This window comes from Somniosus microcephalus, chromosome 5 (assembly GCF_052327205.1).
Source record: "Somniosus microcephalus isolate GS21.2 chromosome 5, FLI_Smic_1.0, whole genome shotgun sequence".
In the NCBI taxonomy this organism is placed as follows: Eukaryota; Metazoa; Chordata; class Chondrichthyes; order Squaliformes; family Somniosidae; genus Somniosus; species Somniosus microcephalus.
The window spans coordinates 13632351-14209066 of record NC_140991.1 but is presented as its reverse complement, the minus strand read 5'-3'; the positions used below and the strand labels follow the sequence as shown (position 1 = coordinate 14209066).

General features: G+C 46.3%; 2 protein-coding genes and 1 long non-coding RNA gene across 8 annotated transcripts in view; 2 read left to right on the top strand and 1 right to left on the bottom strand.

Moving 5' to 3' along the window:
• Positions 1–192464, bottom strand: part of LOC147116899 (uncharacterized) — a 247368-nt gene extending 54904 nt beyond the window's left edge. Inside the window, exons 1-28 of one of the 2 annotated variants that reach the window (XM_085987344.1) lie at positions 192378–192464; positions 172794–172832; positions 170616–170648; positions 170418–170456; positions 167724–167849; positions 165657–165770; positions 162282–162311; positions 159840–159872; positions 159007–159045; positions 154466–154522; positions 140745–140828; positions 137832–137891; positions 104105–104143; positions 89622–89657; positions 88371–88409; positions 75312–75350; positions 74610–74648; positions 51465–51500; positions 40414–40452; positions 38067–38102; positions 29874–29903; positions 29590–29619; positions 15878–15916; positions 14708–14740; positions 13307–13345; positions 6732–6770; positions 1731–1769; positions 979–1017 (exon numbers count right to left, since the gene is read on the bottom strand). In XM_085987344.1, the coding sequence (XP_085843470.1) occupies positions 979–1017; positions 1731–1769; positions 6732–6770; positions 13307–13345; positions 14708–14740; positions 15878–15916; positions 29590–29619; positions 29874–29903; positions 38067–38102; positions 40414–40452; positions 51465–51500; positions 74610–74648; positions 75312–75350; positions 88371–88409; positions 89622–89657; positions 104105–104143; positions 137832–137891; positions 140745–140828; positions 154466–154522; positions 159007–159045; positions 159840–159872; positions 162282–162311; positions 165657–165770; positions 167724–167849; positions 170418–170456; positions 170616–170648; positions 172794–172832; positions 192378–192420 (1288 nt within the window). In that variant the 5' untranslated portion in view covers positions 192421–192464. The remainder of the gene's footprint in view (positions 1–978; positions 1018–1730; positions 1770–6731; positions 6771–13306; positions 13346–14707; positions 14741–15877; positions 15917–29589; positions 29620–29873; positions 29904–38066; positions 38103–40413; positions 40453–51464; positions 51501–74609; positions 74649–75311; positions 75351–88370; positions 88410–89621; positions 89658–104104; positions 104144–137831; positions 137892–140744; positions 140829–154465; positions 154523–159006; positions 159046–159839; positions 159873–162281; positions 162312–165656; positions 165771–167723; positions 167850–170417; positions 170457–170615; positions 170649–172793; positions 172833–192377) is intronic. The other variant, XM_085987345.1, reaches the window with a different exon arrangement.
• Positions 155656–190247, top strand: LOC147116900 (uncharacterized). The gene is made up of 3 exons (XR_015078329.1): positions 155656–156012; positions 189453–189805; positions 190048–190247. It is a non-coding gene; the product is annotated as an uncharacterized LOC147116900 (long non-coding RNA).
• Positions 192465–206591: 14127 nt separating the features above from the next.
• On the top strand, positions 206592–554314 carry LOC147116898 (uncharacterized). 5 transcript variants are annotated; one of them, XM_085987339.1, is made up of 39 exons: positions 206592–206716; positions 206801–206863; positions 227382–227411; positions 232643–232672; positions 263415–263492; positions 265120–265293; positions 307825–308040; positions 312662–312835; positions 320951–321142; positions 338787–338849; positions 343082–343195; positions 349730–349753; positions 349877–349918; positions 350041–350085; positions 350214–350243; positions 350374–350397; positions 351593–351631; positions 358371–358748; positions 374634–374666; positions 381252–381287; positions 386297–386335; positions 390093–390122; positions 391571–391609; positions 412116–412151; positions 412296–412325; positions 414862–414888; positions 415881–415922; positions 435875–435907; positions 436029–436067; positions 445904–445939; positions 449221–449325; positions 450245–450343; positions 458135–458206; positions 477021–477083; positions 498998–499066; positions 506701–506769; positions 512848–512904; positions 553311–553382; positions 553972–554314. In XM_085987339.1, the coding sequence occupies exons 1-38, from the start codon at positions 206635–206637 to the stop codon at positions 553376–553378; spliced, it is 2820 nt and encodes a 939-aa protein (XP_085843465.1). In that variant the 5' UTR covers positions 206592–206634; the 3' UTR covers positions 553379–553382; positions 553972–554314. The 5 variants fall into 5 exon arrangements, with proteins under 5 accessions (XP_085843465.1, XP_085843466.1, XP_085843467.1 ...); XM_085987340.1 differs by lacking the exon at positions 374634–374666; XM_085987341.1 differs by lacking the exon at positions 412116–412151.
• The last annotated feature ends 22402 nt before the right edge of the window (positions 554315–576716 follow it).

The following is a 576716-nucleotide window of genomic DNA, read 5'->3' as shown; positions in this document are numbered from 1 at the left end:
TATTGGCTAAGGGATAGAAAACAGCGAATTGTGGATGTGAAGGCTTTGGAGAGGGTACAGAAGAGATTTACTAAAATGGTTCCAGGGATGAGGGATTACAGTTACGTGGATAGACTGAAGAAGCTGGGGTTGTTGTCCTTAGTGCAGAGAAGGCTAAGAGGAGATTTGATAGAGGTGTGCAGTTTTGGTCGCCTTATCTGAGGAAGGATGTTTTTGCCATGGAGGGAGCTCAGCGAAGATTCACCAGGCTGATACCTGGGATGGCAGGAATGACGTATGAGGAGAGATTGGGTCGATTGGGCTTGTACTCGCTGGAGTTTAGAAGAATGAGAGGTGATCTCATTGAAACTTATAAAATTCTGACAGGACTAGACAGACTAGATGCAGGAAGGATGTTCCCGATAGTCGGGGAGTCCAGAACCAGGGGACACAGTCTAAGGATAAAGGGTAGGCCATTTAGGACAGAAATGAGGAGGAATTTCTTCACCCAGAGAGTTGTGAACCTGTGGAATTCTCTGCCACAGAGGGCGGTGGAGGCCAGTTCATTAAATATATTCAAGAAGGAGTTGGATATATTTCTTAAGGCTAAAGGGATCAAGGGATATGGGGAGCAAGCAGGGACAGGGTACTGAATTTGGATGATCAGCCATGATCATATTGAATGGCGGAGCAGGCTCGAGGGGCCGAATGGCCTACTCCTGCTCCTATCTTCTATGTTTCTATGGCTCTTTGTTAAGTAAATATACACATGAAGTACATTTACCTATATTGTGTGTATGGCATTTTCTATTGAAACCAATGCATGCGGCTAAAATGATGTCACCATAGCCACATCTGTGGCTAGTGAATGATTTTTATTGGACAATGCTGGTTTAGATCAGCAGTGCTGGTTCCACCGGGTCATCCTTAAATGACTACATTTTGAAAACAAACCTTAAATATTTTTGACATCCAGTCTTATTTCAATTCATTACTTACCATGTTCTTCAAAAGAATCCAGTTCATCTTGCTCCCTCTCTGTTGACAAATAGCAGAGATACTCAGTTTCAACCTTGCAAATCAAAACATCTCATCAATGCTACATATAACCTTCAAAATGCAAGCCCAGTGGTATTATACAAGCAATTGTCTAATGGGGCTGATTTCCAAGTTTATGTTGGGGGCAGTGAATTTTAGCTTAATGGCAGCCCATATCAAGAAATCACAGTGACACTGCCTGCGACATTCCATCAATTGAAATCAATGGAATAAAATCAATGGATGGAAAATTCTGAGCAGCTTCTGATTCCGATATCATTTGTTCTGTCAGTGGCTAAGGTTCCTTGCCATGTGCTCGGAAAATTACCTCATTGTTTTGAACTAACCAAGGATTAACTTTCAGTAATAAAAACTCTTGATTTTTTTTTATTGATAACCAACTAATCAGTCTCACTGAAGTAGTCTCCAAAGTTATCCTATCACTTTTGTAACAATTATGACATTACTTAGTTTTATTTGTCCTGGAGAATTAATTGGAAATCAACTGTAAAAGAAATCATCAAAGGGCTAAAGGAATAATTCTAGCCCTTTACTAAACTCCTGCACATTTTTCTTTGACATGCTCTAAATTTGACCTCCTAGGTGCTTTAGATCAGCTATGCCTTGTACCACTGAGTTGTCATGAAACCATTATATTTTTGAACACAATCTCAAATGTCTTTCATGAGCACAATTCTCATTCTAGAACTTACTCAATTCCTCAAGTTGTTCTTGCTCACGTTGCAATTGTTCTGTTGATAAACAGTAGAAATTCTTAGTTGAAACCTTACAAATAAAGTAAGACTAAAAGACACTGAATATTGATATCAAAGTAGAACTGTGTGGAACAAGTAATTATTATCACTAGAAATTGTTAAATGAATTTCTTCTTTGTTCCTAGGTAGACATTCAGAGGGGACTTTTAACCTGGAGGAGCGTGTGGGTTTGGGTGTGGATGGGGGGGTTAAAGGCGGCAAAAATGCAGGGTCATCGGGAAGCCGGCCCCAACCCGCCTTTGTCTGCGCTTAGTTGAAGCGCGTTAGGTTGCTTGCACGCAACCCCCTCGGGAGAGGCGGTGCTTATTAAGATAGTGTAATCGCTCAATTTGAACTTTTGAATTTAACAGCGCATTCACAGGTTTCCCAGGCTTCCTGAGACTTGCCAGTGAAAGCAAGGTGAGAACACAACAGCAATTGAGGGGGCTAATTAAAATTCATGGAAATACTGCAATAAATACTCAGTACTCACAGCTGCTTTCTTACCTACTATTGGCAAAGTGTTGTTCACAGTACTTCTGCTGAAAGTTTACTTTCTACACTTTGGAGGTTTTCTGAATCACAACAGGATGGGTTGCCTTAGATTGGACCTCGGACGAGGAGCAATATGAGCAGCATCAGCAGTAACCTGCTTTTGAGATACCTGCAGCTGGACAACACAAAAGGGACCACCAGCAGCAGCAGCCTGCTGTTGCGATACCTGCAGCTGGACATCAGAGAGGGACCAGCAGAGGGGTGCAGCTCGCAGGAGGCACTACCTGCGAAGCAGGATGTACAGGCAGAGGCTGAATTTCCTTGACATGTTGGAACAGCAGTGCTTCAGGAGGCTCAGGTTGTCACGCCAGGTAGTGGCAAATATCTGCAGCCTCCTAGAAGAAGGCCTACACTCTCTCTGCTGAACCTGGTGGCCATGTGTTACCAGTGGCAGTCAAAGTGATCACCGCCATCAACTTTTTTACCCCAGATCCTTCCAGGGTTCAGTCGGCGGCACACAAATGCATTAGACAGGTGACTGCTTGTTTGTCAGGACTGGCAATTATGTGAATTTCACCAGTCGGAATGAGTGCGCGCTCATTTTTTCATCTCTGGCTGGCTTCCCACAGGTGCAGGGCATCATCAACAGCACACACCTGGCAATCCGCCCCCCCCCCCCCCCACCCCAGATCAACCAGGAGAATCTGTGAACCGCAAAGGCTTCCACTCCATCATTGTGCAGCTAGTGTGCAACCACAAAAAGATGTTTATGCGGGTGTGCGCAAGATTCACGGGGAACTGCCATGATGCTTTCATCCTGCGGCAGTCCAAGCTCCCTGACTTCAAACTTGGCTGATGGCACCTGTCAGAAATCGACCAATGAAACTGAAGAGTGCTACAATGAATACCATATGACCACCAGATGTTTGATTGAACAAGCCATCGGCATGCTGAAGATGTGCTTCAGGTGCCTTCAGGTGGCAACAAGAGCAGGTAAGAGGATGGGTATTCTGCAGCGAGTGTCTCACCTCCTGACTCCCCAAGGCCTTTCCACCATCTACAAGGCACAAGTAAGGAGTGTGATGGAATACTCTCCACTTGTCTGGATGAGTGCAGCTCCAACAACACTCAAGAAGCTCGACACCATCCACGACAAAGCAGCCCGTTTGATCGGCACCCCATCCACCACCTTAAACATTCACTCCCTCCGCCACCGGCGTACCGTGGCTGCAGTGTGTACCATCTACAAGATGCACTGCAGCAACTCACCAAGGCTTCTTCGGCAACACCTCCCAAACATGTGACCTCTACCACCTAGAAGGACAAGGGCAGCAGGTGCATGGGAACACCACCACCTCCAAGTTCCCCTCCAAGTCACACACCATCCTGACTTAGAATTACATTGCCGATCCTTCATCGTCGCTGGGTCAAAGTCCTGGAACTCCCTACCTAACAGCACTGTGAGAGTACCTTCACCACACAGACTGCAGCGGTTCAAGAAGGCGGCTCACCACCACCTTCTCAAGGGCAACTAGGGATGGGCAATAAATGCTGGTCTTGCCAGCGATGCCCAGATCCCATAAGTGAATTTAAAAAAATTTTGCACCAGTCAGGGTGTCCAGAATGGACATGGTGTGCTGCGTTCTGCACAACATTGCGCAGCAGCAAGGTTTGGATCGGCAGGAGGAACAAGGTGCAGAGCGCACATCATTTATGAATGAATCTGAAGAGGAGGAGGAGAAAGAAGATGAGGAGGAGGAAGACAATGATGGGGAAGATGAGGAGGAGGAAGGAGATGGGCACAATGCAGCACCAGCTGCTCACATTGCTGCTCGTGATACCAGGGATGCCCTTATTAATACAAGGTTCACTTAGGTTGTACCAGTGAACCGATGTCAGAACCACATGAAACGGCCACTCTTCCAGCCCCAGCACCCCTCCGCCCAATGCCACTGACACAAAGCAGTCCTACAAACAACCAACCACCCCTTGCACATCCTCCCATTGGTCCCTGTCAATTAATATCTTCCCATTCATCATCAAGCAAGTTAAAAGGTGTTGGCCACTCTATCCATGGAGGAAGACATCCTCGCAGTGACCTGCAACATCAAGCCACTCATGCTTGGACTCCTCCATCATGGACAGTGCACGTGGAAGGCCTGCCAGTACATCACAGATTTTCTGGTGCCCCTCAATGATTATCCTATTCATTGATGGCCCCCGGGATATAGCATATGTGTCCAGTTGAACAGAACTTGGAGAAGGCTGCGCCCTCCAACGCGGACTCTCCACAGCTGTACCTGAGACCACTGTCTGCTCTTGTTGACTTGTGAACTGTGAGTCACCAGGTGACTCATGTCTAACTGGACCCACTGAAGTGCGAATATCTGCGCTGGTGCATCGTAAGCATGAGTCCTGTGATGGTGCACCCTCAGAAGGAATCAGCTCCTCTGAAGATTCGTGGTTTGGGAGGTCAACCGGCTGCTACTGTGAAGGCCCTGGTGGAGAGAAAAGTTGTGAATTAGTACTGGCAAGGTAAGACTGTTACAACTTAGCATTCTGAAGATGATCATATTTCACTTGCTGCTGAAATCAAGTCAACATGACTGAGTGTTGTATGACATGTGGATCGCTCATATTTAATTCTGTCACCAGGTATCTGGGGGGTCCCAATCTCTCCATCTCAGATGGTAAGTGACGCTGAAACGCCACCAATCGCCAGCGCTTTCTCCTCTGCAGTTGTCAACTGTAAAATCTATGGTGGACTACCTCTGGTTCTCTCCTTCTCGCTCGTGCTTTCTGCTCTCTACTCCTGCAATGGGGGAAACAACAGACCTATGAGTGACTGTAATGGCATGTGTTCACCCGATGAATGCAATGCATATGGTGAGGGTGATTATCAGGCAGAGGCATCAAATTGCATAAGGATCAGGGTGAGTGGCAGTGGTGGATGGATAGATGGGGATGCGAGGAAGTGCACAGAAAGACAACGATGCAAGAGTGTGAGGAGTGATGTGATGGAGTAGGCTTGACAAGGCAGAGTGTGGGTGTGGGGTGAACCGCACAGCAGGATGTAGGTGAATGTGCAATTGTGCTCACCCTGATCTGGTTAGGCCATTAAAGCGCTTGCTGCACTGAATCTAGGATTTTTGGGACAATGATCCTGCTGCTGATCTCCTGGGCCACATCCAGCCTCCTTTGTGGTAGCAGCAGGTTTCTTCCTCCTGTTGCTGGGGAAGAGTCTCTCTCTCTGACTCCTTACTGCCCCTAGCAGTACATCAAGTGAGGCGTCATTAAAACAGGGCGGTGTTTGAGTGTCCTGAGTCCATCTTCTACAGTTGCTGTCTCTATGCAGAACCTCCCAACTCCTCTGAATTTCATCTTTGGATTGGCCCTTTAAATACTTGAGTTGAGATCGCGTCATGCGGGTCTGCACCACGCCCCCAGCTGTGCATTCGACGCCAAACCCAGATGTACTATTAAAGTTAGGTGGCTGCATTAAAATGGCACAGACAGACGTGCTGAAAGTTCTTCCGGGTTTCCCATCCGATATTGCACCCCACTGCTCCGAGTGCACCTCCGAAATATTATCGAGTTATGTGTTGCAGTTGTTGAAATAAGATTTTTCATCAGTGCTGTTTTTATTCAATTGCTTGGCAGAAGTAAAATGACAAAAAAGGTACTGTGGATAGAATTAACTCAAGTTTTATGGCTGTACAATGTACTGACCATATCCATCAGGAAAACTACATTCAGTTCTGGTCACTTAGTAATTGTAGAATATTATTTTGAGAGGATTGAGCCGAGTTAAAAAGATAATTCTGGATATCACGCATTTAAGTTATGATGAAAGGTTAAGGAGTTGGACTTGATTTCTTTGGAGAAGTGGAGACTTCAAGGTGATCTAATTGAAGTTTTCAAAATTATGAAGGGATTGACAAACTATATCTCAGCAAACAATTCCCCATGTTGAATAGTCTAATACCAGGGAGCATTAAAAACTGAAAAGCAAGGAGTAAGAAGGGAAGTCAGCTCAAATTATTTCACCTAGAGGTCAGTAGAGTTGTGGAATAAATTCCATGGAGGAACATTTAAGCTGATAATCTAGATGAGGTCTAGGACTAAATAGACACGTTCTCATAGATAGAAGCTTTTGAAGAATATGTTGAAAAGACAGGTAAGTGGGTTTAGCTCTATTAAAAAGGGACAGAGTTGTTGGACAATAACTTTTTCCTGGTTTAAAAATGCTTATCGTCTCTAAAAAAAACTGACACCAATTAAAGGAAGCTCAGGGCTTTGGTCTGCTTGCTTGAAGCAAGTGACTATTTTGAAGGGTAGGAAAGAGATTTTTTTCTTCTTCTTGGGATTTAGCAATGACTTACTTGCATCTGCAAATTTCATTCAAAGATCAAGGAAGGTCTCATGAAGAGTAGTTTTTGTAATATTCCTCAGTCTAAAACTTACCATGTTCCTCTTCCAGTTCTTTAACAAGGACTTCCCACTCTATTGACAGAAAATAGAACTACTCAGTTATAATGTTGAACATCAAAGTAACTAGCTACTGATCAAAGCTGAAGTGCAGTAATAATAAACAGCAATAATTATTTAGTGACATGAAGCATTAAAGGATTTAACAGATACTCCTTGGTAGGATCGTTCTCATTCTTCAGATGACGATAATATCCACATAGAATGTAACATGGCTTTGTTTATTTAAATGTTTTACATAAAATCAGAGCCTTCCCTTTATGTGGGTTATAGCTCAGTTGTGAACTACTATCTTCATTCTTTTGTGAGTAGTGTGTACTGCTAGACATGCTACTGTTAGTGTTTTCCCTGTGTGAGGTGGATCTGCGTTGGCTTTTGGGTCAGTCTGAAGCTTAGGCTCTGACTGAAATAAAAGGGGTTACTCGGGACACTGTTCATTTCAGTCAGTAATGTCATGAACAAAGTGAAACTCAAAATGGTGGGTTTCTGTGACCCCACAGAACTAACAAAATGTTAATATTAATAAAAGATATTTTCACCTTTTCCCAACTGATATTTGAAAGGAAGCCTATACAAAACCATAATAAGGACTCCACACTATATGGAGGCTTTTATGGCTTTAGAGAGGATACAACACAGATTCACCAGGTTGTCTGGTATGAAGAAATAGAATTACACAGGAAGACTTGAAAAATTGCGGCTTTTTAAGTAAGAACAATGCAGATTGCGGGCAATAGTATAGAAATGTTTAAAATTATGAATGGATGGGACAGGGTAGATCGAAGCAGGTCAGGCAGCATCTGTGGAGAGAAACAGAGTTAACGTTTCAGGTCGATGACCTTTCATCAGAACTGGATAAAGTTAAAGATGTAACAGATTTTAAGCATGTGCAGGGGCCGGGAAAGGGGAAGGAGGGGAAAGAACAAAAGGGAAGGTCTATGATAGACTGGAAGGCAGGAGTGATTAAATGACAAAAGGTATGATAGCACAAAGCAAAAGGAGATGGTAATGGGACAAGTAAAGAAACAAAAGATGAATCCAGAAGAGATGTAAATGAGAATGGCAGAATCATCAACAGCTGCCATGTGAAAAAAATAGGGGCAGAAGTTATGGTCTGAAATTGTTGAACTCGATGTTGAGTCCAGAAGGCTATAAAGTACCTAATCGAAAGATGAGGTGCTGTTCCTCGAGCTTACGTTGAGCTTCGTTGGAACAGTGTAAGAGGCCGAGGATGGAGAGGTCAGAGTGGGAGTGGAGCGGAGAATTAAAGTGACAGGCGACTGGAAGCTCGGGGTCACTCTTATGGACTGAACGGAGGTGTTCCGCAAAGCGGTCACCCAATCTGCGTTGGTCTCCCCAATGTAGAGGAGACCGCACCGTGAGCAGCGAATACAGTATACTAAATTGCAAGAAGTACAAGTAAATCACTGTTTCACCTGGAAGGAGTTTTTGGGGCCCTGGACAGTGGGAAGGGGGGAGGTAAAAGGGCAGGTGTTCCATGTCCTGCTTGCACGGGAAGGTGCCGTGGGAAGGGGCAGGGTGTTGGGGGTAATTGAGGAGTGGACCAGGGTGTCGTGGAGGGAGGGTTCCTTCGGAATGCTGAAAGGGGAGAGGAGGGGAAAATGTGTTTGGTGGTGGGATCGTGCTGGAGCTGGTGGAAATGGCGGAGGATGATCCGTTGAATGTGGAGGCTGGTGGGGTGAAAGGTGAAGACAAGGGGAACCCTATCATGGTCTGGGAGGGAGGGGAAGGGGTGAGAGCAGAAGTGCGGGAAATGCAATGGACACGGTCGAGGGCTGTGTCAACCATGGTAGAGGGGAATCCTCAGTTGAGGAAAATGGAAGACATATCAGAAGCACTAGTATAGAAAGTGGCATTGTCAGAGCAGATGCGACAGAGACGGAGAAAGTAGGAGAATGGAATAGAGTCCTTACAGGAAGCTGGGTGGGAGGAAGTGTATTCCAGGTAGCTGTGGGAGTCAGTGGGCTTATAGTGGATGTTTGTCGATAGCCTACCCCAGAAATGGAGACAGAGAAGTCGATGAAGTTAAGGAAGAGTCAGAGATGGACCATGTTAAGGTGAGGGAAGGGTGGAAATTGGTAGTAAAGTGAATGAAATTTTCTAGTTCTAATTTTCTAGATAGAAGCGGACTGTTTCCAGTAGTTGAGGGGTCGAGAATGAGGGGCCATAGATACAAGATTAAACGTAAGATATTTAGAATGGAGAGCAAGAGAAACTTCTTATTGTGAGAGTTGTGAGGCTGTGGAATTCACTTCTAGGTTAATGGTTGAGGCAGAAGCTATGTCAACATTCAGAATTAGATGAAGGAAAAGGGGACAAAGGAATATGGGAACAGGGCACATAAATGTGACTAAGATTATTTGTTTGTATTTGTTTGCGTGGAGGGTAAACGTTGTCATAGACTGGGTCCAATGGTCTGTTTCTGTGTTGCAACTTCTATGTATTTCTATGTATTTTAAATGTCCTGAGAGGAATTGAGGATGTATTTTAAATTTCCCAATTAACATAGGGATGTATTTTAAATTTCTTTATAGACACTGTGGATATATTTAAATTTCTTCCCTTAGAATTTGGAATGTATTTTAAATTTCTTGCAAGACATTAGGGATGCATTTTAAAATTCGTCAGAGACATTGGGTATATCATTTAAATTTCTGGCAAGGCGTTCCAACAACAACAACAACTTGCATTTATATAGAGTCTTTAACATAGTAAAACGTCCCAAGGTGCGTTATCAAACAAAATTTAACATGAGCCACATAAAAAGTTTTTTGGACAAATGACCAAAAGCTTGGTCAAAAAGGTAGGTTTTAAGGAGCATCTTAAAAGGAGGAAAGAGAGGTAGAGAGGCAGAGAGGTTTAGGGAGGGAATTCCAGAACTTAGGGCCTAGGCAGCTGAAGGCACGGCCGCCAGTGGTGGAGCGATTAAAATCGGGGATGCTCAAGAGGCCAGAATTGGAGGAGCGCCAAAATCATGGAAGGTTGTAGGGCTGGAGGAAGTTACAGAGATAGGGAGGGGCAAAACCATGGCGGGATTCGAACACAAAGGTGAGGGATGTATTCTAAATGCCCCCATAGATAGTGGGATGTATTTTAAATTTCCCCATGGACATTGGGGATGCAATGTAAATTTCCCAATTTTACTTTCAATCCTCATTAATCAATGCAAATGTCATAATAGTTTAAAAAAAAATACTACTGTTAAATGCAATGAAAATGGTAAATTGGGGGCTAGATAGGTGGAGTATAACATTATTAAAGAATGTGGAAGATTTTGCTTGAGAAAGAAAGAAAACATGTGCTCCCATTGACAGAAGTTTTCCAAGGCTGTGCTCTAACTGATTTGATTGCATGATTTCCAAGAGTCAGAGCTGTCTTTACCAAGTATTAATATTTGATCTACATCGAATAGTTTCTTTTACCCAAACATCTGTAGCTTTACTATGCAGGAGTTTATTAATGTTGTGATGAGAACTTCTTATATCTCCTAACTTTTGAAAATTAGCATGTGACATTTGGTAGCATGAGGTTGACCAGTAGAACTTTGTATGTGGTTCATGTTTAGACCAGGAAGGGCTTCATTTGTAGTGTTTTCCCTTTGCAACACCTTTTAACGTAAAAAATACAGTGCAGGCAGATTTTCTCACAAGACCAATTTTTGACAGAATTCATAAAATATTCTTTCCTCCATGATTAAATCACCATCTTAATGGTTATAAAATATGAGCAAAATGCTTGGGTTTCTGTCTCATGTCTTACAATCTGAAAAGAGTGTAGCACAACCATGCTTTGGAAAGTAACACACTGCATCGCAGGAAAATCTATCAATTAGAACATAAGAACGTAAGAAATAGGAAATAGGTCATTTGGCCCTTCGAGCCTACTCTGCCATCTAATGAGATCATCCAAATTCAGTACCCTGTCCCTGCTTTCTCCCCATATCCCTTGATTCCCTTAATATTCAAAAATCTATAGATCTCTGTCTTGAATATATTCAACGACTGAGCCTTCACAGCCCTCTGGGGTAGAGAATTTCAAAGATTCACCAACCTCTGAATGAAGAAATTTCTCCTCAACTCAGTCCTAAATGACCGACCCCTTATTCTGAGATTGTGACCCCTGGTTCTAGACTCCCCAGCCAGGGGAAACATCCTCCCTGCATCTACCCTGTCAAGCCCTGTAAGAATTTTGTATGTTTCAATGAGATCACCTCTCATTCTTCTAAACTCTAGAGAATATATGCCTAGTCTACTCAATCTCTCCTCATAGGACAATCCCCCCATCCCAGCAACCAGTCTGGTAAACCTTCGTTGCACTCCCTCTATGGCAAGTATATCCTTCCTTAGGTAAGGAGACCAAAAGTGTACACAATACTCCAAGTGTGGTCTCACCAGAGCCCTATATAATTGCAGTAAGACGTCTTTACTCTTATACTCAAATCCTCTCGTAATAAAGGCCAACATACCATTTGCTTTCCTAATTGCTTGCTATACCTGCATATTAACTTTCAGTGATTCGTGTATAAGGACACCCAGGTCCCTCTGAACACCAACATTTCCCAATCTCTCACCATTTAAAAAATACTCTGCTTTTCTATTTTTCCTACCAAAGTGGATAACTTCACATTTCTCCACCTTATATTCCATTTGCCATGTTTTTGCCCACTCACTTAGCCTGTCTATATCCCCTTGAAGCCTCATTCCATCCTCCTCACAACTTACATTCCCACCCAGCTTTGTATCATCAGCACACTTGGATATATTACATTTGGTCCCCTCATCCAAATCATTGATGTAGATTGTGAATAGCTGATGCTCAAGCACTGATCCTTGTGGTACCCCACTAGTTACAGCCTGCCAACCCGAGAATGACCCGTTTATTCCTACTCTCTGTTTTCTGTCTGTTAACCAATCCTCAATCCATGCTAGTATATTACCCCCAATCCCATTAGCCCTAATTTTGTTTAATAATCTCTTGTGTGGCACCTTATCGAATGCCCTCTGAAAATCCAAATACATCACATCCACTGGTTCCCCCTTATCTATTCTGCTAGTTACAACCTCAAAACACTCTAACAGATTTGTCAAACACGATTTCCCTTTCATAATTCCGTGTTAACTCTGCCCAATCCTATTATTATTTTCTAAGTGCCCTGTTACCACGTCCTTAATAATAGATTCTAGCATTTTCCCTACTATTGATGTCAGGCTAACTGGTCTGTAGTTCCCCATTTTCTCTCTTCCTCCTTTCTTAAATAGTGGGGTTACATTTGCTACCTTGAAATTCGCAGGAATCATTCTAGAATCTATGGAATTTTGGAAAATGACATACTGGCGTGGATAATGCATCCGCTATCTCTATAGTCACCTCTTTCAAAACTCTAGGATGTAGTCCATCAGGTCCAGGGGATTTATCAGCTTTCAGTCCCATTAATTTCTCCAGTACTACTTTTTTACTAAGGGCTGGATTTTGCCGGCGCTCAGAGTGCGGGTTTGGAGGCGGGTCTGCTGTCAAAATAGCAAAGATTGACAGCGGGTAGGAAACCCACTGTCAACCCGCCTCCAAACAATTTTCCGAAGTGTCAGGTCCCCAAATTGCACATGGACCTGACACCTAGCGGCGGGAAGAGGATTAAAGCCAATTACCTGCCTATTAACAGGTAGTTGATAGTAGTTGAAATGCTATTTTTGAATTTTGCCGCTTCTGCCTCCGGTTTCCCAATGTCTGGACACCACGCCAGATAAGTGTGGCATGTTGTGAGTCTGCTGCAATGTTTCTGGATTGATGACAGCTGCAGAAGTGGTGTGAAGGATCCAGTGGTACACTGGTAAGTCTCAGAGGTAAGAAAATGTTGGGAAATTCATTTACACATTTCTTTAGGTTACAAGTTTTGAAACCTCATTGGGAGAACCCCTCTCACCAGTGACAGGTTGCTTCTGTCACCTCACCTGCAACTGCCATCTATTCCCTGGAGGGAGTCATTGGAGAGCCTGGGTGCAAGAGCTCACCTTTGTACAGTGATTGTCAGTGTTTGCAGCACCTCAATGCTGTCAAACACTGAGAAATCAGCTGTCAAAAAAAATTGTGCGTGGTCCCTTTAAGAAAACTGGCAGATGACGCGTCATCAAATTACGTCATCTGACCAGCTTCCTCTTAATTGGCCGGCAAGTCCGCAGGGCGGGCTTAACAATGTCAGTCTGTGGGCCGGATGCAGTTGGGTGTGGGACTGGAAGTCGGAAACCACCTGACCCGCACCCAACCCGCCTCCATTGAAAAAATCACGGCCTACGTATTTGTTTAATTTCTCTGCCATTTCCTTATTCCCCATTATAATTTCTCCTGTCTCAGCATGTAAGGGACCCATATTTACATTCGCTAACCCTTTCCTTTTTACATACCTATAGAAGCTTTTACAGTCTGTTTTTATGTCTTTCGCTAGTTTACTCTCATATTTCTTTATCAAATTACTTAAGATTGTCAACAAAATTTTTGAAATATCATTTAAACCAAATCTTTTTACTAGAACTTACCATTTTGTATTTGATTAGTTTCGTTTTCGAGCATCTCCTCTGTTGACACAGAATAAGTTTACTCAGTTGTAACCTGAAAGTGCTGAATGTTGTTATCAGAGCACAAGTTATTATTTACTGCTAAACCATTCCTTTGTGGACATTACTTATTGGTAGTGATCAGTTATTCTCATTTTTCAAAACAATCACATAAGCAGCACTTCTTGAAGTTATAGGGTAAATTCACTGATCCCACTGTGTGGAGCTGTGCTCGAAGGGATTGGTGAATTTCTTTCTCTTTTTCTTTTTTACTTTTTCGTCTACATTTTTTAGAACTTTCGCTCATCAGTTCCACCGTCCTAAACTGTTGATTGAATTCTATTATAAAAGATATAAGATGTTGCAACGGTGCTGAAAATTACAATCTGTTAATACTTAGGAACATCTTGGTCTTTTTATCAAAATCTGTAGGTTCTTTGTGAAATCTTTAAAAGTGTAGCAAAAATGAATTTTGACCACTTAAATCAGTTTGAAATAAAATTAAGATTCAGAATTATCCTTACAAGCGTTTTTAAAATCAATTCAAATTAATTTCAAGTAGTGTAATTAGCAGTCAGAGTTTAACAATTTAATTGTTTGGTTCACTAGTTACAGTCAATATATATACCTCCTAAAATAAACAATAGTTGAGAGAAAGTCATAATTTGAACTCCTGGATTATGGTGAGATTCATAAAATGTTTGCGTTTTGGTCACTTGGGGGCTGAATTTCCATGGGCCACGATTCTAGTGCTTATGTCAGAATCGCTTCCGCTGCTGCTTTTTAGTGCTGACCTTGCAGAGTCAGGTGAAGTGTATCTAATTTCATGGGAATGGCAGGCACCTATGCCGCTTAGGGGAGAAATCCAGGCACTAATCTGTTCAAGCTGCTGGGAAATCTGCCCTTTGTGCCAGGTTTTGGATGAGGTTGTTGAAGATCCTCTCCCCAGAAATGGAGAAAATCACTTCCAAGTGACCCCCTTTGTCAGGGTGCTGCAGTTGCAATTTTTTTTTAAATTGTGCCTTACCATCTCTGGAGGTCCAGGTCATGATCATGGACTGGAACCTCCTCCTCAGTGGAGTTCGCACCTGCCCTTCAGGAGGTTGATGCACCTCTTCTCACGCAGCATACTGGCCTCTAAACTTACACCTTCCCTTGCAAAGGGGGAGGCTCCCCGCCTCAAACAAGGCTACAGGAAACTCCAAGGCAATCCATGACCTGGTGTATCCGGGTCCCAGTGGAGTTCATGCCCCTTCCAGCAGATTTACAGCGGGAGTTCATTGAAACAGCAGTCAAATAATTAACCTGCTACCCTTAAACCACTATATTTTTTTAAACTGCTGAACTGTCTTTAATATAGTCTTTTCTCATTCCAAAACATACCTATTTCTGTGGCTCGTTCTGCAAGTAACTTCTCTGTTAATAAAGAATACAATTGCTGAAATGCAACCTTGTTCAGAAAAAACTACAAAAGTCATTGGATGCCACTGTTAAAGAAGTACAATAATGGTGGAAAAGTTGCTGTTAAGTGAGAGGAGCTATGACACGATTCACAATAGGGGCTTAAAAAGAAAGACTTGCATATATATAGCGCCTTTCATGACCACCGGATGTCCCAAAATGCTTTACAGCCAATGAATTGCTTTTTTTTTTAAGTGGAGTCACTGTTGTAACATTGGAAACGCGGCAAAAGCTCAGCAAGCTCTCACAAACAGCAATGTGATAATGACCAGATAATCTGTTTTAAGTGATGCTGATTGAGGGATAAATATTGGCCAGGACACAATAACTCCTCTGCTTTTCTTCGAAATAGTGCCATGGGATCTTTTACATCCACCTGAGAGAGCAGACAGGGCCTCAGTTTAACATCTCATCCGAAAGACGGCACCTCCGACAGTGCAGCAGTCCCTCAGCACTGCACTGGAGTGTCAGCTTAGATTTTTGTGCTCAAGTCTCTGGAGTGAAACTTGAATCCATAACCTTCTGACTCAGAGGCAAGGGTACTGCCAACTGAGCCACTGACCACTCATGTTCTTGTTGGTAGCCATCCAGTCTTGTTAGAAGGATCTCTCAAGTGTCCCTGTAAACATTACTTACAAAAACAGTTCTGGGTTTTTTAAATATCTCCAAGGACAGGATAAATTAGTTTTATCTATTAGTTTCAACTCTGAAGAATCAAAAAAGATTAGCTAAAAATAGCTAAAATTTGGATGCAACTACCCAATGTCAAAATGTAGCAGCTCCCTTTGCAGCATTTGATCCATATTATTGATATTATACATCAGAAGTCTGACTTGAAAAACAATTTTGTTATGTTGCAGGTCATCAGCTCCATGGTCTCATTAACAATGCAATTTTAACCGTATTAGTTACCATCGAATTTAAAATAAGAGATAATGTGGAGTAACTTAAAAGCTCTAATTGATTTTTAACAATTCCAATAAATTCAGAAATCACTTGAGCTACAGTTTACTGGTTTGTGACATGAAACCAATATCTACGCAATCCATAGCAGTGTGCTTCAGACCACAAATCATATCCTCTGGAACTTACGTTTTTCTATAAGTTGTTGTTCTTCCATCAACAGCCAGTCTGTTGGCAGAGAATAAGTAGTCAGTTAAGACCTTGCATATCAAAAAAATACACTGTTAAATACACTCAATATATTTATACTGTAATGCCCAAGGGAGAACGGGAGGAGCGGACCTGGAGGGAGCACAGCGAGAGCGGAGCAGTTAAAAGGAGCGGCAGCATCTCAACAGAGGCAGTTTTTGAAAAAGTGATGTCAGAGTAAAAAAAGCGACGTCGGCACAAGGGAAGGAGCTGATTGGTGAGTAACTGGTGAGTGCTTTTTTTAAGTTTATAATTTTATTTCTGCTAAGTTAGTTAATAGCCTATTAAATAGAGGGAAAGAGCTGATTGGTGAGTAGGTGCGGAGTGTTTTTTGTTAAGTTTTAAGTTTATTTCTGCTGGGTTAGTTCTTAGTCTATTAAATAGAGGCATGGCAGGGCAGCTCAGTCCCGTAGAGTGCACATCCTGTACCATGTGGGAAATCCTGGACGATCACGTAGCCTGGATGACCACATGTGGGGGAAGTGTCGCCAGCTACAGCAACTTGAGCTCCGGGTTTTGGAGCTTGAGCGGCGGCTGGAGTCACTACGGTGTATCCGCGAGGCTGAGAGTTAGCTGGATAGCATGTTTCTAGAGGTGGTCACCCCGCAGCTTAAGAGTATGCAGGCAGAGAAGGAATGGGTGACCGCCAGACAGAAGAGGAGGACCAGGCAGGTAGTGCAGGAGTCCCCATAGTGCATCGCGCTCTCTGACCAGTATTCTGTTCTGAGTACTGGTGAGGGCGATGGTTCCTCTGGTGAGTGCAGCCAGAGTCAAGTCCACGGCACCACGGGTGGCTCAGCTGCACGGGGGGGGGGGGGGCTGCACGGGGGGGGGGGGGGCGGGGGGGGAGGAAAAAGGGTGGAAGAGCAATAGTGGTAGGGGATTCGATAGTTATGGGAGCAAACAGGCATTTCTGTGGCTGTAGACGTGACTCCAGGATGGTATGTTGCCTCCCTGGTGTCAGGTTCAAGGATGTCACTGAGTGGCTGCAGGACACTCTAAGGGGGGAGGGTGAACAGGCAGAGGTCGTTGTCCATATCGGTACCAACGACATAGGCAGAAAGAGGGTTGAGGTCCTGCATGCCGAGTTTAGGGAGCTAGGAGAGAGATTAAAAAGCAGGACCTCAAAGATAGTAATCTCCAGATTACTCCCGGTGCTAGTGAGTACAGGAATAGGAGGATAGAACAGATGAATGCGTGGCTGGAGAGATGGTGCAGGAGGGAGGGCTTTAGATTCCTGAGGCATTGGGACCATTTCTGGGGAAGGTGGGACCTCAACAGAGACCTCAACAGAACCAGGACCAAAATTCTCGCAGGGAGGTTTGTTAGTACTGTTGGGGAGGGTTTAAACTAGCTTGGCAAGGGGATGGGCACCAGCATATAGAAGTAGAAAAGAGGAATATGGTGCATAAAAGAGTGAGTGTGTTGGATAGATTGAGAGAAGATAGTACTAGAGGCAGTAGTAGTACCATATTAGATAGGAGCAGACTAGTTTTAGAATGCATGTACGTAAACACACAAAGTGTGGTGAATAAGGTTGGTGAGCTACAAGCACAATTAGCCGTGTGGCAATATGATGTTGTGGCAATAACGGAAACGTGGCTTAAAATGGTGAGGACTGGGCACTTAATATTCAAGGGTATAAGGTATTCAGAAAAGATAGGGAAGGAAAAAAGGGAGGTGGGGTGGCAGCAGAGCTGATTAAGGAAGACATTGTAGTGTTGGAAAGGGAGGATGTTCTTGAGGGGACAAGGACAAAATCCATTTGGTTTGAATTGAGGAGCAAAAACGGTTTAATCGCGCTATTGGGGGTATTCTATAGGCCTCCAAATTGTGAGAGGGAGGTAGAGGAGCAAATCTGCAGGGAAATCGCAGAGATATGCAAGAGCTATAGAGTGCTGATATTGGGGGACTTTAATTACCCAAATATTGAGTGGAATAATGCTAGGGTAAAGGGAAAGGAGGGGGAGGAATTTCTGAAATGTGTTCAGGAGAATTTCCTTGACCAATATGTTCTCGGCCCAACTCGGAAGGAGGCATTGCTGGATCTGGTGCTGGGTAATGAGGTGGGCCAAGTCGACCAAGTGTGGGAGAACACTTGGGTATGAGTGATCATCATATCATAAGATTTAGATTAGCAATGGAGAGGAGCAAGGAACAATCAAAAGTGGAACTTCTAAACTGGAATAGGGCTAACTTCAATGGGATGCGAAAGGATCTAGCCAGGGTAAAATGGAACCAAAGACTGACAGGAAAAACTGTAACGGAACAATGGGTGATCTTTAAGGGGGAGATGTTCCAAGTACAGGCTAGGTACATTCCAACAAGAGGGAAGGGTAAGGGAAACAAAGCAAGGGCTCCTTGGATGACGAGGGAGATAGAGAAGATGATGAAACAAAAAGAGAGGGTGTATGATGCACGTCAGGTGAATTCTTCAAGGGAGAACCAGACCAAATACAATAAGTTGAGAGGGGATGTGAAGATGAATATAAGATTGGCAAAGAGAGAATTTGAGAGTTGAATGGCGGTTAATGTAAAAGGGAACCCCAAAATCTTCTACCGGCATGTAAACAGTAAGCAGGTAGTAAGAGGCGGGGTGGGGCCTATTAGGGACAAAGAAGGTGATATGTGCTTAGAGGCACAGGGCAAGGCTATAATACTCAATGAGTACTTTGTATCGGTGTTTACTAAGGAGGTGGATGCTGACAAAATATCGGTAGAAGTGCAAAAGGTAGAAGCAATGGAAGGGGTGAAAATTGAAAGACAGGATGTACTAGGAAGGCTGGGTATGCTTAGAGCGGACAAGTCGCCTGGTCCAGATGTCTTGCATCCCAGGTTGCTAAGGGAATTGGGGGAGGAAATAGTGGAAGGGCTTGCCATAATTTTCCAATCTTCCCTCGATGCGGGGGAGGTACCTGAGGATTGGAAAGTGGCAAATGTGACACCATTGTTCAAGAAAAGGTGTAAGGACAATCCTAGTAACTACAGGCTGGTCAATTTAATATCAGTGGTGAGTAAAGTTTTAGAAACAATAATCAATGAAAAAATTAACAGGCTCTTGGAGAGGTTTAAGCTAATTAAGGAGAGCCAACATGGATTTGTAAAAGACAGATCATGTTTGACTAATCAAATTGAATTTTTTGATGAAGTAACAGAGAGGATTGATGAAGGGAATGCAGTGGATGTTGTCTGTATGGATTTTCGGAAGGTGTTTGACAAAGTACCACATAGAAGGCTGGTTAACAAAATTGAGGCTCATGGAATAGGTTGGTCAGTGGCAGCTTGGCTAACAAATTGGTTTAAGGACAGAAAACAGTGAGTTTTGGTAAATGGCTGTTTCTCAGACTGGAGGATGGTAGACAGTGGTTTTCCCCAAGGGTCAGTGCTGGGGCCACTGCTTTTTTTGATATATAGAAATGACCTGGATATTGGAATACATAGAATTTCTAAATTTGCCAATGACACCAAACTTGGGGGTGTGGCAAACAGTGCTGATGAAACCAATCGACTGCAACATGACATGGAAAGGCTAGCAAAATGGGCAGACAAGTGGCAGATGGAATTTAATACAGAGAAGTGTGAGGTGATGCATTTTGGCAGAAGGAACAGGGAGAGGCAATATACACTTAATGGCACAGTTTTAAAGAGTGTGCAGGGACAGAGAGACCTGGGAGTTAATGTGCATAGGTCCCTGAAGGTGGCAGGATATATTGAGATAGTGGTTAACAAAGCATATGGGATCTTGGGCTTCATAAATAGAGGTATTGAGTACAAAAGTAGAGAAGTTATGCTGAACCTTTATAAAGCGCTGGTTAGGCCACAACTGGAGTATTGCGTCCAGTTCTGGTCAGCACACTTTAGGAAGGATGTGAAGGCCCTTGAGAGGGTGCAGAGGAGATTTACCAGAATGGTTCCAGGGATGGGGGATCTTAGCTACAAGGACAGGTTGGAGAAGCTGGATTTGTTTTCATTAGCGGAAAGGAGGTTGAGGGGTGATTTGATAGAGGTGTACAAGATTATGACGGGTTTGGATAGGCTAGACGGGGAAAGCCTGTTCTCACTAGTTGATGGTACAAAGACTAGGGGACACAGATTTAAGGTTTTGTGCAAGAGATACAGGGGGGATGTGAGGAATATCTTTTTAATGCAGCGAGTGGTGAGGACCTGGAATTCGCTGCCGACGGAAGTGGTGGAAGCGGACACACTCAATGTTTTCAAGGGGAGACTGGATAGGCCCTTGAGGGAAATAAACTTGCAGGGCTATGGGGATAGAGCGGGGGCAATGAGGCTGACTGGATTGCTCTACAGAGAGCCGGCACGGACTCGATGGGCCGAATGGCCTCCTTTGGTGTCGTTATGACTCTAAGATAAAATGTTGCATTTTTAGAAAGCCAATTTCAAAATCGTAGAGGAGCCTTTAAATTTACTCTTGAAAAAAGGTGGTATAGGCTTTCCTCGGGCTACTGCTAATGTGCAAATGAGTAGAATTTAGTAAAGATCAGATAGTTGTTCTTAGTTCTGTGATAACTGAATGATAAAGCTAAGCACTGTCTTTTTTCTGAGATCTCCTCTGGCCCCACAATGATTGAATTTGTGAGAATTAACTGCGGGAGAGGAAACCCCAATCTTTCAAGCATCGTTGTGTTGAAATTCAATTGGCATTTTACTGGGATGTTTTCCACTTTTACAAACCAGATTGTTAATTTTATCACTTCCTAACCCCGATTTTATCCTGGGGCAGGAGAGCAGCGGGCAGGGGCTGGGGTTGAGATGGGGATGAAAGTTTCAGGTACGTTGATGACCCGAGCAATTTTAACTCCTGAGCCTCATTAACATCTCAGAGGTTGGGCTCCCAGCCGAACCTGGCAGAAATCGCCAGCTAACGGGTAGGCGGGAGTAGGATAGCAGGTGGCAGGAGGCTGCTGCTGGGGACCCGAGAGCACGGTCCCCAGCATAATGTAAATAGTGAGGTGAGGTGGGGTGGGGTCTGGAGATGATTGTGGATGAGGGATGCCTGGGGAGGGGGAGGTTCAAGGTTTCCTATAGGGCGAGAGGGAATGGTGTTGAAATTTGCAGACAATAACGAAATAGGAGGTAAAGCTAATTCTTTACAAAACCAAAGGAAATTTCAAAGGGATAGTGATAAGATGGGGGAATGGGCTAAAATGTGGCAGATGGAATTCAATATCATTTAAGATGAGGTGACACATTTTGGTTGAAAAAATAACAAATAATTAGACTCTAAATGGAAGTAGGCTCGGTGTAAAGTTATATTGAGGCCGGAATTTTGAGGGGGGTTAGCGGGCACGATCGGTGGTGGGTTGGGTGGGAAAAAAAAATTTTCACAGTGGTTCGGGACCCTGCTGTGAACCCGCCGCCACGCGCCTTTCCCAATGTCGGGTCTGTCCGCGCTGAGCAGACCCGACACGCAGCGGCGGGGGACCCAATTCAGGTAATTAGTGGCTTGTTTAGAGCCACTTAAGAATGATTTTCTGCTTACATAGAAACATAGAAGATAGGAGCAGGAGTAGGCCATTCGGCCCCTTGAGCCTGCTCCGCCATTCAATGAGATCATGGCTGATCATCCAAATTCAGTACCCTGTCCCTGCCTTCTCCCCATATCCCTTGATCTCTTTAGCCTTAAGAAATATATCCAGCTCCTTCTTGAATATATTTAATGAACTGGCCTCCAGCGCCCTCTGTGGCAGAGAATTCCACAGGTTCACCACTCTCTGGGTGAAGAAATTCCTCCTCATTTCAGTCCTAAATGGCTTACCCCTTATCCTTAGACTATGACCCCCGGTTCTGGACTCCCCAGCCATCGGAAACATCCTTCCTGCATCTAGTCTGTCCAGGCCTGACAGAATTTTATAGGTTTCGATGAGATCCCCTCTCAATCTTCTAAACTCCAGTGAGTATAAGCCCAATCGACACAATCTCTCCCTTTTGCATTTGACAGCTTGCCCACGGGGTCCATGCTGGTCGTGGACCACGTCTGTTAATCTGAGGCGGGAGTTCAGTGGCCATTGAATCAGCTGATGAGTTGACAGATGCAAATGTAAATTAAAGCTCCCACCTTAGAGATATCTTCCCTCAGCCACAAGCTGTTCCTCACTGCATTTCCACAACAGATTCACTATGCTGCAATTCTTTACACAAGCCTCCATCCAGTCTGACCTCATTACCTCTCTCACCATTGACAGATTGCTTCTGTCATTTCTACGTCATCTGCCCTCTATTCCATCTGCATGAATACCGTTTATACTCTCTCACCTTGGTCCTCAGAATCCCACCACGATCAACCCCAACACCAGGAGCACCAGGCACACCAGCAGCACCAACAACAACACCAACCTTCTCCGCAATCAACTGATGCTGCACAGGACGGAGGGCATCAGCACCTGACCACATTGCTGCCCTGAATGCCAGGGATGGCCTCACCATGACCAGATTTACTTCACTTGACCCTGTATACCCTGGCTGCCACATGATGCGCCTGATTGGCACCACCCCACACCAACACCATAAAGCATCCCTACAATGCCCACGCCATTCTTTTCACACTCATCACCATTGCGGGGGTTGGGGGGGGGTGGTTACCATTATGTCTCACCATTCACTGCAACTCACTAAGTACTTCCAAAGATGCACACAAATCTGTCAACGCAAAGTGTTGAAAATAAAGCTTTCAATGTTTCATGCCACTTTAACAGAAACTTTACATCAACATTGCATAAAACACCCAAGTGTCTACCCTTGTGTGTTGTTAGTTGGTATGATTGCACTAGGATTAAGGTGAGTGTGAGGGGTGGCTAGTGAGATGGGGATGTGATAATATAGATAGAGAGGGATGGGTGGAGGTGCAAGGTAAGTTGGTGTGAGTAAGGATGTGCAGGAGTAGGGTAGGGAAGGCAGCGTGATGGAGATGTGGTGGGAGGCACAGCAGGATGAGGTTGAATGTGGTTTTGTACTAACGTTTTGTGATCTACTGAGATCATTGAAACGTTTGAGGCACTGCACCCAGGGCCTCCTGACCACATCCCTGCTTGTGCCCTCCTCTGCAATGTGCAACCAGGCTGTGTTGATCTCCTGGGGAGGTCTCTTCCGCCCATGGGAAGGGAAGAGGACCACCCTGTGTGCTGTGACCCCCTCCATAAGCATATGGAGGGAGTCATGTAAGAGCCTGGGTGCAGCCTTTGTGCAGTTATTGTCAGTGTTTGCAGCACCTCAATGATGTAGAACACTGACAGCACAAATGTTAAAATAAATTTGGACATGATCCCTTTAAGGAAACCGGCTAATGACGCATCATCAAATGATGTCACCAGACCCGCTTCCTCTAATTGGCCGGGAAACGTGCTGGGCGGGCTTAGCAAGCCCCATCAAGGGAAATTCATTTCACAGAGCGGGTTGGAGCCAGCAGCGGGGTCGGGATCTGCCACCGATGTCGCCCGCCACAGACCCACCGAGGTCAGCGAAATCGCCACCAGAATCTCTGAAACTGACCATTTGGCCTATGCTGGTGTTTATACTCCACAAAACCTCCTCCCATTCTACCTCTTCCCACCTTGCCCTCTATTCCCTTCTCCCTAATGTATGCAGAGCAGAGGGATTAGGGGTACAGATACACAGAACATTAAAGACAGCACCTCAGGTTGATAAGGCTATTAAAAAGATAACAGAATTCTAGGTTTTATTTAAAGAGGTATGGGGGAAGAATTCGGTTGGGCCCCCTTTGGGGCGCTAACTTCGCCAGGGCGCTAAGTTAGCACCCCTGCACCCGAAATTCACTGGTAGTACCCCCAAGAGGGAGGCGGGGCGCTAGTGGAAGCACTCCCTCTCCCTCTTGGGGGCACTACCAGTGAATATCGCGGCGCTGTGTGCCGCGGTACTGCGGGCCTTCCTCCCCTCATTAAAGGGGAGAGGCCTAGCGCAGCATCACCCAGAGCCCAGCTGGGCCACCAGGGATCGGGGTGCCGGCAAAAGAGCCCGGCACTCAAAAGGAGTGCCGGGCTGATGGAGCGCGGCAGGCACCCCGCAGGGGGGCTGCATAGGAGGCCGGGGACAGCAAAGGGGGCAGGTGCTGGCAGGCGGTCAGCAACAAAAATGGCCGCCCGGCACCTCCCCTTTAAATATCGCACCCCGGCTGCACGTACGCCCCCGACCCTGTCGGACATAGCGTCCAGTGGTAAGTCAGGGGGTGCTACCGAAGTTTGCGGCCAGGGCGCAAGCGGGGCACTGTGCATGGCGATGATGTCATCGCCGGAGGCACAGCGCCGTGGGGTGCTACCGGTTACTGCCACCGCTAACCACCCGCTGAATTTCGCGGGAGGCATTAGCGGCACCGTGCCCAGGTGCTTTGCGCCCTGTTACGCCCTCTTAGGCGCTAACGGGAGGTGCAAAGCAACTGAATTTTGCCCCCATAGAATATAAAAGCCTAGAGGTAATGATGAGCTAGTACAAAAGCTTAATAAGACCTGAGTTAGAGTAGTGTGTATAGTATTATTAAGGCTCCAGAGAGGATACAACACAGATTCATAGGATGCGGCCTGGTATGAGGAAATACAAGTATGAAGAAAGACTTAAAAATGTAGGCCTTTTATGATTAAAACAACACAGATTATGGAGCGATATAATAGAGGTTTTTAAAACATGAAAGGATGACTATGGGGGAAAATTTCGGTTGCTTTGCACCTCCCGATAGCGCCCTAAGAGGGCGCTAACGGGGCGCAAAGTAACTAGCGCCCGGGCGCGGCGCCGCCAACACCTCCCGTGAAATTCAGCGGGAGGTTAGCAGCGACGCTAACTGTTAGCGTCTTGCGGCACTGTGCTGCCGGCGATGACGTCATCGCCGTGCGCAGCGCCCCGCTTGTGTGCGCAGTGCCCCGCTTGTGCCCCAGCCGCAATCTTTGCTAGCGCCCCCTGACTTACCGCCACACTATGTCCAACGGGGTCAGGGGGCCTACCTGCAGCTGGGGCGGTGCTATTTAAAGGCGAGGTGCCGGGCGGCCATTTTTGTTGCTGCCCGCCAGCTGGGCCCCGGGTCTCGCTGCGCAAGGTCCCTCCCCTTTAAGAAGGGGAGGAAGGCCTGCAATTCCATGGTGCTGTTTCGCGTAGCTGAGGGTCAAGAACGAGGGGCCATCGACACAAAAAGACATTTAGACAGATCGTACCCATCCGCTACAAATTCCCTTACGCTGGCGAAGAGTTGAGCTATTAGCCCAACTACTGCAAAGCGAATACCCACCAAACCCTTATGCCTGGTAAAAGCAGGCGTAAGGCCTTCTGTTACCAGCGTAAGGGTTAAAATAAATGTTAAAATAATTTGTTTTAAATGATTTAAACATTCACTTGCATTTAAAATTAGTTTAGATTATTTTTGTTATCATTTAAATTTTTTTATTTTAAATGTTTAATTAAAGGGTATTTTAATTTTGAACCTGTGATTATTTATTTTTATTTCAGTGTTGTGAAATTGTATTTATTAGGTGATTTCTATTATACTTGTGGGGATTCCGTATGTAAATGGTATCACCATAATAGGAATCCCCTTTGTCATTGGTTGGCCTGGCCCACATGATCCCAGGGACGCTTGCGAACCGCATGCAACCCTGGAATGTGTGGGCCTTTACGTAGGCATACGTCTGCAGGCCCAGGACCGCAAGAGCCCGAAGCTCTGGAGACAGCAGGTAAATACGGAGTTTTCTTGTGGTTTGCAGGCGTATATGGGTGGCAAGCCTCCGACCGCAAATTCCAGGCCAATATCTCATTATGTGGCTCGGTGTCAAATTTTATTTGATATCACTCCTGTGAAGTGCCTTCGGACGTTATATTACATTAAGTGTGCTATATAAATGCAAGTTGTTGTTGTTGATATCTCAAAGCCAAGTTTCTGGGATTGCCTTTTGGGAACGGTGTATCTGCATGCCGCTACAAGGCCATTGACATAAGTGGACGGGCTAGGGATTGGGAGTTCTCCTGCTGCAGCCCTCAGTTGGGACCTGGTGTAGCGTCAGGGTTTATGCTTGACCGTACCCAAACTCAACCCAACTCAACGTAACCCAACCCAACCCAACACAACAACCTGCCAGGACTGGAGGTAGATAAACAATGGCAAACATTTAAAGATAGAATGACAAAATTGCAAAAATTGTTTATACCAATCTGGCATAAAAGGAAATCTAAAAAGGTGACTCAACCGTGGATAACAGGGGAAATTAGAGACAGCATAAAATCCAAAGATAGGGCGTATAAAATAGCCAAAAAAAGCGCCAGAGCGGAAGATTGGGAACAGTTTAAGATAGAGCAAAGGAGGGCAAAGGGCATGATCAAGAGGGGCAAAATAGCTTACGAAAACAAGCTGGCGGAAAATATAAAAACTAACTCCAAAAGCTTTTATAAATATATCAAAAGGAAAAGACTGGTGAAAACCAAAGTTGGTCCATTGCAGTCAGATACGGGGGAATATATAATGGGAAATAAGGAAATGGCAGATCAACTAAATGCATACTTTGGGTCAGTCTTTACGAAGGAAGACACAAAAAACCTCCCTGGGATATCGGGAAAAATAGGGACATTGGCAAAGGAGGAACTGACGCAAATCAATATCTCTAAGGATATGGTGTTAAGGAAGCTAAAAGGATTGAAGGTGGACAAATCCCCAGGGCCTGATAACATGCATCCTAGGGTACTGAAGGAGGTGGCCCTAGAGATAGCGGATGCACTAAGGATGATTTTTCAGAATTCATTAGACTCGGGAACAGTGCCGATGGATTGGAGGGTAGCTAACGTTACCCCACTATTCAAAAAGGGGGGTAGGGAAAAAGCAGGTAATTACAGACCTGTAAGCCTTACATCAGTTGTGGGCAAAATGCTGGAGTCCATCATTAAGGATGAAATAGCGGAGCACTTAGCAAATGGGGACAGGATAGGACAGAGTCAACATGGATTTACAAAGGGTAAATCGTGCTTGACTAATCTATTGGAATTTTTTGAGGGAGTAACTGGTAGAATAGATGGGGGAGAGCCAGTAGATGTGGTGTACCTGGACTTCCAAAAGGCCTTCGATAAGGTCCCACATAAAAGATTAGCATGGAAAATTGAGGCTCATGGGATAAAGGGGAAAGTTTTGGCGTGGATAGGGAACTGGCTGTCAGATAGAAAACAGAGAGTTGGAATAAACGGCTCATTTTCTGAATGGCAGGCAGTAACAAGTGGGGTACCACAGGGATCTGTCCTGGGCCCCCAGCTGTTCACAATTTACATTAATGACCTGGATCAGGGAGTCGGATGCAGCATTTCCAAATTTGCAGACGACACTAAACTAGGAGGGGGGGTGGGCTCAGAGGAAGAGACCAGGAAGCTCCAGAGCGATTTGGACAGACTGGGCGATTGGGCGGATAAATGGCAGATGCACTATAATGTGGACAAGTGCGAAGTTATCCACCTTGGGTGCAGGAACGGGAGGGCAAATTATTATTTAAATGGCAATAGATTGGGAGAGGGGGAAGTACAGAGAGACCTGGGTGTTCTTGTACACCAGTCACTGAAGGCGAGCATGCAGGTGCAACAGGCGGTCAAGAAGGCAAACGGTATGCTGGCCTTCATAGCAAAAGGGTTAGAATACAGGAACAGGGATACCTTGCTGCAGCTGTACAGGGCACTGGTGAGACCACACCTCGAGTACTGTGTACAGTTTTGGTCGCCTCATCTGAGGAAGGATGTTCTTGCCATGGAGGGGGTGCAGCGGCGATTCACCAGGCTGATACCAGGAATGGCGGGAATGACCTATGAGGAGAGACTATGTAGTTTAGGGATGTACACACTGGAGTTTAGAAGATTGAGAGGGGACCTCATAGAAGTGTATAAAATTCTGACAGGTCTAGACAGACTGGATGCAGAAGGAATGTTTCCCTTGGCGGGTGAGAACAGAACTAGAGGACATAATTTAAGGATAAGGGCTAAACCATTTAGGACAGAGATGAGGGGGAATTTCTTCACTCAGAGAGTGGTGAACCTGTGGAACTCATTGCCACAGAGGGCAGTGTACGCCAGCTCATTAAATATATTTAAGAGGGAATTAGATATATTTCTACGGGCAAAAGGGGTTAAGGGTTACGGAGAGAAGGCGGGGACGGGATACTGAATTAAAGGATCAGCCATGATCTCATCGAATGGCGGAGCAGGCACGAAGGGCCGAATGGCCTACTCCTGCTCCTATCTTCTATGTATCTATGTATCTATGTATCCCTTTCACCCACCCCTCTCTCTCTCCCTCCAAACTCATTACATACCAGCAGAGGGGTGAGAATTGGTTGAGCCTGAATGGTTGCCTAACAATCATGTAATTATAGTTCAGATTTTTGCCACAAGATAATTCAATGTCATAATCAGCTTTGTGACAGAAAATTATGTGAAAATTGATTCCTTGGTCAGCGCAACTGTAACCAAATGCTTTTACTTCAATTTTTCTTTACTCAAAGCTACAATTCTGTCATAAGCTTTCTGGTGATATAAAGGGCTTGAGCTTTGGTCTCAATCCTTATGGTATCAAATTAGTGTGGATCATGGCACAGTGCTGTGGATCAGCAATGTTCTTTATACATAATAGATATATATATAGCCTGGAAATTATTGTTTGTGTTTGCAATTTCATGAGTTTGTGTGACATTCCCTATCTTTTATTTTAACAAAGGATTAATGGTGCTATCGATCAGCGGAGAGAAGAATATTAAGGGCAGGATTTTCATTGGGCCGTGGAGTTGGGATTGGAGGCGTGTGGGGGTTTAAAATCCTGAAATCGGGGGTCCTGACCCCATCCTGCCCCCAATCCGCCTCCATGCCAGTTTCAAAGGAGGTGGGTACCCGCCCCGCACTGGGACCCGCCTCCCCGAGGTGGGAAGGGGATTAGTGCCAATTAGCTGCCTGTTAACAGGTAGTTAACAGGCAGTTTTTAGCCTAATCCCGATTTTCATTGTTGAAATGTGGGATCCCCAACGGCTCCAAACCACGCCAAGTTAGCGAGTCGGGCTGTCGGGATGTCTGGTGTTCAGGTGAGTGATGGGTGCATGAGTGCAAAGGTAAGTGTGTTTGGTCTGTGTAAAGTGTTTAAAGAAGTTCTATTAACCTTTACTTACCTTTACAGCCTTCCTTCCTTCAGGTCTCGGGAGTCCCTCATCTCACCGGCACAGAAAGCAGAATGGCCGCCAGCTGTCAAAATCTGCAGCTTCTGCTTTCTGTTCAGGGGAGATCTCTAAATCATCCTGAGAGGAAGGAATTAACCTGGAGTACAGATTGTCAGTGTTTGACAGCTTCAAACAGCTGTCGAACGCTGATATTTCATCTGTCAAAAAGTCTTGACAGATGAAATTTCAATCTGTGACGTCACCTGTTGCCGGGTGGCCCTTAATTGGCCTGCTGAGCCCACTGGGCGGGCTCAACAAGGTCAATCAAGTCAAAATCGCGTGGGTTGGCTAGAACTCGATGGAGGCGGGACTACAACCCCAAAAGTTGTAGTCTCGCCTCCTACCCGACTCCTCAATGAAAATCCAGCCCTCAGTGTTTGTATGCTAATATAGCAAACAGTATTTTCCATTTTTAACCAAAGTTCAAATATCTTTCAAATAAAGTCTTCTTTCTAGTACAGGACTTACCTCTTTCATATTGTTCAGCAGCTGCCTTCTCTGTTGAAAGAGAATTGAAGTAGTCAGTTAAAATGTTGCACGTTAAAGCATTTCGTCCTTTCATACAAGCAAAAACTTGAAGGTTCTTTTGGGACATCTGGTTCCACACTTTTTAAAACAGAACTGGAATATTTTTCAAAAAAAGGGGTAGATCTTGACTTTGTGTGTTAATGTAAAATGGATGATAGCGAGTCGACAGCCCGTTTTACATCACTCCCAATATTTCCATGAATCTCGATTGTTATGGAGCTTACCCTTAGTAAGACGTTGTTCTTGCATCTTTTCTGTTGAAGAATAATAAAATTACTCAGTTGAAAATGTGTGCATTAAAACCTTATCCCATATATACTTAGGTTTCTTAGAAAACCTGACTCTGCCCATTGTTTTTTTTGTAAAACTTGCAATCTCTGCATGTCTTAGTCAGCCTTGCAAGATTGGAAAACAGCTGAAAACCAGTGCTTTAGTCTCCTCTGCAGGGCAGTTGTAACAGTACGAGTTACTCATTGAATTTTCATTACAAAATCACTGCTTGCATATAATGGGGTAAATTTTATGGCTGATAGGATTATTCCTATCCAGGCAGAAAGGATTTGATTTTTTTCACTGAATACAGTACTTGCCTGAATTGTTCAGCGCTTAATTTTATGGCTGGCCTCTTCGGCCGACCTAAAGTAAGAGAGCTTCATTTTAATAATGTAATATATGGTAATATCCCCTTGCATAAGTTCCTGTCTGTTTTAAGATGTGATTGTGTTTTATTTGCTACTTGCTCATCAAGAATTGGCAAAAAGGCAAGTTTTGTATATGAAGGAGTTCTTAAAGTAGCAGTGGCTTTTTTGAATCTTTTTTGAATTTGAATTTTTCACTTGCTTTTTCGTGTTGCGTTTTGTTTTTCCCTCTGATTTTTTTGTGTTTTTTTTTCCACTTTTTTGATATCAGAAAATGTAAAGAATATTTCTGTTGAAAAAAATGCAGATAAATATTAGATCCAATTAATCATCACTGCATTCAGGGAGCAGCCCAACGTCGGCGATGCCCACGAAAGTAGGTCCAACTGTGCTCAGTGCCGACTTTCTGGTTCAACGGACGAAAAAATAATACTTTTTTTAGGCTTTGTGCGTGTGCTGGCCTCATTACACGTTAAATAAATGCAAGTTGGTACCATGCTGGATACCTTATGCAAATTTAATTTAATGGGAGGAAATTCAGGCAGGTTCCGTTACAGGCAACACTCTGACATGCCTGATTTTCCGACATTTGCTGTGCGCAGACAATCCTGTGCACCTGGGTGCACACCCAGGAAAATCTTTTTTTTTGTTTCCTGCTGCTTTCTGTTATTTTCCTTCAATTTGGCACTGCTTTGGTGCACAGTCCGCACTGCAGCATTCCTACTGACACCAGTTTGCTCCTGCAGCTGCGACCAAGCAATTCCTTTGGGGCTGTCTGCATTTTATTGGTCATGCATTGGCTGTCCTGGATTTGGAGGAGAAAGTAATTTGTGAGGAGGGGGAAGTGTTAGGTGTACTGTTATACCTGCAGGTGGCCTAGGAATTATGCCATATATCTCAGGTTCAGCTGCTTGACAACAGTTTGCATTTATGCAGTTCCTTTATGTAGAAACATGCCCCAAGGCACTTCACAGAGACATGAGTAAAATGTATCTCGAAAAAGAAATTGTCTTCTCTGCTTATGATTCAGCAGGGAGTTAGTCACTTAGTTATGCAGTCTATTGGAGCATGACCTTCAGATGACATCAGCACAGGAACAGCCTTGCCTGTTGCAGTTAAAGTTACCACAGCATTGAATTTTATCCTACCAACTCATTTCAAGACACCACTGGTGGCATTTGCCAAATTAGTTAGTCATCTGTACATCATTGCTTTCCCCTTGTTATTGTTGCCTTGTTTGCCATTTTTCCATTGGAAAGGAAGGTGCAACTGGAGAGGACCCAGCACTCTACCAGGTTTTTGCTGCACCTGCACTACCCTTTTCCCCTGCCCTGGTAACAGGCCACTCATGCCTGGTGTCTCACCACGTGCAGACCCCGCGTCGAAGTTATCTTCTAAAGTACACGAGTGTTAGTATCTGAGCTGGTGGCTGTGAGTGTGAAATTGAGTGACGGTGCTGTGTCTTCATGATCAGTGTCTTGGTGCTCTTCAATTTCATGCTCCTCCACCGGTGCCTGGCCAGGTGGCAGTTCTTGGCTATCTGAAAGGAAAAGGCACAAGGGTAAGGTTGTGATAAGGCGATGGGGGTAAAGCAAAGCTGCATGCTTACACCATCTGCAGCTTGTAAATCAGAAGAGATTGTGGGATGAGGGGGAAGTGGGATGTGAGAAGGTGGTCCTTGGGGCTACACTGCTGGCTGTTCCCATTGCCTTTTCCGCATTTGCCTGGAGGGTCTCCTGGTCCCCTGTGGAAACAGGACCTCTCTCCTCATATTCACGTCCTGCACCAAGGCCTCCAGTGCTGCATCGGAGAACCTTGGAGCACGTTGTTGTGACATCAGTAGATTTTTTTGCTGCTTTGACTCTTCCCCAGCTAGTTGAATGGCCAGCTGCAGGCAGAATGCACCTCCCCTTAAGGAGGTGCAGACTTCCTTTTAAGAAATGCAGCCTAGTTTTAATTGGTGCTAGCCTCACACGAACTTGGACCTCCTGCTGAGCATTCAGCCACTCAGCAGCGCATTCAGCGCTGGGATGAACTCCACCATTATGTTTAGCAGCAGGCAGCACGAAGTTAGTGTGCTGCCTGCATTACTTTGAATGGGCGCGGGTTGATCCCACGTTTCTACCTGAGGATGTTTTGCAATACTTTCATTGTGATTTAGCAGCTACCACACACTGTAGGAAGAGAATCAGTATGGATGCAATCCTTTGAAGACCTCAACAATCTGGGACACTGCCCCTGTGACCATCCAATTGTTTTTATATACAACGGAACGGTACCATAGTGGTTGTGTTACAGGACTAGCAATCCCAGAGGCCTGGACTAATGATCCGGAGATGTGAGTTCCAGTCTCGCCACAGCAGCTGGGGAATGAATTTAAATTCAGTTAATTAAATAAATCTGGAATAAAAAGCTAGTATCAGTAATGGTGACCATGAAACTATCGGATTGTCCTTTAGGGAAGAAAATCTGCCATCCTTACCCGGTCTGGCCTATCTGTGACTCCAGACCCACAGCAATGTGGTTGACTCTTAACTGCCCTCCGAAATGGCCTAGCAAGCCACTCGGTCGTACCAAACCACTACAAAGAGGTATCACTGCAGCGGTTCAAGAAGACAGCTCACCACCACCTTCTCAAGGGCAAGTAGGGATGGGCAATAAATGCTGGCCTTTCCAGCGACGCCCACAACCCATGAATTAATAAATAAAAATAAAAAAATTGTTGCTTTTCTGTCTGCATAATCATTACTTTGATTTTAAGCAGTGTGCAAAATGTACTCAGAGTGCTGACCTGGTAATGGCTGTGCCCTATGGCCCCAGTGCTTCCTGGCATGCATATTGAATCCTCAATATTCATGATGTATGTTCATTTGCAGAGGTGGGAGAACAGCTTTTACTAGTGTGCCTAGGTGCTTAGCAATTGGCATGACACCATCTCAGTCAGCCATGCCAAATGTGGCTCCCTGGTTTATTAATTGGAATTTAACATACATGGTAAACAGTCTGGCAGTTTCTTCTCTAATTGAAGCCCTTAATTACAATCTTCCCACAGTGACCCTTGCTTGTGGGAAGCTTGTAATAATTTTGTCATCCTTTTGCCAGAACTCATGTTCTGTTCCTAACCTTCTTAGCAATTCCATGTCAACTTCAATTTAAAGGCAGAAGAAAAAAATGTTTGGCTGGGCCACATTCATTCAGACCAATACAAAAGCAAAATACTGCGGATGCTGGAACTCTGAAATAAAAACAGAAAATGCTGGAAATACCCAGGTCAGGCAGCATCTGTGGAGAGAAAAACAGAGTTAACATTGCAGGTTGATGACCTTTCATCAGAAGGTCATCGACCTGAAACATTCATTCTGTTTCTCTCTCCACAGGTACTGCCTGACCTGCTGACTATTTCCAGCATTTTGTTTTTATTTCATTCAGATTAAGAATTACTTAAAATTTTACTTTCAGCACTTTCATTTCTTCAGTTTTGGACTGCGAAATGTGTTTTCAGGTTCTGCTCATGTATCTTCATGGCCTAGAAATTTGGATGGTTTGTGCCACCCGTTAGCATGGTGTAATTTCAAGATCGTGGCGGCCGGTACTCTTCCACCAGCTGGTGGCGGTTCCCGCGGCGGGCGCCATTTTGGAAGTGCCAGTAGCACTGCCGGTAAACACGATCACCATAAGGATTTAAATGGCCGAGATTGTGACGTCAGTGAGTGTGCAAAGCTCACCCGACGCCCGACCTGCAGTATTGGTTCTCACCATTGAACTTCACGGCATGTTTAAACGGCGACAGGGAGAGCAGGCGTTCAACAGCAGGAAGGAGGATCCAGCAATCAGTTGCACCTGACATGGTTCTGCAGTTTGAGTGGCTCTGTGCAATTTTCTGCCACTCCAACAACTTTCTTTACTTATTTCAAGGTCCTTTGGTAATGGAGTGTTGTTGCCACTGTAGAACTCCCTCATTTTTTAAAGGCATCTGCTCACAACACTTGCTCACAGTCATGGGGGCTGTACTGGCAGTTGACCTTGCCCTCCAGGATCTGTGGCAAAGGGAGCGAAGGCAGCGAGGAAGACATGGCTTGCAACAGGATTCTTACCCACCTAGGGTCTTCCAACAACACCTCTTGCTTAAATGGAGGTAGGGGAAGTGTCCTAGGAGGCTACGCTTCACCAAGGAGGTGGTCACAGAACTCTACCACCTCCTGCAACCAGACCTGCAGCCTCTGGGCAGGGCAACACGGCTCTCCCTGTGGCAGTCAAAGTCACCGTGACCCTCAACTTTTCGCCAGCAGATCCTTCCAGTCTGCAGCAGGAGACATAGCTAACATCTCACAGTTCACTATCCATTACTGCATCCGGGAGGTCACTGAGGCTCTCTACACCAGGAGACGGGACTATGTTGGCTTCTCTGAGCAGAGAGAAGCAGGACAAGTGCTCATGTGGCTTTGCCAGGATAGCGGGCTTCTCCATGTCGCAGGGCACCATCGACTGCACCCATGTGGCTTTGTGGGCACCATATAACAATCCTGAGATCTTCCGTAACCGCAAAGGCTACCACTTACTTAATGTGCAGTTGGTGTGTGACCATGTACAGCGAATCCTCAATGTCAATGCCAGCTATCCTGGCAACAGCCATAATGCCTTCATCCTGCACCAGTCCAGTGTGCCAGCAATCTTCTAGCCACCACAGCAAGCTCGAGGGTGGCTGCTTGGAGACAGGGACTATCCACTCTGCACCTGGCTCATAACTCCCCTCCCAACCCCAGCACTCGTGCCCAGCACTCAATGAGAGCTATGCCTCCACCAGGAACATCATCAAGCAAACCATCGGGGTTCTGAAGCAACAGTTCTGCTGCCTTGACCGCTCTGGTGGAGCCCTCCATTACTCGATGGTACGGGTGTTCCATTTCGTGGTGCATGCTTCACAACTTGGCCATCATGAGGGTGCAACCCTTGCCAGCAGGGAGTGTGTCACCACCTCAGGAAGAGGAGGAGGGAGAGGAGGAGGACAAAGAGCAAGAGCATGGGAGGAGGCAGGCACCCAATTGTCCATTGGGACATGCTGTCTGTGAGCAGCTCATCAGGCTCTGATTCGAATGAATGAAACCCCAGATCCCTGTTGCTCACCACATCCCCATCATACCATCCCTCTCCCACAGAATATCACAGACGCCAGACATGCATGCATACAGCATAAATAGCTTGAAAGGTGAGAAAAGATTGTGGGCTAAGGGGGAAGTGGGATGTGAGAAGAAGGATTAGGAATGAACATACCATTGTTGTCCCCAAGGGGTTCAACCTTACTGGTGGTCATGGCCTCTACCACATGGTTCCCAATCATTTCAAGTACTCTCTCTTCAAGCTGACTGAGGTGTTGAAGGGCTGCTTGGCCCCCACTTGTTTGCTCCTGCTCCCTCCGATTATGTGTGAGTTTGACTTGCAAGAGAAAGAGAAGTGTGTGAGTGAGTTTAGTGCAATGTGTTTGGGTGATGTGCCTGCCATAGTTGAATAGCTGCCATTGTGTGCAAGCTGTGAGATGTGGCTGTGAGTATTGATAGGTAGAGATTGTTGGTTAGTGAGCTCTTGGGGGTTTGGTGCATTGAGCAGTGTGTGAAGCTTGAGGTGGAGATGGTGGCAGATGGCATTTGCTGAAACCTTCACTCACCTTGATCACCCATGTGAGGTTGTTAAACTTCTTCCTGCACTGGGAGTGAATCCTGGGGATGTCAGTGTTGGCCGTGATGTGTGCTATGAGGGTCTCCTGCCAGTCTGCATGTATATTACCACCCACCTCCTCTCCACCACGAATACCAGTGCTTGCAGAGCTTCATTGGTGAACCTACAGGCTCTCTCCCTCTGCCTAGGTTCTGCCATGAGCACTTGTAACTTTGATTTCTTTATACTTTTTACTTTGCTGTTGGTGCAGCTGAACACCCAACCACCCTGACAATGAGGTGCTGCAGCATTAATGCACCTCCCCTTTAAGTAGTGGAAAAATCCTGTGGCAATCATGACTGCGAATTAGATTGGCCCCAGTATTGGTCCACCTGTTGAGTGTACTCTTCTGGTTAAAACAATAAATCAGTGGCCCAGAAATTCGGGTCTCCACGGGTGAGTACGCATGGCGTACTCACCCGTAAGCCCAATGGAAGTGCTGGTTTCCTGCATGCACTGCGCATGCGCGGGAAACCGGCACTTCCGTTCCCCTGAAAGAAGGGGTTCAGAGTTCGAACGCATGCGCGGGAGAGGCTGCGCGTGCGCATTGAACTTAGGTTTTTTTTGCAGGTTTTCCCGGGAGGGTAAGTCTGCAGAAGTTACACATTTAAAAAGCAGGCATAAGGCCTGCTTTTTACAAGGTAAGTGGTGAATTAATTAAAATTAAAACATTTTTCCCACAGGTTTATTATTTTTAAATACTTTAAAGCAAGGTAAGTTTATTTTTAGCCCCGTTAGAAAATAAAATTATTTTTTTCAAAAATTTAAATTGTTTAAAATAGTTATTTCATGTAATTTATAGTTTATTTAAAAAATGTGATTTAAAAAAAATGTATTTGAAGATTTAGCGATGTTTTGGGGCCCGTAGTATTTCTAAGTTTTGACAGCTCCGATTGGCTCCCCATGGCCCACGTGATCCCAGGGGACGCATCGAACTAACTGCGCCCCTGGGATACACAAGCACTGCGCGCCAGCAGCTGGAGCAGGCCCAGGATCGGAATTCCACAGGGACCCACAGCTCAATGGCCGGCATGCAAGGTAAGTGCAGGTCGGGGGCTTACACCCGCAGGAAGCCCCCGACCTGAATTTCTGGGCCTGTAACTTTAATTAAAACATTAAAAGAACCGTAACAAATTAAAAAAATTTGGTTGCTGGGAGTGATGATGCACTCCAGTCACTGCGGTGCCCACCGGTCGTGGAAGGCCTCGAGCGTGCCGGCGGACACCGTGTGCTCCAACTCCAGGGCCACCCAGGCGCGAACATGGCCGCGGAAGAGAGGCAGGCAGTCGGGCCAAACACCCCCCTCCTGTTGAGTGTAAAGCCAATGAGCATCAGTTTTAGTGCGGAAATCATAACTACAATCATGTTAATGAAGAGTGAGAATGAATTTTGTGTGCTACCTAGACGATTTTCAGGTGGTACAGCTTAACCTCATTTAGTCTTAACACTGCCCATTTCTTGGCTTTCTCCAGTTTCTAGGCCCATGTGTCTTTACACTGCAGCTGTGAGGAGGACTATCATGCATTCCAGTTTGTTGCATCAGGTATCACCGAGGAGTAGGGGAGTGTCATGTGTGAATTTGCGTTCCTGGCAGGGGGTTTCACCCAAATTTAGATATGCACTGCCGCAGGTGAAGCTGCACACAAATTCATAAAATTACTCCTTGCAAGTTAAAATCATTTTTAAATAAAGCCTGTTCAATTTTTTTCTTAAGGCACAAATTGTACTGCTCCATTGCCCAGTATGGAGCCTCGCTGGGCATGAGCATGGCTACAACATTGTAGCTCCCAATCAGTCCTTTGCCATTGCATCTATGGAGGCTCTGTGACAGCAGCATTTTCTGCTATTTTGGAGCCATTTCGCAATGCAAAAATTAGTGTAGTGTCAAAAAAATGTGTCGAATTGGCTTTGTAGATAATCTGAAAATTGAGTAAAATTCTAACTATATAAAGCTACAATTGAATATTAAAGTTGTAACGAACTTTATAAAACAGTAGATGGCTATCCATAGACCAAAGGTTCAAAACTCAATTGTAGTTTCATTCGTTTTGTCATTCAATTACTTACGTTTTTTAGCCTCAGCAGCTTCACGCCTCAACCTCCCTGTTTAAAAAGAATTGAAGTAGAGCTCAACTCTTCCACGTGAAAAATATAGTAAGTATTGAAACTTCTGAACTTTGCTATCAAATAGTAAATACTTATCTGGAAGTGTGATGGTAAGCCCGTTTACCTATAAACGGGGTTTCCACTCCACTTCCAGCAAAGAAAGACCAGTGGAGTGGGAGCACCTCTGAAGAATTTCCTGGCCAATCATTTTGTAGAGTAACACTTTAATGATATGAACTGTTACGTATGACTTAAAGAGTACCAACTCTTTAATGACCTGGACTTGGGTATACAGGGCATAATTTCAGAGTTTGCAGATAATACAAAACTCAGAAACGTAGTAAACAATCAGGAGGATAGTAACAGACTTCGGGAGGATGGGCAGACACATGGCAGATGCAATTTAACACAGAGAAGTGTTAAGTGATATATTTTGGTAGAAAGAATGAGGAGAGGCAATATGAATTAAATAGTACAATTTTAAAGGGGGTGCAGGAACAAAGAGACCTGGGAGTGTACGTACACAAATCTTTGAAGATAGTAGGACAATTTGAGAAGACGGAAAAAAAGCATATGTGGATCCTTGCATTTATTAATAGAAGAATAGAGTATAAAAGCAAGGAAGTTATGTTAAACCTTTATAAAACACTAGTCAGGCCTCAATTCAATTCTGGGCACCACACTTTAGGAAGAATGGCAAGGGCTTGGAGAGGGTGCAGAGGAGATTTACCAGAATGGTACCAGGGATGAGGGACTTCAGTTATGTGGTGAGACTGGAAAAGCTGAGGTTGTTCTCCTTAGAGCAGAGAAGGTTAAGAGGAGATTTTATAGAGATGTTCAAAATCATGAATGGTTTTGACAGAGTAAATAAGGAGAAACTGTTTCCAGTGGCAGAAGGGTTGGTAACCAGAGGACACAGATTTAAAGTGAATGGCAAAAGAACCAGAGACGACATGAGAAAACATTTTTTTACGCAGTGAATTATTGTGATCTGGAACACACTGCCTGAAAGGGTGGTGGAAGCAGATACAATAGTAACATTCAAAAAAGAATTGAATAAATACTTGAAGGGAAAACATTTACAGGGCTATGGGGAAAGAGCAGAGGAGTGGGATTAATTGGACAGCTCTATCAAACAGCAGGCACTGGCATGATGGGCCAAATTACCTATCATTCTATGATTCTATGAACTCTTTGAAAATAAATGGCTCTGTTAAAATAGCAGAGAGTGGAATTTGGTTAAGTGTTCATGTGATAGCATTGATCACAATACTTTCCAAGCTTATATTTTTACCTCTTAACAGGAGTAATTTCCATGTCTGAGTTCGGAGCCATGCTCACCCGGAGCACAGATCAGAGAATCAAGACTACAATGTTGTATTCAACCCATGCGTGGCTTCCCACTGGGTGTTAAATTTTAGTTATCCTAAACAATGGCAAGGAATTTCCTTGGAACTGCTCCCACTTTGTCACTGCACCTTCACTGGAAATGCAGTGGAAACCTTGTGCATAAACAGGGTTTCCACTGCAGTGCAGCACGGTGGCATAGTGGTTAGCACTGCTGCCTCACAGCGCCAGGGACCCGGGTTCGAATCCGGCCTCGGGTGACTGTCTGTGTGGAGTTTGCACATTCTCCCTGTGTTTGGGTGGGTTTCCTCCGGGTGCTCCGGTTTCCTCCCACAGTCCAAAGATGTGCGGGTTAGGTTGATTGGCTATGATAAATTGACCCTTAGTGTTAGGGGGATTAAATACGTGGGGTTACGGGGATAGGGTGGGATATGTGTCGGTGCAGGCTCGATGGGCCGAAATGGCCTCTATCTGCACTGTGGGGTTTCTGTGATTCTGTGATTCTGGTGGAGTTACGGAGGTGGCTTTGGAGCAGCGGCAAGAAAGTTTCCAGCCAATGTATTACATTGGCTCTATGAAGAGGTTGAGAACACTAGAAAAGGAAGAATCCCAGCTACAGCAAAACCCTGCTAGTTTCATTTTAGAACACCTGGCTCCTACATATTTTAAAATTACACCAGACAAGTGTTTTGTGGATAGTCACCTTGTTCAATATTATCTGAAAGTCAGACCTTTTAGCAACGCAGTAACAATAACAGCTACCAGTTCAATTTTGTACGATAAAATAATTTTTTTGCCCCTATATACAATGTTGTTGTACAGTGAAGCATATTGTTAAAAAAATGAAATCTATGACTCAGGCTCAATCTGCCTAATGTGTGGCACAGTTTAATGTCTTGCACTGCCCTTCAGCCACTAATTTAAAAAAAAGTAAATTGAGTAAATCTCATTTTAGACTTACGCTTTTTACAAGGTTTTTTTTTCTCTTCTTCCATCTTTTCTGTTGAATAGAAAGATTCAAGTTGAACATGACCGAAAAATCTAACTGATAAAAGTATCGACTATTGCTAATAAATAGATAATGATTTTTTAATTCTATGAGCCACTAGAGAGCTGTTAGAGGTTAAACTTTTGTTGTTTGTTGGTAGCCGATCATCCTTAGCAAAAGGTTCACAACACTGATATTGAAAGCAATAATCCTTGCAAATGTAGGCTAGATATTTGCAAGGTGAGCCTCCTGGTGTGGAGTCACACTCGCCAGGAGTGTGGAGCAGAGAATCAGACATGGAGGTCAGTGCACCCAGTTTGCATCAACTCCTCATTTTCCACTCATTCATCTTAATGAGTGTATTCGATTACAGAATATATATAGGGGGAGAAATTGGGTGAGTAGCGCCACCTGTTAGCGCCTAAAGAGGCAGTCAGTGGCTGTAGTGCCACTGGCTGCGTCTGCGGCGATATTTAGTAGGGACGCTAATGGTGGCGTTAGGCATTTGCGCTGCGCCGCCACCGATGATGTCATCGGTGTGCGCAGCGCCCCATTCGTGCCCCGTTCGCGATATTTGGTAGCGAACGCCGCAGTTGCGCCGCTCGCTGCCCGGTTCACGGGGCCTTACTGTGCCGGCAGCGGCGCAAGTTGAGGTGGAGGTGCGGGGCGGCCGCTTTTTCGGCGGCCGTCTGCCAGCACCTCCGTCCCCGGCCTCCTAACCACCCCCCCCCACCCCCGCGGCATTGCCGGCTGTTTCCCGAGAGCCCGGCACTTCTCCTTGGTGCCGGGCTCATTTGCCGGCACTCGCGATCGCGGATCGCGCTGTTGCAGGCACCTCCCCCTTAACAGTGGGAGGAAGGCCTGCAGTACCGCAGCGTGCCGTGCCGCAGCATGTGGCGCTGCGGCACGTTGCGCTGCGATAATCAGTTTCAGCACCCTAAGAGGGACACGGAGCGCCTCGAGCCTCGCCCCGTGTCCCTCGAGGGGCACTGAAACTGAATTTCTGGCGATCGGTATCACTCCGATCGCTGCGCTAAATCCTGCGCTCCGCCGACCTTTGCGCCACTTTGGCGCCCCAACCCAATTTCTAGGCCATAGTATATTATGTAGACTCCAACCCTGGCAAGCACCAGTACATCTTTGTTCAGGTCGAAGGGTTTTAGTTAGTGAATTGTATGTGTGAGCACTTAGTGAGAAAAAACAAATAAGAGGCGCCATTGACGGAGCATGAACCTGCTGGTCTGATGGCCAGCCTAAGTGCTCCTTCAGATGCTGAGCGCATGGTTTTGGACTTCACAGGACCAGCCTACAAATGGAGCTTGTCATTCCACAGATAGTGTAATTAAGAGGAAAAACTTTTTTCACGCAACGAGTGGCTAGAATTTGGAATGCACTGCCTGATAGGGTGGTGGATACAGATTCAATAGTAGCCTTTAAAAGGGAATTGGATAAATACTTGAAGAAGAAAAAAATTGCAGGGATACGGAGAAAGAGTGGGGGAGTGGGACTAACTGGATTACTCTTCGAAAGAGCCGGTGCAGACTCGACAGGCCGAATGGCCTTCTTATGTGCTGTACTATTCTATGATTTTATCCTGCAAGTTTGGAGGCAAGAATGAATGAGTTCACTATCCATTTGTGTGTGATGAACAAGCACCATCATTGCTGCCCATCACTCCAATATTGAGGCATGTAGCTGATAATTGTACACCAATTAACTTACACACCTATAGTAGGGAAATGCTGAAGAGTATATGAGGTGAACATAAGAAATAGGAGCAGGAGTAGGTTATTTGGCCCCTTGAGCCTGCTCCGCCATTCAATAAGATCATGGCTGATCTGATCTTGGCCTCAACTCCACTTCCCTGCCCGCTCCCCATAACCCTTGACTCCCTTATCGTTCAAAAATCTGTCTATCTCCACCTTAAATATATTCAATGACCCAGCCTCCACAGCTCTCTGGGGTAGAGAATTCCACAGATTCACAACCCTCTGAGAGAAGAAATTCCTCCTCATCTCCGTTTTAAATGGGCGACCCCAACCCTGTGAGCTCTTATCTTGTGCAGTAACCTTTTATGTGGCACCTTATCGAATGCCTTCTGGAAATCCAAATACACTACATCTACTGCTTTACCTTTATCCCCCCTGCTCGTTACATCCTTAAAGAACTCTAGCAAATTTGTCAAACATGATTTCCATTTCATAAAACCATGCTGACTCTGCTTGACTGTATTATGATTTTCTAAATGTCCTGCAACTACTTCCTTAATAATAGACTCCAGCATTTTCCAAATGACAGATGTTAGGCTAACTGGTCTATAGTTTCCTGCTTTCTGTCTCCCTCCTTTCTTAAATAGGGGCGTTACATTTGCGGTTTTCCAATCCGCTGGGACCTCTCCAGAATCCAGGAAATTTTGGTAGATTGCAACCAATGCATTCACTATCTTTGCAGCCACTTCTTTTAAGACCCTGTGATGCAGGCCATCAGGTTCAGGGGACTTGTCCACCTTTAGTTCCATTATTTTACCGAGTACTTTTTCTCTTGTGATAGTGATTGTTTTAAGCTCCCCCCTCCCTATAGTCTCTTGATTATCTATTATTGGGATGCTTTTAGTGACTTTTACTGTGAAGACCAATACAAAATATTTGTTCAAAGTCTCTGCTATTTCCCTGTTTCCCATTATTAATTCCCCAGCCTCATCATCTAAGGGACCAATATATACCTGTAGAAGATCTTACTATCTGTTTTTATATTTCTTACTAGTTTACTCTCATAATCTATCTTCTCTCTCTATTATTTTTTTAGTCATCCTTTGCTGGTTTCTAAAAATTTCCCAATTGTCTGGCCTACCACTAATCTTCACAACATTGTATGCCTTTGTTTTCAATTTGATCCCATCCTTTACTTTCTTAGTTAGCCATGGATGGTTCGTCCTTCTCTTAGAGTCTTTCCTTCTCACTGGAATATATCTTTGCTGAGAGTTCTGAAATATCTCCTTAAATGTCTGCCACTGCTTATCTACCATCTTACCCTTTAATCTATTTTCCTAGTCAACTTTAGCCAATTTCCCTTCATACCTTTGTAATTGCCTTTATTTAAGTTCAGGACATGGGTTTGAGACCCAACTTTCTCACCCTCAAACTGAATTTGAAATGTTATCATGCTGTGATCACTCTTTCCTAGAGGATCCTTTAATATGAGATCATGAATTAATCCTGTCTCATTACACAGAACCAGATCTAAGGTAGCCTGCTCCCTGGTTGGTTCCACAACGTATTGTTCTAAGAAACCATCCCGAATACACTCTAAACCCTCAAGGCTATCTTGGCCAATTTGATTTGTCCAATCAATATGAAGATTAAAATCGCCCATGATTATTGCAGTACCTTTCTTACAAGCCTCCATTATTTCTTGATTTATGCTCTGTCCTACAGTGTAGCCACTGTTATGGGCCGATAGACTACTCCCATCACTGACTTCTTTCCCTTAGGAGTTCTAGTAAAACTGAAGTCAATGGGAATCGGTGGGAAAACTCTCCACTGGCTGGAGTCATACCTAGCACAAAGGAAGATGGTTGTGGTGATTGAAGGTCAATCATCACAGCCCTAGGACATCACTGCAGGAGTTCCTCAGGGCAGTGCCCTAGGCCCAACCATCTTCAGCTGCTTCATTAATGACCTTGCCTCCAACATAAGGTCAGAAATGGGGATGTTCGCTGATGACTGCACAGTGTTCTGTGCCATTTACAACTCCTCAGATAATGAAGCAGTCCATGCCTACATGCAACAAGACCTGGATGACGTTCAGGCTTGGGCTGATAAGTGGCAGGTAACATTCACGCCACACAAGTGCCAGGCAATGACTATCTCCAACAAGTGAGCGTCTAATCACCGCCCCTTGACATTCAATGGCATTACCATCGCTGAATCCCCCACCATCAACATCCTGGGGGTAACCAGCACCATTGACCAGAAACTTAACTGGACCAGCCACATAAATACTGTGGCTACAAGAGCAAGTCAGAGGCTAGGTATTCTGTGGCAAGTGTCTCACCTCCTGACTCCCCAAAGCCTTTCCACTATCTACAAGGCACAAGTAAGGAGTGTGATGGAATACTCTCCACTTGCCTGGATGAGTGCAGCTCCAACAACACTCAAGAAGCTCGACACCATCCAGGACAAAGCAGCCCGCTTGATTGGCACCCCATCTAACGCCTTAAACATTCACTCCCTCCACCACCGGCGCACCGTGGCTACAGTGTGTACCATCTACAAGATGCACTGCAGCAACTCGCCAAGGCTTCTTCGGCAGCACCTCCCAAACCCACGATCTCTACCACCTAGAAGGACAAGGGCAGCAGACGCATGGGAACACCACCACCTCCAAGTTCCCCTCCAAGTCACACACCATCCTGACTTGGAAGTATATCGACGATCCTTCATCGTCGCTGGGTCAAAATCCTGGAACTCACTACCTAACAGTATTGTGGGAGTACCTTCACCACACGGACTGCAGCAGTTCAAGAAGACGGCTCACCACCACCTTCTCAAGGGCAATTAGGGATGGGCAATAAATGCTGACCTTGCCAGCGACGCCCACATCCCATAAAAAGGCGAATAAAAAAACAACTTCTGCACTGATCTCATCCTTTATTAACTATCAATGCTAATCAAAAACACAGAAGCCATAAGGGGTAAGCATGAATTTAAGTCATGATTTATTGGAATTCTTTGAGGAAGTAACAAAGCTAAAGGATGGAGCCCTTTAGCAATATAGGCCCCACATTTATGCAGGTCTTCTGGCGTGCTCCCACTATAAGTCAGATAGGAAAACCGTGTAAGGCCTGAACCATAGACCAGGACATGGATATGTCGGATCGTAGCCTTTGCTGCAACTTGTCATGGAGCCTTGTTTGGGCTGGAGTTCACCTACAGCAGAGGGTGCGTGGCTGGGAAGATGGGGAATCTCAGGCTGGGAATTCTTATGGTCTCAGCCTGGTGGAAGCCTGGCCGCTAATATGCTTAGATGGGTGAGGCATACTGGCTGATGGAGGGATGGAAGGGGCTCAGCTGGACTTCCATGCCTGGGACCTGGCCTGGATCTAAACAGATTTCTTTTAAGCATGCTTGTTTTTTGGTGTACTTACAAAGCGTGGAGGTTGAAGGCGCCATGGATGAAGCGTTCAAGGTGGGAAAATAGCAAAGCCTCCCAGAGTAAGTTTCAATCGCCACATTTTCCACTCTCCCCGATCATGTGAGTGCCCAAGATGCACCTATAGTGTGCTGTTGCGCTATATTGAATTGCAAATATTGGAAACTTCCCTTGACTCCAGAAAGTCCGGCAGGATCAGCAGTGGAGGTTCTTGGTAGGTATAATCTGGTACTTGTGCTGGGATGTAGGTCCGGTGAATTTTTATCCCCATATCTTGGCATTTTTAGAAGGCATTTGATCAAGTATCAGACTTACAAAAGTTAAGACTGATAGAATTAATAACAAACATTGGCTTAACATTGGTGGCCGTGCCTTCAGCTGCCAAGGCCCTAAGCTCTGAAATTCCCTCCCTAAACCTCTCCTCCTTTAAGATGCTCCTTAAAACCTACCTCGCCTATCCTAATATCTCCTCATGTGGCTTGGTGTTAAATTTTGTTTGATTACGCTCCTGTGAAGAACCTAGGGATGTTTTACTATGTTAAAGGTGCTATATAAATGCAAGTTTAATTTATTATGTTAAATATTTCACATTTAGTGTTTATTAATAAAAGTATCCAGAGAGAAAATTAAAAGTTGTAATTCAAAGCTCATCAGTGGGTTGTACTGGTCTGTGCTGAATTGTCAGTTTCTATCATGGTTGTGGGCTGCGATGGCTTCATTGGTGAACTGCCTGATGTCATTCACTATCCGGAGCCACACATGAAGAATGGTCACCTTGGTGAGATACCAGACAGTTGCTATCATTGGAACCATTGAGTTGGTGTGACAGAAGCGGGAATATACAGGAGAGCTGCCAAAAACAATGCAACTCAATCTGATGAGTTCTGAGAACAGCTTCTTGCTTTACCACATTAGCAACTGCCCAGTTAGCAGTACAATGCTTTAAACCATTAATGGCCTATGTCACTGGGTGATCTTACATAATATTTTTCAAAGGAGAGCGCAGATGAATTTCAAGGCACTACTTTCTTTATTGTGTCCCACTGAGCAAATGATGTGCCTGTTGTCTTACTAAGCCATGCAGAACAGAAAGGTCACAAGATTCAAACACTGATTTATGCTGAATGGCTGATAAACAATACTTGCTTTAATAGAGCACTTTTATCACATTAAAACATTGATATACCTATCAATTCGTCCAATAAAAGGCGACGAGTTAGGAACGTAACTAAAGGTTTTTATTGACTAAATAACAGAGCCCACCCTCGTGGGTGATCGGGTCCAACAAGGAGGAATACCAGCCAGTCGACTACCTTTATACCTGGGCAGGTAGGTGGAGCCATGGGCGGAGTCGGAGGTGGTCAGCCCAGGTATAACAGCGCGACAAGAGGCGACCTCGTATCGTGATACAACGGTGATAACAATACAACAGTGATAACTATAGTGTAACGATAAAGTGGTTTACCACATTCACCCCTTGTTTAGATTTGAGTCCGGCGGGGTGAAGTGTACTACCAGTTCTGGTATGTCAGTCTGTCCGGAGGCCTCGTAAGCCTCTCCGATCGTCGCAGCGGCGGTGCTGCATTATCCGGTGTTAGTGCTGGTGTCTGCGTGGTCGGCGAAGGCTCGTGGGGTTCCGGCATGCCGTCTACCTGGGCTGGAATTGGGGGGGTGGTGGGGGGGGGTAAAGGTGGTGTCTCCGGAGTGCCCGAGGGTGCGAGGTCTCGTAAGGAGACAGTGTCCTCCCGCCCGTCTGGGTAAGCCACGTAGGCGTACTGGGGGTTGGCGTGCAGGAGGTTCACCCTTTCGACCAGGGGGTCTGTTTTATGGGCCCTCACGTGCTTTCGCAGCAAGACGGGCCCCGGAGAGGTCAGCCAGGTTGGTAGAGTGGTTCCCGTAGTCGACTTCCTGGGGAAAACAAACATTCGTTCATGGGGGGTGGCGTTAACGGCAGTGCAAAGTAGTGACCGGATGGAGTGCAGCGCTGTCGGGAGGACTTCCTGCCAGCGGGAGGTTGGGAGGCCCTTAGACTTTAAGGCTAAGAGGACGGCCTTCCATACCGTCGCGTTCTCTCTTTCCACCTGGCCGTTCCCTCGGGGGTTGTAGCTGGTGGTCCTACTTGCTGCAATACCTCTCGCTAGTAGGAACTGACGGAGTTCCTCGCTCATGAAAGAGGAGCCCCGGTCACTATGTATATAGTTTGGGAACCCGAACAAGGCGAAGAGGTCGTTCAGGCATTTAATGACCGTGGTACTGGTCATGTCTGGGCAGGGGAAGGCAAAGGGGAAACGGGAGTACTCATCAACAATGTTGAGGAAGTACACATTACGGTCAGAGGACGGGAGGGGCCCCTTAAAGTCGATGCTCAGGCGCTCGAAGGGGCGGGTGGCCTTGATCAGGCTTGCTCTGTCCGGCCTAAAGAAGTGCGGTTTGCACTCGGCGCAGGTCTGGCAGTTCCTGGTTATGGTCCTGACCTCCTCGATGGAGTAGGGCAGGTTGCGGGCCTTAATGAAGTGGTAAAGTCTGGTGACCCCGGGGTGGCAGAGGTCGTTGTGGAGGGTCTGAAGTCTATCACTTTGCGCGCTGGCGCATGTAATTCGTGACAGAGCATCGGGGGGTTCGTTCAGCTTACCTGGCCGGTACAAGATATCATAATCGTAGGTGGAGAGCTCGATTCTCCACCTCAAGATCTTGTCATTCTTGATTTTGCCCCTCAGCTTGTTATTAAACATAAAAGCGACCGAACGTTGGTCGGTAAGGAGGGTAAATCGTTTGCCTGCCAGGTAGTGCCTCCAGCGTCGTACCGCCTCCACAATCGCCTGGGCCTCCTTCTCGACCGACGAGTGTCGGATCTCAGGGCCCTGTAGGGTCCTTGAGAAGAAGGCCACCGGTCTCCCCTCCTGGTTAAGGGTGGCGGCTAGGGCGAAGTCGGATGCATCGCTCTCGACTTGGAAGGGGATGGACTCATCCACTGCGTGCATAGTGGCCTTGGCAATGTCTCCCTTAATGAGGGAGAAGGCTGCGCACGCTTCCTCCGTAAGGGGGAAGGATGTGGACTTCATGAGGGGTCTGGCTTTGTCCGCATAATTGGGCACCCATTGGGCATAGTAGGCGAAGAGCCCCAGGGTTCTCTTAAGTGCCTTAGGGCAGTGGGGGAGGGGTAGCTCCATGAGGGGGCGCATTCTTTCGGGGTCGGGGCCGATGAGTCCGTTCTCTACTACACAGCCAAGGATGGCAAGGCGCGAGGTGTTAAACACACATTTCTCCTTATTGTAGGTGAGGTTCAGCCGTTGGGCTGTACGGAGGAATTTCTCCAGATTCACGTCGTGGTCCTGCCGGTCGCGGCCGCAGATGGTGACGTTATCTAGGTAGGGGAATGTGGCCTGCAGTCCGTTCTGGTCAACCATCCGGTCCATCTCCCTTTGGAAGACCGAGACCCCGTTGGTGACACCGAAGGGGACCCTAAGGAAGTGGTATAGGCGCCCATTCGCCTCGAAGGCGGTGTACTGGCGGTCCTCGGGGTGGATAGGGAGTTGGTGGTAGGCCGACTTAAGGTCGATGGTCGAGAATATGCGGTATTGTGCAATCTGATTGACCATGTCAGATATGCGGGGAAGGGGGTATGCGTCCAGCTGGGTGTATCTGTTTATGGTCTGGCTGTAGTCGATGACCAGGCGATTTTTATCGCCGGTCTTAACGACCACGACCTGGGCACGCCAGGGGCTGTTGCTCCCCTCGATGATGCCCTCCTTCAGGAGACGCTGCACCTCAGAGCAAATGAAAGCTCTGTCCCCAGCGCTGTACCGCCTGCTCTTGGTAGCGACGGGTTTGCAGTCGGGGGTGAGGTTAGCGAACAGGGAAGGTGGCGGCACCTTGAGGGTGGATAGGCTGCAGGTGTTACGCGGTGGGCAGTTTAACCTTCGCTGGTTGTCGACTGTGAGTGGGGGGAGGGGTCCACCGTATGCTAGGGTTACACTTTGGAGGTGGGATTGGAAGTCCAGCCCTAGTAGGACGGCAGCGCAGAGCTGGGGGAGGACGAGGAGTTTAAAGTTTTTATACTCTGTACCCTTAACCGACAAGGTCACAGCACAGTAGCCGCTAATGTCCGTGGCGTGGGACCTCGATGCCATCGAGATTCGGTTGCGCGTTGGCAGGACAGGGAGGGAGTAGTGGCTCACCGTGTCTGGGTGGATGAAGCTCTCCGTGCTTCCGCTGTCGAACAGGCAGGTCGTGGCGTGGCCGTTTACTTTGATGTCCATCATCGACTTGGACAGGTGGTGTGGGCGGGCTTGATCCAGAGTGACGGAGGCTAGCGTGTAGGTAAGCGAGTCGTTGTCGTCTGCGGGCGAGGCGGTCGTCGGGTCCGGGGGCCCGGTGGCAGTCGGGCGTGGTGGGTAAAATGGCGTCTCCCACGAGGTAGGACAAAATGGCGGAGAAGATGGCTGCCCCCATAACTCACATGAGGCACTATTGGGGTCGGTTGCCTTGATCAAAGATGGCCGCCCCCATGACTCACGTGTGGGGATACTGGCCTCAGTTGCCGTGAAAGAAGATGGCCGCCCCCACAGTTCGCATGAGGCACTGCTGGCCTCTGAAGATCCGCTCCTGCAGGCCTTAGAGAAATGGCCTTTCTTCCTGCAGGTTGTGCAGGTAGAGTTCCTGGCTGGGCAGCGCGACCTCGGGTGCTTCTCCTGGCCGCAAAAGAAGCAGCCGGCGGCCCGATCGCGGGTGCCCGATGTCGGAGCCGGTACCGGGGGTGGCGGGCCCGGTCGGGTCCGGGACGCCGACGCTGAGGTAGGTCCCGGGGGCGGCGCTGCGAAGGGTATTGCGGTAGGGGTCGGGCCCGAGTCCCAGGGTCGCGAGCAGTACCTGGAAAACGCCTCCTGGTCCTGATGGGCCACCTCCAGGGAGAGAGCGAGGGCTTCAGCTTTGTCCAGGTCGAGGTCTTTAGCTTCAAGCAGTCTTTGCCGTGAGTAGTCGGACCGTAGGCCTTTCACAAAGGCATCGCGGATATTATCTTCCGTATTTTCAACAGCCGTCACCGCTTTAAAGTCACAGTTCCTGCCGAGTGCTCTTAGCGCCCGTAAAAATTCAGCTACAGACTCTCCTGGCTGTTGCGGGCGGGATCTTAGGAGGTGCCTGGTGTACATGTAATTTACCGGGCTGCGGTACTGCTGTTTCAGTAGGTTGATAGCGGCCTCGTACGTAGTCGTGTCCTGTATGAGTGCGTATACTCTCGGGCTCGCTTGGGCGTTCAGAAGTCTTAGTTTGGATCTCTGCGGGGCGCCGGATTCTTCCAGGTAGGATTCGAAGCAGTCCAGCCAGTGTTTGAAGTTGAGGGCTGCGTTTGCTGCCTGTGGGTTTAGATCCAGGTACGGTGGTTTGAGGGCTTGCAGCCAAGCCGGCTGGTGTGGCTGTGCTTCTGGGAGGGCTTCTGGCTGGCCAGTAGTAGACATCTTTAAAATTTAGTCAATAAAATTGATATACCTATCAATTCGTCCAATAAAAGGCGACGAGTTAGGAACGTAACTAAAGGTTTTTATTGACTAAATAACAGAGCCCACCCTCGTGGGTGATCAGGTCCAACAAGGAGGAATACCAGCCAGTCGACTACCTTTATACCTGGGCAGGTAGGTGGAGCCATGGGCGGAGTCGGAGGTGGTCAGCCCAGGTGTAACAGCGCGACAAGAGGCGACCTCGTATCGTGATACAACGGTGATAACAATACAACAGTGATAACTATAGTGTAACGATAAAGTGGTTTACCACAAACATCTCAAAGCGCTTCATGAAATTAATTTTTGAAGTGTTATGAATTTTATGATCTCAGAAGAGAAGAAAATTGGGGCAAAAGTCCTTATTCTGGAACTTACTGTGTCTAGCTAGATTTTCTTGTTGACGCATTCTTTCTGTTGACAGAGAATAACAGTATTGAGTCAGTAAAGCATTACAAATCACAAAGATAAATTCCTGAAATTACTGAACATTACTGTAAAGAACGTATGTGCAGTAATAATGAGCAATCAAATATCTAGTTGACTGTTAAAGGATTCATTTGCAGGAAAAGAAATTCCCGTGGTTGACACAGCCCTCGACCGGGTCCGTTCTATCTCCCGCACTTCTGCCCTCACCCCTGCCCTTCCCTCCCAGAACCACGATAGGGTTCCCCTTGTCCTCACCTTTCACCCCACCAGCCTCCACATTCAACGGATCATCCTTCGCCATTTCCGCCACCTCCAACGTGATCCCACCACCAAACGCATCTTCCCCTCCCCTCCCCTTTCAGCATTCCGTAGGGACCGCTCCCTCCGAGACACCCTAGTCCACTCCTCTATCACCCCCAGCACCCCTTCCCCTTTGCCCAGCACCTTCCCGTGCAAGCGCAGGAGATGCAACACCTGCCCATATACTCCCGCCCTTCCCACTGTCTAGGGCCCCAAACACCCCTTCCAGGTGAAACAACGATTTACTTGTACTTCTTGCAATCTAGTATACTGTATTCGTTGCTCACGATGCGGTCTCCTCTACATTGGGGAGACCAAACGCAGATTAGGTGACCGCTTTGCGAAACACCTCCGTTCAGTCCGTAAGGGGGACCCCGAGCTTCCGGTCGCCTGTCACTTTAATTCACCGCCCCATTCCCACTCGGACCTCACCGTCTGCGGCCTCTTGCACTGTTCCAATGAAGCTCAACGTAAACTCGAGGAACAGCACCTCAGCTTCTGATTAGGCACTTTACAGCCTTCCGGACTCAATATCGAGTTCAACAACTTCAGATCATAACCTCGGCCCCTATTATATTTTTATATTTTTTATCCACACTTTTGGTTTGTGCCTTTTCCTTTTTCTCTCTCCCACATGGCAGCTCTCTCTCACTCTGCCGGTGCATTTCACACTTCATTTAGAGCCATTGTCTGTTTCTTTACCTGTCCTATTACCATCTCGTCTCACCTTGAATATCTGTTAATGTCTCTTCTTTCATCCCCTCCCCCATTTCCCAGCCCCCAAACTGCCTTTTAATCTGTTTCATTTCCTGCCCTTTTTTTTCTCAGTTCTGTAGAAGTGTTTCGACCCGAAACGTTAACTCTGTTTCTCTCTCCACAGATGTTGCCTGGCCTGCTGAGTTTTTCCAGCGTCTTCTGTTGTTATTAAGAAATTCCCATTGTTGGTTTGCACTCCGGCTGTCCGCTCCAATAAGTAGGTAGGCATGTTTTTTAAATATTTTTGTTTCTGGTAGTATCACTTGGGACAGCTTTCACCTTTGAGTTTCAGCTATTGGGTTATATTGTGCTAAAATGTTTTGTCACGGATTCACCGTAAAAATGGATCAAAGAGCTTGAAAATCAGCAGAATCTGAGGGTTCATTTCAATATCTGATCAACTATTGCTCAGAAATTATGGTTTGGGCACTTCACACATTCATCTGAAATACCATTTCTGCAATTTCAGTGGAAGTGATTTGCCACTTATTTTAAACAAATTAATAGTTCCACTAAACTACTGGAGAGAGGTATTTCAGAAGAACACTGTAATTTCAGGACCTAGGGCCGCGGAATTCGTCATTGTAGCGCCGGCCGTTAAGGCCGGTTTTGTTGAAAAAATGGCGGTCACCTCACTTCTGGTGCGGAACATGGTGGCCGCTATTTTGGAGAGATCAACTGCACTGCCGTTGCCCGCGCTCACCTCTCCCATATAAATGTGCAGATCATAGAAACATAGAAGATAGGAGCAGGAGTAGGCCATTCGGCCACTCAAGCCCGCTCCGCTATTTAATGAGATCATGGCTGATCATCCAAATTCAGTACCCTGTCCCTGCTTTGTCTCCATATCCTTTGATCCCTTTAGCCTCAAGAAATATATCTAACTCCTTCTTGAATATATTTAATGAATTGGCCTTAACTGCCCTGTGTGGTAGAGAATTCCACAGGTTCACCACTCTCTGGGTGAAGAAATTCCTCCTCATCTCAGTCCTAAATGGCTTACCCCTTATCCTTAGACTGTGACCCCTGGTTCTGGACTCCCCTGCCATCGGGAACATCCTTCCTGCATCTAGTTTGTCTAGTCCTGTTAGAATTTTATAAGTTTCAATGAGATCCCCTCTCATTCTTCTAAACTCTAGTGAATATAAGCCTAATCGACCCAATCTCTCCTCATACGTCATTCCTGCCATCCCAGGTATCAGTCTGGTGAATCTTCGCTGCACTCTCTCCATGGCAAGAACATCCTTCCTCAGATAAGGCGACCAAAACTGCACACAATACTCAAGGTGTGGTCTCACCAAGGCCCTGTACAACTGCAGCAAGACATCCTTGCTCCTGTACTCGAATCCTCTCGCTATGAAGGCCAACATACCATTTGCCTTCTTAACTGCCTGCTGCACCTGCATGCTTACCTTCAGCGACTGGTGCACAAGGATACCCAGGTCTCGTTGCACTTCCCCTTTTCCCAATCTATTGCCGTTCAGATAATAATCCGTCTTCCTGTTTTTACCACCGAAGTGGATAACCTCGCATTTATCTACATTATACTGCATTTGCCAGGCATCTGCCCAATCACCCAACCTGTCCAAATCATACTGGAGTTTCTCGGCATCCTCCTCACAGCACACACGCCCACCCAGCTTTGTGTCGTCTGCAAACTTGGAGATATTACATCTAGTTCCCTCGTCTAGATCATTTATATATATTGTGAATAGCTGGGGTCCTAGCACCGATCCCTGTGGTACCCCACGAGTCACTGCCTGCCACTCGGAAAAAGACCCGTTTATTCCAACTCTTTGCTTCCTGTCTGCCAACCAGTTCTCTATCCAAGACAGTACCTTACCCCCAATCCCATGTGCTGTAACTTTGCACGCTAATCTCTTATGCGGGACCTTATCGAAAGCCTTCTGAAAGTCCAAATACACCACATCCACTGGTTCTCCCTTATCTATTCTACCAGTTACATCCTCAAAAAATTCCAGTAGATTAGTCAAGCATGATTTACCTTTTGTAAATCCATGTTGACTTTGTCCGATCCTGTCACTGTTTTCCAAGTGCTCTGCTATTACATCTTTTATAATGAACTCTAGCATTTCCCCACTACCAATGTCAGGCTTACCGGTCTATAATTCCCCTTTTTCTCTTTACCACCTTTTTTGAATAGTGGGGTTACATTAGCTATTCTCCAATCTATGGGAACTGTTCCAGAGTCTATAGAATTTTGGAAGATGACCAGCAATGCGTCTACTATTTCTAGGGCCACTTCCTTAAGTACCCTAGGATGTAGATTATCAGGCCCTGGGGATTTATTGGCCTTCAATCCGAACGTCAATTGGCGCGCGATGCCTGAATTGACGCACGACTATCATTTTGGACGTCGCCGCACTCCATACCGCCCTCTCCTAACCACACATGGAAGAAGTTGCGTGCAGTGGTTGTACAGAGACGCTGTCAGCTCTTCTTAAAGGGACACACGCATCTTTCAGGAAAGTTTAGATTTCAGCTTTTGGAGTGTTTTTTTATACATTTTATTGGAGTAGTGGCTTGGTGCAGTACATTTAAAAAGTTGTTAAAGTATGCAGCGGGAAGCCTGCAAGGCTTTGGATGTTAAAGGAAGGCACCTGAGAAGACCACTTGCTCACAGTCCTGGGGGTTCTAGTTGTAGTCCCCGTTGGGCTGCAACGTCACATGGAGATGATGCAGAGGCAGCAAAGGAGACAAGCTGCTCCCAGAGGAAGCAGCAAAGGAAGAAGCAGCAGAGGCGGAAGCGGAAGGAAGGATGCAACCCAGACAGCCCCTTTCTGGCTGGGGTATCCTGGATTGAATCATCCGCCTGCGATACCAGTGACCGTACCCCAATTCCCCTTTCAACATTTGTCCCAAACCTTCCCCTCCCACTGTTACTGACCATCACAGCGTTCTCTTGGCCACAATGCTGAAATAAAAGCCACCACAAAGCAAACTTTCCAATCCAACTTTATCCATATATACATCCAATATTACTGCAAAAATTCAACTAATCACCCTTGTGCATTTCCTTCGTGACTGTCTTGCGTGTGCCTTTGTCTATCCTAGTAATGTCACGCAGCGCTACCCCAGTGGCTGCAGTATGGCTGGTGGAAGGCCATTGACTTTCAGCGGGGGACACTGCAGACGACAGGACCTGCGGGAGGAACGGAGTTGGAGACCGGAGACAAAGGCAGTGCGGAACAGAGACCTGGGAGTCTGAGTGAGTGGACTACCTGCGAGGGAGACAGCCGGCAAGCGACACAACGCAGGAGTGACGTCAGAATTCAAAGTTGTCACTGGCACAAGGGAGCTGAGAGGTGAGTATAGGGTGAGTATTTGTGGTAAGTTTTTTTTGTTCTGTTTTCAATATACTTCTGCTAATTAGTGCTTAGCCTATCTAAATAGAGGGAAATGCTGGTTGGTGGGTAGATGTTGAGTGTTTCTTGTTAAGTTTTAAGTTTATTTCTACTAAATTACCTACATAGCCTGGTAAATAGAGGCATGGCAGGGCAGCTCAGTCCCGTGATTTGCTCATCCTGTGCCATGTGGGATAGCCTGGACGCTTCTTGCGGCCTGGACGACCACGTGTGCAGGAAGTGTCGCCAACTGCAGATACTCGAGCACCGGGTTTCAGAGCTTGAGTGGTAGCTGGAGTCACTACAGTGCATCTGCGAGGCTGAGAAATACTTGGAAAGCACGTTTCTAGAGGTGGTCACCCAGCAGCCTCAGAATGTGCAGGCAGAGAGGGAATGGGTGACCGCCAGAAAGAGAAGGAGGACCAGGCAGGTAGGGCAGGGATCCTCAGAGTGCATCTCGCTTGCTAACCAGTTCACAGTTCTGGAAACTGGTGGGGGTGATGGCTCCTCTGGGGAGAGCAGCCAGAGCTAAGACCACGGCACCACGGGTGGCTCAGCTGTACAAGGGGGGAGGAAAAAGAGTGGAAGAGCAATAGTGATAGGGGATTCATTGGTTAGGGGAACAGATAGGCGTTTCTGTGGACGCAGATGTGACTCCATTATGGTATGTTGCTTCCCTGTTGCCAGGGTCAAGGATGTCACTGAGCGGCTGCAGGACACTCTGAGGGGGGAGGGTGAACAGCCAGAGGTCGTTGTCCATATTGGTACCAACGACATAGGCGGAAAGAGGGATGAGGTCCTGCAGGTAGACTACAGGGAGCTAGGAGAGAGATTAAAAAGCAGGACCTCAAAGATAGTACTCTCCGGATTACTCCCAGTGCCACGTGCGAGTGAGTACAGGAATAGAAGGATAGAACAGATGAATGCGTGGCTGGAGAGATGGTGCAGGTGGGAGGGCTTTAGATTCCTGAGGCATTGAGACCATTTCTGGGGAAGGTGGGACCTGTACAACACCTCAACAGAGCTGGGACCAATATTCTAGCGGGGAGGTTTGCTAGTACTGTTGGGGAGGGTTTAGACTAGCTTAGCAGGGGGATGGGCACCAGCATATAGGAGTAGAAAATAGGAATATGGTGCATAAAAGAGTGAGTATGTTGGATAGTACTAGAGAAGAAAGTAGTATTGGAGGCAGAAGTAGTACCAGATTAGATAGGAGCAGACTAAGAAAGAATACGAAAAATTCAAAAATGGGTTTAGAATGCATGTCCGTAAACGCACAAAGTGTGGTGAATAGGGTTGGTGAGCTACAAGCACAATTAGCCGTGTGGCAATATGATTTTGTGGCAATAACGGAAATGTGGCTTAAAAACGGTGAGGACTGGGCACTTAATATTCAATGGTATAAGGTGTTCAGAAAAGATAGGGAAGGTAAAAAGGGAGGTGGGGTGGCAGGATTGGAAAGTGACAAATGTGACACTATTGTTCAAGAAAGGGTGTAAGGACAATCCTAGTAACTACAGGCCGGTCAGTTTAACATCAGTGGTGGGTAAAGTTTTAGAAACAATAATCAAGGAAAAAATTAATGGGCACTTGGAGAGGTTTAAGCTAATTAAGGAGAGCCAACACGGATTTGTAAAAGGCACATCGTGCCTGACTAATCTAATTGAATTTTTTGGTGAAGTAACAGGGAGGATTGCTGAAGGGAATGCAATGGGTGTTGTCTACATGGATTTTCGGAAGGCGTTTGACAAAGTACCACATAGAAGGCTGGTTAACAAAATTGAGACTCATGGGAAAGGTGGGTCAGTGGCAGCTTGGATAAGGAATTGGCTTAAGGACAGAAAACAGCGAGTTGTGGTAAATGGCTGTTGTTCAGACAGGAGGATGGTAGACAGTGGTGTTCCCCAAGGATCAGTGCTGGGGCCACTGCTTTTTTTGATATGCATAAATGACCCGGATAGTAGAATACAGAGTAGCTTCATGGTCACCATTACTGATACTTTTTATTCCAGATTTTTATTTAATTCCCAACTGCCATGGTGTGAATTGAACTCATGTCTCCGGATAATTAGTTCAGGCCTCTGGATTACTAGTCCAGTAACATAACCACAATGCTACCGTACCCCTAAGTGACAGTGTTTCTTCCTCTTTTTCACTTTCCTCTCCCTCTTCTTGGTCAACCACTGGCTGGGCAAACTGGATTACTTGGATGTCTGAAATGAGGAAGGCTCAAGGGTAGGGTTGTGGTGAAGGGAGGTGGGTAAAGCAACAGGTGCTTGTAAATCAGAAGAGATTGTGGGCTGAGGGAAAGTGGGTTGTGAGAAGGAGGATAACATATTTCAGCCCTACAAAGAATGGCACCATCTCTTCCAAGGGGATGAGGTGAAGCTAGGAATGTGAGGTAGAGATTATTGGTAGCTGAGTGATGGGGGGAGGGGTGCATCGAGCAGTGTGTGAAACTAGTGCTGCAGTTGGTAGGAGACGGCTCTGGAGGATGCATTCACTTACCTTGACCACTGGTCTGAGGTCATGAAACTTCTTTGGGCACTGGAGCCAGGTTCTGGGAGCGACACTGCTGGCCTTGATGACCTTGCCAATCTGGTTCTACATCCTTCTTTCTGGAGGGCCTACTGGCCTCCTGTGGATAGAGGACCTCTCTTGCAATGTTGACCCCCTGCACTAAGCTGGAGTGCTGTGTGCGAGACCCTAGGTGCCCATTCCTTGGCCTGTTGAGCCATTTGTGTTAGTGCTGAAGCACTTTTACCATATTTTGCATTCAGAAGGCAGTTCAGCTTTAAGAATGAAGACTGCCTAGTTTGGAATGATTTTTATTGCTTTTTTTAGAAGGCAGTTGAGCTTTAATGGCTAGAGACTGTCTATTTTTGAATGGTTTTATAAAAATTTTTTCAGAAGGCAGTTCACCTTTACGCGCTCGAGACCGCTTTAAAAAATGACAGCCTTGCTTTAAGAAAATGCAGCGTCGCTACAGCGATGTGACATTGGGCCTCCTGCTGAGCGCAAGTTCGTCACTGGGATGTGGATTAAAATCATTCAAATTAGCAGGCAGCAGCAAATTACCGTGTTGCTTGCGCTTTCTAAACAGACGATGCCCCCGCCCACTTTCGGGCCTTATCAAATCTCACCCTCTACATGTTTAAAAATAGGGTGCAGGTAGAAGGTGCAAGACCAATTTCCAATTTAATTGGAAGCTAGAATTGAGATTCCAACATTGTGTAAGAACTGAAAATTAGCCCCTTATTCTCAGTAACAGTGTAATTATAATAATAGTATGATACTTCATTAAGTAATGAATCACTTGAGTTTTAGTATCCTGGTTTACATTGAACTTGCATTGTATAGGTAAGTACTCAAAATATTTGTGGGTGATTGTGCAAAGCATCTTTCTAAATATACCCCTATCAAGTCTTAAGCAATAATAATGCCATAAAGATCATGGCATAAGCAGAGTTAAGAATGAGTAGGAAAGTGTTAGGAATAGGCAGGAATGGCAAGTATGTTGTTGTATTCTTATTAGGAATATAAGAACAGAAGAACGTAAGGAATAGGAGCAGGAGTAGGCCATTCGGCCCCTCGAGCCTGCTCCGCCATTCAATAAGATCATGGCTGATCTGATCTTGGCCTCAACTCCACTTTCCCGCCCGCTCCCCATAACCCTCGATTCCCCTGTTTTTCAAAAATCTGTCTATCTCTGCCTTGAATATATTCAATGACCCAGCCTCCACAGCTCTCTGGGGAAGAGAATTCCAAAGATTCACGATCCTTTGAGAGAAGAAATTCCTTCTCATCTCCGTTTTAAATGGGCTACCACTTATTCTGAAATTATACCCCCTAGTTCTAGATTCCCCAACGAGGGGAAACATGCTCCCTGCATCTACCCTATCAAGCCCCCTCAGAATCTTATGGCCTAGAAATTGAGTGGGCTTTGCGCCCATTTTGCGGCGCTAGAGGTCATTGCGCTGGACTTACAGCCGGTTCAGAAATTCCCTGGGGCCCTACCATCGGCGGTAGACCGGTTGCGCTGCGCCGGCACCGATGACATCATCGGTGTGCGCAGCGTCCCGGTTGCCGTGGTGACGGGCCCCAGCGCCGAAATTGAGTTGCGGCCGCCTCGCCCGTGGCAGCCGCAACTAAGACTCTGGCAACCGAGTCTTACAGGAGTTTGCGCCGGCGCATTAAGGCCGCGCGGCGGCCGGCCGCTTTCCCGCCGGCCGCCTGCCCGCACCTCCCTCCCCGGACTCCTCCACCCCCCCCCCGCGGAACAGATGCTTCTGGGCTGCGAGCCCGGCACTTCCCCGAGGTGCCGGGCTCATTTTTGTGAAGATTTTACCGGCCAGCGGGCGGGTGCAGGCAGCTCTTCCTTAACTGAAGGAGGAGGCCTGCACTTCCCGAGCCTGCCGCACCGCATCAGGCGCCGCAGCGCCGGAATAGCGTCGCAATGCGGCAGGTAGCGCCCATTTTCAGGCGCAAACACCCTTCAGTAGCGCCGGCAGCCGTTTGGGCGCGGCGCTACTGAATTTTTGGCGCGCGCAGGGGGACTTAGCGCCGGCGCTAACTTTCCGGCGCTAAAGCCCTGGCGCGGCGCCAACTGAATTTCTAGGCCTATATGTTTCACCTCTCATTCTTCTAAACTCCAGTGAGTATAGGCCCAACCTGCTCAACCTTTCCTCATAAGACAACCCCTTCAACTCAGGAATCAACCCAGTGAACCTTCTCTGAACTGCTTCCAATGCAAGTATAACCTTACTTAAATAAGGAGACCTTAAGTAAGGGTGTGGTCTCACCAATACCCTGTACAGTTGTGGCAAGACTTTCCTACTTTTATACTCCATCCCCCTTGCAATAAAGGCCAATATTCCATTTGCCTTCCTAATTACTTGCTGTACCTGCATGCTAACTTTTGTGTGTTTCATGTACGAGGATACCCAGATCCCTCCGTACTGCAGCATTCTGTAGTCTCTCTCCATTTAAATAATATTTTGCTTTTTTATTCTTCCTACCAAAGTGGATAACCTCACATTTTCCCACATTATACTCCATCTGCCAAATTTTTGCCCACTCACTTAACCTATCTATATCCCTTTGCAGACGCTCTGTGTACTCCTCACAACTTGCTTTCCCTGTTTCCCATTATTAATCTTTGTATCGTCAGCAAATTTGGCAACAGTACATTCAGTCCCTTCATCCAAGTCATTAATATAGATTGTAAATAGTTGAGGCCCCAGCACTGATCCCTGCGGCACCCCATTAGTTACAGTTTGCCAACCTGAAAATGACCCATTTATTCCGACTCTCTGTTTTCTGTTAGTTAGCCAATCCTCTATCCAATCTAATATATTTCCCCCAACACCGTGAGCTCTTATCTTGTGCAGTAACCTTTTATGCGGCACCTTATCGAATGCCTTCTGGAAATCCAAATACACTACATCTACTGGTTCCCCTTTATTCACCCTGCTCGTTACATCCTCAAAGAACTCTAGTAAATTTGTCAAACATGATTTCCCTTTCATAAAACCATATTGACTCTGCTTGATTGTATTATGATTTTCTGAATGTCCTGCTATTACTTCCTTAACAATGGATTCCAGCATTTTCCCAATGACAGATGTTAGGCTAACTGGCCTATAGTTTCCTGCTTTCTGTTGCCCTCCTTTCTTGAATAGGGGAGTTACATTTGCGGTTTTCCATTCCGTTGGGACCTCTCCAGAATCCAGGGAATTTTGGTAGATTACAATCAATGCATCCACTATCTCTGCAGCCACTTCTTTTAAAACCCTAGGATGCAGGCCATCAGGTCCAGGGGACTTGTCAACCTTTAGTCCCAATAGTTTGCCTAGTACATTTTCTCTAGTGATAGTGAATGTTTTAAGTTCCTCCCTCCCTATAGCCCGTTAATTATTAATTATTATTGGGATGCTTTTAGTGTCTTCAATCATGAAGACCGATACAAAATATTTGTTCAAAGTCTCTGCCATTTCCCTGTTTCCCATTATTAATTTCCTAGTCTCACCCTCTAAGGGACCAACATTTACTTTATATACTTCCTTTTTATATACCTGAAGAAGCTCTTACTGTCTGTTTTTATTTTTTTTGCTAGTTTACTCTCATAATCTATCTTCTCCCTCTTTATTATTTTCTTAGTCATCCTTTGCTGGTTTCTAAAAATTTCCCAATCCTCTAGCCTACCACTAATCTTCGCAACATTGTATGCCTTTTCCTTCAATTTGATACCATCCTTAACTTCCTTCATTAGCCACGGATGGTTCATCCTTCTCGTAGTCTTTCTTTTTCACAGGAATAAAACTTTGCTGAGAGTTATGAAATATCTCCTTAAATGTCTGCCACTGCTTATCTACTTCTCACCCTTTAATCTATTTTCCCAGTCCACTTTAGCCAACTCTGTCTTCATACCTTTGTAATTGCCTTTATTTAAGTTTCAGACCCAAGTTTCTCACCCTCAAACTGAATTTGAAATTTTATCATGCTATGATCACTCTTCCCTAGAGGATCCTTTACAATGAGATCATTAATTAATCCTGTCTCATTGCACATTACCAGATCTAAAATCGCCTGCTCCCTGGTTGGTTCCACAATGTACTGTTCTAAGAAACCATCCCAAATACATTCTATGAACTCATCCTCAAGGCTACCCATGCCAATTTGATTTGTCCAATCTATATGAAGATTAAAATCACCCATGATTATTGCAGTACCTTTCTTACAAGCCCCCATTATTTCTTGATTTATACACTGTCCTACAATGTAGCTACTGTGAGGGTGTCTATAGACTACTCCCACCAGTGACGTCTTCCCATACTATTTCCTATCTCCACCCAAACTGATTCTACATCTTGATCTTCTGAGCCAATATCATTTCTCACCACTGCACTGATGTCATCCTTTATTAACAGAGCTACCCCACCTCCTTTTCCTTTCTGCCTATCCTACCAAAATGTCAAATACCCCTGAATATTCAGTTCCCAGCCTTGGTCACCTTGCAGCCACGTCTCTGTAATGGCAATCAGATCATACCCATTTATTTCTATTTGTGTCGTCAACTCATCTATCTTGTTACGAATGCTGCGTGCATTCAGATAAAGAGCCTTTAATTTTGTCCTTTCACCATTTTTCTCTACTTTGACTCTATTTGCTGGTGCACTCTTAAGTTTGTACGCTCTGTCTCTTCCTGTCACACTCTGGTTATCCTTATTTTGAAAAACTAGGAAATAAAAATATTTGGGACAGAAATGGATCTGGAACAAATGTATCCTGGATGCTGGGCATATGGATCATTTGGTGAGCTAGAAACAGAGTGGGGAATTGCCTTTTTTTCATGTATATGATGTTAGGATGAGCTGTTATGCTGGCAGTGCTTTCAAGATTTGATTATTGATTGGTGTGAGTTGCCTGTAATATCGAGTATAGAATAGAGTAAGTATAGAGATACCAGGGATGAGGGACTTCAGTTATGTGGAGAGACTAAAGAAGCTGGGATTTTTCTCCTTAGAACAGAGAATGTTAAGGGGAGATTTTGTAGCGCTGTTCAAAATTATGAAGGGTTTTGAAAGAGTAAATAGGAGAAACTGTTTCTGCTGGAAGGAGGGTCGGTAACCAGAGGACACAGATTTAAGATAATTAGCAAAAGAAGCAGCGGGGAGATGAGGATGGAACGCACTGCCTGAAAGGGTGGAAGAAGCAGATTCAATAGGAAATTGGATTTCAAATGGAAATTGGATACATTCTTGAAAAGGAAAAGTTTGCAGGACTATGGGGAAAGAGCAGGGGAGTGGGACTAATTGGATAGCTCTTTCAAAGAGCTGGCATAGGCATAATGGGCCTAATCTCCTCCTTTTGTGCTATGGTGGAGTTTGGTATTTTTGGGAGTATTTGGCAGTCAATTACTGGCTCCAGGTAGATTCGAGTGTGGATCAAATAAGGAGGGAGTTGACGATGGAGGAAGGCAGTATATGATAGTGTTTATTATATGAGTCTAAAAGTGACTGTTGGTAATATTAGTGGACAAATGCTGAACACGTTCAAAACACATTTTACTATCTGCTATTTTGAAGCAGTGAAGTGGGACTAATTGGGTAGCTCCTTCAAAGTGCTGGCACAGGCACGATGGGCCAAATGGTCTCCTGCTGTGCTGTAAGATTCTATGGGGGAAAAATTGACTCGTGCCCTCTTGGGGGCGATAACTTTGCGAGCTGGCAGGTGGCCCAAAAAAAAATGGCCACCCGGTACCTGCTCTTTAATTTGCGCCGTCCCAGCCGCAAACATGGCACCCTGACCCGGCGGTAGGTCAGGAGGCGCGACCCAAGTTTGCGGCCAGGGCGTGAGCGGGGCGCTGGGTACGGCAATGACATCATCGTTGGAAGTGCAGGGCCATGGGGCGCTACCAGCTACCGCTGCCGCTAATCTCCCGCTGAATTTCACGGGAGGCGTAGCGGTGCCGCGCCCGGGGCTCTAGGTGCTTTGAAACCGAATTTTTCCCCCATGACTCCATGGTCCCGATATTAATCTGAAGGGGGTGGGAGGGGGGCGGGGTGTGCAATTGTGTGGGCGAAACCCAAAGTCAACTCAGTGTGTCGGAATCTGCAATCGCAACTGAGTTGAAGCAATTAATCTTGACCGCCGGGGAATAGATAGGCGTTTCTGTGGCCGCAAACGAGACTCCAGGATGGCATGTTGCCTCCCTGGTGCAAGGGTCAAGGATGTCTCAGAATGGCTGCAGAACATTTTGGAAGGGAAGGGTGAACAGCCAGTTGTCGTGGTGCATATAGGTACCAACGATATAGGTAAAAAATGGGATGAGGTCCTAAAAACTGAATATAGGGAGTTAGGAGGTAAATTAAAAAATAGGACCTCAAAGATAGTAACCTCAGGATTGCTACCAGTGCCACGTGCTAGTCAGAGTAGAAATAGAAGGATATTTCAGATGAATATGTGGCTAGAGGAATGGTGCAAGGGGGAGGGATTCAAATTCCTGGGACATTGGAACAGGTTCTGGGGGAGGTGGGACCAGTACAAAACGGACAGTTTGCACCTGGGCAGGACCGGGACCGACATCCTAGGGGGAGTGTTTGCTCGTGCTCTGGGGGAGGGTTTAAACTAAAATGGCAGGGGGTTGGGAACCTGAGCAGGGAGACAGAGGAAAGGGAAACAAGGATAGAAGCAAAAGACAGGAAGAAGAAAAACAAAGGTGGCAGTCAGAGAAATCAAGGGTTTAAATCAAACATGGCCACAGTGAATAATAATTCTAAAAGGTGTAAGAGTGTTAAAAAAACAAGCCTGGAGGCCTTGTGTCTTAATGCGAGGAGCATTCGTAATAAGGTGGATGAATTAGCTGCGCAAATAGAGGTAAACGGATATGATATTGTAGTGTATGTGCCTTTAAGAGCCCCCCTGTGTACTGTAATGCCGGTAATGGCCACTCGGGCTATATAAGCCTGTATATTGTGTTGTATCAGTTAGTTCACCTCCAGACTTTGTTCAGTAAACACCTGTGAAACTAACTCCTGCCTTCAGTGTCTCTATTAACACACGGATACAACAGTGGCGACGAATTGGAAACGGACTTACCTGCAATTCGGCAGCACCTCAAGTACATCGATTCCTCAGACATCCAATGTCGAAGAAAAGCAAGAAAAAAAAACAAACTGTGGTTTCACCAGCTAGCCAAGCTGGTGGCAGGTACTGCAATAATCCTTCCTGGGCAGCGGGCTGGGGCTCCATCGGCTGGCTCTGCAGCGAGGCCAAGCAGCGAAGAAAAGCAGAAACAGACGGGGGGGCGCACTCGGGAGACGGCCAGCGCTGCAAAGCAGGTCGGCATTCGGACCTAGCAGGGGGGGAAAAGTCCCAGAGAGTCCGGCGGGAACGAGTCTCCACCTGTAAGTAAATTTTTTTTCTTTTTTTTAAAAACCACGGAAAACAGCGTTGTCAGCAGCAGCAGCGGCGGGAAAGCGCGGGGAGCGCCATATTTTTTCTGCAGGAAAGAAAGGAAAGCGCGGGAAGCGCCATTTTTTTCTAGGATGCCTAAGGCTGGCAATGTTGATGCTTTTGATAACGATATAGAGGATTGGACCACATATGTGGAAAGAGTGGAGGTATATTGCACAGCAAATGGAATAGAAAATGATAAAAAGGCGTCAGTACTTCTAAATCTAATGGGCACAAAGACATACGGGCTGTTACGAAACTTAATCACTCCAGCCAAACCAAAGGACAAGAATTTTAAGGAAATTGTTGATACCCTATAGGAGCACTTAAACCCAACACCGCTGCTGATAGCGGAACGATTCAAATTCTTCAAGAGGAAACAGCACAAGAATGAAAGTAACGCTGATTACCTCACCGAATTAAGAAAGCTATCAAAGCACTGCCAATTTGGGGCAGGACTGGCAGATTCTCTTCGAGACAAATTCGTCTGCGGTCTCCTAAGTGAAGGAACACAGAAAAGGCTGCTTTCTGAGAAAGATTTGACACTGGACAAGGCTTTCAGTATGGCTGTATCATACGAAGCAGCCGCAAGAGGAGCTGCAGAGATACAGCAAAAGACACAGGACTTCGGCACCCATGAAATGACACAGGGTTTCGAGAGATGTTATCGCTGCGGCAGATCCACCCATGACCAGAGGGACTGCTGGTTCAAGGACAAAGCATGCAGGCAATGCGGAAAGATTGGACACATTGCACAGGTATGCCGATCTGGACAAAAAAAATCCACGGACAGGGAAAAAAAAATCAATAAAGAAAAGTACAGAAAGGTACAAATGATGACGGACAGTAGCTCCGAAGACCAGAAGAGCGATAGCGACTCCGGAAACAAGAGACTAAGCTGTCTCAAATTACATAATGTAATTGCCAAAGAAGATTACCAGACCATTTGGGTTACCCTCACAATAGCAGGGTCCCCAGTTAAAATGGAGCTAGATACAGGATCAGCTCTGACTGTCATAAATCGACGGGATTATGAGCGGCTATTTCCGCATATACCTTTAAAAGACACATCCATTATCTTGAAAACATATACGGGGCAGAAAGTATACCCCAAAGGAAAAATAAGGGTGCCTGTTGTATACAACGGCAAGGAAATACAGAAGTTGTATTTATACGTTCTACAAGATGGTGGTCCACCGCTGTTGGGACGTGAATGGATCAGGAAGATACGTTTAGACTGGCACTCCATTCAGGCACTGACGGTGACCAGTAAGGAAAAAAATGATGATGACATCATACCTGAACGATTAAAAGACATCTTGGCCAACGCCAAGGAAGTGTTTCAAGAGAAACTAGGAACCTTGAAAGGCATCACCGCCTCAATAAAAGTGGAAGATGTGGCAATTCCCAAGTTTTTTAAGGCAAGGCCGGTGCCATACGCAATTCGTCCAGCAGTCGAGGCAGAGCTGGAGAATTTGGAAAAGGCAGGCGTATTATCCAAGATAGATTGGAGCGAGTGGGCAACACCCATCGTCCCGGTCATGAAGAAAACGTTGAATAATGATAAATCTGAAGAACAGAGAAAAATTCGCATCTGTGGGGACTTCAAGGTGACTGTAAACCCGGTCCTTCACATGGTACAGTATCCTTTTCCGAGGATAGAAGATATTTTCGCCTCACTATCCGGAGGGAAACGTTTCACCAAAATTGACTTGGCACAGGCATATCTACAGATGGAGGTTGAAGAGGCCTCTAAAAAGTATCTCACGATAAACACACACAAAGGTCTGTACCAGTACAATCGACTGGTTTTCGGAGTAGCATCAGCTCCAGCTATCTGGCAAAGAGCTATGGAGCAAGTCCTCCAAGGGATTCCGGGGACTCAATGCTACCTAGATGACATCCTTGTAACAGGAGAAAACGACAACGAGCACCTTGCCAATTTGGAGCAGGTGCTCACTAGGCTGAGAGAACGGGGCCTACGAGCAAATCGCCCCAAGTGCGAATTTTTCCAGAAACAAATATCATATTGTGGCCACATAATTAATAAGGACGGGTTGCATAAGTCACCTGAAAAAATTGAAGCGGTCATAAAAGCCCCAGCACCTGAAAATGTTTCACAATTAAGGTCACTCCTGGGATTGATAAATCACTATCATAAATTTTTACCGAACTTATCAACTCTTCTGCACCCTCTTAATGAACTGCTACAAACAGGAGTAATTTGGAAATGGAGCGAAGACTGTAAACGTGCCTTCCATAAATGCAAAGACTTAATCACGTCCAAAGAAGTTTTGGCTCATTACAACCCATCACTGCTAATCAGACTGGCGTGCGATGCATCCCCTTACGGCGTAGGAGCGGTATTATCGCATAGATTCCCTGATGGCTCGGAACGGCCGATAGCTTTTGCGTCACGCTCATTGAACTCAGCTGAGCGTAACTATGCCCAAATCGACAGGGAAGCACTCAGCCTGGTATGGGGAGTGAAGAAATTCAACCATTACCTACATGGACAAAAATTTACCTTGTTGCCTGACCATCAACCCCTCATCTCTATATTCAACCCTAAAAAGGGTGTTCCCATTATGACAGCGCAAAGGCTACAGAGGTGGTCCCTTTTTCTAGGGGCACACCAATATGACATAGAATACAAAGGATCAAAACAGCATGGGAATGCTGACGGTTTATCGCGCCTACTGTTGCCAACGGTAGAAGAGGCACCGACAGTAGACCCAACGGAGATGTTCCACTCTACCATAGTGGAATGTCTACCAGTAACAAATTCTGCCATTGAAAGGGAAACGAGAAATGACCCGACTCTCTCACGGGCCTACGATTTAACAGTGAAGGGATGGCCAGCACATGGCGAACCACTGTTGCCAGCATTCTCGCAAAGAGAACAGCTGTCAGTGTGCCGAGGAACCTTGATGTGTGGATCCAGAGTGGTGATTCCACCCAAACTCCAGGATAAAGTGCTAAAGGAGCTTCACGAGGGGCATCTGGGTGGAGTGAAAATGAAGAACCTAGCCAGGGCGTTTGTATGGTGGCCAGGTATCGATGGAGACATCGAAGAAATGACCAAGAGCTGCCTAGGATGCCAGAAGGTCCAAAACGCTCCACCACAAGCCCCTCTACATCCATGGGAGTGGCCCTCATCTCCATGGCAAAGGGTACACATCGACTTTGCTGGTCCATTTATGGACTCAATGTTCTTAATCGCGGTTGATGCACACTCCAAGTGGCCGGAGGTAATAAAGATGTCCTCCACCACCACGGAAAAAACCATCACAGTATTAAGGACCATATTTGCCAGGAATGGGCTGCCTGAACAGATCTGTTCTGATAATGGACCGCAATTTGTGTCCGAAGAATTCAGGAAGTTCTTAAAAAAACAATGGGGTTAAGCACTACACGTCCGCCCCATACCATCCCGCCACCAATGGATTGGCTGAAAGGTTTGTCCAGACCTTCAAGAAGGCCATAAAGGCCATGGGTAATGAAGACATAAAACTTCAGCATAAGGTAGATAACTTCTTGTTTGCATACAGGAATTCAACACATATGGTTACAAACCAAACTCCCGCCATGATGTTCTTCAATAGAAGCCTAAGATGCCGGCTGGATTTGATCAAGCCAAACATCAGAAGGGACGTGGAGAACCGGCAATTTCAAGGCATGAATGAAAGGCCAACTAGAACCTTCCAGATAGGTCAACAAGTTTTGGCCCGGGACTACCGTACCGAGAAATGGCAGCCTGGAACTATTTGCACATGACTAGGACCGCTGATGTATACCGTGGACATTGGAGAAAGCATAATAAGGCGCCATGCTGACCAGATCATAGAGTCATCCGAAAAGGGACAACCTACACCACAACTCTATACGCCTAATGATGAAGTAGAGATACCCATAGTATCTACCTCCGATCCGGTGATACTGGAACCAGATGAACCCGACACTGGCATTCAAGCCGAATCAGCCTTGCCAAAAGAACCTACTACACCACCAGAAACTACTACACCACCGAGGCGTTATCCGGACCAAGTCAGGAAGCCTCCAGAGAGACTGACTTATAATTGATTAACTGCAGCAATGTGTAGATTATTGTTCTTGTAACATATAATTAATGATTACTTAAAATATTATGTACTGGTTGGCTAAAAGGGGAGGAATTGTAGTGTATGTGCCTTTAAGAGCCCCCTGTGTACTGTAATGCCGGTAATGGCCACTCGGGCTATATAAGCCAGTATATTGTGTTGTATCAGTTAGTTCACCTCCAGACTTTGTTCAGTAAACAGCTGTGAAACTAACTCCTGCCTTCAGTGTCTCTATTAACACACGGATACAACAGATATGATTGGGATTACGGAAACATGGCTCCAGGGTGACCAAGGCTGGGAACTCAACATCCAGGGGTATTCAATATTCAGGAAAGATAGGCAAAAAGGGAGGTGGGGTAGCATTGCTGGTTAAAGAGGGGATTAACACAGTTGAAAGGAAGGATATTAGCTCTGATGATGTGGAATCTGTATGGGTAGAACTGAGAAATACCAAGGGGCAGAAAACGTTAGTGGGAGTGGTATACAGACCTCCAAACAGTAATGCGGAGGTTGGGGATGGCATTAAATGGGAAATTAGAGATGCGTGCAATAAGGGCACAGCAGTTATCATGGGTGACTTTAATCTACATATAGATTGGGCTAACCAAATTAGTAACAATACTGTGGAGGAGGAATTCCTGGAGTGTATACGAGATGGTTTCCTGGACCAATATGTCGAGGAACCAACTAAAGATCAGGCCATCTTAGACTGGGTATTATGTAATGAGAAAGGATTAATTAGCAATCTTGTTGTGCAAGGCCCCTTGGGTCGGAGCGATCATAATATGATAGAATTCTTCATTAAGATGGAGAGTGAAGTAGTTGACTCGGAGACTAGGGTCCTGAATTTAAATAAAGGAAACTACGATGGTATGAGGCGCGAGTTGGGTAGGATTGATTGGGGAAAGTTACTCAAAGGGTTGACGGAGGATAGCTAATGGCAAACATTCAAAGATCGCATGGATGAACTACAGAATTTGTTCATCCCTGTTTGGCATAAAAATAAAACAAAAAAGGTGACTCAACCGTGGCTAACAAGGGAAATTCGGGGTAGCATAAGATCCAGGGAGAAGACATATAAATTGGCCAGAAAAAGCAGTAAACCTGAGGACTGGGAGCAGTTTAGGATTCAGCAAAGGAGGATAAAGGGATTAATTAAGAGGGGGGAAATAGAGTATGAGAGTAAGCTTGCAAGGAACATAAAAACTGACTGTAAAAGCTTTTATAGATATGTGAAGAGAAAAAGATTGGTGAAGTCCCTCGCAGTCAGAATCAGGGGAATTTGTAATGGGAAACAAGGAAATGGCAGACCAATTACATACATACTTTGGTTCTGTCTTCACAAAGGAGGACACAAATAACCTTCCAGAGATGTCGGGGAACATAGGGTCTAATGAAAGGGAGGAACTGAAAGAAATCAGTATTTGTAGGGAAATGGGGTTAGGGAAATTGATGGGATTGAAGGCCAATAAATCCCCAGGGCCTGATAATCTACATCCTAGGGTACTTAAGGAAGTGGCCCTAGAAATAGTAGATACATTGCTGGTCATCTTCCAAAATTTGATAGACTCTGGAACAGTTCCCATGGATTGGAGGGTAGCTAATGTTACCCGACTATTCAAAAAAGGTGGTAGAGAGAAAACGGGGAATTATAGACCGGTAAGCCTGACATCAGTAGTGGGGAAAATGCTAGAGTTCATTATAAAAGATGTAATAGCAGAGCACTTGGAAAACAGTGACAGGATCGGACAAAGTCAACATGGATTTACAAAAGGTAAATCGTGCTTGACTAATCTACTGGAATTTTTTGAGGATGTAACTAGTAGAATAGATAAGGGAGAACCAGTGGATGTGGTGTATTTGGACTTTCAGAAGGCTTTCGATAAGGTCCCGCATAAGAGATTAGCGTGTAAAGTTAAGGCACATGGGATTGGGGACAAGGTACTGACTTGGATAAAGAACTGGTTGGCAGACAGGAAGCAAAGAGTTGGAATAAACGGGTCTTTTTCCGAGTGGCAGGCAGTGACTAGTGGGGTACCGCAGGGATCGGTCCTAGGGTCCCAGCTATTCACAATATATATAAATGATCTAGACAAGGGAACTTGATGTAATAACTCCAAGTTTGCAGACGACACAAAGCTGGGTGGGCGTGTGTGCTGTGAGGAGGATGCCGAGAAACTCCAGTATGATTTGGACAGGTTGGGTGATTGGGCAGAAGCATCGCAGATGCAGTATAATGTGGATAAATGCGAGGTTATCCACTTTGGTGGCAAAAACAGGAAGGCAGATTATTATCTGAACGGCAATAGATTGGGAAAAGGGGAAGTGCAACGAGACCTGGGTGTCCTTGTGCACCAGTCGCTGAAGGTAAGCATGCAGGTGCAGCGAGCGGTTAAGAAGGCAAATGGTATGTTGGCCTTCATAGCGAGAGGGTTCGAGTACAACAACAAGGATGTCTTGCTGCAATTGTACAGGGCCTTGGTGAGACCACACCTTGAGTATGGTGTGCAGTTTTGGTCGCCTTATCTGAGGAAGGATGTTCTTGCCATGGAGGGAGTGCAGCGAAGATTCACTAGACTGATACCTGGGATGGCAGGAATGACGTATGAGGAGAGATTGGGTCGATTGGGCTTATACTCGCTGGAGTTTAGAAGAATGAGAGGGGATCTCATTAAAACTTACAAAATTCTAACAGGACTGGACAGATTGGATGCAGGAAGGATGTTCCCGATGGCCGGGGAGTCCAGAACCAGGGGTCACAGTCTAAGGATAAGGAGTAAGCCATTTAGGACAGAGATGAGGAGGAATTTCTTCACCCAGAGAGTGGTGAACCTGTGGAATTCTCTACCACAGAAGGCAGTGGAGGCCAATTCATTAAATATATTCAAGAAGGAGTTAGATATATTTCTTAAGGCTAAAGGTATCAATGGATATGGGGAGAAGGCAGGGACAGGGTACTGAAATTGGATGATCAGCCATGATCTCATTGAATGGCGGAGCAGGCTCGAGAGGCCGAATGGCCTACTCCTGCTCCTATCTTCTATGTTTCTATGTTTCACGCCTCCAAGCTGCGCAGCGGGCATGATGTACCCGTATGTCGCGATCTCAGCTGTATTTAAAGGAACAATGTACAGATGGAAATTGGAGGTGTTAACGATCGGTGGTGCGCTTAGAGCAAGGGCAGCACCCAGGTTCAATGGTGCATCAGTGGAATTACTGCTGGCTGCAGTCAGGAGCAGGAGAGACATACCTTTCCCCAGCAATGGAAGGAAGAATCCTGCGGCTCTCACCACGAAGATGTGGTTGGAGGTAACTGAGAAGGTGAACAGCAGGAACGTTGTGCCCTAGTCTTAGTTAATGACCTAACCAGGTCAGGAAAAGTGAATACAGTTGCTGATTCACCTACATCCTGTGGTTTAAGTCTCCGCCCCCTTTCACTCTGTCTTGCCAAGTGTACTCCATCACATCACTCCTCAGACCCACTTAACTTTGGGCAGCACCCAGCTTTCACTTTCTGTGCATTTCATCATCTCTCTTTTTATCTATCCACCATTGCCACTCACCCCAATCCTTGTGCAATGTGATGCACCTGTCTCATATTCACCCTCACCAAATGCACTGCATCCATCGGGTGAATACCCAACTGTCACACACTCGCAGATCTGTTTTTTTGCCCCTTGTGGGAGAAAAGAATGCAAAACACAAGGGAGAGGTGGCCCGTCACATATAGTTCAGCTAACAGTTGTAGAGGAGAAGGCCCTGGAGATAAGTGGCACAGCTGCGTACCTCTCAATTGGAGATGGAGAGACAGGGAACTCGCAGATAGTTGATGTCAGCACTACAAAAATATCTGACACACATATGCTGACTTTATTTCATCAATGACTGAACTATGAGAGGACTATGAAGTTAGGAAACTAAGAGGGGGTGGCTCTTAAATTTCCATCCATTTAAATTCATGGACAGAAAATCAGGGGCCCACTTTTCACGACTGGCCCGCTCTGCAAGTGCAGCTCCTCGCTGGGAGCGGCTGATTAAAATCAGCCTTCACAACTCCAAGATGTAGTGGCCCTGAAAATCTGCTACCTTGCTCTGCCACTGCAACCATGATGGAGCAGGACTTGCATCTGCTGGGCATAAGTGCCCCTGATCCTGTCCAAATTCCTGGAGTTAGGGCAATTTTCATCAAATAGATGGCGTCCGTGCCAGTGGCAGGGCATCTGGGGTTCCAGCTAGGTGTAGAGGTAAGTAACTGGCAGCAGAGGCAAGCTGCTGGGAAGGAGTGGTGACATTTCGGATGAAAGGGGAATTCTTTTCAGAAAAACTTGGGCTTTTTCCAGACAGGGTTATATATAGACTGCCTTAAGGAAACCATCCTGACAGTATGTAGCCACTTCTGCCAGGATGTGTTGCTGACAGGTATTGTATACCTGCTTCATGCAGGTATACAGTACATTGAGGGCAATAGCGGCAAAACTGGTGGGAATTCCACTGGATGATATCATCCCACCAGTCCCAACTCTTTGCCTTACATCATCGTTAAATGGGTCTGGCATAAGATGTGCCGTCCCCTACTTCCTGAGGAAACCACTTTTTTTCAATTTAGCACTTACGTCTGCTATAGGCTGCATCTTCTTGACGCTGTATCTGCACTGTTTCAGAGAGAGAAAATGCTGGGTTAGAATTTTGTACAGATCACAACAAATATCAAACAAGTAATTATTTAATGATACGAGCTGTTGAAGAACTCGCTGTTGGAGAATAAATTCACTTTAGTGGTTGGTTTCATAACAAACTTCTCCCCACCAATCCTATAAGTCCCCCAGCTTCTTCACTACTCATGGTTTCAACAGACCTCCACTCCAAAAAGTGTTGGAAGGGGCTGAATATACATTTGTAGACATTTTAGTTGCATTAAAGTTTACACATTTGGCTTTTCCACTTGCATTGTAATATGGTAGCACGCATCCTTGTTGCAAGATTGATAATATTTGTAATTGACCCCATGACACTGCAAATCATCTGAAAATCAGTTGCTTTATCTCAGTCTGCGTGTACCAACATGAACCACAGATTAAAATGTTCTTTACAAAATATTGTGGAGGAATCTGAAAGCTAAAGTTCAGTGTGAGGGATTATGATCATACTCATAAAGCTATGGCCACAAGGTTTATGACATCAACCAGAATCCACTCATTCCACATAAAAATGTTAAGCAGCAGCAATGCTCTGTACCAGTACAGTACGTTATTTTTAAACTTTGAAAAGTGCTCAAAGGTCTTTCAAATTAAATATTTCCTCATTCTAAAACTTACAGTTTCTCAGAAGAGCTGCTTCTTCTTCCTTCAACTTTTCTGTTGAAAGAAAATATAAAATTCCATTGAAACCTTGCACATTTGAATATCTAAGCACTAAAATTATTCAACGTTTTGATTAAAGAATAGGTTCAGTAATATTGATCAACCAATTATTTAATCAGAAATTTATAGTAGCCTGAGTTTACTTGCCAATTTTGGCAAGCTAGTGGCTTAAAATGAGCCTACCGGCAATTTTTGTAGGTAGATTCTGGTCGGTTTTGAAAATTGAGACTCATATCTTCTGTATCCATTTTCACAGTAAAGGAAGAGGATAAAATACCAGTGTAGAAGGAAAACTAAAAAATAAATCAAGGGGAGGAACTTACTGGATCAGTATAAGTAACAAAGTGACAATGGAGAAACTAATGGGACTTGGGATAGATACATCTCCAGGATCCGATGCTTCTGGGTATTAAAAGTAGGAGGAAAGGAAATTGCAGATGCTTTAGTAATAATCTTTCAAAGTTCTCTTGATTCTGGAATTGTGTTGTTAGATTGTGAAATTGCTAATGTCACTCCATTGTTTAAGAAGGGTGGGAGAGAGAAATTCTACAGGCCTGTCAGTTTAACATCCGTTGTGGGGAAGCTACTAGACTTCGTCATTAGGGATAGAGCTACTGAGATTTCTTAAGGGTAAGTTTGACTAACCCAGTTCAATTTTTTGAGGAGGTCACTAAAAAAGTAGATAAGGGAGTGTCTATGGGTGCTATCTCTAAGGATAACTCTAAAACTTTCAGAAGGCATTCGATAAGGTTCCACATGAGAGATTATTAGGAAAAATGAAAGGCCACAGAATTGGAAGTAGCCGTTTGACTTGTGTTGGAAATTGTTTGGGAGGTAAGAGAAAGAGAATGGGGATAAAGGGTAGATATTCTGATTGGTGGGATGTGAAAAGTGGTGTTCCTGAGGTATCTCTTCTGGAGCCTCAACTTTTCACCATATTTGTTAATGATTTGGATGAAGGAATAGAAAGTTGTATATCCAAGTTTCCAAATGACATAAGCTAAGAGGGACAATAAGTAATGCAGATGGGAAAAATAATTTGCAAAGGGACATAGATAGATTAAGTGAGCAGGGAAAAACAATGGCAAATGCAGTTTAATGTGGGCAAGTGTGAGGTCACCCACATATGACCTACAAAGGATAAATCAGAGTATTTTCTAAATGGTTAGAAAATGGGAACTGTAGAGAAGCAAAGAGATTTGGGAGTCCAAGTACAGAATTCATTAAATGCAAGTAGCTTGGTACAAAAATCAATCAAAAAAGCTAATAGCATGTTGTCTGTTTTCTCAAAGTGGCTGTAATACAAAGGGGAGGAAAATATACTTCAGTTCTATAGAGCCTTGTTTACACACCATCTGGTGTACGGTGCTTAGTTTTGGGTACTGCACCTCAGGAAGGGTGTATTTGGCCTTGGAGGGGGTACAGTGCCGATTCACCAGAATGGTACCGGGACTCAGAGGGTTAAATTATGAGGACAGTTTGTATAAACTTGGCTTGTATTACCTTGAGTATAGAAGATTGAGCTGTGATCTGATCAAGGTGTTTAAAATGTTAATAGGGTAAATTCTAAGAAACGATTTCTCCTGGTGAGGGAATCAAGAACAAGGGGACATAATCGTAAAATTAGAGCTAGACCATTCAGGAACGAAATCATACAAAGGGTAGTAGAAATCTAGAACTCTCTCTCACTCCCCCCCTCCCCCAAAGTCTAGATGCTGGGTCAATTGGGGCTTTCAAGGCTGAGATAGATAGATTTTTGTTAGGTAAAGGGATAAGGAGCAAAGGTGGAACCATGGAGTTGAGGTGCAGATCAGCCATGACCTAATTGAATGATGGAGCAGGTTCAAGGGGCTGAATGGCCTACTCCTATTCCTGATGTTCCTATGTCCTCATTAACTCCCCACTCCCTCATGCTCTGTTGGGGGTGCGGTAGCATAGTGATTATGTTACTGGATTAGTAATCCAGAGCCCTGGATAAATGAGCTCAACGACATGAGTTCAAATCCCACCATGGTAGCTGGGGAATTTAAATTCAATTAATTAAATAAATCTGAAAAAAAAGCTAGTATCAGTAATGGTGACCATGAAACTACCAGATTGTCATAAAAACCCATCTGGTTCATTATTATCCTTTAGGAAAGGAAATCTGCTGTCCTTACCCGGTCTGGCCTATGTGACTCCAGATCCACAGCTCTTACCTGCCCTCTGAATCCACTCAGTTGTATTTAAGGAGGTGGCTCACCACCACCTTCGCGAGGGCAATTAGGGATGGGCAATAAATGCTGGCCTTGCTGGTGATGTCCATATCCCATGAATGAATTTTTTTTAAAAATCACCCAGTGCCACATCCTCACTTACACTATCTAACCCCTCCCCTGGGTGAAAGTATCCAAGCTGATGTATGGGAGTGAGAACAGCTGACACAGATGGTGATATGGAGGGGGTTGGGGGAAGAAGAGCATGGGACAGGATCTTGCTTTCAGGGATGCCTGTACGGCCTTCTCCTCAACATCCTCTTCCTCATCATCATAGTACAACAAATAATTTTGTTCCTGCCCCCGCCCCCATTTCCTTGTCATTACCATCTTCCTCCTTTTTATCATGCTTTTCCCCCTACCCCTACCTGTTGTGAAAAATCTGAAAGGAAGGATAGCTTAGAATGACGAGCAGGACCCACTTGGGATTTTAAAAAAAAATTATTCGTTTTTATGGGATGTGGGCGTCACTGGCCAGGCCAGCATTTATTGCCCATCCCTACTTATCCTTGAGAAGGTGGTGGTGAGCCGCCTTCTTGAAACCGCTGCAGTCCATGTGGTGAAGGTACTCCCACAGTGCTGTTAGGTAGGGAGTTCCAGGACTTTGACCCAGCGACGATGAAGGATCGGCAATATACTTCTAAGTCAGGATGATGTGTGACTTGGAGGGGAACTTGGAGGTGGTGGTGTTCCCATGCACCTGCTGCCCTTGTCCTTCTAGGTGGAAGAGGTTGTGGGTTTGGGAGGTGCTGCCGAAGAAGCCTTGGCGAGTTGCTGCAGTGCATCTTGTAGATGGTACACACTGCTGTCACAGTACGCCGGTGGTGGAGGGAGTGAATGTTTAAGGTGGTAGATGGGGTGCCAATCAAGTGGGCTGCTTTGTCCTGGATGGTGTCGAGCTTCTTGAGTGTTGTTGGAGCTGCACTCATCCAGGCAAGTGGAGAGTATTCCATCACACTCCTTACTTGTGCCTTGTAGATGGTAGAAAGGCTTTGGGGAGTCAGGAGGTGAGACACTCGCTGCAGAATACATAGCCTCTCACAGAGGAGACAGAGAAAGCTTCTGGCTGTCTGCTATTTCATGACAAAATGGTGACTGCCTAGCTGTGCAACCAAGAAACGTGACACCATCCAAGACAAAGCAGTCCGCTTGATTGGCAGCCCATCCACCACCTTAATCATCCACGACCAGCGCACTGTGACTGCAGTATGTCCTATCTACAGGATACACAGCAGAAACTCACCAAGGCTTCTCTAACAGCACCTCCCAAACCCGCAACTTCGACCACTAGAACGTTTTTTTCTGCAGTTGATCCTGATGACATCAAGAGACCCGATCTGCATATTTAGAGCAGCACCCCGTTTCCGTCCCTGTGGGTGTCCTGCTCACCTGCTCAAAAGAGCAGCTTAATATTGGGATACGGTGGGAAGGAAGTGGGATTGGAGGGGGTAACTGACTTGCATTAATTTAACTGCCCCCATCCCCGTCCCGGTTTTCACCAGGTAGTGGCAATTAAAATCAGGGAGTATGACTATTTATTCAACACAAATTTCTACAAGCCTTTTTTGGGTTTATCTACCTGTACTTTCAGGGAATTATGTACTTGAACCCTGAGATCTATCTATTCATCCACATGATTCAGTGTCTTTCCATTCTCATTCTTGATTTATCTCCCAAAATATCTCATGGCATTTAAAGACAGTTGAAATATTTGTGGGGGTGGGGGGGGGGCAGAACCTCTACTATCTCCTCCCTGGCTTCTTTAACAACCTAGGCTGCATGCTGTCAGGGCCCGGTGACTTATCCATCTCGAGCTGTGCAAATTCTTCAGAACCAATTCTTTTTCTACAGTTAGTCCTATCAGTTGTTCCATATCCTCCTCGCGTACATCTATGTTCTTACTTCACCTTCATTTGCAAAGCCCGATACAAAATATTTACACATGGAACTCTATATTTAGATACACCCCTTTGTGCCTTGGAATAAAATATTTATTTTATACTGTATACAACTCACATTTGAACATTTCCCACTGCCAATATATTGGCCTGTTTTCTAACTTTTCTGCCCAGTTAACTGGGTGAATGATAGTGTGGGATAAATATGGCTGATTGAACGGAGGTGGAAAGTTTCTTGCATCTTTCTTTCTCCTCCTCCTCAGTGGCATTTTTTGGGGGTTATTTAGAGGAAAAGTTAATGAAAGGATGTTCAAATTTTATGCAGCCATTGTGATAGTTTCTCTCCAGCTGTTGAAGGTGCCGATCATGTTACAGGCAAGCTGCAGATAGTTCAAACAAACCTATAGCTGCCAAAGACTGTCCTATGTTTCCATCCCCAACAGATTCAGCTGAATTGCACCCTTGGATCTCCAAGGTTTCTTCCTCATGAGGGGTCAGAGGTTTATTGTCAAGGGAAACCACCACCATGGCTTGAGATTCCTGGTAGTTATTACACAGTTACATATTATTTACAGCACAGAAACAGGCCATTCAGCCCAACAGGTCCCATGCCGGTGTTTATGCTCCACACGAGCCTCTTCCCACCCACTTTCATCTATCCCATTAACATATTGTAGTGTATGTACCCGTCTACCTTTAAGGAAATTATTGTATGTAACCGTTCACCTTTAAGGGAACTACTTTAAGTGTGGCACTACTTGTTTGGCTTCTGTATACGGTAATACCGACAGTGACCACACCAGTATATAAGGGTTGTGACAGGATTACTAGGGCAGATTCACCCTGACCTTCGAATAGTAAAGACCTGTTTGTTTGTTACTTCTGAAGTCTGTGTCGTTATTAACTGTACAACTCACAGACTTTACAGTGGCGACGAGTCCGATCGTACCCTGCGGCAAGACTACCAAAGCAATGAAGAGCGTCGAAGAGAGGCAACCGCCCTCGTCGTGCTGCTGGAAGAAAACACGAAGCTGCAGCAACAGAAAGGAAGCAGACTAGCAACAAAAGTTTTCATCAACAACAGGCACTGACTACCCTTTTACCACGGTGCGGAGTGAGCCGATCAGCAGGAAACAAGGCGACCGCGGAGACTGTGACTAGGGGAAGGGGTAGAGAATATCCGGAGGATAAGGGCTGTGCACTCGACCACGGTCGAGGGGGAACGGAGCCGGTCAGAAAGTCGGGTCCAACGGCGTCGTGAGACAGTCGGACCGCGATCGGCAGGGAAAGCCGGGCAGCGACCGCAGCCACGAAGCGCTGAGACTGGGAGTAGGCGCGGGAAGAGAAACCCGACCGCAGCCGGGGGAGGGAAACACCGGTCTGCGAGAGGGCGGGGAGGCGAACAAGAGCCGAGCAAGGGGAGAGAGACTGCGCGAGAGCCAGTCCAGCGGCTGAGCTGTTCTCCACCAACGGGGTACCCAGAGCCGGTAGAACCGAACGTGCGGGAGAGGGAGAGACAGAGCCGAGCGAGGGGAGAGAGACTGCGCGAGAGCCAGTCCAACGGCTGAACTGTCCTCCGTTAACGGGGTGTACCCAGCGCCGGGAGAGCCGTGCGGGCGGGAGGAAAAGACAGAGCCGAGTAAGGGGAGCTGGGCGAGAGCCAGCCCAGCGGCTGAACCTGTCCGCTGTGGGGAAAGCGTACCCCTTCCACCAGGAAGAAACGCGGGAAGCCACCATTAGGCGGAGAAGATGACAGAAGCGGGAAACCGCCATTGAAGTGGGCGGGGAGAGAAGGAAAGAGCGGGAAACCGCCATTTTCGCGGGAAAAGCCGCCATTTTAGAGGAAAAAAAAAAATAATACATAAGAACTTAAAGAAATACTTGTGTTGTACCCAAGGAAAGGAAGATGCCTAAGAGTGGGGACATCAACGATTTTAACTCCGAGATAGAAGACTGGCCCACGTACGTGGAATGTATTGAGATACATTGTAAGGCTAACAAAATAGCTAAGGAGGAAAAAGCTGTAACCTTACTTAACATGATGGGTGCGAAAACATTCGGGTTGTTAAAACATCTTCTCTCTCCAGCTAAACCGGCGGATCAGACTTTCGATGATATTGTAGCAGTACTGAAGGATCACTTGAACCCCACACCGTTGAAGCTGGCTGAACGATTCAGATTCTATGCAAGAACGCAGAAGAAAGACGAAAGCAACGCGGAATACTTGGTCGAACTGCGGAGGCTAGCGAAACACTGCCAGTTCGGAGGGAATCTGACAGAGGCACTGCGAGACAAGTTCGTATGTGGATTGTCCAAAGAAGGGACGCAAAAACGACTACTGGAAGAGAACGACCTCACACTTGACAGGGCTGTCCTTATAGCCGCATCACACGAAGCCGCAGCGAAAGGAACGGCGGTAATGCAGCGGAAGGCGGTGGCACTAGGGGTGGACCACATCACCTCGAGGACAACAATATGCTATCGTTGTGGGAAGACAACACACGACCAGAAGCAATGCTGGGGAAAAAACCAAGAATGCAGGAAATGTGGCAAGATCGGGCACATAGCTAAAGTGTGCCGGTCAGGAACAACGGACAACAATAAGGAGTCCACACAAAAATGGTACAGGAAGGTACAAGAGAGGACTAGGAAGAGTCTGAAGGAACAGAAGTCGGACTCACACTCCAAATACAAAGGACTGGACAGTCTAAGAATTCACAACGTGAGCAACGAAGCTGACCGACAAACTATTTGGATAACGCTACAGATTGAAAAGGCCCAAGTAAAAATGGAAGTAGACACCGGATCGGCGTTGACGGTCATGAATAAGCATGACTATAAAAAGTTTTTCAAGCATATTCCACTACGGAATACGGAACTAGTACTACAGACATACACGGGGCACAAAGTATTCCCCATCGGAAAGATAGAAGTTAAGGTGAGATACAAGGATAAAGATCACCACCGGTTGGATCTGTATGTGTTGCCTGAAGGAGGTCCACCACTTCTGGGACGGGAGTGGATCCGAAAAATAAAGATGGACTGGCATGCACTAAACACCATGACGGTGGAGTCCGAAAAAGAGGATGTCAAACCTGAACGGTTGTCCAGAATATTAGACGAAGCTCAAGAGGTATTCCAGCAAGGACTGGGAACGCTGAGAGGTTTTAAAGCAAAGGTTAAGATTGCAGAACATGCAAGCCCAAAGTTTTTTTAAGGCCAGATCGGTACCGTACGCAATACGACCAGCAGTGGAGGCAGAACTAGAAGAACTTGAACGATCAGGGGTTCTGTCGAAAGTAGACTGGAGTGAGTGGGCCACGCCCATTGTTCCCGTCATGAAATCCTCACCAAGTAATAAGCCAGGGGGACTGGGGAAGGTCCGTATCTGCGGAGATTTCAAGATCACAGTGAATCCGGTACTTCACACGGTACAATACCCGCTTCCGAGGATTGAAGATATTTTTGCTTCGTTGGCTGGAGGGAAGCACTTCACGAAGATAGACCTGGCTCAGGCATATTTACAGATGGAAGTTGAGGAAGAGTCACGCCAATACCTCACCATCAACACTCACAGAGGCTTGTACCGCTATAATAGACTGGTCTTTGGGGTAGCTTCGGCGCCAGCAATTTGGCAGAGGGCCATGGAACAGGTGTTACAAGGAATTCCAAGCACGCAGTGCTACTTAGATGATATTCTAATCACGGGAAAAGATGAGGAAGAACACCTCACGAATTTGAAACTGGTACTCACCAGGTTGAAGGAGTATGGCCTTCGGGTTAATCGCAAGAAGTGTGAGTTCTTCCAAAAACGGACCTCATACTGCGGTCATGTCATTGACCGAGAGGGACTACATAAATCACCTGAAAAGATAGAAGCGGTCGTGAAGGCCCCCGCTCCAGGAAACGTGTCACAGTTAAGATCATTCTTGGGGTTGATTAATTACTATCACAAGTTTCTGCCAAATTTATCCACGGTGCTGCATCCGCTGAATGAGCTGTTGCGAAAAGAAACACCATGGAGGTGGAGTGAAGAATGCAAAAAGGCTTTTCGCAGAAGCAAGGAGTTGATTACCTCTGAAGAAGTGTTGGCTCACTTCAACCCAGCATTACCCCTTCGGCTGGCTTGTGATGCTTCCCCGTACAGAATTGGGGCAGTACTTTCGCACAGGCTACCAAATGGCTCGGAAAGGCCAGTGGCATTTGCGTCCCGATCATTGACACCCGCGGAGCAAAATTACGCCCAGATAGACAGGGAGGCCCTCAGTCTTGTGTGGGGCATGAAGAAATTCAACCATTACCTGCAATGTAAGAGGTTCACATTGCTGACAGACCACCAGCCGTTGGTGTCCATATTCAACCCAAACAAGGCCGTTTCCACCATGACAGCACAAAGGTTACAAAGATGGTCAGTTTTACTTGGGGCACACCAATATGACATTGAGTACAAAAGGTCCAAACAGCATGGAAATGCTGATGGGTTATCACGCTTGCCATTGCCGATGGTAGAAGAAGCGAGTACAGTGGACCCAGTAGAGTTGTTCCACTCATCCATAGTGGAGTGTCTGCCGATAACAAACTCAATGATCGAGAACGAGACAAGGAATGACCCGACTCTTTCACGAGTCTATGATTTAATGGTGGAGGGATGGCCAGCACAGAGCGAACCAACACTGCAAGCATTCTCACAGAGGAAAGAACAACTGTCAGTGTGTCGAGGAACCCTGATGTGTGGGTCTAGAGTGGTGATTCCGCCCAAACTCCAAAAGAAAGTACTCAAGGAGCTGCACGAAGGACATCTGGGTGGAGTAAAGATGAAGAATCTAGCAAGAGCGTTTGTGTGGTGGCCAGGCATCGATGGGGACATAGAGGAGATCACGAAGAATTGCCTAGGATGTCAGAGGGTTCAGAACGCGCCACCACAGGCTCCTCTGCATCCATGGGAGTGGCCCTCATCTCCTTGGCAAAGAGTACACATCGACTTTGCTGGTCCATTTATGGACTCGATGTTCCTAATAGCGGTAGATGCCCACTCCAAGTGGCCGGAAGTAATTAAGATGACCACCACCACGACGGAAAAAACCATCACAGTGTTAAGAACTATGTTTGCTCGGAATGGCCTGCCAGAACAGATCTGTTCTGATAATGGACCGCAATTTGTGTCCGAGGAATTTAAGAAATTCTTAAAGAGCAATGGGGTTAAGCATTACACGTCAGCCCCATACCATCCCGCCTCCAATGGATTGGCTGAAAGGTTTGTCCAGACCTTCAAGAAGGCCGTAAAGGCCATGAGTAATGAAGACATAAGTCTACAGCATAAGGTGGATAGCTTTTTGTTGGCATACCGAAATGCAACACATGCGGTCACAAATCAAACTCCCGCAATGATGTTTTGTAATAGACACCTAAGATGCCGGCTGGATTTGCTCAAACCAAACGTCAGAAGGAACGTAGAGAATCGGCAATTCCAGGGCATGAATGAAAGGGCCACTAGATCTTTCCAGATCGGTCAACAAGTTTTGGCCCGGGACTACCGTACTGAGAAATGGCAGCCTGGAACTATTGGAAAAAGGCTAGGGCCGTTGATGTACACCGTGGACACTGGGGACAATATAATAAGGCGCCATGTTGACCAGATCATAGGGTCCGCCACAAATGGGCCACCGACTTCACCACCTTACCCGGGTAATGTTGAGATTGAGATACCCAGAACACCTACGTCCGATCTGGTAGTTCTGGAATCAACGGAACCTGACACTTTCCTTCGAGCCGATTCGACTTTGCCAGAAACACCTACTAGCTGGCCTGGAATGACGACACCACTGCGGCGTTATCCGGACAGAATCCGGAAACCTCCAGAAAGACTGAATCTATGAACTGTCTTACATAAATCTGTATATATGTGATAATGTATGTCCACTATGGACTCAGTATGTTGAAAACTAAAAAGGGAGGATTGTAGTGTATGTACCCGTCTACCTTTAAGAAAATTATTGTATGTAACCGTTCACCTTTAAGGGAACTACTTTAAGTGTGGCACTGCTTGTTTGGCTTCTGTATACGGTAATACCGACAGTGACCACACCAGTATATAAGGGTTGTGACAGGATTACTAGGGCAGATTCGCCCTGACCTTCGAATAGTAAAGACCTGTTTGTTTGTTACTTCTGAAGTCTGTGTCGTTATTAACTGTACAACTCACAGACTTTACACATATCCTTCTATTCCTTTCTCCCTCTTGTGTTTAATCTAGCTTCCCCTTAAATGCATCTATGCTAGTCGCCTCAACTATTCCACGTGGTAGCGAGTTTCACATCCTAACCACTCTCTGGGTAAAGAAGTTTCTCCTGAATTCCCTTTTGGATTTATTAGTGACTATCTTATATTTATTTCTCCTAGTGCTGGTCTCCCCCGCAAGTGGAAACATCTTCTCTACATCTACCGTATCAAACCCTTTCATAATCTTAAAGACCTCTATCAGGTCACCCTTTCTAGAGGAAAGAGCCCCAGCCTATTCAATCTTTTGTGATAGGTATAACCTCTCAGTTCTGGTATCATCCTAGTAAATCTTTTGTACCTTCTCCAGTGTCTCTATATCCTTTTTATAATGTGAAGACCAGAACTGTTCACAGTACTCCCAAGTGTGATCTAACTAAGGTTCTATACAAGTTTAACATAGCTTCTCTGCTTTTCAATTCTATCCCTTTAGAAATGAACCCCAGTGCTTTGTTTTCTTTTTTCTATGGCTTTATTAACCAGCGTCGCTACATTTAGTGATTTGTCTAGCTGTATCCCCAGATCCCGCTGCTCCTCTACCCAATTTAGATACTTATTTTGTAAGGAGTGTGTGGCCTCCTTATTCTTCCTACCAAAATGTACTACCTTGCACTTATCTATATTGAAGTTCATTTGTCAATTACATATCCATGCAAGTTTATTAATGTCTTCCTGCATTTTGTTGCAGTCCTCCGCTGTATTAACTACACCCCCCAATTTGGTGTCATCTGCAAATTTTGAAATTGTACTTCCGATTCCCGAGTCCAATTCGTTTATGTAAATTGTGAATAACAGTGTTCCCAGCACCGATCCTTGTGGAACACCACTTCCCACCATTCGCCAACCTTTAACCCCTACTCTCTGTTTTCTGTTTTGTAGCCAGCTTGCTATCCATTCTGTTACTGGTCCCGTGACTCCACATGTGCTGACCATAGTTATGAGTCTATTATGCGGTACCTTATCAAAGGCTTTTTTGGAAATCCAAATATATTACATTTACTGCATTACCTTTATCTAGCCTTTTTATTACTTCTTCAAAGAATTCAATAAGGTTGGTCAAGTATGGCCTTCCTTTTTGGAATCTGTGCTGACCACTATTATATTTTCAGTTTCTAGATGTTTTTCTATTACATCTTTGTGTAAGGATTCCATTATTTTTTTTACCGCTGACGTTAAGCTAATTGGTCTAAAGTTCCTGGACTTGTTCTATCTCCCTTTTTAAATATAGGAATCACATTAGCTGTCCGCTAGTCCTATTCCCTTTTCTAATTAATTTTTATATATATGTAATAGTGCCTCTGCTATCTCTTCACTAACTTCTTCAAATATGCACGAATGCAAGCCATCTGGACCAGGGTCTTATCCTTTCTAAGCTTTATTAGTTTATCAATTATCTTCCCTTTTCTATCTTAATGTCTTTATATCTTTTTTGATCTGCTCTGCTGATGTCACACCCACCATGGTAAATACTGAGACAAAGTAATGATTTAATATTTCTGCCATTTTGCTGTCATGGTGCTGAAGCATCACCTTCCTGTGAAAGACAATTGTTTGACACAGTAGGGGAGATTTTTCTGGGCCTATGCCCACCTGGATCACTCAATAAGTAGAAGTAAAATCAGGTGGGTTCCTGCACATGTGTGACCAGCTGTTCCTTTTTGAAGCAACATTTCCAGGGTTTTAGCAGCTCGGCAACCATCATTTTCCCCAGTAAATTTGGTCATTCTATTTAGGCTATGACTCTCAATCTTGTTTCTAACTGGATGGTAAGCCAGCTCTATTAACTGCCGCAAGATTGACTGCTTTATTTGGAAGTGTACTCCAACCATTCATATTGTGCTGCTGAGTATCATTTATTGTAATCTTAAGTCTAGGTTTGAGGCTGGTTTACTTTATATTAATGTTCTCTAGTTCTATGCTTATAGAGATGCTAATTAACCTGTTTGAAACTACATTATTGATTATTTTTAGCATTTTGATAACTTGCACCCGAATGTCTCCCGTGACAAAAACTATTCTCTCGGTATATGGCATTGATTTTCACTGCCTTTGTCTGGCAGTAATGCAGCCGGCTCCATTTTGAAAAGGGCCTACCACTGGGTGTCCAAAGTGCCTGCCTGCTTTAGGTGTTAGGTCCCTTTTTAATAAGGGAATCAGGGTTTTATTACATAAATAGGACCCCGATTGCCATTTTTGGTCAGATATGGTTGAAGCCTGTGCTGTGCAGGCTCTGATCAGTTCCATGGGCGATGGAGCCAAAGAGCCTCAAAATTGCAGGGACCTCTTTGTTGCCAGAACAGACAGCTGACCAGTGCACTCCATCGCTCAGTTACCTAAAAGTCAAAATTGACCCCTCACAGAGTCTGTCACGGAGACTGGCATTAGCAGTTAACACTGCACCAACACTGCTAAAATTTATTAAAAACCATTCCAAAAATGAACTTGATTTTACTGTTGAAATTGAGCCATATAAAAAGCTGAAAGGTGGCATGGTGACAGAGTCCTTTGCAGCAATAATGAATGACATGTATTGGTGCAATACCAAGAATTGCTCGCAATATTCATATCTAGTTTTCCCTACTTACGCATTTCGATATTAACAACTTGTTTCTGCTTCGATGTAACTGTTGACAAAATAGAAATACTTAAATCAAAAAATCTAACTGAAATAATCAAAAGTTGCTACCAAAACTCAAATGTACCAATACATTATGGAAATACACCAATAAACATACAGCAATTAGGGCATCAAAACATAGTCTCTTTTGGGGGAATCCTTTTGACAGCTTTCAGTTGTCAGTTTATCAATGGAGTTTCAGGATATGTTGGACATTTAGTGCAAATTATGTTGTACAACGGCTGAAAATATGGGAATTGGATGCATCACAATCTAGCAAAAGCCTGCAGGTTCCTATACATAGATTTGTCTCTTGTTTGAAAATATAATCACAGAAATCACAGAAACCCCACAGTGCAGATAGAGGCCATTTTGGCCCATCGAGCCTGCACCGACACATATCCCACCCGATCCCCGTAACCCCTACACCAACACATATCCCACCCTATCCCCGTAACCCCACATATTTAATCCCCCTAACACTAAGGGTCAATTTATCATAGCCAATCAACCTAACCCGCACATCTTTGGACTGGTATGTTTTTTGTCTTAAGAATGACTTGGGACAATTGACTATTGTAATAGGCACATTCCAGATTATCTGGAAATCTATTTCGTCTCATCAGTGATTTAAATTCAACCGTATGAGTTCATCTTTGAATTTTCACTTCATAATCATAGTCAGCATATATGTTAAGAATATATATACATGAAACAAAAAAATGCCTTTCGACATATCAAGACTGCTCCCTCCAAAATTCATGTACAAACTTCCCAATCATCGACCATTCCGAAATTACTTAGTCCCATTTAAATTTTGTAAAATTTTTCTTGATCCCATAGATAACTAAGTGAAACTCCACAACATTAATTTAACAATGCGACTTGCATTATTCAGCTTTGAGTGTTTCTCTTCTCAAATATTATTTACATGGTCTCAGTAGCATAGGACTGTTGTGGTCTTTGCAGTGTTTAATCATCTCTAACCGTACTTACCCTTATAACAAAAAACTTCCTAACTAGAGGTTTGTCCTGTGGAAGAATTTAAAATCTATAATACAATCTCAAGGACTGTGATTACCTTTAGAAGGCACTTAAACCTTTCTCTTTTGGCTCTCGGTACATTCCTTGGAGTAGCACTGACCACCCTTAAACTATGATATCTATAAAACCGCACATATAGCTTTCACGCAGACCTTCACCTCACTCTAGAACTCACGTTTTTTGAGTAGATTTTCTTCTTCTTTCAAACACTCTGTTGACAGAGAACAGAAGTAATCAAGTTCCAACCTTGCAGCTCAAAAGTTCTAACTAAGCAACTGCTGAATGGGGCTATCAAAAGGCAAACATTGTAACATTGCACAGGACAGTTTCACCTATTAGCTTCAATTGTCCTAAAGAATTAAAAATTTGCTGCAAATGGGCGCCAAATACCTCAGGGCAAGCTAATCTTGTAGTGGGACCCATTATTTGCATATGCAAAGGGACTAACGCCTGTTTCAGGTGCGGGCACTGCACGCTGATTATATTGGCCATTGCCAATATGGTGGGTGGCATACTATGGCTCATAATGAGCATGCATTTCCTGCTTGCCATATTTCTAGGCCTTAAAGTTTTTTTTATGCTGTGTTAGTGGTTATGGCTCCCAGTATCCAGTCTTGTTCTGTCCACTACAATTAAAAAATAAACTTGCAGGTAAAGAAAGGTTCATATAGGGTCTTTCACAACCTCACAACGTCTCAAAGCGCTTTACAGCCAATTAAGTACTTTTGAAGTGTAGTTACTGTTGTAATGTAGGAAACGTGGCAGCTAATCTGTTTTAGTGATGTTGGTTGAGGGATAATTATTGGCAAGCACACCGGGGAGAACTCCTCTGCTGTTCTTCGAAATAGTGCTATGGGATCTTTTACATCCACTTGAGAGGGCAGACAGGGCCTTGGTTTAATGTTTCATCTGAAAGACAGCACCTCTGACAGTGCAGCACTCCCTCAGTACTGCACTGGAGTGTCAGCCTAGATTATGTGCCCAAATCCCTGCAGTAGGATGGAACCCACAAACTTCTAACTCAGAGGCACAAGTGCTACTATTGAGCCAAAGCTGACACCTGGCTGGTAGTCTTAGTGAATCCCAGAAAATTTACTTTTGGGCTGCAGCTGACTGCAGAGGACTCAGAGGTGGAAGCCAGTGCAACTAACATGGCTCTTAGGGCAATATAAAAGTAATTCACATAGAAACATAGAAGATAGGAGCAGGAGTAGGCCATTCGGCCCCTCAAGCCTGCTCCGCCATTCAATGAGATCATGGCTGATCATCCAAATTCAGTACCCTGTTCCTGCCTTCTCTCCATATCCCTTGATCCCTTTAGCCTTAAGAAATATATCTAACTCCTTCTTGAATATATTTAATGAATTGGCCTCTACGTCCTTCTGTGGTAGAGAATTCCACAGGTTCACCACTCTCTGGGTGAAGAAATTCCTCCTCATCTCTGTTCTAAATGGCTTACCCCTTATCCTTAGACTGTGACCCCTGGTTCTGGACTCCCCGACCATCAGGAACATCCTTCCAGCATTTAGTCTGTCTAGTCCTTTTAGAATTTTATAAGTTTCAATGAGATCCCCTCTCATTCTTCTAAACTCCAGCGAGCATAAGCCCAATTGACTCAATCTCTCCTCATACGTCATTCCTGCCATCCCAGGTATCAGCCTGATGAATCTTCGCTGCAATCCCTCCATGGCAAGAACGTCCTTCCTCAGATAAGGCGACCAAAACTGCACACAATACTCAAGATGTGGTCTCACCAAGGCCCTGTACAACTGCAGCAAGACATCCTTGTTCCTGTACTCAAAACCTCTCGCTACGAAGGCCAACATACCATTTGCCTTCTTAACCACCTGCTGCACATGCATGCTTACCTTCAGCGACTGGTGCACAAGAACACTCAGGTCTCGTTGCACTTCCCCTTCTCCCAATCTATTGCCATTCAGATAATAATCTGCCTTCCTGTTTTTGACACCAAAGTGGATAACCTCGCATTTATCCACGTTATATTGCATCTGCCATGCTTCTGCCCAATCACCCAACCTGTCCAAATCATACTGGAGTTTCTCGGCATCCTCCTCACAGCACACACGCCCACCCAGCTTTGTGTCGTCTGCAAACTTGGAGATATTACATCTAGTTCCTTCATCTAGATCATTAATATATATTTTGAATAGCTGGGGTCCAAGGACCGATCCCTGCAGCACCCTACTAGTCACTGCCTGCCACTCGGAAAAAGACCTGTTTATTCCAACTCTTTGCTTTCTGTCTGCCAACCAGTTCTCTATCCAAGCCAATACCTTGCCCCCAATCCCATGTGCCTTAACTTTACACGCTAATCTCTTATGCGGGACCTTATCGAACGCCTTTTGAAAGTCCAAATACACCACATCCACTGGTTCTCCCTTATCTATTTTACCAGTTACATCCTCAAAAAATTCCAGTAGATTTGTCAAGCACGATTTACCCTTTGTAAATCCATGTTAACTTTGTCTGATCCGGTCACTGTTTTCCAAGTGCTCTGCTATTACATCTTTTATAATGGACTCTAGCATTTTCCCCACTACCAATGTCAGGCTTACCGGTCTGTAATTCCCCGTTTTCTCTCTACCACCTTTTTTGAATAGTGGGGTAACATTAGCTACCCTCCAATCCATGGGTACTGTTCCAGAGTCTATCAAATTTTGGAACATGACCATCAATGCATCTACTATTTCTAGGGCCACTTCCTTAAGTACCCTGGGATGTAGATTATCAGGCCCTGGGGATTTATTGGCCTTCAATCCCATCAATTTCCCTAACACCATTTCCTTACAAATACTGATTTCTTTCAGTTCCTCCCTTTCATTAGACCCTATGTTCCCTGACATCTCTGGGAGGTTATTTGTGTCCTCCTTTGTGAAGACAGAACCAAAGTATGTATTTAATTGGTCTGCCATTTCTTTGTTCCCCATTTTAAATTCCCCTGATTCTGACTGCAAGGGACCTACGCTTGACTTCACCAATCTTTTTCTCTTCACATATCTATAAAAGCTTTTACAGTCAGTTTTTATGTTCCCTGCAAGCTTACTCTCATATTCTATTTTCCCTTTCTTAATTAATCCCTTTGTCCTCCTTTGTTGGATCCTAAACTGCTCCCAATCCTCAGGTTTACTGCTTTTTCTGGCCAATTTATATGTCCTCTCCTTGGATCTTATGGTATCCCTAATTTCCCTTGTTAGCCATGGTTGAGTCACCTTTTTTGTTTTATTTTTATGCCAAACTGGGATGAACAAATTCTGTAGTTCATCCATGCGATCTTTAAATGTTTGTCATTGCCTATCCACCGTCAACCCTTTGAGTGACATTCCCCAATCAATCCTACCCAACTCGCGCCTCATACCATTGTAGTTTCCTGTATTTAAATTCAGGACCCTAGTCTCTGAGTCAACTACTTCACTCTCCATCTTAATGAAGAATTCTATCATATTATGATCATTCTGACCCAAGGGGCCTCGTACAACAAGATTGCTAATTATTCCTTTCTCATTACATAATACCCAGTCTAAGATGGCCTGATCTCTAGTTGGTTCCTCGACATATTGGTCCAGGAAACCATCCCGTACACACTCCAGGAATTCCTCCTCCACAGTATTGTTACTAATTTGGTTAGCCCAATCTATATGTAGATTAAAGTCACCCATGATAACTGCTGCGCCCTTATTGCACGCTTCTCTTATTTCCCTTTTAATGCCATCCCCAACCTCTGCATAACTGTTTGGAGGTCTATATACCACTCCCAGTAACGTTTACATAGTTAAACAGAAGGCAATTCTCAGTGACGAAGACAGAACAATTCCTAGTGAATATACAGTCAGAAGCCTAGCTGAGAGAAGAAAATATCTGAGTGAGCTTAAGGCAACTCATAGAATCATAGAAGGTTACAGCACAGAAGGAGGCCATTCGGCCCATCGAGCCGTTGCCGTCTCTCTGTAAGAGCACTTCAGCTAATCCCACTCACCCGCCTTTCCCTGTAGCCCTACACATTTTTTTCCTTCAGCTACTTATCCAATTCCTTTTTGAAAGCCGTGATTGAATCTGCCTCCACCACCCTTTCAGGCAGTGCTTTCCAGATTCTAGCCACTTGTTGCGTAAAAAAAGTTTTTCCTCATGTCACCTTTGGTTCTTCTGCCAATCACCTTAAATCTGTGTCCTCTGGTTCTCGACCCTTCAGCCAATGGGAACAGTTTCTCTCTATCTAGACCCCTCATGATTTTCAACATCTCTATTAAATCTACTCTCAACCTTCTCTGCTCTAAGGAGAACAACCCCATCTTCTGCAGTTTATCCACGTAACTGAAGTCCTTCATCCCTGGAACCATACTTATAAATCCTTTCTGCACCCTCTCTAAGGCCTTCATAGCCTTCCTAAAGTGCGGTGCCCAGAATTGGACACAATACTCCAGTTGAGGCTGAACCAGTGTTTTATAAAAGTTCATCATAACTTCCTTGCTTTTGTACTCTATATGCCTCCAGTTATGAAGCCCAGGGTCCCCTTATGCTTTTTTAACCACTTTCTCAACCAGCCCTGCCACCTTCAACGGTTTGTGCACATATACCCCCAGGTCTCTCTGTTCATGCAACCCGTTTAGAATTGTACCCTTTTGTTTATATTACCTCTCCTTGGTCTTCCTATCAAAAAGCATTACTTTGCACTTTTCTGCGTTAAATTTCATCTGCTACGTGATCGCCCATTCCACCAGCCAGTCTGTGTCCTCTTGAAGTCCATCACTATCCTCCTTACTGTTCACTATACTTCCAAGTTTTGTGTCATCTGCAAATTCTGAAATTGTGCCCTGTACACCCAAGACTAAGTCATTAATATATATCAAGAGAAGCAGTGGTCCTCGTACCGGCCCCTGGAGGACCCCACTGTATACCTTCCTCCAGTCCGATAAACAACCGTTCACCACTACTCTCTGTTTCCTGTCACTTAGCCAATTTTGTATCCATGCTGCCACTGTCCCTTTTATTCCATGGGCAAGCCCATTATGTGGCATTTTATCAAACGCCTTTTAGAAGTCCATGTACACCACATCAACCACATTGCCCTCATATATAAGGCATAAGACGTAGGAGCAGGAGTAGGTCATTTGGACCCTCGAGCCCACTCTGCCATTCAATAAGATCATGACTGATCTGATTTTGGCCTCCACTCCACTTCCCTGCCCGCCACCCATATCCTTTAACTCCCGTACCATTCAAAAATCTGTCTATCACCATCTTAAATATATTCAATGACCCAGCCTCCACAGCTCTCTGGGGAAGAGAATTCTAAAGATCCACAACCCTCTGAGAGAAGAAATTCCTCCTCATTTTCATTTTAAATGGGTGCCCCCCTTATTCTGAAATTGTGCCCCCTAGTTCTAGATTCCCCCACGAGGGGCAACATCCTCTCTGCACCTACGTTGTCAAGTCCCTTCAGAATCTTATATGTTTCAATAAGATCCCCTCTCATTCTTCTAAACTCCAATGAGTATAGGCCCAACCTGCTCAACCATTCTTCATAAGAAAACCCCTTCATCTCCGGAATCAACCTCGTGAACCTTCTCTGAACTGCCTCCAATGCAAGTATATCCTTCCTTAAATAAGGAGACCACAACTGTACGCAGTACTCCAGGTGTGTTCTCACCAACGCCCTGTACAGTTGTAACAGGACTTCCCTACTTTTATACTCCATTCCCTTTGCAATAAAGGCCAACATTCCATTTACCTTCCTAATTACTTGCTGTACCTGCATGCTAACTTTTTGTGATTCATGTACAAGGACCCCCAGATCCCTCTGTACCTCAGCATTTTGTAATCTCTCCCCATTTAATTAATAATTTGCTTTTTTAATTTTCCTATCCAAGTGGATAACCTCGCATTTTCCCACCTTATACTCCATCTGCCAGATTTTTGGCCACGCACTTAGCCTATCTATATCCCTTTGGAGATTCTTTGTGTCCTCCACACAATTTGTTTTCCTACCTATCTTTGTATCATCAGCAAATTTGGCTACATTACACTCGGTCCCTTCATCCAAGTCATTAATATAGATTGTAAATAGTTGAGGCCCCAGCACTGATCCCTGCGGCACCCCACTAGTTACAGTTTGCCAACCTGAAAGTGACCCATTTATTCCAACTCTCTGTTTTCTGTTAGTTAGCCAATCCTCTATCCATGCTAATATATTACCCCCAACCCTGTGAGCTCTTATCGTGTGCAGTAATCTTTTATATGGCACCTTATCAAATGCCTTCTGGAAATCCAAATACATGACATCTACTGGTTCCCCTTTATCCACTTTGCTCGTTACATCCTCAAAGAACTCCAGCAAATTTGTCAAACACGATTTCACTTTCATAAAACCATGCTGACTCTGCTTGACTATATTATGATTTTCTAAATGTCCTGCTACCACTTCCTTAATGATGGACTCCAGCATTTTCCCAATAACAGATGGTAGGCTAACTGGTCTATAGTTTCCTGCTTTCTGTCTCCCTCCTTTCTTAAATAGAGGCATTACATTTGCATTTTTCCAGTCTGCTGGGACCTCTCCAGAATCCAGGGAATTTTGGTAGTTTACAACCAATGCATCCACTATCTCTGCAGCCACCTCTTTTAAGACCCTAGGATGCAGGCCATCGGGTTCAGGGGACTTGTTCAACTTTAGTCCCATTAGTTTGCCTAGTACTTTTTCTGTAGTGATAGTGATTGTTTTAAGTTCCCCCCCACCCCAATAGTCCCTTGATTATCTATTATTGGGATGATTTTAGTGTCTTCTACCGTGAAGACCAATACAAAATATTTGTTCAAAGTCTCCGCCATTTCCCTGTTTCCCATTACTAATTCCCCAGACTCATCCTCTAGGGGACCAACGTCATAGAGTCATAGGGCAGGATTTTCATTCAGGAGTCGGGTTGGAGGCGGGACTACAACCTTCGGGGTTGTAGTCCCGCCTCCATCGAGATGCGGCCAATCCACGCAATTTTAACTTGATTGACCTTGTTGAGCCCGCCCAGCGGACTCAGCAGGCCAATTAAGGGCCACCCGGCAACAGGTGACGTCACAGTCTGAAATTTAATCTGTCAAGAGTTTTTGACAGATGAAATATCAGTGTTTCACAGCTGTTTGAAGCTGTTAAACACTGACAGTCTTACTTCTAACATGAGTCCTTCTCCACAGACTCAGTTAGAAATCTCTCCTGCACAGAAAGCTGCAGGCTGTCACTTTTGACGGTTCGCAGCCATTCTGCTTTCTGTGCCGGTAAGATGAGGGACTCCCGAGACCTGAAGGAAGGAAGGCTGCATTATTAAGAAAAGGTATGTAAAACTTATTTCATCACTTTAGACACACCAAACACACTTACCTTTGCACTCATGCACATATCACTCACCTGAACACCGACATCTCGACCCCTCCAAGTCCTTCAACCCGACGGCCCGCCTCCTCTAACTTGGCGTGGTTTGGAGCCGTCGGGAATCCCACACTTTCACCTTAAAAATAGGGATTATGCTAAAAACTTCCTATTAACTACCTGTTAACAGGCAGTTAATTGGCACTAATCCCTTCCCGCCTCGGGTAGGCGGGTCCCAGTGCGGGGCGGGTACCCGCCTCCTTTGAAACTGGCATGGAGGCGGGTTTGGGTGCGGGATGGGGTCGGGACCCCTGATTTCGGGATTTTAACCCCCCGCACGCCTCCAATCCCGACTCCACGGCCCATGAAAATCCTGCCCATAGAGCCATAACGGTACAGGAGGAGGCTATTCGACCCATCAAGTCTGTGCTGGCTCTCTGCAAGAGCAATCGAGTCAGTCCCATTCCCCCGCTCTATCCCCGTAATCCTGCAAGTTTATTTCCCTCAAGTGCTTAGCCAGTCTCCCCATGAAAACAGTGAGTGTGTCCGCTTCCACCACTTCCGTCGGCAGCGAGTTCCAGGCCCTCACCACTCACTGCGTAAAAATGTTTTTCCTCACATCCCCCTGTATCTCTTGCCCAAAACCTTAAATCTGTGTCCCCTGGTCCTTGTACCATCAACTAGTGGGAACAGCCTTTCCCCGTCTAGCCTATCCAAACCCGTTATAATCTTGTACACCTCTATCAAATAACCCCTCAACCTCCTTTGCTCTAATGAAAACAAATCCAGCTTCTCCAACCTGTCCTTGAAGCTAAGATCCCTCATCCCCAGAACCATTCTGGTAAATCTCCTCTGCACCCTCTCAATGGCCTTCACATCCTTCCTAAAGTGTGGTGACCAGAACTGGACACAATACTAGAGTTGTAGCCTAACCAGCGCTTTATAAAGATTCAGCATAACTTCTCTACTTTTGTACTCAATACCTCTATTTATGAAGTCCAAGATCCCATATGCTTTGCTAACCACTTCTTAATATGTCCTGCCACCTTCAGGGACCTATGCACATTAACTCCCAGGACTCTCTGGGGGAAAAATTCAGTTGGTAGCGCCACCCGTTAGCGCCTTGAGGGCGCTAAGTGGGGCGCAAACCAACTAGCGCCCGGGCACGGCGATATTTGCGCCTCTCGCGAAATTGACCGGACATTTTGCAGCGGCACTAAATACTACCGCCAGGATCTCCTGCGCCGGCAGATCGTGATGTCAGTCGAGTGCGCAACGCCCCAGTAGCGCCCCGTACAGGAAATTGAGTGGCGCCCCCTGCCTTAACGCCTGCCGCTAGCAACGACAGGTTGAGGGGAGCGTTTTGCAGTCGGGAAGGGACTGGGGGAGCGCTATTTAAAGGCGACCACTTCCTGCCTTTTTTGTTGGTGACATTTTTGCACCATGCATTCTGAGAGAGAGAGAGAGAGAGAGACTTCTGGAGAGATTCTACACTGTGTGAAGGAGTCTTGCATACTGAGCAGCACTTTGCAGGTTCATTTTGATTTGTCCTTCCTTGTATCTATTTAGAAGAGACTGTAGGGGCTGCACTCTGAGCTCTTTCCCTGGGTCTCTCCATTGTTCTTTCCAGCAGATTTGATGTACAGGTCTCTCCAGGCCGAGACTCAAGGCTGCAATGAACAGGATGTGGATGGAGACCAAGATAAACCCTCCCCTTTAAGATAAAAACAGAAAATGCTGGAGAAACTCAGCAGGTCAAGCAGCATCTGTGAAGAGAGAAATAGTTAACGTTTCAGGTCGATGACCATTCATCAGAACTCCCCTTTAAGAATTGGCCGGTGCCAGTGTGTCTGTGTTCCATTGCTGACTGACATCACATGAGCTTCGCCAGCGCTGTGAGTTAGCGCTTCGCTCCTTGGCCTTTGCGCCTTAAGACAGATGTGAAGCAGCTGATTTAGTGCTCCAATCACCTCCAGGGGCGATAAAAGCCAAGTTTGCAGTCGGAGGCGATAATTAGCGCCAGGCGCTAATCTTTGCGCCCGGACGATAATTGCGGCCCAAATGGGGCGATACCGAATTTCTCCCCCTCTGTCCCTGCACACTCTTTAAAACTGTGCCATTAAGTGGATATTGCCTCTCCCTGTTCCTTCTGCCAAAATCACCTCACACTTCTCTATACTGTATTAAATTCCATCTGCCACTTGTCTGCCCATTTTGCTAGCCTTTCTATGTCCTGTTGCGGTTGATTGGTATCATCCTCACTGTCACACCCCCAAGTTTGGTGTCATCAGCAAATTTAGAAATTCTACTTTGTATTCCAATATCCAGGGCATTTATATATATTAATATCAAAAAAAGCAGTGGCCCCAGCACTGACCCTTGGGGAACACTAGTGTCTACCATCCTCCAGTCTGAAAAACAGTCATCAACCCATTCTGTTACCTCATCAAAAAACTCAATCAAGTTAGTTAAACACGATTTGCCTTTAACAAATCCGTGTTGGCTTTTCTCAATTAATCGACACTTGTCCAAGTGACTGTTAATTTTGTCCTGGATTATCATTTCTAAAAGTTTCCCCACTACCGAGGTTAAACTGACTGGCCTGTAGTTGCTGGGTTTATCCTTACATCCTTTTTTGAAGAAGGGTTTAACATTTGCAATTCTCCAGTCCTCTGACACCACCCCCATAGGAGGACTGGAAGATACCTCCGCAATTTCCACCTTTACTTCCCTCAGCATTCTCGCATGCATCCCATCCAGTCCTGGTGACTTATCTACTTTAAGTCCAGCCAGCCTTTCCAGTACCTCCTCTTTATCAATTTTTATCCTATCCTGTATCTCAACTACCTCCTCTTTCCCCATAACTTTGGCAGCATCTTTTTCCTTGGTAAATACAGATGCAAAGTACTCGTTTAGTACCTCAGCCATGCCCTGTGCCTCCATGCATAGGTATCCATTTTGGTCCCTAATCAGCCCCACCCCTTCTCTTACTACCCATTTACTGTTTATATGCCCATGGAAGACTTTTGGATTCACTTTTATATTAGCTGCCAATCTATTGTCGTACTCTCTCTTTGCCCCTCTTATATCCTTTTTCACTTCCCCTCTGAATTTTCTATGTTCAGCCTGGTTCTCACTTGTATTCTTGACCTGACATCTGTCATACGCCCCCTTTTTCTGCTTCATCTTACTCTCTATCTCTTTCGTCATTCAGGGAGCTCTGGCTTTGGTTGCCCTACCTTTCCCCCTCGTGAATGTACCTCGACTGTACCTGAACCATCTCCTCTTTCAATGCAGCCCATTGTTCGATTACAGTTTTGCTTGCCAATCTTTGATTCCAATTTACCCGGGCCGGATCCATTCACAACCCACAGAAATTGGCCTTCCTCCAATTAAGTATTTTAACTCTAGATTGCTCCCTGTCCTTTTCCATAGCTAATCTAAACCTTATGATACTGTGATCACTGTTCCCTAAATGTTCCCCTACTGACACTTGCTCCACTTGACCCACCTCATTCCCCAGAACCAGATCCAGCAATGCCTCCTTCCTCGTTGGACGGAAACGCCCTGATCAAGATAGTTAGAAACATAGAAGATAGGAGCAGGAGTAGGCCATTCGGCCCTTCGAGCCTGCTCCGCCATTCAATGAGATCATGGCTGATCATCCAAATTCAGTACCCGGTCCCTGCCTTCTCCCCATATCCCTTGATCCCTTTAGCCTTAAGAAATATATCCAACTCTTTCTTGAATATACTTAATGAACTGGCCTCCACCACCCTCTGTGGCAGAGAATTTCACAGGTTCACCACTCTCTGGGTGAAGAAATTCCTCCTCATTTCTGTCCTAAATGGCTTACCCCTTATCCTTAGACTATGACCCCTGGTTCTGGACTCCCCGGTCATCAGAAACATCCTTCCTGCATCTAGTCTGTCCAGGCCTGACAGAATTTTATAGGTTTCGATGAGATCCCCTCTCAATCTTCTAAACTCCAGTGAGTATAAGCCCAATCGACACAATCTCTCCTCATACGTCATTCCTGCCATCCCAGGTATCAGCCTGGTGAATCTTCGCTGCACTCCTTCCATGGCAAGAACGTCCTTCCTCAGGTAAGGCGACCAAAACTGCACACAATACTCAAGGTGTGGTCTCACCAAGGCCCTGTACAACTGCAGCAAGACATCCTTGTTCTTGTACTCGAACCCTCTTGCTACGAAGGCCAACATACCATTTGCCTTCTTAACCGCCTGCTGCACCTGCATGCTTACCTTCAGCGACTGGTGTACAAGAACACCCAGGTCTCTTTGCACTTCCCCTTCTCCCAATCTATTACCATTCAAATAATAATCTGCCTTCCTGTTTTTGCCACCAAAGTGGATAACCTCACATTTATCCACATTATAGTGCATTTGCCACGTTTCTGCCCAATCACCCAACCTGTCCAAATCGTGCTGGAGTTTCACGACATCCTCCTCACAGCATACCCTCCCACCCAGCTTTGTGTCGTCTGCAAATTTGGAGATATTACATCCAATTCCCTCGTCCAGATCATTAATATATATTGTGAACAGCTGGGGTCCTAGGACCGATCCTTGCGGTACCCCACTAGTCACTGCCTGCCACTCGGAAAACGACCCGTTTATTCCAACTCTTTGCTTTCTGTCCGCCAACCAGTTCTCTATCCAAGTCAATACCTTGCCCCCAATCCCATGTGCCTTAATTTTGCACGCTAATCTCTTATGCGGGACCTTATCGAAAGCCTTCGGAAAGTCCAAATACACCACATCCACTGGTTCTCCCTTATCTATTTTACCAGTTACATCCTCAAAAAATTCCAGTAGATTAGTCAAGCATGATTTACCTTTTGTAAATCCATGTTGACTTTGTCCGATCCAGTCACTGCTTTCCAAGTGCTCTGCTATTACATCTTTTATAATGGACTCTAGCATTTTCCCCACTACCGATGTCAAGCTTACCGGTCTATAATTCCCCGCCTTTTCTCTACCACCTTTTTTGAATAGTGGGGTAACATTAGCTACCCGCCAATCCATGGGTACCGTTCCAGAGTCTATCGAGTTCTGGAAGATGACCAGCAATGCATCTAGTATTGCTAGGGCCACTTCCTTAAGTACTCCTGAACACTTCAGAAATTCTTCCCCCTCTCTGCCCTTTACACTATTACTACCCCAGTCTATTTTAGGATAGTTGAAGTCCCCCATTATCACTACTCTACAGTTCTTGCACCTCTCTGTAATTTCCTTGCAAATTTGCTCCTCTATATCCTTCCCACTAGTTGGCGGCCTATAGAATACACCTAGTCGTGTAATGGCACCATTATTCTTACTCAACTCTAACCAAATAGATTTTGTCCTTGACCCCTCCAGGACATCCTCTCTCTCCAGCACTGTAACATTCTCCTTATCAAATACTGCCACCTCACCTCCTTTCTTTCCTTCCCTATCTTTCCTGAACACCTTATATCCTGGAATATTTAGTGCCCAATCCTGCCCATTTTTGAACCAGGTCTCCGTTATCACCACAACATCATATTCCCATGTGTCTATTGGTGCCTGCAGCTCACCAACCTTATTTACCACACTTCGTGCGTTCACACACATGCACTGTATACCTATCTTAGACTTTCTTGTATTCTCTCTTAGTCTGACTCCACCTAATACCACACTATTTCTTACTCTGGTGCTATCTGTCTGTCTCTCCCAATCCTTGTTTCTCCTTTCTAATGCTATATCCTGGTGCCCATCCCCCTGCTAAATTGGTTTAAACCCTCCACAACAGCACTAGCAAACCTCCCCGCGAGGACATTGATCCCGGCTTTGTTGAGATGCAACCCGTCCAGCCTGTACAGGTCCCACCTCCCCCAGAACCGGTCACAACGTTCCAGGAATCTGAAGCCCTCCCTTCTGCACCATCTCTCCAGCCACGCATTCATCTGCTCTATCCTCCTATTTCTATACTCACTCGCGCGTGGTATCGGGAGTAATCTGGAGATTACTGCCTTTGAGGTCCTGTTTTTTAATCTCTTTCCTAGCTCCGGAAAATCTGCCTGCAGGATCTCCCCCCCCTTTCTTCCTATGTCGTTGATACCAATATGGACCACGACCTCTGGCTGTTCACCCTCCCCACCCCTCAGAATGTTCTGCAGCTGCTCAGTGAAATCCTTGACCCTGGCACCAGGGAGGCAGCATGCCATCCTGGAATCACATCTATGGCCACAGAAACATCTGCCTATTTCCCATACTATTGAATCTCTTACCACTATTGCTTTCCCGATCTTCCTCCTCCTCCTCTTCGTAAGCTGAGCCACCCCTGGTCTTGGCTCTGGCTGTACTCCCCAGAGGAACCATCGTCCTCACCAGTATTCATACTGGTTAGAGAGTGAGATGCACTCAGGGGGACTCCTGCACTACCTGCCTGGTCCTCCTTGTCTGTCTGATGGTCACCCATTCCCTCTCTGCCTGCACATTCTTACGCTGCGGGGTGACCACCTCCTGAAACGTGCTATCCACGTAGCTCTCAGCCTCATGGATGCACCGCAGTGACGCCAGCTGCTGCTCAAGCTCTGAAACCTGGAGCTTGAGCTCCTCCAGCTGACGACACTTCCTGCACATGTGAAGCGATATGGGAAGCGTCCTGAAGTCCCCACATGACACAAAATGTGCATTCCACGGGACTGTGGCACCCTGCCATGCTTCTACTTAATAGATTATGTAACTTAACAGAAATAAATTTAAGACTCAGCACATTCTTTATCCATCACTTTTCACCTATAACATAGAATTTCATCTGAGGAAACTGAAGTTGTTGGGGAGTTAAAGAGTTTAGACACTGTCTGGGTTAGCCATACCATCTTGATTTAACCAAATTACATTGGCAATACTGTTTTGCTGAATGATCATTTCAAGATCGAAGGAAGTCCTCAAGAAGATACCCAACAAGGGAGGGGATTGATACATTAGAAAGGGAAAAGCTGTTTCCACTGGCTGGAGGGCCTGTAACCAGAGGACACAATTTAAGGTAATTGGCAAAAGACCGAGAGGAAATGAGGAGAATTGTTTTACACAGTGAGTTATGATAATCTGGAATGCATTACCTGAAAGGGTGGTGGAAGCAGAGTAACTTTAAAAAGGGAATTGAATAAACACTTGAAGGGGGAGGAATTGCAGGGTTATGGGGAAAGAGCAGGGAACTAATTGGCTCACTCTTTCAAAGCCAAATGGCCTCTTCCTGTGCTGTATGATTCTATAAGCAATGACGTGGACCACACTTACGTTTTTTAGCACGAGCTTCTTTTTCTTTTTGCTTCATAACTGTAAACAGAGATTAGAAATACTCAGATGAAACCAAACACATAAAACATATAATGGGGTAAAAATTGGGTAGCGCCCCCTTTTTAGCGCCCCGAAAAAGTTAGCACCCCCGCTGCCGATTTTCCCAGGTAGCGCCCCGAGAGGGAAGAGGGGTGCTACTGGAAGCATCCCGTGTCCCTCTTGGGGCGCTGTGAGCCAATATCGCGGCGCTATGGCGCTGCGGCACGTCGTGCTGCGGTACTGTAGGCCTCCCCTTATTAAAGGGGAAGGGCCTGGCGCAGTGCGTCCCAACACCCAGCTGGACCACCAGGGATCTGGAGTGCCGGCAAACGAGCCCGGCACTCAAGAGGAGTGCCGGGCTCAGGGAAAGCAGCCAGCACCCCACGGGGGGGGGGGGGGGGGGGGAGGAGGGCTTCACGGGGGCCGGGGACAGCAACGGGGGCAGGTGCTGGCAGGCGGCCAGCAACTAAAATGGCCGCCCCCCACCTCCCCTTTAACTAGCGCCACGCCAGCCGCAGGTAGGACCCCTGACCCCATCGGACATAGCGTCTGGCAGTAAGTCGGGGGGGCGCCACCCAATATTACAGCCGCGCGCAAGCAGGGCGCTGCACATGCCGATGATGTCATCGCTGGCAGCGCTAACGGTTCGCGCCGCTGCTAACCTCCTGCTGAATTTCGCAGGAAGCGTTAGCGACGTCGCGCCCAGGTGCTAGTTGATTTGCACCCAGTTAGTGCCCTCTTAGGGCGCTAATGGGAGGGGCAAATCAATTGAATTTAGCCCCCATAAAGTTATTGAAAGGACTGACTTACTGGTATTTTCAATTAACATTTTTTTGGGGAAGACCTTTCCACTTTATTTACCCAGTAACAGCATGAAGCACTCAGAAGAGTTGCAGCAGTTTAAATTCAGAGTAAAGCCCTCTTTACTCTGTCCCAACATAGTGCCTTATTCTTAATCTTTATTTCAGAAGAGTGCCTACCAATTCGTTTGCATGAAATTCTTGCTTCTCTTACCAACCATCTCCAAGACCTCTCTGTCTGAGGTGGTCAATTTACATGAAATTATGAAGAATTGCATTGTGACTGATTAAATTCATTTTTCATGGGATCCTTATAAACAGCATAGAAAAGACTTTCCTCCAATCAGACTAAAATACCTTTGATCCAAATGTGAACGGACTGCCTGACATTTAACTTAGTCACACAGTGCCCTTCCAACAACCTCCCCCCCCCCCCCACTCTAAATGATGTTGTTACAGTAAACCACTGTGGGATGAATGTTCTGCTTCTGCACTCCTGGCACCTGCAAAGAGTGCATACGGTAAATTTCTGTCCATTCATTTTAAAGAACAGAAAAATCACGTGTAATTTTTGCATATGATTCTTGGCATCCGCAGGGAGTACAGAAGCGGAATTTTTACAACGTTTCTGAAAATAAACATATTGGTGGAAGAATTATTCTAGTTGCTATGTGTTGCAACATCATAAATTTATTCAAAAAGAACATGTATAAGATATCGCCACACACACTGGGGAGAACTTGGCTAAGACTTGAAAACGGGTGCAGGGATCAACGTGTGTGATTAACCCACGCCGGTTCATAGTATGTTAAATTCGTGCTGCCTGCTCTTTTAAATGATTTCTGCGTGCAGCCAGTGTTACCTGTGCTGATCATTGGCTGTCCGCATCAGCAGGCGGCCTGATATCGCAAGTGTCTAGCGCTACTTAAAGGCAGCCTTCACCTCGTAAAGCGGAGGTGCATTGTGACTGCAACAAGTGGTGGGAGAGTTTTTCAAAACTGAAAATTTGGTGGCCACCCCTTTGGGGCCCTAACGTCACCGGGCCGAAAAGGTTAGCGCCCCACACTGTAAATTGAGTAGTATCACCCCAAGCCGGGCTGAGCAATCGCGGCCGGCAGCCCGAAGGAAAAAGGGGAAGGGGGCAGGTGCTGGCAGTCGGCACAAAAAAAATGGCCGCTCGACACCTGCCCTTTAAGTAGTGCCACCGCGGCTGCAAAAACGTCTCCCTGACCCTGTCAGACACATCGTCCAGTGATAGGTCAGGGGGCGCAACCCAAGGTTGCAGCCGGGGCGTGAGCGGAGCACTGCGCACGGCGATGACATCATCGCCGACGGCGCAGCGCCACAGTGCGCAATTGGAAGCGCTCCCCTCCTTGGGACACTACCAGTGAATTTCGCAACGGTAAGTGCAACAGCGCCACACGCGTTGGCACGTAGCACCGCATCATTGCAGGCCTCCCTCCCCTGATTAAAGGGGAGGGGCCTAGCGCTGCGCACACTGGGGCCCTGTCGGACTACCGGGGAGCGGGATGCTGGGAAAACAGCCAGGCACTCAAGAGGAATGCCGGGCTGAGCGATCGCAGCCGGCAGCCTGAAGAAAAAAGGGGAAGGGGGCAGGGCCAACTTGAAAATTACCCGTTTATCCCTACTCTCTGTTTTCTGTCTGTTAACTAATCCTCTATTCATGCTAATATATTACCCCCAACGCCATGAGCCATTATCTTGCGCAACAACCTTTTATGTGGCACCTTATTGACTGCCTTTTGGAAATCCAAATATACTTCGTCCACTAGTTCCCCTTTATCTTCTCTGCTAGTTACATCCTCAAAAAACTCTTGATGTCAATGGACTGGTCAGGTGGGCAGAAAAATGGCAAATGTATTTCAATCTGGAGAAGTGTGATGTAGTGCATTTGGGGAGGGCTAACAAGGCAAGGGAATACACTACAAATAGTAGGACACTGAGAAGTGTAGAGGAACAGAGGGACCTTGGAGTGCATGTCCACAGATCCCTGAAGGTAGCAGGACAGGTAGTTAAGATGGTTACGAAGGCATACGGGATACTTTCCTGTGTAGAATTGCACCAGTAGCCAGAAGAAATAATCCAGCATCTGGCCTGTAAATAGTTCATGATCGCTTTAAGTAGTACTGGTGGGGGGCCCTTCATGCCGTTTAACATTGTATTCAGCTGTGCAAGATTAAGACAGAGCATAGGCTGGAGAATGGCATTCGAAAATGGCAGCGCTGGCGTCAAATCAGCGTTGCACACTGACGACAAAATCTGCCTGCTTTGCATGTTGCCGGTGGTTGTTAGGTGCTTGTGCTCGTGTACCAAGATGGTGTCTGGTACACTTCTTGTCAGAAATGTGCGCTCGCATCTAGGACCTGATTTTTGACCTTTAGGAGACCGATTGGCACCTAAAAAAATGGGCGCTACAGAGCCCAATTCCTCCCCCTATGTCTTTCAATTAAATTTTCAATGTGCTATTTATTGTTGCCCCATTAACAAGAATAAAAATTGTCAAAGGAAGTAAAAGTGCTAAATATTGTCAATATATTTATGTAAGAATTTTGAACATGCAATTATTTACTAATATCAACTATTAAAGAAAACCCATCTGAGGTAGACACTTGTGGTATTTGTTAATGCCAGTCAACTGACTTCCCTAGACGGGTTGATCTACAATGATCCTGTCTGCACACTTCTTGAAAACCTTTTTAACTTGCTACAGAATCCATCTTTTCCATTTTAGATTATCGTTGTCTCTTTTCTCATGGGATTCCACCACTTCCATCAAGGCCTCCAATACGTCAGAAAATCTTGAAGCATGCTCTCTCCATTGTTGTGCCATTATTACGTTTTCTTCCAGGTCAGAATGTCTTCCACAATGACTTTTAGCACCTGCTCCAGCTACAATGCACCTCCTTTAGGAGGTGCATGCTGGCTTTAAGTAGTGCAGGCTAGCTTTAAGTGTTGTTAGCCCCTCACAATTTTCCGCCTCTTGCTCAGGCATGCAGCCACTCAACAAATCGCTTAGTGATGGCTGCATGCTGCAATCAGCGTGCCGTATAAGCTCTGCCGGTCCCGGAAAGTTGGCGTACTGCCTGCATCGGAAGCAACGAGTTCATCCCACACCGCAATCCTCATGCCTGTTTTCAGTCCCTGTACAATTTAGCCCCCTTGGCTCGGAATTTCATTAGATTTTCTGCCGTTGTACTGCAGTAACTATACTGGAAGTGCGATAGAAATCCTGTTTATGGCAGTTATGCCATTACAGCGGCAGAAAGTCGGAGGAAAGTCAGGGTCCATATTGAATGTTGTCATAAAATTCATATACACTACATCTATTACATTCCATTTATCTATCCAATCAGTCACTTCACAAGATTTTACAGAGTATATCTTGCCTTTAACACACCTGTGCTGGCGCTCAGAGAGTGGGTTTGGAGGTGGGTCCACTGTCAAATTAGCAAAGATTGACAGCAGGTAGGAATCCCACTGTCAATCCACCTCCATGCGAGTCTCCCAGGTGTCGGGTCTGTCAGCAGAGAACTGACACGACACCAAGCGGCGAGGGAGACAATTAAGCTCATTAAATGGCTTGTTAAGAGTCCTTTTTGAGGCTTCCTTCCAATTTTACGTGCTCCCCCACAGTTTACCCGCTGCTCGGGGAACACGCCAGCTCACCCTGGCATGAGTTGAGTCTGCTCTGATGTATCTGATAAGCTGACAGCTGCAGAAGTAGTGTAAAGGATGTCATGTTGCAGATGGTCAGTTTCAGAGCGCAGAAACTGTTGGTTACTGTATTTGTAATACATAGAGAGATTTCTTTATCTTGCAAGTGTTTAGAGCCAACTGTATGCCCAGTGCCACCTCATTGGAACAACCTCTCTCACCATTGACAGATTGTCACCTGCAGCTGACATCTATTGCAGCAACATCGGTGCCCTAGAAACCATCTCACCTTGCTCCTCTGATTCCTTCCACGCTCAGCCCCAACACCAACATCAGCAGTCCACCAGCAGCACCAACAACAACACCAACCACCACCTGCACAGGACACAGGGCATCAGCCCCTGACAACATTGCTGCCCAGGAGGCCAGCGATGGTATCACCATGGCCAGATTTACTTCACTTGATGCTGTAAACCCTGGCTGCCACATGATGCGCCAGGTTGACACCATCCCACACCAGCATCTTAAAGCATCCCTTTAATATCCAAGCCATTCCATGCACACTCATCACTATAGCGGAGGATGGTGGGGGGAAGTTATGTCTCAACATTCACTGGAACTCAGTAAGACACTTCTCAAGGTGCGCACAGATTGGTCCAATAAGGGGCAGTGTTGAAAACGTTACCATAAACTTCACATGGACATTGGCTGAACCTCTCAAGTGCCTACCCTTGTGTGTTGTTAGTTGGTATGCTTGCAGTAGGATGAGGGTGAGTGCGAGAGGTAGCTAGTGAGATGGGGAAGTGATATAGATAGAGAGGGATGGGTGGAGGTGCAAGGTAAGTTGGTGTGAGTAAGGATGTGCAGATGAAGGGTATGGAATGCAGAGTGATGGGGATGTGTTGAGTGGCACAGCAGGGTGAGTTTGAGTGTGGCTTTGTGTGGTAAACCACTTTTATCGTTCACTATCGTTACACTATGGTTATCACGGTTATATCGTTACACTATGGTTATCACTGTTTACACTGTTGTATCACTACACGAGGTCGCCTCTTGTCACGCTGTTATACCTGGGCTGACCACTGCTGACTCCGCCCATGGCTCCACCTACCTGCCCAGGTATAAAGGTGGTCGACTGGCTGGTATTCCTCCTTGTTGGATCCGATCACCCACGAGGGTGGGCTCTGTTATTTAGCCAATAAAAACCTATAGTTACTTTCTTAACTCGTCGCTTTTCATTGGATGAATTGATAGGTATATCAATTTTATTGGCTAAATTTTAAAATGTCGTTACCTGAGCAGCCAAACGACCAGTCAACGGAACAGCCAAACGACCAGTCAGACGCCCAGCTACAACAGCAACAGCAGCCGGCCTGGCTGCGAGCCCTCCGACCACCGTACCTGGATCTAAACCCACAGGCAGCAAACTCAGCCCTCGACTTCGAACACTGGCTGAGCTGTTTCGAATCCTACCTGGGAGAATCCGGCGTGCCTCAGAGATCCAAGCTAAGAGTTCTGACCGCCCAAGTGAGCCCTAAAGTATTCGCACTCATCCGGGACCTTACTACATACGAGGCCGCCATCAACCTGCTGAAACAACAGTACCGGAGCCCGGTAAATTCCATGTATGCCAGACATCTCCTAAGATCCCGCCCGCAACAGCCAGGAGAGTCTGTAGATGAATTTTTACGGGCGCTACAAACACTCGGCAGGGACTGTGACTTTAAAGCGGTAACGGCGGCAGAAAATACTGAAGATAATATCCGCGATGCCTTCGTGAAAGGCCTGCGGTCCGACTACTCACGGCAAAGACTGCTTGAAGCAAAGGACCTCGACCTGAACACAGCTGCAGCCCTCGCTCGCTCCCTAGAAGTGGCCCATCGGGACCTCGAGGCGTACTCCAGGTACTGTAATTCGCGACCCTGGGACTCGGGACCGACCCCGACCGCAATACCCCTCGCAGCGCCGCCCCTGGGACCTACCTCAGCGTTGGCGTCCCGGACCCGATCGGGACCGCCACCCCCGGTACCGGCTGCGACATCGGACCCCCGCGATCGGGCCGCCGGCTGCTTCTTCTGCGGCCAGGCGAAACACCCGAGGTCGCGCTGCCCTGCGAGAAACGCGACTTGCTCCAGTTGCCAGAAGAAAGGCCACTTCGCTAAGGCCTGCAGAGGGAGAGCCACAGACACCAGCAGTGCCTCATGCGAGCTGTGGGGGCGGCCATCTTTCATCAAGGCCACAGATGCCAGTATCCCCTCGTGTGAGTCGTGGGGGCGGCCATCTTTGATCAAGGACACCGACACCAGCAGTGCCACATGTGAGTTGTGGGGGCAGCCATCTTCTCCGCCATTTTACTCCACCTCGTGGGCGCCGCCATTTTACCCACCACACTCGACCGCCACCTCGCCTCCAGACCCGACCACCGCTTCACCCGCAGACTACAGCAGCTCGCTCAGCCATACACTAGCCTCCGTCACACTGGACCAAGCTCGCCCGCATCACCTGTCCAAGTCCATGATGGACATCGAAGTAAACGGCCACGCCACGACCTGCCTGTTCGACAGCGGAAGCACGGAGAGCTTCATCCATCCAGACACGGTGAGCCACTACTCCCTCACTGTCCGGCCAACGCGCAACCGGGTCTCAATGGCGTCTAGGTCCCACTCTACAGACATCAGCGGCTACTGTGTTGTGACCCTGTCGGTTAGGGGCACGGAGTATAAAAATTTTAAACTTCTCGTCCTGCCCCAACTCTGCGCTGCCGTCCTACTAGGGCTGGATTTCCAATCCCACCTTCAAAGTGTCACTCTAGCATACGGTGGACCCCTCCCCCCACTCACAGTCGACAACCAGCAGCCTTTAAACCGCCCACCGCGTACCACCTGCGGCCTATCCACCCTCAGGGTCCTGCCTCCCTCCCTGTTCGCCAACCTCACCCGCGACTGTAAACCCGCCGCCACCAAGAGCAGGCGGTACAGCGGCGGGGACAGAGCTTTTATTAGCTCTGAAGTGCAGCGCCTCCTGAAGGAGGGCATCATCGAGAGGAGCAACAGCCCCTGGCGTGCTCAGGTCGTAGTCGTCAAGACCGGCGATAAAAACCGCCTAGTCATCGACTACAGCCAAACCATAAACCGGTACACCCAGCTGGACGCATACCCCCTTCCCCGCATATCTGACATGGTCAATCAGATTGCACAGTACCGCGTATTCTCTACCATCGACCTTAAGTCGGCCTATCACCAACTCCCTATCCGCCCTGAGGACCGCCAGTATACCGCCTTCGAGGCGAATGGCCGCCTCTACCACTTCCTGAGGGTTCCCTTCGGCGTCACCAACGGGGTTTCGGTCTTCCAAAGGGAGATGGACCGGATGGTTGACCAGAACGGGCTGCAAGCCACGTTCCCCTATCTAGATAACGTCACCATCTGCGGCCGCGACCGGCAGGACCACGATGCTAATCTGGAGAGATTCCTCCGTACGGCCCAGCGGCTGAACCTCACCTACAATAAGGAGAAATGTGTGTTTAACACCTCGCGCCTTGCCATCCTCGGCTGCGTAGTAGAGAACGGAGTCATCGGCCCCGACCCCGAAAGAATGCGCCCCCTCATGGAGCTTCCCCTCCCCCACTGTCCAAAGGCGCTGAGGAGAACCCTGGGGCTCTTCGCCTACTATGCCCAATGGGTGCCCAATTATGCGGACAAAGCCAGACCCCTCATGAAGTCCACCTCCTTCCCCCTGACGGCAGAAGCGTGCGCAGCCTTCTCCCTCATTAAGGGAGACATTGCTAAGGCCACAATGCACGCGGTGGATGAGTCTATCCCTTTCCAAGTGGAGAGCGATGCATCCGACTTCGCCCTGGCCGCAACCCTTAACCAGGAGGGGAGACCAGTGGCCTTCTTCTCAAGGACCCTCCAGGGCCCCGAGATCCGACACTCTTCGGTCGAGAAGGAGGCCCAGGCGATCGTGGAGGCTGTACGACGCTGGAGGCATTACCTGGCAGGCAAACGATTTACCCTCCTCACCGACCAACGTTCGGTCGCCTTTATGTTTAATAACAAGCTGAGGGGCAAAATCAAGAACGACAAGATCTTGAGGTGGAGAATCGAGCTCTCCACCTATGATTATGATATCTTGTACCGGCCTGGTAAACTGAACGAACCCCCAGATGCTCTATCACGAAGTACATGCGCCAGCGTGCAAAGTGATAGACTGCAGACCCTCCACAACGACCTCTGCCACCCCGGGGTCACCAGACTTTACCACTTCATTAAGGCCCGCAACCTGCCCTACTCCATTGAGGAGGTCAGGACCATGACCAGGAACTGCCAAACCTGTGCCGAATGCAAACCGCATTTCTTTAGGCCGGACAGAGCAAGCCTGATCAAGGCCACCCGCCCCTTCGAGCGCTTGAGCATCGATTTTAAGGGGCCCCTCCCGTCCTCTGACTGTAATGTGTACTTCCTCAACATCATTGATGAGTACTCCCGTTTCCCCTTCGCCTTCCCCTGCCCAGACATGACCAGTACCACGGTCATCAGATGCCTGAACGACCTCTTCGCCTTGTTTGGGTTCCCGAACTATATACATAGCGACCGGGGCTCCTCCTTCATGAGCGAGGAACTTCGCCAGTTCCTACTAGCGAGAGGTATTGCTGCAAGCAGGACCACCAGCTACAACCCCCGGGGGAACGGCCAGGTGGAAAGAGAGAACGCGACTGTCTGGAAGGCCGTTCTCTTAGCCTTAAAGTCTAAGGGCCTCCCAACCTCTCGCTGGCAGGAAGTCCTCCCGGCAGCGCTGCACTCCATCCGGTCACTGCTTTGCACTGCCATTAACGCCACCCCCCATGAACGAATGTTTGTTTTCCCCAGGAAGTCGACTACGGGAACCACGCTACCAACTTGGCTGACCTCTCCGGGGCCCGTCTTGCTGCGAAAGCACGTGAGGGCCCATAAAACGGACCCCCTGGTCAAGAGGGTGGACCTCCTGCACGCCAACCCCCAGTACGCCTATGTGGCATACCCAGACGGGCGGGAGGACACAGTCTCCTTACGAGACCTTGCACCCTCGGACACCCCTGAGACACCACCATTACCCCCCACCACTCCCCCAGATCCAGCCCAGGTAGACGGCATGCCGGAACCCCACGAGCCTTCGCCGACCACGCAGACACCAGCATTAACGTCGGATACTGCATCACTGCCGCCGCTGCTGCGACGATCAGAAAGGCTTACGAGGCCTCCGGACAGACTGACATACCTGAACTGGTAGTACACTTCACCCCGCCGGACTCAAATCTAAACAAGGGGTGAATGTGGTAAACCACTTTTATCGTTCACTATCGTTACACTATGGTTATCACTGTTATATCGTTACACTATGGTTATCACTGTTTACACTGTTGTATCACTACACGAGGTCGCCTCTTGTCACGCTGTTATACCTGGGCTGACCACTGCTGACTCCGCCCATGGCTCCACCTACCTGCCCAGGTATAAAGGTGGTCGACTGGCTGGTATTCCTCCTTGTTGGATCCGATCACCCACGAGGGTGGGCTCTGTTATTTAGCCAATAAAAACCTATAGTTACTTTCTTAACTCGTCGCTTTTCATTGGGTGAATTGATAGGTATATCACTTTGCAGTAACATTTCACGATCCACTGAGATCATTGAAAGGTTGGTGCCACTTCAGCCAGGGACCCCTGACGACATCCCTGCTTTTGCCCTCCTGTGCAATGTGCAACCAGGCTGCGTTGGTGACCTGGGGAGGTCTCTTCTGCCCTTGGAAGAGAAGAGAACCTCCCTGCGTGCTTTGGCTCACTCATTGGAGATCCTGGATGCAACTGTCCACCTTTGTGCAGTGTTTGCAGCACCTCAATGCTGTCAAACACGGACAGAACAACTGTCAAACTCAATGTGACCGTGGTCAGAGACTAGGGTCCTGAATTTAAATAAAGGAAACTACAATGGTCTGAGGCGCGAGTTGGGTAGGATTGATTGGGGAAAGTCACTCAAAGGGTTGACGGTGGATAGGCAATGGCAAACATTCAAAGACCGCATGGATGAACTACAGAATTTGTTCATCCCAGTTTGGCATAAAAATAAAACAAAAAAGGTGACTCAACCGTGGCTAACAAGGGAAATTAGGGATAGCATAAGATCCAAGGAGAGGACATATAAATTGGCCAGAAAAAGCAGTAAACCTGAGGATTGGGAGCAGTTTAGTATTCAACAAAGGAGGACAAAGGGATTAATTAAGAAGGGGGAAATTGAATATGAGAGTAAGCTTGCAGGGAACATAAAAACGGACTGTAAAAACTTTTATAGATATGTGAAGAGAAAAAGATTGGTGAAGTCAAGTGTAGGTCCCTTGCAGTCAGAATCAGGGGAATTTATAATGGGGAGCAAAGAAATGGCAGACCAATTAAATACATATTTTGGATCTGTCTTCACAAAGGAGGACACAAATAACCTCCCAGAGATGTCGGGGAACATAGGGTCTGATGAAAGGGAGGAACTGAAAGAAATCAGTATTTGTAGGGAAATGGTGTTAGGGAAATTGATGGGATTGAAGGCCGATAAATCCCCAGGGCCTGATAATCTACATCCTAGGGTACTTAAGGAAGTGGCCCTAGAAATAGTAGATGCATTGCTGATCATCTTCCAACATTCGATGGAATCTGGAACAGTACCCATGGATTGGAGGGTAGCTAATGTTACCCTACTATTCAAAAAAGGTGGTAGAGAGAAAACGGGGAATTACAGACCGGTAAGCCTGACATCGGTAGTGGGGAAAATGCTAGAGTCCATTATAAAAGATGTAATAGCAGAGCACTTGGAAAACAGTGACAGGATCGGACAAAGTCAACATGGATTTACAAAAGGTAAATCATGCTTGATTAATCTAGTGGAATTTTTGAGGATGTAACTGGTAAAATAGATAAGGGAGAACCAGTGGATGTGGTGTATTTGGACTTTCAGAAGGCTTTCGATAAGGTCCCGCATAAGAGATTAGCGTATAAAGTTAAGGCACATGGGATTGGGGGCAAGGTATTGACTTGGATAGAGAACTGGTTGGCAGACAGAAAGCAAAGAGTTGGAATAAACGGCTCTTTTTCCAAGTGGCAGGCAGTGACTAGTGGGGTACCGCAGGGATCGGTCCTTGGACCCCGGCTATTCACAATATATATTAATGATCTAGACAAGGGAACTAGATGTAATATCTCCAAATTTGCAGACGACGCAAAGCTGGGTGGGCGTGTGTGCTGTGGGGAGGATGCTGAGAAACTCCAGGATGATTTGGACAGGTTGGGTGATTGGGCAGAAGCATGGCAGATGCAATATAACGTGGATAAATGTGAGGTTATCCACTTTGGTGGCAAAAACAGGAAGGCAGATTATTATCTGAATGGCAATAGATTGGGAGAAGGGGAAGTGCAACGAGACCTGGGTGTCCTTGTGCACCAGTCGCTGAAGGTAAGCATGCAGGTGCAGCAGGCGGTTAAGGCGGCAAATGGTATGTTGGCCTTCGTAGCGAGAGGGTTTGAGTACAGGAACAAGGATGTCTTGCTGCAGTTGTACAGGGCCTTGGTGAGACCACATCTTGTATATTGTGTGCAGTTTTGGTCGCCTTATCTGAGGAAGGATGTTCTTGCCATGGAAGGAGTTCAGCGAAGATTCACCAGGCTGATACCTGGGATGGCAGGAATGACATATGTGGAGAGATTGGGACGATTGGGCTTGTACTCGCTGGAGTTTAGAAGAATGAGAGGGGATCTTATTGAAACTTATAAAATTCTGACAGGACTGGACAGACTAGATGCAGGAAGGCTGTTTCTGATGGTCGGGGAGTCTAGAACCAGGGGTCACAGTCTAAGGATAAGGGTTAAGCCATTTAGGACAGAGATGAGGAGGAATTTCTTCACCCAGAGAGTGGTGAACCTGTGGAATTCTCTGCCACAGAAGGCAGTAGAGGCCAATTCATTAAAAATATTTAAGAAGGAGTTGTATATATTTCTTAAGGCTAAAGGGATCGAGGGGTATGGGGAGAAAGCAGGGACCGGGTACTGAAATTGGATGATCAGCCATGATCACATTGAATGGCGGAGCAGGCTCGAGGGGCCGAATGGCCTACTCCTGCTCCTATCTTCTATGTTTCTATGTCCCTTTAAGGAAACCTGCTGATGACACGTTATCAAATGATGTCATCAGACCCACTTCCTGTTAATTGGCCAGGAAGCCCGCAGGGCAGGCTTAACAAGGCCAATCAAGAGAAAACCCCTTTGACAGAGCGGCTGCAGCCGGGAGCGGAACCGTAACCTGGCAACCAGTCATCTTGCCACCATCCCGACACCGCTGCGAAAATCCAGCCCATGGAGTCTAAAAGTTTACCCACAACTCACATTACTCTATAGTTACTTGGTTTATCCTTCTTTGAGCTCTTGAATAGAGATGCTACATTTGGTCCCATACAGTCTCTTGGTACAAAATGCATATCTAAAGAAAATTGAGACACTATGGTCTTTACTATCTCCTTCTAACTTTCTTCATCAGATTAGAATGCATGCCACTATGGTTTTGTGTTTTTCCGGAACCTATTCCGTTTCTACAATTATATCTACCAATTGTTCTACATCCTTCCTAATAAACCTACGTTACATTTTAGGATCATAGAATAGTTACAGCATGGAAGGAGGCCATTCGGCCCGTCAAGCCCGTGCCGACTCTCAGCTCGTCCCACTTCCCTGCCCTTTCCCTGTAGACCTGCACATTTTTTCCTTCAGATACTTATCCAGCTCCCTTTTGAAAGATAAGATTGAGTCTGGCTCCACCACCCTTTCAGGCAGTGCATTCCAGATCATAACCACTCGCTGCGTAAAAAAGTATTTTCTGACGTCGCCTTAGGTTCTTTTGCCAAACACCTTAAATCTGTGTCCTCTGGTTCTCGACCCTTCTGCCAATGGGAACAGTTTCTCTCTCTCTACTCTGTCCAGACCCCTCATGATTTTGCACACCTCTATCAACTCTCCTCTCAATCTTCTCTGCTCCAAGGAGAACAACCCCAGCTTCTCCAGTCTATCAACGTAACTGAAGTCCCTCATTCCTGGAATCATTCTTGTAAATCTTTTCTGCACCTTCTCTAAGGCCTTCATATCCTTCCTAAAGTGTGGTGCCCAGAATTGGACAAACTACCCCAGTTGGGGCCAAACCAGTGTTGTATACAGGTTCATCATAATTTCCACACTTTTGTACTCTATACCTCTATTTATGAAGCCCAGGATCCTGTATGCCTTTTTTATCTGCTTTCTCAATCTGCCCTGCCACCTTCAACGATTTGTGCACACATACCCCCAGGTCTCTTTGTTTGTGCACCCCCTTTAGGATTGTACCCTTTAGTTTATATGTCCTCTCCTCATTCTTTCTACCAAAATGTATCACTTTGCACTTTTCTGCGTTACATTTCATCTGCCATGTGACCCCCCATTTCACCAGCCTGTCTATGTCTTCCTGAAGTCTATCACTCTCCTCCTCACTGTTCACTATACTTCCAAGTTTTGTGTCATCTGCCAGTTTTGAAACTGTGCCATGTACACCCACATCCAAGTCATTAATATATATCAAGAAAAGCAGTGGTCCTAGACCTGACCCCTGGGGAACACCACTTTATACCTTCCTCCAGTCTGAAAAACAACCGTTCACCACTACTCTCTGTTTCCTGTCACTGAGCCAATTCCGTATCCAGGCTGCCACTGTCCCTTTTATTCCATGAGCTTCAACTTTGCTGGAAAGCCTATTATGTGGCACATTGTCGAACGCCTTTTGGAAATCCATGTACGCCACGTCAACCGCATTACCCTCATCAACCCTCTCTGTTACCTCATCAAAAAACTCAATCAACTTAGTTAAACACGATTTGCCTTTAACAAATCCATGCTGGCTTTCCTTAATTAAACCACAGCTATCCAAGTGACTGTTAATTTTGTCCCTGATTACTGTTTCTAAAAGCTTCCCCACTACTGAGGTTAAACTGACTGGCCTGTAGTTGCTGGGTTTATCTTTACACCCTTTTTTGAACAATGGTGTAACATTTGCAATTCTCCAGTCCTCTGGCACCACCCTTGTATCTATGGAGGATTAGAATATTATGGCCAGTACCTCTGCGATTTCCGCCCTCAATTCCCTCAGTATCCTAGGATGCATCCCATCGGCTCCTGGTGATTTATCTACTTTAAGTACAGCCAGCCTTTCTAACACCTCTTCTTCATCAATTTTTATCCGATCAAGTGTCTCCACTACCTCCTCCTTCACTATGTCTATGGCAGCATCCTCTTCCTTGGTGAAGACAGATGCAAAGTACTCGCTTAGTACCTCAGCCATACCCTCTGCCCCCATGCATAGGTTTCCTTTTTGGTCCCTAATTGGCCCCACCCATCCTCTTACTACCGCTTTACTATTTATAGGCCTATAGAAGACTTCTGGATTACCTTTTATGTTGGCTGGCATTCTATTCTCATACCCTCTCTTTGCCCCTCTTATTTTCTTTTTCACTTCTCCTCTGACCTTTCTATATATAGCCTTGATTCTCAGATGTGTTTGCAACCTGGCATCTGTCATACACGTTCTTTTTCTGATTCATCATATTCTCTATCTATTTTGTCATCCAGGGAACCCTGACTTTAGTTGCCCTGCCTTTCCCTCCAGTGGGAATGTACCTCAACTGTACGTGAACTATTTCCTCTTTAAAGGCAGCCCATTGTTCCATTACAGTTTTGCTTGTCAATCTTGGATTCCAGTTTACCCCGGCCAGATCCGTTCTCATCCCACTGAAGTTGGTTTTCCCCCAGTTAAACATTTTTACTCTAGATTGCTCCCTGTCCTTTTCCAGAGCTAATCTAAACCTTATGATACTATGATCACTGATCCCTAAATATTCACCTACTGACACTTGCTCCACTTGACCTACCTCATTCGCCAGAACCAGATCCAGCAATGTCTCCTCCCTCATCGGGCCGGAAACATGCTGATCAAGAAAGTTTTCCTGAACACACTTCAGAAATTCTTCCCCTTCTCTACCCTTTACACTATTACGATCCCAGTCAATATTAGGATAGTTTAAGTCCCCCATTATTACTACTCTATAGGGAGAGAAATTCGGTATCGGCCGGGCGCAAAGTTTAGCGCCTGGCGCTAAATATCACCTCCGACTGCAAACTTGGCTGTGATTGGAGCGCTAAATCAGGCGCTACACACCTCTTTTAAGGCGCTAACGCCAAGGAGCAAGGCACCACCTCAGAGCGCTGGCGAAGCTCATGTGATGCATTGGAGGCAGTTCAGAGACGATTCACTAGGTTATTTCCAGAGATGAGGGGGTTGACTTATGAGGAAAGGTTGAGCAGGCTGGGCCTATACTCATTGGAATTTAGAAGAATGAGAGGTGATCTTATCTATATATATAAAGCGGCTCTTCTGTCTGTCCCGATGTCTGTCCCGATGTCTGTCTGTCCGTTCTCTATACGTTTGAAAGTTACAGAGCGTACCGACGCGCGCGTCGCCTCAAAAGAAAGCTTGCGATTCCGGACCGGTCATAGGCATATTTACCTTTCGGCCGGACAAAAATCCCGCCCGCGGTATCCGAAAAACGTTCAGCGTTCCGCTCATTAGCATCTCATTAGCGACCGTGTGACGTCGAGGTCGACCAATTGGACGGCGGGTTCCTGGCGCGTGCCATCCTACAGTTGAGTGTCGAGTGACTCGACGATTGACCAATCCTACGCTTCGGTGACCTGACCGGTCGACCAATCGGTGCGTGTGTGGGCGGGCCTTATCCTTCTGAACCGAGGTGAGTGGCCGCCATCTTGATTTTTCACGATTTTTTCCCCCACACTTTCTGTGTGTTAGGGAACTAAGGTAAATATTTTAATGATGTGTTAGGGAATTAAATAACAATTTATTTGTGTTTTAAATTGTCTTTAGCAACAGGAGGAGCTGAAGTGATCCCCTGCCCTTCTCCTGGAGGCTCGCCTACTTTGACGGCCGTTTCGAGCGGCTTAGCAGCCCGGTAAGCCTGGGCCTTGAGTTGCGGGCCATGCGGGAGCTGCCGCGCAACAGGAGGAACTGAAGTGAACCCCTGCCCTTCGCCTGGAGGCTCGCCTACTTTGACGGCCGTTTCGAGCGGCCTAGCAGCCCGGGAAGCCTGGGCCTTGAGTTGCGGGCCGTGCGGCAGCTGCCACGCACAAAACCTCCCTGCGGCGTCTACAGCACCGCCCCAGAGCCCGACCCAAAGCCATCAGGTCACTGTTCCCCGCTCGGCTCGGGCGGGGGCGCGGGGCTCTCGGAGGGCGGGGCCATGTCAGTGCGTGGGGCGGCACGGAGCTCCGTGGAGACATCGCCGGCGCTGGGCTCGGGTGCTTTGTGGCCTGCAGACGAACAATGGCTGCGGACCTCCAGCTGACCGGGGCGCTGGACTCGGCTGCGCCATGTCTTTGCCTCACGGCCAACGGCATCAGGGTGATGGCCGAGGGAACGCGTTCATCCAGGTGCCGAGGCCCGGGCCCCGGGGCGGAAAGAGGGATTGGAGCGGGGGATGAGGGCTCGGGCAGCGGAGAGGGAGTGTGGTGGAGGGAGGGAGGAGGAGGGGGTAGGGAAGAAGGAGGAGGGGGTAGGGAGGTGGAGAGAGGGAGGAGGAGGGGGTAGGGAGGTGGTGAGAGGGAGGAGGAGGGGGTAGGGAGGTGGTGAGAGGGAAGAGAGAGGAGGGGAGGAGAGGAGGGGAGGGAGAGAGGGTGGGGGAGGGGAGAGAGAGAGGGGAGGGGAGGGGAGAGAGAGAGAGAGAGGGGAGGGGAGAGAGAGAGAGAGAGAGAGAGAGGGTGGGGGAGAAGAGAGAGAGAGCGTGGGGGAGAAGAGAGAGAGAGCGTGGGGGAGAAGAGAGAGAGAGGGTGGGGGAGAAGAGAGAGAGAGAGAGAGAGAGAGAGAGAGGGTGGGGAGAAGAGAGAGAGAGAGGGTGGGGGAGAAGAGAAAGAGAGGGTGGGGGAGAAGAGAGAGAGAGAGAGAGAGGGTGGGGGAGAAGAGAGAGAGAGAGAGGGTGGGGGAGAAGAGAGAGAGAGAGGGTGGGGGAGAAGAGAAAGAGAGGGTGGGGGAGAAGAGAGAGAGAGAGAGAGGGTGGGGGAGAAGAGAGAGAGAGAGGGTGGGGGAGAAGAGAGAGAGAGGGTGGGGGAGAAGAGAGAGAGAGGGTGGGGGAGAAGAGAGAGAGAGGGTGGGGGAGAAGAGAGAGAGAGAGGGTGGGGGAGAAGAGAGAGAGAGAGGGTGGGGGAGAAGAGAGAGAGAGAGGGTGGGGGAGAAGAGAGAGAGAGAGGGTGGGGGAGAAGAGAGAGAGAGAGGGTGGGGGAGAAGAGAGAGAGAGAGGGTGGGGGAGAAGAGAGAGAGAGAGGGTGGGGAAGAGAGAGAGAGAGGGTGGGGGATGTAAAGTCTGTGGGTTGTGCAGTTAATAAATACACAGACTTCAGAAGTAACAAATAAACAGGTCTTTACTATTCGAAGGTCAGGGCGAATCTGCCCCAGCAATCCTGCCACAACACTTATATACTGGTGTGGTCACTATCGGTATTACAGTATACAGAAGCCAACAAGTAGTGCCACCCCTAAAGTAGTTCTCTTAAAGGTGAACGGTTACATACAATAGTTTCCTTAAAGGTAGACGGGTACATACACTACAATCCTCCCTTTTTAGCTTTCAACATACTAAGTCCATAGTGAACATACATTCTAACATATATACAGGTTTATGTAAGACAGTTCATAGATTCAGTCTTTCTGGGGGTTTCCGGATTCTGTCCGGATAACGCTGCAGTGGTGTCGTCATTTCAGGCGGGCTAGGAGGTGCTTCTGGCAAGGTCGATTCGGCTTGAAAAGCCGTGTCAGGTTCAGCTGACTCCATTATTATTAGATCGGAAGTAGGTGTTCTGGGTATCTCAGTCTCAACCTTACCCGGATAAGGTGGTGAAGTCGGTTGCCCATTTGTGGCGGACCCTATGATTTGGTCAACATGGCGCCTTATTATATTGTCTCCAATGTCCACGGTGTACATCAACGGCCCCAGCCGTTTCCCAATAGTTCCAGGCTGCCATTTCTCAGTACGGTAGTCCCGGGCCAAAACTCGTTGACCGATCTGGAAAGATCTAGTGACCCTGTCGTTCATGCCCTGGAATTGCCGGTTCTCTACGTCTCTTCTGACGTTCGGTTTTAGTAAATCCAGCCGGCATCTTAGGCGTCTATTACAAAACATCATTGCGGGAGTTTGATTTGTGACCGCATGTGTTGCATTTCGGTATGCCAACAAAAAGCTATCCACCTTATGTTGTAGACTTATGTTTTCATTACTCATGGCCTTTACGGCCTTCTTGAAGGTCTGGACAAACCTTTCAGCCAATCCATTGGAGGCGAGATGGTATGGGGCTGACGTGTAATGTTTAACCCCATTGCTCTAAGAATTTCTTGAATTCTTCGGACACAAATTGTGGTCCATTATCAGAACAGATCTGTTCCGGCAGGCCATTCCGAGCAAACATAGTCCTTAACACTGTAATGGTTTTTTCCGTCGTGGTGGTGGTCATCTTAATTACTTCCGGCCACTTGGAGTGGGCATCCACCGCTATCAGAAACATCGAGTCCATAAATGGACCAGCAAAGTCGATGTGTACTCTTTGCCAAGGCGATGAGGGCCACTCCCATGGATGCAGAGGAGCCTGGGGTGGCGCGTTCTGAACCCTCTGACATCCTAGGCAGTTCTTCGTGATCTCCTCTATGTCTCCATCAATGCCTGGCCACCACACAAACGCTCTTGCTAGATTCTTCATCTTTACTCCACCCAGATGTCCTTCGTGCAGCTCCTCTAGCACTTTCTTTTGGAGTTTGGGTGGGATCACCACTCTAGATCCACACATCAGGGTTCCTCGACACACTGACAGTTGTTCTTTCCTCTGTGCAAATGCTTGCAGTGTTGGTTCGCTCTGTGCTGGCCATCCCTCCACCGTTACATCATAGACTCGTGAAAGAGTCGGGTCGTTCCTTGTCTCATTCTCAATCATTGAGTTTGTTATCGGTAGACACTCCACTATGGATGAGTGGAACAACTCTACTGGGTCCACTATACTCGCTTCTTCTACCATCGGCAATGGCAAGTGATGTAAGAAAAGGAGGCTTACCATCAAGTAACTTTAAAGTAAGCTTTAAGTAACTTATAAACACACTATATACAAGAGAGGTCTTTACCATGCCTCTGGTAGAAGCCTCTTACAATACTGAACAGACCAGTATTTATACCAGTCCGACAGGAAGTGAGGTATGTACACAGTTCATAGTTCATAGTTCACAGGAAGTGATGACATAACTTCCCGGATGTTATCATTTTTATCACAGCAAGCGTGACAACCCATCAGCATTTCCATGCTGTTTAGACCCTTTGTACTCAATTTCGTATTGGTGTGCCCCAAGTAACACGGACCACCTTTGTAACCTTTGTGCTGTCATGGTGGAAACGGCCTTATTTGGGTTGAATATGGACACCAACGGCTGGTGGTCTGTCAGCAATGTGAACTTTTTACATTGTAGGTAATGGTTGAATTTCTTCACGCCCCACACAAGACTGAGGGCCTCCCTATCTATTTGGGCGTAATTTCGCTCCGCGGGTGTCAATGATCGGGACGCGAAAGCCACTGGCCTTTCCGAGCCATTTGGTAGCCTGTGCGAGAGTACTGCCCCAATTCCGTACGGGGAAGCATCGCAAGCTAGACGAAGGGGTAATGCTGGGTTGAAATGAGCCAGCACTTCTTCAGAGGTAATCAACTCCTTGCTTCTGCGAAAAGCCTTTTTGCATTCTTCACTCCACTTCCATGGTGTTTCTTTCCGCAACAGGTCATTCAGCGGATGCAACACCGTGGATAAATTTGGCAGAAACTTGTGATAGTAATTAATCAACCCCAAGAATGATCTTAACTGTGATACGTTTCCTGGAGCGGGGGCCTTCACGACCGCTTCTATCTTTTCAGGTGACTTATGCGACATGACCGCAGTATGAGATCCGTTTTTGGAAGAACTCACACTTCTTGCGATTAACCCGAAGGCCATACCCCTTCAACCTGGTGAGTACCAGTTTCAAATTCGTGAGGTGTTCTTCCTCATCTTTTCCCGTGATTAAAATGTCATCTAAGTAGCACTGCGTGCTTGGAATTCCTTGTAACACCTGTTCCATGGCCCTCTGCCAAATTGCTGGCGCCGAAGCTACCCCAAAGACCAGTTTATTGTAGCGATACAAGCCTCTGTGAGTGTTGATGGTGAGGTACTGGCGTGACTCTTCCTCGACCTCCATCTGTAGATATGCTTGAGCCAGATCTATTTTCGTGAAATGCCTCCCTCCAGCCAACGAAGCAAAGATATCTTCAATCCGCGGAAGCGGGTATTGTACCGTGTGAAGCACCGGATTCACAGTAATCTTGAAATCTCCGCAGATACGGACCTTCCCCGGTCCCCCTGGCTTATTACTTGGTGAGGACTTCATGACGGGAACAATGGGCGTGGCCCACTCACTCCAGTCCACTTTTGACAGAACCCCTGATCGTTCAAGTTCTTCCAGTTCTGCCTCCACAGCTGGTCGTATTGCGTAAGGTACCGATCTGGCCTTAAAAAACTTTGGGCTTGCATTCTCTGCAATCTTAACCTTTGCTTTAATTCCTCGCAGTGTTCCCAGTCCTTGCTGGAATACCTCCTTAGCTTCGTCCAATATTCTGGACAACCGTTCAGGTTTGACATCCTCTTTTTCGGAATCCACCGTCATGGTGTTTAGTGACTGCCAGTCCAACTTTATTTTTCGGATCCACTCCCGCCCCAGAAGTGGTGGTCCTCCCTCAGGCAATACATACAGGTCCAACCGGTGATGATCTTTATCCTTGTATCTCACCTTGACTTCTATCTTTCCGATGGGGAATACTTTGTGCCCCGTGTATGTCTGTAATACTAGTTCCGTATCCCGTAGTGGAATATGCTTGAAAAATTTCTTGTAGTCATGCTTATTCATGACCGTCAACGCCGATCCGGTGTCCACTTCCATTTTTACTTGGACCTTTGCAATCTGTAGCGTTATCCAGATAGTTTGTCGGTCAGCTTCATTGCTCACGTTGTGAATTCTCAGACTGTCCAGTCCTTTGCATTTGGAGTGTGAGACCGACTTCTGTTCCCTCAGACTCTTCTTAGTCACCTCTTGCACCTTTCCGTACCATTTTTGTGGTGACTCCTTATTGTTGTACGTTGCTCCTGACCGGCATACCTTAGCTATGTGCCCGATCTTGCCACATTTCCTGCATTCTTGGTTTTTAAACCAGCATTGATTCTGGTCATGTGTTGTCTTCCCACAACGGTAGCATTTTATTGTGCTCGAAGTAATTTGGTCCACCCCTAGTGCCGCCGCCTTTAGCTGCATTTCCGCCGTTCCTTTCGCTGCGGCTTCGTGCGATGCAGCTATGAGGACAGCCCTGTCCAGTGTGAGGTCATTTTCTTCCAGTAGTCGCTTCTGCGTTCCTTCTTTGGACAATCCGCATACGAACTTGTCACGCAGTGCCTCTGTCAGATTCCCTCCGAACTGGCAGTATTTCGCTAGCCTACGCAGTTCGACCAAGTATTCCGCATTGCTTTCGTCTTTCCTCTGCGTTCTTGCGTAGAATTTGAATCGTTCAGCCAGCATCAACGGTGTGGGGTTCAAGTGATCCTTCAGCACTGCTACAATATCATCGAAAGTCTGATCTGCCGGTTTAGCTGGTGAGAGAAGGTGCTTCAACAACCCGAATGTTTTCGCACCCATCATGTTAAGTAAGGTTAAAGCTTTTTCATCCTTAGCTATTTTGTTAGCCTTACAATGTATCTCAATACGTTCTACGTACGTGGCCCAGTCTTCTATCTCCGAATTGAACTCGTTGATGTCCGCCCGCTTAGGCATCTTCCTTTCCTTGGGTACAACACAAGTATTTCTTTAAGTATTCTTATTTATTTGTTTATTTCTAAGATGGCGGTTTTCCCGCGAAAATGGCGGTTTCCCGCTCTTTCCTTCTCGCCCCGCCCACTTCAATGGCGGTTTCCCGCTTCTGTCGTCTTCTCCGCCTAATGGCGGCTTCCCGCGTTTCTTCCCGGTGGAAGGGGTACGCTTCCCCCACAGCGGACAGGTTCAGCCGCTGGGCTGGCTTCCGCACAGCTCCCTTACTCGGCTCTGTCTTTTCCTCCCGCCCGCACGGCTCTACCGGCGCTGGGTACACCCCGTTAACGGAGGACAGTTCAGCCGCTGGACTGGCTCTCGCGCAGTCGCTCTCTCTCCCGCACGTTCGGTTCCACCGGCTCTGGGTACCCCGTTGGTGGAGAACAGCTCAGCCGCTGGACTGGCTCTCGCGCAGTCTTTCTCTCCTTGCTCGGCTCTGTCTCTCTCTCCCACCCACGCGGTTCCTGTTCGCCTCCCAGCCCTCTCGCAGACCGGTATTTCCCTCCCTGGCTGCGGCTGGGTTTCTCTTCCCGCGCCTACTCCCAGTCTCAGCGCTTCATGGCTGCGGTCGCTGCCCGGCTTTTCCCGCCGATCGAGGTCCGACTGTCTCACGACGCCGTTGGACCCGACTTTCTGACCGGCTCCGTTCCTCCTCGACCGTGGTCGAGTGCACAGCCCGTATCCTCCGGATATTCTCTACACCTTCCCCTACTCACAGTCTCCGCGGCCGCCTTGTTTCCTGCTGATCGGCTCACTCCGCACCGTGGTAGAAGGGTAGTCAGTGCCTGTTGCTGATGGAAGCTTTTGTTGCTAAAGTCTTCCTCCTTCCTCCTGCTGCAGCCTCGTGTTTTCTTTCAGCAGCACGACGAGGGCGGTTGCCTCTCTTCGACGCTCTTCGTTGCTTTGGTAGTCTTGCCGCAGGGTACGATCGGACTCGTCGCCACTGTAAAGTCTGTGGGTTGTGCAGTTAATAAATACACAGACTTCAGAAGTAACAAACAAACAGGTCTTTACTATTCGAAGGTCAGGGCGAATCTGCCCCAGCAATCCTGCCACAACACTTATATACTGGTGTGGTCACTATCGGTATTACAGTATACAGAAGCCAACAAGTAGTGCCACCCCTAAAGTAGTTCTTTTAAAGGTGAACAGTTACATACAATAGTTTCCTTAAAGGTAGACGGGTACATACACTACAGGGGAGAAGAGAGAGAGAGAGGGTGGGGGAGAAGAGAGAGAGAGAGGGTGGGGGAGAAGAGAGAGAGAGAGGGTGGGGGAGAAGAGAGAGAGAGAGAGAGGGTGGGGGAGAAGAGAGAGAGAGAGGGTGGGGGAAAAGAGAGAGAGGGGGAGAAGAGAGAGAGAGAGGGTGGGGGAGAAGAGAGAGAGAGAGTAAAGCAGGGAGAGACAGGGAGGGAGAGAGAGGGTGAGGGAGAGAGAGGGTGAGGGAGAGAGAGCGTGAGGAGAGGGGGAGGGAGAGTAAAGCAGGGAGAGACGGGGGAGGGAGAGAGAGGGTGAGGGAGGGAAAGAGTGAAGGGGTGGGACAGGGAGGGAAAGAGTGAGGGGGGTGGGAGAGCTTACCTTCTTCCTTCCTTCGCAGGGGTCCATCGGGCCACCTTCCACCCCCCCCGGTCGCGCTCTCTCTCTTCCCCCCCGTCGCGCTCTCTCTCTTCCCCCCCGTCGCGCTCTCTCTCTTCCCCCCCGTCGCGCTCTCTCTCTTCCCCCCCGTCGCGCTCTCTCTCTTCCCCCCCGTCGCGCTCTCTCTCTTCCCCCCGTCGCGCTCTCTCTCTTCCCCCCGTCGCGCTCTCTCTCTTCCCCCCCGTCGCGCTCTCTCTCTTCCCCCCCGTCGCGCTCTCTCTCTTCCCCCCCGTCGTGCTCTCTCTCTCTTCCCCCCCGTCGCGCGCTCTCTCTCTTCCCCCCGTCGCGCTCTCTCTCTTCCCCCCCGTCGCGCTCTCTCTCTTCCCCCCGTCGCTCTCTCTCTCTTCCCCCCCGTCGCGCTCTCTCTCTTCCCCCCGTCGCGCTCTCTCTCTCCCCCCCGCCAGTCGCTCTCGCTCTTCCCCCCCACCCCCCCCCGTCGCTCTCTCTTTCCCCCCCTCGCTCTCTCTCTTCCCCCCGCTCGCTCTCTCTCTTCCCCCCCCAGTCGCTCTCTCTCTCTCACACTCCCAGTCTCTCTCTCTCTCACACTCCCAATCTCTCTCTCTCTCTCTCCTTCCCTCTCTCTCTCTCTCTCTCTCTCCTTCCCTCTCTCTCTTTCCCTCTCTCTCTCCTTCCCTCTCTCTCTTTCCCTCTCTCTCTGCCTCCCCTCTCTCTCTTTCCCTCTCTCTCTTTCCCTCTCTCTCTGCCTCCCCTCTCTCTCTGCCTCCCCTCTCTCTCTGCCTCCCCTCTCTCTCTGCCTCCCCTCTCTCTCTGCCTCCCCCTCTCTGCCTCCCTCCCCCTCTCCCCCGCCTTCTCCCCCTCCCTCTCTCCTCCCTCCCCCACCTTCTCCCCCTCCCTTCCTACCCCCCTTCCCTCCCCCCTTCCCCCCTTCCTCCCCCCTTCCTCCCCCTTCCCTTCCTCCCCCTCCTCCCCCTCCTCCCCCCCTTCCTCCCCCTTCCCTTCCTCCCCCTTCCCCTTCCTCACCCTTCCCCCCAGTCTCTCGCTCTCTCTCTTCCCCCAGTCTCTCGCTCTCTTCCCCCCAGTCTCTCGCTCTCTCTCTTCCCCCCCAGTCTCTCGCTCTCCTCTTTCCCCCCAGTCTCTCGCTCTCTCTCTTTCCCCCAGTCTCTCGCTCTCTCTCTTCCCCTTCCTCACCCTTCCCCCCCAGTCTCTCGCTCTCTCTCTTCCCCCCAGTCTCTCGCTCTCTTCCCCCCAGTCTCTCGCTCTCTCTCTTCCCCCCCAGTCTCTCGCTCTCTCTTTCCCCCCAGTCTCTCGCTCTCTCTCTTTCCCCCCAGTCTCTCGCTCTCTCTCTTCCCCCCGTCGCTCTCTCTCTTCCCCCCCGTCGCTCTCTCTCTTCCCCCCGTCGCTCTCTCTCTTCCCCCCCGTCGCTCTCTCTCTTCCCCCCCGTCGCTCTCTCTCTTCCCCCGTCGCTCTCTCTCTTCCCCCCCGTCGCTCTCTCTCTTCCCCCCCGTCGCTCTCTCTCTTCCCCCCCGTCGCTCTCTCTCTTCCCCCCCGTCGCTCTCTCTCTTCCCCCCGTCGCTCTCTCTCTTCCCCCCCGTCGCTCTCTCTCTTCCCCCCCGTCGCTCTCTCTCTTCCCCCCCCCCGTCGCTCTCTCTCTTCCCCCCCCGTCGCTCTCTCTCTTCCCCCCCAGTCGCTCTCTCTCTTCCCCCCAGTCGCTCTCTCTCTTCCCCCCCAGTCGCCTCTCTCTCCTCCCCCCAGTCGCTCTCTCCTTCCCCCAGACGCACCCTCTCTTCCCCCCAGTCGCGCTCTCTCTTCCCCCAGTCGCGCTCTCTTCCCCCCAGTCCGCGCTCTCTCTTCCCCCCAGTCGCGCTCTCTCTTCCCCCCCAGTCGCGCTCTCTCTTCCCCCCAGTCGCGCTCTCTCTTCCCCCCAGTCGCGCTCTCTCTTCCCCCCAGTCGCGCTCTCTCTTCCCCCCAGTCGCGCTCTCTCTTCCCCCCAGTCGCGCTCTCTCTTCCCCCCAGTCGCTCTCTCTCTTCCCCCCAGTCGCTCTCTCGCTTCCCCCCCCCCCCCCCAGTCGTTCTCTCTCTTCCCCCCCCCCCCCCCGAGTCGCTCCCCTCTCTCTCTTCCCCCCCCCCAGTCGCTCACTCTCTCTCTTCCAACAACACATGCCCTCAAAAAAGCCTCGGCACCGCCCCCCCCCCCCCCACTCGCTCTCTCTCTCTCTCTCTTTCTCCCCCCCGCCACTCGCTCTCTCTCTTCCAACAACATGCCCTCGAAAAAGTCTCTCTCCTCTCTCTCCCCCCGTCTCTCTACTCTCTCTCTCTTTCTCTCCCCCATCTCTCTCTCTCTCTCCCCAGTCTCCCTCTCTCCCCCCTCAGTCGCTCTCTCTCTCCCCCCTCAGTCCGCTCTCTCTCTCACCCCCTCAGTCTCTCTCTCTCTCCCCCCCCTCAGTCTCTCTCTCTCTCCCCCCCTCAGTCTCTCTCTCCCTCCCCCCCAGTCTCTCTCTCTACCCCCCCCTCAGTCTCTCTCTCTCTATCTCCCCAGTCTCTCCCTCTCTCTCACCCCTCAGTCGCTCACTCTCACCCCCTCAGTCTCTCTCTCTCCCCCCTCACACCCTCACTCTCCCCAGTCACTCTCTCACACACTCCCAAACACTCACACTCCCAATCTCTCTCTCTCCCAATCACACTCCTCCACACACCCAACACACTCCCCACACCCCAATCTCACTCACACACACTCACCTCCCAAATCACACTCACTCTCACACTCCCAACTCTCACTCTCTCTCACACTCACACTCCCAACTCTCTCACACTCACACCACCCAATCACACTCTCACACACTCCCATCCCTCTCTCTCACACTCCCAATCCTCTCTCTCTCTCTCTCTCTCTCCCAAACCTCTCACACCCCAGTCTCTCTCTCTCTCACACTCCCAATCTCTCTCTCTCTCACTCCCAAACTCTCACTCTCTCCACATCCCAATCACTCTCTCCTCACTCCCAGTCACCTCTCTCTCACACACTCCCAGTCACACTCTCTCACTCCCAATCTCTCTCTCACACCCCATCTCTCTCTCACACACTCCCAGTCTCTCTCTCACTCACACTCCAGTCTCTCTCACTCACACTCCCAATCTCTCTCTCACACACTCCCAATCTCTCTCTCTCACACTCCCAATCTCTCTCTCTCACACTCCCAACTCTCTCTCTCACACACTCCCAGTCTCTCACTCTCACACCCAATCTCTCACACACTCCCAGTCTCCTCCTCACACACTCCCAGTCTCTCTCTCTCACACTCCCCAGTCTCTCTCTCTCAACACTCCCAATCTCTCTCTCACACACTCCCAATCACTCACTCTCTCACACTCCCAATCTCTCTCTCTCTCACACTCCCAATCACTCTCTCTCTCACTCCCAATCTCTCACTCACACTCCCAATCTCTCTCTCTCACACTCCCAATCTCTCTCTACTCCACCCCAATCTCTCTCTCTCACACTCCAATCTCTCTCTCTCTCACACTCACCAATCTCTCTCTCTCACACTCCCAATCTCTCTCTCTCACACTCCCAATCTCTCTCTCTCACACTCCAATCTCTCTCTCACACTCCCAATCTCTCTCTCTCTCACACTCCCAGTCTCTCTCTCACACTCCCAATCTCTCTCTCTCACACTCCCAATCTCTCTCTCTCTCTCACTCCCAATCTCTCTCTCTCACACTCCCAATCTCTCTCCCTCTCACACTCCCAATCTCTCTCTCACACTCCAATCTCTCTCTCTCTCTCTCTCACACTCCCAATCTCTCTCTCACACTCCCAATCTCTCTCTCGCACTCCCAATCTCTCTCTCTCTTGCACTCCCAATCTCTCTCTCTCTTGCACTCCCAATCTCTCTCTCTGACACTCCCAATCTCTCTCTCTCTCACACTCCCAATCTCTCTCTCTCACAATCCCAATCTCTCTCTCACTCCCAGTCTCTCTCTCACACACCCAGTCTCTCTCTCTCTCTCTCACACTCCCAATCTCTCTCTCTCACACTCCCAATCTCACTCACTCACACTCCCAGTCTCTCTCTCACTCTCTCACTCCCAATCAATCTCTCTCTCTCTCTCCCAATCTCTCTCTCTCTCTCACTCCCAATCTCTCTCTCTCTCTCACTCCCAATCTCTCACTCACACTCACACCCAATCTCTCTCTCTCTCACTCCCAATCTCTCTCTCTCTCTCTCTCAACTCCCAATCTCGCTCTCTCTCTCTCTCTCACACCCAATCTCACTCACTCCCAACTCTCACTCACTCCCAATCTCTCTCTCCTCTCACTCTCACTCCCAATCTCGCTCTCTCTCTCACTCACACCCCAAACTCTCACCACTCCCAATCACTCTCTCTCACTCCCAATCTCTCCTCTCACACTCCCAATCTCTCTCTCTCACTCCCATCTCTCTCTCTCACTCCAATCACTCTCTCTCACCTCCCAATCTCTCTCTCTCTCACATCCCAATCTCTCACTCTCTCACTCCCAATCTCTCTCTCTCACTCCCAATCTCTCTCTCTCTCTCACTCCCAATCTCTCTCTCTCTCACTCCCAATCTCTCTCTCTCTCTCTCTCTCACTCCCAATCTCTCTCTCTCTCTCTCTCTCACTCCCAATCTCTCTCTCTCTCTCTCACTCCCAATCTCTCTCTCTCTCTCTCTCACTCCCAATCTCTCTCTCTCTCTCTCACTCCCAATCTCTCTCTCTCTCTCACACTCCCAGTCTCTCTCTCTCTCACTCCCAATCTCTCTCTCTCACTCACTCCCAGTCTCTCTCTCTCTCTCACTCCCAATCTCTCTCTCTCTCTCTCACTCCCAATCTCTCTCTCTCTCTCTCTCACTCCCAATCTCTCTCTCTCTCTCTCACTCCCAATCTCTCTCTCTCTCACTCCCAATCTCTCTCTCTCTCTCACTCCCAATCTCTCTCTCTCTCTCTCACTCCCAATCTCTCTCTCACTCTCACTCCCAATTTCTCTCTCTCTCACACTCCCAATCTCTCTCTCTCACTCCCAATCTCTCTCTAACACTCCCAATCTCTCTCTTACACTGCCAGTCTCTCTTTCTCACACACTCCCAGTCTCTCTCTCTCTCTCTCACATTCCCAATCTCTCTCTCTCTCACTCCCAATCTCTCTCTCTCTCACTCCCAATCTCTCTCTCTCTCACACTCCCAATCTCTCTCTCTCTCTCTCACTCCCAATCTCTCTCTCTCTCTCTCTCACTCCCAATCTCTCTCTCTCTCTCTCTCACTCCCAATCTCTCTCTCTCTCTCTCTCACTCCCAATCTCTCTCTCTCTCTCTCACACTCCCAGTCTCTCTCTTGCACTGCCAGTCTCTCTTTCTCACACACTCCCAGTCTCTCTCTCTCACACTCCCAGTCTCTCTCTCTCACACTCCCAGTCTCTCTCTCTCACACTCCCAGTCTCTCTCTCTCACACTCCCAGTCTCTCTCTCTCTCTCTCACTCCCAATCTCTCTCTCACTCTCACTCCCAATCTCTCTCTCTCTCACACTCCCAATCTCTCTCTCTCACACTCCCAATCTCTCTCTTACACTGCCAGTCTCTCTTTCTCACACACTCCCAGTCTCTCTCTCTCTCTCACATTCCCAATCTCTCTCTCTCTCACTCCCAATCTCTCTCTCTCTCTCCTTCCCTCTCTCTCTCTCTCTCTCATTCCCTCTCTCCTTCCCTCTCTCTCTCTGTCTCTCTCCTTCCCTCTCTTTCTCTCTCCTTCCCTCTCGCTCCTTCCTCTCTCTCTCTCCTTCCATCTCTCTCTCTTTCCTTCCATCTCTCTCTCTCTCTCTCCTTCCCTCTGTCTCTCTCTCTCTCTGCTTCCCTCGCTCTCATTCCCTCTCTCTCTCTTCCCCCAGTCGCTCCCTCTCTCTCTTTCAACAACAACATGCCCTCAAAAAGCCTCGGCACCGCCGGGCTCCCCCCAGCTAGTTGAAACATATAAGATACTGAGGGGGCTCGACAAGGTAGATGCAGAGAGGATGTTACCCCTCGTTGGGAAATCTAGAACTCGGGGGCATAGTTTCAGAATAAAGGGTCGCCCTTTTAGAACTGAGATGAGGAGGAATTTCTTCTCTCAGAAGGTCGTTAATCTGTGGAATCCTCTGCCGCAGACAGCTGTGGAGGCTGGGTCATTAAATACGTTAAAGGTGGAGATAGAAAGATTTTTGCAAGATAAGGAAGTGAAGGTTATGGGGAGTAGGCAGGGAAGTGGCTTTGAGCCCAAGATCAGCCATGATCTTATTGAATGGCGGAGCAGGCTCGAGGGGCCAAGTGGCCCATTCCTGCTCCTATTTCTTATGTTCTTATGTCAGTTAGCAATGGAATACAGACACACTGGCGCCGGCCGGTTCTTAAAGGGGAGGGTCGATCTTGCTCTCCATCCACACCTTGCTCATTGCAGCCTTGAATCTTGGCCTGGAGAGACCTGTACATCAATTCTGCTGGAAAGAACAATGGAGAAGCCCAGGGAAAGAGCTCAGAGTGCAGCCCCCACAGTCTCTTCTAAATCGATGCAAGGAAAGTCAAATCAAAATGAACCTGCAAAGTGCTGCTCAGTACCCAAAACTCCTTCACACAGCGTTGAATCTCTCCAGAAGCCTCTCTCTCTCTCTCTCTCAGAATGCGTGGTGCAAAAATGTCGCCGACAAAAAAAGGCAGGAAGCGGCCGCCTTTAAATAGCGCTCTCCCAGTCCCTTCCTGACGGCAAAAAGTTCCCCTCTACCTGTCGTTGCCAGCGGCAGGCAGAAAGGCAGGGGGCCGCCAATATCCTGCGTCCCGGGCAGATGCATGACGTGCAGTTGAGCAACTGACGTCATGATCTGCGGGGCGCAGGAATTCGGCGGCCCCACGCTCTTTATCCTGTGCTGCCACCTCTGCTGCCGATTCCTTTCAGGCCCTGTCTCCTCTGCTGTTGATTCTTCCACCATTATTTGCAAAAATTGATACCAAGGGGAGAAATTGGACCTCATTGTTCATGTTTTACTGAGCAATTTCATGGACCAACATCCTCTGATACAAAGATCCCTGAAAGATGCCCAACCTGGCTCCTCTCAGTTGCACAGCACTCCTGAGGGCTGCTGCCAGCCTGCTATCAACCGCCCCCCCGTCCCCCAACCCAGCATTTACCGGATAGCTGCTGTCGACGAGGCAGGCTGCCAGAAAGTGGATTCCTTGCAACATGGGTGAGACGGCAGTTCACCCATAATATTAATTGAGGCCCGAGGATCAATTTGGGGTGGTCCTAGGGACGGCCTCTACAGGCGCCTGCAGCCAAAAAATGGGTGCGGGCCAAATTTATCCTCCAAAATATTTATTGAATATTTCCAGAACAACTCGGTTGCCCCTTTATTACGGAATGGTTTTGCCCTCTTTTTAATCATTGTTTTACTTATACAGTATTATTGCTCATAAATGTCCTTAATATTTCTTTTCATAGTATCCACTAGGCTTATTCATAGTACCTTCACTGCAAGAGATCATTGTACTGTACTGGGTTAGCACTCTGAGACTTGGATTTCATATCAAATAGATTGCTGTTATCCCATATTGATGAGATAATAGCCTTCTCCCCCTGTTGGTTTCTGTAATCCTATGTGAAATGAGTTTGGGCAGTCTTAATGCAGTTCCTAGTGGGAGAAGCCTCCCTATAATTAAACAATAATCGCATCAAAATGAATAATCTAATTCAGATGGAGCTCATAGATGGCTGTTTTGGGAAAAGGAAATGTCATGACAATGCAGTTTTTTCTTACTTTCTTTCTTTCTTTCTGTTCAAGTTCACTGTTGCTGTATTTTATTCTGTGTAATGTGTGCAGGGTCAGAGGGACCTGGGAGTTAATGTGCATAGGTCCTTGAAGGTGGCAGGACATATTGAGAGAGTGGTTAGCAAAGCATATGGGATCTTGGCCTTCATAAATAGAGGTATTGAGCACAAAAGTAGAGAAGTTATGCTGAACCTTTATAAAACACTGGTTAGGCCACAACTGGAGTATTGCGTCCAGTTCTGGTCACCACACTATAGGAAGGATGTGAAGGCCCTTGAGAGAGTGCAGAGGAGATTTACCCGAATGGTTCCGGGAATGGGGGATCTTAGCTACAAGGACAGGTTGGAGAAGCTGGATTTGTTTTCATTAGAGCAAAGGAGGTTGAGGGATGATTTGATAGAGGTGTACAAGATTATGACAGGTTTGGATAAGCCAATTACCTGCCTGTTAACAGGTATTTGAGAGTAGTTGACAGGCTATTTTTCAATTTTGCCGCTTCTGCCTCGGGCTTCCCCACGTCCGGACACCATGCCAGGTAAGTGTAGCGTGTTGTGAGTCTACTGTAATGTTACTGCATTGATGACAGCTGCAGGTGTTGTGTGAAGGATCCAATGGTGCACTGGTGAGTCTCAGAGGTAAGAAAATGTTGGGGAAATCATTTTTAATGCATTTACACATTTCTTTAGGCAACAAGTTTTGAAAACGATGTCTAGTGCCACCGCATTGGGACAACCTCTCTCACCAGTGACAGATCGCCCCTGTCACCTCATCTGCAGCTGCCATCTGTTCCAGCCTATGGAGGGAGTCATTGGAGAGCCTGGATGCAAGAGCTCACCTTTGTACAGTGATTGTCAGTGTTTGCAGCACCTCAATGCCGTCAAACACTGAGAAATGAGATATCAAAAAAAAATTGTGCGTGGTCCCTTTAAGAAAACTGGCAGATGACGCGTCATCAAATGACGTCATCTGACTGGCTTGCTCTTAATTGGCTGCAAGCCCGCAGGGGGGGCTTAACAAGGTCAAGGAACATAAAATCACGTCCGTGGGCCGGATGCAGTTGGAGACGGGACTGGAAGCCGGAAAGCACCTGACCCGCTCCTAACCCGCATCCATTGACAAAATCGCCGCCTATGATTCTAATGTCATTAAATAAAAATTACATGACATCAAGCAGTATGTCCTCACACATTGCCATGTGCCCTTCACCAAAGCAAATGGCCACAATTACTGTCTACATTTGCTGTCATCCAGACACGATGCTCATTTTTGTCAAATTTATCTGTGCTTTGTTAAGATTTTTCCAAGAAAAAAATTGAAAAATTCAGACATAAGAAGCATAAGTCTATCCATGTCCCAGATATGGCTGATGCTTTAATTTCAGAGCCAATAATGCATTCAAGGATTTTGTAATTTTTCTAGCTGCTATAATCCACCTCAGACCACACATTCCCTATCAGTCCACTGCAGGAACTTGCCCAGAGTTCAGGTTGGCTAATGGGAAGGGAGCTTTCTTGAGGGAGAAGGAGGGAGTAAGGGGCACACTGTCAGTCTTTTATTTTTCTTTAACATGAGCTAACTTGTAGGTTGAAATGAATGATCACATCTTTTTATGGGTTATGGGTTATGGGCCATTCAATGGCAATATGTGCCAATCAAAATGTTGTGGGGGATATTTTCCATCACGCAGTTACCCCACAATATTTAATCAGCAGCTCAACTTAATTGGTGCATGGAAGATGCTTCATCCTCAAAGAATGAGTATGACCCTACTCCGTAACGAATCTTTTTTTCAACAACTTACGTGAGGCACCTGCTCTAGATCGCTTTGCAATTGGGTAGCTGGCACTGCGCCTCCTTGCACCTGAAAGAGATATTGAATATTGCTGAAGAACAAGAAAATTCCTCTCCAACTCCCTCAGGTGATTGAAACCAGTCCATTAGATCACATTGACCATTTGTACGTTAACTATTAAATCACTTTGCCTTTTATGCTCATAACTTGCACTAGATTCTTTGACCAAGAAATTTGGTAGCCCCCAAAAACAGGCGGGGGGATAATGATGCGCGATCAACCTGCTCCCATTCAGAGGAATGCAGGCAGCACACGATCTTCCTGCTACCTGCTCATTTCCATGATTGCCACCTTCAGCCCAGCACTGAAGGTGCTGCTGAGTGGCTGAATGCTTAGCAGGGGGCTCAAGATCGTGCGAGGCTAGCCCCACGTAAAGCAAGCCTGTACTACTTAAAGGCAGTCTTAAAGGAGGAGTGCATTCTGCCTGCAGCAGCTCATTGAACTGGCTGGGGAAGATAGTGAAAAACATCAAATAATGGCACAACAGGGGAGAGAGCATGCACCAAGGTTCTTGGATGCAGCACTGGAGGTCTTGGTGCAGGAGGTGATAGGAGGAGAAAGGGTTAGGGTCGGGATTCAGATTTTTAACACTTTAACTTCCCACCCGACTCAAACCCACCTGTTTTTTGGGGTTAAAATTCCCCCTGTTAACTCTGTTTCTCTCTCCACAGTTGCTGCCTGACCTGCTGAGTATTTCCAGCATTTTCTGAAATTAATCAGCAACTAGCCTTAGAGTGGTTGCTGACCCCTTTAAATATCGCTGGTAGGGGGTCCTTGCTGCTGCTGAATGCATGTTGAGCTGTGTGAGGTTAACATAGGAGGTTAGCTGCAGAGTTGAGGACGGAAATGGCAGCGCTGGCGTCAAATCGACATTGCATGCTGATTGACATCACTATCTGCCTACTCTGCATACTCCTGGAGCACGCTCCCAGTGCCGACACCAACACCCTCAAAAAGTCCTGTTCCTGGGACTAGGGACAGGGTCACTGGCAAGGCTTGGAAGCTAAACTAGAGCCAGGCCTGGTTAGTACCTGGAGGGGTGACCATCAGGGAAGACCAGGTGCAGAAGGTCACGGAAGGAACCCCGAGGAGGGGCGGTTGGTGAGAAGGTCACGGAAGGAGGAGCGGCTGGTGAGCAGGCCCAGGTGTTGGGCCGAAGATTGTCGGACAGGAGGAATGGTGGAAATGGAATGGCGGCGCGCACCGACGCAGCGGCTTTGCTTCTCCCAGTCATGGGAGCTTGCAAGATCACATTTCGTTGTTCATGTACTTGTGCAATGACAATAAAGTTGAATTATTATTATTAAGATGGCCTCCGGTGCAGCACGCACCAGAAGTGTGCACACGCGGTGCGGATGCCATTTTTGTCACAAAACGGTACTGGTAGCGCCGAAAGATCAGGCACTACGTAGCTGCATCTTTCACCCTTTCTCTCTTTTTATGTCTAATATTATGGGCTAAAAGTTCGAGCACACTGGAATCCTGCCACGGCTAACGGCCGCCTGCTGAGAGAGTGCAGGCAGTATTGGTATTTTGATACTCATTAACACCAGCGTGGCATTGATTTTGTGATGTAATGCGCTCTTTCCAGTGCTAATCTCAGCAGGAGGCTGAAGGTCGTGTCTGCCTCCCACTTGCAGTGAAGGGGAACGGGGAAGAAAGGAGGAAACCTGTGGGCCATGCACGGAACAGTTGCTGTACCTGCTACAAAAATATTACCTGCCATCTGATATTTGTTGATTTTTTAATAGTTCATGAAATGAATGCATTATACAATAATCTTTCCCCATGGTTATTCCTGAAAGTGTTTACATGTGTAGCAATCGTGTCAGCTTTTAGTGGATCTTGCATACTCGACACAAAATAATTATTTGATACATAATTGGTTACGGAATTTTGAATAAATTAATTATAATTCCTTCAAATCTTAAACAGTTGAGTCCAAATTTGCTAGGGGATGATGCTATCATCATAAAGATAAAAGAGATCTTATCAGAGATGATCTTCAAATGTTGCAATGGAGTTCACCCATTGATTTACTGACCCACAAACACTGTAGGCCTCCTGGAAAGGTGCCAGAAAATGCAAACCCCTCCCGCCATTGATGGGCACAAAATGCAAGTATAAAAGAAGAACCTTGGCAAAGGAGGCGTTTGAAATTCCGGTGTTTTCCACCTTTCAACCTCCATCCTCATATACAATCTGCCAAGTCCTGTCAACTCCTTATGGCCGTTAACGCTGCTGAAATACTTATAGCGATTGCACGCACTGGCATGCTTTAGAGACGGCAGCAATAGGTGCAGCAAAATCCAAAATAGATGAGTAGGTGTCAACTCGGTGTTGCATGCTGATTGACGTCACGCTCCGACTCATTACAATACTTTTGGCGAGAACAGGCAACAGCAGCGCTGCCGACCTGCTGAAAATGGCAGCCGCTGCGGGACCTGCCAGCAGCGGGTGATAATGCGGTGGCCGCCATTTTTTCCCCGAATCTGGCGGTAACAGGTGACGCTAAACCCGCGAATTTTTAGGCCAAAGTTTAAATGGTTCTTAGTAAATTCCATAATCCCCCAGTGTCAGAATTAATTGAATATAGACCATATGATGGCACCTGATTGAAATTTATCTATTTGCACCCCGCAGCTGAGTCTCCAGCAGGATACATAATGGAGAGGTATTGTTAGCATCCGCAGAGACATTTTCCTGTGGGATGGAGCGCATTTTGAATTGCAAATGGAAATTAAACTTTAGAGAAAGAATTGAGATTCTATCTACAGAAATGAATGTACCATTTCCCCTTTTTTTTTTATATAAAAAAGGTCAATTTCATTCAATTCAAGCTTTTCTGTATTTTGAACTTACCTGGACCTGCTGCTGTTGGGGCTGCAAGCATTGGCATCCTTGGCAAAATTCTTGGAATGCGACTTGGAGGCTGGCTCCTGGGGCCTGAATAGAAAGATTTATGTAAGAAGTCACACAACACCAGGTTATAGTCCAACAGTTTTGTAGTGTCCGTGTGTAGATAAAGACACTGAAGACAGGAGTTGGTTCATAGGTATTTACTAAGCAAGTCTGGGGGGGGTTTCTAAAGGATATACACAATACACAGGCTTATATAGCCCAAGTGGCAATTACCGGCATTACTCACACCTGGGGCTCTTAAAGGCACATACACCACAATTGCTCTTAAAGGCACATACACCACAATTCCTCCCCTTTTAGTTAACCAGTACATCATATTTTTAAGTAATTATTAATTACATGTTATATGCAAAATAATATACATTGCTGTATTAATTAATTATAAGTTAGTCTCTCAGGAGGCTTCCTGACTCGGTCCGGATAACGCCTCGGGGGTGTAGTAGTTTCTGGTGGTGTAGTAGGTTCTTCTGGCAAGGCTGATTCGGCTTGAATGCCAGTGTCGGGTTCATCGGGTTCCAGTATCACCGGATCGGAGGTAGATATGGGTATCTCTACTTCATCGTTAAATGTATAGAGTGGTGGTGTAGGTTGTCCCTTTTCGGATAACTTGATGATTTGGTCAGCATGGCGCCTTATTATGCTTTCTCCGATGTCCACGGTATACATCAGTGGTCCTAGTCGTGTGCAGATAGTTCCAGGCTGCCATTTCTCGGTACGGTAGTCCCGGGCCAAAACCGGTTGGCCTATCTGGAAGGCCCTAGTTGGCCTTTCATTCATGCCCTGAAACTGTCGGTTCTCCACGTCCCTTCGGATGTTGGGCTTGACCAAATCCAGCCGGTATCTTAGGTTCCTATTGTAGAACATCATGGCGGGAGTTTGGTTGGTAACCATGTGTGTTGCATTCCTATATGCAAATAAGAAGTTATCCACCTTGTGCTGAAGTTTTATGTCTTCATTACCCATGGCCTTTATGGCCTTCTTGAAGGTCTGGACAAACCTTTCAGCCAATCCATTGGTGGCGGGATGGTATGGGGCGGACGTGTAGTGCTTTACCCCATTGTTCTTTAAGAACTTTCTGAATTCTTCGGACACAAATTGCGGTCCATTATCAGAACATATCTGTTCCGGCAGCCCATTCCTGGCAAATATGGTCCTTAATACTGTGATGGTTTTTTCCGTGGTGGTGGAGGACATCTTTATTACCTCCGGCCACTTGGAGTGTGCATCAACTGCGATTAAGAACATTGAGTCCATAAATGGACCAGCAAAGTCGATGTGCACCCTTTGCCAGGGAGATGAGGGCCACTCCCATGGATGTAGAGGGGCCTGTGGCGGAGCATTTTGGACCTTCTGGCATCCTAGGCAGCTCTTGGTCATGTCTTCGATGTCTCCATCGATACCTGGCCACCATACAAACGCTCTGGCTAGGTTCTTCATTTTCACTCCACCCAGATGCCCCTCGTGAAGCTCCTTTAGTACTTTATCCTGGAGTTTGGGTGGAATCACCACTCTGGATCCACACATTAAGGTTCCTCGGCACACTGACAGTTGTTCTCTTCTTTGCGAGAATGCTGGTAACAGTGGTTCGCCATGTGCTGGCCATCCCTTCATTGTTAAATCGTAGACCCGTGAGAGAGTAGGGTCATTTCTTGTCTCCCTTTCAATGGCAGAATTTGTCACCGGTAGACATTCCACTATGGTAGAGTGGAATATCTCCACTGGGTCTACTGTAGGTGCCTCTTCTATCGTTGGCAACGGTAGGCGCGATAAACCGTCAGCATTCCCATGCTGTTTTGACCCTTTGTATTCAATGTTGTATTGGTGTGCCCCTAGAAAAAGGGACCACCTCTGTAATCTTTGTGCTGTCATAATGGGAACACCTTTTTTAGGGTTGAATATGGAGATGAGGGGTTGATGGTCAGTCAGCAAGGTAAATTTTTGTCCATGTAGGTAATCGTTGAATTTCTTCACTCCCCATACCAGGCTGAGTGCTTCCCTGTCTATTTGGGCATAGTTACGCTCAGCTGAGTTTAATGAGCGTGACGCAAAAGCTATCGGCCGTTCTGAGCCATCAGGGAATTTATGGGATAATACTGCTCCTATGCCGTAAGGGGATGCATCGCACGCCAGTCTGATTGGTAGTGATGGGTTGTAATGAGCCAAAACTTTCTCGGATGTGATTAAGTCTTTACATTTATGGAAGGCACGTTTACAGTCTTCGTTCCATTTCCAAATCACTCCTGTCTGTAGAAGATCATTAAGGGGGTGTAGAATAGTTGATAAGTTCGGTAAAAATTTATGATAGTAATTTATCAATCCCAGGAATGACCTTAATTGTGAAACATTTTCAGGTGCTGGGGCTTTTATAACTGCTTCAATTTTTTCAGGTGACTTATGCAACCCTTCCTTATTAATTATGTGGCCACAATATGATATCTGATTTTGGAAAAATTCGCACTTGGGGTGATTTGCTCGTAGGCCCCGTTCTTTCAGCCTAGTGAGCACCTGCTCCAAATTGGCAAGGTGCTCGTTGTCGTTTTCTCCTGTTATAAGGATGTCGTCTAGGTAGCATTGAGTCCCCGGAATCCCTTGCAGGACTTGCTCCATAGCTCTTTGCCAGATAGCTGGAGCTGATGCTACTCCAAAAACCAGTCGATTGTACTGGTACAGGCCTTTGTGTGTGTTTATTGTGAGATACTTTTTAGAGGTCTCCTCAACCTCCATCTGTAGATAGGCCTGTGCCAAGTCAATTTTTGTGAAACGTTTCCCTCCGGATAGTGAGGCGAAAACATCTTCTATCCTCGGAAGAGGATACTGTACCGTGTGAAGGACCGGGTTTACAGTCACCTTAAAGTCCCCACAGATGCGAATTTTTCTCTGTTCCTCAGAGTTATTTTTCAATGCTTTTTTCATGACTGGAATGATGGGTGTTGCCCATTCGCTCCAATCTATTTTGGATAATACGCCTGCCTTTTCCAAATTCTCCAGCTCTGCCTCGACCGCCGGACGTATTGCGTATGGTACCGGTCTTGCCTTAAAAAATTTGGGAATTGCTGCATCGTCCACTTTTATAGAGGCGGTGATGCCTTTCAAGGTTCCTAGTTTCTCTTGAAACACTTCTTTGGCATTGGCCAAGATGTCTTTTAATCGTTCAGGTATGATGTCATCATTGTTTTTTTCTTTACTGGTCACCGTCAGTGCCTGAATGGAGTGCCAGTCTAAACGTATCTTCCTTATCCATTCCCGTCCCAACAACGGTGGACCACCATCTTGTAGAATGTATAAATACAACTTTTGTATTTCTTTGCCGTTGTATACCACAGGCACCCTTATTTTTCCTTTGGGGTATACTTTCTGCCCCGTATATGTTTTTAAGATAATGGATGTGTCTTTTAGAGGTATATGCGAAAATAGCCTCTCGTAATCTCGTCGATTTATTATGGTTAGAGCTGATCCTGTATCTAGCTCCATTTTAACTGGGGACCCTGCTATTGTGAGGGTAACCCAAATGGTTTGGTAATCCTCTTTGGCAAGTACATTATGTAATTTGAGACAGCTTAGTCTCTTGTTTCCGGAGTCGCTATCGCTATTCTGGTCTTCGGAGCTATTGTCCGTCATCATTTGTACCTTCCTGTATTTTTCTTTATTGATTTTTTGTTTTCTGTCCGTGGATTTATTTTGTCCAGATTGGCATACCCGTGCAATGTGTCCAATCTTACCGCATTGCCTGCATGCTTTGCTCTTGAACCAGCAGTCCCTCTGGTTATGGGTGGATCTGCCGCAGCGATAACATCTTCCGAACTCCTGTGTCATTTCATGGGTGCCGAAGTCCTGTGTCTTTTGTTGTATCTCTGCAGCTCCTTTTGCTGCTGCTTCGTATGATACAGCCATACTGAAAGCTTTGTCCAATGTTAAATCTTTTTCAGAAAGCAGTCTTTTTTGTGTTCCTTCACTTAAGAGACCGCAAACAAATTTGTCTCGAAGATAATCCGATAGTCCTGCTCCGAATTGGCAGTACTTTGATAGCTTTCTTAATTCGGTTAGGTAATTAGCGTTACTTTCATTCTTGTGTTGATTTCTCTTGAAGAACTTGAATCGTTCCGCTATCAGCAGCAGTGTTGGGTTTAAATGCTCCTGCAGGATATCCACAATTTCTTTAAAATTCTTGTCCTTTGGTTTGGCTGGAGTGATTAAGTTTCGTAACAGCCCGTATGTCTTCGCGCCCATTAAGTTCAGAAGTACTGAAGCTTTTTTTTCATCTGCTATTCCATTTGCGGTGCAATAAACCTCTACTCTTTCCACGTATGTGGTCCAATCTTCTATTTCGCCATCAGAAGCATCAATATTACCAGATTTAGGCATTTCAGAAAAGATATGGCGCTTCCCGCGCTTTTTTTTTTCTGTGTAGCAACGATATGGCGCTTCCCACGCTTTCCCGTCGCTGCTACTGATAACAACGCTGTTTTACTGTGGTTTCCGTTTATTCACTGTTGGAGACTCGTTCCCGACGGAGGTCTAAACGCTGACCTGCTTGCCGCGCCGGCCGTCTCCCGAGTGCACCCTCCCAGTCCGTTATTGCTTGCCTCCGATTTCGCTGCCTGTCTCAGCTGTAGAGCCCGCCGCTGGAGCCCCAGCCTGACGCCCAGGAAGGATTAGCGCAGTACCTGCCACCAGCTTGGCCAGCTGGTGAAACCACAGTTTCTCTTACTTCCTTGAGTCTTCTGGACGCTGGAGGAATCGATGTCCTTGAGGTGCTGCCGAATTGCAGGTAAGTCCGTTTCCACTTCGTCGCCACTGTAGTGTCCGTGTGTAGATAAAGACACTGAAGACAGGAGTTGGTTCATAGGTATTTACTAAGCAAGTCTGGGGGGGGGGTTCTAAAGGATATACACAATACACAGGCTTATATAGCCCAAGTGGCAATTACCGGCATTACTCACACCTGGGGCTCTTAAAGGCACATACGCCACAATTGCTCTTAAAGGCACATACACCACAAGTTTTATTTGAAATCACAAGCTTTCGGAGCGCTGCTCCTTCGTCAGGTGAAGTGGAGAGATGCATAAAGACACAGCTTATATAGTCAGAGAATAATGCCAGATGATTACAGGTAATCTTTCTAACTGCCATTTATCACACCTCGGCAGAGAGATAATCACAGCAATCAAAGGTGTGAATGGTGTTCAAACAGGTCAGTCAGGAAAACATTACATCAATGAACAATGAGGTGGGGTCACAAGGGGTCAAATGTTGCAGATGCTGGGGTCTGTATGAAAAACAAAAAACAGACAAAAAAACATTTTTTTTGCTGGAAATCACAGCAGGTCTGGCCACATCTGTAGCGAGAACAAGCCAATGACGACTCGAGTCTGGATGACCCTACATCAGGTGGGGTTACATGTAGCGTGACATGAACCCAAGATCCCGGTTGAGGCCGTCCTTATGAGTGTGGAACTTGGCTATCAGTTTCTGCTCTATGATTTTGCGTTGTCGTGTGCCTCGAAGGCCGCCTTGGAGAATGCTTACCCGAAGATCGGAGGCTGAATGTCCTTGACTGCTGAAGTGTTCCCCGACTGGGAGGAAACACTCCTGCCTGGCGATTGTTGCGCGGTGTCCGTTCATCCGTTGTCGCAGTGTCTGCATGGTCTCGCCAATCTACCATGCTCCGGGGCATCCTTTCCTGCAACGTATGAGGTAGACAACGTTGGCCGAGTCACATGAGTATGTACCATGTACCTGGTGGGTGGTGTCCTCACGTGTGATGATGGTATCTGTGTTGATGATCTGGCATGTCTTGCAGAGGTTGCCGTGGCGGGGTTGTGTGGTGTCGTGGTCGCTGTTCTCCTGAAAGCTGGGTAATTTTCTGCGAACGATGGTCTGTTTGAGGTTAGGCGTCTGTTTGAAGGCGAGCAGTGGAGGCGTGGGGATGGCCTTAGCGAGGTGTTCGTCGTCATCGATGACATGTTGAAGGCTGCGAAGAACATGGCGTAGTTTCTCTGCTCCGGGGAAGCACTGGACGACGAAGGGTACTCTGTTGGTTGTGTCCCGTGTTTGTCTTCTGAGGAGGTCTATGCGATTTTTTGCTGTGGCCCGTCGGAACTGTCGATCGACGAGTCGAGCGTCATACCCCGTTCTTACGAGGGCGTCTTTCAGCATCTGTAGGTGTCCATCGCATTCCTCCTCGTCTGAGCAGATCCTGTGTATTCGCAGGGCTTGTCCATAGGGGATGGCTTCTTTAACGTGGTTAGGGTGGAAGCTGGAGAAGTGGAGCATCCTGAGGTTGTCCGTGGGCTTGCGGTAGAGTGAAGTGCTGAGGTGTCCGTCTTTGATGGAGATTCGTGTGTCCAAGAATGAAACCAATTCTGAGGAGTAGTCCATGGTGAGTTTGATGGTGGGATGGAACTTGTTGATGTTATCGTGTAGTCTTTTCAGTGATTCTTCGCCGTGGGTCCATTGGAAGAGGTACGGCGGAAACCTTATTTACACACGTTAACAGGGTTTCCACCACACTTCCAGTGAAGTAACGCCAGCAGAGTGAGAGCAGCTGAGGAGAATTTACTGGCTGTTGACTTTTTTTCTTTTTTTACAGATGCTGCCTGACCAGCTGAGCGCTTCCAACATTTTCTGTTGTTCCAGATTTCCAGCATCTGCAGTATTTTGCTTATGTTTTGCAAGTTTTATCGTGTTCCCTATATTTTGTGAAATTTATAAAACCAGCATCTTCAAATTGGTATATAAAAAGCACAGCCAAAGCATGAGGGAAAAATCCATTTCCCTGATAGCTCCAGTGAGCAGGAAGGATGTTCCCAATGGTCGGGGAGTCCAGAACCAGGGGTCACAGTCTAAGGATAAGGGGTAAGCCATTTAGGACAGAGATGAGGAGGAATTTCTTCACCCAGAGAGTGGTGAACCTGTGGAATTCTCTACCACAGAAGGCAGTAGAGGCCAATTCATTAAATATATTCAAGAAGGAGTTGGATATATTCCTTAAGGCTAACGGGATCAAGGGATATGGGGAGAAAGCAGGGACAAGGTACTGAATTTGGATGATCAGCCATGATCGCATTGAATGGCGGAGCAGGCTCGAGGGGCCGAATGGCCTACTCCTGCTCCTATCTTCTATGTTTCTATGTGAGAAATTTTACAGAAGAGTATCAATAGACAAATCCTACATTAGGTTATCCTTCCTAACTTGGATCCTTTTAATGATGTTTCTGAAATTTGCATGCCCGGTTGTATTTCCTATAGTGCAAAAACAGTAAAACGACTTTATTGTATTTCATTTTGAATGTATATTTTTCCAATCAGTTTTATTTTCTCTTGTCTCCCCAACTTCTGCATGTACTATCCCTAGTCAAGAGGACTAGCAGGCCTCTGCCTTGCCAATGCTACTCTTCAAATGGAAGATGAAATGTGAGTTCCCTGTAATCATATATCTGTTTGAGTATGAGAATTAAGAGATATTCCCTGAACATCAATGGTGCTATTACACAGTAAGGCAGAGTTTGTATGTTGGCAGTGAGCTGTTGAATGCTCCTGATTTTCCCTCTTGTGGTTTGATGCCAGATTATTAGGAACACAAACAATTATATGACATAAAAATAACACATTACCTGCTGCTTTTCCTTTTTTGATGATATAACCCAGATCTGCAACTTTCTGTGTTAGGATATGAGGGTAACCTACCCAGAACTGCCAATATTGGATTAGTCCTCAGCGTGAGGCTTTCACTCACGACAAATATACTTGAGCCATTCGTGTCCAAACATAAACATGCCTAAAAGTGCAAGCTATGTCTGCCACATGGACTTTAGTATATGTTTGCTTTTTTATCTAGTTTTCCCCGTCTTTCTCTCTATACCTCCGTCTCCCTTTTTCAGTACTTCTCTTTCTCTCTTCACAGCCCACCTACCCGAGGGAATTGCAAGTATTTTCTCTTGTTTATTTTTGCTCGAGGGCCTCCAGTTGCAATAGAATGTTTTTATAATGACTTTGTTGGGATAGCCCCATCGCTATTGTGTTTTCATGCTTTCTGTTAGTGGAGAAAGAAAGGGAAATGCCATATTTCACACACACAGGAGCTTGTGACCCTCAGGTGGAAGATTATAATCTCCCATATGGGAGAGCAAATGTGGGGCAGTCGCTAGGCTTGATATAACTTATTAGCACATTGTGTTAGCTCTATGAACATCCGAACAATGAGGGACAAGAAAATACCCTGTGGTCCAAATAGCCTGTCCCACACCTTGTGTATTGTAGTGTATGTACCCGTTTACCTTTAAGGGAACTATTGAATGTAACCGTTCGCCTTTATGAGCACTATTTTAGGTGTGGCACTATTTGTTGGCTCATGTATACTGTAATACCGATAGTGACCACACCAGTATATAAGGGTTGTGATACGTTAACTAGGGCAGATTCGCCCGAACCTCTGAATAGTAAAGACCTGTTTTATTTGTTAATCTTGGAGTCTGTGTATTATTTGCAATACAACCCACAGACTTAACAATGGCGACGAGGACGATCGTACCCTGCGGCAACAGTACTTCCTAAGCTACTAAGGAGCGTCGAAGTGAGGCAACCGCCTTCGTCGTGCTGCTGGAAGAACACACGAGGCTGCAGCAACAGACAGGAAGCAGACTAGCAACGAAAGTTCATCAGCAACAGGCACAACTACCCTTTTACCACGGTGCGGAGTGCGTCGATCAACTAACAAAAGAAAGCAACCGGCGACCGCAACGACTGTGAGTAGGGGAAAGTGTGGAAAATATCCGGAGGATAAGGGCAGTGACCACCACGGTCGAGGGGGTGAAAAAGGCCGGACAGCGACCGGGATCACAAGGCGCGGTGGCGATAAATAAATAAATAACTAAATAACCCGCGAAGAATCAGCCGCAGCCGGGGAGGAAAGGGCCGGACTGCGGGAGGTCGGGGAGAGGCGTTTGAATCCGCTGAGCGAGAGCCCGAGAGGGAGCGAGCAAGAGCCGCGCGAGCGGGTGAGCCAGAGCCCGAGAGGGAGCAAGCAAGAGCCGCTTCGAGCGGGAGGCGCTTCGCGAGCCAGCGATCGCACCAGCGATAAGGGCCGAGAGCCGCTTCGGGCGAGAGGCGCAGCGCGGGCCATCGATCGCATCCACTGATAAGGGCCGGGCCGCTTTGAAGTGAGGGGCGCAGCCGGGCCATCGATCGCAATCCCTGATAAGGGCCGCACTCGGGCTGGTAGGGCAGAGTCGGCAGACACTGAAGGCGCGAGAGCCGCGGTGAACAGCGCGGGCCATCGATCGCGGCGGAGATAAGGGCCGCACTCGGGCTGAAAGACAGCGTCGGGGGTCGGGTGAAGACCGCCAAGCGCGGGAAAACCGCCATTGAAGTGGGCGGGGAGAGCGAGAAGCGCGGGAAAGCCGCCATTTTTCACGGGGAAACCGCTGGGGAAGAAGACAGAAGCGGGAAACCGCCATCTTAGAAAATTAATAAGAATTTTCAGAAATGCTGGTGTGTTCTCAAGAAGAGAGGAAAAATAAGAATAAGTAAAGCAATACTTGTGTTGTTCTCAAGAAGAGAAGAAGATGCCTAAGCGAGGAAATATTAATGATTTTAATGCTGAAATAGAAGACTGGGCCACGTATGTGGAACGCATAGAAATATATTGCGTAGCCAACGAAATTGAGGATGACGACAAGGCAATAACTTTGTTAAATTCGATGGGAGCAAAAACATACGGGCTCTTGAAACATCTAATAGCACCAGTTAAACCAGTGGACCAGACCTTCGAAGAGATCGTAGCAGTGCTGAAGGATCACTTGAACCCCACACCGTTGATGCTGGCTGAACGATTTAAATTTTACGCAAGAACCCAGAGGAAAGATGAAAGCAATGCGGAATACTTAGTCGAACTGCATAAGCTAGTGAAATACTGCCAGTTTGGAGGGAATTTGACAGAGGCGCTGCGGGACAAGTTCGTATGCGGCTTGGCCAAAGAAGGAACGCAGAAGCGACTTCTGGAAGAAAACGACCTCACACTGGACAGGGCTGTCCTCATAGCTTCATCGCACGAAGCCGCAGCGAAAGGAACGGCGGAAATGCAGCTAAAGGCGGCGGCACTCGGGGTGGACCAAATTACTGCAAGCACTTCCAAATGCTACCGTTGTGGAAAGACAACGCACGACCAGAATCAGTGCTGGTTTAAGAACCAAGAGTGCAGAAAATGTGGCAAACTGGGTCACATCGCGAAGGTATGCAGGTCCGGAAAGAAGACCAACAAGCAAAGGAAGCCACCACCACAAGAAAAGTACAACAAGGTACATCAGGTGGCTGAAAAGAGTTCAGACGAACAAAATTCGGACTCAGACCCAAACAGCCAGGAGCTGGATAGTCTGAGAATCCACAATGTGGGTAAAGTAACTGATCTACAGACGATCTGGGTCACACTAAAAATAGCTGGAGTCCAAGTACGAATGGAGCTGGACACGGGATCAGCTGTATCAGTCATCAACCAAAAGGACTACCACCGGCTATTCTCTCACATACCCTTAAGAAATACCAAGTTCGTATTACAGACATACACGGGGCATAACGTATACCCCATGGGGAAAATAAGAGTCAAGGTGAGAGATAGGGGTAAAGTACACCCAAGAATGAATTTGTACGTACTACCTGAGGGAGGACCACCACTTCTAGGACGGGAGTGGATCAGGAAAATAGACATGGAATGGCACTACCTACAAGCAATGACGAGTGAGGACTCGGTGCAGACAAGCAGCTCAGACTCCGAGCCGGAAGACGATAAGTCCAGCTTACGTATGAAAAACAAGGTTAACATGAACTCACGGACTAAGGTTGGAAAATCGATGGCGTGCATAAAGACAGAGAATTCTGAGTCTGTTCAAGTTACAGACATATGCATTACGGAGGAACACCGGGCTCGAACTCAACGTTATTTCAAAGTACGACAACAATTAGAACAATTAAGTTACCGCCTCGTACAAGAGATGAAAACAATGAAAAAGTTCTATGACACCGAATGGGAGAGTCTGGAAAGACAACAGAGCCTACTGGCTCAAGCAGAGAGCGACCATAGAGCCATCGTGACCAATTACCGATCACATCTCCCTTATGATGTTCAGGAGTTAGAATATTTGCATGATCTAGAGATACAGCAGAAGGGCAAACCACGCTACACTGAGGATTTTGTTCTGCAATTGGAGACGGAGCTAGTGCAGGCAAGGTTAAGAGAAGTTGAATCGCAGTGTGCTCTTAAGGAGATGCAGAAACAAATCTTGGACATGGAAAAGAGAAACGCTTCTTTACCTGATGTGAATAATGTGGACATGTTGCGAGAGGGGATTATTGAGGCGAAACTGAAAGAAGCTAAGCAAAGGATGTTGGAACTTGAAACACAGAACCAAATCAGCAGAAATCAGCTATGTCGAGCAGAGAAGGAGTGCTATGGTCTACATGAGAAGGTGCAATATCTCTCAGCCCAGAATAAGGGGCTACTCACTCAGTTAAATGAGAGTAAACGGGAAATGGCTGAGATAGACTGCAAGAATAAAGAAGAATTGATGGCAGTGAGACTTCGAGAGGCAGATAGCATAGCAGCCTTGGCTGAACTCCAACAGGAAATTGCAAAAAAAAACCAATTGCAGAGGAATCTTCAGGAAGCCAGGATTTTATTCCAGTCCTTCTCTACGACTCCTTACAAGCAGAGTGTGAGAAGTTGAAAGAACAGTATGGACAGGCCCAGGCTACAAGGCTGGAGGGGATTAACTCGGCAACCCCCGAAAAGCTAGTTTCAGTAGAAGCATATGAACAACTAAAGGTTGAACATGAGCAAGAAGTCCAAAGGCTGCAGGAAATGTTTGATGAGCTCCAGGCCAAGGCTGCCTCATCGATAAAGATTCCATCCATAGATGAAACATTAGTGGTGGAAGAGGAGAGGGGTTTGGAGCTCTCAAAAGTTATTGAAATAGCTGAGGTTGCAACACAGACTGAGAAGATGGCAGCAGAGCAACCCTTGGATACCAAAAGTACGCTGACTCACGTCAATGTAGAACAACAGACCGCTGAAACAGCTGCTCCGGTAGAGGGATTGAATAGTCCGATCAATCAATCTCCAAAGGAAGTTGAAGTATTAAAATCACAAATGAGGTCACACAGAATCACAGAAACCCCACAGTGCAGATAGAGGCCATTTCGGCCCATCGAGCCTGCACCGACACATATCCCACCCGATCCCCGTGACCCCTACACCAACACATATCCCACCCTATCCCTGTAACCCCACGTATTTAATCCCCCTAACACTAAGGGTCAATTTATCATAGCTAATCAACCTAACCTGCACATCTTTGGACTGTGGGAGGAAACCGGAGCACCCGGAGTAAACCCACGCAAACACGGGGAGAATGTGCAAACTCCACACAGACAGTCGCCCGAGGCCGGATTCGAACCCGGGTCCCTGGCGCTGTGAGGCAACAGTGCTAACCACTATGCCACCATGCTGGTCATTAGTAAACGACTTGCTGAAAGCCCAGAAAAAGCTGGATGAAGAGGTACACATGAAGAAGTCTCTTCAGGAAAGATGTCTGGATTTGGAACAAGAGCTGGCTAACGTCCAGCTGGGTATGGAGGAAATAGACGACCCTCTCGCTGGCCTAGCTCAGGACGACACCGAATATTACCATGACCTGGTGGACTACACCGAATATTACGATGTCCTGTCCTGCCCAGCTTGTAACTTCGACTCCCAAAGTGCAGAAATCATGGAGGAGCACCAAAAGTCTACGGAACATCGGGAGAAGGTGGCTCTACTACGGAAAAAGGAGGAAGAGAAGGAGGAACTGCGCATGCAGCTGGCAGCTGACAGTGGAGCCCAGAGAGTCTCCAAGAAGCAGAAAAGGAAAAGTCGAAACAGAAGATGACCCATCTGAACCATTATCACCTCTACCAGATCACACACGTGGTCCCTCCGAACGGAGCCAAATCAGTTCGGAAGTTCAAACTGTTAAATCCATGGAAGGACTATTGAATGAGTCACTCCAGCAATGTGAACCGACTACACCACAGAGACTGAATCTGTGAACTGTTTTCCGCAGAGACTGAATCTGTGATCTGTTTTGACATGAAGTTATATATGTTATTATGTTATGTTAAACATGAAGTTATATGACGTTGACTCCATCGAGAGTATATCTGTAAATTGTTATATGACGTTGACTCCATCGAGAGTATATCTGCAAACTGTTTATATAAAGTTGAAGATTGTATGTTTAACGGGATTCTGTAAGTAAAAAGCTAAAAAGGGAGGATTGTAGTGTATGTACCCGTTTACCTTTAAGGGAACTATTGAATGTAACCGTTCGCCTTTAAGAGCACTATTTTAGGTGTGGCACTATTTGTTGGCTCATGTATACTGTAATACCGATAGTGACCACACCAGTATATAAGGGTTGTGATACGTTAACTAGGGCAGATTCGCCCGAACCTCTGAATAGTAAAGACCTGTTTTATTTGTTAATCTTGGAGTCTGTGTATTATTTGCAATACCACCCACAGACTTAACATGTATCACAATATATACATTTCCAACCCCACCCAAAACCATGTATTGCACCATAAAGCCACCTTAAAAAATATAGTCCACATATTTTCTTTCCAATACTCACAAATCTCTTGTGCCCTTGCACCTTCCAGAAACTCAGATGGTAAAGTTTCAACAGGCACTGAAAATAAAAGCACTGAGTTTAAACTTTGCAAATCAAACAATTCCTCAATGCATAAGTACAATATTGACCAAATAATTATTGAAATGATTTTTTAAAGAACTCTTGCAAGTTGATTTTCATCAGTCAGTCTAGATGCTTACCATTTTGTTTGCCCAAGATCGTGAATAAATTAGGCCTAAAGATTAAAATGCAGTTACGGTCCCCAGAAGGTGAACATTGGCCCTTGAAATTCTGTTTACGCCGTTCCCCTGGGGGTGGGGGTAGGGGTGGGGGAGGTGGATTCTGCTGGTCTCCCCCCAAAGTTACAGCAGAAGAACCCCTGATGAATTGCAGGACCATACTGATGTTTTAATTTATGTCCACAGTCCCTTTTGTTATTCTCTGATGGCATATTAACATTATCACAACTATGGATAATGTCAGGAGATGGTGCTTTTCCCAGAGAATAGGCGACCTCTGGAATAGGCTGCCATCTCGTGCGGTGGATGCTGATTAGCTGAATTCCTTCAAGCGAGAGCTGGACCTGTTTCTGGCTGGGGCGGCGATCACCTCTTACAGAAGGTCGGCACTGCAGGGAATTCAGGGCCAGAGTGATCTCCTGGACTAGTTTTGATCGCCTAGATGGGTCGGAGAGGAATTTCCCAGATTTTTTTTTCCCAAATTGGCCAGGGTTTTTTATCTTTTTTTTGCCCCTCCCAAGAGATCATATGGTTTTGGGTGGGGTGGAGTGTACATGTTGTGATACACAAGGTATCGCAATTGTGTGGGATAGGCTTGATGGACCAGATGGTCTTTACCTGTCCGCCATTGTTCGTGTGTTCGTATGATTAAATTGAAAGGGATTAAGGGATTAAGTTGACTTCGTAATGAGTTATTCCTTATCACAATGAAGGACTTTCTTGGTGTATAAAGACCAACTGGCTTTTGGTGTCTCAGACTGACCAATAGCAGTGAGTTGAGCACCAGTGACACCGATGAACCTCAATGTTCATATAAGCCTTCTGAAAAGGGTAAGAGAAAGGCTACAAAGATCAAGAAGACAATGTCGGAGGCACAGCCAAGGAATCAAGAGAAGCAGCGTGCGATCCTTATAAGGGACTCTATCATCAGACATACAGACAGCACCCTATGTAGAGGTAAGGCTCTGTCAAGAGCAGTCTTTTGTCTTCCAGGGGCCAGGGTGGCAGATCTCAGTGATCATGTGGATGACCTAATTAAAGGTGAATGCCAAGGTACTGTAGTAGGTTTACAAATTGGTACTAATGATATCATAGATAGAAATCCATTTGTTTTGTAGGATTCTTACAAGGATCTCATTACAGACCTCCAGAGTGAGGGTGCAAGGATAGTAGTCTCGGAGCTATTATCAATCATGTTCAGATCACAGGAGAGAAACAGCCGAATCATCGGATTCAACATCTAGCTTTAGGATCTTTGTAAAAAGAAGCTCCACTTTGTTGACAATGGGGACATGCTCACTCGACAAGGTAAGCTGTTGGCCAGTTTCAAATTTATACTGCATTGCTTTTTAACATTAGATTAGAATTGCCCTCTATGTTTCTGTGGGATGAATTACAAAACTACTATTCAATTGAAAGTTTTTGATGTTGTCAGAAGCTATGAAAATATTGGTAGTGATAGGAAAACATGTAACAATTCCAAGGCCTAAAAATTCGGTTGCTTTGCGCCTCCTGTTAGCGCCCTCTTAGGGCGCAAAGCAACCAACACCCAGGCGCGGTGCCGCCAACGTCTCCCGTGAAATTCAGCGGGAGGTTAGCGGTGGCAGTAACCATTAGTGCAGCGCCACCGGCAATGACGTCATATTCCCTCGATATTCCATCACAGCTCCCCAAGAGGGATGCGGGGTGCTTCCAGTAGCGCCCCGCTTCCCTCTTGGGGCGCTACCGCTGAATTTCGGCCGCGGGGTGCTAATTTTTTTGGGGCGCTAAAAGTAGCGCCCTGGCGAAGTTAGCGCCCCAAAGGGGGCACGACTCAATTTTCCCCCCAAGTGTCTACATTAGAAAAAGCACCATAACAATCGTTGCAAAAAGTGAGACAAACAAAATACAAGCCTTCCCTGCTGATGCCAACACGTGATAATAGTCTAAAATCATAAGTATACATTGTATTAACTAAAAGTTACCATGGAGGAACTTAGAATCATAGAATCATACAATGGTTACAGCACAGAAGGAGCCATTCGGCCTGTCAAGCCCGCGCTGGCTCTCTGCAAGAGCACTTCAGCAAGTCCCACTCCCCCTGGTCTTTCCCGCAACCCTGCAAATTTTTTCCCCTCAGGTACTTATCCAATTCCCTTTTGAAAGCCACAATTGAGTCTGCCTCCACCACCCTTTCAGGAAATACATTCCAGAGCCTAACCACTCGCGTAAAAAAGTTTTTTCTTACATCGCCTTTGGTTCATTTGCCAATCACCTTGAATCTGTGTCCTCTGGTTCTCAATCCTTCCGCCAATGGGAACAGTTTCTCTGTATCTACTCTGTCTAGACCCCTCATAATTTTGAATACCTCTATCAAATCGCCTCTCAACCTTCTCTGCTCTAAGGAGAACAACCCCAGCTTCTCCAGTCTATCCACATAACTGAAGTCCCTCATCCCTGGAATCATTCTCGTAAATCTTTTCTGCACCTTCTCTAAGGCCTTCACATCCTTTCTAAAGTGTGGTGCCCAGAATTGGACAAAGTACTCCAGTTTGACGCTGAACCTGTATTTTATAAAGGTTCATCATAACTTCCTTGCTTTTGTACTCTATGCTTCTATTTATGAAGCCCAGGATCCTATATGCTTTTTCAACTGCTTTCTCAACCTGCCCTGCCACCTTAAATGATTTGTGCACATATACCCCCAGGTCTCTCTGTTCATCCACCCCCTTTAGGATTGTACCCTTTAGTTTATATTGCCTCTCCTTGTTCTTCCTACCAAAATGTATGACTTCGCACTTTTCTGTGTTAAATTTCATCTGCCACGTATCCACCTATTTCACCAGCCTGTCTATGTCTTCTTGAAGTCTATCACTATCCTCCTCACTGTTCACTATACCTCCAAGTTTAGTGTCATCTGCAAATTTTGAAATTGTGCCCTGTACTCCCAAGTCCAAGTCATTACTATATATCAAGAAAATGTGCCTTTCATGTGGCACTTTATCAACGCCTTTTGGAAGTCCATATACACCACGTCAACCGCATTGTCCTCATCAACCCTCTTTGTTACCTCATCAAGAAACTCGATCAGGTTACTTAAACACGACTTGCCTTTAACAAATCCATGCTGGCTTTCTTTAATTAATCCACACTTCCAAGTGACTGTTAATTTTGTCCCGGATTATCATTTCTAAAAGCTTCTCCACCACCCAGGTTAAACTGACTGGCCTGTAGTTGCTGGGTTTATCTTTACACCCTTTTTTGAACAAGGGTGTAACATTTGCAATTCTCCAGTCCTCAGGCACCACCCCCGTATCTAAGGAGGATTGGAAGATTATGGCGAGTACCTCCACGATTACCTCCTTAACATCCCTCAGCATCCTAGGATACATCCCATCCGGTCCTGGTGACTTATCTACTTTAAGTTCAGCTAGCCTTTCTAGTACCTCCTCTTTATCAATTTTTATCTCATCCAATAACTCCATTACCTCCCCTTTCACTATGACTTTGGCAGCATCTTCTTCCTTGGTGAAGACAGATGCAAAGTACTCATTTAGTACCTCAGCCATGCCCTCTGCCTCCATGCGTAGGTCTCCTTTTTGGTCCCTAATCGGCCCCACCCCTCCCCTTACTACCCATTTATTATTTATATGCCTATAGAAGACATTTGAATTCCCTTTTATGTTAGCTGCCAATCTCTTCTCATACTCTCTCTTTGCCCCTCTTATTTTCTTTTTCACTTCCTCTCTGAACTTTCTATATTCAGCCTAATTCTCACTTGTATTCTCAACCTGACATCTGTCATATTCGCCCTTTTTCTGCTTCATCTTACTCTCTATCTCTTTCATCATCCGGGGAGCTCTGGTTTTAGTTGCCCTACCTTTCCCCCTCATGGGAATGGAGCTCGACTGTACTCGAACCATCTCTTCTTTAAAGGCAGCCCATTGTTCGATTCCAGTTTTGCCTGCCAATCTTTGATTCAAATTTACCCGGGCCAGATCCGTTCTCAACCCACTGAAATTGGCCTTCCTCCAATTAAATAATTTACTTTAGAAACTTGAAAGCTTTAAGTTAATTTCAGGGTGGTACTCCAGAAGTAATTCATTATGTGACGCAGTTTGAAATGGTTCAATGTAACATATAAATGCAAATAATATTCTAAAGCACTTGAGCTCTAGTTTTGCAGTTAATTACATCTAACCAACATCTTCTCATTCTGTGCCACATTACTGTGGACAGTATCACATTGCCACCCTTAAAATATAGCAATTTACAAAATACCTGTTATCTTACAGATCAAATCTTTCTCATTCTACAACTTACGGTTTTGAAGAAGATGTGCTTGTTCAACCTGCAGCATTTCTGTTGATAAAAAATAAGAGCACTTGGTAGAAACTTTGCGCATCAAAAAACTAAATCTCAAGAATTTAGATTTGCCAACCCTCCAGGATTGTCCTGGATTCTCCAGGAATTAAAGATTAATCTCCCAAACACTGCTGCGAGTAACCTGGGAGAAAAGTCACAGGAGTATTAAAGAAAATTGTGGGGTCTTTTCATTTTCTTTTGAACGTGAAAAAATAGGCAGTTTGGAGGTGGGGGTCATGTAATGAGATCTCCAGGAAGCCGTCCAACAACAACAACAACAAATTATATTTATATAGTGCCTTTAACATAGTAAAACATCTCAAGGCGCTTCACAGGAGTTTTATCAAACAAAATTTGACACCGAGCCACATAAGGAGATATTAGGGCAGGTTGGTCAAAGTGGTAGGTTTTAAGGAGCGTCTTAAAGGAGGAAAGGAAGGTAGAGAGGATAAGGGAGGGAATTCCAGAACTTAGGGCCTTGGCAGCTGAAGGCACGGCCACCAATGGTGGAGCAATTCAATCGGGGATGCTCAAGAGGCCAGAATTGAAGGAGCGCAGATATCTCGGCGGGTTGTAGGGCTGGAGGACATTATAGAGATAGGGAGGGGTGAGGCCATGGAGGAATTTGAAAACAAGGATGAGAATTTTAAAATCGAGGTGTTGCTTAACCAGGAGCCAATGTAGGTCAGTGAGCACAGGGGTGATGGTTCCAACTAGAGTTGGCAACCCTACAAGAATACCACAGTTCATTTCAAATCTGAACCTAAATCTTTCTTTATCTTTCAACTTACCAGCTTGGGATCGCAAATCACTAAGATACTTATCTGTGAATGGAGAATAGAAATATTTGTTGAAATCAATGCATCAAATAAATCTAAATACTGCAGGGTAAAAATCGATCCTCATTGCATCTGTTTTCCAGTTGGAAGAACAGGGGTAAAAAGGGTTAATTTCGCGCACAGCGTTCTGTGCCTGACAGGCGTCAGCATATTGGTAAAGGTGACTTTGCAGGCGTTCTGGGCAGCTAGCTTAAACAGGCATTAGGCCTTATGCCTGTTTTAGGCCCTCTTCCAGAAATTGGTCTGGAGCCATGCCCGCTCTACTCGGGATTCTTAAGTCGTCACTGCGGCCTAGGCAGTGACCACCACCAAAAAGTAAGGGGTTAAATTGACTAACCCCTGAAAACAGGCATGGGGATCGCGGTACGTTCATTCCGGGGGTCGTTAGGTGCAAACCTCTTTACCAAGGTGGTAGAAACATAGAAGATAGGAGCAGGAGTAGGCCATTCGGCCCCTCGAGCCTGCTCCGCCATTCAATGCGATCATGGCTGATCATCTAAATTCAGTACCCTGTCCCTGCTTTCTCCCCATATCCCTTGATCCCTTTAGCCTTAAGAAATATATGCAACTCCTTCTTGAATATATTTAATGAATTGGCCTCTACTATCTTCTGTGGTAGAGAATTCCACAGGTTCACCACTCTCTGGGTGAAGAAATTCCTCCTCAGCTCTGTCCTGAATGGCTTACCCCTTATCCTCAGACTGTGCCCCCTGGTTCTGGACTCCCCGACCATCGGGAACATCCTTCCTGCATCTAGTCTGTCTAGTCCTGTTAGAATTTTATAAGTTTCAATAAGATCCCCTCTCATTCTTCTAAACTCCAGTGAGTACAAGCCCAATCGACCCAATCTTTCCTCATACGTCATTCCTGCCATCCCAGGTATCAGCCTGGTGAATCTTCGCTGCACTCCTTCCATGGCAAGAACATCCTTCCTCAGATAAGGCAACCAAAACTGCACACAATACTCAAGATGTGGTCTCACCGAGGCCCTGTACAACTGCAGCAAGACATCCTTGTTCCTGTACTCAAAACCTCTCGCTATGAAGGCCAACATACCATTTGCCTTCTTAACCGCCTGCTGCACCTGTATGCTTACCTTCAGCGACTGGTGCATAAGGACACCCAGGTCTCATTGCACTTCCCCTTCTCCCAATCTATTGCCATTCAGATAATAATCTGCCTTCTTGTTTTTGACACCAAAGTGGATAACCTCACATTTATCCACGTTATATTGTGCCTGCCATGCTTCTGCCCAATCACCCAACCTGTCCAGATCATACTGGAGTTTCTCGGCATCCTCCTCACAACACACACGCCCACCCAGCTTTGTGTCGTCTGCAAACTTGGAGATATTACATCTAGTTCCCTCGTCCAGATCATTAATATATATTGTGAATAGCCGGGGTCCAAGGACCGATCCCTGTGGTACCCCACTAGTCACTGACTGCCATTCGGAAAAAGAGCCGTTTATTCCAACTCTTTGCTTTCTGTCTGCCAACCAGTTCTCTATCCAAGTCAATACCTTGCCCCCAATCCCATGTGCCTTAACTTTACACGCTAATCTCTTATGCGGGACCTTATCGAAAGCCTTTTGAAAGTCCAAATACACCACATCCACTGGTTCTCCCTTATCTATTCTACCAGTTACATCCTCAAAAAATTCCAGTAGATTAGTCAAGCATGATTTACCTTTTGTAAATCCATGTTGACTTTGTCCGATCCTGTCACTGTTTTCCAAGTGCTCTGCTATTACATCTTTTATAATGGACTCTAGCATTTTCCCCACTGCCGATGCCAGGCTTACCGGTCTGTAATTCCCCGTTTTCTCTCCACCACCTTTTTTGAACAGTGGGGTAACATTAGCTACCCTCCAATCCATGGGTACTGTTCCAGAGTCTATCGAATTTTGGTATCCTGCACACTTCCCATCGGAAGTGTGCTCGTGCATCTTGGACCCCATTTTTGAGCGTTAGGTGGCCGCGTAGTGCCTATAAAAAGGGTTCTACACAATTGAGTCCCCTAAGTTTTTAAATATAAATGTTTTTTATAAAAGAACTTTCCTGTGGAGTCAGGAGGAGCAGTGGTGCTGCCGGTGAAGCAGGTGGCCTGACATTTGGCGGCAGCTCATTCAAATGAACCAAATAAGGCCTGAGAACGAATATCCGGGTAGCCTCAGGCCCCCAGTTGGGGTGCACGCTGTTAGCGTGCCACTGGTATGAACCTGAAAATGGGCTATAACCAATTTGCACCCCTAAATGTTTTCAACTAAGTAAACATACCCTCTTAGTGTTAATAATCTAGCCATTCTGACAATAAACAGTGCCATGTAATGTTATAAAGCAATACAGTATATTTTTTAAAACGGCCAACATTTTTCCTGTTTCTGTAACTCACCACGCTGTTCTGCTTCTCTTTTTTGTGATACTGTTGAGAAAGAATAGAAGCGATCAAATCTTATTCAGAAAAAAATAAAATGCAGATAATACAGAAGATTGTTTATAAACCATAAGCATGTACTTTGATGCAGAGCCAAAAATTCTTGTTTGTTGGTTAGGTCTAAGACACTGCCCTGAAGAACTCCTCCAGTGATGACCTGGGGCTGAGATGATTGCCTTACCCTAAGGGCAATCATCTTCTTTAATGCCAGGCACTGGAGATTTTTCCCTGGACCCCATTAACTTCAGTTTTATTAGAGCTCTTTAACAGAAAAAAGATCCCAAACTGCTACACAGTGGATGCCAAGCCAAAGAATAACAGATTAGAAGGAATGACCAAAAGTTTGTTCAATTTGGTTGGCTGCCTGTTGGGTGAGAAAGCCTGCAGCAGAAGGATGCAGTGGAGGAGCAGATCGCGAGGAAGGGAGAGATCGCGGTTGGGGGGAGAGATTGAGGGGGGAGCGTGATGGTGGTCGGAGGGAGCGAGATGGTGGTTAGGGGAGTGAGATAATGGTTGGTGGAGCGAGGTGGTGATCCGAGGGAGCGAGATGGTAGTCGGGGGGAGAGATTGCGGAGGGTTGGAGATGGCGGTCGGGGTGGGGGGTGGGGGGGGGTTGTTCCAATCATGGGGGGAGGGGGTGCAGAGAGCAGACAGATCACGGGGCATTTACAGGGTAAGCTTGTTGGGCTGGAGAGAAACACCCCTGTTCTTCCTGGCCCGCAAGCAGTGCTGTAAAACCTTACAGCGCTTCTCGCCTCTTTTTACCTGACAGGTTTCCTGAAGCATAGGAAACCCGGCCAGCATGGGTTAAAAATGAAAGGACTGTTAAAATGAAAGCACGCAGCCTCCTTAAGAGGTTTCAACGGCCAGCCTGCTTCCTCAGAACGGATTGACGATTGGTTGCCTGCCCTCCCGTCCTGCCTCCGTTAAAACTGGAAGTGGGTGGGTTTGAGGTGTGTTGAGTTCCTGTTTTAAATTTTTACCTTTATAACCTCCCACCCAACCCAAACACACCTGTTTTTGGGGGTTAAAATTACCCGCTTGGACCTGGGGTTACATGGAATAATTTTCAAATTTGCAGATGACACGAAACTTGTAAGTGTTGTAATCAGTAAGGAAGATCGTAATAGTCTTCAAGAGGACATAGACAGGCTGGTGGAATGGGCGGACACATGGCAGATGAAAGAATTCTGAAGGACAGGATAAATCTTCATTTAGAAAGACACGGATTAATTAAGGATAGTCAGCATGGATTTGTTAGGGGAAGGTCGTGTCTGACAAACTTGATTGAATTTTTTGAGGAGGTAACAAGGAGGGCAGATGAGGGTAGTGCGTTTGATGTAGTGTATATGGACTTTAGCAAGGCTTTTGATAAGGTTCCACATGGCAGACTGGTCACGAAGTGAAAAGCCCATGGGATCCAGGGCAAAGTGTCAAGTTGGATTCAAAACTGGCTCGGAGACAGGAAGCAGAGGGTAATGGTTGATGGGTGTTTTTGTGACTGTAAGGCTGTTTCCAGTGGGGTTCCGCAGGCCTCAGTACTAGGTCCCTTGCTTTTTGTGGTATATATCAATGATCTAGACTTGAATATAGGGGGTATGATTAAGAAGTTTGCAGATGATACTAAAATCGGTTGTGTGGCTGATACTGAAGAAGGAAGCTGTAGACTGCAGGAAGATATCAATAACTTGGTGGGCAGAACAGTGGCAAATGGAATTCAATCCGGAGAAGTGTGAGGTAATGCATTTGGGAAGGGCTAACAAGGAAAGGGAATACACATTAAATGGTAGGACATTGAGTAGTGTAGAGGAACAAAGGGTCCTTGGAGTGCATGTCCACAGATCTCTGAAGGTAGCAGGCCAAGTGGATAAGGTGGTTAAGAAGACATACGGAATGCTTGCCTTTATTAGCCGTGGTATAGAATACAAGAGCAGGGGGGTTATGCTTCAACTGTATAAAACACTAGTTAGGCCTCAGCTAGAGTACTTCGTACAGTTCTGGTCACCACATTACAGGAAAGATGTGATTGCACTAGAGAGGGTACAGAGGAGATTTACAAGGATGTTGCCAGGAGTAGAGAATCTTAGCTATGAGGAAAGATTGGATAGGCTGGGTCTGTTTTCCTTGGAACAGAGGAGGCTGAGGGGAGACCTTATTGAGGTGTATAAAATTATAAAGTGGTTAGAAAGGACCTATTTCCCTTAGCAGAGGGGTCAAAAACCAGGGGGCATAGATTTAAAGTAATTGGGGGAAGGTTTAGAGGGGATTGGAGGGGAAATGTCTTCACCCAGCGGGTTGTGGGGTTCTGGAACTCACTGGGTGAAAGGGTGGTAGAGGCAGGAACCCTAACCACATTTAAAAAGTACTTGGATGTGCACTTGGGATGCTCTAACCTGCAGGGCTACGGACCAAGAGCTGGGAAGTGGGATTAGGCTGGATAGCTCTTTGTTGGCCGGCGCGGACACGATGGGCCGAAATGGCCTCCTTCCGTGCTGTAACTTTCTATGATTCTATGAAATTCAACGCAGAAAAGTGTGAGGTGATAGGAAGAATGAGGAGAGACCATGAACACTAAATGGTACAATTTTAAAGGGGGTGCAAGAGCAGAGAGACTTGGGGGTGTTTGTGCAGAAATCTTTGAAGGTTGCATGACATGTTAACAAAGCAGTTAATTGAGCATGGGCTTTATAAATAGAGGCACAGCGTACAAGTTATGCTAAACCTTTATAAAACACTAGTTTGGCCCCAGCTGGAGTATTGTGTCCAATTCTGGGCACCACACTTTAGGAGTGACATGAAGGCTTTGGAGAGGGTACAGAGAGATTTACTAGAATGGTACCAGGGATGAGGGATTACAGTTACGTGGTTAGACTGGAGAAGCTGGGGTTGTTCTCCTTGGAGCAGAGAAGGCTAAGAGGAGATTTGATAGAAGTGTTTAAAATCAGGAACGGTTTAGATAGAGTAAATAAAGAGAAACAGTTTATAATGGCTGAAGGGTCGATAACCAGAGAGCACAGATTTAAGGTGATTGGCAAAAGAACCAGAGGCAACAAGAGGAAAAACCTTTTTACGCAAAAAAGTGGTTAGGATTTGGAATGCATTGTTTCAAAGAGAACAGATTCAATCGTAGCTTTCAAAAGAAAATTGGATAAATACTTGAAGGAGAAAAAATTGCAGGGATATGAGCAAAGAGTCAGAGAGTGGGACTAACTGGCGCAGACTCGATGAGCCGAATTGTCTCCTTTTGCTCTGTACTGTTCTATCGTTCTATAAGAGTTCTTCACACTCCCAAATCCTGTCTAAGTCTAACCTTACTTTATGATTTCAACTAACCATATTGTGCTGCCTTTTGACTTTCGCATGGTAGCATTGTAATAAGTTCTGTTGGCCAGTCTGCTTCTGTAACAATCCTTTTTTTCCAGTTTTTATGTATCACAGATCTTGCCACTAAGAGACAGGATAGAAATAGATTAGTCATTTTCTGAGGCCCTCTTATTATTCAGTGGTTTTCTAGGATATAGCCTTCAATACCTCAGTCCAAAGTTAACCATTTCTCTCGGAAATGTCGCAATAACCCTACTTTTGCTACACATCTCCAGCAGATACTTGAGTTTCTGATTCTATTCTGTATAATTTATTTAGGATGAAATGCATCCGTTTAAAATTTTGAATGATTTTACATCTTCCACAGGGAGAAATTAATCTCATTGCATATTTTGTTCCATATTTATTTATTCATGTCACTATTTCAATAAATCAGGGAGCAAGGTACTCACCCCATGCCCTAGAAGATGAATCAGCTTGTCCTGAGTGGTCCCCTTACAAAAAACTTAAACTCCCCCCACCCCCCCCGCAAACTCTTTTCCATGATCTTTGGGGGTTTAGTCTCTGATTCTGGCCTGAACCTCCAGGTGGACTGCACCTCCACTGGGATTGGGATCCAGTGTATGATCAGCGCTGACACATTTGGTCAGCTGTACTTGTGCCACTTTGTACAATGGGCTCCAACTGAGAGTCTAGGAGTGGGAACTGCTGATTAGGGCATCCCAGCCAAGTTTACAGCCATTCCAGCAGACTTGCACTGGAGTCCACCAAAACGGCCATGCAATTTTAGGGCTGAAGCGTTTAAAAGTCAGCTACAGTTAAAACTCATGTAAGATCAGGTCAGTTTGAAACTTCTAAAACAGTGTAAACATATAAAAGTATTCCATAAAGGAATAGCCTAGTATCAGTTTGCAACCTTTTATTGTCTTCATTTGAAGGAATGGAAGATTTCTAATGTAAATATATGCCTATTATGTTACTGTTAGTTATTCATTTGTTCATAATTTGTAAAATAAATTTGCTTAATAATTTAAACTGAAACGATGTCCGATGTTGTGAAACATTGTTGTGCACTGAAGATTGGAGGGTGTGCGTATGGAAAAATAGTGTAATTCCAATAGCTAAAAGCAATTAACAGGAAGGTTGTTATGTTTGTTATCCTGGGCATGTTACTGAAAGCTCACCTAGATATTAAGGCTAGTGAAGATAAGCTCAAAGACATAGGTAGTTGGGTCTCACTAGTAAGAGTGTTTTATAATATGAGAGCCAAAAAGTCTAGAGTAAGGAGGGTAAAAAAGACTCAAAAATATAATGGGCCCATTTGTTCTACGCCTTCCAGAATATCAATCTGTATCCCATGAATGTACTGAGTTGTTTTTAAATGAGCCAAGTGTCTTGGCTTCAATCATTCTTCCTGGCAAATTGTTCCAAATGTTATCACCCTCTAGTTCTTGGCATCCATCCTAAACTTTGCCTTCAGAGCCCTGAGCCTATGCCCCCTGTCCTGTTGTCTTGGCATTTTTGAAAGCATTGTTCCTGATCTACTTTATACCTTAAGTATATCTTTTATAAATTCTGTAAGATTCTCACTGAGATATTTCTTTTCAAACCCAAATACCCCTAGCTTATCACATTGTTTCCCACAGCTCATCTAACACATGGGGTCAGCCTCATTGCTTGCCTCTATAATGCTTCTACAGTCTGAATGGATTTTATGCCGACAACAAGAACTGTATGTAGAACTCCAACTGAGGTTTGACCAAAGCACTGTACACCTATATCATGATTTCTGAGGACAGCACCTCCGACACTGCAGCACTCCTTCAGCGCTGCACTGAAGGGTCAGCCTAGATTTTTGTGCTCAAGTCTCTGGAGTGAGACTTGAACCCACAACCTTCTGACGAGAGGCGAGAGTGCTACCACTGAGCCATGCTGACTCTTGACTATATGGCTAAATCCTATGCTATGGATGTAAAGATTTGTATTTGTGATGAGAAGCCTTCAGAAAGCCAAAAACAAATCAAAACAAAACTTAGATGTCTCTCATATCAAGACTGTCTTCCTTCTAGAACTTACGAGATGGTTCTGTTTTTCGGCCTGGACGCATCAAAATAATTTTACGATTCCCTTTACTGCAGGTGGAGGAATGCCGCCGTCTCCGTGCCTTTTTCTTTGATTTTCTCTGACTTTGCTGATGTGTAACTAAAGAAAGGAAGAACTTGTACTTATATGGTGCCTTTCACAATCTCGGGATATCCCAAAGCATTTTATAGCCAATGAAGTACTTTTGAAGCATAGTCACTGTTGTAACGTGGGAAACGCGGCAGCCAATTTGTGCACAGCAAGGTCCCACAAACAGCAAAGAGATAATGACCAGATAATCTGTTTTAGTGATGTTGGTTGATCGGTAAATATTGGCCAGGACACCGGGGAGAACTCCCCTGGCTCTTCTTCGAAATAGTGTCATGGGATCTTTTATATTCACCAAGATCAGAGAGACTTATTTCAAATAGTCCACATTGAAAAATTTGAAAACACTGAACTTATTAACAAAGTTCAAATGCAGCAACATGGAAGAAGTAGCTAATTAGGTTGAACCCTTAAAAAGACTACTTACAGGAAAATAAATCATGTTATTTGTTGGATCTGATCAAGTGGATGACTTTCGAACAGAAACCATAATACAGTACAGTGCGCCACAGAGCAATTGCCTGGTGTGGTCAGAGCTTCCAAATTTGCAATATAGAAACAAATTTAGGATGTTGTGGGAAACTAGTAGGTGAATCCAATTAAATGCAGCATCTTGTAGTTTCCAAATACTTAAGTGGCCTGAACAAATATTGACTATAAGTTTGGTTTAGAGGTGCCACTAATGGGATCAATACCCAACAAAAGGATAACGACATGGCATTTGCTGCTGTCATGACTGCCCCAATCTTTTTCAAGAAGGAATTAGGTGACTGGCACACACAAGCAAAGGATTTTTTAGAAGAAGACCATATCATAGGGGGAAGATGTACTGGTCCAGGACACCAATCATAGGTCTAATAGAGAAGCAGTATCATAGGGGGAAGATGTACTGGTCCAGGACACCAATCCTAGGTCTAATAGAGAAGCAGTATCATAGGGGGAAGATGTACTGGTCCAGGACACCAATCCTAGGTCTAATAGAGAAGACCATATCATAGGGGGAAGATGTACTGGTCCAGGACACCAATCCTAGGTCTAATAGAGAAGACCATATCATAGGGGGAAGATGTACTGGTCCAGGACACCAATCCTAGGTCTAATAGAGAAGACCATATCATAGGGGGAAGATGTACTGGTCCAGGACACCAATCCTAGGTCTAATAGAGAAGCAGTATCATAGGGGGAAGATGTACTGGTCCAGGACACCAATCCTAGGTCTAATAGAGAAGCAGTATCATAGGGGGAAGATGTACTGGTCCAGGACACCAATCCTAGGTCTAATAGAGAAGACCATATCATAGGGGGAAGATGTACTGGTCCAGGACACCAATCCTAGGTCTAATAGAGAAGCAGTATCATAGGGGGAAGATGTACTGGTCCAGGACACCAATCCTAGGTCTAATAGAGAAGACCATATCATAGGGGGAAGATGTACTGGTCCAGGACACCAATCCTAGGTCTAATAGAGAAGCAGTATCATAGGGGGAAGATGTACTGGTCCAGGACACCAACCATAGGTCTAATAGAGAAGACCATATCATAGAGGGAAGATGTACTGGTCCAGGGCACCAATCCTAGGTCTAATAGAGAAGACCATATCATAGGGGGAAGATGTACTGGTCCAGGGCACCAATCCTAGGTCCAATAGAGAAGACCATATCATAGGGGGAAGATGTACTGGTCCAGGACACCAATCCTAGGTCTAATAGAGAAGCAGTGTCCAAGAATGTTGAGGTTCTCCAGGTAAATATGAATATAAGAAAATGACAGGGAGGAAAAGACCATTTGGTTCATCGAGCCTGCTCCACACAGTCAGCATGCCTGAAGCATCATGATTAGAGTTCACCCTACCCACCAGCAGCCCTGTAATCTCCTGGGAGAGGCAAAAATATATAAAACTCCAAGTTCAATTAGGAAAAACATTTGGAAAATTGACCATACTGATATTACCTGGTATTTCACCTACCTTTAATAAGACGTGATCGCCGTCATGGCCATGAACTGGTGCAGCTCTCTTTTGAAGGCTTGCAGAGAGTCATCACTCACAACATGTCCCAGCAACTTGTTCCAAAGGTCTACTATCCTCTGGGAAAAGAAGAACTATCTAACATCCCTACCTTTATGTAGTTTATATGCATGACACCTGGTCTTTCCCAATCTATCAAATTGAAATAATCTATCAAAAGGAACACAATCTAGTCCTTTAATTATTTTATATACCTCTATCAAATCTCCATGAAGTTTATGCATCTCTGAAGTGAATAGTCCCAACTTTTTATGTCTCTCTGAATAAGCGTTTTTAAACTGCAAATTATGCTGTGGCCCTCTTCTGAACCTTTTCCTTTACCTCTATATCACCCACTATAGGGTGGGACCAAAACTAGGCACAGTATTCTAACTGTGGTCTAACCAAGGTGTTGTACAGGACTTATGACACCAAATTAGCATCTTGTGACCCATTTTGTGACACAATGCTTTGGACCAAGAATGCCTTGTGTCAGTGGAAAGCCCTTAAGCACTACAATTTTTCATAAAAGAGATTCATTTATTTCAATTCATTTTCCTAATTCAGGAACTTACTGTTTTCAAGAAGAGCAGCTTGTTCTCTATGCAATGTGTCTGTTGACAGAGAATAGAGGTACCTCAGTACAAATCCCAAACATTAAGAAAATTTAAATACTAACATTACTGGATGTTACTATTGAAACAAAATATTGTGGCATTTGAAACAGAACCAGAATATTTTCAGTTCAACCCTTTTATCACTGTTGGACTTACCTGATTGGGCTCGTAAAGCTCGAATGGCATTCACTATTGACAAAGAAAATAAGTGTTTAATACAATTCTTGCATATCCATAAATTAAGCACTGAAATTGATATTTATTGCTATCAAGGCACAAGACAAATATATTCATCAAGCCATTATTAGTATTAGCTATTAAAGAATCATTGTAAGTTCATTCTGTTTACTGATAGCTAGTCAGGTAGTCTTGTTAGACTATCACCAACAAACCTGTAAAAATCACTTATTGGAAAAAAAAGTTTCAATTTTTTGCATCATTCCTCAGGACAGATTTTAGAAATTTTAGCTGAATTAGGCAGTCCCTAATTGGTGCCATGTTTTTATGGTCCTTTTTAATAAGTTGGTATAGAGCTTTTCTAGCAATAGGAACACAGGAATTTCTAGATTACAAAAGACCATGGTCCATCTTGTTTGCCTTCTACCATCCTGGTAGTTTTGTGATATGATAATAGAGTAATGGATAATAGACAACAAACAGGATGGTGCATCCTGTATTGTTACGATTTACCCACATGTTGGGCTTGCTCAGAACTCTGTTCTAGGGTTGGCAGAGAGTGCCTCAATGACTGAAAAGGAATCTTGGCTCCCACAATGTCCAGACTCAATTCCTACTGGCATGGGGGACCTGTTGACCCAGTTCAGTAGAACATGATTCAGTTCTCAAGTTGGAAAGTTGTGAGTCCTTCAATGGAGGTACTGATTGAATTCTGCTCTTGGATAGCTTGAACAGTCATAGAAAAGCTGTTGATGCTTCAGAGCACATTCAACCTCCTCCAGCAAGTCACAAAGGTGCGATGCAGCAACTGGGATCAGCCTCTTTCCACGTCTAGTGACCCCGGTGTCGGCAAATGCCCAGGCAATCACTTTGCCTCCATGATGTATGAGGGAAGATTGGGTCGATTGGGCTTGTACTTGCTGGAGTTTAGAAGAATGAGAGGGGATCTCATTGAAACTTATAAAATTCTAACAGGACTAGACAGACTAGATGCAGGAAGGCTGTTCCCGATGGCGGGGGAGTCCAGAACCAGGGGTCACAGTCTAATATAAGGGGTAAGCCATTTAGGACAGAGATGAGGAGGAATTTCTTCACCCAGAGAGTGGTGAACCTGTGGAATTCTCTACCACAGAAGGCAGTAGAGGCCAATTCATTAACTCTATTCAAGAAGGAGTTGGATATATTTCTTAAGGCCAAAGGGATCAAGGGATATGGGGAGAAAGCAGGGACAGGGTACTGAATTTGGATGATTAGCCATGATTGCATTGAATGGCGGAGCAGGCTCGAGGGGCCAAATGGCCTACTCCTGCTCCTATCTTCTATGTTTCTATTGGCACAATCTTCCACTTTGATTTGGACACTGAGCCCTAAGTGACAGTTTCATCAGCCCTTTATATGGACTTTTCTACCTGAACTCCCACCTATATCTAGATTCCGCCCCTTCTGTTAAGAATCTTACTATTAAGGGTATATTTCCTTTCACTGTTGTCCTTCCTGAAATGTACCACTTCATAATTCTCTACATTGAGGTGCATCTGCCACCCAGCTGCCCCGTCCAATAATTTGTTGTCGGAAAAAGCATAAAATAGTTCCTGTCCGCCTTGGACCTGTCACATAAATAACTCGGGTTTGAAACAAATGTCTCTTGGCTGTACCAGCTGCTCTTGAGAAATCCATGCACATGGAAAAAAGTCTTAAAGAGAGCAAAACAAAAGGTAAATGAATGTTTTTCAGATTGGGTGGGGGGGGCGGGGCAGGGGGTGTTGGGGGGGTAGTTGGTGGGGGGAAGTGGCATGTGTCCTGAATCTATGCTGGGAATTCTCTTATTTTCAATTTGTATAAATAATTTGAACATAGGCAGAGGGGGAATGATAGTAAAGTTGGTTGATGGTACCAAATTAGTGGCCATTTGAAACTGTGAGAAAGTATGCAAGAGCCTGCAGGAGGACATTGACAAATTAGTGCAGTGGGCAGATAGGCGGCAGATGTAATTCAGTGCAGAGGATGCCAGTCTCATAGTACTGACACCAAACAAGCATTTAGTCAGTCGGTGTACCAACTATGCTGTATACCAGTGGATGCTCTTAAACCACAGCATTTTCAAAACAGAACTTAAATGTCCTTGAAATGAAACCATTTTCTCATTTTAAAACTTACAGTTTTCAATACTAAGATTTTCTTCTTGTTGCAACATATCTGTTGACAAAAAATAGAAATACTCAACATAAATCCTACACATAAAAAAATGTAAGTATTGAATGTTGCCATCAAAGTAGAAGCAAGGAGTCTGGGCAGAGATGAGCAAGGTGGAGGTTTTAAGAAGGTATCTCCAGAGAGTAGAGTTGTAATGATGGAGTGGGAAGGAAAACATACACTACTTCATACTCAGAAGAGAAGAGGGTGAGAGGCTGGAGGATGTTGCTGTGGTACAGTGATGCAAAGCCATTAAGGAATTCTTAAAGAACAAGGATATTGAAATGAATGTGCTAGTGGACAGGGTTGATGAAGATTGGGGTGATAGATGATCAATCAGGAATTAGTGTGAGATGTGATATGGGTGGTGGAGTTCTGAATGAATTTGAGTTTGTATTGTTTAGAGCTTGTGAAGCCAGTTAGGAGGGTGTTGTGAAAATCAAGGGTGGAGGCAACAAAGGTACGGGGAGCATTTCAGTAATGCTGAGAATGGGCAATATTTCAGAGGTGGAAATAGGCAGTCATGCTGTCAAATGGAACTGCTATTTGAAACTCAGCTGAAGGTCAAGCAAGGCACTGAGTTTGTGTAATGTTGAGTTCCATCTTATGAAACAGCTGAGTAGAGGGATGGAATCAGGGGAATAGTGTGAAGTTACTGGTAAGAACCAATCAGGATGGATACACTCATGCCAATATTTAGCTAGAGGAAGTTCTGGCTCAACCACAGCTTGGTATCAGTCAATCAAATAGCACAGCAACATTCATTGAGTCAAATGTGGACTAAGAGACAAGAGTGTTACCAACTGAGCCAAATTGATGCTCACTAAAGATATTGGGCTGGAACTTAGATGATCCTGCACTGCTGCCCTAACTTTGGTAGAGTGTGGACTAAGTGCCTGTGGATTGAGAGGTCTGACCCTGCGGAGTATCATGGGCCAGGATGGGGGTTAGAAAATTTAAATAAATCTGGCAGCTTCGATGCCTGTTTGGGGGTGGGGGAAATGCAAAAAGTGGTGTGGAGAGCTGGATGAAGTGGAAGGTGGCAAAACTGACAAAAACATTGGAGGAGCTAGTAGAATCAGCTCCCTTTATCTCCCTTTATCAGAAGCCTGATTGTAAGTGAGTCAGCTTCCATCTTCTGGGCTGTTCCAGGTAATGACCCCAACCTGGAAACCTGGTGGGTTTGCCGCTGCATAGTACTAGGCATCAGTATCTAGCCAGCATCCAGTAAGATCAGAGCAGAGGAGATGGAAGCAGTGGGAAATCACACAGGTGATGCCATCTCGCTGGCCTCTGCCTCCTTTTTTTTTATCTCCAAGCCTCAGTGGGTGGTAGAAGTTGCGCAGGATGATCTTTGGGGCAGAGACCCAGTGTTAATGGGTCTCGCCACATTTTCCACCCGTCACATTATGTTCACCAGACTTCTGTCCCAGGTATGTCACTGACCCGAAGGAAATGTTGCTGTCAAAACCTAAGTAAAAGCAATATTGAGCAAGTTATTATTTACAGATATGAACTGTTAAAAGTTGCATCGTTTGGTGCAAGTTGATGTTACCAGCAGGCTTGGTCCTTCGATCCTGTAAGCATCACTTCTTGAAACATTTAATGTGACAACCCTTAAAATTGATTTCAACTGTATTGCTGGTCATACAGGATATCACAGAATAATAATGGAAGTGTACTCATCCTATCCTTACAGCATGACTTTTGGGGTTCTTTGGTAACATTAGATATCCCTCAGGTTTAAAAATACTTTGGCTATGATGGCCCTGAAATTGCGGTGTCTGCGACAACGTACTCTCAGAGTAAGCCATCGTATTCCCTTTGAAATGCCCCGCAAGTTCGGGATTTCCGCATGCACTTGCACATGCTCAAAATCTGGAACTTGTCGCCTGTCAACGTATTGGACTATTTGCCCAGTGACTGGCCAGCAATTGCCCATGTAAATCTTATGGTTGATGGAAGCAGGCACAGGGTCCGCTTGCATCAGTGTAAGGGGCTATCCAAGGCTTAAATTAAACATTTTCATATCCTAAATTATGCACATACACTGTATTAAATGAGTTTATACAAATATTTTCTCAGATTGCAGTTTTAATGATATATAAAATTATCAAAAAATTAAATTTTATTGAAATTGTTGGAAGTAAGGTAATTATGAATAAAATTCCAATTCTGTTAATTGTATAATTATTACATTTCGGAATTCCATTGCATATCATTAGGGGATTCCCTTCGTAAATGATTGAAATGGAATTCTGCTTATTGATAGGAGGACCAGGCCCACGTGATCCCAGGTATGCTTCCACACCCGCGTCCCTGGGATCCGTGGGCCATTACTCTGTGGCCTGAGATCATAACTTTTCGCAGCCTGTGCGCCAGGAGGTACTTTTGTAATTCTTTCGCGGGTCAGAGGCGTACTCCGGAGGTATGTCTCCGACCGCATTTTCTGGCCCATTATGTGATGGTAAATGAGGGCTGTAAAATGGATAAAATGTAATTGGGCTTTCAGAATGCCCATGATAACGACTTGTAAAGAAGGTGAAGTCATGTGAAATTAGCTAACTGCTTTGAATATTGGATTGGCAAAGGAAAGCAGAAGAGGAAGATTGATTGAACACGTTATATTGCATCTGCCATGCTTCTGCCCAATCACCCAACCTGTCCAGATCATACTGGAGTTTATCGGTATCCTCCTCACAGCACACACGCCCACCCAGCTTTGTGTCATCTGCAAACTTGGAGATATTACATCTAGTTCCCTCATCCAGATCATTAATATATATTGTGAATAGCTGGGGTCCAAGGACCGATCCCTGCGGTACCCCACTAGTCACTGCCTGCCCCTCGGAAAAAGAGCCGTTTATTCCAACTCTTTGCTTTCTGTCTGCCAACCAGTTCTCTATCCAAGTCAATACTTTGCCCCCAATCCCATATGCCTTAATTTTACACGCTAATCTCTTATGCGGGACCTTATCGAAAGCCTTTTGAAAATCCAAATACACCACATCCACTGGTTCTCCCTTATCTATGGCGACTTCGGCCAAACACGCAAAAGACCGTCACCTCGACATTCCACCTCGACACCCATCAAGTAAACAAAGCTTTGAAAGTCTCCTTTTGCGGCACAGAGGTAAACCATGCCAAAACAGTCGCGCTTGATCACACCCTGCCATATAGACAACATCTCCAGAACCTTGGGATGAAACTAAAGAGTAAGGTCAACTTGATCCAGAAACTCACTGGATCCACATGGGGAGCAGATGCTCAAACCCTCCGTACGGCAGCACTCACCCTGGTGTACTCTACAGTGGAGTACTGCTCTCCGGCATGGCTATCAAGTCCGCATGTCAAATCCATTGATGACCAGCTGAATTCTACTATGAGAATTAGCACCTGGTACGCTTTTATCAACATCACGGCTGCCCGTGCTTGCAACATCGCACCACCACACCTACACCGCGAATATGCAGTCTCCAGAGAATACAACTACTACACCAGCAAAGACATGCCGATCCACGCCAACTTGAACAACCTACCACCAACCCGTCTCAAATCTAGAAGACCATTTTGGACCGTCGTCGAAGCCCTTCGGCGATCTCCCCTCAGCCTTGATGACTGATGGTGAAATGCTTGGAAGAACTGTGACATACGAAATGGATTCCTTATAGAGGACCCCACTGTACAACCTGTAGGATCAAACCTTCCTTGCAAACAGTGGACAACCATCAACCACCTCAGAACCAGTCATGGTAGATGCTGCCACCTTCTCCATAGATAGAAGGTTAAAGCATCTCCATCATGCGACTGTGGAGCTCCTGATCAAACCCTGGAGCACATCATTGAGCACTACCCTCAGAGGAAATTCTCAGGCAGCCTACAAGATATCCACGCTGTTACACCGGAAGCTTTGGCCTGGATATTTGACTTGGATATTGACATTTGCTTTGCTTTGCTACTACCATACGAAAGAAGAAGAGGAAGACTCTTTCAAAGGCCTTTTACATCTTTCCTGAAGTGCGGTGCCCAGCGATGTCCACAATACTCCAGCTGATGTCTTACCAGTGATTTATAAAGTTCTAGCATGATCCCTACTTTTATATTCTAGTCTTCTATTTATAAACCCAGGTAACCCATATGCTTTTTTAACCACCTTATCAACTTGCCCTCCCACCTTTAAGGATTTATGTATACGGACACGGAGGTCTCTCTGCTCATCTATACTTTTCAAAATCATGCCATTTACAGTATACTGTCTTTCCATACTACTTCTGAAGTGCATCACTTCACATTTCTCCGCATTGAACTCCATCTGCCATGCTTCTGCCCATTTCACCTTCCTGTCTATGTCATCCTGAAGCCTATAACTATCCTCATCACTATCTACTACTTTGCCAAGTATTATCTGTAAACTTTATAATGCTACTCCCCACACCCGAGTCTAAGATGTTTATAAAAATTGAAAAGTTAATGGACCCAAAACTGACCTTTGGGGAACACCACTGCAAACCACCTCCCAGTCTGAAAAACATCCATCCACCACCACCCTTTGCTTCCTGTCACTGAGCCAATTTCACATCCATACCATCACTTTTTCTTAATTCTGTGAGCTTCCAAGGGTCTTTTCTCAATCCATACTTAGTTACCTTCATTTGTTATTTTTAAGTCCTGTGGAATTAGTGGGAAGCTGCTACAGTGGATTAAGAATTGGCTACATACCCGTAGGCAGAGTTATTATCAATGGCAGTAAATCTGCTTGGAGACTGTCCCTCAGAGATCACTGTTAGGGGGAGAAATTGGGTGAGTAGCGCCACCTGTTAGCGCCTAAAGAGGCAGTCAGTGGCTGTAGCGCCACTGGCTGCGTCTCCCGCGATATTCAGTAGGGGCGCTAATGGTGGCGTTAGGCATTTGCGCTGCGCCGCCACTGATGACGTCATCGGTGTGCGCAGCACCCCATTCGTGCCCCGTTCGCGATATTTGGTAGCGAACGCCGCAGTTGCGCCGCTCGCTACCCGCGCCCGGTTCACGGGGCCTTACTGTGCCGGCAGCGGTGCAAGTTAAGGTGGAGGTGCGGGGCGGCCGCTTTTTCGGCGGCAGCCTGCCAGCACCTCCGTCCCCGGCCTCCTAACCACCCCCCCCCCCCCCCGCGGCATTGCCGGCTGTTTCCCGAGAGCCCGGCACTTCTCCTTGGTGCCGGGCTCATTTGCCGGCACTCGCGAGCGGGGATCGCGCTGTTGCAGGCACCTCCCCCTTAACAGTGGGAGGAAGGCCTGCAGTACCGCAGCGTGCTGTGCCGCAGCATGTGGCGCTGTGGCACGTTGCGCTGCGATAATCAGTTTCAGCGCCCTAAGAGGGACGCGGAGCGCCTCGAGCCTCGCCCCGTCTCCCTCGAGGGGCACTGAAACTGAATTTCTGGCGATCGGTATCACTCCGATCGCTGCGCTAAATCCTGCGCTCAGGCGACTTTTGCGCCACTTTGGCGCCCCAACCCAATTTCTAGGCCTTAGGGCCTTTGTTCTTAACTATCTTTATTAATGACCTAGATGTAGGTGTTTGGGAAATGATCCGCAAGTTTGCGGAGGATACAGTGACTTGTGCAAGTGTTAGGACTGTGGAAGAAAATAAACTACTGCAAACAGATGTTGGGGGAATAGACTCTAATGATGGCCTGGTACAGTGTTATGCACGTGGGCAGGACCAACACTAAGTATACATGCACCTTATAGAGAACGGAACTGAAGCCTGTGGAGAAATAAAAAGATCTTGGTATCATAGTTCATAAGTCTCTAGAGGTTCATAAACAATGTTGTGATGCTATAACTAAAACATATGGGCTGCATTCACAGGACTATTCAATATAAAACGAAACATACTATTTTCCATGTACAAAACCTTGGTTAGAACTCATTTAGAATACTGTGTCCAGTTTTGGTCACCTCTCGTGATACTGAGGCTTTGGAAAAGTTTCAGAAGAGTGCAATAAAATTGATTCTCAGTTTAAACTAACTTAGTTACCCTGATAGGAACATAGGAACAGGAGTAGGCCATTAGTCCCTCACCATCTGTACCTCAACTCCATATATCTGCCTTTGTTCCATATTCCTTGATACACTTACCGAATAAAGCTCTTATCAATCTCAGTCTTGAAAATTTCAATTAACTCAGCATCCACAGCCTTTTGCAGAGTGACTTCCAGATTCCCACTACATTTTGTGTGAAAAAGTGCTTCCTGATTTCACTCCTAAATGGCCTAGCTGTAATTTTAAGATTAAGCCCCCTTGTTCTGGATTCCCCCACCAGAGGAAATAGCTTCTTTGTATCTATCCTATCAAAACCCTTTATCATTTTAAATATCTCAATTAGACAAGCTTAATTATCTGGGTCCATATTCTGTAGAGGAGTGAAGACTCGAGGGCAATTTGATTGAGATCTATAAAATAATGAAGTACTAGATTGTGTTCACATTGACAAATTATTTCAATTAAATAGTTGGGTGGAGGCGGGGGAACCAGGGGTCACATTTAAAAGTTACACAATGGTAGAGCTAGATTAGATATTAGGCGATTCTTTTCTCAGAGAGTAGTAGACCTATGGAACAAATTGCCAGCTTGCACATTGAATGCTGATTCGCTGTATACCTTCAAAAGAGAGCTTGACTGTTTCCTGGCTGGGGCAGAGATCATAGGTGCCAAGTAATGTAAGTCATGGTCAGTACAATCTCCTGGACTAGTTTCAATCGCTTGGCAGGGCCGGAGAAGAATTTTCTAGTTAGCCTAATTAGCCTTGGGTTTATATCTGTTTTGTTTGCCTCTCGTAGGAGATTCCATGGCTTCTGGTGGGTAGGGATTGTCTTAATCGTGATGCATAAGGCATCACAAGTGTATGGGACAGGCTAGATGAACCACTGCTCCTTTCCTGTCTGACATTTTTGTATGTTTGAAAACAGCTCAATTGCCTTTCAAATTGAGCCTTTCTTCCTTTTAGCCTACCAAGGATGTGGGTAGTCACTTACCCACTCTGGTACCGGCAGGAACTTTCCTACTCGGCGAGTGGCCTCCAGGTCATGTGAATTTACTCCAATTCCTGCTGACTTCCCGCCCGGAATGGATCAGAAGTCAGCTGGTGACATTTAAACGAGGCCCTGGTGTTAAAACACCCTGGGCTTTTTTTTTCCCCCTGAGTGGGTGAGTTTTGAACTTACATCAAAACTCACCCTGGAAAGTGGCCCCCAGTTAAAATAGGGGTCCAAGATATTCTTGTTCATTCCAAACAATCCTGTAGACAGAGAATATTAACTAGTCAGTACATACTATATAGAAACAATCAGCATTCATTTAGTGTCTTTCATGACCTCAGGAGTGTGTCACAGTTAATGAAGTCCTTCTGAAGTTACTGTTGTAACATAGGGAAGCATGGCAGTCAATTTGTGCACAGCAAGGTCCCACAAACAGCAGAGAGTTAAGTGATCAGATAATCTGTTTTATTGATATTGGTTGAGGGATAAATGTTGATCAGAACACAGGGGAAATTACACTTCTTTGAATAGTGTCATTAGATCTTTTACATTCACCTAAATGAGCAGACGGGGGTCTTAGTTTATTATATAATATGAAAAATGGCACTTCCAACAGTACAGCACTCCCTCAGCACTGCACTGAAGTTTCAGCCTAGAGCCAAGTCTCTGGATTGTGGCTTGAACCCACAACCTTCTAACTGAGAGGCAAGAGTACTACCACTGAGCCAAAGCTCTGAAGTAAAACGTGCGTGCTTTGGATGAGGTTTTAAAGCTGTAGTTCACGCTAAATTGTTGCACTGATATTTATAGCGTGCCTAAGCTCCAGTGTCATTGGTCCTGCAATAGTTTCTCATGTTGTCTAGCTGTAAATTCAGTGGGAGATTGACTTGAATCTCAGAGAAACAGCTCAAATGGTCATTTTAACCCGTTTCCAATGTTTCTACAGAGGTTCTGCCAATCTGCTGCTCGAGAAGTCCCGCAAAAGTTCCAGGCAGTTGCTTAGGATGTCAAACTATCATCCACCCATACTGACAGCAATGCCCTGTGCCATTAGGAAGCTCTTAAACTCCAAAATGTTTGGAAAGAGAACTGAAGTGTCTTTCAAGTAGACTTTTCTCTGTCTAGGACTTAGTGGGCTCAGTAGGACCGACTGGAAAAGTCTCACTGAATGAGGCTGAATTTCCTCTGCTTGAGCTCTAAAAATGTTTATTTCTCAGATGCAAAACAGAGGAAAATGGAGCAGCTGTGATGGCAAATCTCTGCTCCCTTGCACTTCAGGGTATTTCTGAAGGACTACCCAAAGAGGGCATATTGTTTTCACTGAAACAGAGGAAAGAAAAAGAAAAACTTTTGCGGGGCTTCTCGAGCAGCAGATTGGCAGAACCTCTGTAGAAACATTGGAAACGGGTTAAAATGACCATTTGAGCTGTTTCTTTGAGATTCAAGTCAATCTCCCACTGAATTTACAGCTAGACAACATGAGAAACTATTGCAGGACCAATGACAGGCTATGTTACTTTCATATCAATTGGATAACAACATCATGGGCCCAAAATTCTGATCGGCCCATTCTGCCAATGGAAGTGTGGTGGAAAGTGCCATAAGACCGCTCGAGTGATACGGTCTAGACCCCGTCCCAAATTATGGGAAAGAACTCTTTTGTGTACTTGGGGCGGGTGCATCGTGCCAGTAAGAGTGCGTAAATGGTGCCCACCGTAATCCGCAAACATCAGTGTCAGAACATCACACCACTCCAGTAGGGGAAAGGAGGCTCAGGAAGGGAACGGTAAAAAGGTGATTAAAAAAAAAATCTTCAGTTCCCAATGGAAGCATTGGGGCATTTTTTGGTTGTAATCGATCCCCTCCAGAATCGATTACTTTTAGCTGGAAGAGTTCCGGGCCCTTTTCTGGGGCCAGCTTTCAGTTTTTGAAGGGTATACTGGGCAGAATTCCCACAGAAGCCTAGAAACATCCTCAAGGCACACAAACCATTGAATGGGCAGACGGAATATTTATCTGTCCCCCATGTCAGAATTTCTCATGAGGGTGCAATTGGCCAAAAGTCTCAGAAGAACTGGGTTCTGCCGCATTTTCTGGCCTCCTGACCAAGAATCCAACCCACTTAATAATCAGAAATTCAAAGCCTATGAGCTGAAATTGCTTCCAGCTTAATGCTTGTAAAACCAAAGCAATCCTCATGCGCTCCTACCAGAACCTACCTGCTCTGGTCTCAACCCCTCTAATGTTTAAGAATTTTCACAATACTTAACGAAGTAAAAAAAAGTTTACACTTTGAGAGCTATAAATAATTAGTAATTGTTTTCATTCTCCACCAATTCTGTTGACAGCGACATACTTTGGACTAGCTTTTCTGATCGTAATGCCCATATTCATTTTGATGGGTTACTCTTGGTGTTTGGTTGCAAAACTTAGGGTAATATGTCTTGGAGGAGATTTTAAACCTATAATTCAATCTCTAGCGTTGTACTGACATTTGTAAAGTGCCCGAGCTTCTGTCTCACTGTCTATGGTATCAAATCAATATTTATTCCCTCTGTGACATAGGTCCCTGTACCACTGGGACGTCCATAACATATTTGGAAACAATTGTCTTTTTCCTGTCTAGAACTTACTTCCCTCATAAGGATCATTTTGAACATTTTCTGTTGAAAGAGAACAAAAGTGCTTAATTTCAGCCTTTGTATTGTGGAAGATTCACCTGGAGATTTTGGATGCTCTACTCACCATCTTGGGCACTGTGTTAATTAGTGGTAATGTGTGAACTAAATGTGATATTATGACTTTCCATGCCTTAAGAAGGGATTGCAAGGATAATAATTTGAAGATGCAAGGGGAACCTGCCCCAGTTGTAAATTCATATTGGTACCTGGAAGTTTTATGAATGACAATTTTAGCTTGGGCAATCCTTCAGGATTGCTGTGAGAAGGGTGAGTGGCAATTCAGTACTTCTCTTCTTTCTTTAATGACAGTATAGTTCCATTGCAGATTACATTTCTGGAATATAAGTTGTATTTCAAAATAGTTCATCTTTATGGTTCAGGCTACTGGGCAAGCAACAGTATGCTTCCTCTAGCCTACATGAGCTGTGAAGATTTGTAGCTCCAGTGCTCCAATGGATAGGGTGGTTTTGGCTGGATAAGCACCAAGGAGCTTATCAGTGTTCTGTGCTGGTAGGCTGTGCAGTTTTACTAGTTAAACCCCAGTAATAGCCCTGATGACACTTAGGGGTTCACTAGGCTTTGGCTCTTGAGATTAAACTAAGTGGGAGAGAGTATGCTATCCATATGGGTAAGCAGAAACTCTACCTGTGTGGATCTTCAGGTAGTTTGGTTTGGAGACTCTTATGCATAATGATAGGTTTCATAACTGAAATTCTGGGTGTCCCGTTCCATTGGTGAAAATATGGTGGAGTGAAATCCCCATCCATCCAACCACAGAGGCATAGAACCTATTCCAAATTGCAGGGATGGAGTCATTTGCATGGTCAGGAAAGGCCGCTTCAGCAGCGCCTACCCTAATCCACTTTTGCAAGGTGGTGTGGCCTAGAACGGCTCTGACGTGCCCCGAAGCCCTTGCAGACTATAAAAGAAAATGATAACAGAGCAACAGGCTTCTTCTTTGAAAGGAGCCATTTTGTCTTCAGACAGCAGGTAATCATCGATCCATGCTGGGATCAAAGCTTTCAAAAGACCGCAACAGGGCTTATGCCAGCTCTGAGTTGGCAATAGTTGCACTGAATTCTGAGGGCACATCCCAGATACACCCTCTTCACATAGGGTGGAAGATCCGGCCACACCTCCGCCGCCCCCCCCCCCTCCGTAATCCTGGAAAATGGCAAGACAGGGGAAGCAGAGCAGAACCGGGTTCGACCCCAAAATTATGGCCACAGGCAAGTGAACTTTTACCTGGTCTCCCGCTTAGGCTTGACCAGAATTCCAGTCCCTAAAAAGCTGGTGCATAATATAAAAGGAAATAGTAAGAGTTTTTATAAGCATATAAAAAGTAAAAGAATGGTGAAAGAGAGGTGTTGACCTCTCAAGGATGAAGGGGAAGGCAGTCTAATTGTAGAGGATGAAGATTTTACAAATAATGGTGGAACTGAAAATGTAGATGTACTAGAAGAGGAAATGAAACAATTATTAGAGATTACAGTAGAAAAATAATTGTTTCTAAAGACCATGAGCAGGACACAAGGTGGATAAGTAATCAGGCTTTGATTGCATGCAGTGTAGGCTCTTGAAAGAAGTCAGAGAGGAGGTAGCAGAGGCCTGGCCACTATTTTTCAGTCCTCCTTAAATGTCCAAATTGTGGCTTTGGACTGGGGTGTAGCCAACATACACCCTTGTTCAGAAAGGGAGAGAAGGATAATTGAGAAACTAGACCAGTTAGTCTAATGTCAGTTTTAGGCAAACTCTTAGAATCATAACTTCAGATAAAATGAATGAGCGTTTAGAAATGCATGGATTAATCAAGGGCAGCCAGCATAGATTTATTCAAGGCAAGTTTTTGATTGTACTTAATTTAATGGTTGACAATCAAAATGACATGTGCTTCCAATATTTTTTGGCTGATTTTTGCAAGGTATATTCGATAATGATAATGAGAGCCACAGATAAATGGCCAATCAAGGCACATGTGTAATAACGCCTATCTCACACTTCTGAAGCAACTAATGAACAGTGTAGCTAGTATGAATGTTGAAATCAATAGTTAACTTCATGTGGAGTATGGAAAGCTGAAACATTTACAAATTCTGCACCAAATGTTTGTAAAGCCTGAATAATGACGAAGGGGGAGAAATTAATTATAGCCCAGGAATGGGCGGTAACTTTTGAAAAGTTTGAGAATTAGCTAATGCTTCAGACTGCACGCAAAATTCAGTCTCATTGCACAAAGAAAGGATTGGAGTACTAAATCAAACGCTAATGGCCTAGCTCAGCGGCATTAAACTCAAAGCGCTGGCCAATATCAGGTGCAGTCGAATCACAAGTCATCATTGCCACAGGCTGTTTCCAGTTCTTAGAGGGGACGTTCATTGATGCTGCAGAACCTCATTCTCATCATTTCTGGCTGTGCAGTTGTCTCAGTCAGCAGCAGCAGGTCAAGGAGAAGGAGCTGCTGAACGACTCAAGCAACCATAATGATGGCAGATCCATGCCCCAGGGAGAGAGCCCGCAGATTCTATGACCATGCATTGGAGGCATTGGTGTTCGCAGTGGAGTTTGCACATTCTCCCCGTGTCTGCGTGGGTTTCCTCCGGGTGCTCCGGTTTCCTCCCACAGTCCAAAGATGTGCAGGTTAGGTTGATTTGGCTATGATAAATTGACCCTTAGTGTTAGGGGATTAAATACATGGGGTTACGGGGATAGGGTGGGATATGCGTCGGTGCAGGCTCGATGGGCCGAAATGGCCTCTATCTGCACTGTGGGGATTCTGCGATTCTGCGATTCTGCGATTCTGCGAAAGACGGAGGGCAGTGCTCTACCCGGCAAGTGGCAGGAGGCCCTCGCCACAAGTCTTCCGCACCATGTGGAGGGAGGTAGCCCAGTATGTCTCAGGCAGCACTGTGGTCCCCAGGACCCACAGTGCAGGAAGAAATTTAACGACCTTACTCGGGTGGTCAGGGTGAGTCAATTCTTCAACAAATGCTACATACCACCATGTGAACCACAGTCTGCACACACTGCCCAAAGCACCATTTCCCCAACACTCACCCATCGACAATCTCTACCTACCAACACTCACACCCACATCTCACACCTTGCACACAATGACAGCTATTCAACTATGGCAGGCACATCACCCAAACACATTGCTCCACTTTCCATTCTCTTGCAGAACAAGGTGGCTCACAACAGGACGGAGCAGGAGTGCACAGATGGAGGAACAAGCCGACATCCAACCACTGTCTGAGCTAGAGACTCGAGTGCTGTAGATTATTGGGCGCCAGATGGTGGTCGCCGTGGCCACTGGCGACATTGACCCCCTTGGGGACAACAACATTATGTTCATCCCTACTCCTTCTTCTCACATCCCACTTCCCCCTCACCTCACAAGCCTTTCACACTTTCCAGCTAATTATGCTGCATGCATGCATTTCTCCCTTCCTGCCTCCTCCCCTCACCTTAACCCGAATTTTGTGCCTTTATGCTTTCAGATAATGAGTAATCACCTGAGCAGCCTGTCCCTGATTATACCATTGAGAGCGAGGCGGGAGAAGAGGAGGAAGAAGAAGACACCGCGTCACTGCATGTCTCACCTGCAGGCACCAGCTCAGATACTGGCACTATACGTTCTTTAGAGGCTAGTATAGTAGCGAAATCTGCACAGGACGAGCCGGCTGCAGCAAGGCCAGGGGGAAAGGGTAGCTCAGGAGCCAGCTCCCCGGAGGGCGAGTTCACGTGCAAGCTCTGCTGCACAGGACGCAGATGAGGACCTCGATGGGGAGGCCTTTAGAAGAAGTGTGCCTGAGGGTCCCTTGGCAATGGTAAGGAGCATGGAGGAGTCCAACTCCAACATTGTACAGAGTTCTGCGCACACCATGGAGCCCATCGTCTTAGTGCAGTAATGCAGTCTATGCTTGGTGGCATTCAATCTCAGACTCCTCTCATGCAGTCTCAGCTTGATGTTAGGCAAGCTCTGACTGCTGCCATCGTGGCTGGGTCTACCACTGTCGACCGGGGCTTCCATGGTGTCGCAGCAATCTGTGTTGCAACAGATTGCTAGGGATGCTGAGGTGCTACCCCGGGAAAGTGGCAGTGAGTCAGTGGAGCAGGAAGCTGCTGTCCTCTCTCAGCATTCCTGCTCCCACCACTGGCACTCCGCCATTGTCCTTGTCGCTGCCTGTCATCCAGCCAGACCAGACTGCTGCCGCCCATGCTGAGGTGGTGCAGTCTACAGCTGGGTCTTCCAAGCCCAGAGCTGGTCAAGGGTGTCCTGCAAGGCCATTTGAAGTCTCCCGCACGGACATTCAGCAGCTTCCCACCAGCCGTGCTGCAGGCATTGGGCCAACACTTCATTGGAGTACTAGAGTAGACAAAGGCACAGTAACAAGAGGCACTAAGGGATTGCACAAGGGTGAATAGGTAATATTGTTGATGTAAATATGTGTTCACTGGTTATTAATAAACTTATTACTTCAGTTTGGATTATTTTGTGGTGTCTCTCATTACAGCTTTGCGCTGTGATATGGCCTGTGACAAGGATGGAATGATGGGGATGTGGTGAGCAGTGGGGATCTGGGGTTTCATTTATTGGAACCGCAGTCTGATGAGGCGGTCACGGACCGCCCTTCCGGGAGGGAGGCCAATTCAGTGGCTGCCTCCTCCCTCGTTCCTGTTCCTCCTCCTCCTTGTCTTAATCTTCCTCCTCATCCTTCTCCTCCTCCTCCTCTCCCTCTTCCTCCTCCTGAGGTGGTCTCACAATCCCTCGTGGCAAGGGCTGAGCCCTCATGGTGGCCAAGTTGTGTAGCATGCAGCAGACTATGACAAAATGGGACACCCGCTCCGCCAAGTACTGGAGGGCTCCTCCCGAGCGGTCAAGGCAGCGGAACCATTGCTTGAGCACCACGATGGTCTGCTCGATGATGTTCCTGGTGGCAGTCTGGTTCTCATATGAGTGCTGGGCAGGAGTGTTGGGGTTGCGGAGGGGAGTCATGAGCTAGGTGCAGAGCGGATAACTCTTGTCTCTGACTAGCCAGCCGCAAGCTTGATGTGGTGGCTGGAAGAGCGCTGGCACACCGGCCTGGCGCAGGATAAAGGCATTGTGGCTGCTGTCAGGATAGCGGGCATTCACATTGAGGATTCGCTGTCTGTGGTCGCACACCAACTGCACATTAAGTGAGTGGCAGCCTTTGTGGTTACAGAAGATCTCAGGATTGTTATGTGGTGCCCGCAAAGCCACGTGGGTGCAGTCAATGATGCCCTGCACCATGGGGAAGCCCGCTATCCTGGCAAAGCCACATGCACTTTGGTCTTGCTTCTCTCTAGTGATGGGGAATAAATGTAGTCTCTTCTCCTACTGTAGAGAGCCTCTGTGACCTCCGGATGCAGTGATGGACGGCGAACTGAGAGATATTAGCTGTGTTTCCTGTTGCAGGCTAGAAGGATCTGCTGGCGTAGAAATTGAGGGCGACGGTGACCTTGACTGCCACTGAGAGAGCCGTGGTCGCCCTGATCTCAGGCTTGAGATCTGGTTGCAGGAAGTAGCAGAATTCTGTAACCATCTCCTTGTTGAAGTGGAGCCTTCTAATACACTGCTCCTCGCTTAATTGGAGGTGGGGAAGTGCTCTCAGAATACCCTCGGAGGGTAAGGCCCCCTGTTGAGAGCCCTCATGGCCTTTCTCCTCTCTCTGGCCACATGTTCCAATCTTTCTTGCTGCCTCTGCTCCCTCCGCTGTAGATCCTGTAGGGCGAGGTTGACTGCTAGTACAGCCCCCATTAATGTAACCAAGTGTAACACTTTGATATGTTGTGAGAATAAATGTAACTAATTGATAGTAGCCACAACACTCCTGATACTAAACAACCTTTAAATGACTGAATGAAACTGTTGCACAATGTCAAACTGACAAGGAAGCAGTCAGCACTAACATGACAGCTGCGACTTATTACTCATGATCCCCTTAAGTAGTGCCCCTGAAGCCGGCATCTGACTGTTTGATTCCTCCTTTCCCTGTCGCTGTTGGGGCGAGGGCTAAGGCGGGGGGCGACAATTAATTTTGCAGATCGGGCACCATTGAGCGTTGCACGCTCACTGATGTCACGATCTGCCTGGCACTGAGGTCCCCGGTGGTAACTCATAGCAGCAGCACTACGGGGGATGGGGGGGCTGGATTTGGCATGCGTCACTGGATTCGCCGCGCCCTGGTGCTTATGCATCAACGCCCCATTAGCACCCCTGCCAGGCGCTAACTGGAGGCGCTAACCAACTGAATTTTTCCCCCTAAGGCTTGGAGATCCTGGTGAACTTCTTTGAGATGAAGGGTGGTGTAGAATTCCTGTCAGGAGGTGCATTGTGTGGCAATGCAACAGAAGAAGTTCACCAAAGTAAGCCAAGAATCTTACTACAAATTCATGGGTATGAATGTTAAAGTTTTACAACTTATGAATGGATGCGGAAAGTGGTTTAATTACTCAGATATATTAATGAATTATATGAAAGTTTGAAATAAAAACAGAAAATGCTGAAAATACACAGCAGGTCAGGCAGCATCTGTGGATAGAGAAATAGAGTTAACGTTTCAGGTCGATGTCTGTCTCTGTTTCTCTCTCCACAGATGCTGCCTGGCCTGCTGTGTATTTCCAACATTTTCTGTTTTTATTTCAGATTTCCAGCATTTGCAGTATTTTAATTTTGTACGTGAAAGTTTGGCCTGCCTTAATATGGAGATGAAGGTCAGTATAGATCTATATGTAACAATCTTATGATGTAAGTGCAGAAGACAATGTACTTACACAAAACAAGGAAGGTAGAACTAGTGAAACATCATGCTAATGTAAATGGCATTATATATTCCATTATAGCAAATACATGGTACTGAAGAAAGGAATTTACAGGACTGAAATCACTGTATATTGCTTTTGCAGCTTACGCAGGCACAGAACAGAGAGTCAGACGTTTCAAAGATGATGGGTGAGAAACTTTTAACTATGTTAGACTTGCATACTATATTTAAATTGTATATTTATATATTCCTTCTATCTGCACAGTGCAAGAAGAATCAGGTGTGCAGCACCCAGCAGTACAGGAAAATTCAGCAGGATATCAAGCATTGTCATCCATACTTGCAAGCAACAGATGCAGGGTAAAGGGCCGATGTACTAACTGCCCTTCCAGAGTTGGTTCAAGATACACTCCTTTGTGATCCTGCTTTCCAATAGAAGATGCTTGAAGATATGGGTCTTATTGAGTAGACATTTGGTTCCATAGCCACAACAGTGTAAGTGATGCAGGATCAGTTGTTATTTATCATTGCAATAAATCTTTATCTGTCTTCAATCAATGGTGAAATATAAGTGCCTGTGTGTAGAGCTTTAGTTACGTTTTTCATACAGACATGTATGCTAACACAGGTTTGAATGTGTTCAGGGCCACCTTTCCACAGTTTTGCATACATTTCTCTCCATTGGCCTCCAACAATTGTTATTGGTTCTCCTTTATAATTTTTTTTGTCTCTGCTAGGAGGAGTGCAAGATACAGAATAGAAGATTTTCGATGCCACCCACCTGTTTGCTCACCTGAAAAAAGGGCTGCTGGTAGAGGACAATCGAGAAGGGAGGAACCTTGGTCATCCATTGGGCGCACTGTACTCGCACCAGTTTCAGGCGGGAGGCTGTTTAAATATGTAAATCAAGGTCCTACTTGGAGAACCCAATAGTAATTTTGAGGTACAAACCCTTGACCTGTACCACCTAGAAGGACAAGGGCAGTAGGTGCATGGAGACACCACCACCTCCAAGTTCCCCTCAAAGTCATATACCATCCTGACTTGGACCTATATCGCCGTTCCTTCATCATCGCTGGATCAAAATCCTGGAACTCCCTCCTCAGGGATGGGCAATAACTGCTGGCCTTGCCAGCGATGCCCACATCCCAGGAAGGAATTTTTTTTAATGGGTGAAGTGTGCATCATGCGTGCTCTACCCATTTGTTCCAGGTGCTGAGTAGACTAAGCAATTCTACTTAAAGGCATCACTGGTGGCTGCTCCACAAAAAGGCCGCAAACCTTTTATTTTATTTTATTTTCACGGGGCTAGGAGGAGCAGGAGTGTGGGCCACTGCTGGAACGCGCCTCGGGAATCCATCCCCCCAGCCCCTGCACTAGGCCCAACGTGCTGACGGGCTCAGTGCAGAAGCTGACTGATTTCCCACCTTCCCACAAATGGAGAGCTGCAGCTGCACCTGTTTGGCATCTACAGCTCACCTGCTGCATGAAAATGAGGCCCACACCTGGTTCATGTCACCCAATGTTGGCTTTAGGCAGGTGGCGATGCCTTCCGCTGATTTTGTGACCATTTTAGGTGTATGTTTTAAAATGCCCCCCAGTGTAGTGCTAGGAATTAACTTTTCGGCCTTTTTGCAATTTAGCATCAGCTGTGAGCTTCCTTTTCATCTCTGGAGAATTCAAGATTCCCAAATGATGGGAGATGGCGATCCATTCTTCACCATTATTTTGTAAGCTATTAGCATTTTAAATACTGTCATATAACTTTTTAGTCACAGATATATATTTACTTAGACAGCTGAAAATTGTGACAGCTGCACAATTCTGGCAAAGCCTCTGGGGCTTGAACTATTTTAAACATGCTTACTTGTAGGTGCTGCATTCTTATAAACTTTCTTATTTTCCACAACAGTTTTGCTGGATTGATCTGCCTGATAACACAAATCCCACTCTCCAGGTAATTTTCATTCACACAAATGCTCATCTTGTAGTTTTATGTCTTTGCTTCTTTATCTTTCTAAATCACTCAGCGGACAATTTAAACATACAAATATGCTATGTGAGATCACAACCTTGAATGGAATCAGGCTTTGAGGCTATTTGCCCAGTCCAGCGCATTGTGAGAGAGGACCTGACTTGGGATTTTAAATCTGTGTTCATTTGTAGGACTATTTTGTCTAGAAATCGATTATGGCCCTTTTTTAGGCGCTTAGCCAGTGGTGTGCAAACTGTACGCATCCCAACCTGAGTTCGGCACGAAATTGAGCCTCGAGAATAATTAACATTATCTGGGCAAGCTTCTTGTGCCTATCATGCCTCCAGCTCACCCATTTTAAAAAGCTGAATTTTGGACCAGTTACCTTGCTCGAAGGTAAGTCTGGAGTAAGGGTGGAGCGGGCACAGTGGATGGTAACTATCAGAATACTGGATACAGTAACTGCTGAAGAATCCGGAGCAGAGCAGGCCCAGCTCCTGCTCCACTCTGCAATATCCAGTTTCCCAGGGGGCTTAAAACAGGCGTTACGCCCCTCATTTACATATGTAAGGGTCCTAATGCCTGTTTTAGGCGGCCACCAGGGCGCCTGAAAAATGGCCCGACCCAATAGCGGGTTGGACATCTTTCAGGTATCATTTTGATGTGGCACATTGGTCTCCGAAATTGGCTCTTGTTGGCCCTGTATCATGCCCGTAAAATGGGGGCAACAAGATCCAATTTCTATGTTTTTATGTCAGAGGCTTTTACGGCGCAAAAGTGGAATGAACTCTAGAGATCCAAACAGAACATTGGCACTCATAAATATTGGTGTCAACAACTTCTTGCGTTTCAGTGTGCTTTAAAAGTTGGAGAAGTAGACATTAAGCGAAAAGTAGACAAACCTAAAGAGGGAGACTGAAGGTTTTTAGATGGCTTTTGAAGGCAGAGAAAGGTGACAAAGCAAAGGAGTTTGAGTAAGGAGCTTCAGAGAGCATAACATAAATGCTGAAAGATCGGCTCCAATTATGCAGTTGGAGACAAATAGTAACACACCAAACTCTAGCTATAGAAAAATTGGTTTCAGGTACTCACCTCCACCATTGTCAGTGGGGCACATTTCAGAGTCACGATCCATATTTTCCTCCTCCTCTGGCTAATGCTTTACTTAGCTATTGAGGGATTTGACCAAAAGTCTAAGGTGAACAATCCCCGCCACGGTGTCAAACTTAAAGCTTTATGACACATAAGACAATGAGTGATGCAGTCAGACTATTTGTGATGTCATCAAATTAAGTTTGCTTCATTGAATTAAAGATGTTAGTCAAAATAAAAATAAAACCCTTGTGTTACAATAATCTAAATATAGAATGCAGATTTTCCACTTTGGTGGAATCCCATTACATCGTGTTTGTGGCAGAAGTTCCGCAATCCACAATGGATCCCGTCTAATTTTCCAGGGTCAGGGCAATTTGCATAATATGTGTGGATCCCTGCACAGGGAACTCTGCCTGGGAGCTGCCAGATAAGGGCTACGGCAGGCCTGGCTCGTTTGCTGCAGAATAGTGTGGCTTGCGATCCCAGAACTGACAGGCTTTCAAAAGGAAATTGGATAAGTACCTGAAGGAAAAAAAATTGCTGGGCTATGGGGAAAGAGTGGGGGAGTGGGACTAGCTGAAGTGCTCTTGCAGAGAGCCGGCACGGGCTCAACAGGCCAAATGGCCTCCTTCTGTGCTGTAACCATTCTATGATTCTATTCTATGATTATCAGGGCTACCCCCATTTGGCCTGTCTTTTCGAAACAAGAGAGATTCTAACCACTGCCCCTTTACACTCAATGGCTTTACCATTGCCAAATCCCCCACATCCTGGGGGTCACCATTGACCAGAAACTTAACTGGACCAGCCACATAAATACTGTGGCTGCAATAGCAGGTCAGAGGCTTTTTGAAGGCCGCCCCATCTAAGTCCTCATCTGCGTGCTCTGCGGCAGAACTCGTGTGCGACCTCACCCTCCGGGGAGCTGGCACCTGTGCTACCCTTTCCCCCTGGCCTAGCTGCAGCCCATTCGTGCCTGGTGACTCACCACGTGCAGATCCTGCCTCTATACTACCCTCTAAAGTTCACGCCAGGGCAGTGCTGCTGTTCGGGGGGTTTTAGCGTCTTCTCACCATGTGGATCTGGCTAGTTTCTGGATCAGATTGACCCTACTCTTTAGTTTCTTCCCAAGTTTCACGATCTGCCTATACAACAGGGTGCGATCGAGCGTGACTCCTAAATAGGAAGGTTTTTTTGCATGGTTAACTTCTGTGGTGCAAAAGGAGACTTTCAGAGCTTGGTTTGCTTGATAAGTGTTGGGATGAAATGTCAAAGTGACGGTCTTTTGTGGGTTTCGCCGAAGTCACCATCGGTGGAAGTAGGCCTCCATCCTCTGTAAATCACTGATCAGGGTCTCCTCGGTGGCGGGCAGATCCTTGTTTTGAGTGGCCAAGGCAGTGTCATCAGTGCATACGAGCTTATCGGACTCTTTTTCGGATGGATCACTGGTGTAAATGTTGAATAACGTGGGTGCCAGGACAGAACCATGTGATTTTAACTTTCATATTGTCAGAAAGGTGGTGAATTTCTTGAGTGTGTTGAGGATAGTTTTCTGCAACAATATGTCCTAGAACCAACAAGCTGGCAAGCCATATTAGATTTAGTAATGAGTAATGAGCCAGATTTAGTTAACGGCCTAACGGAGCGTGAACATTTATCTAAAACTGGGCAAATCTGTTAATGGGTAATACAAAAATTCCAAAAACTAGCACAGATCCTGACAAATGGGAGAGATACAAGGAACAAGAGGTGACAAAACAGATAAGAGCTACAAAAAGGGAGTATGAAAAAAAACTTGCAAAGGATATCAAAATCAACACAATAAATTTTTACAATTGTGTTAGGAAAAAGGTGGTCAGGAGCAATGTGAGCCCCTTGAAAACTGATAACGGTGATACTGTTAATGAAAATAAGGAAATGGTGGATATGTTGAATAATTTGCCTCAACTACTTCCTGTGGTTGAGGCAAATACCTCAGACGCTTTTAAAAGGAAACTAGACGAGTACATGAAAGAAAAGGGAATAGAAACATATGCTGAAAGACTGAGATGAGGTACATGGAATTGGAGGAGATTCATGTGGAGTATAAACACCAGCACATACTAGTTGGACCGAATGGCCGATGTGGGCGTCACTGGCAAGGATAGCATTTATTGCCCATTCCTAATTGCCCTTGAGAAGGTGGTGGTGAGTAGCCTTCTTGAACCGCTGCAGGTGAAATTCATCCAACACTGCTGTTAGGGAGGGAGTTCCTGGATTTTGACCCAGCGACGATGAAAGAACAGTGATATACTTCCAAGTCAGGATGGTGTGTAACTTGGAGGGGAACTTGCAGGTGATGGTGTTCCGCTGCCATTGTCCTTCTGGGTGGTGAAGGCCGCAGGTTTGGGGGGTGCTTTTTTTTTATTCGTTCATGGGATGTGGGTGTCGCTGGCAAGGCCAGCATTTATTGCTGATCGCTAGTTACCCTTGAGAAGGTGGTGGTGAGCCACATTCATGAACCACTGTAGCCATGGAACGCTGGTGGTAGAGGCAGTGAATGTTTAAGGTGGTGGATGAGGTGCCAATCAAGTGGGCTGCTTTGTCTTGGATGGGTCGAGCTTCTTGAGTGTTGTTGGAGCTGCACTCATCCAGGCAAGTGGAGAGTATTCCATCACACTCCTGACTTGTGCCTTGTAGATGGTGGAAAGGCTTTGGGGAGTCAGGAGGTGAGACAAGCACTGCAGAATCTCCAGCCTCTGACCTGCTCTTGTTGCCACAGTGTTTATGTGGCTGGTCCAGTTAAGTTTCTGGTCAATGGTGACCCCCAAGATATTGATGGCAGGGGATTCGGCAATGGTAATGCCATTGAATGTCAAGGGGCGGTGGTTAGACATTCACTTGTTGGAGATAGTCATTGTCTGGCACTTGTGTGGCATGAATGTTACCTGCCACTTATAAGCCCGAGCCTGAATGTCATCCAGGTTTTGCTGCATGCCGGCATGGACTGCTTCATTATCTGAGGAGTTGCGAATGGCACTGAACACTGTGCAGTCATCAGCGAACATCCGCACTTCTGAACTTATGATGGGGGGAAGATCATTGATGAAACAGCTGAAGATGGTTGGGCCTCAGACACTGCCTTGAGGAACTCCTGCAGCGATGTCCTGGGGCTGTGATGATTGACCTCCAACAACCACAACCATCTTCCTAGTGCTAGGTATGACTCCAGCCAGTGGAGAGTTTTCCCCCCGATTCCCATTGACTTCAGTTTTACTAGGGCTCCTTCATGCCACACTCGGTCAAATGCTGCCTTGATGCAGTCACTCTCACCTCACTTCGGGAATTCAACTCTTTTGTCCATGTTTGGACCAAGGCTGTAATGAGGTCGGGAGCCAAGTGGTGCTGGCGGAACCCAAACTGGGCATCAGTGAGCAGGTTATTGGTGAGTAAGTGCTGCTTGATAGCACTGTCGACGACACCTTTCATCACTTTGCTGATAATTGAGAGTAGACTGATGGGGCGGTAATTGGCCGGATTGGATTTGTCCTGCTTTTTGTGGACAGCACATACCTGGGTAGTTTTCCACATTGTCGGATAGATGCCAATGTTATAGCTGTTATGGAACAGCTTGGTTAGAGGCATGGCCAGTTCTGGAGCACAAGTCTTCAGCCGGGATGTTGTCGGGGCCCACAGCCTTTGCTGTATCCAGTGCGCTCAGCCATTTCTTGATATCATGTGGAGTGAATCGAATTGGCTGAAGACTGGCTTCTGTGGTGGTGGAGACCTCAGGAGGAGGCCGATATGGATCATCCACTCGGCACTTCTGGCTGATGGTTGCAAATGCTTCAGCTTTGTCTTTCGCACTCACGTGCTGGGTTCCACCATCATTGAGGATGGGGATATTCATGGAGCCTCCTCCTCCCGCTGGTTGTTTCATAGTCCACCACATTTCACGACTGGATGTGGCAGGACTGCAGAGCTTTGATCTGATCCGTTGATTGTGGGATCGCTTAGCCCTATCTATAGCATGCTGCTTCCGCATTTTAGCATGCATGTAGTCCTGTGTTGCAGCTTCCCCAGGTTGGCACCGCATTTTTAGGTACGCCTGGTGCTGCTCCTGGCATGCTCTTCTACACTCCTTATTGAACCAGGGTTGGTCCCCTGGCTTGCTGGTAATGGTAGAGTGAGGGATATGCCGGGCCATGAGGTTACAGATTGTGGTGGAATACAATTCTGCTGCTACTGATGACCCACAGCGCCTCATGGATGCCCAGTTTTGAGCAGCTAGATCTATTCTGAATCTATCCCATTTAGCATGGTGGTAGTGCCACACAACACAATATAGTGTGAAGATGGGACTTTGTCTCCACAATGACTGTGCGGTGGTCATTGCTACCAATGTTGTCATGGACAGATGCATCTGCGACAGGTAGATTGGTAAGGATGAGGCCAAGTAGGCTTTTCCTTCATGTTGGTTCTCTCACCACCTGTCGTAGGCCCAGACTGGCAGCTATGTCCTTCAGGACTCAGCCAGCTCTACCAAGCAACTGTTGGTGATGGACATTGAAGTCCCCCACCCAGAGTACATTCTGTGCCCTTGCTACTCTCAGTGCTTCTTCCAAGTGGTGTTCAACATAGAGGAGTTATGGAAGTCAACCTAAGGAAGGACATCCTTACCTGAGGAAGGATATACTTGCCATAGAGGGAATGCAACGAAGGTTTACCAGACTGGTTCCTGGGATGGGGGGATTGTCCTATGAGGAGAGATTGAGTAGACTAGGCCTATATTCTCTAGAGTTTAGAAGAAGGAGAGGTGATCTCATTGAAACATACAAAATTATTAAAGGGCTTGACTGGGTAGATGCAGGGAGGATGTGTCCCCCTAGCTGGGGAGCCTAGCAGCAGGAATCACAGTCTCAGAATAAGGGGTCGGCCATTTAGGACTGAGATAAGGAGAAATGTCTTCACTCAGAGGGTGATGAATCTTTGGAGTTCTCTACCCAAGAGGGCTGTGGAGGCTCAGTCGTTGAGTATATTCAAGACAGAGATCGATAATAGTAGATGCATTGCTGGTCATCTTCCAGAACTCGATAGACTCTGGAACAGTACCCATGGATTGGAGGGTAGCTAATGTTACCCCACTATTCAAAAAAGGTGGTAGAGAAAAAGCGGGGAATTATAGACCGGTAAGCCTGACATCGGTAGTGGGGAAAATACTAGAGTCCATTATAAAAGATGCAATAGCAGAGCACTTGGAAAGCAGTGACAGGATCGGGCAAAGTCAACATGGATTTACAAAGGGTAAATCATGCTTGACTAATCTACTGGAATTTTTTGAGGATGTAACTGGTAAAATAGATAAGGGAGAACCAGTGGATGTGGTGTATTTGGACTTTCAGAAGGCTTTCGATAAGGTCCCACATAAGAGATTAGCGTGCATAATTAAGGCACATGGGATTGGGGGCAAGGTATTGACTTGGATAGAGAACTGGTTGGTGGACAGAAAGCAAAAAGTTGGAATAAACGGGTCGTTTCCCGAGTGGCAGGCAGTGACTAATGGGGTACCGCAAGGATCGGTCCTAGGACCCCAGCTATTCACAATATATATTAATGATCTGGACGAGGGAATTGGATGTAATATCTCCAAATTTGCAGATGACACAAAGCTGGGTGGGAGGGTATGCTGTGAGGAGGATGTCATGAAACTCCAGTACGATTTGGACAGGTTGGGTGATTGGGCAGAAACATGGCAAATGCACTATAATGTGGATAAATGTGAGGTTATCCACTTTGGTGGCAAAAACAGGAATGCAGATTATTATTTGAATGGCAATAGATTGGGAGAAGGGGAAGTGCAAAGAGACCTGGGTGTTCTTGTGCACCAGTCGCTGAAGGTAAGCATGCAGGTGCAGCAGGCAGTTAAGAAGGCAAATGGTATGTTGGCCTTCGTAGCAAGAGGGTTCGAGTACAGGAACAAGGATGTCTTGCTACAGTTGTACAGGGCCTTGGTGAGACCGCACCTTGAGTATTGTGTGCAGTTTTGGTTGCCTTACCTGAGGAAGGACGTTCTTGCCATGGAGGGAGTGCACCAAAGAGTCACCAGGCTGATCCCTGGGATGGCAGGAATGACGTATGAGGAGAGATTGTGTCGATTGGGCTTATACTCACTGGAGTTTAGAAGATTGAGAGGGGATCTCATCGAAACCTATAAAATTCTGTCAGGCCTGGACAGACTAGATGCAGGAAGGATGTTTCTGATGGCTGGGGAGTCCAGAACCAGGGATCATAGTCTAAGGATAAGAGGTAAGCCATTTAGGACTGAAATGAGGAGGAATTTCTTCACCCAGAGAGTGGTGAACCTGTGGAATTTATTGCCACAGAGGGCGGTGGAGGCCAGTTCATTAAATATATTCAAGAAAGTGTTGGATATATTTCTTAAGGCTAAAGGGATCAAGGGATATGGGGAGAAGGCAGGGACAGGGTACTGAATTTGGATGATCAGCCATGATCTCATTGAATGGCGTAGCAGGCTCGAAGGGCCGAATGGCCTACTCCTGCTCCTATCTTCTATGTTTCTATGATAGATTTTTGAATATTAAGGGAATCAAGGGATATGGGGATAGTGCAGGAAAGTGAAGATGAGGTAGAAGATCAGCCATGATCTTATTGACTCCAATGGCCAAATGGCCTACTCCTGCTCCTATTTCTTATTTTCTTATGGTTTTATGAGTACTGATTCATCAGCTGAGGGAGGGCGGTAGGTGGTAATCAGCAGGAGGTGTCCTTGCCCATGCATGACCTGAAGCCATGAGACTTCATGGGGTCTGCAGTCAATGTTGAGGACTCCCAGGACCACTCCTTCCCGACTATATACCACTGAGCCGCCACCCCTGGTGGGTCGATCCTGCTGGTGGGACAGGACAAATCCAGGGATGGTGATGGAGGAGTTTGGGACAGTGACTGGAAGGTATGATTCTGTGAAGATGACTATGGGCACAAGTCCCAAGATTTTGATGAGGACTTTGCAGGGTCGACTGGGCTGGGTGTGCCATTGTCGTGTCCATAGTCTGTGCCAAGGGGTCCATCCAGTTGTATTCTTATTGTTTTTTGTCGCGGTTTTTTGCAACTGAGTGGTTTGCTAGGCCATTTCAGATGGCAGTTAAGAGTCAACCACATTGCTATGGGTCTGGAGTCACATATAGACCAGACCATGTAAGGATGGCAAATTTCCTTCCCTAAAGGACATTAGTGAACCAGATGGGTTTTTACAACAATCCAATAGTTTCATGGTCACCATTACTGGTCCCCAGCTGCCGTGGTGGGATTTTAATTCACGTCTCCGGATCATCAGTCCAGGTCTCTGGATTACTCATCCAGTAACATAACCACTATGCGACCATTCCCGCTGGCGAGGAAGTCTTGGCGAGTTGCTGCAGTGTATCTTGTAGATGGTACATACTACAGCCATGGTGCGCCGCTGGTGGAGGGAGTGAATGTTTAAAGTGATGGTTGGGGTGCTGATCAAGCGGGTTGCTTTGTCCTGGATGATGTCAAACTTCTTGAGTGTTGTTGGAGCTGCACTCATCCAGGCAAGTGGAGAGTATTCCATCACACTCCTGACTTGTGCCTTGTAGATGGTGGAAAGGCTTCAGGGAGTCAGGAGGTAAGACACTCGCCGCACAGAATACCCAGCCTCTGACCTGCTCTTGTTGCCACAGTACTTATGTGGCTGGTCCAGTTAAGTTTCTGATCAATGGTGACCCCCAGGATGTTGATGGTGGGTGATTTGGCGATGGTAATGCCGTTGAATGTCAAAGGGCTGTGGTTAGACTCTCTCTTGCTGGAGATAGTCATTGCCTGGCACTTGTGTGGTGAGAATGTTACCTTGCCACTTGTTATAAATCTCATCATCGTAAAGAAACTACTCATGAAATAATGCTGGACGGCCAGCTGGTGGCGCCATCCAAGGAGTATAAATAGTCGGGCGTGGGCCCAGCTTACCCAGGGACATTTTGTAAGACAGGAACTAGTGAAGTACAACTAGACCTCCATGTTCTGAAACAAGTTGATTAAAGCCTTGATTTATACTCAAACCAAGTGCGTAGTGAGTTTTATTACATCACCACTTATCAGCCCAAGCCTGAATGTCGTCCGGGTCTTGTTGCATGCACGCATGGACAGCTTCATTATCTGGGGAGTTGAGAATGGAACTGAACACTGCGCAATCATCAGCGATCATCCCCACTTCTGACCTTATGATGGGGGGGAAAGTCATTGATGAAGCAGCTGAAGATGGTTGGGTCTGGGACACAGCCCTGAGGAACTCCTGCAACGATGTCCTGGGGCTGAGATGATTGACCTCCAACCAACACAACCATCTTCCTTTGTGCTAGGTATGACTCCAGCCAGTGGTGAGTTTTCCCCTGATTCTCATTGACTTCAATTTTACTAGGGCTCCTTGATGCCACAGTAAGCAAAATAACAGTAATGAAGAAAATAATGGCACTAAAGAGTAACACATCCCCAGGACCAGATGGCTTCCATCCCAGGGTTTTAAAGAAAGTAGATGAGAACATTGTAGAGGCCCGAACTATAATCTTTCAAAGTTCTCTTGATTTGGGAACCGTTTCTTTAGATTGGAAAATTGTAGTTGTCACTCCGCTATTTAAGAAAGGTGAGAAAGGGAAACCAGGGAATTATAGACTAGTTAGCCTAACATCTGTTGTTGGGAAATTACAAATGTCTATAATTTAGGATAGAGTGACTGAACACCTTGAAAAGTTTCAGCTGATCAGAGAAAGCCAACATGGATTTGTAAAGAGTAGGTCATACCTGATTGAAATTTTTTGAAGAAGTGACTAAAGTAGTGGACAAGGGAATGTCTGTGGTTGTTATTTATATGGACTTCCAGAAGGTATTTGATAAAGTCCCTCATAAGAGACTGTTAGCTAAAGTTGAAGCTCATGGAATTGAAGGCAAATTATTGACCTGGTTAGGAAATTGGCGAAGTGGCAGAAGCAGAGGGCGAGAAATTTGTGGTCTTAGCCCCACTCCGCAGCACCATTAAATGGCGTTAAAACGATGTCCACCACTCTTTCACCAGCAGCTGGTGGGTCCCACAACGGCCGCCGTATTGGTCTCTACCTTTGCGCTGCTGGTAACTGGCAGCACTATCTCCAACAATATGGCGAAGTTCTGACGTAAATTGACGTGTAACGCCGACTTTATGTCACATGCGCGAACTTTGACCCTAGCGCTGAATTCAGCACTGGGTCCCAAGCACACCAGGTTAACCTGGTAAGCAGGCTGATAGTGGTGATGTCTGCACCTCTTAAAGGGACACACACATCGTTCAGGTAAGTTTGGATTTAAGCTGCTGGTCTGGTTTTTTTAAATTTTATTGAAGTGGTGGCTTGCTGCAATAGATGTGAAAAGTTTTAAGTGTGTAGGGAGTGCTGCTGGATGCTTGCAAGGGCTTGGATGGTAAATGAAAGCCTTTGAGAAGACAGAACATACTGCAAATACACAGCAAGTCACGCAACATCTGTGGAGAGAAAAACAGAGTTCCCGTCTCAGGTCGAGATGCTGCCTGAGCAGCTAAGTATTTCCAGCATTTTAAGCCGAAGAGCAGGAATCAGACAGAAGGATGCATCCCAGACAGCTCCTTTGTGGTTGGGATATCCGGGATGGAATCATCCGTCTGCGGTCCCAGTGACCACAACCCCATTCCCTTTCAACATTAGTCCCCGCCTTACCATCCATCTGTTACTGGCCATCACAACTTCCTCTTGGCCACGATGCTGAAGTAAAAGCCACCACAAAGCAAACTTTCCAATCCACCTATATACGTCTATCCATCCAATGTGACATCAAGAAATCAACTCATCACCCGTATGCATTCTCTGAATGACTGTCTTGTGTGTGCCTTTGCCTATCCTACTGATGTCACGCAGTGCTACCCCAGTGGCTGCAGCATGGCTGGTGGATCGTTGCTGACTTTCAGTGGGGGACACTGCAAATTGCCTTGCTGGTTGACTTTGAGGAGCTGGTGGCTGGGAGTGTCAAATCAATCTTCTTCTTCTACTTCTTCACTCTCCTCTCCCTCTTCTTTGTCACCTGCTGGCTGGGCAGGCTACATTTCTTGGGTGTGTGAAATGAGGAAGGCACAAGTGTGGAGTTGTGGTGATGGGAGGGTGGGAAAGCATGAGATGCATGTCAGAAGAAGGATAATGGATGAGCATATCAGCATCTTGTATCCTTTCAGCCCCACTGCTGGCCAAGGGCTTAGCCATACTCCTGCCAAGAATGGGCTGCTCCATCTCCTCCAAGGAGGTGAGGTAAGGCTAGAATTTCTCCTACAGAGAGTAAGGATAATAGGCAGGATGTAACTCTTCGTGTTCCACTAGGATCTATGTTGGGGTCTCAACTATTTACTGTATTTATTGTTGGAGCATAGATTGCTGGCCTGCTGCGACACCGTGAAAGCCCCGGTCGACGGTGGTAAACCCAACCAAGGTGGCAGCAATCAGAGCTTGGGTGGCTTCAAGCTGAGATTGCATGAGAGCAGTCTGAGCTTCCACTGCAGCACTAAGAAATTGGGTTGCTTCTGCCCGTGCTGCAGTAGAAGCTGCGACATCGCTTGTCATGCATGCCATCATGTTTGGGTCGCCATGGTCTCTGGGAGTGTACCATCATTTCCAGACTGGAAATCCTGGGCTCCATGCTCTGCGCAATGCCCCATACAATGTTGGAGGCAGCCTCTTCCATGCTCCTTGACATTGCCAAGAGGCTCCCTTGCCATTGCACCTATCATTTCTGTGTGCATGCCCATCAGCCTTCTTCTGAAGGCCTCCCCATCGAGGTCCTCATCTGAGTCCCATGTAGCAGAACTCGCCCTCTGGGGAGCAGGCCCCCGAACTACCCTTTCCCTCTGGCCTTGCTGCAGTCCACTCGTGCCCAGTGCCTCAACCTGTGCAGATCCCACTACTACACTAGCCTCTAAAGAACGCATAGTGCCAATATCTGAGCTGGTTTCTGCGAGTGAGAGATGCAGTGACTCCTCCTCCTCCTCTTCTCGCCCCTCGCCCTCTGCGGTGCCCTCAGGGACAGGATACTCAGATGCTGGCTGATTATCTGAAAGCAGAAAGGCACAAGAGTCCGGTTATGGTGTGGGTAGAGGGGCAGGGAAGCCAGAAATGCATAGCTACAGCATGAGTAACTTGAAATTGAGAAAGATTGTGGGCTGAGGGGGAAGTGGGATGTGAGAAGAAGGATTAGGAATGAACATACTGTTGTCCCCAAGGGGGTCAACGTTGCCGCTGGCCACAGTGCCGACAACCTGGAGCCCAATGATCACCAGCACTTGACTCTCCAGCTGGCTTAGCTCTTCAATGTTGGCCTGGCCCCCACCTGTCTGCTCCTGTTCTCACTGATTGTGAGTGACCTTAGCCTGCAAGAGCAAGGGAAGTGTTTCAGTGAGTGTGGTGCAATGTGTTTGGGTGATGTGCCTGCCATAGAGGAGTAGCTGTCATTGTGTGCAAGGTGTGAGATGTTGGTGTGGGTGTTGATAGGTAGAGATTGTTGGCGGGTGAGTGCTGAGGGTGTGGTGCATTGAGCAGTGTGTGAAGCTTGTGGTACAGATGGTGGTATGTGGCATTTGCTGAATCCTTCACTCACCCTGACCACCCATGTGAGGTTGTTAAACTCCTCCCTGCACTGGGTGTAGATCCTGGGGACCACTGTGCTGCCCGTGATGTGGTCCGCTTTCTCCCTCCACGTAGTGTGGCAGACTTGTGGCGAGGGCCTCCTATCAGTTGGCGGGTATAGGACCGCACGCTTTCTCTCCACCGCTAAAACCAATGCTTGAAGAGCTTCATCGGAGAACCTCCGGGCTTTCTCCCTCCATCTCCGGTCTGCCATATTTGCTACAGATGTCTTCTGGCTGTTGTTTGCTTTGCTGTTGGGCAGCTGCACACCCAACAATCCTGACAATGAGGTGCTGCGGCACAAAGAAATGGCAAACCAATTAAATACATACTTTGGTTCTGTCTTCACAAAGGAGGACACAAATAACCTCCCAGAGATGTCGGGGAACATAGGGTCTAATGAGAGGGAGGAACTGAAAGAAATCAGTATTTGTAGGGAAATGGTGTTAGGGAAATTGATGGGATTGAAGGCCGATAAATCCCCAGGGCCTGATAATCTACATCCTAGGGTACTTAAGGAAGTGGCCCTAGAAATAGTAGATGCATTGCTGGTCATCTTTCAAAATTCGATAGACTCTGGAACAGTTCCCATGGATTGGAGGGTAGCTAATGTTACCCCACTGTTCAAAAAAGGTGGTAGAGAGAAAATGGGGAATTATAGACCGGTAAGCCTGACAATGCTAGAATCCATTATAAAAGATGTAATAGCAGAGCACTTGGAAAACAGTGACAGGATCGGACAAAGTCAACATGGATTTACAAAAGGTAAATCGTGCTTGACTAATCTATTGGAATTTTTTGAGGATGTAACTGGTAGACTAGATAAGGGAGAACCAGTGGATGTGGTGTATTTGGACTTTCAGAAGGCTTTCAACAAGGTCCCACATAAGAGATTAGCATGTAAAGTTAAGGCACATGGGATTGGGGGCAAGGTACTGACTTGGATAAAGAATTGGTTGGCAGACAGGAAGCAAAGAGTTGGAGTAAACGAGTCTTTTTCCAAGTGGCAGGCAGTGACTAGTGGGGTACCGCAGGGATCGGTGCTAGGACCCCAGCTATTCACAATATATATTAATGATCTAGACGGGGGAACTAGATGTAATATCTCCAAGTTTGCAGACGACAGAAAGCTGGGTGGGCGTGTGTGCTGTGAGGAGGATGCCGAGAAACTCCAGTATGATTTGGACAGGTTGGGTGATTGGGCAGAAGCATGGCAGATGCAGTATAATGTGGATAAATGCGAGGTTTTCCACTTTGGTGGCAAAAACAGGAAGGCAGATTATTATCTGAACGGCAATAGATTGGGAGAAGGGGAAGTGCAACGAGACCTGGGCGTCCTTGAGCACCAGTCGCTGAAGGTAAGCGTGCATGTGCAGCAGGCGGTTAAGAAGGCAAATGGTATGTTGGCCTTCGTAGCGAGAGGGTGCGATTACAAGAACAAGGATGTCTTGCTGCAGTTGGACAGGGCCTTGGTGAGACCACACCTTGAGTATTGTGTGCAGTTTTGGTCGCCTTATCTGAGGAAGGATGTTCTTGCCATGAAGATTCACCAGACTGATACCTGGGATGGCAGGAATGACATATGAGGAGAGATTGGGTCGATTGGGCTTATATTCGCTGGAGTTTAGAAGAATGAGAGGGGATCTCATTGAAACTTATAAAATTCTGACAGGACTGGACAGACTGGATGCAGGAAGGATGCTCCTGATGGCCAGGGAGTCCAGAGCCAGGGGTCACAGTCTAAGGATAAGGGGTAAGCCATTTAGGACAGAGATGAGGAGGAATTTCTTCACCCAGAGAGTGGTGAGCCTGTGGAATTCTCTACCACAGAAGACTGGAGGCCAATTCATTAAATATATTCAAGAAGGAGTTGGATATATTTCTTAAGGCTAAAGGGATCAAGGGATATGGGGAGAAGGCAGGGACAGGATACTGAATTTGGATGATCAGCCATGATCTCATTAAATGGCGGAGCGGGCTCGCAGGGCCGAATGGCCTACTCCTGCTCCTATCTTCTATGTTTCTATGTTTTAATGAACCTCCCCTTTAAGTAGTGGAAATTGCCTGTGGTAATCATGAATTGCAATTAGACTGCCCCCGATATTGGTACAGCTTTTCAATGTAACGCCAATGAGCTTGCATTTTTAGACTAGAATCATGACTACAATCATTTTAATGAGGAGTTAGCACAAATTTTGTGCGAATCCTAGATGATTTTCAGGTGGCGCAGCTTAACCTTTTTTAGTCTAAACACTTTCCATTTCATGGCTATAACGAATTTCTAGCCCATTTATCTTCAACAGATTTCCTGGAAGCCTTTTGAAGATTGTTATATCAATATTTATTTTTAAATAATCCTCATGCTGTTTTATACTTTCAGCAAAGTAACTCATTTAATGAAGTAATTTAATGTGATGACAGCAGAATCAGTTTGATTGCATCACTCATTGTCTTATATGTCACAAAGCCTTGAGTTTGACACCTGGGGGAAGGATTGTGTATCTTGGACTTTTAGTCAGTTGCTCTCAAACAGCTGGACAAAGTGTTACCAGAGGAGGAGGAGAAAAATGGAAAGTGACTCAGAACACCCTGCCAACCCCAGCATGCCTGAACCTCCTGCATCCCCAATACTGTCACCAACTGCTGCCGGTTAGTACCCAGGAATTATTTTTATGGTTCCATTTTGATTGCTGCTTGCTAAATTAATATGAGCTTTCCGCTCCTAACACACAGGACCTGCCGGCATCAGCACGCCTGGACCTTCTCAGTCTCCAGGACTTTCAACATCTGCTGATGGTTAGTACTCATGAGTTACTTTTATAGTTTCATTTTGATTGCTGCTTGATAAAATAATTTGTGAGCTTTCCGCTCTTAACACACAGAACTTACAGTGTCATGGAGTCTGTGGGCTGCTTACCAGTTTGTTTGCCTATCACAACCACCCTTGATTTTTAAGTTGCTTCCACCTTCAAATTAGACAATGGGACAGAGGTGAGCAAGGAAAATAAGAGGAATTTTACGATGTGTTTAAAACAAAGGATAAAAATGATAGATTAGGCTTTAAAGCCAAATTAAAATAGGATAAACAATGGTAAGAGAGAATACGAGGTAAGGGAAGTTAGGGTGAGCTTGAAAATAGTTCACACGTTAAATTTATATTTATATCTAGCTGCATTTAGCCCCCATGGGACTGAGGGGAACTCATAGAATTATAAAATGATACACCACAGAAGGAGGCCATTTGGCCCATTGTGCCTGTACCGGCTCTTTGAAAGAGCGATCCAATTAGTTCCACTCTCCTGCCCTTTCCCCACAGCCCTGCAAATTTTTCACCTTCAAGTATTTTTCTAATTCCCTTTTGAAAGTTACTACTGAATCTGCTTCCACCACCCTTTCAGACAGTGCATTCCAGATCATAAAAGAAATTGCTACGTAACAGAAATTCTCCTCGTGTCGCGTCTGGTTCTTTTTCCAATTACCTTAAATCTGTGCCCTCTGGTTACCAACCCTTCTGCCACTGAAAACATGTTCTCCTTATTTACTCTAACAAAAGAACATAGGAACATAGATGTGTTCATATGTTCCTATGATAAAGTAAATAAGGAGAACAAGCATTGTTCAAAATAGAGGTGTTCAAAACCCTTCATGATTTTCAACACCTCTATTAAATCTCCCCTTAACCTTCTCTGCTTTAAGGAGAGCAACCACAGCTTCTCTAGTCTCTCCACATAACTGAAGTCCTGCATTCTTGGTATCATTCTGGTAAATCTCCTCTGCACCCTCTCTTTTCTAAAGTGTGGTGCCCAGAATAGGACTCAATACTCCAGCTGGGCCCTAACCTGTGATTTATAAACATTTTGCATAATTTGCTTGCTTCTGTACTCTGCCTCTGTTTATAAAACTGAGAATCCCCTATGCCCTTTTAACTGCCTTCTTCAATTGTCGTGCCACCTTCAAAGATTTGTGTATGTACATCCCCAGGCTACTCTATTCCTGCACCCCCCTTAAAATTGTACCATTTTGTTTATTTTTTAGGCTTACAGTGTCAGCCATGGCTCAGTGGGTAGCGCTCTCACCTCTGAGTCAGAAGGTTGTGGGTTCAAGTCCCACTCCAGAGACTTGAGCACAAAAATATAGGTTGATGCTCCAGTGCAGTGCTGAGGGAGTGTTGCACTGTCTTTCGGATGAGACGTTAAACCAAGGCCCCGTCTGCTCTCTCAGGTGGACATAAAAAAATCCCACGGCAATATTTCAAAGAAGAGCAGGGGAATTATCCCTGGTGGCCTGGCCAATGTTTATCCCTCAATCAACATCACAAAAAAAAATCAGATTATCTGGTCATTATCACATTGCTGTTTGTGGGAGCTTTCTGTGTGCAAATTGGCTGCCGTGTTTCCTACATTACAACAGTGACTACACTTCAAAAGTACCTCATTGGCTGTAAAGCAGTTTGGGACGTCCTGAGGTTATGAAAGGCACTATAGAAATGCAAGTCTTTCTTTCTTTCTAAAATTGTACCATTTAGTTTATATTTCCCCTTCTCTTTCTTCCTACCTAAATGCATTGCTTCATACTTTTATGCGTTAAATTGCATCTGCCATGTGTCTTCTCATTTCACCAGTCTGTCTATGCCTTCCTGAGGTCTGTTACTATCCTCCTCACTGTTTACTACATTTCTGAATTTTGTGTCATCTGCAAACTTTGCAATTATGCCCTGTATACCTAAGCCCAGGTCATTAATATATATCAAAAAGAGCAGTGGTCCCACTACTGACCGCTGGGGGACATCACTGTATTCTTCCCTCCAGTCTGAAAGATAATCGTTCACCATTACTCTCTGCTTTCTGTCCCTTAGCAAATTTACGTATCCACGTTGCCCTTTAATTTTGCTAACAAGTCTATTACAGTATGTGGTACTTTATCAAACACCTATTGAAACCCATATTCACTACATCAACTGCACTACCTTCATCAACCATCTCTGTCACTTCATCAAAGAACTCAATCAAGTTAGTCAAGTACAATTTGCTTTTCACAAATCCATGCTGGCAGCCCATATTTTTCGAAGTGACAATTAATTTTGTCCTGAATTATTGTCTCGAGCGGTTTTCTCACCACCGACGTCAGGCTGACTGGCCTGTAGTTGCCTGGTTTATTCCTCTCCCCCTTTTTGAACAAGGGTGCAATCTTTGCAATCCACCAGTCCTCTGGCATCTTTCCCATATCATGGCAGTTTCTTCCTGGGAGGGTGTCACTACTGGATACTTCTCTGGAAGTACCTTCTACGTGACACTTGGCTGCTGTGCTGAGGGGAAAGGTGGTAGCCTGATGTGCTGCTGTCCTGAGAACCAGCAGCCTCATGCTGATTGCTGCCATTCCATTGGATCTGTGTGTACACTGAACATTGGGCTCACTGACCTAATAGAAGGTATCAGACCCTGAAAGCCCTGAGAGACAGTAGCCTGCATTCCAGATACTTTTTAAAAATTATATTCATTCCTGGGATGTGGGCATCGCTGGCAAGTCCAGCATTTATTGCCCATCCCTAATTGTCCTTGAGAAGGTGGTGGTGAGCCACCTTCTTGAACCGCTGCAGTCCGTGTGGTGAAGGTTCAGATTCAGATTCAGATTCAGATTAGATTTATTTGCCATATGTAACAAGTACAATGGAATGCTTGTTCCCCGTAGGGACGCGTCAGCTATACATACAGCGCCGCGTTCAGAGTCAATACAATGGCTTCCCGTGGCAGTGGGAGCACGATGTCCCTCAGCCGCTCCGTCCTCCTCTTCACCGCGGCCTCCTCCTCACTGTTGCCGACTCCACGTGTGGTGGCCTGCTTCTCCCGCTCTGGCCACCATGCCCGGCTCCCCTCCTCCCATCCGGACTGCGAGTTACCCGAAATGGAGCTGCCGGCCGACGTGCTGCAGTGTGTCGTGAGTCTGGTGCTCCCATAGTGCTGTTAGGTAGGGAGTTCCAGGATTTTGACCCAATGACGATAAAGGAATGGCGATATATTTCCAAGTCAGGATGGTGTGTCACTTGGAGGGGATCTTGGAGGTGGTGATGTTCGCATGCGCCTGCTGCCCTTGTCCTTCTAGGTGGTAGAGGTTGTGGGTTCGGGAGGTGCTGTCGAAGAAGCCTTGGTGAGTTGCTGCAGTGCATCTTGTAGATGGTACACACTGCACCCACGATGCGCTGGTGGTGGAGGGAGTGAAAGTTTAAGGTGATGGATGGGGTGCCAATCTAGTGGGCTGCTTTGTCCTGGATGGTGTCAAGCTTCTTGAGTGTTGTTGGAGCTGCACTTATCCAGGCAAGTGGAGATTATTCCATCACACTCCTGACTTGTGCCTTGTAGGTACCTCCTACCTGCTCTTGTAGGCACATTATTTATGTGGCTGGTCCAGTTAAGCTTCTGGTCAATGGTGACCCCCTGGATGTTGATAGTAGAGGATTCGACAATGGTAATGCCGTTGAATGTCAAGGGGTGATGGTTAGACTTTCGCTTGTTGGAGATAGTCATTCCCTGGCACTTGTGTGGCATAAGTGTTAATTGCCACTTATCAGCCCAAGCCTGAATGTTGTCCAGGTCTTCATCATCTGAGGAGTTGCGAATGGCACTGAACACTGTGCAGTCATCAGTGAACATCTCCACTTCTGACCTTATGATGGAGGGAAGGGCATCAATGAAGCAGCTGAAGATGGTTGGGCCGAGGATACTGCCCTGAGCAACTCCTGCAGCGATGTCCTGGGCCTAAGATGATTGACCTCCAACAATCACAACCATCTTCCTTTGTGCTAGGTATAACTCCAACCAGTGGAGAGTTTTTCCCCTGATTCCCATTGACTTCAATTTTACTAGGACTCCTTGATGCCACACTCGGTCAAATGCTGCCCAGTGGAGATTAAAAAGCTGCACATGGATTCAGAGTTGTGTAGCTCAGATCTCCCAAGTACTTACCTGAAGGAAGGATGTTCGAGGAACATCACAATTACATGGAGATTCTGAGGCCAATCTCCCAAGATGTGTTGTATGTGGTAGCTAAGACTCTGGAGTCTACACCCTTTCAGGCAGTGAGTTACAGACCCCCACCACCCTCTGGGTAAGAAAAGTTCTGCTCAACTAATCTGTCTACCAATTACTTTAAATCTATGCCCCCTGGTTATTGACCGCTCTGCTAGGGGAAAATAGGTCCTTCCTATTCTCCTAATTTCTTCACCCAGAGGGTTGTGGGGGTCTGGTACTCGCTGCCTGAAAGGGTGGTAGAGGCAGGAACCCTAACCACATTTAAAAAGTACTTGGATGTGCACTTGGGATGCTCTAACCTGCAGGGCTATGGACCAAGAGCTGGGAAGTGGGATTAGGCTAGGTAGCTCTTTGTTGGCGGGCGCGGACACGATGGGCCGAAATGGCCTCCTTCCGTGCTGTAACCTTCTATGATTCTATGATCCATTCTATCTCAGCCTCCTCTGTTGCAAAGAAAACAACCCCGCGGCACGGTGGCATAGTGGTTAGCACTGTTGCCTCACAGCGCCAGGGACCCGGGTTCGAATCCGGCCTCGGGTGACTGTCTGTGTGGAGTTTGCACATTCTCCCCGTGTTTGCGTGGGTTTCCTCCGGGTGCTCCGGTTTCCTCCCACAGTCCAAAGATGTGCGGGTTAGGATGATTGGCTATGATAAAAATTGACCCTTAGTGTTAGGGGGATTAAATACGTGGGGTTATGGGGATCGGGTGGGATATGTGTCGGTGCAGGCTCGATGGGCCGAAATGGCCTCTATCTGCACTGTGGGGTTTCTGTGATTCTGTGTGTGATATCCAATCTTTCCATACAGCTAAAATTCTCCAGTCCTGGCAACATCTTCATAAATCTCCTCTGTACCCTCTCTCGTGCAATCACATCTTTCCTGTAATGTGATGACCAGAACTGTACGCAGTGCTCTAGCTGTGTGCAAGATTTGGACCACAGGTCACACACAGAATACCCAAAGGGTCTTAGGAGTCATAGGTCATTTTATTAAGGAGCGAAGTTCAAATATAATCAAATACAACACCTGATCAGGATAGATATAGACATACAACCCGTAACAGATGAGAACGGTTTACTGGCCCCAGAACGGACGAACGGACGGAGAAGAGAGAGAACGGTGGTCTTAGATCCCTGCAGCCTGCGGCACTGGTCTCTTCCTCTTTGGTCATCCCCCGAGGCTGGCGGACGTGTTAAGCTGAATCAACCTTAGAGGTTGAGCTTCAGCCAATGTCCCAAACTCCTCCATCACCATCCCGGGGTATGTCCTGTCCCACCGGCAGGACAGACCCACCAGGGGTGGCGACACAGTGATATACAGTCGGGAAGGAGTGACCCTGGGAGTCCTCAACATTGACTCCGGACCCCATGAAGTCTCATGGCTTCAGGTCAAGCATGGACAAGGAAACCTGCTGATTACCACCTACTGCCCTCCCTCAGCTGATGAATCAGTACTCCTCCATGTTGAACAGCACTTGGAAGAAGCACTGAGAATAGCAAGGGAACAGAATGTACTCTGGGTGGGAGATTTCAATGTCCATCACCAAGAGTGGCTTGGTAGTACCACTACTGACCGAGCTGGCTGAGTCCTGAAGGACATAACTGCCAGTCTTGGCCTGCAAGAGGTGGTGAGAGAACCAACACGAGGGGAAAAACCTACTTGACCTCATCCTCACCAATCTACCTGTTGCAGATGCATCTGTCCATGACAGCATTGGTAGCAGTGACCACCGCAGTTATTGTGGAGACAAAGTCCCGTCTTCACACAGAGGACACCCTCCATTGTGTTGTGTGGCACTACCACTGTGCTAAATGGGATAGATTCAGAATAGATCTAGCAGCTCAAAACTGGGCATCCATGAGGCGCTGTGGGCCATCAGCAGTAGCAGAATTGTATTCCACCACAATCTGTAACCTCAAGGCCCGGCATATCACAGGATGGCGTGTGACTTGGAGAGAAACCTGGAGGTGGTGGTGTTCCCATATGCCTGCTGCCCTTGTCCTTCTAGGTGGTAGAGGTCGCGGGTTTGGGAGGTGCTGCCAAAGAAGCCTTGGCGAGTTGCTGCAGTGCATCTTGTAGATGGTACACTCTGCAGCCACGGTTCGCCGGTGGTGGAGGGAGTGAATGTTTAAGGTGGTGGATGGGGTGCCAATCAAGCAGGCTGCTTTGTCTTGGATGGTGTCAAGCTTCTTGAGTGTTGTTGGAAGCTGCACTCATCCAGGCAAGTGGAGAGTATTCCATCACACTCCTTACTTGTGCCTTGCAGATGGTGGAAAGGCATTGGGGAGTCAGGTGGTAAGACATTTGCCGCAGAATACCTAGCCTCTGAGCTGCTCTTGTTGCCACAGTATTTATGTGGCTGGTCCAGTTAACTTTCTGGTCAATCGTGACACTCCCCCCCCCCCCCCCCCCCCAGGATATTGATGGTGGCGAATTCAGCGATGGTAATGCCGTTGAATGTCAAGGGGCAGTGGTTAGACGCTCGCTTGTTGGAGATAGTCATTGCCTGGCACTTGTGTGGCAAATGTTACCTGCCACTTATCACCCTAAGCCTGAATGTCGCCCAGGTCTTTCTGCAAGCGGGCATGGACTGCTTCATTACCTGAGGTGTTGTCGGGGACCCATAGCCTCTGCTGTATCCAGTGCGCTCAGCCGTTTCTTAATGTCACGTGGAGTGAATCAAATTGGCTGAAGACTGGCTTCTGTGGTGGTGGGTCCTCAGGAGGAGGCCGATATGAATCATCCACTCGGCCCTTCTGCCTGAAGATGGTTGCAAACGCTTCAGCTTTGTCTTTTGCACTCACGTGCTGGGCTCCACCATCACTGAGGATGGGAATAGTCCTCCTCCTGCCCCCCCGTTAGTTGTTTAATGGTCCACCACCATTCACGACTGAATGTGGGAGGACTGCAGAGCTTTGAGTTGATCCATTGATTGTGGGATCGCTTAGCTCTGTCTATGCATGCTGATTCTGTGTCATCAGCTTATCCTGGCTGTATGCTAGGCAAACCCATTTCTTTTATAAAATCATTATTTTTTTTACAATTCACAATTTCTTCCAATTCATGATTTCTTACAATTCCCCATCTTGAGAAGGAAATATCCTTACTGACTTCTCACAATTGGCTCTTGATTAATCCTGCGAGTTCTAAGTTATCGGCCCACTGATACCATTCATGCCCAGGGATGCTGGCTGGCATTGTAGGATACTTCCCACCACTCGTAGTTCCCTAATTTACTTATTGCTCTCTCAATTTGGGAGTTAGTTAGTAAGGAGACTCAGACATGAAGATTTCCCCCTTTCTTACAGTCCACTCCTTTGAGAGAGAGGAGCAACCTCCAACCCCTCACACAGGTTCAATTCACTGTTCCGGTGTTCCAATTCTGCCCCGCCTGGGGTGTCCTCTGTTTCTTCTATCTTTCCTGATCTTACCCCGCCTGGGGTCTCCTCTGCATTGCTTTGGATTTTCTCCTGTGGTGTGCTCAATTAATTTGTTAGTGCTGATTAGTCAAAGGCATGAGTACACAATTGGCTTATGCATCAAAGTCTTACTACACGGGTTACGTATATCAAATACACTATCATTGCATGTTGGAGAACTACCAGAGCGTGTGAAATGTCTTTTCCCCACGCTCTTTTACCTTCAAAACACAATTATTACAGTTACACGTTATAATTCAGTCTTATAATCATTAGCACATCGACCAAGTACATACATTTCAAGCAACAATGATGCAGACAAAGAAAACAGACATTGTAAAGAAAGCTACAGTTTAAAATCTAATCAACAAATCATGGACGTAAAAGATTCTCCAGCTCGCTCTTTTACTCGTATCCATCTTGTGGATAATTCTTACTAAATTTATTTCTCCCTAGCCTCAATTGTCCCAATCCAAATTCCATGCAACTCTCCGCTTCAACTTCAATTTCAATCCCTCTAACAGGTACCAGTGTGTTTAACTCTATTCTAATTGTTTCATTAATTAATTAGTTTCTCAATGGAGTATGTGTCAATGCTTTCACTTCTTCTCTCCATTTCACACATCCCATTAATTACCATTCTATCTCATTCATGAGCCCTGGAGGAACTTTACTGTCCAGTACAATATTAAAGATAGAAAACATAGATCAAACGTTCCCACTTGGTCTCAGTTATAAAATTACATCATATTTCTCTTTGTTCTTCAGATGCCTTTTTAAATGACTGTAAAAATACTGAATATAACAGGAGAAAAATTATTTTTCACATTTAAACAAATCAAATCAAACTGCTTTGGAAATTTCACCATAGCAACCGCAACTCCAAGGTTAAATCTTAAGACGGAAAAATTTGGTATCAACCATTTTGGGGCACTAACATCGCGTTGGCGCTAGTTTGCGCCGGCGACTGCGATATTCAGTTTTAGGGTGATATTCAATTTTAGCGCCCCAAGAGGGAGGTGGAGCGGTAATTCCAGCGCTCCACTTCCTTCTTAGAGCACTAACCCTGAATATCGGGGCGGTGCATTCTGCAGCGCTACGCACTGGGCCACGTAGCTGTGCCGCATGGAAGGGTTCTTCCCCTCATTAAAGGGGAGGGCCCAAGCCCACAACTCTGTGGGGCCCTACCTGGACCACCGGGGAGCGAGGTGCCGGGCCAATAGCCCAGCACACAAGAGGAGTGCCAGGCTGCCAGATCGCGGCACGGACCCCGCGTTCAAAGAGGTAACGGGCCGCGACAAGTAAGTCGGCCGATCTCTTTTTTCCCACCCGCCACCTCCCCTTTACTTAACGCCCCGTGAGCCTCCTGCCACTTCGTTCCTGCCCCCTGAATCGGTCACTGTCATCGCCCGGCACAGATTCGGGGGCGTGGGCCAATTTTGCAGGCGGGGCGTAATCAGGACGCTGTGCACAGTGATGACGTCACCATCGCCTGCGGAGTGGGGCGCTACTGGTTACCACCACCGCTAAACTCCCACTGAATTTAGTGGGAGTCATTAGTGGTGCCACGCCTGGGCGAAAAGTCGTTGGTGCTAAGGTACCCGATTTTGTTAAACAAACTTTGTTTTTCTCTGCTTTTCCACACCAGCTTAACTTAAATTGTAGTTCAAAGATTTTTTCCCAATTCTGGGTACACAATCATAAATTAAAATGAACATACTCAACGTATTCTTAAAACTTCCAAAATCCAAGACAAGACTACAAAGGGTTAAACAGCTTTTCGCTCTGTGCACAGAGAAGTCATGGCCCTGTGGGTAGCGGAGCAGGCCCAGGGGCCGTGTAGCCTGATCCTGCTCCTATTTCGTGTGTCTAATTCTGTTAGATTCAGGAGATGGTTCTGTGATAGTAGATTGGCGGTTAGGATCAGATCAGCCATGATCTTATTGAATGGCGGAGCAGGCTCGAGGGGCCGATTGGCCTACTCCTGCTCCTATTTCTTATGTTCTTATGTTCTTATGTAAGTGGGTAGAGCTAAAACAAACATAACAGACAAAAAACAACAGGAAATGCTGGAAAAGCTCAGCAGGCCAGGCAACATCCATGGAGAGAAATTAGAGTAGACGTTTCGGGTCGAAACCCTTTTTCAAAACTGGAAAGGAAATAAAATAGATCGAAGGCAAGGCTGCGATAGAACAAAAGAAGTAAAGAGACATTAAGAGGTATTCAAAACCAGACGAGATGGTAATAGGACAGTGGAGACAAAAGACGGATCAGATTAGGTGTGAAGTGTACTGGCAGGATGAGAGACAGCTGCCATGTGGGAGAGAGAAAAAAAAAGGAAAGGGGGGGGGAAGGGAAGACCCAAAACAAAGGGGTGAAAAAAAAAATAAGTAAAAATGTGATAGGGGCCGAGGTTATGATCTGAAATTGTTGAACTCGATATTGAGTCCGGAAGGCTGCAATGTGCCTAATCGGAAGATGAGGTGCTGTTCCTCGAGTTTACGTTGAGCTTCCGTGGAACAATGCAAGAGGCCAAGGACGGTGAGGTCCGAGTGGGAATGGAGCGGTGAATTAAAATGACAGGCGACCGGAAGCTCGGGGTCACCCTTACGGACTGAACGGAGGTGTTCCGCAAAGCGGTCACCCAATCTGCGTTTGGTCTCCCCAATGTAGAGGAGACCGCAACGTGAGTTTTTCCAGCATTTTCTGTTGTTATTTCGGATTTCCAGCATCTGCAGTATTTTGCTATCAAACATAACAGACACTTTCTTTTAAAGACAGACTTTCAGACAAATACTGTAACTTCTTAAACATTCATAATCAGGGAAACTTCCACACTTTAACACACACTTCCACACAAACTGAAAATGCAGCATTTTTTTTTAAGGTTCCTTTCACTCAGCAAAGGGCCTAGAAATTGGGTTGGGGCGCCAAAGTGGCGCAAAAGTTGCCTGAGCGCAGGATTTAGCGCAGCGATCGGAGTAATTCCGATCACCAGAAATTCAGTTTCAGTGCCGCTCGAGGGACACGGGGCGAGGCTCGAGGCGCTCCACGTCCCTCTTAGGGCGCTGAAACTGATTATCGCAGCACAACGTGCCGCAGCGCCACACGCTGCGGCACGGCACGCTGCGATACTGCAGGCCTTCCTCCCTCTGTTAAGGGGGAGGTGCCTGCAACAGCGCGATCCCCGATCACGAGTGCCGGCAAATGAGCCCGGCACCAAGGAGAAGTGCTGGGCTCTCGGGAAACAGCCGGCAATGCCGCGGTGGGGGGGGGGGTTAGGAGGCCGGGGACGGAGGTGCTGGCAGGCGGCCGCCGAAAAAGCGGCCGCCCCGCACCTCCACCTTAACTTGCGCCGCTGCCGGCACAGTAAGGCCCCGTGAACCGGGCGCGGGTAGCGAGCGGCGCAACTGCGGCGTTCGCTACCAAATATCGCGAACGGGGCACGAATGGGGCGCTGCGCACACCGATGACGTCATCGGTGGCGGCGCAGCGCAAAAGCCTAATGCCACCATTAGCGCCCCTACTGAATATCGCGGGAGACGCAGCCAGTGGCGCTATAGCCACTGACTGCCTCTTTAGGCGCTAACAGGTGGCGCTACTCACCCAATTTCTCCCCCCTTGTGTTTTATTTTTCTTGGCACAGAAAGCTTCCGTGTCAGTTTCAACTTTAAGGGGTTTTTTTTCCGCTTTTTAAACTGTGAGGCGCACAAGTGTGTTCCGTAGGCCAACTTATCTTGGCCTTTTTTTTAAGCTTAAGTTTGCACTTCTGGACATCCCCAGAGAGCCTGTCGAGAATGCAATCATAGTCCCCATCATACTCCTCTAAAATTAATAACTAGTGTTTTATACAGTTCAAGCATAACCTCCATGCTCTTATATTCTATGCCTCGGCTAATAAATGAAAGTATCCCGTATGTCTTCTTAACTACCTGCTACCTTCAGGGATCTGTGGACATGCACTCCAAGGTCCCTCTGTTCCTCTACACTTCTCCGTATCCTACCATTTTCTGGGCCAGAAATTCGCAGCCAGAAGCGTGAGTACGGTCGGTGTACTCACAAATCTGGCCGTTGGAAATGCCGGCGTTCATCAGGAACAGCGCATGCGGGGAACGCCGGCATTTCCAGACCCGAGGTCTATTCACAGCGCGTGCGACTGCACAGGCAGCGCTTGCGCAGTGAACTTTGTAGATTTCACTGATGGATTCAGTGAGGTTAAGTCCCTAGAACTTACACTTGAAAAAAGCAAGTGTAAAGTTGTTCATTGGCTGGGGAAGGAGATATATTTTATGGAGGAGCTTATGAAATGCAATATTTAGGTTTGGGAAAGGGAGGGAAGTTATTTTAAGAAATTTTAAGTAAGTTTTAAACTTTAATTTTTTTTTTTTAAACGGGTTTTCAGAACGGTAGGTAGAAGGAGCAATTGTGGCTGTGTGAATGGAATGTGAGAATGAGTTATGTATGTATGTCCACATATAATCCTTTACGTATATGTATGTATGTTTTATATTCCTTTACTAAATGTGTATGAATGTATATTTTTAATTATGATTTTCCAATAAGTTACTTTCTCTGAAAGTCATAATTAAATAATACATTCATACACATAATTAAAGGAATATATAACATGCAAAGGAATATATACAGACATACATACTTTCAGAAGCTCCACGATAAGAAATATCTTCCTCCGCAGCCTCTGGAGCAACTGCACCCATGCTTTTTTCATGTGTACGTTGTAATGACTTGACCTCACTGAAAGCATTAAGGAAAGCGGCGAATTATACTGCGCACGCGCTGCCTGTGCAGTCGCACGCGTTCTGCCTCTGAATCCCTTCGTTCAGAGGACAGGAAATGCCGGTTTTCCCCACATGCACTGTGCATGCTGAAAACCGGCATTTCATCCGGCCAGATGCGTAAGTACCCCGACCGTACTAGCGCATTTGGAAGGGAATTACTGGGCCAACATTTTACATGTCAGTAAATGGGCCAGAAATTCCAGAACGGGGCTTGCAGCGCATGCAAGCCCCGTATTTCCACTTACCCCGCGCTCCTGCCGATCAGCTCCAGGGACGCCTGCACTTGGTGAAAGAGAAATAAGAATCCCGGGCAGCGTGTGACGTCACGCCGCCCAGGAGTGCAGCCAGCGTGACTGGAGCCCTATGCTGCCATTTTAAGTTGCTAATCGGATTGGGCCTTTGTCATAGCGGTAGGATCCCCGCCGCTGGGCCAGATCAGGGTAGGGTTTCGAACCCCGCTCCAGACAGTCCCGGCAAGTGAAGTCGGAGCTCCAACTTTAAATTCTGGGTGGACATCCAGCGGGATATTTGCGTCCGTGGGTGTGGGTGGCCCCCCCTCCTTGTATAGCTTGTGGCAGCCCGTAAAACCCTCCCGCCATAGGACTAACCGCCCTAATGGCTGGTTCAAAGATGGTTACGGTCACGGAATGAGCATTAATCATGGCCATAAATCCTTCCACCACTTCAAACAGTTCCACAAAGGGAACAGTGTGAAGACACGTATGACGACAACATTGCTAAATAAATAAATGGAATTTAAAAAATTCTTTTAGGGCTTTTAAAAGTCTTTAAATTGCTTTAATTCTCTTTAAAACTACTTCAGATTACTCAAAATAATGTAAACATTTTAAAAATTTTATAAAAGTTACCAAAATCTTTAAAAAACTTCCAAAAACCTATTTAAACTGCTGCTTTGCATGTAAAAATGCTCAGCAGCTTGACAGAAACATTGGGGGCGTGTCCAGTGAAACTGAGACCTCAAGGGGCGTGTCTCACTTACACTGCACGCTTCTGGCTCCGCGCTGGCTGCACTCCTGGGCGGCGTGACGTCATACGCTGCCCGGGAATGTGCTTTCTATTTCTGTAAGTTCAGGCGTCCCAGAAGCTGATCGGCGCGAGCGCGGGGTAAGTGCAAATACGGGGCTTGCACGCGCTGCAAGCCCCGTTCTGGAATTTCTGGGCCAATGTATATTCCCTTGCCTTGTTAGCTCTCCCCAAATGCATTACCTCAATTCTCCAGATTGAATTCCATTTGCTACTTCTGCCCACCTGACCAGTCCATTGATATCTTCCTGCAGTCTACAGCTTTCTTCCTCACTATCAACCACATGGCCAATTTTTTTTATCATCATGCCCCTTACATTGAAGTCTAAATCATTGATATATACCACAAAAAGCAAGGGACCTAGTACTGAGCCCTGCAGAACCCCAGTACTGAGCCCTGCAGAACCCCAGTGGAAACAGCTTTCCAGTCACAAAAACACTCGTCGAACAGTACCCTTTGCTTCCTACCACTGAGCCAGTTTTGGATCCAACTTGGCACTTTCCCTTGGATCCCATGGACTTTTACTTTTCTGACCAGTCTGCCATGTGGGACCTTATCAAAAGCCTTGCTAAAATCCATATAGACTACATCAAATGCACTACCCTCATCGACCCTCCTCGTTACCGCCTCAAAAAATTCAATCAAGCTAGTCAGACACGACCTTCCCTTAACAAATCCATGCTGACTGTCCTTGATTAATCCATGGCTTTCTAAATGACGATTAATACTGTCCCTCAGAATATTTTCCAGCTATTTGCCCACCACCGAGCTTAGGCTGACTGGGCTGTAATTACTCGGTCTATCCCTTTCTCCCTTTTTAAAACAACTGTACAAAGTTAGCAGTCCTCTAGTACCACACCTGTAGCCAGGGAGGATTGAAAACTGAGGGCCAGAGCCTCCACTATTTCATCCCTTGCTTCTCTTAACAGCCTGGGATACATTTCATCCAGGCTTGGTGATTTATCTACTTTCAAAGATACTAAACCCCTTAATACTTCCTCTCTCAATAGGTTTATCTCATCTAATATTTCACACTCCTCCTCATCAACTACAATGTCTGCATCGTCCTTCTCTTCTGTGAAGACAGACGCAAAGTATTCATTAAGAACCATACCCACGTTTTCCACCTCCACACACAGGCTACCTTTTTGGTCTCTAATAGGCCCTACTCTTTCCTTAGTTATCCTCTTGCCCTTTATGTATTTATAAAACATCTTTGAGTTTTCCTTGATTTTACTTGCCAATATTTTTTTATGCCCTTTCTTTGCTTTCCTAATTTCCTTTTTAATTTCACCCCTGCACTTTGTATACTCCTCTCAGCTTTCTGCAATATTTAGCTCTCGGTATCTGACATAAGCTTCCCTTTTTTCCCTTATCCTACTGTATGCCTCTTGACATCCAGGAGGCTCCAGATGAGAGTCCCACCCTTTTTCTTTGAACATATTTGCTCTGAACCCTCACTATCTCCTTCTTGAATGCCTTGCACTGCTCTGACACTGATTTACCTTCAAGTAGCTGTTTCCAGTCTACTTTTGCTAAATCACATCTCAGCTTAGTAAAATTGGCCTTTCCCCAAGAACTTTTACTGCATTCGACAGGACTGAAGTGCTCTGCCGTACCTCTATTTAATAGACTACTAACTAAACTTTAGTTTAACCCACTGACCTAACTTAGAGAAAAAAAGACCAAAATTTACTCAAGTTTTAACAAGAACCACACAGATACTAAACACAAAAGAAACTTTATATTAGATATCTAGATATTCAACTTAGAGTCCTCCTTTTGTCACAAAAGCAAAATTCTGCAGACGCTGGAAATCTGAAATGAAAACAGAAAATGCTGGAAATACTCAGGTCAGGCAGCATCTTACCAGTGAATTTCTTCTCTCCACTGAATCCTACTACAGGTATCACCAAATTCTGCCACTCTGCTTGCGATTCACTCCGATTGCGATTCACTCAGCTCTGTGCTCAAACTCTCATTTCCTTCCAATTCGAGTACATGCCCAATATTCCTACTCCCTGTCTTCTACCGCCTAAAGGTCTCTTAACCAGGTCATTTGCCTTCAATTCCATGAGCTTTAATTTTAGCTAACAGTCTCTTATGTGGAACCTTATCAAATGCCTTCTGGAAGTCTATATAAACTATATCCCTAGACATTCCCCTGTCTACTACTTTAGTAGGACTAGCTGAAGTGCTTTTGCAGTGTGCCGGCATGGGCTCGACAGGCCGAATGGCCTCCTTCTGTGCTGTAACCATTCTATGATTCCAGTTACTTACTCAAAAAATTCAATTAGGGTCATTGGACATGATCTACCCTTTATAAATCCATGTTGGCTCTCTCTAATCAGCTCAAATTTCTCTAAGTGCTCAAACACTCTGCCTTTCATTATAGATTCCAATCATTTCCTCACAACAGATGTTAAACTAACAAGTCAATAATTTCCTGATTTCTCTCTCACCTTTCTTATGAGTGGGAATGAAAAAAATAAGTGACACAATGGATGAGATCAAGGGGGTTGTGGCTGAGGAGCATGGGGCAGAATCTTGGTCCAGGGATTCATGGGCGGGCTTAAGAACACACGCTTTCCATCATCATTATCATCATCCTCATTGTTGTAGTCACGGCAGATGAAGTACCTTCTCACCTGTTCCATCTCCTCATCATTATCTTCCTCCTCTTCCTCATCATCTGCCCCCCATTGTTGCAATAAATCTGCAGGGAAGGAGGGCATAAACTAAGAACGGGTGAGCATAACCCCTATTGTGATTTGTGAAATTATGTTTGGAAGCTTGTGGCTGTGTGCTGCTTCCATAGAGATGATGCCATGAAGACTGTAGGTGTGCAACCACTGAACAGGTACCTGCACTGTCTCACTGATCTCGTCATCGCCAATGTCTAAAGCAGAGTGCCTTCTCAGTACCTCCATGGCCTTGATGTATGGAATGCCCCTTCTGGTCCCACAATCATTGTGTGTAAGTTTCTCCTGCAACACAATTGAGTCAATAAGATGAAAGCCAGCATTTGATGAATGTCTCCGAGGAGGCATCAATCAGTTGATGTAATAGATCTGCTTGTATCACCCTGTTAAAGCGGATGAAGGGTTTTAAGGTTCTGCATGCAAGTAATTGCTGTTGGGGGAGATGGCAACACATACCTTAAGATCACAAGTTAGTTTTCCGCTTAACCACAAAGTAGTGTGAAGGGTTACTTATGCAGCTATTAATTTTAGAGGGTCAACAGTATGTTGATACCCCATGGTGCCCAAAGACAGAAAAGGGAGAGTGGCCAGTGTGTTACATTAGCTTAGCATAGTAGCACTCCAGCTTCTGATACATGTCTTTTGAATGAGGCATATCCATGGCCCTATTTAAAGAAACATTTATCCTACCACTGAAACAGATTAACCAATCATTTATTTAATTCCTGCTTATGGGACCTTGCTGTATTCAAATCGGCTGCTCTGTTTTCCTACAGCACACAGTTTCCTATAGTGACCACACTTAAAAAGTAATTAACTGGCTGTAAATTACTTTGGGACACCTTTGGGATGTGAAAGGCACTAAATAAATGTAGGTTCTTGTTGTTCTTCTTACCTTTCCTGACTTTGTCAGGTTATTGAACTTCTTGAGATACTAGCCTGCAGTTCCACTGGGGTCGAGTGAGATGGCACACTTTTTGTGGCTTCCTCCCATGGTCACCCAGCAATCTCTTTATTTTATGCATCTCAGTCAGGAGGGTTTGTAGTCAGTTGCATTGAAATTGTGTGCTCTTTTCTGCCTCTGCGAAATGTCCTGCTCCTTTCTTTCGCTGTCCTTACTAGATCATTTTTTAAAAGTGCCTCAAAAATCACATATAAATCATCCAGTACAGTTCCTACCCCAACACCGTCACCTCTGGATTTCCCCAATAATCTATCCTTGGCCCCAACCTCTTCCTCATCTTCTTGTTGCCCCTTGGTGGCATCATCCGAAGACATGGGGTCAATATGTATGCCGATGACACCCAGCTGTACCTCTTCACCACATCTCTCAACCTTCGACTGCCTCTGTGGTGTCAGACTGACACCCAGTCCTGGATGAATTGCAGTTTCCTCCAGTTAAACATTGTCCTCAACCCTCACCATAATCTCCGTACCCTGGATTCTGATTCCATCCCCCCATCCTAGCCGTGTTCTCAGGTTGAACCAGATTGTTTGCAACCCCTGCATCATATTTGACCCTGAGCTGAGCTTCCGACCTCATAGCCTCTCTATCACAAAGACCACCTAATTCCCCTTTGTAACATTGGCCACCTTTGCTCGTGCCTCAGCCGAAAACCTCGCCCATGCCTTTGTCACTTCCAGATTCGACTATTCTGTGAGTTCAAATCCCACCATGGCAGTTTGAGAATTTGAATTCAGTATAAAAAAATCTGGAAATAAAAGTGACCATGAAGCTGTCGGATTGTTATAAAACCCAACCTGTTCATTAATGCCCTTTCGTGAAGGACACCTACCATCTTTACCCGGTCTTGCCTCTATATGACTCCAGTCACACCAATGTGGTTGACTCTTAACTGCCCTCTGAAATGGTCTAGTAAGCCACTCAGTTGTATCTAACCACTACCAATGTTTTAAGAAGTAGGCCCACCACCTTCTCAGGGCATCTAAGGATGGGCAATAAATGCCGGCCTTACCAGCAACACCCACATCCCGAGAATGAATTAAAAATGAATGCTCTCTTCACGTGATCTACCATCCTCCACTCCCCATAAATTACAGCTCATACAAAACTCTGGTCCCCATTCACCATCCTACACCAAGTTGTGCTTACCCATCACCCCTGTGCTCGCTGATCTACATTGGCTCTTGGTTCCCCTAACGCCTCAAATTTAACATTTTCATCCTCATGTTTAATGACCTCTGTAATCTACTCCAACCTTACAACTCTCCAAGAATTCTACGCTCCTCTGACTCTAGCCTTTTGTGCATTCCCCCCTTTGCCCCACATGGCAGCTGTGACTTCAGCGGTCTAGGCCCTGCGCTCTAGAATTCCATCCTTAACCTCTCAGCCTATCCACCTCCCTGCCCTCCTTAAAATCACCACTTTCTCCGCTCCTAATATCTCCTTCTTTGGCTTGGTGTCCATTTTTGTCAAATTGCGTTCTGTGAAGTGCATGGGATTTTAACATTAAAGGCATTATATAAATGCAAGATGTTGTTGTAGCATTCAATCAAGTCACTCAACCAAGCACTTCCCTACTTAACCTGTTACTCCCTAGCCTGCTGCTGCACTGTTCAGCTAGATTTGGCTTTTTAATAGCTGCTATCTCATTCCCAAGCACTCCCAGCACATTACTCCCATTTTACATTGGATTTGAACTAGAGAACCATCAAAGTATATTTAACTGAACTGACCCAGCAAATTACTGTGGGATCAGTGCAGCAGTGGATTGACAGAGGCACATCTCAGCTCAGGGGAACAAAAACAATTGGTTCTGTAGAATTTCAGGGTCAAAGTATTTTCTATTGATTTACTCCATTTCTAAAATGGGGGCATTTACATTGTAATTTTCCAGTTTCACAGCCTCAGTTTTGCTGGTTGGCAACACATATCAGAAACTCGGGGGAGCAGTTTGCACCATTTTTCAACTATTTAAGTGAATGGTTAGAAAATTGTGTACTGCATGCGGCTGGATTTCCAATATTCATTCCGAATGAATGAGACTGTGTGCTGCTTTTCAAATCTACAGTACTCAATTGTGTCTTGTTAACATTTTCAAAACTTATACTGATGGCAGAAAGTAACCTGTAGAGGCAGGGAGGAAAGAAGGAAGGAAGGGAGGAAAAAGAGAGAGGGTGGGAGGAAGAGATTTTATTTCCCTAGTGCCTTATTGCATCTCTCAGGACGTCCCAAAGTGTGCAGTGAATTAATTTGAAGTGGGCTCATAAAACTCTAGCTTTTGTGATGTGTTGAAATTTTGTTGCAATGACATTGTGAATCCCTATCAAATTAATTATTCTCTCAGGCTCAGAATTTAATGTAATAAAACTACTAACATTTTTTGTTACAGAGACAATTACCAGGGAAAATGAAGCTGTTCTTTAATCCAAAGTGATTTGTCTAGGGGACAAAACCTGCAGTTGGGGGACGAGCAGCAACCCATGAAAGAAAACCCACTGTCCTGCCTCTTTCTCCGTTATGTTGGTAGAGGCAAAAACCCTCATCGTATTGAAGTGCCGTAACTTACAAGGCTATGGACCAAGAGCTGGGAAGTGGGATTAGGCTGGATAGCTCTTTTTCGGCCAGGACAGACACGATGGGCCAAATGGCCTTCTTCTGTGCCGTAAACTTCTATGATTCTAAGATTCTATGGTGCCCCCATTACTGGAGAGGACTCCACTGGGGACTGCGCTGATTTGAAGTTTGGGTCTCTTGTCTCCACAGCCTCCTCCTTCCAAAACAGAAGGATTTACATTAACTATTTTTCAGACCTCATAACTAGATTGGATAGGGCAATGAGACCTATACATAATTTAGTTTTGAGATTATATTTATTTTATTACATCATCATTTTCATAGAAGAGCAGCAGCAAACGCTTTAAAATTGTAAATCTATCTATTAAATGTTGGAAGCAGAGGAAGATATAGAGCTAATGGGGAGAGTGTGGAACAAAAGGGTTAGTTTTGGATTGCTCTGGCAAAGAGTCAGCGCAGACAGAATGGGCTGAATTGTCTCCTTCCTGTGCTGTAAATGTCTACAGTTCTATCTTATTAACGAGAAGATGATTGTTGCTAGCCAAAATACACAGTTGTATCAAAACTAAATTTAATTCATAAATATCACATTCCAAGTATGAAGACTGATTGCTTAATTATAGACAACAAAATGAATTTATGCTTCTTTTTAATTGTTAATCTATAAATACAAGTTGTTGTTGTTAATGCCATTTATTAATTCCACAGTCAACTTTATGGTTCAGTATTTGAGATATTTTTTGATGCACAAGGTTTGTACTGAAATCTTTCATTCTCTATTGACAGCAGACATCCTGCAAGATGTGGAATTACTTGGTAAGTTGAACGATGACCAGAAAGACATTTCAAGGGGTTGATAATGTGATCCCTTGTGCTCCAAGATCAGCTGCGTTTCAGGCACAGAAACCCACTACTATTGGTTGCAAAGGCCTGAGGTAACGCAATTGGCCAGAATGTAGCAACTGGAAATGTGCACATAAAGTATGTAAGGCTGCTTGAGAGTATGGAAGTGTAGTGATTATGGTACTGAACTCATGATCTAGCAGTCATGACTTCAAATCCCATGGTAACAAGTTATGAAATTGAATTCAATAAATCTGGTCATTTGTCTGGTGGCACCAAATTACTATGGGAAAAAAGTTGTTGATTTGTCATAAAAACCTAACTAGTTCACTCATGCCCTTTGGAAATCTGCGACCCCGACCTGGTTTGGCCTGATTAAGTTTTGGAAGGGGTACAATGCAGATTCAACAAAATGAAACCAAGGCTTAAAAGGTTAAATTATGAGGTTAGGTTGCATAAACCTGGCTTGTTTCCCCTGAGTGTAGAAGGTTGAAGGGTGATCTAACCAAGATGTTTAAAATAATAAAGAGATTCAGTAGGGTAGATACAGAGAAACTATTTTCTCCTTTCTAATGCTACATCCAGGGGGATGGGCACCAAGAAAGCAAAACAAGGTGCACAAAGGAGTGGGAGAGACAGATAGCACTAGAGTAAGAAATGTAGGTGGGGTCAGACTAAGAGAGAATTCAAGAAGGTCTAAGATAGGTTTACAGTACATGTGTGTAAACGCACGAAGCGTGGTAAATAAGGTTGGTCAGCTGCAGGTGCAAATAGCCACATGGGCCACATGAGCCATATGATGTGGTGGCGATAATGGAGACCTGGCTCAAAAAAGGGCAGGATTAGGCATTAAATATTCCTGGATATTAGGTGTTCAGGAAAAAGATAGGGAAGGAAAGAAAGGAGGTGGGGTGGCAGTATTGATTAAAGAGAATATTACAGTGCTGGGGAGAGAAGATAAAAAGAAAGACTTGCATTTATAAAGCGCCTTTCACGACCACCGGACGTCCCAAAGCACTTTACAATGAAGTACTTTTTGAAGTGTAGTCACTATTGTAATGCGGGAAACATGGGAGCCAATTTTGCACTCAGCAAGCTCCCATACACAGCAATGTGATAATGACCAGATAATCTGTTTTTTTTGTTATGTTGATTGAGGGATAAGTATTGGCCAGGACATCGGGGATAACTTCCCTGCTCTTCTTCAAAATAGTGCCTTGGGATCTTTCACGTCCACCTGTGAGAGCAGACGGGGCCTCAGTTTAACATCTCATCCGAAAGACAGCACCTCTGACAGTGCAGCACTCCTCAGTACTGCACTGCAGTGTCAGCCTAGATTTTTGTGCTCTGGAGTGTTTGGAGTGGGACCTGAACCCACAACCTTCTGACTCAGAGGCGAGAGTGCTACCAACTGAGACACTTGCTGACAGATGTCCTGGAGGGGTCAAGGACAGAATCTGTTTGGTTAGAGTTAAGAAATAATAGAGGTGCCATTATACTACTAGATGTATTCTATAGGCTGCCTACTAGTGGGAAGGATATAGAGGAGCAAATTTGCAGGGAAATTTGCAAGAACTATAGCATAGTGATAATGGGGGACTTCAATTATCCTGATATAGACTGGGATAGTAATAGTGTAAAGGGCAGCGGGGGAAGAATTTCTGAACTGTGTTCAGGAGAACTTTCTTGATCAGTATGTTTCCAACCCAATGAGGAAGGAGGCATTGCTGGATCTGGTCCTGGGGAATGAGGTGGGTCAAGTGGATCAAGTGTCAGTAGGGGAACATTTAGGGGACAGGGATCACAGTATCACAAGGTTTAGATTAGCTATGGAAAAGGACAAGGAGCAATCTAGAGTAAAAATACTTAATTGGCAGAGGGCCAATTTCAGTGGGTTGAGCCCGGATAAATTGGAATCAAAGATTGGCAGGCAAAACTGTAATTGAACAATGGGCTGCCTTTAAAGAAGAGATGGTTCGGGTACAGCCGAGGTACATTCCCACGAGGGGGAAAGGTAGGGCAACTAAAGCCAAAACTCCCTGGATGATGAAAGAGATAGAGAGTAAGATGAAGCAGAAAAAAGGGGTGTATGACAGATGTCATGTTGAGAATACAAGTGAGAACCAGGCTGAATATAAAAAGTTCAGAGGGGAAGTGAAAAAGGAAATAAGAGGGGCAAAGAGAGAGTATGAGACTAGACTGGCAGCTAACATAAAAGGGAATCCAGAAGTCTTCTTATAGGCATATAAATATTAAACGGGTAGTAAGAGGAAGGGTGGGGCTGATTAGGAACCAAAAAGGAGACCTACTCATGGAGGCAGCGAGCATTGCTCAGATACTAAATGAGTACTTTGCATCTGTCTTTACCGAGGAAGAAGATGCTGCCAAAGTTAGAGTGAAAGAGGAGGTAGTTGAGATACTGGATGGGCTAAAAATTGATAAAGAGGAGGTACTAGAAAGGCTGGCTGTACTTAAAGTAGATAAGCCACCAGGACCGGATGGGATGCTTCCTAGGATGCTGAGGGAAGTAAAAGTGGAAATTGTGGAGGTACTGGCCATAATCTTCCAATCCTCTTTGGATAGGGAGGTGGTGCCAGAGGACTGGAAAATTGCAAATGTTACACCCTAGTTCAAAAAAAGGTGTAAGGATAAACCCAGCAACTACAGGCCAGTCAGCTTAACCTCGGTGGTGGGGAAGCTTTTAGAAACGATAATCCGGGACAAAATTAACGGTCACTTGGGCAAGTGTGGATTAATTAAGGGAAGCCAGCACGGATTTGTTAAAGGCAAATTGTGTTTAACTAAATTGATTGAATTTTTTGATGAGGTAGCAGACAGGGTTGATGAGGGCAATGCGGTTGATGTGGTGTACATGGACTTCCAAAAGGTGTTTGATAAAATGCCACATAATAGGCTTGCCAGCAAAGTTGAAGCCCATGGAATAAAAATGACAGTGGCAGCATGGATGCAAAATTGGCTAAGTGACAGGAAACAGAGAGTAGTGGTGAACGGTTGTTTTTCGGACTGGAGGACGGTATATAGTGGTGTTTCCTAGGGGTCGGTACTAAGACCACTGTTTTTCTTGATATATATTAATGACTTGGGTACAGGGTACAATTTCAAAATTTGCAAATGACACAAAACTTGGAAGTATAGTGAACAGTGAGGAGGATAGGGATAGACTTCAAGAGGATATTGAAAGGCTGGTCGAATGGGCAGACACGTGGCAGATGAAATTTAACGCAGAAAAGTGCGAAGTGATACATTTTGGTCGGAAGAATGAGGAGAGGCAATATAAACTAAAGGGTACAATTCTAAAGTGGGTGCATGAACAGAGAGACCTGGGGGTATGTGTGCACAAATCGTTGAAGGTGGCAGAGCAGGTTGAGAAAGCAGTTGAAAAAGCATACGGGATCCTGGGCTTTATAAATAGAGGCATAGAGTACAAAAGCAAGGAAGTTGTGATGAACCTTTATAAAACACTGGTTCAACTACAACTGGAGTAGTGTGCAATTCTGGGCACCGCAGTTTAGGAAGGATGTGAAGGCTTTAGAGAGGGTGCAGAAAAGATTTACAAGAATGGTTCCAGGGATGAGGGACTTCACTTACATGGATAGACTGGAGAAGCTGGAGTTGTTCTCCTTAGAGCAGAGAAGATCTAGAAGAGATCTGATAGAGGTGTTCAAAATCATGAGGGGTCTGGACAGAGTAGAGAGAGGGAAACTGTTCCCATTGGCGGAAGGGTTGGAAAAACTGTTTTACATAGCGAGTGGTTATGATCTGGAATGCACTGCCCGAAAGGGTGGTGGAGGCAGACTCAATCACGGCTTTCAAAAGGGAAACAAATAAGAACCCGAAGGAAAAATAATTGCAGGGCTACAGAGAAAGGGCGGGGAAGTGGGACTAGCTGAAGTGCTCTTGCAGAGGGCCAGCACGGGCTCGACAGGCCAAATGGCCTCCTACTGCGCTGTAATGATTCCATGGTGGAGTAGTGCAGAACAAGAGGGCATAATCTTAAAACTGGAGCTAGGCCATTTAGAAGTGAAATCAGCAATCACTTTTTCCACACAGAGTAGTGGAAATCTGGAACTCTGTCCCCAAAAGTCTGTCAGTGCTAGGTCAATTGAAATTTCCAAGACTGAGGACGATAGATTTTTGTTGGATAAGGGTATCAAGTGGTATGGAGCAAAAGTGGGTAAATGGAATTGAGGTACAGATATGCCTTGATCTAATAGAATGGTAGAACAGGCTTGAAGGGCTGTTCCAGTTTCCATGTTCCTGTGTACACGTCCCATACTCTTAGTGCCCTCTGGCGGCTGAGCAGTAATAAAAATAATTATTCTGGGGATGGTCAATAAATGTAGCTTTGCCAATGTTGCTCACATTTTGAGAACCAATAAAAAAGTGATGTAAATGAGTGGCCTTCCCATGATATGGCCGAGCACCTCAGCTCCACTTTAGTTGCTCATGTTTATGCACATTGCCTAAGTTCTTCAGGGAAGGCCTGCCTAAAATTAATTTTAAAATGTAATCCGGGTGGGGGTGGGCGGGCGTAACCTAGTACCTTAGCTTTCATTTGACCTGTAATAGCCAATTCCTGAAAAGGGACCTAAGTGCCAACCAGATTGCAGAAGAAAATAAATCGTCAGTGTTGGGGTATGGTAGTGTTGTGGTTGTTTCACTGGACGTGCAATCCAGAGGTCATGAGTTTAAATACCACCATAGCAGATTGTGAAATTGAGTTCAGTAAATCTGAAAATGACCATGTAAGCTGCTATGTTGCTGTAAAAGCCCATCTGGTTCATTGATATCCAATCGGGAAGGGAACCTGCCTGGCCTACCTAAGCCATACTATTTGGTTGACTCCTATTCTCTCAGGACAGCTAGGGATGGGTAATAAATACTGCTATTTCAATGCCATCCACATCCCAAGCACAAATTTTAAAAAAGTAGCCCTTCACTGGCTTTCTGGTGGCTGACATTCTGGTCTCTTGACCCCATGGTGCTCCTATTGCATCCTTCACAGTGAAGGATGCTAAAATACTAAATGAGATGATTTGCATTGTTCTGAGAGGTCATTTCATTTTGGTAGAGTGGCCTGGTGAGTACCTTGGCTTACAACAACGGAATTGTTTCACTTTAATAGCAGTAACTTTTATTGCCTTTTGTGAATATTTCAAAAGACTCTTATTTTCTATCAACAGACCTATCGGAGGAGCTATCTTGTGACCAGGGTAAGTTATAAAAGCAGGAAGAGACTTAATCGTAAATTCTATGATCCTGGTCTCCCAGCAGGGAAGTTGCACTCAAGGGGAATGTGGATAGAGATAGGACTACAACATCATATACTGAAGCTTAGATTGGATACTCAATAGAGATAGGACTACAACATCATATACTGAAGCTTAGATTGGATACTCAATAGAGATAGGACTACAACATCATATACTGAAGCTTAGATTGGATACTCAATAGAGATAGGACTACAACATCATATACTGAAGCTTAGATTGGATACTCAATAGAGATAGGACTACAACATCATATACTGAAGCTTAGATTGGATACTCAATAGAGATAGGACTACAACATCATATACTGAAGCTTAGATTGGATACTCAATAGAGATAGGACTACAACATCATATACTGAAGCTTAGATTGGATACTCAATAGAGATAGGACTACAACATCATATACTGAAGCTTAGATTGGATACTCAATAGAGATAGGACTACAACATCATATACTGAAGCTTAGATTGGATACTCAATAGAGATAGGACTACAACATCATATACTGAAGCTTAGATTGGATACTCAATAGAGATAGGACTACAACATCATATACTGAAGCTTAGATTGGATACTCAATAGAGATAGGACTACAACATCATATACTGAAGCTTAGATTGGATACTCAATAGAGATAGGACTACAACATCATATACTGAAGCTTAGATTGGATACTCAATAGAGATAGGACTACAACATCATATACTGAAGCTTAGATTGGATACTCAATAGAGATAGGACTACAACATCATATACTGAAGCTTAGATTGGATACTCAATAGAGATAGGACTACAACATCATATACTGAAGCTTAGATTGGATACTCAATAGAGATAGGACTACAACATCATATACTGAAGCTTAGATTGGATACTCAATAGAGATAGGACTACAACATCATATACTGAAGCTTAGATTGGATACTCAATAGAGATAGGACTACAACATCATATACTGAAGCTTAGATTGGATACTCAATAGAGATAGGACTACAACATCATATACTGAAGCTTAGATTGGATACTCAATAGAGATAGGACTACAACATCATATACTGAAGCTTAGATTGGATACTCAATAGAGATAGGACTACAACATCATATACTGAAGCTTAGATTGGATACTCAATAGAGATAGGACTACAACATCATATACTGAAGCTTAGATTGGATACTCAATAGAGATAGGACTACAACATCATATACTGAAGCTTAGATTGGATACTCAATAGAGATAGGACTACAACATCATATACTGAAGCTTAGATTGGATACTCAATAGAGATAGGACTACAACATCATATACTGATGCTTAGATTGGATACTCAATAGAGATAGGACTACAACATCATATACTGATGTTTAGATTGGATACTCAATAGAGATAGGACTACAACATCATATACTGATGTTTAGATTGGATACTCAATAGAGATAGGACTACAACATCATATACTGATGTTTAGATTGGATACTCAATAGAGATAGGACTACAACATCATATACTGATGTTTAGATTGGATACTCAATAGAGATAGGACTACAACATCATATACTGATGCTTAGATTGGATACTCAATAGAGATAGGACTACAACATCATATACTGATGCTTAGATTGGATACTCAATAGAGATAGGACTACAACATCATATACTGATGCTTAGATTGGATACTCAATAGAGATAGGACTACAACATCATATACTGATGCTTAGATTGGATACTCAATAGAGATAGGACTACAACATCATATACTGATGCTTAGATTGGATACTCAATAGAGATAGGACTACAACATCATATACTGATGCTTAGATTGGATACTCAATAGAAAACTACTGAAGGCTGTAGATGAATAGAGAGACACACACCAAGAATATCCTCAGGGCTACTTCCGGTCCGCCGCTGTAACTTTGGCAGAAGTACAGCAGAAACCTTGAGCCCCAAGGAAATACATAATTACTAGACAGTACGAGTGATGTAGGTAAACTTATAAAAAGGCTATTAGCATTTTGGGTGTTATAAATAGTGACACAGAGTATAAGAACAAAAAATTTGTGATGAATTTATACAAGCTAAAGGTTAGACCACAGACCTAGATATTCAGTCTGCTATGCACCTGAAAGTGAGCACACAAGTGGCAAACAGAGCTAGAAGGTGGCTTGCGATCGTGCTCTGCCCACATGTAGGACTGCTGGTTCCCAGCAGCATACCACACAGTATTTTTTTTAATTTATGCATTCCTGGGATGTGGGCGTTGCTGGCAAGGCCAGCATTTATTGCCTATTCCTAATTGCCCTTGAGAAAGTGGTGGTGAGCCGTCTTCTTGAACCGCTGCAGTCCTTGTGGTGAAGGTACTCCCGCAGTGTTTTTAGGGAGGGACTTTCAAGATTTTGACCCAGCGATGATGAAGGAATGGCGGTATATTTCCAAGTCAGGATGGTGTGTAACTTGGAGGGGAATTTGCAGGTGATGGTGTTCCCATACGTCTGCTGCCCTTATCCTTCTAGGTGGCAGAGGTCGTGGGTTTGTGAGGTGCTTTCGAAGAAGACTTGGCGAGTTGCTGCAGTGCATCCAGGCAAGTGGAGAGTATTCCATCACACTCCTGACTTACGCTTTGTAGATGGTGGAAAGGCTTTGGGGAGTCAGGAGGTGAGGCACTCGCTGCAGAATATCCAGCCTCTGACCTGCTCTTGTTGCCACAGTATTTATGTGGCTGGTCCAGTTAAGTTTCTGGTCAATGGTGACCCCCAGGATGTTGATGGTGGGGGATTTGGCGATGATAATGCAGTTGAATGTCAAGGGGCGGTGGTTAGACTCTCGCTTGTTGGAGATAGTCATTGCCTGGCACTTGTGTGGCGCGAATGTTACTTGCCACTTATCAGCCCAAGCCTGAATGTTGTCCAGGTCTTGCTGCATGCAGGAAATGACGTAATGGATCAGTACTGGATCATCACTGTCTATAATGACCCGTACCCACCCCTCCCTGAGGGGTAACTTGCCCGTCACATATTTCGTGACTAACCCCATCCATTGTTTTTCCCATTGTTTGTTCCGAACGAGTCCCTGTTCGGGCGTCAGAGTATCTGTAAGACGTTCTGATTGTCTGACAGTTTATAGAGTTCAGACTTGTGGAAAAGACAACACAAAACCCAGTTAATCTGTGAAACTTCTTTTACTTAAAAATCAAGAAGAGGTTACAAGTAATTTCCAATATACAAACTGTTTTCAATTTTTTTTATTCGCTTATGGGATGTAGGCGTTGCTGGCAATGCCAGCATTTATTGCCCATCCCTAGTTGCCCTTGAGAAGGTGGTCAAGAGCCGCCTTCTTGAACCGTTGCAGTCCATGTGTGAAGGTACTCTCACAGTGCTGTTAGGGAGGGAGTTCCAGGATTTTGACCCATGATGATGAAGGATTGGCGATATATTTCTAAGTCAGGATGGTGTGTGACTTGGAGGGGAACCTGGGGGTGATGGAGTTCCCATGCACCTGCTGCCCTTGTCCTTCTAGGTGGAAGAGGTCGCAGGTTTGGGAGGTGCTGCCGAAGAAGCCTTGGTGAGTTGCTGCAGTGCATCTTGTAGATGGTACACACTGCAGCCACAGTATGCCAGTGGTGGAGGGAATGAATGTTTAAGGTGGTGGATGGGGTGCCAATCAAACGGGCTGCTTTGTCCAGGATGGTGTCAAGCTTCTTGAGTGTTGTTGGAGCTGCACTCATCCAGGCAAGTGGAGATTATTCCATCACACTTCTTACTTGTGCCTTGTCGATGGTGGAAAGGCTTTGGGTAGTCAGGAGGTGAGACAGTCGCTGCAGAATATCTAGCCTCTGACCTGCTCTTGTTGCCACAGTATTTATGTGGCTGGTCCAGTTAGGTTTCTGGTTAATGGTGACCCCCAGGATGTTGATGGTGGGGGATTCGGCGATGGTAATGCCATTGAATGTCAAGGGGAGGTGGTTAGACTCTCTCTTGTTGGAGTTAGTCATTGCCTGGCACTTCTGTGGTGTGAATGTTACCTGCCGAAGCCTGAGCATCGTCCAGGTCTTGCTGCATGCGGGCATGGACTGCTTCATTATCTGAGGAGTTGTGAATGGCACTGAACACTGTGCAGTCATCAGCGAACATCCCCATTTCTGACCTTATGTTGGAGGGAAGGTCATTGATGAAGCAGCTGAAGATGGTTGGGCCTAGGACACTACCCTGAGGAACTCCTGCAGTGATGTCCTGGGGCCGTGATGATTGACCTTCAATTACCACAACCATCTTCCTTTGTGCTAGGTATGACTCCAGCCAGTGGAGCGTTTTCCCCCTGATTCCCATTGACTTCAGTTTTACTTGGGCTCCTTGTACGATGCCACACTTGGTCAAAAGCTGCCTTGATGTCAAGGGCAGTCACTCTCACCTCAGCTCTGGAATTCAGCTCCTTTGTCCATGTTTGGACCAAGACTGTAATGAGGTCGGGACCCGAGTGGTCTTGGCGGAACCCAAGCTGGCCATCAGTGTGCAGGTTATTGGTGAGTGAGTGCCACTTGATAGCACTGTCAATGACACCTTCCATCACTTTGATGATGATTGAGAGGACTGATGGGGCGGTAATTGGCCGGTTTGGATTTGTCCTGCTTTTTGTGGACAGGACAAACCTGGGCAGTTTTCCACATTGTCGGATAGATGCCAGTGTTGTAGCTGTACTGGAACAGCTTAACTAGAGGCACGGCTAGTTCTGGTGCACAAGTCTTCAGCACGATAGCCGGGATGTTGTTAGGGCCCATAGCCTTTGCTGTATCCAGTGCACTCAGCCGTTTCTTGATATCACGTGGAGTGAATCGAATTGGCTGAAGACTGGCTTCTGTGATGGTGGTGACCTTGGGAGTAGGCCGATGTGGTTCATTCACTCGGCACTCCTGGCTGAAGATGTTTGCAAACGCTTCAGCCTTGCCTTTTGCACTCACGTGTTGGGCTCCACCATCATGGAGCCTCCTCCTCCCGTTAGTTGTTTAATGATCCACCACCATTCATGACTGGATGTGGCAGGACTGCAGAGCTTTGATCTGATCCATTGATTGCAGGATCGCTTAGCTGTGTCCATAGCATGCTGCTTCTGCTTTTTAGCATGCATGTAGTCCTGTGTTGCAGCTTCCCTAGGTTGGCACCGCATTTTTAGGTACACCTGTTGCTGCTCCTGGCATGCTCTTCTACACTCCTTATTGAACCAGGGTTGGTCCCCTGGTTTGATGGTAATTGTAGAGTGAGGGATATGCCTTGAGGTTACAGATTGTGGTGGAATACAATTCTGCTGCTGCTGATGGCCCACAGTGCCTCATGGATGCCCAGTTTTGAGCTGCTAGATCTGTTCTGAATCTATCCCATTTAGCACGGTGGTAATGCCACACAACACGATGGTGGGTGTCCTCAGTGTCAAGACAGGACTTTGTCTCTACAATGACTGTGTGGTGGTCACTGCTACCAATACTGCCATGGACAGATGCATCTGTGACAGGTAGATTAGTGAGGACGAGGTCAAGTAGGTTTTTCCTTCGTGTTGATTCTCTCACCACCTGTCGCAGGCCCAGACTGGCAGTTATGTCCTTCAGGACTCGGCCAGCTCGGTCAGTACTGGTGCTACCGAGCCACTCTTGGTGATGGACATTGAAGTCCCTCACTCAGAGTACATTTTGTGTCCTTGCTACTCTCAGTGCTTCTTGCAAGTGGTGTACATTCATATACTTATCGCAAGCAAGCATCTAAAATCATTTACTTTAAGCTCAGTTGATTATAAGCAAAACCACATACAGGAAACTTCGCGATATCCAGCACCGACGGGACCGGCGTGATGCCGATCTATGAAAACTTCCGGATAGACCAGCGCTAGTGTTGAAGGATACGGAGGTTTTCATCTCCGTATCTGACAACAAACACTGTTGCTTAGCAACAGCTTGTAAACAGTCGGCCCGTACCTTGGAAGCGTCTCTGTAGCTTAGCAACAGCTTCAGAGAGGCATTCCAGAGACTGACTGTTTAAAAAAATGCTAGGAGAAGAAAAAAAACCTAACAAAACGGCTGCTGATTTCTGCCGTTAGATCGAGGTTTCCGGATATACAACCTCCGGATAAACCAAAGTTTCCTGTACATACTATTCACCAGATGAGAGGTCAATTCAACGATGAACTAGACGTATGACTAACTTTATCTGGCAACTGACCAGGTCGCCATCGACTATAGCCCCGACTGCAGCAGCGAATGTTTTGAAACAGTACCTTTTATACCCCCAAATTTGGCATCCCTCGCACTGCATACGTGTCCCTAATTATACGGCATAATGGTCGGCAGTTGTTTCCCAGACCTTGTTATCACTAGTCCGTTAGGCAAGTGTGGGCCTTCAAGGCTAGGTACATTCCATAGTCTGAAGATGTTTCTGTTATTGCACTGATTTCAGTCAATAGTCTGTTCTCACAGAACTTCAATAAGCTTGTTTTCCATATCTGTTGAAAGACAATTGGCAGTTTTTACAGCTTACAAGTTAAACAGTTTATTTTGCAAAGTTCTCACAGCAACCAGACTTTGTCCTCGCAAAGCATGATGGTAAAATTTGGTCACTTTTAGATTCAGTCAAATGGAGATTCAGTCAAGTTTACCATGATTGTGTTACACTAGCCTCTTGTGCTTTCTCCCCCCTTCCTTCGCCCCACCATTGGTGACTGTGCCTTCAGCCACCTCGGCTCCAGGCTCTGGTATTCCGTTCCTCCACCTCTGCTCCTTTAAGATCTTCCTCAAATCCCATATCTGATCAAGCTTTTGGTCACCCATCCTAATATTAGGTTCTGTGGCTATGGGACGTTTTTCTACAATAAGCTATGATTTAAATGGCAGTTGTTGCTGCTCATTCCCTACTGTAGTTCTTCCCCTTTGTGCTTTTAACCTTTGACTAAATGTAAATGTCTAGGTGGCACCTGAGTGACTGATGGTCTTTTTGTGTATATGAGCCTGATGGGTTTGATGTGGTTGATGCCTCTGGCTGTCACTGTCCTGCGAAGGAGCAGCTGCAGGTTGCATCTCCTGATCAAATGGTGGGACAGATTGGCCCTGGTACTGTAACCCAGCATGTTCAGGCATCAGGGGCATCTGACTCTGTGCCCAGGTTCCTGACAGGAGTCATGAGCCATGTCTGAATGGGATAGCCCTTGTCACCCAGTAGCCAGTCTGTGACCTGCCAGCCGAGTTGGAATAAAGGCAGATCAGAGAACTGGCGCAGGATGAATGAATCACGGCTGCTACCAAGAAACCAGGCACAGACCTGCATGGTGCATTGCCTGTGGTTGCAAACAAGTTGGACATTGAGGGAGTGGAATCCCATTCTGTTCAGAAAGATGCCAAGCTGGTGATGGGGAGCATGCAAGGCAATGTGGGTGCAGTCTATGGCTGCTGCAATGTGTGTGAAACCGAGTGTTCTCTCATCCTGCTTTGCTCCGTGTCCATTAAAAAAGAGGTGTAGCTATTCATCCTGATATAGAGAGCCTTGGTGATCTCCCTGATACAAAGGTGGCCTGAAAACTGGGAGATGTTGCTGATGTCACCTGCTGTAGCTGGACAGGGCCCTTGATATAAAATTTAAGGGCCATGGTGAACATGACAGCCAGTCAATGCTGTGCATGTCGTGGTTTGAGGCTCAAGTTGTGGCTGCAGCAGGTGAGATAGCTCGGTGATAGTCTCCTTTGTGAAACACAGGCATCTAAGACATTGGTCCTCTATGAAGACCCACTTTGAGTATGGCTTCCTGCGCAGTGTCTTCCTCCTCTATCTTCTCTGAGCTGCTTCTGCTCTGTCCTGTCATTTATGCTGCTCCCCCTGCTTCTCGAGCCTGAAAGGCAGCCCTACCAGACCACCCCTGACTGCAGTAAAACTGTTTAGAAGTTAGCCCAAAACAATCCAGCATCAGCAAAAACTTCTCAGCTGTCAGAAATCAGTTTTACCAGTCAGAAAATAAGACAAAAAAAGCCCAAACCAGCAACCTCAAATGACAAACCAGCAACTAACCTGTAAGTAATGGATGAGGTCTTAAAATAGCGCTGCTGAAGGGCCTTTCCTGACTGTTAGCACCACGAGTTGCTGGGCGAGTTCATCACGTAGTGATTCAGGCACTGGGTTAGCCTAATATCACAAAAGGGTCCTACAACAAGCATAGGACCCTTATTTATATGTTTTACATTCTTCTGGGATGTGCCCTGGATGCTTACGGAGCAGCTTGATTCAATATGGCTGGCAGCACACGTTCAGCGAGAATGAGCGCATGTGCTCCGCCCACCATATTGGACGCTTATGTGCCTTTTTCGTGCCTGATAAACGGGTGTGGTGCCAATGAATTTGTAGGCAAAGGATTCTTTGCTCTGGAAGAGATGTGCTCAAAACCCTTCAATCTAAACCCTATACAGTAGTAAGTTTGAGATTTCCAAAAGTCCAGAATCAGGGCGCATGGGCTCAAGCTGAGAAAATGAACAGTTTAGATTTAACTATTTTATTCAGAGGGTGGTGAATGTGTGGAGTGTACTGCAGTGAAAGCAGTGGGAAACAATTGAGGGACATTGGATTGGTATATGAAGGAGTAGGCAATTCAGAGGTATTTATTTTTAGGACAAACCAAAGGAACATCATAGCCCAAAAATTCCTGTAACCAGTTAGCGAATGGCGCCCGCCATTATTTAGACTTGCCCTTGTCCGTTTAATCTCCATGATATTTTCCATGACAAGTTGCTGGAAGTCCGAGATGGAAACGGTGCAGCGCCCTCTACAGGGCATCTGGGACCTGAGTGAACAGGGCAAGCAACTGTGTATCTCCTCGAATCATAGAATGGTTACAGAATAGAAGGAGGCCATTCAGCCCGTTGAGCCCGTGTCGGCTCTCTGCAAGAGCACTTCAGCTAGTCCCACTCCCCCGCCCTTTCCAAGTAGCCCTGCAAATTTTTTTCCTTCAAGTACTTATCCAATTCCCTTTTGAAAGCCACGATTGAATCTGCCTCCACCACCCTTTCAGGCAGTGCATTACAGATCCTAACCACTCGCATAAAAAAGTTTTTTCTTACATCGCCTTTGGTTCTTTTTCCAATCACCTTAAATCTGTGTCCTCTGGTTCTCAACCCTTCCGCCAATGGGAACAGTTTCTATCTGCTCTGTCTAGACCCCTCATGATTTTGAACACCTCTATCAAATCTTCTCTCAACCTTCTCTGCTCCAAGGAGAACAACCCCAGCTTCTCCAGTCTATCCACATAACTGAAGTCCCTCATTCCTGGAACCATTCTCGTAAATCTTTTCTGCACCCTCTCTAAGGCCTTCACATCCTTCCTAAAGTGTGGTGCCCAGAATTGGACACAATACCTCCTCGCTTTTGTACTCTATGCTCTATTTATGAAGCCCAGGATCCTGTATGCTTTTTTAACCGCTTTCTCAACCTGCTCTGCAACCTTCAGTGATTTGTGCACATATACCCCCAGGTCTCTCTGTTCATGCACCCCCTTCAGAATTGTACCCTTTAGTTATATTGCCTCTCCTCATTCTTCTTACCAAAATGTATCACTTTGCACTTTTCTGCATTAAATTTCATCTGCCATGTGTCCACTAGCCTGTCTACGTCCTCTTGAAGTCCACCACTCTCCTCCTCACTGTTCACTATACTTCCAAGTTTTGTGTCATCTGCAAATTTTGAAGTTGGGCCCTGTACTCCCAACTCCAAGTCATTGACATATATCAAGAAAAGCAGTGGTCCAAATATCGACCCCTGGGGAACACCACTGTATACCTTCCTCCAGTCCGAAAAACAACCGTTCATCACTACTCTCTGTTTCCTGTCACTTAACCAATTTGTATCCATGCTGCCACTGTCTCTTTTGTTCCATGGGCTTCAACTTTGCTGGCAAGCCTATTGTGTGGCACTTTATCAAACACCTTTGGAAGTCCATGTACACCACATCAACTGCATTGCTCTCATCAACCCTCTCTGTTACCGCATCAAAAAACTCGATCAAGTTAGTTAAACGCGATTTGCTTTAACAAATCCGTGCTGGCTTCCCTTAATTAATCCACACTTGTCCAAGTGACTGTTAATTTTGTCCCGGATTACCATTTCTAAAAGCTTCCCCACTACTGAGGTTAAACTGACTGGCCTGTAGTTGCTGGGTTTATCTTTACACCCTTTTTTGAACAAGGGTGTAACATTTGCAGTTCTCCAGTCCTCTGGCACCACCCTAAGAAGGATTGGAAGATTATGGCCAGTAACTCCGCAATTTCCACCTTTACTTCCCTTAGCATCCTAGGATGCATCCCATCTAGTCCTGGTTGACTTATCTACTTTAAGTACAGCCAGCCTTTCTAGTACTTCCTCTTTATCAATTTTTATCCCACCTAGTATCTCAACTACCTCCTCTTTCACTATGACTTTGGCAGCCTCTTCTTCCTTGGTAAAGACAGATGCAGAGTACTCATGTAGTACCTCAGCCATGCCCTCTGCCTCCATGCGTAGGTCTCCTTTTTGGTCCCTAATTGGCCCCACCCCTCCTCTAAGTACCCTTTTACTATTTATATGCCTATAGAAGACTTTTGGATTCGCTTTTATGTTAGCTGCCAATCTATTCTCATACTCTCACTTTGCCCCTCTTATATTCTTTTTTACTTACCCTCTGAACATTCTATATTCAGCCTGGTTCGCACTTGTATTCTCAACCTGACATCTGTCATATGCCCTCTTTTTCTGTTTCATAGTCATAGGGGATGATTTTGCCAATGGGGGCGCGTTGGAGGCGGGACTGCTGCTTGTCGGGCTTTAGTTCCGCCCCCAACGACTTGTGGCCAACCCATGCTATTTTCCCTTGATTGATCTTGTTAATCCCGCCCAGGGGGCTTAGCAGGCCAATTAAGGGAAAGCCGGTGACAGAGAATGTCAGCGTATGACGTTTCATCTGTCAAAAGTTTTTGTCAGATGAATTGTCATCATTTGAAAGCTTTGAGAAGCTGTCAAACACTGACATTCTCTGTTGTTTGGTGAGTTCTTGCACTCAAAGCTCACCAAATCTATTTCCAGAGCAGAAATCAGATGGCTGTTGCATTGGAGAATGCAGCAGCCATTCTGTCATCTCTGTCGTGGAAATGCCAAAGCCTCCGGATCCCCAACGATTGAAGCCTGCAGGAAGAAACAAAGGTAAGGAAACTTTTTCTAACACTTTTCAGTCACCTCACATACTTACCTCTCCACACTTGCACCCATCACTCACCTCCACAGCACACTTTTGGACCCCTCCCACCCCCGCAGACCCACTGCTCGCCCCGCTGACCCTGGCGGGGTTTCCCGATATCAGGAAGCCCGCACCTCTGCTGGAAAAATGGGGATAATCCTCTTAACTGCCTGTTAACTACCTGTAAACAGGCTGTTAAGTAGCTGTAAACAGGCAGTTAAGTAGCTGTAATCCCCTTCCCGCCTCCAGGAGTCGGGACCCGGTGCGGGTCGGGTACCCACCTCCTGGGAAGATGACACGGAGGCAGGTTGGGTGCGGGATGGATTATTTCCCTCAAGTGTCTATCCAGTCTCCCCTTCAAAACATTGAGTGTCTCCACTAATGTCGACAGCAAATTCTAGGTCCTCACCACTCGCTGTGTAATAAAGTTTTTCCTCACGTCCCCCCTGTATCTCTTGCGCAAAACCTTAAATCTGTGTCCCCTAGTCCTTGTACCATCAACTAGTGGGAACAGCCTTTCCCCGTCTAGCCAATCCAAACCCGTCATAATCTTGTACACCTCTATCAAATCACCGCTCAACCTCCTTTGCTCTAATGAAAACAAATCCAGCTTCTCCAACCTGTCCTTGTAGCTAAGATCCCCCATCCCCGGACCCATTCTGGTAAATCTCCTCTGCACCCTCTCAAGGGCCTTCACATCCTTCCTAAAGTGTGGTGACCAGAACTGGACGCAATACTCCAGTTGTGGCCTAACCAGCACTTTACAAAGGTTCAGCATAACTTCTCTACTTTTGTACTCAATAGCTCTATTTATGAAGTCCAAGATCCCATATGCTTTGTTAACCACTCTCTCAATATGTCCTGCCACCTTCAGGGACCTATGCACATTAACTCCCAGGTCCCTCTGTCTCTGCACACTCTTTAAAACTGTGCCATTAAGTGTATATTGCCTCTCTCTGTTCCTTCTGCCAAAATGCATCACCTCACACTTCTCTGTATTAAATTCCATCTGCCACTTGTCTGCCCATTCTGCTAGCCTTTCTATGTCCTGTTGCAGTCGATTGGTATCATCCTCACTGTTTGTCACACCCCCAAGTTTGGTGTCATCAGCAAATTTAGAAATTCTACTCTGTATTCCAATATCCAGGTCATTTATATATATCAAAAAAAGCAGTGGCCCCAGCACTGACTCTTGGGGAACACCACTGTCTACCACCCTCCAGTCTGAAAAACAGCCATTTACCACAACTCGCTGTTTTCTGTCCTTAAGCCAATTCCTTATCCAAGCTGACACTGACCCACCTATTCCATGAGCCTCAATTTTGTTAACCAGCCTTCTATGTGGTACTTTGTCAAATGCCTTCCGAAAATCCATGTAGACAACATCCATTGCAATCCCTTCATCAATCCTCCCTGTTACTTCATCAAAAAATTCAATTAGATGAGTCAAACACGATCTGCCTTTTACAAATCAATATTGGCTCTCCTTAATTAGCTTAAACCTCTCCAAGTGTCCGTTAATTTTTTCCTTGATTATTGTTTCTAAAACTTTATTCACCACTGATGTTAAACTGACTGACCTGTAGTTACTGGGATTGTCCTTACACCCTTTCTTGAACAATGGTGTCACATTTGCCACTTTCCAATCCTCAGGCACCTCCCCCGCATCTAGGGAAAAGTGGAAAATCATGGCAAACCCTTCCACTATCACCTCCCCGAATTCCCTTAGCAACCTGGGATGCAAGCCATCTGGACCAGTTGACTTGTCCACTCTAAGCATACCCAGCCTTTCTAGTAAATCCTGTTTATCAATTTTCAGCCCTTCCATTGCTTCTACCTTTTCCACTTCTACTGATATTTTGTCAGCATCCACCTCCTTAGTAAACACCGATACAAAGTACTCATTGAGTATTCTAGCCTTGCCCTGCGCCTCTAAGCATATATCACCTTCTTTGTCCCTAATAGGCCCCACCCCACCACTTACTACCCGCTTACTGTTTACATGCCGGTAGAAGATTTTTGGGTTCCCTTTTATGTTAACCGCCATTCTACCCTCATATTCTCTCTTTGCCAATCTTATTTTCATCTTCACTTCCCCTCTCAACTTAATGGCCTAGAAATTCTGTTGGTTGCGCCAGCCGGTAGCGCCTTAGGAGGAGTAGATGTCGGGCGCTAGGCGGCTAGCGGCCGGGCGCAGCGCGATCTGTGCCTCGCCCCAACTTCACTAGAGATTTAGCGGCGGCGCAATGTCTTTGCGCGCGCTCAGCTGCGCGCGCAGATCATGACGTCATTTCCTCGTGCAACGCCCTTTGTGCGCCCCCAACCGGAAATTCAGTCGCGACGCCCCATTGTGCGCCTGGCGCCCCTAGCGACTGTTAGAGTGGAACGGTGCTCAGTCGATGCGGGGCGCGGGGGGCGCAAATTAAAGGGCACTCCTCCTGCACTATAAAAGGCTGCCATTTTGCAGCACTCCTTCTTGAGAGACGGATCTTTGCAGAGAGACCAAGGTAGAGAGCTTTCTGCTTTGGCCCAACACTCGGACAGGTACTTGTGGCTTCAGGCCACAGCTTTCCACTTGTCTTTGCCTTCATTGACATATCATTGTTTGCCAGCATATTATGGGGGCTGCAATGGGTGCAAACGCTGGCTTTCTCAATTGCATCCAAAGGGCTCACAGACGCCGTGCGAGAGTGGCAGCCCTGGCTAGATGGAGAGGGGGCAACAGGCGTCGGGAGAGGAGGCCTTACCCACCCAGGGTATACCGCCAGCAGTTCTCCTATCTCAACATGTCTGACGAGCAGTGTGTTCGGAGGCTGCGATTCAGAAGGGAGGTGGTCACAGAGATCTGCCACCTGCTTGGCGGTGATCTGCAGCCACAGCTGAGGAGCAGGACGTCTCTGTCGGTGGCAGTGAAGGTGATGGTGGCTCTCAACTTCTATGCCACCGGCTCCTTCCAATCCGCTACTGGGGACATTTCCAACATCTCCCAGTTCGCCGTGCATTGCTGCATCCGCCAGGTGACCAATGCCCTTTTCAAAAGGAGACGTCAGTTCATCTCCTTCTCCATGGCCCTTGCCAAGCAGCAACAGCGTGCAATGGACTTTGCAGCATTCGCGGGCTTCCCCATGGTGCAGGGCGCCATTGACTGCACGCATGTGGCTTTGCGGGCACCTCTGGAGAATGCCGAGGATTACCGCAACCGGAAGGGCTACCATTCGCTGAACGTCCAGCTGGTGTGTGACCACAGGCAGCTCATCCTAGCTGTCAGTGCCTGCTTTCCAGGCAGCAGCCACGATGCCTTCATCCTGCGACAGACTTCTGTGGCAGACATGTTCCAGGCCCAGCCTCACCCACGAGGATGGCTTATCGGGGACAAAGGCTATCCTTTGTGTACCTGGCTGATGACCCCGCTCCGTGCGCCCAGCACCCCTGCTGAAGAGGGATACAACGATAGCCATCAAGCGACCAGGAACATCACCGAACAAACAATCGGCGTCCTGAAGCAACGATTCCGCTGTCTGGAGCGTTCCGGTGGAGCCCGACAATATTCGCCGGAGCGAGTCTCCCATTTCGTGGTCGTTTGCTGCATGCTGCACAACCTGGCTATCCGCAAGACTCAACCACTGCCACCAGACATTGGAGGACCACCTGAGGAGGAGGAGGAGGAGGAGGACCAGCACAGGAGGGAGGCACAAAGTGCAAGGGCCGCCCGTCGCCGGCTTATTGAACGTCGGTTCTAGGCCCCCTCTCAGGGAATGGCTTGTGCCAATGTCAGCAGATGAATGTAGCCGCTCCACAAGCCCTCAGCCGAGCAGGGCAACCCGGACTTTACAAAAAAACCATGCACAGTGCAATTTAAGAACAATAATTTATTGCAAACCTCTGCCCTTCCCACATTACATCCTCATGTGGAGAAGCCCCCTCCAAAAACACAAAACTACCAGTCTCGGCCTTACAAAAAGAAAGAAAGACACCAGTCTCGGCCTTACAAAAACACAACTGCACCAGTCTCGGCCTTACAAAAAGAAAGAAAGACACCAGTCTCGGCCTTACAAAAACACAACTGCACCAGTCTCGGCCTTACAAAAAGAAAGAAAGACACCAGTCTCGGCCTTACAAAAACGCAACTGCACCAGTCTCGGCCTTACAAAAAGAAAGAAAGACACCAGTCTCGGCCTTACAAAAACGCAACTGCACCAGTCTCGGCCTTACAAAAAGAAAGAAAGACACCAGTCTCGGCCTTACAAAAACACAACTACACCAATCTCAGCCATACAAAAAGCACCAGGCATTTGTGCATACCTTCTACTTTTTGCCCTGCGAGGGCGATGACTTTCGCATCCTTGCCTGGCCCCTGCCCGCCCTGCAGCTCCTCCTCAATGGGAGCCCAGTGGCTGCAGCAAGGCTGGGGGAAGGCTGCTGAGGGGCAGATGGCGAGACGGCAGATGCCCTTGGGGGTCGGCCTGCACCAGCTCTGGCCTTGGAGTGGCCGGCTGCTGACTGCTCCAACTCTGGCTGGGCGGCAGCAGTCTGTCCAGCGGCTCGTGGCAGCTGCAATGGCGGAGTGGCAGTGTCGGCTGCAGGAATGGTGCCAACCTGGCAGATCACAGGTGCTCACTGGTCGCCTGAGACATTGGCACTCGCACGGGCCAGCACTGCAGCATGCGCAGCAAACAGCTGAAGAACAGACTGCTGGGCTGCTGCTGCGCGGCGAGTGCCCTGGCGATGCCTGGCTGATCCAGCGAGGGTGGCAGCAGTTAGTGCCCGTGTGGCCCTGGTCTGTGTCCGCATGACAACTGCCAGTGAATGGACGGCACGACTGAGCACTTGGCTCGAAGCCGCCTATGCTGCTGCGAAGTCCTGTAGACTCCTGGCCTGTGCTGCACTGAATTGATCCAGACTCCTGGCCTGTGCTGCTCCAAATTGCTGCACACTCCTTGACAAAGACTCAATGGAGTCAGGCATCCTTGCCACTGCAGCCATGAGCTCATTGTGCCTGCGTTCAGCCTGGACGGCCATTTCCTCCAGGAGCCGCACCTCCTCTGCGCTGACCGTCGCAGGACTGGAGGCCGCACTCACCCTCTGGGGAGAAGTCCGCCGAGCTTCCCCACCCCTCCCGCGTTGCTGCAGACCGCTGGGCCCCGGAGCTTCACTCTCCTCCGACCCTTCCCCCCTGGCTCCCCTCCAGGGAAGACGTGTCCCCTACATCGCCATGGGCTGGCGCGGCTGAGGGTGGCACTGATGGGCCGGCTTCCTCTTCCTCCTCCTCGTATTCCGAAGCGCTGACAGTGGCAGCTTGAGGGCCCGCCTCCTCACCTGGCGATTCACCATCTGAAAGCAGGAAGGCACAAGAGTAGCTTTAGAGTGAGGACAGGGCGGCAGCGAGGGAGGCATGAGTGGTGCCATTCACTGCATTGGTCGGACAGTGGCAAAGGATGCTGATCTGAGGCGCAAGTGGAACGAGCGAGGTCAAAAAGGTGATGCCCTTACCATTGGTGCCCAGAACAGGGTCGGCATCTCCACTGGCGACGGGGCCAATCAGCCGGCCTGCCATAATGCGCTCCACACGCTGGTCGAGGTCGGACAGCTCTTTTACGTCAGGACGGCCTCCCCCGCTGTCAGTTCGTTTCCGCCGGTTGTGCGCCACCTTGGCCTGCAAGAGAAAGGACGGCCTCTAAGTGCAGTGTGAAGCCCTGATCTTGTCTGCACTGCCTCCCATGGTCGAATAGCTTGTACAGTGTGTAAAGTGCTGAATGTGCAAGTGATTTTCATGCCAGTCCCATAGCTGCTGGATGAGGGCTGGCCATTAGGGCTTTCAGGTCCCTTTGCCCATAAAGTGAGGTGCACATGCAGGGATGAGGAGGACACTGGAAAGGGTACTCACCCTGACAACCCGAGTGAGGTCGTTGAACTTCTTCCGGCATTGCACAGGAGTCCTGGCAACCACGCTGTTGGAAGACACCCTGTTTGAGACCTCCCTCCAGGCTTTCCGGTAGGCGCTGGGCAGCGGCCTCTTGCCACCTTCTGGGAACAGAACATGGCGCCTGCGCTCCACTCCGCCAACCAGCAGCCCCAGGTCACCGTCGCTGAAGCGCTGCGCTCTCTCCCTGGCCTTCTCCATAGCCCTGGGCGTTGTGCAGATGAAGCTGAAGTGGTCAGGCCTAGGTTGAGGGCTGCAGTGTGCAGGGCGTGGCAGGCAAACAAATCCACCCTCCCCCTTTACGAGCTGACCGGCGCCAGTGTCTGCCGTCAATCAACAACTCGCCGCACCTGCGCTGCGCCCGGCCCTGGGGGGTATCGCTCAGCACCGCCGGCTTAGCGCCTAAAGATAGTCGTGCATCGCCTGTTTTAGCGCAGCAGCAACCTCTTGGGGCGATGTGACTGAATATCGGCGAAGGTGGCGTGACTTTGCGCCAGGCGCAAACTTTAGCGGCCGCCCGACTTTACCGCCCCAAAAGTGGCTATACTGAATTTCTAGGCCAATGTATTTGGTCTGGTTTTCTCTTGAAGAATTCAACTGACATGCATCATACACCCTCTTTTTTTGTTTCATCACCTTCTCTACCTCCCTCATCATCCAATGAGCCGTTGCTTTGGTTCCTTTACCCTTCCCTCTTGTTGGAATGTACCTAGCCTGTACTTGGAACATCTCCTCCTTAAAGATCACCCATTGTCCCATTACAGTTTTTCCTGTCAGTCTTTGGTTCCATTTTACCCTGGCTAGATCCTTTCGCATCCCATTGAAGTAAGCCCTGTTCCAGTTTAGAAGTTCCACTCTAGATTGTTCCCTGTTCCTCCTTGCTAATCTAAATCTTATGATATGATAATCACTCGTACCCAAGTGTTCTCCCACAGACACTTGGTCGACCTGGCCCACCTCATTCCCCAGCACCAGATCCAGCAATGCCTCCTTCCTAATTGGGCACATAATGGTCAAGGAAATTCTCCTGAACACATTTCAGAAATTCCTCCCCCTCCTTTCCCTTTACCCTAGCATTATCCCAATCGATATTTGGGTAATTGAAGTCCCCACTCTATGGGGGAAAAATTCAGTATCACCTCGTTTGGGGCGCATTATCGGCCGTGCGCAAAGTTTAGCGCCTGGCGCTAATTATCGCCTCCGATGGCAAACTTGGCTTTTATTGCCCGTGGAGGTGATTGGAGCGCTAAATCAGGCGCTTCACACCTGTCTTAAGGCGCAAAGGCCGAGGAGCGAGGCACTACCTCAGAGCATTGGCGAAGCTCATGTGATGTCAGTCAGCAATGGAACACAGACACACTGGCACCGGCCAGTTCTTAAAGGGGAGGGTTGATCTTGCTCTACATCCACATCCTGCTCATTACAGCCTTGAACCTCGGCCTGGAGAGACCGGTACATCAAATCTGCTGGAAAGAACAGTGGAGAGACCCAGAGAAAGAGCTCAGAGTGCAGCCCCCACAGTCTCTTCTAAATCGATACAAGGAAGGGCAAATCAAAATGAACCTGCAAAGTGCTGCTCAGTACCCAAAACTCCTTCACACAGCGTTGAATTTCTCCAGAAGTCTCTCTCTCGCTCTCTCAGAATGCGTGGTGCAAAAATGTCACCAACAAAAAAAGGCAGGAAGCGGTCACCTTTAAATAGCGCTCCCCCAGTCCCTTCCTGACTGCAAAACGCTCCCCTCAACCTGTCGTTGCTAGCGGCAGGCGGTAAGGCAGGGGGCGCCACTCAATATCTGGTCCGGGGCACTCAACTGACGTCACGATCTGCCGGTGCAGGAGATCGTGGCAGTAGTGTTTAGCGCCGCCGCAAAATGTCCAATTAATTTCGCGAGCGGCGCAAACATTACCGCACCCGGGCGCTAGTTGCTTTGTGCCCCATTAGCGCCCTCTTAAGGCACTAACGGGAGGCACAAACCAACTGAATTTTTCCCCCCAAAACTCTTGCATATCTCTACGATTTCCCTGCAGATTTGCTCCTCTACCTCCCTCTCACTATTTGGAGGCCTATAGAATACCCCTAATAGCGTGATCATACCCTTCATGCTCCTCAACTCTAACCAAATGGATTCTGTCCTTGTCCCCTCAAGAACATCCTCCCTTTCCAACACTACAGGAAACTCTCGATTTACCGGCACCCAAACAACCGGAAATCTCGGTTAACCGGCAAAATTCAGGAGTAGGTTCAGTTAAGTTTTTCTTCATATTATTGGCCGTTTCTTGATTCTTGGCTGTGTAATCGGGGGTTCCGGCACTTGTTGCTAAGCAACAGGGACGCTTGGTCAGTGGCCGGGCTTCTTGCAGCTGTTGCTAAGCAACAGGGAAGCCTGGATTTGTTACTGTGTACGGAGCTCTCGTACCTTTTAACTATAACTCTCTGTAATCCGGACTTTTTGATAAACCAGCACCACGCCGGTCCCATCGGTGCCGGATAAAAAAGAGTTTCCTGTACAATGTCTTCCTTAATCAGCACGGCTACCCAACCTCCCTTTTTTCCTTCCCTATCGTTTCTGAACACCTTGCACCCTTGAATATTAAGTGCCCAGTCCTCACCGTTTTTAAGCCACGTTTCCGTTATTGCCACAGCATCATATTGCCACACGGCGAATTGTGCTTGTAGCTCACCAACCTTATTCACCACACTTTGTGTGTTTACACACATGCATTCTAAACCCATTTTTGAATTTTTCGTAGTCTTTCTTAGTCTGCTCCTATCTAACATGGTACTACTTCCACCTCCAGTACTACTTTCTTCTCGAGTCCTATTCAACACACTCACTCTTTTATGCACCTTATTCCTCTTTTCTACTCCTATATGCTGGTGCCCATCCCCCTGCCAAATTAGTTTAAACCCTCCCCAACAGCACAAGCAAACCTCCCCCGAGAGAATATTAGTCATCTTACTTTCTATCTCTTTCGTCATCCAGGGAGCTCTAACCTGGTTGCCCTACCTTTTTACTCTTGGGAACGTACCTCGACTGTACCCGAACCATCCCCTCTTTAAGGGCAGCCAGCCCATTGTTCAATTACATTTTTGCCTGCCAAGCTTTGATTCCAATTTACCCGGGCCAGATCCATTCTTATCCCATTGAACTTGGCCTTTCCCCAATTAAGTATTTTTACTCTAGATTGTTCCTTGTCCTTTTCCATAGATAATCTAAACCTTATGATACTGTGATCACTGTTCCCTAAATGTTCCCCTACTGACAGTTGCTCCACTTGACCCACCTCATTGCCCACAACCAGATCCAGCAATGCCTCCTCTCTATTCAGGCCAGAAACATACTGATTGACGTAAGAAAACTACTAGGCACTTGGTCTAAGCGTTAAACAAAGCTTTAAGCAACTGTTTTACAATATGGAGGTCTAGTTGTGTCCTTCACTAGTTCCTGTTAAGAATGTCCTGCGCAAGCTGGGCCCGTGCCCGAGTATTTATACTCTCCCTGGACAGCGCCACCCGCAGGCCGCACAGTGTTATTTCATAAGCCTTTCTTTCATGAATGACTGATTCATGTCACTGATCAAGAAAGTTTTCCTGAACATAGTTCAGAAATTCTTCCCCTCTCTGCCCTTTACACTATTACGATCCCAGTCTATATTAGGATAGTTGAAGTCCCCCATTATCACTACACTATAGTTCTTGCACCTCTCTGTAATTTCCCTGCAAATTTGCTCCTCTATATCCTTCCCAGTACCTGGTGGCCTATACTAGTATTCTATTGTTTTTTAACTCTAATCAATTCTGTCCTTGACCCTTCCAGGACATCCTCTCTCTCCAGCACTGTAATATTCTCCTTAATCAATACTGCCACCCCACCTCCTTTCTTTCTTTCCCTATCTCTCCTGAACACCTCAACCATCAGATTGAAGCATTGTGAAATTAACAGCACAAGGTCTGAACAAGGAAGTGTAAATTAAAGTGAGTGAATTCAATGTTAAGGTAAAAAAGTAAGATTAATTAAGAAAGTCTCCAACAACAAGTAAAACCTGAAGGAATGAGACTTCACACTTGTAGTAGTTAATTTTCAGGGCCAGGGAGGTTGCCTGGCAGTAATTAACACTTACCACATCGTTAATAAGGTACTTAGACTAGAAATGACTTGACTCAACTTTCTGTGGAGAGTTTACTTCATATCTATTGTGCAAATACAGCAACTTCACATTCCTCAATGCATTTGAATCGGAAGCCAGCCAGCGAGATGCTGTTTTTGCAAAGCTAACGGTGGTATGGTGCATCTCCAATAGTAACTTCTTGATTTCCATGTTTAATCGTGCATCTGCTCTCGCCTGAAGTTGCTGTAGCATTTGCACTTAAATAACAGCGAGCGCTATTAGCCTCACTTATTTTGACAGCAATTTTTGGGCCCATAATGTGTGGGATAAGAAAAGATCATTGTGGTCCATCTGACTGATCCTAATGTCTAGGAAATATATTGGATGACTCTATCTATCACCTTGTGGGTGGGGCCAGGAACTTTGGAGCAAAACCTTGCTGCTCTGTCAGGAGAAGGCTGATTGTCCCGAAGATGAAAGGATTTTTAAAGAATTAATTTTACAACAGCCACTTTTCTAATGGCAGTTAATTGTTTCCGCCCTTTGATCCCAGTGCAAGGCCCTGCTCTACTCATGACCTGTGGCAGAAAATTAGGCAGATGCCAGCTTCACTTCAGGTGTACTGTGCCTGTCTGGTGCCCAAACTGAAGTGGTGAGAAAGCAAAATAGGTCATATAATTTCCTTAGACTATTGGGTTATATCAGAGTCATAAGATGAAGGAGATAACAATGCCTACCACAGGAGATCTCGTAACCCTCTATCAAATTCTTCTAGATGGATTGAAGCCTGTTGCAAAACTATACTTTTCTATGCACTTATTTACTCAGGCTTATATGAAGTACTGAACTCCATAATATAAAATAAATTTGTTTAAAGCAAGTGTAATACCCACTGGAAATGTTATGTACGCTAAGTATGGTTATCAATCTTTAACTTAGACACTGTATTATCATTGTTATAAATCCCTGGGTTAAAGTTGCCCATGTGAAGGTACGGCAAGAACTTTTAAGGACACAATGTGACTAAGAGCAGACTTTCCATAATTCTGCACCAGTATCAACTGTTGCGGACAGTGAGGCTGCGCAGTCTCCAGGCAGAAACCCCAGGGGGAAGGGGTGGAGTCAGGTTTTTCGAGCGGGAAACGGGAGCGAATGGAAGAGAAGAGGGCAGGAGCTCTGAAAAGAGGGCTCAGGAGGCAAATGGCTGCCGCATCCCGTCCCGGGCTTCCAAACTCGGCCGCCGCCCTTCGTATTAGTAGCTCTGCATCCAGAACTCAAAGTGGGATTCAGTGATCGTGAAGAGAATTCAACGAAGGGGTTCGGAGTCGTAAGTCTTGTAGACATTATACATACCATGAGCTCCAACTTAAGCGCGCCAACGAAAGAGTGCACTCGAATTTGGACACAGGGACAGATTCTCCTTTGAATCCATATAAATGGAGAATGTATGTTTATTATGTCTAGATTCATTCTAATGTATGCAAATGTCTAATTTAGGTCATTGACCCGTAATCTTCTTATACTGTCTGACGTTAAAACTATAAAGTAAGATAATTAGAATTAAGCCATTGTAGTAGTGATCTCCTTACTGGACTATAGAATACTGTCTACAACAGAGACCACATCTCACATATATCTAGAGAACCGTGAAGGGGTTACATTTTGGGGGCTCGTCCGGGATCGTGGTCTATTTATGTCAGTAAACTAACAGTATTGAATGCTCATTGCTAAGAGAGTGGTTTGTGGTTTCTACTGGGCTGTTTGCGCATAAAAGATGGATGTTATTGAGGTTGAAGCTTGGTGCAAACGGAAGCAGATAGCTACTACCCATGCCATTGTGCTGAATGGTGTTGCTAATGATGACCCTGATGATGTCTTGCTAAGGGCTCTGAATTGTGTCAAAGCCTTTGGAAAGGTTAGGATAGTTGAGCGCTGCTTGGATACAGCTACCAAGAAGCAGTTTGTGTTGATCCAGACATCAGAGAACCTGAGAGGTCATGGTTTACCTGAGGCAGTTGGGCTTTCTGAAGAGGCTGGTCCCTGGCCAGTTCAGTTTGTCCCTATTACTACTAAGGAAGAAGAAGGGTTTCAGACCAAGTTGTTGTCATTCTTGAGACAAGAAGGAAAGCCTGTTGCTGATGTCAAAGGTCTGATAGGTCCTTCGGCCTTGGATATGAACACTCAGTTGGTCAGTGCCATTAGTTCTCTGGTGGATAAATGCACCAATCTGCCCTTCGAGGCTCAGGGACACCGTAAGCTCCGTATGTTCTCAGGAGTGAGACCAACCCCCAGTGGGGAAGAGGAGTACGACGCCTGGGCTGAGCAGACCCTGCCTCTGCTAGAGGAATGGCAGTGCAGTGACAATGTGAAGAGGCAGAGAATAGTAGAAAGCCTTAAGGGTCCTGCTGCTGACATTGTAAGATTCTTAAAGGTGCAGAACACCTCTGCTACTTCCTTTGACTACATGCAGGCTCTAGAAACTGCCTTTGGAACTACTGAAACCATTTCAGATTTGATGGTCAGATTCAGAAGCACATTCCAGTGTGAGGGAGAGAAGCTGTCCAGTTATCTGCTGAGAATAGACAAACTGCTGCATTGTATGTTACGGAAAAGAGGGATTGAGTTGCCTGAAATGAATCAATTCCGCATTGAACAGGTTGTGCGAGGTGCATTGCTCGAAGACGTGACTGCTCTTCGCATACGCATGACCCATAAGTTGCGAGATCCACCTACCTTCGCTGAGCTGCTAAGGGAAGTCAGAGAGGAGGAGGATATGCTTCAGGCCCGGAATGTAGCAAAGAGTGCTGTGATGTCCAAGCTTGTGACTCCTGTTACAGTTCCTACTCCTAAGGGTGATGTCAACCCTGAGATGGAACAGCTGAAGAAGGAAATAAATGTCATGAGAGCCGAGATGGCATATTTTCGGTCTAAGCCCAACACAGAAAGGGATGACGCACGGGTGCAAAAGGTTGAACACCCTGCGAAGTCTAACAGCAAAATGAATGATTCCTCTAAAGGATATCCCCATGAAGGAGATAGACCTGGAGTCTTTTGTTATAACTGTGGAAAGGATGGACATTTCAAGCGAGAATGTAGAGGTGAGGAAAATCTAAAAAAAGTAAATGACCGTCTCATAAAACTTACCAAGAAGTCGGGAAACTACAAAGGGGCACAGTAACGGAATGGCCTGCTGTCCCTGTAGTTAAGACACGTTCCGCTAAGTGCAATAATAGACGAGGGGATATGAAAGACATCATACCTGAAGGTTTAGTAGGGCCGAGTTCTGCTCTATCAATACAGATTGAAGGCATTTATACTAAAGCTATCCTCGACACGGGTTCTCAGGTTACCATACTGTACAGATCCTTCTATGACCGATACCTGACGCATTTGCCGTTAACCCCAATCAGTCTTCTGCAGATCTGGGGCCTTAGTCCTGCTGATTACCCATATGATGGCTATTTGTCGCTGAGGTTGGAGTTCTTGGAAGCTGCTGTAGGGACCACTGAGACCATTGATGCACTTGTGTTGGTTTGCCCTGACCCCATGGTGAAAGGTGAGGTTTCCATACTGGTTGGCAGTAATACACCCATAGTGAGACGACTCCTGACAAGCTGCAAAGAGCAGGGAGGTGAAAACTTCTTGAGCACCAGACACATTCACCCTGTTTTCAAAAAGGCTTTTGAGAAACTGCCTGAACTTTCTTCCGACGTAGATGATAGCAAAAGAGGAACTGTGTGGTACGTTCGAGCCAAACCTATCACCCTGCGTCCTGGAGGAGTGGCTAGAATCCCTGGGATACCAAAATTCCCTGGAACGCCAGGTACTGAAGCCATTCTGATAGAGTCACCTGATGATCCTGCAGAAGAGTCACGGTTTCCAAATGAGCTTCTGGTGAGACCAGAGTTGCAGACCCCGACAGCTGTGATGTCAAGGAGAGTTACAGTGACCGTGAGGAATATGTCAGGCAAAGGAATCACATTGAGGAAAGGAATGCCGATTGCGCATCTGTTTCCTGTAAATGTACTGTCGTCACATGTGAAGGAAGAGTCCAAAGTTAACTCAACCGGAGATCTGACACCCTCCTCCTTCAACTTTGGAGATTCATTCGTTCCTAAAGAATGGAAGGACCGATTAGTCAGGAAGATGATGGAGCGGAGAGGAGTTTTCTCTACTCATGAGTTTGATGTTGGTTGTAGTAAGAGTACTCGCCATTCTATCAGAATTACCGAGGATAAACCCTTTCGGGAGAGGTCTCGACGGCTGGCACCAGCTGACATCGAAGCAGTGAGACAGCACCTGTCGCAGTTAAAAGAAGCTGAGATCATTACCGAGTCCAGGAGTCCTTATGCATCTCCTATAGTGGTGGTGAGGAAAACGAACGGAAAGATTCGGATGTGTGTGGACTTTAGGACGCTTAACAGATGTACTATTCCCGACCAATACACCGTTCCAAGAATTGAGGATGCACTGGCTTGTCTTAATGGAAGCAAGTGGTTCAGTGTGTTGGATCTCAGAAGTGGATACTACCAAATAAGTGAATCAGACAAAGAAAAGACAGCCTTTATATGTCCAGTTGGGTTCTACCAATTTGAAAGGATGCCACAGGGAGTTTCAGGCGCTCCAGCAACTTTTCAAAGAATAATGGAACAAACAGTTGGGGACATGAACTTGCTCGAAGTATTGGTGTACTTGGATGATATCATTGTGTTTGGGGCAACCCTTGAAGAACACGAAGCTCGGTTGCTGAAAGTGCTTGGTCGCCTGGAGGATGAAGGTCTCAAGCTATCATTGGACAAGTGTCAGTTTTGCCAAACATCCGTGTCCTATGTGGGGCATATTGTATCACAGGATGGAGTAGCCACAGATCCATCCAAGATCGAAGCTGTTACCACATGGCCCAAACCGAACACAGTGACTGCCTTGCGGTCATTTCTTGGGTTCTGCGGATATTACAGGCGCTTTGTGCAGGATTACTCCAAAGTGGCCCATCCTGTGAATCAGCTGCTGGCTGGTTACTTCCCACCAGCCGAGAGGAAGAAAAAGGCTAAAGGTAAAGAGAACAAGGACTACTTCAAACCCTCTGAGCCTTTTGGTGTTAGATGGGATGAGAAATGCGAAGAGGCCTTCCACACCTTAAAGCAAAGTCTTACTCAAGCCCCCGTGTTGGCTTTTGCAAACCCACAGCTGCCATATGTGCTACAAGTGGATGCCAGTCAAGAAGGGTTGGGTGGTGTGTTGTATCAGGACCAAGGAGCAGGGCTGAGACCCGTAGCGTTCATCAGTCGCAGTCTTATGCCATCAGAGCGTAACTACCCAGCTCATAAGCTAGAATTCTTGGCGTTGAAGTGGGGGGGGGGTGGATAAGCTGCAGGATTATCTGTATGGAGCGAAGTTTGGAGTGAGGACAGACAATAATCCATTAACCTATGTGTTGACTTCGGCAAAACTTGATGCCACCTGCCACCGCTGGCTTGCTGCACTATCTGCTTACGACTTTAGTCTCAGGTACAGACCTGGGAACCAGAACATTGACGCAGATGCTCTGTCTCGTCGCCCACACTACCAGAAACCAGAGTGGAAAGATGTTGCTTCAGCAGATGTGAAAGTAATGTGTCAGATGTCCGTGGTATCTGGACCAAAGAATTCATTTCATGCCCGAGAGATTGACCACTTGGGAGCGTCAATGCATGCTGTTCCCCAGGCATTTTGCAACCTTTCCAGTTTGGATGTACAAAACTTACCCATGTTGTGTTCATCTGAAATATCCAAAGCACAACAGGAGGATCCCTGTATTCATGAGGTGTTTTCAGCTCTCCGTCTGGGTGATATTACACGGATCGACAAATCAAAACATCCTGACTGTCGTCTGCTCCTAAGACAATGGGACCACTTGGAAATTAAAGAGGGAGTGTTGTGTAGAATCACTCACCCACCCACTAAACCATGTCATTCACAGTTGGTCCTGCCTGAAAAGTACAGGGAAATAGTGATGAAGCCTTTGCATGATGACGCAGGTCACCTGGGAGTAGATAAGACCTATGGGTTGGTCAAGGACAGATTCTATTGGCCGCGTATGAAGTCTGCGGTTGAGGAGTTCTGCAAGTCCTGTGCACGTTGTGTCCAGAGAAAGACTTTACCTAAAAGAGTTGCTCCTCTGTTTCACATGCAAAGTGATGGACCTCTAGACCTTGTCTGTATGGATTTTCTGTCCATCGAACCTGATTCCAGCAATACCGCAAATGTCTTGGTCATTACAGATCATTATACTCGCTACGCCCAAGCTTTTCCCACAAAGGATCAGAAAGCATCCACCGTTGCCAAAGTGTTGTGGGAGAAATACTTCATCCACTATGGACTGCCAAAGCGAATACACAGTGATCAAGGTAGAGACTTTGAAAGTAGACTTATACATGAGTTGTTGTCCATGCTCGGGATTGAGAAGTCAAGAACAACTCCATACCATCCTCAGGGAGATCCTCAACCTGAGCGGTTTAACCGTACTTTGTTAGACATGCTTGGAACGCTGGATTCAAAGCGAAAGAACAAGTGGAGTCGGCACATTGGACATCTTGTTCATTCTTATAATTGTACCCGAAATGACGCTACTGGTTTTTCACCGTACTACCTCATGTTTGGACGTGAAGCGAGGATGCCGGTGGATTTGTGTTTCGGAGTATCCAGTGATGGCACATCACAGAGAACTTACCTCAAGTATGTATCTGACATGAGAAAGGAATTGCAAGCTGCTTATGAACTTGCTGAGTCTGTTTCTGCCAAACAGAATAAAGGAAATAAGCAGAGGTATGACCAGAAGATCCGTTTTTCCCAACTCATGCCTGGTGACCGAGTTCTCATACGGAACCTAGGACTTCAAGGGAAACATAAGTTAGCAGACCGCTGGGCTTCTACACCTTACATTGTTGAAAGTCAAATGTCACAACTACCTGTGTTTCGGCTAAAACCTGCAGGTGGGAATGGACCCATAAAAACACTGCACCGGAATCATATCCTGCCATTGGGACAGCAAGTGCGTCTGGATCCGCCAGCGGATAAGGAGCCGACACCTAGTAGGAGAACCCTGCAGAGAAGAAGAAGGAAAAAAACGAGAAACCAGGAAAACTTTGTTCCAGGAGACAGAAAACCCATGACGCAGTGTGTGGATCATGAGGAACCTGACGAGTCGGAAGATGAAGAATGGGATCTATGGTACGACCTCCCAGAAAGACGCATAAGACAGAATCTGGATGAATTGTCTGAACCATTTAGCTCAGACTTGGACATGGTCTGGGAAGAACCAGATGCTTCCGAGAAGGAGATAAAAGAGACTGAAAGGCATGATAACAAAGGAACCAACGCCTCCAACGTAGTTGAAGGAACTGAAGACCGGGTATCCGAAATAAGGAGCTCACAGCGAGTTAAGAAGGTTCCTGAAAGATTGACATACAGTACACTAGGAGTGCCAAGTGTAATGATAGCCCCTACGGTTCGATATGTTACCTCCCTTTATACATGGTTGGGAAGCATGCAACCACTTATGTGTAAAGTTCATTAGTCATGGGGACATGCCTATATTTGGTAGGGGGGGAGTGTAATACCCACTGGAAATGTTATGTACGCTAAGTATGGTTATCAATCTTTAACTTAGATACTGTATTATCATTGTTATAAATCCCTGGGTTAAAGTTGCCCATGTGAAGGTACGGCAAGAACTTTTAAGGACACAGTGGCCTAGAAATTAGGTATGGCCCCGCCAGCTCAGTTGCGCCCAAAAGTTTGCGTAGCGCCCAGAGCCTGTTGCGCCCGCCAGAAATTCACTTTTAGCGCCCCAAGTCGGAACCGGGCGCTGTTCCAGGGTGTGCCCACCTCCGCTTGGGGTGCTGAAAGTGAATTTCAGCGCTCCAGCTGCCGCTGCGCCACCTGATGCGGTGCGGCAGGCTGGGGTACTGCAGGCCTCCTCCTTCTCTTAAGGAGGAGCTGCCTGCAGCCGTGAGATTGCCGCTGGATTCTGCCGGCAAATGAGCCCGGCACCACGGAGAAGTGCCGGGCTCGCGGGAATCAGCCACCAATGCCGCGGGGGGGGTGGTGTAGGAGGCCGGGGAGGGAGGTGCGGGCAGGCGGCCGCCGAAAAAGCGGCCGGCCACACCTCCACCTTTATGCGCCCCACTAACGCTGCATGAAGGCCGTGTTTCACGAACGTTGTTTGCGGCCGCTGCGGAAGAGGCGGCTGCAACTGAATATGGGCGTCGGGCCGGCATCGGGGCGGAATCGGGGCGCTGCGCACACCGATGACGTCATCGGTGCCGGCGCAGCGCTACCGGCTACCGCCGCCATTAACGCTGCACTCAATTTCCGCGCTACCAACCCCGCCGGCGCAGAAGACCTCTTTAGGCGCTAAGTGGGCGCAAGGCCCACTGAATTTCTAGGCCAATGTGACTAAGAGCAGACTTTCCATAATTCTGCACCAGTATCAACTGTTGCAGACAGTGAGGCTGCGCAGTCTCCAGGCAGAAACCCCAGGAGGAAGGGGTGGAGTCGGGTTTTTCGAGCGGGAAACGGGAGCGACTGGAAGAGAAGAGGGCAGGAGCTCTGAAAAGAGGGCTCAGGAGGCAAATGGCTGCCGCATCCCGTCCCGGGCTTCCAAACTCGGCCGCCGCCCTTCGTATTAGTAGCTCTGCATCCAGAACTCAAAGTGGGATTCAGTGATCGTGAAGAGAATTCAACGAAGGGGTTCGGAGTCGTAAGTCTTGCAGACATTATACATACCATGAGCTCCAACTTAAGCGCGCCAACGAAAGAGTGCACTCGAATTTGGACACAGGGACAGATTCTCCTTTGAATCCATATAAATGAAGAATGTATGTTTATTATGTCTAGATTCATTCTAATGTATGCAAATGTCTAATTTAGGTCATTGACCCGTAATCTTCTTATACTGTCTGACGTTAAAACTATAAAGTAAGATAATTAGAATTAAGCCATTGTAGTAGTGATCTCCTTACTGGACTATAGAATACTGTCTACAACAGAGACCACATCTCACATATATCTAGAGAACCGTGAAGGGGTTACACAAGCGACAGGCAATAAAACAACATACTACACAATTTACCTATTCAACTAAGCAAAGCTCACTCAGGACAACTAAAGCTTTACAGTCACAACACAAGTGCAGTTACCCATGATATATGCTTACACTATTGTACAATTACCTACATAAGAGCTAGAATGAAGCTAGAATGGGAAAGTGTGGAAGGGAAACTCACAGATACTGACTTACAAAGGTGACAGGGCTGGGGGAGGGGCGGGGGGGAGAGAGAGATGGTTCAATATCTACAGATATCAGATTTTTGTGAATTGATAAAAACATTTCAATTATTAGTTTTGTTGGCTTATAAAGTGTGAACTAAATGCTTCTCTTTTTTAATCATAGATTATGTTCAAAGAGCTCAGGAAATTCTTACAGAGCTTGGAATTGAAGTTTGCCCTTCTGCTCCAACTCTTCCACCAGGTAAATTCTAGATTTTTTAAAATTTCAACTATATTTGGTTTCTTATTTGGCCCTGAAACTCCTGAAGCCTCACTCCGTGCTGGAAGTGCGGCAGGCTGTCTATGCCATTTACAGTGCTCCCTGGGTGTCTGCCTTGTGGGCGGGGCCAGGAACTTTGGAGCAATACCTTGCTGCTCTGTCAGGAGAAGGCTGATTATCTCGAAGATGAAAGAATTTTTAAAGAATTAATTTTATAACAGCCACTTTTCTAATGGCAGTTAATTGTTTCCGCCCTTTGTTCCCAGTGCAAGGCCCTGCTCTACTCATGACCTGTGGCAGAAAATTAGGCAGATGCCAGCTTCACTTCAGGTGTACTGTGCCTGCCTGGTGCCCAAACTGAAGTGGTGAGAAAGCAAAATAGGTCATATAATTTCCTTAGACTATTGGGTTATATCAGAGTCATAAGATGAAGGAGATAACAATACCTACCACAGGAGATCTTCCTTCGAATGTAGACCCACGATGAAGAGAAAAGTATATTTTTTTAACGTTACAATTAGCCTCCTTTGTGCTGAATGAAAGACTGCTCTGGGGATGAGTCCAGGCACCTCCACTCCTGGAGTTTCTGGCAATGTGGGGCAGGTGAAGTGACTGAGATGCAGTCATAGTGATGTGGGAGCCTGCCAGCCTTCTGAAACTGAGGTACCCTTCCACTGGTCACCCTCATACTCTGGCGGGACTATCCTAGTCAGACCAGTGCCAACAGGGAGGTTTGCCCCTTTAGCTGCCCAATAATACTATGCACAACTGTTCTTAGGTTCTGATGACACATTCATCAATACAGCAATTCAAAAATCCGAGTTTCGACACTTATATACTGCCACAATCAGTAAATAAAAAAGGACAACTCACTCGATTTTCTTTACCATTGAAACCAGGCGGGCAGCTAAAATTGCCTGGGGACTTACCTGCCGATACCCCTCTGCCTTCCCGCAGTCTTCCATTTTAACCTGCTCCTTTGAGCAGGCGGGAAGGATACCCGCCAGAAGCCGGTGGAGTCCTTCTTTAAATATGTCATCGGGGCCCGACTGCTATTTTTACCAGGGGCCTGAGCTGAGAAGTAGTTGTGGCGTTCCGGCCAGGTCAACTTAGAGGGAAGAAGAGTCCGGATCAGAAGAAACCCAAACAGGTACGTTTTCAAAACTTTTTCTACTTTCCTTGTGGGGCCAGAAGGAGCAGGAGTTCTCCTCTGGGTCCCACAATGAAATTTAAGCCTCCCACTTCTCAATTGTGAGGCCATCCCAAAACCCCCTCCCTGTGACATAGCTGAGTGCCGGTACTGTCCCTTCGGTCCCCAGCTGGCGACTTCCTGCTGCCTGACATTCTGCTCCCGCTCATTGTGCTTCTGCTCAATAGCCAGCTACTGCGTCCTGCCGGTTTTGGGTGGGCAACTAACCGGGGCTATACAGATGGGGCCCGGGGCTCACAGTGCCAAGGTCAGGGTGGTTTGCTGCCTGCCCTGGCCCCCGCCCATCTCATTCCTACACTGGGTTAAAATCTGCGTTTATAATACTGATTCAGGATACATTAGAAACTATTAAAAGAATTTTGCATTCATAATTTCTGTTTTTTATTCTATCGTTTACAGTCACTGAACTTCAGAAGCGCATCTACAGTTACAAAATGCAGGTGGCAAAGTCACGGATGCCTGAGGCAAGGCGAAAACAACTTGAAAACAAGTTTGATCTCTATCGTCATGAGCTTGTCCTCCTTGCACAGCAAGAAGAACGCAGTAAATACAAGCCTCATATGACTGCTGAGGGTAAAGTTTAACCTCTTTATGAAGTTACATTCTCATCATTAGTATCAGCATTTCATGAGCTGACTTCCCCTACCTCAGAGCTTTGGTTGTTCTGGGTAGTACAGTTCACTCTAATACAGTAAAGACTTCTGAAAAAAGTAATTCTGTAAGGAAGCACAGATTGAAAATCTCAAATCAAGTTGCCTTTCTTCTCCCTAGACTGGAAAATGATAAGTCCAGAGCCTTAAGCAGCTTTTACCAGAAGCATCACAACTTGATAAAACTATAGAGCAGGGAGGGAAGCTAAGTGAACATACGTGATAGAGTGCAATGCTCTGTTTTCCTCCTTTGGGCACCTCACCTTTTTCCACCCCTCTAGCCTCTTCTTTAAAATCCGCCCCAGCCCCATTCCAGGTTTCTCACCAAGATATCCTTCCTCCTTTCGTCCGTCTTTCTCTGCACTGAGCAATTCCTAATCCTCAGTAATTTCAATCTGCATCTCAGCTCACACCTTATCCCCTCTCTTCTGATTTCACTGTCCTACTGTCCTCTCTTAATGTCCCCTTCCATATAAACTCTCCTATCTTATCTTATCTGATCCATGCTCACCGCCACCTTGTCATCTCAAACAGCCTTTCTACTGCCATCATCTTGCGAGCAAGGCCATCTCCGACCACGTCCTTATATCCCTCAGCATCCACATCCTTCTACCACCTTCCCCGACAACTGCACTTTCAAACTCCCAAATGTTTAGCCTTTGACCCTACATTCTCCACAATACGTTTGCAGCTGTCAATCAACTCAACCACTCATTCACTGCCACCTTCGTTGGCCTTGCCCCCAGTAAAACCCTGGTCTTGTCATGGCCCCCATCTTCGGGCACTCAAATCAAAGGGGCGCAGACTTAAGCTAATCTGGTTCATAACTGGTTTAGTCATCCATCACCAGATCTAGCTGGACCACGTTAAGAACTATCGGGCCCTGCTCTTTGGCCCTCGGCACAAATTATGTACCCTTGTCACAGATTCTATTCCCCCTCCCTGGCCACTGTTTCAAGTTGTACCTGACTGTTCGCAACCTTGGCCTCCTATTTGATTCCAAGCTGAGTGTCCGACCTCCATTGCAAAGACTGTCTAATTCCAACCATAACATCGCCTGCCTCCGCCCCACCTCAGCTTTTCTGCCGCGAAAACCCTTAGCAATGTCTTTGTCACCTGCAAACTTTACTATTCAAATTCTCTCCTGGCTGCCTACCATCCTTCACCTGCCGTAAACTTCAGGTCATCCAAAACTCTGCTGCCAATATCCCCTCCCGCACCAAATACCGCTTACCCATCACTGCTCCCAGTCCTCCAATGCTTCAAATTTAACATTCTTATCCTTGTATTTAAATCCCTTCATGGCCTCGTCCTTCCCTATCTCTGCAACCGGTTCCAGCTCTACAAGACTCCCTGACTCTGTGCTCCTCCAACTCTGGCTTCTTGTGCATCCCCCCTCCTTGAACCCCATCATTGGCGTCTGTGCCTTCAGCCGCCTAGACAGCTAAACTTTATAATTCCCTCCTTTAATTTCTCTGCCCCTCCACTCGCTCTCTCCCTCTCCTTCTTTAAGACCCTCCTTAAAGCCCACATGTTTCTCAAAACTTTTAGTCACCCCTCCCAACTGTTGTATCCGTGTGTTAATAGAGACACTGAAGACAGGAGTTGGTTTCACAGGTGTTTACTGAACAAAGTCTGGAGGGGAACTAACTGATACAACACAATATACAGGCTTATATAGCCCGAGTGGCCATTACAGTACACAGGGGGCTCTTAAAGGCAGATACACTACAATTCCTCCCCTTTTAGCCAACCAGTACATAATATTTTAAGTAATCATTAAGAAAAATGATCTACACATTGCTGCAGTTAATTAATTATAAGTCAGTCTCTCTGGAGGCTTCCTGACTCGGTCCGGATAACGCCTCGGTGGTGTAGTAGTTTCTGGTGGTGTAGTAGGTTCTTTTGGCAAGGCTGATTCGGCTTGAATACCAGTGTCGGGTTCATCGGGTTCCAGTATCACCGGATCGGAGGTAGATATGGGTATCTCTACTTCATCATTAGGCGTATAGAGTTGTGGTGTAGGTTGTCCCTTTTCGGATGACTCTATGATTTGGTCAGCATGGCGCCTTAATATGCTTTCTCCGATGTCCACGGTATACATCAGCGGTCCTAGTCGTGTGCAGATAGTTCCAGGCTACCATTTCTCGGTACGGTAGTCCCGGGCCAAAACTTGTTGACCTATCTGGAAGGTTCTAGTTGGCCTTTCATTCATGCCTTGAAATTGCCGGTTCTCCACGTCCCTTCTGATGTTTGGCTTGATCAAATCCAGCTGGCATCTCAGGCTTCTATTGAAGAACATCATGGCGGGAGTTTGGTTTGTAATCATATGTGTTGCATTCCTGTATGCAAACAAGAAGTTATCCACCTTGTGCTGAAGTTTTATGTCTTCATTACCCATGGCCTTTATGGCCTTCTTGAAGGTCTGGACAAACCTTTCAATCAATCCATTGGTGACGGGATGGTATGGGGCGGACGTGTAGTGCTTAACCCCATTGTTTTTTAAGAACTTCCTGAATTCTTCGGACACAAATTGCGGTCCTTTATCAGAACCGATCTGTTCAGGCAGCCCATTCCTGGCAAATATGGTCCTTAATACTGTGATGGTTTTTTCCGTGGTGGTGGAGGACATCTTTATTACCTCCGGCCACTTGGAGTGTGCATCAACCGCGATTAAGAACATTGAGTCCATAAATGGACCAGCAAAGTCGATGTGTACCCTTTGCCAGGGAGATGAGGGCCACTCCCATGGATGTAGAGGGGCTTGTGGTGGAGCGTTTTGGACCTTCTGGCATCCTAGGCAGCTCTTGGTCATTTCTTCGATGTCTCCATCGATACCTGGCCACCATACAAACGCCCTGGCTAGGTTCTTCATTTTCACTCTACCCAGATGCCCCTCGTGAAGCTCCTTTAGAACTTTATCCTGGAGTTTGGGTGGAATCACCACTCTGGATCCACACATCAAGGTTCCTCGGCACACTGACAGCTGTTCTCTTCTTTGCGAGAATGCTGGCAACAGTGGTTCGCCATGTGCTGGCCATCCCTTCACTGTTAAATCGTAGACTCGTGAGAGAGTCGGGTCATTTCTAGTTTCCCTTTCAATGGCAGAATTTGTTACTGGTAGACATTCGACTATGGTAGAGTGGAAAATCTCCACTGGGTCTACGGTAGGTGCTTCTTCTACCGTTGGCAACCGTCAGCATTCCCATGCTGTTTTGATCCTTTGTATTCTATGTTATATTGGTGTGCCCCTAGAAAAAGGGACCACCTCTGTAGCCTTTGCGCTGTCATAATGGGAACACCCTTTTTAGGGTTGAATATGGAGATGAGGGGTTGATGGTCAGTCAACAAGGTAAATTTTTGTCCGTGTAGCTAATGGTTGAATTTCTTCACTCCCCATACCAGGCTGAGTGCTTCCCTGTCGATTTGGGCATAGTTACACTCAGCTGAGTTCAATGAGCGTGACGCAAAAGCTATCGGCCGTTCCGAGCCATCAGGGAATTTATGCGATAATACTGCTCCTACGCCGTAAGGGGATGCATCGCACGCCAGTCTGATTGGCAGTGATGGGTTGTAATGAGCCAAAACTTCTTTGGACGTGATTAAGTCTTTGCATTTATGGAAGGCACATTTACAGTCTTCGCTCCATTTCCAAATTACTCCTGTTTGTAGCAGTTCATTAAGAGGGTGCAGAAGAGTTGATAAGTTCGGTAAAAATTTATGATAGTAATTTATTAATCCCAGGAACGACCTTAATTGTGAAACATTTTCAGGTGCTGGGGCTTTTATGACCGCTTCAATTTTTTCAGGTGACTTATGCAACCCTTCCTTATTAATTATGTGGCCACAATATGATATTTGATTCTGGAAAAATTCGCACTTGGGGCGATTTGCTCGTAGGCCCCGTTCTCTCAGCCTAGTGAGCACCTGCTCCAAATTGGCAAGGTGCTCGTTGTCGTTTTCTCCTGTTACAAGGATGTCGTCTAGGTAGCATTGAGTCCCCGGAATCCCTTGGAGGACTTGCTCCATAGCTCTTTGCCAGATAGCTGGAGCGGATGCTACTCCGAAAACCAGTCGATTGTACTGGTACAGACCTTTGTGTGTATTTATAGTGAGATACTTTTTAGAGGCCTCTTCAACCTCCATCTGTAGATAAGCCCGTGCCAAGTCAATTTTGGTGAAACGTTTCCCTCTGGATAGTGAGGTGAAAATATCTTCTATCCTCGGAAGAGGATACTGTACCGTGTGAAGGACCGGGTTTACAGTCACCTTGAAGTCTCCACAGATGCAAATTTTTCTCTGTTCTTCAGATTTATCATTATTCAACGCTTTCTTCATGACTGGGACGATGGGTGTTGCCCACTCGCTCCAATCTATTTTGGATAATACGCCTGCCTTTTCCAAATTCTCCAGCTCTGCCTCGACTGCTGGACGAATTGCGTATGGCACCGGTCTTGCCTTAAAAAACTTGGGAATTGCCGCATCTTCCACTTTTATTGAGGCGGTGATGCCTTTCAAGGTTCCTAGTTTCTCTTGAAACACTTCTTTGGCGTTGGCCAAGATGTCTTTTAATCGTTCAGGTATGACATCATCATCGTTTTTTTCCTTACTGGTCACCGTCAGTGCCTGAATGGAGTGCCAGTCTAAACGTATTTTCCTGATCCATTCACGTCCCAACAGCGGTGGACCACCATCTTGTAGAACATATAAATACAACTTTTGTATTTCCTTGCCGTTGTATACAACAGGCACCCTTATTTTCCCTTTGGGGTATACTTTCTGCCCCGTATATGTTTTCAAGATAATGGATGTGTCTTTTAAAGGTATATGCGGAAATAGCCGCTCGTAATCCCGTCGATTTATGACGGTCAGAGCTGATCCTGTATCTAGCTCCATTTTAACTGGGGACCCTGCTATCGTGAGGGTAACCCAAATGGTCTGGTAATCTTCTTTGGCAATTACATTATGTAATTTGAGACAGCTTAGTCTCTTGTTTTCGGAGTCGCTATCGCTCTTCTGGTCTTCGGAGCTACTGTCCGTCATCATTTGTACCTTTCTGTACTTTTCTTTATTGATTTTTTGTTTTCTGTCAGTGGATTTATTTTGTCCAGATTGGCATACCCGTGCAATGTGTCCAATCTTACCGCATTGCCTGCATGCTTTGCCCTTGAACCAGCAGTCCCTCTGGTTATGGGTGGATCTGCCGCAGCGATAACATCTTCCGAACTCCTGTGTCATTTCATGGGTGCCGAAGTCCTGTGTCTTTTGTTGTATCTCTGCAGCTCCTTTTGCTGCTGCTTCGTATGATACAGCCATACTGAAAGCTTTGTCCAATGTTAAATCTTTTTCAGAAAGCAGTCTTTTTTGTGTTCCTTCACGTAAGAGACCGCAAACGAATTTGTCTCGAAGATAATCCGATAGTCCTGCTCCGAATTGGCAGTACTTTGATAGCTTTCTTAATTCGGTTAGGTAATCAGCGTTACTTTCATTCTTGTGTTGATTCCTCTTAAAGAATTTGAATCGTTCCGCTATCAGCAGCGGTGTTGGGTTTAAGTGCTCCTGTAGGGTATCAACAATTTCTTTAAAATTCTTGTCCTTTGGTTTGGCTGGAGTGATTAAGTTTCGTAACAGCCCGCATGTCTTTGCGCCCATTAGATTTAGAAGTACTGACGCCTTTTTATCATCCTCTACTTCATTCGCTGTGCAATATACCTCCACTCTTTCCACATATGTGGTCCAATCCTCTATCTCATTATCAAAAGCATCAATATTGCCAGACTTAAGCATCCTAGAAAAAAATGGCGCTTCCCGCGCTTTTCTTTCTTTTCTGCAGAAAAGGTATGGCGCTTCCCGTGCTTCCCCGCCGCTGCTGCCGATGACAACGCTGTTTCCCGCGGGTTTCCCTTTTTATTTATTTATTTACAGGTGGAGACTCGTTCCCGCTGGACTCTCTCTGCTAGGTCTGAACGCCGACCTGCTTGCAGCGCCGGCCGTCTCCCGAGTGCTCCCTCCCCGTCTGTTACCGCTTGCCTCCACCTTCGCTGCTTTGCCTAGCTGCAGAGCCAGCCGCTGGAGCCCCAGCCCGACGCCCAGGAAGGATTATTGCAGTACCTGCCACCAGCTTGGCTAGCTGGTGAAACCACAGCTTTTTCTTTTTCTTGATTTTCTTCGACTTTGGACGCCAGAGGAATCGATGTCCTTGAGGTGCTGCCGAATTGCAGGTAAGTCCGTTTCCAATTCGTCACCACTGTTGTATCCGTGTGTTAATAGAGACACTGAAGACAGGAGTTGGTTTCACAGGTGTTTACTGAACAAAGTCTGGAGGGGAACTAACTGATACAACACAATATACAGGCTTATATAGCCCGAGTGGCCATTACCGGCATTACAGTACACAGGGGGCTCTTAAAGGCACATACACTACACCAACCTCACCTCCTTTGGATCAGCATCAATAATTATAAAGCAACTTGGGATATTTTTCTTTGTTAAAGGTGTTATATATTTGCAAGTTGTGGTTGTTATTGCAGCATCTCCAAGAAGTGTGGAATCTCCCGTGCTTCATGCATATTTTTGCTATTGGGAAGTACAGATCACCAAGATTGAAAAGACGAGGAGAGAAAGAAAGATAATCAAGAAGTAGTGCATAGGTGCCACAAAGCTTGGGTTGTAAAAATCCACAAATTGTACGAGGCAGGGAAGACTTATGGAAGCAAGGAGTCTAGAGGCTTGATGTCATGGGAACAAATGTGTGAGAGATTAATCTTTATTGCAACAGTGAGGATGCATATAGAACAGTATATTTGAGGCTTAAGAGAGAAAGGGGGAAAACATAGAAACATAGAAGATAGGAGCAGGTATAGGCCTTTCGGCCCCTCGAGCCTGCTCCGCCATTAAATGCAATCATGGCTGATCATCCAAACTCAGTACCATGTCCCTGCTTTCTCCCCATACCCCTTGATCCCTTTAGCCTTAAGAAATATATCCAACACCTTCTTGAATATATTTAATGAATTGGCCTCTACTGCCTTCTGTGGTAGAGAATTCCACAGGTTCACCACTCTCTGGGTGAAGAAATTCCTCCTCATTTCTGTCCTAAATGGCTTACCCCTTATCTTTAGACTGTGACCCCTGGTTCTGGAATCCCCGACCATCGGGAACATCCTTCCTGCATCTAGTCTGTCCAGTCCTGTCAGAATTTTATAAGTTTCAATGAGATCTCCTCTCATTCTTCTAAACTCCAGCGAGTATAAGCCCAATCGACCCAATCTCACCTCATACGTCATTCCTGCCATCCCAGGTATCAGCCTGGTGAATCTTCGCTGAACTCCTTCCATGGCAAGAACATCCTTCCTCAGATAAGGCGACCAAAACTGCACACAATACTCAAGATGTGTTCTCACCAAGGCCCTGTACAACTGCAGCAAGACATCCTTGTTCCTGTACTCAAACCCTCTCGCTACGAAAGCCGACATACCAGTTCCCTTCTTAACCGCCTGCTGCACCTGCATGCTTACCTTCAGCGATTGGTGCACAAGGACACCCAGGTCTCGTTGCACTTCCCCTTCTCCCAATCTATTGCCATTCAGATAATAATCTGGCTTCCTGTTTTTGCCACCAAAGTGGATAACCTCGCATTTATCCACGTTATATTGCATCTGCCATGCTTCTGCCCAATCACCCAAGCTGTCCAAATCGTCCTGGAGTTTCTCGGCATCCTCATCACAGCACACACGCCCACCCAGCTTTGTGTCGTCTGCAAACTTGCAGATATTACATCTAGTTCCCTCGCCGAGATCATTCATATATATTGTGAATAGCTGGGGTCCAAGGGCCGATCCCTGCGGTACCCCACTAGTCACTGCCTGCCACTCGGAAAAAGACCCGCTTTCTGTCTGCCAACCAGTTCTCTATCCAAGTCAATACCTTGCCCCCAATCCCATGCGCCTTAACTTTAAACGCTAATCTCTTATGCGGGACCTTATCGAAAGCCTTCTGAAAGTCCAAATACGCCACATCCACTGGTTCTCCCTTATCTATTCTACCAGTTACATCCTCAAAAAATTCCAGTAGATTAGTCAAGCACGATTTACCTTTTGTAAATCCATGTTGACTTTGTCCGATCCTGTCACTGTTTTCCAAGTGCTCTGCTATTACATCTTTTATAATGGACTCTAGCATTTTCCCCACTACCGATGTCAGGCTTACCGGTCTGTAATTGCCCGTTTTCTCTCTACCACCTTTTTGAATAGTGGGGTAACATTAGCTACCCTCCAATCCATGGGTACTGTTCCAGATTCCATCGAATGTTGGAAGATGATCAGCAATGCATCTACTATTTCTAGGGCCACTTCCTTCCGTACCCTAGGATGTAGATTATCAGGCCCTGGGGATTTATCAGCCTTCAATCCCGTCAATTTCCCTAACGCCATTTCCCTACAAATACTGATTTCTTTCAGTTCCTCCTTTTCATCAGACCCTATGTTCCCCGACATCTCTGGGAGGTTAATTGTGTCCTCCTTTGAGAAGACAGATGTATTATGTATTTAATTGGTCAGCCATTTCTTTGTTCCCCATTATAAATTCCCCTGATTCTGACTGCAAGAGACCTACGCTTGACTTCATCAATCTTTTTCTCTTCACATATCTATAAAAGCTTTTACAGTCAGTTTTTATGTTCCCTGCAAGCTTACTCTCATATTCTATTTTCCCCTTCTTAATTAATCCCTTTGTCCGCTTTTGTTTAATCCTAAACTGCTCCCAATCCTCAGGTTTACTGCTTTTTCTGGCCAATTTATATGTCCTCTCCTTGGATCTTATGCTATCCCTAATTTCCCTTGTTAGCCACGGTTGAGTCACCTTTTTTGCTTTATTTTTATGCCAAACTGGGATGAACAAATTCTGTCGTTCATCCATGCGGTCTTTGAATGTTTGCCATTGCCTATCCACCGTCAACCCTTTGAGTGACATTCCCCAATCAATCCTACCCAACTCGTGCCTCATACCATCGTAGTTTCCTTTATTTTAATTCAGGACCCTAGTGTCTGAGTCAACTACTTCATTCTCCATCTTAATGAAAAATTGGGTCATGCCCCCTTTGGGACACTAACTTCGCCGGGGCGCTAAAAGCCCGAAAAAGGTAGCACCCCATGCCCAAAATTCACTGGTAGTGCCCCAAGAGGGAGGAGGGGCGCTACTGGAAGCGAGTGAATATCACGATGTGACGTGCGGCATGTCACGCCGTGGTACTACAGGCCTTCCTCCCCTTATTAAAGGGGAGGGGCCTAGTGCAGCACGACCTGGGGCCCAGCTGGGCCACCAGGGATCTGAGTGCCGGCAAAAGAGCCCGGCACTCAAGAGGAGTGCCAGACTCACGGAGAGCAGCCGGCACTCCGCGGGGGGGCTGCACAGAAGGCTGGGGTCAGCAATCGGGGCCAGTGCTGGCAGGCAGCCAGTAACAAAAATGTCCGCCCGGCATCTCCCCTTTAATTTGCGCTGCCCTGGCCGCAGGTAGGCCCCCCTGATCCTGTCGGCCATAGCGTTCGGCGGTAAGTCAGAATCGCTACCGAAGATCGCAGCCGGGGCACGAGCGGGGCATTGCGCAAGTCAATGATGTCATCGCCGGAGGCGCTAATAGTTACCGCCGCCGCTAACCTCCCGCTGAATTTTGCGGGAGGCATTGGCGGCGCCGCGCCCAGGAGCCTTGACCATAGCAATATGGATAAAACAAAGACAAGAAAGATTTCATTTTGCTACCACCCTGATTTTGAATAAAATGGGGTGAATCATTTCTGCTGGCTTGTGGTCCCTCTGTGTCAGCTGTGGCTCAGTGCCTCTGGGGGAGAAATTCGGTATCGCCCCATTTGGGGCGCAATTATCGGCCGGGCGCAAAGATTAGCGCCTGGCACTAATTATCGCCTCCGACTGCAAACTTGGCTTTTATCGCCCCTGGAGTTGATTGGAGCGCTAAATCAGGCGCTTCACATCTGTCTTAAGGCGCAAAGGCCAAGGAGCGAGGCGCTAACTCACAGCGCTGGCGAAGCTCATGTGATGTCAGTCAGCAATGGAACACAGACACACTGGCACCGGCCAATTCTTAAAGGGGAGTTCTGATGAATGGTCATCGACCTGAAACGTTAACTATTTCTCTCTTCATAGATGCTGCTTGACCTGCTGAGTTTCTCCAGCATTTTCTGTTTTTATCTTAAAGGGGAGGGTTTATCTTGGTCTCCATCCACATCCTGTTCATTGCAGCCTTGAGTCTCGGCCTGGAGAGACCTGTACATCAAATCTGCTGGAAAGAACAATGGAGAGACCCAGGGAAAGAGCTCAGAGTGCAGCCCCTACAGTCTCTTCTAAATAGATACAAGGAAGGGCATATCAGAATGAACCTGCAAAGTGCTGCTCAGTATGCAAAACTCCTTCACACAGTGTAGAATCTCTCCAGAAGTCTCTCTCTCTCTCTCTCTCAGAATGCATGGTGCAAAAATGTCACCAACAAAAAAGACAGGAAGTGGTCGCCTTTAAATAGCGCTCCCCCAGTCCCTTCCCAACTGCAAAACGCTCCCCTCAACCTGTCGTTGCTGGCGGCAGGCGTTAAGGCAGGGGGCGCCACTCAATTTCCAGTCCGGGGCGCTACTGGGGCGTTGCGCACTCGACTGATGTCACGATCTGCCGGCGCAGGAGATCGTGGTGGTAGTGTTTAGTGCCGCCGCAAAATGTCCGATCAATTTCGCGAGAGGCGCAGATATCGCCGGGCCTGGGCGCTAGTTGGTTTGCGCCCCACTTAGCGCCCTCTTAAGGCGCTAATGGGTGGTGCTACCAACTGAATTTCTCCCCCTCTGAGTCAGATGGTTGTGGGTTCAAGTCCCACTCCAGTCTAGGCTGACACTCCAGTGCAGTACTGAGGGAGTGCTGCACTGTCGGAGGTGCCATCTTTCGGATAAGACGTTAAACTGAGGCCCCGTCTGCTCTTTCAGGTGGACGTAAAAGATCCCATGGCACTATTTTGAAGAAGAACAGGGGAGTTCTCCCCGGTGTCCCGGCCAATATTTATCCCTCAATCAACATAACAAAAACAGATTATCTGGTCATTATCACATTGCTGTTTGCGGGAGCTTGCTGTGCGCAAATTGGCTGCCACTTATCCCACATAACAACAGTGACTACATGCCAAACGTACTTCATTGGCTGTAAAGTGCTTTGAGACGTCCGGTGGAAATGCAAGTCTTTCTTTCTTTCTCTCCATTTTCGGGCCTGAGTAACCAATATTTTTCAGTAGTACCCCAATCACAGGAAGTCATACTTTACATGGTACTGTATGAAAGAGGACATACCAGGGTGATCAGGAACCTGCTTGGCCTCTTCATCAACCATTTGAGCAGGTCTTGGAAACCCTGCTAGGGAATAACATGGACAATTCATAAATAGTCTTTTCATGGTCTGGGTCAGCAGGGGGAGGTGGATACTGAACCATGCCTGTGGCTGTAAAGAAGTGACTTATGTCCGAAGGCAAAAATCAGCCCTAATGATTCAGGGATTTGCTAGCAGTGAGAGAAGAATTACTAAATCAAATAACAAACTGTACGCTTATTGAAATCAGTATTCACTAATTCACCAATCCCAGGAGTGATGCTCGAAGGGAGGCTGGGTGAGAGATAGGGCTACAACACTGCGGTACTGATTTTCTTTCCAGCACTTCTTCGAGCATGCAGACCTGCTGAAAGTGCATTTATTCTAATATGGTAACGTGGGAGATTGTGTATGACTAAAGCAATTGCAATTTTCTTTTGGTTTTGCAACTGGCAGTCTTGGCCTGAAACATTACTGGTATAATGTTTGCATTTAGAACGAGAACCTCTGTGATTCTGAGTAAAGTTAGAAAGTGGAAAGAGAATAGGACTGATAGGTGATGGAACGCTGAACGAAGTTGGATAGGGGGCCGGCATTACAATAATGAGAGGAGTTGGGTGCTGGAACACTGACCGAAGTCAACTTTTTGACCACTCAGAGGATTGGTAAGTTGGAGTGTTGAAGAACCAGATAGGAATCAATTGTAGGGAGCTAAGAGGGCTCAGGAATTGCTGCACAAAGAGAAACCAGATGTTGGAGTGCCAAGATAACCTAGGAGTTGAAGGACAGAGAGGAGTAGGGAGGCGCTCAAAGGTAGCTTTATGAATATTGCCAGGTAACTGAAAGATAGGAACTATAAACTTATGTACTCTAGGTTGTAACTGATTGGTGGAGAAGGAATTCACAAACAGAATTGTGTGAGTGCATAAGTGGCTTGACAATACGTGACAATCAAATGGTTTGGTTATATACAAATTGGAACTTGTTTGCGGGTAAACCAGGTTAGCAGAAGAGAGATGGATTAGCAGGGCAAGTATGGAAGTGAATAGTTATTAATTAGAGGAAGTAATTGAGATTTATTTAAGCAAAATAGGCAGTGGTAAAGGGGCAAATTGTAGATAAGCAGAGCCTGGAGGATAATCGAGAGGTGGGGGGAATAACAGAACGGAATATAGGTCCAGATAAAGTCACAAGTATGAACTTAGAGATTAGTGTTTGCATCATTTGCGTATGAATGTTAAACATGTATGTATGATTTTTCAATGCCCTTTACTTCAACAGAAGCAATAGCTATTTATTTTAAATAGACCAAGTCCTCCATTTAATAGAGAAAAAGAGGAATACCATATAACACAATGGCCTAGAAATTGGATTGCGCCCAAATCAGGGCGTGATCCTAGGGCAGCGCGTGCTGCACGTGTGTTAATGAGGCCAACGACATGCCTACGGCACATTGGTCCGCTGGCTTCATTAGGAGAGCTGTGGCTGTCATTCACGGCCCCAGAAGCAATTCATTGGTCATGTGGGGAAAGCACGGTTGGGCGGCTCAGACACTGGCTGAGATCTGAGATCCTCAGGAGAGTCTGGGAGTGGGGGGGTGGGGTGCGGGGGTGGAAGGCAATCTGGAGAAGATGTGGCTGTGGTTAGCAGCAGCCCATGATTTTAATGTGGGGCTGGGAGGAAAAAATGTTAAACTTAACTTTTCGGGTGGCAACCTCTCTTTACGGACCGCTGGTTTGGATGTTGAGTGACTGAAGAAACTGACTACAGCACAGCACATGCTGCAGTCATTCACAGTCCAATTTCACAAAGACGCCCTAACTATAATCTTCTAAAGTTCTCTTGATTCGGGAACCGTTCCTTTAGTTTGGAAAATTGCATGTGTCATTCTGCTATTTAAGAAAGGTAAGAGAGGGAAAGCAGGGAATTATAGAGACCAGTTAACCTTATCTGTTGTTGGGAAATGACTAGAGTCTATAATTAAGGATAGAGTGACCGAACACCTTGAAAAGTTTGAGCTGATCAGAGAGAGCCAACATGGATTTATAAAGGGTTTGCCTGACGAACCTGATTGAATTTTTTGAAGAGGTGGCTAAAGTAGTGGACATGGAATTGTTTTTGGATGTTACTTATATGGACTTCCAGAAGGCATTCGATAAAGTTCCTCATAAAGACTGTTAGCTAAAGTTGAAGCTCATAGAATTGAAGGTAAATTACTGACCTGATTAGGAAATTGGCTGAGCGGCAGGAGACACAGAGTAAGGATAATGGGCAGGTGCTCTAATTGGCAGGATGTGACCAGGAATTTGTGTTGGGCCCTCAACTATTCATCATATTTATTAATTACTTAGATGATGGGATAGAGAGCCATATATCCAAGTTTGCCGATGGCACAAAGATAGGTGGCATTGTAAGTGTAGTGTATGTACCCGTCTACCTTTAAGAGAACTATTGTATGTAACCGTCCACCTTTAAGAGAACTATTTTAGGTGTTGCACTACTTTATTTTGGCTTCTGTATACTGTAATACCGGTGGTGACCACACCGGTATATAAGTGCGGTGTCAGGATTGTTGGGCAGATTCGCCCTGACCTTCGAATAGTAAAGTCCTGTTTTAAAGTTACTTTGTAGTCTGTGTGTTAATTCACTATACAACCCACAGACTTTACAGTAAACAGTGTAGAGGGAAGCATATGATTACAAAGAGATATTAATAGATTAAGTGAATGGGCAAAACTGGCAAATCAATTTCAATGTGGGCAAGTGTGAGGTCATCCACTTTGGACCTAAAAATGATAGATCAAAGTACTTTCTAAATGGTGAAAAGCTAGAAACAGTGGAGGTCCAAAGAGACTTGGGGGTCCATGTACATAGATCATTAAAATGTCATGAACTGGTGCAGAAAATAATCAAAGAGGTAATGCAATGCTGGCCTTTATACCTAAAGGGCTAGAATACAAGGGGGTAGAAGTTATGCTGCAGTTATACAAAGTCCTAGTTAGACCACACCTGGAGCACTGTGTTCAGTTCTGGGCACCACACCTTAGGAAGGATATATTGGCCTTGGAGGGAGTGCAGCGCAGGTTTACAGGAACGATACCTGGACTCCAAAGGTTAAATTATGCCATCTTTTTACCAGAATGTTTCTGCCTGCTCCCCCAACCCTGCTCAGCCCGCTTCTACATCCTTCCCAAGATCCACAAACATGACTGCCCTGGTAGATCCATCATTTCAGCCTCTTCTTGCCCCATGGAATTGATTTCTTACTATCTCGACTCTATTTTTTCTCCCCTCGTCCAGTCTCTTCTGACTTAGATTTGCGACTCTTCCAATACCCTCCACCACTTTAACAGTTTCCAGTTTCTGGGCCCTAACCGTCTCCTTTTCACCATGGACGTCCAATCCCTCAACACCTCCATCCCCCACCAGGACGGCCTGAGGGCTCTCTGCTTCTTCCTTGAATGGCGAACCAACCAGTCCCCATCCACCCCCAATCTCCTCCACCTGACTGAACTTGTTCTCACATTGAACAACTTCTCTTTTGACTTCATTCACTTCCTCCAAATAAAAGGTGTTGCTATGGGGACCCGTATGGGTCCTCATAGAGTTATACAGCACAGAAAGAGGCCCTTCAGCCCATCGTGTCTGCGCCGACCATCAATCCCTGTCCAGTCTAATCCCATTTTCCAGCATTTGGTCCATAGCCTTGTATGCAATGGCATTTCAAGTGCTCATCCAAATGCTTCTTGAATGTTATGAGGGTTCCTGCCTCTACCACCCTTTCAGGCAGTGAGTTCCAGATTCCAACCACCCTCTGGGTGAAAAAGTTCCTCCTCAAATCCCCTCTAAACCTCCTGCCCCTTACCTTGAATCTATGCCCCCTTGTTATTGACCCCCCTACTAAGGGGAAAAGTTCCTCTTTATCTACCCTATCTATGCCCCTCATCATTTTGTACACCTCAATCAGGTCCCCCCTCAGCCTTCTTTGCTCCAAGGAAAACAACCCCAGCCTGTTTAGTCTTTCTTCATAGCTGAGGCGCTCCATCCCAGGTAACATCCTGGTGAATCTTCTCTGCACCCTCTCCAAAGCAATCACATCCTTCCTATAGTGAGGTGACCAGAACTGCGCACAGTACTCCAGCTGTGGCCTCACCAGCGTTTTGTACAGCTCCATCAAAACCTCCCTGCTCTTATATTCTATGCCTCGGCTAACGAAGGCAAGTATCCCATATGCCTTTTTAACCACCTTATCTACCTGTTCCGCTGCCTTCAGGGATCTATGTACATGTACACCAAGGTCCCTCTGACCCTCTGTACTTCCTAGGGTCCTACCACTCATTGTGTATTCCCTTGCCTTATTTGTCCGTCCAAAATGCATCACCTTGCACTTTTCAGGGTTAAATTCCATTTGCCACTTTTCCGCCCATCTGACCAACCCATTTATATCGTCCTGTAGCCTGAGGCTTTCCTCCTCGCAATTTACCACCCCACCAATTTTCGTGTCATCTGCAAACTTACTGATCATACCTTTTACATTCTCATCCAAATCATTTATGTAGATCACAAACAGCAAGGGTCCCAGCACCGATCCCTGAGGTACCCCACTGGACACAGGCTTCCAGTCACAAAAGCAACCTTCGACCATCACCCTCTGCCTCCTGCCACTCAGCCAGTTTAGGATCCAACGCGCCAAGGCACCCTGGATCCCATGGGCTCTTACCTTCTTGACCAGTCTCCTATGCGGGACTTTGTCAAAAGCTTTACTGAAATCCATGTAAACCACATCCACAGCATTTCCCTCATCCACACACCTAGTCACCCCCTCAAAAAATTCAATCAGATTGGTCAGACATGATTTACCCTTGACAAAGCCATGCTGACTATCCCCGATTAATCCTTGCCTCTCCAAGTGGAGACTAATTTTGTCCCTCAGAATTTTTTCCAATAATTTCCCTACCACAGATGTTAGGCTCACTGGCCTGTAATTCCCTGGTTTATCCCTGCTACCCTTCTTGAATAATGGTACTACGTTAGCTGTTCTCCAGTCCTCTGGTACATCCCCTGTGGCCAGAGAGGTTCTGAAAATTTGTGTCAAAGCCCCTGCAATCTCCTCCTTTGCCTCACACAACAGCCTGGGATACATCTTGTCCGGGCCTGGGGATTTATCCACTTTTTGGCCTGCTAAAACCGCTAGTACCTCCTCCCTCTCGATGCTAATATGTTCGAGTATGTCACAGTCCCCTTGCCCGATTTCTATGTCTACATCGTCCTTCTCCATAGTGAACACAGATGCAAAAAATTCATTTAAAACCCCGCCTACATCATCTGGCTCTACACACAGATTGCCACTTTGGTCCCTAATGGGCCCTACCCTTTCCCTGGTTATCCTCTTGCCCTTAATATACTTATAAAACATCTTAGGATTTTCCTTTATTTTGCTCGCCAGTGTTATTTCATGGCCCCTCCTTGCCCTCCTAATTTCTTTTTTAAGTATGCCCCTGCACTTTTTATACTCCTCTAGGGCTTCCTCCGTCTTTAGTCTTTTGTAACTGCCAAAAGCCCCCCTTTTTTTCCTAATGCATTTTTGTATATCACTTGTCATCCAAGGTTCCCTTTGCTTGTTGGTCCCACCCTTGACCTTTACAGGAACATGTTGGCGTTGTACTCTCTCTATTTCCCTTCTGAAAGTCTCCCACTGCTTTGATGTGGATTTTCCTATAAGTAGCTGCTCCCAGTCCACTTTGGACAGATCCTGCCTTATCATATTAAAATCGGCCTTTCCCCAATTTAGAACCCTTATTTCCGGGCCGTCTTTGTCTTTTTCCATGACCACCTTAAATCTCACCGAATTATGGTCACTGTCGCCAAAATGTTCTCCTACTGACACTTCCACCACTTGCCCGGCTACATTCCCTAGAATTAGGTCCAGTACCGCCCCCTCTCTTGTAGGACTTTCTACATGTTGGCTCAAAAAGCTCTCCTGGATGCACTTTAAGAATTCTGCACCCTCTAAGCCTTTCACACTCTGACTATCCCAATTAATATTGGGGAAGTTGAAATCCCCCACTATTATTACCCTATTATTTTTGCACTTCTCTGAGATTTGCCTACATATCTGTTCCTCTATCTCCCCCTGACTGTTTGGGGGCCTATAGTACACTCCCAGCAAAGTGCTTGCCCCCTTTTTGTTTTTAAGTTCTACCCATATGGCCTCATTAGAGGAACCCGCTAATATATCATTCCTCCTTACAGCAGTAATTGATTCCTTAATTAATATTGCAACACCCCCTCCCCTTTTACACGCCCCTCTGTCTCGCCTGAAGATTCTATACCCCGGAATATTGAGCTGCCAGTCCTGACCCTCCCTCAACCATGTCTCCGTGATAGCAACAATATCATACTCCCATGTGTTCAACAACAACTTCAGTTCATCCACCTTATTTGCAAGACTCCTTGCATTAAAATAAATGCCTTCCAGCCTTGCCATATTCCCTTTTGCCTTCACATATTTGCTCTGCCTTCCCAGCTGACTTGTTTTTTCCTCCGTATTTGGCTGTAAATCACCCCCTACTATAGTTCCACTCTGTATCCCATCCCCCTGCCAAGTTAGTTTAAACCCCCCCCCAGCAGTGCTAGCAAACCTCCCCGCAAGGATATTGGTCCCCCTCTGGTTCAGGTGTAAACCGTCCGACTTGTACAAGTCCCACCTTTCCCAGAAGCAGACCCAGTGATCCAGGAAGCTAAAGCCCTCCCTCCTGCACCATCCCTTTAGCCACGCATTCATCTGTTCTATCTTCCTATTCCTATACTCACTAGCACATGGCACCGGGAGTAATCCAGAGATTACAACCTTTGAGGTCCTGCTCTTTAATCTTCCACCTAGCTCCCTAAATTCTTGCTGCAGGACCTCATCCCTCTTTTTACCTATGTCGTTGGTACCAATGTGGACCACGACCTCTGGCTGTTCACCCTCCCCCTCCAGAATGCCCTGCAGCCGCTCAGTGACATCCTTGACCCTGGCACCAGGGAGGCAACAAACCATCCTGGATTCACGTCTACGGCCACAGAAACGCCTATCTGTTCCCCTTACTATAGAATCCCCTACCACTATTGCTCTCCCACTCTTTTTCCTCCCTTCCTGGGCAGCAGGAGCACCCCCAGTGCCAGGAAGTTGGCTGCTGCTGCCTTCCCCTGGTGAGTCATCCCCCTCAACAGTATCCAAATCGGTATACCTGTTTGAGAGGGGAATGGTCACAGGGGTCTCCTGCACTATCTGCCTGCTTCTATTGCTCCGCCTGGTGGTCACCCATTTCCTTTCTTCCTGTGCAGCCCTACCCTGCGGTGTGACCAACTCACTAAACGTGTTATCCACGACCCTCTCAGCATCGTGAATGCTCAACAACCCATCCACCCGCAGCTCCAGCGCCTCAATGCTGTCTGCTAGTAGCTGCAGCTGGATGCATTTCCGGCACACGTGGTCATCAGGGGCACCGGCAGTGTCCCTGAATTCCCACATAGAGCAAGAGGAGCATAACACGGGGCTGGGCTCTCCTGGCATGACTTACCCTTTAATTAATTTAAATTAATTCACTATCACCAATTAAAGATATCTCTAAGGTGCTTGTATGGTCTACCAACAGTCCCTGCTACACCAGAAAAGACCCTAGTAACTATAAACTACAGAGTTAAAGTTTAAAAAAGAGAAATACTCACCAACCAATCACTTACCTGCTCCCTGGTGACGTCACACTCTGAATACTTTTTACCTCTCTCCCCGCTGCTGAGTTGGTAAGTCTCACTGCTCCCTGGAACTGGTCGGGCCTCGGTGCTCTCTCCGGTTTTTATACCGGGCTCCTCCTCGCCTCACTGCTCCCTGGAACTGGTCGGGCCTCGGTGCTCTCTCCAGTTTTTATACCGGGCTCCTCCTCGCCTCGGTGCTCCCTGGAACTGGTCGGGCCTCGGTGCTCTCTCCGGTTTTTATACCGGGCTCCTCCTCGCCTCGCTGCTCCCTGGAACTGGTCGGGCCTCGGTGCTCTCTCCGGTTTTTATACCGGGCTCCTCCTCGCCTTGCTGCTCCCTGGAACTGGTCGGGCCTCGGTGCTCTCTCTGGTTTTTATACCGGGCTCCTCCTCGCCTCACTGCTTGCCTTCTCATGGGATATGTGGAACATTCTTTGTTCCGGTCCTACTCAGGTCTCCTCCCTCATCTCTTTTTCCGGTGACTGTATCAGTGCCGTTTCCTGCTCTCTCCCCGAACTGGAAAATTTCATCAACTTTGTTTCCAATTTCCTCCCTTCCCTCGCCTTCATATTGTCCATCTCTGACTCTTCCCCTCTCTTCCTCGACTTCTCTTTCTCCATTTCTGCGGACAGGCTATCGACAAGCATCCACTTTTCTTTCTTTCTTAGGCAGTCCCTCGGAACCGAGGATGACTTGCTTCCACACTAAAAATGAGCTCACAGGTGACTGATGAGTCCAATGCGGGACCAACAGTCTCTGTCACAGGTGGGGCAGATGATAGTTGAAGGGGCGGGTGGGTGGGGTGCTTGGGTTGATGTGCGCTCCTTGTGCTGCCTGCGCTTGGCTTCCGCTTGCTCCCAGCAAAGAGACTCGAGGTGTTTGGCGCCTTCCCGGATGCTTCTCCCCCACTTTGTGCGGTCTTGGGCCAGGGATTTCCAGGTGTCGGTGGAGAGGTTGAGTAGATTGGGACTCTACTCATTGGAGTTCAGAAGAATGAGAGGCGATCTTATTGAAACATATAAGATTGTGAAGGGGTTGGATCGGGTGGATGCGGGGAAGATGTTCCCGATGATAGGTGAAACTAGAACCAGGGGGCATAGTCTTAGAATAAGGGGCTGCTCTTTCAAAACTGAGATGAGGAGGAACTACTTCACTCAGAGGGTGGTAGGTCCATGGAATATGCTGCCCCAAAAAGCTGTAGAAGCTACATCATTACATAAATTTAAAACAGAAATAGACAGTTTCCTAGAAGTAAAGGGAATTAAGGGTTACGGGGAGCGGGCAGGAATTTGGACATGAGTCTAGGTTCGGATCGGTCATGGCCCTGTGGGTAGCGGAGCGGGCCCAGGGGCCGTGTAGCCTGATCCTGCCCCTATTTCGTGTGTCTAATTCTGTTAGATTCAGGAGATGGTTCTGTGATAGTGGATTGGCGGTTAGGATCAGATCAGCCATGATCTTATTGAATGGCGGAGCAGGCTTGAGGGGCCGATTGGCCTACTCCTGCTCCTATTTCTTATGTTCTTATGTTCTTATGAATGTTACACTTTTTCAAGGAGGCTTTGAGGGTGTCCTTGAAGTGTTTCCTCTGCCCACCTGGGGCTCTCTTGCCGTGTCGGAGCTCCGAGTAGAGCGCTTGTTTTGGGAGTCTCGTATCGGGCATGCGGACAATGTGACCCGTCCATCGGAGCTGATTGAGCGTGGTCAGAGCTTCGATGCTGGGGATGTTGGCCTGAGCAAGAACACTGATGTTGGTGCGCCTATCCTGCCAATGGGTTTGCAGGATCTTGTGGAGCCCACTGACTCCCACAGATACCTTGACTAATCTTCCTCCCACCCCACTTCCTGTGAGAACTCTATTCCATTCTCCCGGTTTCTCCGGCTCTGTCGCATCTGTTCCGACAATGCCACCTTCCATACCAGTGCTTCCGATATATCTTCCTTTTTCCTCAACTGGGGATTCCCCTCCACCTTGGTTGACACGGCCTTCAACCGTGTCCATTTCATTTCCTGCACTTCTGCTCTCACCCCTTCTCCCTCCCAGAACCATGAAAAGGTTCCCCTTGTCCTCACCTTCCACCCCACCAGCCTCCACATTCAATGGATCATCCTCCGCCATTTCCGCCACCCCCAACGTGATCCCACCACAAAACACATTTTCCCCTGCCCTCCCCTTTCAACATTCTGAAGGGACCATTCCCTCACGACTGCCTGGTCCACTCCTCTATCATTCCAACACCCACTCCCCTTCCCACGACACCTTCCCGTGCAAGCACAGGCGATGCAATATCTGCCCTTTTACCTCCTTCCTTCCCACCACCAGGGCTCCAAACACTCCTTCCAGGATTTACTTGTACTTCTTTCAATTTAGTATACAGTATTCACTGTTAACGGTGTGGTCTCCTCTACATTGGGGAGACCAAATGCAGATTGGGTGACCATTTTGTGGAAAACCTCCATTCAGTCCGCAAGTGTGACCTCGAGCTTCCGGTCGCCTGTCACTAATTCTCCAGACCACTTTAACTCTGACCTGTCTGTCCTTGGCCTCCTACACTGTTCCAGTGAAGCTCAACGTAAGCTCGAGGAACAGCATCACATCTTTCTATTAGGCACTTTACAGTCTGCTTGACTCAACATTAAGTTCAACAATTTCAGATCATAACATCTGCCTCCATTTTTTCAGATGGCAGCTGTTGCTAATGATTCTGATATTCCTATTTACACCTCCTGTAGACCCATCTTTTGTTGTACTTGTCCCATTACCATCTCCTTTCGCCTTGCACCATCATCCCTTTTGTCATTTAATCTCTCCTGCCTTCCACCTTGTCACAGATCTTCCCTTTTGTTCTTTCCTCCCCACTTTCCTTGCCCCTGCACTTGCTTAAAACTTGTTACATCTCTAACTTTTACCAGTTCTGACAAGAGGTAATCGACCTGAAACGTTAACTCTGTTTCTCTCTCCACAGATGCTGCCTGACCTGCTGAGTTTTTCCAGCATTTTCTGTTTTTATTTCAGAGTTCCAGCATCCACAGTATTTTGCTTTTGTATTCGGATTGTATTCCCTGAATTTAGAAGGGTGATTTGATTGAAGTTTTCAAGATATTAAGGGGAACAAATAGGGTAGATAGAGAGAAACTATTTTTATTTTATTCGTTTTTTTAATGGGATGTGGGCGTCGCTGGCAAGGCCAGCATTTATTGCCCATTTCTAATTGCCCTTGAGAAGGTGGTGGTGAGCCGCCTTCTTGAACCGCTGCAGTCCGTGTGGTGAAGGTACTCCCACAGTGCTGTTAGGTAGGGAGTTCCAGGATTTTGACCCAGTGACGATGAAGGATCGGCGATATATTTCTAAGTCAGGATGGTGTGTGACTTGGAGGGAAACTTGAAGGAGGTGGTGTTCCCATGCGCCTGCTGCCCTTGTCCTTCTAGGTGGAAATGGTCGCGGGTTTGGGAGGTGCTGCCGAAGAAGTTTTGGCAAGTTGCTGCAGTGCATCTTGTAGATGGTACATGCCCTAAGAAAACTACTAAGCACTTGGTTTGAGTATAAAACAAGGCTTTAATCAACTGTTTCACAACCATGAGTTTCTAGTTACATCACTAGTTCCTGGTTACAAAAACGTCCTGCACAAGCTGGGCCCATGCCCGAGCATTTATACTTTCCTTGGACGGCACCACCAGCTGGCCACCCAGTGTTATCTCATGAGTCATTTCTACATGAATGGTAAGATTCATGACAGTGTACACCGCAGCCATGGTGCGCCGGTGGTGGAGGGAGTGAATGTTTAAGGTGGTGGATGGGGTGCCAATCAAGCGGGCTGCTTTGTCCTGGATGGTGTCGAGCTCCTTGAGTGTTGTTGGAGCTGCACTCATCCAGGCAAGTGGAGAGTATTCCGTCACACTCCTGACTTGTGCCTTGTAGATGGTGGAAAGGCTTTGGAGAGTCAGGAGGTGAGACACTCGCTGCAGAATACCCAGCCTCTGACCTGCTCTTGTTGCCACAGCATTTATATGGCTGATCCAGTTAAGTTTCTGGTCAATGGTGACCCCCAAGGTATTGATGGTGGGGCATTCGGTGATGGTAATGCCATTGAATGTCAAGGGGAGGTGGTTAGACTCTCTCTTGTTGGAGATAGTCATTGCCTGGCACTTCTGTGGTACGAATGTTACCTGCCACTTATCAGCCCAAGCCTGAACGTCGTCCAGGTCTTGTTGCATGCGGGCATGGACTGCTTCATTATCTGAGGAATTGTGGATGGCACTGAACACTGTGCAGTCATCAGCGAACATCCCCATTTCTGACCTTATGTTGGAGGGAAGGTCATTGATGAAGCAGCTGAAGATGGTTGCCCTGAGGAACTCCTGTAGCGATGTCCTGGGGCTTTGATGATTGACCTTCAGTCACCACAACCATCTTCCTTCGTGCTAGGTATGACTCCAGCCAGTGGAGAGTTTCCACCCCCCCCCCCCACCGATTCCCATTGACTTCAGTTTTACTAGGGCTCCTTGATGCCACACTTGGTCAAATGCTGCCTTGATGTCAAGGGCAGTCACTCTCACCTCAGCTCTGGAATTCAGCTCCTTTGTCCATGTTTGGACCAAGGCTGTAATGAGGTTGGCAGCTGGGTGATCTTGGCAGAACCCAAACTGAGTTGGGGAGTCTAGGATTTAGGGGACCTAGCCTAAGAATTAGAGCCAGGTCTTTCAGGAGTGAAGTTAGGAAACAGTTCTACACGCAAAGGGTGGTGGAAGTTTGGAACTCTCCTCCGCAAACAGCAACTGATGCGAGGTCAATTGTTAATTTTAAATCTGAGATTGATAGAGTTTTGTTAAGGGATATGGGGCAATGGAGTATATGCAGTTAGGTCACAGATCAGCCATCATCTCCTTGAATGGCGGAATAGGCTCAAGGGGCTAAATATCCTACTCCTGTTCCTAGGCTCGAGGGGCTAAACGTCCTACTCTTGTTCCTATAAATAGGTTTTAGGCAAACGATTTGCATATGCAATGGGCCTAACACCAGTTTCAGACACGTGCCCTGGACGCTTACTCTGCAGCCCTAACCAATATAGCGAGTGGCACACCTCTGGCATGGAATGAGTGCACCTCACCATATTGGACCGTTACATGCCCGTTTTAAGAACATAAGAACATAAGAATTAGGAGCAGGTGTAGTCCATATGGCTCCTCGAGTCTGCTCCGCCTTTCATAGAAACATAGAAGATAGGAGCAGGAGTAGGCCATTCGGCCCCTCGAGCCTGCTCCGCCATTCAATGCGATCATGGCTGATCATCCAAACTTAGTACCCTGTCCCTGCTTTCTCCCCATATCCCTTGATCCCTTTAGCCTTAAGAAATATATCCAACTCCTTCTTGAATATGTTTAATGAATAGGCCTCCACTGCCTTCTGTGGTAGAGAATTCCACAGGTTCACCACTCTCTGGGTGAAGGAATTCCTTAGACTGTGACCCCTGGTTCTGGACTCCCCAGCCATCGGGAACATCCTTCCTGCATCTAGTCTGTCCAGTCCTGTTAGAATTTTATACGTTTCAATGAGATCCTCGCTCATTCTTCTAAACTCCAGCGAGTATAAGCCCAATCTTTCAATAAGATCATGGCTGATCTTTGACCTCAGCTCCATTTTCCTGCCCAATCCCCATATCCTTTGATTCCCCTAGATTCCAAAAATCTATCAATCTCAGCCTTGAATATACTCAGCGATTCAGCATCCATAGCCCTTTGGGGTAGAGAAATCCAGAGTCACACCCCTCTGAGTGAAGAAATTCCTCCTCATCTCAGTCTTAAATGGCCGACCCCTTATCCTGAGACTATGCCTCCCTAGGTCTAAACTCTTCAGCCAGGGGAAACAACCTCTCAGAATCTAGTCTGTCAATTCCCCCCCCCCCCCCGAATCCTATATGTTTCAATGAGACCACCTCTCATTCCTCCAAACTTCAGAGACTATACGCCTGTAAAATGTGTGTAGTACAATCCCAATTTCTAGGCCATTACATTTTCATACTCTAATATCAGAAAGATTTTTCTAGAGGCTACACAATCTAAGAACAAGGCTGTGAAATTTGGCACCTTAGCGTCGGTTGATAAGGCTGGTTTCCGAGAAAAAATGGCGGGCGCCTCGCTTCTGCCCATTTATGGGCAGGTCGGCAGCACTGCCATTGCCTATGCTCGCTGCAAATATGGTAATCAGTCAGATCATGACGTCAGTCAGCGTGCAACATTGAATTGACGCACAACCTGCAATTTTGGACGTTGCCGTCCTTTCAACGCCCTCTCCAAAGCACGCATAGCTGAACGTGCATTCCCCCCACCAAGGGACACACTCGACTTTTGAGATAAGTTTAGATTTTTGCTTTTGTACTGGCTTCTTTACATTTTATTTGAGTAGTGGCTTGGTGTAAGACATTTCAAAAGTTGCTAAAGTGTGAAGGGAGTGCAGGGAATGCTGCTGGATGTCTGCAAGGCTTTGGCTCTTAAAGGAAGGCCTCTGAGAACACCACTTGCTCCCAGTCCTGGGTGCTCTAGTTGCAGTCCCTCTTGGGCTGTGGCATGACATGGAGATGAAGCAAGGGCAGCAAAGCGGAGAAGTTGCCCACAGAAGGAGGAGGAGGAGGAAGAGGAAAAAGCAAAAAGGAGGAAGTAGAAGAGGAGGAGGAGGAAGAAGAGGAAGTGGAAGGAAGGATGCAACCCAGACAGCCCCTTTCTGGCCGGGATATCCAGGATCGAATCATCCGCCTGCGGTACCAGTGAACACAACCCCAATTCTCCTTTCAACATTTATCCCACACCTTACCTTCCCTCTGTTACTGAGCATCACAGCGTCTTCTTAGCCACAATACTGAAATAAAAGCCACCACAAAGCAAACTTCCAATCCAACTTTATCCATATATGCATCCAATATTACATCAGAAAATCAACTAATCATCCTTGTGTATTCCCTTAGTGAGTGTCTTGCATGTGCCTTTGCCTATCCTAGTGCTCTTACACAGTGCTACCCAAGTGGCTGCAGCATGGCTGGTAGAAGGCTTCTGACTTTCAGTGGGGAAGACTGCAGATGGCCTTGCAGGATAATCTCGGGGAGCTGGTGGCTGGGAGAGTGAAATCGCGTGACAGTGTTTCTTCTACTTCTTCACTCTCCTCTCTCTTGTTCAACCACTGGCTGGGCAGGCTGGATTTCTTCAGTGGCTGAAATAAGGAAGGCGCAAGGGTAGGATTGTGGTTGGTGGGGGAGGGGGGTGGAGTGTAAGACGTTTCCTTTCGGGACGTCACAGGTTTACGATTCTTACCCAAGAATTATAAGGGAGCAATTGATACAAAAGTGGATTCCGACTTAACTCAACTTTATTGAGACGTCAGAGATCAAAGGTTACAATACAATGTCAAAACTAAACTGGTTGCAATACAATGCCCGTCACCACTAACATATGTTGCGGATAGGATATACATATGATCACCCATGGATGGTCAGTTCGTGTTGATTGTAGGTTCTTTGGGCTGACTGACCAAGTCACACCTTCTTCCGACTGCAGCCCTATCCTCGTAGGTGAGATGACTGGCCAGGCCACCTTCCGACTGCAGTGAAGATATCTTTGGTTGTTGTATTTTATTCTTCTCAGTAAATCACTCTGGGTGCTGCAAAGGGGCATTCCCTTCTTTCTCCGGTATCTCACAGAAATCACAGAAACCCCACAGTGCAGATAGAGGCCATTTCGGCCCATCGAGCCTGCACCGACACATATCCCACCCGATCCCCGTAACCCCTACACCAACACATATCCCACCCTATCCCTGTAACCCCACGTATTTAATCCCCCTAATACTAAGGGTCAATTTTTTTTATCATAGCCAATCAACCTAACCGGCACATCTTTGGACTGTGGGAGGAAACCGGAGCACCCGGAGAAAACCCACGCAAACACGGGGAGAATGTGCAAACTCCACACAGACAGTCGCCCGAGGCCGGATTCGAACCCGGGTCTCTGGCGCTGTGAGGTAACAGTGCTAACCACTATCTGGGAGGAGTCGGTCGAGTTAGCATTCTTCCATTGTGTTCTGAGTCCACTGGCTATTGTCAGCTATTAACGTCTTTATCTCCTTATCAGACTCGAGGCCACTTATACAATATCTGAGAGGGTTGCCAAGTTTGCAGAGGTGATCAGCAACACAATATGCATTGTGCAAAGGTCGTTGACTTGTGTTCTGTCTTGCAGGCCTCCTTTCAGGATGTCTTGATTGTAGCTTCGTAACACCTCATTGTCTACTTTCTTATCTGTAAATAGCTTGTAGCTGCAGCCGTTTGATTGTTACAGAATTTTCCCAGCAACACGACTTTCGGTCAAGCATAATGACAGCCAATCTTAATCAGCAAAAGACTTTTTGCTACAGCCCTCCCTCAAGTGTCTCTTTTGACTTCAACTGAGACACTTAAAGCAATGGCTGTTGTTGATGGACTTGGGGTGGGTGTTGATTCATTAATTTTATCAATTGTTTTTGTTTCCTCTTCCTTCCTTGCCTCATGAGGTCAAACACAAGATAGACAATACACAGTAGTTGAATTATTACCAGGACATGGGATACTATTCGGATCCACAGGTGTATTTCTATGTTCATACCAATTTCCCAGCCAAAGGTTCCAGCATTGATGTTGCTTATTTTTGTTTGCGTTGCCTGATTACGTTGTTGTAGCTGAAAATAATGTTTCTGAGATCTTTCAATCCCTTGTTTTAGGGCATTTAAGTGTTCAGGTAGGGGTGGTATGTCATATCCAAATCTCGCAACATAGCTCCTTTAACTTATATTTGAGCGTATCATTTATCTTAATAGAGGTTACATTGCGGTCATATATATTCACAAGTTCCCGCGTTCCAATTCTCACAGGTCGAACCGGAGTAAAACTAAAGGTACTATTTACAATTATACATTGTTTCTTTTGACAGTAAGAATAATTTACCTGACTCGTGGTGACACAATACTTTCCTTTTCCTACGTGGGCCGACTGAGTAGGTTTAAACTCGGCCGCTATAGTTTTCATAGTACATTTATACTTTCCCTGGCGGAGTTGAAACCACACATGGAGTGGGGGTGTTTTTGTAATAAATATGGGCATACCACAGTTTGTCCGTGGGCGTTACACCTCTCTAGTCTGGTTCCAATCATATATCCCTTTAAGTTTACTGTGTAGGGCATGATATCATGATATCTTACATGGGCTGTTCCTCGCATTACCCCAATGTTTTCTACTCAGTAAACTGGGAGGGGTGTGACTCCGTGGGGCAAGATTGGGAAGTATAGGATTAGTCCTAACATGATGAGGTTGCTCCTTTTACATTCTAATTTTACTGGATAGACCTGGATCAACCCCCTGAGTTGGCACTCTGTGATGTTATTGTCATAGGTGGACAAAGCCTGCAAATGTTTGTTTGTCAGCCATGGGGGAACTTCCCCATCTTGGATCTTTTGAAGATTTTCTGTGGCTTGTTCATTCAACCAAGATCCATACATTACACAAACATCATTTTGGGCCGCCTCATCAGTGGCATTTTTGGTTTCTTTTATTTCCTCATTGACAGTGTGAGCATGTAACTCCAAGCTCACCACTATGTCCTGTAGATGGACAGTCATGATCTAGTCCTCATTCAATTGTTGCTCCTGATTGGTGTTTGTTCCCTGTAGGATTTTCTTGAGCTCCTTTTTCAAGGTGCTCATTCTTTCATCTAATTGGACTAAATCTAGGCTGTTTACCAAGGAGATACCAATATTAAAGACGGTGGCGGCATCTTTGACCAGCCCTCGTTTCCTTCGTCGGAAGGAATGTGCTGGGGTAGGGCTGGAGTAGAGGCCTGCCTCGTGGTCACTATCATGGCTATGGAAAGCCTCCAAGTTCATGTCCTCCACCACTCGTTGCAATAATTTGGTGTAAAGAGCCACTGTTTTTGGTTTACACCACTTTGGCAAACCCAACTCTGACAAATTTAACATCACAGAGACCACTTCATGATGTACATCGTGGTACAACACTTTCCTTGTGGGGATCAGAACTAGAACATTATTAGGTCCTGGTTCATGAGGGGGACACTCTATATCCTCTTTAGTTTGATTGGGAGGATTTTCTTTGGGTGCTATTTGCAGCCACAACCCATCTTTATCGCTAGGCTTGGTGCAGTTTTCGGGGTAAGAGCCTTCACACACATATATGCCCTCATTTTCTTTCCAGAAGCTTCTCCAACAAAATTTCTGGTCCCCATTTGTTTCAGTAACATTTTCCATGCCTTTCTCTTTTATATTTCCTTTAGAATGATCACTAGTATTATTTTTAACGCTACGTTATCCGTGCCTGTTTGATTCACACAATACATATCTTATGTCCTTCTTTTACTTGTACTAGTTCTACTGTCAACATTCCATTGTATCATAATCCTGATTCTTTATTAATTGAATTACTTCCCTCCCCTTTTCCCAATATAGCCCACCCTCCGTCTCTACTGGTTATACTTACTGTTAACTTCCCAGTTTCCTTCCCACCTTGTTGGGAGATTGTGCTTGGACCGATGTCAACGGAGGTTGTCACCACTCCAACCATCAGTCCTCATATCACTACTAGAGGCCACATTTCGTTCTCTGTAACAGAAAGGAGTTGGGTCTTATTTAAGGACTATATCTATCCGAGGCCATTCTGACTCGATCACTTCTCCTTGGTGGAATCGGAGGTGAGGTTTGGGGATCGGGTTCTTGCTGGATAGCATTTGTTCCGTCTCCCGCTACAACGGGTGAAAGGGATATTGCATCGAGTCCTTCTTCTTGGGGTACCTAAGGTTAGGGAGGTGGATCAGTTTCCTCATTCGAAGAAATCAGTTGTTGGTGTACCATGCTCATAATGGTTCTCGTGCTCCAGAGTTGCTTATCTGTAGGCTTAAAAAGCTTCATTTGGTTAATATGGAACCACTTGACCCGTTTTTCCAACCAGACGGCATATACCATTGGACTAGCTTTTTCTATGATATTATATGGCCCCTTGTATAGAGGTTCGAACACTCCTACTCTTGCATAATTCCGAACCATCACCTGGCTCCCAATTTCCCATTCCTGGGGTTGGCTGGGAGCCAAGTTCAGTCGATTACTTTGGTGTGTTCTCCCAATGTTTTGGGCAGCACTCCAATGTAGGTCTCAGAGGGTTTCCCACAAGTCATTCACAAATTTATCTCAAGTGACTTCTTTAACTTGTTGTTCAGTTAGGGTGGGTATCAGCAAATGTGTGGGAGTTTGCATTGGTCGTCCCGTTACCAATTCATGTGGGGAGTAGCCAGTTCCTTTTGACTTATTGCTTCGGACTCCCATTAAAATTAGGGGAAGGATCTCATCCCATTTAATTCTGTTCTGTTAATTATTTTCTTAAGGCCAGTTTTAGGGTGTGATTCATTCGTTCAACAATTCCCGAGGACTCTGGATGATATGGGATATGCCACTTTTCCTCTATTCCCAATAATTTTGGGGTTGCCTGCATCACCTGTCTGGTGAAATGGCTTCCTTGATCTGATTCCACTATTTTTGGAAGTCCACACCTCGTGAACATTTCTTTCACCAAGGTTTTGCTGTCCTTAGGGCCGTGGCCACTTTGCTGGGGAAAGCTTCTATCCACTTCGTAAAATTGTCTACTAAAACTGAACAGTTTGTTCCCCTTTTTAGAGGTGGGAAGGGGTCCTATAAAATCTATCTGGATACATTGCCATGGTCCCTCCGATCGATGAGTATGCCCTAAGGGGGCTTTTCGTCGGTGCGGGTCAGGGTAGAAATCCTCCACATCCTCTCTCAGGTGCGGCCACCATCCTACTTCTTTTACCTGTCTCCATGAGGTTTCTGGCCCTGGGTGTCTTGTCCCTGGTCCCCCATGGGCGAGTTGGATAAATTCTTCCCTATATCCCTCTGGCACAATCCACTTATCCCCTTTGAACAACATGTTTTCCTTTATCTCTATATCTCAGGCCCGATAGGGCCCCTCTATAGACTCCTTCTCTTCCTTTGCCTTAAACACAGGTCTTAATACCACATCCTTTAGTTGGATTGTTTTGAGGTCTAGCGGAAGCGGGACTTGGTGGTTGGACGACTTTACTGCGATTACCATCCCTGATTGGTAAGAGCCCCAAGGGACTCCTTCTTGCGCCCCCTTCCTTGCCAGCTCGTCTGCTTTTTGGTTCCCTTGCCATTTTGGTTCAGTTTTGGAATGGGCCTTTACCATATGGATATAATAGTCCTCTCCTCCTCGGCCTATTGCTATAGTCGCTAGCATGGGTGCCGTTATTAATGGTTTACCGTCCGCAGAGGTAAAACCTTTTCTCGCCCAAGTGGCCAGATACTCTGTGCATGAATTACACGTAAACATGGAATCTGAGCAAATCGTGTAGGGTGGTGGGAATTCGGTGGGGTGTGTCACTACGTATGTTACCGCTGTTAACTCAGCCTGTTGAGCATTAAGCGTGGTCGGTAATTTAATGGCGATTCCCATTCCCTTTTGGGGGTTGATGTAAGAAAACTACTAGGCACTTGGTCTAAGCGTTAAACAAAGCATTAATCAACTGTTTTACAACATGGAGGTCTAGTTGTGTCCTTCACTAGTTCCTGTTAAGAATATCCTGCACAAGCTGGGCCCGTGCCCGAGTAGTTATACGCTCCCTGGACCGCGCCACCCGCAGGCCGCTCTATTATTTCATAAGTCTTTCTTTCATGAATGACTGATTCATGTCAGGGGTCATAAATCCCACATCCCATCTTTCTTTCCCCTTTTCCAACAAAACTGGACCCGTCCACATAGATGTCTCTCCCCTCAGGGTGAATGCCGGATTTAAATCCACCGTCCATTTCCTACACCCCTTCTACTGTACAGGTGTGGGGTTCCCCTTTATAGTTTAGGTTCCCGGCCAACTTTGGGGAACCAAGTATGCCTCATCCAGATCCATTTCTTCCAACTGCAAAGTTCAAGTGGCTATTCGTGCACTTGACACTGCCCCTTCCTTAATTCTTCCGTCTCATAACAATTTTGTTGGGGTGTGGCAAGTTAACAAGGTTATTGGCTGTGTTCCTCGGAATGCTGCAAAGTGTTTTACTGCCCAGAGTGTGGCCAATAGATGTCTTTCACACACAGAAAACCCTTTTTCTACTTCTGACAGGACTCTTGAGGCGTTTGCCACAAGTCTCAATTTTCCATTGATTTCCTGCATTAGGACTACTCCTAGACTGGTGTCAGTGGCTGCAACCTCAAGGGAGAATCTCTTCCTGGGATCTATTGCTCCCAAAGCTGGGGCTGTTTGTAGATCACCTTTTAACTTGACAAAAGCCTGTTCACACTTTTCATCCCATTCCCACGATATTCCCTTTCGCAACAATCTCAAAAGGGGGGCGACAGTGTCGGCATAATCTTCTATGAATTCCCTACAGTACCCGGTTAGCCCCAGGAATGATCGCATGGCTGTTACTGAGGTGGGCTGAGGCAGTTCCAGCACAGCCTGTCTCTTGGCCTCATCTATGGCTCTTTCTCCCGGGCGGAGGGTCAGTCCCAAATACTGTACCTCCCTCTGTCCTATCTGTGCCTTTTTGGGTTTATTTTAAGTCCTGCCTTATCCAACAGGGTCAGCAATTCTTCCAATCATACCTCATGTTCTTCCATAGTATCACTAACCAATAGTATGTTGTCTACATACTGCACAAGTTGGTTAGGCTGACTAAATCCATCTAACAGATTGGTGAAATATACTGGGGCTATTATGGAATCGCTGGGGCAGGCCAGTCCAAGTGTCCTGTTGCCCTTTAAATGTAAAAGCAAACTTATACTGATCTTCCGAGTGCAGAGGGATCGACCAGAACCCATTTGAAATATCAAGAACAGTGAATACGGTGGTGGAGCGGGGAATGTTACCTATCAAATCCACCATGGCAGTTACCGTGGGGGCACGGGCGGGAATGTTTTTATTAAAGACCCGGTAGTCTACCGTCATTCGCCAAGAGTTATCCGGTTTTCTTACTGGCCAAATTGGGGAGTTAACATGGGTGACTACTCTTCTCAGCACCCCCTGTTCTTCTAAGGAGGTGACTGCCTTTTCTAAATCTCTCTCTGCTGCCTTAGGGAAGGTGTACTGTTTCTGGGGTCTGAGCATGGGATCCCCTGTTATTCGTATTTCTACCCCCTCCATTCTGCCACAATCATGTTTGTGAGTTTTTCAATAACAAGCTGATATCCCACTGGCACTCTATCCATAAGGGTTTATAAGTCATAGGAGCCAGCTGACATCACCACCCACGCTTCCCCATGTCTTTTAGGTATTATCATGACCTCCTCAGTTTTCTCTACTCCACCCCATAATCAATTGTTATCCATGTCTACTATAACATTATGTGCTAACATCCAATCTGAGCCCAACACTTCCATTCCGGGTTGATCCCAATTCATTAAAATACATATCCACTTAGTTTGGAGGGGTCCCACTTTAAATTGTAAAGGTTTTGATACCGCCCCAGTCACTAATTTTCCTGTAAAACCCCCAGTGTATAGGGTTTCTTACTGGACCATGGGGATGTCATAGGAGAGAGAGAGATTGTGTAATGGTGCTTGAGGCCCCTGTGTCTACTCGGTAGTCTCCCCTTTCTCCTTCAATTATGACGTCTATGCATGGCCTCCTCCAATTGTTGTACTTGAGCGGGCACAGGTACTCGGGCTGGGCGCGGCACCTTCAATCCTGATCTAATGGTTCTTCCACCTTTCCTGCCCAAATTTTTCCTTCCTTTTTGTTTTAAACACTCCGATAGTAACCTCATTAACTCCTCACAGGCTGGAGCAGTGGGGGGTCTCTTCCTCAGTTTGTTCTGGTTGCTCCCCCCTTTCTTAACTTCTTGCACACTCTAGCAAAATGCCCTTTCCCCTCACAATTATAACACCCCGAATTTCTGGGTTTATAATTTCCTTCCTGTTGCCAACTCTTGGTCGTCCCAGGTCTCATTTCGCACACTTTTCCTTTACCCTTGGATATAGTGCCTGTATTCTTTTTCTCATTTTGTCGGACCTCGAATCTCAACATCATTTTCCTCAGGACCCGGGCTTCAGTAATAGTCACTGATGTAAGAAAACTACTGAGCACTTGATTTGAGTATAAAACAAGGCTTTAATCAACTGTTTCACAACCATGAGATTCTAGTTACATCACTAGTTCCTGGTTACAAAAATGTCCTGGGAAAGCTGGGCTCACACCCGAGTATTTATACTCCTTGGATGGCGCCACCAGCTGGCCGCCCAGTGTTATTTCATGAGTCATTTCTTCATGAATGATAAGATTCATGACAGTCACATCTTCAGGGTCAAAATCCAACCATGCTGCTTGGAGGTATGGGAGACTATGGGATATTAAGGTGCATAACCAGTGGTTTCGCGGCTCCCCTACTAGATTCAGTCTAACAAGCGCTCCTCCCATGGCCGCATTAAATGTTGGCCATAGTCTGTCCGCGAATGCCACCGGACCCTCATTGGGGTTTTGCTCCATCTCGGCCATCGCCTTGAACGGGTCCCCTTTCCCTTGACCCAGCACCTGGCCAACCCTGAGCTTTAAGGCCTCATAATTTCCTCCCCCTCTTTTGCTTTCTGTCGGAAGACCTGCATAAATTCCTGGTCTCAAGCTGAAAAGTAGTAATCTTTTCTTTTCTTCCTCGTCCAGGTTATTCAAACCTGCTGATTGTTCGATGGCTAACAGGTGACCCTGAAAATCACCGCCCATTTTGAGTTTTTCCCAATTGTTCGGAATCGAATGGGGTCTCGTACTCAGCGTTAAGTGCTCCAGGCCCCTTAACACCGACAGCGGGAGCGTTATACCTTCTAGTCCTTAGAGGATTCATGGGCGGAACAGGATTTGTGGGTGAGGTTCGTCCCATTGCCTCGGGATGCTCTCTGCATGTCTCCTGCGTTATATCATCGTTCTCATCTCCATCCCCTATACAGTCCCGTTCACTTCCCCTCAACACAAAACTTCCAATACTTTAATTTTTCTCAGTATGATCTCCCCTTTTTAAAAAATTCATTTATGGGATGTGGGCATCGCTAGCAAGGCCAGCATTTATTGCCAATCCCTAATTGCCCTTGAGAAGGTGGTGGTGAGCCGCTTTCTTGAACCGCTGTAGTCCATGTGGTGAAGGTACTCCCACAGTGCTGTTAGGGACTGAGTTCCAGGACTTTGACCCAGCGACGATGAAGGATCGGCAATATACTTCTAAGTCAGGATGGTGTGTGACTTGGAGGGAAACTTGGAGGTGGTGGTGTTCCCATGCACCTGCTGCCATTGTCCTTCCAGGTGGAAGAGGTCGCGGGTATGGGAGGTGCTGCCGAAGAAACCTTGGCGAGTTGCTGCAGTGCATCTTGTAGATGGTACACACTGCAGCCACGGTACGCCGGTGGTGGAGGGAGTGAATGTTTAAGGTGGTGGATGGGGTGCCAATCAAGCGGGCTGCTTTGTCCTGGATGGTGTCGAGCTTCTTGAGTGTTGTTGGAGCTGCACTCATCCAGGCAAGTGGAGAGTATTCCATCACACTCCTTACTTGTGCCTTGTCGATGGTGGAAAGGCTTTGGGGAGTCAGGAGGTGAGGCACTCGCCGCAGAATGCCTAGCTTCTGACCTGCTCTTGTTGCCACAGTATTTATGTGGCTGGTCCAGTTAAGTTTCTGGTCAATGGTGACCCCCAGGATGTTGATGGTGGGGGATTCGGCGATGGTAATGCCGTTGAATGTCAAGGGGTGGTGGTTAGACTCTCGCTTGTTGGAGATAGTCATTGCCTGGCACTTGTGCGGTGTGAATGTTACCTGCCACTTATCAGCCCAAGCCTGAATGTCGTCCAGGTCTTGTTGCATGCGGGCATGGACTGCTTCATTATCTGAGGAGTTGTGAATGGGACTGAACACTGTGCAGTCACAAGCGAACATCCCCATTTCTGACCTTATGTTGGAGGGAAGGTCATTGATGAAGCAGCTGAAGATGGTTGGGCCTAGGACACTGCCCTGAGGAACTCCTGCAGCGATGTCCTGGGGCTTTGATGATTGACCTTCAATCACCACAACCATCTTCCTTCATGCTAGGTATGACTCCAGCCAGTGGAGAGTTCCCATTGACTTCAATTTTACTAGGGCTCCTTGATGCCACACTCGGTCAAATGCTGCCTTGATGTCTAGGGCAGTCACTTTCACCTCACCTCTGGAATTCAGCTCCTTTTTCCATGTTTGGACCAATGCTGTAATGAGGTCGGGAGCCGAGTGGTCTTGGCGGAACCCAAACTGGGCATCAGTGAGCAGGTTATTAGTGAGTAAGTGCCGCTTAATAGCACTGTCAATGACACCTTCCATCACTTTGCTGATGATTGACAGTAGACTGATGGGGTGGTAATTGGCCGGATTGGATTTGTCCTGCTTTTTGCGGACAGTACATACCTGGGCAGTTGGATAGATGCCAGTGTACCGGAACAGCTTAGCTAGAGGCGCGGCTATTTCTGGAGCACAAGTCTTCAGCACAACAGCCGGGATGTTATCCGGGCCCATAGCCTTTGCGGTATCCAGTGCGCTCAGCCGTTTCTTGATATCACATGGAGTTAATCGAATTGGCTGAAGACTGGCTTCTGTCATGTTGGGAACTCAAGAATAGGCCTATATGAATCAGCCACTTGTCATTTCTGGCTGAAGATGGTTACAAACGCTTCAGCCTTGTCTTTTGCACTCATGTGCTGGGCTCCACCATCATTGAGGATGGGGGATATTCATGGGGCGGTGAATTAAAATGACAGGCGACCGGAAGCTCGGGGTCACCCTTACGGACTGAACGGAGGTGTTCCACAAAGCGGTCACCCAATCTGCGTTTGGTCTCCCCAATGTAGAGGAGACCACATCGTGAGCAGCGAATACAGTATACTAGATTGCAAGAAGTACAAGTAAATCGCTGTTTCACCTGGAAGGGGTGTTTGGGGCCCTGGACAGTGGGAAGGGGGGAGGTATAAAGGCAGGTGTTACATCTCCTGCGCTTGCACGGGAAGGTGCCAGGCGAAGGGGAAGGGGTGCTGGGGGTGATAGAGGAGTGGACTAGGGTGTCTCGGAGGGAGCGGTCCCTACAGAATGCTGAAAGGGGAGGGGAGGGGAAAATGCGTTTGGTGGTGGGATCACTTTGGAGGTGGCGGAAATGGCGGAGGATGATCCGTTGAATGTGGAGGCTGGTGGGGTGAAAGGTGAGGACAAGGGGAACCCTATCGTGGTTCCGGGAGGGAGGGGCAGGGGTGAGGGCAGAAGTGCGGGAGATAGAACGGACACGGTCAAGGGCCGTGTCAACCACGGTAGAGAGGAATCCTCGGTTGAGGAATAGGAAGACATGTCGGAAGCACTGGTGTGGAAGGTGGCATCGTCAGAGCAGATGCGGCGGAGACGGAGAAACTGGGAGAATGGAATAGAGTCCTTACAGGAGGCGGGGTGGGAGGAAGTGTAGTTCAGGTAGCTGTGGGAGTCGGTGGGCTTGTAGTGAATGTTGGTCAATAACCTATCCCCAGAGATGGAGATGGAGAAGTCGAGGAAGGGAAGGGAAGAGTCAGAGATGGACCACGTGAAGGTGAGGGAAGGGTGGAAATTGGAGGCAAAGTGAATGAAATTGTCTAGTTCAGGGCGAGAGCAGGAAACAGCACCGATACAGTCATCAATGTACCGGAAAAAGAGGTGAGGGAGGGGACCTGAGCAGGACTGGAACAAAGAGTGTTCCACATATCCCACGAAAAGGCAGGCATAGCTAGGACCCATGCGGATACCCATAGCAACACCTTTGATTTGGAGGAAATGAGTGGAGTCAAAGGAGAAGTTGTTCAATGTGAAAACAAGTTCAGCCAGGCGGAGGAGGGTAGTGGTGGATGGGGACTGGTCGGGCCTCTGTTCAAGGAAGAAGCGGAGCGCCCTCAGGCCATCCTGGTGGGGGATGGAGGTGATGGGATGTCATTTTAATTCACCGCCCCATTCCCACTCGGACCTCACCGTCCTCGGCCTCTTGCATTGTTCCACGGAAGCTCAACGTAAACTTGAGGAACAGCACCTCATCTTCCAATTAGGCACTTTACAGTCTTCCAGATTCAATATCGAGTTCAACAATTTCAGGTCATAACCTCGGCCCCTATTACATTTTTACTTATATTTTTTATCCACACCTTTGTTTTGGCCCTTTCCCCCCTCCCCCACTTTTTATTTCTCTCCCACATGGCAGCTGTCTCCCATTCTGCCAGCACATTTCACACCTAATCTAGAGCTGTCTTTTGTCTCCACTAGTCCTATCACCATCTCGTCTCGTTTTGAATACCTCTTAATGTCTCTTCTCTTTTGTTCTCTCCCAGCTTGGCCTCTTAATCTATTTCATTCCCTGTGCCTCTTTAGTCTTGACAAAGGGTTTGACCGGAACGTTGACTCTAATTTCTCTCCATGGATGTTGCCTGGCCTGCTGAGTTTTTCCAGCATTTTCTGTTGTTATATATTTTTGGTTATTGTCTTTTATTCTTCTCAGTAAATCTCTCTGGGTGCTGCAAAGGAGTGTTCCCTTCTTTCTCTGGTATCTGGGAGGAGTTGGTCGAGTTAGCATTCTTCCATTGTGGCCTGAGTCCACTGGCTATTGTCAGCCATTAACATCTTTATCTCCTTATCAGACTCGAGGCCACTTAAACAATGTCTGAGAGGGTTGCAATGTTTGCAGAGGTGACCAGCAACATAATATGCACTGTGGAAAGGTGTTCTGTCTTGCAGGCATCCTTTCGGGATGTCTTGATTGTAGCTTAGTAACACCTCATTGTCTACTTCCTTCTCTGTAAATAGCTTGTAGCTGCAGCTGTTCAATTGTTACAGAATTTTCCCAGCAACACGGCTTTTAGTCAAGCATAATTACAGTCAAGCTTAATCAGCAAAACACTTTTTGCTACAGGGGTAAAGCAAGAGGTGCATGCTTACACCCTGTGCAGCTTGTAAATGAGAAGATATTGTGGGATGAGGGGGAAGTGGAATGTGAGAGGGGCATTTTCTAATTTTTCTGCCCTGCTGCTGGCCAAGGCACCGCCATGCTCCTGCCAAGAATGGCTGCACCCTCTCCTCCAAGGGGTTGAGGTGAAGCTAGGAATGTGAGGTGTGCCTCGTGTTTGGTAGAGATTGTTGGTAGGTAAGTGATGGGGGGTGGGAGCGGGGGGAGTTGCGCATCGAGCAGTGTGTGAGTCTAGTGGTGCAGTTGGCAGGAGACAGCTTTTGAAGATGTATTCACTGACCTTGACCACTTGTCTGAGGTCATGAAACTTAGAGTCATAGAGTCATAGAGTTATACAGCACGGATAGAGGCCCTTCGGCCCATCGTGTCCGCGCCGGCCATCAAGCCCTGTCTAATCTAATCCCATATTCCAGCATTTGGTCCGTAGCCTTGTATGCTGTGGCATTTCAAGTGCTCATCCAAATGCTTCTTAAATGTTGTGAGGGTTCCTGCCTCCACAACCCTTTCAGGCAGTGAGTTCCAGACTCCAACCACCCTCTGGGCGAAAAAGTTCTTTCTCAAATCCCCTCTAAACCTCCCGCCCTTTACCTTGAATCTATGCCCCCTAGTTATTGACCCCTCTACTAAGGGAAAAAGCTCCTCAGCATCCATCCTATCTATGCCCCTCATAATTTTGTACACCTCAATCATGTCCCCCCTCAGCCTCCTCTGCTCCAAGGAAAACAAACCCAATCTGCCCAGTCTCTCTTCATAGCTGAAGTGCTCCAGCCCTGGTAACATCCTGGTGAACCTCCTCTGCACCCTCTCCAACGCGATCACATCCTTCCTGTAGTGTGGCGACCAGAACTGCACACAGTATTCCAGCTGTGGCCTAACCAGTGTTTTATACAGCTCCATCATAACCTCTTTGCTCTTATATTCAATGCCTCGGCTAATGAAGGCAAGTATCCCATATGCCTTTTTTACCACCTTATCCACCTGTTCTGCCGCCTTCAGGGATCTGTGTACTTGCACACCCAGATCCCTCTGACCCTCCGTCTTGCCTAGGGTCTTACCATTCATTGTGTATTCCCTTGCCTTGTTAGTCCCCCCAAAGTGCATCACCTTGCACTTTTCCGGGTTAAATTCCATTTGCCACTGTTCCACCCATCTGACCAGCCCATCTATATCGTCCTGCAGACTGAGGCTACCCTCCTCGCTATTTACCACCTTACCAATTTTTGTATCATCCGCAAACTTACTGATCATACCTTTTACATTCATATCCAAGTCATTAATGTAGACCACAAACAGCAAGGGACCCAGCACCGATCCCTGTGGTACCCCACTGGCCACAGGCTTCCAGTCACAAAAACAACCTTCGACCATCACCCTCTGCCTTCTGCCACTAAGCCAGTTTTGTATCCAATGTGCCAAGGCACCCTGGATTCCATGGGCTCTTACCTTCTTGACCAGTCTCCTGTGCGGGACTTTATCGAAGGCCTTACTGAAATCCATGTATACCACATCCACTGCGTTACCCTCATCCACACACCTAGCCCACTTCTTTGGGCTCTGGAGCCAGGTCCTGGGGCCAACATTGCTGGCAGTGACCACCTCGGCGATCTGGTCACCACATCCTTCTTTCTGGAGGGCCTTCTGGCCCCCTGTGGATAGAGGACTTCTCATCCAGTGTTCATCCTTGAATGCTGCATCCAAGACCCTGGGTGTCCTTTTCCTGGCCTGTTGAGCCATTTGGGTTAGTGCTGAAGCACTTTTAACATTTTTGATCACCAGAATGCAGCTCAGCTTTGAGAGATGCAGACTGCCTTTAAGATGCACAGGCTAGCTTTAAGTAAAGCTAGCCTTGCGCGATCCTCGAGAACTTCAGCCCCCTGCTGAGCGCACAGCCTGTCAGCAGCACATTCAGCGCTGGGCTGTGCACTACAATCACTTAAAGTAGCAGGCAGCACGAATTTGATGCATCATGCATGTTTTTCAGCGTTATCGAATTTCGCCCCCAGAGTATTTTTACTTGAATTGTAGAAACATTCACAATAAGATGCTACAGTTAGAGAGATATGTAGCAGCAAGAATTTATAATATTAGACGGTTAACAGAGAAGGTTAAAAGCTGAGTCTAATGCATGTTAACATTCTTAATCCTATCATAAGGTTAAGTATTGATGATTACAGCTAAAGTAGACTGCTACTTAATATCATACCAAACCTAATTTAAATATATTGTGGCTCTAGCTGGGTTCCGATTCGTAACAAAATATATTCAATATCCAAGACCTAAATGGACTCAGTCATTAGTTACTTATCGCTGGTAAGTTTTCATTGTAAGGTTGTTCCTGTGTGACATGATACAACCTATCCTTTTATTGAAGGCTTCCTCTGAGATGCTCAGGCTTCAACTGTGAGGACACTTGTGGCAAGTCGTTGACTGGTGGCTGTTGTCTTTTTGAACTGGTCACCATCTTCTCTTCCTAGCTTTAGATAACTTTGCAAGTACTTTTCTGGTATACTGTGCTTTCTTTGTGCCTTGTACCTAGGCATTTAAGTTAATTGCTGTAATGTCCTTTACTTCTTTTTGATGCAAACATTTACACCAGGAATTTCCTCAAAGCTTCTCCCACTCCACTGTTGTAACTTTGGTGGAAGTTCAGCAGAAACCCCAATTCCCTTTGGTTGCAATGTGTTGGTGCCATTGTAAACAAAGCAGACGGTGTTTTCTTATTGCTATTTCTAGTAAAATTATAGAATACTTTTATAATTTTGCTATAATAGTGGCCAGAGTGAGGCTTTCCCTTGGCTCGTGAATTTCCTGCAAATAAGTCGGTTTAAAATGATGTAAACTTATGCCCAAAGTTTTAGTCACAGCAGGAAGCAGTCATTTTTCCAGAGATTTATGGCGACTTTTTAAGCAATTAAAAAAAAATGATCCTCACTGAGACTTGCACTGCATTTTCTGTTTCTTTCAACACATTTTTATGGCGTCAATATAAGTCATATTAAAAATGGAAAGGCTTCCACGATTGCATATTCTTAAACATCCTGCACCTAATGTGCATGAATGATGGTTTGAAACTTTAAATTTCATACTTGAAGAAGGAATATGTGGTGCGAGTTCAGTGCTTTCCTTGGGCCACGACTGTTTACGCTGATTTCTATCTTACGGTGTATGCTAATGAGATTGGCAGGCAATTTAGGTGTAAATTAACATCGGCAAAATGAGCGCACAAATTGGCATAATATATGATGTAACTTCCTGATCACGCCCCCATGGGATATTACACCCCCACGTTAGCAGTTAACATTCTCACTTAGAGTAAATCTTATTAAATCCTATTTCTTTATACAGAAAAGAAAGCTGTGGACGCACCCATCAACCGAAGACTAGCATCAGACCTCCAGCGTCTGAATACCAGAAAACTTGAATTATCACTACAGTGGTTACCTAGCCTAACACATAAAAACCTTGACCACGACACCTTTATTCTTCGTGACCAAATTATCCGCGAGAATGAGTTGGCGAAAGCAGAGGCCTCAACTGCTGCTGCTGGAATGTCTGATGAAGGTTTGAGTTTGCACTTGGTTTGGTTTAGTTTGTAGTTTGCTACAATGTTTGAATTGTGCTTTTCAATCATAGAGAGCTTGAAGGCATCTGGGGGGGGTTAAAATATAGATATCGAGCAACCCGACCCCATTCCCGCCCACCATAATTCAGGCCCTTGATGAGGCTCCTGCTAAAAGTAGTGTTGTGGTAATGTCACTGGGCTAGTAATCCAGAGGCCTGGACTAATGATCCAGAGACGTGAGTTCAAATCCAACCACGGCAGCTGGGGAACTTAAATTCAGTTAATTAAATAAATCTGGAATAAAAAAGCTAGTATCAGTAATGGTAACCATGAAACTATCGGATTGTCGTAAAAACCCATCTGGTTCACTAATGTCCTTTAGGGAAGGAAATCTGCCGTCCTTACCCGGTCTGCTCTTTATGCGACTCCAGACCCGCAGCAATGTGGTTGACTCTTAGCTGCCCTCTGAAATGGCCCTGGAAGCCACTCAGTTGTAACAGACCGCTACAAAACAAAATAATAAGAAAGAAATTGGACGGACCACTCGGCACTGGCTACGGACACAACAACAGCACACCCAGCCCAGTCAACCCAGCAAAATCCTCCTCACTAACATCTAGGGACTTGTGCCAAAATTGGGAGAGTTGTCCCACAGACTAGTCAAGCAACAGCCTGACATAGTCATACTCACAGAATCATACCTTTCAGTCAATGTCCCAAACTCCTCCATCACCATCCCTGGGTATGTCCTGTCCCACCGGCAGGACAGACCCATCAGGGGTGGTGGCACAGTGGTATACAGTCGGGAAGGAGTGGCCCTGGGAGTCCTCAACATTGACTCCAGACCCCATGAATTCTCATGGCTTCAGGTCAAGCATGGTCAAGGAAACCTCCTGCTGATTACCACCTACGGCCCTCCCTCAGCTGATGAATCAGTACTCTGCCATGTTGAACATGATTTGGAAGAAGCACTGAGAGTAGCAAGGGCACAGAATATACACTGGGTGGGGGACTTCAATGTCCATCACCAAGAGGGGCTCGGTAGCACCACTACTGACCGAGTCCTGAAGGATATAACTGCCAGTTTGGGCCTGCGACAGGTGGTGAGAGAACCAACGCGAGGGAAAAACCTACTTGACTTCATCCAACACAGGACTACCTGCATGCTAAAAAGCGGAAGCAGCATGCTATAGACAGGGCTAAGTGATCCCACAATCAACAGATCAGATCAAAGCTCTGCAGTCCTGCCACATCCAGTCGTGAATGGTGGTAGACCATTAAACAACTAACGGGTGGAGGAGGCTCCATGAATATCCCCATCCTCAATGATGGTGGAGCCCAGCATGTGAGTGAAAAAGACAAGGCTAAAGCGTTTGCAACCATCTTCAGCCAGAAGTGCCGAGTGGATGATCCATATCGGCCTTCTCCTGAGGTCCCCACCTCACAGAAGCCAGTCTTCAGCCAATTCGATTCACTCCACGTGATATCAAGAAACAGCTCAGCGTACTGGATACAGCAAAGGCTATGGGCCCTGACAACATCCCGGCTATTGTGCTGAAGACTTGTGCTCCAGAACTAGCCGCGCCTCTAGCCAGGCTGTTCCAGTACAGATACAACACTGGCATCTATTCGACAATGTGGAAAACTGTCCAGGTATGTCCTGTCCACAAAAAGCAGGACAAATCCAACCCGGCCAATTACCGCCCCATCAGCCTACCCTCAATCATCAGCAAAGTGATGGAAGGTGTCATCAACAGTACTATCAAGCAGCACTTACTTACCAATAACCTGCTTATTGATGCTCAGTTTGGGTTCTGCCAAGACCACTCTGCTCCCAATCTCATTACAGCCTTGGTCCAAACATGGACAAAAGAGCTGAATTCCAGGGCTGAGGTGAGGGTGACTGCCCTTGACATCAAGGCAGCATTTGACCGAGTGTGGCATCAAGGAGCCCTAGTAAAACTGGGGAATCGGGGGAAAAACTCTCCACTGGCTGGAGTCATACCTAGCACAAAGGAAGATGGTTGTGGTGATTGAAGGTCAATCATCACAGCCCCAGGACATCACTGCAGGAGTTCCTCAGGGCAGTGTCCTAGCCCAACCATCTTCAGCTGCTTCATCAATGACCTTCCCTCCAACATAAGGTCAGAAATGGGGATGTTCGCTGATGACTGCACAGTGTTCAGTGCCATTCACAACTCCTCAGATAATGAAGCAGTCCATGCCCGCATGCAACAAGACCTGGACAACATTCAGGCTTGGGCTGATAAGTGGCAGGTAACATGCGCGACAGAAGTGCAAGGCAATGGCTATCTCCAACAAGCGAGAGTCTAACCACTGCCCCTTGACATTCAACAGCATTACCATCACTGAATCCCCCACCATCAACATCCTGGGGGTCACCATTGACCAGAAACTTAACTGGACCAGCCATATAAATACTGTGGCAACAAGAGCAGGTCAGAGGCTAGGTATTCTGCGGTGAGTGTCTCACCTCTTGACTCCCCAAAGCCTTTCCACCATCGACAAGGCACAAGTAAGTAGTATGATGGAATACTCTCCACTTGCCTGGATGATTGCAGCTGCAACAACACTCAAGAAGCTAGACACCATCCAGGACAAAGCAGCCCGCTTGATTGGCACCCCATCCACCACCTTAATCATTCACCCCCTCTACCACTGACATACCGTGGCTGCAGTGTATACCATCTACAAGATGCACTGCAGCAACTTGCCAAGGCTTCTTCGGAAGCACCTCCCAAACCAGCGACTTCTTCTAACTAGTAAGACATGGGCAGCAGGTGCATGGGAACACCACCACCTCCAAGTTCCTCTGCAAGTCACACATCATCCTGACTTAGAAGTATATCGCCGATCCTTCATCGTCGCTGGGTCAAAATCCTGGAACTCCCTCCCTAACAGCACTGTGGGAGTACCATCACCACATGAACTGCAGCGGTTCAAGTAGGCGGCACACCACCATCACCTTCTCAAGGGCAATTAGGGATGGGCAATAAATGCTGACCACATCCCATAAACAAATAAAAAAAGAAATTACAGCTTCAATTACAGAACAAGCAGCTTCCACCAAAACTCTGAGTGCTGCAGTGGAAGCTCCACAACATTCGCACCACAGAAGTGCCAGGCAATGACCATCTCCAACAAGAGAGAGCCCAACGACCGCCCCTTGACATTCAACCGCATTACCATTGCCGAATCCCCCACCATCAATATCCTGGGGGTTATCATTAACCAGGAGCTTCATTGACCCAGCCACATAAATACTGTAGCTACCAGAACAGGTCAGAGGCTGGGTATTCTGCAGCGAGTGACTCACCTCCTGACTCCCCAAAGCCTTTCCACCATCTACAAGGCACAAGTTAGGAGTGTGATGGAATATTCTCCACTTGCCTGGAAGAGTGCCTTTCGAACAACACTCAAGAAACTTGACACCATCCAGGACAAAGCAGCCCGCTTGACTGGTACCCCATCCACCACCTTAAACATTCACTCCCTTCACCACTGGCGCATCGTGGCTGCAGTGTGTACCATCTACAAGATGCACTGCAGCAACTCGCCAAGGCTTCTTCGGCAGCACCTTCCAAATCCACGAACTCTACCACCTAGAAGGACAAGGACAGTAGGCGCATGGGAACACCAGCACCTCCAAGTACTCCTCTGAATCACACACCATCCTGACTTGGAAATATTTTGCTGTTCCTTCATCGACGCTGGTTCAAAATCCTGGAACTCCCTACTTAACAGCATTGTGGGAGTACCTTTACCACACGGACTGTAGCGGTTCAAGAAGGCGGCTCACCAGCATCCTCTCAAGGGCAATTAGGGATGGGCACTAAATGCTGGCATTGCCAGCGATGCCCGCATCCCATGAATGAATAAAAATAAAGTGGTATGAGCATGAGTGAACAATGTATCAGAAACTCAGAGCCTCCCCCTCCCCAATTTTCCCTGACAGGCTGGGAAGGAGCAGAAAATGGCAGTCTCGCTGGGGGAAATGGGAGCTGAAATTAAGATCGGGTCAGTGAGGGTGCAGCAAGCCTTCTTTCCCTGATTTGAGCTGGACATTGAAGAAAAATCCAACCATAGCTCCTATTCTCTGATAATTCACTTTTGTCTAGCGAGGCTCCACACTGGGAGCCTAGTTGCACTGAATTTACTCTTATATGCTTCACCACTGGCACTGGATACCATGTGTGGAATTGAATTGTCCCCATGAATGGTCCATCCTCTTTGATCACAAAATAAAATTCAGAGAAAAGCTTATTAAACTAGTTACAGAAACTGCTGGAAAAACTCAGCAGGCCAGGCGACATCTGTGGAGAGAGAATTGGAGTCAACGTTTCAGGTCGAAACCCTTTGTCAAGACTCTTGAAACGTTGACTCTATTTCTCTCCCCACGGATGTTGCCTGGCCTGCTGAGTTTTTCCAGCATTTTCTGTTGTTATTACGGATTTCCAGCATCTGCAGTATTTTGCTATCTTATTAAACAAGTTGTTCAGTATGTATCCTGATCTAATGATATGGGTTAATGTTCCAGTATGAGTTAACATCATTAATCTTATTTCTAAACACCATTAATCTTATTTCTGTCCTTTATAGAAAGGGAACTTGAAGAACGGATCATGATGCATAAGCTACATGTGGCAGAGTCATGGATGCCTAAAGAAATGCTAGAAACACTGAATAATAGGTTTATTGCATTTCGATTCATCGCTGGGCGTGAGGAACGTGAGAAGTCAACTGAAGACATTCGATCTGGGATGTCTCCTGATGGTAAGTTCTTGTAACCAGTTCTGTTTCAAAGTTAGTTTTTATTTTTTGCTTGATTTTGGCCTAGAAATTCAGTTGGGCGCGCCAGCCGTTAGCGCCTTAGGAGGAGTAGATCTCGAGCGCTAGGCGCTTATCGCCCAGGTGCAGCGCGATCTGCACCTCTCCCCAACTTCAGGACACATTTAGCGCCGGCGCAAAGTCTTAGCGCGCGCCCTGCTGCGCGCGCAGATCATGACGTCATTTAATAGTGCAACGCCCTTTGTGCGCCCCAAACCGGAACTTCACTCGCGCCGGCCCATTGTGCGCTGGGCGGCCCTAACGACTGTGAAGTGGAATGGTACACAGCCGAGCCGGGCCGCGGGGAGCGCTAATTAAAGGGCACTTACCCTGCACTATAAAGGCCAGCCATTTTGCAGCATTCACTCTTGTGCCACGGTTTTTTGGACAGAGACCAAGGAGGAGAGCTTACTGGTTTGGACCAACACTAGGACAGGTATTTTTGGCTCAGGCCAGAGCTTAGCAATTATCTTTGCCTTCATTGAGAGCTCAGTGTTTGCCAGCATATGATGGGGGCTGCATTGGGTGCCAACGCTGACTTTCAGCCTTATGCCAGAAGGGCTTACAGACGCCGTGAGAGAGTGGCAGCCCTGGCTAGACGCAGAGGGGGCAACAGGCGTCGCCAACTGAGGCCTTACCCACCCAGGGTATACCGCCAGCAGTCCTCCTATCTGACCATGTCTGCCACGATGTGTGTTAGGAGGCTGCGATTCAGAAGGGAGGTCGTTGCAGACATCTGCCAGCTGCTTCACAGAGATCTGCAGCCACAGCTGATGCGCAGGACGTCTCTGTCGGTGGCAGTGAAGGTGACGGTGGCTCTCAACTTCTATGCCACCGGCTCCTTCCAATCCGCTGCTGGGGACATCGCTAACATCTCCCAGTTCGCCGTGCATTGCTGCATCCGCCAGGTGACAGAAGCCCTTTTCACAAGCAGACATCAATTCATCTCCTTCCCCATGACCCTGGACAAGCAGCAGCAGCGTGCAGTGGGATTTGCAAGAATAGCGGGCTTCCCCATGGTGCAGGGCGCCATTGACTGCACGCATGTGGCTTTGCGGGCACCTCTTGAGCATGCCGAGGATTACCGCAACCGGAAGGGCTACCATTCCCTCAACGTACAGCTGTTGTGTGACCACAGGCAGCGCATCCTAGCTGTCAATGCCCGCTTTCCAGGCAGCAGCCACGATGCCTTTATCCTGCGACAGACAACTGTGGCTGACATGTTCCAGGCACAGCCTCCCCCAAGAGGATGGCTTATCGGGGACAAAGGCTATCCTTTGTGTACCTGGCTCATGACCCCGCTCCGCGCGCCCACGACCCCTGCTGAAGAGGCATACAACGAGAGCCATCAAGCGACTAGGAACATCATAGAACAAACAATCGGCGTCCTCAAGCAACGGTTCCGCTGTCTCGATCGCACCGGGGGAGCCCTCCAGTATTCGCAGGATCGAGTCTCTCAATTCGTCGTCGTTTGCTGCATGCTGCACAACCTGGCTATCCGCAGGACTCAGGCACTGCCACCTCACGTTGGACCACCACCTCAGGAGGAGGAGCAGGAGGAGCATGAGGAGGAGGAGGACGAGGAGTACCAGCCCAGGAGGGAGGCACAAGGTCCAAGGGCCACCCGTCGGCGGCTTATTGAACGTCACTTCTAGGCCCCCTGTCAGGGAATGGCTTGTGCCAATGAAAGAACATGATTGCAGCCGCTCCGCAAGCCCTCAGCCAGTTAAGGCAACAAACACTTCAAAGATCAAACATGGACAATGTTAATAAATAAAATGCTTTATTGTTCAAACTCAGCTCCCTTCCCACATGAAAACCAAAAACAGACGAAACCCCCAAAAAACACTCCAACAAATTACTCGCTCCCACAACTTGGAGAGGATTAACAAAATAGTGCAACTAAAATGGCCGTCATTCTCGGCCTTCGTAAAAAACAAACATCACATCATCGGCCTTCAAAAAACAAACATGCAAATCTCGGCCTCAAAAAACAAACACAACTGGCCACACATTCGACTATTTGGCCCGCTAGGGCGATGCCTTGGCCATCTTTGTGTGGCCCCTGCCCGCCCTGCTGCTCCTCCTCAAAGTAAGGCCATTGGCTGCTGCAAGGCTGGGGGCAGGCGCCTGAGGGGCACATGTCGTGACGGCAGATGCCCTTGGGGGTCGGCCTAGTCGAGGTCTGGCCGTCGAGCGGTCGGCTGTTGAATGCTGCAGCTGTGGCTGGCCAGCATCAGTCGCTGCAGTAGCTCCTGCCAGCTCCACTGGGGGAGTGGCAGTGGCGGCTGGAGGAATGCGGGCAAGCTGGCGGATGGCAGGCGCTCGCTGGTCGCCTGAGACACTGGCACTCGCCCGGGCCAGCACTGCAGCATGCGCACCGATCTGCCGAGGGACAGACCGCTGTGCTGCTGCAGCGCGCCGGGTGCCCTGGCGATGCCTAGCTGACACAGCGAGTGTGGCAGCAGTGAGTGCCCGTGTTGACCTGTTCACTGACCGCATCAGAGCAGCCATTGACTGGACGGCACCACTGATCACCTGGCCAGTCGCTGCCAGAGCTGCCCCGAATTCCGCCCGACTCGCTGCCTGATCTGCCCCGAATTCCGCCCGACTCGCTGCCTGATCTGCCCGGAATTCCGCCCGACTAATGGCCTCTGAGGGCCCGAACGCGGTCACACTCCGAGAGAGGGACTCGATGGCCTCAGGCAACCGTGCCACTGCCGCCATGAGCTCCGTGTGCCGGCGCTCCGAGTCCGCGGACAAGTCCTCGAGGCGTTCCATCTCCTCGGCGAAGACCATCTCCGGACTGGGGGCCGGACTCTCCCTCTGGGGAGAAGGCCGCCGAGCTGGCCGACCCTTCCTGCGTTGCTGTTCGCCGCTGGGCCCAGCAATTGGACTCCCCTCCGACGCATCCCCCCTCTGGGGAGAAGGCCGCCGAGCTTCCACCCCCCCTCCCGCGTTTCTGCAGGCCGCAGGTCCCATGAGCTCCCCTCCCCTTCGAAACTTCCGCCACGCTCCCCTCCAGGGAAGACGTGTCCCCTACATTGGCCTGGGTGGCCGCGGCTGAGGGTTCCCCTGATGGGCCGCCTTCCTCTTGCTCCTCCTCCTGCTCCTCTTCTGAGGGGCTGTCACTGGCAAGTTCAGGGACCTTCTCCTCACCATCTGAAAGCAGGAAGGCACAAGAGTAGCTTTAGACTGAGGAGAGGGCGTCAGCAAGGGATGCATGAGTGGTGGCATTCAGCGCATTGGTCGGACAGTGGCAAAGGATGTAGATCTGATGCGCAAGTGGGACAAGAGAGGTCCAAACGTGGATGTCCTTACCATTGGTGGCCAGAACAGGGTCGGCATCTCCACATGCAAGAGGGCCAATCACCCGGGCACCCATGATGCGCTCCACGCGATGTTGAAGCTCGGTGAGCGGCTGGATCTGGGGTCGGCCTCCCCCGGTCGCAGTCCGGCTCTTCCGATTATTTGCCAGCTTGGCCTGCAAGAGAAAGGATGGCCTCTAAGTACAGTGTGTCGCCCTGATCTTGTGTGCACTGCCTCCCATGGTGGAATAGCCTGGCCAGTGTGTCGCCCTGATCTTGTGTGCACTGCCTCCCATGGTGGAATAGCCTGGCCAGTGTGTTAAGTGCAGATTGTGCAATTGATGTTCATGCCTGTGCCATCGCTGCTGGATGAGGGCTGGCCATTAGGGCTTTCAGGTCCCTTTGCCCATAATGTGAGGTGCACATGCAAGGATGAGGAGGTCACTGGAAAGGGTACTCACCCTGACAATCCGCGTGAGGTCATTAAACTTTTTGCGGCATTGGACACCGCTCCTGGGGACCTCGCTGTTGGCTGACAGCTTGCTGGCGACATGCCTCCAGGCTCTCCTGTAGACGCGGAACGGCGCCCTCTTGCCATTGTGCGGGTACAAAACATGGTGCCTCTTCTCCACAGCACCAACCAGCACACTCAGATCACGCTCTGAGAAGCGCTGCGCACGTTCACGGACCTTCTCCATGGCTTCAGGCGCTACTTGGGTCCAGCAGCAGTGTTCAGGCCTAGCTGCAGGGCTCCACTATCCAGGGCGTGGCAGCAGACACAGTCGACCCTTCCCCCTTAAGAGCTGGCCAGCGCCAGGGTGTCTGCTGTCAATCACGAGATGGCCGCATCTGCGCTGCGCCCGGCCTCGGTGCTATCGATCAGCACCTCCGGCTTAGCGCCCAAACAGAGGCGTCCAACACCAGTTTTAGCGCTCGAGCGAACTCTTAGGGTGAAGCTAATGAATATCGGAGAAGTGGCCTCGATTTGGCGGCGGGCGCAAACTTTAGCGGCCGCCCCACTTTACCGCCCCAAAAGTGGCTACAATGAATTTCTAGGCCTTTGAGTTGTCCTCCCATAAAAAGTTTGCAGCTGTCCTGAGTGGTACAGTATTTATATTTTTTCCCTTTTTAACTATTAGGTGACAATGAGTTTGCAGTTGGAGAAGCCTCAAATGATAGGTGTCTAATGTATTATACTCTAGCAACTGTTGGGAGAACTGTAAGGTTTGAGAAAAGTTATCCCATGGGGCCAGAGATTTCCCTTTAGTCTAATGCCTACTTCAATAATCCTGGTTCCACAAGTTAACTCGTATTAGAGTTTATTCACCTTAATAAACATAAGATGGTTCCCCACATAGTCATCAGAGGTCAAATCCCAGAGTGGATATGACAGAGGGCTGGGGCCCACTCCCTTCTATGCAGCAATTTGTAAAGTTGAAGTCAGGAACAGTAATTCTTTGAATGCTTTTTATTGGCATCTGGAGCTAGCCAGATTCACGAATACTCTTTAGGGAAGAAAACCTCCGTCCTTACTCACTCTGGACAATATGTGACTACAGTCCCACACCATTGTGGTTGACCCTTAATTGCCCTCTGAAGTGGCCCAGCAAGCCACTTAGTTTATCAAAACGATATTGCAGCGGTTCAAGAAGAAAGCCCATCAGGGCAATTAGAGATGGGCATTAACTGTCGGCCTTACCACCGATGTCCACAACCCGAGAGTGAATTTTTAAGAAATGTTATACCTGAGCTGGAAGTTCTTGGTGGTGACATTGAGTTCTTAAAGTATAATATCATAAGTTTAGTTTCTGTCTAAGCAAGGCTTCGGATAGGTTATCCACCTACTGGTGCAGAACTATTAAAAAAGGAAATAAAATGGCAAAATATCTTGAGGTTAAATTTTTTAGTGCCGAATTACTGAGGGGTTCTGTTGGTGTCCCACCATAACTCTGGTAAGAGACTGGCAGGATTCTCAGGAAAATGGTGGAGACATGGTTGCAACATGCCTTTGCAATCTCTGGGAGTTTCCTCACTGCCCTGTAAGGGACGGAACTTCAGTTGACCTCTTACAAGGAAAATAATAGCAAGGGGTAGGAGCCAGGGGTGGGACTCTCTAAGTCAGGAGTTCCCACTGTTAGAATGTGTTTTTCTAATAATATATACAGACTTGCAGTCCTTCTGGACCCTTGCAGGTTTATTAAGGGTTACATGAACATATTCTCATGGCCAACACCAGATTACAAGTGGTGCTTTGCTGTAGAGGAACACATGTTATACTCAACCTTCTCACCTCTCACTCTCCCTCTTCTTCTTCATCTAACCTCACATTACAATTTTGCAATTTTTAGATCTTTCTAACTACATTATTTCACATGATCTTGATGCATTTTACACCAGTTCTCATCAGTCTTTATCACGAAGTTCAGGCTCTCTTTAGTCTTAAGGCTAAAGGGATCAAGGGGTATGGGGAGAAAGCAGGGACAGGGTACTGAATTTGGATGATCAGCCATGATCTCATTGCATGGCGGAGCAGGCTCGAGGGGCCGAATGGCCTGCTCCTGCTCCTATCTTCTATGTTTCTATGTTTCTATGTTTCTAACATCTATCACCTAAGGCTTTCTTTCTGACGTCCATCCCAAGGCTAGCAGGCTATTGTTTAGGGTTTGCAAGGTATAGAATGTATTACCTCCCTACCTCTGTAACCTCCACCAGCCATACAACCCTCTGAGAATTCTGCATTCCTTCAATTGTGGCCGCATATGCATCTCCGATTTCCTTCACTCCTCCATTGGCAGTCGTGCCTTTAGCTGTCTAGGCCTGAAGATCTTGAATTCCTTCCCTAAACCTCTCCGCCTCTCTACCTCTCTCTCTCTTCTATAAGATGCTTCTTAAAACCTACCTCTTTGACTAAACTTTTGGTCACCTGTCCTAATATCTCCTAATGTGCCTCGGTGCCACATTTTGTCTGATAACTCTCCTGAGATGCGTCTTGGGACATTTTTTGTTGTTGTTGGTTAGTTACAGATAAGTTAATCTCTAAATATAAACAATGTATAACCTGACCTAGAATGCAAGCTGCTTCTGACCTCTGTACAGACACTGCACTGTCAGCCACATTTGCAGGCTTTTAGTTTTTACCTGTGGTGCTTAATATAAAATGGATTATTTTACTTACAAATGGATTCATAGGGCTGGATTTTATCAATGGAGGCGTGTAGGAGGCATATGGGCTCGAATTTCCAAGCCCCGTGGAGGCGGGTTTGGAGGCGGGAGTGGTGGGAAAATTGCAGAATCGGGGGGCACGAACCCATCCCGCCCCCAACCCACCTCCGTGCCAATGTCCCAGGAGGCGGGTATCTGACCTGTACTGGGAGCCGCCTCCCTGAGGCGGGAAGGGGATTAGTGCCAATTAACTGCCTATTTTTAGCCCTGAAGTGTGGGCTTCCCGACGGCTCCGAACCACGCCAAGTTAGCGAGGCGGACCGTCGGTCTGAAGGGGTTGGAGGGGTCGAGATGTCCGTTGTGCAGGTGAGTGATGGGTGCATGTGTACAGAGGTAAGTGTGTGAGGTAAGTGTAAAGTGTTTTAATAAGTTTAACTTACCTTTACTTTCTCCTGCAGGCTTCCTTCCTTCAGTTCTCGGGAGTCCCTCAGTTCACCGGCACAGAAAGCAGAATGGCCGCTGAACTGTCAAAAGTTGCAGCATTCTGCTTTCTGGTCTGGAGAGATCTCTAACTGAGTCTGAGTAGAAGGACTCAAGTTAGAAGACAGATTGTCAGTGTTTGACAGCTTCACAAAAGCTCTTGACAGATGAAATGTCAATCACTGACGTCACCAGTAACTGTTCCTTAATTGGTCTGCTGAGCCCGCTGGGCAGGCTTAACAAGGTCAATCAAGGGAAAATAGCGTGGGTTGGCCACAAGTTGATGGAGGCGGGACTACAACCCAAAAAGTGGGAGTCCCGCCTCCATCACGTCCCCATTGACAAAATCCAGCCCTAAGAGTTATAATGGCACAGAAGGAGGCCATTTGGCCCATCAAGTCCGTGCCAGCTCTCTGTAGAGCAATCCAGTCCGTTCCATTCCCCCGCTCTATCCCCGTAGCAAGTTTATTTCCCTCAAGTGCCTATCCAGTCTCCCCTTGAAAACATTGAGTATCTCCGCTTCCACCACTTCCTTCGGCAGCGAGTTCCAGGTCCTCACCACTCGCTGAGTAAAAAAGATTTTCTTCTATCCTTTTATTAGATTTTGGATTTGATCTCTAACACCACTCTTCAAGCTCCAATGGGACCTAGTGTAGTAGAAGCAGCTGGTTAGCCCAATGTGTGGAAGTGCACCGGTCCCACTTGTGGGGCCCAGACCAGGCAAGCAGCCTGGACCCCCTGAGAAATTTTCATTTAAAAAAGTACAGATCAGCTCCCTCGCTGGGGGGCAAAATTGGGGGAAGGGAGGGACCTGGCCAACCCCTCACACGGCGGGGTGGGTGCTGGAGTTTCCGGCAGTCATGGGCAGGCGGATGCCAGAGATGCAGCTGAAGAAGCACTTGTGCCCACCTGACTCTGCAAACTCCAGCAAGGCCAGTGCTGGAGGGCACCATCAGGTGCGATCCACCGGGATTTTGGGACCTTCCTTTTTGTCTTTCTGGCCTTTCTTAATCCTTTTTCACTAATTCAGTAAATATTTGTGGAATCTGTTTCTGATGTTTCTCTTGAACATTAATCCCAACCTTTAAGAATTTGTTTCTGTCTGTTGCAGACAGAAGAATTCAGGCAATGATTAGGCACCAACAGTTAACACTCCGTATCCAGCAAGCGTATTTGAACAGACTGCAGGTGGCAGAATCATGGATACCTGAAGAGGAGCGCCTTAAGATTGAAAATGAATACAGCTTGATGCGTGCCAGGCAATGGCGGCAAAAACTAGGTGAACCTCTGCCTGGAGATTGGGGTAAGTATCTGACATCTCTTTCTCAAAGATAGCTTTTGTTTGTTGCTTGCTGTATCCTGTGTCCCAGAGAGCTTGTACTTGGTAGTGTGGTATGTACTGCAACACAGGGTGAAAAGTACCTCTGCTTTAGCTTGGCTATTGGATGGAGAGGTACTGAATGGATGCAAAGCATCTTTTGATAAGGAGTGATAGGAAAACAGAGTGCAAGTTAACTCGTATAGTTCTAGCTTAAATTTTGGACTATTTCTGAAGAGGCAGTGGCAATGGCTGAGAATAGGTTGCTGGCATTAAGTTTTTTTTATATTCATTCTTGGGGATATGGGCGTGGCTGGCCAAGCTGTCATTAATTGTCCATCCCTAGCTGGGTTTTTATGGTAGTCCGACAGCATCATGGTCACTTTCACTGATACCAGCTTTTTGTTTTATTTCTGGCCTTTCTAAAGTCAATCTAACTGCTCAAACTGCCTTGCTGGGATTTGAACTCACGTACTCCAGATGATTATTCCAGGAACATAACGAATACACTACCGTACCAATATTACTGAGTGTAGTTAAAGTGAACAGCCAATAAGGAAAGTTGAAATGCATCTCACTAAAATACCTGGGCGTAGAAATTCGTCCACCCAATGCCCGCCATATTGATGAAGGTGGATGCGTCGGTGGCAAGAATGCATGTCCGGAGTTCGCAAAGAGCAGAATATTTTATTATTAAATTAGGGTCGCTTCTTGCAGGGCCACTTTTCAATATTTGTTATGCCTCAGTGCGTTACTCGCCACCTGTTGAACTCGTGGCACTAACTGACAGGAAGGATCCCGCACCAGCGCTATTTAAAGTGATTGTGCAGTACTTACAGGTTAGTTACTGGTTTATCATTTAAGGCTGGTGGTTAACTTCTGGGCATTTCTTGGTGTGTTTTATCACTGCTGTTGCATTGTTGGCTCCATCAGAGATACAGTAGTTTGGCTGCAGTCATGGGTGGTCTCACAGGGCTGCCTTCGGGGCTGGAGGATTAGGGGGAGCAGCAAGGAAGACAAAAGAGAGCAGGAGCAGCTGCCTAAGTTTTAGAATTCCCTCCCTAAACCTCGCTGCCTCCCTACCTCTCTCTCCTCCTTGAAACCTATTACTGTGACCACCTTGTTGTGGCTTGGTGTCAAATTTTGTCTGATCACACTCCTGTGAAGCAACTTGGAATGTTTTACTATGTTAAAGGCGACTATATAAATAAAAGTTGTTGTTGTTTGGATGTTTATGTGCTCAAATCCTAGAGTTGGGCTTGAACTCATGCCCTTATGACTCAGAGGCAAGAGTGCTCTTCCTGAATCCATTAAAACTCCTGTCATCATGATCTACCTATAAAACCTACCCTTGCCCCATCTGTCACCTCCAAGTATCACCCAATATCCTATCATCCTTCCCTAAAGTTCTTGAACATCTTGTCATCTCCCAGCTCTGTGCCCATCTCTCTTGAAAATATCACTCCAGTCTGGCTTCCACTTTTCTTGCAGCATGAAAATGAACCTATGCAGTCATAAACTATATACTTTGCGACTGTGACCATGGTGTTTTATCCCTCCTCATTCTTAAACTTTCCATAATATTTAATATAGTTTGCAATGCCATCTTCTCCCAACACTTCTCTTCCATTGTTCAACTTCTATGGTTCATTCCTACCTATCCATACGCATCCACTACATCCACAGCAATGGTATCTCTTCCGCTCCTGCACCATCACCTCTGTGGCCCCACAAGGATCTATCCCTCATCCTCTTCCTTCTCTACATGCCTTCCCTCATCAAGATCATCTGCAGGCACAAGGTCAGCTTTCACATGTACATTAGTGATACCCAGCTCTACTTCCACCTTTTGATTGCTTCCAAGCTATCAGATATCAAGTCCTGAATGAGTTGTAGCTTCCTCCAGCTTAACATGGAGAAAGCAAAGCCGTTGTCTTCAATCCCCACCACAAACTCTGCTCCCTCATCACTGATTCCATACCTTTCCTGGTCATGTGTCAAGCTGAACCAGTCTATTCACAATTTTGCATTTCTGTTTGACCCTGAGTAGAAATTTAAAACTCACATCCTATCCACTATCAGGAATGCTTATTTCCACCTCCCCAAAGCTACCCACCTGCATCTCTGCCTGATCCCCTCTGCTGTTGAAACCCTTACATGTGCCTTTGTTAATTCTAGACTCGACTCTCTCATAAATTCCTTTGTTGGCCTTCCATCCTCCACCTCCATAAACTACAAATTGTCCAAAACTTTGGCACAAGTATCTTTTTGTTTCTTTCAATCAATCATCCATGTCCTTGCTGACCTACACTTAGCCCCTGTTCCCCAGTAGATTAAATTCAAAATCCCTGTTGTTGTCTATAAATGCCTTTAAGGCCTTGTCCCATCATTTCTCAGCAACTTGGTCTAGCTGTACATTTCCTCCTCAATGCTGTATTCCTCTGATTCTGACCTTCTGTGCACCTCCCCTCCCTGTGCGTTACCAGCCATCTTGATCCTACACTCTGAAACGTTCTCCTTTAATCTTCCTTCCTCTCCAACTTTAAAAACCTCCTTAATTCCCTCTTTGCACCCAAGCTTCGGTCAGCCCTCCTAATCTTTCCCTTCCTCACTCAGTATCCCTTTCCAAATGGCTGTTTGAGAAGCATCTTGGGGTGTTTCTTTATATTAAAGGTGCTATATAAACTGAAATGTTCTTGTTACTTATTGAGAAATGTAAGCTGTTGGATGATGATCATAGTTGAATCAGAAATTGAATGCAATGGAGTGAAAAAGAGTCACCCTGCCTTTGTGCACTTTTCAGCAAATTGGAATAAAGGGGAAATATACAGAATTTACTTGTATGGCACAATAATTAAGGAACAACAAATTAGTGACTGACAGGAACAGCTAGCAGACGGACAGAGAGAGTAACAAAGGTAATAGGGCATCAGTGATTAAGGTGACATCAGGGAAAAATAGAAAAAAGTCGAAGCTAAAGGCACTATATCTGATTGCGCAAAGCATTCGCAACAAAATAGATGAATTAATAGCGCAGATAGAAATGAATAGGTTTGATCTAATTGCCATTAAGGAGACGTGGTTGCAAAGTGACCAAGGTTGGGAACTAAATATTCCAGGATACTTAACTTTTAGGAGAGATAGGCAAAATGGAAAAGGAGGAGGGGTAGCCCCGATAATAAAGGATGGGATAAAGACAGTAGAGAGAAAGGATCTTAGCTCCGAAAATCAAGAAGTAGAATCAATTTGGGTGGAGCTAAGAAACAGCAAGGGGCAGAAAACATTGGTGGGAGTTGTTTAAGAACATAAGAACATAAGAAATAGGAGCAGGAGTAGGCCAATCGGCCCCTCGAGCCTGCTCCGCCATTCAATAAGATCATGGCTGATCTGATCCTAACCGCCAATCCACTATCACAGAACCATCTCCTGAATCTAACAGAATTAGACACACGAAATAGGAGCAGGATCAGGCTACACGGCCCCTGGGCCCGCTCCGCTACCCACAGGGCCATGTCTGATCCGAACCTAGACTCATGTCCAAATTCCTGCCCGCTCCCCGTAACCCTTAATTCCCTTTACTTCTAGGAAACTGTCTATTTCTGTTTTAAATTTATGTAATGATGTAGCTTCTACAGCTTTTTGGGGCAGCATATTCCATGGACCTACCACCCTCTGAGTGAAGTAGTTCCTCCTCACCTCAGTTTTGAAAGAGCAGCCCCTTATTCTAAGACTATGCCCCCTAGTTCTAGTTTCACCCATCATCGGGAACATCCTCCCCGCATCCACCCGATCCAACCCCTTCACAATCTTATATGTTTCAATAAGATCGCCTCTCATTCTTCTGAACTCCAATGAGTAGAGTCCCAATCTACTCAACCTCTCCTCATATGTCCATCCCCTCATCCCCGGGATTAACCGAGTGAACCTTCTTTGTACTGACTCGAGAGCAAGTATGTCTTTTCTTAAGTATGGACACCAAAACAGTAGTTGTAATGTAGGGCAGAGTATAAATCAGGAAATTAGAGGTGCATGTAACAAGGGTACAGGAAGTAATTAGGAAGGCAAATGGAATGTTGGCCTTTATTGCAAAGGGAATGGAGTATAAAAGTAGGGAAGTCCTGTTACAACTGTACAGGGCACTGGTGAGACCACACCTGGAGTACTGCGTACAGTTTTGGTCTCCTTATGTAAGGAAGGACACACTTGCATTGGAGGCAGTTCAGAGACGGTTCATGAAGTTGATTCCGGAGATGCAGGGATTGGCTTATGAAGAAAGGTAGAGCAGGTTGGGCCTATACTCATTGGAGTTTAGAAGAATGAGAGGGGATCTTACTGAAACATATAAGATTCTGAAGGGGCTTGACAGGGTAGATGCAGAGAGGATATTTCCCCTTGTGGGGGAATCTAGAACTAGGGGGCATAATTTCAGAATAAGGGGAAACCCTTTCAAATCCGAAATGAGGAGGAATTTCTTCTCTCAGAGGGTCGTGAATCTTTGGAATTCTCTTCCCCAGAGAGCTGTGGAGGCTGGATCATTGAGTATATTTAAGGTGGAGATAGACAGATTTTTGAAAGGTAAGGGAGTCAAGGGTTATGGGGGGCGGGCAGGGAAGTGGAGTTGAGGCCAAGATCAGATCAGCCATGATCTTATTGAATGGCGGAGCAGGCTCGAGGGGCCAAATGACCTACTCCTGCTCCTATCTTCCAAAATTCTATAGACTCTGGAACAGTTCCCATGGATTGGAGGGTAGCTAGTGTTACCCCACTATTCCAAAAAGGTGGTAGAGAGAAAACGGGGAATTATAGACCAGTAAGCCTGACATCGGTAGTGGGGAAAATGCTGGAGTCCATTATAAAAGATGTAATAGTAGAGCACTTGGAAAACAGTGACAGGATCGGACAAAGTCAACATGGATTTACAAAAGGTAAATCGTGCTTGAATAATCTACTGGAATTTTTTGAGGATGTAACTGGTAGAATAGATAAGGGAGAACCAGTGGATGTGGTGCATTTGGACATTCAGAAGGCTTTCGATAAGGTCCCGCATAAATGATTAGTGTGTAAAGTTAAAGCACATGGGATTGGGGGCAAGGTACTGACTTGGATAGAGAACTGGTTGGCAGACAGGAAGCAAAGAGTTGGAATAAACGGGTCTTTTTCCGAGTGGCAGGCCGTGACTAGTGGGGTACCACAGGAATCGGTCCTAGGACCCCAGCTATTCACAATATATATTAATGATCTAGACGAGGGAACTAGATGTAATATCTCCAAGTTTGCAGACGACACAAAGCTGGGTGGGCGTGTGTGCTGTGAGGAGGATGCCGAGAAACTCCAGTATGATTTGGACAGGTTGGGTGATTGGGCAGATGCAGTATAATGTGGATAAATGCGAGGTTATCCACTTTGGTGGCAAAAACATGAAGGCAGATTATTATCTGAACGGCAATAGATTGGGGAAGGGGAAGTGCAACGAGACCTGGGTGTCCTTGTGCACCAGTCGCTGAAGGTAAGCATGCAGGTGCAGCAGGCGGTTAAGAAGGCAAATGATATGTTGGCCTTCGTAGTCAGAGGGTTCAAGTACAGGAACAAGGATGTCTTGCTGCAGTTGTACAGGGCCTTGTTGAGACCACACCTTGAGTATTGTGTGCAGTTTTGGTCGCCTTATCTGAGGAAGGATGTTCTTGCCATGGATGGAGTGCAGCGAAGATTCACCAGACTGATACCTGGGATGGCAGGAATGACGTATGAGGAGAAATTGGGTCGATTGGGCTTATACTCACTGGAGTTTAGAAGAATGACAGGGAATCTCATTGAAACTTATAAAATTCTAACAGGACTAGACAGACTAGATGCAGGAAGGATGTTCCCGATGGCGGGGGAGTCCAGAACCAGAGGTCACAGTCTAAAGATAAGGGGTAAGCCATTTAGGATAGAGATGAGGAGGAATTTCTTCACCCAGAGAGTGGTGAACCTGTGGAATTCTCTATCACAGAAGGCAGTTGAGGCCAATTCATTAAATATATTCAAGAAGGAGTTAGATATATTTCTTAAGGCTAAAGGGATCAAGGGATATGGGGAGAAGGCAGGGACAGGGTACTGAGTTTAGATGATCAGCCATGATCTCATTGAATGGCGGAGTAGGCTCGAGGGGCTGAATGGCCTACTCCTGCTCCTATCTTCTATGTTTCTATGTTTACGTCTTATATTCTTATGTTCTAAGGTTAATACAGTAATCATGGGGGACTTTAATCTACATATAGACTGGGCAAACCAAATTTGCAGTAATAGTGTGGAGGACGAATTCATGGAATGTATGCAAGATAGTTTTACAGATCAGTATGTTGAGGAACCAACTAGGGAACAGGCTATTTTAGATCTAGTATTGTGCAATGAGAAAGGGTTAATTAATAACCTTGCTGTAAAGGGGCCTTTAGGGAAGAGTGACCATAATATGATAGAATTTTATATTAAGTTCGAAAATATTTATTTAAATCCGAAACTAGGGTCTTAAATATAAACAAAGCCAACTACGTAGGTATGAGGGGTGAGTTGGCGAAGATAGATTGGAAAACTACATTAAAAGGTATGACGATAGACAAGCAATGGCTAGCATTTAAAGAATTAATACATAATTTACAATAAATATACATTCCTTTAAGGCACAAAAACTCCACGGGAAAAGAGGTCCAACTGTGGCTAACAAGAGAAGTTAAAGATAGTATTAGATCAAAGGAAGAGGCTTATAATGTTGCCAAAAAGAGTAGCAAGCCTGAAAATTGGGAGGATTTTAGAATTCAGCAAAGGAAGACCAAGAAATTGATAAAGAAAGGGAAATATATTATGAGAGTAAACTAGCGAGAGACATAAAAACAGACTGTAAAAGCTTCTATAGGTATGTAAAAAGGGAAAGATTAGTGAAACTAAATGTGGATCCCTTACAGGCTGAGACAGGAGCAATTATAATGGGGAATAAGGAAATGGCTGAGAAATTAAACAAATACTTTGGCCGGAATTTTGCCGGCACTCAGAGGGCGGGATTGGAGGTGGCCCAGAGGTTAAACTCGCTATGATTGACGGCGGGTTTGGAACCCGCCGTGATTCCGCCTCCACGCATCTTTCCTGAGTGTCGGGTATCCGATTTGCAAATGGACCCGACACCAAGCAGCGGGAAAGAGATTAAAGGCACTTAGCTGCCTATTAGGTGGTACTTTAGAGTTTTTTTCACAGGGCTTTTAGATTTTCCAGCTTCTGGGTCTGGTTTCATGACGTTCCAACATGCCAGGTAAGTGTGGCATGTACACCAGCGAGCTGGAGACTTCACAGCTGCAACTGCAGTGTAAAAGCTGCACTCTCAAATCTGGTCATTTAGAAATCCGTGAGGTTGGTGATTGAGTAATTTGGGGGGCACATTCTGGGGTAGATTTTCCCGAACCTGTCGGGAAGAAGGCGGGACTTCCCCTTTCGGGTTTTTGACCCGCCTACTTCGATGTCCGGCCAATCCGCGCGATTTTCCCTTGATTGACCTTGTTGAGCCCGCCCAGCGGGCTCAGCAGGCCAATTAAGGGCCACCTGGCAACAGGTGACGTCACAGACTGAAATTTCATCTGTCAAGAGTTCTTGACAGATGAAATATCAGCGTTTGACAGCTGTTTGAAGCTGTCAAACACTGACAGTCTGAGTTCTAACCTGAGTCCTTCTGCACAGACTCAGTTAGAACTCTCAGCAGCACTGAAAGCTGAAGGCTGTCACTTTTGACAGGTCACAGCCATTCAGCTTTCAGTTCCGGCTGAGTGATGCCCTCCTGACGGCTACAGGAAGACAGGCTGTGAAAGTAACTACAGGTAAGTAAAAGTTCTTTACACACTTTAGACACACCAAACACACTTACCTTTACACTCATGCATCCACCACTCACCTGAGCGCCAACATCGCGACCCCTCCAACTCCTTCAACCCGACGGCCCACCTGCTCTAACCTGGTGTGGTTTGGAGCCGTCGGGAAACCCACACGAAACCCCTCAAAATAGGGATTAGGCTAAAAACTGCCTGTTAACTACCTGTTAACAGGCAGTTAATTGGCACTAATCCCTTCCCGCCTGGTTTCGGCGGGTCCCAGTGCGGGGCGGGTACCCGCCGCCCCTGAAACTTACGTGGGGCGGGGTTTTGGGCGGGATGGTGTCGGGACCCCCAAATTCAGGATTTTCAGCCCCCGCCCGCCTGAAACCCCGCCCGACGGCTGGGGAAAAATCGGGGCCTCTGTGTTTAGGCTGCAAGTATGTGTTGTGCACTATAGATGCACTGTAACCTGCATTGCAGGATTTTAAAGGCGCACTCACCCTAAACTGTGCCGCCTCATATTGTCAGCACACAGATGACAATGATGCCAAACCTTCGTTCTACATCAATTTATTACAATATTGGCAAAGAACAGAAACTTTACAAATAAATCTATCATAACACCCAAGTGAGAACCCTTGTGATTATTAACGTGACATCTTCCTCTTACGTGTGCTTCTACATTGTGAGACCCCTGTGGCTTCAGCATATGTGGAGGCAGCCTGCTCACTTCCCTGCTGCTCCTGCTTAGGTGCCTTTGGCGGCCGTCCTCTGGTTTTGCGAGCCTTGGAGGGCCCCCGCCAAAGTCTGCTCCTCCTGCGGCTATGCAGGGGCAGACTCGGCCATCTCTGTTGGCTCAAGCAGATGGGCCTCTGACCGAGGGCTCGGCAGTGGCAAGGGAGTGAGAGCACTTGGAGAGGAGCCCCCACTTCCTTGTGCTCCAACGCCACCGTCCCTCTCATGAGTCACCCGCACTTCACTGCTAGCAAGTTGCTGGAGAGCACCTTGCTGCACATCGGTGGGGCCATGTGGACCCGTCTCTGTACTGACAGTCCTCATAATCGGGACGTCCATGTACCTCTGTTTCCTCTCCATGATAGATGGCCTTCTATCCTGTATAGCTGACCATCTATCTAGAAGAGCCACCATGTTGGCTTGTGTCTGGCGAGCTAGGTCCTTCATGGAGGTTGCCATCCTTTCCATGGCAACACCTAGATTGCCCATAGCGTTCACCACGGCATTGCTAATGTTTAAGATGATCTCCTCCATTCTCTGCACGCTCGCAGTTACCATGGAAGCAAACCCACTTAGAGCCTCCAGCACCGCTCTCTTTCTGGATGGTCCCAGAGGCTCAGCGTCTACATGCAGCTAAGCAGAGCTGGGAAAGCCCTGCGTCCTCCGATGAGGACTCTCCACTGCTGTACCTGTCTCCAACATCTGCTCCTGCTTACTTGTGAGCTGTGATACATCAGGTGACAACACAACTCTATCTCGTAAAAAACCCACCGAGGTGTGCGTCTCTGCACTGGTGCTGGGTGCGCTGAATGCTGGTGACGCTGCTTCCTCAGAGGCTGGTGGTTCCTATGAGGAGTGCTCCTGCTCTTCCTCCTGGACAGTGAGGAGTGGGGCTCTCAATGGTCCTGTGGTGGAGTAAAGGCATGAGTTGAACAAGTGAAATGTATGTTGCAGACACATCCCATTGTGCAGATGCTTAGCGCTCAATCTCTATGAACATCATATCCCATATTAGTCACTCATGAATGCTAAATCAGAGGGTTGGAAATCAATTCTGTCACCAGCTTGCTCTTCTACGCCCATCTCTCTGTCCCCCAGCTCCTCCGAACCTCCGACGATCTCCAGAGATGCCTCCTCAGCGTTTGTTAGGTGCGCCAGGGATGGTGGGCCTCCTCTTGTCCTCCTCCTCTCCCTTTTATTGTGGGCTCTCTTCTCCTGTAATGAGAGACACAAGTGGAGTTTGAAAGAGATTGATGGAGTGAGTGTAAAGAATGGATGACATAGATGTTTAGAGGGAGACTTATGAAGGAATGAGGTGCACAAACCAAGTTCCCTCCCTGTGCATTGTTAGTTGTTGGCATTGCACAGGAGTGTGAGTGGTAAGATGGTGACGTGATTCTGTACAGAGAAAGGGAGGGATGGGTGAGGGTGCAAGGGATGTTAGAGTGAGTTGGGATGTGAAGGGGAAGGTTGCCAATGCAGAGTGATGGGGGTGAGAAGAGATGGGAAGCAGATGAAAGGTAAGTGCGATGTTATACTCACTTTTGCTGATCGCAACAGATCATTAAACTTCTTGCGACACTGGACCCAGGTGCGTATGCAGACCGACCTCGAACTGACCTCCTCAGCAATTTGCAGCCAAGATGCCTTGGTATGCTGAGGAGGCCTCCTCCTTCCATCTCCAGGGAAGAAGACCTCCTTACGTCCTCTTACTCTCTCCACAACAGCATGGAGGGAGTCCTGATCGAAGCAGGGAGCAGCCTTAGGTTTTTGTGCTGCCATACCTGTAGCAGCCAGCACTTCAGGGAACAAAATGGAAATGAATCTGCAGTGGGGACATGGCCCCTTTAAATAATCAGTCTAACATTGCGTCATCAAAAGCAAGCAGCTGACCCACACCCAGCAATTGCCTTGGAGAACCCGCACGTTGGCATTAATGAGGCCAATCAACGCAAAATTTCAACTGCAAGGCGGCGGGAACCGGGAGTGGGTCCGGAACCCGCCAACCAGTGGACCCGCCACCATCCCACCCCCAGGCACAAAATCGCAGCCTTTGTATCTGTCTTCACGGGAGAAGACGCAAAAAACCTCCTGGAAATAGTGGAGAACCAAGGTGACGTTTCCTAGCCAAAATGGGGAATTGAAAGATTCGTATATTTATTAGTATAAGTAAAAAAAAGTACTGGAGAAATTAATGGGACTGAAAGCCGATAAATCCCCTGGACCTGATGGCCTACATCCTAGGGTTTTGAAACAGGTGGTTATAGAGATTGTGGATGAATTGGTTGTCATCTTCCAAAATTCTATAGATTCTAGAACGGTTCCTGCGGATTGGAAGGTGGCAAATGTAACCCCACTATTTAAAAAAGGAGGGAGAGAGAAAATGGGGAACTACAGACCAGTTAGCCTGACATCAGTAGTAGGGAAAATGCTAGAATCTATTATTAAGGATGTGGTAACAGGGCACTTAGAAAATAATAATAGGATTGGGCAAAGTCAACACAGATTTATAAAAGGGAAATCGCATTTGACGAATCTGTTAGAGTTTTTAGAGGTTGTAACTAGCAGAATAGATAAGGGGGAACCAGTGGATGTGGTGTATTTGGATTTTCAGAAGGCTTTCGATAAGGTGACACACAAGACGTTATTAAACAAAATTAGGGCTCATGGGATTGGGGGTAATATACTAGCATGGATTGAGGATTGGTTAATGGACAGAAAACTGAGAGTAGGAATAAACGGGTTATTTTCGGGTTGGCAGGCTGTAACTAATGGGGTACCGCAAGGATCAGTGCTTGGGCCTCAGCTATTCACAATCTACATCAATGATTTGGATGAGGGGGCCAAATGCAATATATCCAGGTTTGCTGATAATACAAAGCTAGGTGGGAATGTAAATTTTGAGGAGGATGCAAGGAGCCTTCAAGGGATTACATAGGATTCCATAGGATATACGGCACAGAAACAGGCCATTTGGCACAACCAGTCCATGCCAGCGTTTATGCTCCACACAAGCCTCCTCCCGTCTTTACTCATCTAAATCTATCAGCATAACCCTCTATTCCCTTTTCCCTCATATGCTTGTCTAGCCTCCCCTTAAATGCATCCATACTATTCGCTTCAACCACTCCCTGTGGTAGCGAGTTCCACATTCTCACCACCCTCTGGGTAAAGAAGTTTCTTCTGAATTCCCTATTGGATTTCTTGGTGACTATCTTATATTGATGGCCTCTAGTTTTGCTCTTCCCCACAAGTGGAAACATTCTGCCTGTATCCACTGTATCAAAATGTTTCATAATTTTAAAGACCTCTATTAGGTCACCCCTCAGCCTTCTATTTTCAAGAGAAAAGAGACCCAGCCTGTTCATCCTTTCCTGATATGTATACCCTTGCATTTCTGGTATCATCCTTGTAAATCTTCTCTGCACCCTCTCCAGTGCCTCTATATCTTTTTTATAATATGGCGACCAGAACTGTACACAGTACTCTAAGGGGTAGATTTTCCCGAACCTATCGGGAAGAAGGCGGGACTTCCCCTTTCGGGTTTTTGACCCGCCTACTTCGACGTCCGGCCAATCCGCGTGATTTTCCTTTGATTGACCTTGTTGAGCCCGCCCAGCGGGCTCAGCAGGCCAATTAAGGGCCACCCGGCAACAGGTGACGTCACAGACTGCAATTTCATCTGTCAAGAGTTCTTGACAGATGAAATATCAGTGCCTCACAGCTGTTTGAAGCTGTGAAACACTGACACTCTGAGTTCTGACATAAGTCATTCTGCACCGACTCAGTTAGAACTCTCAGCAGCACTCAAAGCTGAAGGCTGTCACTTTTCACAGATCGCAGCCGTTCAGCTTTAAGTGCCGGGTGAGTGATGCAGCTCCTGACGGCTACAGGAAGAAAGGCTGTTAAGGTAAGTACAGGTAAGTAAAAGTTCTTTATACACTTTAGACACACCAAACACACTTACCTTTACACTCATGCACCCATCACTCACCTGAGCGCCGATATCGCGACCCCTCCAACTCCTTCAACCCGACGGCCCGCCGCTCCAACCTGGCGTGGTTTGGAGCCGTTGGGAAACCCACACGAAACCCCTCAAAATAGGGATTAGGCTAAAAACTGCCTGTTAACTACCTGTTAACAGGCAATTAATTGGCACTAATCCCTTCCCGACTGGTTTCGGCGGGTCCCAATGCGGGGCAGGTACTCGCCGCCCCTGAAACTTATGTGGGGCGGGGTTTTGGGCGGGATGGTGTCGGGACCCCCAAATTTGGGATTTCCCCCCCCCCCCCCACACGCCTGAAACCCCGCCTGACGGCTGCCCGAAAATCTAGCCCACATGTGTGGTCTAACCAAGGTTCGATACAGGTGTAGCATAACTTCCCTACTTTTCAATTCTATCCCTCTAGAAATAAACCCTAGTGCTTGGTTTGCTTTTTCTTATGGCCTTGCTAACCTGTGTCACAACCTTTAATGATTTGTGTATTAGTACTCCGAGATCCCTTTGTCCCTCTACCCCACCCAGACTCGCACCCTCCAAGTGATAAGTGACCTCCCTAATCTTGCTACCAAAATGTAATACTTCACATTTATCTGTTGAACTTCATATGCCAATTAGACGCCCATTCTGCAAGTTTATTAATGTCCTCCTGTAACTTGTTGTAGTCCTCCTCAGTATTGATATCCCGCCCAATTTGGTGTCACCCGCAAATTTAGAAATTGTGTTTTTGATTCCTATGTCTAAATCGTTAATGTAAATTGTGAACAGCAGTGGTCCCAGCACTGATCCTTATGGAACACCACTACCCAACTTCTGCCATTGTAAATAGCTGCCCTTTACTCCTACTCTCTGCCTTCTGTCCTGAAGCCAGCCAGCAATCCATTCTGCTACTTGTCCCCCGACTCCGCATTCTCTGACCTTGTTCATCAGTCTATTATGGGGTACCTCATCGAAGGCCTTTTGAAAATCCAGATAAATTACATCTACTACATTACCATTGTCTACTCTCTCTGTTACCTCTTCAAAAAATTCAATAAGGTTGGTCAAGCAAGACTTTCCCTTTTGAAATCCATGCTGACTATTCATCATTGTTATATTTTTGGTTTCTAGATGTTCTTCTATTTTCTCCTTTAGTAGGGATTCCATTATTTTTCCTGCCACCAATGTTAAGCTGACTGGTCTATAATTCCCTGGACATGTTCTATCCCCCTTCTTAAATATCGGTATTACATTAGCTATCCGCCAGTCCTCTGGCACTACACCTTTTCTAACTAATTATTAAATATGCGTAGTAATGCCTCTGCTATCTCTTCCCTAGATTCTTTTAAAATGCATCAATGCAATCCATCCAGACCAGGGGTTTTATCCTCTTTGAGTTTGATTAATTTATTTAATATATCTCCTTTTTAAATTTTAAATGCACTTTTCTCATTACTAATCTCATCATCCAATGTTATATCCATCTGTTCTATCTCCCTGGTAAATACTGAAGCAAAATAATTCTTCAATATTTCTGCCATCTCTCTATCATGACCTGTGGTACTATCCTGACTATCCCTTAATGGCCCTATTCCAATCCCAACCTTCCTTTTTTAATTGATGTGCCTATAAAATATTTTACTATTTTGTTTTATGGTCCTTGATAATTTAATTTCATAGGTCCTTTTTGCCTTCCTAATTGTTTTTTTGACTTTTCTTCTAATCTTTTCGTATTCTCTCTTCTCATGCACTCCCCTGCTGTCTGTGTACTTAAGGTATGCCTCTTTCCTTATCCTCAATTGTTCCCTTATGGCTTTATTCATCCATCGAGTCTCATTATTGTTTAGTTTGTTCTTTCCTTTTAGCGGAATATATTTTTCCTGTACTCTGTTGAATACCATTTCAAATGTTTCCCACTGCTGTTCTACATCGCTGTTTGCTAATATTGTTGCCCATTTTTTCCCCCAAGTTCTATTCTCAGCCCCTCAAAATCAGCTTTTCTCCAATCTATGAACCTGGTTTTCATCATACTTATATCCTTCTCAATTATCATCTTAAAACATACTAGATTATGGTCACTATTGCCTATATGTTCCCTACCTTTACTTTTCTTATCTGCTCTGGTTCATACCCCATTACTAGATCCAATATCGAACCCTCCCTTGTTGGGCTTTTTACATACTGAGTTAGAAAGGAGTTCTGTACACATTGTAGGAACTCAAATCCCTTATCCCCTTTTGTCTTCTGTCCAATTAATATCGGGGTAGTTGAAATCCCCCATGATCATTATTCTATGTTTTTTACTCATTTCCCTAATTTGTCTGCATATTTCTTCCTCCACCTCCCTTCCACTATTAGGTGGTCTGTAAACTATGCCTATTTGTGTGATTGATCCTTTATTATCTTATGTCTCTATCCATATGGATTCTATTTTTGTCTTGCTGATATCTGCATCACTTTTTTCTACTGCCATTATGTTATTCCTAATAAGTACAGCTACTCCACCTCCCCTTTTTCCCTTCCTACTTTTTCTAAATATGTTATGCCCTGCAATGTTTAATTCCCAGTCCTGATTATTCTGTAACCATGCCAGCCCTGGGGAGGCGGGTATGGAGGCAGGACTGCCGGGAAAATGGCAGAATTTGGGGGTGGGTGCCCAACCTGCCTCCATTCCATCTTGCCAGGAGGCGGGTAGCCGTCCCGTGCCGGGTCCCGTCTCCTTGGAGGCGGGAAGGGATTAAAGCCAATTAACTGCCTGTTAACAGGGAGTTAACAGGCAGAAAATAAGCTTATCACCATTTTGCCCACACAAGTGCGGGCTTCCTGAAGGCTCCGAACCCCGCCAGGGTCACCCGAGGCGAGTAGTGGGTCGCGGGGGGGGGGGGGTGCAAAAGTGTGCTGTGAAAGTAAGTGATGGGTGCAAGCGTGGAGAGGTGAGTATCTGAGGTAAGTGGAAAGTGTTAGAAAAAGTGTACTTACTTTTGTTTCTTCCTGCAGGCTTCAGTCGGCAGGTATGCGGAGAGTCTCGCACCTCCGCAGTAGAGATGACAGATGGCAGCTGCATTCTCCAATGCAACAACCATCTCATTTCTGCAAAAGAAAGAGGTTTGATGTGGTCTTGAATTCAAGACCTCATCAAACTACAGAGAATGTCACTGTTTGACAGCTTCACAGGGCTGTCAAACGATGACAATTCATCTGTCAAAAATTTTGAAACATCATACGTTGATGTTCTCTGCAACCGGCTTTCCCTTAATTGGCCTACTAAGCCCGCTGGGCGGGCTTAAGAAGGTCAATCAAGGGAAAATAGCGTGGGTTGGCTAGAAGTTGATGGAGGTGGGGCTGAAACCCGACAAGTGGGAGTCCCGCCTCCAAAAGCTCCCATTGGCAAAATCACTCCCCACGTCTCAGTGATCCCGACTATGTCTGCTTCCTCTCAACATACGATTGCCTCCAGCTCCCCTGTTTCATTATGGACACTGTGTGCATTGCTGTACAGACAATTTAACTCATTTTTAATAGGATTTCCTCTCACTTTATGTTTAACCATCTTTTTAGACTCCTGTTCTATAACTCTATTTATTCCCTTGCCATGAATGTCCTCCCTTACTTTATTCTTTCCTGTGCTCTCTTTTCCTGTCTTGTTTATATTTAGGTTGGTTACGTTTCTTGTAGATCCCTCCCCCTATCTTACTAGTTTAAAGCCTTTGCCACTTCCCGATTTACCCTTTCCGCTCGGACACAGGTCCCATCCCGGTTCAGGTGGAGCCTGTCCCATTGTTACAGCTCCTTCCTCTCCCAGAACTGGCGCCATTGTCCCATGAAAAGGAATCCCTCTTTCTCACACCAGACCTTTAGCCACATGTTAATTCAAGAGGATATAGACAGGCTAAGTGAGTGGGCAAGAACATGGCAAATATCATGTGGAGAAATGTGAAGTTATCCACTTTGGAAGGAAAAATAGAAAAGCAGAGTATTTTTTAAATGGTGAGAGATTGGGAGATGATGGTGTTGAAAGGGACCTGGGTGTCCTTGTACATGAATCACTGAAAGTTAACATGCAGGCGCAGCAAGCCTTTATTACAAGAGGATTTGAGTATAAGAGTAAAGACGTCTTACTGCAATTATATAGGGTCCTGGTGAGACCACACCTGGAGTATTGTGTACAGTTTTGGTCTCCTTACCTAAGGAAGGATATACTTGCCATAGAGGGAGTGCAACAAAGGTTCACCAGACTGATTCCTGGGATGGGGGGATTGTCCTGTGAGGGCAGATTGAGTAGACTAGGCCTATATTCTCTAGAGTTTAGAAGAATGAGAGGTGATCTCATTGAAAAATACAAAATACTTACAGGGCTTGACAGGGAAGATGCAGGGAGGATGTTCCCCCTGGCTGGGGAGTCTAGAGCCAGGGGTCACAGCCTCAGAATAAGGGGTCGGCCATTTAGGACCGAGATGAGGAGAGATTTCTTCACTCAGAGGGTGGTGAATCTTTGGCATTCTCTACCCCAGAGGGCTGTGGAGGCTCAGTCATTGAGTGTATTCAAGACAGAAACCGATAGATTTTTGAATATTAAGGGAATCACGGGATATGTGGTAGTGCAGGAAAGTGGAGTGGAGATAGAAGATCAGCCATGATCTTATTGAATGACGGAGCAGGCTGAGGGGGCCAAATGGCCTACCCCTGCTCCTATTTCTTATGTTCTTATATAATGATGTATATGTATTGGAGAGCAAACATAGTATGCTAGAAACAAAAAATGTTGGGAATGCAACATATTTGTAATAAGAATAGATGAGTAATTGTTTTGGGCATGGCCCTTCTTCAGAATAACGATATGCTTGTTCAGGTTAACACAAGCAAGGGCTACAAAAACATTCTTAAAGCTTCCAATTTTGATTGATTTGCAGCCAACCATGTGAATTAGCATCTCTGTAAGGAGATCCTTTACAGTTTGTATCACTAAATAACTATTATTTAGTATTATTGTACTTATACTTTGATAGCAAATAGTCATTACTTATAGATCTTTGTGATTGAAAGCTTTACATTGAATAATGTTATTTTTCCTTCAAAACAGAAAGGAAGCGAAAAGTTAATTGGGATACTCCTAGACGTCGAAAGACAAAAAGGATCACCGGCAGTAAGTTTTAGACCGAGGAAACACTTCAATGATGTTTCAGCTTTCTTTTAGAAAAAGCCATTTTCTTTTTTTTGGCGTCAGAAGTTGCCTCAGCCCACACTTGAGCAATGTCCCCACCCATGCTAATCAGAGGAACATGAAGTTCTGGCGATGATGGCTGCCAGAGGATGGGTGTTCTTACTTATACTTTACTCATCAAAATAATAGGGTTCACAAAATTAAATGTCACATGTCACAGATTTATTAAGCATACAATAATAATTATTAATAATAATTAATCATACATCTAACAGCAGCACATATGGCAAAACCTTGCGGGTTTTTAGCAGGACAATGTCCCAAACTCCTCCATCACCATCCCTGAGTATGTCCTGTGCCACCGGCAGGACAGACCCACCAGGGGTGGCGGCACAGTGGTATACAGGCGGGAAGGAGTGGCCCTGGGACTCCTCAACATTGTCTCCGGACCCCATGAAGTCCCGTGGCTTCAAGTCAAGCATCGTCAAGGAAACCTCCTGCTGATTACCACCTACCGCCCTCCCTCAGCTGATGAATCAGTATCCCTCCATGTTGAACACCACTTGGAAAAAGCACTGAGAGTAGCAAGGGGACACAATGTACTCTGGGTGGGGGACTTCAATGTCCATCACCAAGAGTGGCTCGGTAACACCACTACTGACCGAGCTGGCTGAGTTCTGAAGGACATAACTGCCAGTCTGCGCCTGCGACAGGTGGTGAGAGAACCAACACGAGGGAAAAACCTACTTGACCTCGTCCTCACCAATCTACCTGTCGCAGATGCATCTGTCCATGACAGTATTGACAGTGACCACCGCACAGTCATTGTGGAGACGAAGTCCTGTCTTCACACTGAGGACACCCTCCATCGTGTTGTGTGGCACTACCACCGTGCTAAATGGGATCGATTCAGAACAGATCTAGCAGCTCAAAACTGGACATCCAGGAGGCGCTGTGGGCCATCAGCAGCAGCAGAATTATATTCCACCATAATCCGTGACCTCATGGTCCGGCATATCCCTCACACTACCATTACCACCAAACCAGGGGGCCAACCTTGGTTCAATAAGGAATGTAGAAGAGCATGCCAGGAGCAGCACCAGGCATACCTAAAAATGAGGTGCCAACCTGGGGAAGCTGCAACACAGGACTACATGCATGCTAAAAAGTGGAAGCAGCATGCCATAGACAGGGCTAAGCGATCCCACAATTAACGGATCAGATCAAAGCTCTGCAGTCCTGCCACATCCAATTGTGAAATGTGGTGGACCATTAAACAACTAATGGGAGGAGGAGGCTCCATGAATATCCCCATCCTCAATGATGGTGGAGCCCAGCGCGTGAGTGCAAAAGTCAAGGCTGAAGCGTTTGCAAACAACTTCAGCCAGAAGTGCCGAGTGGATGATCCATATCAGCCTCCTCCTGAGGTCCCCACCATCACAGAAGCCAGTCTTTAGCCAATTCGATTCACGCCACGTGATATCAAGGAACGGCTGAGCGCACTGGATACAGCAAAGGCTATGGGCCCCGACAACATCCCGGCTATTGTGCTGAAGACTTGTGCTCCAGAACTAGCCGCGCCTCTAGCCAAGCTGTTCCAGTACAGCTACAACACTGGCATCTATCCGACAATGTGGAAAACTGCCTAGGATTGTCCTGTCCACAAAAAGCAGGACAAATCCAACCCGGCCAACTACCGCCCCATGAGTTTACTCTCAATCATCAGCAATGTGATGAAAGGTGTCATCGACAGTGCTATCAAGCGGCACTTTCTTACCAAAAACCTGCTGACTGATGCCCAGTTTAGGTTCTGCCGAGACCACTCTGCTCCCGACCTCATTACAGCCTTGGTCCAAACATGGATAAAGGAGCTGAATTCCAGAGGTGAGGTGAGTGTGACTGCCCTTGACATCAAGGCAGCATTTGACCGAGTGTGGCATCAAGGAGTCCTAGTAAAACTGAAGTCAATGGGAATCGGGGGGGAAAACACTCCACTGGCTGGAGTCATACCTAGCACAAAGGAAGATGGTTGTGGTGGTTGCAGGTCAATCATCACAGTCCCAGGACATCGCTGCAGGAGTTCCTCAGGGCAGTGTCCTAGGCCCAACCATCTTCAGCTGCTTCATCAATGACCTTCCCTCCAACATAAGGTCAGAAATGGGGATGTTCGCTGATGATTGCACAGTGTTCAGCGCCATTCACAACTCCTCAGATAATGAAGCAGTCCATGCCCGCATGCAACAAAACTTGGACGACGTTCAGGCTTGGGCTGATAACTGGCAGGTAACATTCGCACCACAGAAGTGCCAGGCAATGACTATCTCCAACAAGCGAGAGTCTAACCACCTCCCCTTGACATTCAATGGCATTACCATCACTGAATCCCCTACCATCAACCTCCTGGGGGGTCACCATTGACCAGAAACTTAACTAGACCAGCCACATAATTACTGTGGCAATAACAGCAGGTCAGAGGCTAGGTATTCTACAGCGAGTGTCTCACCTCCTGACTTCCCAAATCCTTTCCACCATCTACAAGGCACAAGTAAGGAGTGTGATGGAATACTCTCCACTTGCCTGGATGAGTGCAGCTCCAACAACACTCAAGAAGCTCGACACCATCCAGGACAAAGCAGCCCGCTTGATTGGCACCCCATCCACCACCTTAAACATTCACTGTCTCCACTACTGGCGTACCGTGGCTGCAGTGTGTACCATCTACACGATGCACTGCAGCAACTAGCCAAGGCTTCTTCGGCTGCACCTCCCGAACCCACGACCTCTTCCACCTAGAAGGACAAGGGTAGCAGCCGCATGTGAACACCACCACCTCCAAGTTCCCCTCCAGGTCACACACCATCCTGACTTAGAAGTATATCGCTGATCCTTCATCGTCGCTGGGTCAAAGTCCTGGCACTCCCTACTGTGGGAGTACCTTCACCACTCGGACTGCAGTGGTTCAAGAAGGCGGCTCACCACCACCACCTTCTCAAGGGCAATTAGGGATGGGCAATAAATGCTGGCCTTGCCAGTGACGTCCACATCCCATAAATGAATTTTAAAAAATTCACACTTGTTACAGTTCCGAGCTTGGTATACAGGTTGATCAGATCATAATCAAATTCCAAATTCGCTGTTCTAACATCCACTTTTTATGCCTTTTTTTCACCCCTTCTACATGACAAATCACATGTGTTCTGCATGATCAAATACAACTCCTTATAAGTTGAACTTTAATGAGCATATATGTATATAAAATAAAGCAAGCCTAACTTATGATTACTGTATAACATTAGCAGACTTCAAGACAGGCTGATTAACCCTTTCTTTATAATGACAACTTCTAATGCACTGCTTCAGTCTAAATTTGTGAGTAATGGGAAAATTTGCCCTCTTGACTTTATTACAGTAGGGCCCCAATGGCACCAATTGATTTCCAATACCATGCAAAATTTCCATTCTTCATCTGTGAGGCCCTCAATTTCCATGGTTTTTTTGGCATGCAAGTGCTGTGGTAGGCTTGGGAAACACTCTGGGACCTGGCGTATCTTGGGGAAAGATCTCCCAGGCCAGTATCATTGACCCCAGCCTGGGATCTGTTGGTAGGCTGAAAGAAAGACTTTCATTTATATAGCGCCTTTCACGACTTCAGTACGTCCCAAAGCGCTTTGCCGCCAGTGAAGTACTTTACCGGTATTCCAGCTGAGAGGAGGCATTCTGACAGGCCTGCTGGCTCGTGGAAGTGGAGCCCACCTGGTGACCCAGGCCTGGGATTCCACCTGGACCTCCAAAATTTGCCTCAAAACTTTTTTTTTACTATTCTGTGTCAGTGGCAGCTGCATCTTGGATATGCTTTTTAGTGTCGCTTGTTTCAGCTCCCCTGTAATGGTGCGATCTAAGATGCACTCAGTACGATGGGTGTCTGAAAAATGCAGGTTAGGAAACCTCTTGCTCACTCTGGAGTGCCCGGTGGGGTCACTGGTGGGTGCACCCTTGCACGTACAGGTTCTCTGATATTTAATGGCGCTTTGAAGCAGAAGTAAGGTCATGTATACATCTGCTATGGGAATGCTCCATGGTTGTACCAGGATATTTGCATAGATAAGACATTGAAGCTATATCTTTCTTTTTGCTTAATATTGGGTGACCCTGGAGACCCCATAGTACTGATATGGCCTCTGGAAACACTAAACAAATTATTTCTTCTCTCTTAGTTCATAAGAACCCAATGGTTAAAATATGGAAGAAAAGAGTTTCCCATGAACCAAATTTGCCACGGCCTGTCATCAAATTAATGCCCAGTGATAGTGCAGCAACCTGTAGATATGGTGAGTAAAAATCTTACAGCAAAGAACTCATAGATGGCTGCTGGGAAAAGAATGCTTGTCTGGGATCAGATGACTGGATATTCTTGTCCAATTCTTTGTTTCCCTCCATATTATTTTGTTGCAAAATAGCTACCAACCTGCTACACTAATAGACTAGTCATGTTACTGGCTAATTTTGGTATACAATGGTCTTATTAAGTTGAACTCAACATAGACACTAAATGCATACTTGACTGATTATTTATGAAAGAACCTCTAACCTGTTTACCTTTTTAACTTTCTTTTCAAACCAATCAAAATCTTAAATAAAAAAACAGTTGGGGAGAAATTGGCTAACCCCCGAAAAGGGGCGTGGGGATTGCGGTACGTGATTAACCTGTGCCCATTTATGCATTGCAGGCAGCACAATAAATTCTGCTGCCTGCTACTTTACATGATTGCTACGGACAGCCAGTGCTACCCGTACTGTTGTTTGCACGTATCAGCAGGGGGCCCGATATCGTGAGTGGCTAGCGCTACTTAAAGGCAGCCTGCACCTATTAAAGGGGACGTGTATTGTGGCTGCAAGAAGTGGTGGGAGTCATTTGAAAACTGAAACCGTGCTCTGATACTTTGAGCAATGGCTTAACATGCGAGAGAGCGTGCACCAAGGTAGTCACACATTGCACTGGAGGGCTTGGTGGAAGAGGTGGAAAGAGGAATAGATGTCCTGTATCCGCAGGGGGAATGGAGGCCTCTCAGGCAGTGGGAACAAGTAGCGGAGGTCAATGCCAGGAGTGTTGCTCCAAGAACATGGATGCAGTACAGGAAGAAGTTTAACAATCTCACATGAGTTGTCAAGGTCAGTGAGTTCATCTTCAAATGGCATACCCTACCAAATGCACCACTAGCCTCATCCACTGCTCAATTCACTACACCCCCATCACCCACCTACCAACAATCTCTATCAATCAGGACTCAACCCTTCAATTCATATGCTTTACCTTACCCTCACTTAGCACTATTGCAAACCTTGCACCCACAACTCATAGTTCGCACACACTGGCAGCTATTCAACCATGACAGCCACATCACCCAAACATAGGACACCCACTGATACACTTCTCTCTTTCTTGCAGGAGAAGGGGCCACACAACCGGAGGCAGCCACAAAAAACTGGAGGAGTACAAGAGCATGTTTTAACCCCCACGGAGGAGACAGTGCTGGCCATCATGAGAAGAGGCATCGCTGAGGCTGTGTCCACTGGCGGAGCTGAAGCAATCGATGCTGAGGGTATCTGCATAACTAATCCTCCATCTCTTCTCCCACTTCTCCCTCATCCCTCAATCTCTTCTGGCTTATAAACTGAAGATGGTATAAGCATGCACTTCTTACTTTCTCCTCTACCCTCACCACAACCCAACCCTTGTCCCTTTTTTATTTCATATACCCAAGAAATGGAACCTTCCCAGTCAGTGGGGAAAGAGGAAGAAGACAGTGAAGATGAAGAGACACTGTCACTCGATCTTATAGTCGTAGCCAGCAGCTCGGATATTGACACTGCGCAGATTTTATAGGGTAGGATAAAGGAGGGATCTGCACATGGTGAGACACCAGGCACAGGTGCTCAGGGGCCAAGGTGGTGGTGGGGCGGGGGGGGGCTGGTGGCAGGGTGGCAGGCAGGAAGGATTGTACAGGTGCCAGCTCGTTGGAGGGCAAGGTCACACACTAGTTCTACTACAGAGGACTCAGATGAAGATTCGATGGGCCAGGCTACAGAAGAAGGCTGATGGATGTAAATAACCAAATGCTTAATACACTGGAAAGTCTGCCAGAAAGCCTGCGCTCAGTGTCAAGGAGCATGGAGGACTCGAGCACCAATTTGGCACAGGCTTTTGCACAGACCATGGACCTCATCCTTTCCAACGTGGAATGGGTGGTCACCTCCATCAGCACACCTGTGGAACCCACCATGATGCAGCGTCTGATGGCCGATGTCACAGCTTCCATTGCAGCACAAATAGCTTACACATCACAGGTCTGAGTGGAAGCTCAGACTGTTGCCTTGCAAGCTCAGGATATCACTGTGCAAAGGGGCTTCCAGGGCATCACAGCAGTCCATCAATCTGCTCTACAACGGATCAGTAGGATTGCCAAGGTCCTGCCCCAGGAGAATGGCATTGGCTCCATGGAGCACGAACCTGCTTTCCTCTCTCAGGATGACAGCATTTGTGCTCCTACCCTTGCCACTCTGCTAGTGCCCTTTCTGTTGCCTGTCAGCCAGCCAGCTCACACTGCTGCAGCCCAGGCCGAAATGGTGCAGTCTGAAGCCGGGCATTCGAGGCCCAGAACTGCTTGAGGTTGCCCTCCAAGGCCATCTGCAGTCTCCTCAATTGGAGGTCAGCAGCCTTCCACCACACATGCTGTAGCCACTGGGGTAGCAGCTCCTAGGAACACTAGGAGAGACAAGGTCACACAGAAGACAGGCACTAAGGAATGCACAAGGGTGATTTATTTTTGTATGCATTGGGCAGGATTTTCATTGGGCCGTGGAGGTGGGATTGGAGGCGTGTGGGGGGTTAAAATCTCAAAATCAGGGGGCACGAACCCATCCTGCCCCCAACCCACCTCCATGCCAGTTTCAAAGGAGGCGGATACCTGACCTGTGCTGGGACCCGCGTCCCCGAGGCGGGAAGGGGATTAGTGCCAATTAACTGCCTGTTAACAGGTAGTTAAAAGGCAGTTTTTAGCCTAATCCCTATTTTTATTGGGATTCCCGACGGCTCCAAACCACGCCAAGTTAGTGAGGCGGACCGTCGGGCTGAAGGGCTTGGAGGGTTCGAGATGTCCGGTGTTCAGGTGAGTGATGGGTGCATGAGTTCAGAGGTAAGTGTGTTTGGTGTGTGTAAAGTGTTTAAAGAAGTTTTACTTATATTTACTTACATTTACAGCCTTCCTTCCTTCAGGTCTCGGGAGTCCCTCATCTCACCGGCACAGAAAGCAGAATGGCTGCGAGCTGTCAAAAGTTGCAGCATTCAGCTTTCTGTTCTGGAGAGATCTCTAAATCAGCCTGAGAGGAAGGAATTAACTCAGAGTACAGATTGTCAGTGTTTGACAGCTTCAAACAGCTGTCAAACGCTGATATTTCATCTGTCAAAAGGTCTTGACAGATGAAATATCAATCTGTGACGTCACCTGTTGCCGGGTGGCCCTTAATTGGCCTGCTGAGCTCGCTGGGTGGGCTCAACAAGGTTAATCAAGTCAAAATCGCGTGGGTTGGCCACAACTCGATAGAGGCAGGACTACAACCCCGAAAGTTGTACTCCCGCCTCCTACACACCTCCTCAATCAAAATCCAGCCCATTATGTCATGGTTGAATTTATAAATTTGGATTGATATGTGCATTTTCTGGTGGGTTTTATTTTTATGTTGTCTGAAGGAGAACGATGCGATGGTCAGTGATAGAGGAAAGGTAAGGAGTGTGGGACTGTTAGTGAATGGGGAGGTGTGGTTGAGGTTACTGGTGTTGCTCATTAATTATTTCATCACATAGAGCCTGGGCAGAAAGGTGCCCAGAACTGCTCACAGTACTCCAGGTGTGGTCTAAGCAGGGCTTTGTATAGCTGCAGCATAGCTTCTACCCCCTCTAGTCCTCTGGATATAAAGGCTAGCATTCCATTAGCCTTTTTGATTATTTTTCTATACCTATTCATGACATTTTAATGATCTTTGTACCTGGACCCACAAGGCTCTTTGGACCTCCACTGTTTTTAGCTTTTCACCATTTAGAAAGTACCTTGTTCGATCCTTTTTAGGTCCAAAGTGGATGACCTCACATTTGATGTAATGTTTCCCTGACTGACCTGTTTGGACACCATTCACACCTTTGACTGCTGTGATTATCTCTCTGCCGAGGTGTGATAAATGGCAGTTGGAAAGGTTACCTGTAAACATCTGACATGATTCTCTGACTATATAAGCTGTGTCTTTATGCATTTCTCCACTTCACCTGAAGAAGGAGCAGCGCTCCGAAAGCTTGTGATTTCAAATAAAGCTGTTGGACTATAACCTGGTGTTGTGTGACTTCTTACATTTGACCTCACATTTGCCTACATTGAAATTAATTTGCCACAGTTTTGCCCATTCACTTAATCTATCGATATCCCTTTGTAATTTTATGCTTTCATCTACACTGCCTACAATGCCGCTGTGTCATCGGCAAACTTGGATTTGTGGCTTTCTATGCCATCATCTAAGCCGTTAATAAGTCGCTCTTAAACATTATAGTCAAGTATCATAGACTTACTAAGCATGCAGTACATGCAATAGTACTTAAACCTACACTTGAAATGTAGTCCTTACAATCACATCTGATGATGTTTGGTTGGGGACTCAAATGTGTTACAGGTCTGAGCTCAGTATCTTAGGCCTTTACAAATCTAAATACACATTACAACTTGCCACCTTTATACATTTCTCTTGCCCCCTCTACATGACAATCCACACTTTTCTGCATTACATGATTATACAAAAGTTAAAATACAACTCCATATAAGGATAATCAACTGCCTTATCAGTAACTTTAGTTTTCCTTAATTAGCAAGCTCTTTTTCCATTGAGCTAACAAGTAACTCCCTTATGTTATTTTATTGATAGTTTCACTCTTGTTCCATATAATTGCTATTCTACCAAGTGAAACATTTAATTCTAAGTCTGACGGTACCAGCCACTATAGAAACCCCAATGAAATTGGATAACATATACCCAGATGTTTTTCTTTGCCAAACTAACTTTAAATTGTCTTATACTTCCTTGCTTAACCTTGCTTAACAGGCAACAGTTAAAGGTTGACATTACTACAATATAAAGAGAAATCAATAATAGGCAGCACCTGTAGAGAGAGAAACAGAGTTAACGTTAACCTTTGCAACAAAGTCACCACTGCAGCAGCTCACCGCAACTAGGGATGGGCAATAAATGTCGGCCTTGCCAGTGACGCCTGCATCCCAGGAATGAATAAAAATAAATTATGTTTCTATCTCGGTGTATTCTATTACGCAGATCCCTAACCATTGGTTTTACATAACATATCATCAAAGGGAGTGATGCTAGAGTATTGTGTCGAACAGAAGGCCAAAGAGTAGACAGTAGAGAGTTTGAAATTGCAGTTGTAAGTGACTATGGGGAGAGAATTTTTCAGTGGCAACACAGAAAGAACTGAGGTTGGAAGGAGGAAGGGATATAAGTGATAAGTGATACAAAGAAGTGATTAGCCTTGTCTGTGATTGCGATGATGGGAATTGAGGCCACATGAGATGACATGGCTGAAAGCGTGGCCGTGACTATGGGTAAGAGAGTTTATATGGAGGAAGAGGTTAAGGGAGGACAGGAGGACAGTGAATTCAGAGGAGAGAGGAAAGGTGAGATGGAGGTTGAAATCACCGATGTTGAAATTAGTGTAGAGTCTAAGGGCAGAAATGAGTGAGGATATCTCGATGTGGGACCTGGGTGAGGCTTGGTGGACGATAAAGAACGAGCATATCCAAGGAGAGGCAAGGGGGTGATGCTCAATGGAGGAGAAGGTGCCAAAGGAGTAGGGAGAGAGGCCAAGGTGAGATTTAGTGATAAGGCCACACTGTAACCATGGCATTTTGGGCGCAACTGGTGGTGGATACTATAGCCAGGCAGGGGGGTTTCTGTAAGGGGCAAGGTGTTACAACCTGTGAAACAAGTTTCCATCAAGGTCATGAAGTCAATGCAATCACCCACAGTGAGGTCCTGGTTTTCAAGTGAATGGACATTCTGGAGAAAGATGCAGAGAGGGGCACTGATTGTTGATTCACTGGCAGAGTCCAGAGGGATGAGCAGATCAGGAAGGAGGTAGTTGAGAATAGCACCAGGCAGGAGTGCTGGCGGGAAGATCGGTGAAAGAGGAGGATGGGGCAGTTGTGATTACTTCTCGTTTCACCATTCAGTTTTAACTGCTCATCTGCCTGGTTTCTGACGAGCGGGGGAAGTTAAAATTCCTACCATGGAAAGATGAGTGCAGGTAGAGCCAATGATTAAAAAAAACTCAGAGGTACTGATATGGAGCCAAGGCTGACACAGTCACTGAGGCTATGGAAATAATTTGGCACCAGGGCAGGCAGAGGTAATGGCACTGGAACAAAATTCAAAGATTCAGACATATGGGGGCAGTGGACCTTAGAGGCAAGAGGGGTAGAAAAAACGTTTCATCCACAAATGTACAAGCATTTGTCAAGTACAGCAAGCAGGGGCTGGAGCAGATTTAGAGGAACTTGCCATATGCCTCTTGCATGGGATCAGTAACTGGGACACTGGAGAGGAAAGTGGACAGCACCAGCCGTGGCAGGGGGACTGTTAATGCAACTCTTAATCTTGGAATTGGGGAATTTAATGTTAAATGTTGTCAAAAGTGTGACCAAAAATCTTGACAATGGGAAGTAAGGTTTTTGGACAGGAAGTGCACATCTTACACGTGCTTCTTAAGAAGACAGAGGCTTTACTTAAGTGCTTCCATTTTCTGTCAACAGGGGGAAGTAGTCAAGAGGCGAGTGGTAAGTTCAAGAGCGAGGAAATATGTATATTAATATTCAAGAATTTTTTTTACAAATCAGCATATAGATTTCATTGAGAATGTGCAAAGATTCATTTGGGTATTTCTTATTTTCTGTCAACAGCGAGGTCACAGCAGGAAGAAGAAAGGGAAAGATTTCTACAATGTAAGAATGAGGAAATGTGTAAATTTGATAGTTGTGAACTATTTTATGAATAAAACAAGTATTTAGGTGTCATAGATGATGTGCAAAGGTTGTTCTGACTATTTCTTACTTTCTATCAACAGTGAAGCGACTCCAGGAGGAAGAAGATAGGCGAGAAGTAGAACGAGGTAAGTTCAAGAATGAGGAAATGTGTGAATTAATATTCAAGAATTCTTTTTTCAATTAAAATCAGTATTTAGATTTCAATGAGGATGTGCAAAGATTGATTTGCGTATTTCTTATTTTCTGTCAACAGTGAAGCTCCTCCAGCATGAGCAAAGACGAAGTAAGATCATGAATGAGGAAATATGTAAATTTGATAGTTGTGAACATTTTTTAATGAATAAAACCAGTATTTAGGTGTCATGGATGATGTGCAAAAAATGACCTGAGCATTTCTTATTCTTTATCAACAGTGAGGGAAATGCAAGAGGAACAAGGCAAGTTCTAGAATAAGGAAGGATGTAATTTGAAAGTTCCAGGCCACTGCACATGACAGTAGTTCAGGGCAGTGAATGCAGATGCAGGACAGTGGTACAAGGCACTGCACAGAGAGTAGTGCAAGGTAGTGTATGGGGTGGTGGTATAGGACAATGTACATGACAGATTGAACTACATGGAAATTACAACACGGAAATAAGACGTTTGGCCCAACCAGTCCATGTTGGTGTTTATTCCCCATATGAGCAGTAGTCTTAATCCTATTTGCCCATGCTGTCCCCATGTCCCTTTATACCCCTTTCCTTCAACCACCTATCTAACCTATTTTTAAATATTAACATGGTCGCTGCTTCACTCACTATCTCTGGTAATGCATTCTATAGCCTCAGTGTAAAACATATTCTCCTACTCTCAGTCCTAAATCTCTTATGATTAATTTATTTCTATGTCACCTCATTTTAGATCCCTGAATCACTAGAAATATTCTATCTACACTGTCAAATCATCTTGTAATCAGCTATGTTCTTTTGACAACAGCCTCAAACAAGCACTGATACATTGGTACATTTGATGTGGTACTGGGTACTACACGTGGCAGTGATACCGCATCGTGGCACAGGGCAGTAAGTTCAGGGCAGTGAAATAGGACAGTGGTAAGGGGCACTGCACAGGGCAGTAGAATTGGGCAGTGGTAAAGTGACTGAAAAGGCCAGTGGAATGGGGCAGTGGTAATAGGACTGCACAGGGCAGTGGAATGGGGCAGTGGTAATAGGACTGCACAGTGCAGTGGAATGGGCAGTGGTAAAGGGATCTTAACGGGGCAATGGAATGGGAGCAGCGGTAAAGGACACTGCACATGACAGTAGTACAGGACAGTGGAAAGGGGAAGTGATACAGGGCTCAGCACAGGGCAGTGGAATGGAGCAGTGGTACATAGGAGTGCTCAGGGTAGTGGTGCAAGGAAAGGGTACAAGGCACTGCTCAGGGCAGTGATAGAGGGGAATGATGCAGACCATTGCACAGAGCAGTTACAGGACATTCCTGCTCCAAAACAGTTGTTCTGTTGAGGGGTCACCTAATGGTTTGATATAAACTCTGAGCACTTTCTGGATACTTATTAAATTGAATTGCATCTTTTCGCTTCTCCGCAGCATATTTTATTTGTTATTGACTGATTAATATTTCTGTCAACAGAACGTTTGGCAAATGAAGAAAAAGAATTCCTCAGACAACGTAAGTATTCAAAAGATCAAGGAATTGAACTGGAGTATATTAAAGCTGTTTTTATAACTGTTTCAGTTGAACAGTGCCCTTGTAATACAGGGCATTGCTGTGTCAAAACTCTACTCAAAATGGCTCCATGCTGGTTTGATGCCGTAAAGTATGAGACTGAAGCTTGTTACAGCAACCCATAACATTCAGTTACAGCTGAAGTTTTGTGCACTGTCAGCAACCATTAGAACATTAGGCGTCAGGCACACAAACAGCCTGACATAGTCACACTCACAGAATCATACCTTTCAGCCAACATCTCAGACTCCTCCATCACCATCCCTGGGTATGTCCTGTCCCCCCAGCAGGACAGACCCACCAGAGGTGGCAGCACTATGGTATACTGTTGGAAGGTGTGGCCCTCAACATTGACTCTGGACTCCATGAAGTCTCATGGCATCAGGTCAAACATGGGCACGGAAACCTCCTGCTGATTACCACCTACCGCCCTCCCTCAGCTGATGAATCAGCACTTCTCCATGTTGAACACCAATTGGAAGAAGTACTGATGATAGCAAGGGTATAAAATGTACTCTGGGTGGGGGACTTCAATGTCCATCACCAAAAGTGGCTCGGTAGCACTACTACTGACCAAGCTGGCCGAGTCCTGAGAGAACAAAAACAAGGAAAGAACCCACTTAACCTCATCCTCACCAAACTACCTGTCGCAGATGCATCTGTCCATGACAGGATTGGTAGAAGTGGATACGAAGTCTCGTCTTCATACTGAGGACACCCTCCATTGTGTTGTGTGACATTACCCCTGTGCTAAATGAGATAGATTCAGAACAGATCTATCAGCTCAAAACTGGACATCCATGAGATGCTGTGGGCCATCAGCAGCAGTAGAATTGTATTCCACCACAATCTGTAACCTCATGGCCTGGCATATCCCTCACTCTACCATTACCATCATACCAGGTGATCAACCGTGGCATACCTAAAAATGAGATGCCAACCTGGTGAATCTACAATACAGGACCAGGTGCATGCTAAACAGTGGATGCAGCATGCTATAGAGAGAGCTAAGCGATCCTACCACCAACGGATCAGAACAAAGCTCTGCAGTCCTGCCACAGCCAATCATGAATGGCGGTGGACAATTAAACTACTAACAGGAGGAGAATGCTCCATGAACATCCCCATCGTCAATGATGGCGGAGCCCAGCATGCAAGTGCAAAAGACAAAGCTGAAGCATCTTCAGCCAGAAGTGCCGAGTGGATGATCTATCTCAGCATCCTCCTGAGGTCCCCACTATCACAGTCGCCGGTCTTCAGCCAATTAGATTCACTCCCTGTGAACGGCTGAGCGCACTGGATACGGCAAAGGCTATGGGCCGTGACAACATCCCGGCTGTAGTGCTGAAGACTTGTGCTCCAGAACTAGACACGCCTCTAGTCATGCTGTTCCAATACAGCTACAACACTGGTATCTATCTGACAAACTGGAAAATTGCCCAGGTATGTCCAGTCCACAAAAAGCAGGACAAGTCCAATCAGTCTACTCTCAATCATCACCAATAACCTGCCCAGTTCGGGTTCCACCAGGAACACTCAGCTCCAGACCTTACCAAATGAGCTGAATTTCAGAGGTGAGAGTGACTGCCCTTTACATCAAGGCAGCACTTTTTTTATTGGGATCCCTAGTTGCCTTTAACTGAGTGGCATATTAGGCCATTTCAGAGGGCTATTAAGACCCATTGCTGTGGGTCTGGAGTCACATATAGGCCAGACCAGGTAATTTCTTTCCCTAAAGGACATTAGTAAACCATAGAAACATAGAAGATAGGAGCAGGAGTAGGTCACTCAGCCCCTCAAGCCTGTTCCATCATTTAATGAGATCATGGCTGATCATCCAAATTCAGTACCCTGTTTTCTCCCCATATCCCTTGGAAATATATCTAACTCCTTGTTGAATATATTTAATGAATTGGCCTCCACTGCCTTCTGTGGTAGAGAATGCCACAGATTCACCACTCTCTGGGTGAAGAAATTTTTCCTGAGTGGGTTTTTACAACAATTTGGTAGTTATCTTACTGATAGTAGCTTTTTACTCCAAATGTATTTATTAACCGAATTTAAATTCCCCAGCTGTCATGCTGGGATTTGAATTCATGTCCCCAGATCATTAGTCCAGGTCTCTGAATTACTAATCCAGTAACATAACCACTATGCTACTGTACCCTGTGTACTCTACACTGGCTGGAGTCATACCTAACAAAAGGAAGATGGTTGTGGTTGTTGGAGGCCAATCATATCAGCCCCAGGACATTGCTGCAGGAGTTTCTCAGGGCAATGTCTTAGGCCCAACCATCTTCAGCTGCTTCATCAACGATCTTTCCTCCATCATAAGGTCAGACATGACGATGTTCATGAATGATTGCACAGTATTCAGTCCCAGTCATAATTCCTCAGATAATGAAGCAGTCCATGGCCACATGCAGCAAAACATGGACAACATCCAATTGGGCTGATAAGTGGCAAGTAATATTCGTGCCACACAAGTGCCAGGCAATTACCATCTCCAACAAGCTCACCACCTCCCCGTGATATTCAATGGCATTACTATTTTTGAATTTCCCACATCAACATCCTGAGGAGTCACCATAGTCCAGAAACTTAACTGGACCAGCCACATAAATACTGTGGCTATAAGAGCAGGTCAGAGGCTGGGTATTCTGTGGCGAGTGACTCACGTCCTGATTCCCCAAAGTCTTTCCACCACCTACAAGGCACAAGTCAGGAGTGTGATGGAGTACTCTCCACTTGCCTGGATGGGTGCAGCTCCAAAAAAACTCACGAAGCTCGACACCATCAAGGATAAAGTGGTCTGCTTGATTGGCACCCCATTCACCACCTTAAACATTCACTCCCTCCACCACTGGCGCAATGCAGCTGCAGTGTGTACCATCTACAAGAGGCAACATAAGAAATAGGAGCAGGAGTAGGCCAATCGGCCCCTTGAGCCTGCTCCGCCATTCAATAAGATCATGGCTGATCTGATCCTAACTGCCAATCCACTATCACAGAACCATCTCCTGCATCTAACAGAATTAGACACACGAAATAGGAGCAGGATCAGGCTACACGGCCCCTGGGCCCGCTCCGCTACCGACAGGGCCATGACTGATCCGAACCTAGACTCATGTCCAAATTCCTGCCCGCTCCCCGTAACCCTTAATTCCCTTTACTTCTAGGAAACTGTCTATTTCTGTTTTAAATTTATGTAATGATGTAGCTTCTACAGCTTTTTGGGGCAGCATATTCCATGGACCTACCACCCTCTGAGTGAAGTAGTTCCTCCTCATCTCAGTTTTGAAAGAGCAGCCCCTTATTCTAAGACTATGCCCCCTAGTTCTAGTTTCACCCATCATCGGGAACATCTTCCCTGCATCCACCCGATCCAACCCCTTCACAATCTTATATGTTTCAATAAGATCGCCTCTCATTCTTCTGAACTCCAATGAGTAGAGTCCCAATCTACTCAACCTCTCCTCATATGTCCATCCCCTCATCCCCGGGATTAACCGAGTGAACCTTCTTTGTACTGACTCGAGAGCAAGTATGTCCTTTCTTAAGTATGGACACCAAAACTGTACGCAGTATTCCAGGTGCGGTCTCACCAATACCTTGTACAACTGAAGCAATACCTCCCTATTTTTATATTCTATCCCCCTAGCAATGAAAGCCAACATTCCATTGGCCTTCTTAATCACTTGCTGCACCTGCATACTAGCCTTTTGAGTTTTGTGCACCAGGACCCCCAGATCCCTTTGTATTTCAGTACTTTCCAGTTTCTTGCCATTAAGATAATAACTTGCTCTATGATTTTTCCTGCCAAAGTGCATAACCTCACACTTTCCAGTATTGTATTCCATCTGCCAAATCTCTGCCCACTTACTTAGCCTGTCTATGTCCTCTTGAAGGTTTTTTATGTCCTCCTCACTCACTACTTTCCCCCCCATCTTAGTATCATCTGCAAACTTTGATATGTTACACTCGGTCCCCTCCTCCAAATCGTTAATATAGATTGTAAAGAGTTGGGGACCCAGCACTGACCCCTGCGGAACACCACTAGTTACTGATTGCCAATCTGAGAATGAACCATTTATCCCAACTCTCTGCCTTCTGTTAGATAGCCAATCCTCTATCCATGCCAGAATATTACCCCCAATCCCGTGATTTTTTATCTTAAGCAATAATCTTTTGTGTGGCACCTTGTCAAATGCCTTTTGGAAGTCTAAATACACTACGTCCACTGGTTCCCCTTTATCCACCCTATATGTTACTTCCTCAAAGAACTCCAGCAAATTTGTCAAACATGACTTCCCCTTCATAAAACCATGCTGACTTTGTCTTATTAAATTATGATTATCCAAATGTCCTGTTACTGTCTCCTTAATAATGGACTCCAAAATTTTACCTACCACAGATGTTAGGCTAACCAGTCTATAGTTTCCAGCCTTCTGTCTACTGCCCTTTTTAAATAAGGGTGTTACATTAGCAGTTTTCCAGTCTGCCGGGACCTTTGCTGAGTCCAGGGAGTTTTGGAAAATTATTACCAATCCATCCACAATCCCTACCGCCACTTCCCTCAAGACCCTAGGATGTAAGCCATCAGGTCCAGGTGATTTATCCACCTTGAGTCCCATTATTTTACCGAGTACCACTTCCTTAGTGATTTTGATTGTGATTAGCTCCTCCCCCCCTATAGCCCCCTGTTTGTCCAGTGTTGGGATATTCTTAGTGTCCTCTACTGTAAAGACTGATACAAAATATTCATTCAGTGTTTTTGTCATCTCCATATTTCCCACCATTAATTTCCTGGTCTCATCCTCTAAGGGACCAACATTTACTTTAGCCACCCTTTTTCCTTTTATATAACTATAAAAACTCTTACTATCTGTTTTTATATTTTTTGCTAATTTACTTTCATAATCTATCTTCCCTTTCTTAATCAATCTTTTTGTTATTTTTTGCTGTCTTTTAAAGTTTTCCCAATCCTCTATCCTCCCACTAGATTTGGCTACCTTATATGCCCTTGTTTTTAGTCGAATACTATCCTTAATTTCTTTACTTAGCCACGGGTGGCTGTCTTTTCTTTTACACCCTTTTCTTCTCAGTGGAATATATTTTTTTTGGAAGTTGTAAAATAACTCCTTAAATGTACACCACTGATCATGTATCGTCTTACCCTTTAATCTATTTTCCCAATCCACTCTATTCAATTCCGCTCTCATACCTTCATAGTCTCCTTTATTCAAGCTTAGCACGCTTGTTTGAGATCCAACCTTCTCACCCTCTAATTGAATATGGAATTCAACCATGTTATGGTCACTCATTCCAAGGGGATCCTTTACTAGGACATTTTTAATTAATCCTGTCTCGTTACACAGGACCAGATCTAAGGTTGCTTGCCCCCTGGTCGGTTCAGTTACATACTGCTCAAGAAACCCATCCCTAATACACTCAATGAACTCATCCTCAAGGCAGCCCTGCCCAATTTGATTTGTCCAATTAATATGATAGTTAAAATCCCCCATAATTATAGATGTTCCCTTATTACAAGCCTCAACTATTTCCTGATTGATACTCCGTCCAACAGAGTTGCAACTGTTCGGAGGCCTATAGACTACGCCCACTAGTGTTTTTTTCCCCTTATTATTCCTTACCTCCACCCAAACTGTTTCATTATCCTGATCTTTTGACCCAATATCATTTCTCTGTATTACAGTGATTCCTTCCTTTATTAACATAGCCACCCCACCTCCCCTTCCTTCCTGCCTGTCCTTCCTGATCGTTAAATAACCTGGTATGTTTAATTCCCAGGCATTGTCACCTTGCAGCCATGTTTCTGTAATGGCCACAAGATCATACCCATATGTAGTTATTTGTGCCATTAACTCGTCTATTTTGTTACGAATGCTACGTGCATTCAGATCGAGAACTTTCAAATATGTTTTGTGACACTTAGTTCCTGCTTTTGCCCTTTTTATTACTTTACCTTTTACTCCATACCTTCTGCCCCTTCCTGACATGCTCTGGTTTTTAATTTCCCCACTGCTACCTAAGTCTATAGCCTTCTCTGTTGTCATTTTTATTATTTGCTCTCTAGGAACCTCCCCCCAACTAGTTAGTTTAAAGCCCTTTCTACAGCCCTAGTTATATGATCCGCCAGGACTCTAGTCCCAGCACTGGCCAAGTGAAGCCCGTCCCAACAGAACAGCTCCCTCCTGCCCCAGTACTGGTGCCAGTGTCCCAGGAAGCAAAACCCATTTCTCCCACACCAGTCTTTGAGCCACGCATTTAACTCTCTAATTTTATTTGTCCTAGCCAAATTCACTCGTGGCTCAGGTAATAATCCAGAGATTATTACCCTTGAGGTTCTGTTGTTTAATTTGACACCTAGCTGCTCATACTCCTTTAACAGAACCGGTTTCCTAGTCCTATCTATGTCGTTTGTACCAACATGGACCACGACAACTGGATCCACCCCCTCCCACTGCAAGTTTCTTTCCAGCCCAGAGGAGATGCCCTTAACCCTGGCACCGGGTAGGCAACACAGCCTTCGGGACTCTTGCTCTCGGCTGCAGAGAACTCTATCTATCCCCCTAATAATACTATCCCCTACTTACTTGCACTTAAATTTTCTTTCAATGTAGTTTTGATGTTATTGCTCATCGTGTCTCTTTATTAACAGCGAAACAGCGCCTGAATTTCGATTATACTCCTTTCCAAACACCAGTGCAAGTGCAAAATCTATGTCAACAAGTAGACAAAATGACGGAGAAATTTCAAACAAGGCAGAAAGAAATAGCTGAACTGCAAGACATGCGCATGCAATACGAGGTACTGCTTGCTGAAGAACAAACGGAAATTCAGCGACTGATGGAAGGAATAAAATGCCAGCAAAAGACACCAGAACGGCGACAGCAACTGACAGATCAGCTAAAAAGCTTGGAAGAGCAGCACCGGAATGCGAAAAAAGAATTGGAGAGGATACTAGGATTTCTATTGAGTTTTGAAGAAGAAACAAAAAGGCAGCAAATGATGAGAGAGCAAGAGGCAGCAGCAACAGGTAAGTCATGACATTTAAGAAGTCCTTAGAGTTATTTGAGCCCTTTTTTGGCATAGGAATAATTCGTCTCTGGCTGATGGCAGTGAATAGCTGAGCTGTACAGACTTAATGGGGGAGAAATTCAGTTGGTTGCGCCACCCGTTAGCGCCTTAAGAGGGCGCTAAGTGAGGCGCAAGCCAACTAGCGCCCGGGCGCGGCACTGCCCACGCCTCCCGCTAAATTCCGCGGGACGTTAGTGGTGGCGCTAACTGTTAGCGCTGCGCCGCTGCTGATGACGTCATCAGTGTGCACAGCGCCCCGCTGACGCCCCGGCCGCGATATTCGGCAGCGCCCCCTGATTTACTGCCGGACGCTATGTCCGACGGGGTTAGGGGAGTCTACCTGCGGCCGGGGAGACGCAAATTAAAGGCGAGGTGCGGTGCGGCCATTTTTGTTGCTGGCCGCCTGGCAGCACCTGCCTGCGCTCCCGTCCCCGGCCTCCTGAACCCCCCCCCCCGCCCCGCGGAGTGCCGGCTGCGCTCCAAGAACCCGGCACTTCTCTTCGGTGCCGGGCTCTTTTGCCTGCACTCCCAATCCTCGGGGGCCCAGCTGGGCCCAGATCGCGCTGCACAAGGCCCCTCCCCTTTAAGAAGGGGAGGAAGGCCTGCAATACCGCAGCGCCCTGGCGAGGTTAGTGCCCCAAACGGGGCTATACTCAATTTCTCCCCCAAAAGGCCCCAGGTTTGATCCGTGCCCTGTGCTCTGTTGGCTGGGCTGGCCAGGGCAACAGTAGGAGCCCTGCAATAGGCCTCAGAACCATTAAAGCAGCTGCAGACTCAATGGCGCCAGGAAGAGCTGGGATTCAGGGCAGAAAATCGAGGGTTCACACTTCTGATCTCTAACTGGAGACCACCGTTGGAAGTAGATATTTGTACGTCGAAAGAACAGGATCAGGCCTGGCTGTGTTTCCCCGGCTGCCCCTAACACACAGTTAAATAGCTTATTGGCACTTACTGTGGACATTCACAAATGGATAAAGGTCACTGGGGCAAGGTACCAGATGGAGGCTAAAAGTTGCGGAACTGTACTTACATCTTCAGGAGGGGTTTGTGGAAGGGAGAAAATTGGCAAGAAAATGGTAACGATTTAAGGGGGGTTATGTATGTTGAGGCAAAGAATGGTTGAAAGGATTGTACCAGAGAATATACCAGAAATGACAAATGCACAACTGATCTTTCATTATCTGAAAAGGAGAGACAAGCCAATGTTTATGGTGGTGAGACTGGATCCACCCCCTCCCACTGCAAGCTTCTTTCCAGCCCAGAGGAGATGTCCTTAACCCTGGCAACACAGCCTTCGGGACTCTCGCTCTCGGCTGCAGAGAACTCTATCTATCCCCCTAACGATACTATCCCCTACCACTACAACATTTCTTTTAACTCCCCCCACTTGAATGGCCCCCCGCTCCACGGTGCTGTGGCCAGGTTGCTCATCCTCCCCGCAGTCCCTGTTCCCATCCTCACAGGGAGTAAGAGCCTCGAACCTGTTGGACAAGTGCAAGGGCTGCGGCTCCTCCAACACTACCTGCTGGATCCCCGTACCTGCCTCACTTCTAGTCACACCATCCTGACCCTGGCCACGGACTACATCTGAATTAATTAATCAAATTGGTGTGACTACCTCCTGATACACAGAGTCCAGGTAACTTTCCCCCTCCCTGATGTGTCTCAGTGTTTGAAGTTCGGACTCCAAGGCTTCTTCAATAGCATCTCCCAAATCCACAACCTCTACCACCTAGAAGGACGGGGGCAGCACGTGCATGGGAACACCACCACCTCCAAGTTCCCCTCCAAGTCACACACCATCCTGACTTGGAAATACATCGCCGTTATAGAATCATAGAATGGTTACAGCACAGAAGAAGGCCATTCGGCCCATCGAGCCCATGTCAACACTCTGCAAGAGCACTTCAGCTAGTCCCACTCCCCTGCCATTTCCCCGTAGCCCTGCAAATTTCTTTCCTTCAGATACTTATCCAACTCCCTTTTGAAAGCTGTGATTGAAACTGCCTCCACCACCCTTTCAGGCAGTGAATTCCAGATCTTAACCACGTAAAAAAAATGTTCTTACGTTGCCTTTGGTTCTTTTTCCAATCACCTTAAATCTGTGTCCTCTGTTTCTTGATCCTTCTGCTCATGGGAACAGTTTCCCTCTATTTATTCTGTCTAGACCCCTCATGATTTTGAACACCTCCATCAAATCTCCTCTCAATCTTGTACGATAGCAAAATACTGCAGATGTTGGAAATCCGAAATAACAACAGAAAATGCTGGAAAAACTCAGCAGGTCAGGCAACATCCGTGGAGAGAAATTTGAGTTGACGTTTCGGGTCGAACCCTTCTTCAAAACTTCTCTGCTCCAAGGAGAACAACCCCAGCTTCTCCAGTCTATCAACGTAACTGAAGTCCCTCATCCCTGGAATTATTCTCATAAGTCTTTTCTGCACCCTCTCTAAGGCCTTCACATCCTTCCTAAAGTGTGATGCCCAGAATTGGACACTACTCCAGTTGGGGCCGAACTAATGTTTTATAAAGGTTCATCAAAATTTCCACGCTTTTGTACTCTATACCTCTATTTATGAAGCCCAGGATCCCGTAAGCCTCTTTAACTGCTTTCTCAACCTGCCCTGCCACCTTCAATGATTTGTGCACATATACCCCCAGGTCTCTGTTCATGCACCCCCGTCAGGATTGTACCATTTAGTTTATATGTCCTCTCCTCATTCTTTCTACCAAAATGTATCACTTTGCACTTTTCTGCGTTAAATTTCATCTGCCACATGTCTGCCCATTTTACCAGCCTGTCTATGTCTTCCTGAAGTCCATCACTCTCCTCCTCACTGTTCACTATACTTCCAAGTTTTGTGTTATCTGCAAATTTTGAAATTGTGCCATGTACACCCACATCCAAGTCATTAATATATATCAAGAAAAGCAGTGGTCCGAGAACCGACCCCTGGGGAACACCACTGTGTACCTGCCTCCAGTCTGAAAAACAACCGTTCACCACGACTCTCTGTTTCCTGTCACTGAGCTAATTCCGTATCCAGGCTGCCACTGTCCCTTTTATACAATGAGCTTCAACTTTGCTGGCGAGCCTATTATGTGGCACTTTGTCGAACGCTTTTTGGAAATCCATGTACACCACGTCAACTGCATTACCCTCATCAACCCTCTCTGTTACCTCATCAAAAAACTCAATCAAGTTAGTTAAACACAATTTGCCTTTAACAAATTTGTGCTGGCTTTCCTTAATTAATCCACACTTGTCCAAGTGACTGTTAATTTTGTCCCTGATTACTGTTTCTAAAAGTTTCCCCACTACCGAGGTCAAACTGACTGGCCTGTAGTTGCTGGGTTTATCTTTACACCCTTTTTTGAACAAGGGTGTAACATTTGCAATTCTCAAGTCCTCTGACACCACCACCCCTGTATCTAAGGAGGATTGGAATATTATGGCCAGTACCTCCGCGATTTCCTCCCTCAATTCCCTCAGCATCCTAGGATGCATCCCATCTGCTCCTGGTGATTTAACTACTTTAAGTACAGCCAGCCTTTCTAATACCTCCTCTTTATCAATTTTTATCCTATCAAGTTTCTCCACTACCTCCTCCTTTCCTATCTATGGCAGCATCCTCTTCCATGGTGAAGACCGATGCAAAATACTTCTTTAGTACCTCAGCCATGCCCTCTGCCTCCATGCATAGGTCTCCTTTTGGGTCCTAATCAGTCACACCTCTCCTCTTAGTACCCTTTTACTATCTGTATTCCTGTAGAAGACTTTTGGATTACATTTTATGTTGGCTGCTAACCTATTCTCATACCCTCTCTTTGCCCCTCTTATTTTCTTTCTCACTTCTCCTCTGATCTTTCTACATATAGCCTGATTCTCAGATGTATTTGCAACCTGATATTTGTGATACGCTTTCTTTCTCTGCTTCATTGTATTCTCTATCTCTTTCATCATCCAGTGAGCCCCGATTTTAGTTGCCCTGCCTTTCCCCTGAGTGTTAATGTACCTCAACTGTACCTGAACTATTTCCTCTTTGATTCCAGTTTACCCGGGCCACATCCGTTCTCATCCCACTGAAATTGGCCTTCCCCCAGTTAAACATTTAGGCCTAGAAATTCAGTTGTTTGCGCCAGCCGCTAGCGCCTTAGGAGGAGGAGATGTGGGTCGCTAGGCGGCTAGCGGCCGGGCGCAGCGCAATCTGCGCCTCTCCCCAACTTCAGTAAAGATTTAGCGGCGGCGCAAAGCCTTTGCGCGCGCTCAGCTGCGCGCGCAGATCCTGACGTCATTTCATTGTGCAACGCCCTTTGTGCGCCCCAAACCGGAAATTCAGTGGCGCCGGCCTATTGTGCGGCTGGCGCCCCTAGCGACTGGTAGAGGGGAACGGTTCCCGGTCGCTGCGGGGCGCAGGGGGCGCAAATTAAAGGGCACTCCTCCTGCAGTACAAATGGCAGCCATTTTGCAACACTCCTTCTTTGTGAGAGATGGATCTTTGCAGAGAGACAAAGGTAGAGAGCTTTCTGGTTTGGCTCAACACTCGCACAGGTACTTGTGGCTTCAGGCCACAGCTTTGCACTTGTCTTTAACTTCAGTGTCATAGCATTGATTGGAAACATATAATGGGGGCTGCAATGGGTGCAAACGTTGGCCTTCTCCATTGCATTCAAAGGGCTCAGAGACGCCGTGAGAGAGTGGCAGTCATGGCCAGACGGAGAAGGGGCAACAGGCGTCAGCTAAGGAGGCCTTACCCACCCAGGGTATACCGGCAGCAGTTCTCATATCTGAACATGTCTGACGAGCAGTGTGTTCGGAGGCTACGATTCCGAAGGGCGGTGGTCACTGAGATCTGCCACCTGCTTCGCGGAGATCTGCAGCCACAGCTGAGGAGCAGGACGTCTCTGTCGGTGGCAGAGAAAGTGACGGTGTCTCTCAACTTCTATGCCACCGGCTCCTTCCAATCCGCTGCTGGGGACATTTCCAACATCTCCCAGTTTGCCGTACATTGCTGCATCCGCCAGGTGACCAATGCCCTTTTCAGAAGGAGACGTCAGTTCATCTCCTTCTCCATGGCCGTTGTCAAGCAGCAACAGCGTGCAATGGGCTTTGCAGCATTAGCGGGCTTCCCCATGGTGCAGGGCGCCATTGACTGCACGCATGTGGCTTTGCGGGCACCTCTAGAGAATGCCGAGGATTACCGCAACCGGAAGGGCTACCATTCGCTCAACGTGCAGTTGGTGTGTGACCACAGGCAGGTCATCCTAGCTGTCAATGCCCGCTTTCCAGGCAGCAGCCACGATGCCTTCATCCTGCACCAGACTTCTGTGGCAGACATGTTCCAGGCCCAGCCTCACCCACGAGGATGGCTTCTCGGGGACAAAGGCTATCCTTTGTGCACCTGGCTGATGACCCCGCTCCATGCGCCCAGCACCCCTGCTGAAGAGGGATACAATGACAGCCATCAAGCAACCAGGAACATCATTGAGCAAACAATCGGCGTCCTGAAGCAACGGTTCCGCTGTCTGGATCGTTCCGGAGGAGCCCTACAGTACTCGCCTGAGCGAGACTCCCATTTCGTGGTCGTGTGCTGCATGCTGCACAACCTGGCTATCCGCAGGACTCAGCCACTGCCACCAGACATTGGAGGACCACCAGAGGAGGAGGAGGAGGACCAGCACAGGAGGGAGGCAGAAAGTGCAAGGGCCGCCCGTCGGCGGCTTATTGCACGTCGGTTCTAGGCCCCCTCTCAGGGAATGGCTATGGCACAAGATGAATGTAGCCGCTCCACAAGCCCTCAGCCGAGCAGGGCAACCAGGACTTCCAAAAGAATGCATGGACAGTGCGATTTAAGAACATTTATTACTTTGATACCTCTGTGCCCTTCCCACATAACAAACTAATGGAGAGAAGCCTCCCCCAAAAACACAAATCGAACAGTCTCGGCCTTTCAAAAAACACAAATCGACCAGTCTCGGCCTTTCCAAAAAAACAAATACACCAGTCTCGGCCTTTACAAGTGAAACAAAACACTTGGCCACTCCCTCTACTTTTTGCCCTGCGAGGGTGATGCCTTTCGCGTCCGTGACTGGCCCCTGCCCGCCCTGCAGCTCCTCCTCAATGGGACCCCAGTGGCTGCAGCAAGGCTGGGGGAAGGCTGCTGAGGGTCAGATGGCGAGACAGCAGATGCCCTTGGGGGTCGGCCTGGACCAGCTCTGGCCCTGGAGGGGCCGGCTGCTGACTGCTCCAACTCTGCTTGGGCGGCAGCAGTCTGTCCAGCGACTGGTGGCAGCTGCAATGGAGGAGTGGCAGTGTCGGCTGCAGGAATGGTGCCAACCTGACAGATCACAGGTACTCCCTGGTCGCCTGAGACATTGGCACTCGCACGGGCCAGCACTGCAGCATACGCAGCAAACTGCTGAAGCACAGACTGCTGGGCTGCTGCGGCGCGGTGAGTGCCCTGGCGATGCCTGGCCGATCCAGCGAGGGTGGCAGCAGTTAGTGCCCTTGTGGCCCTGGTCTGTGTCCGCATGACACCAGCCAGTGAATGGACGGCACGACTGAGCACTTGGCTAGAAGCCGCCTGTGCTGCCGCGAAGTCCTGCAGACTCCTGGCCTGTGCTGCCCCGAATTCCTGAACACTCCTTGACAGTGACTCTATGGAGTCAGGCATCCTTGCCACTGCAGCCATGAGCTCAGTGTGCCTGCGCTCAGCCTGGGCGGCCATTTCCTCTAGGAGCCGCACCTCCTCTGCGCTCACCGTAGCAGGACTGGAGGCCGCACTCACCCTCCGCGGAGAAGGCCGCCGAGCTTCCCCACCCCTCCCGCGTTGCTGCAGGCCGCTGGGCCCCGGAGCTTCACTCTCCTCCGACCCTTCCCCCCGGCTCCCCTCCAGGGAAGACGTGTCCCCATCACTGCCATGGGCTGCCTCGGCTGAGGGTGGCACTGTTGGTCCGGCTTCCTCTTCCTCTTCCTCCTCCTCGCCCTCCGATTCACTCACAGTTCCAGGTTGAGGGCCCGCCTCCTCACCTGGCGATTCACCATCTGAAAGCAGGGAGGCACAAGAGTTGCTTTAGAGTGAGGACAGGGCGGCAGCGAGGGAGGCATGAGTGCTGCTATGCACTGCATTGGGCCGACAGTGGCAAAGGATGCTGTTCTGAGGCGCAAGTGGAAAGAGATAGGTCAAAAAGCTGATGCCCTTACCATTGGGGCCCACAACAGGGTCGGCATCTCCACTGGCGACGGGGCCAATCAGCCGGCATGACATAATGCGCTCCACACGCTGGTCCAGGTCGGAGAGCTGTTTGAGGTCAGGATGGCCTCCCCCGGTCTCACGCTGCTGCCTTCGGTTGTGCGCCACCTTGCCCTGCAAGAGAAAGGACGGCCTCTAAGTACAGTGTGAAGCCCTGATCTTGTCTGCACTGCCTCCCATGGTGGACTAGCCCTGACAGTGTGAAGCCCTGATCTGGGCTGTACTGCCTCCCATGGTCGAATAGCTTTTACAGTGTGTAAAGTGCTGAATGTGCAAGTGATTTTCATGACAGTCCCATAGCTGCTGGATGAGGGCTGGGCATTAGGGCTTTCAGGTCCCTTAGCCCATAAACTGAGGTGCACATGCAGGGATGAGGAGGACACTGGAAAGGGTACTCACCCTGACAACCCGAGTGAGGTCGTTGAACTTTTTTCGGCATTGCACAGGAGTCCTGGCAACCACGCTGTTGGAGGTCACCCTGTTTGACACCTCCCTCCAGGCTTTCTGATAGGCGCTGGGCAGCGGCCTCCTGCCACCTTCAGGGAACAGAACATCACGCCTGCGCTCCACTGCGCCAACCAGCACCCTCAGGTCACCGTCGCTGAAGCGCTGCGCTCTCTCCCTGGCCTTCTCCATAGCCCTGGGCGTTGTACAGATCAAGCAGCAGTGGTCAGGCCTTGCTTCAGGGCTGCAGCGTGCAGGGCGTGGCAGGCAAACAAATCCACCCTCCCCCTTTAAGAGCTCACCGGCGCCAGAGTGTCTGCTGTCAATCAGCAACTCGCTGCGCTGCGCCCGCCCTCGGGGGTTTCGCCCCGGGCCGCCGGCTTAGCGCCTAATGATAGTCGTGCATCGCCTGTTTTAGCGCTGCAGCAACCTCTTGGGGCGATGCCACTGAATATCGGCGAAGGTGGCGCGAAGTTGCGCCGGGCGCAAACTTTAGCGGCCGCCCGGCTGTAGCGCCCCAAACGTGGCTATACTGAATTTCTAGGCCTTTCACTCTAGATTGCACCCTGTCCTTTTCCATAGCTAATCTAAACCTTATAATACTATGATCACTGTTCCTTAAATGTTCACCTACTGACACTTGATCCACTTGACCTACCTCATTCCCCAGGACCAGATCCAGCAATGCCTCCTCCCTTGTCGGGGATTAAGAAAGTTCTCCTGAACACACTTCAGAAATTCTTCCCCTTCACTGCCCTTAACACTGTTACTATCCCAGTCTATATTAGGATAGTTGAAGTCACCCATTATTACTACTCTATAGCTCTTGCACCCCTCTGTAATTTCTCTGCAAATTTGCTCCTCTATATCTTTCCCACTATTTGGTGGTCTATAGAATACACCTAGTAGTGTAATGGCACCTCTATTATTTCTTAATTCTAGCCATATAGATTCTGTCCTTGACCCCTCCAGCACATCCTTCCTCTCCAGCACTGTAACATTCTCCTTGACCAATACTGCCACATCACCTTCTATCTTTCCTTCCCTATCTTTCCTGAACACTTTATAACCAGGAATATTTAATACCCAATCCTGCCCTTTTTTGAGGTAGATCTCAGTTAGTGCCACAACATCATATTCCCATGTGGCTATTTGTGCCTGCAGCTCACTTACCTTGCTTACTAAGCTTCGTGCGTTCACATACGTACACTGTAAACCCATCTTAGACCATCCTGTATTCTCTGTTAGTTTGACCCCACCTTACTATTTCTTACATTAGTGCTCTCTACCTCTCCCAATCCTTTGATCACTTTATTTCCCCTTTCTAATGTTACATCCTGGTGCCCATCCCCCTGCCAAATTAGTATAAACCCTCCCCAACAGCACTAGCAAACCTCCCCGCGAGGATATTGGTTCCGGCCCTGTTGAGGTGCAACCCGTCCGGCCTGTACAGGTCCCACCTCCTCCAGAACCGATCCCAATGCCCCAGGAATCTAAAGCCCTCCCTCTTGCACCATCTCTCCAGCCACGCATTCATCTGCGCTATCCTCCATTTTCTATACTCACTAGCGCTAGCGTTCCTTCATTGTCGCTGGGTCAAAATCCTAGAACTCCCTCCCTAACAGCACTGGGAGTACCTTCACCACACGGACTGCAGCGGTTCAAGAAGGCGGCTCACCACCACCTTCTCGAGGGCAACTAGGGATGGGCAACAATTGCTGGCCTCGCCAGCGACGCCCACGTCCCGTGGATGAATATCATTAAAAAAAACGCAAACAATTTTTCTGGCATAGGCTAGAGTGTCAAGGTAAATGCTGCCTCTTGCTCTGTGGAGTTTGTAGAAAAGCCTTTGCCTCTCAGCGATGCAGGAGCGAGCACAAGCTGTGGCCCTTTGCACCGAACACTTACATGCCAGACAAGGTGTAGTGCCTCTTTACACTGGGTCATCCTAATGTCTCAATTACTTCTTGTAAGCTGTGCTACCATGCACTGTATCCATTGCAAAAACTGCTATCGTCTTTGGAGAATTGGAGGCCAGGAGGGAGATCTTCTATTCACAGGAGTGTGGAATGGAATTTCTTCCTATTGATATGAGAAGTTGAAAAAAGAAAGGAAAGATTTGCCTTTCATGATCAGGACGTCCCAAAGCACTTTACAGCCAATGAAGTTCTTTTGAAGTGTTGTCACTGTTGTAATGTAGGAAATGCAGCAACCAATTTGCGCACAGTAAGCTCCCACAAACAGCAATGTGATAATGAACAGATAATCTGTTTAAGGGATGTTGATTGATTGATAAATGTTGGCCAGGACACCGCCGATAACTCCCCTGCTCTTCTTCAAAATACTGCCATGGAATCTTTTATGTCCACCTGATAGCAGACAGAGCCTCGGTTTAACGGCTCATTCGAAAGACGGCACCTCCAACAGTGCAGCACTCCCTTATTACTGCACTGGAGTGTCAGCCTAGATTTTTGTGCTCAAGCCTCTGGAGTGGGACTTGAACCCACAACCTTCTGACTCAGAGGCGAGAGTGCTACCAATTGACATTGCTGACACTGGCACGAAGAGCACTGATAGCCACTTGAGTGCTGTCTATGGTGCTCTGGACAAGGCCAATGAAATCTCTGCACCTTTTCCAGTTGCTGTTTTCCTTGGAAACAGAACAACTGATTCCCTCAGGCAAATATTGTATGAGTGACCTGCTTGAAGTGATTTGCCTGATGCAGATCTGACTGCTGGCTGATGTGGCATATGTTCATTGTGGGAGCCGGGAAGAATCCTATTGTGTAGGACTCCAATATGGTTGTGACCTTGATTTGGTTTGTATTTCAGCTTTCAGCAATTAGCTCAGTTATGTCTGCAGGAAAGTGGAGTCACTGAAAATGGATCTTGTGCCACATACCCTGGTAGAAGGATCACATGGTTTTGGGTGTGGTGGAGAGGTGTATATTGTGATACACACGGTATCACAATTGTGTGGGACAGCTGGATGGGCCAGAGGGTCTTTTCCTGTCCATCATTATTCGTGAGTTGTGTGGTCTATGTATCCTGAACCTGGGGTAGTGTTGTCTCAACAAGTATCATCTTCTCATGTCTCTGGATCTGCAAATGATGGCCCATAACAAAATAACCCTCCTCGTCCAAATCATGCAGAGGAGCAGCTATGGAGCGAGCAAGCTTAATCCTCGCAAAGGTTAAAGTTGTTACCTATAAAGCAGCATTTGTTTCCCAGTTTAACTTCAGCTGTTACAGCTTTTGTCCAAGTGTTGCAGAACGTGAGCACCAAGGATGCAAATAAATACACAATGTTCAGTGCAAGCCGTTAAAACATTGCAGTAAAATAAACATTGCACTAAAAATTGTAGCGCCAGCTTTGAGTGGCTTCCTTGCAGATTTGAAGCCCTGTGCTGAGTTTTTATGGGCAAGTCTCATGCTGGGGATGGAGCTTCACCTGACTTTAGACAATCAGTGATGGCTCATTATGCCCTCATTTACATGAAAGTAGTAGGCCCATGCATGTCAGTAGCGCAGGCCTTCAAAAAGGTTGCAAATTTTAAAGCAGAAAATTACATATGGAGTGCATCCGACGGTGATGTGTAACTCCAGCCAGGGCCATGGGGCCTCAGAAAATAGAGCCACTGAAGAAAAGTGGAAAAATATCACACTAGTGCAGGGACTGAGATAAAGGGAAAGCATAACCCTGCATCTAACAATGCTACCTGATCTGGGAGATTTTGGTGTTCAATATGAGCTCCAATTTTTTTTCAAATGCAAGTCCCATGCTTGATCTCTCACCTTTGAAAACTGCTATTTCAGCAATCAGGATGCTGGAGCGAGCCGCCTCTGATGGTGCAGGGTTTGAACCTCCCTCCATACAGTCCCGGCAAGTGGTGACTGGAGCTTCAGCTCTGAATTCTGGGTTGCTATCCAGAGGGATACTTGATTCTAGTGGGTGTAGGTGCCCCCCTCCTTGTGGGAGCCCACAAAACCCTACTGGCTGGTATAAAGATGGTTACATACATAGATACATAGAAGATAGGAGCAGGAGTAGGCCATTCGGCCCTTCGTGCCTGCTCCGCCATTCAATGAGATCATGGCTGATCCTTTAATTCAGTATCCCGTCCCCGCCTTCTCTCCGTAACCCTTAACCCCTTTTGCCCGTAGAAATATATCTAATTCCCTCTTAAATATATTTAATGAGCTGGCGTACACTGCCCTCTGTGGCAATGAGTTCCACAGGTTCACCACTCTCTGAGTGAAGAAATTCCCCCTCATCTCTGTCCTAAATGGTTTAGCCCTTATCCTTAAATTATGTCCTCTAGTTCTGTTCTCACCCGCCAAGGGAAACATTCCTTCTGCATCCAGTCTGTCTAGACCTGTCAGAATTTTATACACTTCTATGAGGTCCCCTCTCAATCTTCTAAACTCCAGTGTGTACATCCCTAAACTACATAGTCTCTCCTCATAGGTCATTCCCGCCATTCCTGGTATCAGCCTGGTGAATCGCCGCTGCACCCCCTCCATGGCAAGAACATCCTTCCTCAGATGAGGCGACCAAAACTGTACACAGTACTCGAGGTGTGGTCTCACCAGTGCCCTGTACAGCTGCAGCAAGGTATCCCTGTTCCTGTATTCTAACCCTTTTGCTATGAAGGCCAGCATACCGTTTGCCTTCTTGACCGCCTGTTGCACCTGCATGCTCGCCTTCAGTGACTGGTGTACAAGAACACCCAGGTCTCTCTGTACTTCCCCCTCTCCCAATCTATTGCCATTTAAATAATAATTTGCCCTCCCGTTCCTGCACCCAAGGTGGATAACTTCGCACTTGTCCACATTATAGTGCATCTGCCATTTATCCGCCCAATCGCCCAGTCTGTCCAAATCGCTCTGGAGCTTCCTGGTCTCTTCCTCTGAGCCCACCCCCCCTCCTAGTTTAGTGTCGTCTGCAAATTTGGAAATGCTGCATCCGACTCCCTGATCCAGGTCATTAATGTAAATTGTGAACAGCTGGGGGCCCAGGACAGATCCCTGTGGTACCCCACTTGTTACTGCCTGCCATTCAGAAAATGAGCCGTTTATTCCAACTCTCTGTTTTCTATCTGACAGCCAGTTCCCTATCCACGCCAATACTTTCCCCTTTATCCCATGAGCCTCAATTTTCCATGCTAATCTTTTATGTGGGACCTTATCGAAGGCCTTTTGGAAGTCCAGGTACACCACATCTACTGGCTCTCCCCCATCTATTCTACCAGTTACTCCCTCAAAAAATTCCAATAGATTAGTCAAGCACGATTTACCCTTTGTAAATCCATGTTGACTCTGTCCTATCCTGTCCCCATTTGCTAAGTGCTCCGCTATTTCATCCTTAATGATGGACTCCAGCATTTTGCCCACAACTGATGTAAGGCTTACAGGTCTGTAATTACCTGCTTTTTCCCTACCCCCCTTTTTGAATAGTGGGGTAACGTTAGCTACCCTCCAATCCATGGGCACTGTTCCCGAGTCTAATGAATTCTGAAAAATCATCCTTAGTGCATCCGCTATCTCTAGGGCCACCTCCTTCAGTACCCTAGGATGCATGTTATCAGGCCCTGGGGATTTGTCCACCTTCAATCCCTTTAGCTTCCTTAACACCATATCCTTAGAGATATTGATTTGCGTCAGTTCCTCCTTTGCCAATGTCCCTATTTTTCCCGATATCCCAGGGAGGTTTTTTGTGTCTTCCTTCGTAAAGACTGACCCAAAGTATGCATTTAGTTGATCTGCCATTTCCTTATTTCCCATTATATATTCCCCCGTATCTGACTGCAATGGACCAACTTTGGTTTTCACCAGTCTTTTCCTTTTGATATACTTATAAAAGCTTTTGGAGTTAGTTTTTATATTTTCCGCCAGCTTGTTTTCGTAAGCTATTTTGCCCCTCTTGATTATGCCCTTTGCCCTCCTTTGCTCTATCTTAAACTGTTCCCAATCTTCCGCTCTGGCGCTTTTTTTGGCTATTTTATACGCCCTATCTTTGGATTTTATGCTGTCTCTAATTTCCCCTGTTATCCACGGTTGAGTCACCTTTTTAGATTTCCTTTTATGCCAGATTGGTATAAACAATTTTTGCAATTTTGTCATTCTATCTTTAAATGTTTGCCATTGTTTATCTACCTCCAGTCCTCCCAGGAACGTTGTCCAATCAGACCTACTCAGTTCCCGTCTCATGGCATCATAATTCCCCTTGTTTAAATTCAGGACCTTAGTCTCTGAGTCAATTTCTTCGCTCTCCATTTCGAGTGAGAAATCGATCATGTTATGATCGCTCTGACCCAAGGGTCCCCGTACAACAAGATTACTGATTAGTCCCTTCTCATTGCACAGTACCCAGTCCAATATAGCCTGTTCCCGAGTTGGTTCCTCGACATATTGATCCAGATAACCATCCCTTAAACACTCAAGGAATTCCTCCTCCTCATTATTTTTACTGATTAGGCTAGTCCAATCTATATGTAAGTTAAAGTCACCTATGATGACAGCTGTGCTCTTATTGCACGCTTCTCTAATTTCCCTCGTGATGCCCTCCCTAACCTCTATTTTACTATTTGGAGGCCTATATACCACTCCTATTAATGTTTTTCGCCCCTCGCTATTTCTTAGCTCCACCCATATAGATTCTGTATTAACTGAGTTAATATCCTTCCTTTCAATTGCATTTATCCCCTTTTTTACTAGCAATGCTACCCCTCCTCCCTTTCTTTTTTGTCGATCCTTCCTAAATACTGAATACCCCTGTATGTTAAGCTCCCAGCCCTGCTCACCCTGCAACCATGTTTCCGTAATCCCAATTAGATCATAATTATTAACCTCTATTTCCACAGCTAATTCATCTACCTTGTTCCTGATGCTTCTCGCATTAAGGTATAAAACCCTCAGGCTTTTTTTATGCTCACATTTTTTATGAATTAGTTTGGCCCTTTGTTTTTTGTTCCTCACCCTTTTACCATTTATTTCTGTCTGCCTTTCACTTTCCTCTATTTCACTACATAGGTTTCTAGCCCCCTGCCATACTAGTTTAAATGCTCCCGAACTGCTTTATCAAAAATTACCCCGAGAACATCAGTTCCATCTCTGCACAGGTGTAGACCGTCCCTTTTGTATAGGTCACACCTACCACAAAACTGGTTCCAATGCCTCAAAAATTTAAAACCCTCCCTCTTACACCACTGCTCAAGCCACGTATTTAGCCTAACTATCCTGTTCTCTGTACTCTTACTAGCACGTGGCACTGGTAGTAATCCAGAGATTACTACCTTCGAGGTCCTACTTTTTAGCTTGGCTCCTAACTCCCTAAATTCTACTTGTAGGACCTCTTCCCTTTTTTTAGCTACGTCGTTGGTACCAACATGTATCACGACAACTGGCTGTTCCCCCTCCCCCTCCAGAATGTTCTGCACCCGCGCCGAGACATCCTTGACCCTTGCACCAGGGAGGCAACATACCATCCTGGAGTCTCGGTCGCGACCACAGAAACCCCTATCTATTCCCCTTACAATCGAATCCCCTATTACTATAGCCCTGCCACTCTTTTTCCCTCCCTTCTTTGCAACAGAGCCAGTCATAAAGATGGTTATGACCATGGAAGGAGCATTCATGTTGCAGCCTGTGAATTCTTCCACTATTTTACACTATTCTCCAAGGGAAGTGTGCAAAGATACGAAAGCAACAACTCTTGGTGATGGCAGAGATAATACAGTTGGCCTTGGTGTTTCTGGGAGGGAAGAATCAACCATAGTTTCTGCTGCAGATCACTAGCCAATGATCTCAGCTCAACTTCCCCTGCCCCTACCCACCCCCAGACCCTCCATAGTAAAATATCATCAAGTGATGGTTTCTGGTGCTTGTGGAACTATATTTTCCAGCAATTTAATGCCTTCAAAAAAAAATGCCGGAAAATTGATTGAAAAATTTGTTGAAGAGGTAATACAGTTGTAAGAACCCTCCTGCAAGATCGATGGCAAGCACAAAGCCTACAGTTTTACTTCCTTATTACATCCTTTAATAGTTCATACCAGTAAATAATTAATTGCTCTAAATTGTTGTACTTGTGCTTTGATAGAAACACTCAGTACTTTTTTGAACCTATTTCTATTCTCTGTCAACAGGGAACGAAATGTTGGCTGAAGAATTAGGTGTAGGTAAGTTGTACAATAAGGAGAAATTTCATTTCAAAGATTTTGTTTTGACCAAAATTGTGTTTTTAAAGCTCCAATTGTTGGTGTTAATCAGTAGAAACTACTTGCCTCCAGGACAGCTCCCTGGATTTATTTTTCAAATAAAATGTTTTTATATTTTGGGGGAGAATACCCGCAGGGTTCTCCCGATCTCCTGCTGTAACTTCGACAGAAACCCTGGAGAAATAGCAATCTTCCACCAAAGTTATAGCAGGAGATCAAGAGAACCCCCATGGAAATTCCAAGTGATTATATTTACATCATTACTCCATCCATCCATGTAGCGTTTCAGGGACTGGAAAGTAGATTGACTTGAGTCAAGGGAATCCCCTTGCAGTCTGTGTGCTTGCATCATTGGTGTGAGTATTTCCGGTCTTAGAGCCTGATGGCCAGCCACCTGTAGGATTTCAGAATCTGTGGAGATTGAGTTTTAACAAGTGCTCAGCAGAACCTGAAAAAAAACCTCACAGCATTACAGTGATCAGTCTGTAAAGAATATAAGAAACATCAAGAGCATGAAAAGGCCATTGAACCAATTAAATCTCATTCTGCGAGTACCCAACCCCATGCATCTTACCATCCATTGGCCTAGAAATTCAGTATAGCCACGTTTGGGGCGCTACAGGCGGGCGGTCGCTATATTTTGCGCCCGGCGCAAGTTAACGCCACCTTCGCCGATATTCAGTTGCATCGCCCCAAGAGGTTGCTGCTGCGCTAAAGCAGGTGATGCATGACTATCATTAGGCACTAAGCCGGTGATCCGGGGCGCTAACACCGAGGACGGGCACAGCGCAGGTGCGGCGAGTTGCTCAATGAAGGCAGACACGCTGTCGCCGGTCAGCTCTTAAAGGGGAAGGGTCGACTTGTTTGGCTGCCATGCCCTGCACACTGCAGCCCTGAAGCAAGGCCTGACCATTGCTGGTTCATCAGTTCTACGCCCTCAACCATGGGGAAGCCTGCTATTCTTCCAAATCCCATTGCACGCTCTTGCTGCTTGTCCAGGGTCATGGGGAAGGAGATGTACTGACTTCTCCTTCTGAAAAGGGCATTGGTCATCTGGCGGATGCAGCAATGTACCGCGAACTGGGAGATGTTGGCAATGTCCCCAGTAGTGGATTGGAAGGAGCCAGTGGCATCGAAGTTGAGAGCCACCGTCACCTTCACTGCCACTGACAGAGACGTCCTGCTCCTCAGCTGTGGCTGCAGATCTCTGCGAAGCAGGTGGCAGATCTCAGTGACCACCTCCCTTCTGAATCGCAGCCTCTGAACACACTGCTCCTCAGACATGTTCAGATATGAGAACTGCTGGCGGTATACCCTGGGTGGGTAAGGCCTCCTGTGCCGACGCCTGTTGGCCCTTCTCCGTCTGGCCATGACTGGCACTCTCTCATGGCATCTCTGATCCCTTTGAATGCAATGCAGAAAGCCAACGTTTCCTCCCATTGCAGCCCCCATTATAAGTGGCGACTCAAGGCTATGGCCAAAAGGCATTTGACAAGGTGCCACACAAAAGATTATTGCTCAAGATAAAAAATCACGGGATTGGGGGTAATATTCTGGCGTGGGTGGAGGATTGGCTCTCTAACAGAAAGCAGAGAGTTGGGATAAATGGTTCGTTCTCAGATTGGCAACCAGTAACTAGTGGTGTTCCGCAGGGGTCAGTGCTGGGTCCCCAACTCTTTACAATCTATATTAACGATTTGGAGGAGGGGACCGAGTGTAACATATCAAAGTTTGCAGATGATACAAAGATGGGACGGAAAGTAGTGAGTGAGGAGGACATAAAAAACCTGCAAAGGGACATAGACAGGCTAAGTAAGTGGGCAGAGATTTGGCAGATGGAATACAATACTGGAAAGTGTGAGGTTATGCACTTTGGCAGGAAAAATCATAGAGCAAGTTATTATCTTAATGGCAAGAAACTGGAAAGTACTGTAGTACAAAGGGATCTGGGGGTCCTGGTGCACGAAACTCAAAAAGTTAGTATGCAGGTGCAGCAAGTGATTAAGAAGGCCAATGGAATGTTGGCTTTTATTGCTAGGGGGTTGGAATATAAAAACAGGGAGGTATTGCTGCAGTTGTACAAGGTATTGGTGAGGCCGCACCTGGAATACTGCATACAATACAATACAATACAATACAAATCGCTTTATTGGCATGATAAGGTACATCTTATGTTGCCAAAGCATCAAAATACATTTATGGTTGAACACATAAACGCGGTTCCATTCATACAGTGTATAAACAGGTATATCCCTGAGTTTATAAATATATTTTCGTCTTGTTTATATATACTCTTGTCTTAGTTTACTGGTTGTCCCTCTGTTCATGGCAAGCTGTAACATAGTGTGCCGCCAGTGTTACACAGCTTCTCTCCTCCCCCAGTAGGAATGGGAGTTTTTGGTTGTCAGTCAGATTTCTGAATTCAGGGCATATTTGTGAGAATTTTTGATAGAAATTCTCTCTGATGCCCTGATATTTTCCACAGGCTGTGAGGAAGTGCATCTCTGTCTCAACTACTCCCTGACTGCAGTGAGAGCATATCCTGTCTTACAGTTTTGGTGTCCATACTTAAGAAAAGACATACTTGCTCTCGAGCCAGTACAAAGAAGGTTCACTCGGTTAATCCCGGGGATGAGGGGGTGGTCATATGAGGAGAGGTTGAGTAGATTGGGACTCTACTCATTGGAGTTCAGAAGAATGAGAGGCGATCTTATTGAAACATATAAGATTGTGAAGGGGCTTGATCGGGTGGATGCGGTGAGGATGTTCCCAATGATGGGTGAAACTAGAACTAGGGGGCATAATCTTAAAATAAGGGGCTGCTCATTCAAAACTGAGATGAGGAGAAACTTCTTCACTCAGAGGGTGGTAGGTTTGTGGAATTTGCTGCCCCAGAAAGCTGTGGAAGCTACATCATTAAATAAATTTAAAACAGAAATAGATAGTTTCCTAGAAGTAAAGGGAATTAAGGGTTACGGGGAGCGGGCAGGAAATTGGACATGAGTCTAGGTTCGGAATGGTCATGGCCCTGTGGGTAGTGGAGTGGGCCCAGGGGCCGTGTAGCCTTGTTCTGCTCCTACTGTGTTCTAATTCTGTGTTAGATTTCAGGAGATGGTTTTATTCCTGTTCCTGGCTGGGGTGGAGATCGCCTTTACAGAAGGTAAGTACTGTAGAAAATATAGGGACAGAGTGATCTCCTGGAAGAATTTCGATCGCCTAGATGGGTCGGAGAGGAATTTCCCAGATTTTTTTCTCCCAAATTGGCCATTGGGTCTTTATCTGGTTTTTCGCCTCTCCCGGGAGATCACATGGGTTCGGGTGGATGCAGAGTGATAGAAGATTTGAGGTTAGGATCAGATCAGCCATGATCTTATTGAATGGCGGAGCAGGCTCGAGGGGCCGATTGGCCTACTCCTGCTCCTATTTCTTATGTTCTTATGTTCTTATGTTCTTATGGCACTGAAAGTGAAGTCCAAGTGCAAAGTTCTGGCCTGAAGCCACAAATACCAGTGCAAGCGCTGAGTCAAAGCACAAAGGTCTCTGCCTTTGTCTCTCTCCAAATATCCGTCTCTCACACAGAAGGATTGGCACAAATTGGCTGCCACTTATACTGCAGGAGGAGTCCCCTTTAAATAGCGCCCCCCGCGCCCCGCAGCGACTGGGAACCGTTTCCCTCTACCAGTCGCTGGGGGCGCCAGGCGCAAAGAAGGGCGGCGCCACTGAATTTCCGGTTTGGGGCGCACAAAGGGCGTTGCATGATGAAATGACGTCAGGATCTGCGCGCGCAGCTGAGCGCGCGCAAAGGCTTTGCGCCGCCGCTAAATCGTTAGTGAAGTTGGGGAGAGGCGCAGATCGCGCTGCGCCCGGCCGCTAGCCGCGTAGCGCCCAACATCTCCTCCTAAGGCGCTACTGGCTGGCGCAAGCAACTGAATTTCTAGGCCATTGTGTTTTGAACTTCCCCTGTCAGGCAGATTGGCCTAGAAATTCAGTAAGGCGCTGCAAGCTTTGCGCCCAGTTACCGCCTAAAGAGGGCTTCTGCGCCAGTAGAGGAGGTTGCGCTGATATTGAGCTCGGCGGTAATGGCGGCCGTAGCCGGTAGCGCTGCGCCGGCACCGATGACGTCATCGGTGTGCGCAGTGCCCCGTTTCCGCCCCGATGCCGGCCCGACGCCCATATTCAGTTGCCGCCGCCTCCTCCGTGGCGGCCGCTACTAACATCCGGAGACCAGGGCCTTACTGCAGCCTTAGTGGGGCGCATAAAGGTGGAGGTGCGGCCTGCCCGCACCTCCTTCCCCGGCCTCCTCCACCACCCCCCCGCGGCATTGCCAGCTGCTTTCCGCGAGCCCGGCACTTCTCCGTGGTGCCGGGCTCATTTGCCGGCACAATCCAGCGGCGATCTCCCCGTTGCAGGCACCTCCACCTTAAGAGAAGGAGGAGGCCTGCAGTACCGCAGCCTGCCGCACCGCATCGGGTGGCGCAGCGGCACTTAGAGCGCTGAAATTCAGTTTCAGCACCCCAAGCGGGGGCGGGCACACCCTGGAATAGCGCCCGGTTCCGACTTGGGGCGCAAAAAGTGAATATTTGACGGTCGCACATGGCTCCGCGCCCAGCGCTAACTTTTGGCCGTTAGCCAGCTGGCGAGGCCATAGTGAATTTCTAGGCCATTATCTTTTATAATGGATTCTGGTTCCCACTGTTCCTGGTGGGGTATTCCATGTCCTAACAACAGACTGTATTAAAAAAAAATCTTCTAGCCACTCCCTCTGTTCTTTTGGTGATGATCTTAAATTCATGCTATCTAGCTACCAACTCACCAACCATGGAAATAGTTCCTTTTTTTTACCAATTTATCTTATCAAAACCTCTTCAGATATCTTCTTAACCATCTTTGTTTTAGTGAAAAGAGCCCCAGTTTCTCTGGTCTCTTCGCATTATTAAGCCCTATAATCCCTGATATCATCTTAGTGAATGTTTATTAACTTCTCCATGGCCTTGACTTCCTAAATTAGGGCACCCAAAACTGGATACAGTATTCTAACTATGGCCTAACTAATGATTAATATAATACATTTAGTGTTACCCCTTTGCTTTTGTACTCTGTGTTCTCACTGATAAAACCTTGGGGGGGGGGGAATTGGGTCACGCTCCCTTTGCTACTTTTAGCGCCCCAAAAATGTTAGCACCCCCGTGCCCAAAATTGAATGGTAGCGCCCCAAGCAGGAGGCGAGGCGCTACTGGAAGCGCTCCCCCTCCCTCTTGGGGCGCTCCCATTGAATATCACGGCGCTACGTGCAGCAGCACCACGGTACTGCAGGCCCTCCTCCACTGATTAAAGGGGAGGGGCACCAGGGCAATATTGGACAACTGGGGAGCGGGGTGCCGGCAAAAGAGCCTGGCACTCAAGAGGAGTGCCGGGCTGACCAATCGCGACTGGCACCCCGCAGGGGGAGGCGAGAGGGGGCAGGTGCTGGCAGGCGGCCCCAAAAAAAAGGCCACCCGGCACCTGCCCTTTAATTTGCGCCGCCCCGGCCACTAAAATGCCACCCTGACCCTGCCAAACATAGCATCCGGCGGTAGGTCAGGGGACGCGACCCAAGTTTGCAGCTGGGGCCGGGGCACGAGCGGGGCGCTGCGCATGGCGATGACGTCATCGCTGGAGGTGCAGTGCCGCGGGGCACTCCCGGCTACTGCTAACCTCCTGCTGAATTTCGTGGGAGGCGTTAGCGGCACCGCACCCGGACGCTAACGGGAGGCACAAAGCAACCGAATTTTGCCCCCTGGGTCTCGGATGCTTTTGGTACAGCTTTATCAATTTACCCTATCATTTAATGATTTGTGTAGGTGCTTAAAAAAGCATACATGTTACTTGGGCTTATAAATGGAGGCATAGAATATAGAAGCAAAGAGATCATGCTCGAACTTTATAAATCACTGATTAGGCCTCAGCTGGAGTATTGTGGACAATTCTGGGCACCACACTTCAGGAAAGATGTAAAGGCCTTGGAGAGGGTGCAGAGGAGGTTTACCAGGATGTTACCAGGGATGAGGGACGTCAGTTATGAGAAGAGGTTGGAAAAGTTAGGACTGTTCTCCCTGGAACAGAGAAGGTTAAGAGGTGACCTAATAGAGGTTTTCAAGATGATGAGGGGGTTTGATAGATAGAGAATAACAATTCCCTCTAGCGAGTGGGTCAATAACTAGTGGTCATAGAATTAAAATCATTGGCAAAAGATCTAGAGGGGAGATGAGGAGAAATTTCTTCACTCTGGGAGTTGTCGGGATCTGGAACGCTCAACCTGAAGAGGGGGTGGAAGCTGATTCCATCAATAATTTTAAAAGGGAGTTGGACAGGAACTTGGGGATGAGGAACTTCCAGGGTTACGGTCAAAAAGCGGGGGGTGTGGGATTAAGCACGACGGCTCTTTCAAAGAGCCAGCACAGGCACAACGGGCCTCCTCCTGTGCTGCAGGTTTCTATGATTATTGGCAATCGGTAGTTGAAATTTTCATATAAGTTTGTACTGACTACTTATATTGCTTATTCGCAGCTGGAGCTGTAAGCATGGAACAAACTGCAGAAGAACGTAAGTTAAAGGACGATTTTATTTCACACATATTCAACATCGAGTATTAAAATCAGTATGTTTGTCGCGTGTTGAAAAGTTCCATGTAACTATAATCCTATCGACATTCTCATGTAAAAACCATAACCATTTCCTGCAGCGCCACCTGGTGGCGCTATAATAGGATTTCCAATATTCATTAAATTGCAATACTGCTTGTGACACAAACCACTGAAATGCTTTGAATCTTAAGCCTGCAGTTTTCCTGTAAAGTGCATGAGTCACTTGGCAAATGCATACCTGTACTGCACCCTAGCTGGTAGTACAGATTCCCTGGCTGTCTGAAATGAACTTGTGTCATAAAAGATAAGTGTGGTGGTCACCTTCATAGCCTCAGTGACAGCAGTGCAGGCAGCTGACCGTGGCTGCAGGTCATAGAGCTGCCCTATTGTCTCTTTGGTGAAGCATATTCTGCTTATACACATCTCCGCACTAAAGCCCTCATATATGATCTGTGCTGCCTGTATATTCTATGGGGGGTAATATCTAGCAGTGTCGATCCTCCTTAAATGCTGCTTGACTCTCCTTTCCTCCATCTTGTGTTCCTCTCCTCTTCCATGATATTGGCATATAAGACTGTGCACATAGGGAATGCATACCTGAAAATCCCTCACTTGGGGTGAGAGTGAAAGTTTCTTGTGGTCTCATACTGTCAGAGCAGTGCAAGACCAGATCTGTGTAGGCAGATTACCAAAAACAATCACTGCAAAAAGTTGTTCCCAGCTGCAGAAATTGCTACTGAAACTTTCTGTATGTTTCAGGCTCAGACACTCCTCCTTTACATTTGTCTTAGGTGATCCTGGCAGCAGCCTTATAATTCTCAGTCTAACTTACCCCGATTGCTTTGCGAGTGTAAAAGCTGCAGCACTACTGGTCCTTATTATTCCAATATATGTATATGAGGAATCAGCAGGTGGATCATGGAAAGAACCAAGAAGCCCGAGGGAATTTGATTTGAGGGCAGAAAACAGGTGTAAACAGCTTCTGCCCCATTTTGTTAACAAAAGCTACTTGCCCTGATGACACACTATTTGGAAATACTAGGCCAGGGTCTGCATACTGCTAACATGAGAAAATTGAATTCCTATCCTGTATGTGACAGGTTTAGAGTGGCTCTCAGGCTGGGTTGAATTTTGATCCCTCACTATTTGTAGTAGGATTGTTTCACTGGGAGGGAGGCCTACCCGTTTGAGTCTCTCATAGTAATATCGGCCTTCGGTGATGTAATAGAGCCATCTGGTGGACTACTGATGTATATAATATAATAATATAAGGGCAAGGCTGGATGGCATCTATTTTAATGCAAGGAGTCTTGCAAGTAAGGTGGATGAACTGAAGGTGTTGATAAACACATGGGAGTATGATATTGTTGCTATCACGGAGACATGGTTGAGGGAAGGGCAAGATTGGCAGCTCAATATTCCGGGGTACATAAACATAGAAGATGGAGTAGGCCATTCGGCCCTTCGAGCCTGCTCCGCCATTCAACGAGATCATGGCTGATCATCCAAACCCTAGCACCCGGTCCCTATACCGACAGCCATCCCACCCAAGCCCTATCCTATCCCCGTAACCCCACGTATTTAATCCCCCCTAACACTAAGGGCCAATTTTTTTAAATTTTTTTTATCACGGCCAATCAACCTAACCCGCATATCTTTGGACTGTGGGAGGAAACCGGAGCACCCGGAGAAAACCCACGCAAACACGGGGAGAATGTGCAAAATCCACACAGACAGTCACCCGAGGCCGGATTTGAACCCGGGTCCCTGGCGCTGTGAGGCAACAGTGCTAACCATTATGCCACCGTGCTGCCTGTACAGAATCTTCAGGCGAGACAGAGGGGGAGGTATAAGAGGAGGGGGTGTCGCAATATTAATTAAGGAGTCAATTACTGCAGTAAGGAGGGATGATACATTAGCAGGGTCCTCTAATGAGGCCATATGGGTGGAGCTTAAAAACAAAAAGGGGGCAAGCACTTTGCTGGGAGTGTACTATAGGCCTCCAAACAGTCAGGGGGAGATAGAGGAACAGATATGTAGGCAAATCTCAGAGAAATGTGCAAATAATAGGGTAATAATAATGGGGGATTTCAACTTCCCCAATATTAACTGGGATAGTCAGAGTGTGAAAGGCTCAGAGGGTGTAGAATTCTTAAAGTGCATCCAGGAGAGCTTTTTGAGCCAGCATGTAGAAAGTCCTACAAGAGAGGGGGCGGTACTGGACCTAATTCTAGGGAATGTGGCCGGCCAAGTGGAAAAAGTGCTAGTAGGTGAGCACTTTGGTGATAGTGACCATAATATGGTAAGATTTAAGGTGGTCATGGAAAAGGACAGGGATGGGCCGGAAATAAAGGTTCTAAATTGGGGGAAGGCCGATTTTAATAGGATAAGGCAGGATCTGGCCAAAATGGACTGGGATCAGCTACTTGTAGGAAAATCCGCATCGGAGCAATGGGAGGCTTTCAGAAGGGAGATTGAGATCATACAATGGCAACATGTTCCCGTAAAGGTCAAGGGTGGTTCCAAAAACCACAGGGAACCTTGGATGTCAGGGGATATACGAGAATGGATTAGGAAAAAAAGGAGGGCTTTTGGTAGATACAAAAGGCTAAAGACGGAGGAAGCCCTAGAGGAGTACAAAAAGTGCAGGGGGATACTTAAAAAAGAAATTAGGAGATCAAGGAGGGGCCATGAAATAACACTGGCGAGCAAAATAAAGGAAAATCCGAAGATGTTTTATAAGTATATTAAGGGTAAGAGGATAACTAGGGAAAAAATAGGGCCCATTAGGGACAAAAGTGGCAATCTGTGTGTGGAGCCGGAAGATGTAGGAGGGGTTCTAAATGAATTTTTTGCATCTGTTTTCACTATGGAGAAGGACGATGTAGACATAGAAATAGGGCGGGGGGACTGTGATATGCTCGAACATATTAACATCGAGAGGGAGGAGGTATTGGCGGTTTTAGCTGGCCTAAAAATGGATAAATCCCCAGGCCCGGATGAAATGTATCCCAGGCTGCTGTGTGAGGCAAAGGAGGAGATTGCGGGGGCTCTAACACATATATTCAAGGCCTCTCTGGCCACAGGGGATGTGCCAGAGGACTGGAGAACCGCCAATGTAGTACCATTATTCAAGAAGGGTAGTAGGGAAAAACCGGGGAACTACAGGCCAGTGAGCCTAACATCAGTGGTAGGAAAATTATTGGAAAAAATCCTGAGGGACAAAATTTGTCTCCACTTGGAGAGGCAAGGATTAATCAGGGATAGTCAACATGGCTTTGTCAAGGGAAGATCATGTCTGACTAATTTGATTTAATTTTTTGAGGGGGTGACTAGGTGTGTGGATGAGGGTAACGCAGTGGATGTGGTATACATGGATTTCAGTAAGGCCTTCGATAAAGTCCGCACAGGAGACTGGTCAAGAAGGTAAGAGCCCATGGAATCCAGGGTGCCTTGGCACATTGGATACAAAACTGGCTTAGTGGCAGAAGGCAGAGGGTGATGGTCGAAGGTTGTTTTTGTGACTGGAAGCCTGTGGCCAGTGGGGTACCACAGGGATCGGTGCTGGGTCCCTTGCTGTTTGTGGTCTACATTAATGACTTGGATATGAATGTAAAGGGTATGATCAGTAAGTTCGCGGATGATACAAAAATTGGTAGGGTGGTAAATAGCGAGGAGGGTAGCCTCAGTCTGCAGGACGATATAGATGGGTTGGTCAGATGGGCGGAACAGTGGCAAATGGAATTTAACCCGGAAAAGTGCGAGGTGATGCACTTTGGGGGGACTAACAAGGCAAGGGAATACACAATGAATGGTAAGACCCTAGGCAAGACGGAGGGTCAGAGGGATCTGGGTGTGCAAGTACACAGATCCCTGAAGGCGGCGGAACAGGTGGATAAGGTGGTAAAAAAGGCATATGGGATACTTGCCTTCATTAGCCGAGGCATTGAATATAAGAGCAAGGAGGTTATGATGGAGCTGTATAAAACACTGGTTAGGCCACAGCTGGAATACTGTGTGCAGTTCTGGTCGCCACACTACAGGAAGGATGTGATCGCGTTAGAGAGGGTGCAGAGGAGGTTCACCAGGATGTTACCAGGGCTGGAGCGCTTTGGCTATGAAGAGAGACTGGGCAGATTGGGTTTGTTTTCCTTGGAGCAGAGGAGGCTGAGGGGGGACATGATTGAGGTGTACAAAATTATGAGGGGCATAGATAGGATGGATGCTGAGGAGCTTTTTCCCTTAGTAGAGGGGTCAATAACTAGGGGGCATAGATTCAAGGTAAAGGGCGGGAGGTTTAGAGGGGATTTGAGAAAGAACTTTTTAACCCAGAGGGTGGTTGGACTCTGGAACTCACTGCCTGAAAGGGTTGTGGAGGCAGAAACCCTCACAACATTTAAGAAGCATTTGGATGTGCACTTGAAATGCCATAGCATACAAGGCTACGGGCCAAATGCTGGAATATGGGATTAGATTAGGCAGGGCTTGATGGCCGGCGCGGACACGATGGGCCGAAGGGCCTCTATCCGTGCTGTATTACTCTTTGACTCTATGACTCTATGACTCTATAATAATAAAGCCATGTGCAGTACAGTTCTTACCGGAAGCCATGTTGTGCTGTTGTTTTTATATGCTGTGTCTCAAGATATCACAGGTAATAACATAAAACGAGCAATAGTGAATCAGCAGCCTGTTTTACACCCTGCTCAAGTTTCATTTCCATTGACTTCAATGTAAAGAATATCTATAAACGGGCTGCAGATTTACTATCACTTGTTTTGCGCTAATGCCGAAGATCAATTCCGCACCTCTATGTCAGAATAAAACTGACATTTCTCTTTCTCTTTCATTCTTTTCCTTCCATTTTTGGGGTGGGATAACATTTTTAATGAAAATAATTTAGTATGTTACACAGCATCTTTTGTTTGATATAACATCTTGACTCTGATTCATATTCTCTGTCAACAGAGAGGCTGGCACGTGAAGAAGAAGAATTTCTTGAAATGGGTAAGTTCTAGAAAGAGAAAATAATTGTTTGAAGGGTACCGAGGCCTGTCCAAAATAATATAGTTCAAATGCTTCCCAGGAATGTGGGATATTGCTTAGACCAAAAGATTCTGAGGTGGTGTGGGCAAATGCTGCCTCATTATCATAAAGTGTGAGACTGAAGCTCAAAGTCTTTATGATTAGCACACAAGACACGACATGCCAGCGCTAATCACTGATAGACAGCTACCTATTTGGGAGAGTGGGAAATCTGGTAGGGTAGCCGATCATCTTGAGACTGCAGCAACACCTTAAAGGAGAGGGGTGGAATAGTCAGGAGTGAAAACAGCAATTTTCAGCAGCATGGAAATGTTTATAGAACCTATAGCAGCAAGGACATCATAGAATCATAGAATGATACAGCACAGAAGGAGGCCATTCGGCCCATTGTGCCTGTGCCAGCTCTTTGGTAGGGCTATCCAAAAAGTCCCACTCCCCTGCTCTTTCCCCATACCCCAGCAAATTTTTTCCCTTTAATTTTTTATCCAATTCCCTTTTGAAATTTACTATTGCATCTGCTTCCACCACCGTTTTAGGTTAGTGCATTCCATATCACAGCAACTCGCTGTGTAAAAAAATGTTTTCTCATGTTCTTTTGCAAATCACCTTAAATCTGTGTCCTCTGGTTACCGACCCTTCTGTCACTGAAAATAGTTTCTCCTTATTTACCCTATCAAAACCATTCATGATTTTGAACACCTCTATCAAACCTCCTCTTAACCTTCTCTGCTCCAAGGAGAACAACCCCAACTTCTGCAGTCTCTCCACATAACTGAAGTCCCTCATTCCTAGTACCATTCCAGTAAATCTCTTCTGGACCCTATCTGAGGCCTTGACATGCTCCCTAAAGTATGGTGCCCAGAATCGGACACAGTACTCCAGCTGAGGCCTAACCAGACGTTTTATAAAGGTTTAGCATAACTTCCTTGTTTTTGCACTCTGCCTCTGTTTATAAAACCAAGGAGCCCATATGCTTTTTTATCAACCTTCTCAACTTGTCCTGCACGTTCAAGGATTTGTGTCCATACACACCCAGGTCTCTGTCTGTTCCTGCACCCCCTTTAAAATTGTACCATTTTGTTTATATTGCCACTCCTTATTCTTCTGACCATAATGAATCACTTCACACTTCTCAGCGTTAAATTTCATCTGCCATGTCCTCTTTGTCCTCCTGAAGTCTGTTATTGGGTATGGTAGCATCGTGGTTATGTCATTGGACGAGTAATCCAGAAGCTTGGACTAATGATCCAGAGTTCAAACCCCACTGTGGCAGCTGGGGAATTTAAATTCAGTTAATAAATAAATCTGGAATAAAAAGCTATTATCAGTAAAACCATGAAACTAGCGGATTGTTGTAAAAACCCATCTGGTTCACTAATGTCCTTTAGGAGAAGGAAATTTGCCGTCCTTACCCAGTCTGGTCTATATGTGACTCCAGACCCACAGCAATGTGGTGGACTCTTAACTGTCCTGTGAAATGGCCTCGCAAGCCACTCAGTTGTATAAGGCAACTCACCACCTCCTTCTCTAGGGCAATTAGGGATGGGCAATAAATGCTGGCCTTGCCAGCGACGTCCACATCTCATGAACGAATAAATTTAAAAAAAACTATCCTCATTATTTACTACATTTTAGAGTTTTGGGTTAAAACTTAAACTTTGACATTATGTCCTGTACACAAGGAGGGTGTACCATGGTTGAAAGGCTTCATTACGTGAAGAGACTAGAGAAACAGATGTTGTTCTCCTCAGAGAAGAGAAGGTTAAGGGCGGGTTTGATAGAGGTGTTCAAAATTTTGATAGTGTAAATAAGGAGAAAATGTTTCCAGTGGCAGAAGGGTCGGTAACCAGAGGACACAGATTTAAGGTAATTGGCAAAAGAACCAGAGGTGACATTTTTTTACACAGCGAGTTGTTATGGTCTGGAATGCACTGTCCGAAAGGGCGGTGGAAGCAGTTTCAATAATAACTTTCAAAATACTTGAAGAGGGAATATTGGTAGGGCAATGGGGAAAGAGCAGGAGCAGGAGAGTGGGACTAGTTGCAAAACTCTTTCAGAGAGCCAGCACAGGTACGATGGGCTGAATGGCCTCCTTCTGTGCTATATCATTCTATGATCCTATGTCAACATTTGCTGTCAGTTTGTTGATGAACCAATAGATTCACTTTTTGAAAAAAACATTTTAATTCCATTTTCTCAGCAATTGAAATTTCTAAGGGCTTAAAGAAAATTTTATCAAAATCAAACATGTATATGCTTAAATGTAATAGTTGAATTGTTTTTTGTGTCTTTTTATACCTTCATTTTTTAAATTTGAAAGCCACTGCCTCTCCCAAAAGCCTGGCCAGGACCTAATAATTTCGCCCAGAGTAGTAACTCAATAAGCTGAAGGCAGATCCTACAGTCTGTGCATGTGTGGTGTACACACTTTCCCTGGATGCACCATTAACATTTAAGCAAGCAAAATGATAGATGGTTTCGTTTAATTTCTAACAAAATCTATTTGGTTGTTTTTTGTAATTGAAAAGAAAAGCTAGAGGACAAATTTCAAAAATATATTTGGGCAGAATTAATATTGAATGTTTTTTAAAAAAAAACAAAGTGGCTGTGTGTGTGTACGTGTGCATGTGCACTCGCTAGAATGAGATAAAGAGGTTTTTTTAAGTGACTGTACTGATTATGTACTTACTGCAGCTTTTGTTGGTTTCCAATGATAAATAATCTATAAACTTCAGAAAGCATATTAAGCTGACAGAGAAAGATACACAGACAGGAAGAATTATTTTTCAAGAAAAGGAAAGTGTTGAATTTTGAAAACAAAGAACAACAATGACAACAACTTGCGTATATAGTGCCTTTAATGTAGTAAAACGTCCCAAGGCGCTTCACAAAGAAGCGTTATCAAACAAAAAATGACCAAAAGCTTGGTCAAAGAGGTAGGTTTTAAGGAGTGTCTTAAAGGAGGAGAGAGAGGTAGAGAGGTGGAGAGATTTAGGGAGGGAATTCCAGAGCTTAGGGCCCAGACAGCTGAAAGCACAGCTCTTATCGGGGATGCGCAAGAGGCCAGAATTGGAGGAGTATAGAGGTCTTGGAGGGTTGTAGGGACGGAGGAGGTTACAGAGCTAGGGAGGGGAGAGGTCATGTAGGGATTTGAATACAGGGATGAGAATTTTAAAACTGAGGCGTTGCCGAACCAGGAGCCAGTAAATCAGGGCCACCCCCAATGCCGATAGATCAATGTCCCTGGTAATACTACTTGGCATAACACCCCTATCCTTATAAAACATCTGGCACACTATTAGCAGTCTGCTCACAGATATATATATATATTAAATTACTGACTAGGTTTGTAGAATGATAGTGTTATGTTCGTACGGTTGAGGAGATTGAGGTGCTGATCTTCAGATAATTTGAAATTGTATTTGTCTCCCTGACATTTTCAAAAATGTGGGTAGGGAGTTTGTTAGTTACTACAAACATTTTTTAGTGAAAAGATGCATCCATCCTGTTCTTGCCAGCACCATTGTGACAGCTTCTGTAGTAAACTTGCCACAATTAAAATCAACAGGTGATAATGACACATGATAGGGATAGTTAATTTCAGTGAGTAATGATTTGTTCACAACTATTGGAATTGAATTGTGATAGAAACATGTAATATTTAGATTGTTTTAACACGAAAGTTTTTAACTAAGCATTTTCCTTTTTACGTGAACAGAGATGATGGTGGCTGAAGAATTCGAAAAAGGTAAGACAAGGAAGAAAACAAGATTGTCAAGATTTATTTAACTACAAAAATAGCCCAATGGGTATACTTACTTGTAGACTATCTTTGTGAGTTTGCATTAAAAAAATGTTGAAATATAAAATAGATCACAGGGTTGCTTCAGCCATCCATGCAATGTTGCCGAGGCTGGAGAGATGCATTGGAACAGAGTGCTGTCAACCAAAAGAATCATCTTGTAGCGTACCGTTGATGCAAGCTAGTCACCTCTTTTTGGAGGCCTATTGGCTGAGGAGAGATTGTTTTAGCAAATACTTAGTAGAACATGATATAGATAACGGGGTAGAATTTCTGTGGGCATTCTCCTGATCTCTGACTGTAACTTCAGCAGAAGATTGACAGAAACCCCAGAGAAACAGCATAAATGGCTGTATACATCGTGTCTCCAGGTTTTTTTGTCAATGTTACAGTAGAGGATCTGGAGAACCGCCACAGAAATTATAGCCAAGTTAACTAACTTTGAATAATGTGCATCCTCCACAATCCATAGGATTTATGTCAAACTTCATTGGTTGTGGGAAAACTATGCCCTAACCACATGTCGAAAAATGACATCATACCATCCGTGATGGATAGTGCCATATGTGGTCATCTAGTCCTGCATCCTATAAAGTGGCAGGAACTATGCAATTATGCCAGTTTATTCTGACTTGAAGCTGATCTGAGACTGACTAAGTAATAAAACTCTTACTCCAAAACCAACACCTCTGAAAAGCTTGAGGGATATTTTGTATATCAATTGAAAACAGAACCAAACAAATAGGAATTGCTGTGTCTGTGCTCCAGTTGAGACTTTTTCAACATTGTCTATGAAATGGATTTCCTTAATGTGCTGGGTATCTGGTTGTACAGTTACGTCAGCAGATTCCTAACAGGAGGATGCAACAAGACAATTGTCTAAAGCTATAATTCAAAAGTATAATGGTTCCATATTACGCAAAGACAGAGGGAGCTGATCTACAGCACATCAGACAGATACTGAAGCTAAAAATTCAAAGAAAACCTCAACCCTGACTTCTACAAATTTTTAAACCCTAAAACAATATAGGTGGTTATTGTTTTTTTCATATTTTCATACTCTTCCCTTGGCGAAGAGTGTGAACTAGTGGAAGGATTCACAGGTTAATTAATAATCTGACAGGCTGCGACATTAACACTCCTTCATTCTACCTGCTGATAGGGTGGTTGGTCCTATATGGCAATGGGGTTTTATAGGCTCCCACAAACCGTATATTGAACAGGGGCATCCACACCTACCGAATGCAAGTATCCTGTTGGATGCCAGGTAATATAGGGCCTGTAATAGGTGAATGCTGCTTTAATATCATAAACTCTGAGAACAAAGACTGAATGTTATCATATCCAAGGTATATTTTAGTTGCTATTAATTGACTAATATTCTCCATTAACAGAGTTTTTGCAACGGGAAGAACAACGTATGCTTCGAAACAGTAAGTTTTATAGGGAGCAAGGCCTTAAAAACTGAAATATTGGCCGGAATTTTGCCGGCGCTCAGCGGACGAGATGGGTGGCAGGTCAGCTGTTAAATTTAAAATGATTGACAGCGTGTCTGGAACCTGCTGTCAAATGCGCACACTGGACTTTCCAGATGTCGGGTCTGCCAGCGCTGAGCAGACCTGACAGGCAGCGCGGGGGAGGCAATTAAAATCATTAGTGGCTTGTTTACAGCCATTTAACAATGCATTTTTCCCAGCTTTTTGAATTTGACAGGTCGCCCACCAGTTTCCCGCTGTGCCTAGACCTCGTCTGTGAAGCTGAGATGGGAGGTCACTTACCATTATTTCAGCTGATGAGTTCACAGCTTCAAATGTCAAGTCAAATCTCCCAGCTGATTGAGAAATGTTCCCTTAGCCATTAGCTTCTCTAAACTACATTTCCACTACAGATTCAGAATGTTGCAAGTCTTTACACACGTCTCTATCCAGTCTGACCTTATTACCTCTCCCACCATTGACAGATCACTTCTGTCATCTCTACTTCACCTGCCGTCTATTCCATCAGCATGGGTGCACTTTATACTCTCTCACCTTGTTTCTCAGAATCCCACCACGATCAGCTTGAACACCAGCATCACCAGGCACACCAGCAGCACCAGGCACACCAGCAGCACCAAAAACAACACCAACCTTCTTCGCAATCAACTGATGCTGCAGAGGACAGAGGGCATTAGCACCCGACCACATTGCTGCCCGGGATGCCAGGGATGACCTTACCATAGCCAGATTTACTTCACTTGACGCTGTACATCCTGACTGCCACATGATGCGCCAGATTGGCACCACCCCACACCAACACCATAAAGCATCCTTACAATGCCCAAGCCATTCCTTTCATGCTGATCAGCATTGCAGGGGGTACCATTATGTCTCACCATTCACTGCAACTCACTAAGCCACTTCCAAAGATACACACAAATCCATCCAAGAACGCAAAGTGTTGAAAATAAAGATTTCAGTGTGTTTAACAGTACATTAACATAAACTTCACATGAACATTGGCTAAAACACACAAATGCCTACCCTTGTTAGTTGGTATAATTGGACTAGGATGAGGGTGAGTGTGAGAGGTGCCTAGTGAGATGGGGAAGTGATAATATAGATAGAGAGGGATGGATGGAGGTGCAAGATAAGTTGGTGTGAGTAAGGATGTGCAGGAGTAGGGTAGGGAAGGCAGAGTGATGGGGATGTGATGAGAGGCACAGCAGGATGTGGTTGAGTGTGGCTTTGCAGTAACGTTTCGTGATCTACTGAGATCATTGAAAGGTTTGTGCCACTGTAGCCTGGTCCTCCTGACGACATCCCTGCTTGTGCCCTCCTGTGCAATGTGCAACCAGGCTGCGTAGATCTCCTGGGAAGGTCTCTTCTGCCCATTGGAAATGGAAGAGAACGTCCCTCTGTGCTGTGACTCCCTCCATAAGCATGTGGAGGGAGTCATGGGAGAGCCTAGGTGCAGCCCTGCACCTTTGTGCAGTGCTTGTCAGTGTTTGCAGCACCTCAATGCTGTAGAACACTGACAGCGCAAATGTCAAAGTAAATTTGCGCATGGTCCCTTTAAGGAAACCGGCTGATGATGCGTCATCAAATGACGTCATCAGACCCGCTTCCTTCAATAAGGAAACTCACTGGGTGGGCTTAACAAGCCGAATCGGGGGAAAGTCTTGTCAGAGGCCAAGATGGAGACAGGAGCGGGGTGAGGACCCGCCACCGACATTGCCCGCCATGGTCTCACTGAGGTAGGGAAAATCGCGGCCATTGATTTTATTCTTGAAAATACTGTTTAAGGGTGCTCTAGTTGGTCAAAGTATTGTTGCTCTGAAGAACTGTGTCACAGAAATATAGAATCTGATTTAAATGCATAAACCATGTGACACAGCTCAAAACCTGAGCACTTTACAAATATCATCACTGACATAATAAAACTCACTACACACTTGGTTCGAGTATAAAGCAAGGCTTTAATCAACTTGTTTCAGAACATGGAGGTCTAGTTGTACTTCACTAGTTCCTGTTTACACAATGTTCTGGGCAAGCTGGGCCCACGCCCAAGTATTTATACTCCTTGGACGGCACCACCAGCTGGCTGTCCAGTGTTATTTCATGAGTCTTTCTCCATGGATCATAAAATTCATAACGATCACTACCTTTGAGATTTAATTATGAAACATCATCAGGCTCAAAGAACCTGTTTCTTTATGGTAGATCTAAATGCCTCCTACTTAGCTTCTCTCCAAATCTAGCATCCCTTCTTGCTGCAGAAGTGCATTAAATTGCCTCCTACTTGCAACATTCAGTACTCTTAGGAGACTGGCTGATGCACAGATTTAACACTGGGACCTGGATTTGTACGTGGTGCAGCTGGGGATGAAAGTGCTCAACGTGTATTGGCTTTGAAATATTGGGCAATCTTACCCAGTTGCTAGTATATCAAAATAACCACACTCAATTTGTCCTATAATTGGAAAGCTTTATCAGAGAAACCACAGTCTGAGAATTGGAAGGATATCGCACTGATAGGCTGAAGATGATGCTTTTCTGAGGTTGGGTCTGAGACACTTTGGTGGCACAGGGCAAAATGATTTTTTCACTGTATATGAGCATAACTGCTGGAAATCTGAAATAAAATAGAAGATACTAAAAATGTAAAGCTGGCCAGTCAGTAGCTGAAAGAAAAGAGGTAGATTAACATTTCGGGTGAGCCTTTCAATCGGAAGTGAAATGGAGGAATGACCATTTTGGCGCAGTACAGGAGAGTAGTCTATGTCCATACCCCAGCATGAGCCTATGTCTGCAGGAGAGGAAGGGAGACAAAGAAAATAAGAGGATGATTTTATGCTTGCTGCATGGAGCCACACTCAACGGGAGCACAGGTCAGAGAATTGGGGTGCGGATTCATCACTGAGAACGCAGGATCTTGGAAGCATCCTTTAAATTCCACCACAGCTTTGAACTTATTCTAAAGCAACTTTTATCGTACATAATACACAGGAGCTGTTACTTCATCAAAAGCTCAGTGGTTATCTCACACAGTTCTGCACTTCGGACGGACTACCTGGCCGCTAACCAACTCTACCATCTCTCTATTGCAGCATGCAGCATTTTCTTAATTGAGTCCAGTGTACTGGCCTCCACCATAATTTCTGGCAAGCCATTCTAGCTGTTCCTCTCCCCTGTGTAAGGAAGACAGGACATAAGAACATAAGAATTAGGAGGAGGAGTAGGCCATAAGGCCCCTCGAGCCTGCTCCGTTATTCAATAAGATCATGGTTGATCTTTGACCTGAACTCCACTTTCCCGCTCGATCTCCATATCCCTTGATTCCCCTAGAGTCCAAAAATCTATCTATCTCAGCCTTAAATATACTCAACAATTCAGCATCCACAACCCTTTGGGGTGAATATTTCCAAAGATTCACAACCATCTGAGTGAAGAAATTCCTCCTCATCTCAGTCTCAATTGACTGACCCCCTTTCCTGAGATTATGCCCTCTAGTTCTAGACTTTCCAGGCAGGGGAAACAACCTCTTAGCATCTAGCCAATCAACCCCCCTAAGAATCTAATATGTTTCAATGAGATCACCTCTCTTCTAAACTCCAGAAAGTATAGGCACAACCCACTCAATCTCTCCTCATAGGACAGCCCTCTCATCCCAGGAATCAATCTACTGAACCTTTGTTGCACCGCCTCTAAGGCAAGTATATCCTTCCTCAGATAGGGAGAGCAAAACTGTGCGCAGTACTCCAGGTGTGCTCTCACCAAGGCCCTGTATAATTGTACCAAGACTTCCTTACTCTTGTACTCCAACTCCTTTGCAATAAAGGCCAACATGCCATTTGCCTTCCTCATTGCCTGCTGTACCTACATGCTAACTCTCTGTGTTTCCTGTACGAGGTCTCTGAATAACAACATTTAACAGTTTCTCACCATTTAAAAAAATATTGTTTTTTATTCTTCCTACCAAAGTGATTAACCTCACATTTCCCCACATTATACTCCATCTGCCACCTTATTGCCCACTCACTTTAACCTGTCTAAATCCCTTTGCAGGCTCATTGCGTCCTTCTCACAGCTTACTTTCCCACATAGCTTTGTATCGTCAGCAAACTTTAAGGATACATTACACTCGGACCCTTCAGCAAAGTCATTGATATAAATTGTAAATAGCAGAGGCCCAAGCACTGATCCTTGTGGCACCCCACTAGTTACAGCTTGCCAACCTGAAAATGACCCATTTATCCCTACTCTCTGTTTTCTGACCGTTAACCAATCATCTATCCATGCTAATATATTACCCCCAGCCCCATGCGCCCTTATCTTGCGTAACATCCTTTTATGCGGCACCTTATCGAATGCCTTTTGGAAATCCAAATATACTACACCATGTTGACTCTGCGTAATCATATTATGATTTTCTAAATGCCCTGTTACCACTTCCTTAATAATGAATTCCAGCATTTTCCTAACAACTGATGTAGTTATCTGTTTTCTCTCTCCTTTCTTTCTTTAATAGCGGGGTTACATTTGCTACCTTCCAATCCTTTGGGACTGTTCTAGAATCTAGAGAATTTTGGAAGATCACTACCAATGCATCCACTATCTCTGCAACCACCACTTTTAGAACCTTAGGATGTAGGCCATCAGGTCCAGGGGATTTGTCGGCTTTTAATCCCATCAGTTTCTCAAGTACCTTTTCTCTACTGATCTTAATTACATTAAGTTCCTCACTCTCATTATCCCCTTGGTTCCCCACCATTTTTGGTATGCTTTTTGTGTCTTCTACTGTGAAGACAGGTACAAAATATTTGTTTAAAGTCTCAGCCATTTCCTTATTCCCCATTATAATTTCTCCTGTCTCAGCCTCTGAAGGACAAAAGCTTACTTTTGCTACTCTCTTCCTGTTTGCATACTTGGAGAAGATCTTACAATCTGTTTTTATATTTCTTGCTAGTTTCCTCTCATATTCTATTTTCTCCCTTATTATCAATTTTTTGGTCATCCTTTGCTGGTTTCCATAGCTCTCCCAATCCTTAGGCTTACTACTATTCTTTGCAACATTATAAGCCTCTTCTTTTAACCTAATACTATCCTTAACTCCTTTAGTTAGCCACGGATGGATCACTTTTCCCATGGAGTTTTTATTTCACAATGTAATGTATATTTCTTGAGAATTTTGGAATATTTGTTTAAATGTTTGCTACTGCTTATCTACCGTCAAACTTATTGATCTAATTTCCAAATCTGCCTTTGCGAACTCACACCTCGTCTATGTAATTGGCTTTATTTAATTTTAAGACTCTAGTTTTGTACTTAGAATTTCACATTGGGTTTGAGAGTGAAATACTTATCATATTATTTTCATTCTTCCCCAGAGGATCTTTATTATGAGATTACTAATTCTTCTACTTTTTAGGCAGTCCCTCAGAACCGAGGATGACTTGCTTCCACATTAAAAATGAGTTCTCAGGTGACTGATGAGTCCAATGTGGGACCTACAGTCTCTGTCACAGGTGGGGCAGACGGTGGTTGAAGGGACGGGCAGGTGGGGTGCTTGGGCTGACGTGCGCTCCTTGCGCTGCTTGCGCTTGGCTTGCGCTTGCTCCCAGTGAAGAGACTCGAGGTGTTCGACGCCTTCCCGAATGCTTCTCCTCCACTTTGTGCGGTCTTGGGCCAGGGATTCCCAGGTGTCAGTGGGGATGTTGCACTTTATCAAGAAAGCTTTGAGGGTGTCCTTGAAGCGTTTCCTCTGCCCACCTAGGGCTCTCTTGCTGTGCTGGAGATCCGAGTAGAGCACTTGTTTTGGGAGTCTCGTATCGGGCATGCGGACGATGTGACCCATCAACCGGAGCTGATCGAGCGTGGTCAAAGCTTCGATGCTGGGGATGTTGGCCTGAGTGAGAACACTGATGTTGGTGCGCCTATCCTGCCAATTGATTTGCAGGATCTTGCGGAGGCAGCGTTGGTGGTACCTCTCCAGTGCTTTGAGGTGCCTGCTGTACATGGTCCATGTCTCTGAAGCATACAACAGGGCGGGTATCACTACTGCTCTGTAGACCATGAGCTTAGTGCCGGGTTTGATGTCCTGGTCTTCAAACACTCTCTTCCTCAGGCGACCGAGGGCTGCACTGGCACACTGAAGGCGGTGTTGGACTTCATCATCGACATCTGCCCTTGTTGACAGTAGGCTCCCGAGGTATGGAAAGTGGTCCACTGTAAGGGGTTTTAGATCGCAGAGGTTTCTCTCTCTAGAGGCCTCTCTCTCTTGCACAGTAAAACCGTGAGTGGTTCGACCCACTCGCCCCTTAGATTCTATACTCTGGACTTTGGGGCAGGAACTACAATGTAGAGAAAACTCTTATAGACCAAGTTTGATGAGACGAAATGAAATTTTATTGCATAATGTAAAACAAATCAAATGCAAGCAAATAAGAGGGTACATGGGAGGGAAAAACACAAACAAATCATAATGACACAATACTAACTAAGGCAAATACAGGCATATTATACTCTACAAAGATCATCATGAAATGGGGAAACCGCACCCTGCTCTCTCTCTCTCTCTCTCTCTCTCTCGAGGTGAAGGTCACGGACAGGCTGGACACTGACGGGCCTGGATGTCGGCGGAGTCGGGGATCGTCTGCTCGACCCCGGTCAGAGGAGCCTCGGGCTGGCCCCCATAGTTTTCTTCTGTAGTTTTTTATTGTCTCTTCTCCTGATCCGGAGTGGGTCGATGGCCTCTCGTTTCATCAACGGCCCGGGGTTGGTCGATGATCTCCCGATGTTTTACCCCGGGGCGGGACGCCGGCTCGAACAGTCTTCTTCTCCTTCTTCAAGCGATGATGCCACCGAATACGATGGTAGCACCACGATGGCTGCTTTTGTTTCTACCCCCGGGTTCCCCAGATATACTTCTCAGGAGAAGCCTTTTTCTCCCGCCCAAATCAGGTTAGTCTTTGTTTAACTTTTGGCGGGCTTATCGCACAGCGGGGTAGCTATTATATTTTAAAATACTTTGGGATGGCCGGTAAAGGGCCATCTCTGGTCTGGTTTTTAATGTCCTGGTGATGTCCTTAACGGGTCCTTGATGCTCTTCTCATGAATATGAAACTGTTCCCTTTTGTCTGGGTAAACATTTAGATGGCCTTTATCTACAGGCCGATCTTGACTCGATTTGCATCCAATCTATATGTATATGTGGGTGTCTGGTTTCGTTCTCTCAGAAACGGCTTCCAGAACTTACTGTGGGCTGAATCCACAAAGCTGTCTGAGGACTGCAGGAACCATTTTAAACATGTCCCAATAAGCTGATCACGGGGTCTGGTGGCCATTTTGAATGCCCCTTTTTCCTAGGCTTCTTTTAAAATAGTCTTTAAAGTCATGGGCCTAGAAATTCAGTGCCCTTAGCGCCGATTTTGCGGCGCTAGAGGGCCTAGCGCTGCAATTGGCGCCGGTTCCTAAATTGCCTGGGGCCCTTCCGCGGCGGTAGACCGGTAGCGCTGCGCCGGCACCGATGACGTCATCGGTGTGCGCAGCGTCCCGGTTGCCGTGGTAACCCGGCCCCAAGCTGAAATTCAGTTGCGCCCGCCTCGCCCGTGGCAGGCGCAACTAAGACTCTGGCAACAGAGTCTTCCCCCAGTGTGCGCCGGCGCATAAAGGTGGAGCGGCGGCCGGCCGCGTTCCCGGCGGCCGCCTGCCCGCACCTCCCTTCCCGGACTCCTACATTCCCCCCCCGCGGCCCTGATCAGTGTCTCATGCGAGCCCGGCACTTCCCCGAGGTGCCGGGCTCAGATGTCGGGTCAATCCGCCGGACAGTTGTCGGCTGCAGGCAGCTCCCCCTTAACAGGAGGAGGAGGCCTGCAGTTCCCCCGCCTGCCGCACCGCATCGGGTGCCGCAGCGGGGGATTAGCGCCGGGAAACCCAAGTTCACGCCCGTTTTGAGGCGCTAAAGGAGGGTTTTAGCGCCCGCCGCCGTCTGGGCCCGGCGCACCCGAATTTTCGTCGGGCGCTGCCGCATTACCGCTGGCGCAAACTTTCTGGCGCTACAGCCCTGGCAAGACCAGAACCCAATTTCTAGGCCATGGTCTCTTCTGCCATTCGACCCTTTATAATATAAAGTTCAATTTTGCGAATCCTACACCACCTTGTCCAAGGCCTTGTCGTGGATTTTGATAATCGGGGGGCAGTACTGTGTGGCGGGGGCAGGTTGGTGGAGGACCTTTGTCTTACAGATGTTTAGTGTAAGGCCCATGCTCTCGTACGCTTCGGTGAAGATGATGACGATGGTTTGAAGTTTGACCTCCAAGTAAGCGCAGACGCAAGCGTCGTCTGTATACTGTAATTCGACGACAGAGGATGGGATGACCTTGGATCTGGACTGGAGGGGACGGAGGTTGAACAGTTTCCCGTTTGTTCTGTAAATTAGCTCCACTCCAGTGGGGAGCTTACTGAGGGTGAGATGGAGCACTGCAGCAAGGAAGATCGAGAAGAGCGTTGGTCAATGATACAGCCTTGCTTGACCCCGGTCCGTACGTGAATTGGGTCTGTAGTGGAGCCGTTGGTCAGGATCACAGCTTGCATGTCTTCGTGAAGCAGGCGGAGGATGGTGACAAACTTTTGAGGGCAGCCGAATTTGAGGAGGACACTCCATAATCCCTCATGGTTGACAGTGTCGAAGGCCTTTGTGAGATCAAAGAAGGCTATGTACAGCGGTTAGTGCTGTTCCCTGCATTTCTCTTGTAATTGATGTGCAGTGAAGATCATGTCCATTAGTGGGCAGAATTCGCATTGTGACTCTGGGTGGAGTTCTTCGGCCACTGGGAGAAGGCGATTGAGGAGGATTCTTGCGATGACTTTCCCTGTGGCAGACAGCAGGGAAACTCCTCTGTAGTCACCGCAATCGGACTTGTCACCTTTCTCATTTCTCACAATTAACCCTGTCTCATTACACAATACAAGACCTAAAATAATCCATTCCCTGGTTGGTTCCACGACGTATTATTCTAGGAAACTGTCTCGAATGCATTCCATGGACTCGTCCTCCAAACTTCCTTTGCCAATTTGAATTGTCCAGTCTATATGAAGATTAAAGTCCCCCACAATTATTGCATTACCTTTGTTACAAGCGCCTATTATTTCTTGATTAATACTCTGTCCAATGGTATAGCTACTGTTGGGGGCCTAAAAACTGCTCCCACCAGTGTTTTCCTGCCCCTTGTTATTTCTTATCTCCACCCATACTGATTCTACTTCCTGATTCTCCTGGGGGTGCTAACGGGGCGCTAGGAACTTAGCGCCTGAACGTGGCGATTTTAGCGCCGCTCGCGAAATTGACCAGTTGTTTTGCGGCGGCGTTAAACACTACTGCCAAAATTTCCTGCTCCCGCAGATCGTGAAGTCAGTCAAGCGTGCAGCGCCCCGATCGGATATTGAGTCGCGCCCCCTGCCTTATCGCCTACCGCTAAGAACGACAGGTAGAGGGGAACATTTTCAAGTCAGGAAGGAGCTGGGGGAGCGCTATTTAAAGGCGGACGCTTCCTGCCTTTTCTTGTCGGCAAAATTTTAACGCTGTCCTAAGGAATTTTGGCCCTCAGCACCACTTTTGAGGTTCCTAAGCGCTGAGCTCTTTCCCTGGATCTATCCATTAGTGCTTCCAACACAATTGCTTTTGAAGTCTCTCCAGGCCGAGATTCAAGGCTGCAATGAGCAGGGTGTGGCTGGCCAGCAAGATGGCCCCTTCCCTTTAAGAACTGGACGGCGCCAGTCTGTCTGGCTTCCATGGTAATTGGCATCGCCTGAGCTTCGGTAGCGTTCTGAGGTAGCGCCTCACTCCCTGACGTTTGCGCCTTAAGAGAGGTGTGTAGCGCCTGATTTAGCGCTCAAATCACCTCCAGGGGCGATAGAGGCGTACTTTGCAGTTGGAGGCATTAATTAGTGCCGGGCGCTAAACTTTGCACCCGGCCGATATTAGCGCCCCAAAATGGGTGATACTGAATTTTTCCCCCTCTGTCCCTTCCTGTCACACTCCGCTTATCTTTACCCAAATCACTAAACTGCTCCATTGCTTTGACTTTTCTCTTTAGATTTCTAAATTTCTCCTCACCTGACCCCTCCCTCCACCCATTTCAGTTTAAAGCCCTCAATTTGCCAGGACACTGGTCCCAGCCCAGTTTAAGTGGAGCCTATCCCAACAGAACAGCGCCCTCTTTCCCCAGTACTGGTGCCAGTGCCCCATGAATGGATATCCCTTTCTTCCATACCACTCTTTGAGCCACGCATTTAACTCTTTCATCTGCTTGTCCCTATGTCAATTTGGGTGTGGCTCAGGTAACCATCCAGAGATTATTACCTTTGAGGTTCTGCGTTTTAATTTGGACCCTAGCTCCTGAAACTCTCTCAGCAGAACCTCATTCCCAGTTCTATCTACGTCGTTGGCTCCTCCGTGGACCACGACAACTGGATTCTCCTCCTTCCTACTCCAAATTCTTCTAGAGCCGTGAGGAGATATCCTTAACCCTAGCACCGGGGCAGGCAACATAGCCTTCGGAACTCCTGATTGCGACTGCAGAGAACAGTATCTATCCCCCTGACTATACTGTCCCCTACCACAACTACATTCCCTTTCACTCCCCCAACTTGAATGGCCTCCTGTACCACGGTGCCAGCTTGCTCATCCACCCTGCAGACTCTGCCCTCATCCAAACAGGCAGCAAGAACCTCATACCTGTTTGATAAGGACAAAGGCCGAGGCTCCTCCAGCACTGCACCTGGTGTCCCCTTACCTGCCTGAGTCCCAGTCACACCCTCCTGTCCCTGACCACTAACCAGGCCTAACCTAAGGGGAGTGACTGCCTCGTGGATCAAAGTGCCCATGTTATTCTCCCCCTCCCTGATGTGTTTGGGTGTATCTCAAGTCAAATTCAAAGTAATCAGCTGGCGATTCACCCACTTCTGATCCCTGAATAATATCTGCTTCACACAAGAACCACTTCTAGGAAAGAGTCAACTTGTGAGCTCCCTGCCACGCTAGTCAGGAAGTACCACACTGATCAACTCAAAAGTCCTTCTCATTTACACATTACCAGTTTATGTCAGGCATGTTGTAAGACTTCATCAGTAGTACCTTCCTTTTCTTGCTTTTCATCAGTAGTACCTTCCTTTTCTTGCTTTTCATCAGTAGTACCTTCCTTTTCTTGCAAATAAGGCCTTCTCCTTAATTTGGCTTGCTGATTTGCAGCATAACCCAAAAATGTTATCTGGACCTTTTTTTGTAAACAGACTTTTAACAGCATTTCATACCACAGCCTTTCCGTTGTGGAGTATTTTAAACCTACACTCGACACAAGGTTTTCAGAACAATAGTCCAGTTGCCTTTATTACACCAGTGGGGAGACAGTTTGCTCTGTCTTAGCCAGACTTCTCCAAATTGTTACAGCAAACACGACATTTTTATACAATACAATACACATGTCCAGCTCATGCAAAATTCATTCCTGCCACCTGATTGGATCTTGGCCCGCATGCACCTTCACGGATTGGTTACGAATCTTAATATAAACATGTGTAAACTGCCTCCTCAATTATTCACTCAAACTGCTGAATGCTGATTAAAAGATACCTTGGAATGTGACCTAGATAATATAGTTGTTACGGGCAGTTGAAATTCTAGACACCGTGGGCTAGATTTTCATTGGGCCGTGGAGGCGGGATTGGAGGTGTGTGGGGGGTTAAAATCCCGAAATTGGGGGGCACGAACCCATCCCGCCCCCAACCCGCCTCCATGCCAGTTTCAAAGGAGGCAGATACACGACCCGCACTGGGACCCGCCTCCGCGAGGCGGGAAGGGGATTAGTGCCAATTAACTGCCTGTTAACAGGTAGTTAACAGGCAGCTTTTAGCCTAATCCCTATTTTCATTCTTGAAGTGTGGGATTCTCCACGGCTCCAAACCACGCCAAGTTAGCGAGGCAGGCCGTCGGGCTGAAGGGCTTGGAGGGGTCGAGATGTCCGGTGTTTAGGTGAGTGATGGGTGCATAAGTGCAGAGGTAAGTGTGTTTTAAGTGTTTAAAGAAGTTTTACTTACCTTTACAGCCTTCCTTCCTTCAAGTCTCGGGAGTCCCTCATTTCACCGGCACAGAAAGCAGAATGGCCGCGATCTGTCAAAAATTGTAGGATTCAGCTTTCTGTTCCGGGGAGATCTCTAAAGGAATTAACTTGGAGTACAGATTGTCAGCTTCAAAGAGCTGTCAAACACTGATATTTCATCTGTCAAAAGGTCTTGACAGATGAAATGTCAATCTGTGACGTCACTTGTTGCCGGGTGACCCTTAATTGGCCTGCTGAGCTCGCTGGGCGGGCTCAACAAGGTCAATCAAGTGAAAATCGCGTGGGTTGGCCACAACTCGATGGAGGCGGACTACAACCCCGAAAGTTGTAGTCCCGCCTCCTACCCGCCTCCTCAATGAAAATCCAGCCCCCTGTCTCCATTTAATTGCTTTTTTAGCCTTCAAAGGTCAGCTTATCTTGACCGCTTCTTTATGGATGTGGTCTTTCATGTTAGCCCGTCTTTCTTACACCATTCAGTGAAACTGCCAGCGATGTCAGTTTAACTCTTTCCCCACTGCACTTTCCAACAATCCCAGTTGAACTGTCTTAACCTGCCACGGGTTCCTTATACAATTCCTCAACTGGCCCCTGTTATGACTGAATTCCATGTGCCGTTGTAATTTATGTTCTTTGCCGTTGTCTTATATTAACAATGTTACTGGCCGTGATTTTGCCGGCGCTCACAGGGTGTGTTCAGAGGCAGGTCAGTTGTTAAAGTCGCAATGATTGACGGCGGGTTGGAAACTCCGTGTGAGTTTCAAGAGTGTCGGGTCTGCAATTTCACAACAGACCCGACACCAAGCAGTGGGTAAGGGATTTAAGGCACTTAACTCCTTGATAAGTGCTTGTTAACTGCTATTTTGACAGCCTTTTCCTATTTTCCAACATTCTCCATGGGTTTCAAGACGTTCGGATATCACGGCAGGTAAGTATGTTGGGAGGACCAACGAGCTGGATACTTCACAGCTGCAACTGCAGTCTAAACGCTGCACTCTCACATCTGCTCAATTTCAAATGTCAGAGGTTGGTGATTACACAATTTGGGAGACACAATGGGCTGGATTTTGTCATTGGAGGTGGGCTGGGGGCGTGTCAGGTGGGCGGCGTGTCAGGACCCCGCCTCCGATGTGAGGCGGGACAAAAGTGCAATTTTGCCCTAATTGGGCACATGATTTCCAGTGTGTGGGAACCCCTGGCCCAATGAGTCTTTTGATACTGAAACTCGCCTCCGATTACATCATCTATGCAGTTGGATTTAAGGTCTGCAAGCCTTGGTTCTTTTTCAGCCTTACAACTTTATCAACATACTTTTGAGGGATTCCTACTGCTAATATGTCCAGCACCAGACTGTTATGTTCATTAATAAATAGACATTCTTATTATGAACACAGCTAGCTTCTAGCTAGTCATTTATTCAGTACACGTTCTCTAGGTACAGTATCTGTAGAGATGCTGCATGTGTGCTCCTGTGTGCAGGCTGCCATCTTGACTGCTGCCTTGTGGGTAGCCTAGCCTCATGGGTAATGTAGTCTTAATGTATGTATAGCTGGGTAGTGTAGTTTTATACATACAGCTATATACAGCTCTACTGCTCCACCTAGTGTCCACCACAGAATGACATGTTATTGATCACTACACAGACCAAAGTGTGCACCCAGATTCGATGAGGCCTTCCTCCAAGCTCTGGTGGAGGGAGCAAGAGCAAACAAGGAAGTGCTCTTTCCTTCCTCAGGGAGGAAAAAGCCTCCATAACAGACCACAGCTGTGTGGCTGCAAGTGGCACAGGAGGTGAATGTGATTTCAATGTGCAGCAGAACCTGACTGCAATGCCGAAAGAGGTTTCATGAACTTCTCGGCACAGGAAAAGTGAGTATTCCATCCCCATGACCCTCAATCTGATACCCATCACCTCTCATCATCATCACTCTGTTTTGTCAACCTCCTCCTCCACATCCCACTTCACCCTTACATCCATGCACCCTTACCCATTCCCTCTCTCTGTATGTTCACATTCACTTAACTATTCGACTATGCAGCCCTCACACTTCCTATCACTGTGATGCTATGACAACAACTTACAGCACACAGGGAGGGCCCTTGGTCTTGGCACCTCACTCCATCTTTGTGTCCTTCTAAGCATCTAGGCTATGGATTCTCTGCACTCACTCCTTCATTCTCACTCAAACTCCAGTTGTGTCCCTCATTTCAGGAAAAGAGAGCCCACAATAAGAGGGAGAGGACGAGGACAGGAGGAGGGCCACCCTCAATAGCCCAGCTCACCACAGCGGAGGAGGCGGCTCTGGAGATCGTGGGAGTGGAGGAGGATGTGCAAGTGGGGGACGGACAGATGGGCACATCAGAGCAAGCTGGTGGCAGAATAGCTTTTCATCTCTCTCATTGACATTGCATGGGTTACTGATATTGATTCTGATGCTCAAACAGATTGACTTATGATCATCTGCACAATTCAATGTGCATGCAACTTTTATCTCACATGTCTAACCCTTTCCTTTACTCCCCCACAGGACCAGTGACAGCCCCCCTCCCCACTGTCCAGGAGGAAAGGAAATAAATGGTTCCCATTCTTCTGGTATATGCCTCAGTTGAGGAAGCGCTCAGTCAAGGTGGGGAGAGGAGTTTCCCAGGAGGTCACACTGGAGATGGGTCTTAGGCTCCAATCTCCCACAACAATGAGTAGGCCGCTAAAGATCACCCAGACCTGAGATAACAAAGTTCTGCTACCTGCAAATGATGATTGCTGAAAACTCCTTTTTAATGAAGGAGCTGCAGCTGTTAGTAAGCAATCCACTTGTGAGGCTGCCAGGATTAACTGGGGTGATCCAGAGGAGACGTGCAGCACGGGGGAAAAGTGTTAAATTCAGAAAGGCCTCTCAAAATTGGTTCATAGAGGCACTTAACTGGTTGTTAAGGGCCTATCCCGCCTCTTGGAGGCGGGTTGGAAACAGCGTCTAAAACCCTGATTCTGGGAAAATTGCTCGGAGGCGGGATCAGAGACGCCCGCCATTTTTTGCGATTTAAACACCTCACATGTCTCCAATCCCGCCTCCTCGGGCCTGGCAAAATGGAGCCCATTCTGTCTTGAGGCTGTAAGTGTGTGGTGTTAACTCTATATCCACTGTCACCTGCATTACTGGACATAAAAGGTACCCTCACCCTTCACTGTGCCACCTCAAATTGTGAGCACACATATGGCAACAATGTCAAACATTCATACAACATTAATTTATTCCAGCAGAATAAAATAACAGAAACTTAACATTGAATTCTAACAAAACACCCTAGTGAGTACCCTTGTGATTATTTAAGTGTCGGCTTTCTCTTACGCATGCTTCTACATTATGCTACCCCTGTAGCTTCAGCAGATGTAGAGACAGCCTGCTCACTTGCCTGCTGCACCTGCTTAGACGCCTTTGGTGGTTGTCCTCTGGGTTTTGGAGCCTGTGAAGACCCCACCAAAGTCTGCTCGTCCTGCGGCTGCACAGGGGCAGACTCGGCTATCATGGGGCTCTCATGACTGGCAGTCATCTGGGGCTCTGACCAAGGGGATGGAAGTATGAGCGTTTGCAGAGGAGCCCCCACTTACATGTTGCCTCCCATCATCATCCCTCTCATGGGCCACCCGCACTTCTATGCTAGCAAGTAGCTGGAGAACACCTTGCTGCACATCAGTGGGGCCACGAGGACCTGTCTCTGTACTGAAAATCCGCTTAACGAGGATATCCATGGACCTCTGGTTCCTCTCCACGATAGATGCCTATCTACCCTCCATAGCTGATCATCTATTTAGAAGAGTCACCATGTTGTTTTGAGTCTGGCAATTTATGTCCTCCATGGAGGTTGCCATCCTTTCCATGGCGATACCTACATTCACCAATGCATACACCACGGCATTGCTCATGTTTGAGATGGACTCCTCCATTCTCTGCACACTCGCAGTCACTGTGGTTGCAAACCCAGTCAGAGCCTCCTGCACTTGTTCCTGAAACTCCAGCACTGCTCTCTTTCTGGATGGCCCCCAAGACTCAGCATCTACATGCAGTTAAGCAGAGCTAGGAGCATCCTGCGGCCTCCGACGAGGACTCTCCACTGCAGTCCCTGTCTCCACCATCTGCTCTTGCTCACTCATGAGTTGTGATACACCAGGTGACAACACTACTCTATCTCGCAAACGACCCACTGAGGTGTATGTCTCTGCGCTGGTGCTGGGTGCGCTCATTTCTGCTCATCCTCTGAGGTGTCCTCCTGCTCTTCCTCCTAGACAGTAGGGAGGAGGGCTGTTGATGGTCCTGTGGGAGAGTAAAGACATGAGTTAGACATGTGATATGTAGATTGCAGACACATTCCATTGTGCATATGATGAGCATTCAATTTGTATTGACATCAGATCCCATATGTGTCACTCATGAAAGACAAATAAGATGGATGGAGAAGCATTCTGTCACCAGGTTGTTCAACTGAGCCCATCTCTCCGTTCCCCCACTTCGAGCTGTTCCACTGATCCCGCAATGTCGAAAGCGGCCTCCTCAGTGTGGGTGAGCTGTGAGAACGATGGTGGTCCTCCTCCTGTTCTCTCCCTCTTATTGTGGGCTCTCTTTTCCTGCAATGAGGGAAAGAAGTGGAGTTTCAGTGAGAGTGATGGAATGAGTGTAAAGAATGGATAGGATAGATGTTTAGAAGGAGATTGTGATGGAGTGGGTTCCCATTACCAAGTTCCCTCCTTTTGAGTTGTTAGTTGTTGTCATTGCATAACCTTGAGGGTGGGTGTGAGCGGTGCATAGTAAGATGGGGAAGTGATTCTGTACATAGGGAGAGATGGATGGGTGATGGTGCCAGGGATGTTGGGTTGAGTTAGGATGTGCAGGAGTAGGGTTGGCAATGCAGAGTGATAGGGATGTGATGACAGGCACAGCAGAATTAAGGTAAGAGTGCTTTTATACTCACTTTTCCAGAGCACAGGAGATCATTGAACCTTTTCCTGCACTGGACCCAGGGGCGTCTGACCATGGACCTGGCACTGACCTCCTCAACTATTCGCAGCCAGGCTGCCTTTGTCTGCTGAGGAGGTTTCCTTCTTCCATCACATGGGTATAGGACCTCCTGACGTCCTCTGACTCCCTCCACAAGAACATGGCAGGCTTCATCGTTGAAGCGGGGAGCTGCCTTTTGTCCCTCTGCAGACATCGTGGAGAGCAGCAGCAGTCAGGAGCATCAGAAAAGACGTGAGATCTAATTGTAAAATGGCCCCCTTAGATACAGTACACAGCTCAGCAGACTCGCACCTTGTGATCAGGGCGGGTAACGAGCCCAATTAATGTAAAGCTGTGTCAGCAGGCCGGCTGGAGCTGGGAGCGGGACTGGAACCCGCCGACTAACGTTCCCGCGCCAACCCGCCTCCAAGCAGAAAATCGCGGCCACTGTAGTTGTACTTCCTACAACTTTAGAATTACTGGTTGCTATGCATGTTTCTAGTTCAATCACTTTAGTTTGAATGCTTCGTTCATGCACGTATTCTAACTTTGCCCCCTTAGCTCTCTAGCTTGTTGTCTGGTCTTGCTTTCTAGTAAGATGATACTCCTTGTACTGCTGTATTCTTGGCCCTGTTCTGATACTGTTCATGGTTCTGACCGCCCCACCCCCCTCCCCCCAACCTCCCTCTTCCTTTCTTTCTAATTTTCAATGGTGGCTGTGATAAATCCATGTAGTGGAACAAGAACTCGAAGAGGTGATATCTTGGAACTAGTACGAGTATTTTATTAAACAAACAGAGTAACAAACATCATGCCTGCATCCTGGCATTCCACCTTTGCTGACCTTGACAGGAAGCAAACCTCTGACCTTAACAGGAAGCAAACCTCTGACCTTAGCAGCAGCATTGGCTACAGCACCACCTGTAGGGGGTTTCTCTTGCTCTTTCTGGTCTCCTGCCAGGCTTCGTGCAATAATTGCCCTTGAGTGGTTCGACCCACTCCCCCCCTACGGTTCTAGACCTTGGACTTAGGTGCAGAGAACAGTAGTGCAGAGAAAGAACTCAATAGACCAGGTTGAATAGCACGAAATGGATGCTTTTATTTTTAAACAGTTTGAAGCATTACAAAATACATGTCAAAGGCACAGATTAAAGTTACTACAATCATGCACAAATTTATGAACTTGACTCTATGGAAATGGGGAACACACGGCACATCGAAAAAGGGGAAACACATTACGATTTCCCTTAACTCCCTCCCCTATACCTAAACTAAGTTTCGACCTGGGGAACTTGGGATCATGCTCACCACTCTCGAAATCGCGAGAAAGGGGGGTTCGCAGCCCTTTTGGCACCGCTTTCCGTCGTCACGTGGATTTGGAAACTTCTGGCGCAGTCGATATTCTCTCCTCCCTCGAGGCGGTGGGGTAGACCCAGCCTCGATGAGCGCTCGTTAAGGTTGAAATCCACCAAGTCAATTTGGGTTCATGGAGCAGACCCAGATGCAGGCTATGCACTTGGGAGAATCTTGTGGCATCGATCGCCGGTTCTCCAGAGGGTTTCTTCTCCGTCGGCCTGGGTCGTCGATGATCTCCCGACCCCAGTACCCGGGCCACCCTCGTCGTCTTCTCGTCGTGGCCGAGCCTTGTTTGGCTGAACACCGACCACGTTGTCCTTTTACCGAAACCGTCCGTCTTTAAAAAAAAACGAAAACGTTTTCATCGATCTGCCGAAGTGGAAGAGGCGCCGATCCGGGCACCGTCCGCCCTTCGTTCGTTCCTCGTAGAAGAAAGTTCTTGAAGAAATGGAAGCCTGAAGTCGCCCAACAAGAAGCCGTGGCAGCGAAGAAGAAGTTGTTCAAGTAACCCGGAGTCCGAAGTTTTTTTAGATGGACTTTCAATCCATAGTTATACTCTTTTGGGACAGTCTTATCTCCCGCCAAATCATAGTCCTGTCTTTGTATTAATTTTGGCGGGCAGAAATCTCTGCAGGGGCGCTTTGTCTTGTAACGGAGCCGGTGATAACTTAAACTGGCCTTCCTGGCCGATAATGTCTTTCAATGTCTTTTGCATTGTCACCGTGGCTCGGTTCGCATATTGATCGGTCCGGACATTTTCCTTGATGGCTGCTAAACGGTTTTTCCTTTGTACGATAAATGGGTATAAGTGTTTTTACATTGTCCGCCCATATCTTGATGGGCCCCATCCTGTACTTATAATCCATTGAATATGTATGCTGTTGCTCTGAGTTTCGGTTCCCAGAGACTGGCTTTCGTGGGCTCACTGTCTTCAATCCACAAGCCTGTCTGGCTTGCAGTAACAGAAATAAAATGGTTCATAAACTGATCACGGGGCCTGGCGGCCATTTTGTATGCCCTTTTATCAAAGGTTTTTCTGTGCAAGCTTACTTTGGTCAATAAACAGTCTTATTTTATCCAGTTTTCTTGTGTGATTTTTGCTGAAAATTGCGAATCTTACAACCTGGTGGATAACCTTAATCATAACATCCCAGATTACTATAGTGGCCATTAGCGGTTTCTATGTTCTTCACAAGCCATCTGATGCCTGCCCTGTTTAAGTGTAGGCCATGCTTCAGTTTCTTTTTATTCCAAAACAATCCCAATTATTAGTGAACTCCATTTTGTTACTCTTGCTAACCTATTCAGTTTTCCTGTTAACCTAAACATCAGGTTAGTTTGCCTAGCACTAGTGCTTTCTAATCTTGGAAGGCTAATTATGATATACAGTAGTTTTTCAAGTCAATCTTATAGAAAAAAATTTATCTTTCGTGCATTTCAAACATGGCAGTAGATGTTTTAGAAGAATGTCTGGGATTTCGTAGAAGGAGCTGTGAATCGTCCAATCTTGGTATCTCGATCCACATGTGGCATTTTGTTGTTGTGAATTTATTGGTATTTCCAATAACGCACTGACAGGCAAAATCTGCCGACGGATGCCACGAAAAGATAAACATTTTCTGTACAAAGTGATGTTCACAGGATAGGCGGGAAAGACAAGGCTATTGTTAAAAAGGTGACTTTCCCTTCCCCGCCCCCCTTGCTCCAAGGCAGTCCTATAATTAAACTAGAAAATGGTGGAAATTCACAGCAAGTCAGTTGGCTCTGAAAGAGAAAGACAGGTGAATAGTTCAGTTAGAAGAGTTCATTAGAACATGAAAAATGGCTTTTTGGATGAAGTATTAGGGAGAATTTTATGTATAAGTCAAATCATATCATTGAAATAATTACTGATAAGTATTTAATTTTACTTGTACTTTGGTAGTAACATTCAGTACTCACATTGTTTTTATTGTGTGTTGTACATGCGCGCTGATTGCTTCTATTCCCTGTCTACAGTAAAAATTGAAGAAGAAATAGCAAAAGCAACAGAACGTAAGTTCAATCTAAGGAAGAAAGAATTTAATCAGAGATTACTTTACTTGCACTTTCATGACAGTTTTCAGCACCTTCAACACTCAGATTGATTTTATTGTGATTGGTTCATGCTGACTGATTGCTTTTATTCTCTGTCTACAGTGCCAAGTCAAGTAGCAACACCAGAAGCTGGTAAGTTCCATCTAGAGTGAGGGAAACAGTTCAGCCAGAGTGGTAAAGATGAATGTGGGCCCATTAAAGGCAGATGCAGGTGAGACTATGATGCATCATAAGGAAATGGCAGATTTGTTAAGTGACTACGAGTAGTACGAGGAAACCTAACAATAAGTCAGGGGGAGGCATTTAGTAGATTTAATGTCACTCCATTATTTAAAAAGTGAGGGAGGAAGAAACTAGGTAATTACAAACCTGTCATTTAACAACAGTTTATGGGGAAGTTACTGGAATCTATTATCAGAGACAGTAGAGTAACTGAGCACTTGCACTTGGTCAAGTATAAGCTGATTAAAGAATGTCAGCATGGATTTGTGATTAATCTAGTTGAATTTTTTGAGGAGGTCACTAACATGGTGGATAAGGGAGTATCTAGGGATGTTGCCTATATGAAAGTCCAGAAGGCATTTGATAAGGCTCCGCACAACAGATTATTTGCAAAAATGAAAGCACATGCAATTGGAGGCAACCTTCTGACATGGGGCAGTAATTGGATGGGAGGTAGGAGACAGAAAGTAAGTTTAAAGGGTTCATTCTCTGATTGGTCAAATGTGACAAGTAGTGTTCCCCAAGGTTCTGTACTGGGTCCTCAACTTTTCACCATATATTAATGTGTTGGATGAAGGATTGGAGAGTTGTATATAAAAGTTTACAGATGACAAAGCAGATGGGGCCTCAGTTTAACGCTTCATCCGTTAGGAAGCATAGTAATTTGTGTAGATTTGAGCAGGAAGTTACAAAGGGACACAAAACAGATGGGGGCTAAATTCCTTAGCACCCACAACCAGGTGCCATTCCGGAGGTACCCATCAATGACGCGCCAAAATGGAGAGGCTCGAGGACCCAATTAAATTTCACATTGAAATGAGGATTCTGTGGTTGGTTCAGGTGGCCGCCAAGGCTACTTAAAAAAGGCCCCTACAAATTTAGCAGTGACCCTAATGATCGTTGAGATCAGGCCCAGAATTCTGCAGCGCAAAATTGGTTATTATTGTGCCTGTTTTGGGTGCGATAATGTTGAATTTAGATTGCATTATACAAATAGGCAAAACTATGACAGATGTAGTTCAATGTGGGGAAGTGCGAGGTGGATCTGAGAAGGACGAATTAAACTATTTTCTTAATGTTGAGAGACTTGAAACTGTGGAGGAGCAAAGGTGTCCATGCACACAAATTACTAAAAGCTAGTGCACAGGTACTAAGAGAAATCAAAAAATCTAATGGAATATTTGCCTTTATCTCAAGGAGGTTGGAATTCAAAAATGAGGAAGTGACTATTCAGTTGTACAGAGCTTGGTAAGACCCTGTTTGGAGTACTGCGTTAATATTTGGACACCGAACCTCAGGAAAGATATATTGGCCTTGGAGGACAGGTTGCACAAACTTGGCTTGTATTCCCCTGAGCTTAGAAAGTTGAGGGGTGAGGGGTGATCTAATCGAGATGCTTAAAATGATAAAGTATTTCCAATGATGGAGGAATCAAGAACAAGGAAGCATAATCTTCAAATTAGAGCTACACCAATTAGGCCAGTAAATCAGGAAGCATTTTTTCACAAAAAGAGTAGTGGAAATCCGGAACTCTCTCCCCAAAAGCCTATGGGTGCTGGGTCAGTTGAAATTTTCAAGACCGAGATTGATAGATTTTAGTTGGGTAAGGATATCAAGGGATATGAAGCAAAGACAGATAAATGGAATTGAGGTACAATTCAGCCATTATCTAATTGAATGGCGGAACAGGCTTGAGGGGCTGAATGGCCCACCCTTGTTCCTATGTTCCTTTCTTACCTTACTTGCACTATTCCACACTTCCATACTTTCAGTGCTCAGGTTGTTTTCATTGTGTGTGGTTCATGCTGGCTGATAGAGGTTCCTTGTACCTTGATAGTATAGTGCAAACCAGTTTTAGTACTCAAACCAGTTTTAGTACTCAAACCAGTTTTAGTACTCAAACCAGTTTTAGTACTCATTGGTTACAATAGGCATTCAATTGCAGGGGGCAAAATTTAAACATCAAAACTGCATTGTATTTTGACAGCCACTTAGAGTGCTCACTACAAGTTGGCTATAAAGGCTCAAAATTGAATTGGAGCTTGTAGCTGCAAAGTTTTTAAATTATTTCCCTTTTATCCACATTTTAATATCCTGTCTGCTTTGGAGATGAGCCAAGTTGCATGGCACCTTTGATAAACCATGACAGTCAGAAACATTGTGCTGCCCGGTCCGTCTCCATGGCAACTGCTGTAAACTGTATAGTTGCGCTATTGTGAAAAGGATGTAGAGAAAATGGATACAGTTTAAAATTTTACAGCCATAGGTTCCAGTTGCCCTTGGAAATACAATATCATCTTGTTCAGAGGGCTATTAGCCTATTTTCACTATTTTTCAAATTGTGTACTATATCTAAGTTGCACTGTAACATTCAATATTTTCAGTACTCAGGTTAGCTTTATTGTGCATGGTTAATATTGATTTATTGCTCTGTTCTCTCTTGTAGTGCAAGCTGAAGGAGCAGTGGGAGGTGGTAAGTTGAAAATTTGCAAATGACATTTTGGTTGATGCTTTAAAAATGTAATACAAAATATTAACTTCCCCAATAACATAATTAGCAAAGACATAAAGGCATTGCCTTAGGGGCCAAAAGAGCCTATGTCTGATTCCTATATATGCTGATATAGTTGCTCGTTGGCTGCTATTGCCTCAAAACCAGAAGGCTAAAGAAGTGATGCTATCCATTGTCCCTTGTTGGGAAACTGCAATGTGTGACTATTGCGGAGGACAAATCGGGTTTAGCTGTAATGCCTTGCATATATCAGCTGTGGCTCTGTTAGCACTCTCGTCTCTCAGTCAGAAGGTTGTGGGTTCAAGTCCCACTCCAGAGATTTGAGCACAAAATCTAGACACTCCAGTGCAGTACGGAGGGAGTGTCGTTTTTCGGATGAAGCGTTAAACTGAGGCCCCATCTGCTTTCTCAGGTGGACGTAAAAGATTCCAGGGCAGGGGAGTTCTCCCTGGTGTCCTGGCCAATATTTATTCCTCAACTAAAACTGATTATCTGGTTATTATCACATTGCTGTGCACAAATTGGCTGCTGCATTTCCTACATTACAACAGTGACTACAATTCAAAAGTACTTCATTGGCTGTAAAGCGCTTTGGGACATCCTTAGGTTGTGAAAGGTGTTATATAAAGGCAAGTCTTTCTGTCTTTATGATAGAATAAAACCATCGTGGGAAGCACCATCACTACAAAAGCTCCAGTAGTTTAAAGAGAAACGCCACCATCACCTTCTCGGGGCAACCAGGCATAAGCAACAATTGCAGCCTTGCCAGTATCGCCCACATCCCGAGAACAAAGCTGAAAAATGGCCATTTGGGCAAGGTGTCAGAGTTGTTAACATCTGTACAATTGTAGCCCAGTATAAGTCAATACCTTCAGGAAATATGGGAAGAAAATTACTTTATGTTCTGTCAGGATTCAAAACTTTTTGTACTGATCTTTTCTGTTACTTATTAGCAGTGACTGCGAGTTGTAGTGAAACAACCCTGGCTGACAAACGTAAGTTTAGAAATGAGGATACTTTGAAAGACATAAATACTGCCATTAAATCGCAGCAAGAATATTTCATACGTTACTGCTACACAATAATAATATTCACACAGGTATTTAAAATAGAGCAAGGTATGTTGAGACATCACTGGACCCCTTACCTAATCTCCAGCTCCCCCTGGTTACTATGTTTAAATCATTTCTCCACAAGAACATGCTTGATCAGCAACCAGTGTTTTCCACAGTACAGTCTCTCCAATTAATCCCAAGAGTCGAGGGGATAGAATTTCCACAGGGATTCTCTAAATCTGCCAGTGTAACTTATACCTCAGTGGAAGGGTGGCAGAAACCGCAGAGCTAAAGAGTAAAAGGCTGTTTACGTCATTTCACTAGGGTTTCTGGCAAAGTTGCAGTCGGAGATCGGGAGAAACCCCGGCAGAAATTGTAGTTAAATACAGCCTGAATCCAGATTCGGGGCTTGACCTGATACCAGAACAAAGCAGAGGACACCCTGGAGAGTGGGTTGTCACTCTGTTTCACTTTGGACTACGTTTGGCCGCTAACACCTAACTTGCATTGCAAAGGTTTAACATTGGAGCTTCACTCTGATACAACCTATTTAGGCAGAAGACTGTAATGCATATAACTTACTCCAGATACACCGGCCCTGAAGTTCCCTGCAGGGTGGGGGGGTTCTTTCAGTCTCCCACCGTAACATTGGTGGGAGACTAGTGGAGTTCCCACAAAAATGGTGGTTACCCACCATTTTATTTTTGAGGTTTGCTGATGTCCCATTGGGGTATAGCAAGGTACTGGTAGAAACCGCACGGAATTTCAGGGTCGCCACGCCCTGTTGATCTGCCAGCCAAATCCAATGCATCAGGAAATCCTTTATGCCTTTAACTCTTTTAAAAAATAATTCTGCAGGTACTTTAGGTATCTTGGGTCTGCCATCACACTTATCACTAAAAATTGTAGCACCATGTGGTTCAAACATACTGTGGCCTAGAAATTGGGGCGCAGTCCTAGTGCAGCACACGTGCCTAATGAGTCTGGCATCAGGATCACGGTAAATTAGTCCGCCAGCCTCATTTGCTTATTACCGGCAAGCTGCAGGCATCAGTCATGGCCCCAGAGGCAGCTCGCTGGTCATGGGAGCACTGTGGTCAAGGTCATTAGGAAAGTCAAGGAGGGAGGCAATCGGGAAGGGGGAAAGTAATGGCCGGCTTTATATTGTGGACCCGGGAGGACCACTCTTCTCCACAATAAGATAAGTAAAACGTACCTCTCTGGTGGCAACCCCAGCGACCCCTTTAATCACTGATGGCTTGACTGCAAAGCACCTTAAGCAGCTTAGCACAGCATGCACGGCTCATCTTGCTGTCATGCACAATCCAATTTTGTAAAGGAGGCCTCAAATAGCCATTCAGCCCCCCTAGTTGCATATGCAAAGTGCCTAACATCTATTTATGGCACGTGTCCTGGATGCCCATGGAGGAGCCCCTACCAATATGGCAGATGATGCACTTCCGGCGTGGAATGAGCGTGTGCACGCCACTTGCCACATTGGATCCTTAAGTGCCTGTTTTACACCTGTTTAACGGGAGCAGCACAATTCAATTTCTAGGCCATGATTTATGAGAAAGCGATTTTGTAAGCAACAATGAAAAATTAGAAGGCAAGCAGGACACACCTGCACTGATGATCCTTTCATGATTCTCAAACTGGTGAGTATTAAAAATAGTGAAAAATTCAGTAATCCAGTGTGGATTAGATAGAGGCTGGAGTTGACAGAGAAAATCGCTCTATGCCAACGGTGTGAAAGTTGTTTTTACTGACGAGGCCCCATAAGTGGTGATAAGCATAGTACTGGTGCAGCGTCAGCATATTTTTGGTTGGGGAAGACAATCACCTTCAATGCAAAGAAAACAGAAAACCTGGCAACATATGACAGACAATGCCAATGTTGTCTCCGTGCTTGTCAAGGAGTGCAGCAGGAATACAGCTTATCACAATAGTACTGTAATATTATTGTAATGTAGCAGCACACATCACATGTGGCTGCGAAGGAGCGTAGCAGTTTTAAAACATATATGCAGAATATATCATAAAAATAGTTAGCAAGGCTTAGCAAGAAAGGTATTAGAAGTGAAATAGCAAAGTTTTGTAAATTACATTATACTTGCCATGGTGGGAAGAAAAGCTACTGCACGAAGATGTTTTTATGGCCCAAAACATTATAGGGAAGATATTCCTAGGCACACTGCATTATCTGGCCAAAGTGAGTATGGAGAAATTAGACGGTTCGGCGAACACACATGTGAAGGAATATACCCAATTTTCCTTCCATGAATTTGATTGGAGTTGTTTCTGCATCCCAGTATGATCTTAGATAAGTAATGGTTGTTGGCTAGGGAAAGGGAGTGATGGTATAATTTCAGGGTTCTAGCCTGAGCTGTCACTGGACTGCCATGGCCAGATGAATCCCAAGTGTGTTCAATCTTACTGCTTGCCAATTTGAGGTTGTTGTTATATCGGGGAGTGGCTTCGGTAAAGAATGTATGGGATCCGAGAGTGATGAGAACATTCTCCTCTCATTCTCTCCTCATCGCTTGCTCCATTGCAATTTACCCACCAGTGGCTGCTATGCCAATACATTGTCTTACTGCTGTGATTCTCCTTCATTATAGTCATAATGATGGGACAAAAAGACTCATGTTGCATTGAGGCTTTATCTAGACAGGTCAGTGATTGGCATCGAATAGCATGGAAGTAACGGGAGTTGCCACTCACGAGCAAGGCCACCTCCTTCCACTCCCCTTAGATTATGTCCTTCTTGGGCCTCCTTCCCTTAGGGCTAAAAGTTGGGTCCTCCTTTGCTTGATTTCAGATAGCAACACCTCAACTGAAGAGTCTTTAATATTGTGAGCTTGGTACTCTGAAGACCTGGCTGAGACATTGCTGTGAGTCACATTGTTATAGACACAAATGACTGTCTTTGCCCTTTCAGCTGCTACAGCAGCACTGGATTTTCCTCCCTTCAGAGGCTGACTATCGAGGTTGCTAATGGTGCCAGATGCCTCCAATGAATATGAAATGAGGACACACTGAGGAAAATTGGGTTGATTCTCAACAATGTAATACTGATGGGTACAGTAGTTGTAGTGGTTATGTTACTTGACGAGTAATCCAGAGGCTTGGGCAAATAGTCTAGAGAACTTGAGTTCAAATCCTACAAGGGTAGTTTGAGAATTTGAATTCAGTTTAAAAAATGAGTACATAACATAAGAACCTAAGAAATAGGAGCAGGAGTAGGCCATTTAGCCCTTTAAGCCTGCTCCACCATTCAATAAGATCATGGCTCATCTTCTACCTCATCTCCACTTTCCTGAACTATCCCCATATTCCTTTAATATTCAAAAATCTATCGATCTCTGTCTTGAATAGACTCAACGACTGAGCATCCACAGCCCTCTGGGGTAGAGAATTCCAAAGATTCACCACCCTCTGAGTGAAGAAATTTCTCCTCATCTCAGTCCTAAATGGCCAACCCCTTATTCTGAGGTTGTGACCCCTGGTTCTAGACTCCCCAGCCAGGGGAAACATACTCCCTGCATCTACCCTGCTAAGCCCTGTAAAAATTTTGTATATTTCAATGAGACACCTCTCCTAAACTCTAGAGAATATAGGCCTAGTCTACTCAATCTGTTCTCATAGGACAATCCCCCCATCCCAGGAACCAGTCTGGTGAACTTTCATTGCACTCCCTCTATGGCAAGAAAATCCTCCTCAGGTAAGGAGACCAAAACTGTACACAATATTCCAGGTGTGGTCTCACCTGGACTCTATATAATTGCATTCTATATAATTGCATCTATATACTTGCAGGCAGCGCAAGGAGCGCACGTCAACCCAAGCACCCCACCCACCCGCCCCTTCAACCACCGTCTGCCCCACCTGTGACAGAGACTGTAGGTCCCGCATCAGTCACCTGCGAACTCATTTTTAATGTGGAAGCAAGTCATCCTCAGTTCCGAGGGAACTGCCTAAGAGAGATATAATTGCAGTAAGACGTCTTTACTCTTACACTTAAATTCTTGTAATAAAGGCCAACATACCATTTGCTTTCCTAATTGCTTGCTGTACCTGCATGTTAATTTTCAGTGATTCGTGTACAAGGACACCCAGGTCCCTCTGAACACAAACACACTTCCCAATCTCTCACCATTTAAAAAATACTCTGCTTTTCTGCTTTTTCCTACCAAAGTGGATAACTTCAGATTTCTCCACATTATATTCCATTTGCCATGTTCTTGCCCACTCACTTAGCCTGTCTATATCCCCTTGAAGCCTCCTTGCATCCTCCTCACAACTTACATTCCCACCCAGCTTTGTATCATCAACAAACTTGGATTCATTACATTTGGTCCCCTCATCCAAATCATTGAGGTAAATTGTGAATAGCTGAGGCCCAAGCACCGATCCTTGCGGTACCCCATTAATTACAGCCTGCCAACCCGAAAGTGACCCATTTATTCCTACTCTCTGTTTTCTGTCCGTTAACCAATCCTCAGTCCATGCTAGTATATTACTCCCAATCCCATGAGCCCTAATTTTGTTTAATAACCTCTTGTGTGGCACCTTATCGAATGCCTTCTGAAAATGCAAATAATCCACATCCACTGGTTCCCCCTTATCTATTCTGCTCGTTACAATCTCAAAAAACTCCACGATTTCCCTTTCATAAATCCTTGTTGACTCGGCCCAATCCTATTATTATTTTGTAAGTGCCCTGTTACCACATCCTTAACAATAGATTCTAGCACTATCCCTGCTACTGATGTCATCTAACTGGTCTGTAGTTCCCCGTTTTCTCTCTCCCTCCTTTCTTAAATAGTGGGGTTACATTTGCTACCTTCTAATCCGCAGGAACCGTTCTAGAATCTGTTGAATTGTTGTAAAAATCCAACTCTCCATTCGGAAAGGAAAGCTGCTGTCCTTACCCAGTCTAGCTATATGTGACTCCAGTCCCACACAAATGTGGTTGACTCTTAATCATGGAATGATACAGCACAGAAGGATGCCATTTGGCCCATCGTGCCTGTGCCTGCTCTTTGAAATTAGTCCCACTTCCCTGCTCTTTCCTAATAGCCCTAAAAAAAATTCTCCTTTAAGTATTTATCCAATTCCTTTTGAAAGTTATTATTGAATCTGCTTCCACCGCCCTTTCAGCAGTACATTTCAAATTATAACAACTCGCTGCATAAAAAAATGTTTCCTCATATCGCTTCTGGTTCTTTTGCCATTCACCTTAAATCTGTGTCCTCTGGTTGCTGACCCTTCCGTCACTGGAAAGAGTTTCTCCTTATTTACTCTATCAAAACCCTTTATGATTTTGAACACCTCTATCAAATCTCCCCTTAACCTTCTCCGCTCGAAGGAGAACAACCCCAGCTTCTCTAGTCTCTTTATGTAATTGAGTCTTTAATCCCTGATACCATGCTAGGAAATCTCCTCTGCACCCTCGCTAAGGCTTTGACATCCTTCCTAAAGTGTGGTGCCCAGAATTGAACGCAGTATTTTATAAAGGTTTAGCATAACTTCTGTGCTTTTGTACTCTATGGCCAGAATTTTCACAGGTAAGAACGGGTGGGTTGGAGGGATGGGGGAAAATGAAAGTTATAAAAATGTAAAACCCGACCCCAACCAGCCTCCACTTTCACCTTTCACTCAGGCGGGACATGGGGGTGGGGCTCGGAATTCCCGGTGGCTGCAACGAGGTGGCTTCAGCATCGGGGAGCAATCCTTGTGGGCCAGGAAAAGCAGGAGTGCTTCTGAGTATTTATCCAATTCCTTTTGAAAGTTATTATTGAATCTGCTTCCACCAGCAGCCTGCACCCCCCAGGGTTGGGGATCGGACCCACCCCAAGGATCGGACGCTCCCCCACCCTGTGCCTGGAACGCCCCTCCCCGGGATCACGACCGCCCCCCCCACCCCACTGGGGATTACAGCTCCCCCCTCAACCCGGAGTCGGGGATCAGACCCCCCCACTGCTTCGAAACGTCCCCCAACCATCCTGGGCCCAGCACTTACCTGGTCCTGCGGTGTCTTGGTCCGCACTAGATTCGTAGAGTTATACAGCACAGAAAGATGCCCTTCGGCCGATCATGTCCGCGCCGGCCATCAAGTCCTGTCTATTCTAATCCCATTTTCCAGCACTTGGTCTGTAGCCTTGTATGCTATGGCGTTTCAAGTGCTCATCTAAATGCTTCTTGAATGTTGTGAGGGTTCCTGCCTCTACCACCCTTTCAGGCAGTGAGTTCCAGATTCCAACCACCGTCTGGGTGAAAAAGTTTTTCCTCAAATCCCCTCTAAACCTCCTGCCCCTTACTTTGAAACTATGCCCCCTGGTTATTGACCCCTCTACTAAGGGGAAAAGTTCCTTTCTATCTACCCTATCTATGCCCCTCATAATTTTGTACACCTGAATCAGGTCCCCCCTCAGCCTTCTCTGCTCTAAGGAAAACAACCCCAGCCTGTCCAGTCTCTCTTCATAGCTGAAGCGCTCCAGCCCAGGTAACATCCTGGTGAATCTCCTCTGCACCCTCTCCAACGCAATCACATCCTTCCTATAGTGTGGCGACCAGAACTGCACACAGTATTCCAGCTGTGGCCTAACTAGCATTTTGTACAGCTCCATCATAACCTCCCTGCTCTTATATTCTATGCCTCGGTTAATGAAGGCAAATATCCCATATGCCCTTTTAACCACCTTATCTACCTGTTTTGCTGCCTTCAGGGATCTACGTACATGCACACCAAGGTCTCTCTGATCCTCTGTCCTTCCTAGGGTCCTACCATTCATTGTGTATTCCCTTGCCTTGTTAGTCCTCCCAAAATGCATCACCTCACACTTTTCAGGGTTAAATTCCATTTGCCACTGTTCTGCCCATCTGACCAACCCGTCTATATCGTCCTGTAGCCTGAGGCTTCCCTCCTTGCTATTTACCACTCCACAAATTTTCGTGTCATCTGCGAACTTACTGATCATACCTCCTACTTTCATATCTAAATCATTAATGTACACCACAAACAGCAAAGAACCCAGCACCGATCCCTGCGGTATACCACTGGACACAGACTTCCAGTCACAAAAACAACCTTCAACCATCACCCTCTGCCTCCTGCCACTAAGCCAATTTTGGATTCAATGTGCCAAATTGCCCTAGATCCCATGGGCTCTTACCTTCTTGACCAGTCTCCCATGCGGGACTTTGTTAAAAGCCTTACTGAAGTCCATGTAGACTACATCAACTGCACTACCCTCATCTACACACCTAGTCACCCCCTCGAAAAATTCAATCAAATGAGTTAGACATGATCTCCCCCTAACAAAGCCATGCTGACTATCCTTGATTAATCCTTGCCCCTCCAAGTGGAGACTAATTCTGTCCCTCATAATTTTTTCCAATAATTTCCCTACAACTGATGTTAGGCTCACTGGCCTGTAATTCCCTGGTTTATCCATACTACCCTTCTTGAATAATGTTACTACGTTGGCTGTCCTCCAGTCCTCTGGCACCTCCCCTGTGGCCAGAGAGGTTCTGAAAATTTGTGTCAGAGCCCCTGCAATCTCCTCCCTTGCCTCACACAGCAGCCTGGGATACATCTCGTCTGGGCCTAGGGATTTATCCACTTTTAAGCCCGCTAAAACTGCTAGTACCTCCTCCCTCTCAATACTAATTTTTTCAAGTATATCACAACCCCCCTGCCTGATTTCTATGCCTACATGGTCCTTCTCCATAGTGAACACAGATGCAAAATATTCATTTAAAACCTCACCTACATCTTCCGGCTCTACACACAGATTGCCACTTTGGTCCCTAATGGGCCCTACTCTTTCCCTGGTTATCCTCTTGCCCTTAATATACTTATAAAACACCTTGGGATTTTCCTTTATTTTGCCTGCCAGTGTTTTTTCATGCCCCTTCTTCGCTCTCCTAATTTCTTTTTTAAGTACCCACCTGCACTTTCTATACTCTAGGGCTTACACTGTTTTTAGTCCTTTGTATCTGCCAAAAGCCTCCCTTTTTATCCTAATCCATCCTTGTATATCCCTTGACATCCAGGGTTCCCTGGATTTGTTGGTCCCACCCTTGACCTTTACGGGAACATGTTGGCGTTGTACTCTCTCTATTTCCTTTCTGAAAGACTCCCACTGCTGATGTGGATTTTCCTACAAGTAGCTGATCCCAGTCCACTTTGGCCAGATCCTGCCTTATCATATTAAAATTGGCCTTCCCCCAATTTAGAACCTTTATTTCCGGTCTATCTTTGTCCTTTTCCATGACTACCTTAAATCTCACCGAATTATGGTCACTGTCACCAAAATGCTCTCCTATTGACACTTCTATTACTTGCCCGGCTACATTCCCTAGAATTAGGTCCAGTACTGCCGCCTCTCTTGTAGGACTTTCTACATGCTAGCTCAAAAAGCTCTCCTGGATGCACTTTAAGAATTCCGCACCCTCTAAGCCTTTCACACTCTGACTATCCCAGTTAATATTGGGGAAGTTGAAATCCCCTACTATTATTACCCTATTATTTCTACACTTCTCTGAGATTTGCCTACATATCTGTTCCTCTATTTCCCCCTGACTGTTTGGGGGCCTATAGTACACTCGCAGCAAAGTGCTTGCCCCCTTTTTGTTTTTAAGTTCTACCCATATGGTCTCATTAGAGGAACCTGCTAAGATATCATCCCTCCTTACAGCAGTAATTGACTCCTTGATTAATATTGCGACACCCTCTCCTCTTTTACTCCCCCCTCTGTCTCGCCTGAAGATTCTATACCCCGAAATATTGAGCTGCCAGTCCTGCCCCTCCTTCAACCATGTCTCTGTGATAGCAACAATATCATACTCCCATGTGTTCATCAACACCTTCAATTCATCTGCCTTATTCGCAAGACTCCTTGCATTAAAATAAATGCCATCCAGCCTTGCCATACTCCCTTGTGCCGTTACATATTTGCTCTGCCTTCCAGGCTGACTTGGTTTTTCCTCTATATTTGGCTGTGCATCACCCTCTACTATAGCTCCACTCTGTATCCCATCCCCCTGCCAAGTTAGTTTAAACCCCCCTGAACAGTACTAGAAAACCTCCCCATAAGGATGTTGGTCCCATTCCGCTTCAGGTGCAACCCGTCCAACTTATACAGGTCCCACCTTCCCCAGAAGCAGACCCAGTGATCCAGGAAACTAAAGCCCTCCCTCCTGCACCAACTCTTTAGCCACGCATTCATCTGCTCTATCCTCCTATTCCTATACTCACTAGCACATGGCACCGGGAGTAATCCAGAGATTACAACCTTTGAGGTCCTGCTTTTTAATCTGCTACCTAGCTCCCTAAATTCTTGTTGCAGGACCTCATCCCTCTTTCTACTTATGTCGTTGGTACCAATGTGAACCACGACCTCTGACTGTTCGCCCTCCCCCTTCAGAATGCCCTGCAGCCGTTCAGTGACATCCTTGACCCTGGTACCAGGGAGGCAACATACCATCCTGGAGTCACGTCTGCAGCCACAGAAATGTCTATCTGTTCCCCTTACGATAGAATCCTCTATCACTATTGCTCTCCCACTCTTTTACCTCCCCTCCTGTGCAGCTGAGCCACTCGTAGTGCCACAGACTTGGCTCTTGCTGCATTTCCCTGAGAAACCATCTCCCCCATCAGTATCCAAAACGGAAAATCTGTTGGGAGAGGGAGATGGACCCAGTGGACTCCTGCACTACCTTCCTAGTTCTTTTACTCTGTGGCAGTCACCCATTCCCTTTCTGCCTGTGCACTCTTTACCTGTGGTGTGACCACCTCGTTAAACGTGCTATCCACGAAGATCTCAGCTTCGCGGATGCTCCACAGTGACTCCAGCCGCAGCTTCAGCTCCGAAACGCAGATTTTGAGTAGCTGCAGCTGGAGACACTTGCTGCACATGTATTCGCCCTGGGCACCGAAAGTGTCCCTGACTTCCCACATAGCACAGGAGGAGCACTCCACGCTGCCGAGCTGCCCTGCCATGTCCTACCCTTAATTTACTCCGTTTACTTCCTTTAAATTAAAGAATATTAAATACACTAGGGACCTTACTTCCCTTTAAACACTGCTTACTCTAAACTAGAGACCTTACTTTTACTTTAACGACTGGACTGTAGAATACTCACCAGGTCCTACTTACCAATCAGCTGCTTCCCTGGTTGTGACGTCACTTTAGCGGTTTGGCATTTGTTGTTGTTTGACTGCTCCCGCCCTTGGACTCTTTCCTGCAGCCCTGTGACGTCACTCCTTGATTTTGCTGTTCTTTTGTAATTCGCCGGATTTGTATCTGCCTCCTCGCTGCTGCCGACTCCTTGCAGTTCCGTGCTGTCCTCGGTCTCCCGCTGTATTTATGCCTCCTCGCTGTGCCGACTCCTTGCAGTTCCGTGCTGTCCTTAGCCTCTCGCTGTATTTATGCCTCCTCGCTGCTGCTGACTCCTCGTAGACTCCTGTCAATCAGGCTGACTTCCGGGTGGGGAACACGTCCTTCATGTCGCACGCACGCTGTGGAGTTAAAAGTGGGGGTGGGGGGTGTGCTTTTGATGGACCTGTGGGAGAGTAAAGAGATGAGTTAGATCTGCCATATGAAGAATGGGTAGACATATTATGTACCTGATCACCATTCAGTGGCTGATGACATCAGTCCCCATATGAGTGACTCATAAGAACGTAAGAAATAGGAGCAGGAGTAGGCCATTTGGCCCTTTGAGCCTGCTCCGCCATTCAGTAAGATCATGGCTGATCTGATCTGGGGCTCAGCTCCATTTCCCTGCCAGCTTCCTTATTGATCAAAGATCTGTCTATCTCCACCTTAAATATATTCAATGACCCAGCCTCCACAGCTCTCTGGGGCAGAGAATTCCACAGATTTATGACCCTCTGAGAGAAGAAATTCCTCCTCATCTCAGTTTTAAATGGGCAACTCCTTATTCTGAAATTATGCCCCCTAGCTCTAGATTCCCCCATGAGGGGAAACATCTTCTCTGCATCTACCTTGTCGAGCCCCCTCAGTATCTTATATGTTTCAATAAGATCACCTCTCATTCTTCTAAACTCCAATGAGTATCGACCCAACCTGCTCAACTTTTCTTCATAAGTCAACCCCTTCATCTCAGGAATCAACCTCGTGAACCTTCTCTGAACTGCCTCCTGTTAAGTCTGTGTGTTCTAGTTGTATTTAAGATTAATTACTGACACAGACTACAAGAATAACGTTTCAACAGGTCTTTACTAGTTGGAGGTCAGGGCTATACTAACAGCAATATCACTACACAGTACTTATATACCGGTGGTCACCACCGGTATTACGTATACAGCAGCCAGAGAAAGTAGTACATCTCTTAAGGTGGAACAGGTTACATACACCACACCTCCAATGCAAGTATATCCCTCCTTACAAAAGGAGACCAAAACTGAACGCAGTACTCCAGGTGTTGTCTTACTAATACCCTGTACAGTTGTAGCAGGACTTTCCTGCTTTTATACTCCAACTCCCTTGCAATAAAGGCCAACATTCCATTTGCCTTCCTAATAACTTGCTGTACCTGCATGCTAACTTTTTGTGTTTCATGCACAACGACCCCCAGGTCCCTCTGTACGGCAGCATTTTGTAATCTCTCGCCATTTAAATAATAATTTGCTTTTATATTTTTTTACCAAAGTGGATAACCTCACACTTTTCCACATTATACTCCATCTGCCAAATGTTTGCCCACTCACTTAGCCAGTCTATAACCGTTTGCAGATTCTTTGTGTCCTCTTCACAACTTGCTTACCCACCTATCTTTGTATCATCAGCAAGTTTGGCTACATTACACTCGGTCCCTTCATCCAAGTCATTAATATAGATTGTAAATAGCTGAGGCCCCAGCACTAATCCCTGTGGCACCCCACTAGTTACTATTTGCCAACCGGAAAATGACCCATTTATCCCGACTCTCTGTTTTCTGTTAGCCAATCCTCTATCCATATTAATATATTACCCCCAACCCCATGAGTTCTTATCTTGTGTAGTAACCTTTTATGTGGCACCTTATCTAATGCCTTCTGGAAATCCAAATACACCACATCCACTGGTTCGCCTTTATCCACCCTGCTCATTACATTCATAGAAACATAGAAGATAGGAGCAGGAGTAGGCCATTCGGCCCCTCGAGCCTGCTCCGCCATTCAATGAGATCATGGCTGATCATCCAAATTCAGTACCCTATCCCTGCCTTCTCCCCATATCCCTTGATCCCTTTAGCCTTAAGAAATATATCCAACTCCTTCTTGAATATATTTAATGAACTGGCCTCCACCGCCCTCTCTGGCAGAGAATTCCACAGGTTCACCACTCTCATGGGTGAAGAAATTCCTCCTCATCTCAGTCCTAAATGGCTTACCCCTTATCCTTAGACTATGACCCCTGGTTCTGGACTCCCCTGCCATCGGAAACATCCTTCCTGCATCTAGTCTGTCCAGACCTGACAGAATTTTATAGGTTTCGATGAGATCCCCTCTCAATCTTCTAAACTCCAGTGAGTATAAGCCCAATCGACACAATCTCTCCTCATACGTCATTCCTGCCATCCCAGGTATCAGCCTGGTGAATCTTCGCTGCACTCTTTCCATGGCAAGAACGTCCTTCCTCAGGTAAGGCGACCAAAACTGCACACAATACTCAAGGTGTGGTCTCACAAAGGCCCCGTACAATTGCAGCAAGACATCCTTGTTCCTGTACTCGAACCCTCTTGCTACATTTGTTGGTGAAAAATAAATTCACTCGAGTCTGTCTTAAAGAACGTTCTGGGAGAAGGTCATAGACCCCGCTGTCTAGTGACACCCTTCTCGTTCTCTCTTGGTTGGTACAGCTTTTTATTCTATTTTCATCCAATCACATTGTATTACAATAATCACCTGATCACATTGTATTACAATAATCACCTGATCACATATTGCTTATTTATTCTTTTCAGTATTAGTAAAGGTTAGTTACATCTTACTATGCCTTTGGTCACAGGTCAAATTCCCATGACCCCTATATTCTGCTGTGTCTACAATTTTTAGCTAAAGCAGCACATTTCTTATCGCTTACTCAGAACACATTCTGTCTTGTCCCACAGCTGCGTCTTATCTTGGTTTTGCAAAGCTTCCTTTGTGCGAGACTAGCGAGAGTAGCACTTTTCCAATCTGTACTGTCTTATCTTTGTTTTTCACGTAAGAAAGTTGTTAGTATGAGACTCCTTATCGCTACCTGGTTCCTTTTGGTTCATCTTCACATAACCCCACTCCTTTGTTCTGATTTTAATTTTGCTGGCATCACTTAATTAGTGGTCACCTCGGCTGTCTGAATTCAGAGAGGGTTCATTTTAACCCCTTCACTACGAAGGCCAACATACCATTTGCCTTCCTAACCGCCTGCTGCACCTGCATGCTTACCTTCAGCGACTGGTGCACAAGAACACCCAGGTCTCTTTGCACTTCCCCTTCTCCCAGCCTATTACCATTCAAATAATAATCTGCCTTCCTGTTTTAGCCACCAAAGTGGATAACCTCACATTTATCCACATTATAGTGCATTTGCCATGTTTCTGCCCAATCACCCAACCTGTCCAAATCGTACTGGAGTTTCACAACATCCTCCTCACAGCATACCCTCCCACCCAGCTTTGTGTCGTCTGCAAATTTGGAGATATTACATCCAATTCCCTCGTCCAGATCATTAATATATATTGTGAACAGCTGGGGTCCTAGGACCGATCCTTGTGGTACCCCACTAGTCACTGCCTGCCACTCGGAAAACGACCCGTTTATTCCAACTCTTTGTTTTCTATCCGCCAACCAGTTCTCTATCCAAGTCAATACCTTGCCCCCAATCCCATGTGCCTTAATTTTGCACGCTAATCTCTTATGCGGGACCTTATCGAAAGCCTTCTGAAAGTCCAAATACACCACATCCACTGGTTCTCCCTTATCTATTTTACCAGTTACATCCTCAAAAAATTCCAGTAGATTAGTCAAGCACAATTTACCTTTTGTAAATCCATGTTGACTTTGTCCGATCCTGTCACTGCTTTCCAAGTGCTCTGCTATTACATCTTTTATAATGGACTCTAGCATTTTCCCCACTACCGATGTCAGGTTTATTCCCCACTTTTTCTCTACCACCTTTTTTGAATAGTGGGGTAACATTAGCTACCCTCCAATCTATGGGTACTGTTCCAGAGTCTATCGAGTTCTGGAAGATGACCAGCAATGCACCTACTATTTCTAGGGCCACTTCCTTAAGTACCCTGGGATGTAGACCATCAGGCCCTGAGGATTTATCAGTCTTCAGTCCCATCAATTTTCCTAACACCATTTCCCTACAAATACTGATTTCTTTCAGTTCCACCCTTTCATCAGACCCTATGTTCCCCGGCATCTCTGGGAGGTTATTTGTGTCCTCCTTTGTGAAGACAGAACCAAAATATGTATTTAGTTGGTCAGCCATTTCTTTGTTCCCCATTATAAATTCCCCTGATTTTGACTGCAAGGGACCTACGCTTGACTTCACCAATCTTTTTCTCTTCACATATCTATAAAAGCTTTTACAGTCAGTTTTTATGTTCCCTGCTAGCTTACTCTCATATTCTATTTTCCCCTTCTTAATTAATCCCTTTGTCCTCCTTTGTTGACTCCTAAACTGCTCCCAATCCTCAGGATTATTGCTTTTTCTGGCCAATTTATATGTCCTCTCCTTGAATCTTATGCTATCCCTAATTTCCCTTGTTAGCCACGGTTGAGTCACCTTTTTTGTTTTATTTTTATGCGAAACTGGGATGAACAAATTCTGTAGTTCATCCATTCGGTCTTTGAATGTTTGCCATTGCCTATCCACCGTCAACCCTTTGAGTGATATTCCCTAATCAATCCTACCCAACTCGCGCCTCAGACCATCGTAGTTTCCTTTATTTAAATTTAGGACCCTAGTCTCTGAGTCAACTACTTCATTCTCCATCTTAATGAAGAACTCGATCATATTATGATCGCTCTGACCCAAGGGGCCTCGTACAACAAGATTGCTAATTAATCCTTTCTCGTTACATAATACCCAGCCTAAGATGGCCTGATCTCTGGTTGGTTCCTCGACATATTGGTCCAGGAAACCATCCCGTAAACACTCCTCCTCCACAGTATTGTTACTAATTTGGTTAGCCCAATCTATATGTAGCTTAAAGTCACCCATGATGACTGCTGTGCCCTTATTGCACGCTTCTTTAATTTCCCTTTTATTGCCATCCCCAACCTCCGCCTTACTGTTTGGAGGTCTATATACCACTGCCACTAACGTTTTCTGCCCCTTAGTATTTCTCAATTCTACCCATACAGATTCCACATCATCAGAGCTAATATCCTTCCTTACAATTGTGTTAATCCCTTCTTTAACCAGTAATGCTACCCCACCTCCCTTTCCTTTTTGCCTATCTTTCCTGAATATCGAATACCCCTGGATGCTGAGTTCCCAGCCTTGGCCATCCTTGAGCCACGTTTCCGTAATCCCAACCAAATCATATTCGTTTACCTCTATTTGCGCAGCCAATTCATCCACCTTATTACGAATGCTCCTCGCGTTAAGACACAAAGGGGGAAAAATTGGGTGAGTAGCGCCAGCTGTTAGCACCTAAAGAGGTAGTCAGTGGCTGTAGCGCCACTGGCTGCGCCTCCCGCAATATTCAGCAGGGGCGCTAATGGTGGCGTTAGCCATTTGCGCTGCGCCGCCACCGATGACGTCATCAGTGTGCGCAGCACCCCATTCGCGCCCCGTTCGCGATATTTGGTAGCGAACGCCGCAGTTGTGCTGTTCGCTACCCGCGCCCGGTTCACGGGGCCTTGCTGTGCCGGCAGCAGCGCAAGTTAAGGTGGAGGTGCGGGGCGGCCACTTTATTTCGGCGGCCACCTGCCAGCACCTCCATCCCCGGCCTCCTGACCGCCCCCGCCCCCCCCCCCCCCACCGCGGCATTGCCGGCTGTTTCCCGAGAGCCCGGCACTTCTCCTTGGTGCCGGGCTCGTTTGCCGGCACTCACGAGCGGGGATTGCGCTGTTGCAGGCCCCTCCCCCTTAACAATGGGAGGAAGGCCTGCAGTACCGCAGCGTGCTGTGCCGCAGCGTGTGGCGCTGCGGCACGTTGCGCTGCGATATTCAGTTTCAGCGCCCTAAGAGGGACCCGGAGCGCCTTGAGCCTTGCCCCGTCTCCCTCTAGGGGCAATGAAACTGAATATCTGATGATCACTAAAGCCTCGAATGCTGCGCTAAATCCTGTGCTCAGGCGACTTTGGTGCCACTTTGGCGCCCCAACCCAATTTCTAGGCCAAAGCCTTCAGGCTTGTTTTTTTAACGCTCTTAGACCTATTAGAAGTATTATTTACTGTGGCCATGTTTGATTTAAACCGTTGATTTCTCTGACTTCCACTTTTGTTTTTCTCCTCCCTATCTTTTGCTTTTATCCTTGTTTCCCTTTCCTCTGTTGTTAGTTGGTATGATTGCATTAGAATGAGGCTGAGTGTGAGGGGTGGCTTGTAAGATGGGGATGTGATGATGGAGATAGAGAGAGAGGGATGGGTGGACGTGCAAGGTATGTTGGTGTGAGTAAGAATGTGCAGGAGTAGGGTTGGGAAGGCAGATGGGGATGTGAATGGGCACAGCAGGATGAAGTTGAGTGTGGCTTTGTAGTCACCTTTCCAGATCTAATGAGATAATTGAAACGTTTGCGGCACTGCACCCAGGTCCTCCTGAACACATCCCTGATGTTGACCTCTTCTGCAATTTGGAGCCAGGCTCTTTTTGTCTCCTGAGGAGGTCTCTTCTGCCCATTGGAAGGGAAGAGGACCTCCCTGCATGCTCCGACTCCCTCCAGGATATGGAGGGGGTCATCAGAGAACCTGGATGTGCAGCCCTCTGCCTCTGTGCAGCCCTCTGCCTCTGTGCAGCCATCTCTCCAACTATTTGGAGCAATGAAAACTTCTAGTGTGCTGCCTGCTGCACACTCCTAGATGAACCTTCAAATGCAATATGGCCATGGCTCCTTTAAATATACCGGCTGAAAATGCGTCATGGATGATGTCATCAGACCCACACTATTTAATTGGGCTGGGTAACATGCAGGGCGGACTTAATAGGACCCATTATTGCAAAGTTGTTTTCTGCAGTGGGATGGAATCAGCAACAGGGTCGCAATCCGCCATGCTGACCACTCGCACCTGACCTGCCCAGTACATATAATTTCGGCCATTGTTTTTGGTTCTCACCATAAACTCCGTTCCCTAGCCACCGACTCCATCCCTCTCCTTGACCACTGTCTGAGTCCAAACCAGGCTGTTCACAACCTTGGCATCTTATTTGATCCCATATCCTCTCCTTCATCAAAACCGTCTACTTCCTCCCTGTAATATCACCCGTCTCCGCCCCTGCCACAGCTCATCTGTTGCTGAAACCCTCATCTATTCTTCTGTTATCTCTAGTCCTGACTATTCCGATGCTATCCTGGCCAGCCTCTCATCTTTCACCCTCCGTAAACTTGAGCTCACCCAAAACTCTGCTCCCCATGTCCTGCACACCAAGTCCCGTTCAGCCATGCTACATATGCTCCCGATCCAGCAACGTCGCGATTTTAAAATTCTCATTTTTGTTTTCCAAATCCCTCCATAGCCTCTCCCCTTCCTTTCTCTGCAACCTCCTGCAGCCCCAGAATCCTCTGAGAACTCTTTATTTCTCCAATTCTGGCCTCTTGACTTCATTCACCCCTCCATTGGCAGCTATGCCTTCAGCTGCCTAGGCCCAATCCTCTGAAATTCCCTCCCTAAACCTCTCTGCCTCTTGATTCTCTCTCCTCCTTGAAAGCGCTCCTTAAAATCTACCTCTTTGATCACTTCTCCTAACATCTCACGTCAGAGTTTGTCTGAAAATGCTCCTGTGAAGCGGCTTAGAACATTTTACTACGTTAAAGGCTCTATATAAATGCAAGTTGTTGTTGTTTAAACCTTTTCCAATTTTCTGCATGATTTCAATGTTAATATCTTTCACTTGGCTGTAGGAGTGGGCCTTTGGCGTAGCGGTAGCATCCCCGCCGCTGGGCCAGAAGGTGTAGGGTTTCGAACCCTGCTCCAGACAGTCCCGGCAAGTGGAGTCAGAGCTCCAGCTCTAAATTCTGGTTTGACATCCAGCGGGATACTTGCGTCCGTGGGTGTGGGTGGCCCCCCCTCGTATGGGTTGTGGGAGCCCGTAAAACCCTCCCGCCATAGGACTAACCACCCTAATGGCTGGTATGAAGATGGTTACGGTCACGGAAGGAGCGTTAACGCGGCCAGAAATCCTTCCACCACTTCATACAGTTCCCCAAAGGGAACAGTGTGAAGACACGTACGACGACGACTTGGCTGTATAAGGCTTTTCTTTGTTTAGTTACTGACAGTGATACTTCACTTCCACTTTCCTTCTTTAATTCTGCTCTTCTGACAGCATGCATTGTCCTTATGTAATTTTGCTGGGATTCCTAATGTTTCAGCATCAGGCAATAAATGAAAAATGACTAGACTTATTACAAGTTGAAAATCACCCACATTCAGCAGCTCACTGATTACAAACTGCTATAAGATGTCACTGTAGATCAGGGATACGCACAGAAAATTCAGGGCAAATAGCAGGTTAGTCAGCATCTGTAAAGACAAAAAAACAGTTTATTGATTTTCAGATCTCCAGAATTTGTAGCTTCTTAATTTTTTTTTTACCATAGATCTGTTCCCTTCTTTGGATGGTAATGTGTTACCGTCCAATGCTGGCTGTGACTGTGGTTTGTTATGTAGTCAATAGCTTTAGTGACTTATACCTTCCTATAAAAGTCAGCATAGAGTGAACCTGGACACAAAAAGTATGGGATATATGGATGATTACAAAACATTACTGTCTTGATTTAACAGCTCAGGACGAGAAGGGATTTGGTGCTGCAGTGCTCACAATGATATGATGTTGTTTTTATGTTACGTTGTCATTTATATTAATTGTGGTTGAAAATAATTTCACTCAACTTATCGCTAGCTTAAAACTCAACCTTGTAGATTGATTGTACTTATAAGCATGTTAGACAGGTAATTGAAGGAAAAGGGAAGAAAGGGATATGGGAACAGGGCGGGCACATGGGATTAGGACTACTACTCACATAGAGGGTAAACACCAACAAGAACTGGTTCAGCTAAAGAGCCTGGGCACAAAATTTGGATCGTTAACACCCGTTATTTGGGCACTACGAGTGCCCATAGAGCTCCAAAATGGAGTCTGTGGTGGGCGCCCATACTTGTGGCACGAATCGCACTGGACGCTATATTGGCGAGGGCGTTAGCGCGCATGCAGTGAACGTCCACCGGAGGTATGCAGAGCAGACAGATCATGATGTCAATCAGTGTGCAACACTGATTTGACGCCAGCGGTGCCATTTTGGAGCTCAATGCTCCAATCGATGCCCTCTCTTAACCTCGCACAGCTGAAGATGTGTTCAGCACAAGCTTCTGCACAAACCATTTGCTACCAGACATGAGTGTACCTGTAGGAATTCCTCTTGGAATTCAGCATGACTTGGAGAATGAACAGAGGCCATGCACCGCAGGACAAGCTGCTAGAAGAGTGAGGAGGGGGAGAAAGACTCTCAGCAGGAGGCCATATCCGCCCAGGGTGTTCAGGGAACAATTCTCCTACTTGAACCTCAGTGAGGAACATTTTTCAACAGTTCATGCCATTTAGTAATGTTTCATTCAGATTTATGCTTTAATAATAGCAATATTTAAATGATTGCAGTATTTTAGAATTTTCTTTAATATGCAAGGTTTGTACTGAGACCTTTGTTCTCTGTTGACAGAGGTGGCTCTGAAAGAACTTCAGGAGCAACTTGGTAAGTTGAAAGATAACCTGAAAAGGAATTCATTTTAAAATGATAGGGTTTCACTGCAATAGCCTAGTTCAAACCTTGTATATTAAGTAAAAGTCTGAGTACTGTTGTTCTCTGTCAACAGAAAGGTTGCAGCATGGTGAAGTTTCAGAAGAAGAAAAGGGTAAGCTTTGGAAGTGGAAAAAGTTGATGCAGGAGCAAGAGATTGAAGATAACCAGGAAGGACCATTTGGTCCATGTGGCTGGTACACGTGGTTTGAAAGACATGTGACCTGTTTTATAATATGTTATCATAAAGTGACCCAGTGGTACAGAGCATCGCTGCTCTGGAACATTGTGGAATTGAGTAGATGGATCCTGTAAATAAAGATGCCACCAGATATGGATTGGGACAGGACTTCTACACGCCACCCGCCATGACCGTAATCTGGATCTCTGGATTGGGGGGTCATTAAACATGCAGGGTAGGCTCCCAGCGGGGTCTCCACTAACTGAGGGAGCCCACCACTGTCAACCAGCATAATTTGGTGAGCTGCAGTTGGACACCTGCTGCAGTGCCAGGAGGAGGAGAAGGCACTGATAAAGGGGAAGAAGTGCCTGAAGATTTGTATTTGAAATTTTTATTAAGACCTCGGGAATGAGTTGAGGTCAATACAAAATACGTGATTGGGCAGTAGGGAGGGAGAGGTGGCAACGACTGGGCCCTCTCCTTTCAACAAGTCGATCAGAGGGATTCTTGCCACTGCTGCAGTTAGTATTGGCACCCTGGAGTTAGCAAAGCTGCAGAGGGAAGGCAGGCAAATATACTGGCTTTCCTAGCCCCGTGTCCCGTCGTTATCTATACAGGAAACTTTCTGGTATCCGGCACGGACAGGACCGACCTGGTGCCGGTCCATCAACAATGCCGGATAACCGAACACTATAGTAAAAGATACGGAGCTCAGAGCTCCGTATAAAGCAACAAACCCTGTTGCACAGCTTCAAAACAATCGGCACAAGTTGCAAGCGTCTCTGTAGCTTAGTAACAGCTTCAGCTACATGCTTGCACAGCCACGAATGGAGTAAAAAAAGTAATTAAAAGTAAAAAAAGTTATCTGAACCGACTCCTAAATTTTGCTGGTGGATAGAGCGTTCCAGTTATTTAGTGGCCGGTTAATCAAAAGTTTCCTGTATTTGGCAGAGTGGTCAATAGTCAGATAGCTGAGATTCTTGTTGCGGGGGAGGGAAATTTCTCGTGGTAGTTTTAGGGGGGAGGGAAATCCAGGAATAGGCCGCCCTGCACCATTCTTGCTCTAAATCCACCACGATACCACTTGATTTTGGACAGTATAGTGGAGGAGAATTTAGGTCCAAAGCGAGCATTATGTGAATATCATTGAGGAGATCTGAGGCTGGTCTTTATATGAATTATAGTCATGTCACAAATTAATCTTGCAACAGAAAAAAATATAACTGCTGCACTTTTGCAAAAAATGTAGAGTGGAATTCTAATCTGCAGAGGAACTGCTGCAATTTCAGTGAGCGGCCTGGGATGCAACTACCCTATTATCAACTTTCTTTTACAACAGATTTACAACGTATCCTGTTGGAAGGTTGGAATCAATGGCAGGTGAAGCTGCCTTAAAATATTATCAATGTTTGTTCATGAAGTGTTGCTTGTAGCATTGCCCTAGCAAAGAGCCAGCACACACATGATTGGCTGAATGATCTCCTTCCATATGGATAATTAGGTTAACTGACTGCAATCAGAAATCATGAAATCTTCTTAATTTGTTCAACTCCACTTAGTAATAGGACATTGCCATCATCCTGCTGGAGTAAAGCACCTGTCCTTGGGTGATCTTGTCTTGAGTGCTTTCCCTTATTGTGTTGTGTCATATAAGGGCCATGTCTTTTCTCATGTTGACACCAACCCAGGAAAAATTTATAATCTTCATTTATCTTTGCTTAAGAAAACAGTTTTTAAATCACCTCTGCTCTCCTAGCATCCATAGAGAAGAATTTCCTTCAAAGTTTTCTTCACTTTTGGGTGGGTTTCTTTACAGGATTCTGCTCTGCTCGTCTAAATTTCTGTGCCCAGGCGATTCAGTGTGCCCAGGCAGACCCAGAAAATCTCCTTACTGTGTAATTCTTGGATATCAACAAGGAGGATGGGGCTCCTTCCTAGGCTTTCTGCATTTACACCATGCAGAGCAGACATTAGTTCAAAGCAAGTACGGCACATTTCTCAGTCCCAATCCCAAACAAGGACCAACAAGCATAAAACAATAAACAAAGAAATAGAAATGCATTTATGTAACAACTTAACAAATCTCTCAAAAATATCTCAAAGTGCTTCACGTACAATAAGTTATAACGAGGAGTGCAGTGACTATTATGTAGGCAAAGATGGCAGATACCATTAACCTGGTCACATGAACTGACATTCCATTCAGTAGTGATCAGTTTGATTTTGAGTAAATTAGGCAATGTGGAAATGACAATTTCACAGAACAAGGGACTGCCAGAATTCTGGTCCAAGTTTCAAGATGGCACAGCTGAGACACGTGATGAGCTGACAGTTGCCTAGCAGACCTTTCTACACAACTTTTCACCCACTTGCCCTTCACAGTGCAGATCACTGACCAGAAATGTGAAGAGAAAATAATATTCAATCTTGGTTGAGAAGACTCAGGTTCTCAGATTTTATGACCTTCAGTATTGACAATTCAAACATAATTTCATACAGGGAGGACTTTTGACCAATATAAACTGTTTGATCTGATACAGAATCTCACCCAGAACTTCCAACTAATAGCATGTCTCTTGAAAGAACCAGTTTATAGGAGCTTGGATTTCAACAGTTTGTGTAGTTTGTTGTCTGCTAGAGAGATGGCAATGACTGTCATTACCTAATTGTATGTGAAGTTAGAACAAAAAAATGAGGAAGACATTACCCATAATAAGCCCCTACGGAGGAGATTATCTAAAACAAATGGTCCCAATTTAAAAAACAGTTGGGTGGGTAGCGAGATGAGTTGGAATCCCACCCACTGCCCAAGAAGTGAAGCCTGGGCTATTTTAACTGTCACGTCTTATTTAAATCCTGTTGCTCCAGATTCCTGCCCAGAAGGGACAGGAAGTTGACGAGAACCAGTGAAAAATCACATAGCCCGGAGGCCAGTTGCCAATACCAGATGGTGGCAGGATCGGATTCAGGGACCATCTTGCAAAGTTCTCATGTTCAGGAAGAGGGGAGAAAGGCTCACTCCGGAAACATGTCAATGGTGCCTTAATTTACATCTTTTATAAGGCAGCTGAAAAAATCTTACGAGTTTTAAAGTCTTTGGAAGGGCCAGGTCATGACCCAGGCCTGAAGCCCCAGGGGGATCATAATCCTGCTGGCTGGTAGGTCAGTATGCCCCTTCTCACTGGGTGAACAAGCCTGTTGGCAGATCCCCAGGCCAGGGCTGAGAACCCTGGCCACACCCCATTTGATGTTGGTGACGTTGTTTGGATGTAGGATGGAGGTTGCGACCCATAGAAGGCCTTGCAAAACTGGCAGGGGAGGCTGGAACCCAACATATCTGGGCCCAGATTTAATTGTCAGTCCTTCTGCAACACTCATGCTGGACTTATGGCAGGGATGATTTTTTTTATTTGCTCATGGGATGTGGGCATCGATGGCAAGGCCATCTCTAATTGCCCTTGAGGAGGTGGTGGTGAGCCGCCTTCTTGAACCGCTGCAGTCCGTGTGGTGAAGTTACTCCCACAGTGCTGTTAGGTAGGGAGTTCCAGGATTTTGACCTAGCAACGATGAAGGATCGGCGATATACTTCCAAGTCAGGATGGTGTGTGACTTGGAGGGGAACTTGGAGGTGGTGGTGTTGCCATGCGCCTGCTGCCCTTGTCCTTCTAGGTGGTAGAGGTTGCGTGTTTGGGAGGTGCTGCCGAAGAAGCCTTGGCGAGTTGCTGCAGTGCATCTTGTAGATGGTACACACTGCTGCCACAGTACACCGGTGGTGGAGGGAGTGAATGTTTAAGGTGGTGGATGGGTTGCCAATCAAGCGGGCTGCTTTGTCCTGGATGGAGTTGAGCTTCTTGAGTGTTGTTGGAGCTGCACTCATCCAGGCAAGGGGAGAGTATTCCATCACACTCCTTATTTGTGCCTTGTAGATGGGGAGTCAGGAGGTGAGACACTCGCCGCAGAACACCTAGCCTCTGACCTGCTTTTGTTATCACAGTACTTATGTGGCTGGTCCATTTACGTTTCTGGTCAATGGTGACTCCCAGGATGTTGATGGTGGGGGATTCAGCGATGGTAATACCATTGAATGTCAAGGGGCGGTGGTCAGACTCTCACTTGTTGGAGATAGTCATTGCCTGGCACTTGTGTGGCACGAATGTTACCTGCCACTTATCAGCCCAAGCCTGAACGTCGTCCAGGTCTTATTGCATGCGGGAATGGACTGTTTCATTATCTGAGGAGTTGTGAATGGCACTGAACACTGTGCAGTCATCAGCAAACATCCCCATTTCTGACCTTATGTTGGAGGGAAGGTCATTGATGAAGCAGCTGAAGATGGTTGGGCCTAGTGCCAAAGTGTGCATACCATTCTTATGGCCATGGAGGCTTTCTGCCCTAAGACTGAATTCTGATGGTCCACCTCAGTCACTGAAGAAGTGGATCCAAGTCCAAGATTTCCCCAGGATGTTCTTCAGATGCTTCTGGAGATAAATATCTTCACAGCTGAGTCCCAGAACAGAGGAATGGGGTTTTTAGTTTTGCATTAACGTATGATGAGTAGATTGAGTAGAGAGCCCATCTTATGTGCCAACAGTGCCTAGCCCAACAGTGCCTAGCCCAATTACATAATTTGTCAGGTGCATTTCCTGCTCTTTCAGGTTGTGTATTATTAGTTTGGAAGGACTTTCAGTGGCCAGTTTGTCCCCCTGCTCTGCCACAGCACAGCAGACACTCCTGGAATGTTTTGGTAAGGCTTTGTGGAGGATCAAGCATTAGGTGATGGCTCTTCCTACTATGTAATATTGCAGTTGGATATCCTTCCAATTGTTTAATAATTATGGACAATTCTCGTTCGCCAGTGGATTCCTCACTGCCTTCTTACTCCCGTCTTAAATAGCCATGGCCTCATGGATGGTGCTCAATAGCACTGGAGAAAAAACATTCTTCTGTATTTCAAGAAAGATAATATGCAAAATATTACTTGGGAGTGCACTGGAAATGGAGTTAGATTGCTGCAAATTTTCCATCTGAGGAATTATCTCCATTTACTTACATTGTACTCATTCATGAGTGCATGTTTGTGAATGAACCTTCTGCATATATTAAAAGCCTAACAGACTTCTTTAAGTTACAATTTATGCACAGTGCTTTTCTAACCACAGTGGCACCTCAATTTTTCCACCTACTGAATAATGAAAGTTGATAGATAAGAGAGACACAGCCCAACTCCCACAGGTCTCCTGATCCAGCTTCAACTGCCACAGAAAAATTCTGTGGATAATCAAGAACCTGTGTAATGGAAGTGCCAATAATTAAGGTTCGACTGTAATGTTATATGCTGCTTTGAACCAAAGAAAATAGTTTTATGATAATCAGACTACTAAGATTTTGGGATGGCCGCTCTCTCTCTCTCAGAGACTAACTTTAGTAGATTCTTGGATTCTGCCAGCTATGAGAGTGATTTTTCAGTAGGACTGGGCTTCCTTGACCTGGTTTGGACTTTTCTGCACTGAACAAGAACAGAAAGGGGCCGACATGCTCAGTACCCAGTTTGTCTGTGACCAGCAGCACAGAATGATGCAGACAAGTGCCAGGTTTCCTGGCAGCTCCCATTATGTATTTATTCTATGCCAGCCTTATTGGAAGGGGCAAGTTAGCTCCTGGAAAACCACGGGTACAGTTATCTATTTTGGCTAATCATGAAGGTTATAACAGCTAGGGACAGAACAGTGTAAATAAAATGAGGCCCATCACCAAGATCATCAGTGCTATAAAGCGCGTGCTTCCTCCTTTGAAGTCCTTGCAATTCAGCTTGCAATTTGCGGCCAGTAATCCTGTCTTCTCTCACTCTACCACCCAATTCAACAGCTATTTTACTCAACAAATGTCCATGCTAGCCTTCGCAGTACTACTACAGCTGTTTAAATGCCTCTTAATTGTAGTTCACAGCTGATTCAGAGCATTACTTCTACTGTTTCTTCAGCTACAGACTGAATTGCGTTTAAATCAGCAGTTAACCTCTGAATAGCACAGCAACTGAAATTTAATTATTCAACCTTGGCCAGCTGTTCTCCACAGATGACACCCTTTCCACCCGCTCAGGGATACAATTCTAAGAATTCTAAGAACAGATTAAAGAGCAGGACCTCAAAGGTTGTAATCTCTGGATTACTCCCGGTGCCACGTGCTAGTGAGTATAGGAATAGGAGGATAGAGCAGATGAATGCGTGGCTAAAGAGTTGGTGCAGGAGGGAGGGCTTTAGTTTCCTGGATCACTGGGCCTGCTTCTGGGAAAGGTGGGACATGTACAAGTCGGACGGGTTGCACCTGAAACCAGAGTGGGATAAATATCCTTGCGGGGAGGTTTGCTAGCACTGTTCGGGGGGGTTTAAACTAAAATGGCAGGGGGTTGGGAACCTGAGCAGGGAGACAGAGGAAAGGAAAACAGGGATAAAAGCAAAAGATAGGAAGGAGAAAAACAAAAGTGGCAGTCAGAGAAATCAACGGTTTAAATCAAACGTGGCCACAGTAAATAATAATTCTAATAGGTCTAAGAGCGTTAAAAAAACAAGCCTGAAGGCTTTGCGTCTTAATGCGAGGAGCATTTGTAATAAGGTAGATGAATTGGCTGCGCAAATAGAGGTAAACGAATACGATTTGGTGGGGATTACAGAAACGTGGCTCAAGGATGGCCAAGACTGGGAACTCAGCATCCAGGGGTATTCGATATTCAGGAAAGATAGGCAAAAAGGAAAGGGAGGTGGGGTAGCATTACTGGTTAAAGAAGGGATTAATACAATTGTAATGAAGGATATTAGCTCTGATGATGTGGAATCTGTATGGGTAGAATTGAGAAATACTAAGGGGAAAAAAACATTAGTGGGAGTGGTATATAGACCTCCAAACAGTAAGGTGGAGGTTGGGGATGGCATTAAAAGGGAAATTAAAGAAGCGTGCAATAAGGGCACAGCAGTCATCATGGGTGACTTTAACCTACATATAGATTGGGCCAACCAAATTAGTAACAATACTGTGGAGGAGGAATTCCTGGAGTGTTTACGGGATGGTTTCCTGGACCAGTATGTCGAGGAACCAACCAGAGATCAGGCCATCTTAGACTGGGTATTATGCAACGAGAAAGGATTACTTAGCAATCTTGTTGTACGAGGCCCCTTGGGTCGGAGCGATCATAATATGATCGAATTCTTCATTAAGATGGAGAATGAAGTAGTTGACTCAGAGACAAGGGTCCTCAATTTAAATAAAGGAAACTACGATGGTCTGAGGAGCGAGTTGGGTAGGATTGAGTGGGGAATGGCGCTCAAAGGGTTGACGGTGGATAGGCAATGGCAAACATTCAAAGACCGAATGGATGAGCTACAGAATTTGTTCATCCCAGTTTGGCGTAAAAATAAAACAAAAAAGGTGACTCAACCGTGGCTAACAAGGGAAATTAGGGATAGCATAAGATCCAAGGAGAGGACATATAAATTGGCTAGAAAAAGCAATAATCCTGAGGATTGGGAGCAGTTTAGGAGTCAACAAAGGAGGACAAAGGGATTAATTAAGAAAGGGAAAATAGAATATGAGAGTAAGCTATCAGGGAACATAAAAACTGACTGTAAAAGCTTTTATAGATATGTGAAGAGAAAAAGATTAGTGAAGTCAAGCGTAGGTCCCTTACAGTCAGAATCGGGGGAATTTATAATGGGAAACAAGGAAATGGCAGACCAGCTAAGTGCATACTTTGGTTCTGTCTTCATAAAGGAGGACACAAATAACCTCCCAGAGATGCCGGGGAGCACAGGGTCTGATGGGGGCGAGGAACTGAAAGAAATCAGTATTTGTAGGAAAATGGTGTTAGGAAAATTGATGGGACTGAAGGCCGATAAATCCCCAGGGCCTGATGGTCTACATCCCAGGGTACTTAAGGAAGTGGCCCTAGAGATAGTAGATGCACTACTGATCATCTTCCAGAACTCGATAGACTCTGGATCGGTACCCATGGATTGGAGGGTAGCTAATGTTACCCCACTATTCAAAAAAGGTGGTAGAGAAAAAGCGGGGAATTATAGACCGGTAAGCCTGACATCGGTAGTGGGGAAAATGCTAGAGTCTATTATAAAAGATGTAATAGCAGAGCACTTGGAAAGCAGTGACAGGATCGGTCAAAGTCAACATGGATTTACAAAAGGTAAATCATGCTTGACTAATCTACTGGAATTTTTTGAGGATGTAACTGGTAAAATAGATAAGGGAGAACCAGTGGATGTGGTGTATTTGGACTTTCAGAAGGCTTTCGATAAGGTCCCACACAAGAGATTAGCGTGCAAAATTAAGGCACATGGGATTGGGGGCAAGGTATTGACTTGGATAGAGAATTGGTTGGCGGACAGAAAGCAAAGAGTTGGAATAAACGGGTCGTTTTCCGAGTGGCAGGCAGTGACTAGTGGGGTACCGCAAGGATCGGTCCTAGGACCCCAGCTGTTCACAATATATATTAATGATCTGGACGAGGGAATTGGATGTAATATCTCCAAATTTGCAGACGACACAAAGCTGGGCGGGAGGGTAAGCTGCGAGGAGGATGTCTGGAAACTCCAGTATGATTTGGACAGGTTGGGTGATTGGGCAGAAACATGGCAAATGCACTATAATGTGGATAAATGTGAGGTTATCCACTTTGGTGGCAAAAACAGGAAGGCAGATTATTATTTGAATGGCAATAGATTGGGAGAAGGGGAAGTGCAAAGAGACCTGGGTGTCCTTGTGCACCAGTCGCTGAAGGTAAGCATGCAGGTGCAGCAGGCGGTTAAGAAGGCAAATGGTATGTTGGCCTTCGTAGCAAGAGGGTTCGAGTACAGGAACAAGGATGTCTTGCTACAGTTGTACAGGGCCTTGGTGAGACCGCACCTTGAGTATTGTGTGCAGTTTTGGCCACCATACCTGAGGAAGGACATTCTTGCCATGGAGGGAGTGCAGCGAAGATTCACCAGGCTGATACCTGGGATGGCAGGAATGACGTATGAGGAGAGATTGTGTCGATTGGGTTTATACTCACTGGAGTTTAGAAGATTGAGAGGGGATCTCATCGAAACCTATAAAATTCTGTCAGGTCTGGACAGACTAGATGCAGGAAGGATGTTTCTGATGGCCGGGGAGTCCAGAACCAAGGGTCATAGTCTAAGGATAAGGGGTAAGCCATTTAGGACTGAAATGAGGAGGAACTTCTTCACCCAGAGAGTGGTGAACCTGTGGAATTCTCTGCCACAGAGGGCGGTGGAGGCCAGTTCATTAAATATATTCAAGAAAGAGTTGGATATGTTTCTTGAGGCTGAAGGGATCAAGGGATATGGGGAAAAGGCAGGGACAGGGTACTGAGTTTGGATGATCAGCCATGATCACATTGAATGGCGGAGCAGGCTCGAAGGGCCGAATGGCCTACTCCTGCTCCTATCTTCTATGTTTCTATGTTTCTATGTAAGAACATCTTAATGTTAACCTCACCCTCCTGAACTCCATTTTGCAGTTCTACCATCAACAGTGAATCTTGTAATTTTCATTAGCATATGTGAACTATCTCATCAAAGTGGTCAATTTAAATAATTTCAACTAACTTCTCATTGGGTGTTTTAAGGTTTTTGAAAATTGCCTCATTCACACTTGGGTAGTAAGTAAAGGCATGTATTGCAACATAACTATAAATTGGACAGCCATTCCTTAATATTTTTGAGGTGCAAAGTTTGAACTCTACCTCTATTCTCTGTCAACAGAGAGGTTGATGAAGGAAGAACAACTGCTTAAAGAAGGTAAGTTGTAGCATGAGGGCTGGTGATTTCAATTTGTTTTGGGAAATCCAGTGGTTTGCAGAAGAAGATAACTTTCATGGTTTGGTATTTCTTTGACCACAGAAAAGATTTGGGAAAAGAGAGTTACATTTAAGTTTAAAGCAAAGTATATTTAAGAGAATTTTTTTTTAAATGCGCTGAGGCAAACAATAGTTAAAGTAATAATGAATTAGGTTTTGAAATTGTTTTCCCAAAGAATGCAACAATAAGGAATTTATTAGTGTGTTTCGGTATAGCTAAAGACCTCCCACCCATTGGGTTGGAAGGTCCCCGACCCCAGGTGCTCAGCAGGGATTGTCTGGAATTATGCCTTCCCTCTGTTGTGAACATAGGGAGATAAGCAGACAAACAAACGCATTTTTGAAAGTTAAACATTTTTTAAAGTCGGGACGGGAATAGGGCCACTAAGGGATGGTCAGGATAAAATCACAGGCAGCAATAACAAAATGGCAGAAATATTAAACAATTGCTTTGCTTCAGTATTTACCAGGGAGACAGATCAGGTGGGCATGACATCGGAAAATGAGATTAGAAATTATATAACCACATTTAAAATAAAAAGAGGATAAATATAAACTAATCAAATTCAAAGAATAAAACCCCTGGTCTGGATGGATTACATCCATACATTTAAAAAGAATATAGAGAAGAGGCACTATTACACATTTATAATAATTTGTTAGAAAATGGTGTAGTGTCAGATAACGTCAGTGGTAGGAAAAGTAATGGAATCCTTAATCAAAAATGTAATAGAAAAATATCTAGAAACTGAAAATATAATAAAAAGTAGTCAGCATGGATTTTAATAGGGAAAGTCTTACTTGACCAACCTCATTGAATTCTTTGAAGCGATAACAGAGAATAGACAAGGGTAATGCAGTCGATGTAATTTATCTAGATTTACAGATAAATTATGATTCAATAAGGTACCACATAATAGACTAATGAATAAAGTCAGAGCATGTGGAGTCATGGGACAAGTAGGAGAATGGATAGCTAGCTGGCTTCACAACAGAAAGCAGAGAGTAGGGATAAATGGTAGCTATTCAAAAGGTGGGTAGTGGTGTTCCACAAGGATCAGTGCTGGGACCACTGTTGTTCACAAATTATATGAACGATTTAGACTTTGGAATCAAAAACACAATTTCTAAATTTCCGGGTGACACCAAATTGGGGGATAGTCAATACTGAGGAGGACTGCAACAAATTACGAGAAGACATTAATAAACTTGCAGAATGGGCATATAATTGGCAAATGAAATTCAACACTGATAAGTGTGAGGTATTGCGTTTTGGTAAGAAAAATAAGGATGTCAAGTATTATTTGGAAAATAAGAATCTAAATGGGGTAGAGGAGCAAAGGGATCTGGGAGTACAATTACACAAATGACTAAAAGTAGTGATGCAGGTTAATAAGGCCATAAAAAAAGCAAACCAAGCACTAGGATTTATTTTGAGAGGGATAGAATTGAAAAGTAGAGAAGTTACGCTAAACTTGTATCGAACCTTGGTTAGACCACTCTTGGAGTACTGTGTACAATTCTGGTTACGATATTATAAAAAGGATTTAAAAATGCAAGGTTATACCTATCAGGAAAGGATGAACAGGCTGGGTCTCTTTTCTCTTGAAAGGAGAAGGCTGAGGGGTGACCTAATAGAGGTCTTTAAAATTATGAAAGGTATTGATAGACTAGACACAGAGAGAGTGTTTCCACTTGTGGGGAAGAGCAAAACTAGAGGCCATCAATATAAGATATTTACCAAGAAATCAAATAGGGAATTCAGAAGAAACTTCTTTACCCAGAGAGTAGTGAGATTGTGAAACTCAATACCACAGGGAGTGGTTGATGCGACTCGTATAGATGCATTTAAGAGGAAACTAGATAAGCATATAAGGGAGAAGGGAATAGAGGGCTATGCTGATAGCGTTATATGAGGAAGGATGGGAGGTGGCTCGAGTGAAGCATAAATGCCAGCATGGACTGCTTGGGCTGCATGGCCTGTTTCTTAGCTGTATTTCTATGTAACAACTCGCTGCATTTCTAGGATATTCTTTATTCACTAAACTTCCACATACAAAATAGGATACCCCATCCCACAGAAGAAATTACTTTTTCTTCTTCTGCCTGTTGTCTTAAACAGCAAGCAGCATTTAACTTTAACTCCGCTTTCACAAACTTTCAAAATTTTAACTGTACCTGACTGTCATTCTTTTCGACCCTATTCAGCTTTTTCAGCCATTCAGGTTTTGAATTCTATTTTTCTTTTCTATATGTGAGGGTGAGAGTCCTGTGGTGAAAGCTGTTGAGATAACGAATCTTTTCTAGTCAGCAGAGCCTGACATTGAAAGATTGCCACCGATTTTTAAAGTCTTAATTTCCCTATGGGGTGGTTTTGTTGCTAGAGATTGGTTGAGGCAGTACTGTTGCCTGCCAACCTGACCCAACTTCCTGCACCGGGCTCTCGGTGGCATTGTCATTGTACAGATGGAGCTCACCATTGACAGGGAATGAAATGGAGGGGCACTGCAACGTGAAATCCACTGGCACCCAAAGAGAAGGAGGAGCCATCATTAAAAGGGACAGCAAGGCCTGAGATGGTCTTCTAAACTTTTAACCAACAGCTGCCCATGAACCAAAGCCTCTTCATGACCAGGTATGGAGGTAGTCTATTGTACCCTCTCCACAGGATGTACCTCTTCTCCGGATACCTCAGGTTGGAGCAAAGGAAATTGGATGGCTTCCCTGGTCCCAATGCCATTGCCATTTAAGTGTGAGGGTGGGTTCAGGAAAGCCATCCGAGCTGCCAAGTTCCCTGCTAGGACAGATGATGGTGGAAAATTCCTGGTAACAGTTTCATGGGCTGGATCAGGTGGTAGGCCACCCCACTCCATTTTCTTTCTTCTTCATCACCCAATGTCAGGCAGTATAATGGAGGAAAATCAAGACACAAAAGCTCAGAAGAGGACTGTAGCGTAATATACTGGTACAGAATTTTCAGCCTTGGACTCCCAAAATATCCCTAGGGTTGATGGTTCTGTAGTCAGACTGGCTTCCAACAAACATAACATCTATCCTTTAACAAAAGTCTGTCCTCTAACAAATATGAATTTATATTCCCTGCAAGGAAATCTTTTAACAGTCTGTATCAATGAATTACTGATTCAACGTTACTTGTGCTTTGATGGCAGTATTCAGTACTTGTTTGCTGTAAAACATTTTAACTAATTGTTTCATAATCAGAAATGGAAAAACAGAAAGCATCAGGCATACACCGAACAGCAAAAGGAACCTGTCCTGTTCAGCAGCCGACAGTACCTGAACCACCAGCAGAATCAAGCCCACAAGGTAGAAAGACATGGATTAGGAGAGAAACTTCTGAGGTTGATTGGAAAATGGCTAAACCGGCAGGGTGATTTAGGAATTGGTGCTGGGGCCATTGCTGTTAAAGTGTATGTAAGTTATTTGGAGATGGGGTCAGAAACAAAATTGTCTAAATTTGCGAATGACATAAAATGGGGGTGGGGGAGAGTTAAACAATAGAAAACAGGCAAAACAAATGCATGGGGATCTGGATAGATGAAGAACGTGCATTTATAAAGGACCCTTCATAATATCCCAACCACTTCACACCAATGAAATACTTTTGAAGTATAGTCGCTGTTGTAATGTAGGGAAATGTGCAGCCTATCTCACAACAACAATGGAAAAAAAAGAAAGACTTACATTTATATAGTGCCTTTCACAACCTCAGGATGTCCCAAAGCGCTTTACAGCCAATTAAGTTCTTTTGAAGTGTCATAAAGAGTTGTAATGTAGGAAATGCGGCAACCAATTTGCGAAAAGCAAGGTACCAAAAACAGCAATGTAATAATGACCAGATAATCTTTTTAGTGGTATTGGTTGAGGAATAAGTATTGGTCTGCTCTTCTTCAAAGTAGTGCATGGGATCTTTTACATCCACCTGCAAGGGAAGACATAGCTTGGCTTAACATCTCATCCGAAAGACAGCACCTCCAACAATGCAGCACTTGCTCAGTACTGCACTAGACTGTCAGACAGGTGATGTGCTCAAGTTCCAGGAGTGGGACTTCAACTCACAGCCTTCTGACTCCGAGGTGAAAGTGCTTCCAACTGAGCCACAGCTAACATGAACAATTTCACACAACACTAATCCCAACAATGAGATGAATGACCAGTTAGCTCTTAGATTTATTTTGACTTACAAGTCTAGTACTGACTACTTCCATTCTATGCTTTATAACAGCCCCAGCCGTAGCAGCAGCACCCCCAGCCCCACCCTCATCGGGTGCCCGGCCAAAATCTAAGTCGAGAACTTGTCCAAAGAGATATTCAAATTTGCCATGTAAGTACTGAAAAAGGAGACTAACTGAGGGACACTTGAGTCATTTTTAAAAAAAAGTGCAGCAGTTTTAAGGAAGGTTCAGTTGTGCACAGCATTGCTTGTTCAAAGTTACGATTGAAGCTCACTCCAAATACCTTTCTCATGCCCAATGCAAAACTATGTTCCCCATGAACCAAATTATAATATGTGTGAAGTCTTCTTATCGTGTCCACGGACAGTCTATACATAGCTCAGCCAGAACTGGACACATTTTTGCGCCTTGTTGTTGGATTCAGCAAGGTCTGCAACAGTGCAGGGTTCCTCTAATGATGGGCATTGCAGGAGATGTTGCATAGTCTGTGCCTCAGTTCCACATTCACAAGTTGTCGGGCTGGTTGAATATCCCCATTTGCTTAGTGACACCTTTGAGCAACCTACACCGGTCCTAAGTCTGTTAAGGCACTTCCAGATTGCCCAGTTGCAATTAGCTCCTGGGGGAAGGCTTTCATCAGGTAAAATTTCCATCGCTGGGGGTTGTTCAAGACTGGCGAGCCGGTCTTTCCACAAGGCGATGCGGGCTTCAGATGAGGTTGATTGTAATGGAACAACACTGTTCATGAAGCTCTTCCTTGACTTTAGGCGGCTGGGTGTAGGTGTATGACAATGCAGAGGGTGCCTCTCATCTGAGTCGCTCTTGCTGTGTGAAGTAATCTGAGCTATCCGGCTTCAAAGTGAACAATGAGTAACTTCTACCATAATGTATGCAAAGAATCTCATCATATACTCTGCATGACAGACAAATAACACACTGACAAAGCATGGCCGCGATTTTATTAATGGAGGCGGGTTGAGTGCGGGTCAGCTGGTTTCCGGCTTCCCATCCCGCCCCCCAGCTGCACCCGCTCCACAGACGTGATTTTGCCTTGATTGACTTTGTTAAGCCCGGCCTACGGGCTTGCCGGCCAATTAACAGGAAGCGGGTCTGATGACGTCATTTGATGATGCGTCATCTGCCGGTTTCCTTAAAGGGACCACGCACAATTTTATTTTGACAGTTGATTTCTCAGTGTTTGACAGCATTGAGGTGCTGAAAACACTGATGATCACTGCACAAAGGTGACCTCTTGCACCCAGGCTCTCTAATGACTCCCTCCATAGGCTGGAATAGATGGCAGCTGCAGGTGAGGTGACAGAAGCGATCTGTCGCTGGTGAGAGAGGTTCTCCCAATGAGGTGGCACTGGACATGGATTAAAAAACTTATAAGCTAAAGAAATCTGTAAATGGATTAAAAATGCAGTACCCAACATTTTCTTTCCTCTGAGACTCACAACTTCTGCAGCTGTCATAATTCCACAAACATTACAGCAGACTCGCAACATGCCACACTTACCTGGCGTGGTGTCCAGATGTCGGGAAGGCCGACGAGAAGCGGGAAAATCCAAAAATAGGCTGACAACTACTGGCAAGTACCTGTTAATAGGCAGGTAATTGCCTTTAATCCGCTTCCCGCCGCTGGGTGTCGGGTCCATTCGCAAATCGGGGACCCGACACTTGGGAAAGCTGTTTGGAGGCAGGTTGACGGCGGGATCAGAACCCGCTGTCAATCAAAACGAATTTAACCCATGACCCGCCTCCAAACCCACTCTGAGTGCCGGCAAAATCACGGCCCATATATCTGAAGCTACAATTACAAATCAAGTAAATTTGAATAGAAACAGGCACACACATAACAGATTTAACTCGATTGCAATGTTTAATTTACAGTTCCTGTTTCAAAGTAATAATTATTTTAAATCTCCAGTATATCTGAGGTAATATTCTTAGGGGGAGAAATTCGGTTGGTTAGTGCCTCCTGTTAGTGCCTGGGGGGCGCTAATGGGGCGCTAAGGGGTTAGTGACCGGGCGTGGTGAATGCAGCGATGCCCACGAAATTCATTTTCGGTTTAGCGCTGGCGCTACTTCTTACCGCCTGGGCCTTGAGCGCCTCGCAGATCGTGACGTCATAAAGTGCGCAGGGCCCCGGATGTGAAATTGGCTTCCGCCCCCTGCTGTATCGCCGGCCATGAACAACGGCAGGAAGAGGAGTCGTTGTCAACGTGGCTGGCCGCTTGGGGAGCGCTATTTAAAGGGAAGGGTTTTCAGGTAGGCCAACCTTTAATATTTCCACCAGTCTGGTTCCTGCTGAAAGTTTTTGGTCACTTCATTGCTACAAGATGTCCAAGCCCTCCACTTTGTGAGAGTATTTGGGGCTGTAATGGCAGTCACGCAGGTCGCCTAGCAACTCAGACCTGCCAACAAGTATGTTGTGAAGCATTACTGGCCCTTCCCTTCAAGCGAGGGAAGAAGCCTCTGATGCCGTTAGCGATGCATTCCAAATTGTTAAGCACTCTACCGCTACCGCCCCGCTCCCGGACTTTAGCGCCCTATGAGAAGTGGTCGGCGCTTGATTTAGTGCTCCACTTCCCTCTTGGAGTGCTAAAGCTGAATTTCCCATCAGCAGAGAATCAAAAGCACCTGGCGCTACTTTTCCTACTTTTCCAAAGTTTGCGCCCCAACCGGGGCGATACCCAATTTCTAGCCCTTAATGTCTCTGTGGCTGAGAAGTTTTATGTGAGACTGGATGCTCACAGAGAGCCCTACTAGCCCCAACTCCTTAGCCAAATGGCAAAGTAGAAATACACCAATGAAAGATGAATGTACCTCTGCCTTCACTTAGAAGTTTGTACTAAAGAAAATTAAAAAGTTGTCTTTACAATTAAATAATGCTTTTGATCATAATTAGATTTCAAAGGCACACAGGTTTTCTGATGGATACTAGTCAAACAATCCATATCCTTTCAGGATATAACTTGACAGTGTGAGCCTTGCTTGCAAAACCTCCTAATGAGGCAATTATAAAAGCCAAGAACAGACATATGAACAATTGATAAGAACATAAGAAATAGGAGCAGGAGTAGGCCATACGGCCCCTCGGGCCTGCTCCGCCATTCAATAGGATCATGGCTGATCTGAATCTAGACTCACGTCCACTTCCCTGCCCTCTCCCCGTAACCCCTAATTCCCTTATCTGCTAGGAAAATGTCTATCTCCATTTTAAATTTATTTAATGTTGCAGCTTCCACAGCTCTCTGGGGTAGCAAATTCCATAGATTTACTACCCTCTGAGTGAAGAAGTTTCTCCTCATCTCAGTTTTGAAAGGGCAGCCCCTTATTCTAAGATTATGCCCCCTAGTTCTAATCTCACCCATCAGTGGAAACATCCTCACCGCATCCACCCGATCAAGCTCCCTCACAATCTTATATGTTTCGATAAGATCGCCTCTCATTCTTCTGAACTCCAATGAGTAGAGTCCCAACCTACTCAACCTTTCCTCATACGTCAACCCCCTCATCTCTGGAATCAACCGAGTGAACCTTCTCTGAACTGCCTCGAGAGCAAGTATATATTTTCTTAAATATGGAAACCAAAACTGCACGCAGTATTCCAGGTGTGGCCTCACCAGTACCCTGTATAACTGCAGCAAGACTTCCCTGTTTTTATACTCCATCCCCCTTGCAATAAAAGCCAAGATTCCATTGGCCTTCCTGATCACCTGCATACTAACTTTTTGTGTTTCATGCACCAGGACCCCCAGATCCCTTTGTACTGTAGCACTTTGCAGTTTCTCTCCATTTAGATAATGGTGATCAATCCTAATTTTCTTTATCACCCATGTGCACCCGTTTACCCAGATGTATATGTCTGGTAATAAACAACTATATTGCCTTGTTAGCTTTTCTATGCAGAGATAGACAGCAGAAAATTTCCCAGCAATATCCTGCAGAAACCATTTTGAAGTGGCTACAATGTTCCCGTAAAATATTAAAAGATAAATTTTCTCAACCCGCCATTGAAGCCCTTTGTTTTGCCTGAGGGTTAATTAACACGGGATTTCTCCTGATTGTACATTTTAAAATTTCAATTTATTTAGGCGAGCTTTATTCCCTATTGGGTGAAGGAAGCTCGCTAGGAAGCTGACCAAGGATTTAATTAAAGTAGATACCTTTTTAATACCTTTGTCTCAGTGCAAACTTCAAAGCAAAAGGAGAAGTACAACTGTGGCCAGCATTAATTTTTCTTCAGTGCCAGATGTCTAACAAGTCACGGCTTGTTCAGCACTCTGTGAGCAACCAGACTCCTTACATGACTTCTTCTATCCTGACCTATAGAATTGCTACTTACTGGTACCATTACTGTGGAACTGCACTCATGACATCTTGTTCGGACAAATTTTCTGCAAATGCTTCTGGAATCATAGAATTATAGGGCTAGATTTTCAGTTGCTTGCGCCAGCAGTTAGCGCCTTAAGAGAAGTGATTTTCGGGCGCTATTCGTGCAGCGCCCGGGCGCAGCGCAGTTTGCGCCCCGCCCCAAATTAAGTTGCCCGTTAGCGCCGGCGCAAAGTTTAGCGGCCGCCCGGATGCGCGCGCAGAAAATGACGTCACATCCTCGTGCAACGCCCTTTGGCCGCCCCGAATCCAAACTTCAGTCGGACCGCCCCATTGTGCGGCTGGCGTCCAGAGCGTTTGTACAATGGAACGCAACACACCCTGGGGAGCGCAAATTAAAGGGCACTCCTCCTGCACTATAAACGGCAGTCTGCATGTGGTGTGTGGAAGGATCCAGTGTGTTGTTGTGAACAGTGTATTTACCACCACCACCACCACCACCACCACCACCACCACCTCCGAAAAAAACACATGCACCCTTCCCCTTTAAGAGCTCACTGGCACCAGAGTGTCTGCCGTGTGCTGCGCCCGAGCTCGGGCGCTGCGCTCTGCACCGCCGGCTTAGCGCCTAAAGATAGTAGTGGAACGCCTCTATTAGCGCTCCACCAACCTCTTAGGGCGAAGCCACTGAATTTCCGGCAACGGGGCGCTACTTTGGGGCGGGCGCTAACTTCGGGCGGGCGCTAAGGTTAGCGCCCCAAAACTGTCTATACTGAAAATCTAGCCCATAGAGTCATACAGCACTGAAGGATGCCATTCAGCCCATTGTGCCTATGCCGGCTCTTTGAAAGAGCTAACCAATTAGTCCCACTCCACTGCTCTCTTCCCCATAGCCCTGCAAACTTTTCATTTTTCAAGTATATATCCAATTCCCGCGTGAAAGTTAGTATTAAATCTGCTTCCACCCCCCTTTCAGGCAGTGCATTCCAGATCATAACAACTCGCTCCATAATAAAAATTCTCCTCATCTCCCCTCTGGTTCTTTTGCTAATTATCTTAAATCTGTGTCCTCTGGTTACTGACCCTCCTGCTAGTGGAAACAGTTTCTCCTTATTTACTCTATCAAAACCTTTCATAATTTTGAACACCTCTAGTAAATCGACTCTTAACCTTCTCTGCTCCGAGGAGAACAATCCCAACTTCTCTAGTCTCTCCACGTAACTATTGTCCCTCATCCCTCGTACCATTCCAGTTAATAACCTTGATTGAAAGGCCTTGACATCCTTCCTAAAGTGCGGTGCCCAGAATTGGGGAAGTTACTAGAATCTGTTATTAGGGACAGAGTGACTGAGCACTTGGATAAATATAAACTGATCAGTGAGAACCAACATGGATTTGTAAAGGGTAAGTAATTTCTCAGGAACCTAATTGAATTTTTTGATGAGATAACTAAAGATAAGGATAAAGGATTGTCTTTGGATGTTATTTATATCGACTAGCAGAAGGCATTTGATAAGAGACTGTTAATAAAAATTAAAGTGCATGGAATTGGAGGTAACCTATTGACATGGGTAGGGAATTGGTTAGTAGCTGGAGACAGAGTAGGGATAATGGGTATGTATATATTCAAATTATAAACATAATAAGAATGTAAGCATTAGGAGCAGGAGTAGGCCGTATGGCCCCTTGAGCCTGCTCCACCATTCAATAAGATCATGGCATTTCTTCGATCTCAACTCCACTTTCCTTCCCGATCTCCATATCCTTTGATTCCCCTAGAGTCCAAAAATCTATCTGTCTCAGCCTTGAATATACTCAATGACTCAGCACCAACAGCCCTTTGAGGTAGAGAATGCCAAAGGTTCACAACCCTCTGAGTAAAGAAATTCATTCTCATCTCAGTCTTAAATGGCTGACCCCTTATCCTGAGACTATGCCCCCTAGTTCTACATTTTCGATCCAGGGGAAACAACCTCTCAGTATCTACTGTCAATCCCTCTCAGAATCTTCTATGTTTCAATGAGATCACCTCTCATTCTTCTAAACTCCAGAGAGTATAGGCCCAATCTACTCAATCTCTCCTCATAGGACAACCCTCTCATCCCAGGGATCAATCTAGTGAACCTTTGTTGCACCACCTCCAAGGCATGTATGTCCTTCCTCAGATAAGGAGACCAAAACTCTACTCCAGGTGTGGTCTCACCAAGGCCCTGTACAATTGCAGTAAGTCATCCTTACTCTTGTACTCCAACTCCCTTGCAATAAAGGCCAACATGTCATTTGCCTTCCTAATGCTTGCTGTACCAGCACGTTAACTTTCTGTGTTTCCTGTACGAGGACACCTAAATCTCTCTGAACACCAACATTTAATAGTTTCTCACCATTTAAAAAATATTCTGTATCAGATCCAAGATAGCCTGCTCCCTGGTTGGTTCCATTACATACTGTTCCAGAAAACCATCCCGGATGCAGTCTATGAACTCCTACTCAAGGCTACCATGGCCAATTTGATTTGTCCAATCAATATGGAGATTAAAATCACCCATGATTATTACCGTACCTTTTTTACAGGCCTCCATTATTTGTTGATTTATACTCTGTCCAACAGTATTGCTACTGTTCAGAGGCCTGTAGACTACGTCCACCAGAGACTTTTTCCCCGTATTATTTTTTATCTCCACCCAAACCGATTCTACATCTTGATCTTCTGAGCCAATATCACTTCTCACCACTGCACTGATCCCATCCTTTACCAACAAAGCCACCCCACTTCCCTTTCCTTTCTGTCTATCCTTCCGAATTGTCAAATACCCTGGAATATTCAGTTCCCAGCCCTGGTCACCTTGCAACCACGTCTCAGTAATGGCGATCAGATCATACCCATTTGTATCTATTTGTGCCGTCAACTCATTTATCTTGCTATGAATGCTGCGTGCATTCAGATATAGAGCTTTTAACTTTGTCTTTTTACCATTTCATCTTGTTTTGGCCCCATTTTTTGTAGCACTCTTATTTTTAAACATTCTGTCCCTTCCTGTCACACTCTGGTTATTATTTCCCCCATCTCTATCCTACTCTATTGTTTTCTCATTTCTCATTGACTTTTTAAATTCCCACTCACCTGATCCCCCCCCACCCCCCCACTATTCAGTTTGAAGCCCTCTCTACAGCCCGGTTCAGCATTGCATCTGAATGTGCAGCATTCCCTCCGTATTGAAGTGTCCGTTTAGATTATGAGCTTAAGTCCTAGTGTGGGCCTTGAACTCCACTTTAATTAGTCAAACCAGGGAATAATGACTAGTTAAACATTACTGCATCCACACTTTGATAGCAGCACTCAGAATCTTTACAACAAAAACAACTTGCATTTATACAGTGCCTTTTAACGTGGTAAAACATCCCAAGACACTTCACAGGAGTATTATCAAACAGAATTTAACACCGAGCCACATAATAAGATATTTGGGCAGATAACCAAAAGCTTGGTAAAAGAAGTAGGTTTTAAGAAGCGTCTTAAAGGAGGATAGTGAGGTGGAGAGGTCTTAGATTTGTTTTATGTGCAAGGCTAGTACTGACTACTTCTGTTCTATGCTTTATTACAGCCTTGTCAATGGTCGAGGAGGTCCTGCAGGGCTATCAGTCCACGCCGACTTACCAGCAGAGGTACACACCATGTAAGTACTGACAAAGGAGACTTTAACTGAGGGACACTTGAGTCTTTTTTTTTTAAAGTGCTGCAGTTTTAAGGAAGATTCACTGGTGCACAGCATTGTTGTCCAAAGTTACGATCGAAGCTCACTCCAGATACTTTTCTCATGCCCAACGCAAAAGTATGCTCTTTATGAACTAATGTATAATATTATGTGTGATGTAATCTGTGATATCAGGCTTCAGGGTGAGCAATGAATGCCTTTTACCATTAAGTATGCACTGAAAATAGTAAAGGATCTCACCATATACTGTACTCCTAATCTCTCTGTCTGACAGAAAAATAATACACTGACAGATATCTGAAGCCTGAAGCAATTACAATGAAATTAATTATAGAAGTTAACATTGAACAGAAACAGGGACACGTAACAGATTTAACTCGATTGCAATGTCTTACTTACAGTTCCTGTTTCAAAGTAATAAATGTATTGAATTGCCAGTATATCTCAGAGGCAACATTCTTAGTTTAGACTAAGGTCTAGAAATTCGTCTTGGGCTGTGGCGCAAATCGGGCGGTATTGGTTCGGCCGCCCGTTATACGCAGCGCCTGATATTCAGTTCCTTTGACTGTGACTTAAAAAATTTGTTTTACAAAATATTGATATAATTAGAAGTGGTAACTTGGTAAAGCTTGATTCATTCAGCTGAAAATGGGTGTATCACACAAAATAAGCATTTTAAATCGGTGTCAATCCACCACCAATCAGCAATTAACAGGGCCTGCTTCTAGCACAATGTTTCTGGAACTAACGCAAATGATCACGGAAGCTCAAGTTGCGCTGAATGTAATTTGCGCTTAAAATTCTGTGATCTTTTGTGCCGGTTACGGCGATAGTGGGCGAATTGCGCTGAGAAAACATGCGCAATCGAGCAGAAACTCCAGCCCATGAATATTGTTTAGCCTGAGGGCTACATGGTAATTCTCCTGATATTGCATTTTTTAATTTCAATTTATTTAGGCGAACTTTATTCCCTATTGGGTGAAGGAGCTCGCTAGAGGTGGTGGGCTGCTGACAAGGGATTTAATTAAAATAGATACCTTTTTTAATTTTCCTTTTTGTCTCCATGCAAACTTCAAAGCAAAAGGAGAGGTACAGCTGTGGCCAGCAGTAATTTTCCTTCAGTTTATTTCTACTCTGCCAGATTTCTAAATCGGGGCTTGTACAGCACTTTGGGAGCATCCAAATGCCTTAAATGGCTCCTTCCATCCTGACCTATGGAATTGGTACTTACTGGTACCATTACAGTGCGACTGTACTCATGGCATCTTGTTCGGACAGATGTTCTGCAAAGCCTTCTGGTAACATTGCATTACCCTTCTGATAAAGACCCTTCCCAAGCCACATCTGTCCAGCCCAGCAATGCTTTGGCTGAAAGTTCCACATAGGCTTCACCACCGGTGGTCCACTTGCTTGACCTCAATCTAGGTGAAACAGTTATGCCCCATGAAAAGCTTTCTCGGCTCCTGTCAAATTTGTTAATAGTCTGACTCCCTGCACCCTTCTCTTGAGTAAGTAAGAAACATAAGGCTACCTCATTAATGACAGGATGTGGTGTTGAGCAGCAATGTTCCCTCTAACTTTATTTTGTACTGAGTGGGCCACAAACTCCTTTGAGCGCGACCTTTTGTCCGTGGGCAAATTTTACTACAACAACTTCTGCAACAACAGCTACAACTTTTACAACAACATTTACAACAACTTAAAAGAATATATACAATAATGCCATATTGCCACCCCACCGTCTCAAATCACTATTTACTACATTGCCAAGTTTTGTATCATCTTCAAAATTGTACTTCCTATACCCAAAAAGTCCAGGTCATTTTATATATAACAAGTAAAGCAATGATCCTAGATCCGACCCCTTGGGGACCCCACTGCGTACTTCTCTCCAGTCAGAAAAACATCCATTCACCACTACTCTCTGCCTCCTATCCCGTAGCCAATTATGTACCCAAGTTACCACCGTCCCTTTAATACCGTGTGCTTCTATTTTCCGAATAAGTCTGTTATGTGGTACTTCATCAAATGCCTTTTGAAAGTCCATATATACATCTGCTACACTACTTTCATTAATCCTCTGTTACTTCATCAAAGAACTCAATCAAGTTAGTCAGACACGATTTGCCTTTAACAAATCCGTGCTGGCTGTCCCTTATTAATCCATCTGAACCACAGGAGCAGATTTAACGTCTCATCCCAAAAACAAATAGACTGGATATTGTTGGTGGAAGGAAAACACTTGATGAACCAAATTATTTGTTCTTTTAAGTTTTATTATTACACCAGATATTAGCAATAACTTTGTTTCCAACATTTTTTGGGAGGTGGTGAGAACTAAAGCTGGAGTTAACATGCACTCAGTGCAAACATAAACCCATACGTGACTCATGCCTCATGCCTTTAGTACCCTCAATTATCTCTTGGGTTATATCACCACTTTTTCATTGAAGTGCACCCAAAACCACTTTCCATGGAAGCAAAAGCACTTGCAGAACTGCGGCCTAATTTAAGATTAAAAAGTGTTTCCCTCCCCCTCCCACCTTGGTATTGTTCAGCTTTAATCAGACACTCATTCACATCAACATTTCCAGTTCAGGACCTTGGTTTACAGATTCCCCAACTCACCTTTGTCTGCATTACACCGCATGAATTGAAATGTGAAACATAAAAAAAAAGTTTTTCCTGAAGAGGTTCACCAACTGTCTAGAGATTGGGATAATTTTTTTTTTTTAAAGTTAACCTAAAAATAAATATATTCTAACTCAGCCCTGGTACCCAAAGATACCCCTCAGTTGATGCACTGCAGCAACTCGCCAAGGCTTCTTTGGCAGCACCTCCCAAACCCGTGACCTCTACACTTAGAAGATACTGAGGGGGCACGACAAGGTAGATGCAGAGAGGATGTTTCCCTCATGGGGAAATCTAGAACACGGGGGCACAGTTTTAGAATAAAGGTCGCCCTTTTAGAACTGAGGTGAGGAGGAATTTCTTCTCTCAGAGGATCATAAACCTCTGGAATTCTCTGCCCCAGAGAGCTGTGGAGGCTGGGTCATTAAATACATTTAAGGTGGAGATAGACAGAATTTTTGCAAGATTAAGGGAGTGAAGGGTTATGGGGAGCGGGCGGGGAAGTGGCTTTGAGCCCAAGATCAACCATGATCTTATTGAATGGCAAAGCAGGCTCGAGGGGCCAAGTGGCCTATTCCTGCTCCTATTTCTTATGTTCTTATGGGTACTGAGTTTGGATGATCAGCCATGATCTCACTGAATGGCGGAGTCGGCTCGAGGGGCCGAATGGCCTAATCCTGCTCCTATCATATATATATACATATATAATGTATGGACCAGCCACATAAATACTGTGGCAACAAGAGCAGGCCAGAGGCTGGGTATTCTGCGGCGAGTGTCTCACCTCCAAAGCCTTTCCACCATCTACAAAGCACAAGTAAGGAGTGTGATGGAATACTCTTCACTTGCCTGGATGACTGAACTTCTTGCAGCACTGCATCCAGGTCCTTGGGGCCACACTGTTTGCATTGACAGGGACGGCTATCTGCTCCCATTGCCTTCTTAGCATCTGTCTGGAGTGCCTCCTGGCCCCCTGTGGATAAAAGACATTTCTGCTCCTCTCCACTTCCTGCACCAGGGCCTTGAGTGCTGCATCCAAAAATCTGGAAGCCCTCTCTCTGCCATGTTGCGCCATCTTCACTCTTCCTGTAGTTCACACACTCCTCTAAAACAACGTCCAGTACCTGCTGCAGACAGAATGCACTTCCCTTTAAGAGGTGCAGGCTGGCTTTAATAACTGCAGGCTAGTTTTAATGTCTTTATGCATTTCTCCACTTCACCTGACGAAGGAGCAGCGCTCCGAAAGCTTGTGATTTCAAATAAAGCGGTTGACTATAACCTGGTGTTGTGTGACTTCTTACATTTGTCCACCCCAGTCCAACTCCGGCATCTCCACACCTTAATTGGTTCTAGCCTCACATAAACTAGGGCCCCTGCTGAGCATGCAGCCACTCAGCCACGTGTTTAGCGTTGGGCCGCACGCCACTATCATTATAATTAGCAGGCAGCACGAAGTTTGCATGCTGCCTGCATTACATTGAATGGGCGCGGGTTAATCACACACCATGATCCTTGCACCTGTTTTCGGGCCTCATCCCATTTTTGGCCCTTATAGTGTGAGAAATGCACCATCAGGGCATTTGGGCAGGGTCGAAACAGTTACCCAATTTGGGGACATGTACATTATTGCATGTAGCTTAGAAATAAAACAAATCATAGAATAGTACAGCACAGAAGGAGGCCAGTCAGCCCAGCATGCCTGTGCCAGCTCTTTGAAAGAGCTATCCAATTAGTCCCATTCCCCTGCCCTTTTCCCACAGCCCTGCAAATGATTCCCCTTCAAGTACTTATCCAATTCCCATTTGAAAGTTATTATTGATTCTGCTTCCACCGCCCTTTCAGGCAGTGCATTCCAGATCATAACAACTCGCTGAGTTTTTTTTTAATGTACTTATCGCCCCTCTGGTTCTTTTGCTAATTACCTTAAATCTGGTTATCAACCGTTCTGCTACTACTTCCTCCTTTACTGTGATATGGACAACACACTCTTCTTTAGTGAAGACAGATGCAAAGTATTGATTTAGTATCTAAGCCATGCTCTCTGCCTCCATAAGTTGATCTCCTTTGTAGTTCCTAATCTTTTGACTACCCTTTTACTATTTATATGTTTATAAAGATTTTTGGCTTCCCTTTTTATGTTATCTGCTAATCTATTCTCTTCTGCTCTCTTCGCCCCTCTTACTTCCTCCTCTTCCTCCTCCTGAGGTGGTCGCAGAACCTGTGGTGGCAAAGGCTACACGTTCATGATGGCCAAGTTGTGGAGGATGCAGCAGACCACTATGAATTGGGATACCCGCTCCGGTGGCAGCAGTCTGATTTTTTTTATTCATTGATGGGATGTGGGCGTCGCTGGCTAGGCCTGCATTTAGTGCCCATCCCTAATTGCCCTTGAGAAGATGGTGGTGAGCCGCCTTCTTGAACCGCTGCAGTCCATATGGTGTAGGTACACCCACAATGCTGTTAGGAAGGGAGTTCCAGGATTTTGGCCCAGCGACAGTGAAGGAACGACGATACAGGTCCAAGTCAGGATGGTGTGTGGCTTGGAAGGGAACTTGTAGGTGGTGATGTTCCCATGCGTCTGCTGCCCTTGTCCTTCTAAGTGGTAGAGGTCGTGGGTTTCGAAGGTGCTGTTGAAGGAGCTTTGGTGAGTTGCTGCAGTGCATCTTGTAGATGGTACACACTGCAGCCACAGTGCGCCGGTGGTGGAGGGAGTGAATGTTGAAGGTGGTGGATGGAGTGCCAATCAAGCGGGCTGCTTTATCCTGAATGGTGTCGAGCTTCTTGAGTGTTGCTGAATCTTGCGTGGCAGCAAGCTGAGCTTGCATGAGAGCCGTCTGAGCTTGCGTTGTAGGAAACTGAGCCTGCATGACAGAATTCTGAGCTTCCACTGTAGCACTTAAACGTTGGGTCACTTCCGCTTGTGCTGCAATGGAAGGTGCGACATCACCCCTCACACCCAGCATCATGGTTGGGTCCACGAGTGCTCTAATGGAATTGCCCATCTGTTCCATTCTGGAAATCATGGGCTCCAAGCTCCGCGCAAAGCCTCGTGCAATGTTGGAACCGGACTCCTCCATGCTCCTTGACAGTGACAAGAGGCTCTCTGGCTGGCCTGCCATTGCACCAAGCATTTCTGTGTGCATGCCCTTCACCCTTCTTCTGAAGGCCACCCCATCGAAGTCCTCATCTGAGTGCTCTGCAGCAGATCTCGTGCGCGACCTTGCCCTCCGGGGAGCTGGCACATGTGCCACCCTTTCTCCCTAGCCTGTTTGTAGCCCACTCATGCCCGGTGACTCACCACTTGCATATCCCGCCTCTATACTACCCTCTAAAGTTTGCGCAGTGCCATTTTCTGAGCTTGTGCCTGGGAAGGTCAGATCGAGTGATGGTGTCTCTTCTCCATTACTCTCCTACTCTACTTCTTCCTGCACAGGCTGGGTTGATGGCAGTTCTTTGGTATCTGAAAGGAGAAATGCACATGGGTAGGGTTGTGGTGAGGGGAGGGGGGTGAAAGCGAGATGCGCATGCTTACACAATCAGCAGATGGAAGTGAGAAGAGATTGTGGGCTGAGGGGGAAATGGGATGAGAGAAGAAGGATTAGGTATGAGCATACCGTCATCATCAATGCTTTCAGTCTCGCCGATTGCCTCGGCCACAGTGACGGCCTCTCCAATTATCTCCAGCACTGTCTCCTCCAGCTGTGTCAGGTTCTGCAGCCATATTTGCCCCCTGCCTGTTTGTTCCTGGTTATGCCGGTTATGAGCCACCTTGGCCTGCAAGAGAAAGGGAAGTGAATGTGGTGCAATGTGTTTAAGTGATGTGTCTGTCATGGTTGAATAGCTGGTGTTGTGTGCAAGGTGTGAGATGAGGGTGTGAGTCTTGCAACAGTGGTAAGTGTGTGAGGGTGAGATTAAGCTATGATTGTGAGGTATGAGTTGTGCTTGCAAGAGATTGTTGGTTGGTGAGTGATGGGGGTGTGGTGCACTGAACAGTGTGTGAAGCTAGTGATTCATTTGGTGGGAAATGGCATTTGAAGATGCATTTACTCACCTTGACCACTCGTGTGAGGTCATTAAACTTCTTCTGGCACTGGATCCATGTCCTGGGGGAAATACTTGTGGCACTGTTGGCTTCAGCAAACTCCTCTCACTGCCTTCAAACAGTGTGTCTGGAAGACCTCCTGGCCCCCTGCGGATAAAGGACTTATCTCCTCCTATAGACTCTCCCTGTATCAAGGCCTCCAGTGCTGCATCGGAGATCTTCGGTGCCCTTTCTCTGCTCTGTCAAGACATTACTAAGTTCCTGCTCGAGTCAAAATGAGGTACTTCTCCCACAAAGCACCTCCTCTTTAAGAAGTGCAGACAGCCTTTCACTCAGCAGGCAATCTTTACATAGAGAGCAGACTCCCCACGACATTGGTCACCCTGTTGAGCGCTGAGCCAACTAGCAGCGCATTTTGCGCTAGGCTCAATGCTGCAATCATGCTAATGAGCAGGCAGCATGAATTTCACATGCTGTCTACACTACTTTCAATGGGCGTGGGCAGTTTGCACATCCCCGTGCCTGTTTTCAGGCTTTATCCAATTTATCCCCCTGCATTTTTAGTTATCCAGGGAGATCTAGCTTTAGATGCCCTTCCTTTTCCGTCTTTTGGGAATGTCTCTAGTCTGTACCCGAACTATCTCCATTTTTGAAAGCCTCGCATTGCTCCTTTACTGAATACCTTGCATTGCCCAGTTCTGACGAAAGGTCATTGACCTAAAACGTTAACTCTGTTTTATTTCTCCACAGATGCTGCCTAACCTACTGAGTCTTTCCAGCATTTCCTTTTAGCTCATTTACTGTTTTACCTGCCAATCTTTCATTCCAGTCCACCTGGGTCAGATCACCTTTCAACTCCTTGAAATTAGCCCTCCTCCAAGTTGAGTATTTTCACATTTGATTTTTCCTTTTCCTTTTCTACAAGTACTCTAAACCAAATGATATTGCGATCACTGCTTCCCAAATGCACCCCCATTGAAACACGCTCCATTTGCCCTACTTCATTCCTCAGAACTAAATCCAGCAATGCTTCTTTCCTCGTTGGGCTGGAAACATTTTGACCGTGAAAGTTCTCATACACATTTCAAGAATTCCTCCCCTTCTTTGTCCTTTACACTGTTATTATTAGGATAATTGAAGCCCCCATTATCCCTACTTTATCGTTCTTGCATCTTTCCTCCTCTGCCTCCTTCCCACTATTCGGTCACCTAAAGTATGCACCCAACAGTGTAATATCTCCTTTATTGTTCCTTATTCTTAACCAAGTAGATTCTGTCTTTGAACCCTCAAGTACATCATCCCTTTCCAGTGCTTTAACAGTATCTTTGATCAATACTGCTACCCCCTTCGTTTTTCCCTTTTCTATCTTGCCTGAATACTCTATAGCCAAGAATATTAAGTGCCCAATCCTCCCCTTGTTTGAGCCTGGTCTCCATTATTGCCACTGTATCATTAACTAATGGTCCTCCACAGCATTAGTTACCTATAAAATAGAAACCTATAAAATTCTGTCAGGTCTGGACAGACTAGATGCAGGAAGGATGTTTCAGATGGCCGGGGAGTCTAGAACCAGGGGTCATAGTCTAAGGATAAGGGGTAAGCCATTTAGGACTGAAATGAGGAGGAACTTCTTCACCCAGAGAGTGGTGAACCTGTGGAATTCTCTGCCACAGAGGGCGGTGGAGGCCAGTTCATTAAATATATTCAAGAAAGAGTGAGATATATTTCTTGAGGCTAAAGGGATCAAGGGATATGGGGAGAAGGCAGGGACAGGGTACTGAATTTGGATGATCAGCCATGATCTCATTGAATGGCGGAGCAGGCTCGAAGGGCTGAATGGCCTACTCCTGCTCCTATCTTCTATGTTTCTATGTTTCACCTCCCTGCAAGGACATTGGTCCAAGCCCTATTGAGGTGCAACCTATTCATCTTGTACAGATCCTTCCTGCACCAGAACTGGCCCCAATGCCCCAGAAATCTGAAGCCCTCTAGCCACGTTTAAACCTGCCTTATCTTACTGCACCTATACTCACTAGAATATGGCACTGGGAATAATCCAGAGATTACCAGCTTTCAGGTCCTGCTCTTTAACTTCCTTCCTAGCTCTTGAAACTCTGACTACATTTCCTTCCTATGTTGTTGGTTCCAACATGGACCACGACTTCTGGCTGTTCCTCTCCCCTCATAGAATATTCTGCACCTGTTCCATGATACCCTTTACCCTGGCACCAGGGATGCGACACAACATGCGAGACTGATGGCGGCAGCTGCAGAAATGACTGACTATCCCCCTGACTATCGAATCTCCTAAGACCACTGCATTTCTATACTTTGCTGTGCTCCCCTGTGCAAACCTGTACCTCACGGTGCCATGGATTGCTCTTATCTCCAAAGTCTGTCCCCCTACTCCTCTGGCCCCTTCTCTTCCTTTGAGCATCTCTCTTGTTCAACTCCTTCCTTTCCTTTAAAATCCTCATTCTCTATCGCCCACCCAAGTACTATGCCAAGTTTCTCACTGAGATAACATCACTGCATTCCTCCCTCAGTCTCTGCACCGAGCGACCTCTCATCCTTGGTGATTTCAACATCCATCTCAACTCATCATGCCCTCTCTCCTGAGATCACTGGCCTCCTATCCTCCCTTAATTACTCCCTCCATATAAACTCCCCTATCCATATTCACGGCCACCCCCTCGACCTTACCATCTCACGTGGCCTCTCTAACATGATCATGGCAATCACAGATGAGGCCATCTCTGATCACTTCCTTATATCTCTCTCCACTCACATCCCCTTCCCCCTCTCAACCCCACTTCCTTCTGAGTCCGTCATGGCCGTGCAGCACTCTGCAGTTCCTGCACAGCCAGCTCACAGAGGATCTGTACGCTAGGAGAGGGGAGTTCATTGTCTTCTCTCTAAACAGAGACAAGCAGGAGAAGCACACACGTGGCTTTGTCAGGATATTGGGCTTCCCCCTGGTGCAGGGTGCCATCGACTGCACATACGTGGCTTTGCGGGCACGGCATGTCATTGGTGAGATGTTCCATAACCGTAACTGGGTACCACTCTCTTAATGTGCAGTTGGTGTGCTACCACATCTAGCACATCATGCTCGTGAATGCTTGCTTTCCTGGCACCAGTCTTGATGTCTTCATCCTGTCCCAGTCCGCTGTGCCACCACGTCGAACCCGAAGGTGGCTGCTCGATGTCAAGGGCTCTGCACCTGGCTGATGACTCCCCTCTGTAAACCCACCACTAGTGGCCAGCAATATAATGAGAGCCATGCTGCCACAAGGAACATCATCAAGCAGACCATTGGGGTGCTCAAGCAACGGTTCCACTGCCTTGACCGCATGGGAGGAGCTCTCCAGTACTTGCTGGAATGGGTGTCCCAGTTTGTGGTGGTCTGCTGCATCCTCCACAACTTGACCATCATGAGGGCGCAGCCCTTGCCACCATGGATTCCACGACCTCCTCAGGAGGAGGAGTAGGAAGGAAGGAGGGAGCCTGCACATCTACATTCTGGATGGGCTGTCTGTGAGTGCATCATGAAACTCCATTTCCCCTGAATGAAACCCCAGATCCCCCCATTGCTCAACACTTCCCCACCTTACCATCCCTCTGTCATGGCACATCACAGCGTCCTCTTGGCCACAATGCTGAAATGAAAGCCACCACAAAACAAACATTCCAAACCACATTTATAAATCGTTGCTTGAGCACCCCTCATGATTTTGAACACCTCTATCAAATCTCCTCTCAACCTTCTCTACTCTAAGGAGAACAGCCCCAGCTTCTCCAGTCTATCAACGGAACTGAAGTCCCTCATCCCTGGAACCATTCTTGTAAATCTTTTCTGCACCCTCTCTAAAGCCTTCACATCCTTCCTAAAGTGCGGTGCCCAGAATTGGGCACACTACTCCAGTTGTGGCCGAACCAGTATTTTATAAAGGTTCATCATAACTACCTTTCTTTTGTACTCTATGCCTCTATTTATAAAGCCCAGGGTCTGTATGCTTTTTTAAACGCTTACTGAACCTGCCCTGCCACCTTCAACGATTTGTTCATGCACCCCCTTTAGAATTGCACCCCTTTAGTATATATTGCCTCTCTTCATTCTTCCTATCAAAATGCACCACTTCGCACTTTTCTGCATTAAATTTCATCTGCCACGTGTCCGCCCATTCTACCAGCCTGTCTATATCCTCTTGAAGTCTATCCCTATCCTCCTCCATGTTCTCTATACTTCCAAGTTTTGTATCCTCTGCAAATTTTGAAATTGTGCCCTGTACCAAGTCCAAGTCATTAATATATATCAAGAAAAGCTAGTACTGTCCCTGGGGAACACCACTGTATACCTTCCTCCAGTCCAAAAAACAACCATTCACTGCTACTCTCTGTTTCCTGTCACTTAGCCGATTTGCCACTGTCCCTTTTATTCCATGGGCTTCAACTTTGCTGGCAAACCTATTATGTGGCACTTTATCAAACGCCTTTTGGAAGTCAATGTAAGAAAGAAAGACTTGCATTTATATAGCGCCTTTCAGGATCACCGGACGTCTCAAAGCGCTTTACAGCCAATGAAATACTTTCGAAGTGTAATCGCTGTTGTAATGTACACCACATCAACCGCATTGCCTCATCAACCCTCTCTGTTACCTCATCAAAAAACTCAATCAAGTTAAACATGATTTACCTTTAACAAATCCGTGCTGGCTTCCCTTAATTAATCCACACTTGTCTTAAGTGACTGTTAATTTTGTCCCAGATTATCGTTTCTAAAAGCTTCCCCACCACCAAGGTTAAACTGACTGGCCTGTAGTTGCTGGGTTTATCCTTACACCCCTTTTTGAACAAGGGTGTAACATTTGCAATTCTCCAGTCCTCTGGCACCACTCCTGTATCCAAGGAGGATTGAAAGATTATGGCCAGTACCTCTGCAATTTCCACCTTTATTTCCCACCGCATCCTAGGATGCATCCCATCCGGTCGTGATGACTTATCTACTTTAAGTACAGCCAGCCTTTCTAGTACCTCCTTTTTATCAATTTCTAGCCCATCCTGTATCCAATTACCTCCTTTTACTATGACTTTGGCAGCATCTTCTTCCTTGGTATATACAAATGCAAAGTACTCATTTAGTACCTCAGTCATGCACTCTGCCGCCATGCCTCTCCTTTTTGGTCTCTAATTGGCTCCACCCCTCTTACTACCCATACTAATTATATGTCTATAGAAGACTTTAGGATTCCCTTTTATGTTAGCTGCCAGTCTATTCTCATAATCTCTCTTTGCCCCTCTTATTTCCTTTTTCACTTCCCTCTGAACTTTCTATATTCAGCCTGGTTGTTAAGATGTCTAAAAATGTTAAAAAGACAAATCTAAAGGCACTGTATCGGAATGCACGAAGTATTCTCAATAAGGTAGACGAATTAACAGTGCAAATAGATGTAAACGGATACAATATAATTGCGATTACGGAGACATGGCTGCAGGGTGACCAAGGCTGGGAGCTGAATATCCAAGGCTTTTCGATATTTAGGAAGGACAGGCAAAAAGGAAAAGGAGGTGGGGTAGCATTGTTAGTAAAGGATGAAATCAGAACAATAGTGAGAAAGGATATTGGCACAGAAAATCAAGATGTAGAATCAGTCTGGGTGGATCTAGGAAGCACCAAGGGCAGAAAACATTGGTAGGAGTTGTCTATAGGCCTCCAAACAGTAGTGGTGATGTAGGGGATGGCATCAAACAGGAAATTAGAGATGCATGTAACAAGGGTACTACAGTAATCATGGGTGACTTTAATCTACATATAGACTGGCCAAACCAAATTAGCAATAATACTGTGGAGGATGAATTCCTGGAGTGTGTACGAGATGATTTTTTAGACCAGTACGTTGTTGAGCCAACTAGGGAACAGGCTATCCTAGACTGGGTATTGTGCAATGAGAAGGGGTTTATTAATAATCTTGCTGTGCGGGGTTCTTTAGGGAAGAGTGACCATAATATGATAGAATTCTTCATTAAGATGGAAAATGAAGAAGTCCAATCCGAAACTAGGGTCCTAAATCTAAACAAATGAAACTATGAAGGTATGAGGAGTGAGTTGGCTATGATAGATTGGGGAGCTTCATTAAAAGGCATGACAGTGGATAGGCAATGGCTAACATTTAAGGAACGAATGCATGAATTGCAACAGTTATACATTCCTTTCTGGCGCAAAAACACAAAAGGAAAAGCGGCCCAACCATGGCTAACAAAAGAAATTAAGGATAGTATTACATCCAAAGTGGAGTCATATAAAATTGCCTGAAAAAGTAGCAAGCCTGAGGATTGGGAGCAGTTTAGAGTTCAGCAAAAAAGGACCAAGAGATTGATTAAGAGGGAAAAATAGAGTATGAGTAAACTTGCAAGGAACATAAAAGCGGATTGTAAAAGCTTCTACAAGTATGTAAAAAGAAAAAGATTAGTGAAGACAAATGTAGGTCCCTTACAGTCAGAAACGTGAGAATGTGTAACGGGGAACAAGGAAATGGCAGGGCAATTAAACAAATACTTTGGTTCTGTCTTCACGGAAGAGGACACAAATAACTTCCCAGAAATGCTAGGGAACCAAGGGTCTAGTGAGAAGGAAGAATTAAAGGAAATTAGTATTAGTAAAAAAGTAGTGCTGGAGAAATTAATGGGACTGAAAGCCAATAAATCCCCAGGGCCTGATAATCTGCATCCCAGAGTACTAAAAGAGGTAGCCATGGAAATAGCGGATGCATTGGTTGTCATCTTCCGAAATTCTATAGCTTATGGAGCAGTTCCTGCAGATTGGAGGGTGGCAAATGTAACCCCATTATTTAAAAAGGAGGGAGAGAGAAAAAGGGAACTATAGACCAGTTAGCCTAACATCAGTAGTAGGGAAAATGCTAGAGTCTATTATAAAGGATGTGATAACAGGACACTTAGAAAGTATCAATGGGATTAGACAAAGAAAATATCAATGGGATTAGACAAAGTCAACATGGATTTATGAAAGGGAAATCATGTTTGACAAACGTACTGGAGTTTTTTGAAGATATAACTAGTAGAATAGATAAGGGAGAAGCACTGGATGTAGTGTATTTGGATTTTCAGCAGGCCTTTGATAAAGTCCCACATAAGAGGGTAGTGTGGCGGTACCACCAGTTGTACCTTACATAAAGACACATAATTCCCTTTAACTTACCTTACTGTATGTTTAACTTACCTTTTGGGGCCGTTGCCCTTTTAACTTACCTGTTGGGGCCATTGCCCCTTTAAGACGCGCCCTAGCGCACTGACGTCACGTCACGTACGACGTGACGTGCGTGCGGAGGCTGCCGGCCCGACGCGGCCTTCCAGGACGGCCGCCGGCACAGCCCGGCCTCCCGACTTCTGCCTCAATGGCCAACGACGCAACGACGCGTATCACGTGATGCCCTAAGCGCGGGAAACACGAACACCGTGATGACGTCACAACACAAACGCGATGACGTCATCACGCTCCCCACAGGACTGCGAACTCAGTCCTCGTGGAGTCCCCGTTGGGACAAGACCTATACCACGATGCTCCTACAGTCAGCCATCTTACCTGCCATCTTACCTGATGTAATTAGTCTGTTCCTGTAAATAAACAACTTGTTAATAGTTCGTCGAAGTCAAACTCTCTTATTTAGTGGCGATCTACACGAACCGCTACATTGGTGACCCAACGACGTGAGTACGGGAGTTCATCAATTCCTACACTACAATTGGTGACCCCGTATCCGTGAATGGTTTTCACGGTAGCAACGCGCAGCCTGACCCTCGTCTTCACAGAGGTACAGCACGCCCAACGGCAACCGTCAACCACCAACGCTACATTGGTGACCCAACGACGTGAGTACGGGAGCTCATCAATTCCAACGCTACAATTGGTGAACCCGTATCCATGAACGATTTTCACGGTAGCAACGCACGCCTGAACCTCGTCTTCCCACAAGACGACCAACGCACAACCGACGAACAACCACGGAACAGCAGCCGCCTCACTCCGCCAAAGGTGACCCTGTCTTTGCGAACGTATTCGCAAGGTAAGCGCAGCCTGGAGCAGATCCCGTTTGACACGGACAAACCTCAACCGGACCCTGTTCGTCTTTTTTTTTTGTGAGCAATTTTCACAAAAGAAGCACGCCATGGAAGCACCAGCCGTTTTGCTGTCACTACCGCAATCCAGGGAGCCACAGTCTCCCTCGTGCTTTATACCGGTAGAAGCCCCGTTCGACAAGAACATCGATGCGGCGCCGACCATGCACTTGCTCACGGTCCCCGTACTCGTCTTTCCTACCACCACACGGATCGTCCGCCTCTACGTCCACAGCGACAGCAAATATAAATCTCTCCAAGCGTGGGGTACAGCAGGTTCGGGCCCACAAAATTGGAGCGCGCCCTGCGGGGATACCACGAGGACTCAACCCCGTGAAACACGAGGACCCACTCCTTGCGCACGAGGACCCATCCCTCGCGAACCACGAGGACCCATCCCTCGTGAAAAACGACGACTCCTTCTCCGCCGACGACGCATCAGCCCTTCAGCCTGCTGGTTGTGTTACCTACTACACGATTCGGCGTGAACAAAAGGCGTGCCGCCCTCCCGGCTGTTTTCTCCTACAGCAAGAACAGTTACAAGTGTTGCCGCCCTCCAGGCAGAGTTAACCCCTCCTGAAAGCAACAACAACCTGGACCGTTGCTGCCCTTTCTCCAGTTTTCCCTTTAACAAACGCATATGCCTACTGAAGCTGCACACATCGAGGACAGGTCCAACGGGCATCCTGCGGCCGCGATCAGCCACGTGAAAGTTGCTAGCCTCACCGATCACAGGTTAACGCAGTAACTCTTCACCCTCTGTTGTGTTAACGTCGTAGCACTATGGCACGCACCGTTCTGCGTGTTCCAGCCTCCTGAAGGTTTCGCTCACTTGTCGGCGAGTTCACTCACCTCGCCTGTCAAGTCCTTCTGGAACATTCGTTTGGCGCTCCTGCAGAGTTCGTTATAACAAGGACTTGTTCCAACATCAACAGAGTCATCGCCCGCGTCCGCCCAACCTGCCCGTCACTCTGACAAGGCCTGCTGTTTCGCACGTCTCCACGGTCCTTCGCCTGACGGATACACTTTATTCGCCATGACGCACGTACGGATCCCCTCACGAGCAGCATCTTCGGAACTCACTCGCCAAGCCGAGACAGCACGACCACCGAGACCACCAGCGTCAGACCATCTCATCCTTGGACTTTCGTTAAAGCGAATTCTGGGGGGGCCCATGTGGCGGTACCACCGGTTGTACCTTACATAAAGACACATAATTCCCTTTAACTTACCTTACTGTATGTTTAACTTACCTTTTGGGGCCGTTGCCCTTTTAACTTACCTGTTGGGGCCATTGCCCATTTAAGATGCGCCCTAGCGCACTGACGTCACGTCACGTACGACGTGACGTGCGTGCGGAGGCTGCTGGCCCGACGCGGCCTTCCAGGACAGCCGCCGGCACAGCCCGGCCTAGCGTCTTCGGCCTCAACGGCCAGCCGACGGGAGCGACGCGATCTTCCGCTCCCGTGGCAAGCACCGGCACAGCCCGGCCTCCCGACTTCGGCCTCAACGGCCAGCGACACAACGACGCGCATCATGTGACGCCCTAAGCGCGGGAAACGCGAACACCGTGATGACGTCACAACACAAACGCGATGACGTCATCACGCTCCCCACAGGACTGCGAACTCAGTCCTCGTGGAGTCCCCGCTGGGGCAAGACCTATATGATGCTCCTACAGTCAGCCATCTTACCTGCCATCTTACCTGATGTAATTAGTCTGTTCCTGTAAATAAACAACTTGTTAATAGTTCGTCGAAGTCAAACTCTCTTATACACGAACTGTTACAGTAGTGTACAAAATTAAAGCACATGGGATTGGGGGTAATATACTGGCATGGATTGAAAATTGGTTAACAGACAGGAAACAGAGAGTAGAAATAAATGGGTCTTTTTCGGGGTGGCAGGCAGTGACTAGTGGGGTACCGCAGGGATCAGTGCTTGGGCCCTAGCTATTCACAATATATATCAATGATTTGGATGAGGGAACCAAATGTAATATTTCCAAGTTTGCTCTGATGACACAAAACTAGGTGGGATTGTGAGTTGTGAGGAGGATGCAAAGAGGCTTCAAGGCGATTTAGACAAGTTGAGTGAGTGGGCAAATACATGGCAGATGCAGTATAACGTGGATAAATGTGAAGTTATTCACTTCGGTAGGAAAAACAGAAAGGCAGAGTATTATTTAAATGGTGATAGATTGGGAAATGTTGATGTACAAAGGGACCTGGGTGTGTCCTTGTACACCAGTCCCTGAAAGCAAACATGCAGGTGAAGCAAGCTGTTAGGAAGGCATATGGTATGTTGGCCTTCATTGCAAGAGGATTTGAACACAGGAGCAAGGATGTACAGTTATACAGGGCCTTGGTGAGACCACACCTGGAGTACTGTGTGCAGTTTTGTTCTCCTTACCTAAGAAAGGATATACTTGCCATAGAGGGAGTGCAGCGAAGGTTCACCAGACTTGTTGTGTATGTACCTTTAAGAGAATAACTGGTCTCAGACTGCAGTACCGGCAGTGACCACCCCTGTATAAAAGGCGCTAGTGAGCCTCTGTGTTTTTAGTTTCACTATGGACTTCCACCAGTAAAGACTTATTTTGTTCACTCCTGCTGTCCGTGTCTCAATTATTCACGGACGTAACAAGACTGATTCCTGGGATGGCAGGACTGTCTTATGAGGAGAGATTGTGTCAACTAGCCGTTGTTTTGCTATCAAGCGCTGTAAAAACTTACACACACAGGCAGAATTAACTCCTAATCTTCTCTAAACACAATACAACAAATTTACCCTTAATAATTTTTACCTCTTTCAAAACTAATTGCTGATAGCCGTCCTAAAGGATGTTGAAGAAGTAAAAGTAATTTTTCAAGAGTGTGAGCTTCAGGAGGCGGGTTGTCAATTTAAATACTTTAATGTGGCTGGCAACCTCTGATTTAACCTGCTTTGCAGGTTTAACTGTGGCCTGCTGGTTTAACCAGGCCTCAGGAAACCCAGCAGCTGAAGGGAGATGAGGACAGCTTCTGGGAGAAGGTAAGTGTCTTTAGAGCACTGCTTGTGGGCCAGGAGGAGCAGGAGTGCTTCCTCCCAGTCCCCCAAACTTTCTTCTCCCCCGATGAGCCCCCTGCCATACAAAGACCCCAAGGTCAGGGATCGGACCACCCCCTGGAATCAGACCCCCTATGGGGGCAGGGATCGGATCCCCCCCCCAACGCTCCCAGTAGCAGCAGCAGGCTCCCTACCTGATCCTGCGGCCTGCTCCGCCTGGAAGCCAAGCTTGTCAATCAGACTGACTTCCGGGTGGAGAACCTGTCAAAGAGGAAAGTCGCATACTGTGAAGATAAAACTCCCCGTCTGAAACTTCGACCCCTCCTGCCGCCTCATCCCCCCCACCCCACCCACGCAACCCGTCCCTTTTAATATCCGGGCCAGCTTGCCCACAACTGAGCCAAGTGGTCAATTTAAAAAGAAAGAACTTGTGTTTATATACCACTTTATCACATATATCTCAAAACATCCCAGAATGTTTCACATAAAATGAATGACTGAGGCACAGTTTGTTGTTATGTGGGTGAATACAGCATCAATATCACAACCAGCACAAACCCTAACAATGAGATGAATGAGCAGTTAATCTATTTTTGATGGCGTTGGTTGTTGGAAAACTCTATGAATAGAGCTGTGGGAACTTTAACATCCATCCGAACTACCTGAAACAGGTTCAACATCTCATCTAAGGGATGGCAACTCTTAACAATAAAGCATTCTCTCAGTATTGAAATGAAGTGTCAACCTAGATTATGTGATCAAGTCAAAGTGTGTGTTTTAAACTCAAGTTTTATTTATCAATAGCTAATTCAATATTTTTGCATCTACACTTTGATAGCAACACTCAGCAACTTTAGCTCTTAGATTTGTTTTGATGTGCAAGACTCTTACTGACTACTTCCATTCCATGCTTTATAACAGCATACACACTGACCCTGATGGATTCGCAGATATTGGATTCAGGACTAGGTCAACCTATGACGCGTAAGTAATGAAAAAGGAGACTTGAACTGAGGGACAGTTAAGACATTTTATGAAAGTGCTGCAGTTTTAAGGAAGATTCCGTGGTGCACAGCATTGTACAATTGAAGCTCTCTCCAGGAACTTTTCTTATGTCCAACGCAAAAGTATGTCCCCTGTGAACCAAAGTATAATATTATGTGTGAAGTAATCTGGAATAAGAGGCTTCAGGGTGAACATTAAATACTTTTACCATTAAGTATGCACTGGAAATGGTAAATGATTTCACCCTATACTCCAAGAGAGCGGTGGGGGACAAAGACAACGGGCTGGATTTTAATGCACAGACACGCTGGGAGCTGGGGGGCGAGCGGGGGTGGGGTGGGCGGGTGGTGGCGGGGGCACCTTGTTATCATTTTACTTCCAGGTTTCTTGTCCAATTAGCATCAGCGGGTGTGATGTCGATCCGCATGACACGATCTGAACTGCAGTGTTTAAAGAGCCGCTCCAAACATGCAAGTTGAAGGTGTTTGGAGTTGTCATGGAGAGCCACAGATTCTTACTATGGAGTTGAAATGGGCAAAGGCTGCACCCTGCTTCAGTGATGTCTCCCTGGATGTGCTGTTGGGGGGCTGTAAGGGCCTGGAGGGAGATATTGTTCCCTAATGACAGGAGGAAGAAGCCTGCCGCTGAGACAAAGAAGGCGTAGTTGGAGGTTGCTGAGGAGATCAGCAGCAGGAGTGTGCTCCTGGATCCAATGCAGGAAGTGATTCAATGACCTCAGCAGGGCAGGAAAGGTGGGAGCAGTGGCACATTGCCTTACATCCTGATGTGCGTATCACCCTAACCCCCTCACTCTACCTTCTCAAACCTACTCCAGCACATCACTTCTCACACAAACTTACCTTGCAGGTGCACCCATCCCGCTCTGTCTATGCAGTTCCTCACATCCCCATCTGTCCATCCACCACTGACACTCACATTCATCCTTATGTGATGTCATGCCTATTCCTCATAGTCACCCTCAACAAATGCTCTACATCCATCAGGTGAACACATGCCATTCTCACTCATAGGTGTACTCTTTCCCTCCTTGCAGGAGAAGAGAAAACACCAGGGAGAGGCAGAGAATCTCTCAATTAATATCTGCAGAGGAGGAGGCACTGGAGATCAGCGGAGTCTCGGTGTGTTTGGCTGTCGGAGATGGGGGGCTGCCAGCTACCTGGTGACAGAATTAAATATCAGGCAGCCACATGACATACAACACTCACTCATGTTGTCTTGATGTCAACAGCCACTGAAATATGATCATGTCCATAATGATAGCTTTTGCATGTGGTTGTTAGATGGGTGCATTGGTGGAACCTAAGGGAACCTCGCAATAATGAGGGCATCCCGGGCAGCAATGTGGGCTGCTGGTGGTGCATTACCCGCATCACATTTCGCCTCCTTGTCGTCCTCATCCAACTCCTCAGAATCGTCCAAAGAGGTTCTGTGTTCTGCACATTGTTCCCCCTGCAGGTCCAAACCTCACTGCTGCACTATGTTGTGCAGAGCGCAGCACACCACAACCACTCTAGAGACCTTGGCTGATGTGTACTGAAGGGTACCTCTAGATCTGTCCAGGCACCTGAAGTGCATCTTCAGCATACCGATGGCTTATCTGATGACACATCTGATGGTCATATGGCATTCATTGTATCACTAATGGGCCTTACTCCTCGGGTTTCTGAGAGGTGTCATCAGCCACGTTTTATGGGTATCCCTTGTCTTCGAGGTGCGAAGAGATCAGGGAGGGTGGACAGCCGCAGGACAAAACCATCATGGCAGCTGCCTGGGAACCTGCATAAAGATCATTTTGTGGTTGCACACCAGCTGCACATTGATGAATGGAAGCCCTTGTGGTTGACCAATACGCCTGGGTGATCTGGGGGGTGCCTTAATTCCCACATGTGTGCAGTCGATGATGCCCTGCACCTGTGGGAAGCCAGCCAGAGCTGCAAACCCAAGCGCCCGCTCATTCTGACTGGCATCCTTGTAGGCAAAGTTGACATAATTGGCAGCCGTGGCAAACAAGCCATCAGTCATCTGTCTTTTGTGTCCTGCAAACGTCTCCAGCAGAGCCCTGGAAGGATCTAGAGGCAAAAAGTTAGGGGCAGTGGTGACTTTGACAGCCATTGGTAAAGCGTGGCCACCAGGTCCAGTTGGCAGCGGGTCTTGTTCCAGCAGGCTGCAAATGTCTGCCACCATCTGATGCTACTCTCTGAGCCTCCTGAGACACTGGTGTTCCGACATGTCAAGGAAGCTTATCCTCTGCCTGTACACCCTCTGTGCTTGTTATGGCTTCCTGTGAGCTGCACCTCTCTGCTGATCCCCTCTCTCCTGTGGCACTGCAGGTTTGTGAGCAGCAGGTTGCTGCCGATGCTGCTGCTTCTGTTGCTGCTGGTGCTGTTGCTGTTGGTGCTGCCGATGCTGCTGCTGCTGCTTCTGTTGCTGCTTCTGTTGCTGCTGCTGGTGCTGCTGCTGGTCATCTTGGTTCTCATCTGAGGTCCAAAGTAACACAGCGTAAGCGGCACCCATGATCAGAGCACCGAAGTGCAGATCAGACCTCCAAGCATCCAAAGTGTAGATGATGCCTCCAAATTGTGTAAAGTAACCTCCAAAGTGTGTAAAATAACCCCTCAGCACAAGCACTGTGAACAAACCCTTTCACACTAGCAGGTGTGAGTACTGAGTACTTATTGGCATATTCTGTCATTTCTTCAGCCCCCTTAATTGCCATTGTGTTCTCACCTTGCGAGTTCCAGGAAGCCCGGGAAACCCATGAAGCCAAAGTTAAAGTGCAGAAGCCATGTCAATATCACTCTCATTGAGCAATTAAGATATGTCAATTGACAACCCACCTCTCCAGAGGGGGTTGTGCGCACGCAACCTATCGCGCTGCAGTGAAATACGGAAGTTGTCGGGTTGGAGCTGGCTTCCCAACGCGCCAGCATTTTTGCTGGATTTAACCCCCCACTGCACCCAAACCCACATACTTCTCCATGTTAAAATCCCCCCAAATGGCTTTGGTCTTCCCAATGTTTAGCTGGATGTTGCACAAGCAATTTGACAGCACAAAGTCAGTGGAAGGATCAAGAGAAGTGGTAGAGAGGTATAGCTGTGGACGTGATCTCTCTTTCACACTCAGGAAAGATGTATTCTAGTTTCTTAGCTTCCTTTGGGCCTTCAACACTGTTTGATTAAAGGAAAAGCCCTAACTTTCTCCTCTACCTCAGAGTCACTCCATCTCCAATTAATGGAAGCTCTGCAGGGGAGTGCATCCAAACATTTCACACAAAATGACCCTAGGTATCCTTTATATCTGTATACCCAAGTCCAGGTCATTAATAGATCTCAAAAAGAGCAGTGATCCTAGTACCGACTCCTGGGCGACACCACTGTATACCTCCCTCCAGGCTGAAAAACAAACTTTCATCACTATTTTCTGCTTTCTGTCCCTTAGCCAGATTTGTATCCATGCTGCCACTGTCCCTATAATCCCATGGGCATTAATTTTGCTAATAAGTCTATTCTGTCTGTAGTAACACTTTCACTCTTGAGTTTTACTCCTGTTTCATTGGTCGATTTTAACTCGGGGTGGGAATCGGGGGATGTAGGACTGAAGTGGATAGTGATTTGTCCAATTTCCTGGAGCATGAGGCCTGGGAAATTTTTACTTCATTCCATGCTTTCCATGTCCCAACATGGGCTCTTGCCCAAAGCCGGCAGGAATAATGTCAACACTGGTGGGCGTGAGCGGTAAGGCCATTGTTGGGGATCCACGGAAACAGTCCTCGGCAATGGAAGCAAGGAAGGGAAGGGGGGATCAGCAAAGATCATGATTGGCGGCGGGAGAGGGTAGGGAGCAAGCCTGGGGCAGGGTATGCCAAAAGTATCCCGGTGGGTCCAGAAGGAACCTTTAAAAATAAGAAAAAATAAACTTCGCTGGCGGGAGAGTGGGATTAGCTGAAGTGCTCTTGCAGAGAGCCGGCACGGGCTCGACAGGCTGAATGACCTCCTTCTGTGCTGCAACCATTCTATGATTCTAAAAATCACTAGCCTTCGATGAGGACCACCGGGAGCTCGCAGTACCATATTGAAACAGGTCAAGTGGGTGTGGTTAACCTCACCAACCGATGTTCCCCAACATCTGACGCAAACCCACCCCAGCTAATTACAGCCACGATATAAACACCAATAAGGTATTTGAGGCAGATAATGCTTGGAGGAGGTTATTTTGGTTGGTGTCACTTTGCCCTCATAGCAATCTCTTTCTTGCCTTGGAGGTTCTGTCAGAACTTTTATTACTTTTACTTACCTCTGCTAAGGCATTACGTATTACAGTCCCAATTTGTTCAATTTATGCCCCAAAACAGGTGGTAATTCAGAGGAATATCCAGCCCATATTATTCGGTGTTTCTCTAATTTAAGTGTAAAAGTACAGCTTTGATCTGTGAACATGGTGCCGTAAATTTGTATGATTCTATGGATTTCCAAACGAAGAGTAGGAAGAGGAAATGGAAGAGGCTACATTAGAGGACTTAGAGTGAGGTATCACAGAAGACTACATGAAGAGACCTATTCATCTGGGTTTAGAGACCAATAAGGTCTCACTTAGACCTTTCTGAGCATTGCTGCTCAGAAGGCTGGGCTTTCGCACCCCCATCCACCCCCACCCCAGCCCACCCTACAGGATGTTGTTGAGAAGGTTTTTCAGCTACTGGTTAAAACAGTTTACGTCCACCAGGGGACCAACATTGTCTGTACAAGTCAAGGGTCCCATTGCCTTGAATTTCATGGCCACTAGATCCTTCTGGGCAGCAGCTTTGCCACGTTAGTCATGCAGCAGTTCACTACTGCATCAAGATCACTGGTGGATTGCACAATTCATATCCTTGAACCAGTAATACAGAAAGTGAGCTGTCCAGTTCTGCAGATAGGTAGGTGTCCCACAGTTGCACAGAACAATTGCTGTAACACACATGGCACTTAAAGCCTCAAATGACAATACCTTCATTTTATGAACTGGAAATGCTTGTATTTGATTATTTGCGCAGCTCGTGTGTGATTACAACCACCTCCATTTTGCACGTGAATACCTAATATCCAGGAAGTTGTTGTGATGCTTTCATCATGTGACAATCTACCATATCAGCCCTCATGACTCCAAGTCATGTGTCAATATGGATGCTTGGTGATCAGGGCTATCCCCTGCAGTCATGGCTTATTTAGTTAATAAGGGTGCCACAGACAGAGAAAACAACAGATATAATGAGGCCCATGCAACTAGATGAAGTGTGATAGAGCTAACTATAGGCATTCTGACACCTTGTAGATACATCTGGTGCAGCCCTGAAATACAGCCCAGCATGAGTTTCCAGAATCATTATAGCTTACTGTGGGCTATATAATATTGCGATGAGAAAGGGGTGCTGCTTTCAGAAGCTGAGGGGACCGATGAAGAAGATGCGAGTAGAGTGAGAGGGGCAGCACCACAAAGTATGAACATGGTCCACAGGAAGGGAAGGGGATAACCCAGCAGCAAGTGAAAGCAGGGCACAACTCATAGCCCAGTGCTTTCAATGATAACACCTGCCTGTTCCCTCTCCAGACACTCATAATCTCTCTCGCTGTCAAAGACTTCTGCCAATCTCCTTCATAAGATAGAAGACCAAAGATCTTCTGCCACCCTCTACTCCCAAAAGTTGCAAGCATACAGAGAAAAAAGCTGAGCACTCGACTGGTGGTAATTCTCAAGTTCATTGCCTGAACAGTAACCTGGCAGAGCAGATCACCATTTGCAGAAATCAATGGAATGAAAATTGGCCGGGTTTTACAACTGGCGGATTACACCCAGGCAGTGAAGCTGAAAATTACCTGCTCTGTGTTCAAGCCATGTTTACTTTCCATTACAACATTCACCCCAAGTACATCTACTTCATAACACCGTGGCTATCCTATGTAGCAGCTAACTTGTTTGCTCGATCACAACTACATCTATGATGTGCTCCCTAAGTGAGAAAAGGGTAAGTGGTACATCGCTGGAATGGATCTTATGGAGCCTTAGGTGCCCCCAGAATCTGGCTAAACCAGAGGGCTGCGTTCAGAATTGCTGCAAGGGCCATTTCACCTTTCATAACATCCCAAAGCAGTTCATAGAAACATAGAAAAATAGGAGCAGGAGTAGGCCATTCGGCCCTTCGAGCCTGCTCTGCCATTCAATATGATCATGGCTGATCTTCTATCTCAATACCATATTCCCGCTCTCTCCCCATACCCCTTGATGCCTTTTGTGTCTACAAATCTATACCTCCTTCTTAAATATATTCAGTGACTTGGCCTCCACAGCCTTCTGTGGTAGAGAATTCCACAGGTTCACCACCCTCTGAGTGAAGAAATTTCTCCTCATCTCAGTCCTAAATGTCCTACCCCGTATCCTGAGACTGTGACCCCTCGTTCTAGACCCCCCAGCCAAGGGAAACATCTGCCCTGCATCCAATCTGCTTGCTCTGTCAGAATTTTATACGTTTCAATGAGATCCCCTCTCATTCTTCTAAACTCTAATGAATACAGGCCTAGTTGACCCAATGTCTCCTCATACGACAGTCCTGCCATCCCAGGAATCAGTCTGGTGAACTTTTGCTGCACTCCCTCTATAGCAAGTATATCCTTTCTTAGGTAAGGAGACCAAAACTGCACACAGTACTCCAGGTGCGGTCTCACCAAGGCCCTGTAAGGGACCTATATTTGTCTTCACTAATCTTTTTCTTTTTACATACTTGTACAAGCTTTTACAATCCGCTTTTATGTTCCTTGCAAGTTTACTCTCATACTCTATTTTTCCCCTCTTAATCAATCTCTTGGTCCTTTTTTGCACAATACCCAATCTAGGATAGCCTGTTCCCTAGTTGGCTCCTCAATGTACAGGTCTAAAAAACCATCTCGTACACACTCCAGGAATTCATCCTCCACAAAATTGTTGCTAATCTGGTTTGGCCAGTCTATATGTAGATTAAAGTCACCCATGATTACTGTAGTACCCTTGTTACATGCATCTCTAATTTCCTGTTTGATGCCATCCCCTACATTACCACTATTGTTTGGAGGCCTATAGACAACTCCCACCAATGTTTTCTGCCGCTTGGTGCTTCTTAGCTCCACCCATACTGATTCTACAACTTTATTTTCTGAGCCAATATCCTTTCTCACTATTGCTCTGATTTCATCCTTTACTAACAACGCCACCCACCTCCTTTTCCTTTTTGCCTGTCCTTCCTAAATATCGAATATCCTAGGATATTCATCTCCCAGCCTTGATCACTCAAAGCCATGTCTCCGTAATCGCAATTATATCATATCCGTTTACATCTATTTGCGCTGTTAATTCGTCTACCTTATTACGAATGCTTCGTGCATTCAGATACACTGGCCTAGAAATTCAGTAAGGCGCTGCAAGCTTTGCGCCCAGTTACCGCCTAAAGAGGGTTTCTGCGCCAGTATAGGAGGTTGCGCTGATATTGAGCTCGGCGGTAATGGCGGCGGTAGCCGGTAGCGCTGCGCCGGCACCGATGACGTCATCGGTGTGCGCAGTGCCCCGTTTCCGCCCCGATGCCGGCCCGACGCCCATATTCAGTTGCCGCCACCTCCTCCGTGGCGGCCGCTACTAACATCCGGAGACCAGGGCCTTACTGCAGCCTTAGTGGGGTGCATAAAGGTGGAGGTGCGGCTGGCCGCTTTTTCGGCGGCCGCCTGCCCGCACCTCCTTCCCCGGCCTCCTCCACCACCCCCCCCCGCGGCATTGCCGGCTGCTTTCCGCGAGCCCGGCACTTCTCCGTGGTGCCGGGCTCATTTGCCGGCACAATCCAGTGGCGATCTCCCCGTTGCAGGCACCTCCACCTTAAGAGAAGGAGGAGGCCTGCAGTACCGCAGCCTGCCGCACCGCATTGGGTGGCGCAGCGGCACTTAGAGCGCTGAAATTCAGTTTCTGCGCCCCAAGCGGGGGCGGGCACACCCTGGAATAGCGGCCGGTTCCGACTTGGGGCGCAAAAAGCGAATATCGGACGGTCGCACATGGCTCCGCGCCCAGCACTAACTTTTGGCCGTTAGCCAGCTGGCAGGGCCATTGTGAATTTCTAGGCCAGTGCCTTTAGATTTGTCTTTTTAACATTTTTAGACAGCTTGACATTTTTTTGTACTATGGCCCTATTTGTCTTATTACCATTGTTTCTTACCCGGACCCTATTTGTTAGTGCACTCCTTTGTTTGTACGTTCTGTCCCTTCCTGACACAATCTGGTTTTCCTTACCCCAATCACTTTCCTGCACTGCTTCCTGGTCTTTTCTCTTTAGCATTCTAGATTTCTCTCCACCGGGACCCTCCCCCGCCCCTTATTTAGTTTAAAGCCCTATCTACCTCCCTAGTTATTCGATTCGCTCGAACTCTGGTCCCAGCATGGTTCAGGTGTCGTCCGTCCCAACGGAACAGCTCTCTTTCCCCAGTACTGGTGCCAGTGCCCCACAAATCGAAACCCATTTCTCCCACACCAATCTTTGAGCCACGCATTCATCTCCCTGATCCTATTGACCCAATGCCAATTTGCTCGTGGCTCCGGTAATAATCCAGAAATGATGACCTTTGTGGTTCTGCTTTTTAATTTAGTCCCTAGCTGCTCAAACTCTCACAGCAGAACCTCTTTCTTTGTCCTACCTATGTCATTGGTACCTACGTGGACCACGACAACTGGATCCTCCCCATCGCACTCCAAGTTCTTCTCCAGCCCAGAGGAGATAAGGAATAATAAGGGGAAAAAAACACTAGTGGGCGTAGTCTATAGGCCTCCGAACAGTTGCAACTCTGTTGGACGGAGTATCAATCAGGAAATAGTTGAGGCTTGTAATAAGGGAACATCTATAATTATGGGGGATTTTAACTATCATATTAATTGGACAAATCAAATGGGCAGGGCTGCCTTGAGGATGAGTTCATTGAGTGTATTAGGGATGGGTTTCTTGAGCAGTATGTAACTGAACCGACCAGGGGGCAAGCAACCTTAGATCTGGTCCTGTGTAACGAGACAGGATTAATTAAAAATGTCCTAGTAAAGGATCCCCTTGGAATGAGTGACCATAACATGGTTGAATTCCATATTCAATTAGAGGGTGAGAAGGTTGGATCTCAAACAAGCGTGCTAAGCTTGAATAAAGGAGACTATGAATGTATGAGAGTGGAATTGAGTAGAGTGGATTGGGAAAATAGATTAAAGGGTAAGACGATACATGATCAGTGGTGTACATTTAAGGAGTTATTTTACAATTTCCTAAAAAAATATATTCCACTGAGAAGAAAAGGGTGTAAAAGAAAAGACAGCCATCCGTGGCTAAGTAAAGAAATTAAGGATAGTATTCGACTAAAAACAAGGGCATATAAGGTAGCCAAATCTAGTGGGAGGATAGAGGATTGGGAAAACTTTAAAAGACAGCAAAAAATAACAAAAAGATTGATTAAGAAAGGGAAGATAGATTATGAAAGTAAATTAGCAAAAAATATAAAAACAGATAGTAAGAGTTTTTACAGTTATATAAAAAGAAAAAGGGTGGCTAAAGTAAATGTTGGTCCCTTAGAGGATGAGACCGGGAAATTAATGGTGGGAAATATGGAGATGGCAAAAACACTGAATGAATATTTTACATCAGTCTTTACAGTAGAAGACACTAAGAATATCCCAACACTGGACAAACAGGGGGCTATAGGGGGGGAGGAGCTAAACACGATCAAAATCACTAAGGAAGTGGTACTCGGTAAAATAATGGGACTCAAGGCGGATAAATCACCTGGACCTGATGGCTTACATCCTAGGGTCTTGAGGGAAGTGGCGGTAGGGATTGTGGATGCATTGGTAATAATTTTCCAAAACTCCCTGGACTTGGCAAAGGTCTCAGCAGACTGGAAAACTGCTAATGTAACGCCCTTATTTAAAAAGGGCAGTAGACAGAGGGCTGGAAACTATAGACCGGTTAGCCTAACATCTGTGGTAGGTAAAATATTGGAGTCCATTATTAAGGAGACAGTAACAGGACATTTGGATAATCATAATTTAATAGGACAAAGTCAGCATGGTTTTATGAAGGGGAAGTCATGTTTGACAAATTTGCTGGAGTTCTTTGAGGAAGTAACATATAGGGTGGATAAAGGGGTACCAGTGGACGTAGTGTATTTAGACTTCCAAAAGGCATTTGACAAGGTGCCACACAAAAGATTATTGCTTAAGATAAAAAATCACAGGATTGGGGGTAATATTCTGGCATGGATAGAGGATTGGCTATCTAACAGAAGGCAGAGAGTTGGGATAAATGGTTCATTCTCAGACTGGCAATCAGTAACTAGTGGTGTTCCACAGGGGTCAGTGCTGGGTCCCCAACTCTTTACAATCTATATTAACGATTTGGAGGAGGGGACTGAGTGTAACATTTCAAAGTTTGCAGATGATACTAAGATGGGAGGGAAAGTAGTGAGTGAGGAGGACATAAAAAACCTGCAAGGGGACATAGACAGGCTAAGTAAGTGGGCAGAGATTTGGCAGATGGAATACAATACTGGAAAGTGTGAGGTTATGCACTTTGGCAGGAAAAATCGTAGAGCAAGTTATCTTAATGGCAAGAAACTGGAAAGTACTGAAGTACAAAGGGATCTGGGGGTCCTGGTGCACGAAACTCAAAAGGTTAGTATGCAAGTGCAGCAAGTGATTAAGAAAGCCAATGGAATGTTGGCTTTCATTGCTAGGGGGATAGAATATAAAAATAGGGAGGTATTGCTTCAGTTGTACAAGGTATTGGTGAGACCGCACCTGGAATACTGCATACAGTTTTGGTGTCCATACTTAAGAAAAGACATACTTGCTCTCGAGTCAGTACAAAGAAGGTTCACTCGGTTAATCCCGGGGATGAGCGGATGGACATATAAGGAGAGGTTGAGTAGATTGGGACTCTACTCATTGGAGTTCAGAAGAATGAGAGGCGATCTTATTGAAACATATAAGATTGTGAAGGGGTTGGATCAGGTGGATGCGGGGAGGATGTTCCCGATGATGGGTGAAACTAGAACTAGGGGGCATAGTCTTAGAATAAGGGGCTGCTCTTTCAAAACTGAGATGAGGAGGAACTACTTCACTCAGAGGGTGGTAGGTCCATGGAATATGCTGCCCCAAAAAGCTGTAGAAGCTACATCATTACATAAATTTAAAACAGAAAAAGACAGTTTCCTAGAAGTAAAGGGAATAAAGGGTTATGGGGAGCGGGCAGGAATTTGGACATGAGAATAGGTTCGGATCGGTCATGGCCCTGTGGGTAGCGGAGCGGGCCCAGGGGCCGTGTAGCCTGATCCTGCTCCTATTTCGTGTGTCTAATTCTGTTAGATTCAGGAGATGGTTCTGTGATAGTAGATTGGCGGTTAGGATCAGATCAGCCATGATCTTATTGAATGGCGGAGCAGGCTCGAGGGGCCGATTGGCCCACTCCTGCTCCTATTTCTTATGTTCTTATGTTCTTTACCCTGGCACCAAGTAGGCAACTTAGCCATCAGGACTCACGCTCCTGGCTGCAGAGAACAGTGTCTATCCCCCTAATTATACTGTTGTGTACTGCAACCACCTTCCTCTTTACTCCCCCCACTTGAACGGCTTCCTGTACCACGGTGCCGTGGTCAGTTTGCTCGTCCTCCCCACAGTCCCCGCTCTTGTCCACAAGTTTTGCAAGAACCTCGAATCTATTGGACAAGTGCAGGGACTGAGGCTCCTGCAATACTACCTCCTGGATCCCTGTACCTGCTTCACTCGCAGTCACACCCTCCTGTCCCTGACCACCTGTCAATTCTAAAGTATTTAATCTAAGAGGTGTGGCTGCCTCCAGGAGCAAAAGGTCCAGGTAATTTTCTCCCTCCCTGATGTCTCACAATGTCCGCAGCTCGGACTCCAGCTCCTCAACTCGGAGCCGAAGTTCCTCAAGCCGCAGACACTTACCGCAGATGTAGTCCCCCTGGACAAAAATGTCCACAAGCGCCCACATATTGCAGTAGCAACACATCTCCTGTTCTGCCATTATTTTGTTTATTTAATTAATTAGTTTAGTGTTAATCAAATTATTTACCTCGTTTAATTTATTAAATTAATTAAATTAAGTTTAGTTCTTAAAATTTTGCTATGTTTTATATGTTAACTTAAAATTTAGCCCACAATCACTACCAATCACTTACCTGCCTTACCTGTGACATCACACTGCCATTTTCTCTTGTTGATGCAGGTCTGCTGCTGCTTTTATCCCCGCTCTTAAGCCTCGGTCTGCTCCCACTCAGGTTCGCCGCCGCTCTGCGGGAGAAGTTAGGAAAATCAAGCACCTCCTTCCCCCACTTCACCAAACTTCCACACTTACCAAACTCCCAGTTGTTCACTCTGTGCTTGTGCATTCACAGGCCCCTGTATTTGTACTGTTTGTAACCCAGATGACTCAGCACTGCTCTGCTACTGTTTCAGGAACCAGTTTAATCTAGTTAGCTAATTAACTAATAGTTCACAGTCAATAAAGTACTTCTGAAGTTTATAGTCACTGTCGGGAAATGTGGCAACCTATTCCAGAAACAGCAATGAGATAAGTCACCAGATAATGGGGGAAAAATTAGTGTGGTTTGCACCATACGTTAGCACCAGGAGATGGTGCTGAAATGCTGTTGAAAGCTTTAATGACAGCTGATGCTGGTTCCAGTGCCGCATGCCATATGGGTGGTCCCGGTAGCGCTGCCAGTAAACCCTAGTGCCAGGGAGCACGCCATCATGGAGATCATGACGTCAGTGAGTGTGCAAGACTCACTGGATGCCCGAACTCCAACATTGGTTTTAGCCACTTACTTTAACGGCAGTGCAGATCAATGACAGGCAGAGCTGGCATCTAGAAGCAGAAAGCAGGCTGCGGCAGCATTACTTAAAGGCACCATCACAATCAGCTGTACCTGACAGTGCCTGCTTGCTACTTCCTGCAAGTGAAACAGCTCTTTTTAGTTATTTCAAGATTTTATGGTGACAGCGAGTATTCATGCAAGTGCAGAAGCCACTCATTATTTGTTAAAGGCTTCTGCTCACAACACTTCCTCACAGTCATGGGGGCTGCAGGATTGCGGCATTACTTCAGGAGGACGACAAGGCAGAGGAGGAAGAGGAGGAGGAGGACAAGAAGGATAAGGATGAGGAGGAGGAGGATGAGGCAGAGGAAGAAGAGGATGAGGAGGAGGACGACAAAAAGGAAGAGGACAAGGTGGAGGAGGACAAGGCAGAGGAGGAGGAAGAGGACGAGGAGGTGGAGGAACAGGAGGAAGGGCGGAGGCTGTCTGTGACTGCTGAATCAGACTCCGATTCAAATAAATGAAACCCCAGATCCCCGTAGCTCACCACATCCCCATCATACAATCACTGTCTCATGGTGTATCACAGCATCCTCCTGAGCACAAAGGTGAAATGAACATATAAACATATCACAAATATCACATGAATTCTAATAACTAATGACCCTTGTGCCTGCCATAGTTGAATAGCTGTCATTGTGTGCAAGGTGTGAGATGTGGGCATGAGTGTTGCTAGGTAGAGATTGTTGGTGGGTGTGTGCTGGAAGTGTGGTACATTGAGCAGTGTGTGAAGATTGTGGTACAGATGGTGGTATGTAGCATTTGTTGAAGCCTTCATTCACCCTGACTACCCGTGTTAGCTCGTTAAACTTCCTCCTGCACTGGGTGTGGGACCTGGGGATCACAGTGCTGCCCGTGACGTGGTGTGCCACCTACCTCCACATAGTCCGGCAGACATGTGGCAAGGGCCTCCTGCCAGTTGGTACAGGACCGCCTACCTTCTCTCCACTGCTAAAACCAATGCCTCCCAAGCTTCCTTGGAAAACCCCCGGGCACTCTCCCTGGGACGGCAACCTGCATTTGTCATAGAGTCATAGAGTCATAGAGTTTTACAGCACAGAAAGAGGCCCTTCGGCCCATCGTGTCTGCGCCGCCCATCCCTCCCTGTCCAGTCTAATCCCATTTTCCAGCATTTGGTCCATAGCCTTGTATGCAATGGCATTTCAAGTGCTCATCCAAATGCTTCTTGAATGTTGTGAGGGTTCCTGCCTCTACCACCCTTTCAGGCAGTGAGTTCCAGCTTCCAACCACCCTCTGGGTGAAAAAGTTCCTCCTCAAATCCCCCCTAAATCTCCTGCCCCTTACCCTGAATCTGTGCCCCCTTGTTATTGACCCCCCTACTAAGGGGAAAAGTTCCTCTTTATCTACCCTATCTATGCCCCTCATCATTTTGTACACCTCAATCAGGTCCCCCCTCAGCCTTCTTTGCTCCAAGGAAAACAACCCCAGCCTGTCCAGTCTCTCTTCATAGCTGAGGCGCTCCATCCCAGGTAACATCCTGGTGAATCTTCTCTGCACCCTCTCCAAAGCAATCACATCCTTCCTATAGTGAGGCGACCAGAACTGCACACAGTACTCCAGCTGTGGCCTCACCAGCGTTTTGTACAGCTCCATCATAACCTCCCTGCTCTTATATTCTATGCCTCTGCTAATGAAGGCAAGTATCCCATAAGCCTTTTTAACCACCTTATCTACCTGTTCCGCTGCCTTCAGGGAATTATGTACATGTACACCAAGGTCCCTCTGACCCTCTGTACTTCCTAGGGTCCTACCACTCATTGTGTATTCCCTTGCCTTATTTGTCCGTCCAAAATGCATCACCTCGCACTTTTCCGGGTTAAATTCCATTTGCCACTTTTCCGCCCATCTGACCAACCCGTTAATATTGTCCTGTAGCCTGAGGCTTTCCTCCTCGCAATTTACCACCCCACCAATTTTCGTGTCATCCGCGAACTTACTGATCATACCCTTTACATTCTCATCCAAATCATTAATGTAGATCACAAACAGCAAGGGACCCAGCACCGATCCCTGAGGTACCCCACTGGACACAGGCTTCCAGTCACAAAAGCAACCTTCGACCATCACCCTCTGCCTCCTGCCACTCAGCCAGTTTAGGATCCAACGCGCCAAGGCCCCCTGCATCCCATGGGCTCTTACCTTCTTGACCAGTCTGCTATGCGGGACCTTGTCAAAAGCTTTACTGAAGTCCATGTAAACCACATCCACAGCATTTCCCTCATCCACACACCTAGTCACCCCCTCGAAAAATTCAATCAGATTGGTCAGACATGATTTACCCTTGACAAAGCCATGCTGACTATCCCCGATTAAGCCTTGCCTCTCCAAGTGGAGACTAATTTTGTCCCTCAGGATTTTTTCCAATAATTTCCCTACCACAGATGTTAGGCTCACTGGCCTGTAATTCCCTGGTTTATCCCTGCTACCCTTCTTGAATAATGGTACTACATTAGCTGTTCTCCAGTCCTCTGGTACATCCCCTGTGGCCAGAGAGGTTCTGAAAATTTGTGTCAGAGCCCCTGCAATCTCCTCCTTTGCCTCACACAACAGCCTGGGATACATCTCGTCCGGGCCTGGGGATTTATCCACTTTTTGGCCTGCTAAAACCGCTAGTACCTCCTCCCTCTCGATGCTAATATGTTCAAGTATGTCACAGTCCCCTTGCCCGACTTCTATATCTACATCGTCTTTCTCCATAGTGAACACTGAGGCAAAAAATTCATTTACAAATTCATTCATTTGTAAATAAGTGCTCCTTCCCTTTTTCCTTCTTCTTATGGTTGTTGAGGCAGCTGTACACGCAACAATGCTGAGAATGAGGTGCTGCAGCATCAACAGACCTCCCCTTTAAGCAGTGAAAAAAGCCTGTGGCAATCATTACTTGCGTTTAGACTACGCTCGATATTGGTCCAACTATTCAGTGTAATGCCAATGAGCTTGGGTTTTTAGACTAGATTTATGGCTCCAATCTTTTTAATGAGAAGTGAGGATGAATTCTGCGTGCAGTCTAGATGATTTTCACCCGGTGCTAATTCACCATTTTTAGTCTAAACACTGCCCATTCCTTGGCTATAACGAATATCTAGCCTGAGTGGGGCTTGAATCCAGTGAAGTGTGAGGTAATTTATTTGACGAGGGCTAAGAAGGCAAGGGAATACACAATAAATGGTAGGATACTGAGTAACGTAGAGGAACAGAGGGACCTTTGAGTGTATGTCCACATATCCCTGAAGGTAGCAGGACAGATAAATAAGGAGCTGAAGAAGGCATACGGGCTACTTTCCTTCATTAGCCGAGGCATAGAATATGAGGAGAGAAATAAAAACAAAATGCTGGAAATATTCAGCAGGTCAGGCAGCATCCGTGGAGAGAGAAACAGAGTTAAATTGAATCGTTTCATGTTAACTCTGTTTCTTTCTCCACAGATGCTGCCTGACCTGCTGAGTATTTCCAGCATTTTCTGTTTTTATTTCAAATTTCCAGCATCCGCAGTATTTTGCTTTTGTATAAGAGCAGAGAGGTTATGTTAGAACTGTATAAAACTGTATATCCTGCTGACCTGCTGAGTGTTTCCAGCACTTTCTGTTGTTATTTCAGATTTCCAGCATCCGCAGTATTTTACTATTGTATAAAACACAAGTTAGGCTACAGCTAGAGTACTGCATGCAGTTCTAGTCACCATATTACAGGAAAGATGTGATTGCACTAGAGAGGGTACAGAGGAGATTTACCAGGATGTTGCCTGGACTGGAGAATTTTAGCTATGAGCAAAGACTGGATAGGCTGAGGTTGTTTTCTTTGGAACAGAGGAGGCTGAAGGAAGACTTACAAGAGGTGGAGAAAATTATGAGGGGCCTAGAAAGAATGGATAGAAAGCACCTATTTCCCTTAGCAGAGAGGTCAATAACCAGGGAGTATAGATTTAAAGTAATTGGTAGAAAGATTAGAGGGGAGTTGAGGAGAACTTTTTTCACCTAGAGGGTGGTGGGGGTTTGGAACTCACTGCATGAAAGGGTGGTAGAGGCAGAAACACTCATCACATTTAAAAAGTACTCGGATATGCACTTGAGATGTCGTAAACTGCAAGGCTATGGATCAAGAGCTGGAAAGTGGGATTAGGCTGGATCGTGCTTCTTTGACCGGCGCCCTTCTGCGCCGTAAATTTCTATGATTCCATGAACCTGCAACCTTCTGATGAGAAAGCTACCACTGAGCCAAGGCTGACACCCTAGGTTAAGAAGAGGATTTGATGATTGGCAAATGATGTTTAATGTAGACAAATGTAAAGTAATGAAACTAGTAAAGGAAAATAAACAGTGGTTATATGAAATAACCACTTCCATCAAATCTTTTCTGAACCTTCTCTGTTCTTGTTAAGAGAGCATGAATGGGGATCCCTTTGTTTCATTCGTTGGGTCAGCCCACGTGAACCGTATGCGCCCCTGGGATACATGGGCCTCTACCCGCGGGTACCCGCGAGTCTCCGTACTTCCTGGACCACCAGGTACGCGGGCGTTTTATTTATGGTTCGGAGGCATTTCCGCACGGGACGCCTCTGATCACAAGTTCAGGGCCAATGTCTCATCTAAAGATTGCACCTCTAACAATTGAGGTGCTGCAAACACTGACAAGCACTGCACAAAGGTAGAAGGTTGCTCCCAGGCTCTCCAATGACTCCCTCCATATGCTTTTGGAGGGAGTCATAGCACAATGGGAGGTTCTCTTCTATTCCAAGGGCGGAAGAGACCTCACCAGGACACCAACATAACCTGGTTGCACATTGCACAGGAGGGCAAAAGGAGGGATATCGTCAGGAGTCCCTGGCTGCAGTGGCGCCAACCTTTCAATGATCTCAGTGGATCACGAAACGTTACTGCAAAGCCGCACTCAAACTCAAGCTGCGCCACTCAACACATCCCCATCACTTTGCTTTCCATACCCTTCTCCTGCACATCCTTACTCACACCAACTTACCTTGCACCTCCACACATCCCTCTCTATCTACATTATCACTTCCCCATCTCACTAGCCACCCATCACACTGACCCTCATCCTACTGCAAGCATACCAACTAACAACACACAAGGGTAGGTCTTATGTTCATTAATAAATAGACATTCTTATTATGAACACAGCTAGCTTTTCCTAGTTACTTTATTGAGCACATGTGGACTGGATACAGTGCCTGTAGAGGCTTCCATCTTGACTGCTGTCTTGTGGGTAGCCTAGTGCCTCATGGGTAATGTAGTCTTAATATATATACAGCTGGGTAGTGTAGTCTTATACATACAGCTATATACAGCTCTACACAGCTCTACGGCTCCACCTAGTGTCCACTATAGAATGACATGTTATTGATCATTACATCCCCCTTTCTTTGAGGTTTAACAAAATCAATATCAATCAACTTTCAAGAAAACAATAAAGATAATATCAGTAACACTTTTGTTAGTGCTCTATAAACATAAACATTTTCAAAACAGTCAACACATTTTCAAAGCTTTACATTGTACTCAAAGATTAAGTCTATCAGGCTTTTTTACTTCACGTGTGGATCTTCTCAACACGGGTAAGTCTGATGTGTCTTCATGAGATTGTTCTGGCGGTGAATGACAAGATGCAGTTGCGGCATTGTCATCAATCTGCTCTTGTATAGATCGAGGTCTCCTTGCGATCTTTGCTTGGAGAGGGTTTCAGTGTTTCCTTCACTCTTCATGCCATAACTCTCAATGTAGTCAATGCACTCTCGAAAAACTGCTGGCAGCTGGATCCCATCATACAGCATAGTCCTCTCAGCAGCCTCGGCTAATGGAACACCAAAGATTGGCCTGAGGGAAGAAGGAGTATCCACCGGAACTGCTTCCTGCTCTGGTGCAGGCTTCTTCTTTTTCTTTTTCTCTTTCCACTGCTTAACAACATCTGCTGCGGTTATATCTTTGGACTTTTTCTCCTTGTGTTTTTCCTCTTTGTGCTTTTCTTCCTTTGGCTTCTCTTTGATCTTAAAGTCTTTTTCTTTCTTCTTGGAGAAACTAGGCTTTTTGAAGACATGGATACCCTTTGGCCTTTTCATCCTTGATGGGCTCTCTGCTTCATCACCTGAGTCATCTGGTCTGCTTATGGCACAGTTTATACGGTAGACTCTCTTGACCAGTTCTAAGTCTTCACAAGCTTTGTCACCTAGTATCGAATCAAGTCTTTCAGCCACAACAGAAAACATGAGATGATGCACTTTGTCTTTGACTGTCACTTTAAGTCTGCATACACCTAAGCTATCTATTTTCTGTCCATTATAGCTCTTCAGTAGTACTGACTTTTTCTGTATTTTGGGCTTTTCTTTCATATTTTTTATGTCACTCATACTGATTAAGTTTGCTTTTGCCCCAGTGTCCAGTTTCAATGTAACTAATGCTCCATTTATCTGCAGTGGGATCATCCATTTGTCCACTTTTACTGCATTAACTTTATGTTCAGCATTGTCCATTTCTGAGGGCTGCACATTTTCTGTATCCTTTTTGATATCGTCACATGACACCATTCGTACAAAAATTGTCTCACTTAAATCAGTGTCCTCAATTACATTAACTCGTTGCCCTTTCTTAGTTTTTACTTTTGAAAAGCATTGTTTGGCAAAGTGATTCTTTTCATTACACTTTGTGCACATTTTTCCAAACGCTGGGCATTGTCTTAACTGGTGTTTGTAACCACAGCGTTTACAATTAAAAATTTCATCTTCCGATTGCTTTTCATTTCTGTTCTGCCCACGTTTCTTCCCCTTGTAGGACACAGCACCGACAGCAGCATTATCACTCATTACAATCGCATCATTATTGATTTCACTGAAAGTCTTCGCGTGCTTTCGAGCTAGCTCACTGGCTTGGCATATTTTCACCGCATTTTCCAAATTTAGTTTGGTTTCTCTCAACAGACGTTCCCTGACTTTTTTATCATGAATACCAAACACAATCTGGTCACGAATCATGGATGCTTTGAGCTCAGAGAAATTACATGTCTGTGTTTTCAGTTTCAGATCAGTTATAAAGCTATCAAAAGTCTCATTTTGCTGCTGTGTCTGAGAACGGAAGATGTATCTTTCATAGGTCTCATTCTTTTTGGGAGAGCAATGTGCATCAATTTTTTTTAGCACATCTTCTAATTTTTCTCTGTTCTCCTCTGGATTAAATACAAATGTATTAAATACCTCTATCGCCTGTGGGCCTGCAACCGTAAGCAGCAACGCTATCTTCCTTGCATCTGGCTTCGTACCGAATCCGATGGCTGCAATGTAGAGTTTGAATTGTTGTTTAAGAGTCTGCCAATTGTAGTCGAGATTTCCTGTGAGTTTCAAACGCTCTGGTGGCTTCAAATTCTCCATGTCACTTTTCACAATTTTTTAGCAGATCTTCACCATCCTGGTACCATCTTATGTTCATTAATAAATAGACATTCTTATTAGGAACACAGCTAGCTTTTGCTAGTTACTTTATTGAGCACATGTGGACTGGGTACAGTGTCTGTAGAGGCTTCCATCTTGACTGCTGCCTTGTGGGTAGCCTAGTGCCTCATGGGTAATGTAGTTTTAATATATATACAGCTGGGTAGTGTAGTCTTATACATACAGCTATATACAGCTCTACACAGCTCTACAGCTCCAACTAGTGTCCACTATAGAATGACATGTTATTGATCATTACAGTAGGCACTTGAGAAGTTTAGCGAATGTCCATGTGAAGTTTCTGGTAATGTGTTGTCATACAGTGAAATCTATATTTTCAACACTGCCCCTCATTGGACCGATCTGTGCGCACCTTGAGAAGTGTCTTACTGAGTTCCAGTGAATGTTGAGATATACCTTCCCCCCCACCCCCCGCTATAGTGATGAGTGTGGATGGAATGGCTTGGACATTAAAGGGATGCTTTACGATGCTGGTGTGGGATGGTGTCAACCTGGCGCATCATGTGGCAGCCAGGGCTTACAGCATCAAGTGAAGTAAATCTGGCCATGGTGATACCATCGCTGGCCTCCCGGGCAGCAATGTTGTCAGGGGCTGATGTCCTGTGTCCTGTGCAGCATCAGGTGATGGCGGAGAAGGTTGGTCTTATTGTTGGTACTGCTGGTGTGCCTGGTGATGGTGGTGTTGGAGCTGAGCATGGAAAGAATCAGAGGAGCAAGGTGAGATAGTTTCGAGGGCACCGATGTTGCTGCAATAGATGGCAGCTGCAGGTGAGATGACAAAAGCGATCTGTCAATGGTGAGAGAGGTTGTTCCAATGAGGTGGCACTGGACATACAGTTGGCTCTAAACACTTGCAAGCTAAAGAAATCTCTGTATGTCTTACAAATGCAGTTTCTATGCTCTGAAACTGACCATCTGCAACATGGCATCCTTTACACCACTTCTGCAGCTGTCAGCTTATCAGATACATCAGAGCAGACTCAACTCATGCCAGGGTGAGCTGGCGTGTTCCCCGAGCAGCAAGTAACCTGTGGGGAGCACGTAAAATTGGAAGGAAGCCTCAAAATATCATTAAATTGGCTCTTAACAAGCCATTTAAAGAGCTCAATTGTCTCCCCCGCCGCTTGGTGTTGGGTCAGTTCTCCGCAGACAGACCCGACATCTGGGAGACTCGCATGGAGGCGGGTTGACAGCGGGTTTCCTACCCGTTGTCAAGCTTTGCTATTTTGACAGCGGACCTGCCTCTAAACCCGCCCTCTGAGCGCCGGCAAAATCCAGCCTGAAGTGTCAGCCTAGATTATGTGATCAAGTCCAAGTGTGTGTCTTAAGCTCAGCTTTTATTCATCATATCAGGGAATAATGGCTAGTTCAACATTATTGCATCCACACTTTGTTAGCAACACTCAGCATCTTTAGCTTTTAGATTTGTTTTGCTGTGCAAGACTCTTACTGACTACTTTCATTTCATGCTTTATAGCAGCTTCGTCAGCATACCCGATGGAAGCTTACCAGAGACCTCCTTCAATGCTACATCAACCTACGGCTGGTAAGTAATGAATAAAGAGACTTGAACAGCTGGACACGTCAGACACTTTTTAAAAGTGCTGCAGTTTTAAGGAAGGTTCAGTGGTGCACAGCATTGCTAGTCCAAAGTTACAATTGAAACTCACTCCAGATACTTTTCTCATGCCCAACGCAAAAGTACGTCCCCTATGAATCAAAATATAATATTATGTGTGAAGTAATCAGGGATATGAGGTTTCAGGGTGAACAATGAATACTTTTTAGCATTAATTATGCATTGGAATTCGTAAACGATCTCACCATGAAATGTGATTTAGCAAAAGTGGACTGGAAACAGCTACTTGAAGGTAAATCAGTGTCAAAGCAGTGGGAGACATTCAAGGAGGTGATAGTGAGGGTCCAGAGCAAATATATTCCCACAAAGAAAAATTGTGGGACTCCCAAATCTAGAGACCCCTGGCATACAGGGTAGGATAAGGGAAAAAAGCGAAGCTTATGTCACATACCGAGAGCTCAATACTACAGAAAGCCTAGAGGAGTATAGAAAGTGCAGGGGTGAAATTAAAAAGGAGATTAGGAAAGCAAAGAGAGGGCATGAAAAAATATTGCCAAGTCAAATCGAGGAAAAAGATGTTTTATAAATACATAAAGAGCAAGTGAATAACCAAGGAAAGAGTAGGGCCTATTAGAGACCAAAAAGGTAACCTCTGTGTGGAGGCGGAAGACGTGGTTATGGTTATTAATGAATATTTTGCATCTGCCTTCACATATGCGAGGGACGATGCAGACATTGTAGTTAAGGAAGAGGAGTGTGAAATATTAGATAGGATAAACATAGAGAGAGAGGAAATATTGGCCCAGAAACTCGGGTCTCCACGGGTGAGTACGCACGGGGTACTCACCCGTAGGCCCGATGGAAGTGCCGGTTTTCTGCATGCACTGCGCATGCGCGGGAAACCGGCACTTCCGTTCCTCTGAACGAAAAGGTTCAGAGGTCGAACGCGTGCGCGGGGGAGGCTGCGCGTACGCATGGAACTTCGTTTTTTTTTACAGGTTTCTCCGGGAGGGTAAGCCTGCAGAATTTAGAAATAGAAAAAGCAGGCGTAAGGCCTGCTTTTTACAAGGTAAGTGGTGAATTAATTAAAATTAAAACATTTTTTCCACAGGTTTATTAGTTTTTTAATACTTTAAAGCAAGGTAAGTTTATTTTTAGCCCCATTAGTATATAAAATTATTTTTTTCAAAAATTTAAATTATTGTTTAAAATAGTTATTTCATGTAATTTATAGTTTATTTAAAAAATGATTAAAAAAAAAATTTATTTGAAGATTTAGTGCTATTTTGGGGCTGTAGTATTTATAAGTCTTGACAGCACTTCCTGTCAGACTTATGAATGGAGCATTCCCTGCTCCGATTGGCTCCCCATGGCCCATGTGATCCCAGGGGACGCATCGAACTAACTGCGCCCCTGGGATATGCAAGCACTGCGCGCCGGCAGCTGGTCCAGGCCCCGGATCGGAATTCCACGGGGCTCTACAGCTCAACGGCCAGCGTGCAAGGTAAGTGCAGATCGGGGGCTTGCACCCGCGGGAAGCCCCCGACCCGAATTTCTGGGCCAAGAGGTTTAGCATCTTTGAAATTAGATAAATTGCAAGAGCTGGATGAAATGTGTCCCAGGCTGTTAAGAGAGGCAAGGGAGGAAATAGCGGAGGCTCTGACCATCATTTTCCAATCCTCTCTGGCTGCAGGCGTGGTGCCAGAGGACTGGAGGAATGCTAATGATGTGTCATTGTTTAAAACGTGAGAAAGGGATAGACCGAGTACTTACAGGCCAGTCAGCCTAATCTTGGTGGTGGGAAAATTATTGGAATAAATTCTGAGAGACTGTATAAATCATCATTTAGACGGTCACGGATTACTCAAGGACAGTCAGCATGGATTTGTTAAGGGAAGGTCAAGTCTGACTAACTTGATTGAATTTTTTTGAGAATGTAATGAGGAAGGTCGATGAAGGTAGTGCATTTGATGTAGTCTACATGGATTTTAGCAAGGTTTTTGGCAAGGTCCCACATGGTTGGTCAAAAATGTAAAAGCCCATGGGATCCAAGGGAAACTGGCAAGGTAGATCCAAAATTGGATCAGTGGCAAGAAGCAATGTGTAATGGCCAGCAGGTGATTTTGTGACTGGAAGGCTTTTCAATACTAGGTCCCTTGCCTTTTGTGGTATATATCAATGATTTAGACTTCAATGTAGGGGGCAAGATTAAGTAGCTTGTAGATGATACAAAAATTGGCCGTGTGGTTGATAGTGAGGAAGATAGCTGTAGACTGCAGGAAGATGTCAATGGACTGGTCTGGTGGGCAGAAAAGTACCAAATGGAATTCAATCCAGAGAAGTGTGAGGTAATGCATTTGGTGAGGGCTAACAAGGCAAGGGAATACACAATGGCCCTGAATTTGCGGTTGAAGGCTTCCTGCGGGGAAATGCCTCAGATCCACAAATAAAATGCCCACATACCTGGTGGTCTGGGAAGTATGGAGACTTGCACTCCTGGGCCTCTCCGGGTACCCGTGGGTAGAGGCCCACATATCCTACTGGCGCAGGCAGTTCACAAGCGCCCCTGGGATCACGTGGGCCAGGCCAATGAATGAAAGAAGGGGGATCCCCATTGGTGCTGATGGGGATTCTGTATGTACGGAAACCCCATAAGCATGAATGGGAATATCCCCAAAAATACATGTACACATCAAATAAATGTTTAAAAATTACATATTTAAAATTAACTAAAATGCCATTTAATAAAATATTTTAAACACAAATTTGATTTTTTGAAAAATAAATTTAAATGATTTAAATGGGCCAGAAATAAACTTACCTCATTCGACAGGGTTTTTAATGTATAAATGATTGATAAAATTATGTTTTTTAAAACTCTTACGCTGGTAAAAAGGGGCCGTCTGCCTGCTTTTACCAGGCATAAGAATTTCACGGGCATTCGCTGGGCAGAAGGTGGGCAAATAGCCCTTTTCCCGGGGATGCGGATGATCTCTTAAGAAAATTTGTGTGCAAAAACCCGGAACTTGCGGGGCCCTTATGGGCATGTACACACCTCGTACGCGCCCGTAGGGGCCGCAAATTATGGCCCAATAAATGGTAGGATACTGAAAAATGTAGAGGGACCTTGGAGTGCATGTCCACAGATCCCTGAAGCTAGCAGGACAGGTAGATAAGGTGCAAAAGAAGGCAAACGAAATACTTTCCTTTTTTAGCTGAGGCATAGAATATAAGAGCAGAGAGGTTAACACCAGTTAGGCCGTGGCTAGAGCACTGCATACAGTTCTGGTCACCACATTACAGGAAAGATGGGATTGCACTAAAAAGGGTACAGAGGAGATTTACGAGGATGTTGCCAGGACTGGAGAATTTTAGCTTTGAGGAAAGATTGGATAGGCTGGGGTTGTTTTCTCAGGAACAGTGGAGGCTGAGGGGAGACTTAATTGAGGTGTATAAAATTATGAGGGTCCTCGATAGAGTGAATAGGAAGCACTTCAGCAGAGAGATCAATAACCAGGGGGCATAGATTTAAAGTAATTGGCAGAAGGATTGGAGGGGAGTTGAGGAGAACTTTTTTCACTCAGAAGCCTGAAACTCACTGCCTGAAAGGGTAGTAGAGGCAGAAGCCCTCATCACATTTCAAAAGTACTTGGATACGCACTTGAGATGCTGTAAACTGCAAGGCCACGGATCGAGAGCTGGAAAGTGGGATTAGGCTGGATCGCTCTTTTTCGACCGGCACAGAAACGATAGGGCGATTGGCTCCCTTCTGTGCCCTAAATTTCTATGATTCTATGAACCTGCAACCTTCTGGTGAGACAGCTACCACTGAGCCAAGGCTGACACCCGAGGTTGGGAAGAAGTTTTGATGATTAGCAAATGATGTTTAATGTAGACAAATGTAAAGTAATGAAACTAGCAAAGGAAAATAAACAGTGGTTATATGAAATAACCACCTCCATCAAATCCTTTCTGAACCTAATACAAAAAGAAAATACTGCAGATGCTGGAAATCTGAAATAAAAACAGAAAATGCTGGAGAAACTCAGCAGGTCAGGTAGCATCTGTGAAGAGAGAAACAGAGTTAATGTTTCAGGTCGATGACCTTTCGCCAGAACCGGAAAAAAGCAGGAAATGGAACAGATTTTAAAGCAAGTGTAGAGGTTGGGAAAGGGTGGAAGCTCGAGGAACAGCACCTCATCTTTCGATTAGGCACTTTACAGCCTTCTGGACTCAACATAGAGTTCAACAATTTCAGATCATAACCTCGGCCCCTATCATATACATATATATATATATTTTATCCACACTCTTGTCTTTTTTTCTTCTCCCACACAGGGCAGCTGTCTTTCATTCTGCCAGCGCAATTCACACTTCATCTAGAGCCATCCTTTGTTTCTTAACCTGTCCCATTACCATCTCCTTTTGCCTCGAATATCTCTTAATGTCTCTTAACCTCTTCCGCCTTCTATCCTATCACAGACCTTCCCTGTTGTTCTTTCATCCCCTGCCCCCTTTCCCAGCCTCTACACTTGCTTTAAAATCTGTTCCATTTCCTGCATTTTTCCAGTTCTGACGAAAGGTCATCGACCGGAAACGTTAACTCTGTTTATCTCTTCACAGATGCTGCCTGACCTCTCTGAACCTTCTCTGTTCTTGTTAAGAGGGCCTATGTTTCACAACCAAAGCCTTTCACTCCTGGTATAATATCACTCCATAGGGCAGAATGCCCTCTTTGTTGCATCTGGGAAATGCTCAGTTCCTGGGGACAGTGAAGAGGACAAGTGGGTGGAGAACTGTTAGGTCAGGTCACTGCCCCAATACACTGACCCAGAATTTCTGAGGGGTGGGGACCCTAAAGGTATTGTAACTGGGTCTGTGCCTGCAGTAGGTGCAATCCAGTCATGGTACTTTCAGCTGCTCTATAAAATTATTTTTGGTGAGTTTGTGACAGATGTTTAAAGATTGGTGAAACTGACTGCTGATAAACCTGCTGATAAGCCAATAGAACCCCAGATAAATTCCTACTCAACCTTTGAGAATACTGTCTTTACATTACAGTTTTTAACATCCAATTGACCAGACAGACAGAGACTTGATTTAATAACTCATCTAATTTTGCACCTCTAACAATGCAGCATTCCTCAGTACTGCTCTGGACTGTCAGCCTAGACTATGCACTCAAGTCCTGGTACGGGGCTGAAACCACTATCGGAGTGCCCACAACTGAGTCTAGTGGACAATTTAGAAATCAACAACTTGTATTTATATACCACCTATTCACATATCTCAAAACATCCCAGAATGTTTCACATAGAAAGAATGGGCTGGATTTTTCCAACCTCGGCAGGTCCATGGCGGGCGATTTCCATGGCGTGTGGGGACCTCGCATCTGTCTCGATCCCGGCCTCCAACAAGATTTTACGTAAATAGGACTTCTTAAGCCCACCCTGCGAGGTTCCCGGCCAAATAGGAAGCAGGTCTGATGACGTCATTTGATTACGCATCATCAGCCGGTTTCCTTAAAGAGGCCATGTCCAAAATGATTTTGACAGCTCTGCTGTCAGTGTTCTGCAGCATTGAGGTGCTGCAAATACTGACAAGCACTGCACAAAGGTGCACGGCTGCACCCAAGCTCTCCCATTACTTCCTCCATATGCATATGGATGGAGTCACAGCATGCAGGGAGGTTCTTTTCCCTTCCAATGGGTAGAAGAGACCTCCCCAGGACACCAACGCAGCCTGGTTGCACATTGCACAGGAGGGCACAAGCAGGGATATCGTCAGGAGGACCAGGCTGCAGTGGCGCAAGCCTTTCAATGATCTCAGTAGATCACGAAACGTTACTTCAAAGCCACACTCAACCTCATCCTCCTGTGCCACTCATCACATCCCCATCACTCTGCCTTCCCTACCCTACTCCTGCACATCCTTACTCACACCAACTTACCTTGCACCTCCACTCACCTCTCTCTATCTACATTATCACTTCCCCATCTCACTAGCCAACCGTCACACTCACCCTCATCCTTGTCCAATCATAACAACTAACAGCACACAAGTGTAGGCACTTGGGTGTTTTAGCCAATGTTCGTGTAAACTTTTGGTTAATGTGTTGTCAAGCATTGAAATCCTTATTGTCACCACTTTGCCTTCTTGGACAGATTTGTGTGCACCTTTGAAAGTGTGTTATTGAGTTCCAGTGAATGGTGAGTCCCTCCCCCCAATGGTAATGAGTGAGAAAGGATTGTAGGACATTGTAGGGATGCTGTATGGTGCTGGTGTGGGGTGGTGACAACCTGGTACATCATGTGGCAGCCAGGTTGTACAGTGTTAAGTGAAGCAAATCTGGACATGCTGAGGGCATCGGTGGCGCCCCAGGCAGCAATGTGCATGGATGATGATGCCCTGCTTCCAGTGCAGCAACAATTAATTGCGGAGAAGATTGGCGTGGATGTTGGTGCTGCTGGTGTGCCCGGTGATGCTGATCGTGTTGGGATTCTGAGGACCAAGGTGAGATTTTTTTCAAGGGCACTGATGCTGATGGAATAGATGGTAGGTGAGATTGAGATGACAGAAGTAATCATCAACGTTGAGATAGGTTGTCCCAAGGAGGTGACAGTATATAGCGAGATTACTCCAAACACTTCAAAAGTGCATAAAGCTCAAAAGCGAGTTCCAAATCATTAATGCTCCAGCTTCTAAGATTGGGAAGTGACCAGCTGTGAAATGGTAGGTTTTATAGCATTTTTGCAGTTTTCGCCTATTCACAGCAATTCACAGCCATTGAGAACCCAGTATACTTACCTGATGTGATAGCCGCTCTCCGGGAACTTGTTGAAAACCTGGTAAAATGGTAAGTACATGGGAAAGTGGTTCTTAACTACCTTTTATTAAGCTTTTAACTATCTAAATTGGCTGACCCGCCGCTTGGTGTCGGGCCTGTTCAGGGATGACAGACCCGACACTTGGGAAACTGACAAGGAGGCGGGTTTACAGCGGGATACCAACCTGCTGTCAATCTTTGTGATTTTGAGAGTGGACCTGCCTCCAAACCCGCACTCTGAGCACCAGCAAATTTCAGCCCAATGACTGAGGCACAGTTTGTTGTTATGTGGGTGAATACAGCCTCAATTTCACACACAGCACAAATCCTAACAATGAGATGGAATGAGCAGTAATCTATTTTTGGTGGTGTTGGTTGATGTAAAAATCTATGAATGGAGCTGTGCGATCTTTAACATCCTCTCAGACAGGAGACTACACGCTACCTAAATCAGGGAAGGGGAATCTTTTGCATAAATATTCAGCAGTCCCCATAGTTGGGGCCAGCTGTGAAGCAGGTTGAACTTCTCATCTAAGCGATAGCGACTCTAACAATACAGAATTCTTTCAATATTGAAATGAAGTGTCAGCCTAGATTATGTGATCAAGTCCAAATGTGTGTCTTAAGCTCAGCTTTTATTCATCATATCAGGGAATAATGGCTAGTTCAACATTATTGCATCCACACTTTGTTAGCAACACTCAGCATCTTTAGCTTTTAGATTTGTTTTGCTGTGCAAGACTCTTACTGACTACTTTCATTTCATGCTTTATAGCAGCTTCGTCAGCATACCCGATGGAAGCTTACCAGAGACCTCCTTCAAAGCTACGTCAACCTACGGCTGGTAAGTAATGAATAAAGAGACTTGAACAGCTGGACACGTCAGACACTTTTTAAAAGTGCTGCAGTTTTAAGGAAGGCTCCGTGGTGCACAGCATTGCTAGACCAAAGTTATGATTGAAGCTCACTCCAGATACTTTTCTCATGCCCAACGCAAAAGTATGTCCCCTATGAACCAAAATATGATATTATGTGTGAAGTAATCGGGGATATGAGGTTTCAGGGTGAACAATGAATACTTTTTACCATTAAGTATGCATTGTAATTAGTAAACGATCTCACCATGAGATGTGATTTCACAAAAGTGGACTGGAAATAGTTACTTGAAGGCAAATCAGTGTCAGAGCAGCGGGAGGCATTCAAGGAGGTGATAGTGAGGGTCCAGAGCAAATATGTTCCCACAAAGAAAAAGGGTGAGACTACCAAATCTAGAGACATAGAAACATAGAAGATAGGAGCAGGAGTAGGCCATTCGGCCCCTCGAGCCCGCTACGCCATTTAATGAGATCATGGCTGATCATCCAAATTCAGTACCCTGCCCCTGCTTTCTCCCCATATCACTTGATCCCTTTAGCCTCAAGAAATATATCCAACTCCTTCTTGAATATATTTAATGAATTGGCCTCAACTGCCCTGTGTGGCAGAGAATTCCACAGGTTCACCACTCTCTGGGTGAAGAAATTCCTCCTCATCTCAGTCCTAAATGGCTTACCCCTTATCCTTAGACTGTGAACCCTGCTTCTGGACTTCCCCACCATCGGGAACATCCTTCCTTCATCTAGTCTGTCTATCCTGTTCGAATTTTGACAAGTTTCAATGAGATCCCCTCTCATTCTTCTAAACTCTAGTGAATATAAGCCTAATCGACCCAATCTCTCCTCATATGTCATTCCTGCCATCCCAGGTAGCAGTCTGGTGAATCTTCGCAGCGCTCTCTCCATGGCAACAACATCCTTCCTCAGATAAGGCGACCAAAACTGCACACAATACTCAAGGTGTGGTCTCACCAAGGCCCTGTACAACTGCAGCAAGACATCCTTGCTCCTGTACTCGAATCCTCTCGCTATGAAGACCAACATACCATTTGCCTTCTTAGCTGCCTGCTGTACCTGCATGCTTACCTTCAGCGACTGGTGCACAAGGACACCCAGGTCTCGTTGCACTTCCCATTTTCCCAATCTATTGCCGTTCAGATAATAATCTGTCTTCCTGTTTTTGCCACCGAAGTGGACAACCTCGCATTTATCCACATTATACTGCATTTGCCATGCATCTGCCCAATCACCCAACCTGTCCAAACCATCCTGGAGTTTCTCGACATCCTCCTCACAGCACACACGCCCACCCAGCTTTGTGTCGTCTGCAAACTTGGAGATATTACATCTAGTTCCCTCCTCTAGATCATTTATATATATTGTGAATAGCTGGGGTCCTAGCACCGATCCCTGCGGTACCCCGCTAGTCACAGCCTGCCACTCGGAAAAAGACCCGTTTATTCCAACTCTTTTCTTCCTGTCTGCCAACCAGTTCTCTATCCAAGACAATACCTTACCCCCAATCCCATGTGCTTTAACTTTGCACGCTAATCTCTTATGCGGGACCTGATCGAAAGCCTTCTGTAAGTCCAAATACACCACATCCACTGGTTCTCCCTTATCTATTCTACCAGTTACATCCTCAAAAAATTCCAGTAGATTAGTCAAGCATGATTTACCTTTTGTAAATCCATGTTGACATTGTCCGATCCTGTCACTGTTTTCCAAGTGCTCTGCTATTACATCTTTTATAATGGACTCCAGCATTTTCCCCACTACCGATGTCAGGCTTACCGGTCTATAATTCCCCGTTTTCTCTCTACCACTCTTTTAAAATAGTGGGGTTACATTAGCTATCCTCCAATCCATGGGAACTGTTCCAGCGTCTATAGAATTTTGGAAGATGACCAGCAATGCATCTACTATTTCTAGGGCCACTTCCTTAAGTACCCTAGAATGTAGGTTATCAGTCTCTGGGGATTTATCGGCCTTCAATCCCGTCAATTTCCCTAACACCATTTCCCTACAAATACTGATTTCATTCAATTCCTCCCTCTCATTAGACCCTATGTTCCTCGACATCTCTGGGAGGTTATTTGTGTCCTCCTTTGTGAAGACAGAACCAAAGTATGTATTTAATTGGTCAGCCATTTCTTTGTTCCCCATTATAAATTCCCCTGATTCTGACTGCAAGGGACCTACGCTTGACCTCACCAATCTTTTTCTCTTCACATATCTATAGAAGCTTTTACAGTCAGTTTTTATGTTCCTTGCAAGCTTATTCTCATAATCTATTTTCCCCCTCTTAATTAATCCATTTGTCCTCCTTTGCTGAATCCTAAACTGCTCCCAATCCTCAGGTTTGCTGCTTTTTCTGGCCAAATTATATGCCCTCTCCTTTGATCTTAGGCTATCCCTAATTTCCATTGTTAGCCACGGTTGAGTCACCTTTTTTGTTTTATTTTTATGCCAAACAAGGATGAACAAATTCTGTAGTTCATCCATTTGATCTTTAAATGTTTGCCATTGCCTATCCACTGTCAACCCTTTAAGTAACATTCCCCAATCCACCCTATCCAACTCATGCCTCATACCATCGTAGTTTCCTTTATTAAAATTCAGGGCCCTAGTCTCTGAGTCAACTACTTCACTCTCCATTTTAATGAAGAATTCTATCATATTATGATCGCTGCTCCCCAAGGGGCCTCGCACAACAAGATTGCTAATTAATCCTTTCTCATTACATAATACCCAGTCTAAGATGGCCTGATCTCTAGTTGGTTCCTCGACATATTGGTCCAGGAAACCATCCCATATACACTCTAGGAATTCCTCCTCCACAGTATTGTTACTAATTTGGTTAGCCCAATTTATATGTAGATTAAAGTCACCCATGATAACTGCTGTGCCCTTATTGCACGTGTCTCTAATTTCCCATTTAATGCCATCCCCAACCTCAGCATTACTGTTTGGGGGTCTGTATACAACTCCCACTAACGTTTTCTGCCCCTTGGTATTTCTCAGCTCTGCCCATACAGATTCCACATCATCAGAGCTAATATCCTTCCTTAATATTGTGTTAATCTCCTCTTTAACCAGCAATGCTACCCCACCTCCTTTTCCTTTTTTCCTGTCCTTCCTGAATATTGAATACCCCTGGATGTTGAATTCCCAGTCTTGGTCACCCTGGAGCCATGTCTCCGTAATCCCAATTATATCATATCCATTTACATCCACCTTATTACGAATGCTCCTCGCATTAAGACACAAAGGCCTAGAAATTGAGTAGCCTTAGCGCCGCATTTGAGGCGCTAGAGGGACCAGCGCCAGAGTTATGGCCAGTTAAAAAATTCCCTGGGGCCCTAAATCGGCGTTGCACCGGTAGCGCTGCGCCGGCACCGATGACGTCATCGGTGTGCGCAGCGTCCCGGTTGCCGTGGTAACCCGCCCGAACTCCGAAATTGAGTTGTGGCCGCCTCGCCCGTGGCAGCCGCAAGCAACGTTCTGGCAGAGGTGCCTTACTCCAGTTTGCGCCAGCGCATTAAAGGCCCCGCGGCGGCCGGCCACTTTCCCGCCGGCCGCCTGCCCGCAGCTCCCTCCCCAGACTTCTCCCCCCCCCCCCCCCCCCGGAACAGATGCAAGCCCGGCACTTGTCCGAGGTGCCGGGCTCATTTTTAAGCTGATTTGCGCTGGCCACGGCCGGGTGCAGGCAGCTCCTCCTTAACGGGAGGAGGAGGCCTGCACGTCCCCAGCCTGCCGCACTGCATCGGGTGCCGCAGCGCCGGAATTGCGGCGCGAAACGGCAGTTAGCGCCGATGTACCGCCGCAAAGACCCTTCAGTAGCGCCGGCAGCCGTTTGGGCGCGGCGCCACTGAATTTTTGGCGCGCGCAGGGGACTTAGCGCCGGCACTAACTTCCGGCGCTAAAGCCCTGGCTAAGCCAAAACCCAATTTCTAGGCCAAAGCCTTCAGGCCTGATTTTTTTAACTCTTAGTTCTTTTAGAATTATTATGTACTGTGGCCCTGTTTGATTTACACCCTTGATTTCTCTGCCTTCCACTTTTGCTTTTCTCCTTCCTGTCTTTTGTTTCTATCCTTGCTTCCCTTTCCTCTGTCTCCCTGCACAGGTTCCCAACCCCCTGCCATTTTAGTTTAAAACCCTCCCCAACAGCACTAACAAACTAGAACATCGGACCTGGTCCCGCCCAGGTGCAAACCGTCCAGCTTGTACTGGTCCCACCTCCCCCAGAACCGGTTCCAATGTCCCAGGAATTTGAATCCCTCCCCCTTGCACCATTCTTCTAGCCAGGTATTCATCTGTAATATCCTTCTATTTCTACTCTGACTAGTATGTGGCACTGGTAGCAATCCTGAGATTACTACCTTTGAGATCCTATTTTTTAATTTACCTCCTGACTCCCTGTATTCAGCTTTTAGGACCTCATTTCATTTTTTACCTGTATCGTTGGTACCTATATGCACCACGACAATTGGCTGTTCACCCTCCCCCTCCAGAATGCCCTGGCATACAGGGTAGGATATTCGAAAAGAAGTGAAGCTTTTGTCAGATACCAAGAGCTCAATACTACAGAAAGCCTAGAGGAGTATAGAAAGTGCAGGGGTGAAATTAAAAAGGAAATTAGGAAAGCAAAGAGAGGGCATGAAAAAATATTGGCAAGTCAAATCAAGGAAAAAGATGTTTTATAAATACATAAAGAGCAAGTGAATAACCAAGGAAAGAGTAGGGCCTATTAGAGACCAAAAAGGTAACCTATGTGTGGAGGCAGAAGACATGGGTATCGTTATTAATGAATACTTTGCATCTGCCTTCACAGATGCAAGGGATGATGCAGACATTGTAGTTACGGAGGAGGAGTGTGAAATATTAGATGGGGTAAACATAGAGAGAGAGGAAGTATTAAGAGGTTTAGCATCTTTGAAATTAGATAAATCACCAGGCCCGGATGAAATGTATCCCAGGCTGTTAAGAGAGGCAAGAGAAGAAATAGCGGAGGCTCTGACCATCATTTTCCAATCCTCTCTGGCTGCAGGCGTGGTGCCAGAGGACTGGAGGAATGCTAATGATGTGCCATTGTTTAAAAAGTGAGAAAGGGATAGACCGAGTACTTACAGGCCAGTCAGCCTAATCTTGGTGGTGGGAAAATTATTGGAAAAAATTCTGAGAACTGTATAAATCATCATTTAGAAGGTCACGGATTACTCAAGGACAGTCAGCATGGATTTGTTAAGGGAAGGTCATGTCTGACTAACTTGATTTAACTTGATTTAATTTTTTTGAGGATGTAATGAGGAGGGTCGATGAGAGTAGTGCCTTTGATGTAGTCTACATGGATTTTAGCAAGGTCTTTGGCACGGTCCCACATGGCAGGTTGGTCAAAAAAGTAAAAGCCCATTGGATCCAAGGGAAACTGGTAAGTTAGATCCAAAATTGGATCTTTTGCAGGACCTCTCGGCTCCAGACCTCATTACAGCTTTGGTCCAAACATGGAGAAAGGAGCTGAATTGCAGAGGTGAGGTGAGAGTGACTGCCCTCCAAGTCACACTCCATCCTGACTTGGAAGTAAATCGCCGTTTCTTCATCGTCGCTAGGTCAAAATCCTGGCACTCTGTCCCTAACAGCACTGTGGGAGTACCTTCACCACACGGATTGCAGCGGTTCAAGAAAGCGGCTCACCACCACCTTCTCAAGGGCCAGTGATGCCCACATCCCATGAACGAATAAAAAAAAATTATTTTGCAGTCGCAGTAGTTAGCGCCAGGTCTGTAACAGGTTGAACTCATCTAAGCGATAGCAACTCTAACAATACAGCATTCTTTCAGTATTGAAATGAAGTGTCAGCCTAGATTATGTGATCAAGTACAGGTGTGTGTCTTAAACCAACTTTTATTCATCATATCAGGGAATAATGGCTAGTTCAACATTACTGCATCCACACTTTGTTAGCAACCCTCAGCATCTTTAGCTCTTAGCTTTGTTTTGATGTTCAAAACTCTTACTGACTACTTTCATTCCATGCTTTATAACAGCTTCGTCAGCATACCCGATGGAAACTTACCAGAGACATACTTCAATGCAACGTGAACGTAAGTAATTAATAAAGAGACTTGAACAGCTGGACACGTCAGACATTTTTAAAAAGTGCTGCAGTTTTAAGGAAGGCTCCGTGGTGCACAGCATTGCTAGTCCAAAGTTACAGTTGAAGATCACTCCAGATACTTTTCTCATGCAAAATGCAAAAGTACGCCCCCATGAACCAAAATATAAAATTATGTGTGAAGTAACCGGGGTTATGAGGTTTCAGGGTGAACAATGAATACTTTTTAGTAAACGATCTCACCATGAGATGTGATTTAGCAAAAGTGGACTGGAAACAGCTACTTGAAGGTAAATCAGTGTCAGAGCAGTGGGAGGCATTCAAGGAGGTGATAGAGAGGGTCCAGAGCAAATATGTTCCCACAAAGAAAAAGGGTGCAACTCCCAAATCTAGAGCCCCTGGATTTCAAGGAGCATACAGGGTAGGATAAGGGGAAAAAAACGAAGCTTTTGTCAGATACCATGAGCTCAATACTACTGAAATCCTAGAGGAGTATAGAAAGTGCAGGGGTGAAATTAAAAAGGAAATTAGGAAAGCAAAGAGAGGGAATGAAAAAATATTGGCAAGTCAAATCAAGGAAAACCCAAAGATGTTTTATAAATACATAAAGAGCAAGTGAATAACTAAGGAAAGAGTAGGGCCTATTAGAGACCAAAAAGGTAACCTATGTGTGGAGGCGGAAGACGTGGGTATGGTTCTTAATGAATACTTTGCGTCTGCCTTCACAGAAGAGAGGGGCGATGCAGACATTGTAGTTAAGGAGGAGGAGAATTAAATATTAGATGGGATAAACAGAGAGAGAGAGGAAGTATTAAGAGGTTTAGCATCTTTGAAATTAGGTAAGTTGCCAGGCCTGGATGAAATGTATCCCAGGCTGCTTAGGTAGTCCAGGAGACCCCTGAGTCCCCTGCATCTCACTCTCCAACCAGTATTCGGTTCTGAGTATTGTTGAGGGTGATGGTTCCTCTGGGGAGTACAGCCAGAGCAAGTCCGCAGCACCACGGGTGGCTCAGCTGTACAATGGGGGAAGAAGAACTGTGGGAGAGCAATAGTGGTGGGGAATTCGATAGTGAGGGGAGCAGACAGGAGTTCCTGCGGCCGCGGACGTGACTCCAGGATGGTATGTTGCCATCTGGTGCCAGGGTCAAGGATGTCTCTGAGCGGCTGCAGAACATTCTGAGGGGGGAGGGTGAACAGCCAGAGGTTGTGGTCCATATTGGTACCAACGACATAGGTAGAAAGAGGGATGAGGTCCTGCAGGCAGATTTTAGGGAGCTAGGAAAGCGGTTAAAAAGCAGGACTTCAAAGGTAGTAATCTCCGGATTACTCCCGGTGCCACGCGCAAGTGTGTATAGAAATAGGAGGATAGTGCAGATGAATGCATGGCTGGAGAAATGGTACAGGAGGGAGGGCTTCAGATTCCTGGGGCATTGGGACTGCTTCTGGGGGAGGTTGGACCTGTACAGGCCGGATGGGTTACACCTCAACAGGGCCGGTACCAATATCCTCACAGGGAGGTTTGCTAATGCTGTTGGGGAGGGTTTAAACTAATTTCGCAGGGGGATGGGCACCAGGATGTAACATTAGAAAGGGGAAATAAAGTGCTCAAAGAATTGGGAGAGGCAGAGAGCACTAAAGGAAGAAATATTAAGTTATTAGGTGAGGTCAAACTAAGAGAATACAGGATGGTCTAAGATGGGTTTACAGTGTATGTATGTGAACGCACAAAGCGTAGTAAACAAGGTAAGTGAGCTGCAGGCACAAATAAGCACATGGGAATATGATGTTGTGGCAATAACTGAGATCTACCTCAAAAAAAGGCAGGATTTGGTATTAAATATTCCTGGTCATAAGGTGTTCAGGAAAGATAGGGAAGGAAAGATAGGAGGTGGTGTGGCAGTATTGGTTAAGGAGAATGTTACAGTGCTGGAGAGGGAGGGGTCAAGGACAGGATCTATATGGCTAGACTTAAGAAATAATAGAGGTGCCATTACACTACTAGGTGTATCCAAGAGACCACCAATAGTGGGAAAGATATGGAGGAGCAAATTTGCAGAGAAATTACAGAGAAGTGAAGAACTATAGAGTAGTGATAATGGGGGACTTTAACTATGCTAATATAGACTGGGATCGTAATAGTGTAAAGGGCAGAGAAGGGGAAGAATTTCTGAAGTGTGTTCAGGAGAACTTTCTTGATCAGTATGTTTCTGGCACGACGAGCGAGGAGGCATTGCTGGATCTGGTTCTGGGGAATGAGGTAGGTCAAGTGGAGCAAGTGTCAGTAGCTGAATATTTAGGGAACAGTGATCATAGTATCATAAGGTTTAGATTAGCTATGGAAAAGGACAGGGAGCAATCTAGAGTAAAAATGTTTAATTGGGGGAAGGCCAATTTCAGTGGGATGAGAACGGATCTGTCCGGGGTAAACTGGAATCAAAGATTGTCAGGTAAAACTGTAATGGAACAATGGGCTGCCTTTAAAGAGGAAATAGTTCAGTTACATTTCAGGTACATTCTCACTCGGGGGGAAAAGGCAGGGCAACTAAAGTCAGGGCTCCCTGAATGTCAAAACAGATAGAGAATATCATGAAAAGAAAGACCTGTATTTATATAGCGCCTTGCACGACCACCGGATGTCTCAAAACGGTTTCCAGCCAATGAAGTACTTTTTGGAGTGTAGTCACTGCTGTAATATAGGAAACACGGCAGCCAATTTGCGCACAGCAAGCTCCCACAAACAGCAATGTGATAATCAACAGATAATCTGTTTTTGTGATGTTGATTGAGGGATGAATATTGGCCAGGACACCGGGGATAGCGCCCCTGCTCTTCTTTAAAATAGTGCCATGGGATCTTTTACATCCACCTGAGAGAGCAGACGGGGCCTCGGTTTAACGTCTCATCTGAAAGACGGCATCTCCAACAGTGCAGCACTCCCTCAGCACTGGAGTATCAGCCTAGATGTTTGTGCTTGAGTCTCTGGAGTGGGACTTGAACACACAACCTTCTGACTCAGAGGCGACGGTGCTACCCACTTTTTAAAAAATTAATATACTTTATTGAACATTAAGAACATTTACAACATCGTGATCATTTCATTGTATGATACAAATCAATTCCGCCGCTCTGCACAGCCATTCCGCCACCACATTTTAACATCAAAACCTGAAGTTTAATTTGTCTCCTGTAACATATATTAATCGATTGTACTTTAAAAATTGGTTGGAAAATACTGTCCTTAAATTCCTTTCTGAATAAAACATCCACAGAGCCTTATAATGATCTTTTAGCTTATATTTAAAATACTCTTTTAGATTGATTCTCCTCCCCTTAAAAAACAGAGCATTCCTTCTTTGCACAATCATGAATCTAGCCAAACTGAACATTAAATTAATTGCCGCTCCGCTAGACTCGAGCAGACTCTCCTGCAATCCCCATCTCAAAATTGAGTCCCACGGGATTCCCATTCTCGCTCTTCGGTCCCCACCCAGCAAAAAAGCTTCACACAACTGTCGAACATAGTACTTAAAGTCATTTAACTGCAGACATAACACCAGTAAATGGGACAGAGTCTCATCCTGTGTCCCACACACTGGGCAAGTTGCCCCCTCCACTCGTCCAATCTTGCACAAGACCGTCATGGTAAAAATCCGGTTATGAGCCAATTTGAAATCCAGTTCAATCCATTCTGGGCATTTAAAATTCGCCCACACTCCCTTCCAAATCCTGTTGAAGTCCAGCTGTGGGTATATACTCTGCCAAAACTCCTGACCAGCAGGTGTCTTGAATCTCCATTCTCTGAATACCTCATAGAAATCTCGAGTATTACAGTTGTCAAATTGGACCAACTCTCCCCCTTTCTCCAGTACAAAGCTTGGAAAAGCAGGACGCATTTTACTTCCTTTGGAGATTTCCGCATTGATTTCTTCCATCCAATCCTGTGGCATTGCCCTCACATTTCCCTCACTTCTTAAAGTGCATCCAGGAGAGCTTTTTGAGCCAGCATGTAGAAAGTCCTACAAGAGAGGGGGCGGTACTGGACCTAATTCTAGGGAATGTGGCCGGGCAAGTGGTAGAAGCGTTAGTAGGTGAGCACTTTGGTGACAGTGACCATAATTCGGTGAGATTTAAGGTAGTCATGGAAAAGGACCGAGATGGACCGGAAATAAAGGTTCTAAATTGGGGGAAGGCTGATTTTAATGATAAAGCAGGATCTGGCCAAAGTGGACTGGGATCAGCTACTTGTAGGAAAATCCACATCGGAGCAATGGGAGTCTTTCAGAAAGGAAATTGAGAGAGTACAATGGCAACATGTTCCCGTAAAGGTCAAGCGTGGGACCAACAAGTTCAGGGAACCTTCGATGTCAAGGGATACATGAGAATGGATTAGGAAAAAAAAGGGGGGACTTTTGGCAGATACAAAGGACTAAAGACAGAGGAAGCCCTAGAGGAGTATAGAAAGTGCAGGGGGATACTTAAAAAAGAAATTAGGAGAGCGAGGAGGGGCCATAAAATAACACTGGCGAGCAAAATAAAGGAAAATCCTAAGGTGTTTTATAAGTATATTAAGGGCAAGAGGATAACTAGGGAAAGAGTAGGGCCCATTAGGGACCAAAGTGGCAATCTGTGTGTGGAGCCAGAAGATGTAGGTGGGGTTTTAAATGAATTTTTTGCATCTGTGTTCACTATGGAGAAGGACGATGTAGACATAGAAATCGGGCAGGGGGACTGTGATATACTTGAACATATTAGCATCGAGAGGGAGGAGGTACTAGCGGTTTTAGCAGGCTTAAAAGTGGATAAATCCCCAGGCCCGGACGAGATGTATCCCAGGCTGCTGTGTGAGGCAAAGGAGGAGATTGCAGGGGCTCTGACACAAATTTTCAGAACCTCTCTGGCCACAGGGGATGTGCCAGAGGACTGGAGAACAGCTAATGTATTACCATTATTCAAGAAGGGTAGTAGGGATAAACCAGGGAATTACAGGCCAGTGAGCCTAACATCAGTGGTAGGGAAATTATTGGAAAAAATTCTGAGGGACAGAATTAGTCTCCACTTGGAGAGGCAAGGATTAATCATGGATAGTCAGCATGGCTTTGTCAAGGGAAGATCATGTCTGACCAATTTGATTGCATTTTTCGAGGGGGTGACTAGGTGTGTGGATGAGGGTAGTGCAGTGGATGTGGTATACATGGATTTCAGTAAGGCTTTCGATAAAGTCCCGCATAGGAGACTGGTCAAGAAGGTAAGAGCCCATGGGATCCAGGGTGCCTTGGCACATTGGATCCAAAACTGGCTTAGTGGCAGAAGGCAGAGGGTGATGGTCGAAGGTTGTTTTTGTGACTGGAAGACTGTGTTTAGTGGTGTACCGCAGGAATCGGTGCTGGGTCCCTTGCTGTTTGTGGTCTACATTAATGATTTGGATGTGAATGTAAAAGGTATGATCAGTAAGTTTGCAGATGACACGAAAATTGGTGGGGTGGTAAATAGCAAGGAAGGTAGCCTCAGTCTGCAGGACGATATAGGTGTGTTGGTCAGATGGGCGGAACAGTAGCAAATGGAATTTAACCCTGAAAAGTGTGAGGTGATGCATTTTGGAGGGACTAACAAGGCAAGGGAATACACAATGAATGGTAAGACCCTAGGAAAGACAGAGGATCAGAGGGACCTTGGTGTGCATGTACATAGATCCCTGAAGGCAGCAGAACAGGTGGATAAGGTGGTTAAAAAGGCATATGGGATCTTCACAAGGCTGATCCCTGGGATGGCAGGAATGACGTATGAGGAGAGATTGGGTCGATTGGGCTTATACTCGCTGGAGTTTAGAAGAATGAGAGGGGATCTCATCGAAACTTATAAAATTCTGACAGGTCTGGACAAACTAGATGCAGGTAGAATATTCCCGATGGTCGGAGAGTCCAGAACCAGGGGTCATAGTCTAAGGATAAGGGGTAAGCCATTTAGGACAGAGATGAGGAAGAATTTCTTCACCCAGAGAGTGGTGAACCTGTGGAATTCTCTACCACAGAAGGCGGTTGAGGCCAAGTCTTTAAATATATTCAAGAAAGAGTTGGATATATTTCTTAAGGCTAAAGGGATCAAGGGATATGGGGAGAAGGCAGGGACAGGGTACTGAATTTGGATGATCAGCCATGATCTCATTGAATGGCGGAGCAGGCTCGAAGGGCCGAATGGCCTACTCCTGCTCCTATCTTCTATGTTTCTATGTTTCTATTAGCCGAGGCATAGAATATAAGAGCAGGGAGGTTATGATGGAGCTATACAAAATGCTGGTTAGGCCACAGCTGGAATACTGTGTGCAGTTCTGGTCGCCACACTATAGGAAGGATGTGATTGCTTTGGAGAGGGTGCAGAGGAGATTCACCAGGATGTTACCTGGGCTGGAGCGCTTCAGCTATGAAGAAAGACTGGACAGGCTGGGGTTGTTTTCCTTGGAGCAGAGAAGGCTGAGGGGGGACCTGATTGAGGTGTACAAAATTATGAGGGGCATAGATAGGGTAGATAGAAAGGAACTTTTTCCCTTAGTAGAGGGGTCAATAACCAGGGGCATAGATTCAAGGTAAGGGGCAGGAGGTTTAGAGGGGATTTGAGGAAGAACTTTTTCACCCAGAGGGTGGTTGGAATCTGGAACTCACTGCCTGAAAGGGTGGTAGAGGCAGGAACCCTCACAACATTCAAGAAGCATTTGGATGAGCACTTGAAATGCCATAGCATACAAGGCTACGGACCAAATGCTGGAAAATGGGATTAGATTAGACAGGGCTTGATGGCCGGCGCGGACGCAATGGGCTGAAGGGCCTCTTTCTGTGCTGTATAACTCTATGACAATCTTCTCATACATGATTCCTATTGCTTTTCCCTCTACCTCCTGATCCTCCTCCCACACCATGTCCCTCACTATCGCTTCTGGCAACCAACCTGGAATTACCTCGTATAATACATCTTTCACAGATATAATCCCAGCTTTTATAAAAACTTGATTAAATAAAACCTCTCCTTCGATGTTGACCCACCTGTTCAAAAATAAGGGCTGTTCTAAAAATTCCTCAGCCCCCTTGGGCATAAACTGCACACTTTTTAAAAATTGGGCCCAAGTCTCTACAACCCCCTTATAAAACCTAGGGAGAAGTTTAATCGATTTCAAAAACATATTATTGTATTCCATATACAATATCCCGTGCCCTCCTATCCCACTTTGTTTTAAAAAATGTTCAAAACAACTCTTCCAAAAACTTGTATTTGACTTCTGAAGAAATCTCTTCACCCATTTGATTCTAAAGGATTTCTTCTTCAAATCAATATCTGGGAAATTGAGTCCTCCCTGATTTCTCCGTCCAATGATGGTATTGTAAGCCACCAAGGCTGGTTTCCCTTCCCATAAAAACCTCATACAAGCCTCTCGGATGGACTTTTCCACCCACTCAGGAATATCCTCCACCGTCAATAAGTACCATAGCTTAGATAGCAGGAGGGCAGACACCACTGTCGCTCTTCCTTGCACTTTCAACCACCTTCTTTCCCATCTTCCCAAAATCTTTTTAATTTTCATAACCTTTGGTTCCCAATTTAATCGATCCACTTCATCCCTGTCTTTCTTGTACCCCATGTGCACCCCCAGAACTTCCAAAACCTCCACCACCTTAAAGGGACATTCCCCCAACCATTCCCCCCTACCCCTCCCTGCAACCAGGCATTGGGACTTACTATAATTCACTCTGGCTCCTGAAGCTCTACAATATTCCTCCACTACATCCATAGCTTTCCTCACTGACTCCCCATTTCTCAATTCTCAATGTTAAGGTTGTGTCATCTGCATATTGGTGTATCACCGACACCAGCCCAGAACTGGGGACCACAATCCCAACTAAACCTTGTTTCTTTTGCATCATGTAACCTAATGGTTCTGCTACCAATGTGTACAACAATGGGGACAGGGGACAACCCTGTCTCACTGATCTCTGTATCGGAAAATACTTGGATAAAAACCCATTACATTTAACACAGCTAAATATGTTTGAATAAAAAATCCTTATCCACTGAATGAAATTTTGCTTGAAACCAAATGCTTCCAAAACCTTCAATAAAAACTCATGAGAGACCCTATCAAAGGCTTTCTCTTGATCTATCTTTAATACATAAGCCTCCCTCCCACTCTCTTCCATGAGCTCTATCGCATCTCGGATTGAGACCACAGAGTCTGCGATGTCCCGGCCTATGACTCCATAGGACTGAGAGGGCCAAACTATCTGCGGTAACACCTCCTTCAAACGATTTGCCATAACCCTCGCCAAGATCTTATAATCCACATTTAATAATGTGATGGGCCTCCAATTCTTCAGATCCCGCCTATCCCTTTTATTTTTATAAGCTAAGCTTATGATACCTCTCCTCATATATGGGGCCAGGCTTCCCTCAATTTTAATTTCCTTAAAAACTTCTAAGAGCAATGGACTTAAAATCTCAAAAAATTCTTTATAAAATTCTGCACTTAGTCCATCGGACCCTGGACTTTCCCCCCCCCCCTTCATTCCACTTATTGCTACTTTTATTTCCGCTAATCCTACTTCTTTGTCACACATGCTTCTCTCATCCTCCTTTAAACCCTCTTCAATAAAAGCAGTAACCTTCTCCATCGCCAAATTGGAAATGTCTTCTTTTGTATATAACTCTTGATAAAAGCTGCTAGCCGCCTCTAAAATCTCCCCACTTTCATAAATGACCTTCTCCCCAACCTTCAACTCTTCAATTAACGATAATCTCTGTCGCAGCTTCTCTTGCTCTAGAAAATATCGAGTGCATCTTTCGCCCTCCAATGCATCTCTAGCCTTTGCACGGAGAATGGCCCCCTTGCATTTTTCACCTTGCAATAATTCCCACTCTTCCTTTAGCACCCGGAACTTAGTCTCAGCTCCCTTATCCCCTCCGTCAACTGCTTTACAGACATCCGTAAACCTTTTGTTTATATTCTCTTCTCGATGCCGGTTAACTGCCGCCCTCTTTTTCCCATAACGTACCGAAAAAACCTTTACCTCACATTTGAAATTGTCCCACCAAACTCTTCTTTCTTTCAAGAACAAAGGTTCCTTCCGAGCATTCTTTATTATATTTATAATCCCTTCTTTATAAGCAATTTCTTTCAGGTATTGATTGTTTAAAATCCACACCCCTGAACCGATCTTAACTCTGCTGTTCCTAATTCTAAGAACCAAAGCCGAGTGATCACTAAAAAATACTTTTTTATAATAAATCTCCATCACCTCAGAACTTAACCCTTCCCGCATTAACACAAAATCTATTCGGCTCTGTTTTAAAACATCACCCACCCAACCTGCTCTGGAGAACTCCCTTTTTATGGGGTTCCGGTCCCTCCATAAGTCTCTCAAATTTAAATTTGCCATCATTTTTACAATCATCCAAAGATTTGGTCCAAAGATGTGCGGGTTAGGTTTATTGGCTATGATAAATTGACCCTTAGTGTTAGGGGGATTAAATACGTGGGGTTACGGGGATAGGGTGGGATATGTGTTGGTGTAGGGGTTACAGGGATCGGGTGGGATATGTGTCGGTGCAGGCTCGATGGGCCGAAATGGCCTCTATCTGCACTGTGGGGTTTCTGTGATTCTGTGATCCCTCTGGAGTTATCATCCTTAAAGGTTATCTGGGCTGAAATGTCCATCCGAGATAAAAATACATTAAAATCCCCCACTATACAAGGATTTTCACCTCTGCCGCTTCAGTGACTAACCCCCGAAAAAACTCGCGACGCTTGCAATGGTCATTCGGTGCAAAGATATTAAAGAGATCGCAATTAAATCCCTCCATTTTTACCCTTAGCCGTAAAAATCTCCCCTCAGTGTCCTTGTCCACCAAGGCAACGTTCTCTTTTATGGACGGACTCACCAGAACAGCCACCCCTCTACGGTTATTGTTTGCACAACTTGCAAACACCTCTCCCTTCCAAATCTTCTGAACTCTTTCTAGGATATCCTCATCCCAAAAGGTTTCTTGCAGACACAACGGGGTCGATTTTCCTGGAGCCGTCAGGCGGGGTTTCAGGCGTGTGGGGGGGGGAAATCCTGAATTTGGGGGTCCCGACACCATCCCGCCCAAAACCCCGCCCCACGCAAGTTTCAGGGGCGGCGGGTACCCGCCCCGCACTGGGACCCGCCGAAACCAGGCGGGAAGGGATTAGTGCCAATTAATTGCCTGTTAACAGGTAGTTAACAGGCAGTTTTTAGCCTAATCCCTATTTTGAGGGGTTTCGTGTGGGATTCCCGACGGCTCCAAACCACGCCAAGTTAGAGCAGGCGGGCCGTTGGGTTGAAGAAGTTGGAGGGGTCGCGATGTCGGTGCTCAGGTGAGTGATGGGTGCATGAGTGCAAAGGTAAGTGTGTTTGGTGTGTCTAAAAAGTGTGTAAAGAACTTTTACTTACCTGTACTTACCTTAACAGCCTTTCTTCCTGTAGCCGTCAGGAGCCCATCACTCAGCCGGCACTTAAAGCTGAACGGCTGCGATCTGTGAAAAGTGACAGCCTTCAGCTTTGAGTGCTGCTGAGAGTTCTAACTGAGTCTGTGCAGAAGGACTCATGTTAGAACTCAGACTGTCAGTGTTTCACAGCTTCAAACAGCTGTGAAACACTGATATTTCATCTGTCAAGAACTCTTGACAGATGAAATTGCAGTCTGTGACATCACCTGTTGCCGGGTGGCCCTTAATTGGCCTGCTGAGCCTGCTGGGCGGGCTCAACAAGGTCAATCAAGGGGAAATCACGAGGATTGGCTGGACATCGAAGTAGGCGGGTCTAAAACCCAAAAGTTGTAGTCCCGCCTCCTTCCCGACAGCTTCAGGAAAATCGACCCCAACAAGTCCGAACCTTTAAAACCCTGCAACAACTGCTGCAATTTCTTCTCACCGCTCAGTCCGTTCACATTAATTGAGACCAATGTAATTATGGCTCCAAAGAAGGGAAGTATGCCTGATAATCTCCCCATCATTTAATCTCTGGCTCTTCCCTCCTCTCATGCTCCTTCTCAACTTTTCGGGCAGCTGTTGCTTTTTCCTGCAGCCTCCGGCTCTTTTTCACCTCCTGTTTGAACCTTCCCTGCTGTTTCAGCCTCTTCCTTGCATTAAGTTTGGGCCCCCTAGCTGCCCTTTCTCCCTCCTTCTGCCCCTCACTAACCTTTCCCTTGCCACATGATGCCACCCCACCCCCGACTTCCATGTCTCTGTCCCCCTCTAATTCCTCACTCTCAAGCTCTTCTGCAACCCTCTGTGCCTGCTCCTCGCCAGATACATAATCCTGCTCCCCGTCAGATACATAATCCTGCTCCCCGTCAGATACATCATCTCCCATAGAGAGTCTTCCTGCTATCGCGGTTTCTCCAACAGTGCCGCTCCCTTCGACCTCATCTCCACCTCTGACCTTTGCTCCCTGATCCTTCTCTTTATGGGACAATGGCGCACCTATATTGTTCCCTTCTGGTGTCTTTGTCTCGCCGCTCTCGTCCTGCTGCCCCTTTAAGGCTCCTGCCTCTTGCACCCTCTCCTTGTCTTGCCCCCTCCTGCTCCCTGAGATGTCCGACTCCCCGTCTTTCTTTGGAGTACTTACATTTACCACGCACCCCGCTCCCGCCTCCTCTCCCCCCGCGGACACCAGATTCTTTAGGGAGAGCTGAACCGTATTAAGGCTCGAGTCAGTGCTGGGGTCAGTGCTGGGTCCCCAGCTCTTTACAATCTATATTAACGATTTGGAGGAGGGGACCGAGTGTAACATATCAAAGTTTGCAGATGATACTAAGATGGGAGGGAAAGTAGTGAGTGAGGAGGACATAAAAAACCTGCAAGGGGACATCGACAGGCTAAGTAAGTGGGCAGAGATTTGGCAGATGGAATACAATACTGGAAAGTGTGAGGTTATGCACTTTGGCAGGAAAAATCGGAGAGCAAGTTATTATCTTAATGGCAAGAAACTGGAAAGTACTGAAGTACAAAGGGATCTGGAGGTCCTGGTGCACGAAAATCAAAAGGTTAGTATGCAGGTGCAGCAAGTGATTAAGAAGGCCAATGGAATGTTGGCTTTCATTGCTAGGCGGATAGAATATAAAAATAGGGAGGTATTGCTTCAGTTGTACAAGGTATTGGTGAGGCCGCACCTGGAATACTGCGTACAGTTTTGGTGTCCATACTTAAGAAAGGACATACTTGCTCTCGAGTCAGTACAAAGAAGGTTCACTCGGTTAATCCCGGGGATGAGGGGATGGACATATGAGGAGAGGTTGAGTAGATTGGGACTCTACTCATTGGAGTTCAGAAGAATGAGAGGCGATCTTATTGAAACATATAAGATTGTGAAGGGGTCGGATCAGGTGGATGCGGGGAAGATGTTCCCGATGATGGGTGAAACTAGAACTAGGGGGCATAGTCTTAGAATAAGGGGCTGCTCTTTCAAAACTGAGATGAGGAGGAACTACTTCACTCAGAGGGTGGTAGGTCCATGGAATATGCTGCCCCAAAAAGCTGTAGAAGCTACATCATTACATAAATTTAAAACAGAAATAGACAGTTTCCTAGAAGTAAAGGGAATTAAGGGTTACGGGGAGCAGGCAGGAATTTGGACATGAGTCTAGGTTCGGATCGGTCATGGCCCTGTGGGTAGCAGAGCGGGCCCAGGGGCCGTGTAGCCTGATCCTGCTCCTATTTCATGTGTCTAATTCGGTTAGATTCAGGAGATGGTTCTGTGATAGTGGATTGGCGGTTAGGATCAGATCAGCCATGATCTTATTGAATGGCGGAGCAGGCTCGAGGGGCCGATTGGCCTGCTCCTGCTCCTATTTCTTATGTTCTTATGAGTCTGCACTTGCTGCCCGCTGCTGTCTTTGTTCTTTTCCCCTGTACTTGGTGTGTTTTCCACCATCTCCATCCTGTTCTCTGCTCCGCAATTTTCTGCCCCTTCCTGTGCTCTTTTCTCCTTCAATTTACCAGCTGCGTCCTCTGACTGCTCCCATCTCCTCATCACTCATAGAGCTTCCTTCTGCCTCACACTCACAGCGGGTGGGGCCTTTGTGACACACCCCACAGCTCGCCGCCTTGCAGCTCCGAGCGATGTGTCCAGACTCGCCACAATTATAACAGTACAAGTCTGGACAGTTTCTTACAAGATGGTCGTGTCCAAGACAATAATAGCAAACCTTCACTTGGTTATCATGCAGCACTCGAAAGTACTGCACTCCTTCCAGTGTCTCAAATTTCATGCTGTACGGTAATGACCTCACCCCCTCTGGGAACCGCACCTTTACGTAACGGGTTCCATCTGCTACCCGTGTTCCTGGATAGTACCTCCTCTTTGTTGCTGAGAAAATTTTAATGTCCCACTTCGTCCTCAATATAAACTGGCAAGTTTAAGAATGAGACCACCACCTCTTCCGAACATAGCAGAGATACCTCCAAGAACTTATCGCCAACTTTCAGACTGAGTAAAAATCTTTCCAGCTCCTCTCGGCCACTGACCGTCACCTCAAACCCAACATTCAGCTTTGGTCGGCAGGCAAAGCAGCTTCCCTCGCCACAGTCCTCATGTACCACTTGGATAATATCCCAAGCTCGTATCTCCTTATCCTCGCACTGAACCACCACCGTGTTTTCTTTTCCAAACCTCCTGGGGTCCCGGCCCAAATCTTTGGGCCTTTTTCTTTCCCTTCCAACCACAGTTTCTTCCCTAATTAAATTCCTCTTGGGAACACTGTCCTCTGAGGGGCCCGGCGCTCCAGGCCCCTCAGCAGCCATCTGGCTGTTTTTGTGGGCCAAAAAGGCCCTAAAACCTGAAAACAAAAACCCCTAAACCCACCTTTTTGCAAACTCACTCCCGCTCCCTGCTGCAATCAGGCAACCAGTAACACCTGGTTCACTCCTAGCCCCTCCCACCTGGAGAGTGCTACCCACTGAGCCACAGCTGACACAGGTATGGGGGTGGGAATAGAATCAAAAGAGCTGGCCCTTAGCACAAACACTAAATTCATCACGAATGTCATATGTTGGGCCCCAAAGCATATTTTAGAATTTCTTTTTGGTCAATTTTCTTTTCCTCCACCTCAACTCTTTCCTCTCCTGAACAAACCGACTTGCTGGAATAGTTCCACAAGTGCCAGCAGCCCTCTACTTCCCTCAAGTGGCAGAAAAAGAGCGCATTTGACAGATGTCAAGTTGCAAATACATCTGAGAATCAGGCTATATATCGAAAGGTCAGAGGAGAAGTGAAAAAGAAAATAAGAGGGGCAAAGAGAGGGTATGAGAATAGAATGACAGCCAACATAAAAGGTAATCCAAAAGTCTTCTATAGGCGTATAAATAGTAAAAGGGCAGTAAGAGGAGGGGTGGGGCCGATTAGGGATCAAAAAGGAGACCTACACATGGAGGCAGAAGGTATGGCTGAGGTACTAAATGAGTACTTTGCATCGGTCTTCACCAAGGAAGAGAATGCTGCCATAGACATAGTGAAGGAGGAGGTAGCAGAGACACTTGATCGGATAAAAATTGATAAAGAAGAGGTATCAGAAAGGCTGGCTGTACTTAAAGTAGATAAATCACAAAGAGTGGATGGGATGCATCCTAGGATGCTGAAGGAATTGAAGGAGGAAATCGTGGAGTTACTGGCCGTAATATTCCAATCCTCCTTAGATACGGGGGTGGTGCCAGAGGACTGGAGAATTGCAAATGTTACATCATTGTTCAAAAAAGGGTGTAAAGATAAACCCAGCAACTACACGTCAGTCAGTTTAACCTCAGTCGTGGGAAGCTTTTAGAAACAGTAATCAGGGACAAAATTAACAGTCACTTGGATAAGTGTGGTATAATTAAGGAAAGCCAGCATGGATATGTTAAAGGCAAATCGTGTTTAACCAACTTGATCGAGTTTTTTGATGAGGTAACAGAAAGGGTTGATGAGGGTAATGCGGTTGTCGTAGTGCACATGGATTTCCAAAAGGCGTTCAACAAAGTGCCACATAATAGGCTTGCCAGCAAAGTTGAAGCCCATGGAATAAAAGGGACTGTGGCAGCATGAATATGAAACTGGCTAAGTGACAGGAAACAGAGAGTAGTGGTGAACGGTTGTTTTTTGGACTGGAGGAAGGTATACAGTGGTGTTCCCCAGGGGTCGGTTCTAGGACCACTGTTTTTCTTGATATATATTAATGACTTGGATGTGGATGTACAGGGCACAATTTCAAAATTTGCAGATGACATAAAACTTGGAAGTATAGTGAACAATGAGGTGGAGAGTGATAGACTTCAAGAAGACATAGACAGGATGGTGAAATGGGCGGACACGTGGCAAATGAAATTTAACGTCAAAAAGTGCGAAGTAATACATTTTGGTAGAAAGAATGAGGAGAGGACATATAAACTAAATGGTACAATCCTAAAGGGGGTGCACGAACAGAAAGACCTAGTGCACAAATCGTTGAAGGTGGCAGGGCAGGTTGAGAAAGCAGTTAAAAAGGCTTGTGGGACCCTGGGCTTCATAACTAGAGGTATAGAGTACAAAAGTGTGGAAGTTATGATGAACCTGTATAGAATACTCATTTGGCCCCAACTGGAGTACTGTGTCCAATTCTGGGCACCACACTTTAGGAAGGATGTGAAGGCCTTAGAGAAGGTGCAGAAAAGATTTACGAGAGTGATTCCAGGAATGAGGGACTTCAGTTATGTTGATAGACTGGAGAAGCTGGGGTTGTCCTCCTTAGAGCAGGGAAGATTGAGAGGAGATTTGATAGTGCTGTTCAAAATCATGAGAGGTCTGGAGAGAGGAGATAGAGAGAAACTGTTCCCATTGGCAGAAGGGTCGAGAACCAGAGGACACAGATTTAAGGTGATTGGCAAAAGAACCAAAGGCGACATAAGAAAAAGCTTTTTTACGCAGCGAGTGGTTAAGATCTGGAATGCACTGCCTGAGAGGGTGGTGCAGGCAGACTCAATCTTCTCTTTCAAAGAAGAGTTGGATAAGTATCTGAAGGAAAAAAATTTGCAGGACTACAGGGAAAGTGCAGGGGAGTGGGGCTAGCTGAGAGTCAGCACAGGCTCGATGGGCCGAATGGCATTCTTCCGTGCTGTAACCATTCTATGATTCTGTGATTCTATGAAAAACGGCAAGGGAGAAAATAGCAGAGGCTCTGACCATCATTTTCCAATTCTGTCTGGCTACAGGTGTGGTGACAGAGGACTGGAGGACTGCTAATGTTGTGCCATTGTTTAAAAAGGGAGAAAGGAATAGACTGAGTAATTGCAAGCCAGTCAGCCTAACTATGGTGGTGGGAAAATTATTGGAAAAAATTCTGAGGGATACTATGTCCGTGTATAATTGAGACACGGACTGCAGGAGTTGATTATAACAAGTCTTTACTGAATGGAGACAACCTGGAAACTGAAACTACAGAAGCCTGCTAGGGCCTTTTATACAGGGGTGGTCACTGCCGCTACTGCAGTCTGAGACCAGTTATTCCCTTAAAGGTACATACACAACAATTCCTCCCCTTTTAGATAAACAGTACATAACATTCATTTAACAACTAAATAATAACTAATTACAATTACAATTACGGTTGCTAGATACATTGGTTGAAGTTAAGCAATTATAAGTTCAGTCTTTGAGGAGGCTTCCTGATTCTGTCTGGATAACGCCTCTTTGGGATATCAGGTTCTTCTGGCAAGGTTGAGTCGGGATCAATGTTGTTTGGTTCGTCTGCTTCCAATATCACCGATTCTGCGGTAGATGCAATTGGTACTTCGGTTTCATCGTCAGGTGTATCAGATCGTGGTGTGGAGTTGACGTTTTCCAGTGACTCTAGAATCTGGTCAGCATGGCGTCTTACAATGCTCTCCCCAACGTCCATGGTATACATTAGAGGTCCTTGCCGTGTACAGATCGTTCCTGGCTGCCATTTCTCTGTGCGGTAGTCCCGGGCCAAAACTGGTTGACCTATCTTAAAACTCCTGGTCGGCCTTTCATTCATATTCTGAAACTGCCTGTTCTCCACATCTCTTCTGACGTTCGGCTTAACCAAATCCAAGCGGCATCGTAGTCTTCGATTGAAGAACATCATGGCTGGAGTTTGGTTGGTAACCGCATGTGTCGCATTCCGGTAGGCAAACAAGAAGTTATCCACCTTGTGTTGTAGGGGTATCTCTTCATTACGCATCGTCTTGATAGCCTTCTTGAATGTTTGAACAAACCTCTCGGCCAATCCATTAGTGACTGGATGATATGGGGCGGATGTGTAATGCTTAACACCATTGTTCTTTAAGAACCTCCGGAACTCTTCAGACACAAACTGTGGTCCATTGTCAGAGCAAATCTGTTCAGGCAGCCCATTCCTGGCGAATATGGTTCGTAAGACTGCGATAGTTTTTTCTGTGGTGGTTGAGGACATTTTTATTACCTCTGGCCACTTTGAATGTGCATCCACCGCAATTAAAAACATCGAGTCCATAAAGGGACCAGCAAAATCAATGTGCACCCTTTGCCATGGAGATGAGGGCCACTCCCATGGATGTAGAGGGGCTTGTGGTGGGGCGTTTTGGACCTTCTGGCATCCTGTACAGCTCTTGGTCATCTCTTCGATTTCTCTATCGATTCCCGGCCACCACACAAACGCTCTGGCTAAGTTCTTCATTTTTACCCCTCCCAGATGACCCTCATGAAGCTCATTGAGCACTCTATCCTTCAATTTGGGTGGAATTACTACTCTGGATCCACACATCAAGGTTCCTCTGCACACTGACAGCTGTTCTCTTCTCGGCGAGAATGCTGGCAGCAGTGGTTCACCATGTGCTGGCCATCCCTTCACCGTTAAATCATAGACCCAGGAGAGTGTCGGGTCATTTCGTGTTTCCTTTTCTATGTTTGCATTCGTCACAGGGAGACATTCGACTATAGTCGAGTGGAATAACTCCACTGGATCCACTGCCAGTTCTTCTTCCACCGTCGGCAACAGTAGGCGCGACAATCCATCAGCATTCCCATGCTGTTTAGTTCCTTTGTACTCAATGTCATATTGGTGAGCCCCTAGGAAAAGGGACCACCTCTGTAGCCGTTGTGCCGTCATTATCGGTACGCCCTTCTGAGGGTTGAAAATGGAGACGAGAGGTTGATGATCAGTTGGTAGAGTAAATTTCTGACTGTGCAGGTAGTGATTGAACTTCTTCACCCCCCACACCAGGCTGAGGGCCTCTCTGTCAATCTGGGTGTAGTTACGCTCGGCTGAAGTTAACGAGCGTGACGCAAAAGCTATCGGCTTCTCTGAACCATCAAGGAATTTATGTGACAGTACCGCCCCAATGCCGTATGGAGACGCATCACACGCCAGTCTTACCGGTAGTGATGGGTTGTAGTGAGCCAATACTTCTCTTGAAGTGATTTGGTCCTTACTCTTCTGAAAGGCCCGCTTGCATTCATCGCTCCATTTCCATGCTACTCCCATTCGTAGTAGGGCGTTCAGTGGATGCAGAATTGTGGACAAATTCGGCAAAAACTTATGGTAGTAATTCACCAATCCGAGGAATGACCTCAGTTGCGACACATTTTCAGGCGCTGGAGCCTTAACTACCGCTTCAATTTTGTCAGGGGACTTATGCAACCCCTCTTCATCAATCACGTGGCCACAATACGATATCTGTTTCTTAAAAAACTCACACTTGGGGCGGTTGGCTCGTAGCCCATGTTCACGTAGTCTAGTGAGCACCTGCTCTAGGTTGGCAAAGTGTTCACTGTCATCTTCACCTGTCACTAGGATGTCGTCCAAGTAACACTGAATCCCCGGAATCCCTTGCAGGACTTGTTCCATCGCTCTTTGCCATATCGCCGGAGCTGATGCTACTCCGAATACCAGTCGATTATACTGGTAAAGACCTTTGTGAGTGTTTATCGTGAGATACTTCCTAGAGGATTCTTCAACCTCCATCTGCAAATATGCTTGTGCTAGGTCAATTTTTGTAAAACGCTTCCCTCCAGATAGTGAGGCGAAGATATCTTCTATCCTTGGAAGAGGATATTGTACTGTGTGAAGGACTGGGTTCACCGTCACCTTGAAGTCCCCACAGATGCGAACCTTCCTTGGCTCCTCAGACTTATTGCTTAACGTTTTTTCATGACAGGAACGATGGGTGTCGCCCACTCACTCCAGTCTACCTTAGATAACACGCCTGCATTCTCCAGATTCTCCAGCTCTGCCTCGACGGCTGGGCGAATTGCATATGGTACTGGTCTTGCTTTGAAAAACTTGGGAATTGCATTCTCCTCTATTTTTATCGAGGCGGTTACGCCTTTAAGAGAGTGCCCAGTTCTTGTTGAAATACCTCTTTGGCGTCAGCTAAGATTGTTGACAATCGTCCAGGAGTGACGTCGTCATCCTTTTTACCAGCCACCGTCAGTGCCTGAATGGAGTGCCAGTCTAAACTTATCTTTCTGATCCATTCACGTCCCAATAACGGTGGTCCACCATCTTGCAGAATGTAGAGATACAATTTCCATATTTTCTTGCCGTTGTATTCGACAGGTACCCTTATTTTTCCTCTGGGGTATACTTTTTGCCCCGTATAAGTCCTCAAGACAATGGATGTCTCTCTCAAGGGTATGTGTGAGAATAGCCGCTCGTAGTCTCGTCGATTCATGACGGTCAGAGCTGATCCTGTATCCAATTCCATTTTGACTTGGGACCCTGCTATCGTGAGGGTGACCCAAATGGTTCGGTGATCCTCTTTTGCGATTACGTTGTGAAGTTTGAGACAGCTTAGTCTCTTGTTCCCGGATTCACTATCGCTCATCTGGTCTTCGGAACTACTGTCCGTCATCTTTTGTACTTTCCTGTACGGTTCCTTAGTAGCCTTTTTGTTGTCATTGGTCTTCTTCCCAGACCTGCAAACTCGTGCAATGTGTCCCATCTTTCCGCATTGCCTGCATATTTTGTCCTTGGACCAGCAGTCCTTCTGGTCATGGTTTGTTCTGCCGCAGCGATAACATTTTGCAAATCCCCGTGTCATTTCGTGGGTGCCGTATTCCTGTGGCTTTTGTTGTATTTCCGCAGCTCCCCTTGCTGCTGCTTCGTACGATACTGCCATGCTGAAAGCCTTATCTAGCATCAGCTCTTTCTCTGAGAGTAACCTCTTCTGGGTTCCTTCACTCAGGAGTCCACAGACAAATTTGTCCCGTAAGGTATCTGCCAGTCCTGCTCCGAACTGGCAGTGCTTTGATAGCTTGCGTAGTTCCGTAAAGTAATCAGCATTGCTCTCATGTTTATGCTGATTTCTCCTGCGGAATTTAAATCTTTCTGCTATCAGCAGCGGTGTAGGATTTAGGTGTTCCTGTAGGATAGCAACAATTTCGTTAAAACTCTTCGCCTTTGGTTTGGCTGGAGTAATCAGGTCCCGCAATAGGCCGTACGTTCTTGCGCCCATTAAATTTAGCAATACCGATGCCTTTTTCTCATCGGCTATTTCGTTTGCCTCGCAATATACCTCGACTCTTTCCACATACGTGGTCCAGTCTTCTATTGCATTATCGAAGGCAGTGATATTGCCAGTCTTTGGCATCTTGAAAATCTAAGATGGCGCCTCCCGCGCTTTTCCTTCTTCCCCGCCGAGTTAAGATGGCGCCTCCCGCGCTTTTCCTTCTTCCCCGCCGAGTTAAGATGGCGCCTCCTGCCGCTGCCGCTGCTGTCAACGCTGTTGTTGGCGATTATATTTATTTTACTATCCTGTAACGGCGACGCCCTATGGTCTTCGCGCCTCCCCGATCGCTGCTGCCAACGCCGCTCTCCGCGGTATTTTATTTTTCTATCGCGCTTCAATATTTGCTCTGTTAATTGAAGAACCGTTCCCGTCGTGGAGCGGACCCTCTGGGACACTTCCCTCCCTCTTCTTAGGTATGAACGCTGCCCGGCTTCGAAGCACCGGCCGCGCCCTGAGTGCTCCACCCTCTCTCATTCTCTTTGCTTCCCGACTCGCTGCCCGGCCCCGTTGCAGAGCCACCCGATCGAGCTCTAGCCTGCCGCAGCCTAGGAAGGATCAGTGCACTACCTGCCACCAGCCCGATTAGCTGGGAAACCACAGACTGGAGAACCAAGCCTGGCTCTCGACAGTCTCTCCTGCAATTTTTTGAATTCGATGATTTGGAGGGCGGTTGCCCATGGTTGACGCCCGTTTCTCGAGTTTCCTTGGATTATTTTTGTTTTTCTTTCTTCTGGCTCCGACCTTCAATAACGTCGTCTGAGGTGCTGCCGAGTTGCAGGTAAGTTCGTTTCTTACTCGTCGCCAGTATTATGTCCGTGTATAATTGAGACACGGACTGCAGGAGTTGATTATAACAAGTCTTTACTGAATGGAGACAACCTGGAAACTGAAACTACAGAAGCCTGCTAGGGCCTTTTATACAGGGGTGGTCACTGCCGGTACTGCAGTCTGAGACCAGTTATTCCCTTAAAGGTACATACACAACAAGGGACAGTATAAATCATCATTTAGAAAGTCACGGTTTACTCAAGGACAGCCAGCAGGGATTTGTTAAGGGAAGGCCATGTCTGACTAACTTGATTTAATTTTTTGAGGAGGTAATGAGGAGGGTCGATGAGTGTAGTGCATTTGATGTAGTCTACATGGATTTTAGCAAGGCCTTTGATAAGGTCCCACATGGCAGGTTGGTCAAAAAAGTAAAAGCCCATGGGATCCAAGGGAAAGTGGAGTTGGATCCATAATTGGCTCAGTGGCAGGAAGCAAAGTGTAATGGTCAACGGATGTTTTTGTGACTGGAAGGCTGTTTCAAGTGGGGTTCCACAGGGCTCAGTATTAGGTCCCTTGCTTTTTGTGGTATATATCAATGATTTTGAATTCAATGTAGGGGGCATAATTAAGAAGTTTGCAGATTATACAAAAATTGGCCGTGTGGTTGATAAGTGAGGAAGATAGCTGTAGACTGCAGGAAGATAGCAATGGACTGGTCAGGTGGGCAGAAAATAAAGGTTCACCAGACTGATTCCTGGGATGGTCCTATGAGGAGAGATTGAGTAGACTAGGCCTATATTCTCTAGAGTTTAGAAGAATGAGAGGTGATCTCATTGAAACATACAAAATTCTTACAGGGCTTGACAGGGTAGATACAGAGAGGATGTTTCCCCTGGCTGGGGAGCCTAGAATCAGGGGTCACAGTCTCAGAATAATGGGGTTGGCCATTTTGGACTGAGATGAGGAGAAATTTCTTCACTCAGAGGGTGGTGAATCTTTGGAATTCTCGACCCCAGAGGGCCGTGGAGGCTCAGTCGTTGAGTATATTCAAGACTGAGATCGATAGATTTTTGAATATTAAGGGAATCAAGGGATATGGGGCTAGTGCAGGAAAGTGGAGATGAGGTAGAAGTTCAGCCATTATCTTATTTAAGGGCTCGAAGAACCAAATGGCCTACTCCTGCTCCTATTTCTTATGTAAAAATGGCAAATGGAATTCAATCTGGAAAATGTGAGGTAATGCATTTGGCGAGGGCTAACTAGGCAAGGGAATACACAATAAGTGGTGGGATACTGAAAAATGTAGAGGAACAGAGGGACCTTGGAGTGCATGTCCACAGATCCCTGAAGGTAGCAGGCTAGGTAGATAAGATGCTTAAGAAGGCATATGGTTACTTTCCTTTATTAGCCAAGGCATAGAATATAAGAGCGGAGTGGTTATGCTTGAACTGTATGAAACACTAGTTAGGCCACAGCTAGAGTACTACGTGTAGTTCTGGTCACCACATTACACCTGAAGTACTGTGTTCAATTCTGGGCATAACGCCTTGGAGGGGGTGCAGCGTAGATTTACTAGAATGATACCTGGATTCCAACCGCTAAGTTACGACAAGAGATTACATACCAGGATTGTATTTCTTAGAATTTTGAAGTTTAATGGGTGATTTGATCGAAGTTTTCAAGATACTAAGGGGCACTGATAGGGTAGATAGAGAGAAACTATTTCTGCGGTTTGGGGATTTTGGACTAGGGGACATAACCTAAAAATTAAAGCCAGGCCTTTCAGGAGTGAAGTTAGGAGACACTTTTACACACAAAGGGTGGTAGAAGTTTGGAACTTGCTTCTGCAAACAGCAGTTGAAGCTGGGTCAATTGTTCATTTTAAATCTGAGACTGATAAATTTCTGTTAACCAAAGATATTAATGGATATGGGGCAAAGGCGGGTATATGGAGTTAGGTCACAGATCAGCCATGATCTCATCGACTGGCTGAACTGGCTTGAGGGGTTAAATGTCCTTTGTTCCTCTGCTCCCTGACATTGTGCACATTGTTAACTTTTCCATGCAGAGTCAAACAGGAGAAATATCCTGCAGAATCCATTTTATAATGCTTACAAGCTAATAATTCCCATAAAGAAATATTAAAACATAGAATGATGAATTGTCTTGACCTAACATTAAAGTCCATTGTTTTGCCTGAGGGTTGATTACATAGGATATCTCCTGATTGTGCATTTTAAAATTTGAAGTTTATTTAGATGAGCTTTGATCCCTACTGGGTGCTGATGATTACCAGAGGCGCCTGTGAAGGGATGCTAATTAAAATACCCTTTTGATTTTCCTTTGTCTCAGTGTAAACTTCAAAACAAAACGAGAGATGCATCTGTGGCCAGCAGTAATATTCATGCTACCTGAACATTATAATCATGCAGGTGTGCAGCTAGTGCTACCCTTGCTACTCATTGGCTGCATGTCTGTAGGTGCACTCTGGCTGCAAGCAGAGATATGGCTGAAGCAAGCGCCAACAGCACCCAGGTTCTCGAAATATTGCCTTGGAGGGCCTGGTGCAGGCAGTGGAGAGGAGGAGGGGCATCCTCTTCCCTCGGGGCAGGAGGCCCTCCAGGTATCAATGGGAAGAGATCACAGGTTATGTATGACATGAATCAGTCATTCATGAAAGAAAGACTTATGAAATAATACCGAGCGGCCTACGGGTGGCGCTGTCCAGGGAGAGTATAAATACTCGGGCATGGGCCCAGCTTGCGCAGGACATTCTTAACAGGAACTAGTGAAGGACATAACTAGATCTCCATGTTGTAAAACAGTTGATTAAAGCTTTGTTTAATGCTTAGACCAAGTGCCTAGTAGTTTTCTTACGTCAATGTATATGCCAGGTGCCTACTTCCAGAACCTGGCTTCAATGCCAGAAGAAGTTCAATGACCTCACTAGAGTTGTCAAGATAAGAATGCTGCTCTCTTACCTCCTGCTCACACCTCCACCAATTACTAATCACAAGACTCACATCAATCACAAGACTCTCTTGCCCGCCACCCTTCCCTCGTACAATCACTGCACCAGACACAGGAACTAGGGCAGGTGGATAGGATGTTATAGGTGCCAGCTCTCCAGAAGGCAAGGTCGCAGTTCTTCTGCAGAACAAGCCTGGTGCTGACTTCAAGGGCCCAGGCTACAGGATCATGGGAATCTAGCAGGAACTGTTAACTGAACTGGGATGCTTGTCAGAGAGCTTTTGCATAGTCACGGAGCATGGAGGAGTTCAACTCCAACTTGTCTCAAGGCTTCGGGCAGAGCATGGAGACCATTCTGTCCAACATGGACCAAGCGATCAGCTCCATCAACACGACAGTGGCACCCATCATGTTGGAGCCTCTGGTGACAGCTCCAACAGCTTCAATGGCGGGCCCAATTCGACAGGGCATCACAGCACTCTTGCACTCTGTTCTCGCGTAGAGCCGTAGAAGTGCTGAGGCGCCATCCCAGGAGAGTATTCTTGACACTATTGGAGAGGCAGCTGCTGTCCTCTCTCAGGATGACAGCATGCCTGCCCCCCCCACCAGCCACTCTGCCAGTGCTCTTGGTAGTGCCACACAGCCAGCTGGGCCAGACTGCTCTGGCCCACGTCAAGGTGCTGCAGTCTGCAGTCGGGCCCTCTGGACCAGGAGCGCTTGAGGTCATCCTCACGGCCATCTGAAGTGTTCTCAATGGAAGCTCAGCAGCCTTCCCCCTCCAAAGTTATAGATACTGGAGAAACACCTCATAGGAGCACAAGGATAAGGAAAGGAGCATGCAAGCAGGCACTAAGGGCTTGCACAAGGGTGATTCCTAATTATTTCTGTTAACTATTAGAGATGTAATTGAGCTGATTGATAAATTTGATTTTTGTTCTGGATTTGGTGTTGGTGTTTATCTTTGAAGTAAGGGCAAGACCCATAAATCTGAACTGAAGGAAGGCAATCAGATGGTGATTGTAAGGACAGTGGTAAGGATTGTGAGACTGTTGGTGTATTGGTATCGGAGGGCTGTTTTAGGTGAAGTGCTCCTCAATGAGCTGGTCTCAAAGCTATAGCAGGTAGGGGCTCTGGTGGTCATTGTCTATCCTTGCTCTATTCCCGCTCCTCCACCTCCTCTTCTTATTGGTCCTGTTCCACTCCCCTCTTCCTGCTCCTCCTCCTGTACTTGTTGCTGCCCAGGTGGTGGTCAAGACCCATCCTCATTATGGTGAAGTTGTGTAACATGCAACAGACGACCACAAGTTTCGATAGCTACTCAGAGCTGTACTGCAAAGCTCCTCCAAAACGGTTCAGGTAGCGGAAGCGTTGCTTGAGCATGCCGATTGTCTGCTCGATGATGTTTTTTCTGGCAGCATGACTATCATTGGTGGTCTGCTCAGCAGCTGTGCACACCTTCCTGTCTGGAATCATAAGCCATGTCCAGAGGGGATAGCCCTTGTCGCCCAATAGCCAGCCTGTAACTTGCTGGCCTGGTTGGAATAAAAGCAGTGCAGGGGATTGGCGCAGGATGAAAGAGTCATGACTGCGGGGACAGACCTGCATGATGCGCTGCCTATGGTCTCGAACCAGCTGTACATTGAGGGCATGGAATCCCTTTAGATTGATAAAGTTGCCAGGCTGGTGATAACATAAGAAATAGGAGAATGAGTAGGTCATTTGTCTCCTCGAACCTGATGATCATGGCTGATCTGATCTTGGCCTTAACTCCACTTTCCTGCCTGCTCCCCATCACCCTTGATTCCCCTATAGTAAAGAAATCTGTCTATCTCCACCTTAAACATATTCAATGACCCAGCCTCCACAGCTCTCTGGGGTAGAGAAATCCAAAGATTCACGACCCTCTGAGAGAAGAAATTCCTCCTCATCTCTGTTTTAAATGGGCGACCCCTTATTCTGAAACTATGCCCCCTAGTTTTAGATTCCCCCATGAGGAGAAACATCCTATCGGCATCTACCCTGTCAAGCCCCCTCAGAATAGAAACATAGAAAACATATTCCCCGTTTTCTCCCTACCACCTTTTTTGAACAGTGGGGTAACATTAGCTACCCGCCAATCCATGGGTACTGTTCCAGAGTCTATCGAATTTTGGAAGATGACCAGCAATGCATCTACTATTTCTAGGGCCACTTCCTTAAGTACCCTAGGATGTAGATTATCAGGCCCTGGGGATTTATCGGCCTTCAATCCTGTCAATTTCTCCAACACCATTTCCCGACAAATACTGATTTCTATCAGTTCCTCCCTTTCATTAGACCCTATGTTCCCCGACATCTCTGGGAGGTTATTTGTGGTTATTTGTTTGAATCTTATATGTTTCAATAAGATCACCTCTGATTCTTCTAAACTCCAATGAGTACAGGCCTAACCTGTTCAACCTTTCTTCATAAGACAACCCCCTCATCTCAGGAATCAACCTCATGAACCTTCTCTGAACTGCCTCCAGTGCAAGTATATCCTTCTTTAAATAAGGAGACCAAAACTGTACGCAGTACTCCAGGTGTGATCTCACCAACGCCCTGTACAGTTGTAGCAGGACTTCCCTACTTCTATACTCCATTCCCTTTGCAATGAAGGCCAACATTCCATTTTTCTTCCTAATTACTTGCTGTACCTGCATGCTGACTTTTTGTGTTTCATGTACAAGGACCCCCAGATCCCTCTGTACCGCAGCATTTTGTAATCTCTCTCCATTTAAATAATAATTTGCTTTTTTATTCTTCCTACCAAAGTGGATAACCTCGCATTTTCCCACATTATACTCCATCTGCCAAATTTTTGCCCACTCACTTAACCTGTCTATATCCCTTTGCAGACTCTTTGTGTCCTCCTCACAACTTGCTTTCCCACCTATCTTTGTATCATCAGCAAATTTGGCTACAATACACTCGCTTCCTTCATCCAAGTCATTAATATAGATTGTAAATAGTTGAGGCTCCAGCACTGATCCCTGTGGCACCCCACTAGTTACAGTTTGCCAACCTGAAAATGACCCATTTATCCCGACTCTCTGTTTTCTGTTAGTTAGCCAATCCTCTATCCATGCTAATATATTACCCCCAACCCCATGAGCTCTTATCTTGTACAGTTACCTTTTATATGGCACCTTATCAAATGCCTTCTGGAAATCCAAATACACGACATCTACTGGTTCCCCTTTATCCACCCTGCTCGTTACATCCTCAAAGAACTCTAGCAAATTTGTCAAACATGATTTCCCTTTCATAAAACCATGCTGACTCTGCTTGATTGTATTCTGATTTTCCAAATGTCCTGCTACTACTTCCTCAATAATGCACGCCAGCATTTTCCCAATGATAGATGTTAGGCCATCTGGTCTATAGTTTCCTACTTTCCTTCTCCCTCCTTTCTTGAATAGGGGCGTTATATTTGCGATTTTCCAATCCGCTGGGACCTCTCCAGAATCCAGGGAATTTTGATAGATTACACTGATCTCCAGCACTCTATTTTCCAGTGCAGACACTATTTGGTGTTGGCTTGTCCCCCGCCTGTGCGCTCCTGCTCCCTCCTGTTGTGAGCCACCTTGGCCTGCAAGAGAAAGGAAAGTGTGTGAATGAATGTGGAGCAATGTGTTTGGGTGATGTGCCTGCCATAGTTGAATAGCTGTCATTGTGTGCAAGGTGTGAGATGTGGGTGTGAGTGTTGGTGGGTAGAGATTGTTGGTGGGTGAGTGCTGGGGGTGTGGTGCTTTGGGCAGTGTGTGCAGACTGAGGTTCAGACAGTGGTATGTAGCATTTGTTGAGGCATTGACTCACCCTGACCACCCCAGTGAGGTCGTAAAATTTCTTCCTGCACTGTGTTTGGGTCCTGGGGACCACAGTGCTGCCCAAGACCTGATGAGCAACCTCCCTCCACATGGTGAGGACCTCCTACCACTTGCCGGGTAGAGCACCATCCTCTGTCTCTCCACAGCAAACACCAACTCCTCCAATGCTTGGTCCGAAAATCTGGAGGCACTCTCTCTGGGGCATGGATCTGCCATCATGAAACCTGCTTGAGTCATCCGGCTCCTTGGACTGCTCCTGTTTGCAGGTTCACAGCCAGCAATGCTGAGAATGAGGTTCTGCAGCATGAATGAACCTCCCTTTTAAAAACTGGAAAGAGCCTGTGACAATGATGACTTGCGATTAGACTGCACCTGATATTGGTTAGCGCTTTGAGTGTAACACCACTGAGCTAGGCTGTTAGCGCTTGATTTAGCACTCCCACCCTTTCTTTGAGCGATGACAATTAATTTTGCATGCAGCGAGATTCATTAGCGCCTGGCGCTAAATCTCAATTTTCTAAAGATAGCGCCCATTCCTGGGCAATAATGAATTTCTCGCCCATAACACCTTGCTGCATGTGACAGAAAATTGTATGCACAGGGTGACGTAAGAAAACTACTAGGCACTTGGTCTAAGCGTTAAACAAAGCTTTAATCAACTGTTTTACAACATGGAGGTCTAGTTGTGTCCTTCACTAGTTCCTGTTAAGAATGTCCTGCACAAGCTGGGCCCATGCCCGAGTATTTATACTCTCCCTGGACAGTGCCACCCGCAGGCCGTTCAGTTGATTCATGTCACAGATTGTGCTACAGATGTCAACCTGTCAGGCTCATTGGGTGGGTTAAACACATATTTCCAGGATTGGCACAGGTACCACTCTAGCCTCTTTACTTGTTAGGGGCGACGCACAAGCAAACAGAGTTGCTCCGACACTCGCATTCGATTCCCTCCTCTCTCTCTCTTTTTCTCTTCCCATTCACTTTCTGCTTGCCATGCTTTTAATCTCTCAGTTTCTGTTCAGTCAATGGATTGGTAGCATAGTGGTTATGTTACTGGACTAATAATCCAGAGACCTGGACTAATGATCCAGAGACATGTGTTCAAATCCCACCACAGCATCTATTGGGAGTACTGTACCACAGACTAGTCAACCAACAGCCTGACATAGTCATACTCTCAGAATTGTACCTTCCAGCCAATGTCCCGGACTCCTCCATCACCATCTCTGGGTAATGCCCTCTGAAATGGCCTAGCAAGCAACTCAGTTGTTACAAAGTATAAATCCGGACGGACCATTATGCATTGGATTCAGACATGACTTAGGCACACACAGCCCAGTCGACCCTGCAAAGTCCTCCTCACTAACACCTGGGAACTTGTGACGTAGTCATACTCACAGAATTGTACCTTACAGCCAACGTCCCGGACTCCTCCATCATGATCTCTGGTCTCATCGGCAGGACAGATCCACCAGAGGTGGCAGCACAGTGGTATATGTAAAGTCCGCGCCTCAATAATACACGGACTTTGGGAGAACAGTTTAACAGGTACTTTACTGAACAAGAGGCAGCTTGAAACTGAAACTACAGAAGCCTGCTAGGGCCTTTTATACAGGGGTGGTCACTGCCGGTACTGCAGTCTAAGACCAGTTATTCCCTTAAAGGTACACACACAACAATTCCTCCCCTTTTAGATAAACAGTACATAACATTCATTTAACAACTAAATAATAACTAATTACAATTACAATTTTCTCAGTAATATATACATCAACTGAAATAGTCATTTATAAGTTCAGTCTTTGAGGAGGCTTCCTGATCCGGACTGGATAGCGCCTTTCTCGAGTATCCTGTTCTGGCGGTGGAGTCAATTCTGGCTCATTGTCATTGGTTGGTTCGTCAGCTTCCAATACCCCTGCTTCTGAGGTAGACGCAATCTGTACTTCGAGCTCATTACCAGGTGCACATGCTTGTGGTACAGGTTTGGCTTGTTCCTGTGACTCTAGAATCTGGTCAGCATGGCATCTCACAATGCTCTCTCCAACGTCCACTGTGTACATTAGTGGTCCCTGCTGTGTGCATATCGTGCCTGGCTGCCATTTTTCTGTTCGGTAGTCGCGGGCCAAGACTGGTTGCCCTATCTTGAAGCTCCTGGTTGGCTTCTCATTTATGTGCTGGAACTGCTTATCCTCAACATCTCATCTTATGTTTGGTTTGAGCAAATCCAAGCGACATCTTAGTCTCCGGTTGAAAAACAGTACGGCTGGAGTTTGGTTGGTTACTGCATGTGTAAGCAAACAGGAAGTTATCCACCTTGTGTTGCAGTGGTATGTCGTCATTATACATTGCCTTTATGGCCTTTTTAAAGGTCTGAACAAACCTCTCAGCCAATCCATTTGTGGCTGGATGATATGGGGCAGATGTGTAATGTTTCACCTCATTATTCTTCAGGAACCTCCGGAAATCCTCAGACACAAACTGTGGGCCATTGTCGGAACAGATCTGTTCTGGCAACCCATTCCTGGCGAAGATGGTCCTTAGGACTGCAATAGTTTTCTCCGTGGTGGTGGAGGACATTTTAATGACCTCTGGCCATTTCGAATGGGCGTCCACAGCGATTAGAAACATTGAGTCCATAAATGGACCAGCGAAATCAATGTGTACCCGTTGCCATGGAGATGAGGGCCACTCCCATGGATGTAGCGGGGCCTGTGGTGGAGCGTTTTGGACCTTCTGGCATCCTGTGCATCTCTTGGTCATATCCTCGATTTCTTTATCGATTCCCGGCCACCACACAAACGCCCTGGCTAGGCTCTTCATTTTTACCCCTCCCAGATGACCCTCGTGAAGCTCATTCAGTACTCTATCTCTCAACTTGGGTGGAATTACCACTCGGGATCCACACATCAAGGTTCCCCGGCACACTGACAGCTGTTCCCTCCTTGGCGAGAATGCTGGCAACAGTGAGTCGCCATATGCTGGCCATCCCTTCACCGTCAAATCATAGACCCGAGAGAGAGTCGGGTCATTTCGGGTTTCCTTCTCAATACTTGCGTTTGTAACAGGCAAACATTCGACTATGGTCGCATGGAATATCTCCACCGGGTCCACTGCAGGTGCTTCTTCCGCCGTAGGCAACAGTAGGCGCGACAGCCCATCAGCGTTTCCATGTTGTTTCGTACCTTTGTACTCTATGTCATACTGATGTGCCCCTAGAAAAAGTGACCATCTTTGCAGCCGTTGCGCCGTCATCACTGGAACGCCCTTCTTTGGGTTAAAAATTGAGACCAGGAGTTGATGATCAGTCAGTAGGGTGAATTTCTGCCCGTGCAGATAGTGATTGAACTTCTTCACCCCCCACACCAGGCTGAGGGCCTCCCTGTCAATCTGGGCGTAGTTACGCTCAGCTGAGGTTAGTGAGCGCAATGCAAATGCTATTGGCCTCTCTGAACCATCACGGAATTTGTGTGACAGCACCGCTCCAATGCCGTAAGGTGACGCATCACATGCCAACCGAATCGGTAGTGTTGGGTTGTAGTGGGCCAATACTTCTTTTGAAGTGATTTGGCATTTACAGTCCTGAAAGGCACGCTTACACTCATCACTCCATTTCCATGTTACACCAGTTTGAAGGAGGGCGTTCAGTGGGTGCAGAATTGTAGATAAATTCAGCAAGAATTTATGGTAGTAGTTCACCAACCCGAGGAACGACCTCAGTTGCGACACATTTTCTGGTGCTGGAGCCTTGACTACAGCCTCAATCTTGTCCGGCGACTTATGCAACCCTTCCTCATCAATCATGTGGCCACAATACGAGATTTGTCTCCTGAAGAACTCGCATTTGGGACGGTTGGCTCGTAGCCCATATTCCTGCAATCTCGTGAGCACCTGTTCCAGGTTGGCAAGGTGTTCACTGTCATTTTCGCCCATAACCAGGATGTCGTCCAAATAACACTGGGCCCCTGGGATCCCTTGCAGGACTTGTTCCATTGCCCTCTGCCATATAGCCGGGGCCGATGCTACCCCAAATACCAGTCGATTGTACTGGTAAAGGCCTTTGTGAATGTTTATCGTGAGGTATTTCCTAGATGCTTCTTCCACCTCCATTTGTAGATACGCTTGAGCCAGGTCAATCTTTGTAAAACGTTTCCCTCCAGATAGTGAGGCGAAAATATCTTCTATCCGCGGAAGCGGATACTGTACTGTGTGCAGGACTGGGTTCACAGTCACCTTGAAGCCCCCACAGATGCGAACCTTCCTTGGCTCCCCAGGCGTGCTGCTCAATGCTTTCTTCATTACAGGAACGATGGGTGTGGCCCACTCGCTCCAGTCCACCTTAGACAGCACCCCCGAACGCTCCAGACTCTCCAGTTCAGCTTCCACAGCTGGGCGTATCGCGTATGGCACCGGTCTGGCCTTGAAAAATTTTGGGGTTGCGTTATCCTCAATCTTTATGGTTGCCTTTACTCCTTTTAGAGTCCCAAGTCCTTGTTGGAACACCTCTTCCGCGTCAGATAGAATTTGTGACAGACGTCCAGGTGCGACGTCATCATCTTTTTTGTCAGTCACAGTTAGTGCCAGAATGGAATGCCAATCCAATTGTAGTCTTCGGATCCATTCACGTCCCAATAATCGTGGTCCTCCATCTCGTAGTATATACATGTATAGGTTCTGTGTTTCCTTTCCGTTATATTCAACTGGCACCCTTATTTTTCCTCTGGGGTAGACCTTTTGCCCCGTGTATGTCTTCAATACAATGGACGTGTCCTTTAAGGGTATGTGTGAGAATAGCTGCTCATAGTCTCGTCGATTCATGACAGTTAGGGCTGATCCTGTGTCCAATTCCATCTTCACTGGGGACCCTGCTATCATGAGGGTGACCCAAATGGTTCGGTGATCTTCTTTTGCGATTACGTTGTATAACTCTAAACAACTTAGTCGCTTGCTCCCGGAGTCCTTATCACTCTCCTGATCTTCTGAACTACTATCTGTCAGTTTCTTTACTTTCCTGTACTGTTCCTTAGTAGTTCTTGTCGTGTTGGTCTTCTTTCCCGCATTGCCTGCATATTTTGTCTTTAAACCAGCAGTCCTTCTGCTCATGGGTTGTTCTGCCGCAGCGATAGCACTTTTCGGCTCCATATGCCATTTCGTTAGCGCTGTATTCTTGTGGTTTCTGTTGTATTTCCGCAGCTCCCCGTGCTGCTGCTTTGTAGGATACTGCCACGCTGAAAGCCTGTTCTAGCGTCAGGTCCTTATTTGAAAGTAGTCGTTTCTGGGTTCCTTCACTCTGGAGCCCGCAGACAAACTTATCCCGTAAGGTGTCTGCCAGTCCTGCTCCGAACTGGCAGTGCTTCGATAACTTGCGTAGTTCCGTAAGATAGTCAGCATTGCTCTCATCTTTGTGCTGGTTTCTTTTATGGAATTTGAATCTTTCTGCTATCAGCAGTGGTGTAGGGCTTAGATGTTCCTGTAAGATATGAACAATCTCCTCAAAACTTTTCTCCATTGGTTTAGCTGGGGTAATTAAATTCTGCAATAGGCCGTATGTACTCGCACCCATCAGATTTAATAATACCGACGCCCTCTTTCCATCAGCCACCTCATTTGCCTTGCAGTACACTTCAATTCTTTCCACATACGTGGTCCAGTCTTCTACCTCATTGTCGAAAGCAGTGATACTGCCACTTTTCGGCATCTTGGGCGATTTAAAATGGTGCCTCCCGCGCTTTTGCTTCTTCCCCAATGGAATAAAATGGCGCCTCCCGCGCTTTTGCTTCTTCCCCTTATTGCCACGCTGCTCCTAGCGTTCTACGGGGTAATGGCGGCGACCCGCAGCTTCGGCGCATCTCACTTTCCTTCCCCCCCGTTTAGTTTCTCTCCGCTGTCCTGTTCTTGAGCACCGACCGTGCCCTGTGTGCTCCACCCTCTCTTGTTTTCTTTTCCTGGCGACGCTGTGTGGCCCGATTTGTAGAGCCGCTCGATCGAGCTTGAGCCCGCCGCAGTCCGGAAGGGTCAGCACGCTACCTGCTACCAGCACGATTCGCTGGAACCACAGTCTCTCCCGCAATTCTCCAAACACCGATGGATTCTTTGGGCGGTTGCCCTCGGTCGACGCCCGTTGCTCAGACTACGACCTTCCAGGACCTTCCTTTCAGGCGAGATCCCCGTGAGATGATGCCACACTGCAGGTGAGTTCGAACTTACTCGTCGCCACTGTAAAGTCCGCGCCTCAATAATACACGGACTTCGGGAGAACAGTTTAACAGGTACTTTACTGAACAAGAGGCAGCTTGAAACTGAAACTACAGAAGCCTGCTAGGGCCTTTTATACAGGGGTGGTCACTGCCGGTACTGCAGTCTAAGACCAGTTATTCCCTTAAAGGTACATATACAACAATATACAGTTGGGAGGGAGTATCCCTGGGAATCCTCACCATTGACTCTGGACCCCATGAAGTCTCATGGGAGCAGACCAAACATGGGCAAGGAAACCTCCTGCTGAGTGCGACATATTGCTCTCCCTCAGCTACCCTCAGCTAATGAATCAGTACTCCATGTTGAACACAACTTGGAAGAAGCATTGAGTGTATCAAATGCACAGAATGTACTCTGGGTGGGGAACTTCAATGGCCATCACCAAGAGTGGCTCGGTAGCACCACTACTGACTGCACTGGCCGAGTCCTGAAGGACATTGCCGCTTAATAGCATTGTCGACAACATCTTCCATCACTTTGCTAATGATTGATTGTGGGCAGATGGGGTGTTAATTGGCCGGATTTGATTTACAGCCCTAGCTATTCAATGCGCTAGGACACTGGTCCCAGCCCGGTTTAAGTGGAGCCCATCTTTTTCCCCAGTGCTGGTGCCGGTGCCAGGCAACACAGCCTTCAGAACTCCCGGTCGCGGCTGCAAAGTACAGTATCTATCCCCCTGACTATAATATCCCCTATAACATTCCTTTTCACTCCTCCCACTTGAATGGCCTCCTGTACCACGGTGCCGTTGGCAGTTTGCTCATCCAACCTGCAGACTTTGCCCTCATCCACACAAGCAGCAGAACCTCATACCTATTGGATAAGGGCAAAGGCCAAGGTTCCTCCAGCACGGCACCTAGATACATAGATACATAGAAGATAGGAGCAGGAGTAGGCCATTCGGCCCTTCGAGCCTGCTCCGCCATTCAATGAGATCATGGCTGATCATCCAAATTCAGTACCCGGTCCCTGCCTTCTCCCCATATCCCTTGATCCCTTTAGCCTTAAGAAATATATCCAACTCTTTCTTGAATATACTTAATGAACTGGCCTCCACTGCCCTCTGTGGCAGAGAATTCCACAGGTTCACCACTCTCTGGGTGAAGAAATTCCTCCTCATTTCAGTCCTAAATGGCTTACCCCTTATCCTTAGACTATGACCCCTGGTTCTGGACTCCCCAGCCATCAGAAACATCCTTCCTGCATCTAGTCTGTCCAGGCCTGACAGAATTTTATAGGTTTCGATGAGATCCCCTCTCAATCTTCTAAACTCCAGTGAGTATAAGCCCAATCGACACAATCTCTCCTCATACGTCATTCCTGCCATCCCAGGTATCAGCCTGGTGAATCTTCGCTGCACTCCTTCCATGGCAAGAACGTCCTTCCTCAGGTAAGGTGACCAAAACTGCACACAATACTCAAGGTGTGGTCTCACCAAGGCCCTGTACAACTGCAGCAAGACATTCTTGTTCTTGTACTCGAACCCTCTTGCTACGAAGGCCAACATACCATTTGCCTTCTTAACCGCCTGCTGCACCTGCATGCTTACCTTCAGCGACTCTTTGCACTTCCCCTTCTCCCAATCTATTACCATTCAAATAATAATCTGCCTTCCTGTTTTTGCCACCAAAGTGGATAACCTCACATTTATCCACATTATAGTGCATTTGCCATGTTTCTGCCCAATCACCCAACCTGTCCAAATCGTGCTGGAGTTTCACGACATCCTCCTCACAGCATACCCTCCCCCCCAGCTTTGTGTCGTCTGCAAATTTGGAGATATTACATCCAATTCCCTCGTCCAGATCATTAATATATATTGTGAACAGCTGGGGTCCTAGGACCGATCCTTGCAGTACCCCACTAGTCACTGCCTGCCACTCGGAAAACGACCCGTTTATTCCAACTCTTTGCTTTCTGTCCGCCAACCAGTTCTCTATCCAAGTCAATACCTTGCCCCCAATCCCATGTGCCTTAATTTTGCACGCTAATCCCTTATGCGGGACCTTATCGAAAGCCTTCTGAAAGTCCAAATACACCACATCCACTGGTTCTCCCTTATCTATTTTACCAGTTACATCCTCAAAAAATTCCAGTAGATTAGTCAAGCATGATTTACCTTTTGTAAATCCATGTTGACTTTGTCTGATCCAGTCACTGCTTTCCAAGTGCTCTGCTATTACATCTTTTACAATAGACTCTAGCATTTTCCCCACTACCGATGTCAAGCTTACCAGTCTATAATTCCCCGCCTTTTCTCTACCACCTTTTTTGAATAGAGGGGTAACATTGGCTACCCGCCAATCCATGGGTACCGTTCCAGAGTCTATCGAGTTCTGGAAGATGACCAGCAATGCATCTACTATTTCTAGGGCCACTTCCTTAAGTACCCTGGGATGTAGATTATCAGGCCCTGGGGATTTATCGGCCTTCAGTCCCATCAATTTTCCTAACACCATTTCCCTACAAATACTGATTTCTTTCAGTTCCACCCTTTCATCAGACCCTATGTTCCCCGGCATCTCTGGGAGGTTATTTGTGTCCTCCTTTGTGAAGACAGAACCAAAATATGTATTTAGTTGGTCTGCCATTTCTTTGTTCCCCATTATAAATTCCCCCGATTCTGACTGCAAGGGACCTATGCTTGACTGCCTGCCTGAGTCGCAGTCACACCCTCCTGCCCCTGACCACTAACCAGACCTGTACCACAACAGCCCTTCTCCTTCACCTAGCACCTTCCTGTGCAAGCGCAGGAGATGCAACACATGCCCTTTTACCTCCTCCCTTCCCACTGTCCAGGGCCCCAAACACCCCTTCCAGGTGAAACAGCGATTTACTTGTACTTCTTGCAATTTAATATACTGCATTCACTGCTCACGATGCGGTCTCCTCTACATTGGGGAGACCAAATGCAGATTGGGCGACCGCTTTGCGGAACACCTCTGTTCAGTCCGTAAGGGTGACCCTGAGCTTCCGTTCGCCTGTCACTTTAATTCACCGCTTCACTCCCACTCTGATCTCTCTGTCCTCGGCCTAATACATTGTTCCAATGAAGCTCAACGTAAGCTCGAGGAACAGCACCTCATCTTTCGATTGGGCACTTTACAGCCTGCCGGACTCAACATTGAGTTCAACAATTTCAGATAATTATCCCTGCCCCCATTTTTCATGCAGTATGATTTTGCCATTCCCATTTGCAACATTTTCACAGCATGTTCTTTCAATTCCTTCCTCCCCTCCTAAACCCCCCCACCCCCTGTCTCTGCACCTGCTTAATATCTGTTACATTTCCAGCTTTTTCCAGTTCTGATGAAGGGTCCCAGACCTGAAACGTTAACTCTGTTTCTCTCTTCACGGATGCTGCCTGGCCTGCTGAGTATTTCCAGCATTTTCTGTTGTTATTTCTGTACCACTACCTAACCTGAGGGGTGTAACAGCCTCCTGGATCAAAGTGTCCAGGTAGCTTTCCCCCGCCCCGCAATGTCTGCACCTCAGACTCCAGCTCAACAACTTTGAGTTCCTCGAGATGCAGACACTTACAGCAGACGTAGTCATTTGGGATCACAATGCTCTCCACAAACTCCCACGTGCTGCAGTTGCGGCACACCACCTGCACTGCCATCCTTATATAACCATATTTTATTTATTTATTTAATTAAAGTTTATGTATTTAATTAACTTAGCTTATACTTTAGTTATTTCACTAATTACTAGATCTACTTTAAGCTACAGGTAGATTAAATTAAATATTTACCTGTAACACAAACCCACTACAAGTATTGGAGGCAAAAAGCGCACCTCCTTCCCCCTCTGCTCCAATTTCCCACCCTCTCTAAATTCCCAACTTTAACACTCTGTTTAAGTGCACTCTGTTTAAGACCACTCTGTGCAGACCACTCGCAACTCCTCAGATAATGAAGCTGTCCATGCCCGCATGCAGCAAGACCTGGACAATATTCAGACTTGGGCTGATAAGTGGCATATAACGCTCGCGGCATACAAGTGCCAGGCAATGACTGTCTCCAACAAGCGAGAGTCTAACCACCTCCCCTTGACATTCAACGGCATTACCATCGCTGAATCCCCCACCATCAACATCCTGGGGGTCACCATTGACCAGAAACTTAACTGGACCAGCCACGTAAATACTGTGGCAACAAGAGCGGGTCAGAGGCTGGGTATTCTGCGGCAAGTGACTTACCTCCTGACTTCCCAAAGCCTTTCCACCATCTACAAGGCACAAGTCAGGAATGTGATGGAATACTCTCCATGTGCCTGGATGAGTGCAGCTCCAACAACACTCAAGAAGCTTGACACCATCCAGGACAAAGCAGCCCGCATGCTTGGCACCCCATCCACCACCTTAAACATTCACTCCCTCCACCGCAATGTGTACCATCTACAAGATGCACTGCAGCAACTCACCAAGGCTTCTTCGACAGCACCTCCCAAACCTGTGACCACTACTGCCTAGAAGGACAGGAATAGCAGGTGCATGGGAACACCATCACCTCCAAGTTCCCCTCCAAGTCACACACCATTGGAGGTATATCGGCCATTCCTTCAACGTCACTGGGTCAAAATCCTGGAACTCCCTCCCTAACAGCACTGTGGGAGTACCTTCACCACACGGACTGCAGTGGTTCAAGAAGGCGGCTCACCACCACCTTCTCACAGGCAATTAGGGATGGGCAATAAATGCTGACCTTGCCAGTGACACACACACCCTGTGAATAAGTAAAAATAACTGATGTTTACTTTAGCATTCTAAGAGATGTTGCATGAAGTAAATATAACTTTGCAAGAAGTGGTACTTCATTGGGGGAGACTTCTGATGACTAAAATTGACTGACAATAAACAAAGTTTTACTGCAGCAAAGGAGCCTTTTAACTGTTCATAGCCATGCATAACAACTTGTTCAGCAGCATGGTATCTACACATTTAAAATATTTATACATAAAGTATACTCAATACTTTATTCTATGTAAATAACAGCTCTGATGGCCGGACCTGCATCCTATGATAGCCAAATGGGATCGAGAGGTATGAGCAGCCAGGCGATACCTCAACCAATGCATTGCTTGAGTACAGGGAGAAGGAAAACACTTGAACTGAAGGACCTGTGAGGCATTTTTGAGAAATGTAGCAGTTTAAGGCCATCTCACTGCTGCACAGAACCTGATTCAAAGCACTGGGCTGAATTTTCACTTTTATCACCAGGCAGAAAACTGGGGCAGTGGGTCAACTTTTGCTTGAAGGGATTCAGCGAATCAGCATCCACCATACGAGACGTCAGCCTGTTCCAGAGGTCCATTATTCTTTGGAAAAGGGACTACTTCCTGACATCTAACCTAGATCGGCCTTATACATCTCCCCTCTGGTTCTTTTGCCAATTATCTTAAATTTCTGTCCTCTGGTTACCGGCCAACTTGTCAGTGGAAACAGTTCCTCCTTACTTTACTCTCTTTCCCAACTTTGTATTGCTTAAAGGTACTTTACCATTTAATGTTTTAGTGCTCTTGCTGTTACTTGGGATCTGAATGCTGCCTTTTCTAGACAAAGCACTAAAGTTGTGGTCCAGCAGAATTGGAGTGGCGGCATTGGCGTGCACAGGGATCGAATTTCTACAAGTGTTTTTCTCCCCCTGTGAGTTGATAGCCTGTGAGTGAAGATTAAATTTCTTTCAAAAAATGAGGTTATTTGCAATGTTGCCTCTAATTTTTTGGGGGGCTGTGCGGCCCCTTTAACGGACTGCAAGGCCCATTCAAAATTCCGTGCATGCGCAGTTTTTCCTTTGTAAAGCCGGCGAGCCAGCTGCATGGGATCTCCAGAACGCTGTGCAACTATGCAGCTTAAAGGGAACATTGGTTATATGTATCTTTAGACCATCGAACACATGCAAGGGAGTACTTGAATAATGAATTGTTCAGCATAATTTGACTTGTGACTCATTAACTGTCAGCTCTTTTAATACTTTTTTTGAATGTATGTGGTTTGAGCCAAGTACTAAAGTATTTTTCTGTTGATAACAGCATCAAGCAGCCAAAGACGAACCAGTGGATTGAAAACTTGCAGAATGCCTCAGAGACGAAAACCTTAATCATGTGAGTACAAAAATGAAGAAAGAAACTGAAGGAGAGTTACAAACTAGAATGTGTTTAAGGTAGTTTGATGATGCAGCATCTTGCTGATACCTGGCAATGTGCTAAGAATTAAGGGCAGGTGTTCATTTAAAGGCAGGCTCTTCTGGAAGACAGGTGGGTTGTTCCCCTCAATCCCTCTTTCCCCCAACTCCTCTATACTGCCAGAAACCTTGGATTGGGCCAATATAACAGAACTTAAGCTTTCATGCGTAAGTTCTAGAAACAGAAAATAATTGATTTGAACATTTTGTTTTTAAAAAGTACTTTAAGGATGACCTAGCCCATACTTGGTCCACTGTGCTGTTAATAGAGTGGTAGGATGGAGGATTTAAGTGAGACAATTGGTGAGTAAGTCATTCCTGTTTCATCACCAAACATTTAATCTTGGAACAAACTTGGCCCCAAACAGACACCGTTTACCTGCCTACCTGGGTCAGAGACAGACCAGATTTAGGTCAAACAGAAACAAATAGCAGAAATGTGTATCTTACAATCTTTGTTTGTCTGTATAACAGATATTAACTTATGAAAATATCAACTTGCTCTCCAGGTTCTGGAAAATGGACAAAGTTATGTTGAATGGACAACAGTTAGGTATGGGGAATGACCCACTTGCCCATTCCGTAGTCTGAATTCATGGAGCATCTGTACGAAGCAACTGCCTTGTGCAGTAATGTTAGTGAATTACAAAGATCCAAATCATCTGCGGAATATGTTCCATCCAGTTTACTGAAGGCTAAGCTCATGAGGTTCATCGGCTTGAGAAATTTCTTGGCAAGCAACAGGCATCCAGTGTTTATTTTGTAGTTATCATTGGGTAAGGGTCAAAATGTACACGAAGGGTTGTCACAGATCAACATTGAGTCAATAAAGCAATGTGAGGCAACAGATAATACCTGTGTACATCCTTTTAGGTTTAATTATAATTATACAGTGCAACCAGTCTTTATAGGCAGTATCATCAAACTTCATCTCCAACCTAAATTATTACATTTATCATTCAAACCTGCTCAGTTCTGACAGTTAATAGAACTGATACAAATACAAGGCCTGGTTTTCCCTTCAGGATGCCAGCAATGCACTTGCTGATGTAATTACTCAAACAGAATCCATGCAAGTGTCTGTGCCCAATAATTACATGTTTGGCTTCATTAACAATATTAATGACTTAAAATAAACGAGGATGTAATTAACGAGAGGGGGGTTGCACACATTGAGGCGAAGGGGGTATCAAAAGGAAAATGCTCCAGTGGCTGAAGTCATAACAGACACACAGGTTATTGGAGGCCAATCATCGCAGCCCTAGGGTATCACTGCAGGAGTTCCTGAGGGCAGCAGCCCTCCAGCCCAACCATCTTCAGTCACTCTTCAATCCCTCCATCATAAGGTCAGAATGAGGCTGTTCACTGACAATTCCACAGTATTCAAATCCATTTACAAGTCCTCCGACAATGAAGCCACCCATGCTGGCCTACAGCAGGACATGGACAAAATTCAAGCTTGGGCTGACAAGTGGCAGCCAACATTCGTGCCACATAAGTGCCACCATGACCATCGCCAACAGGAAAAAGCCCAACCAACTTCCTGAACTTCAATGGCACTACCATTGCAAAGCTGGTGACCATCAACATCTTTAAGTCACCAGTGACCAGAAGGTTAGGATTAGGACAGCCTTATCAACACCGTGCCAGCAAGAGCAGGGTCAGGTACATTGTGATGAGTGGCTCACTTCCTTACCTTTAAAAGGCTTTCCACCATCTACAAAACTTAAATCAGCAATGTAATAGAATGTTCAGCACTGGATGGGTACAGCTGCAACAACAAACACTAAGTTCAGTACAATCTGGGATAAGGCAATCTGCTTAATCAGCACCCTTGCCAATAAACTCAATATCCACTCCTTCACCACTGGCACACCGTTGCTGGAGTACGTATTATCTACAGGACGCACTGCAGCAAATCACACTTATTAAATCCGTGTATCTTGATGTTGTGTGTCCTTCAATAACTAAACAAGAGACTGCAGAGAACAATCAACAGGTGTTTACTGGATGAGGGTTACTCTAAAACTAACTGTACAGATCCCTACTCAGGGTTATATACAGGTGTGGTCACTGCCGGTACTACAGTATACAGGAGCTGTAAAACGTAGTTCTCCCCTTAAAGGTACATACACTACAATTCCTCCCCTTTTAGATTAACAGTACCATAACATTCATTTAACAATTAAATATCAACTAATTACAATTAACACTTTTAACATACAACATTAACTGAAAATAGTCTATTTATAAATTCAGTCTTTGGGGAGGCTTCCTGATCCTTTCTGGATAGCGCCTTTCCTGAATGTCTTGCTCTTGGTGCGGAGGGGATTCTGGCCCCCTGTCGTCGGTTGGTTCATCAGCTTCCGATGCTACTGTTTCTGGGGTAGATGCTACCTGTATGTCGGGTTCATCACCAGGTACGCGAGACATGGGGTTGACTCGTTCCTGTGACTCTAGGATCTGGTCAACATGGCGTCTCACAATGTTCTCCCCAACATCCACTGTGTACATTAGTGGCCCCTGCCGTGTGCATATCGTTCCTGGTTGCCATTTCTCTGTTCGGTAGTCGCGGGCCAAGACTGGTTGCCCTACATTGTAGCTCCTTGTCGGCTTCTCATTGATGTGCTGGAATTGCTTATTCTCAACATCTCTTCGTACATTTGGTCTGAGCAAATCCAGACGAGATCTCAACCTTCGGTTAAAGAACATCATGGCCGGGGTCTGGTTGGTGACTGCATGTGTCGCATTTCTGTAGGCTAACAGGAAATTGTCCACCTTATGCTGCAGTGGAATGTTGTCATCGCACATGGCCCTTACTGCTTTTTTAAAGGTTTGTACAAACCTCTCAGCCAATCCATTTGTGGCTGGATGATGTGGGGCGGATGTGTAATGCCTTACCCCATTCCTTTTCATAAATCTTCGAAACTCTTCGGACACAAACTGTGGTCCGTTATCAGAGCAAATCTGCTCTGGCAAGCCGTTCCTGGCAAATATGGTCCGTAGGACTGCAATAGTTTTCTCCGTGGTGGTGGAGGACATTTTGATCACCTCAGGCCATTTCGAGTGCGCATCCACAGCTATTAAAAACATTGAGTCCATGAATGGACCAGCAAAATCAATATGCACCCGTTGCCATGAAGATGAGGGCCACTCCCATGGGTGTAGAGGGGCATGTGGTGGTGCATTTTGGACCTTCTGGCATCCTGAGCAGCTCTTTGTCAGGTCCTCAATTTGCTGATCGATCCCCGGCCACCACACATAAGCCCTAGCAAGGCTTTTCATTTTCACCCCTCCCAGATGGCCTTCGTGAAGCTCATTGAGCACTCTCTCCCTTAACTTGGCTGGGATTACCACTCGGGATCCACACATCAAGGTCCCCTGGCATACTGACAGCTGTTCTCTTCTGGATGAGAATGCTGGCAACAGTGAGTCACCATGTGTTGGCCATCCCTTCACCGTCAAGTCATATACCCGAGACAGTGTCGGGTCATTTCGGGTCTCCTTCTCCAAATCAGCGTTAGTTACTGGCAAGCGTTCAATTATAGTCGAATAAAATATTTCGACAGGGTCCACTGCTGGTGCTTCCTCCGCAGTAGGCAGTGGCAGGCATGATAGCCCATCAGCGTTTCCATGCTGTTTCGTGCCCTTATACTCGATTTCATATTGGTTCGCCCCTAGAAAAAGGGACCATCTTTGTAGCCGTTGCGCAGTCATCACCGGAACGCCCTTCTTTGGATTAAAGATGGAGACAAGTGGTTGGTGGTCAGTCAGCAAGGTGAACTTCTGCCCGTGCAGATAGTGGTTGAACTTTTTCACTCCCCACATTAGGCTGAGGGCCTCCCTGTCAATCTGGGCGTAGTTACGCTCGGCTGAGGTTAGTGACCGAGACGCAAAGGCTACTGGCCTCTCCGAGCCGTCCGGGAATTTGTGCGACAGCACCGCTCCAATGCCATAGGGTGATGCATCACACGCCAACCGAATTGGTAGTGCTGGGTTGAAATGAGCCAACACCTCTTTTGATGTGATCAATTCTTTGCACTTCTGGAAAGCTCGTTTACATTCGTCATTCCACTTCAATGGTACCCCCGTTTGCAGTAGGGTGTTCAGTGGGTGTAGTACTGTGGACAAATTCGGCAAGAACTTATGGTAGTAGTTTACCAGCCCGAGGAACGATCTCAGTTGTGACACATTTTCCGGTGCTGGAGCCTTGACTACTGCCTCAATCTTTTCAGGGGACTTATGTAACCCCTCTTCATCAATAACGTGGCCACAATACGAGATCTGCTTCTGGAAAAACTTGCATTTGTGGCGATTAGCTCGGAGCCCATATTCCTTCAATCTAGTGAGCACCTGCTCCAGGTTGGCGAGGTGATCACTGTCATTTTCGCCCGTGACCAGGATGTCGTCCAAATAACACTGGGTCCCTGGAATCCCTTGCAGGACTTGATCCATTGCCCTTTGCCAAATAGCCGGAGCTGATGCTACCCCGAACACCAGCCGGTTGTATTGGTAGAGACCTTTATGAGTGTTGATCGTGAGGTACTGTTTCGAGGCTTCTTCTACCTCCATTTGCAGGTACGCCTGGGCCAGATCAATCTTAGTGAAGTGTTTCCCTCCAGATAGCGAGGCGAAAATATCTTCAATCCGCGGAAGCGGATATTGTACAGTGTGAAGGACTGGGTTCACTGTCACCTTAAAGTCCCCACAGATGCGAACCTTCTTTGGTTCCCCAGGCGTATTACTCAACGACCTCTTCATTACAGGAACGATGGGTGTAGCCCACTTGCTCCAGTCCACTTTGGACAGTACTCCTGAACGTTCCAAACCTTCCAGCTCTGCTTCAACAGCTGGGCGGATCGCATAAGGTACCGGCCTGGCCTTAAAAAACTTTGGGCTTGCATTTTCCTCTATTTTGATCGTCACTGTTATGCCTTTTAGTGTTCCGAGTCCCTCCTGGAACACTTCTTGTGCGTCAGTTAGCATTTTTGACAGTCGTCCAGGTGTGACGTCGTCATCCTTTTTGGCATCTACAGTCAGTGCTTGTATGGAATGCCAATCTAGCTGTATCTTCCGGATCCATTCACGTCCTAGTAGTGGTGGTCCTCCATCTGGCAATACATATAGGTCCATTTTTGGTGTTTCCTTGCCGTTATATATAACGTTCACCCTTATTTTTCCTTTGGGGTAGACTTTTTGCCCCGTGTACGTCTTCAAGACAATCTCCGTATCTCTCAAGGGTATATGTGAGAATAGCCGCTTGTAGTCTCTTCGGTTTATGACTGTTAGGGCTGATCCTGTGTCCAATTCCATTTTCACTTGGACTCCGACTATCTTGAGCGTGACCCAGATAGTTTGGTGATCCTCCGTTTTGATCACATTATGTAGTTTCAGACAACCCAGCTCCTTGCTTCCGGAGTCTGTATCACTCTTCTGTTCGTCTGAACTACTCTCCGTCACCTTATGTACCTTCTTGTACTTCTCCTGTGGTGATTTCTTGCTGCTGGTTTTCTTTTCCGACCTGCAGACTCTTGCTATGTGTCCTACTTTTCCACACTGTCTGCACACTTGGTCCTTGAACCAGCAATCCTTATGGTCGTGTGTTGTTCTGCCGCAGCGATAGCACTTCACTGTTCCGTATGACATTTCATTTGTGCCATATTCTTGCGGTCTCCGTTGTATCTCTGCCGCGCCCCGTGCTGCTGCTTCGTGTGATACTGCCATGCTGAAAGCCTTGTCCAGTGTAAGATCCTTTTCTGCTCGAAGCCGTTTCTGGGTTCCTTCACTTTGAAGCCCACACACAAACTTGTCCCTTAAAGTATCTGCTAGTCCCGTTCCAAACTGGCAGTGTTTCGATAGCTTGCGCAGTTCCGTTAAAAACTCAGCATTACTTTCATCTTTATGCTGGTTCCTTTTGTGAAACTTAAATCTTTCCGCTACCAGCAGCGGTGTGGGGTCTAAGTGGTCCTGTAGGATTGACACTATGTTTTCAAAATCCTTTTCCACTGGCTTCTCTGGGGTTACTAAGTTTCACAGTAAGCCATACGTTTTTGCACCCATTGAATTCAACAATACCAGCGCTTTCCTGTCATCTGGCACTTCATTTGCCTTGCAGTACACTTCTATGCATTCGACATATGTCGTCCAATCTTCGACTTCATTGTTGAACGTTGTGACACTGCCACTCTTCGGCATCCCTGGGTGTGGTTAGACTGGCTCAAAATGGCGTCTCCCACGCTCTCCCTTCTTCTCCGCTGCGGCTCAAAATGGCGTCTCCCGCGCTCTCCCTTCTTCTCCGCTGCGGCTCAAAATGGCGTCTCCCGCGCTTTCCTTTCTTCCCCGCTGACGCTGCTCGCCCCCTGAACACCGCCTCTCTCTCTCGTTGATGCCGCTCGGTCCTGAACAGTGGCTGCGCCCTGTGCGCTCTACCCTCTCTCTTCTCGTGTCGACGCCGCTCGGTCCTGAACAGCGGCTGCGCCCTGTGCGCTCTACCCTCTCTCTTTTCCCGTCGACGCCGCTCGGTCCTGAACACCGGCTGCGCTGTGTGCGCTCTACCGTCTCTCTTCTCCCGTCGACGCTGCTCGGCCTTTTCCTGTGCCGTCGGTCGGCTCTAGCCGCCGCTGTGCAGGAAGGGTCTGCGCCGTACCTGTTGCAGCCCGTTTCGCTGGAGTCTCCGTTGGATGGTCGACGCCCGTGCTTCTGGAATCGGCCTTCTGCAGAATTGCAGGTAGGTTCGAATCTGCTCGTCGCCAATGTTAAATCCGTGTATCTTGATGTTGTGTGTCCTTCAATAACTAAACAAGAGACTGCAGAGAACAATCAACAGGTGTTTACTGGATGAGGGTTACTCTAAAACTAACTGTACAGATCCCTACTCAGGGTTATATACAGGTGTGGTCACTGCCGGTACTACAGTATACAGGAGCTGTAAAAAGTAGTTCTCCCCTTAAAGGTACATACACTACAACACTTACTTTAACAGCACCTCTCAGCCCCATGACTTTGACCCCGGAGAAGGACATCACATCCAAGTCACACACCATCCTTATTGAACATATACTGATGTTTTTTTTGTCATCGTGGAGTCAAAATCCTATAATTCCCTAGGTACTGTAACACTATCATGGGAACATCATCACTACAAGGACTGCAATGATTCGAGAAACCCCACCACCCCCTCAGATCCACTAAAGATGGACAATAAAATGGCAATCTAAAAAAAACCAAGATGGAAAATGTTACCAACAGCTGAGGCTTCATCCTTCAATCATCTCATTGTTATTTGCTTTTACCTCTAATTTCCACCAAGGTCAATGGTTCGATTCCTCCTAATACAGAAAAACCCAACTGTTGTGACTAATTGATCTCTTGTGGCATTGCTCATTGACAAAAATTAGTTTAGATTACTCAGTAAATTTTACAAATGCTGCTCCCTGTGGAGACTCAAACCCCTCCCCTCAGGAGTGCATATCAGCAAATTTTTACAATTTTCCATCAATTACAAGGAGCACAAATGAATAAAAGTCACACTTACAGGTTTTGCAATCTATATGCATTGTATTATCAATCTATTTAATATTCAAAGTCTTGCATATAATGTGCACTTTCTGTAAGTGTAACATGTATTTCCTGTAATGCTTACTTCCTTTAATGCTTTCCTGTCCATATTTTTTCTGCCATGCTATTTTGATCATGACCGACCCAATATCTGCCACAAACTTATCACAATTTTAATAATCTCTGATTGAATCTTTAAAGCTTGGTCTTCAAGTTAGGTGGCACTGCTGCACTTACCTCCAAGACCTCCCAGCTCCATCTCCAAGATCAGTATTGGCGTTAGCCACAATGTCATCTGCCTTGGAGCTACCAAAATTGGGCCTGTGGCCGGAGGCTGCCTGCTCCGTCCCTATTCTATCCCTCATGGCTGCCATCCTCACCTCTGCGGCTGGTGACTTCCTACGCCCATTGCAAAGTACTGACTCCAAGTCCCAACTCAAGAAGTGCTGCTTCAGTTGTACAGAGTCCTGGTCAGACCCTATCTGGAGTACTGTGTTCAGTTTTGTGCACCGAACCTCAGGAAGGAAATGGTAGGATACTGAGAAGTGCAGAGGAACAGACGGATCTTGGAGTGCATGTCCACAGATCTCTGAAGGTAGCAGGACAGGTAGATAAGGTGGTTAAGAAGACATATGGGATACTTTCCTTTATTAACTGAGACATAGAATATAAGAGCAGAGAGGTTATGCTTGAACTGTATAAAACACTAGTTAGGCCACAATTAGAGCACTGCGTACAGTTCTGGCCACCACATTACAGGAAAGATGTGATTGCACTAGAGAGGGTGCAGAGGAGATTTATAAGGGTGTTGCCAGGACTGGAGAATTTTAGCTATGAGGTAAGATTGGATAGGCTGGGGTTTTCTTTGGCACAGAGGAGGCTGAGGGGAGATTTAATTGAGTTGCATAAAATTATGAGGGGCCTAGATAGAGCAGAGGGGTCAATAACCAGGGGGCATAGATTTAAAATCATTGGTAGAAGGATTAGTTGAGGAGAACTTTTTTCACCCAGAGGGTGATGGGGGTCTGGAACACACTGCCTGAAAGGGTGGTAGAGGCAGAACCCCCTCATCGCATTTAAAAAGTACCTGGATGTGCACTTGAAGTGCCGTAACCTACAAGGCTACTGACCAAGAGCTGGAAATTGGGATTAGGCTGGATAGCTCTTTTTTGGCTGGCTTTGGGAAATGAAGAGGGGCAAATGGAGCATGTTTCAGTGGGGGAGCATTTGGGAAACAGTGATCAAAATATCATTAGGTTTAGAGAAGTTATGGAAAAGGACAAGGAACAATCAAATATGGAAATACTCAACTGCAAGAGAGGTAATATCAGTGTGTTGAAAAGGGTTCTGGCCTAGGTGGATTGGAATCAAAGATTGGCAGGTAAATAGTAAATGAGCAATGAGAGACGGTCAAAGAGGAGCTAGTTTGGGTACAGACTAAACACAGTCCCATGAGAGGGAAAGGAAGGGCATTCAAAGCTAGAGCTCCCTGAATGACTAAAGATCTAGGGGGAGAAATTCATGCTAGCCAATAAAGTTGCTGGTGTCACCGGCAATGAGTTAACGACCACTGAAAATTGGCGCAATGCTAACGGAGCAAAATTCATCTGGGGGATGGAGATTGTTGACGCTACGCTTATCTGCCATACAACGCTGTCCTGGTGGCGTTACTGGAGGCATCCAACCCGAAATTTCTGTGCAGGTGCGGTCTCGAGTTCCACACAGCCTCTGGAACTGAGGCTGTGGAGCTCGCAAGGAACTGTAGGCAATGAAGAGGCCTGAAAATTAAAGGGCCATGCACACTGAAGCAATACAAATTTAAATGAAGTGAAACATTGCAGTTTTCAGCCATTTCTGCCTTTTAGAAACATATTCAAAATTAAAAAGAAGTCCCAAATGTGAATATTCAGCTCTTAAAGCTGAATTCCCTTGCTAACCTCAAAAAATGGGAAAAATGCCTCAGCACTAACACAAATGGCTCAGCAAGCCAGGGAAGGGGCACCCAGGGTCTGGCATGCAGCACTTCAGCTTTGCGCAGGGGGTCAACACTGCAAGAGAGGTTCTCTACCCACAGGGGCCAAGAGGCCCTCCAGAAAGAACGATGTGGGACCAGATCACCGAGGCCATCACTACCAGCCGTGTCACCTCCACCACCTGACTCCAGTGCCCAAAGAAGCTTCATGACCTCAGGCCAGTGGTCAAGGTCAGTGAATGCATCTTCAAAAGCCATCTACTACCAACTATACCACTAGCCTCACATACTGCTCAATGTATGACCTCCACCCCCAATCACTCACCTACCAACAATCTGCACCAATCACGAGACTCATCTCCCATTCCTAGCCTCACCTCACCTCCTTGGAAGAGACGGTGCTGGCCATTCTTGGCAGGGGCATGTCTGAGCCCTTGGCCAGCGGCGGGGCTGAAAGGATACAAGATGCTGATATCCTCATACGTTATCCTCCTTCTGGCATGCATCTCATGCTTTCCCGCCCTCCCGTCATCACAACTCCACCCTTGTGCCTTCCTCATTTCACACACCCAAGAAATGCAGCCTGCCCAGTCAGTGGGTGACCAAGAAGAGGGAGAGGAGTATGTAGAAGAACAAGAAGAAGAAGATTGATTTGACACTTCCAGCCACCAGCTCCTCAAGGTCAACCAGCAAAGCCATTTGCAGTGTCCCCCACTGAAAGTCAGCAGCCTTCCACCAGCCATGCTGCAGCCACTGGGGTAGCACTGTGTGACATCAGTAGGATAGGCAAAGGCACACGCAAGACAGTCACTAAGAGAATGCATATGGGTGATGAGTTGATTTCTTGATGTCACATTGGATGGATAGACGTATATAGGTGGATTGGAAAGTTTGCTTTGTGGTGGCTTTTATTTCAGCATCGTGGCCAAGAGGACGTTGTGATGGTCAGTAACAGATGGAAGGTAAGGTGTGGGACTAATGTTGAAAGAGAAATCAGGGTTGTGGTCACTGGGCAGGTGGATGATTCCATTCCGGACATCCCGCCCATAAAGGGGCTGTTTGGGATGCATTCTTCCATCTAATTCCTCCTCTTCTGCTTCCTCCTGCAAACGGATGTTGTAAATACTCAGCTGGTCAGGCAGCATGTCAACCTGAGACGTGAACTCTGTTTTTCTTTCCACAGATGTTGTGTGACCTGCTGAGTATTTGCAGCATGTTCTGTCTTCTCAAAGGCCTTCATTTACCATCTGAGCTCTTACAAGTGTCCAGCGGCCCTCCCTACACACTTAAAAAACTGTTAACATCTATTGCAGTAAGCCACCACTCAATAAAATCAAAAAAACCTAGTCGAAAAGCTTAAATCCAAACTTACCTGAACGATGTGTGTGTCCCTTTAAGAGGTGCCGACATCGCCACTGTCAGCCTACTTGAACCTGGCATGCTTAGGACCCAGCGCTAAATTCGCGCTTGTGATGTAAAGTCGGCGTTGCATGCCGATTTACATCACAACGCCGTCATTTTGTTGGAGGTGACGCTGCAAGTTACCGGCAGTGCAAAGGTAGGGACCAAAACAGCAGCCGCTGCAAGACCTGCCAGCAGCTGGCGAAAGATCATCGGCTGCCATTTTTACGCCATTCGCTATGAAATGGCGCTAAGGCCACAAATTTCTCGCTCATAGAGATTAAAATTAAACAGAAAAAGGAGGCTTATGATAAATGTCAGGTTCACAATTCAGTAGAGAACCAAGCTGAATAAAAAAAGTACAGAGGGAACTGATAAAGGAAAACAACGGGCAAAGGAAGTGTATGAGAATAGATTGGTGGGTAACATAAAAGGGAACCCAAAAGTCTTTTATAAATAGATATATATAGTAAAAGGGTAGTCAAAGAAAGGGTGAGGCTGATTAGGGACCAAAAAGGAGATCTTCTTGTGGAGACGGTGGGCATCACTGAGGTACTAAATGAGCAAATTGCATCAGTCTTCACTAAAGAAGAGGGTGCTGCAAATGTCACAGTAAAGGAGGAGGTCGTAGAGAAATTGGATAGGATTAAAATAGACAAAGAAGAGGCACCTAAAAGGTTGGCAGAGCTCAAAGTAGAACAGCCACCCAGTTCAGATGGGATGCACCCTAGGTTGTTGAGGGAAGTAAGGGTGGAAATAACGTAGGCTCTGGTCACAATCTTCCAATCCTCCTTAGATATGGTAGTGGTCCCAGACAACTGGAGGACTGCAAATGTTACACCCATGTTCAAAAAAGGGATGGGGGATAACCTCAGCAACTATAGGCCAGTCAACCTAACGTTTGTGATGGGAATCTTTTAGAGACAGTAATCCAAGACAAAATTAATTTGCTCTTGGAAAAATATGGGTTAAGCAATGAAAGCCAGCATGAATTTGTTAAAGACAAATCGTGTTTGACTAACTTAATCGAGTTCTTTGATGGAAGTAACAGAGAGGGTTAATGAGGTAGTGTGGTTGATGTTGTGTATATGGATTTTCAAAAGACATTTGATAAAGTGCCACATAATAAACATTAGCAATATTAAAGCCCATGGGATTAAAGGGGCAATGGCTGCGTGGATACGTAATTGGCTAAGGATCAGAAAGCAAAGAGTAGTGGTGAACAGTTGTGTAGTGGCGCTTCGTAATTTCCAAACATGCAGCCACTGAGCTTTGAGGCTTTAGCACCGAGTAGACGCGTGTCGAAATAAAACGTTCCAAACCATAACTTTATCTTTAAACTGTTTACTGTAACACCTTACAAACAGAATTACAAAGCAAAACACGTTTAAACGCGCACGGTCAAAAACTGTATTGCTCCAGCCCTCAAAGCTTCTGCCTTCTCCAGCCTCGTGGTGCTTGAGCTGTAAAATGGCTGGATACCATGTGACAAGCTTAAGGACTGTACCATTGTAGCAAGAATAAAGGGGGTCACTCAGCCTATACTATTGTAACAAGAAAAGAGGGGGTTTCTCAATACAATAAGTCAGTCAGGTAAATTAACTGTATTATACTATTTAACCAATACTTTAAAGTATGTTCTTTCTTAAACTTTCATGAATCTTACATTCCGGCCCCTAATTGACTAGGCACATGAAGCATATCAATTACTCAAACATTCTTAAGAGTCATAAACTAATGAGTTCAACATATTTACAACTAGCTGAAGTGCCCGGCGGTGCCGAGGGATTTTTGAGGGCATGCTGTTGTTGGAAGAGAGAGAGAGAGAGCGCGACTGGGGGGAAGAGAGAGCGCAACTGGGGGGAAGAGAGAGAGCGACTGGGGGGAAGAGAGAGAGCGACTGGGGGAAGAGAGAGCGCGACTGGGGGGAAGAGAGAGAGCGACTGGGGGGAAGAGAGAGCGACTGGGGGGAAGAGAGAGCGTGACTGGGGGGAAGGGAGGGGGTAAGGGAGGAAGGGGGGAAGGGGGGAGGGGGTGAAGGGAGGGAGGGAGGGGGAGGGGGGGAGGAAGTGGAGGAGGGGGGAGGGGAGGGGGAGGGGGGAGGAAGTGGGAAGGGGAGGAGAGGGGAGGGGTGGGAGGGGAGGGGAGGGGTGGGGGAAGGAGGGGGGGAGAAAGGGAGGGGGGGAGCCAGCAGACCCTCTCCCCTCTGCCGGCAATGGCTCCGCTGAGCTCCGTGCCGCCCCACGCACTGACATGCCGAGCGCAGCGCCCCGGTGAGCCTAAGCCCCGCCCTCCCGAGGCCGGGCCTGAGACGGCCGACTGCGGCTGGCCGGGCCCGGTTGCCTTGGTAACCCTCCTCCCCTCTCTGCCTCCCGATCTCTGGGACCGGGCCTGGGTCTGAGCGGCTTGAGACGGCCGATTGCAGCTGGCGAGCCCGGTTGCTGGGGTAACCCTCTCTGCTCCCCCTCCCCTCCCGAGCCCCCCCCCCACTAACCTGCTCGCTTCCCTCTGGCTGCGCTCTGTGTGGAGGTGCGCGTGCGCCGTGCAGCGCGAGGAGCTTGCAGTGAGCCCAGCCAGCCTTTACCAAGATGGCTGGCCGCTGGTTCGGAATCGGGCCCAGCGGGATGGCCGGTGCGTAGCTCGGGCGTGGCTGGGCAACAGACGCCCAGGCTTCGAGGCCTGCCTGCAAAAACGGTGAAAGGTAGGAAAATTATAGAGGTTAGAAAAAAGATTTACAAATGAATTAACTTTTTTAAAAACAATTTGTGCTTTAAAAGCAACTTTTTTTTTGGTGGAAATGTAGATTTGAAAAGAAACACGCAGAAAGCGGGAAAAAGAAATGAAAAGTTTGGAATCAAGATGGCGGCGACTCACCTCGGTTCAGAACGATAAGGCCCGCCCACACACATCGACCGTCAGGTCACCAAAGTGTAGGATTGGTCAATCGTCCCATCACTCGACTCTAGGAGGGCCCGCCCACACGCGTCAGGAACCCGCCCCCGCCACGCAGTGATTGGTCGACCGTCGGGTCGCTCGACCGTACGATTGGTCGACCTCGACGTCACTCAATGCTAATAAGCAGATAATGAGCGGAATTTTGAACGTTCTTTGGAAACCGCGGGCGCAATTTCTGTCTCACCGAAACGTAAATACGCTTACGACCGTTCTGGAATCGTAAGCTTTCTTTTGATGTAACACACGTGTAGGTACGCTCTATAACTTTTGATTGTATAGCCGGACAGAGAGACAGAAAGACAGACAGAGTGACATGCCATTTTATATATATAGATATAAATGTCCACTTTTTTTTGTTCAGGAACCTTTCACGCTGCTTCTTGTAGCAGGCAGAGCTTTGTGATCGGTCTTTCCAGGGTACTGGTCTTGGTTTGCAAACAAACACGACGAACAACGCCTCTGGAGTCTGGCATGGTCTTAATTATTTTTCCCATCAACCAAGAATTTCTAGGGGCTGAATCATCCACGATTAAGACGATGTCTCCAGCAATGAAGTTCCTCTTTACTTTGGACCATTTTTGACGCTCCTGTAGCAGAGGTAAGTATTCTCTTGTCCACCTGGTCCAGAAAAGGTCTGACATATACTGAACTTGCCTCCACTTCCGACGTGCATACAGATCTTCTTTTTTGAAGACTCCCGGGGGCATGACTGGCTGTGTTTTCAACAACAACAGGTGGTTCGGGGTCAGGGCTTCGAGGTCATTGGGATCATCTGATGTCTTAGTTATCAGTCGGGCATTAATGATGGCTTCAACCTCACACAGAGCGGTTTGAAGTCCCTCGTCGTCAAGCACTTGCAGCTTCAGTACAGAACTGAGTAGTTTTCTTACGGTGCGTATCTGTCTTTCCCAGACACCTCCATGGTGGGATGCAGCCGGTGGATTGAAGATCCACTTAATTCCTGTTTGCATCATGGCTTCCTGTATTTTAAGCTGATTCCAACCTTCAATACCTTCCCGTAGTTCTCTCTCTGCTCCGACAAAATTAGTGCCATTATGAGAACGCATAATGGACACCTGTCCTCTTCTACAGACAAAGCGCCGCAGGGCGTTAATACAGGAATCAGTGTCAAGCGTGTGTGCCACCTCAATATGAACTGCTCTGATGGTCAAACAAGTGAAAAGCACACCATATCTCTTGACAAGGCTCCGTCCTCGCTTTACCTCGAAAGGCCCGAAATAGTCCACCCCTACGTTTGTAAATGGGGGCTTGTCTGGTAACAAACGGTCTTCAGGCAGGTCTGCCATTTTCTGCTCCCCAGCTCTAGCGTGTAACCGTCTGCAAACAATGCATTCAGAGAGTATTTTTCTTATTACAGAATTAGCTCCTGGAATCCAGTATCTTTGTCTTAGCTTCGCAAGCACGTGGTTCCTCCCACTGTGTCCAATACTCTGGTGTATATGCTGAAGAATGAGAGTAGCGACCCGGAGGTCCTTAGAAAGGATAGCAGGATGCTTGGCCTCCTCTGGCATAGCAGATTTGTTTAGTCACCCTCCCACCCTCAGTACTCCATCTTGCAGTGTAGGGTCCAGCTTGTAGATATGACTACCTTTCTTGATTGGAGTATTTCGCTGTAAAGCTTCGATTTCTTCTGCATACCTTTGTGTTTGACTGAAGCAAACTATCTCCATCTCAGCCTTGGCCAAATCCTCCACGGTCAATGAATTCTTACCCAATGTGGTCTTGTGCTGATGCATATATTGCTGTAGAAGCATTCTCTGCTTATCAGGGTTACTTTCAGACTGATGGATAGTGGCTCGATACTCTTTTCTCTTACCGCTCAGGTGTAGCAGCAACTCTTTCAACCTTAGAAACCATGCAACTGCTTTCCTCAACTGGTGCCATCCTGAGAAATGGTTAACAAGCTTGTTCACTGTGTCAAAGTTCTCTTTCGTAGTTATGAGATTTGCTGTGACTGATCTCTTGACTTCGACGTCGTCTTCAGCAATCTGACTTGGCATATCTGATCTTTCTGGCCATGATCTCTCTGTTTCCAGCAGATAACTTGGGCCTTGTATCCAAGTTTCACTCCTCATGAAGTTTTCAGCTTTCAATCCCCGTGAGGCTTGATCTGCTGGGTTTAATGAGGTGCTTACATACCTCCATTGAGATGGTTGTGTAGCTTCTCTAATGGATGAGATTCTGTTTGCTACGAAGGTCTTGAAGCGTATCTTCTCATTCTCTATATACTTCAGCACCATCGTGCTATCTATCCAGAAGACAGATTCTTCTAGTGGGAGCTGTAACTCTTTCCGCATCACCTTGTCGACTTTAACTGCAACAACCGCTGCCGTCAACTCCAGTCTCGGGATGGTGACCTGCTTCAGCGGAGCCACCCTGGATTTCCCCATGAGGAAGGAACAATGTTTCTGGCCCTTTTGATTTGTCAGCAAGAGGTAAGTAGCCGTGCCATAGCCGTCCTCACTGGCGTCCGAGAAATGATGTAGTTGAGCCGTCTTTGTAACTCCAAAACTCACAGGCTTGATGCATCTGCTGACATTGAAGCTAGAAAGTTGTTGCAAATCTGTCAACCATCTCAGCCATCTCTGAGCTTGACCTTCTGGGATATCTTCATCCCAACCTCTCTTGTCTCTACACAGCTCTCGTAGGATCAGCTTCACCGGCAGAATGAGTGGTGCCAGGAATCCAAGAGGACCATAGATGGAACTGACCACGGAGAGAATCCCTCATCTTGTGGATGGTCTTTCGTTCACCATTATTCTGAAGTTGAACGTGTCTGACTCAATGCACCATTGTACACCAAGAGCTCTCTCGATAGGAAGGACATCGTGGCTCAGGTCCAGATCTTTGACTTCAGTGGCCCTTTCCTTTTCTGGGATAGAAGCTAGAACTGCTCTGCTGTTGCTTATCCACTTAGTCAGATGGAATCCTCCATTCGAACACAGAGTTCTAAGGTCTCTTGACAGTGCAATGGCATCGTCTTCTGTTGACACGGACTTCAGACAGTCATCGACGTAAAAGTTTCTGAAGATTGTCTCCACAGCCTCTGATGGTGCTTTGCCTTTGCCATCTTCTGCAGTTTTTCTGAGAGCGTAGCTTGCACAGCTGGGAGATGATGTGGCTCCGAACAAGTGTACAGCCATTCTACATTCCACCATAGCTTGACTAACGTCACCATCTGGCCACCAAAGGAAACGCAGAAGATCAGCATCTTCATCAGGGATTCTGACTTGGTAGAACATTGATTCTATATCTGCCATCATGGCAACGAGCTCTTGTCTAAACCTCGTCAAGATGCCAATGAGGGTATTAGTAAGATCAGGACCTTGAAGCAGCTGGTCATTCAGTGAAGTTCCTCTGAATGAGGTGGTGCAGTCAAACACTACACGGATCTTTTTCTTGTTTGGGTGATACACACCGTGATGAGGAATGTACCTTCCATCTTCTCTGTTCAACTGTTCCTCGGGCACTTTTACAGCATAGCCTTTCGCTATGATGTTTCTCATGAAGCCTTTGTAGTCTTCGTGAAAGTCGGGGTCCTTGTTCAGCTTTCTCTTTAGACTGATGGCACGCTGCTCTGATATGCAGCGATTGTTCGGCATCTTCGCGGTCTGTCTTCTCAGTGGCAAACCAATGTGATAGTGGCCATCAATGAACTGTGTAGACCTTGTAATCAAATCCATGAACTGATGGTCTTCTTGTGACATCTCTGTCTTTTCCTCACAGCTGCGTTCTGAAAAGTCTGCGTTGAACTGCTGTATCAACAGCTCTTCAATGCTTGCGATAGAAATACGATTAACTGTTACATTTTGTCGTTGCTCCTTGTTCGACTTGTTGCCATCATCTCTCCTTACTGGCCCATTGACTACCCATCCAAGGGCTGTCCTGACTGCGTAGGGTCTGTCATCCTTGCTTTTTATCACCTGCCATGGCTCCATAGTTTTGTAGGCATTGGTTCCAATTAATAGGCCAATTTCTGCTTCAATATATGGGAGACGCACCTTTTCCAGGTAAGGCCATCTCTCCACATCCTTCTGCAGGGCTAAGTTCCCTATTTTAACAGGAATCTCCCTCTGTGTGAAAACATTAGGCAGGTCTATGAAGTCCTTCTCTTCAAGTCCACACACTTCTAAGTCTGACAGGTTATAACTTTGCATTGACTTCTCATGACCCATGGTGCGTAATAGGATTTCTGTTCTTCTGCCTCTAACGTTCAGCTGTCGCATGAGTGATTCTGTGCAGAGCGTTGCTGAACTACCTGGATCCATGAAGGCGTAAGTCTCCACAAACTTCTCACTCCTCTTAGACTTGATCTTTACAGGTACGATGGCAAGAATACAATCACTGTCACCGGCCCCAGTGAATCCACAAGTCTCTGGTTCTAGCGACACCAGAGCACTTGAAACAACCTTCTCGTCGGTATTGTTTTCTTCACTCTTCTTAGAGACTTGTTCTTCTTTGTGGATATGCAGCAGACTGGGATGTTTCCGAGTGCACTCTCTGCATGTTGTTCTTTGCTTACAGTTTCTACTCAGGTGCCCCTGAGAGAGACATCCAAAACATAGGCCATTGTACTTCAGAAATTCGATTCTGTCTTTATGTGGCTGTGCTTTGATGTCACTGCAGAAATCCAATGTATGATTCTTCTGGCAGAATAAACATGGCTTCTGAAATGCATTAGCAGGCATCACTGTGCTGCTCTTTTTGGGAGATGAGTTCTGAGACTTTTCTTCCCCAGCCTGAGTGATGATAGTTGCAAAGCTGCTTCCCCTGGAACCACCTTTCCTGAGAGTCTTTGATTCAGCAGGCATGGCTTTCACTCTTCCATCAGTAGTTGGGCTGACATCCTGGATGTTTCCAAACAATGGCTCCCTAGCAATTTTAGCCTGTTTGTCTATGAAATTCACTAAGTCTGCAAACCTGGCTCTACTTTTCCGTCTCTCCATTTTCTCAAAGGCTGTTCTTCTCCGTTGTTCTCTCATCCTGTAAGGAAGCTTAGAGATGATGATTCTCATAGTCGTAGGATTGTCCATCTCTTCCATGAATTCAACATCCTCCATGGTGTTGCGACATCCTATGAGAAAAAGAACATATGTGTTCAATGCCTCCCCGTCCTCCGATCTGATCTGTGGCCACTTGATAGCCTTTTCAATATATGCAGTGGCTATCTTCAGCTCGTTACCATAGTGCTTCTGCAGCAACTTCCTGGCTTCTATGTATCCCCGGTCCGGTCTCATGTGTTCACAGCTTCTGACCAGGTCTTGTGGTTTACCACTGGTGTACTGTCCCAGGTAGTACAACTTATCACTGCTGCTCTCTGTTTTGGAGTCAATGGCTTGTTCGAAGGATCTGATGAAGGGCTTATACTTGAGTGGGTTGCCTTGGAACACTGGTATGTCTCTTTGAGGGAGTCGAAACAGATTCTGTTGTTTTACAAGCATCTCTGTAATTTTGTTCTGACGTTGCATCACTCGGTATAGGCTTCTCCCTGTGTCTTCAGGCCTCTGGTGGTCATCAGCAGGGTCTAGTCTAGACCGTCTGACGTCTGGGGTAGCATCACGTGCTCCTGTTAGTGGAGAGACCTCTCTTCCACGCTGTGATGCCAGGAGATGGCCTTCAGACTCTCTTTTAACTCTTGAAAGTGCCCTGGATCCAACTCTGTGTGACAACATTGACTGGCAGTATTCGTTCATGCCATCCTGTGAGCCTTCATAATCTTCATACACACTCAACTTGGCATCTGAGACCGCAATAGCTGTTTTTAGCTCCAGCTGTTCTTTCTTTGCCTGCAGTTGGGCCTGTTGGGCCTGCAGTTGGGCCTCTTGGGCCTGTTGGGCCTGCAGTTGGGCCTCTTCCCGTTCAAGAGCTTGCTTCTCCACTAAAGATGCTGCGCGCGCCATCAACGCTGCCCGTTCAACCTCCTCTCTCATGCGTCGCGACGAGCATGTGGTAGAAGCGACTGACCTGTGTCCAGAAACAGAGCTACCTTCTTTTCGATTTTTGCTCAGTCTGGCTGAAGTCTCTGAAATGCTATCATCTGGTCCGACTTCATCGTCATCTTTATCTTTCTCTGCTGTATCAGCAGCTTGACGAATCTTTAACATCCGCTGTTCTGTGGCCTTGACATAGTCCTTAATGCTGGATGATTTAAGATCAAACCAGTTGTGCTGATCAGCGTTTCCCTCTTCTTCAGACAGAAGTGCTAATACATCTTCATTGAGTACATCAAATTCTTCATGCAACTTGGAGAAATCATAATGCATTATGTCTTCAACTTTCTTAATATTAGCATTATCTTCCATGAGACAATCAATTATCTTCATTTTTCCAGTTATCTGAGCTAATTTAGCCCTCCTTGCACCTATGCTTCTATGTAACTTCTCTTCCATTGCCTTTGGGGTGAGCTTTACTTCCCTCTTTTGGCCAACAATCCTTCTGGCTGGGGGAAGCTCCTCACGGCTCCATAAGGCCTCGGCCATTTTACCCGCAGCTCTTATTTAGCTTCTCAATAGAATGAACAAGGCAAGTAACAGTCACTGTACCTTCGCTTTCTTATATTGTCGTCTGGCTCCGTGACCATTCATGTATATACGTTCGCCGACAATTCCGTCCTTTCCTTCTTAGGGAGCTGGTTTTTGACTAATGTAGTGGCGCTTCGTAATTTCCAAACATGCAGCCACTGAGCTTTGAGGCTTTAGCAACGAGTAGACGCATGTCGAAATAAAACATTCCAAACCATAACTTTATCTTTAAACTGTTTACTGTAACACCTTACAAACAGAATTACAAAGCAAAACACGTTTAAACGCACACGGTCAAAAACTGTATTGCTCCAGCCCTCAAAGCTTCTGCCTTCTCCAGCCTCGTGGTGCTTGAGCTGTAAAATGGCTGGATACCATGTGACAAGCTTAAGGACTGTACCATTGTAGCAAGAATAAAGGGGGTCACTCAGCCTATACTATTGTAACAAGAAAAGAGGGGGTTTCTCAATACAATAAGTCAGTCAGGTAAATTAACTGTATTATACTATTTAACCAATATTTTAAAGTATTTTCTTTCTTAAACTTTCATGACTCTTACAAGTTGTTTTTCACACTGGAGGGAAGTATACAGTTGTTTCCCCCAGGGGTCGGTACTGGGACATAGAAACATAGAAGATAGGAGCAGGAGTAGGCCATTCGGCCCCTCGAGCCTGCTCCGCCATTCAATGAGTACATGGCTGATCATCCAAATTCAGTACCCTGTCCCTGCTTTCTCTCCATATCCCTTGATCCCTTTAGCCTTAAGAAATATATCCAACTCCTTCTTGAATATATTTAATGAATTGGCCTCTACTGCCTTCTGTGGTAGAGAATTCCACAGGTTCACCACTCTCTGGGTGAAGAAATTCCTCCTCATCTCTGTCCTAAATGGCTTACCCCTTATCTTTAGACTGTGACCCCTGGTTCTGGACTCCCCGACCATCGGGACCATCCTTCCTGCATCTAGTCTGTCCAGTCCTGTCAGAATTTTATAAGTTTCAATGATATCCCCTCTCATTCTTCTAAACTGCCATCCCAGGTATCAGCCTGGTGAATCTTCGCTGCACTCCCTCCATGGCAAGAACATCCTTCCTCAGATAAGGCGACCAAAACTGCACACAATACTCAAGATGTGGTCTCACCAAGGCCATGTAGAACTGCAGCAAGATATCCTTGTTCCTGTACTCAAACCCTCTCGCTACGAAGGCCAACATATCATTTGCCTTCTTAACCGCCTGCTGCACCTGCATGGACCACTGCTCTTTGCCTCTCCTCATTCATCCAGAATGACGAGAGGCAATATAAATTAAATGGTACAATTTTAAAGAGGGAACAGGGAGAACTGGGGGTATACATACACAAGTCTTTGAAGATGGCAGGATAATTGAGAAGGATGTTAAAAACGCATACCGGATCCTTGGCTTTAGAAACAGAGGCAGAGTACAAAAGCAAGGAAGTTATGCTAAAACTTTATAAAACACTGGTTAGACTGCAGCTGGAGTATTGGGGCCAATTTTAGGCACCACACTTTAAGAAGGATGCCAAGGCCTTAGAGAGGATGCCAAGGAGGCTTACTAGAATGGTACCAGGGATGAAAGACTTCAGTTACGTGGGGAGACTAGAGAAACTGGGGTTGCTCTCCCTATAGCAGAGAAGGTTAAGGGGAGATTTGATAGAGTTGTTCAAAATCATGAAGGCTTTGATAGATTAAATAAAGAGAAACTGTTTCTAGTGGTCAAGTGGGACGAATTGGATAGCTCTTTCAAAAAGCCAGCACAAGCACAATGGATTGAATGGCCTCCTTCATTATTCAGAGCATTGATGAAGGTGGTGAAGAGTAACGACCATAACACCAATCCCTACTGGACTCCACTAGTAACTTGTGCCAGGCAGAACCACTACCATTAATAACACATTTTTGTCTATGAGAATACAAGTAATTCCTTATCCAACCCAAAATGAGCCTGCCAATCCCACAGGACTCTATCTTATTAAGTAGCCTATTGTGTGACACCTTATCAAAGGCTTTTTAAAAATCAAGGTATTCAATGTCAACCGGGCTAGCTACATCCACCAACTTAATAATTTGCTCAAAATATTCAACCAGGTTGATGAGGTGTGCTCTTTTCTAGAAGCCATGTTGAGCGTCAAGATGATCATAGAGTCATAACAGCACAGAAGGAGGCCATTCGGCCCATCGAGTCCGTACCAGCTCTCTGTAGAGCAATCCAGTCAGTCCCATTCCCTCAAGTGTCTATCCAGTCTCCCTTTGAAAACATTGAGGCCTAGAAATTCAGTATAGCCCCGTTTGGGGCGTTAGATCTGGCGAAGCGCTAAGAGTACCGCCAGCTGCGACTTAGCGCCACCTGGCGCGATATTGGGTCGTTGCGCCCCTGATGGTGTTTGCGGCGGTAAATCAGGCGCTGCACGTGACTCTTAAGGCGCTAACGCGGGGGCGCTACCCAATATCGCTGCGGCGGGGCGCAGCGCAGGTGCTTTCAATAATCACTTTCCCTGAGACACACTGGCGCCAGCCAGCTCTTAAAGGGGCAGGTCAATTGGCATCACCAGACACACTCACTGCCTTGTAGGCCTTCAAAGCGGTGGGAGCCTACCTGTGGCGCACCAGCCTAGCAAGAAATGGAAAGGGTGAGGCAGAGGGCGGAATGCCTCACTGGTGGGGCATTGGATGCTTTGGTTGGCGCAGTGGAATCAAGGCCAAGGAAGATGGTCGGAATGTGATTTATGTTTTGGACAGTCTCCCGGGTGTGAGAGCCAGTTATGTGCCAATGTATTAGTTTTGCTTTCTGTTGCCATAGCTTTCTCA

Coding starts and splice junctions, on each gene's coding strand:
- LOC147116898 (XM_085987339.1), top strand. CDS start 206,635: ATGGAAAGTGACTCAGAACACCCTGCCAACCCCAGCATGCCTGAACCT. Junction 265,294..307,824: donor GCCTCATATGACTGCTGAGG/GTAAAGTTTAAC, acceptor TTCTTTATACAG/AAAAGAAAGCTGTGGACGCA. Junction 312,836..320,950: donor ATCTGGGATGTCTCCTGATG/GTAAGTTCTTGT, acceptor TGTCTGTTGCAG/ACAGAAGAATTCAGGCAATG.